General features: G+C 35.5%; 10 protein-coding genes and 1 non-coding gene across 26 annotated transcripts; 4 read left to right on the top strand and 7 right to left on the bottom strand.

Moving 5' to 3' along the window:
* Positions 1-8,841: 8,841 nt before the first annotated feature.
* LOC101896934 (retinol dehydrogenase 14) lies at positions 8,842-18,805 on the bottom strand. The gene is made up of 3 exons (XM_005184289.4): positions 18,647-18,805; positions 9,815-9,953; positions 8,842-9,731 (listed from the first exon to the last, which is right to left on the bottom strand). Exons 2-3 carry the CDS (start codon positions 9,945-9,947, stop codon positions 9,001-9,003), a joined length of 864 nt encoding a protein of 287 aa, XP_005184346.1. The 5' UTR covers positions 9,948-9,953; positions 18,647-18,805; the 3' UTR covers positions 8,842-9,000.
* A 7,649-nt stretch (positions 18,806-26,454) lies between these two features.
* Positions 26,455-31,043, bottom strand: LOC101898197 (uncharacterized). 2 transcript variants are annotated; one of them, XM_059126885.1, is made up of 6 exons: positions 30,628-31,043; positions 30,420-30,560; positions 30,229-30,359; positions 29,090-29,282; positions 27,238-28,793; positions 26,455-27,177 (listed from the first exon to the last, which is right to left on the bottom strand). In XM_059126885.1, the coding sequence occupies exons 1-6, from the start codon at positions 30,801-30,803 to the stop codon at positions 26,531-26,533; spliced, it is 2,844 nt and encodes a 947-aa protein (XP_058982868.1). In that variant the 5' UTR covers positions 30,804-31,043; the 3' UTR covers positions 26,455-26,530. The 2 variants fall into 2 exon arrangements, with proteins under 2 accessions (XP_058982868.1, XP_005184354.3); XM_005184297.4 differs by having other exon boundaries at positions 26,455-28,793; positions 30,628-31,042.
* Positions 31,044-34,660: 3,617 nt separating this feature from the next.
* LOC101897231 (MICOS complex subunit Mic60) lies at positions 34,661-38,867 on the bottom strand. 2 transcript variants are annotated; one of them, XM_020037010.2, is made up of 12 exons: positions 38,678-38,867; positions 37,474-37,613; positions 37,188-37,408; positions 37,092-37,135; positions 36,846-37,036; positions 36,633-36,781; positions 36,397-36,563; positions 35,805-36,333; positions 35,709-35,729; positions 35,430-35,588; positions 35,073-35,361; positions 34,661-35,010 (listed from the first exon to the last, which is right to left on the bottom strand). In XM_020037010.2, exons 1-12 carry the CDS (start codon positions 38,720-38,722, stop codon positions 34,833-34,835), a joined length of 2,133 nt encoding a protein of 710 aa, XP_019892569.1. In that variant the 5' UTR covers positions 38,723-38,867; the 3' UTR covers positions 34,661-34,832. The 2 variants fall into 2 exon arrangements, with proteins under 2 accessions (XP_019892569.1, XP_011292841.1); XM_011294539.3 differs by lacking the exon at positions 35,709-35,729 and having other exon boundaries at positions 38,678-38,866.
* A 278-nt stretch (positions 38,868-39,145) lies between these two features.
* LOC101897411 (large ribosomal subunit protein bL35m) lies at positions 39,146-39,921 on the top strand. The gene is made up of 2 exons (XM_005184292.4): positions 39,146-39,299; positions 39,362-39,921. The coding sequence occupies exons 1-2, from the start codon at positions 39,275-39,277 to the stop codon at positions 39,868-39,870; spliced, it is 534 nt and encodes a 177-aa protein (XP_005184349.1). The 5' UTR covers positions 39,146-39,274; the 3' UTR covers positions 39,871-39,921.
* A 1,774-nt stretch (positions 39,922-41,695) lies between these two features.
* On the top strand, positions 41,696-41,779 carry TRNAL-UAA (transfer RNA leucine (anticodon UAA)). The gene has a single exon. It is a non-coding gene; the product is annotated as a tRNA-Leu (tRNA).
* Positions 41,780-42,094: 315 nt separating this feature from the next.
* LOC101897580 (fumarylacetoacetate hydrolase domain-containing protein 2A) lies at positions 42,095-44,386 on the bottom strand. Of its 2 annotated transcripts, none has more exons than XM_005184293.4 (5): positions 44,238-44,386; positions 44,060-44,179; positions 43,577-43,970; positions 42,502-42,833; positions 42,095-42,441 (listed from the first exon to the last, which is right to left on the bottom strand). In XM_005184293.4, exons 2-5 carry the CDS (start codon positions 44,152-44,154, stop codon positions 42,285-42,287), a joined length of 978 nt encoding a protein of 325 aa, XP_005184350.1. In that variant the 5' UTR covers positions 44,155-44,179; positions 44,238-44,386; the 3' UTR covers positions 42,095-42,284. The 2 variants fall into 2 exon arrangements, with proteins under 2 accessions (XP_005184350.1, XP_019892570.1); XM_020037011.2 differs by having other exon boundaries at positions 44,060-44,169; positions 44,238-44,352.
* A 2,941-nt stretch (positions 44,387-47,327) lies between these two features.
* On the bottom strand, positions 47,328-50,283 carry LOC101897753 (fumarylacetoacetate hydrolase domain-containing protein 2). Its single transcript, XM_020037012.2, has 4 exons — positions 50,011-50,283; positions 48,023-48,416; positions 47,611-47,942; positions 47,328-47,547 (listed from the first exon to the last, which is right to left on the bottom strand). Exons 1-4 carry the CDS (start codon positions 50,103-50,105, stop codon positions 47,391-47,393), a joined length of 978 nt encoding a protein of 325 aa, XP_019892571.1. The 5' UTR covers positions 50,106-50,283; the 3' UTR covers positions 47,328-47,390.
* Positions 50,284-53,151: 2,868 nt separating this feature from the next.
* LOC101898021 (isocitrate dehydrogenase [NAD] subunit beta, mitochondrial) lies at positions 53,152-56,368 on the top strand. The gene is made up of 7 exons (XM_005184296.4): positions 53,152-53,254; positions 53,318-53,408; positions 53,617-53,670; positions 53,740-53,838; positions 53,912-54,028; positions 55,075-55,656; positions 55,719-56,368. Exons 2-7 carry the CDS (start codon positions 53,367-53,369, stop codon positions 55,947-55,949), a joined length of 1,125 nt encoding a protein of 374 aa, XP_005184353.1. The 5' UTR covers positions 53,152-53,254; positions 53,318-53,366; the 3' UTR covers positions 55,950-56,368.
* A 138-nt stretch (positions 56,369-56,506) lies between these two features.
* On the bottom strand, positions 56,507-61,067 carry LOC101898367 (testicular haploid expressed gene protein-like). 3 transcript variants are annotated; one of them, XM_020037013.2, is made up of 4 exons: positions 60,297-61,064; positions 60,028-60,165; positions 57,462-57,793; positions 56,507-57,312 (listed from the first exon to the last, which is right to left on the bottom strand). In XM_020037013.2, exons 1-4 carry the CDS (start codon positions 60,725-60,727, stop codon positions 57,056-57,058), a joined length of 1,158 nt encoding a protein of 385 aa, XP_019892572.2. In that variant the 5' UTR covers positions 60,728-61,064; the 3' UTR covers positions 56,507-57,055. The 3 variants fall into 3 exon arrangements, with proteins under 3 accessions (XP_019892572.2, XP_019892573.1, XP_005184355.3); XM_020037014.2 differs by having other exon boundaries at positions 60,028-60,161; positions 60,297-61,061; XM_005184298.4 differs by lacking the exon at positions 60,028-60,165 and having other exon boundaries at positions 60,297-61,067.
* A 1,611-nt stretch (positions 61,068-62,678) lies between these two features.
* On the top strand, positions 62,679-65,414 carry LOC101898543 (testicular haploid expressed gene protein-like). The gene is made up of 5 exons (XM_005184299.4): positions 62,679-63,072; positions 63,132-63,266; positions 63,346-63,445; positions 64,709-64,934; positions 65,004-65,414. The coding sequence occupies exons 1-5, from the start codon at positions 62,780-62,782 to the stop codon at positions 65,261-65,263; spliced, it is 1,014 nt and encodes a 337-aa protein (XP_005184356.1). The 5' UTR covers positions 62,679-62,779; the 3' UTR covers positions 65,264-65,414.
* A 30,735-nt stretch (positions 65,415-96,149) lies between these two features.
* LOC101898716 (mushroom body large-type Kenyon cell-specific protein 1) lies at positions 96,150-483,311 on the bottom strand. 11 transcript variants are annotated; one of them, XM_059126942.1, is made up of 9 exons: positions 481,500-483,311; positions 447,801-447,823; positions 419,228-419,276; positions 359,150-359,339; positions 138,330-138,674; positions 137,942-138,258; positions 137,665-137,860; positions 135,175-135,376; positions 96,150-100,344 (listed from the first exon to the last, which is right to left on the bottom strand). In XM_059126942.1, the coding sequence occupies exons 4-9, from the start codon at positions 359,241-359,243 to the stop codon at positions 97,512-97,514; spliced, it is 3,987 nt and encodes a 1,328-aa protein (XP_058982925.1). In that variant the 5' UTR covers positions 359,244-359,339; positions 419,228-419,276; positions 447,801-447,823; positions 481,500-483,311; the 3' UTR covers positions 96,150-97,511. The 11 variants fall into 11 exon arrangements, with proteins under 11 accessions (XP_058982925.1, XP_058982927.1, XP_058982931.1 ...); XM_059126944.1 differs by lacking the exons at positions 359,150-359,339; positions 419,228-419,276; positions 447,801-447,823; positions 481,500-483,311 and adding exons at positions 270,496-272,302; positions 283,340-284,137 and having other exon boundaries at positions 96,151-100,344; XM_059126948.1 differs by lacking the exons at positions 359,150-359,339; positions 419,228-419,276; positions 447,801-447,823; positions 481,500-483,311 and adding exons at positions 270,496-272,302; positions 282,453-282,855 and having other exon boundaries at positions 96,151-100,344.
* Between the last annotated feature and the right edge of the window lie 93,405 nt (positions 483,312-576,716).

The raw sequence follows: 576,716 nt of genomic DNA on the forward strand, positions 1-576,716 counted from the left end.
ATACCGAATATCGGGGGGTACCGTTATATGGAGGCTATATGAAGACGTGGACCTACATGGCCCATTTATTGTTTTATGCTGCAGTCTCTATTACAAACTTCAAATACCAAATTTGGAACGATTCCGTTAAATAATGTCGCTAAAATCATCAAAATACCGAATATCGGGGGGTACCGTTGTATAGGGGCTATATGAAGACGTGGACCTACATGGCTCATTTTTTGATTTAAGTTGAAGTATCCATTACGAACTTCAAATACAAAATTTGAAACGATTCCGGTAAACAATGTCGCTAAAATCATCAAAATACCGAATATCTGGGGGTACCGTTATATGGGGCTACACGAAGAAGTGGACCTGCACAGATAATTTTCTGTATTAGGCTGTAGTATCCATTACGAACTTCTAATGCCAAATTTGAAACAATTCCGGTGAATAATGTCGCTAAAATCATCAAAATACCGAATATCGGGAGGTACCGTTATATGGGGTCTATATGATAACTTGGACCTACATGGCCTATTTACGAACTTAAATATACATGTATACAAGATTTTAGCCTTCTATCTCAATTTGTTCGAAAGATAGCGTGATTACAACAGACAGACGGACAGACAGACAGACACACAGGCAGACAGACGGACATGGCTAAATCGTCTTAGAATTTTACGCTGATCAAGAATATATGTACTTTGTTGGGTCTGGCATGAGTATTTCGAGGAGTTACAAACGGAATGACAAAATTAATATACCCTCCATAGTAGGGTATAAAAACAAAATATTTTTAAAATCAATGTTTGGCAGAAGCGTTCATTGTGAGGTGCGCTTTGAAGCTATTAACTAGTTTTGTCATGCAATTGAAGATAACACAGTTCAGATCATATTTGCATACCCTACACCAGATAGTGGTAAGAGTATTATGTCTTTGTGCGTTTGTTTGTAACAGGGAGAAGGAAGCGAGATATACCCATAGTTAAGTAATCTTCACACAATCACTTTCTGAATCGATTTATGCATATCAGTCCGTCCGTACAGGTATTATTGTGAACAAAATGCAGGTCACATTTATTATCCGAAAGAGATGAAATTTGTTTGGCATGTTTGTTATGCATAGTGGTGCAGGGTATCATATAGTCGGCCCCGCCCTACTTTTTGCTTTTCCTTACTGGCTTAAAAAACTATAGGCATTTCATTAATTTTAGCGCTATTTAGCTTATTTTAAAAAAGAAGATAAATATGAGATATATGAAAACAACTTGTTGCATATAATTTTTAACTATTCTGACAGGATTCAGGTCTATACAGGGTGAGATAAAAAAACTGCAACAAAGTCAAAAGCCATAATTTTTACATTTTTATTTTATTTTTTTTTTATTTTATGGAATAAAAGCAAATAACTAAAAAAGCAGTAAGTTCGGCCGGGCCAAATTTTGAATACCCTCCACCATTTGGAACGAATTAGAAAATTTTCAAAAAAATAAAATCCATTAAATTTTATTTTAAATCTTTACAATATAGGAAGGTGCCGATATATGGGGGTATATATGATATTGTGGACCTATTAAGACAAATATATGTCTGGGTGTAAAGTACTCACAAGGAACTCCTTGTGTGGATTTTTAGATAATTCCATTGGAAAAAGTGGCTAAAATAATCAAACTACTGAATATTGGGGGTATCGTTATATGGGGGATATACGATATTACGGACTTATATAGACAATTCCCTTTCAGGGGGTAAAATGCTCACAAAGAACTCCTTGTGTGGATTTTCAGACCATACGATTTGAAAATGTGGCCAAAATCATCAAAATACCGAATATCAGGGGGTACAGTTATATGGGGGATATACGATATCGTGGACCTATATAAACAATTCTTTTCAGAGGGTAGAATACTCACAAGGGACTCCTTTTGTGGAATTTCAGACACTTCCATTGAAAAATGTGGCTAAAATCGTCAAAATACCGAATACCGGGGGGTACCGTTATATTGGGGCTATACGATATTGTGGACTGATATAGCCCATCTTCGAACTTAACCTGCCTGCAGACAAAAGAGAGATCTGTGCAAAATGTTAGCTTCCTATCTTAATTCGTTTACACTGTAGCGTGATTACAACAGATGGGCAGGCGGACAGACGGACGGACAGGGCTAAATCGTCTTAGAATTTTACGCTGATCAAGATTATATATACTTTGTTGGGTCTAAAATGACTATTTCGATGAGTTACAAACGGAATGACGAACTTAATATACCCTCCATACTATGTATGGTGGAGGGTATAAAAATGTAGGAATGGCATCAAATTTTAGAATAAGTTTAGACTTCTTCGAATTGGTCACCTTTGGCACGAATTATGGCCTTCAAACGGCCAATGAAACCGTCACACGCTGCCCGAATGTTGCTCTGCGGTGTTTGGGTCTATTCCCGACGAAGCGCTTGCTTGAGGTGATCGACACTTTGGTATTGTTTAGTGCCAACCTTGCTTTCCAAAATACTCCAGACACAATAGTCCAACGGATTGGTATCTGGAGATTTTGGTGGTCATTGTGCGCTGGAATTGAAGCGAGGAACCTTATTTTGTGACCATTCTTGGGTGGCGTGTGCTGAGTGCGATGGTGCTGAGTCCTGTTGGAATGTCCAAGGTCTGCGGCCAAAATGTTACTTTACCTGTTACCAGAGCTTCAATACACCCTCCTTCAATGACTTTACCCCAAGCTCATTTTTCAATCAAGTCGCTTCTTTACTTTTCGAACCATTTCTGCTGATGTTGCACGGTAACGAGCAATGGTACGAGACACAAAAGATTTATTCACATTTAAATGCTGGAGTGCTCTAACGATAGCCATTTTTGGTTTTCCAGCCAAATGTAAAGAAATCACACTATCACGCTTGAATTCCTTCACGAGTAACTTTTTTTCTGGAAAATTCCACCAAAATGCTTTTGTACGCTTGTAAACAATATAATGAGCTGTCGCTGGAATAATTCGGTTGCATGTACTAAAACACATCCTATTTGGAGGAATATTACATATATGGCACACTATAAAATTAAAATCGGACGAAGGTATATATGGGATGATGATGTACTTGCTTTAAGGCTGAATTCGGTCGGATGTGCCAAAAATCAAGTCATTTGGACTTATATTGGCCATTTGGTACACAATTAACCCGAAATCGGTATGGGGGCTATATCTAAATTGAACCGATTCTCACCAATTTCAATAGGGTTCGTCCTTGGGCCAAACAAATCTTGTTTGGAAAATTTCGTCTCAATCGGGCAAAAAATGCGAGCTGCATTTTGTTTACAAAAATACATGGACAGACGGATTGACATGCAAAAATCGACTCAGAAAGTGATTCTATGAAAATCCTCAAACTATGGGTCTATCTCGCTTCCATCTCCATGTTACAAACAAATTCACAAAGACATAATACCCTTATCACTATGTGGTGTAGGGCATAAAAATTGGTAACTTTCTGTTTACTGTTGATTGAGAGATTGGTTTAACTATAATTTCCTTATGGCTTAATATTCCTACAAAGCCTTAAAGTATGCTTTAGAAATGTAAATGTTATTCCAACAGAATAGTAGCTGTGTTTTACTTTAATGCGAAATATGAACCAAAACTGCTCTAAACTAAAACAGTTATCTATAATATGACTAGATTATAAGACTAGTAGCTGCTTCGGTGCCAATATCAACATTCTTGTTGCTGGGGGTATTATATGTTTGATTGGGCAAAATAGAAATTTTGTTATACCCATGTCACAATTAGAGACAAATCGACGCGAAATTTTACACGTGGTTGGAGTTTAGCATAAGATAGAAGCCAATCGGGCAAAAAATGCGAGCTGCATTTTGTTCACAAAAAGACATGGACAGACGGACGGATTGACATGCAAAAATCGACTCAGAAAGTGATTCTATGAAAATATAACCACCTGTTGGATGGTTATCGGGTAATATTAAAGGGGAGTAATGGATGGATCGATCACAGCATTTGTGTGAAAAATACAAAAATTTTCATTCAACCGCGAATATGTTTGACACTGAAAATTATATATACATGAAGAGGCCACTTCTGACCTTTATATTGATGCTTGTTTATTGACATTTGAAAATTAGGAAACAAGACGTTATATTTGGAAGAAATTTTTAGGGTGGAAAAACTTTTTATAGGACTATCTATATTTTGAGAGTTTCGTTCATTCTTTACAAAAATATTTCTGGTCTACAGAAACTTTAAGGTAAATTATGGTGTTGTAGGTTAACTCATGGGCGGCCCCTCCACCATAGTATGGAGGCTATATTAAGTTTGTCATTCCATTTGTAACACCTCGAAATAATAAAACAAATTTTTGACTCCACAAAGTAAATATTTTCTTGATCAGGAAACAATTTTATGTCGATTAAGCGATGTCCGTCCGTCTGTTGAAATCACTCAAGCTTCCGAAGAAAATGAAGTAGGTTGATCCAATTTTACTTTTACTTATTTATGTCTGCAGGACTTTTGGTATTGAAAATGGGCCCAGTAGGCCCATGTTTTGTTAGAGCCCCCATTTAACTGTACCGGCTGATATAGTGTTTTTGGATGTTTAAGCTACAATTTTCCTTAAATTGGCGAATTAGCCGTAAATTGACAGCATGTCTTCTCATTATGTGAGAAACATCCCATTATGTTGGAACTGTCAATCTAACCCCAGATATTCGGTATTTTGATCATTTGTGTCACACTAGTTCCTAATGGTACTACATCCTTCGACAGAATCCCTATATTCGGTATTTTGATGATTGAAATTGTTTCAAATTTATTTTAATATTTTTGCCAAACTTAGATCGAATTCAGAGATGTCCAACCCTACTGGTACCTCCCCCACAAAAGGTCGAAATTTCAACAAATATATTTTCTGCACCGAAAGTAAAACGATAATACGATTTTGCACAAACTTTGCAAATCCTAATATTTCCATTATTACTAGGGCAGGTGCGAAAACGGACAACATCGGCCCACTCTATCAAGTACCTCCCCCACAAAGGATTAACATTTTTATACCCTCCACCATGGGTAGGAGGGTATATTAACTTTGTCATTCCGTTTGTAACACCTCTAAATATTCGTCGTAGACCCCATAAAGTATATATATTCATAATCAGCATAAAATTCTAAGACGATTTAGCGATGTCCGTCTGTCTGTCCGTCTGTCTGTCTGTCTGTCCGTCTGTCTGTTGAAATCACGATAGAGCCCACATTATTTGACGTAGACCTTTGAAATTTGGCACAAGTGTGTGTATTGTCCCTAGGATGGTTGGTATTGAAAATGAGATATATCGATCCACGTTCTGGTATAGTCCCCATATAACGGTACCTCCCGATATTCGGTATTTTGATGATTTATGCCACATTTTTTCACGGATTTATCTGAAAATTGGTATTTGTAGGTCATGACGGGTCCCTGAGCGTGTGGCAAAACATTGCATGTATAGGTCCACGTTTTGGTATAGCCCCCATATAACGGTACCTACCGATATTCGGTATTTTGATGATTTATGCCACATTTTTTCACGGATTTGTCTGAAAATTGGTATTTGTAGGTCACAACGGGTCCCTGAGCGTGTGGCAAAACATTGCATGTATAGGTCCACGTTCTGGTATAGTCCCCATATAACGGTACCTCCCGATATTCGGTATTTTGATGATTTATGCCACATTTTTTCACTGATTTGTGTAAAAGTTGGTATTTGTGGGTCATAATGGGTCCTAGTTCGTGTGGCGAAACATTGTAATTATAGGTGCACGTGTTGGTGTAGCCCCTATATAACGGTACCTCCCGATATTCGGCATTTTAATGTTTTTTGCCACATTTCTTCTAATGTTCTTTTACCCTAGGGTGGAGGGTATTAAAAGTTTGGCCCGGCCGAACTTAATGTTTTTTTACTTGTTATTAATTAAAATTATAAAATGTGATGTAAGAGTCCGATTGTCTTCAAATTTCACATATCCCAATATTTTACTAACCCAAGGTCTGGTGATAAGATGGAATATATCGGTCCACTCCTTCCGGTACCTCCCCCATAAAAGTTCGACATTTTCAAAAAAAAAAAAAAACAAGTAAGCAAGGGCTACAGTCGAGCGGGGCCGACCGTTGAATACCCTACAACACTATAATAAACGATACAGTTTATATAGGCGAGATACTCGAAAGAATTCCACAAGATATTGTGACAAATAATAAAAGAAAACCATCAGGTTTCGTTCTCTAATTTTCGAATAATAGCAACTTAAACTAATTTGCTCATTTCCAATTTATTGGAAGATGTTGCACATAAATGGTCTTCCTACATCTGGAACCAATATTTCCCAAAGACCCATAATCTCTCAGAAGTGGCAAAAGATTAACATTTATTATTGGTTTTTGACTAAAACGCATCTATATGAGATACAGACATTTGACTATATTCTTCATCGAAATCAGCGTTAACGAAATAGTCAGAAGTGCGTCTTTCCTGTATTTGTGAATTCTCCAAAAAGTCACTAGAATGGACATTTTCGTATTTTGCCTACAAAAGTCGTGCGTGAGGACCGGGCGATAATTACGATCTGCTGAAAATTTTGCAGTTTTTGGTCCATTTCAACCCCTAAATATATGGCGATCATCTCCAAAAAGAGTTGGCTTCTATTCTGACCCTCATCTGATCCCCATGCGAAATTTCGTAAGGATCGGGCCATAAATGCGATCTGTATATGATATCCTGAAATCCTAACTACTTAGTTTTGTTAGCTGTAGAAATATTACCAAATGTTTAATTCAAAATGAAAATATGCCAAAAATATGACAAAATTGAAAAAATATGAGAAAATTTTACAAAATCAATATTTTCATCTTTAGAGAGATGTTTTTATGCAATTTTTTTAGGCGTTTTTTCTTTTCTGCCAAGAGGCCATTATGAATTAATGAGAACTGTCGAAATCAGTTCAGCCGTTCTTGACATATAAGAGATTTTTCAAGCATATCTTCTTTGATAAACATATATATCGCACATATTTTGCTATATATCCGTTTTGTTGGATGTTAACATCACTGTAAAGATCAGGAGTAACCTTGTCATGGCTTTGTGATTTCGCCGCGATTTAAAATATTCGCGGTTTAATGAAAAATTTTGAATTTTTTCAACAAAAAAAATATGGTCTCTTTTACCCCCTAAATATTATCTGATGACCACCCAAATTGGTAGGCTTCTTCCCCGCCCTAAACTCTAGCTACATGCGAAATTCCGCGTCGATTGGTCTATAATTGTGACCTGTAGAGCAACTGCAAAATCAGCAAATTTTTCAGTTTTTGGTCCATTTCAACCCCTAAATATTATGCAATCCTCTCCAAAAGAAATAGGGTTATATTCTGACCTTAACCCCACCTACATTTTAAATTTCGTGAAGATCGGGCCATAATTGCGACCTGTAGAGTGATTACAAACTAACATGGACAGACGGACGGACCTACATAGCTAGATCGACTCAGCTCGGCGAGATAGGAAGATCCATATATACTTTCCTATGTGGGAAATCAATATTTCGTGGTGTTACATAATTTTTGGCCCAATCAAACTTATAATACCCTCAACACATAGTGTTGTAGAGTATAACAAATATTCTGCACTGAGAGAGAAGCAATAATCCAATTTTGCTCCAGCTTTGCAAATCCCAATATTAGCGTCAGTTGTACGTCGGGTGCATAAATGGATAATATCGGTCCACTCCATTAAGTGTCTCCTCCACAAAGTGTCAATAGTTTGAATAATTACAACTTTTATAAAATGTGATGTAAGCGTCCGAATGCCTTCAAATTTCACATATTACAATATTGGAATTAAGATGGAATTTATCGGTTCACTCCTTCTGGTACCTCCCCCACAAAAGTTCGATAGTTTGAATATCCATGAAGCTCATAGAACACTAAATTAACATCCGATTCCATTTAGACTTGGACCATCTGAACATTTCTATCAAAACAGGATCTGTTATAAAAACGGTGGAAATCGGACGATTCCTTCTGGTACCTCCCCCACAAAGAATTTTGAATAACCAAAACGTTTATAAAATACGAAAAAGCATAAAGTTCTCCTTTTATTTCTCACAACCCATTATTTCTACTAGCACAAGATCTGTTGTGAAGATGGGATATATCGGTCCACTCCTTCTGGTATGGTCTCATAAAAAGCGAAATTAACATCCGATTCCATTCCAGACTCGATACATCTCAATATTTCCTTTAACACAAGATCTGTTATAAAGATAGGTAGAGGTCGGACCATATTTTTTACTACCTGTCCCACATAGGCTTCAAATTTTTGAAGAACAAAACGGTCAAAAAATAAGCCTCCAACTCTCTTCAAATTTTAACAAACACTTTTGCTAATATCTGCGAACCCCTTCTGGTACCTCACTCACAAAGGGTCACAACTTTCAATACTTTTATCTGTCATAACATGCGAAATGAATCAGCGATTCTTTACAACTTGCTATATCTAAATATTTCGCTCAACCTTAAAACTGAGATGAATATAGAATTTATCGGAATGTATAATGTCGCATAAAATTGGACACAAATTTTAGAATTTCTTGTAATTTTGCCCACACCAATATTTTCTCTGCATTAGATGAAGTATGAATTTGAAATACTTCGGTCAACTTTATCTGGTACTTCACACACCTTTTAACATTTTCTAAAAATTATCACACATCTCATGTAAAGTGAAGGAAGTAAACAAAGTAAATTTGATTTTTCTGGAAAATTTTGGTTAAAAACCTACTCTGGGAAAATTTAAAACAACCACATGTTTCTCTTTTTATTTTATTACAAAAATTAAAATGTGAACTTATAGTACATAATCAAATAGATACCAAACGTACTTAGATATGAATGAAGTTTGAAAGAAAAACAAACTAATATAAATGAAAAATTACCAGTCACTAGGTTTTGCAATGTAATGTCTAATTTAAATTTTAGGATCTTGGGGAGTCAATTTGACAATTTTCACGGATTCGTTCCAAATACGAATACCCTTTTCTACATCCATAGCAGCTGGGTTTAATGTAGCTTCTTTGCAATCCATGAAATATTTACCAGTAACATTGGCAACTTCGTCGGATGTGGCCAAGTAGATGGTGGTTTGGGCACCGCCCTTGGGTGTCTTGAAGAAGCCCTTGGTAATAGCCTTCATGGGCAAGTTCAAGGGGAATGGAATATTACGCCAGATACCGGAATCAATCATACCGGGATGTAGGAAGTTAACAGTTACACCAGTGCCGGCTAAGCGTTTCGACAATTCGCGGGCAAAGAAAATGTTGGCATACTTGGACACATAATACAAATAGGCAGCGGGGAATGTGCCAATTGGGTTCAAGTTGTTTTCATTGACCGATGCCAAACGATACAACTCAGAGGCAACAATTACAATACGAGCTGGAGCACTCTTCTTCAAAAGGTCGATCAATAAATGTGTCAACAGAAAAGGACCGAAATGATTTGTGGCCATGGTCAATTCAATGCCATCCACACTGGTCTGTCCACGGAAAGCCAAGGCCATACCGGCATTGTGAATAAGAACATCAATTTTACTCTCAGTCTTTACAATATCAGCAGCGAATTCGCGCACCGACTGAAAGCTACCCAAATCCAGTTTTTTAACCACCAATTTGTTGTTGGCCGTTTCCTTGGCAATTTCATCTGTAAGAGGGTGAGGGTAATAAAAAGGCGTGAGGGCAATTAATATGAAGTTATTGGATATTTTGTTGAAGATGACTACTCACCTCTGACAGCATTGGCAGTTTCAAGATTTCTGCAGGCCATAATGATGCGGGCTCCGCGTTTAGCCAAATCACGAGCGGTTTCTTTGCCAATACCACTGTTGGCACCAGTAATTATAACAGTTTTGCCTTCCATTCTTGTCTAAAGATAAGAACAAATGATAAAAATGTCATTAGTTATTGTAAACATATTTAAGACAAATTATAATATTAATTTATATTTTACTTTAAAACAAATTGTAAGGAAAATTAAATAAATTGATCCAGAAAAGTTCTACAAATTACCAATGTTTGACAAATTACCAATGTTTCCATGTGTTATCATACATCCGGAATTTTTTAATACAAAACAATTATAGGAGGGATCAAGTTATATTAGTATATACATGGTATCAATAAAATGTAGAGTCAGTAGAGGAAAATAAGAAAAAAAAAAGATTAAGAAAAGGTCAAAAGGCTTTAGAGTAGTCACAATTTGAGAACTTTATCCAACTCGGAATTGACAATTTTGATGGAGGCTTTTGTTTCTCTAGTACCAAATAATATTGCTGTATAGTGTCTGGTATAACTTCGATAAGAATTATATTCAAAAATATTTATTGGGGCAAGGTACATAAAAATCTGTACCGATCTCTATAAAATCTGGCAGAGGCATTTCCGAGCTGTATCGGATGTCCGGTATCAAATATCCTTGTTGTGGAGTGCATATTATGCATGTAAGGGATTTTAACACCAAATCGGATGAAACATATATATGGGAGCTATAGCTATATGTGAACCGATTTTCACCAAGAAAATAAAGTACTTGCTTCTGGGCTGAGGTGCCAAAATGCAGTCCATTGGGGCTGAGATTCACCATTTGGTGCACAATAAACCTGATATCGAAAAAAGATGTATGTGGGAGTTATATCCAAATGTGAACCGATCTTGACAAATTTTAGGCACTTATTGCGAGGGACGTAAGGGACTTAAGACTACAAATCGGATGAAACATATAACTATAACTGAACCGATTTTCACCAAATTCTGAGCACTGGCTTCTAGGTTGAATTCTGACAGATATAAACCATTTGGTGCACAATAAACTTGGAACTAGATAAAGATATATATGGGAGCTATATTCAAATCTGGAACGATCTTGATAAAATTTAAGAGAGATATTTCTGGCCTGGTACCAAATATTATTGTTGAAGAGTGCATATTACGAATGTGGGGAACTTAAACGCCAAATCGCATGAAACATATTTGGAAGCTCTAGATATATCGGAACCGATTTTCACAAAATTTTTAAGTACATGCATCTAGTCTTAATTCCGTCGTATAGACTTTCTAAAGCTCATTATCTATTCAGACTAGCCCGCTTCAATTGAAATATTGGAGGACAACCTTGAATCATTTATTGGTGTGATATCGCCCGAAATGTTGGAAATAGTGTGTCAAAATGGGACTAAACGGATGGACCATTTAAGGCACAGTCGTGGTCAACATTTGTACGAGATTATCTTCAATCATTAAATTATATGCACCGTACAATCAAAATACATACTTTTTTTTCTGAATTTCATATGTTTTTTATATGGCATTCCGTTTGTAACAACCCTAAATACTTCTCGTAGACTCCATAAAGTATATGTACATATTCATAATTAGCATAAAATTCTAAGTCGATTAAACGATGTCGGTCTGTTTGTTTTTTTTTTTTTTTTTTTTTTTATTTTTTTTTTTTTGAACACATACCTTTAAGAACATAGAACCCTATGCATGTTTTCGTGAATGAAAAAAAAAATAGAAAAATAAAAAACCTTCACCTTCAAAAAAACCTTCCAATTTGGCGATTAGAACATTTTACTATTAATCTATTTATTCTAGATCCAAACATCTATTTTCAACCATTTTCGTAAAGAGTGAAACTTTGTGAAAACGTAACCGATCTCCATGTTGTAGTGTTGCAAAAAAAATTAATTAATTATTATCAATTTTAATTGTGAGTAATGTAAACACTTAAGTTTTTGCACTAAGTTATAATTATCGGTTAATTAGCTTTTAAACAAACAATTGCTATAAACAAACAATTGCTTTGAAACAGCTTAACCTGCGACACTAGGCATCAAAGTAAACACATTTGTAAAAAAAGGGAAATAACAGCAGCAATTTAACTAAATGATGTTAAATTCAGAAAGAACAAGTAGGAATGTATTAAGCTCGGTCGGGCCGAACTTTGAATACCCTCCACCATTTGGAACGAATTTGGATATTAAGAAAAAACATAAAATCCGTTAATTTTTTTGTTAATCTTTAAAATAGCCGTTAAATTGGGGTTCATATGAAGGCGTGAACCTGCATAGGCAACTTTCGTCATAAGCTATTACAATATTCAAATACGAAACTTGTAAAAAAAAATCGGTGAATAATGTAGCTAAAACCATCAAAATACCGAATATAGTGAGGTATCGTTATATCGGGCCTATGCAAACACCTGGACCTGCATAGACAATTTTCTGCAACCTGTTGGGAATTTCAAATACGAAATTTCAAACAATTTCGGTGAATATTGTACCTAAAATCGCCAAAATACCGAATATAGGCAGGTACTGATATATGGGGCCTATACGAAGACCTGAACCTCCATAGACAATTTTCTGTCAAAGACTGTAGTTCCCATTACCAACTCTAAATACCAAATTTGAAACAACTCCGGTGAATAATGTCCCTAAAATCGGCAAAATATCGAATATCGGTGGGCACCGTTGTATGTGGGTTATATGATATCGTTAACCTTTATATAAGTTTCTCTTCCAGGGGGTAAAGTGCTTAGAAAGAACGTCTAGTATGGATTAGAACTTCTATTATATTACAAAATTCCATTGAAACATGTGGCTAAAATCATCAAAATACCGAATATTGTATGTGGGCTGTACGATATCGTGAGCCTATATTGACATTTCTCTTCCAGGGGGTAAAGTGTTTATAAAGAACTTCTAGTACGGATTTTTAGACAATTTCATTGGAAAATGTGCCTATAATTCTCTTACAGAGGATAAAGTACTCAGAAGGGACTCCTTGTCTGGATTTTCAGACAATTTCATTGAAAAATGTAATATCATAAAAATATCGTATATCGGGACGTTCCGTTATATGAGGGATAAACAATATTGTGGACCTATATAGACAATACTCTTCCAAAGGATGAAGTACTCAGAAGCAACTCCTGATGTGGATTCTCAGATAATTCTATTGAAAAATTTGGCTACAATCATCAAAATACCGAATAACGGGAGGTACCGTTATATGGGGGATATACGATATCGTGGACCTATATAGACAATTCTCTTTCAGGGAGTAAAGTACTCAGAGAGAACTCCTTGTGTGGAATTTCAGACAATTTCATTAAAAAATGTGGCTACAATCATCAAAATACGGAATAGCGGGAGGTACCGTCATATGGGGGATATACGATATCTTGCACCTATATAAAAATTTTTCTTACGGGCGGTAAAGTACCCACAAAGAACTCTTTGTGTAGAATTTCAGACAATTTCATTCCAAAATGTGCCTATAATCATCAAAATACCGAATATCGGGAGATACCGTTATATGGGAGCCGTACGATATCGTGGACCGGTATAGCCCATCTTCGCAAAAATTTAACTTCCTATCTTAATTCGTTTTAACTCTAGCGTGATTACAACAGACGGACGGACAGACAGTGATAAATCGTCTTAGAATTTTACGCTGATTTGTTAGGTCTTAGGTTATTATTTGGATTTGTTACAAACGGAATATACCCTCCCTAATATACCCTCCATACTAATGGTGGTGGAGAGTATAAAAAATGAAAATGTATAAATCAAAATCTTAAACAAAACATCATATCCAGTTGTATTTTTAGAACTTTAAAACAAGTTTACATACACAAAATCCAGTGACGCATGCACAAGGAATTGACATTTGAAATCCATTGGATTTCATATAATTTTGGAATCCCATTTATGTCACTATAAATATAAAAATATTTTTTTTTTTTTAATATTCAAAATTAGTCTTGTATGTGAGTTTTTGGTTGGTCAAATATCTTTCACAGTCCTTTTTTTGAAGAAAGTGTAATGATTTCGTTAGAAATAATATATTCTACAGGTGTGCCATAGTTCCTCTACAAATTCTTTAGTAGGCTTTTATAATATTTATCAACTTTTTTACAATCTTTGTTTTAAGCTCTGATCAAATTCACCCGTACTAGTGTTGTAATTTATTTCTTACTACAAGTCGTTTACACCTCTTTATTTACATTACATACATACATATGTGGATATGCCCAATTAAGATTACGTAGGAATTGTAAATTTATTTAACAGAGGAAATTCCATAAAACCACAATTACTTTTTTATTTAATATTTGAATAAATTAAGAGTGGAAGTTTAGAGGAAAATTTATTAATGTTTTTTTTTTTTTTTTTTTTTTTGAATTGCCAATAGCCAATAGGGTCAGAGTATATATTTGTGGGACAGAGCAAAAGGGTGGAAATAAAAAAGTTTCCGTTAAACATAACAAAAACAGAAAAGAAAAAAAAAAACAAAATTATTACCTCGGTGAAACACCTTCCCGCCGTAATACGCAAATAAAAACGCAGACTAAACAAAGAGGCAATAATCGCTGAGATGACAGCCATTATGAAAATATCTCGTGCATAATTTTCAGATGGTGGTAACAAGGCCAATAGACCCATCTACAAAATACATACACATACATTTAAAGATAGTAATAATTTGTATATGAGGAGAAAGAAAGATTATATAAAAAATGCATTAATATTTATTAGGTGCTTTTGATTGCATTCACATTCGGATTGAGTTAATCAATAATGCTGTGCTATTGACACAAACCATGGTTGTTATTTCGCATTCATATTAAATATTTAAGTCGATGAAATTAAATTTAAATAAAAACGCAATAAGGTTGAGGTTTTTATGCAATTTTTATAACCTACAAAAAGATACACGCATTGTAGTTTTGGCTTTGCAATATTAATTTTACTTCTATTGAGAGATGATCATGACAAAAATTTAGCATCGAATGGAAATTAAAATAGCCTGTAAAGCTACAATAATTTATTTTGCCGTTTCTAAAAGAGGACAATGCTGTCTAACTAGCAGAAATTTACCATATCGCTAATTTACTCAGAGTGGCAAAACTAAAAAAAAAATGCATTAACAATTTCTATTTTCTCTAGGAATCTTACTTTACCATTCTATAAAATGTGCATGTTTATATCCGGAGAACCCAAAAAATTACATGTTTTACTTGAAGTTTGATATAAATCAACAAAGTGCTTGGTCCAGATCTTAAGAGAAATAAGTTTTTCTATACCCTCAGCCATATGGCTACAGAGCGTATAAGGGTGAGATGAAAGAAGTGCAACCAACTTCAGACTGCTGTCATTTCCAAGCCACTTGCCCGACAGCTGTTAAAATTATTTTACTGACAGCTTATTATATTTTTTACAATCGTACAAAAGCATTTTGGAAAGAATTCTCCAGAAAAGAAGTTATTCGTGTTGGAATTTAAGCGTGATAGTGGCTATCGTTAGAGCACTCCAGCATTTAAATGTGAATAAATCTTTTGTGTCTCGTACCATCGCTCGTTACCGTGATACTGGTGGCGTAGCCCGACGTCAAGGAAGTGAACGGAAGAAAACAGCAAAATCAGCAGAAATGGTTCGAAAAATAAGGAAGCGACTTGAACGAATCCCGCGTCGCAATGGCCGAAAAATGGCTCGTGAGCTAAACATATCGCAATAGTCCATTTGGCAAATATTGAAAAATGTGCTCGGGGTAAAGCCATTGAAATTCCAAAAAGTGCAAGAACTTACACCGCAACAGAAAGAAAATAGATTCAGAAGAGCTATAGAGTTGCTTCGCCTGGCGGAAAGTGGTGAACTGCTGAATTTGGATTTCTCTGATGAGAAAACATTCGTTGTCCAACAGTTTGTAAACAAACCAAATGATCGTGTTTACTTGCCGAAGAGGTCAGCTGAAAATGTGCACCTTCGTTTGGCCACCAGAACTCAAGCGCCGGCCATGGTGATCGTGTGGGCCCCAATAACAGCCGATGGTCGTGACATCAGAATAAATGCCGAATATTATCGCGTAAATATTCTGGAGGGTGTATTAAAGCCTTGAGCACGCAAACATTTTAGCCGCAGACCTTGGACATTGCAACAGGACTCAGCACCCAAGAATGGTTACAAAATGAGCCACAAAAATCTCCAGACACTATTCCGTTGGACTATTGTGTCTGGAGTATTTTGGAAAGCAAGGTTGGCACTAAAAATACCAAAGTGTCGATCACCTCAAGCAAGCGCTTCGCCGGGAATGGGTCAAAATACCGCAGAGCAACATTCGGGCGTTTGAAGGCCATAATTCGTGCCAAAGGTGACCAATTCGAATAAATCTAAACGTATTCTAAGATTTGACGCTATTTCCGAAATTGTTTGCTTTCTTTCAATAAAATCAAAAAAAAAAAAAAAAAAATGGCGTTTGACTTTGTTGTAGTTTTTTATCTCATATATCATTTGATACAGCCAAAACGTGCCTCAACAAAATAACGGTCCTAGACCCTAAGTCTCTTCGGACCAAATCCGTTTCAGGACTTTCCAATTCAGCCCAAAATTGGTACATCGTAATGTTATTATAAAACTTAGAGCGAGTTCGGAGATGGGCAATATTGGTCCACTCCTTTTTGTACCTCTCCCACTAAAAGGCAATATTTCAAAGAATATCTTTATAAGAATATATTTTGTTCAAACTTGATAAATCCTAACATTTGTATAAGTGCTAGGTCAGATGTGAATATGGGAAATATCGGCCCATTTCCAGCCAGTACCTGCTCCACAAAGGGTCAATCTTTGGAATCATTTTAACTCTTATTAAATCTGAAAAAAGTGTCCGATTGCCTTCAGATTTCGCACATACCAATATTTCTATCAACATAAAATCAGGTGTGAATATGAACAATATTGGTCCATTTCCAGCCAGTATCTCCTCCACAAAGTGTCAAAATTTTGAACAATTATAACTCTTATAAAATCGTAAACGAGAATCCCATCTTCTTCAAATTTTGCACATACAATTTTTTTATTAACACAAAATCTGGTATGAAAATGGAATATATCGGTTCGTTCCTCCCACACAAAGGGGTTAAAATTTTAAATAATCATTGCTCATAAATATTTTGCAAATCGACCAAAGACTTGGATTTCCATTGCCCAAACCGCCATTTTTGGACATAAACGACGTAAAATATTAAGCCCATTCTATTGTATACATTTTAAAACCAAGATTGCCAAAAATTAGATCATCATATTTGAAGGTGTGGCATGTTATTTTATAAAAGACGTTTTTTAAATTTCTAAAGAGCAAATAATGTTTCTTTACTATTTTTAAAATTTTTCCACACTGGAAGGGCAAAACATTATTGAATCTCAACAAAACTAACACCAAAGAACAGACAACAACCTTGGATGTTGGCTCTTATTTGCAAAAAAAAAAGTCTATACATTTTACAAGCTTGTGCACAAAAATGATATGTTAATTTTGATATAAAATAGTTATGAACAGGTTTCATTACTCAACCATAATTATGGCAATATTACTTAATACATGCAATAACTACAAGAAATTGTATTGAAAACGAAATCGAAGACGATGAACCACAAAAAAAAATTGAGGTCATATTTGATGTGACGGAAACACTGTGGTAAATCGTGGATATATTTCATACTGTTTTATGGACATGGGTAAATAAGTAACAGTAGAGACAGGTTAATGCAACATGAACATTTGAAATGAAAACTCGAAGAAGTTTTCTTTCTAACCATCGTAAAAAAACAATGACAATAAGAGACTTATTATTAAAAAAAATCAACAAAGTCCCATTCGTTAGCGGGTCTTGAAGGTGGTAAAAAAATTAAAAAGTTGTCAAATCGGAAAATTGAGTCTGCTACAAGATATTACATTAAATTTATAAATTGTTCCAAATTTCTTAATTTCTCCATGAAATTTTAACTAAAAATTTTTAAAATTTTAAAAATTTTAAGATAATCTTCTTGAATTGACAGTTCTTCTTTTTTAGATCAAAATAATGTTAAACTTTAAAATCAATTTTAACCACTGTAGCCCACAAAAAGGTAGCTAACCCGCACTGATACCAACATGGCCATCAAATCAATTATTACACAAAACAACACATTGGTATTTACGAAATGTATGTAGCTGGTGTTGGTATTACAAAACAACAAAACCAATATCAAGGGGGAATCACTTTCGCTTTAAAGTTGACATAAGCTCGTAAAACCCAAAAAAAAAAATGTTTTGCCGAAAGGTTGAATCGTTTGTTTGTAGATAACCCAAAAAACAAAATCACCCATACAGATCAACGTAACAATGGGTGGAAAAATAAGAAAACCAAAAAAAAAAAACTTTATCAAAGTTCAATGTCGACATGAAGACAGAAGAGAAAAATAAACAACAACAACTAAGCATACATATAAACAAAAAGCCAAACACCAGCAATAAGAAACTTGAAGTTAATGACCGTTCACGTAAAAAAAACGAAGATGGAACGGAAGAAGAAAACTACCACGTCACAAAATACTATGAACTTATTTCCAAACTATTTTCATCTTCCATCTATAATGAACCCCAATTTTATCATTATAACCACTTTCCAATTACATTTCACATTTTTATTTAATAAGACACTTTTCTCAGACACTTTTTGTTGGCTTTTTTAGGAATTGTACTTAATTATATTTGTCACATGTGTATAAAAAAACTTACCTTTTTATGTTAATTATATAGTGTTATTTTATCTACTCAGCTGTATTTTTCTTCCAACAGCAACCAAAAATTCACAACCTTCGCCTTGAACGTTTTGTTTAAGACTGGTCTTTATAGCCATGAATTGAGCGGCTGTATAGTAAAGCTCACGTTTAAGCCATATCAATGTGTATGTATAGTTTACTCTATTATTATGGTGTTGTATTTGGCCCACTTCAGATGCCGACTCTATACCGACTGTTGCAGCAACAACAACAAGTTATTTATGTGCTGAGATTGCATTTTGATTTTGTGTATGGTTTAAAAACGAAAAAATACTCTGAGTAAGTATTTTATATATCTTGTAACTTTGTTTGTTTCGGTCTGTCTACTATCGAAGATGCATCATTGCTGAGAGAGTGAGAGAAAATCATAACAATTTGATGCTGTTACTTTTCGTTAGTCTCCCACAAACTTATTGTGGAGAAATCAAGTTTGTTACTTAAGTCTTTTGTTTATATTACCATAGCAAGAGAAAAAAGCTATGACATGTTGAATTTGATTTTTTCTACAACACTCTCTAACTTTATAATTATGATCAAAAGCTGACATTTCATTAAGAAAATTAAAATGTGTATTTGTGTCAGAGTTTATTAGCGCCCCTGTTATATATTTTTGTCGCAGAGAAATAATCACCAACCTCAAACAAAACTCTACATTATAAGCATATAATGTATGTAAAAAAAGGTTATATGGAAATAAATGAATTTTCTTCCATTAATCCAAGCAACTTTGGTTACAATCCTCGTAAATTTTAAACATTCACTCTATTAGCCATTGGAGCATAATGCGAGCATGAGGTTTTACCCATTGATTTTTCAATTGTTCCATTCGAAACAGTATGGGATTGTAAAAGATTTTTAAGCGTATCCTCTAGAAACAATTTGGAAATACAGATATGTAATAATATACATTTATACGGATATATGTTTGATAATCTACGAGTACCAGTCCTCTTCTGCATTACCCATCTGTTAGGCCGAATAGTTTTTAGAAACAGTGCTGGAAAATTCATAATAATATGCTAGTGAATTTTCATAGCGACTTCCTTCAATCTGTGACAGGATCTGTGGGAGGAAATACATCTACATTTTGAAAAATATTCGCGATACTATTAAATCTACAGGGTGAGATAAAAATCTGCAACAAAGTCAAACGCCATAAATGTTTACATTTTTTTTTGGAAATTTCATTGAATGAAAGCAAAAAATGTCGGAAATAGCATCAACTTTTAGAATAAGTTTAGATTTGTTTCGAATTGGTCACCTTTGGCACGAATTATGGCCTTCAAACAGCCAATGAAACCACCAGACGCTGCCCGAATATTGCTTTGCGGTATTTTGGCCTATTCCCGGCGAAGCGTTTGCTTGAGGTGATCGAACCTGTGGTATTTCCTAGTGCCAACCTTACTTTCCAAAATACTTCAGACACAATAGTCCAACGGATTGGTATCCGACGATTTTGGTGGCTATTGTGCGCTGGAAATGATGCGAGGAACCTCATTTTGTAACCATTCTTGGGTGGCGGGTGCTGAGTGCGATGGTGTTGAGTCCTGTTGGAATGTTCAGGGTCTGCGGGCAAAATGTTTGTGTGCCCAAAGCTTTAATACACCCTCCAGAATGTTTTCGGTATAATATCCGGCATTTATTCTGATGCCACGGTCGATTAATACGAGCGGAGAGCGATCATCACCATGGTCGACGCTTGAATTGGTGGCCAACCGAAGGTGCACATTTTAGCTGACCTCTTCGGCAAGTAAACACGATCATTTTGTTTGTTTACAAACTGCTGGACAACGAATGTTTTCTCATCGGAGAAACACAAATTGGGTCGGTAACCACTCTCGGCCAAGCGAAGTAAATCTTTAGCTCTTTTGAGTCTATTTTCTTTCTGTTGAGGTGTAAGTTCTTGCTCTTTTTGGAATTTCAATGGATTTACCTTGAGCTCATTTTTCAATATTTGCCGAATGGAATATTGCGATATGATCAGCTCATTAGCCATTTTTCGGCCACTGCGACGCGGGTTTCGATGAAGTTGCTGCTGTTTTCTTCCGTCCACTTCCTTGACGTCGGGCTACGATACAAGTATCACGGTAACGAGCGATGGTACGAGGCAAAAAAGATTTGTTCACATTTAAATGCTAGAGTGCTCTAACGATATCCACTTGTGGTTTTCCAGCCAAATATAAAGAAATCACACTATCACGCTTGAATTCCATCACGAATAACTTTTTTCTGGAAAATTCTCTCCAAAATGCTTTTGTACGCTTGTAAACAATATAATGAGCTGTCATTGGAATAATTTTAACAGCTTTCGGACAAGTGGCAGTCTGAAGTAGGTTGCAGTTTTATCATCTCATCTGTACATTTATACGGATATATGTTTGATAATCTACGAGTACCAGTCCTCTTCTTCATTGCCCATCTATTATGCCCAATAATTTTTAGAAGCAGTGCTGGAAAATTCATCATAATATGCTATTAAATTTTCATAGCGGCTTCCTTCAATCTGTGACATCTACGTTTTAAAAAATATATGCGATGCTATGGAATCTTTATAGAAACAATACTCAATAATTTTTGTATTTCTTGATTTCACACATAAATGTGGGCGAAATTAATTGGTTATTCTCTAGAATTGTTTGAAGTAAACGAACTTTGATTTTTCATGTACATATTTAAGGATACACCACTTATTTTCCACCCATCTAAAACTAATATGATTTTTTTAATATACCCATAGAGAACATTAGGAAAGAACGATTAAGGGAAGTTGGTGATAGATTCTAATGTGAGAATTAAAAAATACTATATGTCCAAGAAAACAAACCATTTCAAAAAATTTCTTAAACATACACTTTGAAAGTTTACAAAGATCCACCACTTCAAAGTAATATCAGCTAAAATAAAATAAATTAAGGCACAGTCGATCGAATTCAGTCTGTCAAATTGATTGTAGCATTATTATTGTAGCAAAATTTTTGAATGAATATATTAGGTATTTTAATGATTTTATCTACATTTTTCAATGTCTAAAAATCCATACTAGAAGTTCTTTCTATGCACTATAGTCCCTGGAAGAGAAACATTTTCACCGGATTTTTTTTTCAAATTTCTTATTTGAATATTGTAATAGCTTCAGACAAAAGTTGCCTATGCAGGTCCACGTCTTCGTATAGATCCCAATATAAAGGCTAAATTCGGCATTTTTAAGATTTTAACAGATTTTATTTTTTGACAATTTCCGAATTCGTTCCAAGTGGTGGATGGTACTCAAACTTCGGCACGGCCGAACTTACTGCTTTTTTTACTTGTTTTCAATATTTATTTGCTTAATCCAGGTTCATATAATTCACCGGATTTTTTTTCAAATTTCTCATTTGAATATTGTAATGGCTTCAGACAAAAGTTGCCTATGCAGGTCCACGTCTTCGTATAGATCCCAATATAAAGGCTAAATTCGGCATTTTTAAGATTTTAACAGATTTTATTTTTTTGACATGGATGGTACTCAAAATTCGGCACGGCCGAACTTACTGCTTGTTTTACTTGTTTTCAATATTTATTTGCTCAACCCAGGTTCATATAAGACGACGATGCTGATTGCGATTTATGCTATGGATCGTTACAAATTTGGTATTTGCAGCTCATAATTGTCAATATATAACTGTACTTTCCAATACTCGGCATTGAAAGTTCCTACTAAAATAAATACCATAACTTTTGTTCAAATCGAAATTTTACCAATTTTTTACTGATTTAATTTTACTGATGAAGATAAGAATGGAAAAGTCCAAAAGTAAACATTTGTTTTTGACTATGTATCCTTAGTGTACACATTCCCCTAATACTGAAATAATCTTCCGTACCTTTGACTCTATTCGTGACATTCAAATTTTAACTTTTTTTCCCGACGCCGGTGGGTCAGTCACCACATTTATAAAGAACTAGCTGGCCCGGTCCGCGTTGCCGGCCCGTAGTTTTTGTCTATCTATATCTATAAAAGAGGAAAATGTTTGTACGTTTGTTTGTTTGTTTGTTTGTTTGTTTGTTTGTAATTTATGGACTCGAAAACTGCTGAATATATTTTTCTGAAAATTTCCATATATACTGCAACATCGCCTGAAAGTAACATAGGCTATATAAATTTTTGAATTTCCACTTGGAACTGGAGATATAGCATCAGAATCGGAGGTACCTCCCAAAAATTTAGATTTTATATGCACATATCTATTGATTGGTTGAAGATACAGTCTCCACATTTGGAATGTGTAACGGAATTTGGAACAAAAATAAGTTTGCTAAATTATATTGTAATCGGTTCAGATTTGGATATAGCTCCCATATATATTTTCGACCGATTTCGTTCATTTGATGCCTCAAACACAATATGAATGTTCGATTCCAATGAAATTTGGAATATGTGACGGGATTTGATCCGAAAATAAATTTGTCAAATTATATTGAAATCGGTTCAGATTTGGATATAGCTCCCATATACATTTTCGGCCGATTTCATGTGATTGGTGGACCAAACAAGATATGTATGTCCAAATTTAATGAAATTTAAAATAAGTAACGGAATCGGGAGCAAAAATGAATTTTTCAAATTATATTGAAATCGGTTCAGATTTGGATATAGCTCCCATATATATTTTCGACCGATTTCATGTATTTGATGCACCAAACACGCTATGTATCTCTAATTTCAATGAAATTTGAAATGTGTAGCGGAAATTAAAACAAATATACATTTGTCAAATTATATTAAAATCGGTTCAGATTTGAATATAGCTCTCATATATATTTTCGACCGATTTCATGTATTTTATGCACCATACACGATATGTATGTTCGATTTCCAAGAATTTTGGAATATGATTAGAAAATAAATTAGTCAAATTATATTAAAATCGGTTCAGATTTGGATATAGCTCCCATATATATTATCCGCCGATTTCACATATTTGATGCACATTTGACAAATTATATTCAAATACGCTCAGATGTGATTATAGCTCCATATATATACTCAGCCGATTTCACATATTTGATGCACCCAAAGCGAGAGAGACAAAATCTGGCACCAGCAAAAATTGCACAATTATATTGAAATCAGTTGAGGTTTGGATATAGCTAACATATATATTTCGGCCGATTTCATACATATTATGCATCAAACACGATATATATGACCGATTCCAATGAAATTCAGAATGTGTGGCGGAATTTTGTTAAAATAACAAATGTGATAAATTAATTGGAAATTAGTTAAGATTTGGATATAGCTCCCATATATATATTCTCGGCCGATTTCACATATTTGACGCACCAATTTCAATTAAATATGAAAGGTGTAGCGGAGTTTGGTGTAAAAGTATTTTTTTTTAAATTATATTTAAATCGGATCAGATTGGGATATGATTTTAATAAGAACCATTGACCCACAACGCCTTAGGCTAACACTAAAAAACAACACAACAATTTATTTGAAATACGCTTATTACGGCGAAGTATGTTGCTATCTCGAATTCACTACTTGCAATAGAAATGCCACTCTACTTAAAAAAATTGCAGTTTCCTGCACGCTTGGTATTTGCTATGAAATAAATAAATCCAAAGGACAAACCCTTCGTGTATGCATGTCATGTTACTGCTTTTGTAATGATTTTGTTTATTAACGCATTAAATTAGTGCAATATTTTTTTTAATTTTTAAATTTGTTTTTCTTTATCCAACATATATTCGTAAATAAAATTTTGAATGCATATAAAATCAAAAGGGGTAGCGAAGCGCACCGGGTTCAGCTAGTTATTCATATTTGTCAAAGCATAATTATTCAAAGATATGAATGTTATAAATGTTCACGTACTGGTCGATTAGTTTTTAATTTTTAGTCAAATGAGCAGTAATTTGGAAATTACTGTACTTTGCACACCTCATAATTGAGGGCTAATTGATTTAAGAATAGCCAAAGTTAATTACTTTTTTAAAACCATTAGCACCTCAGATTGTGCATTAGAGTCCTCATAAGTCCCCCTAACCATGTCGGTTTGTTTGTCCGCCAAAAGGTGGACTTAAAGGGGGTTCTATTACATGGAGAAAATTCTAAAATTTGTAGATATGTTGAAATTTTGTGTAAGATTTTCACCCCCAAATACACATTTTTAGCCAAATCCTTTGAAATATGGTAAAATGCGAAACATCGACCTACATTGAAAACTTTCTTCACCCCTTATAATCCAAGATGACAAATGGAGGCCAAATCGAAAATATAGCAGAACAACATAGCATGTCATACTGAAAAAAAATCACGTGATTTAAATAAGTAAAAATAGTTTTATACACCTCATAATTGAGGTCAGACTGATTTCAGAATAGTCAATTATAATTACTATTTTACACCCATTACCGTAATATGGGAGCTAATTTTATTTGTCATTTAAATTGTAAATTGGAGACCCCCCAAAGTCCATATTTATCATCATTGTATAATTCAATGACGATTCAACAAATATTTGGTCCCGTGCTATTTTCTTATATTTGAAATTTGTTCATGTTTTTACAATTTATTTGATATAAATATACATCCCAAACTTACGTTTCCAACCAATATTCTCTTGGGGGTTACAAATTCAATAGAATACAAATTTTTCTTTTCTGACCACACATTAGATGTGAAAGTGAACTTGGGGATACTCCAATGTGGGGACTTTACATGAATAAATTTCTATGTGGCAATTATCTGTACGATGGTTCCTTACCCCAGGGTAGCATAAATACAATTTTTTAGTGGTCAAGACCAATATGGGCCCTACTCCGAAAATTTTATGCGAAGAGGTTCTCTACCCCCTTAGAAACAAAGATGCCAAATAAGAGCCAAAAATAGAAGAAAGTGGCGAAGACTCCAAAAATGGCTTAAATCACACGATGGTTATTTATGATCGATATCATGACCTGCAAAAGCGATTTAAGGTATTTTACTGATTGTACTCCCAAAAATTTTTGCATTTCGCATCTTCCAGCTGAAGCACGATGTAGGCCCTGGAGTTGAAAGGTAGATGTCAGTTACCATCGTATTTCGCACCTATTTCATTTTTTTGGTGAAAAATTGTATATAGTGAAAAATTACTCTTTATTTTGTTAAAAAAAAACCAATGAAATTTTTTTCGATATTTTCCCGTTTTGGGAATTGTTGCAATGAGATCTCTTTTTTCGTGTTTTTTAATGATTTTGAAATAGTAATTATCTTTTAACTTTGGTGTGACCGCATTAAATTATTTCGGTATCATCTATTCCGTTTCGCCACTACATAATTCGGTACTACACTTCCATGTAACCAGTCATCAATTTCAGTTCTCAAGAAATCAAGTCAATTAAATAAATTGGTATTAATATTTGAATTCAAAAATAAAATATAAAAACACTACAAATGTAAATTAGCAAAAGTAAGTCAAAATGGAAAAAAATCATGCAAAATAAAACATTACTATTGTACATTTCAAAAGTCAAAATGAAAATGTTAATATATTACATTTTTACGCGATTTTTTTGGATATTATCCTTTTCGGAGAGGACACAATTCCGAATTTGTATGAATCGTTAAAATCAGATCAGCGGTTCTGGAGTTATAAGCGTAGTAACTAACACAACTTTCATTTATATATATAGATAGATTTCAAGTTATATTTTATTAAGAAATTTTTTTGTTTAATTAATTGTTTAAAATAAATAATAACGTATTTGATATACATGTGTATTGGTTTGTTTAGACAATAGAAAATAAATATGGATAATGTGTAAATATATATAAATTAAATGCATAATTTATAAAATATTATTTTATTTAAGATTTACGATATACTTCGTTGGCAATTTCATTCGTTGAACTTTCCAATTGTTTTGTTAATGAGCTGTACCATTCATTGACATGCTGCGATAAAATATCAACAATTTTCGATACTTGACCTTTAAAGGTTTTCATTAATTTCTTTCCCATAGAATCGATCTCATTATCCGTCTCAGATCTTGTACTGCGTACGGCTTCATCGACTTTATGTTCAAAGGCACGCATGCGTCGTGGGAATAAATTACTAGCGGAACCAATGGGCTGGTCATCATGGTCAACCAAATTTTTGTGTACGGGATCAGTCGGAGTTTCTGTATCTACTGAACGTTTAGAACGTAGGGGTGACAAATCCCACCAAGGTAATTCGTCAAATTTCGTTTTAACATTTCCTAAGCCATGACTGTTGGGTGTTGTGGACTGATCGGCGTCATCGACATCCACGCCATTTTTGTTATTTTTATTTGTTTCTCCAAAAATATTACCGGACATAAAATTTGAGAACGGTGTAGACTTAGGCTTATTGGATGCTTCTGATTGTTCATCTTCTTTGGAATCTTCGTCACTACTATCTTCATCAGTGTTCTGGCTTTCTTTGTTCTTTTCACTTATTTTCAATTGGGCTTGAGCAAACTCCTCGGCATTTTCTTTCAAAGAATCTTCATTGAAATCGGCGTCCTTATTAAACAATTCTTCAAAATTCTTACCAAATACATTCACTTTATCTTTTCCAAAAGGTTTATTGTAGTTCTCCGAAAAGAGTAACGAATTTAAAGAAGTCCCTAAATTCATATTATTTGCCATTATTGGCTGGGAAGAACTGAGTTGAGGTAATGCTTCATAGAATTCAGTGGGCAATAAACGCAGTGGCTTCATTTCACTGACAACATCCTTATTGGTCTTAAACTTTTCCAAATTTCTAGTTTGCTTTCCCGTTTCTATTTGCAACTCTTCATCCACCAAGTCATCTCCATTGATATTGGCTATGTTTTGCAGAAATACATCACCTTCGGGTATTTTTATATAATCCGGTTCCGTTTGAAAGCCAACATTTTTAAAAAATTTTTCTTCATCGAATTCCAAGTCGTCAAAGGTCAGTTTGTTAAGCTTCTTGTCGGGCTTTTTAATTTCGGTTATCTTTTTGACAAAGGCTGTCTTTTTGCCATCTCGAGTCATAAAAAATGGTCCATTATACGTATCAGAATTTCGCGCTGTTCGTCGCAACAAAGGTAAATCCATATTTAGGGGTTCATTAAATAATTTCTCTAACCATTCCATGGCTTGCTTTCTTTTCGATGGTGTAAACACATCTCGTTTGAGTGGAAATCGTAGGTTTTCAGGAAGTTTTATACTATCTGCCAAGGTCTTCAAACCCTCAGTGCCAGCTGCAATGGTATCTTCTAAAATGAATCTTTTCTGTCGTTCATTAACCACATCCAACGAACGTCTACTACGGTATTTTTTGTTGCGACCCAAAGGAGTTCTGGCTGCCTCCTTGATCAGTTCCTTGAGTAAACGATCTGTGGAGGAATATCTTTTTACTTTCTCTACTTCGATTTCTTCACTTTCCGGTTCGTTAGAAATGTTCTCCTCTTCGATTTCCGTAAATACACAATGTTCCATGTTAACATTGGGCAGAACAAAAAAGGTTACCGATAGCCCTGGTGTCTTCAGTTGCACCGATGATTGTCCGGATTTTCGTTTTATTTCTGGTAGTAGTGTCGAATTTATATTCACTCTCTTATTGTTCAGCAGAACTCTATCATCGTCCATGGTCAAAGCGTATTTCCATAATTCCGTATCACGAAGTTTAGTTGTTGAGCGAACCGAGATTGTCAAGGTCATTTCTTGTTTATTGATTACCATAAAGGCCAGACCACCTGATACATTATTGGCACAGTGTGTGTATAGTTTGTTGTTGCGTCCAAACAATCCTGTCAGCGGTTTGGCGTCAAACACGCGAGAGCCCATAATTTTTTTAAACAACGCCGTTACAAAAAAACTGAATTTAGGATTTTCCAAATCAGACAAGGACATATGTTTGAATATTGTATTAAAGCCACCGTGGGCAGCATCACCCATTGTTTGAGCCCAATCTAAGCCCTCGTTCAATTCTTCGTCCATCATGGACATCATTAGAGAGTTATGATTTTCGGGAAGTGTCAGCCAAACTGGCACCTTTTCTTTGAATAATACCTTCAAAGCAGGATCTTGCTCCTTGAGAACGGCACTTAAACTATTGCCGAGGAACGTGTCGGGAGATCTGTGAAAGAAGAATAATAATTTGGATATGAAAAATATATTGTAGCATATTAGTCCGGTTTGATGATAGCTGTATATCCTTAGACTATTGCACCTAACATTCCATCTTCGAATTTGAGTTAGTCTTTTAGTAATAAGGTTGATTATGACTTACTATTCTATGACGTGACTATTCTAAATTCTGACCCTTTATGGGTACCGGAAGTTATGGACCAATTGTGTCCATTTTCGACTCTCAACTAAGTTTTATGCTGAATCGTGTACTTCTTAAGCTTTTCTTTTATTAATATTACTTACTCAACCCATCCAAAGGCGGTATTTAAATTGCGAGACATTTCGATATAACGACGTGTTTCATCTGGGCTACTGCCGGATGAAATGTCAGCACCCATAATTTGCCAATTATTATCGGCATCCCTAAATGAATCCACCATTAAATTGAATGTTTTCAATTCGTTAACATAATCCGTGGCAGCGGATGTTCCAAAATCTGAAAATACAAATGAAAATTAAAATAAACAAGTAAAAAAGCTGTAAGCTGAATACCCTCCACCATTTGGTGTAAATTTTGGCAATTTTCAAAAAATAAAATCCGTTAAAAATTCTGTTAAAATCTTAAAAATACCGAATGTAGCCATATATTAGGGTCTATACGACGACGTGGACCTGCATAGGCAACTTTTTTCACAAGCTATTACAATATTCAAACGCAAAACTTGAAAAAAAAAACTTTTTATAATGTAGCTAAAATCATCAAAATGCCGAATATAGGGAGGTACTAGAGGGCTATAAAACGTGGCATAGGCTGTAGTATTCATTACGTACTTCAAATACTAAATTTGAAATAGTTCCGGTAAATAATGTCGCTAAAATCATCAAAATATCCAATGTAGGGAGATACCGTTATATGGGGTCTATACGAAGACGTGGACCTGCACAGCCTGTCATAGGCTGCTATATCCATTACGAAGTTTAAATACCAAATCATCAAAATACCGAAAATAGGGAGTCGCCGTTATATGGGGGCTATACGAAGCCGTGGACCTGCAGTGACAATTCTCTGTCATAGGCTGTAGTATCCATTTCGAACTTCAAAAACGGAATTTGAAACCTTTCTGGTGAATAATGAGACTTAAATCATTAAAATACCGAAAATAGGGAGGTACCATTATATAGGGGCTATATCAAAACGTGAACCTACATGGCCCATTTTCAATACCAAAAGTCCTGCAGATATAATATACATTTAAGTAAAACTTTAACAACCTACTTCATTGGGTTCGGAAGCTTCATAGAATTTTATGCTGATCAAGAATATATATAATTTGTGTGGTCTAAATTTTATGTTTCGAGGTGTTACAAACGGAATGACATACTTAATATACCCTCCATACTATGGTGAAGGATATAAAAATTATACAATGAAATACACTCACCTGTGCCCAATTGCCAAATGCAATCAGTAATACCCACAGCTTGAGAATTATTTAAGATTTTCAATGAATGCATTGGATCCCAATCGTTTGGAGTGTAAGGAACCGGTATTACCATGGTCCAGTCCAGGGCTCTAAATTCAGGAAATATTTGAACTTTTTTATTTTATTTATCCCTTTAATGGTCGTCTTACCTTGTCCATTTATTGAAACCCTTCCAGACAATCTTGGTGGGATTGCGCAGCTTTGTATTCTTTTTGGTGGCAAAATAATAGTCACCCACAAACTTCAGATGGGAATGACTTAACATTGAAGCCATACGCGTAATAGATTTTCTGTAAAAAAGGCGCCGCTATTTGTAAAACTTCTTTTATAGGAAATAAAGTCCAATTCTTAACTTACCTATGCGAACCATCCAAGGCTTCATACAAATCCTCTGGTTTCATGGTAAAACTTACAAATTTATCACTTACATCATTTACCGGTCGATTAATATTTAACTGCACCATAATATCCGCATTAGCAAACTTGGCACATAGTGCAATTGATAAATAAATTATAAATCTTTTCCAAGCCATTTTCCAGATCCTGGCTTATTAATCCCAACACAATTATATCCAAAATAAACACCACTTAACTTTTCAAATAGTAATACCCGAGTAACGGTATACAATTAATTGCCGTCGATTTTTAAACACTTTCTACGATGCCACTTCTGTTTAATAAACTCTGAAGCTGTTTTTAGTTTATATATAACTGAAAGCAAACAGCCAAGAAATGTTCTGAAATGAAAAGTCAGCATATTTTTGAAAAGTTCATTGAAGTTTACAACGTGCATGATGTGATACAAGTTCATTTGTTTTTTTTTTTTTTATTTCTCTGAACGCATTTTCTTCAAATCTTTGCGTACTCTTGAAGCGCATATTTTGTAAATTAGTAATAGTTATAATTCGACAACAATAAAAAACATCATTATATATATTGTTGGATAACATCGGCGTGAGAAATCGTTGTAAACGAGTTCGCGCTTCTTTGGTGTAGGCCAGAGATATACTTTGATAAAGGCAAAATATGCTTCATCAAAATAACGGTTTTAACCCCTAAGCCAACTGTCGATCTAACCATGTCCGTCTGTTCATGAATCTGGCAGAATGGTGTGTGCGATAATTTTCGAAGATAATATTCGATTTGGTCCGAACTAGGTACAATGGAACAGTTGCACCACAAGAAAAAGGCAATACCGGTCCACTCCTTAGGCCAGATGTGAAAGTCGACAACTTGCGCCCACTCCTTCCGGTACATACCCCACAAAGGGTAAATATTTTCTGACATCTGTTAATATGATAATAAGAAACCAGTAAGGAAAGCTCAAAAGTCGGGCGGGGCCGACTATATGATACCCTACACCACTATGCATATTTAGTAGAGCTCTCGTAAAAAGGTTTATACAGGGCATTTCAAAGCTCTATGAGATATTTGGTACAAAATCAAAATCTATCTAATTCGTGCATTTTACGAACTATAGCTATCTCTGAACCGGGTTTCTCCAAATTTGACGTATTAGCTTCTAGACTGAATTCGGTCTTATGTACGAAAATTCATGCCATTTGGGCTGATATAGGACATTTGATGCACAATTAACACGAAATCGGATGAAGATATATATGGGAGCTATAGCTATATCTGAACCGATTTTTACTAAAATTGGTGTACTTGCTTCTAAGCTGGTTTCGGTCGGATTTGCCAAAATTGATGCTATTACGGCCATTTGGTGGTCAATCACCCGAAATCGGATGAAGATATATATGGGAGCTATATCCAAATCTGAACCGATTTTGGTAAAATTTAAAACAGCTATTCCTGTGCTCCATCTAATACCTGGTACCAAATATCACGGTTGTGGAGTGAATATTACGAATGTAAGGGACTAAAACACTAAATCGGATGAAACATATATATGGTTGCTATATCTATATCTGAACCGATTTTCACTAAATTTGATATACTTGCTTCTAGACTGAATTTGGTCCGATGTACTAAAATTCAGTCCATTTGGACTTATATCGGCCATTTGGTGCACAATTAACCCGAAATCGGATGAAGATATATATGGGAGCTATATCCAAATCTGAACCGATTTCGATAAAATTACAAACAGCTATTTCTGGGCTGTATCTTTTATCTGGTACCAAATATCATTCTTGTGGAGTGCATATTACGAATGTGAGAGGCTTAAACACCAAATCGGATAAAACATATATATGGGAGCTATAGCTGTTGAACCTGTCTGAACCGATTTTCTCCAAATTTGTTGTATTTGCTTTAAGGCTAATCTCGGTCACATGTGCCAAAATCCGGGCCATTTGGGCTGATATTGGCCATTCGGTGGCCAATTAACCCGAAATCGGATGAAGATATACATGGAAGCTATATCCAAATCTGAACCGATTTCGATAAAATTTAAAACAGCTATTTCTGTGCTCCATCTAATACCTGGTACCAAATATCACGGTTGTGGAGTGCATAGTAGGAATGTGAGAGGCTTAAACACCAAATCGGATAAAACATATATATGGGAGCTATAGCTGTTGAACCTGTCTGAACCGATTTTCTCCAAATTTGATATACTTGCTTCTAGGCCGAACTCGGTTGGGTGTGCCAAAATTCAGGTAATTTGGACTGATAGTGGACATTTGGTGTACATTTAACCCGAAATCGGATGAAGATATATATGGGAGCTATATCTAAATTTGATCCGATTCTCACCAATTTCAATAGGGTTCGTCCTTGGGCCAAAAAAATATTGTTTGGAAAATTTCATCTCAATCGGATAATAAATGCGACCTGCATTTTGTTCACAAGAATACATGGACAGACGGACGGACAGACGGACTGACATGCATAAATCGACTCAGAAAGTGATTCTATGAAGGTTCTCAAAAGTAACTATGGGTCTATCTCGTTTCCTTCTCCATGTTACAAACAAATGTGTAGGTGTAGGGTATAAAAAGGGTCAACATTTTCTAGTACCTTTAAACAAATAATACGTCATACAAAATTAGCGGTATTGACTATAATGTATAAACGTCGTTTATAGTAATGCTTATATTACACCCAGGACATGTACAAAATCTTTTCTGTAACTCTTCAAAACCTTAAACAATCTTATCTCAACTTGAATGTCAAAATATTCCCCGATTTTATTAATATTTACATGGTAGTACATGAATCGAAACTAGGGCATACTCAAACTAAAATAAAATTTCTACAAATTTCACATATCACATTAAAGATCCGGTACTTCTTCTAAAATTTTTTATCATTTGGAAAATTTAATTATATATACAATGAAGTAAATAAATAATTCAATTCATACTTCCCACATCGTAATATCTCCCTTGTGTCCCACTCTTTCGAGGCCTTTTTCACGAAGAGTCAAAATTTTGTATAATCATTTCTTTTCTACGATGTAAAATAATTCTCCGGTTTTCCTCAAACATGCACATCGTAATATAAATGTATTACAGATTTATGCTAACTCCTAATTTCGCAATATTAATTCTAAAACGAGTTACAAAGTACGGGTACGGTACGTCATTACGGTATGTAAAGTTTGGTAAACTTGTTTGACCATTTGTGATAGAGATACCAAAAAATTGGCCCATATGTCTTATTTTCGTATTGATGTTTCAATAAATTAATATATTTAAGATATATTATTTAAAATATTGGCTATTTGTGTGAGCGATAACGAAGTGGGCCGAAATTGCCAACTTTCGAATTCTATTTGAGTTTGATAGAAATATTGCGATAGGCCAACTACGGTCCAAATCGGACTCTCGCTTCGAGAGTTATCGTTCGCGTAAATTGCCAATTACAATTACCAGATCGACTCCTAATTTTCTCTATTTCTACACTATTTCGATGAACCGTATAAGTGATAAATACCCTTTGTAACCATAAGTAGTATAATAAGAAGTATAAAACAATGGCTATGAAAATCGACACAAATTCATCTCAAGAGCATTTTTTGTAGAGGGAAATCTAAAGTATAATCTACTGAGTCAATGTCAGTCGTATATATTATAACTGAAAAAGCGACTTAGATGATTCTTTAATCGACAGACTGCTCGGATTTTAAACTCCCAACGAACTGCTGGTGTAATGGGATACACTACAAAATATTTAGTTCTATCAAAGTTATCGTATATAAAATGTCATGCTGTTACATTTATATAACAAATCACTATTACGAAAAGACGTTGCAGATTTTCAACGACAACGTCGCATATTCTTATGTATAACCTGTAAACAAATGTCTAGTGTGCTTCAAATATGCATATTTTTAGATTTCTATTTTAGTTTTGTTTATTATTTTCGTGTCTCTATTTTATGTTTTTAAATTATAGTATCTGACAAATAATTTTCAAAGATATTGTACTTAATGACCAAAGGTTCAATGATATTAACTGTGTTTTTGATTTGTGATCGAGTAAAATACAACTTTGACAGATGCTTAAGCTTTCAACTTGTAGACATTGCAATCATTTATAGAAATTTAATTTAGTTATTTAAATGATAATATAGAATTTAAATTAAAACAAAATTTACAAATACAATAGACCACTGGCGGCAGCATGAGCCATCAGAGTATTGGCAGCTTGTTGGGTTTCCAGTAGCAAACGAGTTTCCTTTAACCAATCGCTGGCGATTTTACGTGGAGCACCTTGCAAAAGGTTCATGTATTTCAGGGCCATCATTAAATCGCCACGATCAACGAAATACCTGTAAATAACAAAAAGTCCATTATTAGCCGAAATTATGTTTAACTTGCCCATTATCTTTACCTAGCTCTGTTCAAAATGTCATAAGTGTCCAATTTGCTATAATCGAATTTTTTGTTTTGAAGTTCATCTTGAGAAATGGGGTCATCAGGAGTTAAAATGAATAAGGATTGCAAGTAAGACAACATATATTTTGGTAGACTAGCTCCTTCCTCGGGGACAAGAGCTAATTTCCGTGCTACACGTTCAACATTTAAGAAACGTTCACGCAAAGCATCTTCCGGGAATACACCGCGCTCTTGAGCTTCCTTTGGTAGATTTTGAATAACTACAGCAACTAATTCATCACCCTCTATTGATCAAAAAATAATTTTTAATGAACAAATTTAACTTTGTTTATAACACAATCTGCAGGTTTACCGGCAACTTTGGTTATGGCCTTAATTTCTTTCTTCAGTGGACGCAATTTGTTCTTCCAATCTTCGCCGGGTTCACCAGTCCTGACTGTTGACCATAAAGCTTGACAGGCAGCCCACAAAGCTTGGGCTTGATGTGCTGAACGCTCCGACTCGGCACGAGCTTGAATGAAGAATTAAAATGAGTGGAAACACAACAAAAAAAGCATAACGCTTGATTTTGCAAAAAAACTCAAAATTTCTACAAATAATGTGAGGTTTTTAAAAAACAAACTGATACTACCTCTTAATTCAGCATCAATTTCTTAAGGCAGCATTTAAATAGTGATTTTATTGAATCGTGTATAGGTTTAAAAAAAAAACATTTTCTAAAACTTACCTTGCAAAGCAGCATCCATGCCACGTAATTTACCAAGCATAGCAGCCAATTGCAATTTATAATTAGCCTTTTCAGTTGCCAATTTATCTTCCAATTCCTTGGAATAGTTACGTTTTAATTCACTTTCCCTCATGCTAACGGCATCTTTCAAATGGTCCATATGTGCTTCAGCTTGTTGTTTTAAATGTTGGCGCAATTGCCTCTCAGCATCGGCACGAATTTGTAGAATCTTCTTTTGATTTTCAATGGCCAATTTACGCTTTTCTGCTTCTAACAGATATTCCAGTTGAGCCTTAACGGCCTCAGAATCGCTGTCGCCGCGCAAAGCATCAATGGCTCGCTTCAAACGCAATTCTCCATCTGTTTGCAAGCGTTGTAATTCCTTTTGAAGGGCCAATACATGTGAATAGGCATGGGTGATGAACAAATCTAGATCTTCGGAAGACAACAATAATTTCTTCTCAGCCAAATTTAAACCGGGGAAAATTGATTCAATCTCTTCTACGAAATAGTTACGGGCTTTTTCAACCTAGACAGCGGAAAAAATTATAATAATTAAAAAACTAGAATTTATGTATAAAAATTATCTTACATTTCTCCAGTATTTTTCCGACATACTAGCAAGGTCTTTATTCTTATAAAGTTCATCTTTGACAGTATTGATGTGGTCTACTAAAGTCTTGATCTTATTACGGGCAGCCAATATTTGCTCATGGTTTTCAGGTTTTGCAGCCTTTGCCAAAGCAATTTCACATCTTTCTAAAGTTGAAATAATTCATATAAAATAAATAATTATATCAAAACAAAATTATCAATTTTAATATTTACCAATTTTTTCTAAAGCTTCACGAGCTAATTTTTCTGCTGTAGACACAGAAGAATCTCGAGCACTTGTCTTGTTCTTTAAAGTTGTCCATGTTGAGGCATCAACATTTTCAACAGCATGATCAACAATGCGTCGTACATCATTATTAAAGCTGTGTTTTGTTAAAGAATTTGTTTAAAAAAATCCACAAATTTATATTCAAAATATTGGTTTACTTTTTCAAAATATCAATGGCCTTGTTGTATTCTTGTACAGCCACAGAAGCGGCAACTTCCACAGCATGTTGCAATTCTAATACATCAGAGGGCAAGGGTTCAACAGGTTTAGGGGCAGGTTTGGGAGTTGGTTCACTAACTTTTGCTGCAGGTTTTGTCTCGGGAGCTTTGGTAGCAGTTGTGGCAGGCACCTAGAATTAACCACTAGTATAAATACGTTTTAATATAAGTATTTTACATTCTTACAGCTTTCTGAACGGGAACAGCTTTAGATTTAACTTCGTCTACTTCTGCAATATAAAAGAAATGTTTTTAACAGTTTTTTTTAGATAGTTGACTTACTTTTAGGTTGCTCTTTCTCCTTATCCGACCCACCGAACAAACCAGTCACAGTTGAGGTGGCATTTGTTATTGTCTTGGATACTCCGTCAAACTGTTTTTTAACACTATCGATTTGATCGTTAATACCTTTGAAAGGATTTTCTTCTTGTAAAGCGACTTTTATAAGCGATTCCGCACCGGGAACATTTTGTTCGAGCGTTTTTCGAAATTCTTTGTCGTATCTTTTAGAAAAAATACATAAAATAATGCATTGTGTATTGAAAATATTTAAAAAATTATACTATACTTCGCATATGATATCGCACCGCCAACAATAGCAACTGGTGTCAATAATACAATAACTTTACCCAAGCCGGCCTCGCGAACATTTGGTGGTAAGCCATTGCTGTTGCTATACTGTCTGCGAGTTTGATGTTGCAGAGTTCTCTGAAAATATAGAATAAAAAAAGTAAAATTAGAATAAGCTAGAAAGAATGTTAAGTAACTATGACTGTATGTGACGGATCTATAAAGAGGCCTTCAAAAGAGTCAGAAAGGCCAATATTTTTTCATATATCTAGTTTGAAAATGTCTATGAACGGCATTCTTCGCACAGGAAATATTTAGAAGTGCATACATCAATAGGATGATTAATTTGTAATCTATACAACAATGTATAGAAAACTTATGGTATGAATTTAACTAAAGAGAACGTGTAGAAAGTACTCCATTAACAGAGGACTTATAAAATGCCTTCATCTATACAAACCTGTAAAAGAACGGTGGAATTTTTTAAACTATAAAGGATATTTTTACTAACTAAAACCTTTAGAAGGTACCCGAGGATGACAGAAAAACTTGACTATGGTTTATTAGATAAGATATTGACCGACAGTTGCTGGAGATTTTAATTCAATATTACTTGTTTCACTATCCTTCTTGATATCTGTGATATCTTAGAATTTACCCGTGCGGTTAATAAAAATGATCGGTTTCAAGTTTGTCTAAATGTCCGTCCCGTAATGGTTCTTCCTCATACAAACGTTCCGAAAATGGGTTTTATTGTGAGCTTGGTATTTATAAACTTCTTAAATTTCCAATTTATTTCAATGTCAAACATCGAAATAAACGATAGCATCAGCTGGTCTTTACATTCGTCAAAGAAATTGACCGACCATTCCGCAAAGCAACTAGAGCAACATTGATTTGCACGCTGTAACCATCAACTTTGTAGCATTGACCCTTGTTTTTTTAGTTTCCAGATCTGGTCACTGATCTTCCTGAAAATGCCTGCATTGTATACCACTAACATAATTATTTGGAAATGCTGCAGTTCCAAATCCAATGGTGACATAACAGTACGACTAATTTTCGATATTTGTGAGTGCCACCACACAGCCATACATGGGCAAGAAAGGTGAGGGGCAATGGTTATGTTTTTGCACACAATGCTACACACATGTCGTCAGTGTGAAAGATGCCTGGCCCCATCGTCAGCTTTTTAAACTTACCTGCAGAGCACTTTTGCAAGGCTCCCTCAAGGCCAAACGATACATGATTCTTTAGTCAAATATTCCGTAAATTTAACGCTAAACAATTTTGTTAGAACCGGCTTTAAGCTCCGTTTTCTTCGTAGGAAATCTCTTCCCGTAATCAACTTGACCAAGAGCACAGCAGAATAACTACAGAGAGAAACGAATTTAAGACAGTTGTCAAACTAACAGAAAAAGTAATGACAGCAACGTATGTCAGAAATGGGAAAGGGCTGGTGAATGTGTTTCGGTTCCAAAGATACCGAACAAAATCTTAATTGAAGAAATTTTCTCATTTCTTTTTATGTTGTTTTCTTTACGTTATAAATCCGAACTATTTTTTACATAGAAATTCCACATAAGTTATTAAAAATAATTTCTAATAAAACGTAAATAAAATTCTTTTAAACGAACCGGTTCGATAGTGAATAAAATGGGTTCACACATGTTCAATGTATTTGACAATTTCCTTTGTTCTCTTTTATCGAGTTTCTTTCACGCGTATTTTCTGTTTTTGGTTATGTGATTCGATGGAGAATAAACTATTCTAATAAAAAATCGATTCTTTAATAAAATATGTTGCGTTCAATAATTGGGAATGGTAATGTTGAATTAATACAAAAATGTATTAAATACTGATATTATCCTTTGTATTTATTTCAGCTCTAAGGAGCAGCGTTTCATACGCTACAACAATACGTCCGACGACCGTGGCTGGTCCAATGCAGAAGTGCTCATTTTCCTCATTACAAGTTAAATCCGCCGGCAATAATCCAGTTTTTCCCAAATTGTCACTGCCATCTATCAACGTCAATATCCTCCAACAGCCTTTGGCATTGCAAACACAACAATCCCGTAGTGTTACGAAATTTTCCCTTAATAAGGGTAAACGTAAAAGTGTTAAGGCAGTTATAAAACGTTTCAGACGTCTAGATTGGGGTGCTTGGATTCGTACATATACCGGTCGTCAAAAGAAATTGTTCTCCAAATCTCCAGAACGTAGACGTCGTTTGCGTCAGCATGTTTTCACCAATTCCACACAAAGTTGGCTGCTCGATAAAATGGTAACAAGCTATTGGCGACGACCAAAAAATTGGGTAGATGATATTTATGCTCCATATCATAAGCGCGATGAGTTCTTTGCCACCAAAAGTAAACCATTCAAAGTGTAAAAAAAAAATTATAAATGTTATAATGTTAAATAAATTGAAAAGTAACTAATATATTACCTTGATATTTGTTATGTGAACCACGACACAATAAACTAAATGTCCAATGTACCTAGAAATGTGCAGAACTCATAGGTATGCCCAAAAGCTATTTGTTATGCGGCTTATTAAAGAGGTTAATTATTACAAGTAAAAAAAAGGGGATTAATGCGGCCGGACTGATATGACACCCTGACTCAGTTATTTCTATACATTGTATTTACAAGTAAAATCTGTTTTTGTAACATTTAGAATAAAAAACAGTAATTTATCATAGACTGCAACTCAACTGTAACTGCTACAAAAAAAAAAACAAATATAAGTTGCAATTTATAATCGAGAGAAATAAGCATTTCTCTTAAAAATGTCGAACCTTAAATATACATTACATAGGCCCAAATATGGATATTATCAGTCTGCGTACTATATAATCTGAGCTTATTGTAATAATTTGTAAAGAGTAATAATATCGTACTCAGTTACATTTAAGGTCTTCTAGCTCACGACATTGAAGACTTCTAAGGAGTAGGTACAGGAAATTCTATCAGAGGTTACAAAAAGAGCCAGATTCAATTGGGTCAGGCATTCCCTTATATATTCACTTAGTTCCAACATGCGTAAGAAATAAAAAAGTTGTCGATTTTTATACCCCCTCCTTGAAAAGGAAGTCTTTGTATACATGTCATAGTACAAATAAATAAATAAAATTCTTAGTCGATTTAACAATGTCCGACTGTTTGTCTGTTGAAATCACGACACTGCCCACATTATTTGACGTAGAACTTCAAAATTTATCACAACAATTTGTACTGTGTCTAGGATTGTTGGTATTGAAAATGATATATCGGTAGTTCGTGAAGAGCTCCGGTGGTGGAACATTGTACATATCATACATATCGTATAGCCCCCATATAACGCTACCTCCCAATATTCGCTATTTTGAGGATTTTTTGCCACATTTCCACGGATTTGTCTGAAAATTGGTATTTGTAGATCATAATTGGTTCTAGCTCCAGTGGCAGAACATTTAATATTCAGGTCCACGTTTTGCTAAAGCGCACATATAATGGTACCTCCCGATATTCGGTCTTTTGGTAATCTAAGTCACTTTTACCCAAGAAATTGTTTCAAATTTGGCATTCAAGACTCGCAATAGATAACAATCCTTGTAATATAAAATTATCTATATTCGCACTCGTTTTGGTATGGTTCCCATATAACGACTTTGCCCATTTTTTTAACTGTATTGAATTAACTGTTTGAATTAAGATACTTTTATGTACAAATTTTTCTTTACCCAACAGTGGAGGCCCGGCCAAACTTAATATTTTTTATCCAAGCAGAAAATTTTGTCTCTATTCTTATTACGATAACAATAACAACACACAATTTACTTATTATTGAGAAAATCAACAGTCTTGTTTCACCGTCTGTGCTAAACTAGTAAATTCTTTTATTATTTCATGTGAAAAGTTGGAAAGTTCAAATTCGCATATTTTGACATAAATAAAAGAGTACAGTAACATCTTTCAGAAATTTAATGACCATAGATTATCTTTGCATTTCGATAGGATATTCCAATACTACTAAATACAACTTTTTTATTTATTCCAAAAATATTTAAAGTAAAAGTATCCTCCTAACAATAAGAAAAAACGTCATACGTCACGCGTTAATAATTAGTTTTTAAATAAGGTACACAAATTTTCAACCCTGGCAATGTGTTACCTTTATACATGTGTTCGTTTCTCACATTTTAAAAGTACAAATTGATACACAACATCAACAAGTCAGGTTGGCCGAGCGGTCTAAGGCGCCAGATTTAAGCTCTGGTTCCCGAGAGGGAGCGTGGGTTCGAACCCCACACCTGACAAACTTTATTCTCATTATTTTTAATATTAGTTTTTTTGCTTACAATTATCTAAGCTCATTGAAAGGGGTTTCTTCGAATAAGTGGACAACAAATGATCTACTTCCCAGTTATCAATTATATTATCGTAGTGGTCTTGGTTTAGATTTTGTCGCTTTCCACATAAGCGTTAAGTGTAATTTTGTCTGTTTGAAAAAAAAACTTGTAGCAATATATATATATTTTTTTGAATAGCATTATTTATGTTTTTACTACGACTTTTTCGATTGCAATATTCCCATTGTATGTATGTCAATACAATAATTACAAAAACTGAACTTTTTCATTATTTAATTTTTTATTAAATATAACACGAATAAAAAACATATAGCAAAGATATAACATTTAATAAATGCACATTGTTTTAAACTTTATGTTGATTTTGGGAATTACAATGAAACAAATATATGAACAAATTGCACATGGTGTGTTAAAATTGCCTTTTTCTGGTGATATAAGGTAATATAATTTAGGGTGCTACAACTTTGTTCACCAATTTACCCAAACATTGAATTTCACTTTCAATTACATCTCCAGGTTTAAGGTATTCTGGAGGATTACGATGCATGCCAACACCTTTAGGTGTACCAGTTAAGATTATATCTCCAGGCTGCAATGTTATTGATCTAACAGAGAGAAGACATTAAAATGTATTTACAAAATAAATTATCTTAATTTATACTTACTGTGATAAACGACTAATAATGTCGTCGATTTTATAAATCATGTTGTTAGTATTACCGTGTTGTTTTTCAACGCCATTTATTTTGCAAACCATTTCAAGATCATGTGGATCCTTAATTAGGCTTTTGTGTACAATTGATGGTCCAATAGGTAAAAATGTGTCCATAGACTTGCCAATTAAAAATTGTCCACCATTACGTTGCTTTTGCCAGTCACGTGCTGAAATATCCTGAGCAACACTGTAACCAAACACATGATCCAAAGCATGTTCGCGACTAACATCCTTGCATTTCTTTCCAATTATGACAGCCAGTTCAATTTCCCAATCAATTTTCTGTTTTAAAATATGAAAATTTTAAAGTGATTTTCAAATTAATACATCACAGTGTAGTAGTGCATTCAAATAGATATAAAGTAAAAACTTTAAACGGTAACTCCGCTGAGTTGCTTGATAATTCGGCATATTTCGATTTTTTATTGTCCCTACTTGTAACATATAATAATAAATTCACAATATATAATAACATTTTTTTACATGTGTATACATGTAACAATAATATGGTTTCAGAACCTATTCTACGAACATGATTCTTTGCAGTGTGTTCCACTTTGAAACGATTCTAAAATATTGTGTATTGGCCTTATTCCTGAATTAAAATAATATCCTGATTTTTAAAACACCATTATAATTTGTTCTTTTATACAACAATTCACATAATGAATGAAAAACTCTGTACATTTACCTACATTATGTGTATATCTCGAAAACTAGAACTGATATTGGAAAATTTACAGATAATCAGAAAGGGTATGCTTGAAATCATCAAAATTGTCGTGTGGATCACTAAGCATGAAACTGACGATATGGATATCTGTATGTTTTATGATAATAAATATTGAGATATGTATTATAGGTAAGTGTTTTTATTTGTTTATTGCAAATAATTTTGTTTGCTGTTTATTTTTCCTATCAACACTTGATAAAGATAATCTAAAGCATGGAAGTATGTTAATGGTCAGTTTTGCTTCACAATGCGTCACTACTTTTCTAACTATTTTTTTCTAATTGTTACTTACATCTGTAATTTGATGGGCAATGACATTGCCCCTTGGGCCAACCAAAGTATTGTTGTATTTACTAAAGAACATTGGTTCTTTTGGAGGTTCCTTATTTTGTTCTTCGCAATGATCTTGATAGTTTAGACCAATGCAGATAATCTTCTCAGGATTGGTAACGGGAGGTAGCAATGTAATAGAATCATTCATCTCTTCGCTTTGGAAATTTTTCAATTTATCTTCTAATTCCGAAATGGAATAATTCTGTTTGATGAATGCGACCATGTCGTTTGAAACACATGATCCACTAGATAACTCCACCAAAGAAGTGCCATCTTCGGATACAACACCCAGACGCTGGCGTTCATCATTTTTACGTAAGAATTGAACAAATCTCATTTTAGGTGCCTGTTTCCTTTAAAAAATTCCACCAAATTAAGAAACTATTTTTATCAACTGATTGGAAGTAATAAAGTCAATGTCACCGTTTCTGCAAATACATACGTTTCACAGCTGTAGTAACGCATACAACCAAAGGTGGGGAGAGATCTGTGCATGTGTTGCCTCAAAATTACTCCAAAAACTCTCAGAGAACCCATGTTTACGCAATTTAACTAAAAAAGTCTAAGAAATTATAAACATTAACTTATTGCAGTAAAACTTGCTGCTTGATCACTTATACCTCTATGAAATATCAATATAAAGGTACTGCTTTTTTTATAATTTTGTGATTTAACTGAAAATTTCGTTTTTTGCGATTATCAAAGAAAAACACCGAAAAATTTATTTGCTATTCAAAGTGGACTGTTAACATATCATATCATATGGTAGATGTACTTAAGAAGGTAGAAGCATAATAAGTTTGTGACAACATATTTGATATTTGCACAAATGCTCTCTTAAAGAAACAGCAATAGAATAGGCGAGTTTTCTTACTTCAATTTTTTCGTTTTCCATTGAACTAGCCTCTTGTATTTTGTTGCTTTAACTCTAGTTCAGTAAAAACTCTTCATTTTTTTGCAGTGATACGTATTTTTACCCTGATTTCGGGAAACAATTTTTTTTCTTGGGGATTGGACCCGTGACCCCCAGAGTTTTGACCCGGGGCCGATGTAATATAGGTATCGTTGGAAAGAGAAATTATTTGCCATTACCTTTCCCCTTACCCCTCTCTCTAACAAACAGAGATTTGCCACAAGTAAACTTGCCTAATATAAATTCGAGCTTACTAAACATATACCTAAAATTCTTCTTCTTCGGAAATAAACAAAGTAGCGTAGGGCCAAAATCCAACTATAGTTGGGAATACATAAAGCGCTTATTTGGCTGGCATAACTCATCTGCTGGTTTCTTCGTAGAGGAACAAAGGAGTTTTAGGTTAAGTTAGTTCGATTTTGGCCCTAGGCTCCTTGGTTCATTTCCAAAGAAGCCAGTCGATGACTTGAACCAGCCAAATAAGCGCTTTATGTATTTCCACTTTAAGTCAACCTAAAGCTCCTTTGTTCCTCTACGAAGAAGCCAGCCGATGAATTAAGCCAGTCAAAAAAGTGTTTTATGTACTCTCACCTTAACTTATATAAATCTATGCCATCCACCGCCCGTATTAAAGGTCTTCATATACAGTAAAGACCTTCAATGGATTTAAAGGTTCTCTCAAGGTACATGTATGTGCCAAAAATAGCTAAAAACAAGTAAGCAAAGGCTACAGTCGAGCGGGGCCGACCGATGAATACCCTACAACACTATAAAAAACGATACAGTTCATATATGCGAGATACTCGAAAGAATTCCACAAGATATTGTGACAAATAATAAAAGAAAACAATCAGGTTTCGTTCTCTAATTTTGGAATAATAGCAACTTAAACTAATTTGCTCATTTCCAATTTTTGGTAGATGTTGCACGTAAATGGTCTTCCTAGATCTGAAACCAATATTTCCCAAAGACCTATAATCTCTCAGAAGTGGCAAAAGATTAAAATTTATTATTGGTTTTTGACTGAAACGCATTTATATAAGATACAGACATTTGACTATACGAAACCAGCGTTAACGAAATAGTCAGAAGTGCGTCTTTCCTTTATTTGTGAATTCTCCAAAAAGTCACTGGAATGGACATTTTTGTATTTTGTCTACAAAAGTTGGCAAACTATTTCACACATTGAATATTTTTGGATGGCCATCCAAAACTGCTTGGCTTTTGCAATGTCCGGTAACCCCCATTCAAATGTGCGTGAGGATCAGGCGATAAATACGACCGGCTGACAATTTTGCAGTTTTTTGGTCCATTTCAACCCCTAAATATATGACGATCATCTCCAAAAAGAGTAAGCTTCTATTCTGACCCTCATCTTATCTCCATGCTAAACTTCGTAAGGATCGGGCCATAAATGCGATCTGTATATGATATCCTAACTACTTAGTTTTGTTAGCTGTAGAAATATTACCAAATGTTTAATTCAAAATGAAAATATGCCAAAAATATGACAAAATTGAAAAAATATGAGAAAATATTACAAAATCAATGTTTTCATCTTTAGAGAGATATTTTTATGCGACTTTTTTAGACGGTTTTTCTTTCCTGCAAAGAGGCCATTCTGAATTAATGAGAACTGTCGAAATCAGTTCAGTCGTTCTCGACATATAAGAGATCTTTCAAGCATATCTTCTTTGATAGACATATATATCGCACATATTTTGCTATATATCCGATTTGTTGGATGTTAACATCAATGTAAAGGTCAGAAGTAACCTTGTCATGGCTTTGTGAGTTCGCCGGGACTTAAAATATTCGCGGTTTAATGAAAAATTTTGCATTTTTTCAACACAAAAGATATGGTCTATTTCACCCTCTAAACATTTTCCGATGACCACCCAAATTGGTAGGCTTCTTCCCCGCCCTAAACTCTAGCTACATGCGAAATTCCGTGTCGATTGGTCTATAATTGCGACCTGTAGAGCAACTGGAAAATCAGGAAATTTTTCAGTATTTGGTCCATTTCAACCCCTAAATGTTATGCGATCATCTCCAAAAGAAATAGGGTTCTATTCTAACCCTTACCCCACCTCCATTATAAATTTGGTGAAGATCGGGCCATAATTGCGACCTGTAGAGTGATTACAAATTAACATGGACAGACGGACATACATAGCTAGATCGACTCAGCTCGGCGAGCTAGGAAGATCCATATATACTTTCCTATGTGGGAAACCAATATTTCGAGGTGTTACATAAATAAATATAATAAAGAGACAATTAATTTTGAAAAATGGACTTAAGGCGAGAATACATAAAACACTTTTTTGACTGGCTTAAGTCATCGGCTGGCTTGTCACCTCTCCTTTAATCGTTTCTAGAGAGCAAGTAATGGTGGAATTAACAGAGCAATTAATAATAAACATTTTTGGAGCGTTTCTTCACTTCAAATCCATCAGAGATTTGATAGTGTGCGAACCTAGACACGCCAAACTTTTGACATATATGTTTCGTCTCACTATTTTCCAAAATTGTAAAATACTAGAACATAAATAGTAATGTTGTGGCTGTAGCAGACGACCTCAGCCCCGTAAAATTTTTCTATTTTAGACATGTAGCGCCTAGAAGTTCATGGATGCCAGGTTTCGTTTACTTTTGACTGCCACAATGTGTCAACAATGTCAACAACAATTATAACATTAAATATCATGTTCATTATATCCTAATTGTATCAGACATTTTTTAAATGCAAATTGTTTTAAACTTTGAATTCGAAATGAAAAACAATGTCAAAATCTTAAGCAGATTAAGGATATCCTTCAAGATTAACATTTATGGCAGGATTGCGCAACAAACAAATTTAAGGCGTTACAACTTTGTTCACCATTTTCCCTAAACACTGAATTTCACTTTCAATTACGTCACCAACTCTAAGGTATTCGGGAGGGTTACGATACATTCCAACTCCTTTGGGCGTTCCAGTTAAGAGTACATCTCCAGGCTGCAATGTCATAGACCTAATAAAAAGAGAAATCATTTAAACTATGACTTACAAATAAATGAATATCATTCGAACATACTCTGATAAGCGACTAATCATATCATCTATTTTGTAAATCATGTTGTCGGTATTGCTGCGTTGCTTTTCAATTCCATTTATTTTGCATACCATTTCAAGATCATGTGGATTTTTAATAAGACTTTTGTGTACAATCGATGGTCCAATAGGTAGAAATGTATCCATAGATTTAGCAATTAAAAATTGTCCACCGTTACGCGACCTCTGCCAGTCACGCGCTGAAATATCCTGGGCGACACTGTAACCAAAGACATAATCCAAGGCCTTTTCCCGACTAACATCTTTGCACTTCTCTCCAATTATGACAGCTAGTTCAATCTCCCAATCCATTTTCTATTTGAGAAAGAAAATGGTAGACAATTCTTCAAATATATGGATATATATGTATATATTTTTTTTCAATTTGTGCTTACAGTTGTTATTTTATGGGCAATAACATTACCCCTTGGACCAACAAGTGTGTTGTTGAATTTACTAAAGAACATTGGTTGTTTTGGGGGTTCCTTGTTCTGTTCTTCGCAATGATCTTGGTAGTTGAGGCCGATGCAGATAATCTTCTCAGGACTGGTAACAGGAGGTAGCAATGTTATTGACTCATTCATTTCTTCCTTTTTGAAATGTTTTATTTTTTCACCCAATTCCGATATGCAATAATTTTGTTTGATAAATGTGATCATATCATTCGGAAATCCGGATCCACTGGGTATTTCTGTCAAATAACTTCCATTTTCGGATACAACACCCAAGCGATGACGTTCTTCATTATCACGTAAAAACTGCACAAATCTCAATTTTGGGTCATGATTTCTTAAAAAAAACCCGGAATATTGAAACATTTTTTTGATTAATTAAAAGTAAAAACGCAGTTACATTATAAATATTCAAACGTATATGAATTATATAAGCATTCTTCAAAGTATGCCCTAATTACATTAGGGTGGAAATACATAAAGCGCATATTTGGCTGGCTTAAGTAATCGGCTGGCTTCTTCGTTCGATTTTGCCTCTAGGCTCCTTTGTTCATTTCCGAAGAAGCCAGTCGATGACTTAAGCCAGCCAGATAAGCGCTTTATGCATTCCTACCTTTAGTTTGTATTCATTATAGAAAGGAGTCTTTGGCCAAAAAAGCGAATATGCCATTGTAAAATAATTTCAAGGTAGAGAAGAATGATTAGATTTGTAGAAGACAATCCTGGGGCTGGATTCTTGTACTATGAAAATATGAAATGAAAAATATTTCCTTTATAATATTTTTCATTTAACATCTCTTTCCTTTATAAAAGTTTTCATTTCACATTTTCATAGAACAAGAATTGAGGCCCTGACGCTAGACTCTTGTTACTTCAAATTTACCAATAAAAAATGCAACCAATTTGTTTTTATTTGACATTTTTTTCACAATTTTTAAAAGAAATTCGTGAAAAACCAATGAGAGGTCTTGGATTTTTTAAAACATCGAGTTCCAAAAACAATTGCAATTCCATGGACTATACTAAAAAACTGAAAACAAATTGATTTGTTAAAACACACAGTCCGCCAATAAAAATATAACAAGCCATGAAAAAAATGCTATTGGACTTTCAATTGCCAAAATAAAAATGTTATTATGATCAGGTTGGCATAATCATTTTAACCTTGTCACCTTGTTTTATTTTTTGATTTGTGCATACATAAACAAACATCAGATGATTGAAGCTCATATATATGACGTGAACAATAATAGGTGTGTCTGGTTACCCTAAAGTTTGTAAAAATTGTTACAAATTGTTACTGGAAGTCGTCTGTTAACCCAAAAGTTCTGCAAAAGAGAGCGGTTGGAGAGAGAAATTTTGACAGTTCTTTCAGTGAGAGTTTGCAAATTCTTGCTGGAAAAATTTCTTCTTGCAATCACTTGCAACTCTTCTTCTTCTCATTCATCGACATTCAATCAGATGTTTTCTATTGTTTGTTTATTTCATTTTGTGCTTTCAATTTGAAAATATTTTTTTGGAATTAGCAAGACTAATAGTTTTTGGAGAACAACTTTACAAAATGTGAAAAACGTAAATGTTAATATGCAATAAGAAAATAAACGACTATTTCCAACATTTTTATTTAAAAAAACTGTAAAATTAGTATTGCTTCCTTTGTTTTAATTCTCCTTATGTGGGACAAATTGGTTTGTTTTGACAAATCAGCTGATTAGTTGCAAGCTTCTGCAGGAATACCGTCTATTTACTTTTCGCATTTTCCTTGCAAAAGAGAATAAAACTACCTTACTCTCTCAGAAAGAAGTTACTGGACAATTCCTGCTGGAAAAGTAACCAGACACACCTAATAACTTGCTACGTTATCTGAATGAACACAACTAATGTAAATGCGCTATAATATAATCAATGTCAACATTTTTGCAAATACGTACGTTTCACAACTGTAGTAACGCATGCAACCAAAATTGCGGAGAGAACTATGCGTGTGTTTTCTAAACATTGCTCCAAATACTCTCAGAGAAACCATGTTTGTACAATTTAACTTAAAAGTATATTGATGTAATAAAGTTTGTGTTTGTCCATTCAACGGGTGTACCTAGTAATATTTTCTGTTTAATAGTTGTTTTTTTTAATATTCCTTTATTTCAAACGAATATACCACTCGCCTTGCGTTCTTCCTGATTATCAAACACAAACACCAGATTATCAATTTGCTATTCACATAGTAATGTTAGCTAAACATATGCCATATGAGCCGACGATGTTTAATATAGGAGCATCCGTGGTAAAAGAATAAAAGAAGAAGAAAAATTATTAATATTTTTAAAAATTGTTGAAAAATGTATTTATAACAACCTCCGATTTGTATCGTATGAGAAAATATTTAAAAATCTACTTATTTTTGACAAAACATTTAAACATTTATGACATATGTTCCCAAGCGTTGATACATCCACCTATATTCTTCTACCGTGGGAGCTGTTCTAGCTTAAAATATGGCCGTTACATTTAAAAGCAAAGCAAATCTGCAGAAAATACAGGAATCTATCACTTTTTTACAATTTTAGCAAATAGATCTTAATGGTTACCCATACATTTGTTACAATTCCCAAAAGTTATTACTGGAAGTCGTTTACACAAAAGTTCTGCAACAAAAGAGTTTTTCGATAGAATTTTGACGGACACATTTCATCTTGCAATTTGCGCATGATTTTTTCATTTTCTTTTGGTTATGTATTGGTTATAATGTACAAATTTCTGCTGAGTGACGCTTATATCCTCCTAAGGAGGTATCTAAACACAAAAGATCAACTGGATCTAATAAACCCAGTGGGTCATGTTACAAAAATGAAGACAGCTTCGTAAAACTACTGAAATGCCAAAATGATATTAGAATTATTCAAAATCAGATGCAACAATTTATTTGCATTTTTTATATTTTCCATGGTAGAATCAAGGAGGTAAAGTCAAACAATCATATGTTTACAATTTTTCAAAATTATTCTTTTGACAACACCTCATTGACAAAATTTAGGTTTATAAACTCATTGTACATACACAAATCAGAGATGGGAACCTGTTTTTATGTAGTGAAATTTGACAAGGTAAATTACAGAAAATGTAAAGATGGGAATGCTTTTTTAAAATGACTTTACATTCTTAATTTTACCGTGATATTTTCTTTCAAAAATATGATCCAAACTGTTCAATCTTTGAAGTCCTCGCCTAAACTGATAAATATATTTAATACGCGCCCGGAAATGTACGCGTTTTCCAATCATTGATTTTGAAAATATTTTGTTTTTATTTTTTAAAACAATAAATTCATTATGGTATGGATAAAATAAATTAGAAAATTGGTTATCTTCCGTTATCGGTTTGTTCATTCTTGCAGTTCTGGAACAGATCATAAATGTGCAGTTTATAATTTTTCCATAACCTTTCTTTTGACAACGGCTCTGCTGTGTTCCAGAACATGATTTGTAATTTTTTTCGATATCAAATTGAAAATCGTAGTAAAAACTTTTGTATTTTAAGGTGATAATACATAAAATGTTTTTTTTGACTTTTTTGTCATCGTGTTGGCTATTAAAAATCTTGTGTTTTATTGTTTTTATTTGTGTGACGAATACAAAGAATTGTGTTGTGTATAGTTTGTGTCTGTTTTATTTAGGAAAGACACGCAGAAATCCACAAATTGTCTAAGGCTGGAAATACATAAAGAGCATATTGGGCTGGCTTAAGTCATCGGCTGGCTTCTTCGGAAATGAACAAAGGAGCCTACGGCCAAAATCGAACTAAGTCAACCTACAACTCCTTTGTTCATCTACGAAGAAGCCAGCCGATGACTTAAGCCAGCCAAATATGCTCTTTATGTATTTCCAGCCTAACGTCATATGACTTGAATGAGGAACGGGCCGTAAATCAGCGTACAAGAAAACATATAAAAATCTACTTATATTTGAAGAAACATTTTAAAAATTTTGACATATCTATGTTCCCAAGCGTTGATGCATCCATGGTACAACGAAGAGAAGGTAGGCCAACTTTGAAAAAATTGCAAGTATAGAGGTCTGCCTGTTTGGCTTGTAATGTCAGAATTAGTATCAAAACAATAAAAAGTCAAACAACTTGTTGCATTTATTTTGAATAAATAATTGAAAACCGCGAAAACTGAATGAAAGTTCAACACTTCTTTTCAAAACCAGGTTCTATATGTCTCTAAAGGATTATTTCGCTACAAAAACTCTAGATTTTGTCAATGCATACGATGAAATAAACATTTTGAAAACATCCGAATTTGAATGTTTTCTGAACAATTTTTTTTGTTATTGAAAAGAAAACACATACATAAACAAAAAAGATGACATATTAAGCCAAGAAAATAAATAAAAATCATATGGTATCAAGCCCTACCTTCTCTTCATTGTACCATGGATGCATCTGCCTTCATTCTCCCGCCATGCTTTAAATATATGCTATGGTAGAAGAATACAGGTAGATGCATAAGCACCGGCTTAGATTAAAATGTCAAAAATATTAAAAGTATCTGCAAAAATAAGTTGATTTTTAAATTGGTTCTTATACAATACCATTCAGAGGACATTATGGCAAGTGCTTTTAACTATTTTAATCAAATTTATTGAAAATATTCTCTATACACCTACCTCTATTACTCGTTTATGATGATTTCAACAAAGAATTTGTATTTGTCTCCATAACCCAAAATCTGTAATTTTACAATTATATTACGTTTATGTTCGATTTGCTCTGTTTTTACGTTGGAGTTTTTTTTTCTGGGATAAACTTCTTTATGAAGACTTATTTGAGGTATATTCAAAGGAATTGAAAATTTAAGTCGACTGGGTTTTCTAAATCTATTACAACGTTATCGTACTATAATTATGTTCGACTAGGACGAGGAATACCAAAATGTAAGCAAACATTTTGTCTAATCAAATTTGCCGCAAACTTAAATACCAAGGCGAATCTACTTCTTTCGCCATGGGGTGCCAATTTTAGCATTAAATTGCTTCACAACAGTTGATTTGTTCTTTTAATCTACCTTGAAGTACGGTAACTCTACCAAAATATAATAATCTGTTAAACGATTGATCGATAGTCGACTTACGTATCCCTATTCACACAGCTGCTAGCTTCTGAAGGAAAGGAAAGGTAAAGAGCGAGTTTGCAAAATTTTCTCAATTCAAAAAATAATTTTAACAATTAAATTTTTAGTTGCTCTGGGCATTTGTGAAATTTGTAACATTGTAAAGACAGCATAATAATGGCTATGTTAGCTAGAAATCTTGGACGCACTCTTGTGCAGGTGAGTAGTTGTAAATCGTCGATGAATACTCTCCGTATGCGGCACTAGCGAGCGCTTACATAAACACTTGATGCCCCAAACGCAGAAAAGAATAATGTCTTTCTTTGTGAGATGAAAAATGTGTTTGAGGTTATAATCCTTTGAAAAAGATAAAACATATCCTTCGTTGTTATAAATGCGATATTATTTGTGTTGTTTTCGTCCACAGGGTCTTCAGACAAGCGCTTCGCGTTCAATTCAAACTACAGCTGCTGTCAATAGTGTAAGTGTATTTAATGGGGGAAATTAATAGAAAAACTGGTCAAACTAATATCTAATTATTTGTTTATAGGATCCCGGTACTCATGGTGGTAATCGCACAACATGCACTTTGATTCCTGGTGATGGTGTTGGCCCTGAGTTGGTATATGCATTGCAAGAAGTTTTTAAGGTTAGTACATGTTTTGGATTTAGAAGGGTTTGATAAATAAACTCATTCTTCCGGGGTTCAACTTTCGTTTTAGGCAGCCAACGTTCCTGTCGACTTTGAGTCCTATTTCCTTTCCGAAGTCAACCCTGTGTTGAGTGCTAAATTGGAGGATGTTGTAGCCTCAATTCAAAAGAACAAAGTTTGTATTAAGGTAAGAAATAATTGTATATGATGAAAGTGTTTTGGGAACAATAATAAGTGCATCGATATAAGAATCTATGAAATATTAATAATAACATAATTTAATATGGTTGATACATTTCTTACATATTACGATTTATTTATGTATAATTGGGAATGGAAAGAAAACCCAAAATTCATTTAAATGGAACTGCACGCCTAATACTCTAGAGATTTTATCAACATTTAAAAGCAATAATTGAATTTATTTTACATTCACGTGCTATTCTAATTAAAACTCTCTCACTGAAAAAATATCCATGATAACGTGTGTCAACAGGCAAGTTGTGCAATATCAATACATGATATAAACACTACTTTTGTGTTGCATACATAAAGTGAAGATAGACTTGATCTTAAAAGTATATTCTATCCATTGTTTCCATGCCTTTATGAGCTACATTTTCAATTTTGTTAAATATAATTGTAAATATCTTCTTTATAAAAACATCAACATCAATGGTATTACTCTCCTATTTTATTTAGCACAGTTTTACACGCTCAATTAAAAGTCTAACTACTAATTACTGTTGATTTTCCTAGGCTTCTATTCTATTATAAATAGATGATTTTATTAGAGACAATGTGTGTGTATCTTTCGACAATGTGCATGGAAAACAATATTACATATTTATGACTGCGTTGACGAGTATTTGCAATCGACAATTAAGACAATAAGTTGAATGGACATGTTTTTGTAGTTTACAAAATCGACAGGGTTGTGTGAATGTGTCATTTATTTACTTTGGTTTTTGGGAAATATTTTATCACGCTGTATTCTTCCGCATAATTTGGATATTTGTCCGTATTTCAAACCAAAAATACCAATAATTTCAATCAAACATTACCTTTGAGATAAGCAGCGAGCTGAGTTCTATACCCCCAAAACTGTCCCCTTATGCGTTTCCACCATAAGAGCTTCAATTAACTATTTCTGTTTTAATAAAAAGATTTAGATCCTTAGCAACCATAAATAATTTACGAAAATATGTATTAATTTTACTTTTATATTTTTAGGGTATTTTGGCCACACCCGATTACAGTGTTTGCGGTGAATTACAAACTTTAAACATGAAACTTCGTAACGAATTGGATTTGTATGCCAACGTAGTACATGTTCGCAGTTTACCCGGTGTTAAGACCCGTCATCAAGATATTGATACCGTTATTATTCGTGAACAAACCGAAGGTGAATATTCTGCCTTGGAACACGAATCCGTACCCGGTATTGTGGAATGTCTTAAGATTATCACTGCCAAAAAATCAATGCGTATTGCCAAGTTTGCATTTGATTATGCTACCAAGAACAATCGCAAGAAGGTTACTGCCGTTCACAAGGCTAACATTATGAAATTGGGCGATGGTTTGTTCTTGAGATCATGCGAACAAATGGCCAAATTGTACCCACGCATTCAATTCGAAAAGATGATTGTAGACAATACTACCATGCAAATGGTATCTCATCCTCATCAGTTCGATGTTATGGTTACACCAAATCTATATGGTAACATTGTGGATAACTTGGCTTCCGGTTTGGTTGGTGGTGCTGGTGTTGTTGCTGGTGCTTCTTATTCTGCCGAAACTGTCGTATTCGAACCTGTGAGAATTTTTATATTTCCATGTGCTTTTAGATTTACTGATAAACTGTGTTTATTTTTTAGGGTGCACGTCACACCTTTGCCGAAGCCGTAGGCAAAAATGTTGCCAACCCAACTGCTATGTTCTTGTGCGGTACAAAAATGTTGCGTCACATCAACTTGCCTTCCTACAGTGATATGATCAACAATGCTCTCCACACTGTACTTAAGGACGGCAAAGTCAGGACCAAGGATTTGGGTGGCCAATCTACTACTCAAGATTTTACACGTGCCGTCATTGCCAACATCCATTAAGCATTGTCTTTAGGGAGCCGATCACAACCAACAACAATAAAGAATAACAAATTCTTCAGTTGCTTTCCTTTTAAAACCAAATACTAAGTTAAAGCTGTTGTGCAGGAAGCCAAGATTCAACGAGGTGTTGCTTTCTAACTTGTTTTAAAATACACTAGCACCTAGCCACCTTCCCTTTGCCGACAACCTAACTCTTATTGTTTTCTATTTTTTAACTTGATGTATTTTTTCAACTTTAAGTATTAATTTGGCGAATATTTTTTTTCACTTTTATTTAAATCCTACATCTCTTTATATTTTAGTGTGTTTTTAGTCAATTGTGTCATTGTCTCTCCCCCACCCACCAATTCAAATGTATTGTATTAAAAATATAAATTGTTTTATTGTATTATAAAAAATCCTGCCATCGTCCCCGTCAATCAAGTTTTTATTTATTTTTGATTTTAATGATTTTATTATTTCGAAAAAAAGAAGATAGAGGCAAAGTTTTCATATAATGGCAGACGAAAGGTGTTCATGTTATTGTCACAATATACGCCTCAACAGTTACCAAAACAGTGTCTCAATTTGCATGCAAAACTTACTCTACAATATTTTTAAGATCTTAGAAGGTATAAACTGTTTAAAGAAACAATGTTATGATACAACAAAAATATACACAAATTATTGAAGGTAACAAAAAAGAAAAATGGTTTTATTGTAAGAGTGGTCAGTAAATGGAATATAAAAATTATCGTTATATATATCGTTGAATTGATTTAAATATTTGCAACGCTGAGAAAATTTGAATGTAACCACTTTTTAACTACGTTCATATTCATGTTACGATCGAGGCCTTCGTAATGAAACATTTTCCAAAGACTCATTTTTGCCTTAATTATTGTAAAAAGTAATTGCAGATTTTGGACAATAAATGAAATTTTTAAAAGTCAGTTTCTGTAGGACGGACAAAGAAAAAAAAAAAAAAAAAAACACCATTGCAAATGTGTTTTTTAAACTTTTGATTTAACTCAAAAAAAAGAAGTGTGAGAAACACATTTGAATGGTGTTTTCTTTCGCGGTCACATTCGGTACGCCATACAGAAACATGCTCAGAACAGAAACAACTAAGTTCTTTTCCTTGGTTCGGCCAATTCTTTAAGACGTGGTGTTGCTTTGGCTTGCAATGCTTTGCGAGATACCCGATACGCATCAGAGCGATTATTTTCATCTATGTAATCTTTGGGATTTGCCAATTCTTGGACACGTTTTGATGCCACTGCCTTTAAGGCTTTTAAATTTGTTTTAAATGGATTTTCGGGATGTACTTCAATTTTGACTCTAGTTTTCGCTGGTTCTGCGAGGGCTTTAATACGTCTTGAAGCTTAAAGAAAAAAACGATAGCAATTAATTTATTACTTATCATCTAAGAGGAAAATTTAAATTATTTTGCAATAATTTGAAAAATTAAACACAGCATGTCAAACTCATATGCACTTTCTGATATGATTGAGGTAATAACACTAGATTTACCTTTATAATTTAAAGCATTCTGGGGAATACGATGAGGATCTTCCCTTGCAGTGAGTTCATCGTATTTTTTGGGTTGAGATATTTTCAATAATCTTTCAGTAGGTTTAAAGTTTTTCAAACCTTTCGTAAACATCCACTCATTAGGGATGATTTCTTTGCGTATCCTTGGTTTGCTTAATTTGCGAATACGTCTCATTTTCGGACCTTCACTTCGGAGACGATTCCTTGACCGATCTTCTTCGACCTCAATTATTTTCTTTGGTGTTGAAAGTGCTTTCATTCGCTGCACAAGTTTTGATTTATTTTCCGTATTCCACGATTTTGTTGGAGTTCTATGGGGAAATAGAATGTACTTAAAAAGCGAAATTTTTGTATTGTATTCAAGTGCAACAATCATCGGTGTAAAGTATTTGACGTGACGTCTTCGAGAATTTTATAATTTTCTGTTCCCAGTGGGTAGAGAAATTTATACAAAAACAGGTAAGCAAAGGCTATAGAAGTGCGGGGCCGGCCATGTGATACCATACAACTGTTAGAAGCCCCCTTATGTCCAAATCTATTTTGGAAGATTTCGCTTTTGAAATTATGTCACGGAGCACTGCCCACATATTACCCTTAACATTTTGACAAGGGACATTTGCCCAATATGTACATACTCCGTTGTGCTGTTAGTTGATGTAGTCCATTTTACAGCTAAATATAATCCAATGCTCATACAAAATGCTTGAATTCTTCCCTGTCCTTAACTCTCTTCTCAGGCGTGTCGATTAGCTTCAATTGTGTGATCAGGATTTATTTTCTGTTTTTGGTTCATTTAAACCCCTAAATATTTTCTTATCATCTTCAAAAGCAAGAGGCCCCTCAGTATCTTCAAATTTAGTCTCATCTATATAATTTGCTTGTCCACGATATTTGGCTATATTCGTCAAAGAAATCAGCATAAAAAAGCCAGAAGTTCGCCTTTTGTGACCTTTATGGCGGCTGCAAAATCAGGAACATTTTTAGTTGTTGGTACATTTAAACCCCCAAATATATTGTGGACATCTTTGAAAACAATAGACCTAGCCCTTCTGAGCCTAACCCTACCCTTGTGAAAATTTTCGTTGGATCGGAAGATAATTGTAATCTGTATATAACCTCAATCTGTAAAAAAATATTACAAAATGTACGATATTACAACATTATAAGTCAAATGGAAACCAGTAAAGAAAGTCCTAAAGTCGGGCGGGCCGACTTTATGATACCCTACACACTTTGCTAATTTAGTAGAGCTCCACATAACAATTAAAAGTTTTTATGGGAGAATTCAATCATTCACGCTATGATTATAATTATAATTTAAAGTTAAAAGGACTAAATATGCCGAAGCATTTGTATCTTTTAAATTCGGACTTGTATTGTCCTTATGGTGCAAAATTAATTTGAAATCAGATAAAGATATATATATCCAAATCTGAACCGATCTTGATAAAATTTGGCAAATATATTTCTGAACTGTATTTGATATATTTCCCTGAATATCGTTGTTACGGATGCATAATACGGCTGTGGGTAACAAATACAACAAATCGGGTGAACAATATAAATGGGAGCTATAGCTATATCTGAACCGATCTTCACCAAATTTGACATAGACTCAATTCGGTCATAAGTGCCAAATTCCATCCCATTTGGACAAATATTAGACGTTTGGTGCACAATAAAAGGTAAATCGGACGAAGTTATATATGGGAGCTATATCCAAATCTGAACCGATCTCGATAAAATTTAGCAAAGGTATTTCTGAACTGCATTTAATATATTTCCCCAAATATTGTTCTTACAGACTGCATATTGCGGCTGCGGAGGACAAAAATAACAAATCGGATGAACAATATATATGGGAGCTATAGCTATATCTGAACCGATTTCAATCAAATTTGGTATACTTATTTTCAGGCCTAATTTGGTTGTATGTGCAAAATTCCATATTATCCGGGTTGATATTACACGTTTGCTGCACAATAAAAAACAAATCGGACGAAGATATATATGGGAGCTATATCTAAATTTTTACCGATTATCTCCAATTTCAATGGGGTTCGTCCTTGGGCCAAACAAATGGATAATAAATGCGACCTGCATTTTGTTCACAACAATACATGGACAGACGACGGACGGACAGACGGACTGACATGCATAAATCAACTCAGAAAGTGATTCTATGGAGATCCTCAAAAGTAACTATGGGCCTATCTCGCTTCCTTCTCCATGTTACAAACAAATGCACAAAGACAAAATACCCTTACCACTATGTGGTGTAGGGTATAAATATCGCATGCGATAAAAAATATGTAAGAATAAAAATATGTCACAAAATACTGCAAAATCTATATTAATTTTATAATTTTATGCCAAGAGGGCATTCTGAATTGACAAAATTTGTCAAAATCGGTCTAACCATTCTTGAGATATAAGCATTCTAGATCACATCCTCTTCCTTTCTATATATTTCGCTATATATATCCGATATATTTACTAACGGCAGACCAGAGTGTAATTGGACAACTTCAAAAAACGGGCTTACTTGGTTTCTTCTGGTACTATGTTTTGCAGGCGGCTATAGACGGATAGATAGCTCTTTCTCATTAAACGATTAACTCCACTTTTTCGAATATCATTGAAGACACTGAATGAGGGATGGCTTTTAAGTTGGCTGAGCTGTCTAGAAATGAAAATGCTGTTATAAGATTACCTTTCAAATGGTGGTGTAAACAATTATTGTTTTGAGCTTTAGCATGTGCAACATCTAAAAGAATGCAATAAACATTTTCGATCCTAACTCCAAATATGTACCTTAACTGAGGATACGCCAACTGTTCAGTGCGGGTTCTTTCGGTTTTATCACATTTATTTATGATTTCAACTTTACATGTCACTGGACGTGGACATTTCTTTTTCTGTCGATATTTCGATTTTGTATGTTTTGGCTGGGCTAATTTCCAAATTTCTTTACGTTTTGTTATTACGCGGCTATAACGGTCACATAGACGGTAATAATTTTGAATTATTTCACTCCACATATAATTATATTGCGGTGGTATTGAATTACTTTCTAATGGGCAATTTTGTTCAAAATAACGCATTTTATACACAGGAATTTGTATGAGATTTATTAGGATATAGGAATATAATGTAAACAGAGAAGTAATTTTGACATCTAAAGTGACACAATTATTTCGTTTGGTACATGGTACAATGAATTCAAGGTAGGGCAGAACTACCATATGATTTAAATTTTTTTATTTTTCTGGCTTAATATGTCAACTTCATTTGCTTATGTGTGTGTCTTCTTTTCAATAATAAAAAATTGTTCAGAAAATATTCAAATTCGGGTGTTTTCAAAATGCTTATTGCAACGAATGCATCGACAAAATCTACAGTTTTTGTCGCGAAATAAACCATAAGAGATATATAGAACATGATATTGAAAAGAAATTTTGAGCATTCATTCAGTTTTCGCGGTTTTAAATTATTTATTCAAAATCAATGCAACAAGTTGTTTGCTTTTTTATTGTTTTGATAGTAATTCTGACATTACAAGCCAAACAGGTAGACCTCTATACTTGCAATTTTTTAAAAGTTGACCTACATTCTCTTCATTGTACCATGGTTTGGTATATCTTTAATACTTTGAACTAATAACATGTTTACATACACATTTTTATCAGGAGAAAACAAAGAAAATATGAATGGAATAATGGAAATATTCCTCAAAATTTAACCCAAAATCGAAGGATAAACAAAAATTGTAAAATTTATTACCCATTAATGTATGTTTAGATTTACGAAATCCATTCGATTAATTCCATAGCGTATAAGTCATATAATATCGACTGGATTTAAGAATACGATTTACGCATTGTGGAAAAATACATATACAGGGTGAGATAAAAAAACTGCTACACAACAAAACGCCATAATTTTTATAATTTTTTTTTTTAATTTTATGGAATGAAAGCAAGAAATGTCAGAAATAGCGTCAAATTTTAGAATAAGTTTAGATTAACTCGAATTGGACACCTTTGGCATGAATTATGGCTTTTAAATGTCCAATGAAAGCGTCACACGCTGCCCGAATGTTGCTCTGCGGTATTTTGGCCCATTCCCGGAGAAGCGCTTTTAGTGCCAACATTGCTTTCCACAATAGTCCAACGGATTGGTATCCGGAAAATTTGGTGGTCAATTTTTGCATATTTTAAAGTATATTTGACACTATAAGACATATTTTTTAAAAATTATTAATTTGACTACATCTTATTGTCAAAATACATACTTACAAATCCATTGTATATTCACAAATCAGAGATGGGAAATCTTTTATAGCAGTGAAAATTGACAAGATTAATTACAGAAAAAGCAGAGATGGAAATGCTTATTTTTAGACCCCACAAAGTATATATATTCTTGATTAGAATAAAATTTTATGATGATTTATCGATCCGTCCGTATGTCCGCCTATCCGTCTGTGGAAATCACTCTAGCTTCCGAACGAAATTAAGTAGGTTGATAAAATTTTACTCAAATGTGTATTATGTCTGCAGGACTTTTGGCATTGAAAATGGGTAATGCGGGTCCACTCAGTATTTTGGTGATTTAAGCGACATTATTTACCGGAAATATTTCAAATTTAGTATTTGAAGTTCGTAATGGATAGTATATCCTAAGAAAGAAAATTGTCAGTGCCGGTCCACGTCTTCGCATGACCCCCATATAACGGTAGCTACCGATATTCGGTATTTTGATGATTTTAGCGTTATTTTTCACCGGAATTGTTTCAAATTTGGTATTTGAAGTTCATAAGGGATACTACAGCCTATGACAGAAATTTGTTTGTGCAGGTCCACGTTTTTGTATAGCCCCAATATAACCGTACCCCCGCGATATTTGGTATTTTGATTATTTTAGCGACATTATTCACCGAATTTCCTCTTCAAGTTTCGTATTTGAATATTGTAATGGCTTATGACAAAAGTTGCCTATGCAGGTCCACGTCGTCGTATAGACCATAATATAATGGCTATATTTGGTATTTTTAATATTTTAACAGAATCGAACAGAACCGATCTTACAGCTTTTTTACTTGTTAATTTTATTATGGTTGCAACTGAATTTGAATATTTTCTAAAAAAAAAAATAGACATGCCACTGATTGTCACGCACACCTTATTAAATATACCTTGCTTTTAATTACAAATAAGTCATAAAAATTATTCAAAATTGTCGTGTAAAAAATTTATTGTGTACAAAAAATTAAAACAAGATTTTTTTTAAAAAAAATGTGGCTTAAGGAAAGCAGCCCCCAATGTTGTGAAGTTCATGAAAAGTTGCCCAATGGCATCAAATGTTTTCTTCCCGATCTCTGTACAGAATTGGAATATCTGCAATGTTTGCACGGGAAAAGCTTTATTAAAAGCCCACGCATAATGTCCTTGGCCAAGCCAAAAAATTTCAAAAGAACACCACGTTATGTTCCCATTTGTGCATGTAAACTGAAAAAGCCAGTAGAACTGGTACATTTGGATCAACGGGAAAATACAAGAACTGAACAGTTGTCCTATCCCAAAGCAAGGTTCTTCGTTTGTACAAATTTTGTAGTTAGTCAATAATCCTATTTGGGTATTGTTGCAGAAAATTATTGGTGTTCAAAGAAGAAATTAAGAAACGATTTCCCCCGGACCGCATAATGAATTTAAATCGTTTGATACGAAAAAGTTTGCTGTCACTATATAGTCGTCTGGCGAATGTTCAACCACCAGAAGAGAAGTATATTCTGATATTATTTATGTATATTTTTTTGCAAAAATATTGTGAAACATTTTTGTTTTTTTTTTTTCAAATTTAGACAACCCATAAGTAAGTGGGACCGAGCCGAATGGGCAAGACACTTGAAACGGTTAAGAAAACTTGCCAGGCCCAAAATTCCTAAGCCTCCACCAAGAATTGTAAGTAGTCATTTAATTTGTTGTGAGCTTCCTTATAGCAGACATAAAAATATAGAACGATTTTTTATGAGCTATAGCAAAATTTTTCAACAAAAAAAAAAAAAAAGAAAAAAAAAAATACACAAAATTCTGAAAAATCAATTTTTATACCCTCCACCATTGTATGGAGGGTATATTAAGTTTGTCATTCCGTTTGTAACACCTCGAAATATACATTTTAGACCCCACAAAGTATATATATTCTTGATCAGCATAAAATTCTATGTCGATTTAACGATGTCTGTCTGTGGAAATTACTCTAGCTTGCGAACGAAATGGAGTAGGTTCATAAAATTTTACTCAAATGTGTATTATGTCTGCAGGACTTTTGAAAATGGGTCATGTAGGTCCACGTTTTGTTATAGCCCCCATATAATGGTAACTCCCGATATTCGGTATTTTGATGATTTAAGCGACATTATTCACCGGAAATGTTTCAAATTTGCTATTTGAAGTTCGTGAAGGGTACTACAGCCTAAGTCTAAAAATTGTTTGTGCAGGTCCACGTCTTCGTATAGCCCCTATATAACGGTACCTCCCGATATTCGGTACTTTGATGATTTTAGCGACATTATTCACCGGAATTATTTCAAATTTGGTATTTAAAATTCGTAATGGGTATTACAGACTATGACAGAGGATTGTCTGTGCAGGTCCACGTCTTCATATAGCCTGCATATAATGGTACCTCTCTATATTCGGTACTTTGATGATTTTAGCGACATTATTCACCGGAATTGTTTCAAATTTGGTATTTGAAGTTCTTAATGGATACTACAGCCTATGACAGAAAATTGTTTGTGCAGGTCCACGTCTTCATATAACGCCGATATTGGGGATTTTGATGATTTTAGCGACATTATTCGCCGATTTTTTCAAGTTTCATATTTGAATGTTATAATGGCTTTAGAAAAAATTTGCTTGTGGAGGTCCACGTATTCCTACAGGTCCCAACATATCGGCTTTATTCGGTATTTTTAAGATTTTAACAGTATTTTTAGCGGATGTTATTTATTTATTTATTATTTATTTATTTTTTTTGCTTTTTTTACTTACTTTTACTTACTGCTTTTTTACTTGTTTTACATAGGTTGCTTGTCAGATGGGCAATCATATAGGTTTCCCATTCCTATTTACATAGTAATGAGTTTTGGCAGTCGCAACTACTTACAAGAGATTTTATGCTAGTTAATTTTTTTTTAATGAAATCCATTACCATTGCAGCCGAATAAGCGAATGCCACTAAAAAGAATGAGAAGATATAAATTCCTATCGAAGCCGATTAAACGTCAGGTTGATGACAAACCCGATTGGACATTGACATATGAAATGAAAAAATTTAAACCTTCAGATCGTCTCAAGGATTTAGCAAAGCCCATGATACGTGATACGTCAATGTTGTATCAGGATTTGCCAATAAAAATACCTCAAACCGCATTAAAATACAAAGGTTGGTTCACATTTCTTATGTCAGGTTTTACCTGATACTGAACAAAAATAATACCACTATTTGTTATAGCTTCAAAACGAACAAAAGATCTATCCCAGCCCAATGCTATTAGGACTACACAGCTGACTTCGCCAGAATTACGCGAAAATCCCTTTGCCATATCACCCAATGCCCTAAAGGCGAAAGCATCAAAGCGTACCATAGAATTGGCTGAACCCAAGGAATATGAAAACAAACACATTCGTGATAATCCTTTTGCCATATCTCCAGCAGCGCTTAAGGCTAAGCCTAAGCCACGCACCATCGAATTAGCCAAGCCGAAAAAGTAATATGTAAATTGTGTTAGTGCTACTGTTTTTCGGAATATATCGTTTGAATTAAAGTTGAAAATTCCATAGTATTAATTAAAAAAAAAACTAAATTTGTTGTAGTTCAATATTTTATTTACTATAATTTATTATTGTGCGAATCTATATTTTTTTTTTTGAAAATAATAAAAAGTTTACAAATCTTAATATAATATATATATTTATAAATATACTTAGAATAGCTGCCAAGCCCGAAAACATATTTACGTATTTTATTAATTGTACGTTGACAACACACAATCATAAAAATATGTTTTCGTCGGCTCATTCGTTTAAAACACGGCCCGAATGCTGCTCTGCCGTATTTTGGCCCATTCCCGGCGAAGCGCTTGCTTGAGGTGATCGACACTTTGGTATTATTAAGTGCCATCCTTGCTTTCCACAATACTCCAGACACAATAGTCCAACGGATTGGTGTCGGGAGATTTCGGTGGCCATTGTTCGCTGGAAATAAAACGAGGAACCTCATTTTGTAACCATTCTTGGGTGGCGCGTGCTGAGTGCGATGGTGCTTTTCAATATTTGCCGAATGGAATATTGCGATATGTTCAGCTCACGAGCCGTTTTGCGGATAATGCGGTGCGGGTTTCGATCAAGTCGCTTCTTTCCGGGCTACGCTACCAGTATTACGATAAAGAGCGATGGTACCATACATAAAAGATTTATTCAAATTTAAATGCTGGAGTGCTCTAACGAAAGCCACTTGTGGTTTTCCAGCCAAATATAAAGAAATCACACTATCACGCTTGAATTCCATCACGAATAACTTTTTTCTCGGAAAATTCTCACCAAATTGCTTTTGTACGCCAATAAACGATATGAGCTGTCACTGAAATAATTTTAACAGCTGTCGGACGAGTGGCTTAGAAATGACAGCAGTCTGAAGTTGGTTGTAGTTTTTCCATCTCACCCTATAGTGTGCTAATTTTAAGCTTTATGTTAGCTAAAATGGCTAGCTTATCAAAATCGAGCTAAATACTCGTGGCTGCCAATATTTAATAGCAGTTGCACTTTAAGGCCAAGCCTTATTTCATTAGGTGCTGCATTTAAACACTGATCAAAAATAAATACATTTTAAGTCTTTTTATACCCTACACCACAAGGTGGTCAGGGTATTATGTCTTTGTGCATTTGTTTGTAACAGGCAAAAGGAAACGAGATAGACCCATAGTTCCTTTTGATGATCTGCATAGAATCACTTTCAGTTGATTTATGCATGTCAGTCCGTCTGTCCGTCCGTCCATGTATTCTTGTGAACAAAATGCAGGTCGCAATTATTATCCGATTGAGATGAAATTTTGCAAACAACATTTGTTTGGCCCAAGGAGGAACCCTATTGAAATTGGAGATAATCGGTAAAAATTTAGATATAGCTCCCATATATATCTTCGTCCGATTTGCCTTTTATTGTGCACCAAACGTGTAATATCAGCCAGAATAGTATGGAATTTTGCACATACAACCAAATATGTATGCCAAATTTGATCGAAATCGGTTCAGATATAGCTATAGCTCCCATATATATTGTTCATCCGATTTGTTATTTTTGTCCTTCGCAGCCGTAATATGCACTCTGTAACAACAATATTTGGGGAAATATATCAAATGCAGCTCAGAAATACTTTTGCTAAATTTTATCGAGATCGGCTCAGATTTGGATATAGCTCCCATATATAAATTCGTCCGATTTACAATTTATTGTGCACCAAACGTCTAATATTTGCCCAAATGGGATGGAATTTGGCACATACGACCGAATTTAGTCTAGAAGGTAGTATGCCAAATTTGGTGAAGATCGGTTCAGATATAGTTATAGCTCCCATATATATTGTTCATCCGATTTATTGTATTTGTTAATATGCACTCCGTAACAACGATATTCAGGAAAATATATCAAATACAGCTCAGAAATATCTTTGCCAAATTTTATCGAGATCGGTTCAGATTTGGATATAGTTCCCATATATATTTTTATCCGATTTCAAATTAATTTCGCACCAAATGAGCAATACAAGTCCGAATTTAAAAGATACAAATGCTTCGGCATATTTAGTCCTTTGAATTTTAAATTATAATTATAATCATGGCGTGTATGATTGAATTCTCCCATAAAAACTTTTAATTATTAAGTGGAGCTCAACTAAATTAGCAAAGTGGTGTAGGGTATCATAAAATCGGCCCCGCCCGACTTTAGGACTTTCTTTACTGGTTTTCTTATTGTTCTAATGCAACATGTAAGGATGTTTGTGCGGAAACTTTTGCGACTTTGGCGTTTACCGCAATAAATAAACTCTGTCGTGGGGAGATCTATTTTTATACCCTCCACCAAAAAAAGTATGTAGGGCATATTAAGTTCGTCATTCCGTTTGTAACTCATCGAAATAATCATTTTAGACCCAACAAAGTATATATATTCTTGATCAGCGTAAAATTCTAAGACGATTTAGCCCCGTCCGTCTGTCCGTCTGTTGTAATCACGCTACAGTGTAAACGAATTAAGATAGGAAGCTAAAATTTTGCACAGATCTCTCTTTTGTCTGCAGGCAGGTCAAGTTCGAAGATGGGCTATATCGGTCCACGATATCGTATAGCCACCATATAACGGTACCCCCGATATTCGGTATTTTGATGATTTTAGCCACATTTTTCAATGGAATTGTCTGAAAATCCACACAAGTAGTTCCTTGTGGGTACTTTATACCTCGGCAGACAATTATCTATATAGGTCCACAATATTGTATAGCCCCCATATAACGGTACCCCCACGGTATTTGGGCAAATATTATACCTTTGGTGTACAATAAAAAGTAAATCGGACGAAGTTATATATGGGAGCTATATCCAAATCTGAACCGATCTTGATAAAATTTAGCAAAGATATTTTTGAGCTGTATTTGATAAATTTTCCCAAATATTGTTGTTACAGAGTGCGTATCACGGCTGCGGAGGATAAAAATAACAAATCGGATGAACAATATATATGGGAGCTATAGCTATATCTGAACCGATTTCGACAAAATTTGGCATACTTATTTGCAGGCCTTATTTTGTTATATGGGCTGATATTACACGTTTGGTGCACAATAAAAGGAAAATCGGAAGATATATATGGGAGCTATATCTAAATTTTTACCGACTATCTCCAATTTCAATAGGGTTCGTCCTTGGGCCAAACAAATGATTTGTGCAAAATTTCATCTAGATCGGGCAATAAATGCGAACTGTACTTTGTTTACAAAAATACATGGACAGACGGACGGACGGACAGACGGACGGACGGACGGACATGCATAAATCGACTCAGAATGTGATTCTATGCAGATTATCAATCATCATCACTATGGGTCTATCTCGTTTCCTTTTGCCTGTTACAAACAAATGCACAAAGACATAATACCATGACCACCTTGTGGTGTAGGGTATAATGATAATAAAACGTGGACCTGAACAGACAAAATTCTGTAATAGACTGTATTATGTATTACAAACTTCAAATATCATATTTGAAACAATTCTAGTGAATAATGTCGCTTAAATCACCAAAATACCGAATATCGGGAGGTACCATTATATGGGGGCTATGCCAAAACGTGGACCTACATGGCCCTTTTTCAACACCAAAAGTCCTGTGGACATAATATACATTTGAGTAAAATTTTATCAACCTACTTCATTTCGTTCGGAAGCTTGAGTTATTTCCACAGACGGATGGACATCGCTAAAATATAATTCCCAGACATTAGTTCCAACAGGCTTAAGATTTAAATCGCTTTAGAGTCGAAGCAATGATTCAATCCAGAAATTTGTTATTCAGTTCAAGACAATTTTCAAAGAAGACACATTTTGTTTTATTTTTTATGTTATTTTTTTTTTGGTTTTATTTTTCATATAATAGCAGTATTCATAAAAAATACTGAAAGAGTATGCTCCATGTTCACATCATTTTTGTTTTGTTTGTTGTTGTCTTTTTGTTTATTATACAATAGGTAAAGTACATTTGTTTGGTTTGTTTTTGTTTGTTTCATTTTTTACTATCTTTGTCAGTTATTTTACAACATTTGATTTATTTATCCTTTCTTTCTTTTTTGTTTGGGGATATATTCCATTCTTTCTGTTTTAGTGGCTTTCAAATATTTGTATTTAATGGTTTTGTTATTTTTTATACACAATTTCTCTTTGCTCATTTAACCGCCGATTTGTTTATAAAGCGAAATTCTTTTTTTTCAGTAATTTTTGTTTTTAACTTTTAGAAATTTCATAATCATAATACACTAAGGTGTACTCATATAAAAAGTAAAGTAGGAGAAAAGAAAACAAGTTAGTTTCGATTAAAACAAGGGAAAATTGAGATATTCTCGTTTGGTAAATTTTCACAAAATAAAAGTTTTAAAAAATCATTTTACACATTCATAAATAGCACATATTGAATTACAATATACAATGAATGAGAATAATTTTTGCTTTTTAATTTTGTTGTATTTTGTGTGTTGTTGTTTTTTTTTATTCAAATACAAGGGCCGAAAAGTCCGGGCCTATTCACAATTGATTCAAGTCAATTAAGAAATGCTGTATAAATGTCTAAGATTATAACATAATTTAGGACAATATTACGCATCCTGATGGCTGGGAGACTAGAATCAATTTAAAAAAAAATGAGACCCGAACTTTTTTTTTTAATTTAGTTTCCAATAGTTTTTCTTCCAGGGTTTGTTTGTCCTTTTTTGTTTTGTTTTGGGAAACCCACTTAAAATGCAATGATATTTTTGTTTTGTTTAATTTTTGATAATTTAAAAATGTTCTCTGCCTTATTTAGTAGACAAATAATGCCATATATCTTCCATTTAGTTGCTAAATTTTAATTTCCATTTTTTTTTGGGGGAATTTTGTTGTAATAATATAATAATTTTCCTATATTTTTGTGTGTGTTTAAATCGTATACGCCTGAAATGTTAGATTTTCTTTTATAATTATAATATAAATATTAATTTACAACATTCATATGAGATGTTTATAATTTTGTTGGGTTTGCCAAATATTTACCAGTGTTTCCAGTATGTGTAAGTGTGTGAGTGTAAGTTTATTTGTTACAATTTAATTTTAAGGTTTTGTTTTTTATTCCAAAATGTATATACAAAAAAGAGTTTATTTTTAATGTTTTATTAGGCCTTGATTGAATTTCCGTTTTCCTTTGGATATGAATGTGTTTTTTGTTTGGGTTTTGAAATTTCAGCATTGAGTCGGTTTTTTTTGTTTTTGTTTTTTTTTTTTTTAGTTTCAGATTTGAAAATCCTGATTTTGATGTTTACATTTTCAAAGAGTCTATTTCAAAAAATTTTAAATTATTTCTTTTATCCATGTTTTGTGGTTTGTTCTTAAATATTTCTTACTTTTGGTCCCTGAATGATAAGTTTGCTTTATTTTTTGGTTTTTTTGTTTATATGTATGTGTTATCTTTTTCTAGTTTTTCATTTGTTTCAAAAATAAATCTTACTTTTGCTGCTGTTGTATGTTGTCATTCATTTAAACTAAGTTTTATTGTTCAAAATTTTACAGTCGTTTAGTTTTGAGTAATTTTTGTTTTTCCTTTTTTTTTTGTTCTTTTAAATACACTCAAGGAGGTTGGACTACTCTACTCAGTTTTTTTCTCCAAGTGTATTTGAGTTCTCTTCCAAAGTTTAAAAGAAAAAAGAAATACTTTATCAAAAGCATTAAGTGGGTTATGTTGAAATCAAGAACATGTTAAATAAAAAGAATTTAATAAAAAAAAACAAATTCGAAAAGAAAAAATTAAAAAATATCTGGTTAAATATTTTTTGAATCGGTTCCATTCTATTTTTGGTTTATTGATGCTTTGACTATTGTATTTTGTTGCTGTTGATTATATCCGTAATATTGTTGTTTACTGCTGTAATTGTTGTTGTTGCTTTGAAGCCAATTTTTATGTGAATATGGAGCAAATATAGACAGTGTTAGTTTATTTAAGGTTTTATTCTTTTTTTTTTTTAATAAATAAAATTTTTCTTTTTAATTGTGTATTGCATAAAATGATCAATCCCATGTGAACACACATATTATTTTTTATTAACTTAGCTACGAGCCAAGTTATGCCCAATCATTGTTTCTCTTTGGCCCCATGATCTAAAAAAGTCACCTTGCCAGAAGAAAGAGTGTGTCAAAGCTTTTTTCTATGGAATCCCTACCTGATACCTGTAAACGTTCATTTTATCGGATATAGTAAAACCAGTGTTCATAAATTGTCGATAACATCGCATATTCGTCAAATAAATATTTAAGGAAAGGTCAAAAGTCGGGCAGAGCCGACTATATTATACCCTACACCATGTTACAAACATAATACCCTTATCACTAATAAGAAAAAAAAAAGACACGTGTATCGGCGTTTTGAAAGTTTTCATCGAAAAGTAACCAAAATAGAGGGGAGCAAGTTCCCCCCTCTTCCACAGTTTTGGAAAATTTCGGATTAAGATTCTTCGAAATATGTGCATTATTGGTTTATAGTGTCTTCGGGAAAATTGCAGATAAAAATACGAGAAATATTTTGGTAGAAATTGAAATTGTAAAGCGAGTCAACAAAAGGGGTCTTTTTAGGCGCTTCTTTTAAAATATGGTTAATAACTAACTTTAAATGGAATCATAGCGGATAAAAATATTCTTTAAAAAGATTTGTTAGAAAATTCAACAATAGGTCTTAGAAGACGTCAAGAGTAGTTGAGCTCCACTTAATAATTAAAAGTTTTTTTATGGGAGAATTCAATCATACACGCTATGACTATAATTTAAAATTCAAAGGACTAAATATGCCGAGGCATTTGTATCTTTTAAATTCGGACTTGTATTGCCCATTTGGTGCAAAATTAATTTGAAATCAGATAAAGATATATGGGAACTATATCCAAATCTGAACCGATCTCGATAAAATTTGGCAAAGATATTTCTGAGCTGTATTTGTTATATTTTCCTGAATATCGTTGTTACGGAGTGCATATCGGATGTAGGTAACAAATACAACAAATCGGATGAACAATATATGTGGGAGCTATAGCTATATCTGAACCGATCTGAACCAAATTTGGCATACTACCTCCTAGACTAAATTAGACGTTTTATTATTAGACGTTTGGTGCACAATAAAAGGTAAATAGGACGAAGTTATATATGGGAGCTATATCCAAATCTGAACCGATCTCGATAAAATTTAGCAAAGGTATTACTGAGCTGCATTTGATATATTTCCCCAAATATTTTTGTTACAGAGTGCATATTACGGCTGCGGAGGACAAAAATAACAAATCGGATGAACAATATATATGGGAGCTATAGCTATATCTGAACCGATTTCAATCAAATTTGGCATACTTATTTTCAGGCCTAATTTGGTTGTATGTGCAAAATTCCATACTATTCGGGCTGATATTACACGTTTGGTGCACAATTAAAAGCAAATCGGACGAAGATATATATGGGAGCTATATCTAAATTTTTACCGATTATCTCCAATTTCAATAGGGTTCGTCCTTGGGCCAAACAAATGATTTGTGCAAAATTTCATCTCAATCGGATAATAAATGCGACCTGCATTTTGTTCACAAGTATACATGGACAGACGGACGGACGGACAGACAGACGGACTGACATGCATAAATCAACTCAGAAAGTGATTCTATGCAGATCATCAAAAGGAACTATGGGTCTATTTCGTTTCCTTTTGCCTGTTACAAACAAATGCACAAAGACATAATACCCTGACCACCTTGTGGTGTAGGGTATAAAAACCGAAAATACTACCTAACTTTTTGATTAATTTTTTTCGGAGTTTTTTTTTTTCGAGTTGATGCCTGAAAGTAACATAAAATTTAATTGTAGGCGGTATCAAGAGAATAAATATTTTACACAATATATATCGGCCGGGCCGGTCTTACCACCCACCATTTGGAACGATTTTGGCAATTTTCAAAAAAAAAAACATTTAAAAATTCTATTAAAATCTTAAAAATATTGAATGTAGCCGTTATATTCGGGTCTATGAGAACTGCATAGGCAACTTTTGTTATAAACCATTACAATATTCAAATGCGAAACTTGAATAAAAAATTCGGTGAATAATGTAACTAAAATCATCTAAATTCCGATTATAGGGAGGTACCGTTATATTGGGGCCATACGAAGACGTGGACCTGCACAGACAATTTTCTGTCATAGGCTGTAGTATCCATTACGAACTTTAAACAACAAGTGAATTTGGTATTTCTTTCTTTCGTGGCCAGTCTGACAAAGTCAAGGGCAATGCTGTCTCAAACGCGCTCAGATGAATAAGGTGAGTAGCAACCTTAAGTGGGAAATCAACACCAAGGAGGAGTAAGATGAGTTCCCAACCAACACAAAATAGGGTACCTAAACAAAGATCAGTGACTCTCAAAAGACCCGTCTAATGGGGAACCAATGATCGAGGTCAGCCAGATAAAACTTCATCTGACCGAGAGCGCATATATAGGAAGAACCTTATGTAACTAAAGAAGGAAGAGATTTGTGGGGTATCCTTACGGATCACCTGGGCTTACAAACTCATCTCTATTAGATCGGATGTGAAGATAACAGCATGTGCAAGTCAATGCGCAGCATTTGCAAATATCAGATCCCAATTCTTAGGGAACGGCTCTATGCCAGACGTTAATCAGATCATGGTAAATTAAATAAAACAGTTAATGAATTTTGTTAAGGCAACTGTATTTCTGATATAATAAACTGCAAAATGACGTCTTCTTTCAACAACTTTAGTCTGGAGCGCACCTCTCTTCTCAACCTAATCTAACCTAAAAGCACTCAGCACCTTTTTGGTTATAAGCGGACTTTTCTAGTATAGTAAGGCCTATCTCTTTTCCATTTCTTTTTATGTGTGTTCACTTCATAATATTTTTTTTTACCAAATATTTGGCTATTTCGATCATTTAAGTTGCTTATATGAATATAATGTCAATTGTTTATGTTTGTTGTCTTTCCTTTTTGGGATTTATTTATTTATTTTTTTGGACTAACACAGTCAATATTTACTTTGGTCTATTGTTGTTTTTATAGATTGAATAAATATTTAGTTTTCAAGTTTATTGTTGTTGTTTTTTTATATCTGTTTTTGCATATTGTTTGTTGCTGTAGTTTTGCTTATTTCTTTTTTGATAATTGTTTAATAATATTGTATTTTTCTGTTTGTAGTTGTATTGATATTTCTATTGTTTTTTTCATTGGTTAATATTTTTCTGCACTGTTTTTTTGTTTTTTGGGGGGGGGGGGGAACTTGTTGGTATATTGTTTTGGGGGGTATTTGGTTGATATTGCATGCGGAGCTGTTAAAAAGAAACAATGTAGATAAAAATAATTTTGGAAAATCAAAACAAACAAAGAAATTGCTATTCTTGACAATTTGAATAAATAGGTTAAATAGGTTTTTAAGAGATAAAAACCAATCTTTAACTCTCAATTTAAATGGACTGGCATTGCTCTTGAGAATATTCCTAATATTCGCATGGAACATTAGTTCAACCAATTGGCAGAAAAAAAAACCAAAAGCAAAGTAAAGCATAAAATTAATTGAAACAAAAAGAAAACAAACATCGTTTTTTTTTCTCATAACTGATATATTTATTAATAAAAAATATGCATATATGTTTATTTATTACTTTTTTCATTCTTTTTGTTGTTGTCGTTTTTTAAACTATTAAGAATTTGTAAGATAAAAAAATATGTGTGTGTGTGTATATATGTAATCAATATAACGAAAAAGCATACAACTACAAAATAATTAATAAAAAATTAATATGTTTATGTAATAATAATAATGATTGTATAAAGTAATAAACAATTATCCACGTTTTTTTTCTTTTTTGTATTATTTTAATTATGGATATAATTTGTTTTTTTTTTTTTTGTAATATTTAACTTAAATATATAAAATAATTTGTTTATTTTAAAGAATGTTTTGTATTTGTGTTTCTTGGAAAAACAAAAACCTAATCTTTTTAACTGGATTTTAAAAAATAAACTTAAACATTTGTTGTGTTTAATTAAAACTAATTATGTTTTGTATTCAATTAATAGCTATGTTTAAGAAATCGTAATAATATTATACACACAATAATTCAAGGATAATAATAATGGAGAGGAGCAGTGGATACTGGATGCAATGGAAGTTTGTTTGAAAGAGTTAACATGTTTTTGAGGAACAGGGGGAGGGTGAGTAAGGGGTGGTATTAATATTTAAAAAAAATAGTAAAGTAAACAAATCTATTATTAAATTGTATTAAAACAAGACAATTTATCGCATGAGAGAGAAATGAAATAAGTAACACAGTTTATATTCATTTGATTTTTTTTCTAATTTTTAAAATTTCATTTTTTTAAATTAAAATTAAGGCATTTTCATTGAGAGAAAAAATAGCAAAAACAATGAGAAGAGTTAATGAAAAAAAAAAAAAAATAACAAAGTGATGCCACCAAAAATTATTACAAAAAGTCTTAGCCCTGAAAGTATAAAACTTCTTCAATAATATAATGTAGTTTCATGAAAAACAATTTCTTTATAAAATTGGATTCTTTTGATATTTGCTTTTGTTTAAATTGTTTAGAACAAGTTCAAGGCCTATAAAAGGTCAGAATAAATATAATAATAAATAAAGGGTGTTTTTTATTGGGGTATAAGTTGGCATCACTTTTTTAACTGGCAGCCATTTTGTCAGCTGTCAAGTGATTAATATTTAGTTTGGTTTGCCATTTCATCATAAACATGTTGGCAAAAGAACAACGCTTGCAAATCGTGCAAATTTATTTCGAAAGTAATGGTTTAGTTCACCGCAAGCTCCGTTATATGGTCGCCATATGGTCCTTCAGAGCAATTAATTTGGTTAACCATGGATCGTTTTCGCACTATGTTTACTCTATGTGATAATACGCATCCGCAGAGACGTCGAACAGTGGGCACTGAAGAAACAATTGCCGCAGTAGAGCAAAATGTTGAAGAGGACCCGAATGAATCGATTCGACACCCTGCCCAGCAATTGCAGCTTTGTCCATCAACTTTATGGAAGATTTTGCACAAAGATCTTGGCTTGCGACCCTACAAGATCCAGCTTGTGCAAGAATAAAAGCTGCGAGACCATGCAATGCGTCGTGATTTTGGTGTATGGGGCGAAAATGGTGATGTGATGAGTCTCATTTTTGGTTGAATGGCTGCATCAACAAGCAAATTTGCCACATTTGGAGTGAAGAGAATCCACATGAGACCCTTGAGACGCCATTACATCCACAAAAAACTGTCTATTTGGTGTGCTCTATGGACTGGTGGAGTCATTGGGTCACACTTCTTCCGAAATAATGCTGGAGAGTCAATTACCGTTAATGGAGACCGGTATAGAGCCATAATAACCGACTATTTTGTTCCCGAATTGGATGGCAAGAATGTGAATGAGTTGTGGCGCACGTCACAATCGAATTATTGAAGGAAGCATTCGAGAGCGCATAATTTCGCGGAATGGACCTGACAATTGGCCACCAAGATCGTGTGATTTGACACCATTGGATTATTTTCTTTGGGGATATGTGAAGTCGCTCGCCTACGCCAACATGCCAGAAACGCTAGGGGACTTGGAAGCCAACATTCGTGGCGTTATTGCTAATATACGGCCCCATTTGCTCGAAAAAGTGTTTGAAAATTGGAACTGTAGAATGGGGCTTTATTCGAGCTATCTTCTCGAATACATATTTAAAAATTAATGGCATAAAATTATCCTTCCAATAAAGCCAAATTGATGGACATTAAAACGATTTTCTTGTGTTTTATTTCAATTCGAAGTTCTATAACTCAATAAAAAACATCCTTCACACTTAGTAGTTTTTAAACTTGTGTGATTTGACATTCTTTGAATTTAAATCCACAATTGCATATTTCGACAACAGAGTAAGTATTCAGATGGATATACTGCGGCCATGGCTTATATAAAGCTGGCGGGTAAGCCCATATGACCACTTAGTTTGCTGTCAAAAGATATATTGAGGTTTGAAATCCAAAGAGAGTCCAATCACAATAGCGCAAAAACTACTAAGTTTATTGTCAACATGTTGTCAAAAGTATTCTTCTCGCCAGACCTTATATAAGCCTTTATTGCGGCCTTGAATATATATAATTACACATTATTTGTAAGCTACTTTCTGGGCATGAACACTTTTTGCAATCGGAATTTTGGCCTTAGCATCTTGTGGTTAATAAAAACGTATGTAGATCAAACTAGGGATTATTATTTTTATTCGTTTAAATCTATTGTTTGTTTTTATGGATTTTTGTTGCTTGTTGTTTTTTGTGATGGTTAAAAACTTAATTTCTATTGTTTATCATATTACATATATCTGGGTATATTGTAGGGGGGAGTATGGTAAAAGTGAAACATAGATTTTTTCATATACATATTTTCTTTTTGTTTTGTCTTAGAAATTGTTTTTGGTACAAACAAAATAAAAAATAAAATAATTGTATTTTTTTCTTTTTGTTTTTTGTGTTTTCTTGTATTTCTTTACACATTTAAAAACGAGAAACATTTTGATAATATATAAAATTAAATTGAAGAGAAGAATTTAATTTTTTTTCTTTCCATTAAACTGTTGGTTATATAACTATTGTTGTGTTGTTGTTGTTTTTGGAGTATATATGATGTGGGGGGTTTGGAAAATAGAAAGGGAGCTGTGTTTTGTTGTTGTATCTTTGCTATGTATTAAGTTCTATTGTATATAATATTCGGCTGTTCTATTTTGTCAATTAAATTCTATTGTAATTATATGTTGAGTGATGGGGTTTCAGAGGGGGAGTTTTAGACTTTTTCATAATTTGAAGCTTAAGATCTATTGTTGTGTGGGTTTTAGTTAATGTTTGTGTGTAAACGTATGTATGTTGTTTTAAAATGTATGTTTCTTTTATCGAATACGCTGGCTGTTCTATTGTTGTTGATTTTTTTTTTAAATTATTTTTTGGTAGTTTTATATTTTGCAAAATAGAAGTTTTTGTTTAAAAAATATTTTCATTATATGCTATTGTTGGTTTTCTTGTATTTTGTTCTGCTTAACTATTGCTTATTTAATTGGAAAAAAAATAGAAGAGAATCGTTTGCAAATAAATCTTAAGAAATACATATATGTTCAAGTTATGCAAATAGATTTATTCTTATATTCAATAGAAATTCGTATTTGAACAAACCGAAATGAAAAAAAAAAAAAAAAAAACAAAAAAAACTATTTCTTAATATTCACAATCTCTAAAAAGTATAGGTTAAGTTTTTCACTATTAGATTTTATTTTTTTTAGTGTTTCTTTTCTGTATATTTGAAAAAGGAACTTTATTCCGAAAAATTCCCCTAAATAGTTATCCCAAAATGTATTAATAAATTCAACCAATACCAATGAAAATATACACTCTAAAGAAATAAATATATAACATTTTTATAAATTAAGTTTGGCCGGGTCAAACTTTGTATGATACTTCACTGAGGGGGAAAGTTGATTAAAATTTTTGATAAAAATTCTAAAAGTGCTATTTTATGATTTTGAGACTATTTTTGAATAAAACTTGTAATAGTATTATCCTGTGTTAATGTTGAGTCTTCGTAACGAAAACACAAAACATTTGTAAAATCATGAATAGAATCATGATTTGAGGTAAACGCTAAAAAACAGACACTCATACACACCCTGCCACCTCATTTTTTGCGGTAGAATGTAATTAGCACTGAACAGAGAGCACATCACAAATAGTAATGACTTCCATAAAAACCAGCGCTGCTCAAGAAATCAACTGATTTTTGTGTATGAACCAGCGCTGCTTAAAAACTAGACTTTGCTCACCAGTGAATTTACTCTTATTTTTTTTTTTAAATCACCGGTGATAAAACAAAATTTATACATTTCTTCTTAAAATTCGCTTTATTAATAATTTTGGACAACATCCAAATGGATAAATATAAAGAAAAATACAATTTTTGTTTTCTCTTAAATAGTCTCTCTTTTGGACTCATGTGCTAGCACAGGGTTTTAAGCAGTGCTGGTTTATACCAGAGCTGTATAAATAGATTGTGTAAGGAATGCCAAGTTAGTGGTTTTCCCGCTACTTGTGGTGATTTTTGACGTTCAAAAAACACTTTTTAAGAGTTGTAGCGATTTTCCCTAAATACAACCTTTTTCTTTTGGTGTCCTTATTATGTCAAAACATATACACACTTATCTGTAGCGATTTTTACTTCGAAGCAGTTGGCATCCCTGTGTATGAATAACTGACTGAAGAGAAGAGAAACACGGGAGACAACGAAGAACGAAACCACATTGATTCAAACAGCAGTTATGATGAGTTGAAATCAGGGGTGCTCAAGAAGAAATATCTGTTTTCAGACAAATTTCTCTTTGCTTATTTAAATCAAGAATAAAACAGTGTTAAGTCATTATTTATACAAATATTTTTTATCCATTTGCTTTATAAACTATTTTGGCAAACATTCGTGTTTAAAAACAATTAAATAGAACAGTAAAATATAAAGAAAAACAGAATTTTAATTTTCTCTTAAATTATCTCTTTTTTCTCTTCATGTTCTAGAACACGGTTTTGAGCACCCCTGGTTGAAATGTAATAAGAATGTCTCAGTTTGAGTTGATATCTTTCCGATGTGAAGTTATTTTTAGATGCGAATTTTGTTAAGTTATTTTGCAATTGTTTCTCTCTTTTACATCTGTAAATGAACAAAGCTAGAATGACTTCTGTTTACTCTTAATTCCTGGCAGCACAAAACCGTTTGCTAGCAAGAGAGAGAAAAAAAAACATGAAAGAGAAACAAGAGAAAACCAAAATTGTATTTTCACTATATTCAATTGTTTTTAAACATGGATATTGTCCAAAATTATTAATAAATGTATGAATTATGTTTTAACACTGGTGTTTTGGTGAAACTAGGAGAAATTTGTCTGGTGAGCGAGGTCTTTCTTTTGAGCAGCGCTGATTTCTGGTAATTTTTATTCCTCTTTCCCGTTCGTTATACTCAGTATAATTCGTATGCTCTCTATTCATTTGGTGATTGTCTTCATTTGACAATGTTCAATAGTAGTTCGTAGATCATGCTCATTTACGAACGAATCAAACCGATTGTTTGGGAAAATAAAAATGTAATGCAGTAGAAATGTGGTGGCACATGTTGAGTCATTCTGATTCGGTTATGCTTAAAATAACTTGGGGTAGTAAAATTCATAATTTGTTTATGATATTATCCGATACACTACAGAGTTGCGGTGATTCGAAGTCGGTCTCACAAGATCTTTCCCGTATGCACAGTGAAGTCCGTACAAAGTGAAAAGGGCATCAAATCGTTGACAATTTTCCGTAAAAAATTATCCTTGAATTTGAAAAAAATATTAATTTTAGGATTTGGTAATTTGGTTTCCTTTCTTTTTTTTGAATTGAATTTTTTAACAGTCAATTTCCGTTTATTGGTTTTGTAAACGCTGGTTTTTGAGGATTTTGAGAAAAAATAACGAAAACAAAAATAAGACTATTGTTGAAATACTATTGTTTTTGTTGTTGTTTACTTAGTTAATGGCTATTGTAGTTATTTTGTTTTTGTTTAAAGAAGTTTTCTTACATATTTCATTTGTATTTTTGTTAAAAGACAACTATTGTTAATTAAAAATGGGTTTTATGGTAATATGGTTTGCTGGACTATACTATTGTAGATTTTTTTGTTGTTGTTTTTTTTTTCTGTGTATGTAATTACGGATTTGTTGTTGGTTATTGTTTTTTTTTTGTTTTGTTTGTTTTTGTATCATTGAATCAATTAAGAACTATTGTTATCTGTTGCTGCTGTTGTGGTGGTGGTGGTGGTAGAGGGCGGGGACAAAGTAAGGGGTTAGGTTTTTGTGGTTATATATGAGTTCTATTGCTGGAGATGCATGGTTGGGATTTGCAGATTATAATTGTTTTTTTTTTTTTTTTTTGGTTTTGTCTTTTTTATTCTTGTGGAGCTTCTTCGACTTTTTTAACTGATATCTGATTGGTATTATCGTTTGTGGCTATTGTTGTTGTTTGTTGGGGAAGTTTGTAAGCTAATTATTTGGGTTTCAATTTAATATTGTTGTTGTGGTTGTTTTACATATTTTGGATCTCGGTCTATTTTGCTTTAAGTAAACGGAATTGATTGTTTTTTTTATTTTTTATATATATTTTAACGAAAATATTTTTTAAATCAACAATCGACTGTTAGGCATTGCGTTTTTTTTCTTTCTTTGTTATATTTAATTGTAGTTGTTGTTCTTCTATTGTTTTATATTGTATATTTCTGTTGTTGTTGTTGTTTTTTGGTTCTGCAACATTTATATACACATATGTATGCATATATATGTTAAGCAGATTGTTGTCATCATATTGGTTATTTCTGGTTTTGTAATATCTGTACAGGGCTATTGTTTGTAGTCAAGTTTGAGTTGAGTTTCTGTCAGCCAACAGAGTGTAAACACACCATAAGACAAATGGATGTTTTGAAATTTTAATCTGAAATAAAGCTTCGATTTCGAAGTCATTTTGCAAAAAGGAATAATTTACGGGAACACCGTACCTGAATGTCAAAATTGCAATATGCATTGCGGGCAATTTATAAGAAATATTAAACACACATGGAAAAAACTAAAAATTTATTTTTATTTCCATGGTCACATTTACGCCCTTATTACGAGTAGAGTTTATTATAAACACAATATGCGAAAATATAATCAAATATATAATGATAGATAAATTATCCTAGTGAATTGCCCCGGCCTAAACATAGCATAGCTTGAAGTTGAATTTACTAATTTTGCAAAAAAAAAAAAAACAAAACAAAAATTGCGCTGTCTTTTACTATTCTTACGTTCTTCTTAGACACTGTTTACACCATGATTTATTTCCCAAAGTGGAAAAACTGTTAAATATCCAATTTGAAATTTTCAGTGACAGCAAAAAAATGTGAGTAAAACAAAAAAAAAATACAAATTTCTTATTAAAATTCATCATGAAATCTGAAGACACAATTCTCATCTTGTAATTTTATTTTCATCAGCTGTTTGGTAGCATTATTATTAGGAGAGTTCGTTTACTCGATAATTTGTAAAAATTTATACAATTTTTTCCGGAAAGCTGTTTTTTTACCCCAAAGTTCTGTAAGTGAGAGTGTGAGAGACAATGAGATGAAAGAGATACTTTGACGTTTTATTACTGAGAGTCTAAGGAGCCTAAGGCCAAAATCGAACTAAGTCAACCTAAATTTCCAACCTTACTTGACACAACCAATAGTTAACCTTAATTGGTACTTGCGTTATTTTATTTATTCGGCGCATGGTAAAGGACCTGACCATTTAAATAACACGTTCCATTAAAACCGGTTTGATGTGAATATAGCCTAAACTTCCGGATTAATTTAACTGCATATCGTGCTTGAATTGCTTAACCTGGATAAAAACCTGCTTTTAAACGCGCTATTAGAGAATGTTTCATGAATTTGAAAAACATGTAGTATAGCATACTTGTAGGTTGTGACCAGATGACAGTGTCTGAAGAAAAGTAATGAACAAGGATAATAACCTTTTTGATGTGACTTCGTACAAAATCGTTTATAGTTGATTTGCTAATTCCGAATCTAATTCCTTTTTGGCGTAAATACACTTTGTTGGCTGTATAAAAGTGCATTGGGCTATTGTTGTTGTAGTTGTTCTTGCTGTAGATGTGGTTATGGTAATTGTGGCTGTTTAATATTATTGTTGAGTTGTGGTTTTAGTTTGGAGGGATATCATTTGTGGTCCTGAACTATTGTTTTAATTTGGATTTTTTGCGTATCGTTTTTGTTGATCTATTGTTTTTTTTTTATTCAAATTTCAATTCAATATTCTCGTGGTAGAAAACCAATTTCGAAATGCCAACAGTGATGCACATACACATGTAATAGCATGTGCACGCTTGTAAAAGTTTGTTTTTGAAAAGCCAAAACTTATGTTTGCATTACAAAATGAAATTGTAATCAAAGAATATTTTTACGTTTTTTTTATAAATTTAATTTCTTTAAGTTATGTTTCTCGTTTTTTTGTTATTATGACTGTTTTATGACTTTGGATAATTAAATGGAAAATAATAGAAAATAAATGAAAAGGGAGAAGAGAAGAAATTTAAAATAAAATGTTTAACTTATTTTATATATATATGTGTGTGTGTGTGTGAAATTTACATTTGGTTCAAAAGTTATTTTGCAACAATTTGCTAAAGTTTTTGTCATTTAATTTTTTTAATTTTTTCAATGCGGTTTTGGGTTTGGTTAAAACTAAAGATATAATTTATAAATCTGGGGTTTGTTGTTTAGCATACACCTAAAAATTACAAGTTATATTTATACGTTTTTATTTGTAAAAAAATTATATTTAAAAAAATATTAATGTATGTATTTTTTTTGATTTGTTTTCCTTTGGAGCTTTTTTTGTTTAAATTAAAACATACTTTAAATATAAAAAGTTAAGGATCGTTATACAATTTTTCTTTCATTTTTCACTATTAATATAAATCATTATTAAACAATTGCACTATAAATTCAATATTAATATGTTTTTTGTTATATGTTGTTTTTTAATTTAATTTTTTGTTGTTGATTAAATAAATTTTCTTGGCTTTAAATTTGTAACTATATTTACAAAAGAAATTATAGAAATAAGGTTTGTAGTACATGTACTTCTGTGGTATGCCTAGGGCATGGCTACTAAACTTAATTAAGAAGGAAAAAAAAACAACACAATCATACACAAAACTAATAAAAAAGATTACTTATCTTCCATTCTCCGTACTCTTGTTTTTAATAAAAATTATGCAAAAAATATATATCTGATAAAAATAGTTTCCTTTTGTTTTTCTTTTGTTTTGTTACAAATAATCAATCTTTTGTCTCTCCGTTACTAAAAAGAACACATACCTGAGGGATTTGCTTGTTGCCAGCACTGGATTGAGTTTTTCAAACAATTATCTAAATGCAAATGTCGAAGCGTTTTATATCCAGTTTATTGCTAGCTTTAAACGATATAAGTTATTCCCCTTTATTGCAAACACTGCTGAACATTATAAACATTATTTAATTTTTCTTTAAGCTTTTGCATTTACTACAAACGATATCCTTGATTTTCTCTAAAACATGGCTTACAAATAAAGTAAACTATACTTTGTTGCATTAATTGTCCCTCCTATTCAAAAATAATAATAATAATTATACACGTTTTTTTGGTAATTTATTTTATTGACTTTTCTCGTAGCGTTGGTTGAAATGGATGTAATTCGGGTAGATCAATTTACTTAATTTAAAATAAAAAAAATTCATATGGCATCAATTTTCGGGTTTTAAAATTTAAGAATGACTTATTTTGATATTGACTTTAATACCTAAAAAAATATTTCCTCTTTGAATTAAGTATTTTCGCTACTCTCTTACATGGCCTTGCACCAACTGATTAAAGCAGTTGAATACCCAGTACAATTTGGAACAAATTTTGAAATTTTCAAATAAATCCATTAAAAATTCTGTTAAAATCTTTAAAAAAAAACGAATATATCCGTTATATTGGGGTCTATACGACGTGGACCTACATAGGAATTGTTTGTCATAAGTTAATACCGTATATAGGGATGTACCATTATATCGGAGCTATACGAAGAACAGGACCTGCATAGATAATTTTCTGTCACAAGCTATAGCATCCATTACGAACTTCAAATACGACATCTCAAACTATTTTTGTGAGTATTCTACCTAAAATCGTCAAAATACCGAATATAGAGAGGTACTTATATATGGGGCCTATGCAAAGACCTGGACCTGCATAGACAAATTTCTGTCACACACTGTAGTTCCCATTACGAACTCTAAATACTTAATTTGAAACAATTCCGATGAATACTGTCGCTAAAATCACCAAAATACCGAAAAAAGGGAGGTACCGTTATATGGGGGCTATACGAAGACCTGGACCTGCATAGACAAATTTCTGTCACAGGCTGTAGTGCCCATTTGGATCTTCAAATACCAAATTTGAAACTATTCCGGTGAATTATGTCGCCAAAATCATGAAAATACCGAATATCGGGAGGTACCGTTATATGGGGCTATACGAAAACGTGAACCGTCAAAGCCCATTGACGAACCTAACCTGCCTACTGGCAAACTATACATGTATGCCAACTTTTAGCTTTCTATCTCAATTCGTTCGTGATTACAACATACAGACGGACAGAGAGATAGACGGACAGACGAACACCGTTTGATCGTCTAACGTGTACGCTGATTCAGAATATATATACTTTGTATGGTCTATTATGAATATTTCGAGGAGTTACAAACGGAATGACAAACTTAATATACCCTCCATAGAATGGTGTAGGGTACAAAACCTAGTAAATATTTTAATCAACAAATAAAAAATAAACTTTTCTGTGCCACATCTGTCCAAAAATGAATAATTTTTGAACAAAGGCGCCGACCCCAGTCACGATTTGGGAGCGAAGTCCAGAGACCCTGTACTTCTTTCTTAACAACCGCTTGCACCAGTAAGTGTGGCAATGATGATCGCAAAATGTAAAAATTGACTAAAGGCTAGTATACACATACTGTTAGGGACAAATGTAAAGCTACTTTTCCTAGCCTTAAATTTCGAGAGACAGGCATTATTATCAATCGATGACTTCAGCTCTATGTGCATGAGACCTGAATTAAATTCAAATAAAGGCTAATTTCTTTATATTTTCCCATAAGGAAAAGGAACCCAACGTTTAAAGTATCAGCTATTTATTATAGATAGAATTTTGATAAATCTAGAGCATACTTTCAGGATGAATGGATTTTAAACCATAATTTCATAAAGCAACCAGGTCACATGTCAAATTAAATAAAAATAATTAAAATCATTAATTTATTGCCAATATTAACAACAAAATACTCTACTCTTGTTCACCTCCATTTTACACCACTACAAGAAGTCAATAAAATTATTTGCACTTAATACAAATGAAATTATAATATTATTTTTTATATTTTTGTGTATATACTTGTATATTAAAAACTGATTAAAATATAAATTCAATTCGCAAAATTATGGCCAAAAAATGTTTTTTTTTTTGTTTTATACACATAACATTAAAATTAACACAAAATGAAAAGTAAACAATTTGCTTTTGCAAATTCTATAGTTACAATTTCAAATAAGAAAAGTTGAAGATTTTGTTAAATAAAATTGCTAATAATTAATTAAATTTATTATGACAGCACTACATCAAAGTGTTATGAAAAGTTAAATAAAAATTAATTTCAGTTTTGTTATATTCATTTAAATGGGGGGGTGGTATCAGATTTTCCTTATGGTTATAATTTTCAGTTTTCATTGCCTAGATTATCGTCGTCAATCAATCATAATCAATTGTATTTAAATAAAAACTCTAGAATGAATGCAAACATTCGATTGTGTTTTTTTTTGTTTGTTTTGTTTTAATTTATAAATATTTGTTTTTTTAGCCTTTTACTAATTTTTAACGATCAATTTCTTATTATCCATATTTAATTTTTAATATTTTATTTAGATTTTCCATTTAGCTTTTACGATTTTTTTTGGTTGGTTGGTTGGTTGGTTTAGGATGTGGGGAGGGGGAAATGTGTTTTGTAATAAGTTTATTAATGATAATTTAATTTGTTTCTCAACTTTTACCATAAAACAATCTACTATATGTCACACACACCATGTTTTGATGTTTGTTATTATTATTGTTGTTGTTAAATTTGTTTTATTTTGGGGGTTTATTTAAAAAAAATATTCCACATAATTGCACTTTTATATATTGTTTGTCATTTCACTTTAAGCCTGTTTTTGGCATTATGAATTGTTGTTGTTGTTTCTTTGTTTTTAATTACATTGTCTGTTTTTTTTGTGTGTGTTGTAAACGGTTTAGAATTCCGGCCTTTTTCTATATATGTATGTATATAGTTTGTTTTATTTATATATGTATAATACAAAACATTTACAAAAATTCTTTATCATAATAGATTCAAAGCTTTTGACAGTTAGTTACATAAATCGATGATGTTTTAGTGTACAATCAGTTAAATAATTTCAAAATATTTTTGTCAATTTTCATGCATTTCACACAAGGCGAACGATTGATTGATTTGTCAACTTTAATGATTTTTGCATTATAACTTTTTAATATTGTTATTTATATAACGTTTACCTCAAATGTTTTGACAAATCAATGTTTCATTAAACGTAAAATAAATGACGTATACATGGTAGAAGAATTCAGGTAGATGCATCAACACTTGGTAACATTGATATGTCAATTTTTTTTAAATGATTCTTCAAAAATAAGTCGATTTGTATATGTTTTCCTATACGATGCCAATTACAGGTTGTTATGATATGCATTTTTTTTAAATTTTTATAAATTTGAATAATTTGTCATTCAAAATTTTCAATTCCAAAATTGGTTTGACAGTTCATTGTCCCAGCAGCTGTGTCAATGCGACTACCTGTATTCTTCTACCATGAACGTATCTTTGTCTAACGGTCTATTCACACCCAGTGTCTAGGGCATGTTTATTATGAAAATGGGAGACAATGTAAAAAGAAAATAGCTGTTCAAATCAACTGCAATCAAAATATTAGATCTCAATTAGAGTTAAGAATTGACAAAAATGAATTTTCGAAAGAAACTCTTTTGTTCACCTAAACATCATCAATTTTCAGTTTATGTGTGTGTATGTACGACTGTTCACCTGTTGAATGTAAAAAAGGTTGTTTGTTGTTGTTGTTACATAATCTAATATTTATGTTAAGACATAAATACGTATGCCATGATTTCTCAAATGGATCATGTCTTGATTGTTGTTGTTCTTGTTATGTATGCATTTGTATATAAATGTTTATTGTGTTTTACTGATATTATATAATAATCCGATCATGATGTTGTTGTTGTTGTAGTTTTTTTACTATTATTTCCCTTTTTGTATTTTTTTATTTGTTACAAATTATTAACTAGGTTTCTTTGTGGTTGTTGTTTTCTTTTCTCTTTAATTCCTTAATAAATTTTGTGTTTTGTTTTCTTGTTATCCTTGTTTTAAAGTTTTGTGTATCATTTTCTTTGTTTACCTTTTAATATGTTTTTCCATTTTTTTTAATAGATTTTATTTAGAAAATTTTCATCAAAAATTTTGGATTAAAAATCACAGATAGTGTCTAATGTGTATATAATAAATATGTTTTGTTGTTGTTGTTTTTTTCATTTTCAAAATATCATAAAATTAGCAATAATAAATATGATTTGTTATAATAATATGTAATTATTTTTTTTGTTTGTTTTATTTTCAATTCTTTGTTGTCTTCATTTTGTTATTTATTTAAATTAAGTTTTGTTTTTCTACCGAATATTTTTATGCCACGACAAATATTTGTTTTATTTTATATAATTATATATTTTTGGGAAAATGTAAGAAATATCAACCGATCAACTGTCGTAGACTGTAGTTCCCATAACAAACTCTAAATATGAAATATGAAACTCAGTTGGAAATCCTTATGTGAATTTTCAGACAATTTTATTGAACAATTTGGCTACAATCATGAAAATACCGAATTTGGAGGGGGGGGGGGGGGTACCGTTGTACGGGGTCTATACGATATCGTTGACTTATATAGGCAATTCTCTTCCAGAGGGTTAAGTACTAAGAAAGAACTGCTTGTGTGGATTTTCTGACAATGTGGCTAAAATTATCAAAATACCGAATTTGTGGGGGGGGGTTGTGGTGGCCGGTTGTATAGGGGATATAATATAATATCGTGAGCGAAAATCGGGGGTAGCGATGTATGGTGGCTATACGATTTCGTGGATCTATATTAACAATTCTCTTCGAGAGGGTTAAGTACTCAGAAAGAACTCTTTGTGGGGATTTTCAGACAATACCATTGGAAAACGTGGCTAAAATCTAAAAAAAAAAAAATCCGAATAATGGGAGTACCGTTGTATGGGGGATATATGATATCGTGGACCGATATAGCCCATTTTCGAACTTGACCTGCCTGCAGACAAAAGACTGATCTGTGCAAAATTTTAGCTTCCTATCTTTATTCGTTTTGACTCTAGCGTGACCACAACAGTCGGGCAGACGGACAGACGGGCGAAATCGTTTTAGAATTTTACGCTGATCAAGAATATATATACTTTGTTATGTCTGAAATTATTATTTCGATGAGTTACAAACGGAATGATGAACTTAATATACCCTCAAATAACAAATTATGTGAAGCGCCTTAAAGTATGTTATAAAAATGCTTAATTTAAAGTTAATGAATTTTGACTTTAAATGTCAAATTATTCGGAATGAAATCATAAATGAAATGAAACGAAAGATAAACAAATGAGAAAGAAATTTTGACATTTAGTCTGATATTGAAGAGTGTGTGGAACGCTTTTTACTTAAAATTAGAAAACATTTTTAATTTTGCTATTTCATTTAAAACATGGTAAAATTAAGAGAGACTATCCGTCTCCGCATTTTCTGTAATTTACCCTGTCAATTTTCTCTGAATAAAAAGCTGGCTCCTATCTCTGATTTCTGTGTATAGAATGGGTTTACAAATATAAATTTTACCATGAGATGTTGTCAAATGAATAATTTTGAAAAAAAAAAAAATTGAAAATATATCCAAATTGTCCAAATTGTACGAACAGTAATGTGAAATTTTCCATATGTAGAAGTTGCACATATCGTGTGATACGTGGACGACATTTTAGTTGTGACGTACATGGCAAAGTCATGAGTTAAGGAATAAAATAAACGATTTCCGGTCGAAAATGAAGATTGAAAGTGACATTTTTAATAATTTTTAATCTAGGATTTCTGTGAAAATATATTATCGGTTGATATTTCCTATTTTTCCAGGGATTTTTGAAATAATATTCTCGCCAAATGTGTATAGTTATGCCAAAATGTTTTTTTTGTTTTGAAATTATAACATATGCACACTCTTATGAATTTTTGTTTAAGTTTTGTTTTTTTTTTGTTAATAACTTTAGCCAAAAGTGTTTTATGTTTTGTTCGGAAATATAGATATCGAGAGGGAGAGAGTACAGAGAGTGCTTTTACAATTTTGATAAAATTTAATAAAAATTGAAAAATATTTTTGCTTTAAATTTTGTTTTATTAATCATTATACTTTTCATATATTGTTTATATTAAGAGCTAATTTTTCCGTTTAAATATATAATTTTGTTTGTTTATGTTTTTGACACTTACTAAACTAGCACACAAAATATTTTATAAGGTACATTTAATTTGAGATTTTTTCATTTTTGATAGAGAGGTTGGAATTTTGTGGGGGAGGCTTTACTTTACATTGAAATTAAAAAAAAAATAATAATAGTAGATTAAACAAATTACGATCACAAGAAAAGAGTTTTATATGCTTGTCAAAATTAAATATATTTCCTTTGAACAGGTTTTAATAAATTATTAAAACTCGTTCAATGTAAACATAGTTAAAGCACTGTGGCATTGTCAAATTACCATGTGGACAGGTGGCTTTGTGACATGTTCCACAACAAACATGTTCCAGTGTGATCATGTAAAAAACAAAATTAAATTAATTTGGAATTTTTCTTTCAGAACTAATGTTTTATTAATAAATTTCCATTATTAATTTTTTTACTTTTTGAGGTATACGCGATAATAAAGACACACACACTTATGCTTTATAAATATAATATGTATGTATATAATATTTTTTTGATATATGATGTTTATGTCTAAATATTGTTTTATTTTTTGATTATTTTGCCAAATATCTATATAAGCCAAATATTGTATTTCCTTTTTTCTGGAATATTTTTTTTTTGTATAATACACACAGATATTTTATGCCAAACATTGTTAATTTTTTTGTTGTGTTTGAAAAGACAAATTAGCCCAACCAAAAGAAGTTACGACAAAGGGATTTCTATTTCTGTTTTGTTAGTTTGTTTTGTAACAAAGCAATAATACTTGATATCCAAAAGAAATGTCATGGTCAAAACATTTTCCTGACATGTTTACTTAAATTACGTTCTCTTTTCTATATAAAATTTGGATTTGTTTGTAAATTTTTTAGTGGCTAGAAATATGGGGGTTTTTTCCAAAGTTTTGAAAAAGGTTTTGCTTTTATTTCTTTTTGTTATATTTTGTGTGCTTTCATTTTGTTTTGTTAGTTTCTGGAATAGAATTGTTTTTTTTTTCTTTTCTTGTTATGTTAAATATTTATTTTTGTTGTTGTTGTTATTTTGTTTTGTATAATTTGAAGGCAGCTTTGTTTATTGATTTCCGTTTTCTTGTTAAAAGAAATAAATTTCAAAAAATAATTAAATTATATATCGTCGAGTATTTGGAAATAAAAAAAAAAAAAAAGAAAATGAACTAAAAATTATCTGTTTGTTTTGATGGGTAAATTTTGAAGTCGGGTTTTTTTTTTCGGTTAGGGGGTTTGTGGTTTTGTATTGTTGTTGGTATTTATTTGTTATTTTATTGATCGGATATTGTTGGTTTTGCTGTTGTTATTGCTGGTGGAGTTCAATTATGTTGTATATTGTAACTATGGTCAGGAAATAGTCCAGGATTATTGAGGGTGTCTTTAGAACTGTTTTGTCAAGTCAAAAGTATTTCATTTTTAAGAAGTATGCCCAATAAAATTCCTCTATTCCCAGAAGCTATTTCCCTTCGCTTGTTTTATTGTTGATATTTGTATTGTAACTGTATTTATGTACTTATTGCTGTCAATTAGTTTAGTTTATTGCCTTGGTTGATTGGATTAAACTATTTCGTTAAAAAGTCGGTTTTAATTGTTGTCTCGGCTTTGATGTATGTTGCAGTTGTTCTTCTTATTGTTTAAATTACTTGCTCGCATTTAAATTTCAATAAAAAATATATCGTTTTTATTGCAAATATAAGAATCAAAGTAGTTTTGTTTTTTGTATTTAATTTCTTAAAGAAAACGAAAGTTTGTTGTTGTAAATTTTGTGGTGTAGAAAGAGTGTCACAATGTCATCAATATACATATATTTTTTATTTTTGAAATTTATTTGTTTATTTTTATTTAAACATTAATATCATTATTTATTTGACTTAAATAAATAGTGATATTGTGGTTTAATGTAATCTTAACCTTAAAAAGTTTAAATTTGAAAAATAAATATGAACATGTGAACACCCTTAGTTTTGAATGTATGCTCATTCATTCACATACATTTTCCCTAGTCGGCTACAGCGAGTGTCAAAAAATATCGCAAGTAATTTTGAAGAATGACAAAACTACTTGAAAATATGGGGCAAAGAGAGGGTATAACAAGTAAAAAAAAATATTGAGTTTGGCCGGACTGAACTTTTAATACCTTCCACTGTTATATGGGAGTTATACGAAAACGTGGACAAATCCGTGGAAAAATGTGGCAAAAATCATCAAAATCCGAATATCGGGAGGTACCGTTATATGGGGGCTATACCAAAGCGAGGACCTATACATACAATGTTTCGCCACAAGAAACTAGGACCTATTATGACCTACAAATACCAATTTTCTGACAAATCGTTAGTAGAATTATTACAATGTGTGAAAATTGGCATGAATCGGGTGCTTATTCCGTTGTGAGGGAAGTACCTGAAGGAATGAACTTCACACCAGAACATGGATTTATAGAAATATTGGGATGTTATGAGTTTGAAAGGGATCGGAATGCTCATATCGCATTTTATGAGCTTCATGGTCTTACAAATTTTTAACCCGTTCTTCATGGCAGATTTTTGTCTGTTGGTAAAAATATTGAAATCTTGAAGACAATTGGATTCTTATTTTACATTTTATAAGAGTTATATTTATTCGAAACCCGTGGTGGGGGGAGGTACTTGATGGAGTACACTGATCCGAATATTAGAATTTTGCAAAATTCTAAATTCTAATTTTGCAAAATTCTAATATTCGGATCAGTGTACTCCATCAAGTACCTCCCCCCACCACGGGTTTCGAATAAATATAACTCTTATAAAATATCGCATTTTATGAGCTTCATGGTCTTACAAATTTTTAACCCGTTCTTCATGGCAGATTTTTGTCTGTTGGTAAAAATATTGAAATCTTGAAGACAATTGGATTCTTATTTTGCATTTTATAAGAGTTATATTTATTCGAAACCCGTGGTAGGGGGGGGGGGGGGGGTACTTGATGTAGTACACTGATCCGAATATTAGAATTTTGCAAAATTCGTACAAAATTGGATGATCCTTTCTTGTTGTATGAGGTAAATTTCTGTGAAAATGTTGACCTTTTGAAGGGAGATATCAGAAAGAGTGGAGCGATATTGACCCATTTCTGAACTCGATCTAAGTTTGATAATCATATTATGATGAATCAAGTTTGGACCAAATTGGATACTCGCTTCGAGAATTGTCGTGCGCACCATACAGGCAGGCAGGCGGACGGACGGACACCCCCTAAATCGACTTCAAATGTTCTAAAACGGATTTGGTCCAAAGAGACCTAGTATCGTTATTTCGATGAGGAATGTTTTGCTCGTATCAAATGATATAGGGTATATACGTAGCCATATGACTGAGGGTATAAAAAAGAGCTTTGTGATTTACAAAAGTTTTTTTTTAAAGATTTCTCCGAATTGCATTCATGAATGTTAATCACCCGAAGGAGAAGAGAAAGAGAGAATTTCGAATCTCTGAGTGAAAAAATAGGTTTCTAACATTTTTTTGTGGAATTGAATCGAAATAGCTACTTATATCCCCAATTCTTTATTGCTCTTTTGGCAAATAGTACTTTTTTGGATAGTATTTTTCTTTGGAAAATCGAATTTTAGGAAATTATTTTAGAAACTCTCTTAGTCCAAATCTTTGTTGAAGGTAATGGATTTAGAACTTAAGGTGAGAATACATAAAACGCTTTTTTGACTGGCTTAAGTCATCGGCTGGCTTCTTCGTAGAGGAACAAAGTAAAGATATAGAAGTATAAAGATAGCATAAGACAGAGTCAAAATATGGCAACCCTGTGAAAATACCTCTGTTGTTATGATATCATAACAACATATTTACCAATGTTAACTGATTTAAACGGCTAAGGCAATATGCAATTTTTTGGTAAGGTCTATGGAATAAAATTTTGAAACCACATTTTCGGATTTTTCAAAGTCTTATTTCTCATTCGTGTCTGTAATTGTGTTTTTTATATTAACATTTCCCTGTCATGAGCCGTTTTGTAGACACAAACCATTTGCTCAGAATGCATTTTGTCTAGTATTTACCATTTTAGGTCTTTGATTGTGGTTTCAAAGACCTAAAATGGTAAAGACTAGACGAAATGCATTCTGAGCAAATTGTTTGTGGCTATACTACCTTGAATAATAGCTCATAGCATAGGCATGTTAATATAAAAAACACAATTATAGGAAAGAATGACAAATAAAAGTTTGGATAATCCAAAATATTGGTTTCAAAATTCTATTCCATATACCTTCCCAAATAATTGCATATGGCCTTAGGGGTTGAAATTGCTTAACATTTGTAACTATGTTGTTACGATATCATAACAACAGAGGCCTTTTTCACAGGGTTACCATATTTTACTCTGTCTTGTCCTATCTTTATACTTCTATGTCTTTGGTGGTTTCTATATTAACATACCTCTGTTACTCTATGTATTGTAGACACCAACCATTCGCTCAAAATGCATTTTGTCTAGTCTTTACTATTTTAGGTCTTTGGTCTTAACCCTTTTAGGTCTCTGAATAATGAAGTTTTAGGTTGATTTAGTTAGATTTTGGCCTTACGCTTATTTGATCTTTTCCGAAGAAGCCAGCCGATGACATATGCCAGTCAAAAATTGTTGTATGTATTCGCACCTTTACAAGCCAACCAGTTTCAAAGACCTAAAATGGTAAAGACTAGACAAAATGCATTCTGAGCAAATGGTTTGTGTCTATACTATCTAGAATAACAGGTCATGGCAGGACCATGTTAATATAAAAAACACATTTATATAAAAAAATTACAAATAAAAGTTTGAAAAATCCAAAAGTTGGGTTTTACAATTCCATTCCATAGACTTTCCCAATTAATTACAGAAATTATTATTACAGAAATAAGAAATAAATAAAAACTTGTGAAATCCAAAATTTTGGTTTCAAAATTCTATTCCATAGACCTTCCCAAAAATGTGCATATTGCCTTAGCGATTTAAATCAGTTAACATTGATAACGATGTTGTTATGATATCCAACAAAAGAGGTATTTTTATAGGGTTGCCATATTTTGACTCTGTCTTGTCCTATCTTTACACTTCTATGTCTTTGAGGCGCTTTAAATCGCTTAAAATTGCTAACGATGTTGTCATGATATCATAACAACAGAGGTATTTTCACAGGGTTGCCATATCTTGACTCTGTTTACACTTACACCTTACACTTCTATGTATTTTCCCGTTTTGCTGAATTTAAAATAAAACCCTCTGCTTTTTGTTTTTTTATTTTTGAGTTGATTCTTTCTACTGGAACGTGTGCCTTTATTAGAAAAAGGTCCATTTTCATGTAATCCACAATAAACTCCTTCCTAAGGCTCTAAGAAGGAATTCAAAAAATAAGAAAACCCTTTAAAAAAACTACAAAATTCCAAAAAAAAAAAATATTTTTTTTTTGCGATTTTTAATGACACTCTCTGTATTATTATTGTTGTTGTTATTGTTAGTGTTGTTGTCGTATATTGTTTGTTTAGTTTATTGCTTAACGCATTTGTTTGTTTGTTTGTTTGTTTTTAGTTTGTACAAGTGCCTATTGCGTCGATTGTCAAAAAAGAAAAGGAAACTAATAAATATTTATATATGTATGTAGGAAAAAATTAAGTGAATTTTATGTATTTTGTATATATTATATAAATATATATGCATGAATAATAAATACATATATAATTATTCTATATATACATATACTTTGTAAAAAAAAACCATTTAATATATTTATTTTTTATATATATTTTGGTATATATATATAGTTAATAATGTAGGTTGTTTTGTATATTGTTTTCATTTGTATTGTTGCTGTTTGTTGTTGTTGTTGTTGATGATGATGTCTTTTATAAATCTATAGTACTGTTAAGTTGTTGTTCTTTTGTTGAGTTTATTAACTATTTTGGGCTTTTAAAACTGTTAAAAAGTGTTTTGTTGTTGACAAAGTGTTTGCTTTTGTTGTTGTTGTTGTTGTTTACCTTTCTAAGATTATCTATGTACAACGCCATACCATATATGTTTGTTTGTATGTTTATCAGTGTATGTTTGTATTACTATTTGTATTATTTTGTTTTTTTCCAAATTGTCTTCTTATCTCATGTTTGTTTGGTTTTGTTTTTGTTAACTTTAACCTAAATACATACACTTTGTGGGCTTTTATTTCACTTGCCTTCCATTTAGCTTAAAGAAAATCAAATTTCTAAAAAACAAATATTATTTATAAAACAGAAATATTCTATAGAGAATATTTAGGAAGAAAAAGAAAACAAAAAAAAAGTGAGAACATAAAAATTTTGACTAACTTCTTTCATTCTTTCATTCAATTAACGTTGACATTTAAAATTACACATCTTGACACGTTTGACAATTGTAAATGCTTTCATGCTCTCTTTTGTAGTGTTGTGTTGTTTTTTGTTGTTGTTGTTGTTTTCATTTAATTTCTGTAGCACAGGCATTTGATTTGTGTGTGTTTTTCTTTTACTTAATTTCACTAAAATTATTATTTATTACTTCTGCCTAATGTTTCAGCAGTTTGTCTGTTTTCCCGCTTTCCGCTTTACCACTGCCACACTTTCTCTCTCGTCTCGTCGTTTTGTTTTCAGTAACTGTAGTAGTTGTTAGCTAATGTCTCACTGCCGCCCGGTCCATGATGTGTTAGCCATGGATTGTGATGCTGGTGATGTTGCTGCTGCTGTTGCTCCTCATAGTGCTGGTGTTGGTGTTGGTCATACCAAAGGGGTTGAGAATGACGCCTTGACTGGTATTGGTAATGCTGTAACATGTCAATATCACCAACACCTTCGGCCATTCCACAACCGTATGATAATTGATTCTATAAGTTCTCTTCGTTTTCCTGTTGCTCCGACTTGATTTGTGAGAGTTTCTCTTGCAGTATCGAGGTGCCAGATTCGAGTGTAGGAATTTCACGTTTAACGTTGATGGCACCACCACCACCGCCATTTATATCACTGGCAACGTTGTTGTTGTTGTTCGTATTGCTGCCATTGTTGTTGTGATGCAAATGCATGTGATGGCTGCTACTGTTGTTGTTATTGTTGTTGTTGTGCAGTTGCTCACTCTTTAAACTACTTGCATCGGTTTCCGAGGCTGAATCTCTTGAAGCAATACGACGATCTCGTTGATGTAACAGTGTTTTCAAACTACCATGACCTCCTTTACTGCTACCACTCGTGTTATTGTTGTTGTTATTTTCGCGATCGTACTCATCCGCTCCACTTTGAGAAGTTTCATCGTCATCACTGCCACTATCGTTGCGTTCACGTTTAATTGATGCCGCTCGCAATGACAGGGGACTACCAGTCCGTTTGTTGGACGGCGAATGGGACAGACTATTGTAATCGACCATACCACGATTGTTGGTAAACGGCAATGGGGTCTTTTTCATCAACAACTGATCCAATAATACACCTCCGCCGCCGCCGCCACCTCCACTACTACTACTGCTTGGAATGCCACTAACTTCATTACTTTTACGATCGAGCGTCTTACGTATTATACCGTCCAAGAAATTCGCCCCATTGGCAGCATTTGTTTCGTACAACTCCCTCGCTCGATTAATATCATGGCCGCTTATTATGGGAGGACTGGATATCGGACTGGGACCGTTTGATGAATTTGTTGTATTACCACCACCGCTTGTGGCCTCCTGATAGCGCTGCATATGTGATTTCAATATTTCACTGCCCGTTTCTGTGGGCGAGGCACCACTACTGGCGGCTGTGGCATTACGATTCAAATCCATTTGTAATTGGCCGAAGGCGGCTTGTTGGTGTTGCCAAAACATGGTTGGCGCATAGGGCAGATGTGCTAAGGTGGGATCAAACATAGGCAGTTTCATGCCGTTACCGACATTTGCCGGAAATCCGGCCGTTCCCGTGCCACCGTTACTCTTCAAAGCCGCTCCGCTTAATTTCAGGCTGGCATTCGGTCCGTTGCCGGCTTTTAATTTGTCAAGACCTGCAGGAATGTTGGCATTTGATTTTGAACTATTGCTGGCACCATCGAGGCCGGGCTGTGGCTTGGGTTCACGCTTTCGCGGCCTCATTAGATGGCGCTCTTTAACCTTGTACTCTAGTGTTGAATGTGGAACTCCGTAATAACTACCAGCTCGGTGCACTGACATTTCCCCCCGCTGCACAGCCTTGACAGCCTCAACTAAGCTGTCGCGGTCATAGTTGCGATATTTGCCACGCTTGGGCCGGGTTCCTTTGCCAGCAGCCAAGGCTGCTGCTTCCTGACTTCTCAGATGGTGGGCATGCATGTGGTGGTGATGATGTGAATTGTGCATTGCAGCATTTGCCAGCAGGTTGGGCGCTGTTCCAAAACGCGATGTATCAGTACCACCAATATTTTTCACCACTGATATTGTGGGTTTCTTGTAGTCCATACCTGAAGAGTTGTTGCGCTCACAATCTGCCACCAGACCCAAGAGGACATCTTTGTTGGCCTGTTCGCTCATGGTCCGATGTATGCTATTGGCAATGACATCACGCATTCTCAGCGGTTGATTACTTTGGCCATCGACTCCGCCATGCAGCAGGGGCGGTGTCACCGATAAGCTATTGTTGGCGCCCAATTGATTTTTGGCTGCCACCAGCATCAGCGGACCCGGGCTATCACCACCGCCGTTACGATTGGAATTACTGTTGTTGCTGTTATGACAATGCAAAGCAGGTGATCCCCGAGAACTACTGGGTCCCATGGACGAGGAAGTTCCAGCCACCGGTGTATAGGACGGAATTTTCAATATCGCCGAGGAGGGATCATCACACGACTCATTGGGATCCATAGATGAATTCGTTTCCGGTGTATCAGACTTTGGTAAACGGCGGCCAGGGGCAAAAGAGGATTGCTGCTGCTGCTGTTGTTGTTGCTGCTGCTGCAGAAGTAATTGCAAAAGTGAACGGTAGTCCTGTTGTTGGTTACCATTGTTTGGACTATTTGTGTTTGGCTCATTGACAGTGGCAGCAGCGGCAACAGCAGCCGCTGCCGTCGCCGCCGTAGCAGCAGTTGTGGCTGCTGTAGTTGCTCCCAGCAGAACATCCTTTAAATTTATGGTGGAATTCAGCAGCAAAGCACTGAAGAGATCACGCAGATTTTTGTCGGAAAGAAGCAGCGTCTGCAACAGTAACGTGGCATCTATTTGGGGTATTTGTGGCTGTGGTGGTGTTGAGAGTTCGGCATTAGGGTTTAGTAAATTATTTGTTTGGGGCTTAGAGGATTCAGTGTGAGCGGGTTTTGGTGAGCTCAACGAAAGTGGCTCATCGGCGATATCCATCGCTCCCTCGCCATTATTGGCAGCGGCAATTTTCTTTAACATTGTCGGTGTGGTGATGCGTCTCAACTCATCATCTGGCTGTGGCGTCGAGGCATTACTGTCCACATCGCCCTCAGCTTCATCGGCCGACAAATCTTTTTCGAGTTCTTGTTGTAGTATTTCTGTGGGGGTATCAGCGCCACGTTTGGCACCCGTTGCCATTTTGTACATTTTGTTGCGCAGCGTGGAGCGTGGCACATTGAATTGAACGGCCGCCTTGCGAGTGCCCAATCTACCAGAAAGTACTTCGTGCATGGCGTTATTAATGTCCTCTTCGCTGTAGGTGCGACGTGTTGAAGGAACAGGTGTAGCACGTGATGATTTAATTCTGTAAAGAAGGGAAAAGGGAAAGAAGGTAATTAGAAAATGTAATACAACCTCGGGTGAATTTCGTTACAAATAGTAAATGGGGATCGAGCAATTTTTTTCACCTTCCAAAGAGAACGTGAACTTTTTATTGGAAGAGGTCTAAAGTTTTGACGTTTATTTTGTTACAAGAAAAGCCGTTGTGAAGAAGTTTGGCTGTAACTCGTTAACAAAAGTGTTATCTCAAAATTGGGCTAGTTTTCTACAGTTGCTTTGTTTGGTTTCCAAAAATTTGGCAAGTGGTGACAAATTGCGGAACTGTCCATATTTTCAAAATTATCGGTCATATTCAGGAGCAATTGCATTGATAAAGAATATATATTGATAAAGCATATTCGTTGGATTGATAAGGAGTATTACGCAAGAAAACGTGATAATATTTTCCTATCTGTCATTTATGAGTGCAGCTCAACTGACTCCTTTTGAACTTTTTTTTTTCCTTTTCAAAATTGCAATGAAAACAACAAAGTAGCTTTCTCTTTTCAATCTGTCAGAACAATTTTTGAGAGATTTTTAATGATTGATTTTGACAGTTATTCCCTTTATATTTTCGTTTGAATTTCACTTTGCTTTTGTGTTCGTGATTGTAACCAAAAAAACATCATACTCCAAATTCCTCTTTGTAAATTCATTCATCCTACAGCTTTTCTTCCCACACCATGAATATTTACTCTTCCGAGGCTCTTTTTTTGGTTATCTGTCCCTTGAGGAAGTATCATCCTAATGGGATGAAAGGAGAGAAATAAAAGCAGAATAGAAACAATGCCAAAGCATTTTTCGGACAGCATAAAAGAATGGGAATTTTTTCGGCGTATATTTACAGGGTGTACGAACAAGATGCTGCTTGAGGCATAACGATTTTTTGGGGACTGGTATTAAAAAGCGTTGGGTTTTGCATGATTTATAACCATTGGATATAAGAACAAGTGCGCTTTTAGATAAACTCTAAACTATTTTATGATCGTCAATGCGAGAAATGCCTGGAAAAGTTTTATTTTTTAGAAGCCCCTTTCAGAGGTATTTTTTCACAGACGACATTTTCGAAAGTGTATTTTCACAAACAACATTTTGAAAAGACCTGTTGCCACAGTCATTTACATACCATGCCGGACTTATGTCTTCCTTCATTGAAGGTCATTTGAAAAAAAAAATAGTTTGAAATTTATTCGTGTCCTAGAAGACTTTTTACGGGGTCTACGTTCCACAGACCTTAAAGTAGATATTTGAAAGGCATGTTTCCATGACATACCTTTTGGAAGGTATTACCCATCGATTTTTTTTACGATTTTCTTTACATAGAAGACTATTTGGATGATAATTTTTTCCACAGAAGACTTTTTAGAAAGTCTCTTTTTCTTAATTTTATTTTTAAATGTTCTGAAATCTCATTTTTGCTAGAAGTGTCATTCTTTCTAAAGATATTGTATTTATAGAGAATCTTTTGATGGATTTTATTGCAACAGAAGACCTTGCAAGCTCTTCTTCTGGCCTCTTCAAATATATTCTTTCCATCAAAGCCCTATTCGAAGGGTCTTCTTTGCATAGAATCTTTGAGGGTTGTCCTCCATAGAACACTTTTCTAAAGGAAAATTCTTAAGAAGCAATTATGCTAAATAGAATTCAGTCTTTTTATTCAATATAAAGAAACCCATTCCGATAAAATTTCGATGAGCTCTTTTTTGAGGTACCGTTACGTATGGCCTATACGAATACGTGGACCTGTATGATTAATTTTATGTCAAGGAACTTCAAATTTCATATTTGAAACACTTCCGGTTAAAAGTGTGACAAAAATCATCAAAACACCGAATATCGGGAGGTACAGTTATATGGGGACTGTACCAAAACTTGACAGTTCTATGCAAGCATATTTCTTACATAATGCGGACACATGGTGCCAATTTGCAGTAAATTCAGGTTAAAATTGTGACTAAAACAACCAAAAAAATTTTAATCTGCGGGTACTCATACATGGTGAGATAAAAAAACTTCAACAAAGTCAATCGTCATAATTTTTATTTTTTTTTAATTTTATTGAATGAAAGCAAAAAAAATGTCAGAAATAGCATCAAATTTTAGAATAGGTTTAGATTTGTTCGAATTGGGCAACATTGGCACGAATTATGGCCTTCAAACGCCAATGAATCCTTTACACACTGCCCGAATGTTGCTCTGTGGTTTTTTGTCTTATTCCCGGCGAAGTGCTTGCTTGAGGTAATCGACACTTGGGTATTTTTTAGTACCAAACTTGCTTTCCAAAATACTGAAGACACAATAGTCCAACGAATTGGTATCCGGAGATTTTGGTGGCCATTGTGAGCTGGAAATGAAGCGAGGAGCCTCATTTTGTAACCATTCTTGAGTGGCGCGTGGTGAGTGCGATGGTGCTGAGTCCCGTTGAAATGTCTGCGGCCAAATCGTTTGCGTGCTCAAGGCTTTAATACACTCTCTAGAATATTTTCGCGATAATATTCGGCATTTGTTCTGATGCCACCATCGGCTGTTATGGCTGGCCACACAATCACCATGATCAGCGTTTGAGTTCTGGTAGCCAACTGAAGGTGCACATTTTCAGCTGATCTCTTTGGCAAGTGAACACGATCATTTTGTTTGTTCACAAACTGCTGGACAACGTATGTTTTCTCATCAGAGAAAACCAAATTCGGAAGTTCACCACTTTCGGCCAAGCGAAGAAACTCTTTAGCTCTTTTGAGTATATTATCTTTCTTTTGAGGTGTAAGTTCTTGCACTTTTTGTAATCGCAATGGCTTTACCCCGAGCTCATTTTTCAATATTTGCCGAATGGAATATTGCGATATTTTCAGCTCACGAGTCATTTTTCAGCCACAGCGACGAGGCTTTTGATCAAGTTTCTTCTTTACTTTTCAAACCATTTCTGCTGATGTTGCTGTTTTCTTCCGTCCACTTCCTTGAGCTCGGGTTACGCTACCATTATTCGTATTGGGCACGAATTGACGAAGATGTTCGGAACGCCTGCCCAGCGTGCGATACAGGCCCGCACAATACGCTGCATCTGTTTAATTGCAGCAGAATTACTAAAGCTGGACATTGAGGAAGAGCCGGATTAATCAGAACACAAACAACGGAGCATGTTAACACTGCAACAACAACAACAACAATCAGTATCAAGGCAACGAGCGATGGTATGAGACACCAAAGATTTATTTACATTTATATGCTGGAAATGCCTGGAAAAGTTTTATTTTTTAGAAGCCCCTTTCAGAGGTATTTTTTCACAGACGACATTTTCGAAAGTGTATTTTCACAAACAACATTTTGAAAAGACCTGTTGCCACAGTCATTTACATACCATGCCGGACTTATGTCTTCCTTCATTGAAGGTCATTTGAAAAAAAAAATAGTTTGAAATTTATTCGTGTCCTAGAAGACTTTTTACGGGGTCTACGTTCCACAGACCTTAAAGTAGATATTTGAAAGGCATGTTTCCATGACATACCTTTTGGAAGGTATTACCCATCGATTTTTTTTACGATTTTCTTTACATAGAAGACTATTTGGATGATAATTTTTTCCACAGAAGACTTTTTAGAAAGTCTCTTTTTCTTAATTTTATTTTTAAATGTTCTGAAATCTCATTTTTGCTAGAAGTGTCATTCTTTCTAAAGATATTGTATTTATAGAGAATCTTTTGATGGATTTTATTGCAACAGAAGACCTTGCAAGCTCTTCTTCTGGCCTCTTCAAATATATTCTTTCCATCAAAGCCCTATTCGAAGGGTCTTCTTTGCATAGAATCTTTGAGGGTTGTCCTCCATAGAACACTTTTCTAAAGGAAAATTCTTAAGAAGCAATTATGCTAAATAGAATTCAGTCTTTTTATTCAATATAAAGAAACCCATTCCGATAAAATTTCGATGAGCTCTTTTTTGAGGTACCGTTACGTATGGCCTATACGAATACGTGGACCTGTATGATTAATTTTATGTCAAGGAACTTCAAATTTCATATTTGAAACACTTCCGGTTAAAAGTGTGACAAAAATCATCAAAACACCGAATATCGGGAGGTACAGTTATATGGGGACTGTACCAAAACTTGACAGTTCTATGCAAGCATATTTCTTACATAATGCGGACACATGGTGCCAATTTGCAGTAAATTCAGGTTAAAATTGTGACTAAAACAACCAAAAAAATTTTAATCTGCGGGTACTCATACATGGTGAGATAAAAAAACTTCAACAAAGTCAATCGTCATAATTTTTATTTTTTTTTAATTTTATTGAATGAAAGCAAAAAAAATGTCAGAAATAGCATCAAATTTTAGAATAGGTTTAGATTTGTTCGAATTGGGCAACATTGGCACGAATTATGGCCTTCAAACGCCAATGAATCCTTTACACACTGCCCGAATGTTGCTCTGTGGTTTTTTGTCTTATTCCCGGCGAAGTGCTTGCTTGAGGTAATCGACACTTGGGTATTTTTTAGTACCAAACTTGCTTTCCAAAATACTGAAGACACAATAGTCCAACGAATTGGTATCCGGAGATTTTGGTGGCCATTGTGAGCTGGAAATGAAGCGAGGAGCCTCATTTTGTAACCATTCTTGAGTGGCGCGTGGTGAGTGCGATGGTGCTGAGTCCCGTTGAAATGTCTGCGGCCAAATCGTTTGCGTGCTCAAGGCTTTAATACACTCTCTAGAATATTTTCGCGATAATATTCGGCATTTGTTCTGATGCCACCATCGGCTGTTATGGCTGGCCACACAATCACCATGATCAGCGTTTGAGTTCTGGTAGCCAACTGAAGGTGCACATTTTCAGCTGATCTCTTTGGCAAGTGAACACGATCATTTTGTTTGTTCACAAACTGCTGGACAACGTATGTTTTCTCATCAGAGAAAACCAAATTCGGAAGTTCACCACTTTCGGCCAAACGAAGAAACTCTTTAGCTCTTTTGAGTATATTATCTTTCTTTTGAGGTGTAAGTTCTTGCACTTTTTGTAATCGCAATGGCTTTACCCCGAGCTCATTTTTCAATATTTGCCGAATGGAATATTGCGATATTTTCAGCTCACGAGTCATTTTTCAGCCACAGCGACGAGGCTTTTGATCAAGTTTCTTCTTTACTTTTCAAACCATTTCTGCTGATGTTGCTGTTTTCTTCCGTCCACTTCCTTGAGCTCGGGTTACGCTACCATTATTCGTATTGGGCACGAATTGACGAAGATGTTCGGAACGCCTGCCCAGCGTGCGATACAGGCCCGCACAATACGCTGCATCTGTTTAATTGCAGCAGAATTACTAAAGCTGGACATTGAGGAAGAGCCGGATTAATCAGAACACAAACAACGGAGCATGTTAACACTGCAACAACAACAACAACAATCAGTATCAAGGCAACGAGCGATGGTATGAGACACCAAAGATTTATTTACATTTATATGCTGGAGTGCTCTAACGATAGCCACTTGTGGTTTTCCAGCCGAATATAAAGAAATCACACTATCACGCTTGACTTCCATTACGTATAACATTTTTTCTGGAAAATTCTCACCAAAATGCTTTTGTACGCTTGTAAACAATATAATGAGCTGTCACTGGAATAATTTTAACAGCTGTCGAACGAGTGGCTTAGAAATGACAGCAGTCTGAATTTGGTCGCAGTTTTTTCATCTCACCCTTGTATAGCCCATTTTCAATTCCAAATGTCCAGACCTAACACACATCGGAGTAAAAAAATTCATCAATGTACTGCATTTCGTTCGGAAGCTAGATTGATTTCCACAGACCGGCAGTCGGATGGATATGCAGATTTGACAGAAAATTGTATGCTGATAAAAATATATATTTTGTGGAGTCTAAAATATGTATTTTAAGGTGTTGCGTTACTTAATTTACCCTCCATGCTATGGTGGAGGGTATACAAATTGAAATCAACAAGGTTTTTTTCATTGATTCCATACATCGCGACGGCCCGATTAAATTATTTTCAAAGCCCTGACCATATTTTCTAAGTACGTATCTTTAGTTGTTTTGAAATTTAACAATATTCAAACTTCCGAAAACCATTCTCGTCTTGATCACCCTGTTCCAAGACATTTCATACAATTTGAAAATAACGAAAAAAACAAACCAAAATAATGCATCCAAGCAAAAGAACTACCAGTATGAGTATTAAAATGTAAATGAAGCTTTGCGCAATGAAGAGAGGGAGAGAGAGAGAGAGAGCGAGGCAACATTGTAATGTTAGCTTCATTGTCATGATGATGACTTCGTGATGGGTCATGGAGACATAAAGATGACAAGTGTTGTTTCCAAACTAAGAAGACATCTAACATCTTGTTGGCTTCCTAGCTGCGAAGTTCATTAGACGATTTTGTGTTGGTTGTTTTTGTTGGTGTTGTCATTTATTTTTTGGTAAAACCATTGCACTTGAAATTGAAACAGAAAAGCGGAAGGAAAAGAAACATTACGTTTCAGCAAGGGGAAAGAATGGACTTTGAAGAAGAAAAAAATTAGGGATATTTCAAAAGGATTCCAAAAATAAAAATAAGAAAAAAAGTAGGTATGGGAATTGAAGTAAAAAAAGTACTCCTACCGATGCTAGGCTTCATACATCCACCATGCAGAGACCAGGAAACATGATATGTTTTTGCACTGTCAAGTGCACCGGAACATGGTGCGGAGTAATGACTATGTTCTGGCGGGCAAAAAATGTTGGAAAAGGAATCACAGATAACATAAAAGGTGACAAGTGAAGGTTATACAAAAGCAAATGCATATCGAAATTAACAACAACAACAACAGCAGCAGCAACATTTTTGACAGATTTCAAGGAGTGGAATATTTTGTTGTGTTTTACCTTTTTCCCCAAAAAGGAAGTCAATGCATTCACTGCAAAGCACAGCATGCATTACATATATCTTATAGACACATCAGTATCATAATCATCAGTCGCATTTCAAGTTATTGTTGTTGACGTCATTATGGACCCAACCCCAACCAACCGACCGACCGACCGTTCGACGATACGACGACGGTAAGGAAACTGATGCAACTCTTATGTTTCGTTTTTTTTTTGTTTGTTTTAATGATGATGTTGTTATTGTCAAAGCTTGACAAAAATTTTGCAAGTCCTTAACATCCTGTCTGACAGACAAGTCATTTGGAATGACGGAGTGCAACGGTGAACTTTCCCCAAATTGAGAATAGCACAAATGCATAAAATTGCATTGTTATTGCATGCAACATTGAGGGAAAGAATGAAAAAAACAACAACAAACAACGAAAGCACAAATTTGGGATGTGTCTTTAAAGGGAAGACACCCTCATAGGTGGAGAAAAAAAATAAATAAAAACCAGTAAGGAAAGCTCAAAAGTCGGGCGGGGCCGACTATATGATACCCTACACCACTATGCATATTTAGTAGAGCTCTCGTAAAAAGGGCATTTCAGAGCTCTATGAGATATTTGGTACAAAATCAAAATCTATCTGATTCTATCGTGCATTTTACGAACTATAACTATCTGTGAACCGGGTTTCTTCAAATTTGACGTATTAGCTTCTAGACTGAATTCGGTCTTATGTACGAAAATTCAGGTGATTTGGGCTGATATTGACCATTTAGTGCACATTTAACCCGAAATCGGATGAAGATATATATGGGAGCTATGTCCAAATCTGAACCGATTTCGATAAAATTTAAAACAGCTATTCATGTGCTCCATCTAATACCTGGTACCAAATATCACGGTTGTGGAGTGAATATTACGAATGTAAAGGTCTAAAACACTAAATCAGATGAAACATATATATGGTTGCTATATCTAAATCTGAACCGATTTTCACTAAATTTGATATACTTGCTTCTAGGCTGAATTTGGTACGACGTACTAAAATTCAGTCCATTTGGACATATATCGGCCATTTGGTGCACAATTAACCCGAAATCGGATGAAGATATATATGGGAGCTATATCCAAATCTGAACCGATTTCGATAAAATTACAAACAGCTATTTCTGGGCTGTATCTTATATCTGGTACCAAATATCATTCTTGTGGAGTGCATATTACGAATGTGAGAGGCTTAAACACCAAATCGGATAAAACATATATATGGGAGCTATAGCTGTCTCTGAACCGATTTTCTCCAAATTTGTTGTATTTGCTTTAAGGCTAATCTCGGTCACATGTGCCAAAATTCGGGCCATTTGAGCTGATATTGGCCATTTGGTGGTCAATTAACCCGAAATCGGATGAAGATATATATGGGAGCTATATCCAAATCTGAACCGATTTCGATAAAATTTAAAACAGCTATTTCTATGCTCCATCTAATACCTGGTACCAAATATCACGGTTGTGGAGTGCATAGTAGGAATGTGAAGGACTTCAAGATCAAATCGGATGAAAGATATATATGGGAGCTATAGCTATATCTGAACCGATTTTCTCCAAATTTGATATACTTGCTTCTAGGCCGAACTCGGTTGGGTGTGCCAAAATTCAGGTAATTTGGACTGATAGTGGACATTTGGTGCACATTTAACCCGAAATCGGATGAAGATATATATGGGAGCTATATCTAAATTTGATCCGATTCTCACCAAATTCAAATAGAAGATAATAAATGCGACCTGCATTTTGTTCACAAGAATACATGGACGGACGGACGGACGGAAGGACGGACGGACGGACGGACAGACGGACTGACATGCATAAATCGACTCAGAAAGTGATTCTATGAAGGTTCTCAAAAGTAACTATGGGTCTATCTCGTTTCCTTCTCCATGTTACAAACAAATGCACAAAGACATAATACCCTTACCACTATGTGGTGTAGGGTATAAAAATTAAAAATACGAGACAAATATTATGAGAAAGTTGATACTGATACGAAGACGCGGACCTGCATAAGTAATTTTTTGTCAAAGGCTGTAGTACCCATTTAGATCTTTAAATACGAAATTTGAAAAAATTCCGGCGAATAATGTCGCTACAATCATCAAAATACCGAATAAAGGGAGGTCCTGTGGGAGCTATACGAAGACGTGGACTTGCATACGAAATATTTTTGCCATAGGCTGTACTACCCGTTACGAACTTTGTATATGAAATTTGAAACAATTCCGGCGAATGATGTTGTGAAAATCAGCAAAATACCGAATATGGGGAGGTACTTTATGTGGGGCCTATACAAACACGTGGACCGACATGGCCCATTGACGAAGTTAATCTGTCTACTGGCAAAATTCGCCAATATCGTCTCAAAATTTTACGCTGATCCAGAATATACAGGATGAGACAGCTGTTAAAATTATTCCAATGACAGCTCATTATATTTTTTGCAAGCGTACAAAAGCATTTTGGAGAGAACTTTCCAGAAAAAGAGTTATTCATGATGGAATTCAAGCGTCATAGTGCGATTTCTTTATATTTGGCTGGACAACGACAAGTGGCTATAGTTAGAGCACTCCAGCATTTAAATGTGAATAAATCTTTTGTGTCTCGTAGCATCGCTCGTTACCGTGACACTGGAAGGGTAGCTCGACGTCAAGGAAGTGGACGGATGAAAACAGCAACATCTGCCGAAATGGTATGTAAGAAGCGACTTAATCGAAACCCGCGTCGCAGTAGCCGAAAAATGGCTCATGAGCTGAATATATCGCAATATTCCATTCGGCAAATATTGAAAAATGAGATCGGGGTAAAGCCATTGAAATCCGAAAAAGTACAAGAACTTACACCGCAAGATAGAGAAAATAGACCCAAAAGAGCCAAAGAGTTCCTTCGTTTGGCCGAAAGTGGCGAACTGCCGAATTTGGTTTTCTCCGATGAGAAAACATTTGTTGTCCATCAGTTTGTAAACAAACAAAATGATCGTGTTGTGACTTGCCAAAGAGGTCAGCTGAAAATCTACACTTTCGGTTGGCCACCAGAACTCAAGCGCCGGCTATGATGATGGTGTGGGCCGCCATAACAGCCGATGGTCGCTCTCCGCTCGTATTAATCGACAGAATAAATGCCGAATATTATCGCGAAAATATTCTGAAGGGTGTATTAAAGCCTTAGTCTCGCAAACTTTTTGGCCGCAGAACTTGGATATTCCAACTGGACTCAGCACCATCGCACTCAGCAGGCGCCACCCAAGAATGGTTACGAAATGAGGTTCCTCGCTTCATTTCCAGCGCACAATGGCCACCAAAATTTCCGGATACCAATCTGTTGGACTATTGTGTCTGGAGTATTTCGGAAAACAAGGTTGGGACTAAAAAAAATGCCAAAGTATAGATCACCTCAAGCAAGCTCTTCGCCGGGAATGGGCCGAAATACCGACGAGAACTTTCGGGCAGCGTGTGACGTTTCCTTGGCCGTTTGAAAGCCATAATTCGTGTCAAAGTTGACCAATTCGAACAAATCTAAACATTCTAAAGTTTGATGCTCTTTCCGACATTTTTTTAATAAAATTTAAAAAAAAAATGTAAAAATTATGGCGTTTGACTTTGTTGTAGTTTTTTTTTGTCTCACCATGTATGTTTGTATTTGGATATAACAAATTATATATAGTTTTGATCAGCCGAAAATTCTTAGACGATTTCAAGTGTCAAAACGAATAAAGATAGGAAGTTAAAATTTTGCACAGACCCGTCTTTTGTCTGCAGGCAAGTTCGAAGATGGGCTATATTGGTCCACGTTATCATACAGGCCCCGTATAACGGTACACCCCCCCCCCCCCCTGAAATCGGTATTTTGATGATTGTAGGCAATTTTTTCATTGGAATCGTCTGAAAATCCATAAAAGAAATTCCTTCTGAGTACTTTACCCCCTGGAAGAGTATTGTCTATATAGGTCCACGATATCGTATAGCCCACATATAACGGTACCCCCCGATATTCGATATTTTGACAACATTAGGGACATTATTCACCGGAGTTGTTTAAAATTTCGTATTTAGAATTTATAATGGGTACAACAGCCTTTAACAGAAAATTGTCTATGAAGATACAGGCCTTCGTATAGGCCAACTATATCAGTACCTCCCTATATTCCGTATTTTGATGATTTTAGCGAGTTGTTTTAAATTTTGTATTTAAAGTTTCTAATAGGTACTACATCACCTAACAGAAAATTGTCTATGAAGGTATAGGTCATCGTATATCCCCGATATAACGGCACCTACCTATATTCAGTATTTTGATGATTTTAGGTACACTATTCAAGTATCGTATTTAAATATGGTAATGGTTAATGACAGAAATTGCCTACGCAGGTCCACATCTTCTTATAGACCCCAATTTTAAACGGATTTTATTTATTTTTTTTTTTTTTTGAATAATTCCAACTTCGATCCAAATGGTGGAGGGTATTCCAAATTCGGCATGGCCGAACTTACTGCTTTTTTTAACCTTTTATGTTATAAAAATTTTTGGCATGATATATTTTTTTAGTCGAATGACGTTGACATTTTTTTGGGGATAAAAATTAAATATCCGCATAAATAAAACAGTTTTTAAATTTCTCATTAAATTCAGAGATGCACTCGTTCGATTCCCATTTGCCTCTACCCAACTAGGCATGCACACACACACACACACTCACACCCATGCTCATACATATGACATTATATTTTGGCTGTAATTCGGTGATTTTATTTCCCAACGAAACCAACTCGCATTCTGCTTCCCAATGACCCCCGCCATAATGTGTCTGCTGCTGCTCGAAACAAAAAGTATGACGGCGACGACGACAACAACAATGTAACATTAAAAAGAAAGTTGTTGGTTTGAGAAGGTGGAATACAGATATGAGAAAGAGGAGGGTATGTCGAAAATACAAATACAACAACACGCACTCACTTTTTTATGAACGAAGTAGAACAACGAAAAATTCAGTGTCGTTTGATGTATGCGTGTGTGTGTGTATTTGTTTTGAGCCTACCTTTTTTGTTGCATCATGCAGTTGCACTTGTACACGCATAGTGTGTGTGTGTGTGTCTGCAAGTGCAACTGCTGCAATCACATTGCAATTGCTGCATTTCGGTTCTTTGTTAGTTGTTGTTGCTGCCATCGTCGTCATCAGAATTGGCGCTGCTGCCCGTGTTTTTGCCATTTCCAATTGCAGTTGCTGTGGCAGTGACAGTTGTAACTGCCTTTTGTTTGATTTCTGTGCTGACGACGGTGTTGTCGTTGTTTGCCACGGCAAAAGAGGCACGCATGTAATAGAATTGCATGCTTCCAAATAGACAGGCTAGCGGGCGGGCGGGAGGTGCGGTCAGGTTAGCTGGCTGGCTGGCAATGAGTTTGTCATCATGTTTTTTGTGCTGCTGTTGTTGTTTCCTCTTTAGCTTTTTTTGGGATTCGTTCATTTTTTGTTTTCGTTTATTTGTGTGCGTGTCTGCGCCACTTTTTTTTACAGGCTGGTGCATTTCGCCTGATTGTTGGCCAAGTGCAGAATGGCAGGCAACGGGGGCTGAGTGTAGGTGGGTGGGGACAATCTTTTTTTTTTGTTGTAAAATTTTTGTGAAATTTCGTTGCAATTTGTGGCAAACGAAATAGCACGTCACATGAAAATCAGGGTGGATTTTTTCGTTTAATTTTTGTTTGTTTGAGCGTTGAGTTTTAGCTGGGTTTCGTTGCATCCCGCACACACACACTCTTAAAGAAATGTGTGACGATTACATGATTTGTTAGTACGAGAATGTTGCAGTTGTTCTCCTTTGCTGTACAAACGCACACACACACACACACGCATATTTTGGGAATATTGCAAAGGCCTTCATGCCATGGAGGTAAGTCATATGGATTGCATTTTGGTGCATATTTTTGCGGATCCACCATCCGCAACATTTTCAAAGGGGGTTGGGTTGGGTGTCATACTTGCGTCATGGAGTCAAATGTTTAAGGACAACAAACTCGTTGCGAAGGATAATCAATTCAGTTGCAACAAAAACCTTAACAAGATGCCAAGTTATTAACTTGCAGTTTTAGATCCTTGAAAATTATGAAAAGTTTTTTTTTTTTTGTTAAATGAGGGGTGTTTAGCATTTGGAGAGTCGTATCGTTTGGAGGTAATCGAATATATTATTTCACAACAAGTCCACAAAATAAGCTCATGGACCGCATGACATTCTTTGTTAATAAGGCCAGCTGACTCTCCCTGCCTGTTAGCTTGCAGACCCCAAGAAGCTCCAAAAGTTCTTCTAATTATGGAAGGGCCATATATGGAACGACGATCCAGGTCTTCGTATAGTGGCCATATTCGGCATTTTGATGATTTTAGCGGCATTATTCACCGGAAATCTTTTAAATTTCGTTTTTGAAGTTCCTCATGGGCCACGTCTATGTATAGCCCCAATATAACAGTACCTCCTGACATTCGGGGTTTTTATGATTTTAGCGAGATTATTTACATTATTGCTTCATATTTCGTATTTGAAAATCGTAATGGTCTATGACAAATACATATTACTATATATACAGGGTGAGATAAAAAAACTGAAACAAAGTCAAATACCATAATTTTTAAATTTTTTTTAATTTTATTCAAAGAAAGTAAATACTGTCGGAAATATCATCAAATTTTAGAGTAGGTTTGGAGTTGTTCGAATTGTCCATCTTTGGCACGAATTATGGCCTTCAATCGACCAATGAAACCGTCACACGCTGCCCGAATGTTGCTCTGCGAATAGCCAGGAACCCCATTTTGTAACCATTCTTGGGTGGCACTTGCTGAGTGCAATGGTGTACTCAGCTGTTGGAATGTCCAAGGTCTGCAGCCAAAACGTTTGCGTGCCCAAGGCTTTAATACACCCTCCAGAATATTTTCGCAAAAATATACGGCATTTATTCTGATGCCACGGTCGATTGATACGAGCGGGGAGCGAACATCGGCTGCTATGGCGGCCCACACCATCACCATGGCCGGCGCTTGAGTTCTGGTGGCCAACTGAAGGTGCATATTTTAAGCTGACCTCTTTGGCAAGTAAACACGAAACAAACTGCTGGACAGCGAATCTTTTCTCATCGGAGAAATTCGGTAGTTCACCACTTTCGGCCAAGCAAAGCAACTTCTGGAGCTCTTTTGAGTTTATTTTCTTTCTGTTGCGGTGTAAGTTCCTGAATTTTTGGAATTTCAATGAGCTCATTTTTTAATATTTGCGAGAGGAATATTGGGATATGTTCAGCTCATGGGCCATTTATCGGCCACTGCAATGCGGGTTTCGATCAAGTCGTTTCTTTACGTTTCGAACCATTTCTGCTGATGTTGCTGTTTTCTTCCGTCCACTTCATTGACGTCGGGCTATGAGCGATGGTACGAGACACAAACGATTTATTCAAATTTAAATGCTGGAGGGCTCCAACGATTGCCACTTGTAGTTTTCAAGCCAAATATAAAGAATTACATTACAAATAACTTTTTTTCTGGAAAATTCTCACCAAAATGCTTTTGTACCCTTGTAAACAATGTAATGGGCTGTCACAGGAATAATGTCGGACGAGTGGATTGGAAATGACAGCAGTCTGTCAATTTGGTTGCAGTTTTTTCATCTCGCCCTGTATAGCTTTTGGTTCGTAACTATTCGAAGATTATTTCCCAATGATTTCTAACGTATTTCCGAATTCTTTCCATATATGACTTTACTTGTGTGTGTGTGTGTTCTTTTTTGGACAGGACATTTCTCATTACGATGGCCGGTTTGCCATGTAGGTCGATGGTCTACTATTTTCCTACTATTATTATCAACTCACACATATGTCCACTGACGCACACTAACCCAATGAATCGCCATATCACAGACAGTGACATAGACAAATCATGCTCATGGAAATAATAATAAAACAACAAAAACCCCAAAGAAACTGAAATGTTTATAGACCGAAAATAATAAAAACCGAAAGCACTGAACGATTTTAATGCATTTTTCTTCGGGTTTTTTGATGGTGGAGAACGGGGCGAGGATTTGCTGGTTAAAAACATGTTGGGGAGGGCAAAAACGAAAAAAGAACGCTGCTGGTTGGAAAATTATTTTAAACTGGCTACGAATTATGGCGAAAAAGCAAAGAGGGGAAAATACAAGCCAGAGTCGATCGATATGATGCACTCATTTCTGTCTGGAGCGCATTGTGAAGTGCATGGCATCCAATGTTTATGAACTACACTTGCTCACCTAAAAACCCAAGCAACAACCCACAGCCATACAGACGACAACCACCCACCATACAGTCAGACAGGGGCACTTACACACAGTCGAGGGACACATACACACATACACGCACAAGTGTTCGGAGAAACAGACACCACAAAAATTGCACGAAATTTAGACATAAACTGACACCAAATCACGATGATGATGACGACGGTGACGGTGACGAAGACGATGACACACAGTCAGTGATAAGTACAAGTCTGAGGGTGATGACGGCGGGGACGGTGGCCATGACGGGTTACGGGCCCCATATGAGAATAGCTGATGCTCAGGACGACGATAGTCTACAGAAGAAGAAGAAGAAGATGAAGCAGACGAAACCTCAAATGATGATGATTATTATGAGGATGATAATGGTGACAACACTAGGACAAAGTGCCTTAGAATTTCTCTTTAGGTTTGGTTGTTACAAACTGAGAATGAAAAGAAAAGGAAAAACGAAGACGTCAAAGATGAAAATGAAACAGTAAGAAATGCAATATATACATGCCGTATTGTGCCCATGTGTGTGTGTGTGTGTGTGCGTGGCAATATGGCATAATAATAAACGTTTAGATATGGAAAAGAAAGAAAAAGTAAGCCGAAATTTGCAACGTCAGATTTTTTGTGAAGTGGTCCTTAATTGTGATGTCCTCGTGCAACCGAACTTACACGTTCACTCTATAAAAGTACATACAGGCCGGCAAGTTGTGCGGCAGACCCATACCCAGACATTTTTTTGCATGCAGCCTTTTGAAGATAGTAGCAAAACAAGAACAAATGCATTCGAAAAAAAAAATAAAACAATTTTTTCTTTTAAATTTCAAAATTCTGAGAGAGAGAGAGATACTTAGTACATGTAATTATGTGAGAGTTTGGTATGGTGAAGGTGTCTTTGACATGGTGTCATGAGTATGAATTGTTTATGACAATATCTGGACAGGTTGTATTGGTTATTTTGTTTGCCCAGCAAACGAAAGAAACCCCATAAAATTTAGCATCACATTTAATTTACAAAAATGCTTCATTTCTATTGTCAAAATATTGAAATACTAGCCAGTCACTTCGTCAAGGAAAAGTCCACCTTCAAATTTCGGATTCATTCCAATGTTCCAAAACCACTTCACATATCAAACTCCTCCTCCTTTCCATTCTTGATTCTCTCCCAAAATTTTTAAAAAATCCACGTTTATAGTCCTTTAAAAAATCTTTAAAAAATCTTTAAAAAATCCAGGTTTATGGTCCTTTAAATATCCTTTAAAAATTCTTTAAAAAATCCACGTTTATAGTCCTTTAAAAAATCTTTAAAAAATCCTTAAAAAAATCCACGTTTATGGTCCTTTAAATATCCTTTAAAAAATCCACGTTTATAGTCCTTTAAAAAATCTTTAAAAAATCCTTAAAAAAACCACGTTTATGGTCCTTTAGAAAATCTTTAAAAAATCCTTAAAGAATCCACGTTTATGGTCCTTTAAATATCCTTTAAAAATTCTTTAAAAAATCCACGTTTATGGTTCTTTAAATATCCTTTAAAAATTCTTTAAAAAATCCACGTTTATGGTTCTTTAAATATCCTTTAAAAATTCTTTAAAAAATCCACGTTTATGGTCCTTTAAATATCCTTAAAAAATTCTTTAAAAAATCCACGTTTATGGTCCTTTAAATATCCTTTAAAATTTCTTTAAAAAATCCACGTTTATTGTCCTTTAAATGTCCTTTAAAAATTCTTTAAAAAATTCAAGTTTCTAGTCCTTTAAAAATTGTTTAAAAAATCTACATTTTTAGTCCATTGAATATCATTTAAAAATTGTTTAAAAAATCCACATTTATAGTCCTTTGAATATCCTTTAAAAATTGTTTAAAAAATCCACATTTTTAGTCCTTTGAATATTTTTCTTGTCGTTTTTAAAACCAATAGTGAAAAATTGGTTTCTATGACAGCCCTGACTTTCAAATTTCAGTTTTCCAGACCTACCGGTTCACACAAATCCCAAACTTCTTATATTCTCCAATACTGTACTCCAATTTTTTCAAAACTAACTACATACCTCAATCATAAAATCCGATATACATTTTATTTCCAAAATGGTGGAGGGTATTAAAAGTTCGGTCCGTCCGAAGTTAGCTGCTTTTAAGCTTGTTATATTCTGAAAACGGAGCTAAAAATAGGAAACACGGGTATTTGATTTTTTGAAACATTTGACATTTGACGTAGGACATGATAGAGTAGCCAAACTCGTACAATGTGAGCTGTATGTTTTGGATGATTGTCTTGGTGGAAAAACAATTGGTTATGTAGATTCTAAAATATCGACCGATACCTTCAAATTAGGTTGATAGAGGTACTGATTCATAATCTCCTCGATAAACACCAAACAATCTAAGTTTAATAACCTAATTTTAAGATAATTCCGTTGAAAAACATAGCTACAATCATCAAAATACCGAATATTGGGAGGTACCGTTATTTTATGGGTATACAGGGAGTGTGGGCCTGGTCCTGTCATAGGAAGCGGTACCCATTGCGAAGAAAATTGCAAATACCAAATTTAAAACAATTCGGGTGAAAAGTGTGACACATATCATCAAAATACCGAATATCTGAAGGTACTGTTATATGGAGCCTATACGAAGCAATAGACCTCAGCAACCAGTTATCTGCCATAGAAAGAGAAGCCTATTGTAAACTCCAAATAAAACAGTAAAGAAAGTCTTAAAGTCGGGCGGGGCCGACTTTATGATACCCTACACTACTTTGCTAATTTAGTAGAGCTCCGCATAACAATTAAACGTTTTAATGGGAGAAATCAATCATACACGCCATGATTATAATTATAATTCAAAGTTCAAAGGACTAAATATGCCGAAGCATTTGTATCTTTTAAATTCGGACTTGTATTGCCCATTTGTTGCAAAATTAATTTGAAATCGGATAAAAAATATATATGGGAGCTATGTCCAAATCGGAACCGATCTCGATAAAATTTGGCATAGATATTTCTGAACTGTATTTGATATATTTCCCTGAATATCGTTGTTACGAAGTGCATATCACGGCTGTGGGTAACAAATATAACAAATCGGATGAACAGTATATATGGGAGCTATAGCTATATCGAACCGATCTTTACCAAATATGACATACTAGCTTCTAGACTCAATTCGTTCGTAAGTGCCAAATTTCATCCCATTTGGGCAAATATTAGATGTTTGGTGCACAATAAAAGGTAAATCGGACGAAGTTATATATGGGAGCTACATCCAAATCTGAACCGATCTCGATAAAATTTAGCAAATGTATTTCTGAGCTGTATTTGATATATTTCCCTAAATATTGTTGTTACAGAGTGCATATTGCGGCTGCGGAGGACAAAAATAACAAATCGGATGAACAATATATATGGGAGCTAAAGCTATATCTGAACCGATTTCGATCAAATTTGGCATACTTATTTTTAGGCCTAATTTGGGTGTATATGCAAAATTCCATACTATTTGGGCTGATATTACACGTTTGGTGCACAATAAAAGGCAAATCGGACGAAGATATATAAGGGAGCTATATCTGTTGACCGATTATCTCCAATTTCAATAGGGTGCGTCCTTGGGCCAAGCAAATGATCTGTGCAAATTTTCATCTGGATCGGGCAATAAATGCGACCTGTACTTTGTTTACAAAAATACATGGACAGACGGACAGACGGACATGCATAAATCGACTCAGAATGTGATTCTATGCAGATCAGCAAAAGGAACTATGGGTCTATCTCGTTTCCTTTTGCCTGTTACAAACAAAAGCACAAAGACATAATACCCTGACCACCTTGTGGTGTAGGGTATAACAATTGATACAATTCTTTTAAAAATTTAGCTGAAATCCTTAAAATGCCGTATCAATGTAGACTGTTCCATGCAAGGCTGGGGACAAAAACACAAATACCAATTTGCAGCAAATTTGGCTTAAAATTGTGGCTTAAACAATTAAATTGCCCTAAATCTGGCGGTACAGTTATATGGGAGCTATGCCAAAACGTGGACCTACTTGACCCATTTCCAATACCAAAAGTCCTGAAGACATAAAATACATCTGAGTAAAATTTGATCAACCTACTGCATCTCGTTCGAAAGGTAGGGCGATTTCTATAGACGGACGGATATCGTTAAATCGACTTAGAATTTTTTGTTGATCCAAGAATATATGCACCTTGTGGGGTCGAAATTAGGTTCTATACGACGACGAGGACCTGCATAGGCAACTTTTGTCAATATTTAAATGCGAAACTTGAAAATATCAAAATACCGAATATAGGGAAGTACCATCATATGAGGGATGTATCAAAACGTGGACCTGCACAGACAATTTTCTGTCAAATATATCAAATACCAAAATTGAAACAATTCCGGTAAATATTGTCGCTAAAATCGTCAAAATGCCGAATATTGGGAGGCGCCGTTATATGAGGGCTATAGGAAGACGTGGACCTGCACAGACAATATTCTGTCATAGACTGTAATATCCAATACGAACTTCAAATACCAAATTTGAAACAATTTCAGTGAATAATGTCGCTAAAATCAACAAAGTACCGAATATCGGGAGGTGACGTTATATGGGCGCTATACAAAGACGTAGACTTGCACAGACAATTTTCTGTCATAGGCTGTAATATCCAATACAAACTTCAACAAGTAAGCAAAGGCTACAGTCGAGCGGGGCCGACCGTTGAATACCCTACAACACTATAATAAACGATACAGTTTATATAGGCGAGATACTCGAAAGAATTCCACAAGATATTGGACAAATAATAAAAAAAAACCATCAGGTTTCGTTCTCTAATTTTCGAATAATAGCAACTTAAACTAATTTGCTCATTTCCAATTTATTGTTAGATGTTGCACTTAAATGGTCTTCCTAGATCTGGAACCAATATTTCCCAAAGACCTATAATCTCTCAGAAGTGTCAAAAGATTAACATTTATTATTGGTTTTTGACTGAAACGCATCTATATGAGATACAGCCATTTGACTATATTCTTCAACGAAATCAGCGTTAACGAAATAGTCAGAAGTGCGTCTTTTCTGTATTTGTGAATTCTCCAAAAAGTCACTGGAATGGACATTTTCGTATTTTGTGTACAAAAGTTGGCAAACTCCTTCACACATTGAATCTTTTTGGATGGCCATCCAAAACTGCTTGGCTTTTGCAATGTCCGATAATTACGACCTGCTGACAATTTTGTCATGTTTTGGTCTATTTCAACCCCTAAATATATAGCGATCATCTCCAAAAAGAGTAGGCATCTATCCTGACCCTCATCTTATCCCCATGCAAAATTTCGTAACGATCGGGCCATAAATGCGATCTGTATATTATATCCTGATATCCTAACTACTTAGTTTTGTTAGCTGTAGAAATATTACCAAATGTTTAATTCAAAATGAAAATATGCCAAAAATATGACAAAATTGAAAAAAATATGAGAAAATTTACAAAATCAATATTTTCATCTTTAGAGAGATATTTTTATGCGATTTTTTAGGCGTTTTTTCTTTTCTGCCAAGAGGCCATTCTGAGTTAATGAGAACTGTCGAAATCAGTTCAGCCGTACTCGACATATAAGAGATCTTTAAAGCATATCTTCTTTGATAGACATATATATCGCACATATTTTGCTATATATTCGATTTGTTGGATCTTAACATCAATGTAAAGATCAGAAGTAACCTTGTCATGGCTTCGTGATCTCGCCGGGATTTAAAATATTCGCGGTTTAATGAAAAATATTGAATTTTTTCAACAAAAAAGATATGGTCTATTTTAGCCGCTAAATATTATCCGATGACCACCCAAATTGGTAGGCTTCTTCCCCGCCCTAAACTCTAGCTACATGCGAAATTCCGCGTCGATTGGTCTATAATTGCGACCTGTAAAGCTACTGCAAAATCCGAAATTTTTTCAGTATTTGGTACATTCAACCCCTAAACATTTGGCGATCATCTCCAAAAGAAATAGGGTTCTATTCTGACATTAACTCCACCTACATTTTAAATTTCGTGAAGATCGGGCCAAAATTGCGACCTGTAGAGTGATTACAAATTAACATGGACAGACGGACGGACGGACATACATAGCTAGATCGACTCAGCTCGGCGAGCTAGGAAGATCCATATATACTTTCCTATATGGGAAACTAATATTTCGATGTGTTACATAATTTTTGGCCCAATCAAACTTATAATACCCCCAACACATAGTGTTGTAGGGTATAAATATCATATTTGAAACAATTTCGGTGAATAATGCCGCATGAGAGCTATACGAAGACGTGGACCTGTACAGACAATTTTCTGTCATAGGCTGTAATATTCACTACGAACTTCAAATACCAAATTTGAGTAAAATTTTATCAACCTACATCACTTCGTACGGAAGCTAGAGTGATTTCCACAGGGGAGGGTAAGAAAATGTAGGGTAAGTGCACCTAAGTTCGGCATGTCCCAGTAGTCGGCATTTTTGAAATTTAAACTTAAATAACTAAAAATGGAACTGACCAAATAATGAAATAATTTCAAAAAAATGTCAACAGTGTTCTCTGCTCTCTTTCTGTAAAAAAACAATGAGCTCCAATCATTTATACGAGAGAATAACGGTTTTCGTCAGTGAGTGTCTTCCAACGCGTGCGATAGTGCTGGTTTGTAAAGAAAAAATTAGTGGTGGCGTCAACTTAATAATCGATTTAAGTAAATTAAATTTAATACTTTTGGAATCAGAAATATTTTATAATAGTAAATAACAGTTTAAAGATCATTTTATAATTTAAAAACATACAAATCAAGCATTTTTCTCTTATATTATTTAATGCCGACATTAGGAACAGAAAAAAAGAGATTTGCCAGTAGTCAGCAGGGGGTGCCGATTACTAGAAAAATATCATTTGTGACCTATTTCACCAAAACTTGAGAAAAGTTTTAAAAAATAATCTAAAAACTACTCAAATAAGAAAATAGTTTTGAGTCGGCAGTTGCTTTTATTTGTGCTTTTTGACCAACTTTTCTAAATTAAGTAGTTTTTTTTTTTTTAAATCAGCTATTTGACGTTTTAGATAGCGGTGACATTTAAAAAAATGTTGGTTATCTAAAGGAAAAAGATCAATTCACAAATTCCAAATATAAAAAGGTACTATTTTATTTAATCTCATTTTTATTTTAATTGAAAATCCATACTATTCTTGATTTTCTACCTATATTTTGTTTAGAATGATAATTAAATAAAACACTATTTTAAAACGAAATTAGTTAATTAAACTGTGAACAGCATTGTTTTATACTATTTGAAATAAAAATATATGCAAAATAATATTTTTTTTTAATGAAATAGCATATGCCGACTACTGGCAAATAGACATACCGAACATTGGAAAATGGTGCCGACTACTGGCAAAAAACTACTACTTAGGTAAAATTGCAAAATTTGCCAATTTAATAAAAAACGAATTCAATTGTTGTTTATAATTTCGAAAACTAAACAAACTATGGAATCTGAACAACTTTATTTTTCTGCAATTGAAAGATTTCACTCAGAATGTCGAAAGATTGAAATATTGAAAAGCTTAAAAGTGCCGACTACTGGTACACTTACCCTATTAACAAATTTGTTCGCTGGGTTTTAATAGAATTATAAACATATGGCTGTGTTGTAGCCGTTGTTTGTTTCACGTGCTCAGAAGTGTGTGACCAAACGTACGACTGAATGTTTTTTTTTTTTTTTAATAATTTGCCGGCTATATATTTGATGTTGCTGTTGCTCGGCTCGTTCGCTTGGTATTTTTCTGGTTAACTATTGTTGTTCGTGGTGTTAACATAGTTGTTGTTGTTGTGTGTGTACAATTGTGTATGTTTTCTGGGTCTAATATGTGTAGACAAGTGTTCTACATTTTTAAAAGTGTTTGTAGTTGTTGTCGTTGTGTGTCTTATAATTATTTCTAGTTGTTTTTTTTTTTTTCATTTTCTTAATCTACGAAAGTGTTAATCGTAGACTTATTGATTTTTGTTTATTTTAGTTTAGAATGATGAACAATTCAAAAATTTGTTTTGTTTTTTTCTTTTTTTTTTTTGTTTTTGAGGCAAGCACTTTTGTCAGACTATGTTAATTCGCCATATTTGAAAAGACAATGAGATTAACAACGATCTTCAATAATTTGCTTGAATGCGGTTCAATGATTCATAACTGCAAAAATATATGTGTATTAAATTTCCTTAATTTCGAAATGACTCACATTCAACAAAGCTGCAATTACAAAACTATTTTCCTCCTAGCATCGAACACATTTTCTTCATAGAAATATTGAGATGTGCCGAGTTTGAAAGGAATCGGATGCTTATTTCATGGTTATTTTAGGAGTGAATCGATATATTCCATCTTCACAGCAGGCCTTGTGTTGACAAAAATATTGGGATGTGCGAAATCGAGTTCTTATGCTACATTTTATAAGAGTTATAATTATTCCAAATTTTGGGGGAGGTACATGATGAAGTTTTCTGATAACGTCAATTTTCGCACTTGATCTAGCACTGACAAAAAATATAGGGATTTGCAAAGTGTATACAAAAACGATTATTTTTTTTCTATGAGGTAAATTGTTTCAGTGAAAATGTTTCACTTTTGTGGGGAGGAGTGGACCGATATTGCTCATCTCCGAACTCTATCTACGCTTGATAATAGTATTACGATGTGTCAAGTTGTAGCAAATTGGATACACCATCCAGTCAGATGGACGGACATCCCTAGATAGACTCAAAATGTCCTGAAACGCTTTTGGTCACAAAAGAGACCTAGGGTTTAAAACCGTAATTTCGACGAAGCAAGTTTTAGCCGTATTAAATGACATATAACCTCTAAAGCCCTGTGGTATAAAAACAAGACAAAAATCAGCAATCCATTTGGAACTTCAAATACGAAATTTGAAACAATTCCGGTGAATAATGTCGCTGAAACCATTAGAATACCGATTGAATGGAGGTACCGTTATATGGGGGCTATCCGAAGACGTGGCCTGCATAGGAAATTTTCACAGGTCACAGGCTATAGCACCTTACAAGGTGAAATGAAAAAAAAAAAAGAATCAAAAAATGTCGGAAACAGCATCAAATTTAAGAATAAGTTTAGGTTTGTTCGAATTGGTCACTTTTGCCACGAATTATGGTCTTCAAACGGCCAATGAAACCGTCACACGCTGCCCGAATGTTGCTCTGCGGTTTTGAGGTGATCGACACTTTGGTATTTTTTAGTGCCAACCTTGCTTTCCAAAATACTCCAGACACAATATTCTAACTGATTGGATTCCTGAGATTTTGGTGGCCATTGTGCGCTGGAAATGAAGCGAGGAACCTCATTTTGTAGCCATTCTTGGGTGGCGCGTGTTGAGTGCGATGGTGCTGAGTCCTGATGTAGAGTGTCCAAGGTACCCTCCAGAATATTTTCGCGATAATATTCGGCATTTATTCTGATGCCATGGTCGATTGATACGAGTGGAGAGCCACCATCGGCTGTTATGGCTGCCCACACCATCACCGCTTGAGTTCTGGTGGCCAACCGAAGATGCACATATTCAGCTGACCTCTTTGGCAAAAAAAAACACGATCATTTGGTTTGTTTACAAACTGCTGGAGAACAAATGTTTTCCCATCGGAGAAAACAAAATTCGGCAGTTCACCACTTTCGGCAAAGCGAAGCAACTCTTTAGCTCTTTTAAGTCCATTTTCTTTCTGTTGCCGTTTTAAGTTCTTGCATTTTTGGCATTTCAATGGCTTTACCCCGGCAATACCTCATTTTTCAATATTTGCCGAATGGAATATTGCGATATGTTCAGCTCACGAGCCATTTTTCGGCCGCTGCGAGACGCGGGTTTCGATCAAGTCGCTTCTTTACTTTTCGAACCATTTCTGCTTATGTTGCTGTTTTCTTCCGTCGGGCTACGCTACCAGTACCGGAATCACGGTAAAGAGCACTAGACACAAGAGATTTATTCACATTTAAATGCTGGGGTGCTCTAGCGATAGCCAGTTGTGGTTTTCCAGCCAAATATAAAGAAATCACACTATCACGCTTGAATTCCATCACGAATAATTTTTTTTTCTGGAAAATTCTTCCCAAAATGCTTGTGTATGCTTGTAAACAATATAATTAGCTGCCACTGGAATAATTTTAACAGCTGTCGGACAAGTGGCTTAGAAATGGCAGCAGTCTGAAGTTCGTTGCAGGTTTTTCATGTCACCCTGTAGATGCATCAACCCTTGGGAACATTGGTATGTCAAAAATTTGAATTTCATCACGAATAACTTTTTTCTGGAAAATTCTCACCAAAATCTTTGAAGCAATATAATGAGCTGTCACTGGTATAATTTTAACAGCTGTCGGACAAGTGGCTTGGAAATGACAGCAGCCTGAAGTTGATTGCAGTTTTTTCATCTAACCCTCTATACTCCTATTGCCATATGTCTGCGAATACAAAATCGAAGGTTCATTACTAAAATATGAATTTATGATTTACCGCCCAACAAAAGTCGGCCTCGACTATACACCTTTTCATTTCATTTGGAATAGTTTCATTTGGAATAAACTGGATATATAGCATTAAATCGGGACAGAAGAAAAACAGATGTTATTAACACCCAATGCTTCAGTGAGAATAATATTTGAGTTTGATAATAGTTGGCATCGGTACTGGAAAAATTGTTGCAAAATACGAATTTTTTTTCACAATTTTTTTTTATTATATCAAAATTCAAAAAAAATGAATTTAAATATTTTCTAAATAAAAACCATGATAATTAACCAAACTTCCCCCTTCCGCCTCTTCCCTAAGGCGTATGCCAGCAATTAAGATTTACGAAAATAATTGTTGATGTCGCGACAACATTGAAATTTATGTAGATTTGTGTTTGATGTTGTATTTGCAACTTTTTATTTGTTGTATGTGTTTGTTTTATTTTTTTTATTGTATGCATATGTAGACATGTGTTGTCTGCTGTTTGCCGGTTATGTTGCCATTATGTAGCCAGACATTTGGGAGATGTTATTGCAGGCAGGAGCAGCAGCAGCAACAATTAAGTAAAAGATGGTACGTAACACTCGTAACAGTCGAATGCGATGGCGGACAGTGGTCGATAAAAGAAAAGCTTGCACAAATCTGTCTACGATGAAAATATATGAAATGAAAATAAATAAAAATTATAGACTTCGGTGGAACCTTTCTGTCGTTTTTAATTTATTCCAGCAATTGCAATAAACATTTTGTTATTTTATAAAACACTGTTCGACATAACATGTACGAACAGCAACGACTACTTATTTTGTTTGAGAGGTGTGATTAAAAATATGTACAACATATGTACATGCATACATTTGTACACACATACAAATACAATACTGGTATGCCGGAGTAGTCGTGCATGCAAACGGACTTATTTTAGATTATGAGTGAACCTGCCAAAAACCAACCAAAAAAACGTTCGTTTCGTTGGAAAAAAAAAATAGGCAAATCTGTAAGGGAAATGCTTTGCAAGTTACGGAGGTAACTGACTAGGGTTCTTTGTTGATGTTGTTGTTATTATTGTCGTCGTCGTTTTTTTTTTTGCAATTTCCATAAAAGAGACGAGACTTGAACATGAATAGGTGCTAAAAACATCATCAAACAGCGAGTAAGTGAACGAAAATAATGTTGTCGCTGTTGGGATTCCGAACAAAAACAAAACGATTTTCGGTTGGAAATGGCAACAATTTAAGTTGCAGCAACAAAATGACAGACCTTTTCGTACAACAATGGTTTTATAAATACAGACATGTTTACATACCCATGTGAAGCACCTGCCGGTGAAAAAATCATGTATGTTTGAATGTACATAGGTACAGGGTTGCCCATATTCGACGGACCCATGTTTATTTTTTTAAAATCAAAGAAAAAATAAAAATTTGGCGGAATAGCGGCTATTTCTTCACGAATGTTGTCCTTGAGCTCTTCTACGGTCCTTGGCTTGTTAACGTAAACCTTTGACTTCTAATATCCCCACAAAAAGAAGTCAGGCGGCGTCAAATCGGGCGAACGCGGTGGCCAGTCCAAATCACCACTTTTCGACATCAAACGGCCCGGAAACAAATTCTTCAGAAAATCGATTGTTATGCGACTTGTGTGCGGTGGAGCGCCGTCTTGTTGAAACCAGAACTGCCTCATACGCTTTCAACGAATAATTGGCATCACAAAATTGGTCATCATGTCGCGATAACGCTCCTGATTGATGGTAACAGCATGGCCATTTTCATTTTGGAAGAAAAAGGGCCCAATGACCTTTTTCGCACTAACGCCGCACCAAACTGTGACTTTTTCGTCATGAAGAGGCACTTCTTGAATCTCCTGAGGATTTTCAGTGGCGTAAAAACGGCAATGTTGCTTATTTACGGTCCCATTCAATGTGAAATAGGCTTCACCGGACATGATAATTTTGTTCCAAAATTGCTCGTCATCTTCGGCCATTTCGATAACTCTTTGGGCCCATTCCAATCAACAAGGCTTGTCTGCAGGCAACATTCTTTGCGTCAATTGAATTTTGTACGGGAACAAATGCAAATCAATGCGAATAATCCGTTGTAAAGTGGACCGAGCCATGCCCAACTGCTGAGAACGGCGTTTTTGGGATGTTCTTGGGGACCTCTTAACATTGGCTCGTACGGCAGCGATATTCTCGGCCGATCGCCTTGGTCGACTTTTATATGGCCTCTTCGGATTAGAAAGAGCCTTAACAGTCGAACATTTTTCGTATAAACGCTCAACGGTGTTCTTAGAAGGCGCACTTCTCACATTTTTTAATGTTATAAAAGCACTTTGAGTTTTCACAAAAATCTGCTTGGACTGACGCTTCAAACGCGGTATGTCATTAAGCGATGTGACATCTCTGTCAAAAGTTATGGCGTTGCCAGATGGGTCCGTCGAATATGGGCAACACTGTATATATGCTCATAGGTGTGTTCCATTACATGTGAGTGAATGTCATCCTTAAATTTTTCCCAGTACCAGGTTTGGACCAGTAAAGAAATGTCAAAAGTCGGGCGGGGCCGACTATATGATACCCTACACCCACACCCGTAACAGAAGAATTTTTTTTGATCATAGAACCTATCAACTTTTGACTTTAGAGCAGTTATAGTTTGGTTTCAGAGAGAACTAATATATGGGAGGCATATCCAACTCTGAATCGATTTTAACTAAATTAAATATGGGAGCTATAGCTATATCTGAACCGCTTTTCTTCAAAATTGATGTACTTGCTTCTTGACTGAATTTGGTCGGATATGCCAAAATGCAGGTGAAATGATATTGGCTATTTATTGAAAAATAAATCCGAAATCGGTTTAAGACATATGGGAGCTATATCTTTATCTGATCCGATTATCACCAATTTCAGTAGGGTTCGTCCGTGGACCAAACAGATATTGTTTGGAAAATTTCATTTCAATCGGATAATAAATGCCCCCTGCATTTGGTTCACAATAATGCGTGGACGGACGGACGTGAATAAATCGACTCAGAAGGTGATTCCATGAAGATTCTCAAAAGTAACTATGTATCTAACTCGCTTCCTACCCCCTGTTACAAACAAATGCACAAAACATAATACCCCCCTTACCACTATGTGGTGTAGGGTGTAAAAATTGTTGTTTTCCATACTCTACACCATGGTGTGACTGGGAATATATTACATTAAACAAATACTATATAGTACTTGGGCATGATTCCCTTAGACTTATGACCTGGTCATAGCAGTTATCGATCGAACTAGTTCCTTATCTAGTTCCGTGGACTCTGGTCGTTTGTATGAAAACTCTGCGTATGAGTGACATGAAATATGTGAAATCACTCATACGTTTGGAAACTGGTGTACTAAAGTATGAACTAGATCGACACAACTCTAACCATGCACCTTTGGAAATACTTCTGTCTGTCTATGTTCCTTTTTTGGTATAGGATTTCGTTCTACCTGTCCTTAACTACTTTTTTAAATACGAAATATATCTTGTGCCAAATCTCCGAATTCGTGCTTTACTCATTTGTACGAGTAGTATTTTTTAAATAAGAATAGAATAATGTAAGAAAATTGAATATAACCCATTAGCAAATGCATCAATTGTTCGATATCATTACTAGTAATGACACATGTTACCATTGAGCTAAAAAAATAATGAGTCATTCCCATTAAGGGAGGCACGGAGTGAGCACACCCAACTATTACATATACTCTGCATTACCAGATCCAAAAAAAAAAGAAAAAAAAAAAATACAAATACCTACCCTCTGCCTTAAGAGTAAGCTCTGCATATCCTGTAAGCATTACTGGCTCTTATATATTTTATATATTTTTGTCAAATTTAGATCGAACTCGGAGATGGGTAATGTCGGTCCACTCTTTTTGGTATCTCCCCCACAATAGGTCAGAAATTTCACGAAAATAAGTTACCGTATAAAACAAGTAAATATAATTCGAACTTTGCAACTCCCAATATTTGCGTCAGTGCTATGTCAGGACCGACAATGGATAATATCAACCTACTGCTTCATACACCTCCTCACAAAGGGTAAAAAATTTCTTTTCAAAATATCTCTTATAAAATGTGAAATAAGCAGCTGATTCTCTACTAAAACTATGAAGCTCATAAAAAGCGGCACATCCCAATATTTCTATCAACATAGGATCAGGTATGCAGATGGGATATATCCGCCCACTTCATCGGGAAACTCCCCCAAAGAGGTCACAATTTTCAATAACTATATTTATCATAAATTGTGAAACAAGTTGGAAATTTTGAACCATCTAGATATTTATCTCACCCAGAGATCTGATACGAACTCCATCGGTTCCTTAATCCCAAAAGGTTAAAATTTTGATTATTCGCATGAAATTGAACCTTCTGGTTCTTTATTCCCAAAAGGTTAACATTTTGATGATTCGCATAAAATTGGAAATAAATGTTTGATTTTCATTAAATGTTGAACCTCACGCACATTTCAACATTTCCCAAGAAACCGGGGTCAATATTTAAATAATCATAATGCAATTCAACATTTAATAATAAACGGACATTGGCGGAGGGTATACATGTGTCTGCAAAACCGGCTGATATTTATACCGTACACCACAAGGTGGTCAGGGTATTATGTCTTTGTGCATTTGTTTGTAACAGAGAAAAGGAAACGAGATAGACCCATAGTTCCTTTTGATGATCTGCATAGAATCACATTCTGAGTCGATTTATGCATGTCCGTCCGTCTGTCCGTCTGTCCATGTATTTTTGTAAACAGTTCGCATTTATTGCCCTATCCAGATGAAATTTTGCACAAATCATTTGTTTGGTCCAAGGTCGAACTCTATTAAAATTGGAGATAATCGGTCACAATTTAGATATAGCTCCCATATATATCTTCGTCCGATTTGCCTTTTATTGTGCACCAAACATGTAATAACAGTCCGAATAGTATGGAATTTTGCACGTACGATCAGATTGGACCTGAAAATAAGTATGCCAAATTTGATCGAAATCGGTTCAAATATAGCTATAGCTCCCATATATATTTTTCATCCGATTTGCTATTTTTGTCCTCCGCAACCGTAATATGCACCCTGTAACAACAATATCTGGGGAAATGTATCAAATTCAGCTCAGAAATACCTTTGCTAAATTTTATCGAGATCGGTTCAGATTTGGATATAGCTCCCATATATAACTTCGTCCGATTTACCTCTGATTGTGCACCAAACGTCTAATATTTGCCCAAATTGGATGAAATTTGGCACTTACGACCGAATTGAATCTAGATGCTAGTATGTCAAATTTGGTGAAGATCGGTTCAGATATAGCTATAGCTCCCATATATACTGTTCATCCGATTTGTTATATTTGTTACCCACAACCGTAATATGCACTCCGTAACAACGATATTCAGGGAAATAAATCAAATACATCTCAGAAATATCTTTGTCAAATTGTATCGAGATCGGTTCCGATTTGGATATAGCTCCCATATATATTTTTATCCGATTTCAAATTAATTGAGCACCAAATGGGCAATACAAGCCTGAATTTAAAAGATACAAATGCTTCGGCATATTTAGTTCTTTGAACTTTAAATTATAATTATAATCATAGCGTGTATGTTTGAATTCTCCCATAAAAACTTTTAACTGTTATGCGCAGCTCTACTAAATTAGCAAAGTGGTGTAGGGTATCATAAAGTCGGCCCCGCCCGACTTTAAAACTTTCTTTACTGGTTTTTAACTTGTTTTTACTATATATTTCAATTGGAATCATGTGATATTCCGCAGTTACAGTTTTTAATTTTGAAAGTTTTTAACTCTGAGTACCTATCTGCCATGCAAAAACGGTTAATATTGGGCCACATTGTTGTATAGCCCCCACATAACAGGACCCCCTTATTTTAAGCATTTCGACAATTTTTTGAACATTATCAACAGAATTGTCTGGAAGTTGTAATTTAAAGGTAGTTACTTGTTCCTAACCACCTTGCAATAACATTGTGGTATATCTCGCAAAAGCATTGTGGAATACATTTTTTAAAAAAATGTTTCTATTTGAAATTCGAGTTACATTTATTTCGAATTACAAATAAAATTATTCCAATTACAAATGAAATAGTTCGAATTTCTAATGAAACAATTAAAATTAAAACAAGTAAGCAAAGGCTATGGTCGTGCGGGGCTGACCATGTGATATCCTACAACACTACAATATGATCGAAGTACCCTTATATCCAAATCCATTTTGGAAGATTTCGTTTTTGAAATAATGCCAAAGAGCCACGTCCAGAGATTACCCTTAGTTTTTTGGCCCGGAGAATTTGGCAAAAGTTGTGAAAGTTGTGGTCTATTTCACAGCTAAATGTAATCCAATGGACATCCAAAATGAAAAAGACTTCTTCCTTGTCCTTAACTCTCATCCCATGCGAAATTCCGTGTCGATTAGTTTCAATTGTGGCCTATAGAGCGACTACAAAATTAGAAAAAATTAAATTTTTTTTAGTCCATTTGCACCTCTAAATCTACATCTTAAGAACAATAGGCTTTAATTCTGACCCCAACCCTACCCCCATGCAAAATTTCTTGAGGATCGGACGATAATTGCGATAAGTATATAATATCCTCAAAACGTAGTGTTGGGGAGTGTAAAAATTTAGAAAATTTACAATTCAAAATTGTAAGTCAAATTGAAAAAATCGCATGCGATAAAATATATGGCAAGAATTGAAAAAAATGGAACAAAAAATATTCACTTTTTATTGGCATATTTTTCCGCGATTTTCTTAGATTTTCTGCTTTTCTAGAAAAAGACCATTCCGAATTGATGGGAATTGTGAAAATCGGCCCAGCGGTTCTTGATTTATAAGCAGAATAAATAAGATCAATTCTTTTACATATATATCGTAACTATTTTGCTATATATCCCATTTCTTGGCTATAAGCATCACTGTAAGGGACAGAAGTGATCTTTTAATGTATTTGTCATTTGGCTGGGCTTGAAAAAAAATACACGGCTTAGTGGAAATTTGCCTATTTTCTTACATAAAAGTTAGGGTCTATCCTACCTGCTAATTATTGTCCGATGGCCGCCCAAATTGGTAGGTTTCTGCCCACTCCTAAACTCTAACTCCATATACATCTAACATCTATAGAGCAACTGCAAAATCAGGAATTTTTTCAGTTTTTGGTCCATTTCAACCCCTAAATATTACGCGATCATCTCCAAAAGAAATAGGGTTCTATACTGGCCCACCTCCATTCTCAATTTCGTGAAGATCAGGCCATAATTGCGACCTGTAGAGTGATTACAAATTAACATGGACAAACGGACGGACGGGCATACATAGCTAGATCGACTCAGCTCGGCGAGATAGGAAAATCCATATATACTTTCCTATGTGGGAAACCAATATTTCGAGGTGTTACATAATTTTTGGCCCATTCAAAGTTATAATACCTCCAACACATAGTGTTGTAGGGTATAAATTGAATAATTCGAAGAGTAAATGAAATAATCATATTTCTAATGGTAACAATTCGAATTACAAACTAACGAATTTGAATTATAAATAAAATAATTCGTATAACAAATGGAACTTCTGGAGCTTCTATAGGAATTATTAATTTACAATTAACATGTTTCGAATTAAAAAAAATATAATTCTCGAATTACAAATGAGATGACGATTTACTGGTAAAAAATTTCGAATTTCATTGGTCCGTTGAAATGTTTGATTAATGAATACTTTTCTATAGAGTAAAGGTTAAGTTAAGGTATATAAAATTCGGTTCGAGATCCCTTTGTTTTCTATTTTTTTGGGGGGGGACGCTAAAACGCTACATTTCCCCCAAAAACAGAAGGAAACAATAAATATCACCATATATAGAGGTATGTAAAGGCATTCATGGCTAAATACATGGTTGTATGTATGAGCAATGTAATGTGGATATGTGTGTGTGTATGTGTGGGATTGTATTGAGTTTTTTTTTTTTTTTTTTTCGTGAGGGTATATGTTTGGGGCATACCATTCATTTGCTCATTATTGTTGTTGCTGCTGCCGCTGCTCGCTGCTGTCATTTAAAGGACAGTGTCAGTTGCACTTTTGTTATGATTGCCACTGTTGTTGTTGTTGTTGTCGTTGCTGTTATCGTCATGTTTTTTTTTCGGTGTATGGCATTCTTTTCGTTGTTGTTCCTGTTGTTGCATTGCAATTAACTTTGGTTCATTTTAAAATGTTTTGTGTGAGCCACACCATTATTCTTCTCTTTCCATTAATTTTGTTATTATTTTTTACCAATTTTTATTTTTGTCCATTTTTTATGTCGTTTTTTTGCATTTGCGCAATTAAAAGTTCTCTTTTTGTCTTCCATAGATATGTGTATGTGTGCATATGTATATATGTATGTGTGTATGTACAAAAACAGTACATCAAGGGGTTTTGGTGATTATTTTATGTTTCCCATTTACGTACGTACCTCTGTAGCCGTTACAGGCTGCAGTCAAGTGCATCTACCCCTACTACCTCCTACCGAATCCCTGGGGACTGAGAGGGAAGAGGACCTCATCAAAAGTTTTTTTTTTGCTTTTTTTCTGAATTTGGGGGATTATGGGGGATTTTCATTTCATAGAAATTTCACATTAATTGCAAATTACACACGAAATACATGAATCCATTGGAAGTTTTGACATGTCAATATCTGTGTGTGAATGGATAGCAGTCGACGAAATTGGTTGCACTTTCATAAAATGTATCCAAATTGTTTTCTTCAAAGCGAGGGTTTTGTTGAAAGAGTGGAGAGGGGTTGGGGATATGTTTTTGGACTCTAATGGATGCTGTAAACACAAAGAATTGAATAGGGGGAGCTCCAATACAAATTTCTAATTTAAATATTTGAAGTTTCAATTTATTGTTTGTTAATATTGAATTTCAGCCTTAAGAAAATTTATAAAAACCTGCTAACTTCTTTTAGCCGGCATATCCAATGCATTTTCAACTCCTCACCTAGAAAGCTTCTGCAATGTCTTTACTTACCTAACGCTCTTCAAGTCACCACTTATTGATGAGTTTGGAGACGGTTTGGAACTTAAATCTAAAGGTTGTTCACCGGTGGCATCACTGGGACTGGGTGAATCCTTTAGAGAAGGACTAATAGCGGCGGCTGATGTATCTGAGGTAGTTGGTGTAACCGAATCTGGTTGAGATTGTTGCTGTTGTTGATTCATCCAATTTAAATCTGAAAGGAAAATGAAAAATTTGTATTAAAATATATATTCAGAGGTCAAACATTTATGCAACAAACAATTTGAAAATATTGCATAACCATGTAATGTCTATATTAAAATTTTAGTCTACTAGATTTGAAATTAGTTTTAGTTTTGATTCAAATCTCAGTTAAATGTAATGAGCTGTTCTTTTCTTTCCTTTTCATAATAGATCCTTGGCGGGGTCATCTAAAACAATAAGCCATTTGCCGAAAACAATAAGCTTTGATGGTATATGTTTCACATGAACATCAAGAGAGTAACTCTCCCTCTCTCGGTAAACATTGTGTGTGCAAAAACCTACTGTCTGTCTGCAAAGCAAATTTGTTGTTGTTGCTAAAAAAGGTAGCAGAGTTGATGGCGAGTTTACTGATCGATGGTGAGTTTTATACACAAAACTATGATTGTGTGTGAGGTGTGGTGTATTGCCCATAGACGGTGTGTTTGGTTAGCGCTTCCCTAAATAAGCTTGCAAAAAATGGACATGCTTTAAGAATTTTTGAATAGCATGAAAGGGCTCAATATCAATATTTAAATAAATCAATATTTAAATAAATCAATATTTAAATAAATCAATATTTAAATAATGTAAATAAGTTTTAAACAATTAAAAAAAGCTGTAAGTTCGGTCGGACCGATCTTTGAATACTCTCCACCATATGGAACGATTTTCGGATATAGCCGTTATATTAGGGTCTGTATGACGACGTGGACCTGCACAGGCTACTTTTGTCATAAACCATTACAATATGAAATTGCGAAAATTGAATAAAAAAATTCGTTGAATAATGTAGCTAAAATCATTAAAATTCCGAATATAGGGAGGGGTACCGTTATACGAAGACGTGAACCTGCACAGACAATTTTCTGTCATAGGCTGTAGCATACACTAGGAACTTCAAGCACCAAATTTGAAACAATTCCGATGAATAATGTCGCTAAAATTATCAAAAATACCGAATATCGGGAGGTACTGTTATATGGGGGCCATATGAAGACGCGAACTTGCACAGACATTTCTCTGTCATAGGCTGTAGCATCCGTTACAAACTTCAAATACCAAATTTGAAACATTCCCGGTGAATAATGTCGCTTAAATCACCAAAATACCGAAAAAGGGAGGTGCCATTACCAAAACGTGGATCTACATCACCCATTTTCAGTGCCAAAAGTCCTGCAGACATTATATACATTTCAGTAAAATTTTATCAACCTACTTCATTTCGTTCGGTAGCTAGAGAGATTTCCACAGGCGGACAGACGGATAGACTATTTGAAATTTTAACTTGGACACAAAAGAACAGTTGTAGCTATTATTTCCTGCAAGCAACTGTATTTTAATGGTCAAAAGTCGATAATATAAAAAATTCGGCATATACGATATTGCTCTGCCGTACGCATCCAGTTTGACTTCTAGACCATGAAAACAATGTTTTCATAGTAGTATGTTCAGAGAAATTGTAGCCTGGAACAATTGCAACAAACGAAAGTAAGTAAGTTTGCAATAGTTTAGGAGATATGAACCCAAGAAAAATTTAATTTTTTCCAAAAAAAAAAAAATTGAAATTTGAATATTTTCGCTTTTTTGACCATGAAAACGATGTTGTTTGTAAATAATATCTTCAGAGAAGTTGTATCTCAAATCAAAGGAGTACGATTATATGTGGGCTATACGAAGGCCTGTACCTTTATGGCCACTTTCATGTTACGGGCTGTAGTACATATTAGGAACTTCAAATACGAAATTTCAAACAAATATTGTGACTAAAATCGTAAAAATTCTGAATATAGGGAGGTACTGATATATGGGGCCTATACGAAGATCTGGACCTGCATAGAAAATTTTCCGTGTGAAATTTGAAACAATTCCGGTGAAAAATGTTGTCAAAATCATCAAAATACTGAATAAAGGGATGAATCGTTATATGGGGGATATGCGAAGGCATGGACCTGCGCACTCAATTTTTTGTCATAGGCTGTAGTACCCATTACGAACACTAAATACGAAATTCGAAACAATTCCGTTGAATAATGTTTATCATGGACCTAATTAGACAATTCTCTCCCAGGATGTAAAGTACTTCGAAAGAACTTCTTGTGTGGATTTTCAGACAATTTCATTTATCTAAAATAATCAAAATAACCATTTAGTTACCTTTGGATACCATGAATAGACTTCAAACATTATTTGGATAACGTTCGATTTGGATAAGTTTTAAAATTTTCAAATTTAATTTTCCAGCTTAATGTCACTACTTACTTGGTAATATATTTTGAATGGCTGCAAACTGGGCTGCCATCGAATCCATTGAAGCCATTTTTTGTGTTAGTAATTTGCTTAGGGTCAGGCTATTGCTACCAGTCATAGAATTTGCGCCAGTCATTAATGCGACGTTACCATTTGTACTGACTGTGGGCAATTTAGAGGACTCATTCGAATCGCTGTCACAGTCAAGCTGAAAAAATCCCAAAAAAAAGACAAAGCATAAAGAGATCGTATCTTTTCTGATATCTTCGGTGGTACACCAAAAACTTACTCTCTTTATGTGGTCCGTTTCAGACCCAGTTGGGCCAGATTCGGCCACTAGTTCACCTTTGGAGTTCAGTGTGAGTAATTTGCCGTTAACGCAGAAATAACACTTTTCATTCGGTTTCCAATCGATGGGTTCGGGAGGTGGCGGTGATGGCGATGGCGATGTTGTTTGTTGTGATGATGGTGTTTTGCGATTCTCAACACTTTCGGTATTATTATCCTTTGGATTGGTGATGTTAGTTTTAGTGTTGTTGTGTGATGAATTGCTGTTGGTGTTGTTGTGGCTCTGATTAGAAATCTCTACACCCTGAATTTGTGATGCTATAGAATGAATGGGATTTGTAGATTTTCAAATATTTTTTTTGTTTGTTTTTAAGTCTTTTAAGTCTCACCTGTATCTAAATTATTTTCTTGTGATTCTAATTGTATAGTATTATCCTTTTCTTCCTGTTTAATGCTATTGTGATGTTTATTCTGCTGTTGCTGATTGATTTCTTGGCGGTGGTTATCTTCGAGGTTACAATTGTTGTTGTTGTTATTGACTGCAGTTGATGTTTTGTGAATTTCCAGTGTCTCAATATCCAGCTTCAGCTTATCCAGCTCTTTCTTCAGTTCGATATTGCTGTCTCCGATTGTTGCGACAAATTGGTCGGAATTTAAGTGGGTTCGCATTAATGTATCTTGATATTGCTTCCATTTCCTGCGCCCCATTAACTCCTCAGCGACCCGTTCTAAGCCTGGAAAATGAAAGGAATATTTATTCAAATATTTCGTTGTACTAATTTGATAAGAAATGTGTCCTTTCTGATCTTAATATATTTGTTTAAAACGAGTACATTTATATGGTCGCCATAACGTTCAATGAGTGGCAGAACCCAATTGAAATTGAATTGAGCAACTGACACCGACCTTATAGTATAATTGGACAAGAATAAGAAACATTTTTTCTAGATTTTCATTAGAAATGTGGCTAATAACTTTGATATACATAGTCTAGTATTATATGAAGGATATTCTGAAACCTGAACCCCGATTGATTAGGTGTATGTCGAAATTAAAAATTTCGAACTTTAAAAAAATAAAGTTGTAAAGAAAGGTCAAAAATCGGGCGGCCTGATTATGTGATACCCTGTACCACTGCGCATATTATCTGAATATCTGAACCGATCTCGATGAAATTTAAAAGATATATATTTGAGCTCCATAAGTTATCTGGTATAAAAGATCATTCTTGTATAGTGCATATTACGCATGTGAGAAAACCCCAAATCGGATAAAACATATATGTGGGAGCTACATGGACATATTTGAACCGATTTTCCCCAAAGTACCAAGTACTTGCTTCTAGACTGGATTCGGTCGGAATTGCCACAATTCACTCCATTTTTATACCTTCCACCTTGGAAAGGAGGGTAAATTAACTTTGTCATTCCGTTTGTAACATCCTTAAATATTCGTCTTAGACCCCATAAAGTATATATATTCATAATCAGCATAAAATTCTAAGTCGATTTAACGATGTCCGTCTGTCTGTCTGTCCGTCTGTCTGTCTGTCTGTTGAAATCACGATACAGCCCACAATATTTGACGTAGAGCGCCAAAATTTAGCTGAGCTATTTGCATTGTGTCTAGGATGGTTGGTATTGAAAATGATATTGAAAATGGATATTGAAATGATATATCGGTCCACGTTCTGGTATAGTCCCCATATAACGGTACCTCCCGATATTCGGTATTTTGATGATTTATGCCACATTTTTTCACGGATTTCTCTGGAAATTGGTATTTGTAGGTCATAACGGGTCCCTGAGCGTATGGCAAAACATTGCATGTATAGGTCCACGTTGTGGTATAGCCCCCATATAACGGTACTCCCGGTATTCGGTATTTTGATGGTTTTTGCCACATTTTTTCACTGATTTGTCTAAAAATTATTACATGTGGGTCATAATGGGTCCTAGTTCGTGTGGCGAAACATTGTAATTATAGGTCCACGTTTTGGTGTAGCCCGCATATAACGGTACCTCCCGATATTCGGCATTTTAATGGTTTTTGCCACATTTCTTCTAACGTTTCTTTTACCCTAAGGTGGAGGGTATTAAAAGTTTGGCCCGGCCGAACTTAATGTTTTGTTACTTGTTATTTTTAAATTTTATTGAATGAAAGCAAAAAATGTCGGAAATAGCATCATATTCTAAAATAAGTTTAGATTTGTTTGAATTGGTCACCTTTTGGCACGAATTATGGCCTTCGAACGGCCAATGAAACCGTCACATGCAGCCCGAATGTTGCTCTGCGGTATTTTGGCCCATTCCAGGCAAAGCGCTCGTCTGCGGTGATCGACACTTTGGTATTTTTTTGATGCCAACATTGCTTTCCAAAATACTCCAGACGCACTCGGATTGGTATCCGGAGATTTGGGTGGCCATTGTGCGCTGGAATTGAAGAGAGCAACCTCATTTTGTAACCATTCTTGAGTGGCGCGTGCTGAGTGCGATGGTGCTGAGTCCTGTTGTAATGTCCAAGGTCTGCGGCCAAAATGTTTGCGTGGCCAAGGCTTTAATACACCCTCCAGAATATTTTCGCGATAATATTCGGCATTTATTCTGATGCCACGGTCGATTAATACGAGCGGAGAGCGACCATTGGCTGTTATGGCGGCAAACACCATTACCATTACCGGCGCTTGATTTCTGGTGGCCAACCGAAGGTGCACATTTTCAGCTGATCTCTTTGGCAAGTAAACCCGATCATTTTGTTTGTTTACAAACTGCTGGAAAACAAATGTTTTCTCGTCGAAGAAAACCAAATTCGGCAGTTCACCACTTTCGGCCATGCGAAGCAACTCTTTAGTTCTTTTGAGTCTATTTTCTTTTTGTTGCGGTGTAAGTTCTTGCACTTTTTGGAATTTCAATGGCACATTTTTCAATATTTGCCGAATGGAATATTGCGATATGTTCAGCTTACGAGTCATTTTTCTGCCACTGCGACGCGGGTTAGTTTGTCATTCCGTTTGTAACACTCCGAAATATATATTTTAGACCCTACAAAGTATATATTTTCTTGATCAGCATAAAATTCTATGTCGATTTAGCGATGTCCGTCCGTTTGTCCCTCTATCTGTCTGCCCGCCTGTGGAAATTACTCTAGCTTCCGAACGAAATTGATAAAATTTTACTCAAATGTATGCAGTTCCATGTCGTCGTATAGACCCTAATATAACAGCTACATTCGGTATTTTTATACTCCACCTTGGAAAGGAGGGTATATTAACTTTGTCATTCCGTTTGTAACATCCTTAAATATTCGTCGTAGACTCCATAAAGTATATATATTCATAATAAGCATAAAATTCTAATTCGATTTAACGATGTCCGTCTGTCTGTCCGTCTGTCTATCTGTCTGTTGAAATCACGATACAGCCCACATTATTTGACGTAGAGCGCCAAAATTTAGCAGAGCAATTGGTATTGTGTCTAGGATGTTTGGTATTGAAAATGAGATATATCGGTCCACGTTCTGGTATAGTCCCCATATAACGGTACCTTCCGATATTCGGTATTTTGATGATTTATGCCACACTTTTTCACGGATTTGTCTGAAAATTGGTATTTGTAGGTGATAACGGGTCCCTGAGCGTGTGGCAAAACATTGCATGTATAGGCCCACGTTTTGGTATAGCCCCCTATAATCGTACCTCCCGATATTCGATAATTTGATTATTTTTGCCACATTTTTTCACATATTTCTCTGAAAATTGGTATTTGTAAGTCATAATGGGTTCCAGCTTCGGTGGCGAAACATTGCATGTATGGGTCCATGATTTGGTATGGCCCCCATATAACGGTACCTCCCGATATTCGGTATTTTGATGGTTTTTCCCACATTTTTTCACTGATTTGTCTAAAAATTGGTATTTGTGAGTCATAATGGGTTCTAGTTCGTGTGGCGAAACATTGTATGTATAGGACCACGTTTTGGTAAAGTCCCCATATAATGGTATCTCCCAATATTCGGTAATTTGATGATTTTTGACACATTTTTTCGCGAATTTCACTGAAAATTTAGTAGTTGTAGATCATAATGGGTCCCACTTCGTGTGGCGAGTCATTGTAATTATAGGTCCACGTTTTGGTATAGCCCCCATATAACGGTACCTCCCAATATTCGGTAATTTGATGATTTTAGCCACATTTTTTCACGTATTTCTCTGAAAATTTGTATTTGTAGGTCATAATGGGTTCAAGCTCCGTTGGCGGAACCTTGCAGGTGTAGGTCAACAATTTGGTATAGCACCCATATAACGGTACCTCCCGATATTCGGTATTTGGATGTTTTTTGCCACATTTTTCCACTGATTTGTCTAAATATTGGTATTTGTGGGTCATAATGGGTCCTAGTTTGTGTGGCGAAACATTGTATGTATAGGTCCACGTTTTGGTATAGTCTCCATATAACAGTACCTCCCAATATTCGGTATTTTGATGATTTTTGACACATGTCTGCACGGATATGTCTAAAAATTGGTAGTTGTAGATCATAATGGGTCCCAGTTCGTGTGGCGAGACATTGTAATTATAGGTCCACGTTTTGGTATAGCCCCCATATAACGGTACCTCCCAATATTCGGCTTTTAATGGTTTTTGCCACGTTTCTTCTAATGTTTGCTTTACCCTAAGGTGGAGGGTATTAAAAGTTTGGCCCGGCCGAACTTAATGTTTTTTTACTTGTTAAGATTTTAACAGATTTTATTTTTTTTTTTTTTGGAAAGTGCTAAATTCGTTCCAAGTGGTGGAAGGTATTCAAAGTTCGGGCTGGACGAACTTACAGCGTTTTTACTTGTTATATCTAATTAAACTATTCTAAACGAGTAGGATTTGAAAGTTGGATTTAGAAATCGAGTCGATTAAAAATGACTAGTCTTAATGGACTTTAAGACTTTGGTTTTGTTGCCCTTTTAAGTCTAACTGTGTTGCGTATGATTAACACATTTAAAATAGAATAAATGTTAATCATACCACACTATGAATATATGTATTTATTTAGTCTATGAATATTGTATTTATTTGCTCGTCACCCTAATACACCCACACGCATGTGGACGAAATTTGTAAATTTTAAATTCAACTTTCTAAATAAACAATATCAACAAAAAGGCCATGAAGTAATAGAGGAAGAGGAAAAAACTCTGCGACCGGAAGCCTAAACTGCCAACTAAAAATGTGAAAAAAAACTAACAAACAACAGCAACAAAACTGCTGCAAAACTAGTTACGAAGCAGTCGGAGTCGAGTAGTAGAAGCTGATGTGAACAACGTGTTTGAAAACAAAAATGCTGGTTGGCAACACACATCACACGTCAGTCTAACTTGATGATGATGACGACGATGAGGATGGCCACTGAGAGAACACACAGGTTGGTTTTTAAATGAAAGCCAAGAACAGCGACAACAAAACTAAGAACTGCAACAACAACAATATGTGACTCCTTTTGGCTTAATTGAGCAGTTGGTTGGATTGGTTGGAATGGTTGGTGCGTTTTGGTTCTGCTCCCATCTCCAAAATCCATATCTCAACTAAAAAGCAAACATTTTGAGATAAACACACATACAGTGGTGGCCATATCATATGCAACTAAGATTCATCTACGTTAAAAGGCTATATAAATTTGTAAATTTCACAACGAAGTATATAAAGGTGGGTTAATTATAGTCAATACGTTCTTACGATTTCAAATTATTATCAAAATGTGCATCTTTTGTTTACATCTCTATGTTTACAGGTGTTTTGTTGACAAATATGAAATTTGGTGTGGTCAAAACATATGCAACTTTATATATTTGGTTTAAATAACGGCATTTTTACAATTTCGTTTGTTCTATTGTTCTTCTTATTATTAGCTAGAGACACTACGTAAAGAGATTTAAAGCTACCTTCACATTTTTATTGCGTTGCTTTTTTCACAAAGCTAAAATAGAGTTTGTTCAAAAATGGCACGCGATAAATTTGGACTTGAGCTCAGACAACGAATTGTGACTGCGTATTCTTCTGGATTATCACAAAAATGTATTGCCGAGAAATATACCGTTCATAAAAGCTCCATATCGCGCATCATTAATAATTACAAAAAAAAATCACAAGTCTCTGTTATACACCGTGGTGGTCGAAGTCGAAAAACAAGCGATCGGACGGACAAATTAATAATCAGACACGTGAAAAAAGACCCATTTATATCATCCTCTAAGATAGTGGAAAGATTTCAGTTGCCAGTTTCTGCTCGCACCATCCGTAGAAGACTTTTACAAGCCTCCCTCTGCGCAAGACGTCCTGCAAAAAAACCACTGATATTCAAGCGAAACCAGAAAAAGCGTTTGGAATTTGCTAAAGCTCATATAAATTGGACAGAAAGTAAATGGAGAACTATATTATTTAGTGATGAGTCCAAATTTAACATCATTGGTAGCGATGGCATGTGCTATGTAAGGCGACCAGAAGGAAAACGACTCGAAGCACGTTACTGTAAAAAAACGGTCAATCATGGAGGGGGCAATATAATGGTGTGGGGTTGTTTTTCTGATGCTGGAGTTGGCCCACTGCATAGAATTGTTGGTATTATGGATAGATTTATGTATAAAGACATATTGCAAAGGGTAATGCTCGCATACGCAGAATATAATATGACATTGCGGTGGGTCTTTCAACAGGACAACGACCCCAAACACGCTTCGAAGGTGGTCAAATCGTGGTTTGCCGATAATAGAGTTACGGTAATGGAATGGCCACCCCAATCCCCAGATTTAAACCCAATAGAGAATCTGTGGGAAATTGTAAACAAAAAAATTGATCGAGAAAATTGTACAAGTTTAGATGTTTTATTTTGCCGGCTGGAAGATGCCTGGAAATCAATCCCAAAAAGCGTCATTGACAATCATATAGCGTCAATGCCTCGAAGATGTCAGGCTGTAATCGACAACAACGGATTTGCAACAAAATATTAACTTTATTTGCACTTTACTGAGCTCGATTTAATTAGTTGCATATGTTTTGGCCACTTCATAATAAGACTGAATATCTTTTTCTAATTTTTTTTTATAAATGAATTGAATATCTATGGAGTATATGTTTTTTTCTTAAACTACAAGCAATAAAAAATAATATTTAAAAAAATAATTGCATAATTTTGTTTTCAGAAAATTTTTTCACGGTTTTTGGTAAAGGTTAGATTTCAGTTGCATATGATATGGCCACCACTGTATATGTGTGTGTGCGTGTGTTTATGCACAAATACATACACTCATTTTTATATTCAAGGTATGTGGTCTAACCCACCCATATTTCCTCTTTGTTTTCTCTAAAATGCAATTGCAATTGAATACGAATGTTTGTTTTCTTCGATGTGTGAGTGTGAGTTTTTTGTGCGAATGTATTTTAGGTCGTTCGTTAGCTGTCGATAAGACGGCGGGCCACACCAGTGTGACACAACGTGACTTGGTTGTTTTTTTTTCTTTGAATGCCTCAGTTTTGTTCTTTTTTTCTATTGCCATTAGTTCGTCTTCTTCATCGTCCGTCGTCGCCGTCAACGTCACTGCTGCAAGTGTTTGGTATGCGTATGTGCGTGTAAATTTGGCCAACTAGTTTATAGAAAAAAAATAAACTCTAAACAAAAGCCAGTAGTGAATAAAACAGCAAAAAAAAAAAAAAAACGTTAGCAACAACAACAAACTTTTTTTTGAAAACTTTGAATAACAGCTGAGCAGATTTTGAGTGTGTGCGTTAGGGGTTAAGAAAATATGGCGCCATTTTTTAATGCAGTACCCTACAATAGAAACGCACTGGAAATATGGAAATGCTATGGAAAAATGCTTCACCACACTGCGGTACAGGGTATTATGTCTGTTGTCGAGATAGATCCACAGTTGTTTGTAGATATATTTTTGTGAGGAAAAATATTGCACAGATCTTTTGTTTGACCCATGGACATACCCTACTGTAATTGGTATTATTCGGTCCAGATGTAGTTATATTAGTTCAAAACATCTTCACCATATGAGTGATATATGCCAAAAAATAAATGTCGATTTAGCCATGTCCGTCTGTCTGTTGTAATGACGCTATCTATCGAACGAGTTGAGATAGAAGGCTAAAATTCTGCACACCTGTTAATTTTTCCAGTAGGCAGGTAAAGTTCGTAAATGGGCAATGTAGGTCCACGTTTTCATATAGCCCCCATACAACGGTACCTCCCGATATTCGGTATTTTGATGATTTTAGCGACATTATTCATCGGAATTGTTGCAAAATTGGAATTTGAAGTTCGTAATGAATACTACAGCCTATGACAAAAAATATATCATATATACCATACATCAGTACCTCCCTATATTCGGTTGGATTTTTTGAGATGCTATAGCTTGTGACTGAAAATTGTTTCGAATTTGAATATGGTAATGACTTATGACAAACAAGGCCTATGTAGGTCCACGTCGTATAGACCCCAATATAACGGCTATATTCGGTATTTTTAAAATTTTAACAGAATTTTTAAGGACTTTATTTTTTGAAAATTTCCAAATTCGTTCCAAATGGTGGAGGGTATTCAAAGTTCGGCCCGGCCGAACTTATTGCTTTTTAACTTTTTTTTTGCCCAAGTAAAGCTAGAAATGAGCTTGACAACATTTTGGACTCATACGATTTCTTGCACATATTGCGCTCAAATGAGACACTAGAAGCCGAATTCAGTATAGAAGCCAAATTTAATGTAGCTATAACTCCAACACACCCTGAGATTTAAAATATCTGATGTTAATTTGTACGAGAGCTTGTATAAATCATAGAAATGCCTCTGATTTTTTATACCCTTCACCAGGCATAGTATGGAGGGTATATTAGGTTCGTCATTTCGTTTGTAACACATCGAAATAATAATTTTAGACCTCTTGATTTGCGTATAATTCAAAGATTATTTAGCACTGCTCGTCCGTCTATCCATATTTTGACAAAAAATGTCTACGACGATCGAGGTCTTCGCATAGGCCCAAAATATCGGTACATTCCTATATTCCGTATTTTGATGATTTTAGGATTTTTTTTGTGCCCTCCACCATAGTATGGGGGGTATATTAAGTTTGTCATTCCGTTTGTAACACCTCGAAACATACATTTTAGGCCCCACAAAGTATTCTTGATCAGCATAAGAATCTATGTCGATTTAGCGATGTCCGTCCGTCTGTGGAAATCACTCTAGCTTCCGAACGAAATGAAGTAGATTGATAAAATTGTACTAAATGTATATTAAGTCTGCAGGACTTTTGCTATTGAAAATGGGCCGTGTTGGTTCACTTTTTGGTATAGCCCCCATATAACGGTACCTCCCTATATTCGTTATTTTGATGATTTTAGCCACATTATTCATCGGAATTTATTCAAATTTGCTATTTAAAGTTCGTAATGGTTACTACAGCCTAAAACAGAAAAATGTCTGTGTGGGTTCCTGTCTTCATATAGCCCCCATATAACAGTACCTCCCGATATTCAGTATGTTTATGGTTTTAGCGACATTATTTACCGGAATTGTTTCAAATTTGGTATTTGAAGTTCGTAATGGATACTACAGTATATGACAGGAGATTGTGGGTCCACGTCTTCGTATAGCCCCCTATAACGGTACCTCCCGATATTGGGTATTTTAATGATTTTAGCAACATAATTCATCGGAATTGATTCAAATTTGGTATTTGAAGTTCGTAGTGAATATTACAGCCTATGACAAAAAATTGTCTGTACAGGTCCACGTCTTCGTATAGTATTTTGATGACTTTAGCCACATCGTTCACCGAAATTGTCTCAAATTTGGTATTTGAAGTTCGTAATGGATACTGCAGCCTAAGGTAGAAAATTGTCTGTGCTGGTCCACATTTTGGTATAGATATAATAGTACCTCTACATATTTATGATTTTAGGTACATTATTCAACGATAAGAATAGACTCCGTAAAAAACTTCCTCTCTTCGAGGCATCATGTTCACGGGCAAGTTTCCAGAAGGATTTCACGCCAGATTTTTCTTCAGTAAGAATATTGGGATGTGTGAAATTTAAAGAGAATCGAATGTTGTTTCCCATTTATGAGCGTTCTGTTATTTAAAATTTTAATCTTTGTTGGGAGGCACCAGAAGGAGTGGGCCGATATCTACCATATTCACAACAGATGTTGTGTTAGTAGAAATAATGGAATGTGCGAAAGTTAGAATGAATCAGGTGTTTGCGTCGCATTTTATGAGAAATATAATTTTTCAAAATTTTTACCCGTTGTGGGGGAGGTACCGGAAGGAGTGGGCCGTTATTGTCCATCTACCATATTCACACCAGATCTTTCCTTATTAAAAATATTGCGATGTTTCAAAAAATTTCAAAACTTTTACCCGTTGTAGGGAAGGTACCAGAAGGAGTGGGCCGCTATTGCCCATCTACCATATTCATGCCAAATCTTTTCTTATTAAAAATATTGTGATGTTTCAAATTCATAGATAATCAGGTTCCCATTTCGCGTATAATCGAGATATATAATTATTCAACATTTTTACCCAAGAAGAAGTGGTTCGATATAGAGTATTTTCAGATTATGCGTTGGTAAAAATATTGAGATCACGGAACATGACGACAATCAAACCCTTATTTCAGTATTTATTTTTTTACCCGTTGCCTATTTTCGCACCTAACCTATTCTATAAGTAAATTATTTTCTATGAAAATTTTGAAGGGGGAGTTACCTGAAGCAGTGGTTCGATATTGCCCATCTCTAAACTCGATCTTTGGAAATAATATTATAATGCACCGAGTTTGGATCAAATCGGATACCTTCTTCGAGAATTATCGTGCCCACTAGCCGGTCAGACGGACAGATGGACCGACGTACGCCTCTAGATCGACTTTTAATAACCGGAAATGGATTTGGTCCAAAGAGATGTAGGGTCTCAAATCGTTATTTCGATGAGGAACGTTTTCGCCGTATCAAATTATATATACCTTACAGGGTGAGATTAAAAAACTGCAACAAAGTCAAACGCCATAATTTTTTTAAATTTATTGAATGAAAGGAAAAAATGTCGGAAATAGCATCCAATTTAAGAATTTGTTTCGATTTGTTCGAATTGGTCACCTTTAACACGAATTATGGCCTTCAAATGGCCAATGAAACCGGCACACGCTGCCCGAATGTTGCTCTGCGGTATTTTGCCCAATCCCGGCAAAGCGCTTGCTTGAGGTAATCGACACTTTGGTATTTTTTAGTACCAACCTTGCTTTCCAAAATACTCCAGACACAATAGTCCAACGGATTGGTATCCGAAGATTTTGGTGGCCATTTTGTGCTGGAAATGAAGCGAGGAACCTCATTTTGTAACCATTCTTGGGTGGCGCGTGCTGAGTCCTGTTAGAATGTCTAAGTTCTGCGGCCAAAATGTTTGCGTGCCCTAGGCTTTAATACAACCTCCAGAATATTTTCGCGATAATATTCGGCATTTATTCTGATGCTACGGTCGATTAATACGAGCGTAGAGCGACCATAGGCTGTTCTGGCGACCCACACCATCACCATGGCCGGCGCTTGAGTTCTGATGGACAACCGAAGGTGCACATTTTCAGCGGATTTCTTTGGCAAATAAACACGATCATTTTGTTTGTTTACAAACTGCTGGACAACGAATGTTTTCTCATCGGAGAAAGCCAAATTCGGTAGTTCACCACTTTCGGACAAGCGAAGCAACTCTTTAGCTCTTTTGAATATATTTTCTTTCTGTTGCGGTGTAAGTTCTTGCATTTTTGGAATTTCAATGGTTTTACCCCGAGCTCATTTTTTAATATTTGCCGAATGGAATAATGCGATATGTTCAACTCACGAGCAATTTTCGGACACTGCAACGCGGGTTTCGTTCAAGTCACTTCTTTACTTTTCGAACCATTTTTGCTGATGTTGATGTTTTCTTACGTCCACTTCCTTGACGTCGGGCTACTCTACCGTGCGATGGTACGAGACACAAAACATTTATTCACAATTAAGGCCAGCCAAATATAAAGCCAAATCATACTATCAAGTTTGAATTCCATCACGAATAACTTTTTTCTGGAAATTTCGCACCAAAATGCTTTTGTACGCTTGTAAACAATATAATGAGCTGTCACTGGAATAATTTTAACAGTTGTCGGACGAGTGGCTTAGAAATTACATCAGCCTGAAGTTGCTTGCATTTTTTTCATCTCACCCTGTTCTTCGTAACGAGGAGAGTATGTTAAGTTGCTTGGAATTTTTAAGTCTTAATTTTTGAATTCCGGTGTCTGCCAATTTTTTGCTGGGTGAAAGCACAGCAAATTGGTTATAACGAACCCTGTACAGACTCCACAGAACATGAAGAAATCGACTATATGTACGATAGGAATTTTAACACTTTACCACAAAATCCGTTGAAGTTGATACCTCCATAAAATTCTCTCAAGGGAACGAACGAATATTAGTGGGGACTCTTATTAATTTGATTGTAACATTACCTGTACGGCACAATTTCCCTTTCACACAACTATAGGTGCTTTTAGTGGACTGTGGTGAAGAATCGAAGTTACATGGTGTGCCTTATTCTGGGTGTGCGTGAAACGTATAGAAGTTGCAGAAATTCAAATGGCAACAACAACAACAACCAATGCTAAAATTCAAACAAAAGTTCAAAATATGAAACAACAAGAAAAATGCAAATGGCCAAAGAACGAGGGGCCAAAGCTAAAACAAAAATAGAATGAAAACCGAGTTTATCAAACAAAAAAAAAAAAAAAAAATGCAAATGGAAATGGAAATTGAGCATTAAAGTTTAGTTCAAATTTACGTTTTTTGTTTGTTTTTGTTTTGTTCTTGTTGTTCTTTCCCCTTTCTACATGTTTGTTGTTGTTGTTGTCGCTCTCTTACTCTCATTAAAACAAAATGCAGCAGTCTACAAATACTTATGACTTAAATGCATATCTCATCACATGTGTTGTGGTCATGATTGTGTGCTCGAGTGCGTGCGTGTGTGTGCGTTTTTGTTTTTTAGTGCGTGTATGAGTCTGAGTGCCTGTGCGTGAGACATAAACTACTACTTCATGCACCCAGTCAGCCAGCCAGCCAACCAGCCAGCTAGCTAGCTAGCCTATGCAGTTTATGTGCGCTATGCTACGCTGTGAGTTGGGCTTTTCTGGCTTTGGGTCTGGCTCGTTGGCTATGCACCACATAAAGGTTAATGTCCTCAAGAGACTTAAAAACTCAAACTTTGTTGATTTCTGTGCACAAATACGTTTTTTTTTTGCACCGAAAAGCAGAAAAAGGAGAATATTTTGCGTTTAAAAAACGCATGATTTTTGTTGGAAAAATAACGCACACATACACAAGCTCGGCAGCAGCGGCATAAAGGAACGCATACACAGCGAATTTAGGGTTGTTATACGCAAATGCTAGCCAGTGTGTTTGGGCCACTGACGGTACATATAACCAAAAAGTTTGTTTACCAAATACACTCTGAGAAAAAAAGAACAGTTCTGTGTTTAAGGACCGGACTAGTGCAGTCCATAAAGGAACATGATTAAAATCAATTTGATCCAGAACTTTTAAATTCTTTCAGAAAGTCAAATAGGCGATAACAAACCTGGGCAGCCAGTTGGAACAAAATTTTTAAAATTCAATTTGTTCCAGCAATAGCTCAATGAAAACGAAAATGGGTTGCATAAAGATGCGATCTGGAGCTATCATATTCAATTCAATAATTGAAAGTTTTAAAGAAGATACCGAAGTCGTTTCAAGTTAGAGAAATTTAAATTTAAAGAAAAACGAACATTTATTTCCAATCTTATGCGCAAAATAAAAATGTTGAACTTTTGTGGTGGAGGTAGCGGAAGGAGTTTGCTTATAAATTCCTCATTCACCTTAGATCTCCGGTTTAGAAAATTATTACGACATACCAAGTTTAAAAAGAATCGTTAAACTGTTCGCAAGTTGTGAGAGATACAAATATTGAACATTGTGAATCTTTGCGGTGGAGGTACTAGAAGGGGTTGACCGATATCTATCATCTTCATACCAGATCTTGTGTTGGAATAAATATTAGAAAGTGCGAAGTTTGGAAGCAATCAGAAGCTTTTTTTCGCATTTAAAGAGAGACATAAGTCTTAAAAATGTTGAGCCTTTGAGGGGTACGGGAAGGAATGGCAAGATACATCCCATCTTTACACTAGATCTTCTGACAGTGAAAATATTGGGATGTGCGAAATTTAAAGAGAATTGGATGCTTATTTAGTTATTATTTGCGTTTGTTATTCAAAACTTTGACCCCTTTGTGGGGGAGGTACCAAAGGAGTGGGCTGTAGATATCAACAGATCTTGTTTTTGTAGAAATATTGGAATGTGTGAAGTTTAGAATGAATCATGGGCTTATTTCGAAGTTTATGAGAGATATAATTATTCAAAACTTTCTTCCGCTGTGTGAGAGATGCAAGAAGAAGTGATCCCACTTATTCCATCTTCACACTAGATCTTGTGTTAATAGAAATATTGGAATGTGTGTAGCTTGGAAATAATCGGCGGCTCACTGGGTCCTTTTAAGTTTCATGGTTATTCAAAATGTTGATACTTTGTGGGAGGATGTACTTGATGGAGTGGGCCGATATGGTCCATTTTGGCCTATGATCCATTACAAAGTTAACACAAATTTGAGCGATACTTTCTTGCTCCATACGGCAAAATATTTTCTGTGAAAATGTTGACCTATGAAGGGGAGGTACCAAAAGCGGTGGTCTTATATTGATTTGATAATAATATTACGATGTACCAGGTTTGAATCGAATCCGACTGACAGTTTGATATTTATCGTGCGCACCATAAAGGGTCAACAATTTGAATAATAATAACGCAAGGCTGATACATAAAGGGTGAGATGAAAAAACTGCAATCAACTTCAGACTGCTGTCATTTCTAAGCCACTCGTCCGACAGCTATTAAAATTATTCCAGTGACAGCTCATTATATTGTTTACAAGCGTACAAAAGCATTTTTGTGAGATTTTCCAGAAAAAAGTTATTCGCGATGGAATTCAAGCGTGATAGTGTGATATCTTCATATTTGGCTGGAAAACCACAAGTGGCTATCGTTAGAGCACTTCAGCATTTAAATGTTATTAAATCTTTTGTGTTTCATACCATCGCTTGTTACCGTGATACTGATAGCGTAGCCCGACGTCAAGGAAGTGAACGGAAGAAAACAGCAATTTCAACAGAAATGGTTCGAAAAGTAAAGAAGCGACTTGATCGAAACTCGCGTCGTCGCAGCGGCCGAAAAGTGGCTCGTGAGCTGAACATATCGCAATATTCCATTCGGCAAATATTAAAAAATAAGCTCTGGGTAAAGCCATTGAAATTCCAAAAAGTGCAAGAACTTACACCGCAACAGAAAGAAAATAGACTCAAAAGAGCTAAAAAGGGGCTTCGCTTGGCCGAAAGTGGTGAACTGCCGAATTTGGTTTTTTCCGATGAGAAAACATTCGTTGTCCAGCAGTTTGTAAACAAACAAAATGATCGTGTTTACTTGCCAAAGAGGTCAGCTGAAAATGTGCACCTTGGGTTGGCTACCAGAACTCAAGTGCCGGCCATGATGATGGCGTAGGCCGCCATAACAGCCGTTGGTCGTTCTTCGCTCGTATTAACCGATCGTGGCATCAGAATAAATGTCGAATATTATCGCGAAAATATTCTGGAGGAAATTTTGCACAAATCATTTGTTTGGCCCAGGGACGAACCCTATTGAAATTGGAGGCAATCGGACAAAATTTAGATATAGTTCCCATATATATCTTCGTCCGATTTGCCTTTTATTGTGCACCAAACGTGTAATATCAGTCCGAATAGTATGAAATTTTGCACATACAACCAAATTAGGCCTAAAAAAAAGTATGCCAAATTTGATCGAAATCGGTTCAGATATAGCTATAGCTACCATATATATTGTTCATCCGATTTGTTATTTTTGTCCTCCGCAGCCGTAATATGCCCTCTGTAACAACAATATTTGGGGAAATATATCAAATACAGCTCAGAAATACATTTGCTAAATTTTATCGAGATCGGTTCAGATTTGGATATAGCTCCCATATATAACTTCGTCCGATTTACATTGGATTGTGGACCAAACGTCTAATATTTGCCCAAATTGGATGCAATTTGGCACTTACCACCGAATTGAATCTAGAAGCTAGTATGTCAAATTTGGTGAAGATCGGTTCAGATATAGCTATAGCTCCCATATAGACTGTTCATCCGATTTGTTGTATTTGTTATCCACAGTCGTAATATGCACTCCGTAATAACAATATTCAGGGAAATATATCAAATACAGCTCAGAAATATCTTTGCCAAATTTTATCGAGATCGGTTCTGAATTGGATATAGCTCCCATATATATTTTTATCCGATTTCAAATTAATTTTACACCAAATGGGCAATACATGTCCGAATTTAAAAGATAGTTCTTTGAACTTTAAATTATAATTATAATCATAGGTTGTATGATTGAATTTTCCCATAAAAACTTTTAATTGTTATGTGGAGCTCTACAAAATTAGCAAAGTGGTGTAGGGTATCATAAAATCGCCTCGCCCGACTTTAGGACTTTCTTTACTGGTTTTTATGCTGTTAACAAATGCATTAAACCATAATATCCCGTACTGTGGACAGGATATAAAATCCTAGAAATAATTTTAATGTTCTACCATAAGTATCCATATTTTGGGAAGATTACATATGTATGCAAAATTTGGAATTTCATACAACCCCTATTGTATTGTAAGGCGAAACTGTTGATCCCGACTACTGCGATCCTTTGGAACCCCTTCAGGAATGCTTTCATAGAGCGGCTTGCTAGATAATAAATTCGAAGAATCATTTATCATTTGTTTTTTTTTTTCTCTGAGCGTAATTACATTGCACATGTTATTAATGTAGAACGTACGTACGTACGTACGTTCGTTAACAACCTACAGACTGATGTGTACTGCATACATACACTCAAACATGGACATATTTGACAAATGCATGTACATATCTATACACATTGATAGCTCGTTCTTTTTTTGTGTCTGTTATGTGTTTTCGTTTCGTTTCGTTTTTTTGTTTTTCATTATGCAAAGCTTTTTGTCTCGTTTTTTAACTATCTACTGCACATGCACTTTCAACTTGTCATCTGTGGACTGGGGCTGCATTCCTGGGGACCCAATGCAATATAACCCCCCTTGTGTGTTGCCAGCTCGCAGTTGCCCCATCCCTGCAATTGTCACTACAATGCATGTGTGTACGCACTTGCTGATGTTTTTTTTTAAACACACAGACACATACATACATATGTATGTCTGTATGTGTGTGTGTGTTCATACGCATGTAATTGCAGCGTAAAATTGCGTATGAAGTGATGATGATGATGTTGATGACGACGATGGTAACGGAACAAAGGATTAAAAGAAAAAAAACAACAACGTTAAAAAAGAAGTTTAAATCAAAAGCTTTGCAACAAAACGAAAACCGTAAACAAATACTCACACACACGCACACTCATAACCACTGAAAGAAAAATTTGTATGTCTAGCAGACACACAAACTAACTTCATTGCCACCATCGCCATTACCACGAGTCGCACGACTCGTATCTCGACTTACAAACAGCCTGAATTTGCTTTGCTGGCTTTAAAGGAATGTTTTCGTCGTTGTCGTCGGCATCGTCATCATCATTTTGACCGAGTCAAAATGGATGTGCGTGTGTCTGTGTTTGCGTCTAGGTTTTGGCATAAGTATGTCTGTGTCTGTGTCAGTGCCTCCTTTAGATTTGTTTTGTCGCTGTTGCTGTCTTCTTTGTAGGCTCCTTTGTGTGCAGTCCAAGTGGGCGTGTGTGTGTGTGCGTGTGTAACATGCGTACATATGTGTGCCTAAGCTAAATAGAATTTTCCATAGAATTTATACAGCTAGAGGTTAACTATAAGAGTTTTCTGTCTGTGTGAGGCACATGAAAAAAAAAAACAACAGCAGCGTAAATGTGTGCCTGTGTGTGTCTTGTTTTTGGGTGTCCCACTTGCAAAGCTGTCAATAATAAGGGTGCGTGCTTACGTACACACACACACACACATGTATGTGTGTGTTTTTTTGAGTGTGTGCAAGGATTTCCTTGCAACAACTTTTTAAATATTTAATACACCACAAACAGTCGTGTTAATATTTTTGTAAACTCCTCAAAATGTGTGAGTGTGCGAACGTGTGTGCGTTCGTTAAACCAAAGAAAATCTTTTCATTTCTAAGACCTGACAGCTTTGGCATAGCTGTTGTTTTTTTACCCACACTCTTGCTCCATATGGCTGTCGATTGTGTGTTCGTAAGAGAACAAACAAAAAAACTGCGTGAGGTCTCTTTCCTCACTTTAACCAACCAACCCCAACCCAACCCCAACCCCAACTTGTTATAGGTGTTTCGTATTTAGGCAAATTATATTAAATTGCCTGATCTTGCCGCTTGTTTGTCATGGTAACGCCTGCCGACTCAAACGCAATCAAATCTAGCCTCCGCCATCCTGGAAGTGTTTAATTTTTCATCTCAACATTAGCGGTGTTGTTTTGATGTTGTCGCCTCTTGGCTGGGATTTGTGTGATGGAATTTCTTTGTTGTTGTTGCTGTTGTTGTTTTTGCGTGTATTATACTTATTAAGACATTGTGTTTATAGAGTGTATAATTGTTACAAGAGACTTTTGTCTGACCGACAAGTACCGATTTTGAATTAGAAAAAAAAATGTGATAAATATTAAGAGCTGTTGAAATATAAGAAAAATCAAATTTTTTCAGATTTAGTTTAAGAAAATATTGCAAAGTTGATTTTATATTTGAATATTGAATGATTCCTCGTTTGAATTCCAATGGATGTATTTTTAAGTTTTTATTTAACTCATGGTGAAGGGCATGAAAGTTCGGTCCGGTCGAGCTTAACGCATGTTATACCCCACACCACAGGATGGAGGGTATATTAGGTTTGCAATACCGTTTCTAACACCTCGAAACATAAATTTTATACACCACAAAGTGTATACAGTGTGAGATGTAAAAACTGCAACCAACTTCAGACTGTTGCTGTGTCATTTGTCAGTGACAGCTCATTATAATGTTTACGAGCATACAAAAGCATTTTGGTGAGAATTTTCCAGAAAATAAGTGTTTCAAGTGTGACTTCTTTATATTTGGCTGGAAAACCACAAGTGGCTAACATTAGAGCACTCCAGCATCTAAATGTGAATAAATCTTTTGTGTCTCGTACCATCGCTCGTTACCGTGATACTGGTAGCATAGACCAATGTCAAGTACGTGGACTGAACAAAACAGCAACATCAGCAGAAATTGTTCGAAAAGTAAAGAAGCGACTTGATCGAAACCCGCGTAGCAGTGGCCGAAAAATGGCTCGTGAGCTGAACATATAGCAATATTCCATTCGGCAAATATTGAGAAATGAGCCATTGAAATTCCAAAAAGTGCAAGAACTTACACCGCAACTGAAAACAAGTAAAAAAACATTAAGTTCGGCCGGGCCAAACTTTAAATACCCTCCACCTTAGGGTAAAGGAAACATTAGAAGAAATGTGTCAAAAGCCATCAAAATGCCGAATATCGGGAGGTACCGTTATATGGGGGCTATACCAAATCGTGGACCTACACATGCAAGGTTCCGCCAACAGAGCTAGAAGCCATCATGACCTACAAATACCAATTTTCAGACAAATACGTGCAAACAAATGTGGCAAAAATCATCAAATTACCGAATATCGGGAGGTACCGTTATATGGGGGCTATACCAAAACGTGGACCTATAATTACAATGACTCGCCACACGAACTAGGACCCATTATGCAAAAACCTTCAAAATACCGAATATTGGGAGGTACCGTTATATGGGGGCCATACCAAATCATGGACCCATACATGCAAAGTTTCGCCACCGGAGCTGGAACCCATTATGACCAACAAATACAATACAAATGTGGCAAAAATAATGAAAATATCGAATATCGGGAGGTACCATTATATGGGGGCTATACCAAAACGTGGACCTATACATGCAATGTTTTGCCACACGTACAGGGACACGTTATGACCTACAAATACAAATTGTCAGACAAATCCGTGAAAAAATGTGGCATAAATCATCAAAATACCGAATATCGGGAGGTACAGTTATATGGGGACTATACCAGAACGTGGACCGATATATCTCATTTTCAATACCAACCATCCTAGACATAATACCAATTTCTCTGCTAAATTTTGGCACTCTACGTCAGATAATGTGGGCTGTATCGTGATTTCAACAGACAGACAGACGGACAGACAGACGGACATCGTTAAATCGACTTAGAATTTTATGCTGATTATGAATATATATACTTAATGGGGTCTACAAACAAAATTACTTGTCAAAGAGTTCAGCTAAAAATGTGCACCTTCGGTTGGCCACCAGAACTCAAGCGCCAGCCATGGTGATGGTGTGGGCCGAAATAAAAGCCCTGTGCTCGTATTAATCAACCATGGCATGAGAATAAATGCCGAATATTATCGATAAAATATTCCGGAGGGTGTATTAAAGCCTAGGGCACGCATACATTTTGACCCCAGACCTTGGACACTCTACAACAGGACTCAGCACCATCGCACTCAGTGCGCGCCACCTAGGAATGGTTACAAAATGAGGTTCCTCGCTTCATTTCCAGTGCACAAGGGCCACCAAAATCTCCGGATACCAATCCGTTGGACTAGTATGTCTGCAGTATTTTGGAAAGCAAGTTTAGCACTAAAAAATACCAAAGTGTCGATCTCATACCTCAAGCAAGCGCTTCGCAGGGAATGGGCCAAAATACTGCAGAGCAACATCCGAACAGCGTGTGACAGTTTCATTGGCCGTTTGAAGGCCATAATTCGTGTCAAAGGTGACCAAGGCAAACAAATCTAAACTTACTCTAAAATTTGATGCTATTTCCGACATTTTTTGCTTTCATTCAATAAAATTTAAAGAAAATGTAAAAATTATGGCGTTTGACTTTGTTGCAGGTTTTTTGCGGACAATGGGTACTGCAGCCTTTGACGGAAAATTGCTTATGTAAGTTCACGTTTTCATATAACTGGTTTTTCATTATGCTTGCGGCATTTTTTACCGGAATTGCTTCAAATTTCGTATTTAAAGTTCGTAATGGGTACTGTAGCCTATGGCGGAAAATTGTCTATGTAGATGCACGTCTTTATATAGTCGACATATAACGGCACCACCCTTTATTTGGTTTTTTGATGATACTTGCGGCATTATTCGCCGGAATTGTTAAAAATTGAATACCCTCAATGTTCGACCCAACTTTCTCATTTTTCACTTGTTTTTGTTATATCGCATGCACATATAATTATGTACTATTTTGGAATCAAAATTGGTGGAAAAGATGATTGATATTTACTACATCATCCAAACCGAAAATTCTCCCATTTTTGTGGTAAATCTCTCGCATGAAATTACGGCGCTTGTCAGAATATTTATTTTTAAAGAAATTTGAAATATAAATTTTCCCATTTTTTCCACCTCAAAAATGAAAAATGTCTCTTAGTGACAGAAAAACAATATCACGTAACTTACGTTGTTTACATTTCTATAAAACATGTGCTCCAAAGTATGCCTGAATTTTTGTTTATATGTGCCCAATGGGGGGTGTAGGTTGCCATCATACGATTTCTTCCCGTTGTATGTCGCTCTCACTTACACCTCAAATTGTCAACAAAAAAAATTTGCTAACGAAAATCATGAACCCCCCCTACTCACACATACATATGCAACAAAAACAAAAATTTTGTGACAACGTCACATAGAATGCGGTAAAAATAAACGACTGTACAAAACCGTTAAATAGGTGCAGTTGGGATTTTCATTTTTGTTTCTGTCAGAATCAAAATAAGCTGCATTTGGGCAAATGTTTTCCACACATACACATATACATGTACAACATTCGCCATATTATGGACACTCGAGTCATACTCTCGGGAGAAGCTTTTAGGTGGTAATCGGTCGGTATAGGCCTGTATTTTAGGTTTGCTGGCATGTTAGCTGTAGGGTAAGTGTGCCTAAGTTCGGCATGTCCCAGTAGTCGGCACTTTTTATTTTTAAGCCCAAATAAATGAAACTATTATAACTAAATGTATTTTGTTTACTTCAAATATATTGCCACATATCTTTGTGCACAATTTCGCTAAGAAAAGATGATTTATTCTAATAAAAATTAAATTTTAGTCTGTGAAGGTCCTCAACAATTCATATTCTTAAGAAAAGTACAATAAAGACGTCGAATCAGTTTAACTAAGCAAAAACATTATATTTTAATGAATTCATTTATTATTATTATTAATTATTCTTACAAAAAAATTGGTATGCCGACTGTTGGAACATGCCATACCGACAATTGGCAAGTGGTGCCGACTACTGGCAAAAAAGCATTGTTTTAATAAAACTTCAAATTTATGAAATTTAATAAAAAGTTATTAAAACTTTATTTATTATTGCAAAAACTATACAAAATTTCGAATCTGAATAAATTAACTTTGTAATAATTAAAATGTTTCACTCAGAATGGTGAGCGATTAAAAACGCGAAAATCCTAAAAGTGCCGACTACTGGTACACTTACCCTACTATAATTTGTGCGTGAGTTTTTTATGAAAATGCAACGCTGCTCCGTGAGTGTGTGTGTGTGTGTGTGCATGAAAATGTTTACTGAAATGACTGCCGCCAGCCTGTAATTTGGTGGATATGTCAAAAAGGGGATCCACGTTGCATTGCTGTCATCGGTGGCAGAATGTTAATGTGCGTCGTTGTTTTTTTTTTCACAAGCAATTCTTGCTGCATCGGTTACGTTTTATATTTGGCATTGCGTTTTTTTTTCTCTCTCGCAACTTTCATTACTACTCATCAGGGGCTATTTGCTGTTGTTGTTGGTTTTTTTTGTCATTTTATGTGACAGTCTATGGTGTGGGTTATGTACAAATATCTACTATATAAAAAAAGAAAGAAAGAAAAATATATATCGGTTTGCATACGTTTGGGTGTGTGTGTGTGGACGTGAGTATTTTAATATGTATGGCCCCGGACATACCTATGGACAATATTTACACAATAAATACCCCATAGTGCGTATATGCATGTGCATGTGTGTACGTCATTGCGTGTGTGTGTGAGTGCATAAATTAATCCCTTCAACTCTTTTTTTCGGTTGGGTCGAGTTTTTTCTTGTACGCCATTAAGGATATGACCGACCGTTTGTTGTATATAAAAATTAATCTATGTACACAAACACACACACGCACAAATATACCTATGTATTGAAGTATATAATGTATTATCATTATTTCGGAGTATGCACTTACTTTTTTTCCTCCGATGCGTACAAAATTTTATAATAGCACTGCGAATGATGTTCAAATAAATTTTTAACAAAAAAACAATAACGGTAGGAATGGATGAATGATGGTTTTTCTGAATATGAGGGGTGGTAGACGATTGGAGGCCTAAATACTTTTGAGTAAATTTAAATGTTTGCATTATGAAGGCGCTTTTGCCGTTTAATGATTCTTTTTTCCATGTCGATTAGTTTTCTAATGCCGATTAGTTGCAGAATGAATGTTTTGCCATAACTGGTGTTGGGGTGGCTATTGGAGATCTTCAAATATTTATGTTTGTTGAAGGTAATTTCATGTTCTATTAACCTTTTTGTGTTTATTCAAAATTCCAGGCTGCATTGCGATAGGTGTCATTGTCGATAGGTCATTAAAAAATATAAATATTTATTATTACGAATCATTAAAATATATACCCTGTGTTTATTTATTGCAAGGGTTTGGACCTGTTCTCTAATCGATTTGCTTGAAAATTTGTATTTTGGCTTCTTCGGGCTCATCATAGCTCTAATCGATAAAGACAAAGGATAAATAATCTCTCAGGGTGCTATTTAGCATTTGCCGTAAAAGTCACTATAGATATAATGGGATGTGTGAAATATGAAGAGAACGGGATGCTTATTTCGGATTTTATGATCGTTTCTACACCCTACATCACATAGTGGTAAGGGTATTTTTTCTTTGTGCATTTATTTGTAACAGGGAGAAGTAAGCGAGATAGACCCATAGTTACTTTTGAGGATATTCATAGAACCATTTTCTGAGTCGATTTATGCATGTCAGTCCGTTCGTCCATCCGTCCGTCTCAATTATTCGATTGAGATGAAATTTTGCAAACAATATTTGTTTAGACCTAGAACGAACTCTATTGAAATAGGTGATAATCGGATCAGATTTAGATATTGCTCCCATATATCTTCAGCCGATTTTGGGTTAATTGTGCACCAAATGGTCAATATAAATCCTAATGACCTGCATTTTGATACATCCCACCGAATTCAGTCTAGAAGGAAATACATCAAATTACGAGAAAATCGGTTTAGATATAGCTACAGCTCCCACATAGCTCCCATATATATCTTTCATCGGATTTGCAGTTTTAAGTCTCTCACATGCGAAATATGCACTCCACAGGAATGATATTTGGTACCGGATATCAATATCGCTTCAGATTAGGATATAGTTCCCATATATAGCTTTATCCGATATCAGGTTTATTGTGCACCAAATGGCTAATATAAGCCCAAATGAACTGAATTTTGGCAATTACGACTGAATTCATCCTATAAACCAGTACATCAAATTTGGTGTTAATCTGTTCTGATATAGCTATAATTCCCATATACATGTTTTATCCGATTTAGGGTTTAAAGTCCCTTACAAGCGTAATATACATTCCACAACAATGATCTTTGGTACCAGATATCAGATACAGCTTTGAAACGAGTGTATCAAATTTTGTCAAGATCAGTTCATATTTGGAAATAGCTCCCATATATATCCTCAACCGATTTCGGGTTAATTGTGCACCAAATGGCTCATATCATTCATGCAATTATCGTTGAACTTATATGAGTGTCCAGTGTTTTTATACACACATAATATACTAGTTCCTAGACTATCCTGCGTGTTTGGTTTATGGGTTATAATACCAAATAATCTATGAAAGATCTGGTCTTTGGCCTCCCGTACGTTTCCCAGATCATCAATACTTGACGTCCACTGTGACAGCTTCCAGTTTAGTGCTCTTTTTGTGTTGACTGATGTGTGTTTGACTAAATGGCCCTTTCTATACCCTCTAGCCCCTTTCAATACCCTCCACCTTACTATGAAGTGTATATTAAGTTTGTGACGTATTAGTAACTCCTCGAAATATGCACTTTAGATACAGGGTGGAATGAAAAAACTGCAACCAACTTCAGATTGCTGTCATTCCTAAGCCACTCGTCCGACAGCTGTTAAAATTATTCGAGTGACAGCCCATTATATTGTTTATAAGCGTACAAAAGCATTTTGGTGAGAATTTTCCAGAAAAAAAGTTATTCGTGATGGAATTCAAGCGTGATAGTGTGATTTCTTTAAATTTGGCTGGAAAACCACAAGTGGCTATCGTTAGAGCACTCCAGCACTTAAATGTGAGTAAATCATTTGTGTCTCGTACCATCGCTCCATACCGTGATACTGATAGCGTAGCCCGACGTCAAGGATGTGATGATAAAATCATCGTGTTTACTTGCCAAAGAGGTCAGTTGAAAATGTGCGTAACCATGGTGATGGTGTGGACTGCCATAACAGTCGATGCTCGCTCTGCGCTCATATTATATCATTCCGTTTGTAACTCCTCGAAATACACATGTCAGACCCAACAAAGTATATATATTCTTGATCAGCGTAAAATTCTAAGTCGATTTACCCATGTCCGTCCGTCTGTCTGTCTGTCTGTTGTAATTACGCTATCTTTCGAACGAATTGAGATAGAAGGCTATTTTTCCAGTAGGCAGGTTAAGTTCGTAAATGGGCCATGTAGGTCCACGATTTCATATAGCCCACATATATAAGTACCTCCCGATATTCGGTATTTTGATGTTTTTAGCGACATTATTCACCGGAATTGTTTCAACTTTGGTATTTGAAGTTCGAAATGGATACTACAGCCTAAGACAGAAAATTGTCCACATCTTCACATAGCCCCCATACAACCGTACCTCACGATATTCGGTATTTTGATGATTTGGTATTTGAGATTCGTAATGGATACTACAGCCTAAGACAGAAAATTGTCTGTGCAGGTCCACGTCTTCGTATAGCCCCCATACAACCGTACCTCACGATATTCGGTATTTTGATGATTTTAGCGACATTATTCACCGGAATTGTTTCAAATTTGGTATTTGAGATTCGTAATGGATACTACAGCCTAAGACAGAAAATTGTCCACATCTTCACATAGCCCCCATACAACCGTCCCTCACGATATTCGGTATTTTGATGATTTTAGCGACATTATTCACCGGAATTGTTTCAAATTTGGTATTTGAGATTCGAAATGGATACTACAGCCTAAGACAGAAAATTGTCTGCGCAGGTCCACGTCTTCGTATAGCTCCATAAAACGGTACCTCCCAAATTTCGGTATTTTGATGATTTTAGCGTCATTATTTAACGGAATTGTTTCAAATTACGTATTTAGAGTTCGTAATAGAAACTACAGTCTGTGACAGAAAATTGTCTATGCAGGTACAGGTCTTCGTATAGGCCCAATTAATATCAGTACCTCCCCATATTCGGTAGGTACAATACCCACCGAAATTTTTTGAGATGTCGTATTTGACGTTCGTAATGGATGCTATAGCCTGTGACAGAAAATTGTCTATGCTGGTCCAGGTTTTCGCACAGCTCCGATATAACAGTACCCCCCTATTCACCGTTTATTTCAAGTTTCGAATTTAAATATGGTAATGGCTTATGACAAACAAGGTCTATGTAGGTCCACGTCGTATAGATCCCAATATAACGTCTATATTCGGTATTTTTAAAATTTTAACAGAATTTTTTAAGGACTTTATTTTTTGAAAATTTCCAAATTCGTTCCAAATGGTGGAGGGTATTCAAAGTTCGGCCCGGACGAATTTACTGCTTTTTAACTTGTTTCATATGACCCTGTATATACATACAATTTGTAAAGAAGGGTTCATATTTTGTCTTTTGGGACCGCATTGAATTTTCTCTTAATACAGTCAGATTTTTTTATCAAGTTTTTACAAACTTTAGAAACTTATATCGCGACTTGGACAAAAAAAAAAAACATTTGTCAAGAATATCGTTCTGATTTCGAATTTGATTATAAGAATTCGATACAAAATCATATGAAATATATAGATGTTTGCAAAATGTCCCGTTAATACACAAGAATAATTGTTAATGCATAAGATATGTACATATGTATGTATGTGAAGCTATATGTATCTGCGGTGTCATGTACAAACTCACTTGCCCGCTTGTATATAATTTATTATTTTTGGTTTGAGGGGAAGTGTCTTTTTTTCCGAATTAAAATAAGTGCCATAAATAAAACGTCATGTTCGTGAGTGTGTATGTGTGTGTGTATATAAACGCATCAATTTATGTAAATAAATAAGTATGTGTCATATGTAAGGGTTGGGAATGTGTGCATGATTATCATGAGGCTGTCTAGCGTTTGTGGCTTTATTTTTTCCAGATAACAAAAGGTATAATGTGTTGATGGCCTTCGTTCGTTTGGGAATGGCGGAGCTGCAACTTTAAGAATAACTTGGAATAACTGGTTTTTTTTATATAATTTTTTGTAGAATTTGGTGCATTGACTGCAATATTTATATCTAATCGATGCCCGAAATAGCCCATTCCAAATTTGTCTGTCCCTCTATTCACCATATCTTACTTTTTAAGAAGGTGCTTCTTTTTCTATAGATTTTACCAAAATTAATAAATAACTACTTCTTAAATGAACGTTTAAATTTTGAACTAAATTTCCAAAGTTAAAAATGGCAAGTATGTGGATTTTCCCATAGCCCTGTGAATAGAAAAGCTATTTTTCTTTCAAAAATATTCTCTTTCGGTTTCAAGCTTTGTGTAAATCATTAGTTCAAAGTTTTTTTTTTAGTTTCTTCAAATACTAAAAGTTTATTGGTGGACAAAATTATAGGATTCGAGTTGAGAAAAAAAGTTTGGTTTGCAAATTATAGGCCATTTTCGCATGTGTGTATGCAAATATGCGAATCAATTTTGTATTTTTCCAATTCACCCCATTTACTTGGCGTAGTTGTTGTTTTTGGTTCACATTTAATTATAGGCCAACAATTCAACAAAAACAAATATAAACAAACAAACAGTGACACACACAAACACCCAAATTCACCTTGAGTTCAAACGGGGCGGGGAAGTAGTTTGAGTAAAAGGTTTCAGAATTATAATGGCATAGATATAGTTTCCATTTCACTAATTTCATATATAAAATTTATAATTATTATTTTGTTATTTTAAGCAAATACGTTTGCATTTTCATATAATTGACCTAAAACGCATGGTGTGCGTGCCAGCATTTTTTATTTTTTTTTCTGCCTTTTTTTGTTCTGCATTGGAATCAGGAAATTGCGTGCATTTGCGTAGGTTGAGAATATTTGTTTTATCAAAATATTGTCGAAAACCCACTATTTAGGTCGTTACAATTACGCTGGTTTCGGCCCATAGGTGTTTCTGTCATGTAAGCACGTTTTGGTTCGGTAACAGCAGGTTTTCATTAAAAAAAAGTATTTTTTTAAATTACCCCAAAAAAAACTACACAATTTTGACACCAAATATTACACGCATATAGAAGCAAAAAAAAAAAATGCGGAAATCTGAAAGGTAAATGCAAAATTTTGACATAAAAGTATGCAATAACAAGTACAAAACAGCAAAGTTTGGCCGGGCCGAACTTTTAATACCCTCCACCATTTGGAAGGAAAATTACGAAAAATACCGTTATAACTTTATTCAGAAGCTATACGAAGGCGTGGACCTCAAAATTAAATTTTTAGGATTAGAATTTGTAGAACTTATTACAAACTTCGAATACGAAATAAGAAACAATTGGGGTGAATAATTTAGCTAAAATCATCAAAATACCGAATATCGGAAGGTACCGTTATATCGGAACTCTATGAAAACATGGACCGACATGGCCGATTTACGAACATAACCTGCCTATTGGCAAAATACACATGTGTGCAAAGTTTTATCCATCTATCGCAATACGTACGAAAGATAGCGTGACTACTAGAGACAGACAGACAGACACGCACAGACAGGGGCGATTTAATCGTCTTAGAATTTTACGCTGATCCAGGATATATATATTTTGTGGGGTCTATCATGAATATTTCGAGGAGTTACAAACGGAATGACAAAGCTAATATATCCTCCATAGAATGGTGGAGGGTATAAAAATCAGTAAAAAAAGGTCAAAATTGGACGGGACCGACTTTCAAACACTTTGTGCAAACTCTGCAAATCCCAATATTTTCGTCATTGCTGGGTCAGGTACCAAAATATACATTCATCAAGTACGTCACCCACAAGGGGCCAATATAAGGAATAATTATAAAATGTGAAATAAGAGTCCGATTCTCTTCTAATTTTACACTTCCAATATTTTTGTTAAGAAGAAGATCTGGTGTGAATATGGGATTTATCGGTCCACTCCTTCTGGTACCTCCCCCACAAAGGGTCAACATTTTGTATAGCCATGAAGCTCGTAAAACGCAAAATGAGCATTAGATTCCTTTCACACTCGGCACATCTTTCAACACAAGCATCCAGTTCCTTTCGAATTTCTCCCATCCCAATATTTCTACTGAAATAATATCTGATGTGAAGATGGAATATAAAGGACTACTCCTTCTAACCCCCCCCAACAACGGATCAAAATTTAGAATAAAACAAATTCTCATAAATTTCAGCATAAGCTTCCTATTCATTCTAAGTTTCACACATCCCAATATTTCCACTAACACAAGATCTGGCGAGAAGATGAAATATATAGGACCACTCCTTTTTCCCCACAGAAGTTCAAATTTTTGGATAATTATAGCTCCCCTAACATGCGAAACTTGGTTTATCTAAATATTTCTCTCAACCGACGATCTGATGTGAATACAGAATTTATCGACGCACTCCCTCTGGTACCCAGCACACAAGGTGCGAACATTTTGAATAATTATAAAACTTATAACCTGCGGAATAAGTTAGCGATTTCCATTAAAACTTCATGTATCTCAATATTTCTATAAACCATAGATCTACTAGATGACTAACAATCATTCCTAAAGACATGAAAATAAGTGATTAAATTTACTTTAAATTTTGCACATCCGAATACTTGTTTCGGTATTAGATGAAGTGGAGTACTACGTCGCGCACATTTAAATATTTTTAAAAAATTAATCGAAGTAGTCCAAATTTAGAACGCTGTAATATGTATAATAGACATGGGTCAGATACGAAATCCACAATATTGGCCAACTCTTTCGGAACTTCCTCCATAAGGCGGCAAAAGCTTGAATACTCAGAAAAGAAGTCAAAATATAGGGTGAGATGAAAAAACTGCAACCAATTTCAGACTAATGTCATTTCTAAGCGACAGCTGTTAAAGTTATTCCAGTGACAGCTCATTATATTGGTTACAAGCGTACAAAAGCCTTTTGGAGAGAATTTTCCTGAAAAAAAAGTTATTCGTGATGGAACTCAAGCGTGATAGTGTGATTTCTTTATATTTGGCTAGGAAACCACACGTGGATATCGTTCGAGCACTCCAGCATTTAAATGTGAATAAATCTTTTGTGTCTCGTAACATCGCTCGTAACCGTGATACTGGTAGTGTAGCCCGACTTCAAGGAATTGGACGGAAGAAAATAGCAACATCAGAAGAAATGGTTCGAAAAGTAAAGAAGCGAAACCCGCGTCGCAGTTGCCAAAAAATAGCTGAACATATCGCAATATTCCATTCGCCAATTATTGAAAAATGAGCTCGGGGTAAAGCCATTGAAATTCCAAAAAGTGCAAGAACTTACACCGCAACAGAAGAAAATAGACTCAAAAGAGCAAAAGAGTTGCTTCGCTTGACCGAAGTTGGTTTTCTCCGATGAGAAAACATTTGTTGTCCATCAGTTTGTAAACAAACAAAATGATCGTGTGTACTTGCCAAAGAGGTCTGCTGAAAATGTACACCTTCGGTTGGCCACCACAACTCAAGCGCAGGCCATGTTGATGGTGTGGGCCGCAATAACAGCCGATGGTCGCTCTCCGCTCGTATAATCGACCGTGACATCAGAATAAATATCGAATATTATCGCGAAAATATTCTGGAGGGTGTATTAAAGCCTTGGGCACCTAAACATTTTGGCCGCAGACCTTGGACATTACAACAGGACTCAGCACGCGCCACCCAAGAATGGTTACAGAATGAGGTTACTCTCTTCATTTCCTGCGCACAATGGCCACCAAAATCTCCGGATACCAATCCCTTGGACTATTGTGTCTGGAGCATTTTGGAAAGCAAGGTTGGCACTAAAACATACCAAAGTGACGATCACCTCAAGCATGCGCTTCGCCGGGAATGGGCCAAAATACGGCAGAGAAACATTCGGGCAGCGTGTGATGGTTTCATTGGCCGTTTGAAGGCCATAATTCGTGCAAAAGGTGACCAATACGAACATATCTAAACTTATTCTAAAATGTGATGCTATTTCCGACATTTTTTTGCTTTCATTCAATAAAATTTAAAAAAACAAAAGTAAAAATTATGGCGTTTGACTTTGTTGCAGTATTTTTATCTCACCCTGTATATATAAAACAAACGGATATTGACTGAGTCGATTGATACTTTTTAACTTGTGTTTGAATTGCATTGCACAAATGAGAAACCTAATGACGAAATTGTAGCAAATCCCGCTAAAAAATCTTCAGAAGACCTAAAACCGGCGGAACAGAAACAAACCTCGTTTATGTCCAAGACTCCCTGCAGTGGATTCCAATTTTTTTGGAAAACTCTTGAATTATTCGTATTTGGGATTCAAAAATAGGTTACTTACATGCAAACAAACCTATCGCTCGATTATTCATAATTGTTACATCTCCAAAAATTAAGTCTTGAAAAAAATTAATTTAAGTTATCAATTGATGTTTGACATCCCGTATTGAAGGTCAATTATATGTAAAGGTGTCACCAGTTATCAAGATATCATAAATGCAATATACAGTTGCGTTGATTTATGGCAAGCTCTAAGTAGAAACGTGGTATCCCCTTGAATATGAACACTTGGTAAAAAAATGCTAACTAAAATTATGAATTTTTGAGTTAGGTCACTCTTTGAATAAACGAGAGGGTAGAAATGTCATGTCGAGCGCGATCATGAAATTTAAATTTTCCAAAGCAGTAAGTAACCTATAGGAGAGTGTCTACGAATGAATTATTGCACATACATATATATATATATATATATATACTTGCATACATATGTATGTGAATTCATACTTACTTATATACTTTGATTTGTTTTTTAATTTAGTTTGATTTTTATTTCGAAAAAAAAAAGTTTGTTGAAATTTTGTTGTTTGTTTTTAGTTTTTTTCTTCTTGTTATTGTTGTAGTTGTTTTTTTTTGCTGGCAAATTTCATTTTGATTCCTTAAAAATACTCAACCATCCAGATCAACCTCATATAGCCACATGCCTATACATATGTATGTATACATACATGTACTATATACGCAACACACATTCGCCAGTTAGGAGGCCTTCTGTGTGTGTGTGTGTGTCTGTGTGTATAGTTATAGTTGTAGTCATCGTCACAGTTCCAGTCCCAGTCATCATCATAGTTGCACAAACTTAGTGTGGGTGTGTTTCAAATTTCGTTTTGTTGTTGTTGTTGTTGCTGTCGTTGTAGCTGGCTGCATCAGTGAAATTGTTGGCTTTTGGGTTTTCGGTAAGGGTGAGTTTTTCAAATGTGCATTATTCTGGTTCTTGGTATGGCTTTGGTACTGGGTGCTGTTGCTTTTGCTGCTGCTGCTGCTGTTGTTGTGGTTGTTGCTGTTAGGTTGAGTTTTGTGTGTTCATTATGAATACAAAAACAACAAAACAACGAACTACAACAAAACTATCGTTCTTTCTCTTTCTATGATATTTAGGCTTATTTAAAGCTCTATGATTGGCCAAAAAATTTCGTAACCATATTTCAGTTTATTGTCTTTCGTCTTTCGAAAATTTATTTTCGGCAACAACGAAAGCTTCTACGACGACGAACGTAAAAGCGATAACTTTGTTTAGAAAAATGCTAAGACGATTGATTTGTGGTTGTTATTTTTGGATAGTATTTGAAGGTGCCTTTTAACAATTGGGTTAATTTTTATGGTGGGAAGTGCTTCAAAGTACCTGAATTGTTTATAATTCGCATTAAAATAAGGTCAATTTTCGCGACACGTTAAAAAAATAGATAGTTTTTGGGTTAAATAAGCGGCATATTTGTTTGACTTGCACTGAAGAAGAATATTTTTAAAACTAAATATATATTTAAACAAGTAAAAAAACTTTAAGTTCGGCCGGGCCAAACTTTTAATACCCTCCACCTTATGGTAAAAGAAACATTAGAAGAAATGTGGCAAAAACCATTAAAATGCCGAATATCGGAAGGTACCGTTATATGGGGGCTACACCAAAACGCGGACCTATAATAACAATGTTTCGCCACACGAACTAGGAGCCATTATGACCCACAGATAACAATTTTTAGACAAATCAGTGAAAAAATGTGGAAAAAACCATCAAAATATCGAATATAGGGAGGTACCGTTATATGGGGGCTATATCAAATCATGGACCCATGCATGCAATGTTTCGCCACCGGAGCTGGAACCCATTATGACCAACAAATACCAATTTTCAGACAAATCAGTGAAAAGATGTGGCGAAAATCATCATATTACCGAATATCGGGAGGTACCGTAGTATAGGGGGCTATACCAAAACGTGGACCTATAATTACAATGTTTCGCCACACAAACTAGGACCCATTATGACCCACAAATACCAATTTTTAGACAAATCAGTGAAAAAAATGTGGCAAAAACCATCAAAATACCGAATATCGGGAGGTACCGTTATATGGGGGCTATACCAAATCATGGACCCATATATGCAATGTTTCGCCACCGGAGCTGGGAACCATTATGACCCACAAATACCAATTTTTAGACAAATCCTTGAAAAAATGTGGCAAAAAAAAACTAAAATACCGAATATCGGGAGGTACATTTATATGGGGGCTATACCAAAACGTGGACCTATACATGCAATGTTTTGCCACACGCACAGGGACCCGTTATGACCTACAAATACCAATTTTCAGACAAATCCGTGAAAAAATGTGGCATAAATCATCAAAATACCGAATATTGGGAGGTACCGTTATATGGGGACTATACCAGAACGTGGACCGATATATCTCATTTTCAATACCAACCATCCTAGACACAATGCAAATTGCTCTAATAAATTTTGGCGCTCTACGTCAAATAATGTGGGCTGTATCGTGATTTCAACAGACAGACAGACAGACGGACGGACATCGTTAAATCGACTTAGAATTTTATGCTGATTATGAATATATATACTTTATGGGGTCTAAGACGAATATTTAAGGATGTTACAAACGGAATGACAAAGTTAATATACCCTCCTTTCCAAGGTGGAGGGTATAAAAAAAGTAAGCAAAGGCTATGTTCCTACCGCGCCGACCATATGGAACCATATAACACTACAATTTGTTGAAAGTCTCCTTATGTCCAAATCCATTTTGGAAGATTTCGTTTTTAATATGATGCCATAGCTTTTAGACACGGGGCATTTAAAGAATATTTACGCAATACGTCTCTCTTCTCATTCAAAATACCGTGTCGATTGGTTTTTAATTGTGAGCTGTAGAGCGACTGCAAAATCAGGAAAATTTGGTTGAACCACTTAATGTACATCTGCAAACACAATAGGCTTTAATTCTGACCCTAAAATTTCGTGACAATTGCGACCTCTATACAATAAACTCAAAACGTAGTGTTGCGGCGTGTAAAAATTTAGAAAATTTACAATTCAAAATTGTAAGTCTAATTGAAAAAAATCGCATGCGATAAAAAATATGACAAAAATTTAAAAAAAAAAATGGAGCAAAAAATATTCACTTTTTATTGGTATATGTTTCCGCGATTTTCTTAGATTTTATCCTTTTCTGGCAAGAAACCGTTCTGAATTGATAAGAATTCTGAAAATCGGCCCAGCGGCCGATATATTGTACCTATTTTTCTATATATCCGATTTCTTGGCTGTCAGCATCACTTTTACGGTCAGAAGTGACCTTTTAATGTAACTGTGATTTGGCTGGGATTGAAAATATTCGAGGTTTAGTGACATAAAAGTTAGGGTTTATTTTATCCCCAAATATTGTCCGATGGCCGCTAAAATTGGTAGACTTCTGTCCAGTCCTAAACTCTAACGCTAACTAAATTTCCGAGACGATTGGTTCATAATTGTGACACATAAAGCAACTGTAAAATCAGGAAAATGTTCTGTTTCTGACCCATTTCAACCCCTAAATATTATGCGATTACAAAAAAAAAAAAAATAGGGTTATATTCTGACCCTAACCCCACCAACATTTTGAATTTCGTGAGGATCGGAACATAATTGCGACCTGTAGCATGATTACAAATTAACATGGACAGGCATACGGACGGACGGACATACATAGTTAGATCGACTCAGCTTGGCGATATAGTAAGATCCATATATAGGATCTTATATGGGAAACTAATATTTCGAGGTGTTACATAATTTGTACCCTCTGCTTTATCAGTAAGGCAAAATATATTGCGTTTTTTAATACGAGGCAAAATAAATTACTTTTATCTTTCCAAGAATCACGGTAGAGAATTGAAAATCCGAACAGTTTGTCGAAGCACATATCCGTCAGCCATCTTCACGTCAGATCTTGTGTTAGTGGAATTATTGGAATGTGAGAAGCTTTGATTGAATGGAATCCTTATTTAGTACGATACAGGTTGAGATGAAAAAACTGCAACCAACTACAGACTGCTGTCATTTCTAAGCCACTCGTCCGACTGCTATTAACATTTTTCCAGTGACAGCTCATTATATTGTTTACAAGCATACAAAAGCATTTTGGTGAGAATATTCCAGAAAAAAAGTTATTCGTGATGGAATTCAAGCGTGATAGTGTGATTTCTTTAAATTTGGCTGGAAAACCACAAGAGGCTATCGTTAGAGTAGTCCAGCATTTAAATGTGAATAAATATTTTGTGTCTCGTACCATCGCTCGTTACCGTGATACTGGTAGCGTAGCCCGACGTCAAGGAAGTGGACGGAAGAAAACAGCAACATCAGCAGAAATGTTCCGAAAAGTAAAGAAGCTACTTAATCGAAACCCGCGTCGCAGTGACCGAAAAATGGCCCATGAGCTGAACATATCGCAATATTCTATTCGGCAAATATTGAAAAATGAGTTCGGGGAAAAGCCATTGAAATTCCAAAAAGTGGAAGAACTTACACCGCAATAGAAAGAAAATAGACTCAAAAGAGCTAAAGAGTTGCTTCGCTTAGCTGAAAGTGGTGAACTGCTGAATTTCCGATGAGAAAACATTCGTTGTCTAGGAGTTTGTAAAGAATCAAAATTATCGTGTTTACTTACCAAAGAGGTCAGCTGAAAATGTGCACCTTCGCTTGGCCACAAGAACTCAAGCACCGTCCATTGTGATGGTGTGAGCCGCCATAACAGCCGATGGTCGCTCTCTGCTCGTATTAATCGACCATGACATCAGAATAAATGCCGAATATTATGGCGAAAATATTCTGGAGGGTGTATTAAAGCCTTGGGCACGCAAACATTTTGGCCACAGATCGTGGACATTCCAACAGGACTCAGCACCATCGCACTTAGCACGCGCCACCCAAGAATGGTTACAAAATGAGGTTCCTCGCTTCATTTCCAGCGCCAGCAATGGCCATCAAAATCTCCGGATACCAATCCATTGGACTATTGTGTCTGGAGTATTTTGGAAAACAAGGTTACACTAAAAAAATACCAAAGTCTCGACCACCTCTAGCAAGCGTTTGGCCGGGAATGGGCCAAAATACCGCTGAGCAACATTAGTGCAGCGTTTCAAATCATTGGCCGTTTGAAGACCATAATTCGTGCCAAAGTTGACCAATTCGAACAAATCTAAACTTATTCTAAAATTTGATGCTATTTCCGACATTGTTTGCTCTCATTCAATAAAATATTAAAAAAAAAATGTAAAATGTGGCGTTTGACTTTGTCGCAGTTTTTTTTTTTATCACGAGCTGTATATCATTGCTGTGTTGTGTTTGTTATGACTTTGAGAAGACTTGAATTAATATCGGGAGTAGCATAAATATGCTACATATACAGCTGTATCTTAACCGATTTTTTACCAAATTTGACGCAATTTCTTCTGGTCACAATTCGACCGAATGTACCAGAGATCCCCTTTTTTTTTGGTACAAAATGAACTTGAAATCGGACAAGGATATATATGAGAACTAAAAATCTGAACACATCTTGACATATTATGCCAAAGGTATTTCTAAGCTGTATCTAATATCTTGTACCGAAAATACCGAGCTCAAATATTAAATCAAATAAAACATATATATGGGATCTATTGGCCCAGCTACTTTTAGGCCGAATTCGATCTCATGTGCCAAATGCAATTCAATTTTGTTTAATATTACACAATTACAATTTAGTGCACAATAAAAATTAAGTCGGTCAAAGATGTATATGGGAGTTACATCTACTATTGAACCGATCAGCACCTTTTTTAAAAGGGTTTATCCTGGGGCCAAAAAATGACTTATGCAGAATTTTATTTCAATCGGACATGAAAAAAACAGTCAGACTGGCGCACGGACATTCATAAATCGACCCAAAATCAGATTCTATACAGATCACCAATAGAAACTAGATTTCCACCAAGTTTTTTTTACTTAGATCGCCTCCCGATGTTAACTCTTCCAATACATGTGTCTCAAATTTTAGCCAATTACTCATAATCTATTGGTTTTCCTGTAATTTTGAAAGAGTTGGTTTTTAATCTGGTCATTATCGAAAAACGACGATTCCCTCATTTACAAGAATGTCGTGAAAAAAAACCATTTCACCAATGTGGCGCCCAATTGTATTTCTTGGTTGAATAAGTTTATTTAAAAAAAAGATATTACTTGTATAAGGCCTGATTTATATATTTTACTATTTACTTAATGTATTTTGAGTTTTAACCTCTGGCTTTAATTTATATTTCAAATCTTAAATTGTAATTCGTTTTATTTATACTTGCCAGAAATACATTTTTAATATGCTTACCTGCAAAGAAGAAATAAATATTCATTAGTTATATAATTTGCATTGTAAAATTTTACATAAAAATTGCTTACAATTAACTAAGTTTTAAAACAAAATTAATTAAAAAATAAAAAATATAAAAGCCTTCTGAAATGTTTTTGTAATCTCTTTAAATTATTTTCCCCAATTTATTTTAAATAATAAAACCAAACCCGTTTGCCAGCAAGTCTATAAAACACACTTGAAGCATGATGTAGTTGTAATGAACCTTGACTGACATTTATTGCCAGTTTGGAAATAAAGGACCTCCCATCTGGAAAATAACACAGGATAAAGGGTAAATTGATGCACACATAAATACTACAACCTCTCTAACTCTAAACACTATTATCTACGGAAAATTCAAGTAACTAAATTTTGCTGGAAAACAAAAAAGGAAAACTAAATTGTAATAAATTTAAATAAATCGATGTACAACCATACATATGTACATCAAACTCTACATGTAACATACAATCAAGACTGTAACTATGCTTTGCTATCCTATCACACAATGTATCTTTATATCCCGACTATTATCGTGTCGGTCTGTAAGTGCATTTATTGGACTCAATGTGCATGATGCAACAGGCTGCTGTTGCCGAATAGAAATCCGAAAATCGTAAACAAACTAAAGGCAAACATTCTATCGCACACACACACACCCCTCCCTCTCCCTCCCTCTCTCAGTGGCACAATCTAAATAAAAAACTATTAAATCTAATACCAACAAACTATTTACAATTCATTCAGTCGTTTATTCATTCATTCATTGAATTCGGAAATTCAATTTAGCCAAAGCGTACTCCATCCATAACAACCATGCAGAGGGTTTAGAGCAGCAGCAGCAGCAACTGAGGCAGAAGCAACAGCTGCAGCCAAAAACCACCAGGAGGAACTGCAACATAAAGCATTGGGGATTTTTGTTATTTTTATGGGACTTCTATTGCACTGCGATTTCTCCTCGCTGCGCCCAAAACAACTTGCGAAATTTCCATTTTGTACCCGAAGAGACTTCAATGTTACTAGACTGCCCGGCTGGCTGGCTGGTTGGTTGGCAGTCTGTTTGGCATCTAGTCATGTAGTCATTCAGTCAGCCAGGGCGTCTATGCCTCTGCCTGTGTTTATGCCAAACGGAGTCGATAGGTTTGTATCCAGAGACTAGAGTTGTTGATTGTGTGGTGGTTATACAACTAAACTAAATTCAACACGTTGGCATTGAGGATGGCCGGGAAAGATGGATGAATGAATGACTGTTGTAAATAAACTGAAAATGTGCAAAAGCTGCGTTGCTGGCTTCCTTTGTTTGTCCACAGTATAGCTGTGTATTAGGGTGTAATTGTCCTTAACATGTTTTACACAAAAATCCAAGGAATAAAAATAAACTGAAATCGGTGTTTTGGTTTTTGTAAAGTGTATATTATTCGTCAAGGTCTGAGACGGACAATTTTTTACTGTAATTTTGTGAAACCTAATTTTTAAGTTTGTCATTCCTTGAAATATACATTTTAAACCCCACAAAGTATAAACAGGGTGAGATGAAAAAACTGCAACCAATTTCAGACTGCTGTCATTTCTAAGCCATTCGCCCGACAGCTGTTAAAATTATTCCAGTGACAGCTCATTATATTGTTTACAAGCGTACAAAGGTATTTTGGTGAGAATTTTCCAGAAAAAAAGTTAATCGTGATGGAATTCATGCGTGTTTTCTTTATATTTGGCTGGAAAACCACAAGTGGCTATCATTAGAACACTCCAGCATTTAAATGTGAATAAATCTTTTGTGTCTTGTACCATCGCTCCATACCGTGATACTGGTAGCGTAGCCCGACGTCAAGGAAGTCGACGGAAGAAAACAGCAACATCAGCAGAAATGGTTCGAAATGTAAAGAACCGACTTGATCGAAACCAGCGTCGTAGTAACCAAAAAATGGCTCGTGAATTGAACATAACGCAATATTCCATTCGGCAAATATTGAAAAATGAGCCATTGAAATTCCAAAATTTGCAAAGATATTACACCGCAACAGAAAGAAAATAGACTAAAAAGAGCTAAAGAGTTGCTTCACTTGGCCGAAAGTGGTGAACTGCCAAACAAAATGATCGTGTTTACATGCCAAAGAGGTCAGCTGAAAATGTGTACCTTCGATTGTCCACCAGAACTCAAGCGCCGGCCGTGGTGATGGTGTGGGCCGCCATAACGGCCGATGATCGCTCTCGGACATTCCAACAGGACTCGATCACATCAAGCAAGCGCTTCGCTGGGAATGGGCGTGTGATGGTTTCATTGGCCGATTGGAGACCATGATTCATGCCAAAGGTGACCAATTCGAACAAATCTGAACTTATTCTAAAATTTGGTGCTATTTCCGACATTTTTTGCTATCATTTAATTAAAATTAAAAAAAAGTAAAAATTATGTTGTTTGACTTTTTTGCAGTTTTTTATCTCACCCTGTATAATCTAGATTAGTACATAATTCTATGTCGATTAAGCGATTTCCGTCCGTCTGTCTGTAGGTTGATAAAATTTTATACAAATGTGCGTCAAGTCTATAGGACTTTTGGTATTGTAAATGGGCTACATAGGTTCACGTTTGGTATAGTCCCTATATAACGGTACGGAAAGATATTCAATATTTTGATGATTTGTGACACACTTTCACCCGGAAATGTTTCAAACTTGGAATTTGAAGTTCCTAATTGGTACTGCAGCCTATGACAATTGCATACGCACTCCAGGTCTTCGTATAGCCCCCATTACCCATGACATTATCCACTGTAATTGTTCTAAATTTGGTATTCTAATGGGTGCTACTCCCTGTGACCGAAAATTGCATGGCTCTTCTAATGATACCTACCAATTCGGTATTTTAATAATTTAGCGACATTATTATGGCTTCAAGTTTCGCATTTGAATATCATAATGACCTATGACAAAAATTGCATATACATTTCCATGTCTTCGTATAGCCTACAATATAATGGTTACTCCCTATAATCGCTATTTTTTGATTTTAGCAGTAATTTTCATTAAATTGAATTTGGTATTTAAAGTTCGTAATGGATACTTCGCAGAAAATTGCATATGCAGGCCCAGGTCTTCGTATAGCGCCCATACATCGGTACCTCCCTTTATCCGCCATTTTTATGATTATAGTGACAATTCCTATAATCAGTATTTTTATGATTTTGGCAGAATTTTTCAGTGGATGTATTTGTTGGAAATTTACAATTCATATTTATGACCTTGCAACGAGTGAAGATGTCTTTCACATCATTCCCACATATGCCTTGTCATCTATTAAGATACTTCTGAAGGCATTTATAAAAGATATCTTCCAAGTTATCCACAAAGAATCTTTAATTAAGAGGTCTTTCCAATTACCTATAAGGATGTCTTTCAAGTCTTATATTTAGATGGCTTTCACGTCATTCATTAAAGATGTCTTCCAAGTCATTTAAAACATTGACATGTTTTGAGGCTTTAATACAGGGACATTTCCCGTAATTTAAAATTATATAACAATTGAATTCACTCTATTATAGTCAAGCCAGCTAGCTTAAAGGTGTATTTCAAGTCCTTTATTATGATGCCTTTCAAGTCATTTATTAAAGGTTTATTTCAAGTAATCTATTAAGATGCCTTTCAAGCCATCTGATGTGTCCCTTCCTAGGCATCAAGTCACCTAAAAAGGCATCGCGAAAAGTTGTATTTCAATAAAGTCTTGTCATTTAGATCGGGAAACATTATTCAAGTTATCAAAAACATGCTTTTCAATCATCTAAATGTCTTTCAAGTCATTTGTTAAAGATGTATTTCATGTCATCTATTAAGATGTCTTTCAAGTCACTTATTAACATAGCTTTTAAGCCATCTAGAAATATGACTTTCTAGTTATCAATCAAGTCACCTAGAAAGGCATTAAGTCACCTAGAAAGTTAGTTTTCAGTTTAACTCGAAAACTGTCTTACAAGTCTTATAGAATGATGTCATGCAGATCAGGAAATGTCATTCAAGTCATCTAAAAACATGTTCTTCAATCATCTAGATGTCACTCGATTCATTCATTTATACATTTCTTATTGTTTAAAATTATATAACATTTGAATTCATCCTAATACTCTGACTCTATCTATAGCAACAGACAATAAAAGATTTGTTGTTGTTTTTTTTGGTATACTCCTTGTTATTGTTGCTCTCATTGTTAGTGCTATTGTTGTATTACTAGTCTATATTTTGGAGTTGATGTATGGCTCAATCACATAAACACCCCGACAAACATTTAAACTGACGACAGGATTCTATGTAATCTCGAAAAAATGAAGCCTGTTGCATAAAGCTACTGCTATTGACTTGCTGAAATATATAAATAACGGCAAACCAACCCGACAGTTATCGAACTATGTATATGTTGGGGTTTTGTGTATCTACCAATACATTTACTATATTGCACATATGTATACATAAAATAGGAATGCAAAAAAAAAAACTACAACTAAATTTTTATTTATTAGAAATTACTATTTGAATTGTTTAGATATATGGCAATATATACATAAATCATATTTTGTATATCAAGTCCTATGTACACACATGACACATGTGTATGACATGTATGCACATGACCATGTATGTGTTACAAATGTATAACTCATTCATGAATTATATGGACACTGCCATTGTAAATATATTTGTGAAAACATTTTTCAGGTCTTTCAAATGAAGAAATGACATAAAATCATATTTAAGTTTAATTGCTTAGAGATGTTTAAAATGTCATCGTGCAACAACTCCAACAAAGTCAAACGCCATAATTTTTACATTTTTTTTAAATTTTATTGAATGAAGGCAAAAACTGTCGACAATAGCATCAAATTTTAGACTAAGTTTAGATTTGTTCGAATTGGTCACCTTTGGCATGAATTATGGCTTTAAATGGCCAATGAACCCGTCACATGCTGTCCGAATGTTGCTCTGCGGTATTTTGGCCCAGTGCCGGAAAAGCACTTGCTTCAGGTGATCGATACTTTGGTATTTTTTAGTGCCAACCTTGCTTTCCAAAATACTCCAGGCACAATAGTCCAACAGCCATTTGGCCATTGTGTGCTGGAAATGGAGCGAGGAACCTCCTTTTGTAACCATTCTTGGGTGGCGCGTGCTGAGTGCGATGGTGCTGAGTCCTGTTGGAATGTCCAAGGTCTGCGGCTAAAATGTTAGCGTGCCCAAGGCTTTAATATCCAGAATATTTTCGAGATAATATTCGGCATTTATTCAGATGCCACGGTCGATTAATACGAGCGAAGAGCGACCATCGGCTGTTATGGCGGCCCCCACCATAACCATGGTCGGTGCTTGAGTTTTGGTGGCCAACCGAAGGGACACTTTTTTACTACTTTTGATACTACTGGACAACGAATGTTTTCTCATCGGAGAAAACCAAATTCGGCAGTTCGCCACTTTGGCCCAAGCGAAGCAACTCTCTAGCTCTTTTGAGCCTATTTTCGTTCTGTTGCGGTGTAAGTTCTTGCACTTTTTGGAATGGCTACCCCGAGCTAATTTTTCAATATTTGCCGAATGGAATATTACGATATGTTGAGTTCACGAACCATTTTTCGGCAACTGCAACGCGGGTTCCGATCAAGTCGCTTCTTTACTTTTCGAGCCATATCTGCTGATGTTGCTGTTTTCTTCCGTCCACTTCCTTGACGTCGGGCTACGCTACCAGTATCACGGTAACTAGCGATGGTACGAGACACAAAAGATTAATTCACATTTAAATGCTGGATTGCTCTAACGATAGCCACGTGTGGATATCCAGCCAAATATAAAGAAATCACACTATCACGCTGGAATTCCATCACGAAGAACTTTTTTTCTTGAAAAATTCTCACCAAAATGCTTTTATGCGCTTGTAACAATATAATGAGCTGAAACTAGAATAATTTTAACAGCTGTCGGACGATTGGCTTAGAAATGACAGCAGTCTGAAGTTGGTTGTAGTTTTTTTTCACACCCTGTATATCTTTAACCTCAATCAATCGTTTTAACAACCTATGCATTACATGTCATGTATCTCTTTACAAGTCATCTTATATGATATATATAAAACCAGTAAGGAAAGCTCACAAGTCGGGCGGGGCCGACTATATGATACCCTACACCACTATGCCAATTTAGTAGAGCTCTCGTAAAAAAAAGGTTTATATTGGGCATGTCTGAGCTCTATGAGATATCTGGTAAAAAATATGATTATGATTATTTAGAAAGAGTTTTTAAAATACATCCATAAAGATGCCTACCAAGACATCCTTAGAGATGCCTAACAAGTCATTTAAAATATGCCTTAGAGATAATTTAAATGGCAGAATTTTTCAGTGGATGTTTTTGTTGGAAATTTACAATTTATATTTATGACCTTGCAACGAGTGAAGATGTCTTTCACATCATCCCCACATAGTCTTAGTCCCTTTCAAGTCTTATATTTTGATGTCTTTCACGTCATTCATTAAAGATGTCTTCCAAGTCATTTAAAACATTGACATGTTTTGAGGCTTTAATAAAGTGACATTTCCCGTAATTTAAAATGATATAACAATTGAATTCATAAATATGCCTACCAAGACATCCATAGAGATGCCTAACAAGTTATTTAAAATATGCCTTAGAGATGCCATTTAAAAAGGCATCCAAAAATATGTTTTTATACCCTACACCACAAGGTGGTCAGGGTATTATGTCTTTGTGCATTTGTTTGTAACAGGCAGAAGGAAACGAGATAGACCCATAGTTCCCTTTGATGATCTGCATAGAATCACATTCTAAGTCGATTTATGCATGTCCGTCCGTCCGTCTGTCCATGTATTTTTGTAAACAAAGTACAGGTCGCATTTATTGCCCGATAAAGATGAAATTTTGCACAGATCATTTGTTTGGCCCAAGGACGAACCCTATTGAAATTGGAAATAATCGGTCAAAATTTAGATATAGCTCCCATATATATCTTCGTCCGATTTGCCTTTTATTGTGCACCAAACGTGTAATATCAGCTCGAATTGTATGGAATTTTGCACATACACCCAAATTAGGTCTGAAAATATGTATGCCAAATTTGATTGAAATCGGTTCAGATATAGCTATAGCTCCCATATATATTGTTCATCCGATTTGTTATTTTTGTCCACCGCCGCCGTAATATGCACTCTGCAACAACAATATTTTGGGAAATATATCAAATGCAGCTCAGAAATACACTTACGAAATTTTATCGGGATCGGTTCAGATTTGGATATAGCTCCCATATATAACTTCGTCCGATTTACCTTTTATTGTGCTCCAAACGTCTAATATTTGTCCAATTGGGATGGAATTTGGCACATACGACCGAATCGGGTCTAGAAGGTAGTATGTCAAATTTGGTGAATATCGGCTCAGATGTAGCTATAGCTCCTATATATACTGTTCATCCGATTTGTCATATTTGTTACCCACAGCCGTAGTATGCACTCCGATATTCAGGGAAATATATCAAATACAGCTCAGAAATATCTTTGCCAAATTTTATCGAGATCGGTTCAGATTTGGATATAGCTCCCATATATATATTTATCCGATTTCAAATTAATTTCGCACCAAATGGACAATACAATTCCGAATTTAAAAGATACAAATGCTCCGGCATATTTAGTCCTTTGAACTTTAAGTTATAAGTATAATCACGTGTATGATTGAATTCTCCCATAAAAACTTTTATTGCTATGTGGAGCTCTACTAAATTAGCAATGTGGTGTAGGGTATCATAAAGTCGGCCCCGCCCGACTTTAAGACTTTCTTTACTGGTTTTTTGTTAAATATATCATTCAATTTATACAGATTTCAAATTATAATGCTTCCTATGTCATTTATGTCGTTCGAGCCCCTAAATATGCGAATGACTATGAAGACATATCAACATAATGCCTTCCAAGCCATTTAAAACATCTTAGTATTTTAAGGAGACTATTTAGAAGTCATTTCAAATATCACATTAAAATATGAATTAAACATTAAAAATATCTTGCAGTTAGTATATAAATATGTTTCAAAGTCATTTATAAAGAGATCTTAAAAGACATATAAAAAGATGTCTACCAAGTCATCCACATAGATGCCTAGCAAGTCATTTAAAACATGGCTTAGATGTCATATAAAAAGTCATCGAAAACTATGATTTTTTTGTTAAAGATGTCTTTCAATTCATAAAGATTTCAAGTTATCATGATTTCTGAGCCATCTATGGTATGCGAGTTCTCTATAAGAATAACTCTGAAGGCATATCAACATTATGTCTTCCAAGCCATCTAAGACATCTTAGTCCTGCATGCAGACTATTGTTTTTTCAAGTTTCACATTAAAAATATGAATTAAAGTTTTATTGAAATTTAAAGTGATCCAGTTCATGACTGCCTTGAATCCATTATGCTATCATTGTAAATAATGCAACATTTTCTGCATCCATTTACTTCTCATCCCCTGTATCCGGTTTTCGAATATTTTTGTTATTTTTGTTTTAGAACTACTTGGGAAAATTTCAACATTGCCAAACAACAGTGAAGCGTTTATCACATTAACAACATACCATTAGATGACATAATGTCAGACCATAAAAATTCAACTTTATTTCCGCAAAAAACAAAACAAAACCGAACGACTCCCTCCCAAACCAGAACGAACGAAGGAAATTGGCGTTCATTAAAAAAAAACTACAACAAACTACAAAATAGTTACATTGCCGGAAATATCTTGGCTAGTGGATTTTGTGTTTTTGATTTTGTTGTGTTGTGTTCTTTTTGGCAGGCTATCAAAAAGTTTGCACACAAAATGTTGAGAGTAACAACAAAACCAGTTGTTGGCGATGATGATGATGATGATAAGGATGATGGTGGCGTTGATGATTGCTGGCGATGAGAATCATGGTGGCGATGATGATGTCATACTCTAAACTAGACAGCATAAACAACAATAAAATATATACTGATATCTATATCTATGTAAATGTATATAAAACTAAACACATGCTATGTATATGTGTGTGTATGTATATGCAACGACATATAATAACAAACAACCCCAACATTTGTAGCAGCTGCAACAGCATCGTCATCATTGGAGACGTCATTATTATCAGCGTTTGTTGTCGTCATCATTCCTTCTCTATTTTATGTGATAGCAACTATCTAAACTCATGCTGTTGTTGTTGTTGTTGTTATGGTTTTGAGTTTTGAAAGCAACAAGTGGCAAACACTATTTATTACAAACATCCATTCATCCACTATGTTTGGATGTATGTATACATTGCAGTATATATGTTAGTATTATATACTAAACATCTAAAACATCGTTTGGTTGTATGTATTCTCTACTGACGACTTTCGCACACAATAAGGTAAATAACAATTTTAGGAGAATTTCTGGGGTTTATTTTACATGATGAAATAGTTTTAAAATTAATTCAAATTAATGTTATGTGATTGAAAAATTCTAAATGGTGTCTTCGGCAATATTGCAGATAAAGATACAAGGAATATTTTGGTCAAGCGTGTCAACAAAGGAGTCCTTTTTGGTTCCTTTTTTGACAATAAGGTAAAAAAAAACTCAATTTTAACGATATCACAAAAAATCTAAATATTGTCCAAGCTATTTGTCATAAAATTCTACTATAGATCTTAGAAGCCGTCAAGAGTCGAATCCTTATCTAAACGCCAGAAATTCATACAAAACACTCTGTGTGTGTGTTAAGTTATGCGAAAATCTCCAACAAAGCATTATCGTAGATGAAAGACGTCAAAGACAAAAATATTCGTCATCAAATTTTACTTTTAGTCACCATAGAAAATAAATTTCTACTTTAATTTATTTGTATTAAAAAAATATTTGCATCAATATTCCCAAAAAATCCCGAAGATATTCTCTGATGTTTTTTGAACAAATATTTCCCGGACTTTTTTCGATTTGACGCTTCAAAGTAACATAAAATATCGTTTTAGGCGAAAGATGTCACAAGAAGCAACATTCTACACAAAATTTTACTATAAATTTCAGAATAAACCACAGGGTTGCCCATATTCGACGGACCCTTGATTTTTTTTTTTTAAATCAAAGAAAAAAATAAAAATTTGGCGGTTGGCAATGTTAATCATTTAATTTGTCCCAAGTAGATTTGTTTACATAAATTTTTGAATATGATATCTCTCAAAGGCCTCTGGCGTTGATGACGTATTGTGCCCTTTTTGCTGCATTTTCCATCGGTTTTGCCAACATTTCGGCCGGAATAGCGGCTATTTCTTCACGAATGTTGTCCTTGAGTTGTTCTATGGTCCTTGGCTTGTTAACGTAAACCTTTGACTTCAAATATCCCCACAAGAAGAAGTCAGGCGGCGTCAAATCGGGCGAACGCGGTGGCCACTCCAATTGCTCGTCATCTTCGGCCATTTCGATGACTCTTTGGGCCCATTCCAATCGACGAGGCTTGTCCGCAGGTAACATTCTTTGCGTCAATTGAATTTTGTACGGGAACAAATGCAAATCAATGCGAATAATCCGTTGTAAAGTGGACCGAGCCATGCCCAACTGCTGAGAACGGCGTTATTGGGATGTTCTTGGGGACCTCTCAACACTGGCTCGTACGGCAGCGATATTCTCGGCCGATCGCCTTGGTCGACTTTATATGGCCTCTTCGGATTAGAAAGAGCCTTACCAGTCGAAATTTTTTCTTATAAACGCTTAATGGTGTTCTTAAAAGGCGCACTTCTCACATTTTTTAATGTTTTAAAAGCACGTTGAGTTTTCACAATTCACTTCTTCTGTTGAATGTAAATTTCAACTATTTCATGGTAAAAATCTGCTTGGACTGACGCTTCAAACGCGGTTATGGCGTTGCCAGATGGGTCCGTCGAATATGGACAACCCTGTAGATACAATAGTTTTATGGAAATTACATTGAATATTTACGGACTAAAAATAAAAAAAATCATGTCTTTCCTTTTTAGTTTTATGATAACAGGCATTCAATCTGACTCAAAATCTTTCTTTATAATTCATTTTTTTTGGGAAATGTGTCAAAGTAAGAATTTTTCTGATCAAATATTATTCTGAGTCTCTGAATAAAAGAAATGTGTATACTAAATGAATGCCTTAAACAAGTAAAAAAGCAGCTAAGTTCGGCAGGGAAGAACTTTTTATACCCTCCACCATTTGGAAAGAACTTGAAGTATTAAATAAAATTTCAAAAAAAAAAAAAAAAAATCTCAAATACCGCTCAAATGAAAACCGTTATATAGACCGTCGTCCCATATAGGAAATTTTTTTCGTAGGCTGTAGTACCAATTCCGCACTTCAAATACGAAATTTGAAACAATTCCGCAAAATAAATTCGCTAATATCATATAAGGACGCGGACCTGCATAGACAGTTTTCCGTCATATGTTATAGTACCCATTACGAACTTGAAATACGAAATTTGAAACAATTCTGGTTAATCTCCCTAAAATCATCAAAAATACCAAATATCGCGAGATATCGTTATATGGGGACGTTATGAAGACGTGAATCTGCATTTATTTTTTTTTTTTCATAAGTTGAAGTACCCATAACGAAATTTAGTTACGAAATTTGAAACAATTCATGTGAAAAATGTCAAAAAAAAAAAAAAACCTTGACCTATGCAGATAATTCTCTTCCAGGTGTGAAGTACTCAGAAGGAACTTGTTGTGTGGATTTTCAGACAATTCCATTGAAAATGTGGCTAAAATAAACAAAATACAGAATATCGGGGGTACCGCTATATGGGGGCCATACTTGAAAATATCCTTCAATTCATCCATATGTCTTATAGGTCTTCAATTGTGATGTCCTCCATGCCATGTACAGAGAACAATATTAAGTTATCTCTTTCCGAGTCACCAAAAAATTATCATTTCATTTCCATTTCTATTTGAATGGAAGTAATTGAAAAATATAACTTTCAAGTCATATAGAAAGATTAAATTCAAATCTTCCAATTAATTTCAAAGTACACTTTCAGTTATCAACTGACAAATTCGGCGGCTTTCTGATCACCACATCATCTAATCTATTCCATTTGAATTGAAATACGGCTGTGACAAAAAATTATTAATAATATATTATTTCAAAATTTCTCGTATGATAATTAATCTTTCCCCTCTATCTCTATTTATTAATCATAAATGTAAGTAATAAATTTTCGTTGCAATAAATTACAACAAAAGTAAGAATAAAATTATCATGATTCATTTCTTTTCAAAAAAGCTTGAATTGTGTCGTGATTTTTATATTTTTGTTTTTTTTTTTTGCAGCCACAATGCATCAAACCACAAAACTATTTTGTATCGCGGGGAATTGCCAAGTATTTTCATACAAAACTACAACAATTCACTAAAATATGTGCGATAATCAAGAAGGGAGTGGCTCAAAGATGTATGGGTGTATATATTGAACTATTTTCTTATAATTGCTAGGGAGATGTAGGGGAGTACCAATGCCGGGGAATTGCAATGTCGTCTTGTCGTAATTTGATTTTTTTTAATTTCGTATTAAATTTTTGGAATTTTTAAAATTTCCCAATATTAAATACTTCAAACCTAACTAACAAATTGCTTATCAATTTACCATTGCAAATTTTGTATATCAAATTTATTTTATTATTCGACTAAGTGACCATTAGCCAACCAACAATACCAAAAAACTCACTCAAAAATACCCATTGATTTATTTATAAGGATGTTCTTTTCCCCGTTTTATTATTTCAATCGACGTGACGTCTATAAATCACGCAATGCTTAAAATACTACTCTGAAGTGTGAATCATTTTGATTGAATCATAAATCTCTGGTCACTTAAGTACAATTCAATCGGATAACTGGAGCTTCGAATGTGTGTGTGTGTGTGTGTGTGTGTGTGAGAATGTTAACAGAATGCAAAAACCCCTGCAACAGATTGGCAATGATTTCCTCGAAAAAATTCGAGTAAAGCAAAAAAAAAAAAAAAAAAATCAAATGCTGGAATTTCCGCGTATCGTCAAAATCACTAGACAGTAACTGCAGACAATAAAATGGCACCTATATGTATGCTTCATATTCCAAGGTTTACATGTCCGTCAAGTCATCGTCCCCTGGGCATTCATATTAGACTGGGTGTGGATATTTTGAACTTTGAATGGTTGTATTTCATAGATGACCACAAAAACATTTTTTGAACTGTTTGGGTCGAAAACACAGGCTTTAAAAAACTGGTGTTTTGAACAGCTGTAAAAAAACAAACAGCTTTATTTTAGTGAAAATTAAGTCTCGTTCTTAATAATCGACTCTCGTATTATTTTTAATGCATTTACTAACATCTTTTCCTTTGTGATCCTTTTACAACAAATGGGACTTAAACTCGATTAACTTTTCCCCTGACATTTGTCATATTTGAGACATTAATACATCTCAAATATGACAACTGTCAGGGCAGAAATTAACTGAGTTTTCGTTTTCTGCCGGAGTAGCACAAAACACAAAGAAGGTTTCTAAAGAAATCTTTAAAAGTTAACTTATATTCTATGATAAAAGTCCATACAGCAACTATTTAAAATTATTTTAAATTTTGCGAATTGCGATTTTTTGTTGATATTCAATTTTTATACGAGCCAAAAAGTATGCAACATAATCGTGCTTCTAGAATTGATTACATTTGTTACTATTATGAAGAAATAAATCATTTCAGATATAAATGCATATAAAATAGAGAAATCTCTCGTAAAGGCTCGATTACACATGATGTTAAAGTCATATGTAATGTGTTTTTTTCCAATTTTATAGCATACTTTTAGACATATCCAGAATTTTTATACCCCACACCACATAGTGGTAAGGGCATTATTTCTTTGTGCATTTGTTTGTAACATGGAGAAGGAAGCGAGATAGACCCGTAGGATCTTCATAGGATCACTTTCTGAGTAGTCCGTCCATCCTTGTATTCTTGTGAACAAAATGATGGTCTCATTTATTATCCAATTGAGATGAAATTTTTCAAACAACATTTGTTTGGCCCAAGGATGAACCCTATTGAAATTAGTGATAATCGGATCAGATTAAGATATAGCTCCCATATATATCTTAAACCGATTTCGGGTTAATTGTGCACCAAATGGCCAATATCTGTTCAAAAGTCCTGAATTTTAGCAATTACGACTGAATTAATCCTAGAAACAAGTACTTCAGATTTGATGTAAATCGGTTGAGATATAGCTATAGCTCCCTTATATATGTTTTATCCGATTTGGGGCCTAAAATCCCTCACATTCGTAATATTCACCCCACAAGAATGAAGTTTGGCATCAGATATCAGATACAGCCTGGAAATACCTCGCCAAATTTTATCAAGATCGGTGCAGAATTGGATATAGCTCTTAAGCTTAATTGTGCACAAAATGGCCAATATTAGTCCAAATGACCTGAATTTTGGCAAATCCGACCGAATTCAGTCTAGAAGAAAGTACATCCAATTTTGTGAAAATAGGTCCAGATATATGTTTCATCCGATTTGGTGTTTAAGTCTCTCACATTCGTAATATGCATTCGACAAGAATAGTATTTGGTACCACATATCTTATAGAGCTCGGAAATACTTTTGCCCAATTTTTTCGATTCAGGTTTGCATGTAGCTCCCATACATATCTTTAATCCGATTTCAGGTTTATTGTGCCCAAACTGACCGAAATTTGACTCTTCCGCAGGATTTCGGCGTAAAAGCAAGTGCTTAAAATTTTCGTTAAAATCGTTTCAATATATGTTTCATCCGATTTGCTGTAAAAGTCCCTCACGTGAGTAATATGAACTCCACAACAATGATTTTTGTTACCGGGCATCAGGTACTGCTCGAAAATAACTCTGCCAAATTTTATCAAAATCGATTCAGACATTTATGTAGATTCGATATACATCTTCATCTGATTTTACGGATATTGCTCCCCATATTTGTAATATTAGCCCAACTTGAAAAGATTTTTTCATATCCAACCGAATTTTACCATTTGGCGAAACTCTGTCCGGTATCGTAATGCAATGTTTAGTATGCTTTACTTTTCAGTTTAAAAATTGTTGGAAGCACCTCAAAGTATGCTATAAAATGTTAAATATTAAATATCAAAAAGTCACTCTACATATGACTCGAACATAATGTGTAAGAGGGTCTTTAGTGGGTTATGCTATCGAAATATCTGCAGAAGCTCAAAATCACTCTTATGATATTTTTTAATTGAGCAGTTTTAGCATAATTACACTGTGCGACGAATTTCAATTGTATCAATAATTATGGGGAAAATCCAGCAGATTTTGAAAGTAGAGATAAAAAGGAAGACACTGGAATTCGGGTTTTTAGGGTTTACATCGCCAAGTAACCGAAATAGAAGTCCATCTGAGAAAATCTCTCTAGCTTTCGAACGAAATACAAATAGGTAGCGTTTTTGTGCGTGGATTTGTTGGTATTAAAAATAGGCCATATATGTTTACGTTTCGATGTAGCCCTCCCTCTCATTTAAAAGTAACGGTAAATTTTAGGTATTTAGGGTGAAAAGTCGAATTTGTTGTAAATTGTCAGTCCTTGAAAAGAAGTGTACATGTAGATCAGAAGACCCCGCTTCAACTACAATATCGACAATATCTCAACCCGCCATCAAAAACACCCCATAGACCGGTTTTTTATTGTCTCACATATCTGTCTCGAAAGTGATAAAACATTTACATTCTCTTACCCATATGAATGCACATCCCATTCATTGGGGCATCACTTGAAGCAACATTTAACGCGCCTAAAAGGCGGCAATGAATTTTGCATTCAATTCGCTTTACACTGGTTATCCTGCATATTGTTCAACGAAGTTTTTGGTTGCTTTTTGGGGATTTTACTTTTTTGTTGCTTTATTTTTGGACAATTCCGTATGTCTAGTATGCACTTAACCAACCGTATGGAGTGCAGTTTTTATTCCCAGATCCTGGGTACATTGTTTTTTATTTCGTTTCAGTATGTGTGATATGTGCATGCATGTGGAGTATCCACTGAACGTTCATTTGCACTTTTAGCCACGGGAAGTAGACAGACACAACTGTTGAGCTCTGTATGCAAGGCGTCAATTGCCCAATTCACAGTTTTGTGTCTTTAGGGGCGATGATGATGTTGATGATGGCATTTTTTACCAATGGCTTTATATTGGGATGCACCAAAAGATTTAACGTGATTCAGAGGCTGTTTTTTGTGGTCGGTTGGGGTTTTTTTGGCAACATGTTTCGTTGATGCGTTTTTCGTTTTCTTTTTTTGGCCACCAGTTTTGGAAATGGGTAGATTTTTTGGTTGCATATTCTGCTTGTTTTTTTGCGAGGGGCCACTGAAGTGTAGTCAAGTGGTGGCATCATAAAATGTATCAGTCCACAGCAAGTGGAATTAAGTTGATCTGTACACAATCAAAATTTGCTTGTTATCCCATCATGGTGGTAAATGGTGCACAGGACAACAAGTGCAGTTGGAATGGACTTTTTTTGTGGTAGTATTTTTATTTCCTTAAATACTGCAAGTGCGCAGATAAAAATGGACTTGCAAGAATATGTTGGTCCATATGTTGCAAATATGGGTGTATGGGATGTGTGAGTGTGTGTGTTGTACTGAGGAAAGGATACAGTTGTTCATGACTGTCATGCCGAAGAGGATAAGGATATTATTAGGCACCATGAAAGGATAATGCTGAGTTGGGAAAAAAATTTTCGGCTCGTTTGTTGTCCAATTTGTAAGGGTATTGGGGATTTTTGTTTCTCTTTTCGTTTTTTGGAAGGCACTTGACTTTTATGCAAATTTGTTGGACTTTATTTGTGAGTGTGTATGTGATTTTGTCTGGTATGTTGGCCACACTTGTTGCATTTCATAACATCTACTGAATTGCAATTGTATATATAATTGGGATGATGTTGTTAATGAAATCATGGCCATTACTCCTAGATAATGTTAATTGTGGCCCATAGAACCAATTTAGCTAACACCCATACATTCATGCAATGTTTTGAAATGAGATTTTAGAAATTATATTGTTGAATTTAGTCCAATTATGGTAATTGTTTAAGTTAGAATTGCAAATTGCCAAACGATCCAGAGAGCCTACGTTCGCTTAGTACGGACCGTAGAGAGATGCATTCTTGGGCTAAAAGGTTGCCTGCAACTTCCCCTTGGAGCCTACGTTCGCTTGGCTCGGACCGTAGGGAGAAAGCCTTCCTAGTCTGAAGATTTTCCCTACAACTCTCCTTGGGGCCTACGTTCGCACAGCTCGGACCGTAGGCAGCTTTTCCAATCATTTCTCTACAACTCTCTCTGGGTACTCTCTCAGCCCGTGTTGCTGTTAGAGATTTCCTGGAAGCATCGGTGCTTCCAGCCACCTCGATGCATTGCGACTTGGCATTCATAGTAACTCTCTTGCTAGCTACGGAGCTAACCGCATAAAAAAGGTAATCTGTCAACTCGGGTTGACAAACTCTCACAACAATAAACGGTCATTTATATTATATTAATACTAATCCCCCTTGGTTTTATTTATCTTTTTATTTCTATACGGTCACGATTTGTATGCCTGAGAGAACATCAACGTCTCATACGGAGAGAAACATTGATCCAATCGAGCCGGATTTCTCATCAGTGCCTTTCCCTTTGTTTTCTCCAGGCATTACGTACGGAAAATCATCCCCCCGCATCCTCATACAGTCCACACAAAATACATAAAAAACATCATCTTCATCGATCATCACATAAACAAACAGGTACGTGAAATCATTTTCTAAAAGTGAGCGAAAGATAATAAACAAAAACCAAAAAAGTCGCGAGTGCATGTTCGAAAAGTAATTGTAACAAGTGTCCATCTACACCCTATTCTCGGCATAAACGGCAATGCATTATTTTGGTTTTGCATAATAAAATATTAATGCATAATGATTAAAGTTTAAAAAACAATTCTAAAAAAAAATCATCTTTATTAAAATATTCATTCGTGATATATAATTTTCTATAAATATCGGTTAAAATAACAAAAAAGCATTTGTTTATTCAGTAGTGAATTTACCTTTCGTTTTGATCATTCACTTACAGCATACTTACTTCACGAATTGATCTGCTTGTTTTGCTTTTATTGTTACTCCTTTTCTATGCATCTCATTACTCCACTGCATTGAAAAAATAACAACAACAATATAGCGATATTCCAACCACTGGTCGCATACCGAAAAGAAAACGATTTGGTAGTCCGTTCCGTTGTTGTGAGAGCTTGCATTTACTTCTTTATTTTTTTCTAACAACAACACAGTCAGTTGTTACTGCTCTGCCGCTTGACCGCTTGCTTATGCACCACCACAGGCACGTTGACTACGCTGTCGACGTCGCTTGTGTTTTATTTCGTTTTGTCTGCTTTCGTTATTTCGCTGCACAGTGGGTCGCAGGTGAAAAATTCATAATTTATTTTTAATAAATTTATTAAAACAGAAAATTGTCGTATTTTCTCAAATTAATTAATTTTTTGCTACCAACGGGTTTTTGGATGTTATGCACGCTACAACCAGCCACATATGTACAAATAAATATTTTTTGTCGGCTAAGAATAGTTTTGATTTATTTGTATAAAAATATTTATTTGGGTTCTTTTTGCAAATATTATTATCTGTTTTTCATTGAACTTCAGTTTTATTTTCTTGCGTACCCTACATTCGGTCATATACGCCAAAAATAACAAAATTGTTTATTTCTCTTGGAAAATTGAACGAAATTTTCAGATTGTTTTTATATTTTCTTACATTAAATATCAGCTGAGTAGTATTTCTCGGAATTTTACTTTTTCTCTAAACGCACACCCTACGGACAGCCCCATTGAAATTTTGAAAATATAATAGGTGAAATTATTTTTTGCAGATTTCAAGCATAATTTCGTAGGAAATCAATATTTTTAGAGATTTTACCTATCTAGTGCTCGTTGTTTGCCTTTAACTTGATAAATCGTAGATCTTTTTGAGTATATATTTTTTTATTTTTTCCGCTGCAATTTTAAGTATTTTTCTGGTTTCTTATTCACCATGCCATTTACCCCATTGGACATGTTCATTAGAGCTTCGGATGCTCTTATTAAATTTGATGCACACTTCAATTTGGTACGCGATGAGGATATGGATGAGTTTGAACTAGAGGTTCGCTGCGCAGAAATCGAGAAATTGTGGGCAAAAGTTCAGGAAATGTTTGATAAATGCCTGGACTATTTGATGTCTTCAGTAGATTCTCAAAAAGAGGAAATCGATTCAGTTGACAGCAAATATGAGGTTTCACATCAGACATATATTAAATGTCTTTCGAGTATTAAGCGGAGACTTACCAAATATCGGCAACTCCCACCATCACCTTCTAACTCTGATGGAAATGGTTCCATTGTGTCACTAGTTGAAGCTCCTGAAAACGCGGTTCCCAATTTAAGTTCGTCCACCCAGGCATCTAAGGATATTGGCACGCAAGTCGAAACTATTACTTCTGAAGTAGATTCTATGCAGAGTGGTAGAAACAACGTCTCAGGTTGGTTCCCTTCGGATAATGTTCACAATCTTGCACTTCCTCCTTGTGATATTGAAGTTTTTAAAGGAGATTTTCTTTCATGGCCCACTTTTCGGGATTTATTTTCCACGGTTTACATAAACAATGCCCGATTAAGTGATATTGAAAAACTGTGCCATTTAGTGCAGAAAACGTCTGGGGAAGCTAGGGAAATAGTAAACAAATTTCCACTCACCCACCGCAGTTTCATTTTAGCTTGGACCGCTTTAAAAAACACATATGACAATAAACGAGTCATTGTAAATAGTCATCTGAAGCTTTTATTTGACCTTCCCGCTGTAGATCGAGAATCTAGTTCCAATTTAAAAATAATTCAACGGGGCATAAACACTTGTTTGTCGGCTATGGCAGTTTACGATATTCCAACGGATCAATGGGATCCTATTTTAGTCTTTTTGTGCATTCAACGTTTGCCTAGGTTAACGGTCACCTTGTGGGAGCAAAGTATACGGGATAAATCAGCATTATCTTTGTGGTCAGATTTAGATGCATTTTTGACAGAGAGAATTCAGACTCTTGATTGTTTACGGGACATTAAGGGACCTGATTCACATTCCAGATCTAATCAGGCCAGGGTTCAGCCTCACTTTACTAGCGCTTCGGTGAATGTTCACGCCAAATCCACTTCGGAATTCTTTTGTTCCCTCTGCCCTAGACAAAACCATTCTCTTCGGTCATGTCCAAAATTCCGAACATTGTCGATAGGTAAGAAATTGTCTGTTGTCCAAACACAGGGATGTTGTTGGAACTGTCTGTCTAGGGGACATTCAGTTGAAGAATGTAAAAGTTCTAATCGGTGTAGTATTTGCAAAGGCACTCATCACTCTTTAATTCATCGTCCAAGCAGTAATACTCGGGTATCAAATAGCTCATCCTCTTCATCCCCCCACTCGGTTGCACTGTCAGGTTCTAACGTCGCCTCCACTTCTACTGGTTCTAATCCCACTATCACCAATACGCAAGTTTTCACACTTCGCAGAGTAGAAATGTCTTACTGGGTACAGCTATGGTAAATATCATTCATCAGGGTGCCTCTTATCCAGTACGGGCTCTAATTGATCCTGGATCTGAGGCGTCCTTCATTACTGATCGCATTAAAAAGCAACTTCGGTTACCAGTACGTACGGTAGATGCTACGGTTTCTGGTGTTAACGGTTCAGTTTCTGCCACAGTAAGGAAAAATTGTTCGATTTGCCTTGGTTCTAACCACGTTCCTTCTGTTAAGCTTGAGACCGTCGCTTTCATTCTCCCTCAGATTTCGGAAAACTTGCCTTCATTTGCTGTTCGGTCTAATCTTTTTGATCAATTGCCCAAGCTACCATTAGCTGATCCTCACCTCTTTGACAGTCGTCCGGTAGATTTGTTGATAGGTGCTGATTTGTATCCCCAGATAGTGTTAGAGGGAGCTCATCAAAAGGTTTTAGGGTCACTTGTAGCTCAAAATACGGTATTCGGTTGGATCCTAACGGGTCCATTGTTAGCAAAACACATGCAAGTTTTTAGTTCTAGGCTGCATTTCGAAAAAAAGGAAAATCTTTTAGGCGATTCAATATTGTCTCCTCCGATTAAAAGATTTCGCAGAGGTTCAGCTGTACCTCAATCGTTTTGTAATAGAAAACGGGAAGAAAACTCACAAAATTTGGCATGGAGGCTAGATCGAGTTGTTAAGGTTCACCCCGGCGATAATGGAATGGTTCGGCTAATTGACGTAAAGACATCACAAGGGCCAATAACAAAGCGCGTCGTTCTCGACAATTAAATTATGCTACTTTCTCTTGGTTTTATTATTTATGCCACAATATACGGTTTTTGGATGGATAATTTTAAGCTCATGCACTCGTTAAAAATTTGCAAATGAATTACAATACAAAATATGAAATACGCTCACTAGAAACTGATCTCACGTCTTCTTACTATTAAGTTACTTTGATTAAGTTCTTAACTTGTTGATTCCATTTAATTTATGGTCAAAGGGATCTCGGGATCCGTCGAATTACATTGCTTGCTACCATAAATTAAATGGCCAATACGAATTATATTGAATCCACGCAATTTGGTACAAACGAATACGAGTATAATTAATATTGCAAACTAATTTATATTTATAATTATTGTAACATTGTCCAATGTTTCAAGGTGGGCGGCAATGTTTAAGTTAGAATTGCAAATTGCCAAACGATCCAGAGAGCCTACGTTCGCTTAGTACGGACCGTAGAGAGATGCATTCTTGGGCTAAAAGGTTGCCTGCAACTTCCCCTTGGAGCCTACGTTCGCTTGGCTCGGACCGTAGGGAGAAAGCCTTCCTAGTCTGAAGATTTTCCCTACAACTCTCCTTGGGGCCTACGTTCGCACAGCTCGGACCGTAGGCAGCTTTTCCAAGTCATTTCTCTACAACTCTCTCTGGGTACTCTCTCAGCCCGTGTTGCTGTTAGAGATTTCCTGGAAGCATCGGTGCTTCCAGCCACCTCGATGCATTGCGACTTGGCATTCATAGTAACTCTCTTGCTAGCTACGGAGCTAACCGCATAAAAAAGGTAATCTGTCAACTCGGGTTGACAAACTCTCACAACAATAAACGGTCATTTATATTATATTAATACTAATCCCCCTTGGTTTTATTTATCTTTTTATTTCTATACGGTCACGATTTGTATGCCTGAGAGAACATCAACGTCTCATACGGAGAGAAACAGTAATAGTTTGGCAAACTTTTGTGGTTTGTTTCAAGCTTTGTGCAAAGTTTGAGATCAGTTTTGTGGAGAGTGTCCCGATATAGTGCTTTGTTTCGTTTTGGGTGAGTGTTTTGGCGTAGTTGGAAATTGAGTCAATGACAATTTTGAAAGGGAAATAAACAAATTGGGTGATTTGCTGAGAATATTTTGAGGCTGAAAAACTTGAAGTTTTCATCGTAGTGAAATTAAATTTATAATTGCCCAGCAAACATATTTTGAAAGTGATGCAATGTTTCATTTATTTGTTTGACCTATTTTCTTCAACATTTGAACTTATTCCGCGAATATTAAACATTCATTTAAGAAGATCTGTTTATGAAACTGAAATTACTTTGCAGGGATTTCCAAATAAGGGCTATATTTAACGAAAATAAAAAAAAAAATGGTTTTTATACCCTCCACCATACTATGGAGGGTATATTAACTTTGTCATTCCGTTTGTAACTCCTCGAGGAGTTATTCTTGATCAGCGTAAAATCTAAGTCGATTTAGCGATGTCCGTCTGTTTATCTGTCTGTTTTAATCACGCTATCTTTCGAAAGAATGGAGATACCTCGCGATATTCGTCTGTTTATCTGTCTGTCCGTCTGTCTGTTTTAATCACGCTATCTTTCGAACGAATGGCGATACCTCCCGATATTCGGTATATTGATGATTTGTTGATAGATGAAGAATAATTTTGTCTTTGACGTTATTCTCTTAAAATTATGCTTTGTAGGAGCAATTTGCATATCATTTCATATAGTACGGTTTTAACTCTGAAATGTGTTTCCTCGCATTAAGGTAAGATTTAGGCTGTTGACGACTTCTAAGGCCTTTTATAGAATTTTATGATAAACTATTTTGTGAAATATTTTGATTTGCTACGATGCTGTTTAAAGAAAGTTTCAAACCGTATTTTCTAAAGGATCGCTTTGGTGACTCCCTAAGGTTAAAATTGTACACCAGGACAATCCTCGAGTTTTTATTTGCATAATCTACGGTTTTCAAGGAAGAGGGGGGAACTTGTTCTCTCTATCTAGGATACGCCTATGCGTGGGCCTCCTTTCTATACCCTCAGCCATGTGACTAGAGAGGGTATATATCATTTCATACGGCCAAAACGTTCCTCATCAAAATAACGGTTATAGACCCTAGGTGTCTTTGAACAAAATTCTTGTAAGGGCATTTGGAACCGATCTAGAGATGTCCATCCGACCATCCGCCCGTCTCTCTGTCCTTCTGGTTGGTGCGCATGATAGCTTTTGAGGGGAGTATTAAATTTGGTCCAAACTTGGTACATCGTAATATTATTATCTAACTTAGTTCGAGTTTGGAGGTAGGCAATATACCTCCCCCACAAATGGTCAAAATTTTCAAAAATTATTTTACTTCACAGAAGGGTAAAGGATAATCCGATTTTTTTCTAACTTTGCAAATCTAAATATTTGCATCAGTGCAGGTGCAAAAATGGACAATATCGGTCCACGCCATCAAGTACCACACCACAAAAAATCAAAATTTCGAATAATTATAATTCTTATAAAATGTGATGTAAGAGTCCGATTATCTTCAAATTACACACATTACAATATTTTTGTTAACTCAAGGTCTGGTGTGAAGATGGAATGCATCGGTTCACTTCTTCTGGTACCTTCCCCACATAGGGTCAAAATTTTGCATATCCATGAAGCTTGTAAAACGCGAAATCAACATTCGATTTCATTCAGACTCAGTACATCTCAATATTTCCATCAACACAAGATCAGTTGTAAAGATGGTAGAGATCGGACCATTTCTTCCGGTACCTCAAGATTTTGAAACAAACACCAAATTTTAAGGTAATTCTGTTATGGACAATTCTCTGTCATAGAAAGCGGATCCCTCTTAGAACTCAAAATTTTAAATTCCAATGAAGAGCGTGGCAAACATCGTCAAAAACCACATATACGGAGGTACATTTATATGGGAGCTATACGAAGATGTGGACTTATATATATAATTTGCTGTTATATGAAGTAATACCCATTATAAACTCCAAATACCAGTTATATGGGGTCTGTACATAACCTAAGACCACTACAGCCATTTATATGCCAGAGAAAGTGGTGCTTATTAAGAACCCATCGCTTCTATACCATGTTTGAGATAATTCTCCAAAAAAAATGTAGCTAAAATCCGAATATCTCGAGGTACTGTCATATGAGGGCTATACCAAAACTTATACCCACAGGGTAAGATGAAGAAACTCCAACCAACTTCAGACTACTGACATTTCTAAGCCACACATCCGACAGCTGTTAAAATTCTTCCAGTGACAGCTCATTATATTGTTTACAAGCGTACAAAAGCATTTTGGTGAGAATTTTCCAAAATAAAAGTTATTCGTGTTGGAATTGTGATAGTGTGATTTCTTTTAGTTTGGCTGGAAAACCACAAGTGGCTATCGTTAGAGCACTTCAGCATTTAAATGTGAATAAATCTTTTGTGTATCGTACCACCGCTCGTTACCGTGATACTGGTAGCGCAGACCGACGTCAAGGAAGTGGACGGAAGAAAACAGCAACATAAGCAGAAATGGTTCGAAAAGTAAAAAAACGACTTGATCGAAACCCGCGTCGCAGTGCCCGAAAAATGGCTCGTGAGCTGAACATATTGCAATATTTCATTCGGCAAATATTGGAAAATGAGCACGGGGTAAAGTCATTGAAATTCCAAAAAGTGCAAGAACTTACACCCCAACATACATACGCTCAAAAGAGCTAAAGAGTGGCTTCGCTTAGACGAAAGTGGTGAACTGCTCAATTTGATTTTCTCCGATGATAAAACATTCGTTCTCCAATAGTTTGTAAACAAACAAAATGATCGTGTTTACTTGCCAAAGTATTTGGGAAAGCAAGGTTGGCACTAAATAATACCAAGGTGTCGATCACCTCTAGCAAGCACTTCGCTGGGAATGAGCCAAAATATCGCAGAGCAATATTCGGGCAGCGTGTGACGGTTTGAAGGCCATAATTCGTGCCAAAGGTGACCAATTCGGACAAATCTAAAAGTATTCCAAAATGTGATGCTATTTCCGACATTTTTACTTTCAATCAAATAAAATTTAAAACAAGTAAGCAAAGGCTACAGTCGAGCGGGACCGACCGTTGAATACCCTACAACACTATAATAAATGATACAGTTTATATAGGCGAGATACTCGAAAGAATTCCACAAGATATTGTGACAAATAATAAAAGAAAGTCATCAGGTTTCGTTCTTTAATTTTCGAATAATAGCAACTTAAACTAATTTAAATGGTCTTCCTAGATCTGGAACCAATATTTCCCAAAGACCTATAATCTCTCAGAAGTGGCAAAAGATTAACATTTATTATTGGTTTTTGACTGAAACGCATCTATATGAGATACAGCCATTTGAATTCTCCAAAAAGTCACTGGAATGGACATTTTCGTATTTTGTCTACAAAAGTTGGCAAACTATTTCACACATTGAATATTTTTGGATGGCCATCCAAAACTGCTTGGCTTTTGTAATGTCCGATAATTACGACTGCAGACAATTTTGCAGTTTTTTGGTCCATTTCAACCCCTAAATATACGGCGATCATCTCTAAAAAGAGTAGGCTTCTATTCTGACCCTCATCTTATCCCCATGCAAAATTTCGTAAGGATCGGGCCATAAATGCGATCTGTATATGATAGCATGATATCCTAACTACTTAGTTTTATTAGCTGTAGAAATATTACCAAATGTTTAATTCAAAATGAAAATATGCCAAAAATATGACAAAATTGAAAAAATATGAGAAAATTTTACAAAATCAATATTTTCATCTTTAGAGAGATATTTTTATGCGATTTTATAGGCGTTTTTTCTTTCCTGCAAAGAGGCCATTCTGAATTAATGAGAAATGTAGACATCAGTTCAGCCGTTCTCGAAATATAAGAGATCTTTCAAGCATATCTTCTTTGATAGACATATATATCGCACATATTTTGCTATATATCCGATTTGTTGGATGTTAACATCAATGTAAAGGTCAGAAGTAACTTTGTCATGGCTTGGTGATTTCGCCGGGATTTAAAATATTCGCGGTCTAATGAAAAATATTGAATTTTTTCAACACAAAAGATATGGTCTATTTTACCCGCTAAATATTATCGGATGACCACCCAAATTGGTAGGCTTCTTCCCCGCCCTAAACTCTAGCTACATACGAAATTCCGCGTCGATTGGTCTATAATTGCGACCTGTATAGCTACTGCAAAATACGACATTTTTTCAGTATTTGGTCCATTTCAACCCCTAAATACTATGCGATCATCTCCAAAAGAAATAGGGTTCTATTCTGACCTAAGCCCCACCTCCATTCTAAATTTCGTGAAGATCGGGTCATAATTGCGACCTGTAGAGTGATTACAAATTAACATGGACAGACGGACAGACGGACAGACGGACGGACGGACATACATAGCTAGATCGACTCAGCTCGGCGAGCTAGGAAGATCCATACATACTTTCCTATATGGGAAACCAATATTTCGAGGTGTTACATAAATTCTGGCCCAATCAAACTTATAATACCCCCAACACATAGTGTTGTAGGGTATAAAAATGTAAAAATTATGGGGTTAGACTTTGTTGCAGTTTTTTTTCATCTCACCCTGTACACATACACAAAGGGCAAATGTTTTTCAAACGCGTCCTATAATTATTTTGTTTCCAAAAATCGGATTCTTATGCTATTCGAATTTTTACTGGATGTGGGAACGGATACATTAATATTGGAATTTGTCATTGGTATATTTCAATTTAATTTTGATTCGAATATTTGTGAAAGCTGTGGCAAATCTGTGGAATAATTTCTGAAATGGCATATTTGCAGAAATTGACATTCCCCGGAAATGTTTAAAAATATTTTTCAAATTCTAAAAACCCATATTCGTTTAATATTTAATCGTTCTTAAATGGGGGGAAATAAAAGAAAATCCACTTAAAAGCTTATCACAAAGCTACGCTCACATTTGAAAGCTGTTAAAAAACAGCGATTACGAAACAGGTAAATCTTAATTAATTTATTATTTTTCTTAAATAATTTATAAATGATTAGCAGTGGTATTATTATTAACGTAGTACTTTGTCAAAGTTTGAATACGAAATAAGAAATCCTATTAATATGTATTGTCTGATTAGAGTGTGAAAACTGAAGAAAGAAAAAAAAAAAAAAAAAAAAAAAAAAACAAAAACTAAACCGGTTTTAAGTTTTTTTTTATTCAAATTAAATTGTTTTCCAATTTATTTTTCTAAATGATAGAAATTACATATATCTAAAGGTCATTTGGTGCAATGAGGAAGCATTTTTTTTTATCGCGGGGATTTGGTTGATATTAAAAACGAAAATAAATTGCCAACAAAATACAGCAATTTTGAGATTTATTAACCGCAACACACAAATAATTGTTGAAAACCTGGTCTGTTGGTCCGTCCAGACGACGGACGGAATGGCTGGCTGGCTGATCGTTTACATTTCAGGTGGGAAAACGGTGGGAACCGCAACAATTAGCCAAGTTATTAAATGTTTCAATTCGATGGAGATCTTTTCGTTTCGTTTTGTTGTTCTTTGGAATACCAATGTGAAAACAAAAAATAAATAGTTAATTTAATAAGATTGCAAAAACATAAAGAAAAAAAAAAAAAAAAAAAAAAAAACAAATAATGGTAAACAACAAAACATTTATTTAATAATAATTTGATTTTACAAACCGGTTAGCGTTTAGAATTTCCAAGATATACCCTAACTAACTAGCTAACTACTATTAGAACAGCAACAACAACAACCACCACGAAAAAAGCACCAATCCATAAACAAAAAGCGAAATTACAACCTGACAATTAAAAACAATTTAAATAAATAGACATTCATAATCCAGTTTTTGTGGTTGTTGATGTTGTTCGGTTTTTTGTTTTTGTTTTTTTTTTTTGTGTCCAAGTCGAAGTCTATGTGTAATTGTAATTCAGTTGCTAATTTCTAATTTTTAGTGCACGCCACATGGAATACTAAGTACTTTTCATTGTTTGTGTTATTATTGTGAAAAATAATACGGGTGGAGAATACACTAAATGAAAGAAATTTCAGTTCAGATATAACTTATTTCTGAATTATTTCTAGGACTGCAAGTAATATATTTTTATACCCTCCACCATATATAGTAGGGTATATTAAGTTCGTCATTCCGTTGGTAACTTATCGAAATAATAGTATATTCTTGATTAGCGTAAACTACTGAGACGATTTAGCCCTGTCGGTCCTTTCGGAAGGAAGCTAAAATTTTGCACTGATCTGTCTTTTGTATGCAGGCAGGTCAAGTTCGAATATCGGTCCACGATATTGTATAGTTTCAATATCACGATACCATCAATATTCGCTATTTTGATAATTGCAGCCAAATTTTTGAATGGAATTGTCTGAAATTCCATACAAGAAGTTCTTCGTGACTACTTTACCCCCTGAAAGAGAATTTTCTATGTATGTCTACGATATTGGGTATCCCCTATATAACGGTACCTCCTGCTTTTCTGCATTTTGATGATATTATCCACATTTTTTGATGGAATCGTCTGAAATTAATTACCGTGATAACGTAGCCCGACGTCAAGGAAGTGGACGAAAAAAAAAAACAGCAACATCAGCAGAAGTGGTTCGAAAAGTAAAGAAGCTACTTGATCGAAACCCGCGCTGTAGTGGCCGAAAATCGCAATATTCCATTCGGCAAATATTTAGAAATGAGCTCGGGGTAAAGCCATTGATATTCCAAAAAGTGCAAGAACTTACACCGCAGGACTCAGCACCATCGCACCCAGCACGCGCCACCCAAGAATGGTCACAAAATGAGGTTCCTCGCTTCATTTCCAGCGCACAATGGCCACCAAAATCTCCGGATACCAATCCGTTGAACTATTGTGTCTGGAGTATTTTGGAAAGCAAAGTTGGCACTAACAAATACCAAACACCTCAAGCAAGTGTTTGCAATAAGCCAAAATACCGCAGAGCAACATTCGGACAGCGTGTGACGGGTTTCATTGGCCTTTTGAAGGCCATAATTCGTGTCAAAGGCGACCAATTCGAACAAATCTACACATATTCTAAAATTTGATGCTATTTCCAATATTTTCTGCTTTCATTTAATAAAATTAAAAAATGTAAAAACGATGGCGTTTGACTTTGTTACAGTTTTTTTATCTCACCCTGTCTGAAATTCTACACTAGGAGTTCCTTAGGTTTGTCTATATATGTCCACGATATCGAATATCCGTTATATAACGGTTCCTCCCCATATTCGGTATTTTGATAATTATAGCCAGCATTTTCAATGAAATAGTCATAAAATCCACACAAGGAGTACCCCAGGGTACTTTACCCCTGAAAGAGAATTGTCTATATAGGTGCACGTTTATGCATAGCACCCGTATAACGGTACCCCCACATATTCGGTATTTCGATGATTTTAGCAATATTATTCGCCGGAATTGTTTCAAATTTCATATTTGATGTTCGGAATTGTTACTACAGCCTATGGCGGAGAAGTATTTATGCAGAACCAAGTCTTGGTATAGCGCCAATATAAAGTTTTTCGTATGTGTTTGTTTTCTCTTTTTCATTTGAGCGATATTTTTCGGCGGATTTTTTTTTGAAAATTTTCAAGTTCCTTCCAAATGGTGGAATGCATATAAAGTTCGGCCCAGGCGAACTTAGCTTTTTTTTTTACTTTTTACTCCTTATTTAACCCACATATCTAAAATTTGATGTTGTTTTATTTCCTTTGTACTTATGATCTAGTAACCGATACCAAAACCTAAAGAAGGCAGCTTAGGAGAGATTTTTCAAAAACTCTCTTTTTCTTCGTCTCTTTCAAGGCAATATATCATTGAAACTACAAAAATATTCGTTAAAAATTGTGGGAAAAAATTTAGAAACCTAGCTTTTTTCAAATATTAAAGACAGTTTAGAGCTGAGATTTCAGAATTCAATTATCACTATTTCATATCGATTTATATCTCATATCTCAATTCCAGATACCAAGAGAGACCCTTCACCCAATACCAAATATATTACCCTTGAGTACTTTTGTACAATTATAGCACACATTTCCAAAAGCACCTCCATATGTCCAGACTACACATGCACAGCGATCCTAATACATAATTTCAGATTTCAAGATTTCACCCAGTAACATATGTACCAAATATAGTACTTTTCGGTACACACCTCCAAATATTATATTCATACTTTCCTACCTCGATTCTCATAACAAATTTGAAGTTTTTAGCTCCATACGTTCATATAATACCAAATGATACCATTTTAGAAGTTTAGTACAATTTTAGAACTTTTTGTAACCTTACGGTTATCTATCCTGCACCCCTTTAATACATCTATCCTACACCCCGTCATTCTTCTTCGTAATTTTAGAATTCTGGCTCACTCCATTTAGTACTTTTCTTACACTTTTTAGTACGAATTTCAAAAAACCCAGCATTATCACACGCCCATGCACCAAGACGATTAAGAAAAAAAAACAGAACAATATATTTTGCTGCTCAATTTTTGCCCCAAGTGTAAATTTCAAAACACATTTGCGCATGTGTGCGTACATTTTTTTTATTAAAACAAAAATTTCCATGTAATTTTTTCATCGCATTTATTTATTTTTTAGACAACTGCAAGTTGCAGTTGCTGCTGCTGCTGGCGTTGATCTAATGCACCGACATTTCGTTTTGTTTTGGCGGTCACAAATGCCAACCAATCTTACGTATGCGGAATTGATTTCCAGCTTAGAATATGCGGCGGCAACAGAAACACAGACACACACACAGACATTTGGTTGATTGGTCGGTCAGACAAACCCGTCGACGAACGGATCGCCGCTATATCGTCCATCTATCGAACCAACCAAATTCATCCGTGTATGCATCCAAACAACAGTCCGCCACGGCGCCCCCTCCCTTGAATGGTGGTGTATAAATACCCAACTGGTGGCTGCATTCACAGCTATGAATGCCAGTCAGTCACCGAGTCGACAGCTATGCAGCAGCTACTCTGCCCATATTTGGTGGACTGGGATGGATAGGTGGCTGGCTGGCTGGCTGGTGGTGGAGCTGTAAGAGGTTCCGAGTTAATTTAAACAAATTTTGCATTTAATTCTCTTTTCTAACCGAATAGCTGCACCAACAATAACCAACAAAAAAAAAAAAAAAGTAACCGACATAGGAACAGACAGACAGCCAGCCAGCCAGACTTACATACCATGATACATACGTATGTACATACATATGTATAAAAAATCAATTGCTTTCAATTTCAAGGTTTTTCGGTTTGGAATTTTATTTCAATTTGTCGCCGTTGATGTTGTTGTTGCTGCTGTTTTTCTTTTCTGTAGTAGTTTCATTACAAGTTGTCGTTTGAAATTTTTTGAGTAATGCATTTTTTTCGAGGAGGAAAAAAAGTGGCATTTCATGTTTTGTTTGGTTTGACTTGTTTGTTTTATTGAAAATGACAGCGTTTTTCGCGTACATACAAAAAATATCGCGAGCTTTGGTGTTGTTTGTTGGCGTGTTAAGAGGGGTTGTGGTTGATTGGTTTTGTGTTTTTTTTTTTTTTTTGTGCTGAGACAACAACGACGCCAACAACAAGAAGAGAACGAAAACTGGAGAACAAAATTAGTAAACGAAAATATTTTTATATTAAAAAAAAATTTTGCAGTGGTTGGTGAAAAGAAAAAAAGGGTGATTCATTAAACATTTATATTAATTACCAATGAGCGCCCGCTACTTTGTCAGCAAAAAGTCCATCTTTAAATTTTGAATTTTTTCTAACAGTTTGTATTATTCCTCTTTAGTACTCAAAATGCACAATTTGTTCAGTTTGACAAAATTTTTAATCAAAACTTCATACATCCTCCATTTTTTAACCACAGACACCGACAGTGACATCTATATCAATTTTCAGGTTTTCAGCTCTATTCCTTTACCCAATCCAACTGTTTTTAATTTAGTACCATTTAGTGACACATCTAGTATGCAGTTCCAAAATCACCTCCATATGTCAAGGCAACACACAGTTTGAAATTGTGTATTAGGGTCGCTGCTTACCTAATACACAATTTCCAACGGCATGCACTATCTATTCACCCAATACCAAATTGTACTAAATTTAGAACAATTTAGAAATTTTAGTACACAATTCCAAAGCCAACATTAATTCTCAAAACCAAAACTCAATACCAAAAATTTCCGGCTTCCAGCTCCATCCTGTCACGCTAAAGCTAACTGATTCAAATTTAGTACCATTTAGTACAGCTCGTACAGTTAGTTAGTACACATTTCCTTATACATCAAACTCACTTTCCAACTTTGATTCTCTCACTAGATTTCAAGTTTTTAGCTTCATCCGTTCACATGATACCAAATGGTAACATTTTAGAAGTTTAGTACCAATTCAGAACTTTTATGAAACTTTATACAATTTCCCTTTGGTAAATCTATCCTGCACTCCATCAGTGTTCTAGTTCTAGTTCATTCTGTTTGTCCCATACAAAGTATTAATTTTTTGTTTTGTGACTTATTATATCATGCATTTTTTTAAATGGCGCCCAATGTGGCCCTTTTTCCACCAACTTGTCATTATAGCCATACTGAGGAGTTTTAATTGGAATCAAAGGACATTTTTTTATAGAAAATCATATTTAGTTTTGTGATTTATTATATCACAAATTATTCTCAAGTGGCGCCCAATGTGACTATTTTCTTATTTCACCGGTCTACCCAAAACATATTTGAAACTATTCATTTGAAAGAAAATCAGTATTGGTCTGGTGTTATTTTTGTTAGGAAAAAATGCCATTTAATCTTCAGATTTTTTTTAAGTGGCGCCCAAGTATTGACTTTGCAGTTTTCGTACAGTATTGGTCACCAAAAACGCAGCCTTTTGCATTAAACACTAATTCAATTTTGACGACTGTGCCTCTGAGCTTATTGTTGGCTCTTGATGCAATTTGGTAAGTACTTGCCTCTCAAGACCTGCACATGTTAAAACAAGACCAAGACATAAAGACATAACAACTATTTGACAATGACATTTTTTGCCCGATTACTAAGCAGAAGATCTCCTGTCCAACTCCATACATTAGGCAAATACATTTACAAATTAAAATATAAAGTGTGGTTCATCTAGGTTAGGTTAAAGGATGCGAGGTTGCTTTTAACACCAAAAAGAATTGGAGAGTGGCGATGTAAGTGCTTTACCGTCTCAGTTTCCTCCTCGTCTTGCTAAATTTTCTTGGGGAAAATTGAACCCCTTCCATTTAGCTATTCTTGTTGAAATTTCCTAGAGTAATGTTTATGTATCTCACTCGGAAAAAAGTGGCAGAAGGGTGGGAATCTCTAGATCAATTGACTCGTATCCATGTCTTGCCAATTCATTGCCTGAGATGTTGCAATGACCTTTAACCCAGCAAAGCTGATTAACCTGAATATAAATGTCTAATAGAAAGGAATTAATTAGGCATTCCTTTGCTTTATTGCTTCCTTGTAGGAGATTGGTATACAGGGTGAGATGAAAAAAAAACTGCAACCAACTTCAGACTGCTGTCATTTCTAAGCCACTCGTTCGACAGCTGTTAAAATTATTCTAGTGACAGCTCATTATATTGTTTACAAGCGTACAAAAGCATTTTGGTGAGAATTTTACAGAAAAAAAGTTATTCGTGATGGAATTCAAGCGTGATAGTGTGATTTCTTTAGATTTGGCTGGAAAACCACAAGAAGCTATCGTTAGAGCACCCCAGCGTTTAAATGCGAACAAATCTTTTGTGTCTCGTACCATCGCTCGTTACCGTGATACTGGTAGCGTAGCCCGACGTGAAGGAATTGGAAGGAAGAAAACAGCAACATCAGCAGAAATGGTTCGAAAAGTAAAGAAGCGACTTGATCGAAACCCCCGTCGCAGTGGCCTACAAATGGCTCATGAGCTGAGCATATCGCAATATTCCATTCAGCAAATATTGAAAAATGAGATCGGAGTAATGCCATTAAAATTCCAAAAAGTGCAAGAACTTACACCGCAACAGAAAGAAAATGGACTCAAAAGAGCTAAAAAGTTGCTTCGCTTGGCCGAAAGTGGTGAACTGCCGAATTTGGTTTTCTCCGAAGAGAAAACATTCGTTGTCCGGCAGTTTGTAAACAAACAATAAGATCGTGTTTTCTTGACAAAGAGGTCAGCTGAAAATGTGCACCTTCGGTTGGCCACCAGAACTCAAGCTCCGGCCATAGTGATTGTGTGGGCCGCCATAAAAACTGAGGATCGCTCTCCGCTTGTATTAATCGGCTGTGGCATCAGAATAAATGCCGAATATAATCGCGAAAATATTCTGGAGAGTACACCAGACACATAATCATTTAGCCGCAGACCTTAGACATTCCAACAGGACTCAACACCATCGCACTCAGCACGCGCCACCCAAGAATGGATACAAAATGAGTTTCCTCGCATAATTTCCAGCGCACAATGGCCACCAAAATCTCCGGATACCAATCCGTTGGACTATTGTGTCTGGAGTATTTTGGAAAGCAAGGTTGACATTAAAAAATACCAAAGTGTCGATCACTTCAAGCAAACGCTTCGCCGGAATGGGCCACAATATCGCAGAGTAACATCCGGGCAGGGTGTGACGGTTTCATCGGCCGTTTGAAGGCCATAATTTGCGCCAATGGTGACCACATCGAACAAATCTAAACTTATTCTAAAATTTGATGCTATTTCCGACATTTTTCTTTTATTCAATAAAATTAAAAAATATATATAAAAATTATGACGTTTGACTTTATTGCAGTTTTTTAATCTCACCCTGTATATGCAGTACAGTTGTCAATCTTAATCACATTTGCGGTGACCACAATATTGATCACCCTGTTTTTTCGGCACATGAGGCTAGCCTGCTTAAATAGTAGATGACAAACCCAAGTTGATATTTTTGTGTGTACTGTTTGTGTTTGTGTTTGTGTTCATTGTTCACATTTCTTTATAATAAAAGGAATATTTCGTGACTAGATATAAGAATACAAATGAATTAAGAAAAAAATCTGAGGGTTAACAGTGGCTTAGAAAAGTCTGCGGTTTATCAATTTGGTTGATTTGATATAGTAAAATAAAGAACGCATATAGATAAAGATTGCAATAAGGCAACATTTTGGGAATGAAAAGGAAGAAATTTGGAATGTGGTTTTTTTTGATATGGAAAGTTTGTTGTTCCAACTCAAATGGTTTAAATGTTTTTTTATATTTTTACATATGCTTCCATTTTCTCCATTGCAATTTATTATATATATTATTGATTTGAAATTTTTATTTAAAGAATATATTTCTTTTAATTTTAAAACCTTTTAAAACTCACGAAAACCTTGATTCTTATATACGTAACATTTCCTGTTGCACCGACTGTTATTTTCCACATAATTATTTATTTGTTCGTTAGTACGGCTTAGTGTCAAAACTGTCAGTGGTATTCGTTTCATTTTGTTATATTCCAAATAAGATTAATCGAATACAGCAGGTCGATTAATCTTATTCGTCATTAGCCCGAGTAGTAGTAGTAGTAGTATAAAGATATAAACAACAACTACAACCTTACATATAAAATAATTTAAAATTGGTATGCATTATTGGCTAATTTGCATACAAAAAATTCTCAAATATTTTTGAAAATTATTCGTTAGGAATTGATTGGCTTTGAATATTTAAATAACACTGCAATACAGTAGGTGTCGAAATAATTATCTTTGATCCATCGATATGTTATCTTAGAAATTTATAATAATATCTTTTAGAAGTGGGGATTTTCAGTCGCTTTATCTTTTGAGAATATCGTGAGAACAAATATAAGATTCAATAATAATAAAAATTGAGTCCACTAATATCCGATATTCCACACCTGAATCGTAGTTGTACATACAGGATGAGATAAAAAAAAAAAAAACTGCAACAAAGTCAAACGCCATAATTTTTACATTTTTGTTTTTTAATTTTATTAAATGAAAGCAAAAATGTCGGAAATAGCATCAAATTTTAGAATAAGTTAAGATTTGTTCGAATTGGTCACCTTTGGCACAAATTAAGGCCTTCAAACGGCCAATGAAACCGTCACACGCAGCCCGAATGTTGCTCTGCGGTATTTTGGGCCATTCCCGGCGAAGCGCTTGCTTGAGGTGATCGACACTTTGATATTTTTAGTGCCAACCTTGCTTTCCAAACACTCCAGACACAATAGTCCAACGGATTGGTATCCGTAGATTTTGGTGGCCATTGTGTGCTGGAAATGAAACGAGGAACCTCATTTTGTAATCATTCTTGGTTGGCGCATGCTGAGTGTGATGGTGCTGAGTCTTGTTGGAATGTTCATAGTCTACGGACAAAATGTTTGCGTGCCCAAGCCTTTAATACACCCCCAGAATATTTTCGCAATAATATTCGGGATTTATTCTGATGTCATGGTCGATTAATACGAGCAGAGAACGACCATCGGCTGTTATGGCGGCCCACACAATCACCATGGCCGGCGCCTGAGTTCTGGTGGCCAACCGAAGGTGTACATTTTCAGCCGATCTCTTTTTAACAAATTACTGGTCAACGAATGTTTTCTCATCGGAGAAAACCAAATTCGGCTGTTCACCACTTTCGGCCAAGCGAAACAATTTTTTAGCTCTTTTGAGTTTATTTTCTTTCTGTTGCGGTGTCAGTTCTTGCACTTTTTGGAATTTCAATGGATTTACCCCGAGCTCATTTTTCAATAGTTGCCGAATGGAACATTGCGATATGTTCAGCTCATGAGCCATTTTTCGGCCACTGCGACGCGGGTTTCGATCAAGTCGCTTCTTTACTTTTCGAACCATGCTATTTTCTTCCGTCCGGTAACGAGGTAAGGAGCGATGGTACGAGACACAAACGATTTATTCACATTTAAATGCTGGAGTACTCCAACGATAGCCCCTTGTGGTTTTCAAGCCAAATATAAAGAAATCAGACTATCACGCTTGAATTCCATCACGAATAACTTTTTCTAGAAAATTCTCACCTTGGGTTTTTAAGGGTTATGGTTTGAATCATGGTACAATGAATTCAAGGTAGGGCAGAACTACCATATGATTTAATTTTTTTTTATTTTTCTGGCTTAATATGTCAACTTCATTTGCTTATGTGTGTGTTTTCTTTTCAATGATAAAAAAATGTTCAGAAAATATTCAAATTCGGGTGTTTTCAAAATGCTTATTGCAAAGAATGCCTCGACAAAATTTACAGTTTTTGTCGCGAAATAAACCATAAAAGATATATAGAACATGATATTGAAAAGAAATTTTGACCATTCATTCAGTTTTCGCGGTTTTAAATTATTTATTCAAAATCAATGCAACAAGTTGTTTGCTTTTTTATTGTTTTGATAGTAATTCTGACATTACAAGCCAAACAGGTAGACCTCTATACTTGCAATTTTTTCAAAGTTGACCTACCTTCTCTTCATTGTACCATGGTTTGAATGACTATCTGAAGTTTCATTTGTGGGGTTTTAAAGGCCAACGATTTAGGGAATTATATGAGATTTAATCGGAATATGTCAAGGTTTCCACAGTGGATTTAAAAAAGGACATTTAAAGGATATTATTTGAAAACTCTCAGAGGTTCGGTCGACAATTTTGTAAGGATATTATTTCAAGGACTTCTTTATAGCTACTCTAGTCTGGTGGTCTCTCAGATTAGCTACCCAAGATCAGTGGCGTCTAAGACGAGCTATTCTTAAACACTGGCCTGTAAAGTCAGCTACTCAACAGCTATAGCCTATTGGCCCAGCTACTCTACAGAAGTGATTTCTACGTCCAGCTACTCTATAGTAGTAGTCCCCCAGACTAAAGATTTCTTTTAAAGAGTTTTTAAAGGATTACCAGTGGAAATAATATATGATTTGTAATCGTAGATTTTTAAAATATTTTTTGGATGACAATCAGAAATACATATGCCATTTATAAGACTATCAGGGTTTTAGTTGTGGATTTTTTAGAGATTAGATTTTTAAAATATTTTTTGGATGACAATCAGAAATACATATGTCATTTATAAGACTATCAGAGTTTCAATTGTGGATTTTTAAGAGATTTTGATTTGAAGGACTATCAGAAGTTTCAATTGTTGGGTTTCAAAGGACTATGATTGGAGGAATTATTTGAGTTCCAATCGTGCACTTGTAAAATATTATTTTTGAAAGGTCTATCTAAATTTCCATCCTGCTTTTGGGGATTATCATCAACGTACTTAATTTCGTTCGGAAGCTAGAGTGATTTCCACATACTAAAAGGTACACATCCATAAACCAAACTAGAATTTTATGCTGATCAAGAATATGAATATTAGGGAATTGTAGGGTCTTAAATTTATATTTCAAGGTGTTACGATCTCCCCTTCAACACATCCTCCTTCCCATGGTGGAGGATATAAAACATATCAATCTAAGGACTTTGTGTGCTTTAAAGAGAATATAACTTTCAGATTACCAATCGTGGATTTTAAAAGAGTATAATTTGAAAGACAATCAAAATTCTCACCATTTTAAGGACTCGCAGATTTCCTATTTCGCATTGCTAAAGGAATTCTGTTGAAGGACTGCAGGAGCTGTAATCATGAAGTTGAATTGCATTACATTTTGGAATTGAACTTCATATAACGTTTTTCACTCTTCGCCCTGGTTTACAAAATCTATCTTTCTATCTTTGAATTGAAAAATTTGTACTTTAAAATCTGTCATAGCATGGCTAATAACTTAAATAAATCGACGAGAACAACAACAATTAAGAACTTAACAAAGCTATGAGCAGTTACTTGGCACAAAAATACCAACCATCCAATGAGGTTTTGAGTATAGTGCGAAAATAGAGTGGAATTTAACAGCCAATTGCAAGAGGCTAGCCAGCTAGCAAGAAGAACAACAACAACGAAATTTGCAGCAAAAAAAAAAAAAAATAGTTAAATGTTTGCTTCGTATTCTTGTTGCTTGTGAATTTTTTTGTATTTTTTGTTGTTGTTGTCGATTTTTTGAATAAATATCCATAGACATATACTCCATGTTTTTCATTGGTTACCACCATTTTTTTTTTTTGCTCACTAAAATATTGTAAACAATGATATGTAATAAGGCTTGGTAGAATGTTAAATGACCTATAGCGTAACTGAAATTTGAAAATACGATTTCTTCTGATAAAGAAATTCCGCATATCTTCTCCTGAAATTCTGCTTTTAGTATTAAAATCTAGAACTAATACAACTCTCTACCATTGATCAACTTAAAACTTTGGTGGTACCAATAAGCCAGTAGATATACTGAATATCTTTAAGAGACATCAAATTCGTAGGAAATGTATCTAGAAAATTCAACTTTTTTATAACAATTTAGTACCGCTTGGTACTCTTCAAACAGTTCTAGTACACATTTAAAAACAATCCCCATATCTTAATCACAGACACCAACCATAACATCTATGTCACATTTCAGGATTTCAGCTCTATTCCTTCACCCAATACCACATATGGTACCATTCAGTACTTTTCGTACAATTATAGTACACATTTCGGAAACCACATATGTCCAGGCTACACACGAACAGCGACCTGGGTACCAAATGTCAAGCACTATCTGTTCACCAAATACGATACTATTAAGTACTATATGGTACTATTAAGTACTTTTCGTGTATTTGTAGCACACATTTCAAAAACAATCTTTTTATCGCAAACCTACTACCCACAGGGAACCCAATACAAATTTCAAAAAGTCACCTTATCCTTTCACACTAATCCAAACTGTTCCAAATTTAGTATCATCTAGTACACTTCACACACTTAGTGCCGAACTTTCTTTTCAATTCTCTTGATTTCTTTTCTTTCTTTGATTCTCATACCGAATTCTAAGTTTTTAGTTCAATCCGTTCGTCCTTTTTAGAATATTTCGTAACCTTAAAGTTCAAATTGCCAAAAATCCTTTTTCACATCTATCCTGCACTCCATCAGTGATTCTCATACCAAATTTCAGAATTCCAGCTCCGTCGGTTCATCACGATTCCAATTTGTACTACATTTAGTACACATAAGTACGAATTTCCGAAGCTTCCTACATATCCCAATCCTAAACTCCCACAGTGAAGCCAATTCGAAATTTTAGGATTCCACCCTTCTTGAATTCAGTACATTTTAGTACATATAAGTACCGATATCCAAAACTACCTACATACCCCAATCCTACACTCCGACAGTACAAAATTGGATCCCCCAAATCAAGTACACTTTTTCATAAATTTCAGGATTCCAACTCCACCTGTTCACCCAAAATTTAACTAGTACCAAATTTTGTACTATTTAGTATAAATTTCAAAAACGTCCCACACACCCAATCTTAAAATGAAATAATTATCATATTTCCAAATTTCAGCATTCCAGCTCTGTCGGTTCACCCAAATTCAAATTGTGCCTAATTTAGTACCGTTTAGCACTTCTCGTCTACATGAGTACACACTTCCAAATCTACCTCCTTACAACGACCCCACTTCTCAATTCCTATTCCAAAATTATAGCCGTTCACATGATATGAAATGTTACCAAATGTAGTACATTTTAGTACTTTTCGTACTTTCGTACTTTTCCAAAAACCCTTTGGTACATCCATTATTCCCATTTGAAAAGTTCAGACTTGTCAAATACAAGGTGTACCATATTAGGTACCCCTTAGTAGTTTTCGTATAACTCTAACACGAATTTCCAAAAAAAAAAAAAACAGCTTTATCTGTCACCGTCACACCAACAGTGGCCCTTACCCAAAATTTCAAGATCTTAGCTTTAGAGGGTATATCAAGTTTTGTCATTCCGTTTGTAACACCTACATCAGCTTAAAATTCTATGTCGATTTAGCGATGTCCGTCCGTCCGTACGTCTACCTGTCTGTGGAATCACTCAAGCTTCCCAACGAAATGAATTAGGTTAATAAAATTTTACTCAAATGTATATAATGGCTGCGGGACTTTTGGTATTGAAAATGGGCCATGTAGGTCCTCGTTGTGGCATAGCCCCCATATAATGGTACCTCCCTATTCTCGGTATTTAGGTGATTTCAGCGACAATATTCATCGGAATTCTTTCAAATTTGGTATTTGAAGTTCGTAATGGATACTACAGCCTAACACAGAAAATTGTCTGTGCAGGTCCACGTCTTCCTATAGCCCCCATATAACGGTACCTCTCGATATTCGGTATTTTGATGATTTTAACGACATTATTCATCGGAATTGTTTAAAATTTGGTACTTGAAGTTCGTAATGGATACTACAGTCTAAGACAAAAAATTGTCTGTGCAGGTCCACGTCTTCCTATAGCCCCCATATATTAGGTATTTTGACAATATTAGGTATTTTGATTTATTTTAGCTACATTATTCACCCTTTTTAACGTTTCGCATTTGTATATTGTAATGGCCTATGACAAAAGTTGCCTACGCAGGTCCACGTCGTTGTATAGACCCTAATATAATGGCTACATTCGGTATTTTTAAGATTTTAACAGAATTTTTAATGGATTTAATTTTTTTTTTTAAATTGCCAAATTTATTCCAAATGGTTGAGGGTATTCAAAGTTCGGCCTGTCCGAACTTAAAATTTTTTACTTGTTTAATGATTAAACTATGCATATAATAACTGGAGACCCCTGCAAATTTAGTGTCTTTGTGTGGATAATTTGAAAATTAGAGCAAATCGTAAATCGGGCCAAAAATTCACAAAGAGCGTACTGAAAAACCATAGAAACCGCCTGCATCTCAAAAGGTAATAAAAGGTAAGAGATTATGGATCCCTTAAACATAATACGATATATACATACTCAATGATTTCTGAGACAAATATGTTGAGGTATAGCAATAGAATTGATGAAAATAAAATAGCTTCCATCGCTTGATGATCTACTCAATGCAAAAGGGTATGACATATGGAAGGGCTGTATAATATTTCTGAGAAATGTAGTTCAGTTTTTTCATTACAATTTTTGTTTCTCATTTTCGTTGTGAACCAAAATTTTGTTTTTTGTAGCTGATAGCTATATTCACTGTTACTAATTCAGTTATCACCTAAAATGTTAATAGTTCAGATAAACTTTGATTGTTTGTGCTAGAGTTGTTATTTGGTGTGTGGAACTAGTTTACAGAGATAAGTAGGCATTTTTAATGTCTGTACAAACCATAAGAACGTCTTATTTAAATTGTACACATAATTCATAACGATTTTATGTTTTTGTGTGTACTCGTATGCTGAAGACTTATCAGCCTCTGACTCAGTTGGTTCTTTGCTAGTTCCTTGCCCAAAACGTCATTATAAAAATGTAAAGAAATTTCAAAAACTGTTTGTGATGCTAATTAAATATTCGTTGGTTCTGTATGTACATGCACACATGTATGAAAGAGTGTTTGCGTTAAGAACTTGATTTTTTTTTCGGGGTGTTAATTATTTTATTTAGCAAAATGCTTTATTTTTGTGTCTAGCTAGCTCTAACGTTATGCATTACGGCAAGCAAATATTCGCCATAGTTTGTTAGTCAAATAAAGGTACGAGGTAGAGATAAATTTTTGGCTAGATAAGTTAACACAAATGGCGTGAAAATAACCCCAACAAGGTAATTTGTTGAATAAATATTCATACAGATGAAAATTAAAAAAACAAAAAAGTTATACATACAAATTTTTAGCAAATAGTTTGAGGTCGACAAGGCTCATTTGACTTTGGAAGCTTTTTGGGCAGTTTCTAGTCAGTTTCTTTGCTCCTCATTTTTTCTTAACTGAGCCCTTCATTCTGTGAAATGCATACATAAATGGGGAAGAAAATAACTATCTGGTATATATTTATACTAGCTGAACCCGGTATTTCTGTGTTACCCAATAAAAAAATATCCAAATCTGCACCGAATTCCATATAAATTGACAAAATATATTTTTAGACCAAATTCCGTCACACATTCTAGATTTCATTGAATTTGGGGATGCATATCCTGTTTGGTCCATCAAATACACGAAATCGGCCGAATATGTATATGGGAGCTATATTCAAATCTAAACCGACTATTGACATACATAAAAAACCGAAATTTGACATACATAGCGTGAAATTGGCCAAAAATATATACAGGGTGAGATGAAAAAACTGCATCCAACATCAGACTGCTGTCATTTCTAAGCCACTCGTACGATAGCTATAAAAATTATTCCAGTGACAGCTCATTACACTGTTTACAGGCGTACATTGGTGAGAACTTTCCAGAAAAAAAAGTTATTCGTGATGGAATTCCAGCGTGATTTCTTTATATTTGGCTGGAAAACCAAAATTGGCTATGGTTAGAGCACTCCAGCATTTAAATGTGAATAAATCTTTTGTGTTTCGTACCATCGCTCGTTATCGTGATACTGGTAGCGTAGCCCAACGTCAAGGAAGTGGACAGAAGAAAACAGCAACATCAGCAGAAATGGTTCGAAAATAATGAAGCGATTTGATTGAAACCAGCGTCGCAGTGGCCGAAAAATGGCTCGTGAGCTAAACATATCGCAAAATTCCATTCGGCAAATATTGAAAAATGAGCGCGGGGTAGAGCCATTGAAATTCCATAAAGTGCAAGAAAGTAGACTCAAGAAAGCTAAAGAGTTGATTCGTTTGGCCGAAAGTGGTGAACTACAGAATTTGATTTTCTCCGATGAGAAAACATTGGTTGTCCAGCAGTTTGTAAACAAAGGTCTTACTTGCCAAGGTGGTCTGCTGAAAATGTGCACCTTCAGTTGGCCACCAGAACTCAAGCGTCGGCCATGGTGATGGTGTGAGCCGCCATAACAGCCGATGGTCGCTCTCCGTTCGTATTAATCGATCGTGGCATCAGAATAAATTCCGAATATTATCGCGAAAATATTCTGAAGGGTGTACTAAAGCCTTGGGAACTCAAACATTTTGGCCGCAGACCTTGGACATTCCAACAAGACTCAGCACCATCGCACTCAGCACGTGCCACCCAAGAATGGTTACAAAATGAGGTTCCTCGCTTCATTTCCAGCGCACAATGGCCACCAAAATTTACGGATACCAATCCATTGGACAATTGTGTCTGGAGTATTTTGGAAAGCAAGTTTGGCACTAAAAAATACCAAAGTGTCGATCACCTTAAGCGAGCGCTTCGCCGGAATGAGCCAAAATACCGCAGAGCAATATTCGGACAGCGTGTGACAGTTTCATTGGCTCTTTGAAGGCCATAATTCGTGCCAAAGGTTACCAATTCGAACAAAATTTGATGATATTTTCGACATTTTTGGCTTTCATTCAAAAATATTAAAAAAATATGGAAAAATATGGCTTTCACTTTATTTCAGTTCTTATACCCTACACCACAAGGTGGTCAGGGTATTATGTTTTTGTGCATTTGTTTGTAACAGGCAAAAGAAAACGAGATAGACCCATAGTTCCTTTTGATGATCTGCATAGAATCACATTCTGAATCGATTTATGCACGTCAGTCCGTCCGTCCGTCTGTCCATGTATTTTTGTAAACAAAGTACAGTTCGCATTTATTGCCCTATCCATATGAACATATGAATTTTGCACAGATCATTTGTTTGGCCCAAGGACAAACCCTATTCAAATTGGAGATAATCGGTCAAAATTTAGATATAGCTCTCATATACATCTTCGTCCGATTTGCCTTTTATTGTACATCAAACGTGTAATATCAGCCCGAATAGTATGGAATTTTGCACATACAACCAAATTAGGCCTAAAAATAAGTGTGCTAAATTTGATCGAAATCGGTTTAGATATAGCTATAGCTCCCATATATATTGTTCATCCGATTTGTTACTTTTGTCCTCCGCAGCCGTAATATGCACTCTGTAACAACAATGTTTGGGGAAATATATCAAATACAGCTCAGAAATACCTTTGATAAATTTTATCGAGATCGGTTCAGATTTGGATATAGCTCCCATATATAACTTCGTCCGATTTACCTTTTATTGTGCACCAAACGTCTAATATTTGCCCAAATGGGATGAAATTTGGCACTTACGACCGAATTGAGTCTAGAAGCTAGTATGTCAAATTTGGTGAAGATCGGCTCAGATATAGCTATAGCTCTCATATATACTGTTCATTCGATTTGTTATATTTGTTACCCACAACCGTAATATGCACTCCGTAATAACGATATTCAGATAAATATATCAAATACAGGTCAGAAATATCTTTGGCAAATTTTATCGAAATCGGTTCAGCTTTGGATATAGCTCCCATATATATCTTTATCCGATTTCAAATTAATTATGCACCAAATGGGCAATACAAGTCCGAATTTAAAAGTTACAAATGCTTCGGCATATTTAGTCCTTTGAACTTTAAATTATTATTATAAACATAGCGTGTATGATTGAATTCTCGCATAAAAACTTTTAATTGTTATGCAGAGCTCTACTAACTTGGTAAAGTGGTGTAGGGTATCATAAAGTCGGCCCCGACCGCCCTTATGACTTTCTTTACTGGTTTTTATATCACTCTGTATTCCATGCGATTTGATTAAAATGTGCATGTTTCGATCGAATTTATAAAAAGCTCTGCCCGTCCAAAATATCTTTTCAACCAAGTTGTATCTTTTACCCTTCCCCCTATGTAAGCGTTCTCATTCTTAAAACCACAATTTATTTTATCACAAGGATATAAATGTGTGTAGGGGTAGCCTATGCTCGGTCCACACATCTCATTATTGCTGATTTAGACCTCAAAACGACAACAAATTGCAATAATTTTCTAAAATTCGATTTCTAATTGATTTTCTTTGAAAAACTCTATTATTTTCGATTGCAAACGCTTTTAAGGCCAATAATGTGATTTATTTCTGCGGTGTGTGCGTTATTATTGTTGCTGCACTTCCGGCAAAATGCTAAAATTCTACTACTAAGTGGCTGTGATGTTTCTTGTTGTTGTTGTTGTTGCTGTTGCCATTACTGCTGTTTATGTACATTAAAAAAAAAAATATATGTTTTACTAATTAACAAATGTACTTTTGTAGACCAACTATGATTAGTTTGTCCAGAACGTCTTCTCGCTTCTGTTCTACCACAACTCATTATTTTCCTATGGCTAGGTAACACTGTTAGCATAAACACGCTGTTGTTGTATTCTATTAAAAAGCATTTAGTGCGTGTGACTCTATGATGATATGACGGATGGATGGTTGAGCGAAGTGGGCGGGGTGGGGGAGGGGTGATAGGCCAGCAAATGTGTTGTGGCAAAGAAATAACTAAAATGTTATTAATTTACATTAAGTGAAGGCTCTGTTTTCATTATTTTCATAATTATGGCCAACACACACACACACACACACACACACCAACAAAACAGACATGGTGCGAACAGAGAAAAAAAATGATAGGCACTACTCTACAAAGTTGGGAACGGGCACACAATGTATTCGCATGTTTAAATAGCAAAATTGTAACTGAAATTGCGGGGAAATGCACAGAGAAAGAGCCACAATGTACCACCAACAACAACAACATCTACTTTCGAATAGATATGTACATATAAAAAGGTATGCACGAGCGTAATATCGGACTTCTTCATTGGTTTTTGCTACTTTTCCTCTCTGCTAAAACATTCTCTGGCTATGCCTCTTGCCAGCCATTTAATTTGGTTAAAAAATGAAACAACCCATTTGTTTCAAGGCAAGGGGATTGCCAGTATAGGCCCACCATGGCTCTAATAGTATGAAAGGTAAGGCAACATTGTTACCAAAGGCAATTAGCTCTATCAGCCTCTCACATTGTGCGGGTATTTAATAACAACAACAACAAATTGTGCTTACGGATAATTACGGGAAAAAACATAGTTGGTCGTCCGTTTGTTCGTTCATTCGGCTGGTGGTTTGTGGGCTGTTGTTTGCTGACTTGTATATGTTACAGCTCCTGCTTTTAAATATTTTTCTATTTGTGAATAGATCTATCATTACTAATTTCCAGCCGCGCCAGTCAGTGGGCATTTCCAGGGGACAGTGTGAATGTATTTACTTTTCATAATAGAAACACAGCTACTGGTCAGTAAATTGTAATTTTTTCCGGGTCAATAAAACTCGAAACCCAATTTCAATATGTTTTGCTTAAGTTTATAATAAAATAGGTACCGAAAATTTAATTTATGTAAATAATCCAAATGTTTTTGGAATACGTTGTCGAAAATCAAAGCCGAAACTCCGATTTTTGTCTTCAAAAAAAAAGTAGAAATTTCAATTTCGAAAAACTTGCTAACAATTGATTATGGATTTAGACTTTTTATACCCTACACCACGAGACAAAAGGAAACGATATAGACCCATAGTTCCTTTTGATGATTTGCATAGAATCACATTCTGCGTCGATTTATGCATGTCCGACAGTCCGTCCGTCTTATTGCAATTTTGCACAAATCATTTGTTTGACCCAAGGACGAACCCTATTGAAATTGGAAATAAACGGTCAAAATTTAGATATAGCTCCCATAAATATCTTCGTCCGATTTGCCTTTTATTGTGCACCAAATGTGTAATATCAGCCCAAATAGTATGGAATTTTGCACATACGACAAAATTAGGCCTAAAAATAAGTATGCCAAATTTGATCAAAATCGGTTCATATATAGCAATAGCTCCCATATATATTATTCATCCGATTTCTTATTTTTATCCTCCGCAGCCGTAACATGCACGCTGTAACGACGATAATATCGGATTTATATCAAATACAGCTCAGAAATACATTTGCTAAATTTTATCGAGATCTGTTCAGATTTGGATATATCTCACGTGTATATCTTCGTCCGATTTGCTGTTTTTGTGCACCAAACGTGTAATATTAGCTTAAATAGGATGGAATTTAACACTTACGACCAAATTGAATCTAGAAACAAGTATGTCAAATTTAGTGAAAATCAGTTCAGATATAGCTATAGCTCCCACATATATTGCCTCGGCAAATTCAGTAGAAATTTATTCAGAAGAGGTTATTCCTAGTTCCTTTGGACTTTAAAATATAAATATAATCATAGTTGGTATGATTTAATTCTCACAAATGCCCTATAAAAACTTTTATTTTTTATGTGAAGCTCTACAAAATATGTAAAGTGGTGCAGGGTATCATAAATTCGGCCCGCCCAACTAACAGTTGTTACAATCGATTTTTTGAAGAGTTGGCAAGTTAAATAGTATGGATCGGTTTTGTCGACAGATATATACCCTCAGCCAATGTTCGATTCTTTAAATTTATTTTGATATCTGTTATGATTATTCTTATTGTTGACCCTCTAAATAAATATGATATAAATATTGCGACATATCAGGTTTGGACTATATTGGTTACTTCATACACTTTATATGAGATATGTGCGGGAAGTACCAATCTTCAGCTCTATGTATGAGGGAGGTAGCAGAAGAAATGGTCCAATCTCTACCACCCTTATAACACATCCTGTGTTGATAGAAAAATAAAGATGTACCAAGTCTAAATAGAATCGGATGTTAATTTGCATTTTATGAGCTTCATGGATATACAAAATTTTGACCCTTTGTAGGGAAGATACCAGAAGGTGTGGACCCCTTATATTCCACCTTCTTACCAGACCTTAGGTTAATAAAAAAATTGTTAAAAATTGTTATATATAGAATTTTATGCTGATCAAGAATATATAAACTTCGTGGGGTCTAAAACGTATACAGGATGAGATAAAAAACTGCAACAAAGTCAAACGCCATAATTATTACATTTTCTTTTAAATTTTATTGAATGAAAGCAAAAAACGTGGGAAATAGCATCAAATTTTAGAATATGTTTAGATTTGTTCGAATTGGTTACCTTTGACGCGAATTATGGTCTTCAAACGGTCAATGAAACCGTCATAAAACGCTACCCGAATGTTGCGCTGCGGCATTTTGGCCCATTCCTGGCGAAGCGCTTGCTTGAAGTGATCGACACTTTGATATTTTTTAGTGCCAACCTTGCTTTCTAAAATACTTTAGACACAATAGTCCAACGGATTGGTATCCGGACATTTTGATGGGCACTGTGCGCTGGAAATGAAGAGAGGAGCCTCATTTTGTATTCATTCTTGGGTGGCGCGTGCTGAGTTCAATGGTGCTGAGTTCTGTTGGCATATCCAAGGTCTGCTGCCAAATTTGGTGGGGTGCCCAAGGCTTTAATACCCCTTCCAGAATATTTACGCGATAATATTCGGCATTTATTCTGATGCCACGGTCGATTAATACGAGCGGAGAGCGACCATCGGCTATTATGGCGGCCCACACCATCACCATGGCCGACGCTTGAGTTCTGGTTTCCAACCGAAGGTGCACATTTTCAGCTGTCCTCTTTGACAAGTAAACACGATCATTTTGTTTGTTTACAAACTGCTGGACAACGAATGTTTTCTCATCGGAGACACCCAAATTCGGCAGTTCACCACTTTCGGCCAAGCGAAGCAACTCTTTAGCTCTTTTAAGTCTATTTTCTTTCTCTTGCGGTGTAAGTTCTTGCACTTTTTGGCTTTACCCCGATCTCATTTTTCAATATTTTCCGAATGGAATATTGCGATATGTTCAGCTTACGAGCCATTTTTCGGCCACTGCGACGCGGGTTTCGATCAAGTCGCTTCTTTACTTTTTGAACCATTTCTGCTGGTGTTGATGTTTTCTTCCGTCCACTTTCTTGACGTCGGGCTACGCCACCAGTATCACGGCAACGAGTGGAGGATATAAGATTAAACCACTCGTAAAGAGACAATTATACTCTATTCATTTCATAAGGTTTAGTGCTCCTTATGGCTGCAATTTCGAGCTTTGGATTATAATGGGATTAAAAATACCTTTATGTGCATTTTTGCTGTTCCAGTTGATTTTATATGTTTTGAAGGTCGTGGTCTCATTTATCATCCAAAGTGGCTGTGAAGTAACATACCGAAATTTTAGGGGAGGTTGAGAAATTCTACCAAAAAAGGTCTATGCGGTTTAAGTTTAAAAAAATTCTATGTTGCGCTACTAACATTTAAAAGGTCCTGGTTAAAATTCTCCACAAAATGGGCTCCAATTTGGCGTTTTGGTTTAAGGGATATCCTGAACAAATATTTAGTATTTTAACGTTTTTGAAACATTGTCCATGTAATGATAATCTCAATTTGGGTCTACCTATCTGATTATGATTTAAGATTTTCACAAGGCTGTGAATGCAAAAAATATGACTTTGTGATTCTATTTCACTAACCCGTTAGCTGTAAATTAGGCATTAGTTAAGACATTACAAATGAAAACTTATTGTTATTTAAACAAAATTAAATTGCCTCTACTTGGCATATTTTACCAGAACATTTACTATTTGTTATTAAGTGCATGCATACTGCGCTCAAACTCAATTTTTTTTCTTATATTGTTCTTTCTTTACAGTTCCATCAACACCCAATCGGCACTTTGAAATAGAGGAAAACAAACATTGGCTACCTGGTCTGACTGACTGACTGGCACCAACATATTAATGTTATCAAGTACAGTGATTTACGCTTGGGCACAACCATTGGCTAATTCGCATACTCATTGGCATGTCTATTGGCTTTACAAGCTAGTATTGTAGCCCCCAATGAATATGTACAACATGCGTAACTTGATGCATTTGCCTATATAGATTGAATGGAAAGCAAATGGGAATGGATATTAGGGTGTACCATTGACAAAATACGAATAAAATGAATATTCTAATTACTAAGAAATACAAGTAAAAATGCAGTAAGTTCGGCCGGGCCGAACTTTGAATACCCTCCACCATTTGGAACGAATTAGAAAATTTTCAAAAAAATAAAATCCATTAAATTTTTTTTTTTAAATTTTTAAAATATCTAATATAGGGAGGTGCCGATATATGGGGGGATATACGATATTGTGGACCTATAAAGAAAAATCTATGTCTGCGTGTAAAGTACTCACAAGGAACTCCGTGTGTGGATTTTCAGACAATTCCGTTGAAAAATGTGGGTAAAATCATCGAAATACCGAATATAGTGGAGTACCGTTATATGGGGGATATACGATATTGTGGACCTATATAGACAATTCCGTTTCAGGGGTAAATTGCTCACAAAGGACTCCGTGTGTGACGGAGGAAAATGTGGCTAAAATCATCAAAATACCGAATATCTCGGGGGAGCTATACATTATCGTTAACCTATATAGAGAATTCTCTGTCGGGGGGTAAAGTGCTCACAAAGAACCCCTTGTGACCATTCCGTTGACAAAAAAGGCTAAAAACATGAAAATACCGAATATCGGGGGTACCGTTATATGAGGGATATACGATATCGTGCACCTATATAGATAATTCTCTGCCGAGGTATAAAGTACCCACAAGGAACTCCTTGTGTGGATTTTCAGACAATTCCGTTGCAAAATGTGGGTAAAATCATCAAAATACCGAATATCGGGGGGTACCGTTATATGGGGGATGTACGAAATCGTGGACCTGTATAGACAATTCTCTCTCAGGGGGTAAAGTATTCGCAAGGAACTATTTGTGTGGATTTTCAGACAATTTCAATGAAAAATGTGGCTAACATCATCAAAATACCGAATATCGTGGCTACCGTTATATGGGGGCTATACGATTAGTGGACCGATATAGCCCATCTTCGAACTTGACCTGCCTGCAGACAAAAGAGAGATCTGTGCAAACTTTTAGCTTCCTATCTTAATTCGTTTAGACTGTAGCGTGATTACAACAGACGGACGGACAGGGCTAAATCGTCTTAGAATTTTACGCTGATCAAGAATATATATACTTTGTTGGGTCTAAAATGATTATTTCGATGAGTTACAAACGGAATGACGAACTTAATATACCCTCCATACTTTTTTTGGTGGAGGGTATAAAAATAAATATAGGTTTATATAAAAAATCACTGCGATGGACTAGCCCTATTTTAACCTTTTCCCTAAAAAAACAAAACTTTTTTAAGAAAGTCTTCTAAAACTTAAAAGCAGATGTCTGTCTTTTAACGAAAATATCTCGAAAATTCGTTTGAAAAGTCTTTTGACAATAGAAGACATTGTGAAAAATCTTCTATCCAAAGAATCAAATTTCCACCATTTACCTGACTAACTCCTCTAAGAAGTTACCTATATTAAAACCAGATAATAAATCTCCCACAAAGTGAATCTAATCTACACCCATATAAACCATCGTAAGCCAAGTAAAACGAAGGCTAATTGAAATACATCTTTCCCGCTGAGTGCAACATCAAACAGAACAACATCGACAACTACAACATATTAATCATTCGAATTAAACGATAACTCCGATCTATCTTCACACAAATTTGTCAAAACTCGAAACAAAATCAACAACAACCAGAGCAAGAACAGCCAACAACCAACATCTATGGTGACAGTTAAAGCAACATGAGACAGACTTTCATGCTACCACACACACAGAAAGACATGTTCTACCAGTTGAAGAAAGTCGGCTGCACATGCAACCACAACCATCGCCACTCAGTTGTTGGTAATGGTAGAGGTAAAATTTGTTGCATATTTTAGAGCGATATTAATTGTATAATATTTTTGCAAAGTGATGATGAGACTTATTAAATCATTTTACTGTTAACATTTGAACATACATAAGCTTTCTGGTACCCCCTAGTTTGATGTGAGATGGTTGTATTGCGGATGTGGAAAGGCCTGTGTTAGAGGCCCATTTTGTTCTAAGTGACTTCTAACGTGCAAGCATGTCAAAACAGTGACTAATGTAGAATGGAAGAGATCTAAGAAGACAAATGCAAACAGTATAATATATACAGGGTGAGATAAAAAAAGTCAAACGTCATAATTTTTAAGTTTTTTACGGATTGGTGTTCGGAGATTTTGGTGGCCATTGTACCTGCGCTGAAGCGAGGAATCTCATTTTGTAACCATTCTTGGGTGGCGCGTGCTCAGTGCGATGGTACTGAGTCGTGATGAAAAGTCCAAGGTCACCCTCCAGAATGTTTTCGCGATTAATAAGAGCGGAGAGCGACCATCGGCTGCTATGGCGGCCCACACCATCACCATGACCGGCGCTTGAGTTCTGGTGGCCAACCGAAGGTGCACATTTTCAGCTGACCTCTTTGGCAAGAAAACACGATCATTCAGTTTGTTAACAAGCTGCTGGGCAACGAATGTTTTCTCATCGGAGAAAACCAAATTCGGCAGTTCACAACTTTCGGCCAAGCGAAGCAACTCTTTAGCTCTTTTGAGTCTATTTTATTTCTGTTGCGGTGTAAGTTCTTGCACTTTTTGGAATTTCAGGCTTTACCCCGAGCTCATTTTCAATATTTATCGAATGAAATATTGTGATATATTCAGCTCACGAGCCATTTTTCGGCCACTGCAGCGCGGGTTTCGATCAAGTCTCTTTTTTACTTTTTGAACCATTTCTGCTGATGTTGCTGTTTTCTTCCGTCCACTTCCTTGACGTCGTGCTAAGTCGGACGAGTGGCTTAGAAATGACAGCAGTCTGAAGTTGGTTGAAGTTTTTTCATCTCACCCTGTATATACTTTGTGGTCTTTAAAACGTATATTTCGAGGTGTTAGAAACGGAATGACAAACTTAATATACCCTCCATACAAAAATTGTCGCCCACAACCTTGTATTTATTTAAGAATTGCCATGACCCACACATCGGGGTTTTCATGCCCTACACCATATAATGGAGCGTATATTAAATTAGTCGTTCTGCTTACAATACCTCAAAATATTCGTCGGAGAAAGTATATATATTCTTGATTAGCGTACAACTTTAAGCCGATTTAGCGATATCCGTCTGTTAAAATCGCGAGTCCACATTATTTAATTTAGAGATTTGAAATTTGACAAAAAAGTTTTTTTTTTTTCATATGTAGGCTGATTGGTATGGAAAATAGGCTATGCGGGACCACGTTTATGTATAGGCCCAATATAACGGTACCCCCAGGAGTTTCGGTATTTTAAAGGTTTCTGCTAAAATTCCAACCAAATTAGATGAAACTTTACAATTGTGGTTCTCGGTAGGCAAAATAACGGTACCTCTAGATTTTCGACATTTTGAAGATTCCTGCCACAATTTCCAAACTTTACAATTGAGGTTCTCGGTAGGTCTGTTCTTGGAAAAATGTTTCTATTCAGGTTCACTAATTGATATAGAATCCATATAACAGTACCTCCCAATTTGCGGTATGTTGAAGGTTTTTGGTACACATTCCAACCAAATTATATGAAACCTGATAATTTGGTGTTCTCGGATAGTCTGTTCTATCCTTGCAAACAATTTTTGATTCAGGTCCTCTAATAGGTATATATAACGATACCTCCAGATTTGAAGGTTTCTGCCACAGTTTCTGCCAAATTAGATAATAAAATGGGTTTTGCTATTTAAGTTATTTTTTATATTTTAATTAGAAAATAGAAAATTTTGGGAAATTTCTTAGTTCAAGGAATGTTGTTACAAACATCTTTGATTTTATAGGACTTTAACATCTTACTTTGGCAAATTATATCAAAAATCTGCTGCATTTTTATTTTGGTGTATGCTCCAAAGGCCCTCATTGACTAAGGCCCATTAAATAAAACTCTTCACTTTAATTCATACATAATCACATTAGAAGCTTAATCTCCAGCTGTTTGTAACATTTCATCGTAGTATCACATTGGTAAGACCGATTGGAAAAGTTAAGAATCAAACAGACTAACAAACCAAAAGAAGAAAAATGTTTATCGTCATTATTTAGCCTATTCATGATGTGATATTCAAGACATGTAATACTGCTTGTTTTCACTAAACCCTACCATGCAACTTAATATAATAATACTGACTAGGCTTACTGACTGACTGGCTGGATGGATGACTGGCCGGCTAACTGACTGGCTGGTGCAAGCATCCCTGGTGGCGAGTAAGTTTCAATTATTTAGCTAATTACAATTTAAACATGTAATAAGTTTGCCTCTCTTTTCGTTGCGAACCCAAAAAAACGCGACTTCAATATTTTTTTGTATCTATGGCAAGCTGTAGATTCTACCGGTTTTGCCCGGTTGCCTTGCCATTGAATGTCTTTACATGATTTTTCATTGTTAAATTCCATCTCTTCCAGCATAATATTATAATAATATTTCGTTAATATTCACACTTTTTATGTTATATTGCCGGCTGAAACGAATCTTTAATAATAATAGTTGTTGTTGTTGTTCTATGGTGTTGGTATAGGTTTTAGTTTAAGCAATTTTGGTGTAAATATGTGTTCCTGTTTTTATACCCTACACCACAAGGTGGTTATTATACCCTACACCACAAGGTGGTTATTATACCCTACACCACAAGGTGGTTAGGGTATTATGTCTTTGTGCATTTGTTTGTAACAGGCAAAAGGAAACGAGATAGACCCATAGTTCCTTTTGATGATCTGCATAGAATCACATTCTGAGTCGATTTATGCATGTCCGTCCGTCCGTCTGTCCATGTATTTTTGTAAACAAAGTACAGTTCGCATTTATTGCCCTATCCAGATGAAATTTTGCACAAATCATTTGTTTGGCCCAAGGACGAACCCTATTGAAATTGGAGATAATCGGTCAAAATTTAGATATAGCTCCCATATATATCTTCGTCCGATTTTCCTTTTATTGTGCACCAAACGTGTAATATCAGTCCGAATAGTATGGAATTTTGCACGTACGATCAGATTGGACATGAAAATAAGTATGCCAAATTTGATCGAAATCGGTTCAGATATAGCTATAGCTCCCATATATATTGTTCATCCGATTTGTTATTTTTGTCCTCCGCAGCCGTAATATGCACTCTGTAACAACAATATTTGGAGAAATATATTAAATACATCTCGGGAATACATTTGCTAAATTTTATCGAGATCGGTTCAGATTTGGATATAGCTCCCATATATAACTTCGTCCGATTTACCCTTTATTGTGCACCAAACGTCTAATATTTGCCCAAATTGGATGAAATCTGGCACTTACGACCGAATTGAGTCTAGAAGCTAGTATGTCAAATTTGGTGAAGATCGGTTCAGATATAGCTATAGCTCCCATATATACTGTTCATCCGATTTGTCATATTTGTTACCCACAGTCGTAATATGCACTCCGTGACAACGATATTCAAGGAAATATATCAAATACAGCTCAGAAATATCTTTGCCAAATTTTATCGAGATCGGTTCCGATTTGGATATAGCTCCCATATATATCTTTATCCGATTTCAAATTAATTGTGCCCCGAATGGGTAATACAAGTCCGAATTTAAAAGATACAAATGCTTCGCCATATTTAGTCCTTTGAACTTTAAATAATAATTATAATCATAGCGTGTATGATTGAATTCTCCCATAAAAACTTTTAATTGTTATGCGCAGCTCTACTAAATTAGCAAAGTGGTGTAGGGTATCATAAAGTCGGCCCCGACCGACTTCAAGACTTTCTTTACTGGTTAGAGTTATTAGAAGAGAAATCGGCCCAAAATAATGTTTCACATTTGACCGAAGCTTAGTTTTCCAGAAGTTAAAATCATAAAAACCTTAAATGAATACTTCATAGTTCCAATTGGAACTTGTGGAAATTCCGACTACAGACGTTTTCATCTTTAAAAATACAAATTTAGAAGGTAACCTTGTGCAAAAATTTTTCTACAGGGTGAGATGAAAAAACTGCAATCAACTTCAGACTGTTATCATCTTTTAAAATTATTCCAGTGACAGCTCATTATATTGTTAACAAGCGTACGGTAAGAATTTTCCAGAAAAAAAAGTTATTCGCGATGGAATTCAAGCGTGATAGTGTGATGTCTTTATATTTTTGGCTAGAAAACCACAAGTGCCTATCGTTGGAGCACTCGGGCATTAAAATGTGAATGAATCATTTGTGTCTCGTACCATCGCTCGTTACCGTGATACTGGTAGCGTAGCCCGACGTCAAGGAAGTGGACGAAAGAAAATAGCAACATCAGTGGAAATGGTTCGAAAAGTAAAGAAGCGACTTGATCGAAACCCGCGTCGCAGTGGCCGAAAAATGGCTACTGAGTTCAACATATCGCAATATTCCATTCGGCAAATATTGAAAAATGACATCGAGGTAAAGCCATTGAAATTTCAAAAAGTGCAAGAACTTACACCGCAACAAAAAGAAAATATGTCGACTCAAAAGAGCTAAAGAGTTGCTTCGCTTGGCCGAAAGTTGGGTTTCTCCGATGAGAAAACATTCGTTGTCCAGCAGTTTGTAAACAAAAAAAAAAAAAAAAAAAAAACAAGTAAAAAAGCAGTAAGTTCGGCCGGGCCGAACTTTTAATACCCTCCACCATTTGGTACAACTTTGGCAATTTCCATAAAAAAAATAAATAAATAAAATCCATTTAAAATTCTGTTAAAATCTTAAAAATACCGAATGTCTATACGACGACGTAGTACTGCATAGGCAACTTTTGTCATAAGTTATTACAATATTTAAATGCGAAACTTGAAGAAAAATCAGTTTATAATGTAGCTAAAATCATCAAAATACCGAATATGAAGGGTACCGTTATATGGGGGCTATACGAAGACTTGGACCTGCACAGACAATTTTCTGGCATGGTCTGAAGTATCTATTACGAACTTCACATGCGAAATTTGAAACAATCCCGGTAAATAATGTCGCTAAAATCATCAAAATACCGAATATCGGGGGATACGGTATAAGGTGGCTATATGAAGAAGTAGACCTACATGGCCCATTTGCTGTTTTACGCTGCAGTATCTATTGCGAACTTCAAATACCAAATTTGGAACGATTCCGTTAAATAATGTCGCTAAAATCATAAAAATACCGAATATCGGGAGGTACCGTTATATCGGGGCTATATGAAGACGTGAACCTACATGGCTGATTTCTTGACTTAGGATGTAGTATCCGTTACGAACTTCAAATTCCAAATTTGAAACGATTCCGGTAAATAATGTCGTTAAAATCATCAAAATACCAAATATCAGGGGGTACCGTTATATGGGGGCTATACGAAGACGTGGACCTGTACAGATAATTTTCTGTCTTAGGCTGTAGTATACATTACGAACTTCAAATGCCAAATTGGAAACAATTCCGGTGAATAATGTCGCTAAAATCCTCAAAATACCGAATATCGTGAGGTACCGTTATATGGGGGCTATATGATAACTTGGACCTACATGGCCCATGTACGAACTTAACCTGCCTACTGGCAAAATATACATGTGTGCAAAATTTTAGCCTTCTATCTCCATTTGTTCGAAAGATAGCGTGATTACAACAGACAGATAGACGGACAGACAGACGGACAGACAGATGGACATGGTTAAATCGTCTTAGAATTTTCCGCTGATCAAGAATATATATACTTTGTTGGGTCTGACATGAGTATTTCGAGGAGTTGCAAACGGAATGACAAAATTAATATACCCTCCACAGTATGGTGGAGGGTATAAAAAAGACCGTTTTTCCTTGCCAAAGATGTTAGCTGAAAATGTGCACCTTAGATTGGCCACCAGAACCCAAGCGCCGGCCATGGTGATGATGTGCGCCGCTAGAACAGCCGAAGGTGGCTCTCCGCTCGTATTAATCGACCGTGGTATCAGAATAAATGCCGAATATTGTCGCGAAAATATTCTGGAGTGTGTATTAAAGCCTTGAGCACACAAACATTTTAGCCGCAGACCTTTGACATTTCAACAGGACTCAGCACCATCGCACTCAGCACTCGCCACCCAAGAATGGTTAAAAAAGAGGTTTCTCGCTTCATTTCCAGCGCCCAATGGCCACCAAAATCTCCGGATACCAATCCGTTGGACTATTGTGTCTGGAGTATTTTGAAAAACAAGGTTGGCAATAACAAATTCCAAAAATTATGGCATTTGACTTTGTTGCAGTTTTTTTATATCACACTGTAAATATCTTTATCCAATCTGACGGTTATTGTGCACTAAATATATAATATCAGCTCAAAATTGGACGGGTTTTTAAAAATTCAACCAAACTTAAATAAAAAACATTTCATAGTTGGAACGACCCACTTCATATTAACTACCAATACAGGGTTGCTCATATTCGACGGACCCATCTGGCAACCCCATAACTTTTGACAGAGATGTCACATCGCTTAATGACATACCGCGTTTGAAGCGTCAGTCCAAGCAGATTTTTACCATGAATCAATACACGCCACGCAAGCGCTCTGAAATAGTTGAAATTTATATTCAACAGAAGAAGTCAATTGTGAAAACTCAACGATCTTTTAAAACATTAAAAAATGTGAGAAGTGCGCCTTCTAAGAACACCATTAAGCGTTTATACGAAAAATTTTCGACTGGTAAGTCTCTTTCTAATCCGAAGAGGTCATATAAAAGTCGACCAAGGCGATCGACCGAGAATATGGCTGCCGTACGAGCCAGTGTTGAGAGGTCCCCAAGAACATCCCAAAAACGCCGTTCTCAGCAGTTGGGCAACGCATTATTCGCATTGATTTGCATTTGTTCCCGTACAAAATTCAATTGACGCAAAGAATGTTGCCTGCGAACAAGCCTCGTCGATTGGAATTGGCCCAAAGGTCCGACAAATATGGGCAACCCTGTATAAATGCTTATTTGTAATCGGTAGCTGTACTAAAAATGCCTACTGACATAGGGTATCATAATGTCAGTTCCGCCCGACTTTTGACCTTTCATTGCTGGTTCTGAATTAAGGATAAATATAACATCCCCTCCGAAAATAAATAATTGCTGCTGCTGGGAAAGTTAACATTTCCAATCAACATCCAGCTCAATAAGGAACTCAACGAGACTATAATTAATTTCATTATATTCTATATTTTATTTTCATAGCCGGTAGTTTGGAGATAAACGTTCGCTAAAATCACATTCCACTGTATTACAAAAAAAAAAAAAAAAAAAAAACTCAAAAAAGCCACAAAAAACTTGCTCCATGAAAAACAATTGCGCCAACAACAAAACAAAATGTATAAAACACACACACACATACACAACAAAATTGCAGCTGATTTTTTCAAGGTTTTCCAGTTCATGGATTTGCGACAAGGCGACGGTCGACGTTCGTTGATCAGTCGGTCGCTCGGTCGGTCGCATGCATTACAACAGCAGCTGCGACGGCAATCTACGCTTCGCAATAATGGCATATCGTAACGTACAATTACGCTATACGCGTGTATTTTGTATTTCGGTTACTCTTGCCATCACTATTGCTATTGTTGTATTATTATTAATAAAAAAAACGCGTTGGTGTTGTTGTTGTTGTTTTGGCTATTGTTGTTGGGACGATGTTGGTGCTGCTGCTGCTTTTGGCGATGATGATTTCGTATGATATTCATATTGCTTCTGCTACCAATGCTGTTGTTGTTGCTGGTGGTTTTTTGTTGCTATTTTCGTTTGGGGCGCTCCCCCTCTAGAATTTGAGTATTTATAAATTTTGTATATTTTTCTGCCCGCATACATACATATACATTTGTTCATACCTATTTTTTTATTTTATTTTTATTCATAAACCATTTTTTTTTATTTTTTTTTTTGAAAAATGTTGGGTTGTATAGTTTTTTTTTTCCTTTGCACAAAAACAAAACGAAAAAATTAACATAATTTATTGTTCTCCATTTAAAAAATTGTTAAATCCAACAACACTTTTTTAATGGAAATAAATTATACATATTTTTGTATTTCTTTGTTATTATTGGAACAGAGTGTTGTTGTTGTTGTTGCTGCCGTTGTTGTTCTTTATTATCAATTGCGTCTTGTTTCAAATGGTGTTCTCACGTTGTGTCGTTGTTTAATCGTTTTGAAATGATTTCCAAATGACTAAATGTTGTAATATGACAGTAAACGTTGATGTAAAGTGGCATTAGTTCAGGAGGGGGTTAGACACCAAACGAGGTATATATTGTCTACAACTACATATATAAAAATATATTCGCTCCAAAATCAAAAGGAAGAGAATATAAATCAGCTTTTCGGACAAAAACAGTTCCCACTAAACAACATAGATCATAGCTTTTACAGGAACTCAACATCTTGATATAACTTCCAAGAAAGTGATATCTACATTATATTATTATTCCGAAAACCCCAATTACATACTATAAGTTCTTCAATATAAAAATTTAGATCTCCCTATATCTCATATTCTATGCTGTCTAGAGACATTTATCTATTTCCCTCATAAGTTTCATAATTTAAATGACACAATACAAATTACAACAAATATTATTCATAAATATTGCAGCAACAGCAACAAAGCGTTTTATACCTTATCAATATATTTGCCAATGCAAAGCTGATTCCTCAGCTATTTGGAAATGTAGACATAAGTGCAACTGTATAAATATTGACTTGAGAAACTTTTTCTGTGACCTTCACTTTCATTCGCCACAGCAATACTCGTACACTAACAAGATTACAAAAGTGATAATGAATTCCAAATAAAATCGAACACTTATCACTTTTCGTCTACTTGTTCTTTTTTTTTTAATTATAAATTTAATTTGTCAAGCCATTGACAATTCGTATAAGAATCCAGAATCTCGATATAGTCCATAAATTTATATGTGGATCAAAAGGAGGGATACAAAAATCATGTGACAGTACAAATTCAAGTAGAGATGCTGCTAGTTGTGGCTATATCGATTTTCGGTATTTTCATTCTGATATTTGGTATTTTTATGATTTAAGCAAAATTCTTCCATGGAGTTGTCTCAAAATCCAAACCACTAAATCCTTCTGAGTACTTTACCCTATATATATATATACAAAAAGGTACTTCAAATTTGGTGAAAATTGGTTCAGATATAGCTATAGCTCCTATACATATGTTTCATCCGATTTGAGGTTTTATGTCTGTCACCTGCGCAATATGCACTCCACAAGAACGATATTTGGTACCAGTTCAACTTTTGGAGCTCAAAAATGCCTCTGCCTAATTGTATCGAAATCGTATCAGATTACAATATAGCTTCCATATATATCTCTATCCGTTCTCAGATTTATTGTGCACCAAATGGACCGAATTTTGGTAATTCCGAGTAAATGCATCCTAGAAAAAATACTTCAAATTTGGTGAAAATCGGCTCAGATATAGCTATAGCTCCCACATATCAGATACAGCTCAGAAATAAATGTTCAACAATTTCTCAAGTTCGGTTCAGATTTGGATATAGCTCTCATATATATCTTTTTCCGATTTCAGTTTTCTTTGTGTACCAAATGGCTAAAATCAGCCCAAATGGACTGAATTTTGGAACTTCCGACGGAATTCAACCTTAAAATAAGTGCATCAAATATTGGTGAAATCGGTCCAGATATAGCTAGAGCCTTCATACATATGTTTCATCCGATTTGGTGTTAAAGTCCCTCACTCCACTACAATGATATTTCATAACGTGCATCAGATATTGCATGAAACTACCTCTGTCAAATTTTATCGAGATCGGTTTTAATGAAGCTTTGATATACATGCTCATCCGATTTTATGGTTATTGCTCACCATATATGTAATATCAACATAAATTTAATAGATTTACCATTTGGTGAAACTCGGTCCGGTTTTACTTGAAGTCATATCATGCACTATACAGCAATGTTACTTGGTTCATAATTGGTATGATCTACAGGGTTGCCCATATTCGACGGACCCATCTGGCAACGCCATAACTTTGGACAGAGATGTCACATCGCTTAGTGAAATACCGCGTTTGAAGCGTCAGTCCAAGCAGATTTTTACCATGAACCAATACACGCCACGCGAGCGCTCTGAAATAGTTGAAATTTACATTCAATAGAAGAAGTCAACTGTAAAAACTCAACGTGCTTTTAAAACATTAAAAAATGTGAGAAGTGCGCCTTCTAAGAACACCATTAAGCGTATATACGAAAAATTTTTGACTGGTAAGGCTCTTTCTAATCCGAAGAGGCCATATAAAAGTCGACCAAGGCGATCGGCCGAGAATATCGCTGCCGTACGAACCACTGTTGAGAGGTCCCCAGAAACGCCGTTCTCAGCAGTTGGGCATGGCTCGGTCCACTTTACAACGGATTATTCGCATTGATTTGCATTTGTTCAATTTGTTCTATAAAATTCAATTGACGCAAAGAATGTTGCCTGCGGACAAACCTCGTCGATTGGAATGGGCCCAAAGGGCCCAAAGGTCCGTCGAATATGGAAAACCCTGTACTTAACATAAATTCCCAATATTAACTTTTTTGTTACGGCAGCTCTACTGAATACGCATAGTGGTGTAGGGTATCATTTAGGCGTTCCCGCCCGACTTTTGACCTTTCCTTACTGATTTAGCTCTACTTTCTGAGTGACTGCAACATGGACCAAATTTTTGCCATTTAAATCTCACCTAAAATCATTTGAGAACAATGCTTGTTGAATATTTTTTAAAAACTTAAAATCTTTATATGGATGTCGAAAAATCTCAATACAATTCACAGAAATATTCCTAGTTCGGTTTGATTGAGCTACAGAGAGAATTGATGGTTCATATTTGTTCAATTGAAAAATTAATCGCCCTATAATAAAAAAAACTTGATCTAGGAAATTTTCCATTGGAGCTCATCAAGGGTATTCATCCCCGATAGGGAATCTTAGTGCACAGTGTTATTTTATCGAATATTTTCGACAGAGAGAATTGATGGTTCATATTTGTTCAATTGAAAAATTAATCGCCCTATAATAAAAAAAACTTGATCTAGAAAATTTTCCTTTGGAGCTCATCAAGGGTATTCATCCCCGATAGGGAATTTTAGTGCACAGTGTTATTTTATCGAATATTTTCGACAGATCAAGGGCTTCCATAACTGAAATCTAGTTGCACAGTCCTCGAGTTTTCTGAAATGTATGCTGGTATAGAGCGTTTAAATTCCGGTGGGGTTCCAAACAGGATCCGATTAGCTGAAAAAATGGAGAGTGGCTAATAAATAACTATTGGGATCGGATACCTAAATTCCACGTAAAATGTCTGGTTGTTTATGAAATAAACCTTTGCCTTGCAGAACATTTTGGTTGTAACATTCTGAATATGGAAATCTCCCTATGAGAACGTTTTGTTTTCGATCATTTTTTTATCTTATATGTTCTCTTGATTACAATAGCATCAGTAAATATATCAATTTCAAGACGTTAAACCAAATTTCTGAAATGTCATGATCTCTCTAATCATTTTCTATTTCATGCGCCTAGCATGACATGACGAAAATATAAAATTATAATCAAATAATAGCAAAAAGGGAGAAGTGAAAATTAAAATATTAATAAATAGTATAGCACTATAATACAAATAAAATAAAACCAGAATTCATTTCGTTTAGACCGTTTTTCTCTGGAAGGCACGAAAAAATAACGCACTGACGCTGCAACGAAGCAAAAATAGAAATGAATTGCAAATGGAGAACATGAAAGTGCATTTCATGGAGCAATTAAACTGCCACCAATTAAATGGGGAATTAGTGTAAAGTCGCTAAGAAGAAATATTAGTCGAATGGACGGACGGACGGTTAGACGAATGGCCAACAGAAAGAGAGAGATAGAGAGAGAGAGGGAGCGAGAGACAGACAGACAGACCAAGGGCCAGGTTAGATACCCAGAAAACTAGTTGCAGATACAATCTCATCTATAATTCAGGCACTATAGTTTCTCTTCATTTTTTTGTTCAACATTTTATTTCTTGCGAAAAAATACATTTGTATTTGAAAATAGAAAGAAAACGCAGTGGCAAGAAGGGGTTGGCGGTGTTTATTACAATTGGCCAAGAGTAAAAAAACGCACGAAATTTAATCATAAATTTCATCTTATGACATAAAACAAGTAACGGTGGCATTAATTTAATTGAGAATTTTATTTCCACGTTGAGTTGTGCTGCATTGAAATTTTTTCTCTAATTTGCTTTATCATATCTGTGAGTGAGCTGTTGTAGGTGGTAGGGGCTAAAGGATTCTTGGAATTTTGATAGAAAATTAAAATAAGAGAATATAAATTGGAATATTTTCTTTTTTTATTATTATATTTTCACAAGTAATTTGTTTAGTTGGATTGATGTTGGGAAGATTGGAGTTGAATGATAGGTGTTTACATATTGGGTTGATGACTTCGGGAAGAGAGAAAAAATATTGAAATACAAAGATGAAAAATGAAAATTATTTTTTAAAGCGTAGTTTCAAAGCAACCAATTTTATGAAACTATTTTTGTATATCCTCCACCACAAGTGGCCATGGTTAGAGAACTCCAGCATTTAAATGTGAATAAATCTTTTGTGTCTCATACCATCGCTCGTTACCGCGATACTGGTAGCGTAGCCCGACGTCAAGGAAGTGTACGGAAGAAAACCTCAAGATCAACAGAAATGGTTCGAAAACTAAAGAAGCGACCCGCGTTGCAGTGGCCGAAAAATGGATCGTGATCTGAACATACCGCAATATTCCATTCGGCAAATATTGAGAAATGAGCTGGGGGTAAAGCCATTGAATTTCCAAAAAGTGCAAAAACTTACACCGCAACAGAAAGAAATTAGACTCAAAAGAGTTAAAGAGTTGCATCATTGATGAGAAAACATTCGTTGTCCAGAAGTTTGTAAACAAACAAAATGATCGTATTTACTTGCTAAAGAAGTCAGCTGAAAATGTGCACCTTCGGTTGGCCAACAGAACTCAAGCGCCGCCAATGGTGATGGTTTGGACCGCCATAACAGTCGATATTCGCTCTCTGCTCTTATTAATCGATCATGGCATCAGAATAAATGGCGAATATTATCGCGAAAATATTCTGAAGGGTGTATTAAAGCCTTGGGAACTCAAACATTTTGGCCGCAGACCTTGGTCATTCTAACAGGACTTTTTAACACTATCGCACTCAGCACGCGCCACCCAAAAATGTTTACAAAATGAGGTTCCACGCTTCATTTCCAGCACACAATGGCCACTAAAATACCGGATAATCCGTTGTGCTATTGTATCTGGAGTATTTTGGAAAGCATTAAAAAATACCAAAGTGTCGATCACCTGAAGCAAACGCTTCGCCGGAAATGGGCCAAAATACCGCAGAGCAGCATTCAGGCAGCACGTGACGGTATCATTGGCCGTTTGAAGGCCGTAATTCGCGAAAAAGGTGACCAATTCGAACAAATCCGAAATTTTTTGCTTTCATTCCTTAACATTTTTCAGTTTTTTTTATCTCACCCTGTAGAGGGTATTTAAAAACCTTTAAAGAAGGAAAATGGTTCCTATATGAAAATGTTGAAAATATAAAACTTTGTATGCTTTCAAGTTGTATGCTGAAAAGGAACAAGTTTTATACCTTTAAACACATTCTTCCAACATAAAGGTAACTGTGTTGATTAAAATTTTGTATGTCCTTGTAGGACACATGACGTCAAACTGCAACTGGATATATGGGTTCATTCGTCTATGATAAACTTCCACCAAAGGCTATTTAATATTAGATCAAAGGTAATATGACCTTTGGCGTATTCTTTTAAGAGTGCAACTACTTCTGCATCAAAAGTGACTATTCCTCCATTTTGACCAGCTGTCCCCTGTCGACGCATTACAACCATGCCCGTACCACCTGCTGCTCGTTTATTTTTAAAAAAATATTTCCTAATAGTTAAGTTCGAAGAATCCTTACAAAAAAGAACATTTTCTCTTCGCTACCTCTCACTCACTCATTCATTTATTTAGTTACCCCTACCTCCTTCATTTACCACCTATTTCTGTTTGTGTCACCTTTATTCATATTTAATATGGTTAAATATATGAATGCAATTTTGTAAATTATTTTTCTGGGATCGTAGCTTCTTTCCGCCCGCCCAACTTCTTTAGCTATTGCATTGCTGAATGGCAGTGGGTTATTTATATTTGTGTTGTTGTTGTTGTCGTTGTCGTAATTTTGTTTTTTGTTTTTGTTGTTTTGCTGTTCAGCAGTTAAGTGATTATTAAGGTGTGGTCCATCATAATATTTTGTCGAGTTTTATATCATAAACTTTACTCTGTTTAGCCCAGCAGGCAATAAGTGGAAACTAGATGACCGGCCGGGTTTCATGGCGGCGGAGGAGAGGCAGGTTGCAGAACAATTGCAACAATTGCTGCTGTTCAGTTAAATAAAGGTTTTATTGTTTTTATTCGTCCTGTTATCCATTTACAGCACTTAAAATAATAACTTTTTCTTGTTCTAGTTGCTGTTGTTGATTTTGTTCGGTTGTTTGCTTATAAACAAAAAAAAGGGATATTAAAAAATTAAAAGGCGCGCTTTTGAAATTATCAAAAGTGATATTTTGTTGCCATCATTCATTCATTCATCCATTCGCTCATTCATGTGGAAATGTTGATTTTTGTCCTTTTTCGTTTGCCACCGCCGCCAATGCAATAACAATTTTGTTGTTTTGTTATTTTTGTAATTGTTTGCGTTCATCAATGTCATTGCTTTGTTGGCGGGTTAGTTAGTTAGCTAGCTAGCAGGTGGGTGGTTTGTTGGCTCAATGACTGGTTTATTGCATTTGAAAACAGGGATAATAGATAGACACAAAAGCTGTTTGATTGGCATACATCCTTTTAGGCGATTCTCCTGTTTTCTTTTTTTTTTTTAATTTCGCCAAAGTTTGCCAAAGAGATAAAGCCCAAAGAGTTATTGTTTCAGTCGCCGATAATGAAATAATGGACAATTTCATAGATAGCTTTTTGGCAAGAAACGAATAAAAAATAAAAAAAACAACGAATCAAAATCAGAAAACCTTTCGCAGATTCTTCACCATACACCACATAGTGGTAAGGGTATTATGTCTTTGTGCATTTGTTTGTAACAACGAAAGGAAGAGTGATAGACGGATTTATGCATATCAGTCCGTCCATCCTATCTGTCCATGTATTCTTGTTAACAAAATGCCATTCCCATTTATTATCCGATTCAGATAAAAAATTTCCAAAAAAAAAAAAATTTTGGCCCAAGGACGAACCTTTTTGAAATTGGTGAGAATCGGTTCAAATTTAGATAGAGCTCCCACAGGATCAGATGAAAAAACTGCCAACTTCACTGCTGTCATTTCTAAGCCACTCTTCCGACAGCTGTTAAAATTATTCCTGTGAGAGCTCATTATATTGTTTACAAGCGTAGAAAAGTATTTTGGTGAGAATTTTCCAGGAAAAAAGTTATTCGTGATGGAATATTCAAGCGTGATAGTGTGATTTCTTTATATTTGGCTGGAAAACCAAAATGGGCTATAGTTAGAGCACTCCAGCATATAATTGTGAATAAATCTTTTGTGTCTCATACCATCGCTCATTACCGTGATACTGGTGGACGGAAGAAGACGTCAACATCAGCAGAAATGGTTCGAAAACTACAGAAGTGATTTGATCGAAAACCGCGTCGCAGTGGCGGAAAAATGGCTCGTAAGTGGAACATATCGCAATATTCCATTCGGCAAATATTGAAAAATGAGCTCGGGGTAAAGCCATTGAAATTCCAAAAAGTGCAATAACTTACACCGCAACAGAAAGAAAAAAAACTTAAAAGAGCTAAATAGTTGCTTTGCTTGGCCGAAAGTGGAGAACTACCGAATTTGGTTTTATCCGATGAGAAAACATTCGTTGTCCAGCAGTTTGTAAACAAACAAAATGATCGTGTTTACTTGTCAAAGAGGTCAGCTAAAAATGTGCACCTTCGGTTGGCCACTAGAACTCAAGCGCCGGCCATGGTGATGGTGTGGGCCGCCATAACAGCCAATGTCCGCTCTCCGCTCGTATTAATCGACCGGTGCATCAGAATACATACCGAATATTATGGCGAATATATTCTGGAGGGTGCACGCAAACATTTTGGCCGCCGACCTTCGACATTCCAACAGGACTCAGCACCATCGCACTCAGCACGCGCCACCCAAGAATGGTTACAAAATAAGGTTCCTCGCTTCATTTCCAGCGCACAACGGCCACCGAAATCTCCGGATACCAATCCGTTGGACTATTGTGTCTGGAGTATTTTGAAAAGCAAGGTTGGCATTGAGGAAATACCAAAATGTCGATCACCTCAAGCAAGCTCTTCGCCGGGAATGGGGAGTCAATGGCGTTTGACTTTGTTGCAGTTTTATTATTTCACGCTGTATATATATCTTCAACCAATTTCGGGTTAATTGTGCACCAAATCCAACTGAATACAGTCTAGAAGCAAAGCTATAGCTCCCATATATTTGTTTCATCCGATATAATACCATTATAGTCCCTCACATGTCTAATATCCACTCCACAACAGAGATATGTGATACCGGACATCAGATACAGCTCAAAAATACCTCTAACAAATTTTATCGATATCGGTTCAGATTTTTTATAGCTTCAATACATGTCTTCATCCAATTTTACGGATATTGTCCTCCATATATGTAATAACAACCTAAATTGGATAGATTTCTTTCATATTCAAGATAATTTTTCTATTTGGTGATAGTCGGTCCGGTATATCTATTGCTCCAATAAATATTTTTAAATTTAATCCTTATCGAAGTCATATCATGCACTACACAGCAATGTCATTTGGTACTAAAGCCATCGTCAAATTTGTTGAAAATTGATTCAGATTTGGATATAGTTTCTAAATCGTGACTTATCTTAAGCCATGATAGGCATTCAAATAAGGTTCATAGTTGATATGATCTATCACAATTTTCCAATTTAATTATTACTGGTTATTTCTGTTGTAGTTAAGTGTGTAATTTAAATAAATTCGTAAAAATGTCCACAATTGGAGTTATTAAAAAACTTGGCAATTTTATGCATTAATTGGTGAAATCTAAAGAAGCAAATGAAAACATATACAATTTTTTGAGTGTGTAAAGTAATATGTATAACTCATTTCCATCGTTATCCAGGATTGAAATGTGGTTTTTAAATACTAGCTTCAAAAGCTTATCCTCATTTTCCAGTGTCAATGCAAATTTAGATGAAAATATTTACTTAATTTTTCTGCTGAGTACCAATTTTTTTCTTAGAAATATTTGCCAAATGACAAAAGTCAATTAAACAAATTGATGGAAAAAAATATTCGACAATTAGTTTTTTGTGTGGCAGTATATGTGTGTGTGTTTGAATAAGCTAGTAGATAGTCCAAAGAATCAGAAGAAACAAAAATCTACTGAAATGTAAAAATAATGTTTGTGTAGTTTTTTCTTCTATTCCAAGGCAAGCACACATGGATATTAGGGTGTGGGCGAAAAAAAAAAAAATAAATAAATACAATATATGCAATTTTTCAACATTTCCTCAAAATCTCATCGGAAAAATAAAAATACTTGACAAGAGATTTTCCATATTTTTTTTTTCCTTTGTATGTTAATAACGTATGCGGACATCCCAATATTTCATTCATCAAATATTGAATTTCACTAATATCTATCTGTGTTAATAGCGATTGTGGGCCTTTGTTTGATTTTTCATATTTTTGTATATTTCGACGATGGCAGTACTCAAATGATGAATTGTAAGTGCAAAAACGAAACTAAAAAAAACCGTCAATGAAAATTGAACGCGAATGAGAAACGTTTTTTTCTTTTTTTTTTGGTAAAGCCATGCAATTTTTGTACTTCACTCAGCATTGAACAGTTCCAATAACAATTGAACGAAAATTATTGAAAAAAAAAATATCAATAAAAAACGAAACAAAAAAATAAGGTTCATATTATTTACAAGTGGTTGCTAAACTGAAAAACTTAAACGAAAATTGTTTTTCTTTGTAGAATTTTGAGGTCATTCGATAACGAAGCCAGTCATTCATTGTCAATAAATAGAAGAGAATTCGCAAAAATTGTTTTGTTTTCAATCAAAAATTAAGAATTGGTTAATTGCAGCAATGGGAACTTTGGGAGGTACTTTGGGGACATGGGGATTTTTTAAAAGTTGTAAAATGCAGACTTGGGTTTGCCAGTATAACTAATATTTAACAAGTAAAAAAGCAGTAAGTTCAGCCGGACCAAACTTCGAATACCCTCCACCATTTGGAACGAATTTGGAAATTTTCAAAACAATAAAATCCGTTACAAGTTCTCTGAAAAATACTGAATGTAGCCCTTATATTTGCTCTATAGGAATATGTGGACCTGCATAGGCAACTTTTGTCATAAGCCATTGCAATAGTCAAATACGAAATTGGAAAAAACCGGGTCAAAATTGTACCTAAATTCTTTAAAATTCCGAATACAGGGAGGTACTGAAATATGGGGCCTATACGAAGACCTGGATCTGCATAGACAGTTTTTTTGCACAGACTGTAGTTCCCATTACGAACTCTAAATACGAAATTTAAAACAACTCCGATGAATAATGTCGCTAAAATTATTAAAATACGGAATTTTGGGAGGTACCTTTATGTGTGGGCTATACGATGACTGCATATGCAATTCTCTGTCATAGACTGAAGGTCCTATTAGGAATATTAAATACGAAATTCGGAGCAATTCCGGTGAATAATGTATCTATACCAGACATGGGAAAGTGCCGTTATATGGGAGCTATACAAAGACGTGGATCTGCCTAACCAATTTTAAGTCACAGACTGTAGTACCTATTACGAACTACTATTACGAAATTTGAAACGATTACGGGGAACACCGTCGCCAAAATCATTAAAATACCGAATATAGGGAGGTACTATTGTATGGGGAGTATACAGCAGAGTCAAACGCCTTAATTTTTAAATTTTTTGTTTTTAAATTTTACTGAATGGAAGCCAAAAATTTCGGAAATAGCATCAAATTTTAGAATAAGTTTAGATTTGTTCGAATTGGTCACCACTAGCACGAATTATGGCCTTTAAATGGCCAATGAAACCGTCAAACGCTGCCCGAATGTTGCTCTGTGGTATTTTGGCCCATTTCCGGCGAAGCGCTTGCTGGAGATGATCGACATTTTGGAATTTTTTATTGCCAACCTTGCTTTCTAAAATACTCCAGACACAATAGTCCAACGGATTGTATCCGGAGATTTCGGTGGTCACTGTGAGCTAGAAATGAAGCAAGGAACCTCATTTTGTAACCATTCTTGGGTGGGGGGTGCTGAGTGCGATGGTGTTGAGTCCTGTTGGGATGTCCAAGGTCTGCGACCAAAATGTTTTCGTGCCCAAGGCTTTAATTCACCCTCCAGAATATGTTCGCGATAATATTCGGCATTTATTCTGACGGTTGGAATTTATACGGTCGATTGTATATATATCCGATATCATGTTTATTGTGCAACAAATGGCTAATATATAATGTGTATATACTATACCTAAAGTCCTGCAGACGAAACACATATTCGGAAGCTAGAGTAATTTCTACAGACGGACGGACGGTCATCGTTAAATCGACACAGAATTTTGCGCTGATCAAGAATATATGTACTTTCTGGGTTCTAAAATCTATATTTCGAGGTGTTACGTCTGTCCGTCTATCTATCTGCGGAAATCACTTTAGCTTCCGAACGAATTGAGGTAGATTGATAAAATTTTTCTCAAATGTATATTATGTCTGCAGGACTTTTGGTATTGAAAGTGGGCCATGTAGGTCCACATTTTGGTGTAGACCCCACATAACGGTACCTCCCGATATTCGGTATTTTGATGATTTTAGCGACAATATTCATGGGAATTCTTTTAAATGTTGTATTTGATGTTCGTAATGGATACTACAGCCTATGACAGAAAGATGTCTGGGCAGGTTCACGTTTTGGTATAGCCCCCATATCCATATATTCGGAATTTGGATGATTTGAGCTACATTATTTGCCGATTTTTTTTCGTTTCGTTCGTTTCGTTTCGCATTTGAATTTTGTAATGGCTTACGACAAAACTTGCCTATGTTGGTCCACGTTGTCGCATAGACCCTAATATAACGGCTACATTCGGTGTTTTTAAGATGTTAACAGAATTTTTAACGGATTTTATTTTTTTGAAAATTTGAAATTCGTTCAAAATGGTGGTGGTCGGCCCGGCCGAACTTACAGTTTTTTACTTGTTTTTTTTTAATCATTGCCTTGTTTTTTAAGGTATTTATAAAACAATTATTCAGATATAAAGATTTTGGAAGCGAAATAAGGCTTATTGTATTGAAACTAGGTTTTGACATGTTTCCAATGTCCGCATATCATTAAATGCAGATTCATTGCATTAAAAAATATAATTTTAGATCAACATTTTTATCACGCTGTTATATACACATCCTTCGATCTCCATTATTGTCATTGAAAATGAAATTGCAAATTATATTTGTTTACAATTATTGTTGTCTATAGCATATAACCTTCAGCAGAGATTTTAGCTCTATTATCAATGGTAAGTTTTTGTTTATATTGTCTGGTCGCTCATAGCGAAAAGGAAATTGATGACGTAGAAATATAGCTTCTTTTTTCTGTGTTGTTTGTAAAAAAAAAAAAACATGTTTTTATTGTCCTTTAACATTGTCATCTTGGCAATGAGGTTTTGATTCAATAATTGAGAAGAATGCATTTCCAATTATGAGCGATAGTTTTCTTCAGTCGCAATTTTATCATTGTTATAAAAAATAAAAAATTATCGATTTATAATGTTACCTTATGTTGTATTCTCGAGAAAACCAAATTATTTGACTTACCTGAAAATAAAGAAAATACAAATCATTTAGTTTATATTAAGGATAAATTAAAGTAATAATAATACATTTGGCGTAGTAATAATGTATTCTGACAAAATTTGTAATAGCATCGCGGAGTTGCTATTGAAGATATTATTATTTTTTTTTAAGAAATTATACACTTTTTATAGAAATTGTGAGGAAGTAACTCCCAGATGAAATGATAATGAGTTTCCCAATGAATAATACTATTTTTTATTCCCTAATTTCTTCATTTTAAGTTTTAACATTTTTTCGTTGTTTTTTGTTTAGTCCAGATCTAGGCACAAATAAGATCGGATAAGAAGATGTTCGACTGTGTGAAATTTGGACTATATCATTATTTTGTTGACTTATATTAGTAACATTGTGCTATCAAATTCCGTTTTTTTTTCAATAATTAAAGATTAATGATCAAATTAGAGCTAAAAATATAAGACAAGGCGCTTTAAAAGTGAACATTGCCATATAGCCTTAATAGAGGTTCCAAGTTCCTCCTTTCCACAATTTATTTTGAAAGTTTCGGGATAGGATTCTTTGGAATCTGTTATTTCTAGGTTAATTGTGACTTTGGTATTATTACTAAAACAATAAGAGGTCGAAAATTTCATTTAAAGGTCCTTTGATATTTATACCCCACACCACACAGTGGTAAGGGTATTATTTCTTTGTGCATATGTTTGTAACGGGGAGAAGGGAGCGAGATAGAACCATAGTGACTTTTGAGGATCTTCATAGCATCCCTTTCGGAGTCGATTTATGCATGTTAGTCCGTCCGTCTATTTGTGAACAACATGCAGATCGAATTTATTATCGGATTGATATGAAATTTTCTAAACCCTATTAAAATTTGTGAGAATCGGTTCAAATTTAGATATAACTCCCACATACATCTTCAACCGATTTCGGATTATGACCTGAATTTTGGCATTTCCGACGGAATTTTCATGTTGAAAATCGGTTTAGATCCAATATATATGTTTCATCCGATTTGTGGATTTAAGTCCCTTACATGTGTAATATGCACTCCACAAGAATAATATTTGGTACCAGATATCAGATACAGGCCAGATATACCTCTGTCAAATTTTATCGAGATCGGATTAGATTTGAATATAGTTTCCATATATATATTTATCCGATATCAGGATTATTGAGTACCACATGGCTAATATCAGTCCAAATGAACTCAATCTTCTCAATTCCGACTGAATTCATCTTAAAAACAAGTACTTCAAATATGGCTATCGCTGCCATATATATGTTTCATCCGATTTGGGGTTTTTAAGTCCCTCACATGAGCAATATGAAATTCACAATAATGATCTATGATACCAGATGTCGGATATTGCTTAGATATAAGTGCCCAAAATTTTCTCAAGACCGGTTCAGATTTGGATATAGCTCCCATATATATCTTTACCCGATTTTAGGTTAGAAGCAAGAAATAATAAGAAGATAAGAAGAAATAATTTAACACAGAAGCAAGTACTTCAAAATTTGGTGAAAATTTGATTCAGATATGTCCCATATATATGTTTCATCCGATTTGGTGTTAAAATCCCTCACATGCGTAATATGCACTCTACAACAAGGATATTTGATGACGGCTCGAAAATACCTCTGCCAAATGAATCGATATCGGTTCAGATTTTTACATATATACCTTTGATATACATCTTCGTTCGATTTTAGGGGTATTGTCCACCATATATGTAATATCAGCCCAAATTGGATAGATTTTTTTTCATATTCAACAGAATTTTTCCATTTGGTGAAACTTGGTCCGGTATATCTATTGCCCCAATAAAATATTTTCTAATATAATTCTTATTGAAGTCATATCATGCTCTATACAGTATTGTTATTTGGTACTAGAAAGTTACTTGAAAATCGATTCAGAGTTGGATATAGTTCCCGAATCGTGACTACTTTAAAGCCATGATACGCATTTAAATAAGGTTCATAGTTGGTAGGATCTACTCCACATACATTTGCAATATAATCTTTTTATGTTGAAAATTAGTACTCGGATTGTTGATCAAACACCGAAAGAGTTTCTGTTTTTTAAGCTAAAATTTTTAATGTTCGTTACATAGACTTGACCACATACGAAGGAATCCCAATATTTATTAATATATTTAGCAAAATTTGATAATATATAGAAATACAAAATGTGTCATATTTGTTACATTTTGGTATCGTGCCTATGAAAGGGTGACCCCGATTTTAATATTTTTTCATAGTTTCCATTGAATTTCCCAAAAATTTGGTGTTTTTAGTTCTTATTATGTATAGACCTACTAAGAGGAAATTTTCCATATAGTTTCCTCTATGCAGTCCTCATATAAAGATGTCCCTTGTATGTGGGAAATTTACTCATTGATAAATGGAAAATTTTGTTATACCAGATTTTAGAAACGTTCAAGGCATTTTTATGGGCACATAATTTCTAAAGGTTAACCAACCTTTTGTATACTCGCAGAGCGCAAAACTACTCGTAGAACACACAACCACAGCTCTTGTCCACAAAATTTCCAAACAAATCGATAAGAAGAAAAAAACGTTTGTCATTTCTTTGTCTGAGAGTGCAGCACATTTATTAGTCATTTTTCGATATTGCATGCAAAATCCGATATGAAATAATCATTCATTATTGCAATAACTTAACTTTGCAACTTAATTTCACCCAATTAGCAAATCTCAATTGGTTCGATACCATTTCAATTTATGAGTGCCTTAAAAATCCAAAAATACGTACACACACATACATATACATGAAAATCGGTATGAAGCAATTATCGTCATCAACATCATCAATGCCTTTAACAACTTTATCTACATCTAACAAATTTGTTTGGTAATACATACCTATTACAATTGCATCAGGAAGATCCCAAAGAATGACAATAGACTGGGACAATCGACAGTGTCTATGCCATACTCAAGTTAAAGCACTTTAAAGGAAATCAATGGTAACAAATTGGCAGAAGAGAGAAAAAAGCCTTTCGTGAAACTTGGTGAGGATCATCGTAAGCTCCTTGGTTGGCAGATAAATAGCCACGTTGTTGTAAAAAGTAATGCCAATTGAGGTGTATATGTATGTATGAGTGCATGATACAATCATGTTTTCTTCAATGTAAACGCAAAATGTAGCTGTAACGATGGTGTGGCCGTTTAAGGGAATGATAAAAGTTTTCCAAACGTATTCAACTTTTTATACCTTTGACCACATGGGTACAGAGGGCATACACTCAACTGATACGGCCAAAATATGCCTTACCGATATAAAAGCTTTAGACCCTAGGTCTTTTTGGAAAAAATCATTTTCAGGGTCTGTCTAGTATTTGATGCATTGTAATATTTTTATCAAACGTGGATCGAGTTGGAAAATTCACGAAATCGGTCGATTTCTTTTTGGTACCTCCTCTATAAAAGGTAAATATTCTTAAAGAAAATAATTTACCTTCTAAAAAGTTCTAAATTCGTCTAAACTTTTCACATCTTAATGTTCGAACCATACACCGTTTTGCTACCTCCTCCAAAAGGGTCAACATTTCGAATAATTTATACAATGCATAATATCTAGCTGGTGCTTCTTTAAATTTTCACAATGCAATACTGCCATCTAGATCTTATCTGTCTATTTGTTCTTTTGAAAGAATATTGAACATATATTTTGTTAGATCATATCTATGTATATTTCATAAAAAATCAATAAATATTATCTGCAATTAAAAAGCACCTGCTTTTGGATTGTATTAAGTGAATTTTGAAGTTGAACGTATATTCAAAAATATATATTCATTATACCCTCAGCCATATGGCTACTGACTGTATATATCATTTGATACGGGCAAAACATATCTCATCGAAACAACGATTATATGCCCAAGGTCCCTATTCGGAGTCAAGATAGGGGTGTCCGTCCGTCAGTCAGTTTGTAGAAGGGAGTATCCTATTTGATCAAAACTTGTTACATAGTAATATAATTTTCAAACTTAGATCCAGCTCGGTATCTCCCGCACAAAAGGTCAAAATTTTCACAGAAAAAAATGTTCCGTATAGAACAAGAAAGGATCATCCAAGTAGATGCGAACTTTGCAAATCCCAATATTTGTATTAGTGCTATGTCCGGTATCGGCTCACTCCATATAAACCTCTCCACATTTTTAATAATTATATTTCTCATACTCTCTCTCTCTCTCTTTGTACATAGTAATATAATTTTCAAACTTAGATCCAGTTTCGGTACCTCCCGCACAAAAGGTCAAAATTTTTACAGAAAAAAATGTTCCGTATAGAACAAGAAAGGATCATCCAAGTTGATGCGAACTGTGCAAATCCCAATATTTGTATTAGCGCTTTGTCCGGTATCGGCGGCCCACTCCATCATGCACCTCTCCACATTTTTAATAATTATATCTCTCATAAAATATCCCAATATTTCTATCAACACAAAACTAGGTATGAATATGGAATATGTCGAACTACTTCCCCCACAACGGATCAAAATTTTGAATAATTATATCTCTAATAAAATGAGTAATACACATCCGATTCTCTTCAAGTTTCACATATCCCAACAATTTTATCAACACAAGTTTTGGCGTGAAGATGGAAAATATAGGTCTACCTCTCCCCCCTACAAAGGGTCACCATTTTAGCTTCCTATACTTTCATCACAGCGATCCTATTCAAATTTGGTATTTCAAAATAATTCTCTCAACCAGACATCTGATCCGAGAATATGTAAGTAATCAGCTCCTGTTTTCTAATGTGATTTCTTTATATTTGGCTAGAAACCACAAGTGGCTATCGTTAGAGCACTCCAGCATTTAAATCTGAATAAATCTTTTGTGTCTCTTACCATCGCTCGTTACCGTGATACTGGTACCGTAGCCCGACGTCAAGGAAGTGGACGGAGGAAAACAGCAACATCAGCAGACATGGTTCGAAAAGCAAAGAAGCGACTTGATCGAAATCCGTGTCGCAGTGGCCGAAAAATGGCTGGTGAACTGAATTTATCGCAATATTTCATTCAGCAAATATTGAAAAAATGAGATCGGAGTAATGCCATTGAAATTCCAAAAAGTGCAAGAACTTACACCGCAACAGAAAGAAAATAGACTCAAAAGAGCTAAAAAGTTGCTTCACTTGGTCGAAAGTGGCGAATTGCCGAATTTGGGTTACTCCAATGAGAACACATTCGTTTTCCAGCAGTTTGTACACAAACGAAATGATCGTGTTTACTTGTCAAAGAGGTCAGTTGAAAATGTGCACCTTCGGTTGGCCACCAGAACTCAAGCGGATGCCATGGTGATGGTGTGGACCGCCATAACAGCCGATGGTCGCTCTCCGCTCGTATTAAACGACCGTGGCATCAGAATAAATGTCGAATATTATCGCGAAAATATTCTGGAGGGTGTATTAAAGTCTTGGGCACGCAAACATTTTGTCCGTAGACCTTGGACATTCCAACAGGGCTCAGCGTCATCGCAGTCAGCACGCGTTACCCAAGAATGGTTACAAAATGAGGTATCTCGCTTCATTTCCAGCGCACAATTGGTCAGAATACCAATTTTGGAAAGCAAGGTTGGCACTAAAATTACCAAAGTGTCGATCAACTCTAGCAAGCGCTTCGCCGGGAATGGGCCAAAATACTGCAGAGCAACATTCGGGCAGCGTGTGACGGTTTCATTGGCGGTTTGAAGGCCATAATTCGTGCTAAAGGTGACCAATTCGAACAAATCTAAACGTATTCTAAATTTTGATGCCTTTCGGACATTTTTACTTTCATTTAATAAAATTTAAAAAGAAAATGTAAAAATTATGGCGTTTGACTTTGTTGCAGTTTTTTTACCTCACCCTGTATGAGCATATCCCACATAGGTACGCGCGGAAACATTTTAACAAATTTGAATGTACATTTACAGATCTTACACTGGATAGGTATATTTCCGGTAATTTTAAATTGTGTTTATTGTAACTTTCCCTATATGAGTTGATATTTTCCAAAAAGTGTACAATAATATAGTTAATTTTCTTTCTATTGTAATGTTATAAAATGATCTGCTAATACTTCCAATTCTGTAACACCCTCTTATTATTGTCAGCACAAGTAATGTGCCCATGTAAATGTGTTCTCCTTTCCATATTGCATGCTCTTTAGAATTTCTTGAAAAAAATCATCCAACACATATTCTTCTCTCTCGCCCAGCTCTCCACATGGCAGTGCACCAAAAAACAAAAAAAAAAAAACAAAAAAAAACTGCTCTACATGTTAGTTGCAGTGCCAATATGTATGTAGTAGCATGTCAGTAGGGATGCATGCATGCATCTTATGCTGCAGCAACACATGCACACACACACGCAGCCACATGCCGAATAGGTGAACACAAATAGACAACCATTTACAGTCATGTAGTTACATCTGGGCGATTTACATGGCATGAGATAAACTAGTAAACGCGAATAAGACGTTGTTGAAACACTTCGACGACGACAACAACAACAGTTCCACAATACAGAAGATGAAGAAGAAGTAGAAAAAAAAAAAACTCAGAATGCATTGCCGGCAAAATGCAATTTTCTGCAAATGCTGAACGAAAAAAAGCTTAGCAGCCAGCCAGTCGGCTAACCATCCATTCATTCATTCATGCATCTAAGCAGCTGTTAAGAAAAAGGAGTCAGTGTCAACAGGAAAATAAATGCTGGTTGGTTGGCTGCTTGGTTTGTTGTGGCAGCAACAAGTGCAACATTGCAGCAGCCAAAAGATGTGTTGCACAGACAACACCTACCATCATACCCAGTTGGATGAATGGCATGTGGAAAATACAACGTTGCACGTTTTTTTTTTTTTGTTTTTGCCTACCTAAGTCTATCTGTCTGTCTGTCTGCCTCTCTGATTGTATGTTTGTAGTTGGTCTCTCTGCCACTGCCACCACCGTCATCATCATCATCATCATAGAGTCAATATCAAGGAAAAGCTTAAGTGAGATAAAGAACTTTGAATATCTAGGCAGGCATTTTAGTTGGCTACCTAAACAACAACAAGAGAAACAACTGCCGACAAACAATAGCTAAAACGCCAGCTGCAACATGCAAACATGCAGATGTAGATCTCTCTCTCTCTCTATGCATGTTTTCTTCGGCGTTTTTTTTTAAATAACGCCACCGCTATTACCATGACCGCCATTCATTCCTCTGAAGTCGCAATGCAACGAAAGCAAACTAAACTAATGGGCCAACCTAACAAAGTCACATGCCGCATTTGACTATTGTAGGAATTACAGTGGGTCGAACTTCCTTTAAATAGGAGATTTTTATGGAATGTAAATAAAATTCTGTAAGATTCTACTTAGTAACACTTTGAATTCAAAGTATTAGGACAAGGTTTTTCCAAAAAAAGTCTTACTTCTTGAATTCTATAGAAACAATTACGAAAGGACTATATATTTAACTTCGCTGGCTGTGATCAAAGCTTTTCTAAAGCAAAACATCGATCTCATTGCCAGTAGTCATATTTTTTATGGAAAAATGTCTAACTCTAATTTTTATGCCCTCCACGATAGTATGGAGAGGGGTATATTAAGTTTGTCATTCCTCGAAATAAAAATCGTATATCCCGTCTGTCGAATTCACTCGAATTTCCTTACGAAATAAAGAAGGTTGATGAGACTCGGATGTATATTAAGCCGGCAGGACATTTGGTATGGAAAATGGGTTATATAGGCCAACGTTTTGGTATAGGTCCAATATAGCTGTTGAAAACTTTTTTGGGTGTTTTAGGCACAGTTTTAGCCCGAATTTGCGTGAATTGGCAGCATGTGTTCCCATTATGTAAGAAATATCCTTGCATAGAACTGTCAATATAGGTCTAGGTTTTGGTGAAGCCCCCATAATACTGTTCCTTCACATATTCGGTATTTTGATTATTTGTGTCACGATTTTCACGGGAAAATTTGAAGTCTCTAATGGGTATTACAGTTTATGACTGAAAATTGCCTATGCAGGTTCACTTTTTCGTATAGGCCCCATGCAACAGTATCTCCAGATATTCGGTATTTTGATGATTTTAGCGACATTGTTCACCGGAAGCTCCAAATTGGTACTACAGCCTATAATCGTATAGGCTCCATATAGCAGTATCTCCAGATATTTCGTATTTTGATGATTTTAGCAACATTATTCACCGAAGTTGTATCAAATTTCGTATTTGCACTTCGTAATTGGTACTATAGACTGTGACAGAAAATTTTCTATGCTTGTCCACGTCTTCGTATAGCCCCCATATAACGGTCCGTCCCTATATTATTTAGCGGCATTGTTTTAAGTTTCGTTTTGAATAACTTATTGGCCTACGACTAAAATTGCCCGTGCAGATCCACGTCTTCGTATAGGACCTAATATGACAGTAACTCCCTATATTCGACATACGATTTTCTCAGTATTTTTTAACTGAATTTTTTTGAAAAATCCTTCCAAATGGTGGAGAAAATTCAAAGTTCCACCCCGAAAAATTTACTGCTTGTTTAATTGTTTTCCTACAGAAAAAAGTCGCCTCAAGTTTTTGTCTATAGAGAAAGTCGACTTCAGTGGCTGTGGTCTTTTTTTCTATAGAAAAAATTCGCCATTGCCAACAGGAAAAGTGTAAAAAGTTCGACCAATTTTTTTCGATAGCAAAAATTGACCTCAGAAACAGGTCGAATTTCTTATATTTGGACTGAGTCACTGAGAAAAAATTGACCTCATACGTCAATAAAAATTCGAAAGGTCGAGATTTTCTTCTTTATAAAAGAATTGACCGCGGTGCCTGAGGGCATGTTTATTTATAGCAGAAAGTTCGACCTCATACCTAGTTTTTTCTTCAGACATCACTTCTTACTTTCTATAGAAAAAATCTGGCCACAAAAATTGGTGTCAACTTTGGAAAAAAAATTTATGTGTGTGGGGTCAAGTTTTTTTAGGGGGGGGGGGGGGGGTGCTGGTCTCGAGAGGGAAGAAACAGTTGGCAATGGCTGAGTCAAAATTGTTCTTGGAAACATATTCAAATATATGTTTAGAGAATATTTAGAGAATGTATAGGGAAAAGATCAGACTTGTTGAAGATCTGGCAAAAAGGAAAACATGTTGAAGATCTCGCGTAAAACTGCCAAGGATCTTCTGTAGAGAAATAAATCTGTTTAAGATGTTCTGTTTAAGATGTCCACCTGTGGATTTTTTCCCTTTCGTATAAAAGGAGACAGAAAGAAAAAAGTCATGTTTAAGATCTGGTCTAAACCAAATGCCTATTTATACAAAAAAAAAAAAAGACTATTCCCATTACAAATAAGATTAGGATACTATTTTAAAACGGGTGTTTTATATAAAAACGAACATGGCCTCAATGAGGCAATAAATTCGTTTTTTGGAGACCTTTTCTAAACCGATCGGACCACTGTACTCCTTTTCAACCCTACACTCACAAAAGCATACACACATCCACGACATTCAGATCTAGTCATTGCAGTTGTATTTGCAATTATTGTCAGAGCAGGTGAATTGCACGATTATTTTAAATTTTCGTATTTTTTTTTTCCATTTGGAGTCAGCCATTCTTTAACAGCGGCAGCAGCAACCAGCAGCCGCCATTCGCCAGGAAAAGGCCACTACAAATAATGCCAAAGCAAAGGAAAAACATTTGTTCGTTTGTACATCCAGTTGTCGGGTAGCCTAGTCTGCAATGGCTATAGGGACAATATAAAGGTAACAATAACAACAAATAAGTTGTTAGCCAAGTTTATGCATGTGCTGCTGCTGCTGCTACTCAATTGATGTGTTGTTACCAATCTTGATGAAGAGGAAGGAGTTGGTGGCGATGGTGGCAATATTGTTGTTGTAATTCATTGCAAGTGGCTTTAAGAGTGAATTTCTAGTTGTTGTTGTTTTTTGTTTTGTTAAAGTATAGAATAACAGCTTCCTATCGACAGTTTGACAATACTCACCCAAACTTGCCTATGATCCTGTATGTGGGGGGAACAAAAAAAAAACAACAATACAAAAAAGTGCATTTCAATGCGAGACAGTTGTTTCCGTTTCGAGAAGAGAAAAAAATGGTTTTGGCAATTTTTTTTTGTTTGTAGCTCCTTAGGCTTTGAAATCGTCTTAGTTTCGTTTCTTTGACTTAATTTTGTGGTTGCTTTTCTTCTTAGAGAAGAAGTTAGGGTGACGTGAATGGGAAACATCATTCATGATTTGTTAGTACAGGTTTGGTTAGAGGTTGTTTTTGGTTTTCGTTTTATTTTCTCAAAAAGAAGTCTGGCAATGTCCAGAGTTTGTGTCTGCTGTTGGCTTGGTCAGAAATGTAAGCAGTAGCCTAAAAAAAGCTACCTATTTTGGTTTTGAAAAGGAAGACAAATGTAAATGAGCATTGAATGGGCAGGAAATCGTAAAATGTGGCTATGGGTTTTTTCCTAACTAGCATCTGCCATATTGACATAGAAAAAGGGGAAGTAGTTTTTGCTTGAAGTGGATTCAAATAGAGGTCCTGTAGGACTGAAATCTACACATTGAATCTTCATTTAAGAATATCCATTCTTACAAAAATTAAAAAATTCGCATAAGTTCAACTCATTAACAAAAAAATTCATTTGACGAAAAATGTCATTAATCATAAATTGAAAATAAATTTCTTTATTATAAATAATAATAATAATTTTTGTTCAGTTTTTTTTTTCCAATGCTATTTTGTTTTCTTATCATTGAAATATGACACAGTATCTGTAATTGTGACCCAAATTACAATACAATACAGAAGCCATTTCAATTCGCAAAATATCAACAGCACCCAAACTGGCTACGACAATACATACATAACTATTAAGAACAACAACATCAACAAACGAAAAGATATGAGTTTACATACATGTATGACAATAATGTGGCTGAACATTTTGTCCCTTGAAGACCTAGATTTTTTTCAAATACAGGGTCAGATGAAAACACTGCAACCAACTTCACATTGCTGTAATTTCTAAGCCACACGTTCGACAGCTTTTAAAATTATTCCAGTGACAGCTCATTATATTGTTTACAAGCGTAGGAAAACATTTTGGTGAGAATTTTCCAGAAAAAAATGTATTCCTGATGGAATTACAGCGTGATAGTGTGATTTCTTTATATTTGGCTAGAAAACCACAAGTGGCTATCGTTAGAGCACTCCAGCATTTAAATGTGAATAAATCTTTTGTGTTTCGTACCATCGCTCGTTACCGTGATACTGGTAGCGTAGCGCGACGTCAAGGAAGTGGACGGAAGAAAACAGCAACATCAGCAAAAATAGTTCGAAAAGTAAAGAAGCGATTTGATCGCAACCCGCGCCGCAGTGGCCGATAAATGGCTGGTGAGCTGAACATTACGCAATATTCCATTTGGCAAATATTGAAAAATGAGCTCGGGGTAAAGCCAATGAAATTCCAAAAAGTGCAAGAACTTACACCGCAACAGAAAGAAAACAGACTCAAAAGAGCTAAAGAGTTGCTTCGCTTGTCCGAAAGTGATGAATTGCCGAATTTTGTTTTTTCCGATGAGAAAACATTCGTTGTCCAGCAGTTTGTAAACAAACAAAATAAACGTGTTTACTTGTCAAAGAGGTCAGCTAAAACTGTGCACCTTCGGTTGGCCGCCAGAACTCAAGCGCCGGTCATGGAGATGGTGTGGGCCGCTATAACAGCCGATTTTCGCTCTCCGCTCGTATTTATCGACCGTGGTATCAGAATAAATGCCGAATATTGTCCCGAAAATATTCTGGAGGGTGTATTAAAGCCTTGGGCAGGCAAATATTTTGGCCGCAGACCTTCGACATTCCAACAGGACTCAGCACGCGCCACTCAAGAATGGTTACAAAATGAGGTTCATCGCTTCATTTCCAGCGCACAATGGCCACCAATATCTCCGAAAACCTATCCGTTGGATTATTGTGTCTGGAGTATTTTGGAAAGCAAGGTTGGCACTAAAAATACCAAAGTGTCGATCACCACAAGCAAGCGCTTCGTCGGGAGTGGGCCAAAATTCCGCAGAGCAATAACGTATGACGGTTTCATTGCCCGTTGGAAGGCCATAATTCGTGCCAAAGGTAACCATTTTGAACAAATCTAAACTTATTCTAAAATTTGATGCTATTTTCGACAAGTTTTGCTTTCATTCAATAAAATTAAAAAAAAAAAAAAACAAGTAAAAAAACATTAAGTTCGGCCGGGCCAAACTTTTAATACCCTCCACCTTAGGGTAAAAGAAACATTAGAAGAAATGTGGCAAAAACCTTTAAAATGCCGATTATGGGGAGGTACCGTTATATGGGGGCTACCCAAAACGTGGACTAAAATTACAATGTTTCGCCACAGGAACTAGGACCCATTATGACCCACAAATACCAATTTTTAGACAAATCAGTGAAAAAATGTGGCAAAAACCATCAAAATACCGAATATCGGCAGGTACCGTTATATGGGGGCTATACCAAATCATGGACCCATACATGCAATGTTTCGCCACCGGAGCTGGAAACCATTATGACCCACAAATACCATTTTTTATACAAATCCGTGAAAAAATGTGGCAAAAAAACTAAAATACCGAATATCGGGAGGTACCTTTATATGGGGGCTATACCACAACGTGGACCTATACATGCAATGTTTTGCCACACGCTCAGGGACACGTTATGACCTACAAATACCAATTTTCAGTCAAATCCGTGAAAAGATGTGGCATAAATCATCAAAATACCGAATATCGGGAGGTACCGTTATATGGCGACTATACCAGAACGTGGACCGATATATCTCATTTTCAATACCAAACATCCTAGACACAATGCAAATAGCTCTGCTAAATTTTGGCGCTCTACGTCAAATAATGTGGGCTGTATCGTGATTTCAACAGACAGACAGACGGACATCGTTAAATCTACTTAGAATTTTATGCTGATTATGAATATATATACTTTATGGGGTTTAAGACGAATATTTAAGGATGTTACAAACGGAATGACAAAGTTAATATACCCTCCTTTCCAAGGTGGGGGGTATAAAAAGGTAAAAATTGTGGCATTTGACTTTGTTGCAGTTTTTCTTATCTCATCCTGTATTATGTACAAATGTTCCTTTGTCTGGATTTTTTCTTCTAACTTTTTTCACATTAGCTGCTATGTGGTTAAATCGACCAGAATTTTATATTAATATGAAATGTCGCATAATATTGCATATTAATATGCATTTATTTTTTGATAATCATTTGGAAAATTATTCCAGTTTTGTTAATTTTAGTTTTTACTTTTTTTTTGTTATTTTTCTGCCTTTTAATTTTTCAAATAGAAAAAGGCGACAGCACCAAATGAGAGCCCAAACAACAACAACAGTACCAACCACGCTATCAAAAGCTCACAAAAAAACAGAAACTTTGATTATTTGACTGCAACCGCCATTTAATTGGAAATGCTAGTGCAGCTATTGCTATTTGCTGTACATTTTTGTAGTTTTTTTGTTTCTTCTCTGAACTATAATCATTTCGTTTCATTTATTGTGTTTTTTGGTTTTTAGGTTTTTTTTTGAAAGCGAAAAAAATAACAACAAATTCGTTTCTTCTTCTGGAAATTCTGTTAAGCGAAAGAATTCTTATCAGTAAAAATTTGTTTTGTTCTGTTTTTTTTCGTGTACATGTTCGCTGGTTGTAGTGAAGTTGTTGTTTCCATTTCAACTCGTAATTATTAATTATATTTTCATTTACAAAAAAAAGCTGCAAATAGTTTGCTAAAGTGATAAATTAATGTAATTGTTCACAGAGTCCACATCACTTCTTAAGTGCTACGCATCTCCATCGCCTTCGTGATTGTGACGAGAGTACGAAAACAAATTGCACACAAACAAAAGCAACAAAATTAATTAAATGTCTAAATGATAATTTCTATATATTTATATTTTTGAACTTTGGATTATTGTTAAGAACTATAAGAAAGCGTGAACTTCGAAAAGATTATGTGCAGAGTAGCAGGAATCAACAGAAACTCTAAATACCAAACTGCATAAAATGTCGTTGGAAATAGAGAGTTATATGCCATTTTCCCACGCCATTGCGACAGGCGGAAATCCGGTGGACATTTACACATGGATGGCATAAGAAAATTCTTCTGATCTCAAATGTAATGAGTTACAAATGGAATGACGAACTCAATATATTTTCCATAATATGTATGGGAAAAATGGATTGTATTGACAAGTTAAAAAGCAGTAAGTTCGGCCGGGCCGAACTTTGAAAACCCTCCACCATTTGGAACGAATTTGGAAATTTAAAAAAAATAAAATCCTTAAAAAATTCTGTTAAATTTTAAAAATACCGAATATAGCCATTGTGTTGGGGTCTATACGACGTAGACCCACATAGGCATTGTTTGCCATTAGCCATTACCATATTCAAATTCGAAACTTGAAATAAACGGTGAATAATGTAGCTAAAATCATCCAAATATCGTATATAGTGAGGTACCGTTATATCGGAGCTGTGCGAAGACCTTTACCAGCATAGATAATTTTCTGTCACAGGCTATAGCATCCATTACGAACTTCAAATACGATATCTCAAACAATTTCGGTGAGTATTGTACCTAAAATCGTCAAAATACCGAATATAGGGAGGTACTTATATATGGGGCCTATACGAAAACCTGGACCTGCATAGACATTTTTCTGTCACAGACTGTAGTTCCTATAAGGAACTTTAAATACGTAATTTGAAACAATTCCGGTGAATAATGACGCTAAAATCATCAAAATACCGAATTTTGGGAGGTACCGTTATATGGGGGCTATATGAAGTCGTAGACCTGCACAGATACTTTTCTGTCTTAGGCTGTAGTATCCATTACGAATCTCAAATACCAAAGTTGAAACAATTCCGGTGGATAATGCCGCTAAAATCATCAAAATACGTAATATCGGGAGGTACCGTTATACGGGGGCTATATGAAAACGTTATACGGGGGCTATATGTGCATTGTGCGATTCAATCAACATACATACGTAGTTGTTGTTGTTGTTGTAACTGATCATCTTAGCGAAGACCACCACATCGTCGGTGGGATAAATGATGCTGCTGTTTTCAGCGGTTTCGATAGTGGCATATTTGCGAAGCCTGTTCTTTTTTTTGTTCGTCTGAATATTTGAATAGCTCTGGCGACAGTGGACAGACAGATAACACGCCTTTTGTTTGTTATTGTTGTTCTTGTTGGTTTTGCTATAGCTCGTTTTTTAAGTTTCTTGAACTTGCGTCCTTAAGCACTTAAATACGTAAATAAAGCTATAAGTGGATCTACAAACAGAGACTTACTATGTATTTTTATAAGTCAGTATTTCCAGTATTTCGTTTGTTTGTATGTGAAAAAATCAATAGTTATTTAGAAAATGAAAACATGATGGTAAAAAATGTCAAAAAAAAATAATAATAATAATAATCTACGCTCCTTTTGTGATTATGACTTTTAAAGATAAAGGTTTTCTTATTCCCAAACAATATCAGAAAATAATGAACATTTTCCATAGATAATCCAACCTGACAATTCGTAGTAATTTTTTTTTTTGGAAAGCCAATATTTTCCAAAGCCTCAAAATATAATTGATCATGGTCGGTGGGAAGAGAACCACATATTACTGCTGACAACTCTTCTATACCTTATTGATGAGTATGGTAGGCAATCGTTTTTATAACCTCCATCATGAAAAGGATATATTAAATTTATAATTCTATGCGTAACACATCTAAATATTCATCATTGACACCATAAAGTATATTCATGATCAGCATAAAATTCTAAGTCTAATTAACGATGTCCGTCTGTCTGTTGAAATCGCGATGCAGTTCACATTATTTGATAAAGAGCTTTGAAATTTGCAACAGTAGTTTGTCTTGGATGGTTGGTATTGAAAATGAGGGCCGACTATACGTTACACCACTAAGCGCATAAAGTAGAGCTCCCGTATCAAAAAAACAAACAAAAAATTGGGAATTAAGTGAAGTAGATCATACCAACTATGAAACTTATTTAAATGCGTATCATGGTTTTAAAGTACATAGCTACGAATCGAAATCCGCGTCGCAGTGGCCGAAAAATATCTCGTGACCTGAATAAATCACAATATTGAAAAATGAGCTCGGGGTAAAGCCATTGTAATTCCAAATTCCAAAAAGTGAAGAACTTACACTACCACAGAAAGAAAAGAGCTAAAGAGTTGCTTCGCTTGCCCGAAAGTGGCGAACTTCCGAATTTGGTTTTCTCCGATGATAAAACATTCGTTGTTCAGCAGTTTGTAAACAAACAAAATGGTCGTGTTTACTTGCAAAAGAGGTCAGCTGAAAATGTGCACCTTCGGTTGACCACCAAGTGTGAATTATTGAATACTTTAAAATGGCCATAACTCCTTAATTATTGAGTTTTCATCGGTTTTAGCTATTATTTGTGATCACTCTTTTAGGCGTAAATTATTGAATACTTTAAAATGGCCATAACTCCTTAAATATTGAGTTTTCAGCGTTTTTAGCTATTATTTGTGATCACTTTTTTAGACGTGAATTATTGAATACTTTAAAATGGCCATAACTCCTTAAATATTGAGTTTTCAGCGGTTTTAGCTATTATTTGTGATCACTTTTTTAGACGTGAATTATTGAATACTTTAAAATGGCCATAACTCCTTAAATATTGAGTTTTCAGCGGTTTTAGCTATTATTTGTGATCACTTTTTTAGGTGTGAATTATTGAATACTTTAAAATAACTCCTTAAATATTGAATTTCGCTCTCCGTTCGTATTAATCGACCGTGGCATCAGAATAAATGCCGAATATTATCGCCAAAAAATCTCCTTATACCAATCCGTTGGACTATCTAGAGTATTTTGGAAAGCAAGGTTGGCACTAAAAAAATACCAAAGTGTCGATCACCTCAAGCAAACGCTTCGCCTGGAATGGGCCAAAATACCGCAGAGCAACATTCGGGCAGCGTGTGATGCTTTCATTGGCCGTTTGAAGGCCATAATTCCTGCCAAAGGTGACAAATTCGTACAAATCTAAACTTTTTCTAAAATGTTTTGCTTTCATTCAATAAAATTAAAAAAAAAAATGTACAAATTATGGCATTTGACTTTGTTGCAGTTTTTTTTACATTACCCTGTATATATTGGAGCTTTAGCTTTATCTGAACCGATTTTCAAAAAATGTTATGTACTGCTTCTTGACTGAATTCGGTCTGATATGCCGAAATTTATGTGATGTTGGCATTTAGTGTACAATAAACCCGAAATCGGTTGAAGATATATTTGGAAGCTGTATCTAAATATTGACCGATTGTCACCAATTTCAATAGGATTCGCCCTTCGGCCAGACAAATATTGTTTGGAAATTTTAATCTCAATCGGATAATAAATGAGACTTGTATTTTGTTCACAAAAATACATGGACAGACGGAAGCACAGACGGACTGGCATGCATAAATCGATTCAGAAAGGGATTCTATGAAGATCCTCAAAAGTAATTATGGGTCTATCGCGCTTCCTCCTCCATGTTACAAACAAAGGCATAAAAACATAATACCCTTACCACTTTGTAGGGTATAGAAATGTTTTCTTTACTAATTTATCGCAGACTTTGGGTGATTTCTTTTGAAATTGCAGTTACTATTTTTAAAGGTCTTTACATTCAGAGTTGTCATGTAACCGCAGTTTCGACCGCAATGTTTTAAAATAAGCATTTGTCGGTTTTTTGGACAGTAAAAAATGTGTAAATAAATCTCATATTTGGGGAGGTTTATAATCACTAAGTTCATCGTTTTGTTTCTCGTGTTTCATTAAAAAGTTTGCGGGTCTGATTTTCGAGGACGTTTTTATAAGGGTATTGACGTTTTTCTGGTTATTTTCATATTTCTTAATAGTCACATCCAACGGAATTCCAGACTGAATTCAGCAAGTGCCTCAAATTTTTTCCATATGGTAAAACTCGGTCTAGTATATCTATTGCTCCAATAAATATTTTTGAATATAATTCTTATCGAAGTCATATCATGCTCTATACAGCAATGATATTTGCTACTAAAGGTACAAAAGCCTCTGTCAAATTTGTTGAAAATCGATTCAGAGTTGGATTAGTTTCCAAATTGTCACTACTATAAAACGATGATACGCATTCAAATAAGTTTCATAGTTGGTATGATCTACTTCACATAAATTCCCAAATATGTTTATACCCTCCACCATAGTACGGAGGGTATATTAAGTTTGTCATTCCGTTTGTAACACCTCGACATATACATTTTAGACCCCACAAAGTATATTTATTCTTGATCAGCATAAACTTCTCAATCGATTTAGCTATTTCCACCCGTCTGTCCGTCTGTTGTAATCCCTCTAGCTTCCGAACGAAATGAAGTAGGTTGATAAAATTTTACTCAAATGTATAGTATGTCTGCAGGACTTTTGGTATTGAAAATGGGCCATGAAGGTCAAATTTGGTATTTAAAATTCGTGGTAGATACTACAGCCTATAACAGAAAATTGTCTGTGCAGGTCCACGCCTTCGTATAGCCATCATATAACGGTACCTGCCGATATTCGGCATTTTGAGGATTTTAGCAACATTATTCATCGGAATCGTTTCAAATTTGGCATTTGAAATTCGAAATGGATACTACAGCCTATAAAAGAAAATTGTGTGTGCAGGTCCACGTCTTATATAGCCCCCATTTTATGGTACCTCCCGATATTCCGTATTTTGATGATGTTAGCGACACTATTCATCGGAATTGTTTCAAATTTGGAATTTGAAGTTCGTAATGGATACTGCAGCCTAAAACAGAAAGTTATCTGTGCAGGTGCACGTCTTCGTATAGCCGCCATTTAACGGTACCTCCCGATATTCGGTATTTTGATGATTTTAGCTACATTATTCACCGATTTTTTTGTAAATTTCGCATTTGAATATTGTACTGGTTTATGGCAAAGTTTCCTATGCAGGTCCATGTCGTCGTATATAACCTAATATAACAGCTTCATTCGGTATTCTTAAGATGTTAACAGAATTTTGAACGGATTTTTTTTTTTTGAAAAGTGCCAAATTCGTTCCAAATTGTGGAGGGTATTAAAAATTCGGCCCGGCCGAACTTACTAGCTTTTTTACTTGTTTTTTTGTTATGAGAGCTCTACTAAATACGCATAGTGGTGTAGGGTATCATATAGTCGGTCCAGCCCGACTTTTGACTTCTCCTTATTGGTTAATCAAATCAAAATTTTGAAAAAATTATTTTTGGAATGGTGCTTTCATTAACCCTTAGGTTTAGAACTACTGATCAATGGGCATAATAATGGATTAAGTAATTTAATAAACCGACTGACAAATTTTAACATAGCTAAAGTTGTTTTCGAAAAGTATTCGGTTCCTTGGCTCGTGAAATTCCGTATTATTCCGAGATCTGCAAATTGTGTAAATAAAATTCCAACATGCAGACAAGCATTCTGTATTATTTTATTGCGCCCACCTCCATGTGACAGTGTGAGGCCTGATTAACGTTAATAAGCTAGGGTGGTTAATAGATTTTTGCCATTTGAAGGAGATCCCCGTCCCAAAAATGTTTCTTTTAAAAAGCCACATAACAATTGAAAAAAAAATTAATTAATTTTTTTTTCAGTACATGGAGCTCATATTGAAAAAAAAAAAAAAAAAAAAAATAGGCACATACAAACATATGTATGTTTGTATGCATATATCCTTAGTTCATGTATTGGTTGTATATAAAAATGACAAAAACAACAACAATAAAAACGCTTAAAAAAACTATGTGTATATAAATATTGATGTGAAATACATACGTACATGCTTCATAGGCGCTGATGTGCATAGCATCATATTTTGTATATTTCCGCAACGAATTCGATGAAACAACAAGCAGTGCAATGCGTTTTCATGCAGCTTTTTTAATTTTTATGCAATTCTCTGAAGCTCTGGAGTGTCCGTTTGTCTGGCTTGAGGTTTTTTGTTGGTTGGTTCTCCCCCGGATTTTGGCGTTTGATTGTGTATGTGTGTGTGTTGGACGGTTTGTCCTGTTTGGTGATGTTAATGATGATTGTTGTGTTGTTGGTATAACAACGACAGCGGCAGCAGCATCAACTCTCGGGGAGAAAAATTGACAGGAAAACAACGAAAATCTCTCGAATAACAGCAGCAGCAGCAGCAACAACAACAGCAGCAGTATAAAAATGTGCGTAAATGCCAAAGATTTTTTTATATATTTCGGCGTAGAACAGTTAAAACTGTGAGGGGTTATTGGATTGAACTGTACTGTCTCTTGTTTGTTGTCGACTGAAGGTTTTTGAAGGTTGGGAATTGGCGCTGTTGGATAAACACTGTTTTTGGGGACGCTGTGTTGATGATTTTTATTTTATTCCTCCCCAACACTCCTGTCCTGTCGCCGGGCCCCAAAGCTTGTTTTGATGTGCAGTGCGTATGAATGCACAAAAAAATTGCGTTGCGTTGCGTTGCCTTGATGATTGCAGCAGTGTTATTGTTGTTTTTTTTTTTGGGTGTCCAAAGGCCAAAAGCTCCAGTGGAAATAACAGGAAGGCTGGATAGATATTGGAATGTTTGCCTTGCAGTTTGTTTACGCACTTCCGGCGAAATAGCATTAAAAAATTGCAGCACCGTTTTACTTTTTTGTAAAGAGGAGATTTTAATGCGTCCTCCTACCTACCCCTCATCGGCGGTGATGATGCTGTGATGGTTGGGTTGATTAATGCTTTTGATGTTGTAGTTATTATTGAGAAATGTGTGAGTGTGATTATCACACAGACCAACGAACCAACCCACCAATCCCTTGGTGATGATGCTGATGATTGTTCTTGTCTTTGTATGTTTGTGTGTGTGTGGGGGGTATTTGGGGACGTTGCTGGAGCAATGGATAATATTCCGGCGACCCCCTCTCCAAATATTTCACGTACCTATGTATTGTTTATATACTAGCAGCATATATATATATATATATATAGAGGTATGTATATAAACAACAGCAGGCCTTATATACTCGAGGGCTTTTGTTTTTTAATGACGCTTTTTTAACCACCTCTCCTGTTGTTGTTTTTCTTTTCTCTTCTTTTTTTTTAAATAATTTGTCTTGTTGTATGGAAAATTGCCGTTATTTCACAATTGAAGTGATTTTTATTGAAATAAAATTAAATTGTTCAAAGTTTTTCGTTTTTGCATTTATCGAATTTTCACAGATGATATGTGGCAATTGTTGTTGTAACTGTTGTTGTTGGTAGATTTACTTGGTTTGGTTTCATTAAATGAGTTTTCTTGGTTTTTTTTTGTTTTAAGTAAAATTTAAACAACTTGGAAAATTGTTAAGTATAATAATGATTGCACTTTTGTAGGTTGTTGTTATTCGTTTTTTTCTCAATTTATTTCTTTTTAATATTTTAAAAAAAAAATCACACTTTTTAACAGATAATTTTCTTTTTTGTTTTTGTTTCCTTTCTCTACTGTACTTCTATTTTATTGTGTATTTGTGTTATTGTTGTTCTTGTTGTAATTACTATTGTTGTTGTAGTGTTGGCATTTTTTTTAATTAAACAAAATAAATTTGATTTTCTTTGATTTTTTTTCTTAATTTGTTTTCAAACAAAACCTAAAAAATTGCACAAAAAATACACAAAATCACAAAAATTAGTTTCCATTTGAGTTAAATTATTATTCATAGCGTTTTATAAATAAATATACATCTTTATTATGTCACTTGTAATTTTCTTAAGTTCTGCTCTTTGGTGCGTAAATAAGTAATATTTTTTAGCCAAACATCACGTCTTATACTCCCACATTAGACTAAAATACAATTTACATTTTTCATGTCTTTACGAAATTTTTAAAATGACTGTTTTGCATGAAAAGTACAATTGAGGGTATTTTTAAAGCATCTCTCTAAAAAGTTAATATTTTGCATCAGCTAATACATATATGATTTTGTTTCTAAAATTATTATTTTTTCAATTAAACCACGAAACCGGGGATTTTTTCTTTTTTTTGGTTGAATTTTTTTTACGTGAATGAATGTTTCAAATAGATATTTATTTCTAAATCCACTAGCGATGGATGGATTTTAGAAACAGATTCCGATATCTAAAAGGATTAAAAATATGTAATACCGTTGATTTTATTTACTAAAAAAATTAAGATACGAAATTTGAAACGATTCCGGTGAATAATGTTTGTGAAATCGTCAAAATACCGAATATCGGGAGGTACCGTTATATGGGGGCTATACGAAGATCTGGGTCTGCACAGACAATTTTCTGTCTTAGGCTGTAGTATCCGTTACGAACTTCAAATACCAAATTTGAAACAATTCTGGTGAAAAATGTCTCTAAAATCATGAAAATACCGAATATCGGGAGGTACCGTTTTATGGTGGCCATACGAAAACCTGGACCGACATGGCCCATTTACGAACTTAACCTGCCAACTGCTAAACTATGCATTTATGCAAAATTTTAGCACTCTATCAAATGAGCTTGGGGTAAAGCCATTACACCGCAACAGAAAGAAAATAGATTCAAAAGAGCTAAAGAGCTACTTTGCTTGGCCGAAAGTGTTGTCCAGCAGTTTGCAAACAAACAAAATTATCGTGTTTACTTGCCAAGGCGGTCAGCTGAAAATGTTCACCTTCGGTTGGCCACCAGAACTCTCCGCTCTCCGCTCGTATTAATCGACCTGACATCAGAATATTAAGAATATTATCGCGAAAATATTCTGGAGGGTGTATTAAAGTCTTGGGCACTTAAACATTTTGGTCGCAGACCTTGGACATTCCGACAGGACTCAGCACGCGCCACCCTAGTATGGTTACAAAATGAGTTTCCTCGCTTCATTTCCAGCCCACAATAGCCACCAAAACCTACGGATACCAATCCGTTGGACTATTGTGTCTGGAGTATTTTGGAAAGCAAGGTTGGCACTAAAAAAATACGAAGTGGTTGAACACCCCAAGCAATCGCTTCACCGGAAATGGGCCAAAATACCGCAGAGCAACATTCGGGCAGCGTGTGACTGTTTCATTGGCCGTTTAAAGGCCATAATTCGTGCCAAAGATAACCAATTCGAACAAATCTAAACTTATTCTAAAATTTAATGCTATTTCCGACATTTTTGGGTTTCATTCAATACATTAAAAAAAAATTGTTAAAATTATGGCGTTTGACTTTGTTGCACTTTTTTTATTTCACCCTGTGTTATAAACTTTATATAAAACTAAAATCAGGTTCGGAGATGGACACTTGTTCTGTAACCTCTTGCACAAAGGTCAAACTTTTCGAAGAAACTAACTTTTGTTACAGGAAGCACATAATGTTTCCGATTTTGTTTAAACTCAAGATTTTTAATATTTGAATCAATCTTACGTCAGATGAGAAAATTTACGAAATCGATTTACTATTACTGATACCTCTCCACCAATGGGTCCAAATTCTGAACAATTTTAAGTCACATAAAATTTAAAGCATTGAGCCAATGTTTCTTTTAATTTAGCACAATCCAATACTTTCCCAAATATATCTTCTATGGGATCTATCACTCCACGCCTTTTGGTATCTTCCTACAAAGTTTCGATATTTTTGAAAGTTGAATTGGAATTTAATTCAATCAAGGTTTGGAAGGCATACGAGCCATAGATCTTATATAAAAGTGGAATATATCTCCCCCCTCCCTTTTGTACCTGCCCCGAAAAGTGTGAAGATTTTTAATAACGTATTTATTCGAGAAACATTCAACTTCATTCCAACTTTAAAAATCATACTACACATATACTAGCCGAAGGCCAGGAGTAAAAAATTGACAAAATTAGCCTGCTGCTTTTCTATCTCGCCACAATGGCTCAAAATGTTGAGTAATCAATACACTCATGAAATTCAGTTTTTTTCTTAATACATTAGCATACTTCTAATAGTGCAAAAATAGGATATTTAGGTCCAATATTTACCCCAAAAAGTTTATAAATAGATAAATGATAATATGCCGGAACACCTGACTGAAATGTTTCAAATCGCATCTCTTACAAATCAATCAAGACATAATTAATCTTCCTGTTCCAAATTTCACAATTCCACAAAAAATAATGGGGACTTTATCTAAATTTTAACCGACCGACCGACAAAGTTATATGGACTTAAAGTTTTATGCTGGTTTAAAATAACACACTTTATAAAATATCTGACCATAGGCTCGATGAATGGAATTATTACAAGTCCTTATAATTATAAAAAAGTGTGGAAACTCAAATCTGGAGCAAAATATGGAAGTAGCCCAGACCTAGCTTTTTATAGCCTCAAGCACTTCAAAGTTCGATTATCCCCAAACTCACTAAAATGTGAATTTTCCGTTAAATGGATGCCAATAAAGAATATTTTTAAGAGGCTACATCTTTTTCAGATGTAATTCGGATCATTCGAATTGTAGTTCGAAAATTTCAATTTTAATTCGAATAATTTCAGTTGTAATTCGAATTACTCCAATTGGAATTTGAATTATTCCATTTGTAAATCGAATTTTTCTAATAGAAATAATATTCCAGACGAAGACTAACAAGTAAACACAAATAAAGTTCGGCCGGCCGAAAGTTACATCGACTTAGAATTTTATGCTGATTATGAATATATATACTTTATGGGAACTACGATGAATATTTAGGGATGTTACAAAACGGAATGATAAAGGAAGGAATTTGCAAATTTCTAAAGAAAAAACCATTGGAAAACACTGATAAAATCATAAAAATAGCGAATATACGGTGTTACCGTTAAAGAAAACGAAACTTCCATAACCTAATCTTGGTCAGGACAAAGACCAATACAATATTCAAACCTGAAACTTGAGACAATTCCGACGAATAATGCCTGAAAAAAAAAAACAAAATTCTGAATATTGGGAGGTACCATTATATGGGTGCTATGCAAAGACATGGACCGGTATGAGATATTTTCTGTAATAGGATGTAGTACCCCTTAGGAACTTCAAAATACGAAATTTGGTACCACTAGCTGAACTATATCTCAATAAAATCAAAATTGCGAATATTTGGGGGATATACGATGGTCTGGACCTGCATATGCAATTTTCTGTCATGGGATATTACGGTATTTAAATACGAAATTTGAAACAAATCCGGTGAATAATTTCGCTAAAATCATCAAAATATCGGATATAGGGAGGTACCGTTATATGGATATATACGAAAAGCTGGACCTACATATGCAATTTTCTATCAGAGACGACAGTATCCATTAAGAACTTCAAATACGATATGTACTTTATGTTAAAATTAATTCCGTTGAATAATATCGCTAAAATCATCAAAATACGGAATATATGGGGACTATACAAAAACGTGCCCATAGCCCATTTTCAATACCACATTTCCTGCAGACCTAACACACATTTGAGTACAATTTATTAACCTATGTCATTTCGTTTGGAAACTAAAGTGATTTTCACAGACGAATGGACATGGCTAGATCGACAAAGAATTTTATGCTCATCAAGAATGCTCTACGTCAAATAAAATGCGTTGTATCTCAATATCAACGGACAAACAACTCGATGGACATCATTAAATCGATTTAGAATTTTCTGTAGATTACCAATATATATACACTTTATGGGTATCCGACGAATATTTGATTTAACAAACGAAACGAAAGATTAAATTCCATTCGAGACAAACGTTCTATAATTTTAGCCTAGAAATCGGTGATCACAGACCAGCATATAAAAATATGGCAATACATATCATAATAGTTTTTTATACCCTACACCACAAAATGGTCAGGGTATTATGTCTTTGTGCATTTGTTTGTAACAGGCAAAAGGAAACGAGATAGACCCTTAGTTCCTTTTGATGATCTGCATGGAATCACATTCTGAGTCGATTTATGCATGTCCGTCCGTCCGTCTGTCCATGTATTTTTGTAAACAAAGTACAGTTCGCATTTATTGCCCTATCCACATGAAATTTTGCACATATCATTTGTTTGGCCCAAGGACGAACCCTATTGAAATTGGAGATAATCGGTCAAAATTTAGATATAGCTCCCATATATATCTTCGTCCGATTTGCCCTTTTTGTGCACCAAACGTCTAATATTTGTCCAAATAGTATTAAATTTTGCCCATATAACCAAATTAGGACTGAAAATAGGTATGCCAAATTTGATCGAAATCGGTTCAGATATAGCTATAGCTCCCATATATATTGTTCATCCGATTTGTTATTTTTGTCCTCCGCAGCCGTAATATGCATTCTGTAACAACAATATTTGGGGAAATATATCAAATGCAGATCAGAAATACCTTTGTTAAATTTTATCGAGATCGGTTCAGATTTGGATATAGCTCCCATATATAACTTCGTCCGATTTACCCTTTTTTGTGCACCAAACGTCTAATATTTGTCCAAATGGGATGGAATTTGGTACTTATGACCGAATTTAGTCTGGAAGCTAGTATGTCAAATTCGGTGAAGATCGGTTCAGATATAGCTATAGCTCCTATATATAATGTTCATCCGATTTGTTATATTTAATATGCGTAATATGCACTCCGTAACAACGATTTTCAGGGAAATATGTCAAATACCACTCAGAAATATCTTTGCCAAATTTTATCGAGATCGGTTCGGATTTGGATATAGCTCCCATATATATCTTTATCCGATTTCAAATTAATTGTGCACCAAATGGGAAATACAAGTCCGAATTTAAAAGATTCAAATGCTTCAGCATATTGAGTCTTTTGAACTTTAACTTATAATTATAATCGTAGCGTGTATGATTGAACTCTCCCATAAAAACTTTTAATTGTTATGTGGAGCTCTACTAACTTGGTAAAGTGGTGTAGGGTATCATAAAGTCGGCCCCGCCCGACTTTAAGACTTTCTTTACTGGTTTTTTAATAAATTTATAATTATTTTCTTGAGCTATATTAGAAAACAATGTTTCTAAAACGGTAATATCCCATATTACATGTAGTAATTTTTTTTGAAGTGAACAAGTCTTTTTCATTTCCAAATCATCTAACTTCATAGTTTCTTAATTAGTTTTTATATATTTGGTTAATGCTGTTAAGCATTTTTCTACTTCTCTTTACAACCACTATTTATTGGAGATTTGAAGAGAGCCAAAAAAAAACACGATGGACAAAAATTATTCGTCTATAGTCTCAGGCTACCCTATTCCTGGCCCCTGTGTCTGAGACATTATCCTCATCTTTGTTTTCTTATAATGCAACATTTACACACACACACACACATACACAAACTTGAGAAAAAATCTGTCTGTTAATTTTTTCTCGTAAATTTTCATTATGCTTTTTTAAGCTAAATGTTTTTTCTCTCTCTCTCTCTCTCTCTCGCTCATTCAGTCTCAACATAGTTACGGAAATCCCGACGGCAAAGTTTAGTTCAAAAAGAACTCCTTGTTTCACTATCCAATGAATGTTGGCTAGCTAGCTGGCTGGCTGGATAGATGGATGGACAGATGAATGAACGGTGAATGGTTTAAGCGAATGGACAAAATGCTGATGACGACGAAGAAGGTGCAAAAAATTCGGTTTGCGAAGGAGAAAAAAAAAAAAACACGAAAAATTGTGAAAAATTAAAATAAAAAAAACTGACAGCAGAGGAAAAAAGAAGGAATAATTTTGGCTAGAACTTTTGTTAGTTGATTTTTTTGCGTTTTGATAATGGTGCCGGGTAGTTTCGTTCTTCGCTGGAATGAAAATGGATTGTAAATTTTTTCTAATTGAAATTTGTTCAAGTTTTGTTTTTATTTTATTCCCATTTAATTTTTTCTGTTATTTTTGGCCTTCAGGTTTTTTTTTTTCTGGCTTCACCAGCTAGACTGCTAGACATTTTTGTGAATAAATGTGTTTTTCTTGCTGATTTTTCCAGCAGCAGGAAATGAAAAAATAGGGAAAAAATTGAAGAATGAAGAAGAAGAAAAGGGTTTGCATGGGGGGTTATAGCCAACAAAGTTTTGCATAATTTTCCCAGACATTTTAAAAAATCATTTAGCAATTGATTTACATTGAAAGATTGAATTTGTTACAAAAATATGTGCAGAGAATTTTATATTTTTTATTGCCATATTTATTTAAGTTTTTTTTTTTAATTAACGTAAAAAGTGTTAACGTAGATATCACCTAAGAAAAAATTTGGCAATTCTCAAAAACAATAAAATCCGTTAAAAATTCTGTTAAAAACTTAGAAACACCGAATGTAGCTGTTATATTAGGGTCTATACGACGACATGGACCTGTATAGGTAAATTTTGGCATAAGCCATTACAATACTCAAACTTAAAAAAAATCGGTGAATAATGTATCTAAAATCATCAATATAGGGATGTGCTATTATATGGGGGATATACCAAAATGTGGACCTGAACGGACAATTTTCTGCCTTAGGCTGCAGTATCCATTACGAACTTCAAATACCAAATCTGAAACAATTCCGGTGAATAATGTTGCTGAAATCATCAAAATACCGAATATCGCCCATGGCCTATTTTCAATACCAAAAGTCCTATCAATCTACTTCTATTCGTTGGGAAGCTAGAGTGATTTTCGCAGACGGACAGACAGATAGTGGACAGAAGGGCGGGCATCGCTAAATCGATATAGAATTTTATGCTGATCAAGAATATATATACTTTGTAGGGTCTAAAAATTTATATTTCGAGGTGTTACGAACGGAATGATAAACTTTATATACTATGGTGTAGGGTATAAAAAGGGGAAAATATAGCAATATCTGACAGAAATAATTACTGACAAGTTTAGTTCGGAGGCGCTTAAACCACGCCCATATGTCATTTTAAACTAACCGAAGTAATATAATTTTTTTTTGCCGAAATATCAACTATTATTTCGGTAGAATTGACCTTTTTGGTATACCGATCATCATATCTCGGCGAGCTGAGTCGATCTACCTGTCCACCATAATATATAAACAATTTCCAGACATCAAATATGGATCGATCACGCCGATTTTTGCATTATAGTCTAAGTTTAACTTAAAAAGACTCCTTGATGGTATATAAATTTAGGAAATGGACGAAAGAACCGATCAACAAAATGCACGGGATTAGAGTTTGGAACAGCAAAGAATCCTACCATTTTGGATTTTGATTGGATAGTATTACAGAGCTGAAATTAAACAAAATGTTCTGCAAAAATCCAAAATTAGCTTTCTATCTCGAATATTTTTAATGCTGAAGGTGACTGCCCAAGGTAATCAAGTGAAAAGAAAGTGACTGATTTATGATATCAAATAAGGCTTGCAATTGCATTTTTGCTGTTCCGAACTGCCACTAGAATGAGGATTGGTGAATTCTCAAAGGAATGTTTTCATGTTTTCGAACTGAATTTGCCATAATAAAATCTTCTTATTAGGTAAGTCAACTCGTTGCCCCCATATAACTGCAACGACAGATTTAAGGACTTCCGGTTGTATTAGTCACAATTTTAAACCGAATTTGCTGCAATTTTTCAGTATGTGTTCCCATTATGTAAGGAGTATCCTGGCATAGAAATTTTAATATAGATTTGAGTCCACATATTCAACTGTACCTCCATTTATTCGATATTTTGTTGATTTGTGTCACACTTTTCACCGAATATTTTTCAAATTTGGAATTTGAAATTCCTAATGAATACTGCAGCCGAAAATGTCTCATGCAGGTCCACGTCTTTGTATAGGCCCCAATATAAAGGTATCTCCCTATATTCGGTATTTTCATGATTTTAGCAGTATTTTTCAACGAATGTTTTTTTTGAAAATGTTAAAATTCCTTTCAACTGGTGGGGGGTATTCAAAGTGCGACCCGGTCGAACTTACTTCTTTTTTTAATAATTCGAGCAAACACTAATAAATGGTGTTTGTGACCACAATGTTCATCCCAGTGGCCTGAAATTTACGATTCGGGGCTCTTTTTAGATCAAAATGCGTCATCGACACCATGCAAAAATGGTTCAATATTCTGGTGTATTATTAAAGGCAAATTTGGTCCTTTAACACAAGAAACTTTAATGCTTTTCGGCAATATGTTGTCGCGCTAGACTACATTATTTCGAGAAGAACATTTAAATTCATCGCACGTTTTGAATGAAAATTTTCCCGTTTTAGTCCAGGTTTAAGTATAGTCTAGATATTCGGAATTTTGAATTTCTACTTTTTAAGACACTTTAATGCTTTTCGGCAATATGTTGTCGCGCTAGACTACATTATTTCGAGTAGAACATTTAAATTCATCGCACGTTTTGAATGAAAATTTTCCCGTCTTAGTCCAGGTTTAAGTATAGTCTAGATATTCGGTATTTTGAATTTCTAAATAAAAAATTGATGATCATTAGATAGGATTTTCCCTTAGAAATTGCTTCCATATACTTGGATCCACGATTTGTCTAGGGTATATAACAGTATCGGATTGAATATTCTGGAATAGCAATAGTTAGAATTCTTGCTCAAAATAAAGACATTTTCCTTCCGAATGAGTTGTAATTTGTAATTTATTCAAAATTCTTGGAGAGTTTTTGTAAAAGATTTCCAAAACGAAATCACGTTCTAATATAACGAATTTATGTCATTTTTTTATATTCTTAGTTCCAAAGACATATTAACATTGACAATTTAAAGCAGAGAAATAGGAGGGACAGATGGATCCTCTTTTATATGAATGAGTTTAGCCCGATTCCATTTTTAATTATATGAGACGGTGTTTTGAACAGTAATTCCACACTAAATTTAGAAAATATTTATAAAGCCGTTATATTTAGGAAATTTGAATATTATTAAATTGCGGGGTTATCCATTGGATTAAATAATAACTTTCATAATAAATAATAACATTCATTTCAATAATATTTGAACTATTTTGATGGTCTGGTTTAAGAGAGACGCAAGATTGATTTTTTTTTTTGTTTTTTTCTTTCACTGATTCATCATAAGGGGTAAAAGTACCCGAAAAAGGGATTGTTCACTAAATGCATTTTTATATCAATCAAATTTTTTTTTTAATATAAATATTTTTTAATTAATTGAAGATTTTTAAATTGTATGTTTTTATAGATTTTATAGCATATTATTTTTTTAATTTATATAAATGATTGTATTTCTCAAGTTTTATGTGTGTTTAAACATTTTTGTATTTTTTTAATTTTTTTGCATTTTTTTCAATTTTTTGAATACATTCTTTTGGATACACTCGGACGTTTTTTTTCACATCATGTATTTTTCAAGTATTTAGATTTTTTGTTTTACCCAGTTTGTCACTTTATATATAGGTACTTTGTAAATTTTCATTTTATTTTTTGTCACTTTAAAATTCGTTAGCATATGCCAAAGTAACCTTGATGTCACTTTTATGTTTTCATTTTTTTTAAATAACTTCCGCATTTTTTTTATTGCACACACCCACTAAATACAATTTATAACAAGACATGCATTTATTCACGCACAAAACTAATTTTAATTAAATATGGAATATTATTTCCAGAACTTGTTTTTAATATTTTTAATTAATATTTATTTTTTAATATTTTTATTTATACACTTTGTTATATATATATTTTTTTAAACTCAAAATTACATTACATTGAATAAATTTGAAAATGGAAAAAAAAATCCAGAAACACAAATAATTGAAAATTATAAAACACAACAATAAATATTACAACTATTATTGTTATTACAAAAAATTATTATCAAAAATAATAATAACAATAAAAAACTGAACGGTGTACAAAGAACGCATGCAGTTACAAGTCTTATTACAAGAACGCGCGTAATGTTGTTGGAGCGTATTTTAGCGGCGAGCAAGTGAGCGCGTAATGCAACGATTGCGAACTAAAATGAAAACGATGTAAAAAAGAATCATGGCAATAACGTTAAAACGCGTTAAATTTGACAAATAGCAAAAAAGAAGGCAGAAATGCACAGAGAAACAGAACACAGAACAGAACAGACTTCAGAACATGGACAGAACACAGACCAGAACAGAACAGAACAGCACACCACAAAAGAACCGACGACAACAGCGACAACGAAGAAAAGTAAAGCATGTAAGCGAAAATTTCACAAACATTCTCACTGCAGAAATCCAGCAACGACGGCGACAGCGACACAGCACCATCAGCGGACGAAATGCAAAAAACCCCAACCGGGAGATGTAAAAAAAAAAAACAGAAAAGAAAAACTACGACAACACAATGCAAAAAAAAAAAACAGCCAAGAGACAACAACAACATCATCGTCGAATACGCACACCGATACACTTGCGATTACGATTACATTATTGGTTATTAATAATATTAATATTAGTGGTGTTGTTGTTCTTATTGTAATTTTGTTAATTTTCCATTTTTTATTCACTAACACACATGCATTTGCTAAATTTCTAGAGAATTGGCTTTCTAGAAAAATTATTTTGAATTCTACTTTTTGGGGTCTGATCTCGTAAATAACGTGTCAAACTGTCCTTTTTTCTAAGAACTTTATTGATTAAATATTTTAATTAAAAATTAATCCCCCCCATCTGATTGCAGAGAACTAATATGAACAAAAACGGAACGTGTGGCCAGAGAGAAAGAGATTAATTGAACCATAATTGTTATTTTTATTTACTATTGGTAGACGCGATCGGACGCTACTCGGATCGACTCGGGCCGCGTCCGAAAATGCGTTCCGTTGCATATCGGATGCGTTGTGTTTATGCGACTAACGACGCCGAAGTCATTTGCAAAATTATATCACACACAGAACCCACAAACCAATATACGCGACGGCCAAACAACATATCGACACATACACACACACACACCTATACACGTAATACTCAAAGGCTTACTCACTCCACGGCTAGAACCAAAAACAACAACAACTATGGACACGGTGACGTATTAGCTTCACGTCCATACTTGCATATATAGATATCCATGAACGCAGCAGCGGCGATGGCGGCGTGCAACGCGCCAAAAGCCATGACCAACCTTTAACATAAAGTTCTATTCTATTCCGTTCTTAAAATCACCACTGCAACACACTCACACATCCGTACATAAACTTGCACCCATTTGTAAGCCACCTCAACGCCGACATCGTACATTTACGTTAAAAAAATGCATTTGTTTTTTGTTGCAACAGCGCTGCAGCTGCGCTGCAAATGCAGCGACGTCACAGTTCAGTTTACTGTGTTTTTTATGCAATTCTGTTGTCTCAGTTTCGCTAAAAAACACACAGAACACACACACTACACTCACAACGAGATAGTAGAGCGCGCCATTGAATACAACAACAGCAAACCATCATCACCCCATCATCAACAGGCAGGCATGCAACATTCTCAGTAATGCAATGGGCAAAATGAGAGCGAGAGCGTCAAGAACTAAACAACATTATCAACATTTCCTAGTTGAAAAGCTCAATGGATGGATGTTGGTGGTAGTGTAAGAGGAAATTCGGAGGACAACAATTACCACCACCACCAACAAACATGCACATGGACACATACACACAATACATAACCGTTCTACCTTCACAGTAGCACTCACGAAGAGAACACCACCAATACCATCTTAAGTTGAATAGTAAAATAATAAAAGAAACGAACCGACGAAAACAACTCAAATTACAACAAGTGAGCCAGTGAATCGAGTGCTTACGAAAAGAGAGAGAGAGAGAGAGAGAGATAAACCCCCCTTTCTAGTATTTAAGTTACTTTCATATTCTTAGAGAGATATAAAAACAGAAATACAACCACATGTAAATGTCACCGAAACATTGCATTAATAGACAACAAAGCCGGTAGATGGGTAGGCAAGCTATGTGGTTCTCCCTCTCATTATTTACGGACAACGTGGGCATATGTTTTGATTTCAATTCTAAATTTCAACAACAAACCATGCCAACCATGGTGAATATTACATTCAAACCATGTTGCAAGTCCCATTCGAACTTCGTTTGTTTGATGTAATGCGGCTGAGAGTTATAATAATAAACTCAAAATTGAGTCGTTTTTCAGTTGCTAAAACATCCACACAAACGTAAAAACAAAAAATATAAACATTCGTCGTATTCATGGCCACAGGTTGTTTCTTTGAAGTCGGTACGATGAGAAGATTTAGGAATTGATTTTCGAGAGTCTGAATATGAGGTAACTCGCGTACGGTAATGGAAAAGGGTGGCAGTGGATAAAAGCTATATTTTGGGGTTTATTATATACTATAATCACATGTATTTTGATAAATGCTTAATGTTCTCTCCTGCATTAATTCATAGAGTAATGTCGAAAATTTCAAATCTAGATCACATACTATGAAAGCAGGAGTACCACAAGGGTTAGTTCTTGGTCCACTCTCTTATACTCAAAGTTTGGCAGATATACCACATCCTGAAAATGGACAAGTACTTATAACTTTTGAAGAAGGCATCCTCATTGCGGACACATATCCTAGGATTAACATTTGCGAAAATTAAATTCAATGAGTATCTCGAAGTAATTCATAACCTAAGCTCAAATAGATGCAAAGCCATAATTATAAAAAGGAAAATGGAAAAATTATATAAATATTATGGGAAATTTAAAACCTTACTCGTTCGAATATTGAGTTCTGCTACTTTGATTTATTAATTTATTATACCCTCCACTGTAGTATGGAGGGTATATAAAGTTTGTCAGTTTGTCATTGTAACACCTCGAAATATACATTTTAGACCCCAAAAAGTATATATATTCTTGATCAGCATTAACTTATATGTCCATTTAGCAATGTCCGTCCGTCTATGGAAATCACTCTAGCTTCCGAAAGAATTGAAGTAAGTTGATAAAATGTTACTTAAATGTATATTATATCTGCAGGACTTTTGGTATTGAAAATAGGTCATGCAGGTCCGCGTCTTCGAATAGCCCCTATATAACGGTACCTCCCGATATTCGGTATTTTGATGATTTTAGCGACATTATTCACCGGAATTCTTTCAGACTTGTTATTTGAAGTTCGTAATGGATACTACAGCCTAAGACAGAAAATTATCTGTGCAGGTCTACGTGTTTGTATAGCCCCCCCCCCATTCAGTTCCTCCCGATATTCGGTATTTGGATGAGTTTAGCTACATTATTCACCGATTTTCTTTTTAAGTTTCGCATCTGAATATTGTAATGACTTATGACAGAAGTTACCTATGCAGGTCCATGTCGTCGTACAGACCCTAATAAAACAGCTACATTCTGTATTCTTAATATTTTAACTAAATTTTTAACGGATTTTACTGTTCTTGAGAATTGCCAAATTCGTTTCAAATGGTATTCAAAGTTCGGCCGGACCGAACTGACGGCTTTATTACTTTTTGTTATTATTTTATCTATATTAATAAAAGATTAATAGTTCGTCAACGCCCAGTCGAAACTGCTGCAGCTAGAATCTTGAAATATTGAGCGAGGGTCACCCTTGGTGCAAAGGTGTCAGACAAACGTGGGTATTTTGTAATTCGTACTAAAACGTTACGAAGAGTAATATCTTTCGAACGAATTGAGATAGAAGGCTAAAATTTTGCACACATGTTTATTTTTCCAGTTAAGATCGTAAATGGGTCATGTAGGTCCACGTTTTCAGATAGCCTCCATATTACGGTGATGATTTTAGCGACATTATTCACCGGAATTATTTCAAATTTGGTATTTGAAGTTCGAAGTGGATACTACAGGCAGAACATATCTGTGCAGGTCTACGTCTTCATATAGCACCCATATAACGGTACCTCCCGATATTCGGTATTTTGATGATTTCAGCGACATTATTCACCGGAATTGTTTCAAATTTGGTATTTGAAGTTCGAAATAGATTCTACAGCCTAATACAGAAAATTATCTGTGCAGGTCCACGTCTTCGTATAACCCCCATATATCAGTACCTCCCTATATTCGGTATTTTCACGATTTTAGGTACAATACTCTCCGAAATTGTTTGAGATGTCGTATTTGAAGTTCGCCTGTGACAGAAAATTGTCTATGCTGGTCCAGGTTTTCGCACAGCTCCGATATAACGGTACCTCCCTATATACGATATTTTGATGATTTTAGCTACATTATTCACCGTTTATTTGAAGTTTCGAATTCGAATATGGTAATGGCTTAAGACAAACAATGCCTATGTAGGTCCACATCGAATAGACCCCAATATAACGGCAACATTCGGTATTTTTAAAATTTTAAAAGCATTTTTTAAGGATTTTATTTTTTGAAAATTTTCAAATTCGTTCCAAATGGTGGAGGGTATTCAAAGTTCGGCCTGGCCGAACTTATTGCTTTTTAACTTGTTTGTTTTGTTATTTTGTTTCCATGAATTTGGTGTTCAACTAGGGATCTTCTGGGACTCCGGGTAACCTCCGCCAGCGGAGACTTGGGTTTTGCCAACGAACGTGATCTCTCTGTGCCGCCGGAATGACGCAGTTTGGAATGTGCCATTGCTTTGGTAATGCAAAGGGTATGTGGTTGTCAAAACTAGTAATGCTGAAAGTGTCACATAAGTCTACCAAATTTTTGCTGGGTATATTTATTTCAAAGATATACAGTGACTTTTCTCTGATGCATTAATTGGTCGCACTGTTTGCATGCTTGAGCTCTTATTAAGAGACAAATTGCTTTGTTCGACGAGAAACGAAATTCATCATTTAGATAATGAGAGAAATGTGTGTTAATGTCATTTGTATTGATGCAGGTTATAACAGATACCAATGTCCACCACAGTGACATTGTCCATATTATACTCATCTATGTCGCTCACACACACACACAATTCCCAAACTAAAAACAAATGTTATGAAATTAATAAAACGACTTAAGCACTGCTGTGTGTGTGTGTGTGAACCTCTTTCACCAAATGTAAAGAATTCTCTCACTAATACATTCCAGTTTGTTGTTAACTTTGAAGATACGAATGCAATAGCAAAGAACTCAATGTTATTCTTGAAGGTATTACAAATAATAAAAAGCTAAGAAAAAACTGAAGAATTCCCCTTTTTTGTTATGAGTTCTCATAGACATTCACAACTATTTCAGATGACAGTTGAAGGGAGAAACAGTGACTCAATATACAACGGAAGAGAGAATCGATTGGAAACCTCCCCAAAAACCACTTTTTGTTCCATACCTTTGGCTAGGAATCAACTCAAGTACATTTTTAATTCTACACACGTGCAATATTTTCATGTTTTTAACATTTTTTGTTAATTCGGGAGCGCTGTTAGTCAGAGCTGTATCTTCTTCTTGTTTTCCGTTTTTAGTTTTTTTTTTTGCATTTCGTACTTTTCCAGTTGAATAGAGAGCGTACACTCTTGTCTACATACCAATGTGCGTTATCTCCTGTTATGTAATTTACAATTCCCTTGGTCGTCCGTTATATACCGCCCTCACCAATAATTGTATAGATAAATCAACGCCAATTTGCCAATTTTATAATTGCAAGAAAAATTAATATATTCTTATATGTTATCTGGTAAGATTTATATGTACAGTAGAGATGAATTAGTGAGGAAGTTATAAGAAACAGATTTTTTTTTTAATTTATGCTACATTTAACATTACCAGTTATGACAATAATATACCCTCTGTATTACCAGAAATCTAGAAAAAATGACAGCAAAATGTCTTTTTATTAGGGGAAAGTACAAAAACATCTCAAAAAAAAGAAAAAAAAAGAAAATAATAATAATAATAAAAATAATAATAATAATAATAATAATAATAATAATAATAATAATAATAATAATAATAATAATAATAATAATAATAATAATAATAATAATAATAATAATAATAATAATAATAATAATAATAATAATAATAATAATAATAATAATAATAATAATAATAATAATAATAATAATAATAATAATAATAATTATAATAATAATAATAATAATAATAATAATAATAATAATAATAATAATAATAATAATAATAATAATAATAATAATAATAATAATAATAATAATAATAATAATAATAATAATAATAATAGTAGTAATAATAATAATAATAATAATAATAATAATAATAATAATAATAATAATAATAATAATAATAAATAAAAGGAAAGCAAGTAAAGAAGCAGCTAAGTTCAGCTTGGCCGAAATGGAAGGAACTTGAAGAATTTCAAAAAAATTCCGAAAACTACCACTTAAATGAAAACCGTTATATGGGGACTATACAAAGACGTGGACCTGCTTACGATTTTTTTTGTCATAGGCCCTAGTAGCCATTACGAACTTCAAATACGAAATTTGAAACAGTTCCAGTGAATGATGTCGCTAAAATTATTAAAATATCAAAAATCTGGAGGTACGTTATATGGGGGGTATACGAAGACGTGAACCTGCATACAAAAAGTTTTTGTCATAGGCTGTAGTACCCATTACAAAATTTTAAAAATGAAATTTGAAATAATTCCGATAAATAATGTCGCTAAAATCATGATAATACCGGATTTTGGAAGGTACCATTATATGGGGGCTATTCGAAAACCTGGACCTACCTGGCCTATTTACGAACTTAACCTGGTCTATTACGAATATTTCGTGGAGTTACAAACGCAATGACAAAGCTAATATACCCTCCACATAGTGGTGGAGACAGACAGATAGACATCGTCTTAGAATTTTACCCTGATCCAGAATATATACCTTGTAGGGTCTATTATGAATATTTCGTGGAGTTACAAACGGAATGACAAAGCTAATATATAAAAACGGTAAAGAAAGGCCAAAAGTCGGGCAGTGCCGACTATATGATAACCTACACCACTATGCGTATTTAGTAGAGCTCCCGCAACTAAAAAGTTTATATATTGAGAATTAATGTAAAGTAGATCATATTAACCCTATATGAATGTATATCATGGCTAGATTAAAAACGAATAAAGATGGCAAGCTAAAATTTTGCAAAGATCAGTCTTTGTCTGCCTGCATGCTAAGTTCCGGTCCACGATATCGTATAGCACCCATATATCTGTACCCCCGATATTCGGTGTTTTGATTATTGTAGCCAAATTTTTCAATGAAATTGTCTGAAAATCATAAAAGGAGTTTCTTCTGAGTGCTTTACTCCCTGGAAGAGTGTTGTCCACGATAAGGGTACCTCCCTATATCGGTATTTAGATGATTTTTAGCTACATTTTACAATGAAATTGTCTAAAAATCTTCTAGTATTGATTTTATTTCTAAGCAATTTATACCCTGTAAGAGAAATGTCTATATCGGTCCACAATATAGTATAGCCCACATACAACGGTTCCCCCCGATATTTGATTTTATAATGATTTTAGGGATATTATTCAAATTTCGTATTTAGAGTTTGTAATGCGAACTACAGTATATGACAGAAAATTGTCAATGCAGTTCCACGTCTTCGAATAGGCCCCATACATTAGTACCTCCCTATCTTCGGTATTTTGATGATTTTAGCTACATTATTCACCGGATTTTTTAATGGCTTTTGACAAAGCTTGCCTATGCTGGTCCAGGTCTTCCTAACGACCCCAATTTAAAGGCTATATTCGACATTTTTAAGATTTTAAAATAATTTTTAACGGATTTTATTTATTTATTATTTTTTTTTTGGAAATTTCTAAATTCGTTCCAAAACGTGGAGGATATTCAAAATTCGGCTCGGCGGATATTCAAAGTTCCGAACTTTCTGTTTTTTTACCGTTTAAATATAAGCCTTCTCGCCATATACCCTATAGGACTGTTATTTAGTACGAGAGGTACAAAGGACTCCGTCAAATTCGGTAGAAATCGATTCAGAGTAGTATATGCCTCCCATATTTTATACCAAATTATAACTGATCTAAATCCATAATATTTATCGGTCCACTTATTCTGGTGTATCTACCACCAGGGTCAACATTTTGATTAACATTTGTTCGCCAAAAAAATGTAAAATAAGTGTTCAAATGTCTTTAAACTTTTTCTGCCACATCGGAAATGGATAATACTACAGTGGTACCTTCCTCACAAAGTTTTGGAATAATCATAACACAAATCAGAAAATATTTAAATAGGTGGACATAGGCTGAGAGCCTACAGGGTGAGATAAAAAACTGCAACAAAGTCAAACGCCATAATTTTTACATTTTTTTTAAATTTTATTGAATGAAAGAAAAAAATGTCGGAAATAGCATGAAATTTTAGAATAAGTTTATATTTGTACGAATTGGTCACCTTTGGTACGAATTATGGCCCTCAAACGGCCAATGAAACCGTCACACGCTGCCGGAATGTTGCTCTGCGGTAATTTGGCGAAGCGCTTGCTTGAGGTGATCGAAACTTTGGTATTTTTTAGTACCAAACTTGCTTTCCAATATACTCCACAAACAATAGTACAACTCCACACACAATAGTCCAACGGATTGGTATCCGGAGATTTTGATGGTCATTGTGCGCTGGAAATGATGCGAGGAACCTCATTTTGTAACCGTTCTTGTGTGGCGTGGGCTGAGTGCGACGGTGCTGAGTCCTGTTGGAATGTCCAAGTTTTGCGGCCAAAATGTTTGCGTACCCGAGGCTTTAATACACACAATAGTCCCTACTCCACACACAATAGACTAAAGGATTGGTATACGGAGATTTTGATGGGCATTGTGCGCTGGAAATGAAGCGAGGAACCTCATTTTGTAACCGTTCTTGTGTGGCGTGTGCTGAGTGCGACGGTGCTGTGTCCTGTTGGAACGTTCAAGGCCTGCGGCCAAAATGTTTGCGTGCCCGAGGCTTTAATACACCTTCCAGGATATTTTCGTGAGAATGCTCGGCATTAATTCTGATGCCACTGTCGATTAAAACGAGCGGAGAGCGACCATCGGCTGTTATGGCGGCCCACACTATCACTATGGCCGGCGCTTGATTTCTGGTGGCCAACCGAAGGTGCACATTTTCAGCTGACCTCTTCGGCAAGTAAACACGATCATTTTGTTTGTTTACAAACTGCTGGACAACAAATGTTTTCTCATCGGAGAAAACCAAATTCGGCAGTTCACCACTTTCGGCCAAGCGAAGCAACTCTTTAGCTCTTTTGAGTCTATTTTCTTTCTGTTGTGGTGTAAGTTCTAGCACTTTTTGGAATTTCAATGGCCTCATTTTTCAATATTTGCCGAATGGAATATTACGATATGTTGAGCTCATTTTTCGCAATTTTTCGGCCACTGCCACGCTGGTTTCAATCAAGTCGCTTCTTTACTTTTCGCATCAATTCTGCTGATATTGCTGTTTTTTTCGTTCACTTCCTTGACGTCGGGCTACGCTACCAGTATCACGACAACGAGCGATGATATGAGATACAAAAGATTAATTAACATTTAAATGCTGGAGTGCTCTAGGCATAGCCACTTGTGGTTTTCCAGCCAAATATAAAGATAATACCCTCCACCTTGGAAAGGAGGGTATATTAACTTTTTCATTCTGTTTGTAACATCCTTAAATATTCGTCGTAGACCCCATAAAGTATATACATTCATAATCAGCATAAAATTCTAAGTCGATTTAACGATGTCCGTCTGTCTGTCTGTCCGTCTGTCTGTCTGTTGAAATCACGATACAGCCCACAATATTTGACATAGAGCGCTAAAATTTAGCAGAGCAATTTGTATTTTGTCTAGGATAGTTGGTATTGAAAATGAGATATATCGGTATATGTTTTGGTATAGCCCCCATATATCGGTACCTCCCGATATTCGGTATTTTGATTATTTATGCCACATTTTTTCACGGATTTGTCTAAAAATTGGTATTTGTTGGTCATAATGGATTCCAGCTCCGATGGCGAAACATTGCATGTATGGATCCATGATTTGGTATAGCCCCCATATAACGGTACCTCACAATATTCGGTATTTTGATGGTTTTTGCCACATTTTTTCACTGATTTGTCTAAAATTTGGTATTTGTGGGTCATAATGGGTTCTAGTTCGTGTGGCAAAACATTGTATGTATAGGTCTACGTTTTGATTAGTCCCCATATAACGGTACCTCCAGATATTCGGCATTTTGATTATTTTTGCCACATTTTTTCACGGATTTGTCTAAAAAATGGTATTTGTTGGTCATTATCGGTTCCAGCTCCGGTGGCGAAACATTGTATGTATAGGTCCACGTTTTGGTATAGTCCCCATATAACGGTACCTCCCAATATTCGGTATTTTGATGATTTTTGACACATTTTTTTACGAATTTCTCAGAAAATTGGTAGTTGTAGGTCATAATGGATCCCAGTTCGTGTGGCGGATCATTGTAATTATAGCTTCACGTTTTGGTATAGTCCCTATGTACGGTACCTCCCGATAATCGGTATTTTGATGATTTTTCCACATTTTTTCACGGATTTGTCTGAAAATTGGTATTTGTAGGTCATAATAGGTTCTATCTCCTTTGGCGAAACATAGCCCCCAAATAACGGCACCTCCCGATATTCGGTATGTTGATGATTTTTGGCACATTTTTCCATGAATAGGTCTAAATTGCTTTATGTTGGCCATAATGGGCTCTAATGTTTTCTTTACCCTAAGGTGGAGGGTATTAAAAGTTTGGCCCGGCCGAACTTAAGTTTTTTTTTAATTGTTCATCTTACCCTGTATATCGTCAAACGTAACTTATATATTCTAACTTATTTTGAGTAGTTTTCAGACTTTTTGGGATATGCGCATTATGCGTCGGAAAAGTATGTCATATACTTCACTGTTTCTGACAGACTATTCTATGATATAAAATCTAAAATCTGGCAACGTTGTTGATTCTACGAAACTTAATTGTTCTTCTTTTCGATCAAATGAAAAATAAACGAATTCCTTAAACTATTCGTTGACCGTGCAGCGATATCATTTCCCCTGAGTTTGAGAATTTTTGTAGCTTCATACGCATGTGATGCATACACACACATACGTACACACACATATGCATTTGCCTGTTTGACTATTTCGAGGGCTTTTTTCGCGTTATTATTTTATAACGAATGCACAGTGTTTACGACGGACAATGTCGAGCAAAAAGTTGTAATTTAGATTTTTACCATTTTCATCGTTAGTAATTTATGTGAAGATGGTTTTTTTTGCCATGCTTTTGAGTCTTAAGTTGTCGTTGTCGCCGTCTTTCTCTCGTCTCGTCATCTTGGCTAGAAGTAGTAGCAGCAGCACAGCACCAGCAACAACACCACCACCACCGCCAGCGTATTCCCCTCCTTCTGGACAACAATATGCAATTCTGTGGAAAAATGCATTGCATTCAAGTTGTTCGGGTAGTTTTTGTTTAGGTTGTTTCTTCATTTTTTCCAGCTTGAATTTATATTCCAAAGAACGAAACAACACTAAAAATGAGCTGTTCTGTGCTGAGCCGAACTGAACTGAACTGTGTTGAACTGAACTTGGCTAAACTGAAATGAAAGAATAAAATTGTGAATCGAAGAGAATCCATTTCGGAATTGAACAAAAACGAGCCCGAGATTTGTTGTTTTGTTTTTAAATGGTGAGAACAGGAAATGGTCTAAAACAACGCCATCTTGTAAGAATTTGTTAGAATTTTTTGTTTGTTTGAAAGGCAGGCAGCCAGCCACCAGCAACAGCAAAGCAGCTAGAGCTAGCTGAAAATCTAGCTACTTAGCTAAAGGCTGGTTGGTTGGTTGGCTCGCTGACGGGGCTGGTTACATGACTGACTGGCGAGTTGTTTGATGCATTCGTTTGTTTGTTTTTTGTTTTGTCTCGTCAATTTGAACTGTTTTTGTAGATGTTTCGTTGCTGTCTCTTAAGAAAAAGTTTTTTAAAAAATGCGGTTTAAAGAATTTTTCAATGTAATGCCTTTCTTCAAAACGACAGATACGACGGGCACACAAACTCCACGTTGATGTGATGACTATTCCCATTCCATATGAAGACAATTTCTGTTAAGAGTTGAATTGGTTTGGGATTTGAACATTTTAAGCATTTTTTCCTAAGGTAATTGCGATTTTTCTAAATATTGTGGTATTTAAAATTGATGCGAATAAGTAAAATAAAAATATATTGTCGTAAGAATCAACGTCAGTACACTTATTGGTACTGATTCTAATTTTGAATGTAACTAAAACAAAATCTCTCAAAATTAAACTTAAACCAGTAAGGAAAAGTCGGGCGCTGCCGACTATATGATACCCTACACAACTATGCATACCGTAATAAAAGAATTTATTTGAAGTAGATCATACCACCTATCAACATTTGGCTTTATAGCAGTTATAGTTTGGTTTTAGAGGGAACTAATATATGGGGGGCATATCCAATTCTGGATCGATTTTCATTACATTTGACGAAGACATTTTAATTTTTTATACCAAATAACATTGCTATAGAGTGCATGTTATCACTTCGAGAAGGATTTTATTAAAAAAAATATATATCGGAGTCGAGTTACACAAAATGGAAACGTACGTCCTGAAATTCACTCCATTTTGGCTGATATTAGTCATTTTTTTGCACAATAAACCTGACATCAGATTAAGGATATGTATGGGAGTTATATCCAAATCTTAGTCGTTCTCGATAAAAATTTCCCAAAGGATTTTTGAGCTCTATAAGTAAACACCAAATCTAATAAAACTTATATATATATATATATAGCTATAGCTATATCTGAACCGATTTTTTCCAAATTGATGTACTTGCTTCTACACTGAATGTATCAAAATTCAGTCATTAAGACTTATATTGGCCATTTGGTGCACAATTAACCCGAAATCGGTTGAATATATATTTGAGCTATATCTAAATCTGATCCGATTATCACCAATATTAACAGGGTTCGTCCTTGGGCCAAACGAATATTGTTTGCAAAATTTCATCTCAATCGGATAATAAATGCGACCTGCGTTTTGTTCACAAGAACACATGGACGGACATTGAACATTTGGTGCACAACTAACCCAGAAATCGGTTGAAGATATATATGGGAGCTATATGCATATCTGAACCGATTTTGACAAAATTGTAGGCACTTATCTCTTAGCTGTATCTAATATCGGATACAAAATATCATTGTTATGGTGTGTATACTTCGCATGTGAGGCACTTAAAATACCAAATCAGGTGGAACATATATATGGAAGCCATAGCTAATCTGACTCGATAGTACTCGCTTACAGATCAAAACCCCAAAGGTGTTCGGGCTTCTTCGGCCAAATATTGTTAAGGCCGTAATATTGTTTTACCATACATAATGGGCAATATAGTTGCAGATATATTCCTAAATATTTAGGATAGAGCCTCGTTAGAGATCTTTAAATTACACCCCGAAACATTGGAACAGAAAATGGGTCATATCAGACCATATTTTTATTTTTATTCCCTACACCATAGTATGGAGAGTATATTAAGTTTGTCATTCCGTTTGTAACACCCCGAAATATTCATACAGATATTATACAGAGTATTATACAGATACAGATATTATACAGAGTATATATATTTGATCTGCGTAAAATTCTAAGACTATTTAGCGATGTTAGTCCGCCTCCGTCTGTAAAAATCAATTTAGCTTCCGAAAGAAATGAAGTAGGTTGATAAAATTTTGCTGAAATTTATATTATGTCTGCAGGACTTGTGGTATTGAAAATGGCCATGTAGGTCCTCGTCTTCGTATAGCCCCCATATAACGGTACCTTCCGATATTCGGTATTTTGATGATATTAGCGGCATTATTCACCGGAATTGTTTGATATTTGGTATTTGAAGTTTGTAATGTATACAACCTATGACAGAAAATGTTCTGTACAAGTCCACGTCTTCATATAGCCGTCATATAACGGTACCACCCGATATTCGGTATTTTGATGATTTTAGCGACATTATTCACCGGAATTGTTTCCAATTTGGTATTTGAAGTTCGTAATAGATGCTACAACCTATGACAGAAAATTGTCTGTGCAAGTCCACGTCTTCGTATAGCCCCCATATAACGGTACCTTCCGATATTCGGTATTTTAATGATCTTAGCGATATTATTCACCGGATATGTTTCAAATTTAATGGTTGAAGTTCGTAATGAATACTACAGCCTATAGCAGAAAATTGTAGGTGCTGGTTCACGTCTTCGTATAGCCCCCCATATAACGGTACCTCCCGATATTCGTTATTTTGATGTTTTTATCGACATTATTCGCCGGATTTGTTTCAAGTTTGGTATTTGACTTTTTTTTAAGTTTACATTAGGTTGTTTTAAGATTTGAACAGAATTTGTAACGGTTTTTATACCCTACACCAAAAGGTGGTCAGGGTATTATGTCTTTGTGAATTTGTTTGTAACAGGCAAAAGGAAACGAGATAGACCCATAGTTCCTGATGATCTGCATAGAATCACATTCTGAGTCGATTTATGCATGTCCGCCGTCTGTCCGTCCGTCCGTCTGTCCATGTATTTTTGTAAACAAAGTACAGGTCGCATTTGTTGCCCGATCCAGATGAAAATTTGCACAGATCATTTGCTTGGCCCAAGGACGAACCCTATTGAAATTGGAGATAATTGGAAAAAATTTAGATATAGCTACTATATATATCTTCGTCCGATTTGCCTTTTATTGTGCACCAAACTTGTAATATCAGCCCGAATAGTATGAAATTTTGCAAATACAACCAAATTAGGCCTGAAGATAAGTATGCCAAATTTGATCGAAATCGGTTTAGGTATAGCTATAGCTCCCATATATATTGTTCATCCGATTTGTTATTTTTGTCCTCCGCAGCCGTAATATGCACTTTGCAACAACAATATTTGGGGAAATATATCAAATATAGCTCAGAAATATCTTTGCCAAATTTTATCGAGATCGGTTCAGATTTGGATATAGCTCCCATATATAACTTCGTCCGATTTACCATTTATTGTGCACCAAATACTAATATTTGTCTAAATGGGATGGAATTTGGCACTTACTGCCGAATTGAGTCTAGAAGCTAGTATGTCAAATTCGGTGAAGATCGTTTTTAGTGTTCATCCAATTTGTTATATTTGTTACCCATAGCCGTAATATGCACTCCGTAACAACGATATTGAAGGAAATAGATAAAATACAGCTCAGAAATATCTTTGCCAAATTTTATCAAGATCGGTCAGATTTGGATATTGCTCCCATATATATCTTTATCCGATTTCAAATTAATTGTGCACCAAATGGGCAATCCAAGTCCGAGTTTAAAAGATACAAATGCTTCGGCATATTTAGTCCTTTGAACTTTAAATTACAATTATAATCATAGCGTGTATGATTAAATTCTCCCATAAAATCTTTTAATTGTTATGTGGAGCTCTTCAAAATTAGCAAAGTGGTGTAGGGTATCATAAAGTCGGCTCCGCCCGACTTAAAGACTTTCTTTACTGGTTTATTTATATAAAAATATAAATATAAATTCGTTCCATATGGTGGAGGGTATTCAACGCTCATGATAGAGGGTATTCAAAGCCGAATTTTCAGCTTTTTTAATAGTCCCTTTTCAAGGATAACTCCGATTTCAAGTATTTTTCCGCTTTTTGACGTTCTCCGTTAACCATTGTCAATTTAATTTGGGTTTAAATTGGATTTTTTGGTCTTAAAACACTTTTTCGCAATAAATTTCAATGTAGGCCCAAGTTTCGGAATAGTGTATCAAATTACTAAATTACAATTTACCAAGTATAGACCGACAAAAAGTGTGTATATTTTGGGTTCTTAGACCAAACTGTGTGGGGCCTTATATAGCTTTAAAAATACACAAGAGTATTTTGATATTTTTCCATTTAACTTAGCAAAATTGAAGATAGAGCTTTCAAAATTTGTTAGAGATCTTTGAATTATATCTGGAATTTTTGGTTATTGCTAGAGCACAACTTAAGGGTTTGTCCATGTTTTCCCACTAAGTTCTACAAATTCAGGAGGAGTTTTCACAGTGTTTACATATATTTTATTTAACAAAATATAAATTGTTTTAAGGAAAATCTCTCCCAAATTTTTAAATTCGATGGGCCTAAATATATTAGTTTTTTTTTATCATAGGAAGCAGAGTAAATACTCAGCTGTGTTAAAAGTACAAATCTGATAAAGTTTGTGATATTTTTTTTTCTTGCAAATACAAAAAATATTTTAGTATTAAATGTGCGATTCTAAAAATGTCTTTAGAGTTTAATGTTCTTTAATTGCGGTTAGTTTTGTGTTTTTTGCTTTTTCTTGTTATTCGAAAAGCAAATATAGGCGATAACGAGTAGTGTAAGCGGCTCTATTCCACTTGAAGAGCGATATATGAATGCCCTGCTTGCTTATCGTTCACGTTTTAGTATTTTTTTTTTTAATAAATATTTTTATTTCTACACAACAACAACAAAGACTTGGGCAACAATGCGTGTGTGTATATATATATATATATATAACATTTTGCGATAAATCAATGAGTGTGACGAGTTTATGTTTTTTGTTTTTGTTAATTTTTTGTTTTTATTAAAAGTGAGTGGGTGCTATGCTAAAGGGGGTCCAATAACCAACATCAAGCGGTGAACATGGCCCATTGTTGATGATGATGAGTAAGCGTCCCAATGTGTGTTTTCTCATTATGAAATTTTGAATGCATCGGAATTTGGAGTAGAAGAATTTCTTGAGGGGGTGGTCGGCATTTCGATATCGAAATGTTTTTTTTCCGATAACAAAAAATGCCATGACAAATCAGGTCGTTGCCATTAATAGGAAATCTTCGAGTTTCACAAATATGCAATTCATAAACTGATTAATTTCCTACCTTGGTTAAGTAATCTCTGTTGGGTTCAATGAATTTCCCAATTTTTTTTTTTTTTTTTGGTTCTTTGTTTTTGTGTGCTTGCTTGGCTCTCAAGGTGTATAACGGAGAGTAGTCTTTGATAAAATTATGTCTCGTTCAATGTCTCGGCTATTGACCCTATGTGTTCACTTAAAGAAAAATTGGATTGGCTAATAGACATCCTTAAAAATGATGCAAAATTTCAGGAATCGATTAAAAATTGCTAAAAAAAAACTCGGTGCCCGTAGTTCAAAATAGAATTTTGTGTATACAAATATTTATAGTTTATATTAAATGATATTATCCCAAATGGACATACAGGGTGATATAAAAAGAAAACTACAACAAAGTTAAACGCCATAATTTTAACATCTTTTTTAAAAATTATTAAATGAAAGCAAAAAATGTCGGAAATGGCATCAAATTTTAGAATAAGTTTAGATTTGTTCGAATTGGTCAGAAATAGCCAATGAAACCGTCACACGCTTCCCGAATGTTGCTCTGCGGTGTTTTGGCCCATTTCCGGCGAAGCGCTTGCGTGAGGTGATCGACATTTTGGTATTTTTTAGTGCCAACCTTGCTTTCCAAAATACACCAGACACAATAGTCCAACGGATGGGTATCCGGAGATTTTGGTGGTCATTGTGCACTGAGTGCAATGGTGCTGAGTTCTGTTGGAATTTCTAAGATCTGCGGCCAAAATGTTTGCGTGCCCAAGGCTTTAGTACAACCTCCAGAATATTTTCGCGATAATATTCGCCATTTATTCTCCGCTCGTATTAATCGACCGTGGAGCGACCATCGGCTGTTATGACGGTCCACACCATTACCATGGCCAGCGCTTGAGTTCTGGTGGCCAAATGAAGGTGCACATTTTCAGCTGACCTCTTTGGCAAGTAAACACGATCATTTTGTTTGTTTACAAACTGCTGGACAACGAATGTTTTCTTATCGGAGTAAAGGAAATTCTGCAGTTCACCGCTTTTGCCCAAGCGAAGCAACTCTTAAGCTCTTCTGAGTCTATTTTCTTTCCGTTGCGGTGTAAGTTCTTGCACTTTTTGGAATTTCAATGGCTTAACTCCGAGCTCATTTTTCAATATTTGCTGAATGGAATATTGCGATATGTTGAGCTCATTTTTCGGCATTTTTCCTTAACGTCGGACTACGCTACCAGTATCACGATAACGAGCGATGGTACGAGACACAAAAGATTTATTCACATTTAAATGCTGGGTTGCTGTAACGATAGGCACTTGTGGTTTTCTAGCCAAATATAAAGAAATCAGACTATCTCGCTTAAATTCCATCGCGAATAACTTTTTTCTGAAAAAATTCTCACAAAAATGCTTTTGGACGCTTGTAAACCATATAATGAACTGTTACTAGAATAATTTTAACAGTTTTCGGACGAGTGGCTTAAAAGTGACAGGAGTCTGAAGTTGGTTGCATATTTTCATCTCACCCTGTATACCTTCTCAAGTTTTAAATTTGACATTTAGAGGGATGATACCCAATAAGGTTCTTCAAATTGGGTTTAAAACGCAGTCCCTTTGGACATTAGCTAAGGCGGAAATATAAAAAAAAACCGAATCGCCATATTCTATGGTATTTCGAATACAGAAACTTAGTTTATTGTAATACAAATAGTTGTGAAATATAAAACAATTCTTTAGGTCGCTTTATATCGAGACTCACAGGGGATATAACAAGTAAATCTGAAATCAATTATGTTTTTCCTTAATAGGTCCTAGTCCACAGATATTTTCTACTTTCAAAATTGATCAATGATTGAAGAAATATTACGATTTAAAAATGTATGCCTAGCAACCAGCCACGCTGCTGGAAAGATATGTCTAACTTATATTTATACCACGTAATATGACAATCGAATATATAAATAATAATTTCCATGCACAATTTTTCGTGTGTAGTTCAACATCCCGAATTATTCAAAAGTCCATGAGCACAAAAAATAAAATTCCGTTATAGACGCTCGCTCAAGTGCTTATCACAATGACCTCAATCGACGAAAAATAAAAATGTTCATTGAAATTATTTAAGGTCGGCCATAAGAATTTATGGATGTTGTGGAAAATACAACAATTGCTGAAATAACCGTAACAACAACAAGAACAAAAACAAAATCCAAGGAAAGTGGAAAACACTTGCATCATCTCAAAAAAATAAAATAAAAAATTAAACATAATGGCATGTTGGGTTCACAGCAACGGAGATAAGTTCGTTTGTTTTATTTCAGAGTGATTTTTTTCTTATCACAGCAAAAATTCGCTGAAGCGCAATCAATCAAAATAATATCAGGTATCTGAACTCTATTAAGGTCTTTGGTTAATTGATCTGATCTCATGGACTACCTTGCACGCAGTCATTCAAATATATGGTATTAACGACAATGTTTAACATTATACAGTGAGTGTGAAGAAAGTTAATAAATTGGGAAGCAGCGGCACCAACATTATTCATATTCGATTTTAATTTTATGCATAATTCTGGAATATTCCATAGGAAAAATAGCACATATTAGCAGGTAAAAACGCACCTAACTTCGTCCGGGCCGAACTTTTTATACCCTCCGCGATTAGGAAGAAACTTGAAGAATTTCAAAACCCGTATATGGGGGCTATACGAAGACGTGGTCTTACGCAAGTAATTTTTGTCATAGGCTATAGTAACGATTCCGAACTTCAAATACGAAATTTGAAACAATTCCAGTGAATAATGTCACTAATATCATCAAAATACCGAAAAAAGGTAGGTACAGTTATATGTGGGCTATACAACCACCTGGAACTGTATACACAATTTTCCTTCATAGGTTGTAGTTCCCATTGCGAACATTAAATACGAATTTGACAAATTCCAGATAATAATAAAAAAAAAACTTCTAAAATACCGAATATCGGGAGTTATCGTTATATAGGTGCTATACGAAGATGTGATTTTTCGTCATAGGTTGGAGTACCCATTACGAACAAATCCGGCGAATGAAAAAGTTTTAAATCTTAGAATGTAATGGCGCCTACAATTAGTTGATAATCAAACAAATTTCCACAGAACATTTAAAAAAAAAATAAATTTTTGTCTTCTGTTTGTCTATGATGGCTTCTTCTGGTAGTCTATAAAGATTTATTCGGTCATCTACAGGGTGAGATGAAAAAACTGCAACCAACTTCAGACTCCTGTCATTTCTAAGCCACTAGTCCGATAGCTGTTAAAATTATTCCAGTGGCAGCTCATTATATTGTTTAAAAGCATACAAAAGTATTTTGATGAGAGTTTTCCAGAAAAAAGTTATTCGAAATGGAATTCAAGCGGATAGTGTGATTTCTTTATATTTGGCTGGAAAACCACAAGTGACTCTCGTTAGACCACTCCAGCATTTAAATGTGAATAAATCTTTTGTGTTTCGTACCACCGCTCCACAGTGGTCGAGGTCGTATGGGAACAGCGGCCAAAAATACTTTCAGTGCAGATATCAATATGAATCTTTGGTTATGGTAACTTGATGGGATAAATATTAAAAATGTGACAAAATGGATATGGTCGATGCATGTTTTGGCATGGTCCCCATATAACGTACCTCCCGAATAAGGGTTATTTGCCCAATTCTTGTCACATTTCTACACCAGTTTGTAATGTGATTTGACATTTTACGTTCTAAGGAGCTGAAAAATAATCTTACTGAAAATTATTTGGAACAACCCGCCATCAGGTAGAGTCCCTTGTAAGGTACCTCCAAAACTAGAAGCATTTTTTATACAAATCAAGTCCAAATTTGATTATTTTTTGTAAACAAAATAAAATAACAATTTAATGCAAAATTAAATCGAAGATAAATTTTGCACAAATAATTAGTTTGACTTAAGGCCCTATTGAAATTGGATATAACCGGTCAAAATTTAGGTATAGCTCCCATATATATTGATCCAATTTGCCTTATATTGTGCACCAAACTTGTAATATCAGCCCAAATAGTATGGAATATACGTACGACCAGATGGGACCTGAAAGTAAGTATGCCAAATTTGATCGAAATCGGTTCAGATATATATATAGCTCCCATATATATTGTTCATCCGATTTGTTATTTTTGTCCTCCGCAGCCGTAATATGGACTCTGTGACAACGATATTTGGGGAAATATATCAAATATAACTCAGAAATACCCTTTCTAAATTTTATCGAGATCTGTTAATATTTGGACATGGCTCAAATATATATCTTCGTCCGATTTGCCTTTTATTGTGCACCAAACGTGTAATATTAGCCCAAATCAAATTTAGATATAGCTCTCATATATATCTATCCGATTTCAAGTTAATTGTGCACCAAATGGATAATACAAGCCCCCAATTGAAAAGGCGCCAATGCCTCGACAAATTTAATAGAAATTGATTCAGAGGAGGATATTCCTCCCATATATTAGTTCCTTTGGACTTTTAATTATTACTATAATCATTGTTGGTATGATTTAATTCTTACAAATTCCCCATTAAAACCTTTATTTGTTATGTGACGCTCTACTAAATATGCAAAGTGGTGTAGGGTATCATGAAGTCGGCCCGCTTGACTTTAAGACTTTCTTTACTGGTTATTGTTTGGTAACGTTCGCTGTCCTATTATAAAAGGGTCAGAGCTCAGAAGAAGACGGTTAATAAGATCTGTGTTTGTTGAAACACGAGCATTTTTTCGGGCATGATTTAGTCGAAACTTGGAAGATAGTGCCATGGATATAAATTTGTTAACTCTTTAGCAGTTTCCAGTGCAAAGGCCTTAAATTTTTCGACATAAATATTATACCCAGAGGACAATGCTTGCAACATTATTGAAAACCCCTCAATTTCATCCTTATCAATCCCAAGCAACAAAAACATATTCTATGTCACTAGCACCATAGAACTGACAAAATTGCAGCGAAGTCACTTCAGTATATTGGGCATAACGTACACATCTGACAAAATCTGAAAGTTAAATTAGCACTTTTAGAATTTTAGGACCATTACTAATGGCGTGAAAAAAATCACATTGGAGGATTCAGGGGGGAAAACAATTAAAACTTTAACTGAAACCCAATTTTAATTTCAAAATTAATCTTAAAGGCAACTCAGAACACTCACATCTTCTATATTATACACATATACTAAACACACAAATTACTGCACTAAAAATAAGTTAATACCTTGCTTTTCAATAATAATGCCAAGATTTTTAATTTTAAAATGTATTTAATTTTGTAATACAGTTCTATTTTTACTCCACTTTTTCTCTGATCCCACTGAAAAAAAACAACTAACTACATTTTCTCTTTTTTGATGCTATTTTCGGAGTGTCCCGTTAGAATGAAGCCAAGATTATTATGTTTTCTAAAAAGCTTAACCGCTTAAGAGTTCATTTGTACACATTTGACAATAAATATCTGATTTTCATTTTTTGAATTTTGGCCAATGGCAGCGACCACTGTGCGCTCGTTACCGTGATACTGGTAGCGAAGCCCGACGTCAAGGAAGTAGTTCGAAAAGTAAAGAAGAGACTTGATCGAAACCCGCGGCGCAGTGGCCGAAAAATGGCTCATGAGTTGATCATATCGCAACATTCCATTCGGCAAATATTGAAAAATGTATTCGGGGTAATGCCATTGAAATTCCAAAAAAATGCAAAAACTTACACCGCAACTGAAAGAAAATAGACTCAAAAGAGCTAAAGAGTTGCTTCGCTTGGCTAAAGGTGGTGAACTGCGAATTTGGTTTTCTCCGATGAGAAAACATTCGTTGTCCAGCAGTTTGTAAACAAACAAAATTATCGTGTTTACTTGCCATAGAGGCACTTCCAAATGGCACCTTCGGTTGGCCACCAGAACTCAATGGTCGATGGTCGCTGTCTGCTCGTATTAATCGACCGTAGCATCAGATTAAATGCCGAATATTAAGCGAAAATATTTTGGAGGGTGTATTAAAGCCTTGGGCACGCAAACATTTTTGCCACAGACCTTGGTTATTCCAACAGGACTCAGCACCATCGCACTCAGCACGCGCTACCAACGAATGGTTACAAAATGAGGTTTCTTGCTTCATTTCCAGCGCACAATGGCCGCCAAAATCTACGGATATCAATCTCTTGTACTATTGTGTCTAGAGTATTTTGGAAAGCAAGCTCGGCCCTAAAAAGTACTAAAGTGTCGATCATCTCAAGCAAGCGCTTCGCCGGAAATGGGCCAAAATACCGCTGAACAACATTCGGGCAGCGTGCGACCGTTTCATTGACCGTTTAAAGGACATAATTCGTGCCAAATGTGACCACTCTAAACTTATTCTAAAATTTGATGCTATTTCCGACATTTTTTGTTTTAATTCAATAAAATTAAAAAAAAGAAAAAATAAGTAAAAAAGGCTGTAAGTTCGGCCAGGCCAAACCTTGAATACCCTTCACCATTTGGAACTAATTTGGCAATTTTCAAAACATGAAAACCGTTAAAAATACGACGACGTGGACTTGCATACGCAACTTTTGTCATAAGCCATTACAATATTCAAATGCGAATCTTGAAAAAATCGGTGAATAATGTAGCTAAAACCATCAAAATACCGTATATAGGGAGGTGGACCTGCACAGACAATTTTCTATCATAGACTGCATTATTCGTTACGAACTTCAAAGACCAAATTTGAAACAATTCCCGTGACTAATGTCGCTAAAATCATCAAAATACCGAATATCAGGAGGTGCCGTTATATGGGGCTATACGAAGACGTGGACCTGCACTGAAAATTTTCTGTCCTAGGCTGTAGAATCCCGTACGAATTTCAAATACCAAAATTGAAACAATTCCGGTGAATAATGTCGCTTAAATCATCAAAATACCGTAAATCGAGAGATACCGTTATATGGGGGCTATATGAAGACGTGGAACTGCACTAACAATTTTCCGAAGCTCTACGTCAAATAATGTGGGCTGTATTGTGATTTCAACAGACTACCAGACGGACATCGTTAAATCGACTTAGAATTTTTTGCTGATAATGAATATATATAGTTTATGGGATCTACGACGAATATTTATGGATGTTACAAACGGAATGAAAAAGTTAATATACCCCCCTTTTAAAGGTGGTGGGTAGGGTAAGTGTGCCAGTAGTCGGCACTTTTAGGATTTTCAATTTTTCAACATTCTGAGTGAAATTTTTCACTTGCTAAAAAATAAAATTGTTTAGATTCCAAATTTTGTTTAGTTTTCGAAATAATAAACAAAAACAAAAAAAAAAAAAAAAAAAAAAAAAAAAAAAAACATTGAATTTGTTTTTATTAAATTGGCAAAATTTGCAATTTTACTAAAATAGTAGTTTTTTGCCAGTAGTTGGCATCATTTTCCAATGCTCGGCATGTCTATTTGCCAGTAGTCGGCATATGGTATTTCAGTGAAAAAATATTATTTTGCATATTTTTTTATTTCAAATAGTATAAAACAATGCTATATTACTAATTCACAGTTTAATACAGAATTTGAAATCAATTTCGTTTTTAAATAGTGTTTTATTTAATTATCATTACCTTCAGTAACGTATGGATTTTCAGTTAAAATAAAAATGAGATTTTATAAAAAAAGAAAAAAGTACTATTCTTATATTTGGAATTTGTGAATTGATCTCCTATCCTTTAGATAGCTAACATTTTTTTTCAAAAATGTCACCGCTATCTAAAACGTCAAATAGCTGATAGAAAAAACCTACTTAATTTAGAAAAGTTGATCAAAAAGCACAAATAAAAGCAACTACCGACTCGAAACTATTTTTTAATTGAGTAGATTTTGGATTATTTTTTAATACTTTTCTCAAGTTTTGGTGTAATTGGTCAAAAATGATATTTTTCTAGTAATCGGCACCCAATGCCGACTACTGGCAAATCTCTTTTTTTCTGTTCCTAATGTCGGCATTAAATAATATAACAGAAAAATCCTTGTTTTGTATGTTTTTAAGTTATAAAATGACCTTTAGACTATTATTTACTATTATAAAATAAAGTATTAAATTTAATTTACTTAAATCGATCGACAAGCACTATCGCCAGCGATGCCAACTTAGTGCTTTTCGCGCTATTTATGGTGCTTTTTAGACCCCCCTAAACGCCAAAATAGTGGCATAGCGCGAAACGGAGAAAAAGCACTATACGTACGCTTTTCATCTTTTCTGTTGGCGCTTTTAGCGGTTTTTAGATTTTAAAATGTGACAATGTTTATACATTCGAATATTTTGATAGTATGGCATCTACTTATCGCAAATTTTTTACTGGAAATTCTTTACTTGTCTTTCATTCCTGTCATTAAAGTTCTTTTGTTTACATGTAACTCTTTTTTAATAAACTAAAATAAAACGAAGAATTTTGTGTATTATAAATCAATTGAAGGAAAAGAAAAATGATCGAGAAAAAACGTAAGTTCATAGATGGCACATTTTTTCAATGGAATTTTCTGAAACTCTACACAAGGAGTTCTTTGTGAGTATTTTACACCCTGAAATAGAATTGTCCATATAGGTTCACAATATCGTATATCTTCCATCGACATCTTCCGTTTTTGGGTATTTTTAAGATTTTAACAGAATTTTTAATGGATTTTAATTTTTTGTAAATGTCCTAATTCGTTCCAATTGGTGAAGGGTATTCAAATAAGTAAAAATACATTAAGTTCGGGCGGGCCGAACTTTTAATACCCTCCACCTTAGGGTAATGAAAACATTAGAACCAATTATGACCCACTAATACCAAATTTTAGACAAAAATCAAAAAAATCATCAAAATACCAAATATCGGGAGGGCTATGCAAAAACGAGGACCAGTACATACAATGTTTCGCCATACGAACGAGGATCCACTATGACCTACAAATACCAATTTTCAAACAAATTCGTGAAAAAATGTGGCAAAAATCATCAAGATACAGAATATCGGAAGGAGGAAATACCAAAGCGTGGACCTATACATGCAATGTTTCGCCATACGAACGAGGACCCACTATGACCTACAAATACCAATTTTCAAACAAATTCGTGAAAAAATGTGGCAAAAATCATCAAGATACAGAATATCGGGAGGTACCGTTATATGGGGGTTTAAAGCAAAACGTGGACCGATATATCTCATATTCATTACCAACCATCCTAGACACAATACAAATTATTCTGCTAAATTTTGACGCTCTACGACAAATAATGTGGCCTGTATCGTGATTTCAACAGACAGAGAGACAGACGGGCAGACAGACAGACAGACGGACATCGTTAAATCGTCTAAGAATTTTATGCTGATTATGAATATATACACATTATGGTGTCTACGACGAATATTTAGGGATGTTATAAAAGGAATAACAAAGTTAATATACACTCCTTTCCAAGGTGGAGGGTATAAAAAAGCGTTTTATTGACAGTTTTGGTATTTTGGTTAGAAGAAAATACATAGCGCTTCTTACGCTTTTTAAGGGAAAGTTTTTACGCCATTTACGCTTTTCTGGTTTTTTAATTACGCTTCTAGCTCTCAAAATGTTGGCAACACCGACTATCGCACGCGTTGGAAGACACTCACTGACATAAACCGTTATTCTCTCGTAATAAATGATCGAAGCTCATTGTTTTTTACAGAAAGAGAGCAGAGAACACTGTTGACGTTTTTTTGCAATTATTTAATTATTTGGTCAATTCTAAATTTAAATTTCAAAACTGTCAACTACTGGGACATGCCGAACTTAGGCACACTTACCCTATACAAAAATGTAAAAATTATGTCGTTTGACTTTGTTATAGTTTTTTATCTCACCCTGTATATAGACCTCCTACTAGGCGTGTACAGACTCCCTCATGACTGTTGTCTAATTTTGAACATTTTCTAGTAAAGGTTAATATTTCCTTATTTATGTTTTCTAATTTTTTTTTTTAAATAAAATAAAAATAATTGCTTTGTAGTTTTCCATATGTTAAGTTGTCGTCATTTTATTCCATCTTCATTCGAAAAAGTTTTAAGATAAATGCTGGAATGTAATGACGCCTACAATTAGTTGATAATCTAACAAATTTCCACAGAAAATTTTAAAAATGTAATTTTCGTCTGCAATTTGATGACAACAATGTAACTGACCGCACTCAACAGCTAGCTACCCCCCGATGAATGATGAACAATTCTGTTTCAAGTTCAACAGCAACACCAATGACCGGCCGTCGTCTCTAAATTACCCGTTCCATGGATGGCATGTGAGAATGACGACGACAAACGTGGAAACATCGGGAAGACGAAAAAGTCCAACAGGAAACCTTATGTCGTCCGTCTTCCTGACCACACTCAATTCAAAATTTGTCATTGCTTAATGCGCTTTTTTCGGGAGATTTGCACACATACACACACACACACTGACACCGACACAGCGACTCATATAAGTATATGGGACTGCATTAATGTCTGACTGACTGTCTGTCTGCGCGCGTCTTTTGTTTGGAAATTCTGGGCTTTTGTTTGTGTTACTTGTTCGTTCTTTAGTGGCGTTGTTGTTGTTGTTGCTGCTGCTGCTGTTCATACGTTTTTGTTGTTGTTTTCTGTTTTCATGGTTAATAACCTTAACATTTTTTGTATATTTTGTAAATTTGTTGTTTTTGTTGTTATTCTTTATAGAATATTTTTGTTGCTGTTGCATTCTGTTCATTGTGTGGTGTTCGGTTGTTGTATGGCTTCAATTCGGTTGCTGCTGCTGCCGCTACTTGAAGCAATGTTCTGAATTTAAGTGGCTGTGTGTGCGAGCGGTGTTGTGTTCTTTTCGGCGCATTACAACAGACGTTGTTCGCTTGTTCGTTCGCATGAACATGTTGACAATGAGCAAATGACTGACGGAACGTATGAATGAATGAACTGAACGAACGAACGAACGACCGGCAGCCAGTAATTGTTGTATGGATGGATGTGTCGCATAGCGTACGGGGTCCACTATAGTGAGTACCAGGCCACGCCACACCACACAACAATAATGAGAGCGACAAGTAAGAATATTGACGACTACGTCGGCGACAACAACAGTTGAGCGACCGACAACAGAAAAAATTTTACACAGCAGTAGCAGCAGCAGAAGAATGCTTTGTTGTTGCAGTGCCCTCGCTTAGGAAACTGTACTTACCCTACCCCAATAATTTGTTTATTATTCGTGTATCGGACGGATGAATGTTTATTTCATTGTTGTTGTTGTAGTTTTTCTTCTTTTTTTTGACAATTAAATGCCTTTCATTTTTTTCGGCTAAATATGCGAATTGGAATGAGAATGTAATTTAAAATAAAACAAAAAAACGTCGAATATGTTTTTGATTGTTGTGATCCCTTTGTCATGTTTTCAAAAAAAGGGGGCCATAGCCGGTGCAATTCATTGCATTATACCTACATGGGTGTATGTATGTACGTGGCATTAGGTCCGTTGATATAGAGTTCATGGGTATAAAGTGACATTTTAATATAACATTGGAATAAAATAATGTCAGAGTGAGGAAGTTACATAGGTTAGGTGATGCTACCTATCAATTATGTTAATTTTTGATAAGAATCACAAGTTTGAATGCGATCAGGGATTAGAAGGAATAATACTGCTGAAAATAGATTTATTTTTGATAGCTTAAATGTTGCATCTTTTAAAATAAGGCGAACGAATTTCATAAAAGGACGAAACTAAAAATTTAAACTTCTAGTCTTGTATAAGGTCTCCCTTCCGCCATACATAGTATGGTATACATAACGGTACTCCCCGATATTACGGTACTACGCGATACAACGGTACCACCCGATATTCGGTATTTTCATGAGCCAAAATTTCCAATAAAATTGTCTAAAAATCCACCACCTGGAAGAGAATACAGGGTTGCCCATATTCGTTGGAGCCATCTGGCAACGCCATAACTTTTGACAGAGATGTCACATCGCTTAATGACATACCGCGTTTGAAGCGTCAGTCCAAGCAGATTTTTACCATGAACCAATACACGCCACGCGAAATAGTTGAAATTTACATTCAACAGACGAAGTCAATTGTGAAAACTCAACGTGCTTTTAAAACATTAAAAAATATGAGAAGTGCGCCTTCTAACAACACCATTAAGCGTTTATACGAAAAATTTTCGACTGGTAAGGCTCTTTCTAATCCGAAGAGGCCATATAAAAGTCGACCAAGGCGATCGGCCGAGAATATCGCTGCCGTTCGAGCCAGAGCTGAGAGGTCCCCAAGAACATCACAAAAAACGCCGTTCTCAGCAGTTGGGCATGGCTCGGTCCACTTTACAACGGATTATTCGCATTGATTTGCATTTGTTCCCGTACAAAATTCAATTGACGCAAAGAATGTTGCCTGCGGACAAGCCTCGTCGATTGGAATGGGCCCAAAGAGTCATCGAAATGGCCGAAGATGACGAGCAATTTTGGAACAAAATTATCATGTCCGATGAAGCCCATTTCACATTGAATGGGACCGTAAATAAGCAAAATTGGCGTTTTTACGCCATTGAAATCCTCAGGAGATTCAAGAAGTGCCTCTTCATGACGAAAAAGTCACAGTTTGGTGCGGCGTTAGTGCGAAAACGGTCATTGGGCCGTTTTTCTTCGAAAATGAAAATGGCCATGCTGTTACCATCAATCAGGAGCGTTATCGCGACATGATGACCAATTTTGTGATGCCAATTATTCGTCGAAAGCGTATGAGGCAGTTCTGGTTTCAACAAGACGGCGCGCCACCGCACACAAGTCGCATAACAATCGATTTTCTGAAGAATTTGTTTCCGGGCCGTTTGATGTCGAAAAGTGGTGATTTGTACTGGCCACCGCGTTCGCCCGATTTGAAGCCGCCTGACTTCTTCATGTGGGGATATTTGAAGTCAAAGGTTTACGTTAACAAGAGAAGGACCGTAGAAGAGCTGAAGGACAACATTCGTGAAGAAATAGCCGCTATTCCGGCCGAAATGTTGGCAAATACGATGGATAATGCAGCAAAAAGGGCACAATACGTCATCAACGCCAGAGGCGGCCATTTGAGAGATATCATATTCAAAAATTGATGTAAACAAATCTACTTGGAACAAATTAAATAATTAACATTGCCAACCGCCAAATTTTTATTTTTTTCTTTGATTTTTTAAAAAAAAAACATGGGTCCGTCGAATATGGGCAGTCTATACAGGTCCACTATATCGTATATACCCCATATAACGGTACCTCCCTATATTCGGTATTTTGATGATTTTAGCCATATTTTTCAATGGAATTGTCTAAAAATCTATACTAGAAGTTATTTCTAGCAGGGGGTAAGAAAGAGAAATATCTATATAGGTCCACGGTACGCCCGAGATTCGATATTTTAACGAGTTTTAGGAACATTATTCACCGGAGTTGTTTCAAATTTCGTATTCAGAGTTCGTATTGGGAACTACAAAATATGCCAGAAAATTGTCTATGCAGATCCAGGTCTTCGTATGGCCACCATATATCAGTACCTCTTTATATTTGGTATTTTGAAGATTTTAGGTACACTATTCACCGAAATCGATTGAAATTTCGTATTTGAGGTTTCTAATGGGTAGGTAGGTAGCCTGTGACTGAAAATTGTCTATACAGGACCAGGTCTTTATATATTTTCATGACTTTAATGATACATTATTCATTAATACATTACATTATTAAGTTTCGTATTTGAATATTGTTATGGCTTACAATAAAAATTGCCTATGCAGGTCCACGTCTTCGTATAGAGCCCAATATAAAGGCTATATTAGATATTTTTAAAATTTTAATCGAATTTTTAAGGGATCCTATTTTTGCGAAAATTTCCAAATTCGTTCCAACTGGTGGAAGGTATTCAAACTTCGACCCGGCCGGACTTATTGCTTTTTTACTTGTTATATCTTCCGCCTTATATTGAAACATTTTTCAAGTTTCGTATTTGAATATTATTATGGCTTATGCTAAAAATTGCCTATGCAGGTCCACGTCTTCGTATAGAGCCCAATATAACGGCTATATTAGATATTTTTAATATTTTAATCGAATTTTTAAGGGATCCTATATTTTTGAAAATTTCCAAAGTCGTTCCAACTGGTGGAAGGTATTCAAAGTTCGACCGGACTTACTGCTTTTTTACTTGTTATATCTTCCGCCTTATATAGTAGTGTATACTAAGTTTGTCATTCCGTTCGCAGCTCATCGAAATAAGCAATTAGGATCAGCATAAGATTCTATGTCGATATAGTCATGTCCGTCCGTCTGTGTGTATAAGACTGTCAATATAGGCATTTGAACCTCTATAAACCTATGTCTTCGAAGTTCTTAAATTAGAATGGGGACTATCACATGAAATGGGGGCTATCACATTTTGTTATGGCTATCCTATATTGAAACTTTTCAGAAGAGAATTTCGTCTTTAAGAACCTAAAAAATTAAAGTACATGTGTTTGGCTTGATATTGTGTCTAAAACAATTTATATACCAAAATTTACGAAATGCCATTATATTTCGGACTGTCATTGATCGTGTACCTATATAGTCAATTTTCAATGCCAACCATTCTAGGTAGGTGCGAAAAACAGTTAGGCAATAGTTTGCATTTTTGCTCCTTACAACATCATCAAAAATGGACGTTATATGATTTTCGATTCGTTTCATATATATGAGATTTTGAAGTTTCATTGGGGTTCCTGTTTCTATTAAATATATGGTTTTGTAATTATGTACTACATAAAAAGTACTTAATAGAACCATATTTAGTACAAATTGGCATTGGGACAACAGATAGTGCTTGAAATCTGAAATTTAGTATTAAGGTCACTGCTCACTTGTAGCCTGGACATATGGAGGTGGTTTCGGAAATGTGTACTATAATTGTACAAAAGTACTCAATGGTGCTATATTTGGTATTGGGTGAATGGATATGGCTTGAATCCTATAATTATATACTGAGGTCTATCTGGAATTGAGATATGAAGGTGATTTTGCAAATGTATACTGTAATTGTACGAACAGTACTAAATTTGGTATAGGGGTAAGAAATAGAGCTCAAATCCTTAAATTTGATATAGATGTCACTGTTGGTGTCTGTGGTTAAGATATGGAGGTGGGTTTGGAAAGGTGTACTATAATTGTTTGAAAAGTAGTAAGTAGTACAAAACTTGGTATTAAACCTCTTATTCTTTCCGAAAAGGAAAAAGTTGAGAAATATATAAAACCTTGAAATATAGTACGATGCATGAAGTTTTAATTAAACAAGTAAAAAAGGTTCGGCTGAGACGAACTTTTTATACCCACCACCACTATGTTCGCTAAAGTAATACATATTAAATTATGAAAAGAGTAGAATATTTTAAAAAAATAACCCAAAAATGTTATCATATAATTTGGTTAGAAATTGTGGCATAAACCTTTAAAATACTTAAAATCTTGAAGTATCTGAATTTGAAATTTTTTGAAAGAAGAGAACTTACATACCGTAAATTCCAATTGTCAAGTTTCATCTAATTTGGTTTTAAATATTGTCAAAACCCTTCAAAACTCCAAAGGGAGGTACCGTTATATTCGGGCTACACCAGTCAGTGGAGCTGAATCGAACATTTTTTGAGGGCCCCAAATTTCAAGTTTCATCTAATTTGGTTGGATATTTTGAATCGAACACAGACCAGACCGAACACAGACCTAACGAGAAATCCAAAGGTCAAGATTCAGTTACTTTGGTTGGAAATTGTGGCCGAAACCTCCAAATACCGAAAATATCAATTAGTGGACCTAAATCGAACATTTTCTTCAAGAAACGAACAGACCTAACGAGAAATCCAAAGGTCAAGTTTCAGTTACTTTGGTTGAAAGTTATGGGAGAAACCTCAAAGTATCGAAAATCGGAAGGTACCATTGTATGGGGGCTATATCAATTATTGGACCTGAATCGAACATTTTCTTCAAGAAACGAACAGACCTAACGAGAAATCCAAAGGTCAAGATTCAGTTACTTTGGTTGGAAATTGTGGCCGAAACCTCCAAATACCGAAAATTGTGAGGTATCGATGTATGGGGGCTATACCAATTAGTGGACCTAAATCGAACATTTTCTTCAAGAAACGAACAGACCTAACGAGAAATCCAAAGGTCAAGTTTCAGTTACTTTGGTTGAAAGTTATGGGAGAAACCTCAAAGTATCGAAAATCGGAAGGTACCATTGTATGGGGGCTATATCAATTATTGGACCTGAATCGAACATTTTCTTCAAGAAACGAACAGACCTAACGAGAAATCCAAAGGTCAAGATTCAGTTACTTTGGTTGGAAATTGTGGCCGAAACCTCCAAATACCGAAAATTGTGAGGTATCGATGTATGGGGGCTATACCAATTAGTGGACCTAAATCGAACATTTTCTTCAAGAAACGAACAGACCTAACGAGAAATCCAAAGGTCAAGTTTCAGTAAATTTGGTTGAAAATTGTGTCAGAAACCTCAAAGTATTGAAAATCGGAAGGTACCATTGTATGGGGGCTATATAAATTATTGGACCTGAATCGAACATTTTCTTCAAGAAACGAACAGACCTAACAAGAAATCCAAAGGTCAAGTTTCAATTACTTTGGTTGGAAATTGTGGCCAAAACCTCCAAATACCGAAAATCGGGATGTACCGTTGTATTGGTGCTACACTAATTAGCGACACTAAATCGAACATTTTTTGCAAGAAGATAACTGACCTGCACAGAACCTCAATTGTTAACCTTTAAAATATCAAAACTCTGAAGGCAACGTTATGTGAGAGTTATACAAATTATTGGACATGTATACTCTTGCACAAGAGAACAGACCTACCAAGAACACCTAATGTAAAGTTTCAGTTTATTTTGTTAAAGATTGTGGCTGAAACCTTCAAAATAGCCAATTTTCAATACCAATCAGCCTGCATATAATATTACATTTGTGAACTCTATCGTCATTTCATCCGACAGACGGACATCGCTAAGTCGACGAATCTAAAATGTTAAGAAACTGACATTTGCTAGTATCGATTGATCGTTAGAATTCGCTTAGTTCGCAGTGTGACTTTTCGCTTTTTAAGGAAATCTTTTTCGGTAAAATTCATCACTTTCAGACCATGTCTTGACAAGTCCTCCAATAACATATTTTATCTGAATATGTTAACACCAAATTATTAAAATACGAGTAAAAAAGCAGTTACATCGGCCGAACCGAACTTGGAATACCCTCCAACATTTAGAACGAATTTGGCAATTTTCAAAAAAATAAAATCCGTTAAAAATTCTGTTATAATCTTAAAAATACCGAATGTAGGCATTAAATTAGGGTCTATACGACGACGTGGACATGAATCGGCAACTTTTGTCATAAGCCATTACAATATTCAAATGCGAAACTTGAAAAAAATCGGTGAATAATGTAGCTCAAACCATCAAAATACCGAATATAGGTCTACCAAAATGTAGACCTGCACAAAAGATTTTCTGTCATAGGCCGTAGTATCCATTACGAACTTCAAATACCAAATTTGAAACTATTCCGGTGAATGATGTTGCTAAAAACCCTCAATATACCGAATATCGGGAGGTACCGTTATATGGGGGCTATACGAAGACGTGGACCTGCACAGACAATTTCCTGTCATAGGCTGTAGTATCCATTACGAACTTCAAATACCAAATTTGACTCTATTCCGGTGAATAATGTTGCTAAAAACCCTCAAAATACCGAATATCGGGAGGTACCGTTATATGGGGGCTATACGCAGACGTGGACCTGCACAGACAATTTTCTGTCATAGGCTGTAGTATCCGTTACGAACTTCAAATACCAAATTTGAAACAATTCCGTTGAATAATGTTGCTAAAAACCCTCAAAATACCGATTATCGGGAGGTACCGTTATATGGGGGCTATACGAAGACGTAGACCTGCACAGGCAATTTTCTGTCATAGGCTGTAGTATCCCTTACGAGCTTTCCAAATTTGAAACAATTCCGGTGAATAATGTCGCCAAAACGTGGACCTACATGGCCCTCCATTTCGTCCACCAGAGCTAGAGTGATTTCCATAGACGGACGGACATCGCTAAATCGACATAGAATTTTATGCTGATCAAGAATATATAGCCTTTGTGGGGTCTAAAATATATGTTTCGAGGTGTTACAAACGGAATGACAAACTTAATATACCCTCCATACTATGGTGGGGGTATAAACATCCTCTACAATTACTCAATATGCTTAGATGAAATTTGCAATTTTATGAAATTTTGAATGCACGATTAATGTGCGTTCTCCGCGCACAGCTAATGGTTGGTACTATTACGCTCATATTAGTTGTGGAAGTGCATAGACTCTTATTCCAGCAATGCTTCCGTGTAAATGTCGCACAAGTCAACAAGTTGTTGTTGCCTCTGTCACTTTGTGCCAATGTGCCGATGAGTGTGTGTGTGCCTGAGTGATTATAGTCTTGTTGTAGATTATGTGATTGGTGTTGTTGGGGAGGCAAACGCAGCATTTGATGTTGTTGCCGTAGTTACTTCTCTCTCCGAGTGAGGTGACAACTCCAAAGTCAATGTTGCCAGTTGCATTGCTGTCTGCTGTTGTAAGGGAACAATGTATTGTTGTTGTTGCTCTTGCTGTCGCTGCTGCTAGCGGCCAACAAACAAACCAGTCAGTCTGTATATCCATCCATTGCCTTGCCTTAGCTCCAAGACCCGGTGTGTGTTGTTCGTTGTCAACGTACAAGGCCAACGTGTGGCAGTTTACATTTTTATTATGATTACGGCTTTGAAATGAATATAATTGGACATATTGAGACACTTATTCATGATCTGATATACGACGAGTACTGTGTCGGAATGTTTGAATCTATGTGCGAGCGAACGAACGAACGGACGAGCGAGTGTATGAACATAGATGTAGTTGTTCACATTGTGATTGCTATTGTATTTTTGAACACGTGTTTGTCTGTATGTCGTTATACATATGTCAATGCACTTAGCTGCATCCAAGTTTGAGAATTGACATACTTGTATGTCATTTGCGGAAAAATATTTTGAACTTACTTTTGTTGGGGGGCAATGTGATATACACATACACATACACATATACTTTAACTTAAATCAATTATTGACTTTGGATCAAAATATCAATCCGAAGGGGATTTTTTTTGGACATATGCCCAAAATTTTTGGATAGCGATGGAAGATATAATTAGAATTCGAGCTCCAATGTTTCTATATCCTCCACCTTGAATAGGAGGGTATACCAACATTGTCATTCCGTTTGTAACATCCCTAAATATTCGTCGTATATTCGTAAAGTATACAGGGTGGGATGAAAAAACTGCAACCAACTTCCGACTGCTGTAATTTCTAAGCCTTTAAAATTATTCCAGTGACAGCTCATTATATTATTTACAAGCGTACAAAAGCATTTTGGTGAGAATTTTTTGAGAAAAAAAGTTATTTGTGTTGGAATTCAAGCGTGATAGTGTGATTTCTTTATATTAGGCTGGAAAAACACAAACGGCTATCGTTAGAGCACTCCAGCATTTAAATGTGAATAAATCTTTTGTGTATCGTACCACCGCTCGTTACCGTGATACCAATAGTGTGGCCCGATGTCAAGGACGTGGATGGAAGAAAAAAGCATCATCAGGAGAAATGGTTCGAAAAGTAAAGAAGCGACTTGATCGAAAGCCGCGTCGCAGGGCCGAAAAACGGCTCGTGAGCTGAACATATCGCAATATTCCATTCGGCAAATATTGAAAAATGAGGTCGCGGTAAAGCCATTGAAATTCCAATAACTACAATAACTTACACCGCAACAGAAAGAAAATAGACTCAAAAGAGCTAAAGAGTTGCTTCGCTTGGCCGAAAGTGGTGAACAGCCGAATTTGTTTACTCCGATGAGAAAACATTCGTTGTCCAGCAGTTTGTAAACAAATAAAATGATCGTGTTTACTTGCCAAAGAGGTCAGCTAAAAATGTACACCTTCGGTTGGCCATCAATACTCAAGCGCTGGCCATGGTGATGGTGTGGCCTGCCATAACAGCCGATGGTCGCTCTCCGCTCGTATTAGTCGACCGTGGCATCAGAATAAATGCCGGATATTGTCGCGAAAATATTCTGGAGGGTGTATTAAACCCTTGGGCACGCAAATATTTTGGCCGCAGATCTTGGACATCCCAACAGGACTCAGCGCTATCGCACTTGCCACCCAAGAATGGATATAAAATGATACTCGCCGCTTCATTTCAAGCGCATAGTGGCCACCCAAAATCTTCGGATACCAATTCGTTGGGTCTGGATTAGGAAAACAAGGTTGGCACTAAAAAATACCAAAGTGTCGATCACCTCAAGCAGGCGCTTCGCCGGGAACAGACCAAAATACAGCAGACAACATTCGGGTGGCGTGTGACGGTTTCATTGGCCGTTTGAAGGCCATAATTCGTGCCAAAGGTGACCCATTCGAACAAATCTAAACTCATTCTAAAATTTGACGCTATTTCCGAATTTGTTGCTTTCGTTCAATAAAATTTAAGAAAAACATGAAAATTATGGCGTTTGACTTTGCTGCAGTTTTTTTATCTCACCCTCTATGGGAGCTATAGCTATATGTGAACCGATTTTTGGTCCAAACAAATATTGGTTGGGAAATTTCATTTCAATCGGATATTAAATGTAAATGAAATAGTCTGGAGGGTGTATTAAAGCCTTGGGCACGCAAACATTTTGGCCGCAGATCTTGGACATTCCAACAGGACTCAGCACTATCGCACTCAGCACGCGCCACCCAAGAATAGTTACAAAATGAGGTTCCCTGCTTCATTTCCAGCACACAATGGCCACCCAAAATCTTCGGATACCAATTCGTTGGGTCTGGATTAGGAAAACAAGGTTGGCACTAAAAAATACCAAAGTGTCGATCACCCTAAGCAAGCGCTTCGCTGGGAATGGGCCAAAATATCGCAGAGCAACATTCGGACAGCGTGTGACGGTTTCATTGGCCATTTGAAGGCCATAATTCGTGCCAAAGGTGACCAATTCGAACAAATCTAAACTTATTCTAAAATTTAATGCTATATCCGATTTTTTTTTGCTTTCATTCAATATAATTTACAAAAAAAAAAACATGAAAATTATGGCGTTTGACTTTGTTGCAGATTTTTATCTCACCCTGTATGGGAGCTATAGCTATATGTGAACCGATTTGTGGTCTAAACAAATATTGGTTGGAAAATTTCATTTCAATCGGATATTAAATGTACCCTGCATTTTGTTCACAAAAATACATAGATAGACAGACTGGCATTCATAAATCGACCCAGAAAGTGATTATATGAAAATCTTCAAAAGTAACTATGGTATCGCTTTCTTCTCCATGTTTCAAACAAATGCCCAACGACGTTATACCCTTACCACTATGTGGTGTAGGGCATAAATATGGGGCAAATTGTAGGGGTTTCAATACCAAATGTTAGAAGAGAAATATCATGGTAATTTTTATGTATGATCAGATGTCACGAAAAAGAATTTTTACTAAATTAATAATAAATTATAAATAACTATTTTCATCAAATTAATTTATAGAAATTTTTTTTAATTACACGCGATGTTTGTGGTAGGGAACAAAAAGATACGATATTGGCGATAAAAACTGCACACAAAAATAACATTCCAATATTAGCTTGAATCAGGAATAAGAAAGGGAGTACATAACTATTCCTCTTTGGTATTTCTGTTTTGTTTTTATATTTTTGCAGTTTCTTACATTTGGGTGGGGCTACTATGAAAAAAAAGAAAACAGATATAAAGAGAACAACAAAACCAATGATTATTTTCTACGACCACTTTGGTTACATTCGATGGGGGTGTATGGGTGTTTTTTTTTTTTAATAAAATAAACATTTATTTGATGGATTAAATTAAACAAATTTCGAAAGCATAGTAGGCCTCTGTCTTCTTCAAATATGTTTCGACTGTATCTATATGAATGAAAACAAGTAAAAAGCAGTAAGTTCGGCCGGTCCGAACTTTGAATATCCTCCACCATTTGGAACGAATTAGAAAATTTTCAAAAAAATAAAATCCATTAAAAATTCTTTTAAAATCTTTAAAATATCCAATATAGGAAGGTGCCGATATGGGGGATATACGATATTGTGGACCTATATAGACTATTCCGTTTCAGGGGTAAAGTGCTCACAAAGAACTCCGTGTGTGGATTTCCAGACAATACGATTGGAAAATGTGGCTAAAATCATCAAAATACCTAATATCGCGGGGTACCGTTATATGGGGGCTATACGTTATCTTTAACCTATATAGAGAATTCTCTGTCGGGGGGTAAAGTGCTCACAAAGAACCCCTTGTGACCTTTCCGTTGAAAAATATGGCTAAAAACATCAAAATACCAAATACACGATATGGTGGACCTATATAGATAATTCTCTGCCGAGGTATAAAGTACCCAGAAGGAACTCTTTGTGTGGATTTTCAGACAATTCCAATGAAAAATGTGGCTAACATCATCAAAATACCGAATATCGGGGGGTACAGTTATATGGGGGATATACAATATCGTGCACCTATATAGATAATTCTCTGCCGAGGTATAAAGTACCTACAAGGAACTCGTTGTGTGGATTTTCAGACAATTCCGTTGAAAAATATGGGTAAAATCATCAAAATACCGAATATCGGGGGGTACCGTTATATGGGCGCTATACGATATGGTGGACCTATATAGACAATTCTCTCTCAGGTGGTAAAGTACTCACAAGGAACTACTTGTGTGGATTTTAAGACAATTCCATTGAAAAATGTGGCTAACATTATCAAAATACCGAATATCGGGGGGTACAGTTATATGGGGGATATACAATATCGTGAACCTATATAGACAATTCTTTTTGAGGGGGTAAAATGTCCACAAGGGACTCCTTTTGTAGAATTTCAGACAATTCCATTGAAAAATGTGGCTAAAATCATCAAAATACCGAATATCGGGGGTACCGTTATATGGGGGCTATACGATATCGTGGACCGATATAGCCCATCTTCGAACTTGACCTGCCTGCAGACAAAAGAGAGATCTGTGCAAAATTTTAGCTTCCTATCTTAATTCGTTTAGACTGTAGCGTGATTACAACAGACGGTCAGACGGACGGACATGGCTAAATCGTCTTAGAATTTTACGCTGATCAAGAATATATATACTTTGTTGTGTCTAAAATGATTATTTCGATGAGTTACAAACGGAATGACGAAATTAATATACCCTCCATACTTTTTTTGGTGGAGGGTATAACAAGTACAAACGTCTTCTGCTGGGCCTAGTTTTTATACATTCCTCCAGTTTGTAAAAACTTACTTTATGGCCAAAATAGGTACCTCCAAAATCTCTAAAATTAAGAGTTTTTATTCGACAATCGACTCACAGAAAAAAATGAGATTTTCGAGCAAAATGCTCTAAAAATATCTAATAATTATTCATTTCGAGAAGTTGACTACGTCGATGGCTGAATGGGTTGGAAATTTGGGTCAAACCCTACATAATACTGAAAATTTATGTGTACCGTTACATGGAACCGTTTTCGTAAATAGTTAATCTATTCATTGAGAACACTATGAACAAATGTTCAGCTAATTTGATGGAAAATTGGGGTAAAACTTTAAAAATTCAAAAAAATCAGGAGATACCGTTGTTTAGGAACTTTACCTAAACGAGGAACGATATATTCCATTTTTATCAAGATTCTATGTAGTTTATTGGGTCTTCGACGAATTTTTAAAAAATGAAATTTATATAGATAATAATTTAAAATATATATCATAAAATAATGGTTTTAATTTTTGATAATGTTTGTTTTTTTTTTTCATTGTTGCACCAAATTTGAAATGTTTCTATGAATATTGCTTTGATATCTACGACATTTTGGTCATCGATTTTTTTGTTTATATATTTTTTTTTGTAAAAATAATTATTGCTATTAAGATCCAGATGTATTTGAAAAGTTAATAAAAATTTCCATAGTGATAACACATTACATAGCATAATACTTGCCAAATCCGATTTCGTTCAACTTACCTGCAAAAAGAAACAAAATAAATTGTTATTTTAGTGTATATTACATAAAATCATTAAAAATAGTAAGGAAAGGATAAAAGTCGAGCGGTAAAGACTATGTGACCACCAATACTACTATACATATTTTTAGCAGGCAATTTGTAATGAAATAAATAATACCAGTGTCACGTATAACAGATTTAGAGCACATACATACATATGTGGGAGCTATAACTTTATGTGACCCGATATGGTCGTAACTTGTCAAAACTTATTCTGTTGAAATACAACCTAATTGGACAAACGCATCATGGTTGGTAGCATTTATATGAAATTAGAGGAAAATTTAAGTCTGACCTGATCTCGAAGGCAAAATTCGATGTTCCCTTAGTGCAAAATGTGGCAAAAATCATCAAAATACTGAATATCCGGATTTACCATATGTGGGGGACCTATATATGACATGTTCTCCCCAGCGGATCTAGAATCCATTACGAACTACAAATACAAATATTTGACAAATCCGTGAAAAATGTGTCAAAATCATCAAAACACCGAATATCGGGTGGTACCGTTATATGGGGCTATACCAAAACGTGGACCTACATATTTCGCCACCGGTGCTAGAAGCCATTATGATCTATAAATACCGATATTTAGACACATCTGTAGAAAAAGTGACAAATATCATTAAAATACCGAATATCGACAAGTACCGTTATAAGAGGGCTATGCAAAACCATAGACGTATACATACAATGATTCCCCACAGAAGCTAGAAACTATTATGACCTACAAATACCAATTTTGAGAGAAATACGTAATTCGTAACAATGGCGAAAATCATCATAAACCGAATATCTGGAGGTACAGTTATATGGGGGCTGTACCACAACGTGGACCGATATATCACATAAATACAATAAAATTTTTTCTGCCAATTTTTTCTACATAAAATAAAGGTATCGTGATTTAAACAGACAGAAGAACATCGTTAAATCGACGTATGGGCAAAATTACAAGAATATCAAACATTTAAATCCAATTTTATGCGAAATCATAAATTCCATATTCAGCTTAAAAGTAACGCTGACTTCTTATGAAAGACAGCCCCATATAAAGGTAACTCACAAATTCGGTATCTTGATGATTTTCGCCATATTTTTCCGCACATTTGTCTAAATATTGGTATTTATGGGTCATGATGGGTTCTAGCTCCAAATAACGGGATCACCCGAAACGGAATTCTGTGTCTTGACTATTTTCATCACATTTTTCCACGAATTTGTCTAAAAATTGGGTATTGTTATTCATAATGGGTTCGAGATCTGTATAGGTCCACGTTTTCTTTGGAGCTCATATAACGATAGCCACCAACATTCGGTATTTTGATAATCCAAGTCACATTTGCCCACGAAATTGTTTCAAATTTGGTAGATGACAATCCTTGAAGTATGGTTGGTTTGTTTGTTATTGTTTGTGTTTGGAAAGTTTAACAGTTTTACCGAAACGGTTTAAATGCAGATACTTTTATATAAAAACGTTTCCTTCACCCAAAGATGGAGGGTATTTTTATACCCTCAGCCATATGGCTGCAGAGGGTATATATCATTTGATACGGTCAAAACGTGTCTAGTCGAAATAACGGTTTTAGACCCTAGGTCTCTTTGGACTAAATCCGTTTCAGAACATTTGGAGTGGATCTAGCGATGTCCGTCTGTCTATCTGTCTGGCTGGTGCGCACGATAACTCTCGAAGGGGGTGTACGATTTGGTCCAAACTTGGTACATTGTAATATTTTTGTCAAACTTAGATCGAATTCGGAGATGGACAATATCGGTCCACTCCCTCCAGTACCACCCCACAAAAGGTCGAATTTTTCAAAAATTATATTTTTTGCACAGAAAGAGAAGGGATAATCATATTTTCCTCCGAAAATATATTTTTTGCACAGAAAGAGAAAGGATAATCATATTTTGCTCCAACTTTGTAAATCCTAATATTTGCATCAGTGCTAGTTCAGGTGTGAAAATGGACAATATCGGTCCACTCAATCAAGTACCTCCCCCACAAATGGTCAAAATTTTGAATAATTACAATTTTCATAAAATGTGATGTAAGAGTCCGATTGTCTTTAAATTTCACACATCCCAATATTTTCATAAACCCAAGGTCTGGTGTAAAGATATATATATATATATATATATATATCCTTCTATCTGGTGTAAAGATATATATATGTATATATCGGCCCACTCCTTCTGGTCCCTGCCCCACAAAAGGTCGAAATCTTGAATATCTACAGGGTTTCCCGTATTCGATGGACCCATGTTTTGTTATGCGACTTGTGTGCGGTGGAGCGCCGTCTTGTTGAAACCAGAACTGCCTCATACGCTTTCGACGAATAATTAGCATCACAAAATTGGTCATCATGTCGCGATAACGGTCATCATGTCGCGGTAACAGCATGGCCATTTCATTTTGGAAGAAAAACGGCCCAATGACCGTTTTCGCACTAACGCCGCACCAAACTGTGACTTTTTCGTCATAAATCTCCTGAGGATTTTCAGTGGCGTAAAAACGGCATTTGTGCTTATGTACGGTCCCTTAGAAGGCGCACTTCTCACATTTTTTAATGTTTTAAAAGCACGTTGAGTTTTCACAATTGATATCTTCTGTTGAATGTAAATTTCAACTAATTCAGAGCGCTCGCGTGGCGTTCGTTGGTTCATGGTAAAAATCTGCTTGGACTGACGCTTCAAACGCGGTATGTCATTAAGCGATGTGACATCTCTGTCAAAAGTTATGGCGTTGCCAGATGAGTCCGTCGAATATGGGCAACCCTGTATTAATCTCATAAAACGCGAAATCAACATCGGATTCCAATAGAGATCGGACCATTCCTCCTGGTACCTCCACCACAAAAGGTCAAAGTTTTAAATAACCAAAACGTTTATAAAATCCGAAATAAGCATCAAGTTCTCTTTATATTTCAAACATTCCATTATTTCCACTAACAAAAAATCCGTTGTGAAGATGAGATATATCGGTTCACTCCTTCTGGAGCCTCAACCACAAAGGCTCAAAATTTTGAATATCCATTAAGCTCATATAAAAGGGAAATTGACATCCTATTCTCTTCAAGTCTTGTTAAATCCCAAAATTTCCATTAACGCAACGCAGTCCAAACCTAGCACGTGGCAATATATATATCATATTTATTTAAGTCCGATACGAAATGGCCAATATTGGCGCATTCCTTCGGAACCTACTGCATAAGAGGGTTAAACATTTGAATAATCATAACAGGAGTCAAAATATTTTTAAATAATTGAACATTGGCGGAGGTACTTTACCGATACTTTTTATACCCTACACCACAAGGTGGTCAGGGTATTATGTATTTGTGCATTTGTTTGTAACAGAAAAAAGGAAACGAGATAGACCCATAGTTCCTTTTGATGATCTGCATAGAATCACATTCTGAGTCGATTTATGCATGTCCGTCCGTCCGTCTGTCCATGTATTTTTGTAGAAAAAAGTACAGTTCGCATTTATTACCCTAACCAGATGAAATTTTGCACAAATCATTTGTTTGGCCCAAGGACGAACCCTATTGAAATTGGAGATAATCGGTCAAAATTTAGATATAGCTCCCATATATAGCTTCGTCCGATTTGCCTTTTATTGTGCACCAAACGTGTAATATCAGCCCGAATAGTATGGAATTTTGCACATACAACCAGATTAGGCCTGAAAATAAGTATGCCAAATTTGATCGAAATCGATTCAGATATAGCTATAGCTCCCATATATATTGTTCATCCGATTTGTCATTTTCGTCCTCAGCAGCCGTAATATGCTCTCTGTAACAACAATATTTAGGGAAATATATCAAATACAGCTCAGAAATACATTTGCTAAATTTTATCGAGATCGGTTCAGATTTGGATATAGCTCAGATATATAACTTCTTCCGATTTACCTTTGATTGTGCACCAAACGTCTAATATTTGCCCAAATGGGATGCAATTTGACACTTGAGTCCAGAAGCTAGTACGTCAAATTTGGTGAAGATCGGTTCAGATATAGCTATAGCTCCCATATATACTGTTCATCCGATTTGTTATATTTGTTACCCACAGCCGTAATATGCACTCCGTAACAACGATATTCAGGGAAATATATCAAATACAGCTCAGAAATATCTTTGCCAAATTTTATCGAGATCGGTTCCGATTTGGATATAGCTCATATATTTTTTTTCCGATTTCAAATTAATTGTGCACCAAATGGGCAAAACAAGTCCGAATTTAAAAGATACAAATGCTTCGGCATATTTGGTCCTTTGAACTTTAAATTATAATTATAATCATAGCGTGTATGATTGAATTCTCCCATAAAAACTTTTAATTGCTATGCGGAGCTCTACTAAATTAGCAAAGTGGTGTAGGGTATCATAAAGTCGGTCCCGCCCGACTATAAGACTTTCTTTACTGGTTTATTTTGTTTTACTTGTTAATCGGTCCTGGGGAGGATATCCCCACAAAAATGATTTATAAGGGCTGGTGGTACTTTTCGAAACCATGGAATTTCCTGCATTACCCCCGTTAAACATTACAATATTTCTCCACTAATAAATAAAATTTGTTTTTATAAAAACAACAATCGTGGGATTGAGCCTAACTCTTTTTGCATATTTTGTCAAATTAAATCGAAGTGTGAGTAAAATTGTAAACCTACGCATGACACCATAATTCCATTTCCTATCACTACACCAGCTATTCGTATCGCATCAACTGCTGCTGAACTTCGTCATAGATGAAATTTTGGGATTGCATACAAATCAGCAGAGCAACCATTGTGACATCATTGTTCTAATCTCTGCAGCCACCTGTTGATTTGTCGAAAACTTCGTAGGAAAAGTATATTCGTGTGTGAGGTTTTATGTGTTCATCACGTGTGTGTGTGTGTGGCATTGAAGTTCACCATATGGAAGTCACTGACTGTGGAATAATAGAGAATTTTTCCCATAAAGATGTAAAACAAATTTTGGGAAACCTAACAAAAAGGTGTAAAGCCGAAATTGTTAGTTTTCATTCGTGTGCATTTTAAGTAATATCTTATAGAATCCTGGCTATTACTTTCTGTACTCCACCTCCTGACACTTGTTGGTCTTCGGTGGATGGCAGCGCATGCATCACCAGTACCGAAACCAAAAGCAAAATGTGTGTATCTCAACTTCTCCATTTGAGGTATAGAGAGATTTCTTGGGTTTTGTGCAACACCCACTATGTGCAATGCAACAAGTGTCCTTTAAATAAACTCCCATTCAGTCATGTAACCCAAAATATTATTTACCACCCCAACCTGAAGTCTTCTCAACTTCTTTGGGTATACGAAGATGATGTACTTGTTGCATGATAAATATGTATTTTATTATTATTATTATTTTTTTTTTTTTGGGATTTTCTTAGTTTTGGCAAAGGACCAACTTTTCTTCGTGGTATTTATATTTGAAAAACTTGATCCTTTCTTAAAGAGTTCTATTAGGGAGTAGTAGTTTCTACTTCTTACCGTTTGAATGACATTTATATTTTCAAAATAGTTAAGAAAAGTTTGTGGATTATATTTTGAAAAGTTTATTTAGATTTTTCTGGACATTAATCTTTGGAAATATACCATACGGCTCAGTTACGTGACAGATTTGACAAATAAATGACATTTTGTGTTAATTATATAAGAGTTTCGTGATTCTTGCTACAAAAAAAAAAATAATAATAATGAAAAACCTTGTAGAAAAAGTTGGTAAGGGAGGCTTGAGCTTTACACTATGCTTAAAAGGCTAATAAAAACTGGACAATAGATGAAACAAGTTTTATAAATAACTTGACCAATTACCAGATCAATCAATATTCATTATTTTTGGAGTATTTAACGAAAAATATGAGGGAAAATATTATCATATTTAAAATTTATTTAAAACGACATTCCAACATATAAAAAATTTTCTCTGTTGAAATTGCAATTTTGGAAATTTGAAAAAGGAATGTGTACTGAATTTTGCTAGGTTTGTGCCCAATCGCGCAGAACTTTTTCTTCGCAATTGGAAAAAAAAAAGACAAAAAATGAAATTGAGAATTACTTATTTCGAAAACCAGTAAAAAACATTAAGTTCGGCCGGCCCGAACTTTAAATACCCTCCACCTTAGGGTAAAGAAACCATTAGAACCGATTATGACCCACAAATTCCAATTTTTAGACATGATCATGGGAAAATGTGGCAAAAATATTCAAATACCAAAAATCGAGAGGTACCGTTATATGGGGGCTATACCAAAGCGTGTACATACAATGTTTCGCCACCGCAGCCAGAACCCATTATGACTAACAAATACCAATTTTTAGACAAATCCGCGCAAAAATGTGACAAAAACCATCAAAATAGCGAATATCGGGAGGTACCGTTATTTGCGAGGCTATACCAAAACTTAGACCTATACATGCAATATTTCGCCACCGGAGCTAGACCCCGTTATAACCAACTAATACCAATTTTTAGACAAATATGTGAAAAAATGTGGCAAAAATATTCGAAATACCAAAAATCGGAAGGTATCGTTATATGGGGAGTATAACAAAACGTGGACCGATATATCTCATTTTCAATACCAACCATCCTAGACACAATAAAAATTGTTCTGCTACGCTCTACGTAAAATAATGTGGGCTGTATCGTGATTTCAACAGACAGACAAACGGACATCGGTAAATCGACTTAGAATTTTATGCTGATTATGAATATATATATATATATATATATATATATATATATATATATATATATATATATATATATATATATATATATATATATATATATATATATATATATATACTTTATGGGGATGTTACAAACGGAGTGACAAAGTTAATATCCCTTTCTTTCTAAGGTGGAGGGTATAAAAAGTAACAAATCTAGAAAAAACTTTAATGGCACAAAAAATTGAGCTCAACTCCTCACAACTTTGCTTTCCTCGAATATTGTCACACAATTTTTGTAAATAAAAAATGAGCACAAGGTTAGGTGAGGTTATCTGCACATTTTATTCAATTTATGCAAGTGCGTTCGTCTATCTGTCCGCTCGTCCATTCATATATTTTTGAAATCAAAGTACAGGTCCTAGTTACTGTGGCATTGAGACAAAACTTTGCAGAGTTAATTTGTCTAGGCCAAGGACGAACTCTATTGAGAGTGGTGGTAATCTTTTTAAATTTGGAAAAAGGTTCCATATATATCTTTCGTCGATTTCATGTTTAATGTTCACCAAAGTTGTAATATTAGACCTAATGGTACATACGACAGTCTAAAGCTAGTCTGTCTAATTTGGCGACCATCAGTTTAGATATAGCTATACATAAAAAATAAGTGGATATGACATTTATTTGTTCCGTCAAAGAGATCACATGGTGTCTTTGCCAAAATTTTTGTGAAATCGGATCAAATGTAGATATAGATATATATTATGTGTTGTGATCAAATTCCGACTAGAATAGAGTCTTTCAAGTTTGAAACCAATCCGCTCTGTAATATTTATAAAGCTTCCAATACACTGTCTCAGAAATTTGTTTTTTTTTTTTTTTTTCAATAATTACGGGAAAATTCCAGCAGATTATGAAAGTAGATGTAAGCTAGTAAAAAAGCAGCTAATTTCAGCCGGGTCGAACATTTAATACCTTCCACCATTTGGAAGGAACTTGAAGAATTTCAAAAACAATTCCGAAAACTACCACTTAAATGAAAATCGTTATAAGAAAACGTGAAACTACATACGAAATTGTTTGTCATAGGTTGTAGTGCCCATTAAGATCTTCCAATGCGAAATTTGAAACGATTCCGGTGAATAATGTTGCTGAAATCATCAAAATACCGAATTATATGGGTGCTATGCGAAGACGTGGACCCGCACAGACAATTTCCTGTCATAGGCTGTAGTATCCATTACTAACTTTTGGTATTGAAAATGGGCCAAGTAGGTCCACGTCTTCGTATAGCCCCCATATGACGGAACCACCGATATTCGGTATTTGATGATTTTAGCGACATTATTTACCGGAATTATTTAAAATTTTGTATTTGAAGTTTGTATGGATACTACAGCCTATGCCAGAAAATTGTCTGTGCAGGTCCACGTTTTGTAACCCCCAAGTTTCGCATTTGAATATTGTAATAGTTTGTGACAAAAGTCGCCTATGCAGGTCCACGTCGTCGTATAGACCCTAATATACGGCTAGATTCGGTATTTTTAAGATTTTAACAGAATTTTTAGCGGATAAGTGTGTGGTCAAGCAACTCGTACGTTGATTTTAGCCATTGTTAAAACACTCTTGTGAGTCGGTGCGTCGTCTTGATGAAAAATTATTTTTGTTGTTGTAAGACAGTACGTTTTCTTGACTTCGTGCATTTAATTGATCGAAAAGGTTGCAATATATCTCTGAAATTATGGATTTACCCTTTTGCAGATAATCAGTCATTAAAATACCTTTTATGTGATGAGGCGCATTTTTGGTTAAATGGTTGTGTCAGCAAAAAACACGCCGTTCAAGAATTAACAATGCATCCCGATAAATATTTGATGGGCTGGTGGTAAATGTACGGATCTAATGGGCTGAAGGATTCATCGGTCCCTATTTCTTTAAAATTGAGGAAGGACGACGCGTTACCGTGAATGAATTTCGATACTGTGTAATACTGCGGGAGATACAATGGAATTATTAGACATAAAAATTTCAACGACAACATTACTTCGAGAAATGATCCGGAAATGAAATTGGCCCCGCGTTGGTGTGATTTAACTCAACCGGATTTTTTCTTATACCTTACGCCACATCGTCGTAAGGGTATATATATATATATCTTTGTGCATTTGTTTGTAACATGCAGAAGGAATCGAGATAGACCCATAGTTTCTTTTGAGGATTTTCATAGATTCACTTTCTGAGTTTATGCATGTCAATCCGTCTGGGCGTCCGTCTGTCTATGTATTTTTTTGAACAAAATGCAGGTCGCATTTATAATGCGATTGAGATGACATTTTCCAACCAATATTTTTTTGGTCCAAGGACGAACCCTATTGAAATTCATGAAAATCGGTTCAAATTTAGCTACAAGCTCCCATATATATCCTCAACCACTTTCGGGCTAATTGTGCACCAAATAGCCAATATCAGTCCAAATGACCTGAATTTGGAACATCCGACTGAATTCAGTCCAGAAGTAAGTACATCAAATTTTTTTAAATTTAGCTATATATAGCTCCCATATATACTTTTCACTCGATTTGGGGTTTTTCGTCCCTCACATGCGTATTTGGTACCAGATATCGTATACAGCCCAGAAACACGTTTGTCACATTTCATAGAGATCGGATCAGATTTGGATATATCTCCCATATATATCTTTAGCCAATATCGGGTTTATTGTGCACCAAATGGCTACTAGCAGCCCAAATGAACTGAATCTTGGCTATTCCGACTGAATTCATCCTAGAAACCAGTACAAATTTGGTGAAAATCGATACAGCTATAGCTATAGCTCCCATCTAAATTTTTCATCCGATTTGGGGTTTTAAGTCCCTCACATGCGTGATATGCACTCCACAAGAATAATATTTGGTATCAGATATCGTATACAGCCCAGCATTGCATCTGTCAAATTTTATTGAGATCGGAGGTATTATATAGTCGACCCGGTCGACTTTTTACCTTTCCTCACTTGTTTTTTTTTTTTTTTTTTGGGAATACCTGAAGTCATTGGTTTACGTGGATAAATCACCAATGGTTGATGCTTTGGAAACCAGTATTCAACATGTCGTTGTTAAATTGGCAAGATGTTATCTCGAAAGAAATGAAGTAGGTTGATAAAATCTTATTGAAAAGTATTTTGGTTTTGGATTTTGGTATTGAAAATGGACCATGTAGGTCCACGTTTTTGGTAATGGTACCTTCAAATTTTCGGTATTTTGGTGATTTAAGCGACTTTATTCACCGGAAATGTTTCAAATTTGGTATTTGAAATTCGTAATGGATGCTACAGCTCATGACAGAAAATTGTTTGTGCAGGTCCACGCCTTCGTATAGCCCCAAATATCAGAACCTCCCGATATTCGGTATTATGATGATTTTAGCTTTATTTTTTACCGAATTTGTTTTTTTCAAGTTTCGTATTTTAAAGGTTAATGATAAAAGTTGTTGTATAAACCCTTATATAACGGCTACGTTCGATATTTTTAAGATTTTAAGAGATATTTTAACGGATATTTTGAAAATTGCCAAATTCGTTCCAAATAGTGGAGGGTATTCGAAGTTCGGCCCGGTCGAATATATATACTCTTGATTAGTATAAAATTCTATATTCGATTTAACGATGACCGTCCGTGGAAATCGCTATTGCTTTCGAACGAATTGTTTTAGGTTGATAAAATTTTACTCGAATGTGTCCCATAAGCCCCCATATAACTGTTCCTCCCTGTATTCGGTATTTTGATGATTTTAGCTTCATTATTCACCGGAATTGTTTCAAAATTTCACATTTAAAATTTGTAATGGGTACTATATCCTATAACGGGACAGCGTATATGCAGGCTACGTATTCACATAGCCCACGCGTAACAGTATGTCCCTTTATTCGATATATTAATGATTTAAGATACTTTATTCATCGGAATTGTTTCAAATTTCGTATTTAGAGTTCGTTATAAGAACTACAGTCTATGACAGAAAAATGCTATGCGGGTTCAGGTCTTCGTATAGCCTCCATATGACGTACCTCCCTATATTCGGTATTTTGATGATTTTATGGACATTATGCACTGGAATTGTTTTAAATTTCGTATTTGAAGTTCGTAATGGCTACAACAGCCCGTGACCCTAAATCTGCCAAACGGCAACTCCATATGTTCGGTATTATTAAGATTTTACAGGATATTTAATGGATTCTATTTTCTCTTCTATTATTTAATTTAATAATATTTTTATACCCTACACCACAAGGTGGTCAGGGTATTATGTCTTTGTGCATTTGTTTGCAACAGGCAAAAGGAAACGAGATAGACCCATAGTTCCTTTTGAAGATCTGCATAGAATCACATTCTGCGTCGATTTATGCATGTCCGTCCGTCCGTCCGTCTGTCCATGTATTTTTGTAAACAAAGTACAGTTCGCATTTATTGCCCTATCCAGATGAAATTTTGCACAAATCATTTGTTTGGCCCAAGGACGAACCCTATTGAAATTGGAGATGATCGGTCAAAATTTAGATATAGCTCCCATATATATCTTCGTCCGATTTGCCTTTTATTGTGCACCAAACGTGTAATATCAGTCCGAATAGTATGGAATTTTGCACATTCAATCAGATTTGACCTGAAAATAAGTATGCCAAATTTGATCGAAATCGGTTCAGATATAGCTATAGCTCCCATATATATTGTTCATCAGATTTGTTATTTTTGTCCACCGCCGCCGTAATATGCACTATGCAACAACAATATTTGGGGAAATATATCAAATGCAGCTCAGAAATACCTTTGCTAAATTTTATCGAGATCGGTTCAGATTTGGATATAGCTCTTATACATAACTTCGTCCGATTTACTTTTTATTGTGCACCAAACGTCTAATATTTGCCCAAATGGGATGAAATTTGGCACTTACGACCGAATTGAGTCTAGAAGCTAGTATGTCAAAGTTGGTGAAGATCGGTTCAGATATAGCTATACCTCCCATATATATTGTTCATCCGATTTGTTATATTTGTTACCCACAGCCGTAATATGCACTCCGTAACAATGATATTCAAGGAAATATATCAAATACATACAGCTCAGAAATATCTTTGCCAAATTTTATCGAGATCGGTTCCGATTTGGATATTGCTCCCATGTATATCTTTATCCGATTTCAAATTAATTGTGCACCAAATGGGCAATACCAGCCCGAATTTAAAAGATACAAATGCTTCGGCATATTTAGCCCTTTGAACTTTAAATTATAATTTTAATCATAGCGTGTATGATTGAATTCTCCCATAAAAACTTTTAATTGTTATGCACAGCTCTACTAAATTAGCAAAGTGGTGTAGGGTATCATAAAGTCGGCCCCGCCCGACTTTAAGACTTTCTTTACTGTTTTTTTTTTAATTCCCAATTTCTTTCCAAATTTTGGAGGGTATTCAAAGTTACTTTTTTATTCTGCAAAGTATCACAACGTTGTACCAAACTCAAAACTTAACAAGTAAAAAACATTAAGTTCGGCCGGGCCAAACTTTTAATACCCTCCACCCTAGGGTAAAAGAACATTAGAAGAAATGTGGCAAAAAACATTAAAATGCCGAATATCGGGAGGTACCGTTATATAGGGGCTACACCAACACGTGCACCTATAATTACAATGTTTCGCCACACGAACTAGGACCCATTATGACCCACAAATACCAAGTTTTACACAAATCAGTGAAAAAATGTGGCATAAATCATCAAAATACCGAATATCGGTAGGTACCGTTATATGGGGGCTATACCAAAACGTAGACCTATACATGCAATATTTTGCCACACGCTCAGGGACCCGTCATGACCTACAAATACCAATTTTCAGATAAATCCGTGAAAAAATGTGGCATAAATCATCAAAATACCGAATATCGGGAGGTACCGTTATATGGGGACTATACCAGAACGTGGACCGATATATCTCATTTTCAATACCAACCATCCTAGGGACAATACACACACTTGTGCCAAATTTCAAAGGTCTACGTCAAATAATGTGGGCTCTATCGTGATTTCAACAGACAGACAGACAGACGGACAGACAGACAGACGGACATCGCTAAATCGTCTTAGAATTTTATGCTGATTATGAATATATATACTTTATGGGGTCTACGACGAATATTTAGAGGTGTTACAAACGGAATGACAAAGTTAATATACCCTCCTACCCATGGTGGAGGGTATAAAAATAACCTGGCTATGGTACTTCTTCAGAAAGTTCTAGAAATATTTGTCTGGCTTTCTTATGGAGGCGCAGCAAATTGTTTTGTTCCGTTACAAACTGTTATTAAACACTGCAATTAATACTTGATTAAAATTTAATTTTCCACTTACCACTGTAAATATCTAATGCAATTTAACATTGTTTTTATATTGTTATTAAATTTTGTCTTGTTTTAAATAGTAGTTAGTTGCTATAATTGAAGTAATTTAGGATTGCTGTTTTTTTTTTCTCGCAAGATTTTATTACAAGGAAAATTTCTTGAAGATTTTCCTTAACCAATTATTGAATGCTGTCATATATTGTCATGTTATTTTATAAATTATTTATCATGTTCTTTTTTTTCTTTTCTTCTGGATCGCTTTAAACAATTTATTTGATATGCATTAAAACACACCGTAATTCAATGTTTCTTAATTTGTTTTAACAGCTCTTTAACGGAAACGGAAGTTAAACACTTAATGTCGATGTGTTTGTTATTCTATTATGGAATAAGATCGGAGACAACATGCCTTTGCTTGGCTGTTTTTAAGCGAATGCCTGCCAGGTAATTGTTAACAATTATTTGCCGTTCTAAGCCCCGCTTATCGTCGTCGTTTATCCAGCGATAGCGTATATGTGACACTATTTATTTATTTGTTTAACACCAATTTTCTCATTTCTTAGGAAGCTGCTGTCAATATTTGCAACAGAAAAGGGAGCAATCGTTCTGACTGGTTAAATGCCAAACAAATTGCTGCCACAATTGATGCTAATGACATTAATGTCAACACACAATGGCAATGGCAATGCCAATGCTGGCAAGAATTCAGTTCACAAACTCTTAAAGTGGCACAGGAAGTACTCTGTATTCTATTGCAGGTTGTTCAGTTCCTTTTGACTTGTTGTGGTGCGTGTCTTCAGCAGCCTGTTGCTTGCAAGACTAATACTCAGCTATTGTTGACAAAGAAGTCTAGGCGGCGGATGCTGTTGTTAGCTGTTGGCCTGCCACTGCTACTGCAGCAGCTATGCAAAAATGCCGAAAAACGCAAGGAATGAAGAAACGGCAAAAAAAAAAAAAAAAACGAAACACCAAAATCAACATCCTTGCACCGACACCGAGTTAAGTTTGATTCACTTTGTTGCTGCTCTTGTTGTTGTCGTACCAAAATCAGCGCATAAGACCAACACCAACACCAAAAGTTGGCAAATGTTATCATAGGTTGTTTTTTTTTTTTGCTGACTTTTTGTGCAGTTTTTAGTTTACAAACCGACAAACCAACACACACACACACACATATGGCACGTACAAATTTCGCAGAATAGTTTCACGATGACGACGACGACGATGACGATGGGAACGAGGACATTTACTACGAAAATTCACGAAATATGTTGCTGCTGCAGCGTCTGTGTCTAATAGTTGTTGTCCTGATGCCAGCTATTGCCAAACTCACTTGTTGCACAATGCCCAAAGCAAGCAACAGTCAGCTATGCATCTGAAGCTCAACAGGCTATACCAGCCAGCCAGCCAGCAACAGGAGCTGTAGCTGGAATAGGCGAAAAACACTACAACAACAAAACGAGGATTCTGTACGAAAAGCAAAAAAAAAAGAACAAACAACAACATCATATGCCGGAAACAAAAAACTCAAAAAAGAAGAAAATGCGACTAAAAAGCTAGCGACCTTATTGCATAAACATCACCGCCACCGCCAGCCGACACCATCGAAATGCTCGTCCTCCCAACCGACTTCTAATAGTGCAACATTTACAACAACAACAACAAAAAATTCTGGCTCGCCAAAAAACTGGGAACATGTCTGTAACGACGCTGACGTTGTTGTTAACAAAGAAGATGATGAAGGAAAATCAGCAGCAACACCAGAGAAGCCAAAAAAAGAATAACAAAATAAAATAATAACAGCTCAAACAAGAGCAACAGTTAAGGTTGCTGAGGGGTGGCAACCCTTGCCGCCATTCTAATGGTGGTCCAAACAACAGCCAATGATGCAGCTAGTCACACAAAATAATACAATTTCAAACGTCCGTCTCCTCGAATCCTTCATCACCTAGTACTATAACATTATAACTATTAGTAAAACTACAGAAATCCCCCCATCCAACCCGAGACCAAAAACCTCCGCTCCACCTCTCTATTCATCCTCAATGTGGCAATAATCGCCACAAACACCAACACCAACATCATCATCGCCATCCTCAAAAGTACCGCGTCATTCCAAAAAAGGAGGCAAAAACTTTCAAATCATCTCTTCCCACCCACCCCGTTCCTAACAAGTCAGCTCTTTACCAAAAACCGCCAACCTTCTGCAATCCCTCACCAAGAAAAAGAAGGAAAGGCAAGAAAAAAGTATGGAAGCGAACAAAATATAAAACGAAATGAACGTTTTTTTTCAGCATTTTATTTTGTTGTTGTATTTTTTTGTTGGTCTAGTTGAGCACACGAAACTTTTTTACAAAAACTGTAAAAATTATACAACTACACCAATAGCAACAACACCTAACTGAGGACAAATATAACAACACCAATGCAATTTTATATAGTTTGTTGGTGTTGTTGCCTTTCTTCTTTTTTCGTAGTGCTTTTCACTATTTCGTTGTTCGCCAGTTTTCGTCGACTACGTTATTTCGTCCTTTTTCGATCCCCAACCTCCCATCATTCCTCCTACCTTCATTCCTTGCACATCCTACAACGAATGCCCGGAATGCTCTTTGGCACAACAAGTTGCTGCCTTCCTTTATGCCATGCCATGCCATGCCATTTTTATGTCTGTGTATTCTGGATACTCAAACTTTGGGTAGTTTGCGATAGTTTCGGTTAGTAGATTTCCCAAAACCAAACCCATCTCCACCCATCCACTCACAAAACAACTACTACCGCACTGTGCTTCTCTCTCTCTATATATTCTGTACACACACACCCACACTCTCACACACATTGCACAATTTCTGACAATGCAGCAGTCAGTATCAGAATTTTTGTGAAAGTTTAGGTGGTTCATTGAGCTGGGCGTGTGTGTGTGTGTGTGGGCGAGTGTGCCCATTTTCGTTTTTTGTTCGACTAGATATTTGACTGGAGTTCAGTTTCGTAGACTATCGTTTGATTTTTCCCAGTGAGTGTATGTGTGTGTGTGTGTTATAAACTTTGTTGTAGTTTTTTTGTGTGCTTTGCTGTTTCCTGTTCCTTTGTTGTTGCCATTTTACTTTGCCAGCAACAGATATCTTGGCTACCATATGGTAACCTAAATTCCAAGCTATTCTGTATTACGTACATTAATATATACAGTGTCTATTATATAAGATATTGTGTATATATATTAAATGTAACGGAATCTGAGGAACACGCCTACATAAAAATTGATATACCTTCGAATTTGTTATGAACGATATATTAAATGGTAGGATTTTGGGAAATTGGGTCGATATATCAATGTTACCCTAACCGGTATTGGATCGTCAATACTCCGTGCCTGCTATGTATCTTGAAGATCCCCGTAAGTCAAAATTCTATAGTGCCATAAAAAGTATTGTGATTGGGCACTTCAAATATATCACAAAGCAGTCCATTTCAAAATATGGCCATTGAGTCAAAGTACCTTACACCAGTTGGTACTCTAATATGCCCATTTCATTTTAGAATTTGTAATGCCACATTTCATACAATTCCGGTAAAAATGGGCTGATAATGCGATTTTTGGCGGTTGTTGCTACCTATAAATTGAACACTAGCACATAATTTTTCCAAGGATATACCACCCAAAAATAAGCATTTTCGGTTGGTCACTAGAACTCAAGCGCCGGCCATTGCGATGGTGTGGGCCGCCATACCAGTCGATGCCGAATATTATTGCAAAAATATTCTGGAGGGTGTATTAAAGCCTTGGGTACGCAAACATTTTGGCCGCAGCCCTTGGACATTGGACAACAGGACTCAGCACCATCACACTTAGCACGCGCCACTCAAGAATGGTTACAAAATGAGGTTCCTTGCTTCATTTCCAGCGCACAATGGCCACCAAAATATCCGAATACCAATCCGTTAGACTATTGTTTCTGGAGTATTTTGAAAAACGAGGTTGCCACTAAAAATTACCAAAGTGTCGATCACCTCAAGCAAGCGCTTCGCCGAGAATGGGCCAAAATAACGCAGAGCAACATTCGGGCAGCATGTGACGGCTTCATTGGCCGAAGGCCATAATTCCATAAATCTAAACTTATTCTAAAATTTGATGCTATTTCCGACATTTTTTGCTTTTATTCAATAAAAGAAAAAAGTAAAGAAAGTTTTAAAGTCGGGCGGGGCCGACTTTATGATACCCTACACCACTTTGCTAACTTTGTAGAGCTGCGCATAACAATTAAAAGTTTTTATGGGAGAATTAAATCATACACCCTATTATTATAATTATAAAGTTCAAAGGACTAAATATGCCTAAGCATTTGTATCTTTTAAATTCGGACTTGTATTGCCCATTTGGTGCACAATTAATTTGAAATCGGATAAAAATATATATGGGAGCTATCCAAATCGGAACCGATCTCAATAAAATTTGTCAAAGATATTTCTGACCTGTATTTGATATATTTCCTTGAATATCGTTGTTACGGAGTGCATATTACGGCTGTGGGTAACAAATACAACAAATCGGATGAACAGTATATATGGGAGCTATGGCTATATCTGAACCGATCTTCGCCAAATTTGACATTCTAGCTTCTAGACTCAATTCGGTCGTAAGTGCCAAATTTGATCCAATTTGGGCAAATATTAAACGTTTGGTGCACAATCAAAGGTAAATCGGAAGAAGTTATATATGGGAGCTATATCCAAATCTGAACCGATCTCTATAAAATTTAGCAAATGTATTTCTAAGCTGTATTTGAAAAATTTCCCTAAATATTGTTGTTACAGAGTGCATATTACGGCTGCTAAGGACAAAAATAACAAATCGGATGAACAATATATATGGGAGCTATAGCTATATCTGAACCGATTTCGATCAAATTTGGCATATTTATTTTCAGGCCTAATTTGGTTGTATGTGCAAAATTCCATACTATTCGGACTGATATTACACGTTTGGTGCACAATAAAAAGCAAATCGGACGAAGATATATCTGGTTGCTATATCTAAATTTTGACCGATTTTCTCCAATTTCAATAGGGTTCGTCCTTGGGCCAAACAAATGATCTGTGCAAAATTTCATCTGGATAGGGCAATAAAAGCGAACTGTACTTTGTTTACAAAAATACATGGACAGACGGACGGACAGACGGACATGCATAAATCGACTCAGAATGTGATTCTATGCAGATCATCAAAAGGAACTATGGGTCTATCTCGTTTCCTTTTGCCTGTTACAAACAAATGCACAAAGACATAATACCCTCACCACCTTGTGGTGTAGGGTATAAAAATGTAAAAGTTGTTGCGTTTGACTTTGGTGCAGTTTTTTATCTCACCCTGCACATACAATGTTTTGCCACTGGAGCAAGTACCCATTATGCCCAACAGATACCAAGTTTTAGACAAATCCGTCAAAGAGATGTGGCTAAAACCATCAAAACACCGAACATCGGGAGGTATGGGGGCTGTACGAAAAGGTCGATCGATGCGCTTATTTTCAATACCAACTATTGTGCCAAATTTCAAAGATCCAAATCAAATAATGTAGGCTGTATCGTGACAGATGGACATCGTTATGTCGAATTAGAATTTCATGCAGATCATGAATATACACATTTAAGGCGTCTAGGATGAAAATTTGGAATGTCAAATTTAATATAACATCGTTTACATGGTGGAGGAGGGTACAGGGTGATGTGCCCCACAATTTGGACTTATACGGATAGTTTTTTCCAATGATGTTTTCTGCCCAATGGGAACATAAACTGTTGATTTACAACAAATTCAATTTTAAAAATTTTGGGCAACATTCAAATCCATTTTCAACATCAAAAATTCGACCTCAAACTTTTATGAACCGATTTGGTTATGTAAATCGACAAAATTTTTATTTTGATAAGTTATAAATGGAATGTTAAGTTTTATTGTACCCTCTGTAGCGCAAACAAAAGGCTATGTGAACCTAAACAAGTAAAAAAGCAGTAAGTTTTAACTCCCTCCGAACGTTTAATACCCTCCACCATTTGGTACAAATTTGGCAGTTTCCAAAAAAAAAAAAAAAAAAAAATAAAATAAAATAAAATAAAATAAAAAATAAATAAAATAAAATAAAATCCCTTAAAAATTCTGTTAAAATCTTAAAAATACCGAATGCTTATACGACGACGTGGACCTGCATAGGCAATTTTTGTCATAAGTTATTACAATATTTAAATGCGAAACTTGAAGAAAAATCTGTTTATAATGTAGCTAAAATCATCAAAATACCGAATATCGGGGGGTACCGTTATATGGGGGCTACACGAAGACGTGAACCTGCACAGACAATTTTCTGGCATGGGCTGAAGTATCCATTACGAACTTCACATGCGAAATTTGAAACAATCCCGGTAAATAATGTCGCTTAAATCATCAAAATACCGAATATCTGGGGGTACGGTATATGGGGGCTTTACGAAGACGTGGACCTACATGGTCCATTTCCTGTTTTATGCTGCAGTATCTATTGCGAACTTCAAATACTAAATTTGAAACGATTCCGTTAAATAATGCAGCTAAAATCATCAAAATACCGGATATCAGGGGGTACCGTTATATGGGGGCTATATGAAGACGTGGACCTACATGGCTCATTTTTTGACTTAGGATGTAATATCCATTACGAACTTCAAATACCAAATATGATATGATTCCGGTAAACAATGTCGCTAAAATGATCAAAATACCGAATATCGGCAGGTGCCGTTATATGGGGGCTACACGAAGACGTGGACCTGCACAAATAATTTTCCGTCTTAGGCTGTAGTATCTATTACGAACTTCAAATGCCAAATTTGAAACAATTCTGGTGAATAATGTCGGTAAAATCATCAAAATACCGAATAACGGGAGGTACCGTTATATGGTTGCTATATGATAACTTGGACCTACATGACCCATTTACGAACTTAACCTGCCTACTGGCAAAATATAAATGTGTGCAAAATTTTAGCTTTCTATCTCAATTTGTTCGAAAGATAGCGTGATTACAACAGACAGACAGATAGACAGACGGACAGACAGACAGACACACAGACAGACTGACGGACATGGCTAAATCGTCTTAGAATTTTACGCTGATCAATAATATATATACTTTGTTGGGTCTGACATGAGTATTTCGAGGAGTTACAAACGGAATGACAAAATTAATATACACTCCATAGTATGGTGGAGGGTTTAAAAATCTACTGAGATCCAAAGATGCTAAATTAGAGCCAACTTTGTCTTGAATTAATGCTGAAACTTTTAAAATTCCGAAAATCTAAGGGTAATTTGCAATAGATTGTCGAAAAATGTAAATATGAAGGAAAAACTTTAGAAAATTAGGCGAAAACTTAGGTCGCTCAAAAATATATAAAAAGAGAGACAATGACCGTACTATTCACAATAACAATAAGAGCGATAAGGATGATCTATACACCAGGAAAACTTTATTTTTTCCCAGTAGTCATGATATTGGAAACAAGTGAAATTGAACAAAAATACCATTAATCTGCGGGTTATTTCACATTCCCTTAATATATGCCGACTACACAATGTCTGCGAAAATCCTTTATAACTTCTTCTTAAAATTAATCCATTTTATAATATTGGCTATAACCACTTGTTGTTCCTTGGCGCTTATGTGTTTCTAGCTAAAGGAAAAACAATACATAATGGAAAATGGGTTGGGTCTTATTTCGACCAACAAAAAAAAAAATCGAAAAGAAACGAAACGAAATGAATTTCGCAAAAACGTGTGTGTCTGTGTCTTACTCGCACACATATCTAATTTTAACGTCCTCGAAGACACCCATCCAAAAACTATTCGTCTATATACTCCGAATGTATATAATATTTGCTAACTTTTTCTTTCCTTCTGCTTATTTATCCTCAATAGCGAAACCGACAAAAAATTCTTTTTCCTCTAAACCCTTCCCGCTCAAACTTATTTTTCAACAACAACCAACCAACCAACTACCTACCTACCTTCCTACCGCCAGAACAAACCAATTTTCCATTAAACACAAAAACTACCTTGGAGAAAAATCGAACATCTTGCATCTTCCCAAATGCCAGGGGTGGGCATTTATTCCACCCAATTGCCACATGGATCCGGGAGAAAAAACACGTGTTCTATATAACGATGAAAATGCCAAGGATAAAAAACTATATTATCCCACCCACTTGTAGCTTCCTTGCCACGTTCGGGCATGTATACCAACCAACGACTGGCTTTGAGAAATTTTCGAGCAACAATTTTTTCCTCGAATTTCACAGTCACAAAAAACCCAAAGAAGCTTCTTGTGGCGTTTGTTTCGTTTCGTGTGTACAGCTCAAACATTGCATAATGTTGTTGGCCCAGTCCCAGAGAATGTACGGTGCTGTGCCCCTGCTCCTGGCACTACACGTACACACACAGACGTGCCCATGCAATGCAGTTGAAAGAAACTAGCAAAGCAAAGAAAAGACGAGCAAATCTTCCTGACGAAAACAACTTGGCTATAACCTAAAAACCCAAACTGCAAACTAAAAGAAAAACTAACCTCCCCTGAACCGCCAGCCCCCTATTGCACTCCACAAATGGGTTCGTGAATTTATTTCGTATAAAAAACATTAGGCTAAACGATGAGTTACTGTGTTGGTGGGTGGCTCTCGGAACAACTTCACACCCATCATTCCTCCTATCATTGCACCCACCACTACCACCACAATTTCCCACTAATTCATCCTTAACGCAGCCGGCAAAACCCAGGCCATCACAGCTGTGCCACAACATCGTTGTGCTCCTTCTCTTTTTGACAGAAAATACGAAAAAAGGATACCGAAATGAAAAATAGAACACACACACACACACTTTATACTTAATCAACCCACACCTCTGGGTGGACAGTACTGTGGTCGATTTAGTTTGCTGTGAATACAGAATGGAATATGAATTTTTGAAAGACTATCAGAAATGCAAGTGCGTATTTTTTAATGGGCCTCAAGGGCTTTAAATAGGGTTTACCAGATGTATTAGCTGAGGAACCGTCAAGAATTTTTCGAAATCTATATATTTAAAAATTAAGTCTGACTGCTACAGCAATGTCCAGATGAAAAGAATGGTAGAATCGTAAAATTGTGTATGAGGGCCAATTCTGGAGCAAAGGGGGTCAGTAAGCCTGCAATTTATTTAATAAAAATGTGGTACTAAAATTTTGGAAAGGTACAAATAATCAGCGATCGATGAGACCTGGTGGTCTAAATAGATCTAAGTTTTTATGTATGTAGGCCAAGGGAATACCTGGCATTATTTAAAAACTTTCGCAAGGGTATCCATTTTTTTTATAATTTGTACTAAAAGAATACGAGCTAAATATACTAATGCGGTTTTATACCCTCAGGGTTTATATCACTTAATACGGCCAAAATGTGTCCCATCGAAATAACGGTTTTAGACCCTATGTCTCTTTGGACCAAATCCGTTTCAGGACTTTTGGAGTCGATCTAGCGATGTCCGTCCGTCTGTCTGGCTGGCTTGGTGGTGCACACGATAACTCTCGAAGGGAGTGTCCGATTTGGTCCAAACTTGGTACATCGTAATACAGGGTTGCCCATATTCGACGGACCCATGTTTTTTTTAATCAAAGAAAAAAATAAAAATTTGGCGGTTGGCAATGTGAATCATTTAATTCGTTCCAAGTAGATTTGTTTACATCAATTTTTGAATATGATATCTCTCAAATGACCGCCTCTGGCGTTGATGACGTATTGTACCCATTTTGTTGCATTTTCCATCGTTTTTGCCAACATTTCGGGCGGAATAGCGGCCATTTCTTCACGAATGTTGTCCTTGACTTCAAATATCCCCACATGAAGAAGTCAGGCGGCTTCAAATCGGGCGAACGCGGTGGCCAGTCCAAATCACCACTTTTCGACATCAAACGGCCCGGAAACAAATTCTTCAGAAAATCGATTGTTATGCGACTTGTGTGCGGTGGAGCGCCGTCTTGTTGAAACTAGAACTGCCTCATACGCTTTCGACGAATAATTGGCATCACAAAATTGGTCATCATGTCGCGATAACGCTCCTGATTGATGGTAACAGCATGGCCATTTTCATTTTGGAAGAAAAACGGTACAATGACCATTTTCGCACTAACGCCGCACCAAACTGTGACTTTTTCGTTATGAAGAGGCACTTCTTGAATCTCCTGAGGATTTTCAGTGGCGTAAAAATGGCATTTTTGCTTATATACGGTCCCATTCAATGTGAAATGGCCTTCATCGGACATGATAATTTTGTTCCAAAATTGCTCGTCATCTTCGGCCATTTCGATGACTCTTTGGGCCCATTCCAATCGACGAGGCTTGTCCGCAGGCAACATTCTTTGTGTCAATTGAATTTTGTACGGGAACAAATGCAAGTCAATGCGAAGAATCCGTTGTAAAGTGGACCGAGCCATGCCCAACTGCTGAGAACGGCGTTTTTGGTATGTTCATGGGGACCTCTCAACACTGGCTCGTACGGCAGCGATATTCTCGGCTGATCGCCTTGGTCGATTTTTATATGGCCTCTTCGGATTAGAAAGAGCCTTACCAGTCGAAAACTTTTCGTATAAACGCTTAATGGTGTTCTTAGAAGGCGCACTTCTCACATTTTTTAATGTTTTAAAAGCACGTTGAGTTTTCAAAACTATTTCAGAGCACTCGCGTGGTAAAAATCTGCTTGGACTTACGCTTCAAACGCGGTATGTCATTAAGCTATGTGACATCTCTGTCAAAAGTTATGGCGTTGCCAGATGGATCCGTCGAATATGGGCAACCCTGTATTATTATCAAACTAAGTCCGAGTTCAGAGTTCTGGTGCTTCCAGCACAAAAGTTCGAAATGTTCTAAAAATTATTTTGCTGTAAAGAAAGACAATCCGATTTTTCTCCAACTTTGCAAATATTTGCATAATTGCCAGGTTGATGCGAAAAATGTCGAATAATTATAAAATGTGTAAGAGTCCGATTGTCTTGAAATTACACACATCACAATATTTTTACTAACCCAAGTTTTGATGTAAAAATACATCATATATAACACCACTCCTTCTGGCACCGCCTCACAAAGGGGGTAACATTTGGAATAATTATATTTTTCATAAAATGAGAAATAATCATCCGATTATCTCCAGTTTTCACATATCCCAATATCTGCATTAGCACAAGATAAAGTGTGAAGATAGAATATAAAGCGGTCCACTCCTTCTGGTACCTTCCCCATAAACGGTCAACATTTTGAATATCCATCAAGCTCATAAAACACAAAAATAACATCCGATTCTATTCAGATCTGGTACATCTCAATATTTTCATCAATACAAGATCTGTTATAAAGATGGTTGAGATCGGGCTTTTCCTTCTAGCGGCTCCCAACAAAGGGTCAAAGTTTTAAGTAACCAAAACGATTATAAAATACGAAATAAGCATTCGGTTCTCTTTACATTTAATACATCCCATTATTTCTAATGACACAAGATCTGCTGTGAAGGTGGGATATATCGGTCCACTACTTCTGGTACCTCACCCACATATGGTTACAATTTTCTATACTTTTATATGTCATAACTTGCAAAACAAATCGCATAAAATGTGACATAACTGTTTGATTTTCTCGCAATTTTGCCATATTAATATTTTTATCTGTATTAGATAAAGTACTTTCGCCAAATACATCTGGAGTCTCACGCAATTTTTAAAAAAATGTCTAAAAAATATCACATGTCTTATATAAAAAAAATTGTAATTTTTTAAAAAATCCAATTTTGGAAGAAGTTGAGATTTGTTCGAATTGGTCGCCTTTGGCACGAATTATGGCCGTCAAACAGCCTATGAAACCGTCACACGCTTCCGGATGTTGCTCTGCAGTATTTTGGCCCAATCCCGGTGAAGCGCTTGCTTGAGGTGATCGTCACTTTGGTACTTTTTAGTGTCAACCTTGCTTTCCAAAATACCCCAGACACAATAGTCCAACGGATTGGTAACCGAAGATTTTGGTGGCCATTGTGCGCTGGAAATGAAGCGAGGTAACCATTCTTGGGTGGCGCGTGCTGATTGCGATGGTGGAATGTCCAAGGTCTGCGGCCAAAATTTTGCGTGCCCAAGGCTTTAATACACCCTCCGGAATATTTCCACGATAATTTATTTTTAAATTTATTTCGACGGCACGGTCGATTAACACGTGCGGAGAGCGACCATCGGCTGTGATGGCGGCCCACACCATCACCATGGCCGGCGCTTGAGTTCTGGTGGCCAACCGAAGGTGCACATTTTCAGCTGACCTCTTTGGCAAGTAAACACGACCATTTTGTCTACAAACTGCTTTACAAAGAATGTTTTCTCATCGGAGAAAACCACATTCGGCAGTTCACCACTTTCGGCCAAGCGAAGCAACTCTTTAGCTCTTTTGAGTCTATTTTCTTTCTGTTGCGGTGTAAGTTCATGCACTGGAATTTCAATGACTTTACCCCGAGCTCATTTTGCAATATTTGCCGAATGGAATATTGGACTACTCTAACGATAGCCACTTGTGGTTTTCCAGCCAAATATAAAGAAATCACACCATCACGCTCAAATAACTTTTTTCTGCAAAATTCTCACCAAAATGCTTTTGTATGCTTGTAAACAATATAATGAGCTGTCACTGGAATTATTTTAACAGCTGTCGGACGAGTGGCTTAGAAATGACAGCAGTTTGAAGTTCATTGCAGTTTTCTCATCCCACCCTGTAGCCCATACCTGGCACATCGTTATATTTATATCATATTTATTAGGATCCGATACGAAATGGTCAATATTGCCCCATTCCTTCGGAACCTACTCCATAGAGGGTCAATAATTTCAATTATCATAACAGAAGTCAAATTATATATTAATAATTGGAACATTTGCTGAGAGTATACATCTGTCGGCAAAAACCGACTGATATTTTTAATTTGTTTGATTCGATTTTGTAATAAAATTTTATTTTTATATGTATGACAATATTCCACAGTGGACCCATTCATCACCCATACTTAGCCCCCTCCTGAGAGATGTAACCCACATGCCAACGACTAACGTCGAAAGAGTATAGTTTTGAGTTGGGTATGGATCTGTGTTCTGCTACATTTACTCGTTTTTTTTTTTTGTTTTACTTCTTCCAAATTCATAGTTCTACTTGCTAATGTTGTTACATGTTTTTTCTCTTGTTGCTATTTCGCTTCAACGTTAGATCGTAAAAACGAACTAAATTATATTTTTGTTATTGCCTTTTCAACAAAATTTATATCGTCAATGTTTTTTTTTTTTTTTTTTGCTTGTTTATTACACTACAAACTCATACTCCAGTAGGGTGGAAGAATGTGTTGTCGAGGTGTATGTGTCGTTATCCTTATTACCGAAACCAATGTGTATCTTTCCCGCCCATGCTTCTCCTGCAATCCATGGGATCCATACGTCTCTTTTTTCGTTGTTCTTTATTATATAAAATCTATCTAAAAATTGTTGCTATGTTTCCCCTTTTCTCATATCCTTGAACATTTTCTTTGTCTACATATATTTTTTTATTTTTGGATGATATCCCAGTGACGGTACTTAGATGTGGCCATCGGAATGTATGCTGTTGAAGGAAAGCAATGATACACTGTAACACCTCTCCATTTCCAAAAATTATTCCGTCCAGGCGCGATGCTACAAAATTATAGTGACTTTGAAAATAGAAAAAAAGTTTTTTTTTTTTTTGGAGATTTTCATGTGGCTGTCTGTAAATTTCCACCAGCTGAATGACTTGACTCCACAAGTTGCCGAATGCCGAACATTAAATGCTATGTGAGAATCTTAAAAACAAAACAACTCTGCCAACACCCATTATTAATTTCTTTTGTAGCCCGTCGTCCTGTTGTGTGTTTCTTCATTCTTGGTGGACGATGAGATTTTGTTTGAATAGCTTAATTTTGTTCCAACCAGCAAATAAGGACACATTTTTATTGTCTTCTCCTATCAGATGATTAAATTTTAAAATTTTCAGAATATCTTGGAGTACTTGGGAGATTGAATCGGTATTCCCATCTTTCCCCATGTGCAGCATTATTGAGATGTGCAAAGAGATGAGAGATATTATTATTATATCCTCAGTCATATGGCTACAGGGGGTCTATATAACTTGATACGGCCAAAACAGGCCTCATCGAAAAAACGGCTTTAGAACCTTGGTCTCTTTGGACAAAATCCGTTTCAGGACACTTGGAGTGGATCTAGCGATGTCCGTCCGTCCGTCTGTCTGTCTGGCTGACGCGCACGATAACTCTCGTAGGGAGTATCCGATTTAGTCCAAACTTGGTACATCGTAATATTAATATCAAACTTTGATCGAGTTCGGAGATGGGTAATATCGTTACACTTTTTCTGGTACCTCCCCCACAAATGGTCAACATTTTGAATAATTACAACTCTTATAAAATGTGTCTGCAAATTACACACATAGCAATATTTTTATTAACCCAATGTCGGGTATGAAGATACAATATATCCTCCTTCTGGTACCTCCCTCACAAAGTTCAAAATTTTCAATATCCATGCAGCTCATTAACATCTGATTCTGTTCAGACTTAGTATATCTCAGTGTTTCCATTAATACAAGATATGCTGTGATGATGGGATATATCGGACCATTTATTCTCGTACCTCCCCCATATGGGGATAAAGAGCGAACAAGCATCCCACTTTCCTCAAATTTCTCACAAACAAACATTTTTGCTACTTCACCCACAAAGGGTCACAATTTTTATACCCTCCAGCATAGCATGGAGGGTATATTATGTTTGTCATTCCGTTTGTAACACCTCGAAATATACACTATAGGCCCCATAAAGTATATATATTCTTAATCAGCATAAAATTCTATGTCGATTCAGGGATGTTCGTCCTTCCGTCTGTCTGTCTGTGGAAATCACTTTAGCTTCCGAACGAAATGAAGTAGATTGATAAAATTTCACTCAAATGTATATAATGTCTGCAGGACTTTTGGTATTGAAACTGGGCCATGTAGGTCCACGTTTTCGTATAGCCCCTATGAAACGGTACCTCCCGATATTAGGTACATTGATGATTTTAGCGACATTATTAACCGGAATTGTTTCAAATTATCTATTTGGAGTTCGTAATGGATACTTCATCCTATGACAGAAGATTGTCTGTGCAGGTCCACGTCTTATTATAGCCCCCATATTGCGGTACCTACCGATATTCGGTATTTTTATGATTCTAGCGACATTATTCACCGGAATCGTTTCAAATTTGGTATTTGAAGTTCGTAATGGATACTACAGCTTAAGACAGAAACATGTCTGTGTCGGTCTTATAGCCCTCATATAACGGTACCTCCCGATATTCGGTATTTTGATGATTTTAGTGACATTATTCACCGGAATCGTTTTAAATGACAGAAAATAGTCTGTACAGGTCAACGTTTTGGTATAGCCCCCATATAGGAGAACGTCCCTATATTTGGTATTTTGATGATTCAGGTCCACGTCGTCGTATAGACCCTAATGTAACGGCTACAATCGGTATTTTTAAAATTTTATTTTTTTGAAAATTAATCAAATTGACAAAACAACAAAATAAAGTTTTACAAAGAATATTTAATTATATTTCATTTAATTAATTTTACTTCTAGCTTTTCTAATTATACAGTTCAGAATCCAATAAAATATTAAATTACATTTTTTATACATTTATTTTACTTTTTAGTTCTTCCAATCGGGTATTTTATATAGTTTTTCGACCCAATAGTTTCGATAACAAAAATATTCAAATGTCACGGCTTCTGATCTCCTTCCATTGGTGTGGTATCCTTACATATGACTTTACATACGGACAACAACATGTTGCTTCGCACACACTAATGCTTTTTTGTTTGTTACGGCAAATATTTCGTAGATTTTCGTTTTTGTGAAGAGTCACTCACGAAATTTGTTGTAGCCATCGTTGTCGTCGTCATCGACAATAACAACAACGATATCAGTTAAGCGAACAATACACACAACATTTCTACTGCTTACTCACACTCCAACTGTTGCTGAGAGAAAAAGCAATGTCGTTAATTTTGTTGCTGCAGATAGCAATGTTGTTGTGCTGGCAACAGGTTGGGGTCAAATGCAATGAGCTGTTCACACTTAAACTTACATATAAATGGCTGAAATCTAGCTGGCTCTTCTACTCCTCTTTCTCTCTCTCCAACATTTACATTTCTTTTTGGTGTCTACTACGAAGCTGGGAGGTCAGAGAGTATATGAGTATAAGAGTGTGTGTGTGTTTGTCCTTTGTATCATAATAGTGAATTTTGGTTTTACACAAAATGAGGACAACAAAGTGTGTGTTGGATCCGAAGGAGAATGGGAAGAACACAAGGACAACTAGCAGGAGCCGCACACATAAGACTCAATTGCAATCTTGGATGGTAATGGACAGGGGGAGGTTGAAATGCCTGCACATATTTGGGTTGGTTTGGCTAATACTAAGAGACATTTGACTTTTTGTTTGTTTGTGTGCTGAAGTGCAAAGTATTGAGAATGGGAACGTAAATGAGAGAAAAATAATATGTAAGCACAAAAAAATTATACATATTTCAATGATAAAATATTGTATGGTCTTTAAGAAGTGGGTGGAGTGTGGTGTAACAACTGACAACATATTTGCTCAATCTTATTCCTACTAATAACTATTAGAAATTTGGAATCTATTTTTATACCCTCCACCTTGGAAAGCAGATTTTGGCAGATATATTGTTTAAAAGCGTACAAAAGCTTTTTTGTGAGAATTTTCCAGAAAAAAGTTATTCGTGATGGAATTTAGTCGTGATAGTGTGATTTCTTTATACTTGGCTGCAAAACCACAAGTGGCTATCGTTAGAGTACTCCAGCATTGAAATGTGAATAAATCGTTTGTGTCTCGTACCATCACTCGTTACCGTGATACTGGTAGCGAAGCCCGTCGTCGAGAAAGTGGACGGAAGAAAGCAGCAACATCAGCAGAAATGTTTCAAAAAGTAAAGAAGCTACTTGATAGAAACCCGCGTCGCAGTGGCCGAAAAATGGCACGTGAGCTGAACATATCGCAATATTCCATTCGGCAAATATTAAAAAATGAGCTCGGGGTAAAGCCATAGAAATTCCAAAAAGTGCAAGAACAAACAGTATGATCGTATTTACTTGACAAAGAGGTCAGCTGGCCACCAGAACTTAAGCGCCGGTCATGGTGATCCGATAATCGCTCTCCGCTGGTATTAATCGACAGAATAAATGCCGAATATTATCGCGAAAATATTCTTGAGGGTATATTAAAGCCTTGGGCACGCAAACATTTTGGCCGCAGACCTAGGACATTCCAACAGGACTCAGCACCATCGCACTCAGCACGCGCCACCCAAGAATGGTAACAAAAAAATAAAGGTGACCAATTTGAACAAATTTATTTGAATGCGATTTCCGAAATTTTTGGCTTTTATTAAGTAACATTAAAAATGTAAAAATTATGAACTGTTGGAACGATTTTTAGCGTGCACTTTTATAGCTTGTAACTATTTCCACAACTCTTCGAACCAATATAAAACGGGGAACATTTCATAACATAATCAATTTTTGAAATTGTTGACTTCGAATTAATTATGGTGGATCTGGATCTTATTCAACAATAAAATATTGCTCAAAATCAGCACGTTATACAAATCTCTGCAATGAAGTTTGGAATCCTTTAAAAACCGTATAAAATTAGGCGTTGTCAATAGTTTTACCAATTTCTCTCTCTTCCAGACACATGCAATTATTGCGCCACTTGTTGATATAAAAAATATACAAGTAAATCTAACTTCAAAAAAAACATACCTCTCCCACAGCAGAGAAAATGAGAGCAAGTAACGAAAATAATAAATGCTTTCGAAAAGAAGGAAACGAAAAATAAAAGGCAATTCGAGAGGATGGACATTGAGGGTATATAAAAAGTATATACTTTTTTCTAACATTGGCACAAAAAAAAAAAAAAAAACATAGCACCCATACCAATGCAAAACAATTTTTTTCATTACTAAATCTTATGTAGGCGGAAATTAAACGAATAAATATATTCAGTTAATGTCAGGATGATGGCATTTGGTGCAAGAAGACCGTGTGAAAAAATGGACGTAAGATAAAAGAGAGAAAAATTAAAAAAAAAAAAAAACTAAATGAAGCTTTAGTCTCTTGAAGTAGTATGAAATACCATATTGTATCTAAGGTAGATAGATGCAAATATAATAATGGATTTAATATGCAATGCCAAAGGATGAAACGACGTAAAATATTTTTATACCCTACAACACTATGTGTTGGGGGTATTATAAGTTTGATTGGGCCAAAAATTATGTAACACCACGAAATATTGGTTTCCCACATAGGAAAGTATATATGGATCATCCTAGCTCGCCGAGCTGAGTTGATCTAGCTATGTATGTCCGTCCGTCCGTCTGTCCGTCTGTCCATGTTAATTTGTAATCACTCTACAGGTCGCAATTATGGCCCGATCTTCACGAAATTTGGAATGGAGGTGGGGATGGGGTCAGAATAGAACCCTATTTCTTTTGGAGATGATCGCATAATATTTAAGGGTTGAAATGGACCAAAAACAAAAAATTCCTGATTTTGCATTAGCTATACAGGTCGCAATAATAGACCAATCGACGCGGAATTTCGCATGTAGGTAGAGTTTAGGACGGGGAAGAAGTCTACCAATTTGGGTGGTCATCGGATTATATTTAGCGGGTAAAATAGACCATATCTTTTGTATTGAAAAAAATCGAAATTTTTCATTAAACCGCGAATATTTTAAATCCCGGCGAAATCACAAAGCCATGACAGGGTTACTTCTGATCTTTACATTGATGTTAACATCCAACAAATCGGATATATAGCAAAATATGTGCGATATATATGTTTCTCAAAGAAGATATGCTTGAAAGATCTCTTATATGTCGAGAACGGCTGAACTGATTTCGACAGTTCTCATTAATTCCGAATGGCCTCTTGGCAGGAAAGAAAAAACGTCTAAAAAAATCGCATAAAAATATCTGTCTAAAGACGATAATATTGATTTTGTAAAATTTTCTCATATTTTTTCAATTTTGTCATATTTTTGGCATATTTTCATTTTGAATTAAACATTTGGTAATATTTCTACAGCTAACAAAACTAAGTAGTTAGGATATCAGGATATCATATACAGATCGCATTTATGGCCCGATCCTTACGAAATTTTGCATGGGGATAAGATGAGGGTCAGAATAGAAGCCTACTCTTTTTGGAGATGATCGCCATATATTTAGGGGTTGAAATGGACCAAAAAACTGCAAAATTGTCGGCAGGTCGTAATTATCGCCCGATCCTCACGCACATTTGAAAGGGGGTTACCGGACATTGCAAAAGCCAAGCAGTTTTGGATGGCCATCCAAAAATATTCAATGTGTGAAATAGTTTGCCAACTTTTGTAGACACAATACGAAAATGTCCATTCCAGAGACTTTTTGGAGAATTCACAAATACAGGAAAGACGCACTTCTGACTATTTCGTTAACGAATATAGTCAAATGTCTGTATCTCATATAGATGCGTTTCAGTCAAAAACCAATAATAAATGTTAATCTTTTGCCACTTCTAAGAAATTATAGGTCTTTGGGAAATATTGGTTCCAGATCTAGGAAGACCATTTACGTGCGACATCTACCAATAAATTGGAAATGAGCAAATTAGTTTAAGTTGTTATTATTCGAAAATTAGAGAACGAAACCTGATGATTTTCTTTTATAATTTGTCACAATATCTTGTGGAATTCTTTCGAGAATCTCGCCTATATAAACTGTATCGTTTATTATAGTGTTGTAGGGTATTCAACGGTCGGCCCCGCTCGACTGTAGCCTTTGCTTACTTGTTTTTCGTTACGGATTGTTTAATTAGACTCAGTTTATAGAGGAAATTTAAGAACAAACAGGCATAATACAAGTACTAAGGTCTGAAGGGACTTTAACAAATATCTCAATTGTGGGTGTATGAATATACAGAAATGGGATCCTAGGCTGTGTTAGATTATTATCTACACAATATTTTAATACATTGGGTTTATCTTAATACCAATAACAATTTTAAAATTTATAATAAATAGTAAACCATATCGCCACAAATTCAACGGACATATACGTAGGCCAGAAAATAAAATTCTTTTACGCTATTCAGTCTACAAATTTTACTCTAGGTAGGATCGGACAAGATACTTAGAGAAAAACTTTGTTCGAATATTCTGTGCTCTCTGTCTATAATTGTGTCACTTCAAAAGAACCTTAATTTCCTAAATTTCTAAAAATTTCAAACGCTGTAGTAGAAAAATATTTTCAATGTTTCGCTGCCTTATCCACAGGAGATAGATTTCTGCAATTTAACATAAAAGTTTTTTGGTCCTCCCAAAAGATCAAACTTTTCACAGAAAATAATTGCCTCATAAATCAAGAAGGATCCTCCGATTTTGTTCAAACTTTGCAAAATTCAATATTTGCATCACCTCTAGGTCAGATATGTATATTGACCAACTCCTTATAGTACGTATCACATGAAGGTTAAAATTTGAGTAATGTATCTCTTAACAAAATCTGACATAAGTGTTCTCCATATATGTATCAAAACAAGACCTGCAGTGATTAGTGCAGTGCAGGATAAAACCACCTCCCTTAAGCCTTAAAATTTGAACAACCATGATGTGAATATGCAATTAATAGGGCCACTCCTTCTGGTACCTACCCCACAAGGGATCATTATTTTGAATTATTATAACCTTTATATATTATAACCTTTATAGATAAAAAAATCTGTCACAAAGTCAAAAGCCATAATTTAAATTTTTTTGTTTTTTAATTTTATTGAATGAAAGCAAAATATGTCGGGAATAGCATCAAATTTTAAAATTAGTTCAGATTTTTTCGACTTGGTCACCTTTGGCACGAATTATGGCCTTCAAACGGCAAATAAAACCGTCACACGCAGCCCGAATGTTGCTCTGCGGTATTTTGGCCCATTCTCGGCGAAGCGCTTGTTTGAGGTGATCGACACTTTGGTACTTTTTAGTGTCAACCTTGCTTTCCAAAATAGACACAATAGTCCAAGGGATTGGTATCCAGAGATTTTGGTGGCCATTGTGCGCTGGAAATGAAGCGATGAACCTCGTTTTGTAACCATTCTTGGGTGGCGCGTGGTGAGTGCGACGGTGTTGAGTCCTGTTGGAATTCAAGGTCAAGGCTTTAATACACCCTCCAGAATATTTTCGCGATAATATTCGGCATTTATTCTGATGCCACGGTCGATTAATACTAGCAGAAAGTTATGGCAGCCCACACCATCACTATGGCCGGCGCTTGAGTTATGGTGGCCAACCGAAGGTGAACATTTTCAGCTGACCTCTTTGGCAAGTAAAAAAGATCATTTTGTTCGTTTACAAACTGCTGGACAACGAATGTCTTCTCATCGGAGAAAACCAAATTCTTCATTTCACCACTCTTTAGCTCCTTTATGTCTATTTTTTCTGTTGCGAAACTTTTTGGAATTTCGAAGGCTTTACCCCGAGCTCATTTATCAATATTAGCCGAATGGAATATTGTGATATGTTCAGCACACGAGCCATTTTTCGGTCACTGCGACGCGGGTTTCGATCAACTCGCTTCTTTAATTTTCGAACCATTTCTGCTGATGTTGCTTTTTTCTTCCGTCCACTTCCGTGACGTCGGGCTACGCTCCCAGTATTACGGTAACAAGCGATGGTACGAGAACCCAAAAGATTTATTCACATTTAAATGCTGAAGTGCTCTAACGATAGCCACTTGTGGTTTTCCAGCCAAATATAAAGAAATCACACTATCACTCTTCAATTCCATTGCGAATAACTTTCTTTCTGAAAAATTCCACTAAAAATACTTTTGTACGCCTGTAAACAATATAATGAGCTGTCACTGGAATAATTTTAACAGCTGTCAGACGAGTGGCTTAGAAATGACAGCAGTCTGCAATTGGTTGCATTTTTTTCATCTCACCTTGCATGCATAGTGGTGTAGAGTATCATATAGTCGGCCCAGTCCGACTTTTTACTTTTCCTTACTGTTTTTTTTTTAAATTTTACTTTTTTGAAAACATTTGCCAACGATGTTGCAAATAATTGTCCTGCAAACATTAAAACTTAACAGAATAAAAATTTATAAAAAATTTTACATTTCCAGTTCAACAACTTGTGAATGTAAACAATTTCCAAAAACCATACGAAAACTTACCAACAATATATAGCATGTCCTTGGAATGTTTCATTAATTCACGCTTGATTAAGCGGCGCTCCTGTATGCAACGGGCATATGAACATTCGGCCATGATCTTGCATTTATTGTCAGACAAGCCCACAAATAGTAAAGCAGTATCGCTACACTTCGCTCTTGGCTATGCAAAGAAATAGCTTTTCAGTGAGACCTAAAAATAGAAAATTGAAGAGAATTAAATCGAAATATATTTTCATACTTTTATGGGAAATAAAATTTATCTAAATTTACGATAAGTACAACAACAATTTGACAATGACAATTTTTATGAGAATTTGATACAAAATGTTTAAATAAATAAAAATAAATGATTGCATTTCATTAGTTTGGAGGCAGCTGAGAAATAAACGACGAAATAAGAAAATAACTGGCTACGAGTAGCCTATAGCATTTGTTGGTCTGTCGATCGGTGTTGTTGTTGCTGGCGGTAAAGATACTTTTGCATTTTTAATGCTAATAAATTTCAAATAGTGTCGGTTCAAATATAATTAAACGAGATTTATTCAAGGTAAAATACAGAATAGCAGCAACAACAACACCGTCACCAACAACAACAAGAATAATAACAAAACACCAGCAAATTGAAATCAAGTCGCGTAAATAGTTTTGTTTTTGTCAATTGTTTTTGTTATTGTTGTTTATATTCCGAAGTTCGGTTTTGGTATTAAATTCTATTTTCGAAAAAAAATCAAACATACATGGCGAAATTTGACATTAAGGTGGGTTGAAAAGGAATGGAAAAGAAATTGTATATAAAACCAGTAAAGAACGACTTAAAGTCGGGCGGGGCTGACTTTAGGGTACCACTTTGCTAATTTAGTGGAGCTCCGCATAACAATTAAAAGTTTTTATGGGAGAATTCAATCATACACGCTATGATTACAATTTAAAGTTCAAAGGACTAAAGGACTGTATTGCCCATTTGGTGCACAATTAATTTGAAATCTGATAAAAATAAATATGAGAGCTATATCCAAATCAGAACGGATCTCGATAAAATTTGGCAAAGATATTTCTGAGCTATATTTGATATATTTCCCTGAATATCGTTGTTACGGAGTGCATATTACGGCTGTGGGTAACAAATATGACAAATCGGATGAACAGTATATATGGGATCTATAGCTATATCTGAACCGATCTTCGCCAAATTTGACATACTAGCTTCTAGAATAAATTCGGTCGTAAGTTTCATCCAATTTGGGCAAATATTAGACGTTTGGTGCACAATCAAAGGTAAATCGGACGAAGTTATATATGTGAGCTATATCCAAATCTGAACCGATCTCGACAAAATTTAGCAAATGTATTTCTGAGCTGTATTTGATATATTTCCCCAAATATTGTTGTTACAGAGTGCATATTACGGATGCGGAGGACAAAAATAACAAATCGGATGAACAATATATATGGGAGCTAAAGCTTTATCTGAACCGATTTCGATCAAATTTGGCATAGTTATTTTCAGGCCTAGTTTGGTTGTATGTGCAAATTTCCATATTATTCGGGCTGATATTACACGTATGGTGTACAATAAAAGGCAAATCGGACGAAGATATATATGGGAGCTATATCTAAATTTTGACCGATTATCTCCAATTTACATAGGGTTCGTCCTTGGGCCAAACAAATGATTTGTGGAAAATTTCATCTGGTTCGGGCCACAAATGCGAACTGTACTTTGTTTACAAAAATACATGGACAGACGGACAGACGGACGGACATGCATAAATCGACTCAGAATGTGATTCTATGCAGATCATCAAAAGGAACTATGGGTCTATCTCGTTTCTTTTTGCCTGTTACAAACAAATGCACAAAGACATAATACCCTGACCGCCTTGTGGTGTAGGGTATAAAAATTAGAATGGCAACTGCACTTTCGTTTTTAAATACGAGTGAGTTGAGAACACAAATCGAAAGTATTATTTGTGACTAGTGCCAAAATTACCGTTATATTGGGGCTATACGAAGACGTGGACCTACACAGACAATTTTCTGTCATAGGCTGAAGTATCCATTACGAACTTCCTACACCAAATTTAAAACAATTCCAGTGAATAATGTCGCTGAGATTATCAAAATGCCGATTATCGGGAGGTACCGTTATATGGGGGCTATACGAAGACGTGGACCTACACAGACAATTTTCTGGCATGTAGTATCCATAACGAACTTTAAATACCAAATTTGTATTCCGGTGAATATTGTCGCTTAAATCGCCAAAATACCGAAAATAGGGAGGTAGCAATATATGGAGGCTATATGAAGACGTAGACCTGCACCTATACCAAAACGTGGACCTACATTACCCATATTCAATACCAAAAGTCCTGCAGACAAAATACACATTTGAGTTAAATTTTATCAAACTACTTTATTTCGTTCGGAAGCTATTGTGATTTCCACAGACGAACAGACATCGCTCAATCGACATAGAATTTTATGCTTATCAAGAAGATGTATACTTTGTGGGGTCTAAAATGTATATTTCGAGGTGTTACAGACGGAATGATAAACTTAATATATCCTCCATACTATGGTGGAGGGTATAATTAGATTTCACTGTTCTAATGACAAGTCTAAGAAAGACAGAAAAAATTCCGTTGATTACTGATATCATAAAAATACAGATATTGACAACTGTCCGTATTTCTATCATTAAATAGTTTCAGAACCCCACTAAATTAGTTTGGCTCTAAAACTATTTCAAATTGCTTCTTATTTCTATTACTTCTCTCCACTTCACTGTACATGCATTAGTTACAGTAACAAATTTACATTCCTCTTATCAAATGTATGTATATATATATATATGTTCGTGTCTTAATTTATATGTAGTAGTTCGACAAAAGTTGTTTAAAATCAATTTTGTTTTTGTTCATTATTATTCAGCAAGTTTCTGGTTTATTTTACTAGAATTTAGAAAACTGCCGCCTTAAGAATTTTTTTCATTTCATATGTGATTGTTGTTGTAGTTGTTGTTATTGCTGCTTATGTCGATACTGTCATAGTTGTCGCTTTTATTTGTTGTTATTTGTTATTGTGCTCTGAAAAGCTTCCTAATTAAAATTCAGTTTAACTTTATATGGGTTTCGATTTACGGTTATGGTATGTGAACCAAAAGTTAAGGAAGAGAGCGAGAGATTCGAACAAATCTCTATTGAATAATTTTTAGGGTATGACTCAATTTGAAAAAAAAAATACATTTTCTCGGAAAGAGACTTATATGCTAAACAACTACAAGAACAATTGTGTGCAGCCAAAAATGACTCAGATTAATCGATGCAATTACAGACATATATTAATAATAAAGGGTTTTAATATAAATGTAATTTGGGTGGGTTGAAAAATCAAATGAATGCACATTTTTGTAGTCCATTTGAACACCTAAATGTACATCTAAAATACAATAGGCTTTAATTCTGACCCTAAGCCTATGCGAAATTTCGTGAGGATCGGAAAAAATTGAGACAGGTATATATGGTACCCTCAAAATGTAGTGTAAGGTGTAAAAATTTATAAAATTTACAATTCGAAATTGTGAGTCAAATTGGAAAAATCGCATGCGATAAAAAATATGACAAAAATTAAAAAAAAAAACCAGTAAGGAAAGCTCAAAAGTCGGGTGGGGCCGACTATATGATACCCTACACCACTATGCATATTTAGTAGAGCTCTCGTAAAAAGGTTTAACAGGGCATTTCAGAGCTCTATGAGATATTTGGTACAAAATCAAAATCTATCTAATTCTATCGTGCATTTTACGAACTATAGCTATCTTTGAACCGGGTTTCTCCAAATTTGACGTATTAGCTTCTAGACTGAATTCGGTCTTATGTACGAAAATTAATGCCATTTGGGCTGATATTGGCCATTTGATGCACAATTAACACGAAATCGGATGAAGATATATATGGGAGCTATAGCTATATCTGAACCGATTTTTACTAAAATTGGTGTACTTGCTTCTAAGCTGGTTTCGGTCGGATTTGCCAAAATTGATGCTATTACGGCCATTTGGTGGTCAATCACCCGAAATCGGATGAAGATATATAAGGGAGCTATATCCAAATCTGAACCGATTTCGGTAAAATTTAAAATAGCTATTCCTGTGCTCCATCTAATACCTGGTACCAAATATCACGGTTGTGAAGTGCATAGTAGGAATGTGAGGGACTTAAAGATCAAATCGGATAAAAGATATATATGGGAGCTATATCTATATCTGAACCGATTTTCACTAAATTTGATATACTTGCTTCTAGGCTGAATTTGGTCCGATGTACTAAAATTCAGTCCATTTGGACTTATATCGGCCATTTGGTGCACAATTAACCCGAAATCGGATGAAGATATATATGGGAGCTATATCCAAATCTGAACCGATTTCGATAAAATTACAAACAGCTATTTCTGGGCTGTATCTTTTATCTGATACCAAATATCACGGTTGTGAAGTGCATAGTAGGAATGTGAGGGACTTAAAGATCAAATCGGATGAAAGATATATATGGGAGCTATAGCTATATCTGAACCGATTTTCTCCAAATTTGATATACTTGCTTCTAGGCCGAACTCGGTTGGGTGTGCCAAAATTCAGGTAATTTGGACTGATAGTGAACATTTGGTGCACATTTAACCCGAAATCGGATGAAGGTATATATGGGAGATATATCTAAATTTGATCCGACTCTCACCAATTTCAATAGGGTTCGTCCTTGGGCCAAAAAATATTGTTTGGAAAATTTCATCTCAATCGGATAATAAATGCGACCTGCATTTTGTTCACAAGAATACATGGACAGACGGACGGACGGACAGACGGACAGACGGACTGACATGCAACAAATGCACAAAGACATAATACCCTTACCACTATGTGGTGTAGGGTATAAAAATGGAACAAAAGGTATTCACTTTTTATTGGTATATTTTTCTTAGATTTTTTTCTGACAAGAGACCATTAAGAATTGATAGGAATTGTGAAAATCAGTCCAGCGGTTCTTGACTACAAATATATCAGCATCACTTTTATGATCAGAAGTGACCTCTTAATGTATTTGTGACTTGGCTGGCATTAAAAATATTCCCGGTTTAGTGGACATTTTCGTATTTTCTTACATAAAAGTTAAATATTGTTCGATTGCCGCCCAAATTGGTAGGCTTCCGCCCAGCCCGAAACTCCAACTCCATGAAATTGTTTTTGGCCTATAGAGCAATAGAAAAATCAGGAAAATGTTTTTGTGTTTCGCCCATTTCAGCACCTAAATATTTTTTGTTCTATTCTGACCCTAGCCAGAATTGGGTCATAATTGCGACCTGTAGCTTGATTACAAATTAACATGGACAGACGACCGATATTTCGAATTGTTACATAATTTTTGGCCCAATAAAACTTGTAGTTTTGTAGGGTATAAAAAACAAGTAAGAAGCAGCTAAGTTCGGCCGAACTTTTAATATCCTCCACCATTTTGAAGAAACTTGAAAAATGTCCAAAAAATTCGGTCATTAAATACCGCTCAAGAGAAAACCGTTATATGGGGGCTATTCGAAGACGTGGTTTTGCATAAACAACTGTTTGTAATAGGCTGTAGTACCCATCACGAACATAAATAGGAAATGTTGAAACAATCCCGGTGAATAATGTCTCTGAAATCATCAAAACGCCGAATAAAGGGGGGAGGGGGTACAGTTGTATAGGGACTATACAATATCGAGGATCTATATAGAAAATTTTCTTTCTGGGGACAAAGCACACAAAAAGAACTTTTTGTGTGGATTTTCGGACAATTCCATTGAAAAATGTGGCTGTAATCATGAAAATACCAAATATGGGTAGATACCGGTGGCTATACGAAGACGTGATTGTGCATAAACAACTTTTTGTTTAAAGAACTTTTTGTGTGGATTTTCGGACAATTTCATTGAAAATGTGGCTAAAATCACAAAAAATACCAAATATTGGGTAGATACCGGGGTAAAGTACTCAGAAGGAACTTCTTGTGTGGCTTTTCAGACAATTATATTGAAAAAATGTGGCTAAAATCATCAAAATACCTAATATCGAAGGTATCATTGTATGGGGGTTATATGATATCATTGTATGGGGGTTATATGATATCGATATCGCCTGCAGACAAAACACTGATCTGTGCATTATTTTAGCTTTCTATCTTAATTCGTTTTGACAACAGACGGACCTACGGATAGGGGTAAATCGTTATATCTAAAATTATTATTTCGATGAGTTATAAAAGGAATGACGAATCTAATATACATACTATGTATGCTGCCCATATACGAGTATGTACTGATAAATAATGACGAAGGGAATCATTTAGGCTGCGTCGCACAAGGGTTGGGAAATCGGGTTTCCTTGGCAAAATCCCCTAGTTTTCCTCACCGATTTTTAATTTCCACATGGGATTAAAAATAAAGAAACCCAAAAAAGCTCAAAGCTAGGTGGGATTGTTGATTCTAAAAATCACTTTAATCATTGTAGCATAAAAACTAGTCTTTTACATATAACTCAAGAAAAAAATATCTGCAAATACAAATTGAACGAAAAAAAAAGCAAAAAAGTAATGATGTTTGTCCGGGCCGAACTTTTAAATCCCCACTACCATTTGGAAGAAATTTGCAAACCATAAAAAATTGCGATGAAAAATGCTGCTTTCATTTTAACCAGTAAGGAAAAGTCAAAAGTCGGGCTATATGATACCCTACACCATATTTAATAGAACTTCCGAAATAAAATAATTTATTTGAAGCAGAAGATTTAGAGCAGTTATAATTTGGTACCACAGGGAACTAATATATATGAGGCATATCCAATTCTGAATCTTTTATATCAAATAACATTTCTGTAGAGTGCATGATATAACTTCAAGAAGGATTATATTAAAACGAATATATATCGGAGCCGAGTTCCACCAAATTGAAACGTACGTCACGAAACTTACTCCATTTGCATTCATATTAGTCATTATTTGCACAATAAACCTAAAATCGGATTAAGGATATACTCGTATATGCGAGCTATTTCTAAATCTTAGCCGAACTCGATAACATTTGGCAAAAGTATTTCAGAGCTAAACAAGATATCTGGTACCAAATTTGATGTACTTGCTTTTAGACTGAATTCGGTCGGCTGTGCCAAAAGTCAAGTCATTCGGACTGATATTGCCATTTGGTGTACAATTAACCCGAAATCGGTTAAAGTATTTATGGGAGCTATATCCAAATATGAACCCATCTTGATAGAATTTGGTAGAGATATATCTGCGATGTGTCTGACATCTGGTACTAAATACCATTATTGTGGGATGCATATTACGAGTGTGAGGGATAAACACCAAATCAGATGAATCATATATATGGGAGCTATAGCTATATCTAAGCCGGTTTTCACGTACGTGCTTCTAGGCTGAATTCGGTTGGATGGTAATTTGGACTGAAATTGGCTATTTGGTGCACAATGAACCCGAAATCGGTTGAAGATATATGTAATTGGGAGCTATATCTAACCGATTCTCACCAATTCCAATGGGCTTTGCCCTTGGGCCAAACAAATCTTCCTTGGAACATTTCATTTCAATAGAACAATAAATGCGACCTGTATTTTGTACACAAAAATACATGGACAGACAGAAGGACTCAGAAAGTCATTCTATAAAGATCCTCAAAGGTAACTATGGGTCTATCTCGCTTTATTCTCCATGTTACAAACAAATGCACAAAGACATAATACCCTTACCACTATGAGGTGTAGGGTATAAGAAATATGTTTGTACCCTCCACCATAGTATGGAGGGTATATTAATTTGTCATCCCGTTTGTAACACCGCAAAATATACATTTTAGACCCACAAAGTATATATATTCTTGATCCGCATAAAATTCTATGTCGATTTAGCTATGTCCACCCGTCTGTCCGTTTGTGGAAATCACTCTTGCTTTCGAACGAAATGAAGTAGATTGATAAAATTTTACTGAAATGTATATTATGTCTGCAGGACTTTTGGTATTGAAAATTGGCCATGTAGGTTCACGATTTGGTATACCGTCCCTCCCGATATTTGGTATTTTAATGATTTTAGCGACATTATTCACCGGAATTCAAATTTGGTATTTGATGTTCGTAATGAATACTACAGCCTTAGAAAGAAAATTGACTATGCAGGTCCATGTCTTCGTATGACTCCCGTATAATGGTACCTCCCGATATTCATTATTTTAATGATTTCAGCGACATTATTCACCGAAATTTTTTGAAATTTGCTATTTGAAACTCGAAATGGATACTACAGCCTAAGACAGAAAATTGTCTGTGCAGTCCACGTCTTCGTATGACTCCCGTATAACGGTACCTCCCGATATTCTGTATTTTGATGATTTTAGCGGCATTATTTAAGAGAATTATTTCAAATTTCCCATTTGAAGTTCGTAATGGATATTACACCCTATGACAGAAAATTGTCTGTGCAGGCCCACGTCTTCGTTTAGCACCAATATAATGAAATCCCCGATATTCGGTATTTTTATGATTTTAGCGACATTATTTATCGGAATTATCTCAAATTTTGTATTTGAAGTTCGCAATGAATACTAAAGCCTATAGCAGAAAATTGTTTGTGCAGGTCCACGTTTTATAACACCCATGGTACCTCCCTGTATTCAATATTTTGATGATTTAAGCTACATCATAAACAGATTTTTATACCCTACACCACAAGGTGGTCAGGGTATTATGTCTTTGTGCATTTGTTTGTAACAGGCAAAAGGAAACGAGATAGACCCATAGTTCTTTTTGATGATCTGCATAGAATCACTTTCTGAGTTGATTTATGCATGTCAGTCCGTCTGTCCGTACGTCCGTCTGTCCATGTATTCTTGTGAACAAAATGCAGATCGCATTTATTATCCGATTGAGATGAAATTTTGCAAACAACATTTTTTTGGCCCAAGGACGAACCCTATTGAAATTGGAATTGATAATCGGTAAAAAATTAGATATAGCTTCCATATATATCTTCGTCCGATTTGCCTTTTATTGTGCACCAAACGTGTAATATCAGCCCGAATTGTATGGAATTTTGCGCATACCACCAAATTAGACCTGAAAATAAGTATGCCAAATTTAATCGAAATCGGTTCAGACATAGCTATAGCTCCCATATATATTGTTCATCCGATTTGTTACTTTTGTCCTCCGCAGCCGTAATATGCACTCTGTAACAACAATATTTGGGGAAATATATCAAATGCAGCTCAAAAATGCCTTTGCTAAATTTTATCGAGATCGGTTCAGATTTGGATATAGCTCTCATATATAACTTCGTCCGATTTACATTTTATTGTGCACCAAACGCCTAACATTTGTCCAAATGGGATGGATTTTGGCACATACGACCGAATTCAGTCTGGAAGGTAGTATGCCGAATTTGGTGAAGATCGGTTCAGATATAGCTATAGCTCCCATATATATTGTTCATCCCATTTGTTGTATTTGTTACCCACAGCCGTAATATGCACTCCGTAAAAACGATATTCAGGAAAATATATCAAATACAGCTTAGAAATATCTTTGCCAAATTTTATCAAGATCGGTTCAGATTTGGATATAGCTCCCATATATATCTTTATATGATTTCAAATTAATTTTGCACCTAATAGGCAATACAATTCCGAATTTAAAAGATACAAATGCTTCGGCATATTTATTCCTTTGAACTTTAAACTATAATTATAAGCATAGCGTGTATGATTGAATTCTCCGATAAAAACTTTTAATTGTTATGTGGAGCTCTACTAAATTGGCAAAGTGGTGTAGGGTATCATAAAGTCGGCCTCGCCCGACTTTAGGACTTTCTTTACTGGTTTAATTAGCGGAAAGCACATTGTGTTACCTTTCCAACAAAAAAGGTTACAGATTTGTGACCAGGAAAAAATGATTCTGTTTAAATTGTGTCTTTGACTACGATTTAATCTTTTGAGACAGCCTTTACCAACACCCATGTCTACAAAATGCAGCATTACTGGGGTGGCAAGATTTGTTTGACTTAACAGAATATAAACAGAATATATAACGTTTGCAAATTGTTTTTATGTTTAAAAACTGTTCATTATCTTATATACGTTATCGAATGCCCATCCTAGACCTTAAATGCCACCAAAATTAAAACTCAATAAATCCTAAATTTAAGAAATAAACTTCAATTTTAATCAATAAACTCTCCAGACGTGGAGTCCTCAACGCACACAATTGCATAATATGTAACAGTGAAGCTAAGGAAAGCAAAGACGACGACAATGACAGTAATGCAAGAACAAAAGAAAACGCAAAAAGGCGAAGCGCAACAAGTCGTTGCCCTCGAAGAATGTAACAAATACAGAAAAGTCAGCGTGAATCTGTGTACATGTCAGTGTGTGTGTGTGTGTGTGAGAATTCGCTATGTAGTATATGAGACACTTTTTTTCAAACAATGAAAATAAGGACATTAAACGATCCGAAAACGACGACAGGAAACGACCACAACTGTAACAGACAATATATGTTACACAGACACTTGCCCAAGGTGTAGATGTATTAACAAATTCGCACACACACATACACGCACTATTATTGTGTAATGCAGCCCAGATAGACTAAGCAAAAGCAAAACATATGGCAAATACCAACTTGTTGAAAGGATAACTTGGAGAAAAAAAAAAAAAAACAACGCACACAACCAAAATCTCTTGAAAACAGGTTGTGGGTGGGTGGCTGCACATTTGCTAGTGTAGCAAATGCAGAATTCATTCGAAATCCCTGCAAATATTCCCAAAACTTCAGTATTGTTCTGGTGAAAATAAATACTGTCTACAGTGGATTTTGTAATGCTTTGTCTCTGAGAAACTAGTTTCCAAAAACAAAACAATCATAACTACCTTCGACTTTTTCATTATTTTTGGTCATTTGTTCCAACAGGGCTCCCACAAGTCCTCCCCCCCAACATAGTGATAACAACGCTGTAAACCAAAACTAGTATCTTTGAATTGTATCTTGACATGTATGTATCTGTGTGTGTTTTGTATCGAATTGAGGTTGTGGGCGTTTTGTGTGCGTATATAACATTTCCTTTTTCCGTTTTGCACCAAGTGTCAGACTGTTTGAGACACACTGTCGGAACATGTAAAACTACAACTGAAATTGAACAGCCAAGCGATTTTTGCTTTTTTATTATCCTTTCTGATTTAGTGGAATGTTCATTTTGTGATGGAGTTTGTGACGATGCATATATTTATTTTAGAGTTCTGAAATGTGGTATTTAAAAAGTTATGAATTGTTTGTTTATATGGAAAATGTTTTGTGTAAAGGTACACAAATCGTATGTTCAATTTCAGTATCGTTTGGTTTTGGAACAACATAAAAAGTTACTGTCGTAGAATAGCATCTAAAAAGAAAAAACAATTAAAAAAGCTGTAAGTTCGGCCGGGCCGAACATTGAATACCCTCCACCATTTGGTAAAATTTCCAAAAAAAAAAAAAAAATAAATAAATAAATAAATAAAATCCATTAAAAATTCTGTTAATACCGAATGTAGCCGTATATTAGGGTCTATACGACGACGTGGACCTGCATAGACAACTTTTGTCATAAGCTATTACAATATTCATGTGCGAAACTTGAAAAAAATCTGCTTATAATGTGACTAAAACCATCAAAATACCGAATATAGGGAGGGACCATGGTGGTTATAAAACGTGGACCTGCCCAGACAATTTTCTGGCATAGGCTGTAGTATCCATTACCAACTTTAAATACGAAACTTGAAATAATTCCGGTACATAATGTCGCTAAAATCATCGAAATACAGAATATCGGGGATACCGTTATATGGGGGCTATATGGGTTATATGGATGTCTATTATGAACTTCAATTTTGAAACAATCCCGGTAAATAATGTCGCTAAAATCATTTAAATACCGCATATCGGGATGTACCGTTATATGGGGGCTATACGAAGACGAAGACTTGATAAAATTTGGCAAAAGTATTTCTGAGATGTATATGATATATTTCTCCAAGTACCGTCGTTATTGAGTGCATATTACGGCTGTGGAGGAGAAATTTAACAAATCGGATGATGAATATATTGGGAGCTATAGCTATATCTGAAGCCAAATTTTCACCAAATTTAACGCACTTGTTTCTAAATTCAATTTAGTCGAATAAGCCAAATTCCATCTTATATAGACTAATATTACACATTTGGTGCATAGAAAAGGCAAATCTGGCGAAGATATATATGGAAACTATAAATTTTGACCGATTATCTCCAATTTCCAGGGCTCGTCCTTGGACTAAGCAAATATTTTGTGCAAAATTTTATTTTGATCAGGCACCTGTACTTTTTTTACAAAAATACATGGACGGACGAACATGCATAAATCGGCTCAGAATATGATTCTATGCAAATCATCAAAAAACATAATACCCATACCACTATGTGGTGTAGGGTATAAAAATGTTAGTAGATGCATATTATTTTAAATCCCTAACAATATGTGAATGCTAGTAGATAAGTGCCCGTTAAATTTGGTTTATTGCTTAAAATCGAAAAATATACGGATATTTACCCAAATACTGGAATATTAAAAAAAAAAACAAATAAAAAATCTGTAAGTTCGGCCGGGCCGAACCTTTATTACCCTCCACGATTTGGAACGAATTTGGGAATTTAAAAAAAATCGTTTAAAAATTCTGTTAGGATCTTAAAAATACCGAATGTAGCCATTATATTACGGTCCTTCCTTCCTTCCTTCATAGGCAACTTTTGTGATAAGCCATTACAGTATTCAAATTCGAAACTTGAAAAAATGATATAGCTAAAATCATAAAAATCCGAATATATGGGGGCTATACCAAAACGCGGACCTGCACAAACTATTTTCTGTCATAGGCTTTAGTATCCATTACGAACTTCAAAAACTAAATTCGAAACAATTCCGGTGAATAATGTCGCTAAAAGCATGAAAATACCGAATATCGGGAGGTACCGTTATATGGGGGCCATACTAATACGTGAACCTGCACAAACTATTTTCTGTCATAGGCTGTAGTATCCATCACGAAAATACCGAAAACCATTATATGGGGGCTATACCAAAACACGGACCTACATGGTCCATTACCAAAACTACTGCCGACATAATATACATGTGAGTAAAATTTTACCAACCTACTTAATTTCGTTCGGAAGCTAGAGTGATTTCCGCAGACGGACGGACATCGCTAAATCGACTTAGAAATTTATGATGATTTTTTTATAAATATACATTGGTACATCCTAATATTATTATCAAACTTAGATCGAATTCAGATATGGGTAATTTCGGTCCACTTCTGCTGTTACCTCCACCAAAAAGTCCAAGTTTTCAAAAAAAAAAAAAAAAACCTTCAAAACTTCCATTATGAAATTATTTTGGTTCCTAATAATTCGTGATTGAAAATATTCGTTTGCTAAAGCCGACTCTTGGACCCATCTCTGTCAATGTTAACCATTAATGAACGAAATAAGTTATATCGCTCTGTAATTCCTCTTTGTAAATTAATCAAAGTTTAATTTAGCATCGCTGACTTTTTTGTAAGTTATGAGCGATATAAGTATTGAAAATTGTGATCCTTTGGGAGGTACCAGAAGGGGTTGGTTGGTTGCTTATTTCGCAGGGTCATAATTTTTGACCCCCTGTGGGGAGGTACTAGAAGCAAAGGTCCGTTCTATTCGTTCTTCATACCAGATATTGTATTGCTACAAATATTTAGATGTGCGAAATTTGAAGACAATCGGACTCTTAATTCCCATTTTGTATTTTAAATGTTGACCCTTTGTGCATGAGGTACTTCATTGAGTTGACCGATATAGTCCATTTTCCCACCTGATAGGTCAGGATTTGCAAAATTTGCATAAAATTGGACTATTCTTTCTTGTTCTTCCTGTGAAAAAGTTTTTCGTATGTGGGGGGGGGGGGGGGGGGCGGTACCGGAAGGAGTGGACCCATGTTGCCCATCTTCGAACTCGATCTAATTTTGACAATAATAATACCATGTACCAAAGGATTTGGTTCAAAGAGATCTGGGGCACAAAGCCGTTATTTCGATGAGGCTCATTTTGGCAGTATTAAATGATATATATATCCTGATGGCTGAGGGTATAAAAAGTATCCATTATTTTAGCATAAATAGATATTCGACTCGAATTCGCAGCACAACACTGCAGTCCTTTATTAATTTCAGTTCATTTTGTTAACACTCCTTGCCAATATACCATCAGATAGTCCACAAACAAACGGGAACAACGAACCATAGTCGAACTTACAATTACACATACAAACATGTACACGTTTGAAGGTTTTCGTTGGTCCAACGAAACAAAGAATTCTCACTCCCCCTTACTTTTGTTGTTGGTTGGTTGGTTTTATTTTATTGTTTTCTGAGCAGAGAGAAACCATGATATTACCAATACTTTGAGTAAACGTCCTTTGCATCCTCAAAATGCCACATGGATTCATGAATTCGGTATTTTTTCCTTTCCTCGAAAATGGCATGTGCATGCAACAGTTTGTTGGAGCCACCAACTACAACAGTATGTGTGTGTGTGTAGCACGTTGCAGACACGAGTGTCAAATATTGTTGTGGTGTACGACTGAACACAATGTCGAAAACTAGACGATAGAGATGTGAATGGGGCTGCCATGATGGAACAACGGCAAAGTTTGCCCTGACAAAAGGATTCTTTGGCGTTGGAAAACACGTCGTTTGTGTAGTGAAATGTTGTGTAAACTTTTCTGTGTCAATACCAAAAAAAGTGTTGTGAAGAGTTACGGCAGGCAGGATGATATCTAAATACAGAATGACACCTATGTCGAAGGAGCACAAGTTTACATTTCCCCCCCCCCAAGTTTGCATGTGCTTCTCTTTGTCAGCCACTAGAATCATGTCCTAGAAGTTGTGTGTAATGTTGTGGTAGTTCATGTTCTTCGTGCACATGTCATCCAGAGCCCGTGTCTGCTGCAACCAGTATCCTGGTTTGAGAGTGTGGGTGTTCGTGTGTGTGTGACATTTAACAACATCTCAATTCATTTCGAGATTTCGATTGAGAGAAGCATTCATTATTTTATTTGTTGCTGTCGGTGTTCACTTTTCTTTTGTAGTTTTCGTGTTCATTTGTTTTATTTGATTTTTGTCGACTGTTCATTTTGGGTTTCTCTTGTAACGCCATTGTCGACCATTTCTTTTCCACTGCACACTAGGTCAAATGACCACTTTTTCTGTGCGAAATTAATTACAACTAAAATATTGTACTATTTCAAACTAAAATGAAGGCAAGCGTTAAAGAAAGTGTAATATCAGTAAATTAAACAAAAAATACATGAATTAGCATACATAAACCAGACTTTTCCGCCAATTTTTTAAATAGTCATAGTGATAAATGTAGGTGCTCGAGTTGTTTTAGAATACATTGTGCAATCAGTTTGATTTTTGACACAAGTTATTAACCGATTTTTTCTACCACAACTGCATTTTAAAATACCAGCAGTCATCTCCCCCTCCTCCTTAAAATTAGTCACATAATCACCATCTTGAGTAAGTAATGAGAAAAGTACTATAATTTCAGTTTCTTAATCTACTTTCGCGGCGTAATGCATTATATTGGTACTTTGTAAAGTTATTTTCCAAAAAAAGCTAATGTCTCATCTGCAGAAAATTAAATTGGCTTTGTATTGGTTTCAGAACATATCTTTCTTATTTTTGAGGGCCTAGTTGGGCATGCTAAACTTTCTTTTAGAACAATGTTGCTGCTGCACGTTCTAGTAAGTTTGTTTCGTTGTTTATTGAGTTTGAAAGCTCGAATGCTTCTTTTCTTTTTCCATATTCACTTTTGTTGCAAAATTGAGCTTTTGGGTGACCAACATCCGAAGAATTGACTTTTGCAGTTTGCTTTTTAATTTCGAAATTAATTTTATCCGTAAGCCAATCACAGTTTTCCAATCTAAATTTGTCAGCATTCTTCCCAATTTTTTTCCATATTTTTCGTATTTTGATTTTAAAGATTTGCAGAACAAACGCGTTTTTTCTTTCCAGAATTTCACTGAATCTTCGGAAATATCGTCAGCACCAATTTTGTTCACGACAAAGTTGACAACAGCTTGCTAAGCTTGTCCTTTTGCGAACATTCATGCAGTCAAACTTCAAACAACTCTCATTTTGTTATAGCATGGTAACCTAGAAAAAACGATTTTTCTTGAAAAGCGCTAAAAGGTGCGGTTTATAGTAAAGTATAATCAATTAACTACATCTTAATTGAGTCATTTCAATTTACTTTTTGTCTGCCGAAATTCGCCGAAATTTGTAAAGCTTACGTGAACTCGTAATTTAAAATCACTCAAACAAATTTGAGGTTATGTAAATAAGTCAGCATTTATTTTTGTAAATAAACGATATCTACACTTTTTAATACCTGGGACATAAGTACTCACTAATAATTTTGTCTTCCATTTCAAAATTTCCGTCATTTATTTCAACTGGATGAAAAACAAACATTTGAAACTTGAGAAAATAAAAGGCTGCGCAAACAGTCTTTCAATAACGTGTTACATGTGTAACTTTGATTGATTGCTGTCAAGCGGTGTTTGACATTTTACAAAAACAAAGTGAAGTTCATGTTATTTTGGACTATTCCCTACATGGTGGCATCAATGATCACTGTAAAATCGCCCTTACGAAATTCGACTTTCGCACAGAAAAAGTGGTCATTTGACCTAGTGTGCACTGTCAAAATCAATGGTGGGTTGATGTGTAATGTGGGTGGGTTGTAGGTAATGACTTGAAATGAAACGATTGAGTCCTGCTGTTCTTTTGTTTTGCTTAATGTGTGCCACGAATCGATGTGATAGTTGGTGTTGTTCTCAGTGTTATTTCAGTTTTCCCATTCATTATTTTTTCTGGTGTCTTCTGACTTCGACAGACGACAATATTAAGCGGAATGATGTCTTGCAATTGAAATATACATGACAGGATAAGAGGTCGTTTTTGGGACTGATTTAATGGGTAATTATGAAGAGTTTTGTGGGTGTAATGTAATTATGAATGTTTAGCGGCATTACTTCGTCTGTATGTAACTTTCATAGCTGTAAAAAAAACTATTTGAAAAGAATCAGTCAGCCGACAGATGTACACCCTTAGCCAATATCAGTTTATTTAGACATATTTTCCTTTACGTTGTGATTATTCAAAAAGTTGACCTGTTTATGGAGAGATACCGAAGGAGTAGATCAATATTATCCACTTAACACCAGAACTTACTCTGACATATATATCTCAACTTGCCCGATTTTTATACCCTCCACCATACTATGGAGGGTATATTAATTTTGTCATTCCGTTTGTAACTCCTCGAAATACTCATGTCAGATCCAACAAAGTATATATATATTCTTGATCAGCGTAAAATTCTAAGATGATTTAGCTATGTCCGCATGTCTGTCTGTCCGTCTGTCTGTCTGTTGTAATCACGCTATCTTTCGAACAAATTGAAATAGAAGGCTTAAATTTTGCACACATGTATATTTTGCCAGTAGGCAGGTTAAGTTCGTAAATAGGCCATGTAGGTCCAAGTTATCATATAGCCCCCATATAACGGTACTTCCCGATATTCGGAATTTTGATGATTTTAGCGACATTATTCACCGGAATTGCTTCCAATGTGGCATTTGAAGTTCGTAGTGGATACTACAACCTAAGTCAGAAAATTATCTGTACAGTTCCACGTCTTCGTATAGCCCCCATATAACGGTACCTCCCGATATTCGGTATTTTGATGATTTTAGCGACATTATTTACCGGAATCGTTTCAAATTTGGCCCCCATATACCGTACCCCCCGATATTCGGTATTTTGATGATTTTAGCGACATTATTCACCAGAATTGTTTCCAATGTGGCATTTGAAGTTCGTAGTGGATACTACAGCCTAAAACAGAAAATTATCTGTACAGGTCCACGTCTTCGTATAGCCCCCATATAACGGTACCCCCCGATATTCGGTATTTTGATGATTTTAACTACATTATTTACCGGAATCATTTCAAATTTGGTATTTGAAGTTCGTAATGGATACTACATCCTAAGTCAAAAAATGAGCCATGTAGGTCCACGTCTTCATATAGCCCCGATATAACGGTACCCCCGATATTCGGTATTTTGATGATTTTAGCGGCAATATATACCGGGATTGTTTCAAATTTCGCATGTGAAGTTCGTAATGGAAACTTCAGCACATGCCAGAAAATTGTCTGTGCAGGTCCACGTCTTCGTATAGCCACCATATAACGGTACCCCCTATATTCGGTATTTTGATGATTTTAGCTACATCATAAACAGATTTTTCTTCAAGTTTCGCATTTAAATATAGTAATAACTTATGACAAAAGTTGCCTATGCAGGTCCACGTCGTCGTATAGGCATTCGGTAGTTTTAAGATTTTAACAGAATTTTAAACGGACTTTTTTTTTTTTTTTTGAAATTGCCAAATTTGTACCAAATTGTAGAGGGTATTAAAAGTTCGGCACGGCCGAACTTACAGCTTTTTTACTTGTTACCATATTGACTGCTTCCACCACTTAATATCAGATATGTGATACTTTTTTTGAAAATGTTGAAATATGTGTAAGGTACCAGATATAGTGGACCGAAGTGTTCTACTCATCCAATACTTATCAATATATTGGGATGTGCAAAATTTAATGACAATCAGACATTTAAATTTTATGGAAATAATTTTTAATCAAAATTTGAAAATTTTGTGCAGAGGTACTCTGTTACCAATAAATTCTATATTGACAACAGATCTTTGATCGCTGACTTGTTTCGCAAGTAAGAGAGATATAAGTATTTAAAATAGCGACCCCATGTGGGGGAGGTAGGTGGGTGAGGTGTGTACCAGAAAGGTTAGGCTGATATCTATTATCTTCACGCCAGGTTTTTTTTATTAATACACATATTGGAATGTGTGAGATTTGAAGAGAATCCGAAGTTTATTTCGCATTTTATAAGCGTTTTGGTTATACAACATTTTGACCCATTTGGGTCATCATCTCCATACCAGATCTTGCATAAACAAAAATGTTGCGATGTGTGAAATTTAAATGGAATTTTATGCTTGTAATATAAACCTGTTCAAAATATGGACCCCTTGTAAGGGTGGTACCATTAGACCCCTTGTATGGGTGGTACCAATTTATCCCATCTTCACAGCACATCTTGTGTTATCAAAAATATTGGGAGACATATAATTATTCAAAATTTTGACCCACTGTGGGGAAGTTGCCAGAATGAATTGTCCGTCATTTACCATCTTCACACCTGAATTTATGTTGATAGATATTTTAGGATGTGTCGAGTTTAAAAATAATCGGTTGCTCATTTCGCGTATTCGCTGGTTATTCGAAATTGTTTACCTCTTGTGGAGGAGGTACCAGAATGTTTACATCGATATCTACCATCTTCACACCAGATATTGTGTTGGTAAAAAGATTGGGATGAGCGAAATTTGAGGTGGATCGGATGCTTATTTCGCATTTTATGAGAGTTATAATTATTCAATATTTTGAGCCTTTGTGGGGGAGGTACACGATAGAGTGGACCGATATTGTCTATTTTTTGCATCTGACATAGCACTTATGCAAATATTGGATTTTGCTAAGTTTGCACAAAATTTGTTGATTCTTTCTTGTTCTACTCGGCCACTCTTTTGTCGCATCAAATGATATATACCCTATGTAGCAATATGGCTGAGGGTATAAATATATCCAAATGCATTAACTAAAAACCATAAGGTTGACAGTTCAATACCGGCAAGGGAGAAACCAAAAATTGGATTCTAAAAATAAATTAAATAGTTTTTTCTATTTATTTCCCTTTTACAAATAATGGGTTTTCGTAAACTTATGGTTTGTAAGTTAACTATCAGCTTTGAAATCGAAGTAGAAGTCATAATTAAGGTTAAATTGAAGATTGAACAAAGATTACTTTTATTAAAACAAGATTTGGTGTGAAGATGGGATATATTGGCCTACTCCTTCAGGTATATCCGCCACAAAGGGTTCACAATTTTGAATAATCATTTGGTTGGGCTGAGCTTTTTATATCCTCCACCATTTTCTTTAACAAAGTAAAATGAAATAATGAAAAGAGTAGAATATGCTAACTTAGAATATTTAATTAAAATATCCCGAATAGAGAAACCCATATTTCATTTATTGTGGTAGGAACCACAAAAATGCAGAAAATTGGGAGATACTGTTATATGGGGACTACACCAATTAGCGGACCTTAATCGCACATTTTTTGCAAGGGGAGAACAGACCTACGGATAATCCGTTATATGGGGGCTATACCTAAACGTGAACCAATATAGACCATTCTAAATACTACTTGTATTTTCTACACCCTCCTAGTACAAATTAAAAATAGGCATCATTAACACGAATTAGGATTGGAAGCTAACATTTTGCACAGATCAGACATTTATTGGCAGGCAGGTCAAGTTCGAAGATTGGCTATATCGGTTCACGATATCGTATAGCCCCCATATAACGGTATCTTCCGATATTCGGTATTTACATCATTTTAACCACATTTTTATACCCTCCACCATACTATGGAGGGTATATTAACTTTGTCATTCCGTTTGTAACTCCTCGAAATACTCATGTCAGACCCAACAAAGTATATATATTCTTGACCAGCGTAAACTTCTAAGTCGATTTAGCGATGTCCGTCTGTCTGTCTGTCTGTCTGTCTGTCCGTCTGTCTGTCTGTTTTAATCACGCTATCTTTCGAATGAATTGAGATAGATGCACACATGTTTATTTTTCCAGTAGGCAGGTTAAGTTCGTAAATGGGCCAAGTAGGTCCACGTTTTCATATAGCCCCCATATAACGGTACCTCCCTATATTCGGTATTTTGATGATTTTAAAGATATTATCCACGGGAATTGTTTCAAATTTGGTATTTGAAGTTCGTTATAGGAACTACAGTCTGTGACAGAAAATTGTCTGTGCGGGTCCAGGTCTTCGTATAGGCCCCATATATCAGTACCTCCCTATATTCGGTATTTTCATGATTTTAGCGACATTATTCTCCGGAATTGTTTGAAAATTGGTATTTGAAGTTCGTAATGAATACTACAGTCTAAGATAGAAAATTGTCTGTGCAAGTCCATTTCTTCGTATAGCCCCCATATAACGGTACCTCCTGATATTCGGTATTTTGGTGATTTTAACGACATTATTCATGGGAATTGTTTCAAATTTGGTACTTGAAGCTCAAAATGGATACTACACCCTAAGACAGAAAATTGTCTGTGCAGGTCTACGTCTTTGTATAGCCCCCTTATAACGGTACCTCCCTATATTCGGTATTTTAATGATTTTAGCGACATTATTCACCGGAATTGTTTGAAAATTGGTATTTGAAGTTCGTAATGAATACTACAGTCTGTGACAGAAAATTGTCTGTGCGGGTCCAGGTCTTCGTATAGGCCCCATATATCAGTACCTCACCATATTCGGTATTTTGACGATTTTAGGTACAATACCCACCGAAATTGATTGAAATGTGGTATTTGAAGTTCGTAATGTATGCTACAGCCTGTGACAGAAAACTGTCTATGCTGGTCCAGGTGTTTGCAATGCTCCAATTTAACGGCACCTCCTTATATACGATATTTTGATGATTTTAGCTACATTATTTACCGTTTATTTCAAGTTTCCAATTTGAATATGGTAATGGCTTATGACAAACAATGCGTATGTATGTCCACGTCGTATAGACCCCAATATGACGGCTATATTCGGTATTTTTAAAATTTTTACAGAATTTTTTAAGGATTTTATTTTTTAAAAATTTCCAAATTCGTTGCAAATGATGGAGGGTATTAAAAGTTCGGCCCGGCCGAACTTAGTGCTTTTTAACTTGTTTAAATTTGAAAATTCTCATAAGAAGTACTCTCTGAGTACTTTAGCCCCTGAAAGAGAATTTTCTATATAGGTCCACGCTATCGTATATCTCCTATATAACGGTACCTCAAGATATTCGGTATTTTGATGATTCTAGCCAAATGTTTCAATGGAATTGTGCGAAAATTCACACAAGGAGTTTCTTCTGAGTACTTTACCTACCTTTACCTGAAAGAGAATTGTCCATATAGGTTCACGGTACATCCTTTATTCGGTATTTTAACGATATTAGCGACACATTAACTTGTTTAAATTTGAAAATTCTCATAAGAAGTACTCTCTGAGTACTTTAGCCCCTGAAAGAGAATTTTCTATATAGGTCCACACTATCGTATATCTCCTATATAACGGTACCTCAAGATATTCGGTATTTTGATGTTTCTAGCCAAATGTTTCAATGGAATTGTGCGAAAATTCACACAAGGAGTTTCTTCTGAGTACTTTACCTACCTTTACCTGGGAGAGAATTGTCTATTTAGGTTCACGGTACATCCTTTATTCGGTATTTTGACGATATTAGCGACATTATTTAACGGAATTATTTTAAATTTCGTATTTGAAGTTTGGAATCGGTACTACAGCCCATGGTACAATGAAGATAAGGTAGGGTATCTTCGAAAAAATTCCAGCATAGAGGCTTGTTTGGCTTGTAATGTCAGAATTACTATTAAAACAACCAAAAAACAAAACAACTTGTTGCATTGATTTTGAACAAATGATTAAAAACCACGAACACTGAAAGAAATACAAAAATAATTTTTAGAATCATGTTCTATATATCTCTAATGATTTATTTTTCTACAAAAACTGTAAATTTTGCATATGCATACCTCGCCATAAGCATTTGAAAAGCACCCGAATATGAATATATTCTGAACAAATTTTCGGCCCAGCCGGACTTAGATGCTTTTTTACCTGTTATACGCTGCCTTAAAAATAGGTCATGAATTTCTAACCTATCCAGGACCAATAACCATGAAATAGAAGTGGCATTCATACTTCTACGTCTATTTGGTGTCAAGAATTAACCTTCAGATGACTAGAATGCAATGTCAAAAACAAATTACCAAACTAATAAACAAAACAGGCCTGCTTTTAATAGCAACAAGAACAAATTTTACTACTCATCATCGGCATTTGCCAAGGCACCAACAACTGCTGCAACAGTAATAGTAACAAAAACAACATAGTCATCATCACCATTAACATTATTAGGGTCAAGTACAAGTTGAGGAGATAAGCAAAAGAGCTCTGCTGCTAAGGCAGCATCTACTGCTGCCACAAAAAAAAAAAAAAAACTATCAAAATAAAATCAAAAGATAAGTATAGCTACAAACACCCAAAAACCCAAAGCTACACAAAGCTTCATATGAACGGCACAAAATTTGTTAACAAATGCAAACAAGAATTGCATCCAACCAAAAGACTTGCCTGCCAGCTAGTTAACACCACCACAAAGCATGAAAATCACTTGTTGAATGAATCTCTGTATTCAAACGCCAAACAGATGTAACCAACTGCATTCAAACACTACATCACCGCCATGCATGGATGTCAGACAGGCAGACAGACACGGTAAAGGCAAGAACAAAGAAAGATTTAACACCAGTCATTGTTGTTGTTGTTGTTGTTATTGCAACGACATTAACCAAGAGCAAGACCAAGTCCAAGTGCATAATTACCACAGGCACACACGCACACACACATATATTTGCTCGTATGCACATACAATTTAACAAATTAACCATGGCTTGTAAAACAACATCAATAAAACGCCACGAACCCAAAACAATCTGGCCGCCGTCTACTAAATAAATTGCAATTTGACATAATGCACTGGTGGATATAAATATTAAAATTTTGTACGGGGGCGGAGTGGAGTGTAGTAAGGACTTTCAAGGTTAACATAGCAAATCTATGTACATATTCAGATATTTCTGCTAAACCCAGTGCTAAACGACCTTTCGTGAATGTCACCCTTATAGCTTGCCTCTATCAATTCGTAACATACTTACATGTGCACGCGCTTGATTTGATTTTCATTTAGATCAGATTTCAAAGTTTCAATCTAGAATCTACATTACTACTTTTTGGACAAACGAAAAATAAAGTTGAATTTCTTGAAAATACAATTTATATATTTTCTCATATTTTTATTTTTTCTATGCCACAAAATTCAATGAAATCGAGATTTTCAAAACCAAAAAAAAAAAAAAAACAACAGTAAAGAAAGTCCTAAAGTCGGGCGGGGCCGATTTTATGATACCCTACACCACTTTGCTAATTTAGTAGAGCTGGGCATAACAATTAAAAGTTTTTATGGGAGAATTCAATCATACACGCTATGATTATAATTATAATTTAAAGTTCAAAGGACTAAATATTCCGAAGCATTTGTATCTTTTAAATTCGGACTTGTGTTGCTCAGTTGGTGCACAAATAATTTAAAATCGGATAAAAATATATATGGGAGCTATATCCAAATCTGAACCGATCTCGATAAAATTTGGCAAAGATATTTCTGAGCTGTATTTGATATATATCCCTAAATATCGTTGTTACGGAGTGCATATTACGGCTGTGTGTAACAAATACAACAAATCGAATGAACAATATATATGGGAGCTATAGCTATATCTGAACCGATCTTCACCAAATATGGCATACTACCTTCTAGACTCAGTTCGGTCGTATGTGCCAAATTCCATCCCATTTGGGCAAATATTAGACGTTTGGTGCACAATAAAAGGTAAATCGGACGAAGTTATATATGGGAGCTATATCCAAATCTGAACCGATCTCGATAAAATTTAGCAAAGGTATTTCTGAGCTGTATTTGATATATTTCCCTGAATATCGTTGTTACGGAGTGCATATTACGGCTGTGTGTAACAAATACAACAAATCGGATGAATAATATATATGGGAGCTATAGCTATATCTGAACCGATCTTCACCAAATTTGGCATACTACCTTCTTAACTCAGTTCGGTCGTATGTGCCAAATTCCATCCCATTTGGGCAAATATTAGACGTTTGGTGCACAATAAAAGGTAAATCGGACGAAGTTATATATGGGAGCTATATCCAAATCTGAACTGATCTCGATAAAATTTACCAAATGTATTTCTGAGCTGTATTTGATATATTTCCCTAAATATTGTTGTTACAGAATGCATATTACGGCTGCGGAGGACAAAAATAACAAATCGGATGAACAATATATATGGGACCTATAGATATATCTGAACCGATTTCGATCAAATTTTGCATACTTATTTTCGGGCCTAATTTGGTTTTATGTGAAAAATTCCATACTATTCGGGCTGATATTACACGTTTGGTGCACAATAAAAGCAAATCGGACGAAGGTATATATGGGAGCTATATCTAAATTTTGACCGATTATCTCCGATTTCAATAGGGTTCGTCCTTGGGCCAAACAAATGTTGTTTGTAAAATTTCATCTCAATCGGATAATAAATGCGACCTTCATTTTGTTCATAAGAATACATGGACAGACGGACGTACGGACAGACGGACTGACATGCATAAATCAACTCAGAAAGTGATTCTATGCAGATCATCAAAAGGAACTATGGATCTTTTTCGTTTCCTTTTGCCTGTTACAAACAAATGCACAAAGACATAATACCCTAACCACCTTGTGGTGTAGGGTATAAAAAGGAAACAAGTAAAAAGGTATTATGTTCGGCCGGGCCGAACTTTTAATACCCTTCACTATTTGGCAAAGAAAACATTTTTATACAAAAGTATCTGGACTCAAACGTGTTCCACTTTAGACTACAAACTCCAGTAAGATAGGTAGGAGAATGCAGTTAGAGTTTTCAAAAGAAAAGTAACTGGAGGAACTGGCTATATGTGGGCCATACCAAAAGGGAGCGTATATAGACAATTTAATTCTACAAAAATTGTAAGCTATTGTGGGTCTTAAATACCAAATCTAACATAATTTCGTGGGTAAATGTGATGAGGATTAAAAAAAAGCCCCGAATATCGGTCAATATATCAAATATCAAATACAGAACCGTTGTGTGGAAACCGTTGAGAAATATGGAAAATGTTTTGGCACCAGTTGTAGAACCGATTATGAGGTACAAATACCACATTTCCTACAAATCTATTAGAAAATTCGGCTTAAATCGTCTAAATACCGATTATTCGAAGGCACCACAGGAGCTAGAACCTATTACCATTTTTAGAAAGTTTTATATTATATGCAGTCTGATTTAAATTTGGTATTTGAGTCCCCGCTTAGGTATGTTATTTGGTCCGCTTATAACTCAAAAACGGCTGGACGGATTTTGACAATTGAAAATGGCCTTTTGACAGAAAAAAATAAAATGAAGAACAAAAAAAAAACAGCAAAAAAAAATATGTGGGGTGTACCACCGAAATACCAAAATACCGAATATCGGAAGGTGCCGTTATACCGGGCTTGTACGAAAATGTGGACTTATATGTACAATGTTCCGCCATCGGAGCTAGCACCCATTACCAACAACAAATACTAATTTTTAGACAAACCCGTGGAAAAATGTAGCAAAAATCATCGAAAAACGTAATTTTTGGAGGTACCGCTATACGGGGCCTATACCAAAACGTGGACCTATATCTACAATGTTCCACCACTGAAGCTAGAGTCATAAAGAACTACAAATACTAATTTTTAGATAAAGTCGTGGAAAATGATCCGAATATCGAGAGGTACCTTTATATGGTACTACGCCAAAACGTGGTCCGATATATCTCATTTTCTATACCTGTCATCCTAGATACAATACAAACTACTGTACCAAATTGTTAAGCTGTACGTGAAATAATGTAGCTGTATCGTGATTTTAACAGACAGACAGATGGACATCGTTCAACAGACTTAGAATTTTATGCTGATCATGAATATATAAACTTTACGATGCCTATGATTAATATTTAGAGGTGTGGCAAACGGTATGAAAAATTTAAATACCTTCCTTTCCAAGGTGGAAAGTATAACAAGTTAAAATGTATTTATTGGTTTTGCCGACAGATATACAGGGTGCGATGAAAAAACTGCAACCAATTTCAGACTACTGTCATTTCTATGACAGCATATAGGGAGTAGTCAAACATGGGGGCTAAAAGAAAAAGTTTACCTATGAAGACAATGTTCTGCTACGGGAGGTAGAACCCATTATAAACTTAAATACCGACTTTTTAACAATTGTGTTATAAAATGTGATCTAAGTTGTAAAAATGCGGAATATGGAGAAGTATCATTATATGAGGGCGACAGGAAAACGTGGTCCTATATAGGCAGTTTTTCTACGATTTATATTTAGAGGTGTTATAAACGGAATAACAAATTCAATAGAACATCCTTTACAACGTGGAGAGTATAAAAAATGTAGAAAAATTCAAATATTTATGAGTGAATAGTTTTATTGTCAAGCCAACTTCATATCAACAATAAGTTTGAACTTTGTAGGCTTATCAGTCCGTCGAAGGCAAAACTAAATCTCAATACCAGTAAAGAAAATCTTAAAGTCGGGCGGGGCCGACTTTGTGATACCCTACACCACTTTGCTAATTTAGTAGAGCTCCGCATAACAATTAAACGTTTTAATGGGAGAATTCAACATACACGCTGTAAATATAATTATAATTATATATATAATTATATATAATATTAATCTATATATATAAAAATCAATTGTTGTTTGTTGGTAACGGAATCAGTTGAAAACGGCTGGACCGATTTGCATAATTTTTTGTACAAACGTTCGTCATACCACGAGTTAGGTTTTTAAAGAAAAAAATATTGACCACGCCTACTTTTACGCCAACTATCTTGATTTATCTAAAATCGTTATATTTGCCAGATAATGAAGATATTGGTTTGAAAATTATTACACGAGATACTGTTGACTTTCCCTCCAAACTTAGGAATTTATTTGGGCGCCAGGGAACTGACCACGCATACTTCTAATCTGTCTATATATAAGGAAGTTGTGTCAGTTACTACGCTTATAACTCAAGAACCGCTGATCTGATTTTAACGATTTACACAAATTCGGAATTGGCTCTTGGCAGAAAAGGATAAAGTCCAAAAAATCGCGTAAAAATGTGAAATTTTAAAATTTTCATTTTGACTTTTGAAGTGTACAATAGTAATGTTTTATTTGCATTATTTTTTTTTAATTTTACTATTTCGGAATGTACATTTGTAGTGTTTTTTTTTTTTTTTTTGAATTCTAATGTGTAGTGTAGTCTTTTTGGGTAGTAGAAAGCGACGAAAATTATGGAGTGGCGGAACTGAATAGATGATGTCAAAATGATTTAACGTGGTCAAATCAAAACTGCTAAAAATCAAAAAAGAGCATATTGCACTGCAAAAACTCTAACATATGGAAAAACTGAGAACATTTTTTCAATGGAATCAAATTTCAAAATATTAGTAAGGACCAAACTTCGTAAGGACCTTTAAATATTGGCTGTAAAAAAACAGCGAACAAGTTGAAGATTTTTTTCAATTTGTTTATTAGTTACTATGCTTATAACTCAAGAACGTTTTGACGGATTTTCACAATTCATACAACTTCGGAATGGAATCTGGCAAAAAAATTGCGTAAGATATGCCAATAAAAATATAAAAGAAGAAATCCTTTTGGCGTGAATTTTTTTCAATTTAAAAACGATATAGAAGTGTACATTTTTTATTGTTTTGAATTCTGAATGAATAATATCAAAAATGAAATAGTACGCAATAAGATGTTAAATGGCGATCTTTCATGTCTGAAATTGGCATTTAGCTTTCAACTCCAGGATCTACAGCTGGAAGATGCGAACACATTTAAATAAACAAAAATAACCGACAACACGTTATGGGGCTCATTTCAACACGTGGACCTACCTACTTCTATCACATGACAATAATCCGTCCAATGAGAACTCAATATGCAAAATTCATTGGGACTGCAATCAGTGAAATACCGAATATAAAGGGAAAAGAATTTCTATTCTTTCAGAAATTCATCCTAAACTTTCACGATACCTTAAATCACTTTTGCAGTTTATGATATGGGCCATAACCCCCGGATAAGGATACAACCCGATTTCAAGTATATCTTACATTTCCATATTTTCATACTATTTTCGGTAATTTGGGAAGAAACCATCCATGCAAAATCTGATCACGTTTTGTATAACCATCATATGATTTAAGGAACCGGACATTTGTTTAATCGTCTTTGAATTATACTATTATAAAAGATATGGAAATTATGGGATCTCCAACGCGCAATTTCAATGACAAATAATTAATATTACTTTAAAAACAAGTAAAAAAAAATTAAGTTCGGCCGGCCAGAATTATTACTATCATTCATCTGAGGGTAAAGGAAACATTTTTATATAAAAGTATCAAAATTCAAGCGTGTTTCACTTTAAACTTCTTATACCAGTAAGACTGTTTGGATAATGCAGTTAACTTATCAAAAAACCATAAAGTGAATGAGGCCGTTATATGGGGCTATACCAAAACGGGAACCTCTGTGGACAATTTTATACTTCAAGGATTGTCTTCTTCTAAAATACCAAATTTGAAACAATTATACGCGGAAATGTGTGGATTATCAACATACCCAATATAGGTAGGTATCGTAATGTGTGTTAGACAAATCCGAGGAGAAATGTGTCCAAAAGGTGAACCGATAGATCATTTTCAATACCAACCATCCTATACACAATACAAATTTTTCAAACAATGTGGGCTATATGGTAATTTAAACAAGCAGACATACAGACGGACAAATCGACTTAGAGTTTTATGCTGATTATTAATATATATGCATATTTAATGGGGCCTATGAGGAACATTTAGTGATGTTACAAATGTAATGAAAAGTTAATATACCCTCCTTTCCAAGGTGGATGATATAATAGTATTAAAGACTAAAATTACGGGCCGGCAACGCGGACCGGGCCAGCTAGTTATAATTATAATTTAAAGTTCAAAAGACTAAATATGCCGAATCATTTGTATCTTTTAAATTCGGACTTCTATTCTATTAGATCAATAATTTGAAATCGTATAAAAATATATATGGGAGCTATATCCAAATCGGAACCGATCACGATAAAATTTGGCAAAGATATTTCTGAGCTGTATTTGATATATTTCCCTGAATACCGTTGTTACGGTGTGCATATTACGGCTGTGGGTAACAAATACAACAAATCGGATGAACAGTGTATATGGGAGCTATAGCTATTTCTGAAACGATCTTCACCAACTTTGAGATACTAGCTTCTAGACTCAATTTGGTCGCAAGTGCCAAATTTCATCCAATTTGGGCAAATATTAGACGTTTGGTGCACAAACAAAGGTAAATCGGACGAAGTTACATATGGGAGCTATATGTAAATCTGAACCGATCTCGATAAAATTTAACAAATGTATTTCTGAGCTGTATTTGATATATTTCTCCAAATATTGTTGTTGAAGAGTGCATATTACGGCTGCGGAGGACAAAAATTACAAATCGGATGAACAATATATATGGGTACTATAGCTATATCTGAACCGATTTCGATCAAATTTGGCATACTTATTTTCAGGTCCAATCTGATCGTACGTGCAAAATTCCATACTATTCGGACTGATATTACAAGTTTGGTGCACAATAAAAGGCAAATCGGACGAAGATATATATGGGAGCTATATCTAATTTTTGACCGAATATCTCCAATTTCAATAGTGTTCGTCCTTGGGCCAAACAAATGATTTGTGCAAGATTTAATCTGGACAGGGCAATAAATGCGAACTGTACTTTGTTTACAAAAATACATGGACAGACGGACGGACGGACATGTATAAATCGACTCAGAATGTGATTCTATGCAGATAATCGAAAGGAACTATAGGTCTATCTCGTTTCCTTTTGCCAGTTACAAACAAATGCACAAAGACATAATACTCTGACCACCTTGTGGTGTAGGGTATAATAACGGCAATGGCATCAGATTTATATTTATTATTACAGATTTGTTAAATCTGACCTTTACATGAAATAAATAGTTGCCCAAACTAAGTAATCATTTCGCTGGCCTAAAGAACAACTCTTTCAATAATTGCCCTGACAACAACAAGCCAACGACTCATATGAATTCTTAAAAATAAGAAAATGGAAATGCGCATGAACGAATATGTGTTACTGGATCTTTTTTTCGTACACCAGGCTGTGTGTGGTTTCGATTTCAATGCTTCTTCCTAGCCAGGCCATCTAAACAGGCAGTTCGCCAAGCAACCATTGATACATTCATTCATTCATTCATTCGCTTTGCCCAGCAACTCCTCCAGTTGGTGCCTTTGAAGAACAGCAACAACATCAAATGTTGTTGTTACAAACATAACAATTGTTTAGGTGGCTCATGGCAATGTTGCTGCCACCAAACAACTATTTTAGCCGGTGCTGGTGATCGGCTCGACCGCCAAGTATTATCATTGTTTGTTTGTTTGCTGGCATTGGCATTTGCTAATGTCTTGTGTGTTGCTTCCGTTGACTACAAAGATGATGACGATCATCATCATCGCCATCCCTATCACCGTCGAGATCATGCCCCTTTAGAATAGGCCATTGTTCGTAGATGAGATTAAAGCTGTAATACATCCGTTAACGATGTTGTCTTCAGTTGTATGAAGATATAGTATCTGAAGGCAGTTGAGTGTGTCTCGGGACATCCATAACATCATTATCATCATAATGAAGGTGTTAATTTGTTACTCTCTGACAGTGAAGATTGTGATAAGAACAACAATGCTGGTGATAAGTCTTAAATAACATTGCAACAACAAATACATGTGTCCATAGTGTTTTGTAGTTGGCATTTGAAGGTCCAAGGAAAGAAATAATTTATACAAATGTTTGTTTTAATAAATAAATTGCATGGTTTGTTATTTCATTTCACCTGAAGCGTGATGTTGCCTTTAACGATTTATTGGTGGCATTTTACGAGAGGTTCTCAACCACAGAGCCCAGGGTGTTATAAGTAAGAGATTGAAAGTATACTAAGAATATAATTCTGCTTCCGAAAGACTTCAGATTGTAAAAAAGCAGCTAGGTTCGCCGGGTTGGAACTTTCAGTACACTCCACTATTTGGAAGAAGCTTGCAAATGGAAAAAAATCTATCAAAAAAGTTCCGATCACCAATTGTAAAAATTCCTAATATCGGGTGTTACAGTTATTCGTATATAGGGCTATACGAAAACGAGGAACTTTAAGCCAATTATTTGCCAGAGAAGAAGGTGCATATTACGAACTCCAAATACCAAGGTTGAGAAGTTTCTGAAATATTTATCTAAAATCACGAAAAATGCCGAATATTGGGAGCAACCATTATATGGGGGCTAAACGAAGGCGTAGTTTTGTACAGGACATTTTCTGTCATAGGAAGCAGTACCCGAACACTAAATTTTGAATTTGAAATAATTCTGGTGAAATGTGTGATGTCAAAACAACCAATATAGGGAGGTACATTTATATGGGAACCTTACGAAGATTTTGATCTCTACACAATGTTTTTTTGTCATAGAAAGCAGTAACCATGGCGAACTCCAAATACCAACTCTGACAATTCGGGTAAAAACTGTGACACAAATCATTAAAATACCAAATATCTGAGGTTACAGTTATAGGGGGTCTATACCAAAACTTGAAACTATATAGCCCAATGCCTCAATGTCTGCGGAGCTAAAACACATCTGAGTAAAATTTTATCAACCTGATTCAGCTAGAGTGATTTCCACAAACGGAGGGACATCGCTAAAGCGACACAGAATTTATGCTAATCCAAAATATATATACTTTGTTAGGTATAAAATGTAAATATCGAGGTAGTACAAACGGGACGACAAACAAAAAAATACTATGGTGAAGGGCATAAAATATAAGATTGGAACCGAATTTTTAGATGTTGATGAAAACAACTATAAATTGCTGAAGGGTTGCTGATGTTCAAAAGAAACAGCAGCAGGATGCATACGACAAAGAAGAGGTGTGGTTTTCATCTACAACGCTGAGTACTATTACAACCACTTAGAATTTTTCCACAACTTAGATTGGCTATTGGACAGAAAAACGATAAAAACCTGTAAAGAAAGGTCAAAAGTCTGGCGGGGTGATACCATACACCACTATTGGTATTTAGTACAGTTCATGTAACATATTGGGAATTTATGTGAATGTTATGACTTCGATAAGAGTTATACTAAAACAAGTAGGCAAAGGCTATAGTCGTGCGGGGCCGACTATGTTATACCCTACGACACTACAATATGTTAGAAGCCCCCTCATGTCCATTTTACAGCTAAATATAATCCAATGGTCATCCGAAATGCTAGAATTCTTCCGTGCCCTTAACTCTTTCACAGGCGTGTCGATTGGCTTCAATTGTGTGATCGGAAAAACATTTCTGTTTTTGGTTAATTTGAACCCCTAAATATTTTGCAATCATCTCCAAAAGCAAAAAGCCCCATTGTATCTCCAAATTTAGACTCATCTAGCAAATCGTCTACAATATTTGGCTATATTCGTCAACGAAATCAGCATAAAAAGCCGGAAGTTTGCCTTTTGTGTATTTCGGATATGGCCTGCAAGTAATGCTGGTATTTTTTCACACAAAATTAGCGGTCCATTCTACACGCTGTCCTAAACTCTGACTTTATGCGAGATTTCGTGTCCTTTGGTTTATATTTGTGACCTTTATAACGGCTGCAAAATCAAGAAAATTGTTAGTTGTTGGTCTATTTAACCCCTAATATTTTGCAGACATCTTTGAAAGCAATAGGCCTAGCCCTTCTGAGCCTAACACTACCCTTGTGAAAATTTTCGTGAGGATCGGACGATATTTGCAATAATTATATAATATCCCCAACCTGTGTTGTAAGGTGAAAAAATATTACAAAATAGTATAAGTCAAATTGAAAAAATCGCATGCGATAAAAAATATGAAAAAATAAAAAATGTCACAAAATACTACAAAATCTATATTAACATCATTATTGATACCTTTTTATGCGATTTTTTTAGATTTTATTCCTTTATGTCAAGAGGGCATTCTGAATTGACAAAATTTGTCAAAATCAGTCCAGCCATTCTTGAGATATAAGCATTCTAACTAACATCCCCTTCCTTTGTATATACACATTGTATATATTTCGCTATATATAACCGATATATTAACTATCGGCATCTACGTAGCGGTCAGAATTGACCTGCTCGTTTATTTGTGATTTCGCCGGGATTAAAAATATTCGCGGTTTAGTGGAAAATTTGACTTTTATTTAACACAAATGTTGTGGCCTATTTCCCCACTAAATATTATCGGATGACCATCAAAATTGGAAGGCTTCTGCCCAGCCCTAGGCTCTAGTCCCTTGCTAACATCCGGGTCGATTGGTCTATAATTGCGACCTGTAGAGCAACTGCAAAATCATGAATTTTTTCAGTTTTTGGTCCATTTCAACCCCACTTCCATTCTAAATTTCGTGAAGATCGGGCCATAATTGCGACCTGTAGAGTGATTACAAATTAACATGGACAGACGGACGGACGGACATACATAGCTAGATCGACTCAGCTCGGCGAGATAGGAAGATCCATATATACTTTCCTATGTGGGAAACCAATAACTTATAATACCCCCAACATAGTGTTGTAGGGTATAAATATTTATTGGAGCAATAGATATGCGGGACCGAGTTTCAACAAATGAAAAAATTCGGTTGATTATGAAAAAATCTAGATATTATATTATTTCTGAGCCGTATCTGATATACTACGCAAGTGAGGGACTTAATTCAAATAAGATTCATAGTTGGTTTGATCTATTTCACATAAATTCCCAATATAAACTTCTTATACCCTACACCACATAGTGGTGAGGGTATTATGTGTTTGTGCATTTGTTTGTAACATGGAGAAGGAAGCGAGATAGACCCTAGTTACTTTTGAGGATATTCATAGATTATGCATGTTAGTCCGTCCGTCCAGGTATTCTTGCGAACAAAATGCACGTCGCATTTATTATTCGATTGAGTTGAAATTTTGCAAACAATATATCTTTGGCCCAAGGACGAACCCTATTAAACCCTCCCATATATCTTCAACCGATTTCGGGTTAATTGTGCACCAAATGGCCAATCTAAGTCCAAAAAATGCACTCCACACGAATAATATTTGTTACCGGACATCAGATACTGCTCGAAAATACACCTGAAAATACCATCCGAACCATAATACAAACTGGCCTGTCAAATTTGAATGCTCTAATCACGACTCCTATTTCAATTCCTACAAGCGGAATATATCCATCTATAAATGAACTTTTCATTTTATACTGATCGATAATATATGAGGTATCCAAATATAGACTCCTTACAATATACTCCTGAAATAAAAAACCTCATATAAATATGAACTGAAACTTCTTTTTAGACATTTAGTTGGCTTAAAAACCGTTTCTGCTACAATATTTTTTTGGTATTTTTACAGATCACAAGGTTACAGCAGTCTTTTTTTTTTTTTTTTTTTTGAAAACACAAGCCCACAAGCCATGGCCAAAAACACAACTCGAATACTGGTAATTTGTGTTTCTTGAAAACATTTAGATGTCAAACTGCAGCAGAGACCTCAACATTTTACATGTTCCACGTAACATACAAACGCTGTAAGACATCAGTGTCAAATGGTTACCTAACGAATTTAGATGTCGAGGCTAAGCGTATTTTCGTTGGTTCGTTGTTGCTGTTGTTGTCGTCGTTGTTATTTATTTTGGAGACAACGTAGACTCGTTTTGGTTGAATTTCAAAGCAATCAAAACACTCCACAATGCAATTCCAGTTGTGCAGCGGCGCATGCAAAGCTTCGGTATTTGTTTGGCTCTGGGGGGCTTTGGCAGCCAAAGGTGTTGTCATTGATATTTTTGTTGGTTGGTCGGTCGGTCGGTTAGTTGGCGTCTCTACATCTGCTTGCTGTGATTTTGTGTTCTGGTTCGATGATTTTTTGGTGTTGGCCTCCACTTGGTGGCAATGTGTGTGACTTAGTGTTAGCAGTTGTTGCTTTTTATTGTTGTTGTTGTTGTTTTTTCATTGCACTTTGGATCAAAATTTGATTATTTGTTGGAGTATGAATTTGTTTTTCTCGATTTTGCCATTGTTGCAGCAGCCGTTTATTTGATTTAACCTCGAACTTTATATTCGTTGGCAATGTTTATGAGAGCATATCGAATTGAATGTTTTGTCACTGTGTAGGTTCTAATAGAATTTTGTATTTTTATTTATTTAAAGAACATTTACCTGGATAAACAACATAACAAAAACAACAAGAGCAGCATAAAATGTTATATCCGTTTCGAATTGGAATCGCAAAATTTGTAAAAACTTAACAATTTTTTTTTTTTTGAAAAAAAAACAAGTGAAAAAGCTGTAAGTTCGGCCGGGCCGAACTTTTAATACCCTCCACCATTTGGTACAAATTTGGCAATTTCCAAAAAATAAAACCCGTTAAAAATTCTGTTAAAATCTTAAAAATACCGAATGCTTATACGACGACGTGGGCCTGCATAGGCAACTTTTGTCATAAATTATTACAATATTTAAATGCGAAACTTGAAGAAAAATCTGTTTATAATGTAGCTAAAATCGTCAAAATACCGAATATGGGGGGTACCGTTATATGGGGGCTATACGAAGACGTGGAAATGCACAGACAATTTTCTGGCATGGGCTGAAGTATCCATTACGAACTTCATATACAAAATTTGAAACAATCCCTGTAAATAATGTCGCTAAAATCATTAAAATACCGAATATCGGGGGGTACCGTTATATGGGGGCTATATGAAGACGTGGACCTACATGGCTCATTCTTTGACTTTGGATGAAGTATCCATTACGAACTTCAAATACCTAATTTGAAACGATTCCGGTAAACAATGTCGCTAAAATCATCAAAATACCGAATATCGGGGGGTACCGTTATATGGGGGCTATATGAAGACGTGGACCTACATGGCTCATTTTTTGACTTAGGATGTAGTATCCATTACGAACTTCAAATACCAAATTTGAAACGATTTCGGTAAACAATGTCGCTAAAATCATAAAAAAACCGAATATCGGGGGGTACCGTTATATGGGGGCTACAGGAAGACGTCCACCCGCACAGATAATTTTCTGTCTTAGGCTGTAGCATCCATTACAAACTTCAAATGCCAAATTTGAAATAATTCCGGTGAATAATGTCGCTAAAATCATCAAAATACCGAATATCGGGAGGTACCGTTATATGGGGGCTATATGATAACTTGGACCTACATGGCCCATTTACGAACTTAACCTGCCTACTGGGAAAAAATACATGTGTGCAAAATTTTAGCCTTCTATCTCAATTTGTTCGAAAGATAGCGTGATTACAACAGACAGACAGACAGACAGACAGACAGACGGACAGACAGACACACAGACAGACAGACGGACATGGCTAAATCGTCTTAGAATTTTACGCTGATCAAGAATATATATACTTTGTTGGGTCTGACATGAATATTTCGAGGAGTTACAAACGGAATGACAAAATTAATATACCCTCCGTAGTATGGTGGAGGGTATAAAAATGAGAGAATGAATAAAAAAATATAAGTAAGCAAAGGCTATAGACGTGAGAGGCCGACCATGTGACACCCTACAACACTACAATATGATAGAAGCCCCTTTATGTCCAAATCCTTTTTAGAAGATTTCACTTTTGAAATTACGCTTAGCATTTCGACCAGGGACATTTGGCCAATATTTACGCACTCCGCCGTGCTGTTAGTTGTTGTGGTGTATTTTACTGCTAAATGTAACCCAATGTTCATCCAAAATGCTAGAATCCTTCCCTACCCTTAACTCTCTTCTCAGGAAATTTTTTCTGTTTTATATTTTGCGATCATCTCCAAAAGCAAGAGGCCCCTCCGTATCTCCAAATTTAGACTCATCTATATGATTTGCTTGTCTACGATATTTGGCTATATTCGTCAACGAAATCAGCATAAAAATGCCAGAAGTTCGCCTTTTATGTATGGATATTGCCTGTAAGTTATTTTCAACGTTTCGGTAGAATGGTCCATTCTAGTGATCCATTCTATCCTCTGTCCTAAACACTAACTTCATGCGATATTGTGTCCTTTGGTTTATATTTGTGACCTTTATAACGGCTGCAAAATCGGGAATATTTTTAGTTGTTGGTCCAGTTCATCCCCTAAATATATTGCGGACATTTTTGAAAACAATATGCCTAGCCCTTCTGAGCCTAATCCTACTCTTGTGAAAATTTTCGTGAGGATCGGACGATAATTACAATCTGTATATAATAACCCCAACCATTATTTCGAGATGTTACATAATTTTCAGCCCAATCAAACTTATAATACCTTCAACACATAGTGTTGTGGGACATAATTAAACTTAAACTCCTTTTGAACAGGAATATCTGTATGGATTCTAGGATATTTGGTATTGACAAAAGTTTTATCAACCCACCTCTTTATGTATGGTATTTTTCAGGTTTTGAACTGAATCAGCTGAAATTTTACATTTCGATTTTTTTTCCGCCAAAAAATTTTGTATAAGTCCGGTATTTTATATAGCCCCACATAACGGCGCTCCCTTATTTTATGTATATATATACCAATAATATTGTATATAACAATAATATGTGGTCAAGATCGAGGACATCGCTTTGTATGTGTTCAATGTTGTATTATTTAAATTTGAAAAGGAAGGAAATTAAAATAGAGAACACCCAACTAAACAACACACAGATGAAATAGACTATATCACGAATATCGTATGGAGATATTACTCGAAGCCATTCAGATAAATCGCTTTCGAAATGAGGCTACATGAGACCGAAGAAACAATTGAATTTGTAATATGCTGGACATACCCCAATTTAGGATTTTATGTAAAAAATTGGCCACGCCCACTTTTTTCGATTTATCAAAGGGCTCCTCCGATTGACCAATTTTTTCTTTTAAATTTTCGTAGCAACACAATTTAAGTTTTTAATGAAGGAACATTTGCCACGTTCGCTTTTGCGCCCACTATCTATATATATATAAATATGAATAGTATAGTGTTAGTCACTGATGTTCTCTGAGATTTGTTGACCAATTTTGTTTCTGCAAATTTCATATGAAAAGTGACATCAATACAAAGGTTTCTATGTATAAACAGTCTCTGCGTGTCCATTGATTTATGAGTTTAAACCATTTTATTTCGAACTATGGTACAATGAAAAGGTAAGGTAGAGTTACCAGCTGATTACATTTTTCTTCTAAGTGTGCCAATTTTTGTATGTATTTATTGTTTGAAAAATAACCAGTAAAAAAGCTAAGCTAAGTTCAGCTGGGCCTAACTTTTAATACCCTCCTCCATTTATAAGGAACTTGAAAAATTTCAAAAAACTTCCGGAAACTACTACTTAAATGAAAACTTTTATAAGGTGGCTATACGAAGACGTGGACCTGCTTACGAAATTTTTTGTCATAGGCCCATTACGAATTTAAAATACCTAAATTTGAAAAAATGCCGGTAAAAAATGACACTCAAATCATCAAAATATCGAATATCGGGATGTACTGTTATATGGTGATATAGGAAAATGTGAATCTACCTTAATGGGCTGTAGTACCCATTAAGAACTTTAAATACGAAATTTTGTTAAAATTCCGGTGAATAATGTCGTACAAATCATAAAAATGCCGAGTATTGGGAGGTATTGTCATATGGCGGCTATACGAAGACGTAGAGATGCATACAATTTTTTTTTAAATAGCCTGTAGCCAGTACGAACTTCAAATACGAAATTTTAAATAAATCCAGTAAATAATGTCGATAAAATCATGAAATGAGTTTTTTTATTCTCAACAAATAAACCAGTCCTTTTCTCAAAAAATTCCTATGATTCAAAGAATATTTACTGGAACAAATTACAAAATGATATCTCGGATACGGATAGGTTACTCCAGGCCGATATTCTACTAGTTTTTCATACACAAAAATTCACAAAAATAATATTTCACAATTATCCTTGGATACATGAAATACTCACTCCAAACTAATATCATCCAATTTTACAAATTTAATTAAAAATCTTTCCTGGGAGCTGTACGTTTATAGGGGCTTGCTGCTAGGATGTAGATGTACGTAAGTTTTGTTTTTTGGACTATATCGACAACTTTGCTATATATATGAGATATGTGCTAATTTTTGGAAAATTATTTTGGAAATGTAGGTGATGTACCAGATATAGTGGACCTAAGTATTTCACTTCATATAATACTGGTAAAAATATTTGTATGTGCAAAATTTAAAGAAAATCAAACATTTATTTCCAATTTTATGCGAACAAATGATAATCAAAATGCTGAACTTTTGTAGAACATTTACCAGATAGAGTTGGTCCATATTCACATCAGATCTCTAGTTGAGGGGAATAATTAGGTATACCAAGTTTGAAAAGCATCGCTGACTTGTTTTGCAAGTTATGAGAGACATAATTATTAAAATTTGTGACCTTTCGTGGGGAAGGTACAGGAAGGGGGCCAATATATCCAATCTTCACACCAGATCTCGTTTTAGTATAAGTATTTGAATGTGCGAAGTTTTTGGAAGGAATCAGGTGCTTATTTGGCAGTTATTAGAGATGCAATTATTAAAAAAATTGACCTGCTATGGGGAAGGTACCAACAAGAGTGGAACGATGGGATATCTTCACATCAGATCTTTTGTCAATAAAAAATATTGGGATGTTTGAAATTTGTAGGGTATCGGGTGAAATGAACTTAATTTTGGGTGATACCAGCTGTGACGTTGTGTGGGTGGTACCAGATGGTGTAGTCCGATTATTTCTTCTCCATACCAGACCTTGTGTTGGTAAAAATTTTGGGATGCACTAAACTTCAAGAAAATAGGACATTTATTTTACATTTTATAAGAGTTATAATTATTCAAAATGTTCAGCCTTTGAGGGTGGAGGTACTTGATCGAGTGTGGGTCGATATTGTTTTATTTTTTTATTACTATTTTTTTTTATTTTTTTTTTCTTTTGATAAGAATATAGCGTTTTAAAAAGTTTGAACATAATTTGTTGATTTTTTTTTTGTATTATTTGGTAAATTATTATATTCTGACCTTAAGTGGAAAGGTACTAGAGAAGTGGATCGTTATTGTCCATTTTCAAACTCGATCAAAGTTTGAAAATAAAATTACGATGTACCAGCCAGCCAGACAGACAGACGGATGGACGGACACCTCCAAATTGACTCCAAATGTCCTGAAAAGGATTTGGTCCAAAGAGACCTAGGGTCATTTTAGCCTTATCAAATCATACATCCATAGCCATATGGATAAGGGTAAGGGGCTATACCAAATCGTGGACCTACACATACAATGTTTCGCCAAAGGAGCTAGAACCCATTATGACATAGAAAAACCAATTTTCAGACAAATCCGTGAAAAAATGTGGCACAAATCATCAAATTACCGAATATCGGGAGGTACCGTTATATAAGGGCTATACCAAAACGTGGACCTATACATACAATGTTTCGCCACACGAACTAGGACCCATTATGATCTACAACTACCAATTTTCAGAGAAATTCTTGAAAAATGTGGCAAAAGTCATCAAAATACCGAATGTTGGGAGGTACCGTTATATGGGGACTATATCAAAACGTGGACCTATACATACAATTTTTCGCCACACGAACTAAGACCCATTATGACCTACAAATACCAATTTCTAGAGAAATCAGTGAAAAAATGTGGCTAAAACCATTAAAATACCGAATATCGGGAGGTACCGTTATATGGGAGCTATACCAAATCATGGACCCATAAATGCAATGTTTCGCCACCGGAGCTGGAGCCCATTATGACCAACGAATACCAATTTATAGACAAATCCGTGAAAAAATCTGGCAAAAAAAATTAAAATACCGAATATCGGGAGGTACCTTTATATGGGGCTATACCAAATCATGGACCAATACATTCAATGTTTCGCCACCGGAGCTGGAACCCATTATGACCAACGGATATCAATTTTTAGACAAATCCGTGAAAAAATGTGGAAGGTACCGTTATATGGGGACTGTACGTGGACCGATATATCTCATTTTCAATACCATCCATCCTAGACACAATACGGACAGACAGACAGACGGACATCGTTAAATCGACTTAGAATTTTATGCTGATTATGAATATATATACTTTATGGGGTCTACGACGAATATTTAAGAATGTTACAAACGGAATGACAAAGTTAATATACCCTTCTTTCCAAGGTGGAGGGTATAAAAATAAAAATTTAAATTAATAATTAAATTAATTTGGTCACATAGTATTATATTAAAATGGAAAAAGCCAAAAACCTCAGACTGTTCAGAACAAGTATTTTTAATTAAACCATATAGTCTTTTTAACCTATAATGTGCAGGTCCACGTCTTCGTATAGCCCCAAATGCAGCGGTACCACCCGATATTCGGTATTTTGTTGATTTTACCGACATTATTCATCGGAATTGTTTCAAACTTGGTATATGAAGTTTGAAATGGATACTACAGCCTAAGACAGAAAATTGTCTGTGCAGGTCCACGTCTTCGTATAGCGCCCATATAACGGTACTTCCCAAAATTCGGTATTTTGATGATTTTAGCGTCATTATTTAACGGAATTGTTTCAAATTACGTATTTAGAGTTCGTAATGGAACAGTCTGTGACAGAAAATTGTCTATGCAGGCACAGGTTTTCGTATAGATCCCATATATCAGTACCTCCCTATATTTGGTAGGTACAATACCCACCGAAATTGTTTGAGATATGGTATTTGAAGTTCGTAATGGATGCTACAGCCTGTGACAGAAAGTTGTCTATGCTGGTCTAGGTCTTCGCACAGCTCCGATATAATGGTACCTCCCTATATACGATATTTGGATGATTTTAGCTACATTACTCACTTTCTATTTCAAGTTTTGAATTTGAATATGGTAATGGCTTATGACAAACAAGGCCTATGTAGGTAAACGTCGTATAGACCCCAATATAACGGTTATATTCGCTATTTATACCCTACACCACATAGTGGTAAGGGTATTATGTCTTTGTGCATTTGTTTGTAACAGGCAAAAGTAAACGAGATAGACCCATAGTTCCTTTTGATGATCTGCATAGAATCACATTCTGAGTCGATTTATGCATGTCCGTCCGTCCGTCTGTCCGTCTGTCCGTCCGTCTGTCCGTCTGTCCGTCCGTCTGTCCATATATTTTTGTAAACAAAGTACAGTTCGCATTTATTGCCCTATCCAGATGAAATATTGTACAAATCATTTGTTTGGCCCAAGGACGAACCCTATTGAAATTGGAGATAATCGGTCAAAATTTAGATATAGCTCCCATATATATCTCCGTCCGATTTGCCTTTAATTAGCCACCAAACGTGTAATATCAGCCCGAATAGTATGGAATTTTACACATACAACCAAATTAGGCCTGAAAATAAGTATGCCAAATTTGATCGAAATCGGTTCAGATATAGGTATAGAACCCATATATATTGTTCATCCGATTTGTTATTTTTGTCCCCCCGCAGCCGCAATATGCACTCTGTAACAACAAAATTTTGGGGAAATATATTAGATACAGCTCAGAAATACATTTGCTAAATTTTATCGAGATCGGTTCAGATTTGGATATAGCTCCCATATATAACTTCGTCCGATTTACCTTTTATTGTGCACGAAACGTCTGATATTTGTCCAAATGGGATGGAATTTGGCATTTACGACCGAATTGAAAGTAGAAGCTAGTATGTCAAATTTGGTGAAGATCGGTTCAGATATAGCTATAGCTCCTATATATACTGTTCATCCGATTTGTTATATTTGTTACCCACAGCCATAATATGCACTTCGTAACAACGTTATTCAGGGAAATATATCAAATACAGCTCAGAAATATCTTTGCCAAATTTTATCGTGATCGGTTCCGATTTGGATATAGCTCCCATATATATCTTTATCCGATTTCAAATTAATTGTGCACCAAATGGCCAATAAAGTCCGAATTTAAAAGATACAAATGCTTCGGCATATTTAGTCCTTTGAACTTTAAATTATAATTATAATCATAGCGTGTATGAGTGAATTCTCTCATAAAAACTTTTAATTGTTTTGCGGAGCTCTACTAAATTAGCAAAGTGGTGTAGGGTATCATAAAGTCGGCCCCGCCCGACTTTAAGACCTTCTTTACTGGTTTTAAACTTTTAACAGAATTTTTTAAGGACTTTATTTTTTGAAAATTTCCAAATTCGTTCCAAATGGTGGAGGGTATGCAAAGATCGGCCATTCCGAATTTACTGCTTTTTAAATTGTTTTTTTTTTTTATTTTGTCCGAAAATTATTCGATCAAAATCGAACATAATTTATAAAACTTCCCACTGTTCATTGAATCCCGTTAACCTTTCATGCAATTTTCACTTTAATTAATTTTCGGTTTTTGCTTTCAAAACGCCAAAAATAAATGCATATTAGAAAGTAAAACAAGTTTTATTCAGCACCAACCACAACAACAAATGGAAACAAATAACTGTTTATCATGGCAATAGACTTTGGCAACTGTCGTTGGCGTCTGCAGTATTTTTTTTTTCAAGTTTTTGCTCTACAGAATTATCGATTAATATGCACAAACTGTTATGAAAATAAATAAGAAAATAATTGATGATTTCCGCATTTGGCAGCGCTCAGCTCCAATCAAAGACGTTGAATAATTTGCAGCATTAGAACAAAAACAAAATTAAACTAAAATGAAATGAAATAAATTTAACAAGCACAAAAATATTGAAAATTAAAATGGGTTTGAGAAAGAGCGCCCTGCATGCCTGCTTCCCCTCCAGCTGTGTAACTAGCTGTGAACAATAAACAATGAGTTAAAACGCATTTAACAAGAAATTAATAGTTTTTAGATGTGAATAAATGTCGATGTAATTGGATTTTTTTTAAATATAATTGCACAAATGCACGCTTTGGTGTTTGTTTTTTGTTTTGTTAGAGTTTGAGATCGATTCCAAAGTTTATTTTTAAAATGTTATGGTCTGGAAAAAACAAAATAGAATAAGTCAAAGTCTATGTGTAACAGAAGGATATTTGGTTCTCGTTGAATGTCTAAATATAAGAAATCATATATTTTGTATTTGTGGGATACCAAAACTATTACTTTATTGAAATTGGAGATTATCGTTCAAAATTTAGACTTAGATTCCCCATATATCTTAGCCCGAATTGACTTTTATTGTCCAAATGTGTAATATTAGCCTAAACAAGATGGAATTTGGCCCATATAACCAAATTGAGCCTAGAAACAACTATGCAAATTTTGTAGAAATCGGTTCCGATATAGCTATAGCTCTCATAAATATTCTCTATTCGATTTGTAAAATTTCTCCCCCACAGCCGTAATATGCACTCCGTAACAACGATATTCAGAGAAATATATCAAATACAGCTCAGAAATACATTTGCCAAATGTTATAGATATCGGTTCAGATTTGGATTTAGCTCATATATCCTATTTCACGTTACTATGTAGCAAATGGTTAGCATAAGCCCGAATTGAATGGATATGTTTTATCCGATTTTGGATATATACCCACACACCCTTAAAACATTCTCTATAAAAAATGATATTTGGTGCCAGCTATCAAATAGAGCATAGAAATATATCTGTTATATTTTATAAAGATCGGCTCAGATTTGGGTAAATCTTCCATATATGTCTTCATCTGATTTCACCATTATTATTATTATTATATATTTTTTAAATGTAGCTATACTATACATGGAATGTGGTGTAGGGTATCATAAAGTCGGCCTTAGCCTTTCTTTAGTGGTTTTTTTATTAAATATCTAATACGATTGTTACCACTTTTTGTGTGGATCAGAATACACTTCTATTTATAGTCTCAGTATACGGCTTTGCCCTCATTTTTAACCCTCCACCATACATAGTATGGAGGGTATATTAAGTTCGTCATTCCGTTTGTAACTCATCGAAATAATCATTTTAGGCCCAACAAAGTATATATATTTTTGATCAGCGTAAAATTTAGCCATGTCCGTCCATCCGTCTTTTGTAATCACACAATCTGTCTTTTCTCTGCAGGCAGGTGTGGGCTATTCGGTCTATGATATCGTATAGCCCCATATATAACGGTACCCCGCGATATTCGGTATTTTTATGATTTTAGTCAAGTTTTCTGAAAATCCACACAAGGAGTCCTTTCTGAGCACTTTACCCACTGAAAAAGAATTGTCTATATAGGTTCACGATTTAGTATACCCCCATATAACGGCACCTTCTGATATTCGGCATTTTCATGATTTTAGCCACATTTTCAATGGAATTTTCTGAAAATCCACACAAGGGGTTCCTTGTGAGTACTTTATCCCCTGGAAGAGAATTATCTATATATTTCCACTATGTCGTATGGCCCGCATATAACGGTACCCCTGATATTCGGTATCTTGATGATTTTAGTCACATTTTTCAACCAAGAAATAGGTTTGTCTATATAGGTCCACAATATCGCCTGCCCTCCATATACCGCCACCTTCCGATATTCGGTATTTTTAAGATTTTAATAGAATTTTTAATGGATTTTATTTTTTATACCCTCCACCATACTATGGAGGGTATATTAACTTTGTCATTCCGTTTGTAACTCCTCGAAATACTCATGTCAGACCCAACAAAGTATATATATTCTTGATCAGCGTAAAATTCTAAGTCGATTTAGCCATGTCCGTCTGTCTGTCTTTCTGTCCGTCTATCTGTTGTAATCACGCTATCTTTCGAACGAATTGCACACCTGTTTATTTTTCCAGTAGGCAGGTTAAGTTCGTAAATGGGTCATGTAGGTCCACGTTTTCATATAGCCCCCATATAACGATTCCTCACGATATTCGGTATTTTGATGATTTTAGCGACATTATTCACCGGAATTGTTTCAACTTTGGTATTTCAAGTTCGAAATGGATACTACAGCCTATGACAGAAATTTATCTTGGCAGGTCCACGTCTTCGTATAGCCCCCATATAACGGTACCTCCCTATATTCGGTATTTTGATGATTTTTGCGGCATTATTCACCGGAATTGTTTCAAATTTGGTATTTGAGATTCGTGATGGATACTACAGCCTATGACAGAAAATTATCTGTGCAGGTCCACGACTTCGTATAGCCCCCAATATAACGGTACCTCCCAAAATTCGGTATTTTGATGATTTTAGCGACATTATTCACCGGAATTGTTTCAAATTACGTATTCAGAGTTCGTAATGGGAACTACAGTTTGTGACAGAAAAATGTCTATGCAGGTCCAGGTCTTCGTATAGCCCCCATATAACGGTACCTCCCAAAATTCGGTATTTTGACGAGTTTAGGTACAATACCCACCGAAATTGTTTGAGATATCGTATTTGACGTTAGTAATGGATGCTACAGCCTATGACAGAAAATTATCTTGGCAGGTCCACGTCTTCGTATAGCCCCCATATAACGGTACCTCCCTATATACGATATGTTGATGATTTTAGCTACATTATTCACCGTTTATTTCAAGTTTCGAATTTGAATATGGTAATGGCTAATGGCAAACAATGCCTATGTAGGTCCACGTCGTATAGACCCCAATATAACGGCAATATTCGCTATTTTTAAAATTTAACAGAATTTTTTAAGGATTTTATTTTTTTAAAGTTTCCAAATTCGTTTCAAATGGTGGAGGGTATTCAAAGTTCGGCCCGGCCAAACTTACTGCTTTTTAACTTGTTTTTTATTTTTAATTTCTTAGTTAGTTCGAAATGGTAGAGGATATTCCAAGTTCGGCCCGGTAAGAATTAAACCTTTGTTTCGCTGAGGCACATTTTGGCCGTATCAACTAATACTATTGCGATTTTTTTTATGGCGTAAAAAATAAAATAAAAATATTGTCAGCTAAAAATTTTCCGAAATAAAATGAATTAAAAAGTATTTTCTGAAATAAAATGAATTAAAAAGTATTTCTAATTTATGTCACAAAAATCAGCATCGTTGTGTTCCCCTAAATTGATCTCATTGTCGAAAATAGCCACTCACTTCACCACTATTTTAGCAAGAAACTGAACCATTTTAATATATGTGATTTTTAAGAAATATGTTCCACAAATATTTCAATATTGACCACTACGCCCAGAACAAACCTATTACTTTCTTCCTTATAGTGAGAGGGCTTTCCATGACTGATTTTGCAAATAATAATACCTACAGTTATACCTATGTTATGTATTTGCAAATAACTTACGAAATTTATCATTAAAACTCCATCTACATACCACACCCATTTCATTTTCATTCTCCCGCTTACCTTTAGGTAATTAAAATTCAATAGATTTTTCTAAAACATTAGTTTTCGGTTGATGATAACATCAAAACGCCCTCTTAAATCAAAATGCATTTCGATTATAATACCAAAATAAATTAAACTAAAAATCTTATTAAACTTTCCCAATTACGCGTCATCGTTGTCGTCATTTCAACGAATTTTTCTTTAGACTATATAAGAAGTAACAGAATAAGCAACAGATAACCAAGCCATTCCTCCCCTCAAAACAATAACAATATTGGTCATAAACAATGCTGGCTAATGTTGCATTGCGGGTACAAAGCAGAGAGCTGCAGTAGCTGCAACACAAGACAGCTAACATCAAATCACCGTCCATCATAATCAATGTCAGTGGCGAGAGACCAGCTGGCCGGTCAGTCGAAAAAATCGTTTTCTAACAAAACTTATGTCTAAACTTATTCGCAAACATAGAAACTTGCAAGGCAGGCCTGCTAAAAATGGGCCCTGTTATTTTAGAAAAGAGTTTTGTCCCAACATCCAACAGTAGGAGGCCCATCAATCAGGCACCCGAGAGGCACTTCATCACATCACTATTTTTTAGATTAATGTATGTGTTTGTGTGCGTGTGGTAACATGGGCTATGTGTACATGTAAAACGCCCTCCAAAATGGATGTGCCACCATCATCTTAGTTAGGAGTTACATGAAGACACCTTGAGGCTGTTACAACAACAACGGCCGGCAGTAGCAAAATGTGGCGGCAATTTTCAAGGTGCCTTAACTTATTTTATCATGCAACCATGTTGTTGGTTTTGCTGCCGATATGCTTTTGTAATTGTTCTTGTTGTTGTAAATGGTGTGGTGTTAGTCTAGCTTTTGCCTTCAGAGTAGCACAAAATGCATTCATTATTTGTCTGCCCCAAAGACGCGACGTCGGAAAACATTATTGGACAACAACAGCAGCAGTAGCAGAGGAAAAAATGAAAAAAAGTGGTCGAACAGCTTCCAGTTTTCATCAGTGCACGTCGTCACTGTGCCTGCACTTCCATTTATATGTACAAACATACATACGAACATCCAGCTATACATATAGATTAATATGCTTCTTTGTCGTTTGGTGTTTTTTTGTTTTGCCTTCGACAAATCGGACATTAGGCCGATTGGCAATGAACAATTTGTTGCTGTTGCAGCATTTGCACCAGCATCGGTCCTTGGACTACTATACTACTTACTGTACGGGAGCTGATGCTGCTGTTGTTGTCGACGATTGTTGCCGGTCATGAGGGCATTTCTGTGTGAGACACTGGGGGTTTTGTTGCCGTTGAAGATGGTGTATAAAGATGCCTTGACTGCTACCGGCTGCCACTGTTACTGCTGCTGTCGTCGTTGTGAATGATGAAAATATAAGATAATATGCCTGTGGTTGGTGGTGATGGTGGTGGCCACCAAACTTTATATTTTTTGTGCAACATGTTACACGTTGACTGCCACTAGGAGAAGGCCAAAATCTATGCCAGTTTTCGTCAGAATCTTTTGTCTTGACTCTGTCTTCTTCTACGTTTTATCTGCCAAAAAACAACAATTACCTGTAGTAGTTCAGCGGTAAGATCAGCAACTAGAAAGTGCTTTGCCAGCCACACAACTTTAACATTTTGTTACCACCACATCTGTTGTCGGTATGTTGGTGGCTAATGTTGTTGTTCTTGTTGTTGCTGCTGTGGTCTTGGCCTATGGTAGTTGAATATTTTGTAGAGAGCTAATAACTATCTTTATTAGAATCTAAACAATCGGTTTTAATTCAACCATGTGTCGTCGCCTAACTCGCTTTTGTTCTATAAGGAATATTGGAGGTATGAGGTGACCAGATAATAGCGAATCTATACTATTGAAGATTGACCCACTGGGTTTATTAGATGCAGTGGGTAATCTTGTTGGTTAACGCATACATATACAAGCAAAATAAGTCAAAAATGATGTATCAAAACACCCAATATAGCCCTGCAAGCATTTAGATGCGAGTTTCTAAATCCATCGCCTAATATTACACTAGCAATTCTATTGTCCCAGTCAACTAATTCTCATTTTCAATAGTAACTTCTTTGGCACTTCCCCCATAAAGTCCATATTTTTATGCCCTCCACCATACTATGGAGGGTATATTAATTTTGTCATTCCGTTTGTAACTCCTCGAAATACTCATGTCAGACCCAACAAAGTATATATATTCTGATCAGCGTAAAATTCTAAGATGATTTAGCCATGTCTGTCTGTGTGTCTGTCTGTCCGTCTGTCTGTCTGTCTGTCTGTTGTAATCACGCTATCTTTCGGGCAAATTGAGATAGAAGGCTAAAATTTTGCACACATGTATATTTTCCCAGTAGGCAGGTTAAGTTCGTAAATGGGCCATGTAGGTCCAAGTTATTATATAGCCCCCATATAACGGTACCTCCCGATATTCGGTATTTTGATGATTTTAGCGACATTATTCACCGGAATCGTTTCAAATTTGGTATTTGAAGTTCGTAATGGATACTTCATCCAAAGTCAAAAAATGAGACATGTAGGTCCACGTCTTCGTATAGCCCCCATATACCGGACCCCCCGATATTCGGTATGTTGATGATTTTAGCGACATTATTTACCGGGATTGTTTCAAATTTCTCATGTGAAGTTCGTAATGGATACTTCAGCCCATGCCAGAAAATTGTCTTTGCAGGTCCACGTCTTCGTATAGTCCCCATATAACGGTACCCCCTATATTCGGTGTTTTGATGATTTTAGCTACATTATAAACAGATTTTTCTTTAAGTTTCGCATTAAAATATTGTAATAACTTATGACAAAAGTTGCCTATGCAGGTCCACGTCGTCGTATAGGCATTCGGTATTTTTAAGATTTTAACTGAATTTTTAACGGATTTTATTTATTTATTTTTTTTTTTTTTTGGAAATTGTCAAATTTGTGCCAAATGGTGGAGGTTATTTAAAGTTCGGCCCGGCCGAACTTACAGCTTTTTACTTGTTCATTATAGCATAATTCAATGACAATTAAACAAATGTTCGGCCCCCTGTTTTTTTCTAATATTCGTAATTTTTTTCGTGTTTTTGCCACAATTTCGACTGAATGAGTCCCATTTTGATATTTCGCAATATAGTCAAATCCCAACCAATATTCTCTTTGGGGTTACAAATTCTGACCAAACATTATTTGGGAAAGTGGACTTTCGGGTGCACTAATGTGGGGACTATACATAAATCAATGCCTATGTGGACAATTACCTGTAAAATTTAATTTATTGTTGAATGTAGTCAACACCAAGGAACCATCTATTCCAAAAATAAAAATATATGCGAAGCGGTCTTCTACCTCCATAGAAAACAAAATGCCAAATAAGGGCAAAACGTAATATTTTTTTTATCCAATGATGATCTCTTCTCAAATCACCTAAATTTCCCGAAATTCGTATGAAAAATATGGTTAAAATATAAAATAGTCTTGAAATCGGGTTTTACCCTTACACGGGGGTTATGACACATATCATAACCTTCAAAAGGTATCTTGAAAACTTTGGAAGATTTTCTGGAAGGATATAAATCCTCTTCTTACTAAATGTCCAATTCGCTCTACCATTTTGCGTCAATTATATACGGTATTTCACTGATTACAGTCCCAATGAATTATCATCGAACGGATTATTGTCATACAGGTTGAGATGAAAAAACTGCAACCAACTTCAGACTGCTGTCATTTCTAAGCCACTCGTCCGACAGCTGTTAAAATTATTTCAGTGACAGCTCATTATATTGTTTATAAGCGTAAAAAAAGCACTTTGGTGAGAAATTTCCAGAAAAAAAGTTATTCGTGATGGAATGCAAGCGTGATAGTGTGATTTCAATATATTTGGCTGGTAAACCACAAGTGGCTATCGTTCGAGCACTCCATCATTTAAATGTGAATAAATGTTTTGTGTCTCGTACCATCGTTCGGTACCGTGATACTGGTAGCGTAGCCCGACGTCAAGGAAGTGGACGGAAGAAAACAGCAACATCATCAGAAATGTTTCGAAAAGTAAAGAAGCGACTTGATCGAAACCCGCGTCGCATTGGCCGACAAATGGCTCGTGAGCTGAACATATCAAAATATTCCATTTGGCAAATATTGAAAAATAAGCTCGGGGTAGAGCCATTGAAATTCCAAAAAGTGCAAGAACTTACACCGTAACAGAAGGAAAATAGATTTAAAAGAGCTAAATAGTTGCTTCGCTTGGTCGAAAGTGATGGGCTGCCGAACTTGGTTTTCTCCGATGAGAAAACATTCGTTGTCCAGCAAATTTTTACTGTGTGTTTATCGTGTTTACATGCCAAAGAGGTTAGCTGAAATTGTGCACATTCGTTTGGCCACCACAACTCAAGCGCCGGCCATGATGATGGTATGGGCGGCCATAACAGCCGATGGTCGCTCTCCACTTATATTAAGCGACCGTGGCATCGGAATAAATGCCGAATACTAATGCGAACATATTCTGGAGGGTGTATTAAAGCAGACCTTGGACCATCCAATAGGGCTCAGCACCATCGCACTCAGCACGCTCCACCCAAGAATGGTTACAAAATGAGGTTTCTCGCTTCATTCCAGCGCATAATGGCCACTAAAATCTTCGGATACCAATCCGTTGGACTATTGTGTCTGGAGTATTTGGGAAAGCAAGGCTGGCACTGAAAAATACCAAAGTGTCGATCACTTAAGCAAGCGCTTCGCCTGGAATGGACCAAAATACCGCAGAGCAAAATTTGGCCGATTGCAGGCCAATTCGAGCAAATATAAACTTATTCTAAAATTTGATTCTATTTCCGGCTGCTTTCATTCAATAAAATTAAAAGGTGTAAAAATTAAGGCTTTTGACTATGTTGCCGTTTTTTATCTCACCATGTATATCAAAATGGGAACAGATCTCTATAAAAATTAGCAAATGTATTTCTCTGATAGTTGGAACCAAATATCGTTGTTGTTGGGATTATTTTACGGGTATGAGGGAGTAAAAGACAAAATTGGATAAAACGTAGAAGAAAACTTGGACCGAAATGGCTCATCTTTGAACTTTATCTAGCTTAGACAATATGCAATTCTATGCAAAAATTTAGCTTCCTTTTGGCCTATACGCGATTACAACAGACAATCGGACGGAAATGGCTAAATCGACTTATAATTTTACGCTGATTATTGGGTCTTTAATGATCATTTCAATGTGTTACAAACGGAATAACCAACTTAATATACCCTCCATACTATGTGTGGAGGGTATAAAAAGGGTTTCTTCAGGCAAAATTGGGCATATTTGTTTATGGTACATATCAAGTAAGGGTTGCCCATATTCGACGGACCCATGACTCTTTGGGCCCATTCCAATCGACGAGGCTTGTCCGCAGGCATCATTCTTTGCGTCAATTGAATTTTGTACGGGAACAAATGCAAATCAATGCGAATAATCCGTTGTAAAGTGGACCGAGCCATGCCCAACTGCTAAGAACGGCGTTTTTGGGATGTTCTTGGGGACCTCTCAACACTGGCTCGTACGGCAGCGATATTCTCGGCCGATCGCCTTTGTCGACTTTTATATGGCCTCTTTGGATTAGAAAGAGCCTTACCAGTCGAAAAATTTTCGTATGAACGCTTAATGGTGTTCTTAGAAGGCGCACTTCTCACATTTTTTAATGTTTTAAAAGCAGGTTGAGTTCATGGTAAAAATCTGCTTGGACTGACGCTTCAGCGCGGTATGTTATTAAGCGAGGTAATATCTCTGTCAAAAGTTGTGGCGTTGCCAGATGGGTCCGTCGAATATGGACAACCCTTTATACAAATTTCATTTGTTCGCAGACTCAAAATCAAATTTTATTTAGAATACTTCTCCCTCAACACTTTTTCAAAAATATAAATAGAAACATTATTTCTTAAATTTTTCAAACTCTACCTAGAATGGACCTTTATCGTAATTTCAAGAGACGGACAGGAATCTTAAAATCGACATAGAATTTCATACTCTTCAACAACTTTTAATAAGGAAAATACAACAAAATTATTATTATTTCTGCTATCTGGTCACCTTAATCGTTTGATGCAAAACGTCGACCAACATTGAATCTTATCCAGTATACGAAACAAAAAAACGAGGGGGTGTAACAAATTGCCTATTAGTTTTCCATATCGTTTCGGTGCAGATGTGTGTGTGTGTTTGTGCGAATGGCATCGCTCTATGTAAGCGAGTCAAGTTTGTTCGATCTTCATCTTCGTTGTATCTGAAATATTGTATTAGTAATTACAACAAATAGCCCCAGTACAGCTACTTGTTATTTTCAGTGCTAGCACGCCTATGAATGGATTGGGGCAGCTATCAACAGCAGATTTTCCTTTTTTCCACATACCCTACATATGATATTGCGGCACGGACCAACATATTTATTATAGGCTACACATAATTTATCGAAGTGTTTCACATAAGCTAAATATAGAAGATCAGGATTCCATACATGTTGATGCAATGGGAAATTTTTAATATTTTTGTTTCAAGCAAGTTTATTTATTTGACTTTAATGAAAGTTTTTGAACTAAATAAGATTGTTTGGAGAAAAGGGAAAATATTTTTTTTCCATTTTATGGAAATTCCTATCTACAAAATCCTCCGATTCAAGTACTTCCCTCAGTGTAGTGCAAAAATAAATCGACTATTATCAACATTGGATGTGTGCTAATATTTATTATCCCACTGATATCTCAATGTGGAAGGGTTTTGGTGGCGACTGTTGCTTCATATTTTGTTTTGCCTTTACGGCTTGGCTACTGGCATACATTTTTTTCTTATATTGTAACCAACAAACGATTTTAATTAAAATTTTTATTCGATAAAATAGATTCTTATAAATTGGTTTTGTTTTTCTTTCATTCTTTGGCACCACGTTGAAGTATTGGTTCAATCAAAGTTTTGTTTTTTTTTTTTTTTTTCATTGCATTGTTGCTGTTGTTGTATGTTTCCATTCAATATTTTCTAGTTTTCGATTATTTGATTTGAAATGCAGCAGCAGCAAGACCCATGAACAAATATAGTTCTTTGGAAAATAAATTCATTACAAATACACATGAAGAGGAATAATTACGTACATATGTGTGCGTTTGTATGTGTACAGTGCTAGCCCAGATATATATATATATTATATAATAAAAACTAATTAAAATAATGTCGACCAAAAGAAAATTGTAAAATGCATTTCAAAACGAAAGTGAATTTCATTAGCACGGATTTTGTAGTTAATGTTAAATCTAAACACACACATACATAAATGGGGAAAAAAAAGTTGAAATGTAGGATTCTAGGCCACAATGAATTGTAATTTCATAAAAAAATGAAACATGAAAATATATTTATTAATTACAGATTTAATTGATAAAAAAAAATTAATATAGATGTATATTATCGTAGCTAGGATCTTAAATTTAAACAAACACTTCGTATTTTGGCTGCTGCTTTGCAACTCTGTTGCTAAATTTGAAATATAAGAATTTAGTAATTTAGCAAAGAATATGTATTTATAAATCTGGACCGATGTTGATAACTCTTTGCACCGAGCGTGTCTATCTTCCAACTTATAACTGAGGCTATATAGACCCAGGGATCCGTATTACACATTTTTACAGTCGTATAGTTCCATAGGTTTTTTTCATTTTTTTTTCTTATTTTGTCTCATCAAAATAAGGCCTCTTTAGAAGAAATCCCTTTCAAGACATTTGGGGATATCTCCTTCTGCCTGTCCGTCAGGCTGTGATACGCACAATAGCTCCGATTTTGTTCAAACTTGGTTCATAGTAATATTCTTACCAAACTTATATCAAGTTCAGAGATGGTCCATATTGATCAAATACTTTTGGTAGCTCCCTTACAACCAGCCGATACTATATGTATCAAATTTGGCAGTTTTCAATTTAGACAAATCCGTGAAAAATGGAGCGAAAATCATAAAATACCGAATAGCGGAAGGTACCGTTATATGGCGGCTATGCCAAAACGTGAACCGATATATCTTATTTTTAATACCAAGCCATATGGGGGCTATAAAAAACGTGGACCTATACATACAATGATTTGCCACCGGAGATACAACTCGTTATGACCTACAGTTACCAATTTTTAGACAAATCCGTGAAAAAATGGGATTGAAAATCATCAAAATACCGAATATCTGGAGGACCCTCATATGGCGGCTATTCCAAAACGTGGACCGATATATCTTACTTTCAATACCAACTATCCTAGACACAATACAAATTGTTCTGCTAAATTTTAAAGCTCATTGTCAAATAATGTGAGCTATATCGTGATTTCAACAGACGGACATCGTTAAATTGACTTAGAATTTTATGCTGAGAATAAATAAATAAATAAAAATTAAAATTAATACGGGGAGGTATATAGGGGCTATACGAAGACTTGGACCTGCATATTTAATTTTCTGTCACAAATTTAAGCACCCATTAGGAACTACATATACGAAATTTGAAACCACTCTGGTGGATAATGTTGCTAAAATCAGCAAAATACCGAGGATCGGGAGGTATCGTTATATGAAGGCTATACCAAAACGTGAATTCATATAGCTCTTATTCAGTACCAAAAGTTCTGCAGACCATTTGAAATTTTAGTGAAATTTTATCCACCTTAAAGTAGGTTTGGTCGGAAGCTGTGGGGTGAACTCCACAGACGGAAAGATGGATGGGCATCGTTAAATCGACATATAAGCTATTTGGTGCACAATTAACCCAAAATCGGTTGAAGATATACAGGGTGAGATAAAAAACTGCAACAAAGCCATAACGCCATAATTTTTATATATTTTTTTAAATTTTATTGAATGAAAGCAAAAATGTCGAAAATAGCATCAAATTTTAGAATAAATTGTTCGAATTGGTCACCTTTGGCACGAATTATGCTCTTCAAACGGCCAATGAACCCACGCCATCACCATGGCCGGCGCTTGAGTTCAGCTGACCTCTTTGGCAAGTAAACAGGATCATTTTGTTTGTTTACAAACTGCTAGACAACGAATGTTTTCTAATCGGAGACGGAGAAAACCAAATTGGGCATTCCATCACTTTCGGCCAAGCGAAGTCACTCTTTAGCTCTTTTGTATCTATTTTCTTTCTGTGCGATGTAAGTTTATGCACTTTTTGGAAGTTCAATGGCTTCACCCAAATTTTTCAATATTTGCCGAATGGAATATTGCAATATGTTCAGCTCACGAGCCATTTTTCGGCCACTGCGACGCGGGTTTCGATCAAGTCGCTTCTTTACTTTTCAAACCATTTCTGCTGATGTTGCTGTTTACTTCAGTCCACTTCCTTGGCGTCGGGCTACGCTACCAGTATTACGGTAACGAGCGATGGTACGAGACACAAAATATTTATTCACATTTAAATGCTGGAGTGCTCCAACGATAGCCACTTGTGGTTATCAAGCCAAATATAAAGAAATCACACTATCACGCTTGAATTCCATCACAAATATTTTTTTTTTTTTTTTTTTTTTTGGAAAATTCTCACCAATATGCTTTTCTTACTTGTACACAATATAATGACCTGTCACTGGAATAATTTTAACAGCTGTCGGTCGAGTGGCTTAGAAATGACAGCAGTCTGAAGTTGGTTGCAGTTTTTTCATCTCACCCTGTACCTTCTTGCAAAAAATGACAAAATTAGTCTCACTCTTTGGTATAACTCCACATCTGTCGAATTTTAGGATCCACAGATCCATATATATGCAGCTACAACCAATATTTTTGTAATCTACACACTTTTTCCAGTGTTATGGAAAAACTTTAAGAGTGCTAAGAACATAAACTCTTTCAACAATATACTGCGAAACTGCTAACGAAAGGGGGAACTCTAAGAGTTTATGTCTACTGCAGTTAGAAGTGAAAATATGAATAGGGTAAGTGTGCCTAAGTTCGGCATGTCCCAGTAGTCGGCACTTTTTATTTTTAAGTCCAAATAAATGAAACTATTATAACTAAATGTATTTTGTTTACTTCAAATATATTGCCAGCCACCTTTGTGTACAATTTCGCTAAGAAAAGATGATTTTTTCTAATAAAAATTAAATTTTTTTCTGTGAAGGTCCTCAACAATCCATATTCTTAAGAAAAGTACAATAAAGACGTCGAATCAGTTTAACTAAACAAAAATATTATATTTTAATGAATTAATTTATTATTATTATTAATTATTCTTACAAAAAAATTGGTACGCCGACTGTTGGCACATGCCATACCGACAATTGGCAAGTGGTGCCGACTACTGGCAAAAAAGCATTGTTTTAATAAAACTACAAATTTATGAAATTTAATAAAAAGTTATTAAAACTTTATTTATTATTGCAAAAGCTATACAAAATTTTGAATCTGATTAAATTAACTTTGTAATAATTGAAAAGTTTCACTCAGAATGGTGAGCGATTAAAAAAGCGAAAATCCTAAAGGTGCCGACTACTGGTACACTTACCCTATGTCATTAAGTAAAAAATGTCGATAGTACTACTAACCTTAACATTCAATCTAAAAAAGTATTTGGAAGGAATTTGAAAATTAAAAAAAATGGGTTGAAAAATACAGTTAAAATCAATTAAAAATATCGAATACAGGGAGTTATGAAACATTTTATGGAAGCTATATCTAAATCTGACCCGATTTTCATCAAATTTAAAGTACTTATTTCTAGGATGTATTCAGTCGAAATTACCAAATTCAGTTCATTTGTACTGATATTAGCTATTTGGTGCACAATAAACCTAATATCGGACAAAGATAAGTATGGCAGCTATATCCAAATCTGATTCTATCTCGATAAAATTTGAGAGAAGTTTTTCTAAGCTGTATCTTGTATCTGGTACCAAAGATCATTGTAGTGGAGTGCATATGCATGTGCAGAAATTCAGTTCATTTGGATTAATATTGACCATTTTGTGTTAATTAACCCGAAATCGGTTGACGATGTCGCTATGTGGTGTAAGGTATGAAAACACAAACTTACTTCACTCAACTTTCCAGTAGCTTATTTTCTGAGTTACCGAAGGATATCGGTAATGATAAATCGCAAAATTATGAATTAAAAGTGCAAATTACAGTTGACAACACTGTTGCTAACGGTAAGACCTACCGACTACTTTATTTTGGACCGAGAAATGTCTTTAAATTCTGAATCAATAAGCATTTTAAAGTTATAAAATATAGTCCGAACTATACCATAAGCACACATTTTCGTTTGAGATAAATTCATCTTTTGTTGTAAATTGTTTTGAACGTAAAAGCACGAAATCTATATCTTCAACGAGGATATGAAACAAGCAATCGTTTATAACGGTGTTGTCTCTATACACATATATATTTAAAATGCATGGTATAACATAATTTACTTCCAAAATGAACAAAATTATAAACTTACCTCTCCGAACAAAAAAACCCAATTCCAAACGAAATTGCGAACAATTTGACTGAAAGAAAAATAAATAAATTCATAAATAAAACAATTATTAAGTTTCAATAAACGAAACAATTGAGGTATTGTTGCGTTTTTTTTTTTTTGCTTAAACGGAATGTCATAAACGAATCCAATTACAGATTCAGTATTCGACAATAATGAAAAGTGAAAATGCACAAAAAATGCCACAGCAAATACAAAACGAGAAATACGAAAACTGATATGGAATTGAACTGAAAAATATTGCAAAAATTAAAAAAGACAAACAGAAACAACAACAAAAAATAAAACTGCAATTTGAAAACGCATTGCGAATAGAATAGAATGTCTTCCTGTAAGTGGGTACAACTTTTTGTACAGTAGCCAAATGTTGAATTAGAATTTTTGTTTATATAGGTTATAATGTAATTATAACCGTTACATAAAAATGTATGTATGGAAAAAAATAGCTTGCAAATAATTTCGGAGGATAAAATACACACAGAAGACATACCGAAGCTCTTGAATATAATTCATATAAAGAAGAGAATTTTTTAATCGCTTCTGTTATAACTCATGGACCAAACACTGTAGTGGTTTTTTATATGAATATGCACCAAATGTATGGCGATAGACAAAAGTTATGCATTCATTACATTTGACGGTGACAACAATAACAACAGCAACAATAAACACACATGCTATGCCGATTCGATAAGTTTCAATGCGATGCAATTTGGTCCCTCCATTTTAGAGTGCATTCGACAAAAACAGCAGCAACAACAAAAAACAAAAAAAATACACCAACCAAATGAATTGTTCGTTCGCTCTGTCGGCGACAACCACTTTTTTGTTTATGAATTTTTTATTATTTTTATAGAGTATTTTTTCTTGTTCTTGTTGTTACCTCTATTTGCAAATATCAAGGCCATGACTTTTTTCTGTTGAAATACATATGATTTGGTCTTCGTTGTTGTTTTTGTTGCAGAATATTGAATATTTCGTTACAGCTAACATTAGTTTTGAAGTCAAATAATGAAGGTTTGTTTGACTTATATGGAGAATTAAACGGGAAGGGGAGATAAATAGGAAGGAAATATAATAGTTAAAATTTAATTAGGGAGCTTGGAACTAATAGAAACGGCTGCATTCCTTGTGAGAAATAAGGTTGACTCACAGGGTGAGATGAAAAAACTGCAACCATCTTCAAGCTGCTGTAATTTCTAAGCCACTCGACCGACATCTGTTAAAATTATTCCAGTGACAGCTCACTATATTGTTTACAAGTGTACAAAAGCATTTTGGTTAGAATTTTCCGGAAAAAAGATATTCGCGATGGAATTCAAGGGTGAAAATTTGATTCCTTTTTATTTTGCTGGCTATCGTTAGAGCACTACAGCATTTAAATGTGAATAAATCTTTTGTGTCTCGTTACCTTGAAACTGGTAGCGTAGCCCGACGTTAAGGAAGTGAATGGAAGAAAACAGCAACTTCAGCAGAAATGGTTCGAAAAGTAAAGAAGCTACTTGATCGAAAACCGCATCGCAGTGGCCGAAAAATGACTCGTGAGCTGAACATATCGCAATATTCCATTCGGCAAATACTGAAAAATGAGCCATTGAAATTCCAATAAGTGCAAGATCTTACACAGCAACAAAAAGAAAATAAACTCAAAAGAGCTAGAGAGCTGCTTCGCTTGGCCGAACGTGGTGAACTGCCGAATTTGTTTTTCTCCGATGAGAAAACATTCATTGTCCAGCAGTTTGTAAACAAACAAAATGATCGTGTTTACTTGCCAAAGAGGTCAGCTGAAAATGTGCACCTTCGGTTGGCCACCAGAATTCAAGCACCGACCATTGTGATGGTGTGGCTCCCATAACAGCCGATGGTCGCTCTCCGCTCGTATTAGTCGTCCGTGGCATCAGAATAAATGACGAATATTATTGCTAAAATATTCTCGAGGGTGTAATAAAGCATTGGACACTCAAACATTTTTACGGCAGACCTTGGACATTCAAACAGGACTCAGCACCATCGCACTCAGCACGCGCCACCCAAGAATGGTTGGCACAATGGCCACTAAAATCGTCGGATACCAATCCGATGGACTATTGTGTCTGGAGTATTTTGGAAAGCAGTTTTGGCACTAAAAATACCAAAGTGTCGATCAAGCAAGCGCTTCGCCGGATGCGCCAAGCTACCGCAGAGCAACATTCGGGAAGCTTGTGAGGGTTTCATTGGCCATTTGAAGGCCATAATTCGTGCAAAGGTGGCCAATTCGGACAAATCTAAAATCATTCTAAAATTTGATACTATTTCCGACTTTTTTGCTTTCATTCAATAAATTGAAAAAAAATGTAAAAGTTCTGGTGTTTGACTTTGTTGCAGTTTTTTTTTTTTATTTTACCCTGTACTGTGGTTTCGTTGTGAATTGTAAAAGGAGTTCTGGGTAGAATGCCATTCCCAGCTCAGAGTAATTTTAATTGATGCCTTAAAAAATGCGCCTCATCGAAATAAGATTTTGTCCCCGGCCTTCTTTGCTTCAGATCATTTGGAGTCGATCTAGCGATGTCCCTCCATCATTTTTTCTGGGCTGTGTGCATGACAGCTCTCGAAGGAGCTTCCCTCATTTCCAAAATTTTTAAAATTTAAGACTCCTCGCAACCTGTGCACTATAGGTAGAAAGTACTATTATGTATATTATGTTTATTATATTGAAGATAAAAAACGAAAAATATTTTTTTTGTTGATTGGAAAATAGCTTCAAGACCCTTGCAATAATTAAAATCTGTTCTACCAAAAAGTGTACCTACATTGATAATTTTTATACCCTCAAACATAGTGTGGTGTATTTTGGATTTCACCTGTAAGTTCTTTTCAGCGTTTCTGTAGAATGGAAATGTTGGTATTTTTTCGCACTAAAGTAGTGGGCCATTCTACCCACTGTCGCAAACTCTAGCATCATGCGAGATTTCGTGTTCTATTTGTGACTTTTATAATGGCTGCAAAATCAGGAACATTTGTATTTGTTGGTCCATTTCAACCCCAAATATATTGCGGGCATCTTTAAAAACAATAGGCCTAGCCCTTCTGAGACTAATAATACCGTTATGCATTTTCGTGAGGATCGTGCGATAATTACAATCTGAAACCGAAATCTGTGTTGTAAGTTAAAAAAAAAAAAACATTACAAAATTACACTTCAATATTATAAGTCAAATTGAAAAAATCGCACGTGATAAAAAATAAGAAAAAAACCAGTAAAGGAAGTCTTAAAGTCGGGCGGGGCCGACTTTATGATACCCTACACCACTTTGCTAATTAAGTAGAGCTCCATATAACAATTAAAAGTTTTTATGGGAGAATTCAATCAAACACGCTATGATTATAATTATAATTTAAAGTTGAAAGGACTAAATATGCCCAAGCATTTGTATCTTTCAAATTCGGAATTGTATTGCCCATTTAGTGCACAATTAACTTTAAATCGGATAAAGATATATATGGGAGCTATATCCAAATCTGAACCGATCTCGATAAAATTTGGCAAAGATATTTCTGAGCTGTATTTGATATATTTCCCTGAATATCGTTGTTACGGAGTGCATATTACGCTTGTGGGTAACAAATATAACAAATCGGATGAATAATATATATGGAAGCTATAGATATATCTGAACCGATCTTCACCAAATTTGACATACTAGCTTCTAGACTCAATTCGGTCGTAAGTGTCAAATTCCATCCCATTTGGACAAATATTAGACGTTTGGTGCACAATAAAAGGTAAATCGGACGAAGTTATATATGGGAGCTATATCCAAATCTGAACCGATCTCGATAAAATTTAGCAAATGTATTTCTGAGATGTATTTGATATATTTCCGGTGCACAATAAAAGGCAAATCGGACGAAGATATACATGGGAGCTATATCTAAATTTTGACCGATTATCTCCAATTTCAATAGGGTTCGTCCTTGGGCCAAACAAAAGATCTTTGCAAAATTTCATCTAGATCGGGCAATAAATGCGACCTGTACTTTGTTTACAAAATCGACTCAGAATGTGATTCTATGCAGATCATCAAAAGGAAATATGGGTCTATCTCGTTTCCTTCTGCCTGTTACAGACAAATGCGCAAAGACATAATGCCCTGACCACCTTCTGGTGTAGGGTATAAATATCACAAAATACTAGAAAATCTATATTGGCATCTTTTTATGCGATTTTTCAGATTTTATTTCGTGGGACTTAGAATATATATTGAAATGTACATCTAAGATTTAAATAAATAAATAAATAAAATTCTTTGATGCCAAGATGGCATTCTAAATTGTCAAAATCGGTCCAGCCATTCTTGAGATATAAGCATTCTAGCTAACATCGCCTTCCTTCGTGAATACACATTGTATATATTTCGCTATATATATCCGATACATTTACTATCGGCATCTACGTAACGGTCAGAATTGACCTGTTCGTCTATTTGTGATTTTGCCGGGATTAAAAATATTTGCGGTTTAATGAAAAATTTGACTTTTAGTTTATACAAATGTTATGGTCTATTTTTCCCACTAAATATTACCCGATGACCATCCAAATTAGAAGACTCCTGCTCAGCCCTAAGCTCTAGTCCCCTGCTAACTTCCGAGTCGGTTGGTCTATAATTGTCACCCGCAAAACAACTGCAACATCAAACCATTTCAACCCCTAAATATTATTCGATCGTCTCCAAAAGCAATAGGCTTCTATTCTGTACATAACCCCACCTTCATTATCAATTTCGTAAGGATCGGGCCATAATTGCGACCTGTAGCGTAACAACAGACGGACGAGATAGGAAGATCCATATATACCCTCCGATGTGGGAAGCCATTATTTCGAGGTGTTACATAGTTTTTGGCCCAATCAAACTTTGAATAACCCCAACACATAGTGTTGCAGGGTATAAATACAAATTTACAAAAGTAGGTTGTGTTAATTGTCAATGCATTTAAAATAAATTTCGTTTGCAAACACTTGACTGCACCAAATAAATGTGTGAATATCGTCTATTGTAATGTAAATATATAAACAACTGAAGTCTTTGTTAACAAAAGTCATATTTTGTTGCTAAGTCTAAATAGTAGGTGGTATTGTAAAAAGTTATTTTTATTGAATTCCAAAATTTCTTAAATGGGTGAGGTGTAAGGTATAAACAGTGTCGTTGGAAATTGAAGCAGGGGTCAACAAGACGGTCAATGCACTTCAGTAGCCAGAGGCGATTCTGCGCCACACAGCGCTTTCAACAAAAAGTTCCATTTTTTCATTTTCGTCTTATGAGCCAAAAATCTCTTATCGAATTTGACTTTTCAATTCAAAACATATTTAAAGATCGAGTTGCAGGCATTATTATTATATCAGACATTATTCACCGGAGTTCTTTCAAATTTCGTTTTTATACCCTACACCACAAGGTGGTCAGGGTATTATGTCTTTGTGCATTTGTTTATAACAGGCAAAAGGAAACGAGATAGACCCATAGTTCCGTCCGTCCGTCTGTCCATGTATTCTTGTGAACAAAATGCAGGTCGCATTTATTATCCGATTGAGATTAAATTTTGCAAACAACATTTGTTTGGCCCAAGGACGAACCCTATTGAAATTGGAGATAATCGGTAAAAATTTAGATATAGCTCCCATATATATCTTCGTCCGATTTGCCTTTTATTGTGCACCAAACGTGTAATATCAGCCCGAATAGTATGCACATATAACCAACTTAGGCCTGAAAATAAGTATGCCAAATTTTATCAAAATCGGTTCAGATATAGCTATAGCTCCCATATATATTGTTCATCCGATTTGTTATTTTTGTCCTCCGCAGCCGTAATATGTAACAACAATATTTGGGGAAATATATCAAATGCAGCTCAGAAATACCTTTGCTAAATTTTATCGAGATCGGTTCAGATTTGGATATAGCTCCCATATATAACTTCGTCCGATTTACCATTTATTGTGCACCAAACATCTAATATTTGTCCAAATGGGATGGAATTTGGCACATACGACCGAATTTAGTCTAGAAGTAGTATGCCAAATTTGGTGAAGATCGGTTCAGATTTAGTTATAGCTCCCATATATATTGTTCATCCGATTTGTTATATTTGTTACCCACAGCCGTAATATGCACTCCGTAACAACGATATTCAGGGAAATATATCAAATACAGCTCAGAAATATCTTTGCCAAATTTTATCGAGATCGGTTCAGATTTGGATATAGTTCCCATATATATTTTTATCCGATTTCCAATTAATTTCGCACCAAATAGGCAATACAATTCCGAATTTAAGAGATACAAATGCTTCGGCATATTTAGTCCTTTGAATTTTAAATTATAATTATAATCATAGCGTGTATGATTGAATTCTCCCATAAAAACTTTTAATTATTAAGTGGAGCTCAACTAAATTAGCAAAGTGGTGTAGGGTATCATAAAATCGGCCCCGCCCGACTTTAGGACTTTCTTTACTGGTTAGAACTACAGTCTATCAGTGTCTCCCTATATTCGGTACTATTTGACGATCTTAGATACAATATTCATTGAAATTATTTCAAATTTCGTATTAGAAGTTCCCAATAGGTACTACAGCCTGTGGCAGAAAATTGTCTACGCAGGTCCAGGTCTTCGTATACATTTTTCAACCAATTTTTATACCCTCAGTCACTTGATACGGCCAAAACGTGCCTCATCGTAATAACGGGTTTAGACCCCAGGGGATGGATTCTTGTTCTATGAAAATATAAAATGAAAAATATTTCCTTTATAAAATTTTTCATTTGACATTTCTTCCATTATAAATGTTTTCATTTCACATTTTCATAAAACGAGAATTGAGGCCCAGGTCTCTTTGGACCAAGTTCGTTTCAGGACATTTGGAGTCGATCTGGCGATGTCCGTCCGTCTATCTGTCTGGCTGGAAAACTCTCGAAGGGAGTTTCCGATTTGATCCTAACTAGGTACATCATAATATTATTGTCAAACTTAGATCGAGTTCGGAGATGGGCAATAACGGCCCACTCCTTCTGGTACCTTCCACACAAAATGTCAATATTATCAAAGAAAATAATTTAAAAGGATAATCCGATTTAGTTCAAACTTGGCAAAGTCTAATATTTGCGTCAGTTCTAGGTATTGTGCAAAAATGGATAATATCGGTCTACTCCATCAAGTGCCACCCCTGCAAAGGGTCAACACTCCTTCTGGTACCTTCCACACAAAATGTCAATATTTTCAAAGAAAATAATTTAAAAGGATAATCCGATTTAGCTCAAACTTGGCAAAGTCTAATATTTGCGTCAGTTCTAGGTATTGTGCAAAAATGGATAATATCGGTCTACTCCATCAAGTGCCACCCCTGCAAAGGGTCAACATTTTGAATAATTGTAACTCTTACAAAATGTGATGTAAGAGTCCGATTGTCTTCAAATTTCACACATCCCAATATTTTCATTAACCCAAGGTCTGGTGTTAAGATGGTCCTCTAAATCGGTCCTCTCCTTCTGGTACCTCCCACACAAAAGGTCGAAATTTTCAAAAAAAAAAAAATTGTTGCACAAAAAGTGAAGAGATAGTCCGATTTTGCTTTAACTTTGCAAATCCTAATATTTGCATCAGTGCTAGGTCAGGTGCAAAAACGGACAATATCAGTCCACTCTATCAAGTACCTCCCCCACAAATGGCCAAAATTTATAATAATTACAACTCTTATAAAATGTGATGTAAGAGTCCAATTGTCTTCCAATTTCACACATCCCAATATTTTTGTCAACCCAAGGTCTAGTGTTAAGTTGGAATATATCGGTGCACTTCGTCTGGTACCTTCCACACAAAGGCTCAACATTTTGAATAACCATGAAGCTCATAAAGCACGAAATTAACATCCAATTCCATTCAAGACTTGGTACATCTCAATATTTCCGTCAACATAAGATCTGCTATAAAGATGATAGGAATCGTACAATTTCTTTTGCTACCTGCCCCCATAGGGCTCAAGATTTTGAAAAACAAAACGCTCAAAGTAAGCGAAATAAGCATCCAAATCTCTTACAATTTCACACATACAAATACAATTTCTGTTGTGCATATAATATATAAATATTTGTGAACCCCTTCTGGTACCTCACTCACAAAAGGTCACAAATTTCAATACTTTTATCTGTCATAACTTGCGAAACAAGTCAGCGATTCTTTACAACTTCCTATATATATATATCGACTATACCTGGTACCTCATGCAAATATTAACATTTTCTATCACATGTGCCATAAAAAGTGAAGGGAGTTACTAGCCTGTTACTGGAATGGCTTAGGACAAATGTTGCATATGCAGACCCACGTCTTCATGTAGACCCCAATATAACGGCTATATTCGGTAATTTTAAGATTTTAAATATATTTTACGGATTTTGTTTTTTTAGAAAGATTCCAAATTCGTTCCAAATGGTGGAGGGTGTTCAAAGTTCGGCCCGGCCGAACTTACTGCTTTTTACGTGTTTTACATTAACATGGAAAGATCCGAGTCCGCAAGCTTTACATTGTAGTTATCTGGCATGGGGGTTTCAATATTTAAAATTCGGAAAATTTTAAATATTCGAAACAAAAAATTAAAATAATTTTATTGATATAGTCCAAAACTTGACCACGACTAGTCGCATCGAAAACTATTCGAATTAAACCACCTTTACCAAAGACACCTAATACCATTTTAAAAAAATTGCAGTCTGTTTATCGACTAATAATTAAAATTGTTCAAATGTTCCATTTGTATTTTTTTTTTTTTTTGTTTAAATAACAGACACGAGTATTAAATGAAATATCATTTGCGATTATTTTCATTTGTTTGCATTTTTTTAGGTTCTACTTTGCAAATTGACTTACAAAACTAGTTTTTGATCTGTTTCTGTATTTAGTTAAACTGAACCCCAAAGGAAAAAACAAATAATCGACAATGAATAAAAAATTCATAGCGCATTTTGTATTTTAATTTACATAACAACCTCATGGAAACTATTTGATATTTACGTAAATGTTTTACATTTTGTTCGAAAATAAATAACAAAAAAGAAACGAAAAGAATTCAAACACCTTAAATAGCTGACAAATTAATTTCATATTTTTTTTAAAAAACACTAATATTTGCATTGCATTCGTTAAAAATGACCCATTGTTGAAACACCTTTTGTCGCTGCCGTAAAATATGTCGTCATATTTCACGTCTACCGACAAGGCTCAGAGAGATAGACAAAGAATGATTATGATGATTCTGCCATTCAGTTAACTTGCCATTGATCATGACCCAATTGTATCGATCTATTGCACAGAACGTCAAATCAACCAAAATGTCCAATACTAAAATCATGTCCATGCCTCTTTCACTGCGTTCGGATATCGTAAACTAAAACAATCTAACCACCATCCAACAAGTCGTAACAAAATCGGTTTCTGATTTAACGACATAACTCCACCATACGTCCGTAACTCCAGCAGAGCCAGCTAAAGAGAGCTCTAGAGAGTGCATGGAGGAAGCATGAAAAATACTTTGATAGAAAACAACAACGACAACGAAAAATGCACAAAAAACTACAGGAAAAACACAATTAATCGCACATTTTAGTATCGACAACAAAGCATTGCTAAAGGCCTCTAAAGTGTTTCGAATGTTAAGAACAGCATAAATTCTCAATTTTTATGTTTATGGCTTAACCAGAAAATGACATGATCTGCAGTCAACAAGATTTTTTGATGTTTTCAAAAGCAAAAAAAGATTGACGAATTCTTTGCGCAGTACTAATTTTAGGTTTGGGATGTCGTTTTAAAATTCGGAGTCGAACGAGTTATTAAGGGATTCTAACAGTTTTTTTTTTTTTTTTTGATGAAATAAACATTCGCAAAAAATAGCAAGTTAAAAAGTATAAGTCGAAGTTGCCACCAGATGTATACCTTCAGCCAATGTTCGATTATTAACAAAGTCAAACGCCATAATTTTTAATTTTTTTAAAATTTTAAAAAATGTCGGAAATAGCATCAGATTTTAGAATAAGTTTAGATTTGTTCGAATTGCTCACCTTTGTCACGAAATATGGCCTTCAAACGGCCAATGAAACCATCACACTCTGCCCGAATGTTGCTCTGTGGTATTTTGGCTCATTCGCGGCGAAGCGTTTGCTTTGATATTTTTAGTACCAACCTTGCTTTCCAAACACACACCAGACCCAATAGTCCAACGGATTGGTATCCGGAGATTTTGGTGGTCATTGTGCGCTGGAAATGAAGCGAGGAACCCCATTTTTATACCCTCCACCATACTATGGAGGGTATATTAACTTTGTCATTCCGTTTGTAACTCCTCGAAATACTCATGTCAGACCCAACAAAGTATATATATTCTTGATCAGCGTAAAATTCTAAGTCGATTTAGCCATGTCCGTCTGTCTGTCTGTCTGTCTGTCTGTCTATCTGTCCGTCTGTCTGTTGTAATCACGCTATCTTTCGAACGAATTGAGACAGAAGGCTAAAATTTTACACACGGGTCTATTTTTCCAGTAGGCAGGTTAAGTTCGTAAATGGGCCATGTAGGTCCACGTTTTCATATAGCCCCCATATAACGGTACCTCCTGATATTCCGTATTTTGATGATTTTAGCGACATTTCCACCGGAATTGTTTCAACTTTGGTATTTGAGATTCGTAATGGATACTACAGCCTAAGACAGAAAATTGTCTGTGCAGGTCCACGTCTTCGTATAGCCCCCATATAACGGTACCTCCCAAAATTCGGAATTTTGATGATTTTAGCGCCATTATTCACCGGAATTGGTTCAAATTACGTATTTAGAGTTCGTAATGGGAATTACTGTCTGTGACAGAAAAATGTCTATGCTGGTCCAGGTCTTCCTATAGGCCCCATATATCAGTACCTCCCTATATCCGGTATTTTTACGAGTCTAGGTACAATACCCACCGAAATTGTTAGAGATATCGTATTTGTCGTTAGCAATGGATGCTATAGCCTGTGACAGAAAATTGTCTATGCTGGTCCAGGTCTTCGCACAGCTCCGATATAATGGTACCTCCCTATATACGATATTTTGATGATTTTAGCTACATTATTCACCGTTTATTCCAAGTTTCGAATTTGAATATGGTAATGGCTAATGGCAAACAATGCCTATGTAGGTCCACGTCGTATAGACCCCAATATAACGGCAATATTCGGTATTTTTAAAATTTAAATGAATTTTTTAAGGATTTTATTTTTTAAGAATTTCCAAATTCGTTCCAAATGGTGGAGAGTATTCAAAGTTTGGCCCGGCCGAACTTACTGCTTTTTAACTTGTTTAACCATTCTTTGGTGGCGCGTGCTGAGTGCTGCTGGAATATCCAAGGTCTGCGAACAACATGTTTGCGTGCCCAAGTTTTTAATACAGCCTCCTGAATATTTTCGCGATAATATTCGGCATTTACTCTGATACCACGGTCGATTAATTCGAGCGGAAAGCGAAGAGGTGTGGGCACACCATCACCATGTTCGGCCCTTGAGTTCTGGTGGCCAACCGAAGGTGCACATTTTCAGCTGACCTCTTTGGCAAGCAAACACGATCATTTTGTTTGTTTACAAACTGAGAAAAGCAAATTCGGCAGTTCACTACTTTCGGCAAAGCGAAGCAACTCTTTAGCTCTTTCGAGTCCACACGATGGAGTGGACCGATAGCAATTTCTTTTTTCTATTTGAAAATTTAAGTGTTTCCCAAATAGTTTTGCCTTGCTGCTTAATTTTGGTGACTTGACCGATGTGCTGTAAATACCGAATATGTTTGCCTCGTGTGGCAAATTACTATGTTTCAATAGAATTGCCTGAAAAGTACTCCCTCTGAGTACTTTACCCCCGGGAAGATAATTGTCTGTATAGGTCCACAATACTTCCACGATATTTTGATGTATAAGCGACATTATGTACCGGAATTATTTTAGATTTCGTATTTGAAGTTTGGAATCGTAACTACAGCATATGCCAAAAGATGACTTATCCAACACAAGTTCCTTTCGAATGGTAGAGTGTATAAAAAGTTTGGCCCGGACGAATTTAGCTTCTTTTTTACTTATTAATATCTTAAACCCTCTAGACATTCACCGGTTTCATCACAACAAGGTCCATTTTTTTATACCCTCCAGCATACTATGGAGGGTATATTAATTTTGTCATTCCGTTTGTAACTCCTCGAAATACTCATGTCAGACCCAACAAAGACGTCCGTCTGTCTGTCCATCTGTCTGTCTGTCTGTTGTAATCACGCTATCTTTCGAACATATTGAGATAGAAGGCTAAAATTTTGCACACATGTATATTTTTTTCCAGTAGGCAGGTTAAGTTCGTAAATGGGCCATGTAGGTCCAAGTTATCATATAGCCCCCATATAACGGTACCTCCCGATATTCGGTATTTTGATGATTTTACCAAAATTATTCACCGGAATTGTTTCAGCTTTGGCATTTGAAGTTCGTAATGGATACTACAGCCTAAGACAGAAAATTGTCTGTGCAGGTAAACGTCTTCGTGTAGCCCCCATATAACGGTACCCCCCGGTATTCGGTATTTTGCTACATTTTAGCGAAATTGTTTACCGGAATCGTTTCAAATTTGGTATTTGAAGTTCGTAATGGATACTACATCCTAAGTCAAAAACTGAGCCACGTAGGTCCACGTCTACATATAGCCCCCATTTAACGGTACCTCCCGATATTCGGCATTTTGATGATTTTAGCGACATTATTTACCGGAATCGTTTCAATTTGGTATTTGAAGTTCGTAATGGATACTACATCCTAAGACAGAAAATTATCTGTGCAGGTCCACGTCTTCGTGTAGTCCCCATATAACCGTACCCCCCGATATTCGGTATTTTGATGATTTTACCGACATTATTCACCGGAATTGTTTCAAATTTGGCATTTAAAGTTCGTAATGGATACTACAGCCTAAGACAGAAAATTATATGTGCAGGTCCACGTCTTCGTGTAGCCCCCACATAACGGTACCCCCCGATATTCGATATTTTGATGATTTTAGCGACATTGTTTACCGGAATCGTTTCAAATTTGGTTCTTGAAGTTCGTAATGGATACTACATCCTAAGTCAAAAAATGAGCCATGTAGGTCTACGTCTACATATAGCCCCCATTTAACGGTACCCCCCGATATTTGGTATTTTGATGATTTTAGCGACATTATTTACCGGAATCGTTTCAAATTTGGTATTTGAAGTTCGTAATGGATACTACATCCTAGGACAGAAAATTATCTGTGCAGGTCCACGTCTTCGTGTAGCCCCCCTTATACCGTACCCCCCGATATTCGGTATTTTGATGATTTTAGCGACATTATTTGTTTCAAATTTCGCATGTGAAGTTCGTAATGGATACTTCAGCCCATGCCAGAAAATTGTCTGTGCAGGTTTACGTGTTCGTGTAGCCCCCATATAACGGTACCCCCGATATTCGGTATTTTGATGATTTTAGCGACATTATTTACCGGAATCGTTTCAAAATTGGTATTTGAAGTTCGTAATGGATACTACATCCTTAGTCCTTAGCCATGTAGGTCCACGTCTACATATAGCCCCCATATAACGGTACCCCCCATATTCGGTATTTTGATCGTTTTAGCTACATTATTAACAGATTTTTCTTCAAGTTTCGCATTTAAATATTGTAATAACTTATGACAAAAGTTGCCTATGCAGGTCCACGTCGTCGGTATTTTTAAGATTTTAACAGAATTTTTGACCGATTTTTTTTTTTTTTTTTTTTTTTTTTTTTTTTTTTTTTTGGAAATTGCCAAATTTGACCAAATGGTGGAGGGTTTTAAAAGTTCGGTCCGGCCGAACTTACTGCTTTTTTACTTGTTCAATTTCTATTTGACCTCTTGTTACACACCGGTTAATAGACTAAAGATACCCATAATTTCATTTGCAAAATAGTGAAGAAATACAAAAACAAAATGGTCTTGGTCAATAGCAACAACAACAGCTGAAAAGCTACAGAAACAAATCATGATCTATCCATTTGTTAGTTGTGGCATACCATTTTGTCTTTCTTAGCCATTTGCCAGTTAGACTTCTTCGCCTTCTACTTCTTCGCCACTGATTTTGGTGTTTTCCCTGCAACAAAGCCAGACACACAATTGGAAATTTTCAGAGCAACGTTCTCAAACGAACGATCGAACGAACGAACGAACGAATTTGGCTAAAACCACTTTTGCATTCGTTAATGTTGTTGCTCTGTTCAACGGCACCGTTGTTTGTGGTCTGTATTTATGTGAAGTTACTGGCTTTTGTTTGTGGCGGTGTTACTACTTTGTGAACTGTATGTTTGTCTGTCCGTCCATTCTCATTCAATATTGTCGCGCACGCGCATACTTTAAACGTCAAGATCAAGTGCGAAAACTGTTATTTTCTGTGTAAATTCGTACTAAAATAAGCCATTTAATGTGACAAATCAGTCGCTTTGGCATTTACTAAATGGCACATCGTTATCTCGTCTCGCACCAAAACATGTACGAAATGCGGAATTTTAAGTACATATTATTTAAGTCTGCTCCTCAGCCATCCGTTTGATAAAGGCATTTGACAATATTTGATTGTTTTTTTGGCACTTTGGTCAACGTTGCACCCATGTGAGTGAGTGAGTGGTTATGGCCAAGAGAAATATTAGAGAACTGGTTAGAAATACCAGCTATTAAGTAGAAATGTTATTGAGGCATGAAAGTGGCAAATTTTAGGAACATTTTAGACGAAACCATTAGATTCATATTTTGTAGGCGTCGTAGAATTTAGTTGATGAATGTTCTTGTAACAGAAAGTTACCCAGCAAAAAATTGTAGTTACTTAACCTTTACTTTGTTCTATGAACAAGATAAATTACGACCACAGAAATGTCAATTATTTACCAGCAATAAATCTAATTACCAAAAATAAACAAGTAAAAAAGCAGTAAGTTCGTCCGGGCCGAACTTTGAATACCCTCCACCATTTGGAACGAATTAGAAAATTTTCAAAAAATAAAATCCATTAAAAATTCTTTAAAATATCGAATATAGGAACGTGCCGATATATGGGGGATATACGATATTGTGGACCTATAAAGACAAATCTATGTCTGGGTGTAAAGTATTCACAAGGAACTCCTTGTGTGGATTTTCAGATAATTCCATTGGGAAATGTGGCTAAAATCATCAAACTACCGAATATAGGGGAGTACCGTTATATGGGGGATATACGATATCGTGGACCGATATTCGAACTTGACCTGCCTGCAGACAAAAGAGAGATCTGTGCAAAATTTTAGCTTCCTATCTTAATTCGTTTAGACTGTAGCGTGATTACAACAGACGGACGGACGGACAGACAGACGGACGGAAAGGGCTAAATCGTCTTAGAATTTTACGCTGATCAAAAATATATATACTTTGTTGGGTCTAAAATAATTATTTCGATGAGTTACAAACGGAATGACGAACATAATATACCCTCCATACTATGTATGGTGGAGGGTATAAATAATGTGTTTATAAGGTAAATTTTAAGCATCCAGGTACATCCTTACCTTTATTTTAACATGGTACGGCTTATTTCAATATACCGTTTCAGTTTAAATACCAAATATTTTCAATTTTTATTCAAAGAAACAGCAGTCCTGGTTTTCTAAGCAACCGTGCAAATAAATGTTGATTTTTCAAAAATTATTTTTTAAGGATAGATGGGAGTGTTTATACCCTACAACACATACTGGTAATGGTATTATGTTTGTAACATGGAGACGGAAGCGATGTAGAACCACAGTTGCTTTTGAGGATCTTTATAGAATCAGTTTCTAAGTCGATTTATGCATGTCAGTCTGCTCGTCCGTTCGGCAGTCCATGTATTTTTTGTGATCAAAATGCAGGTCGCATTTATGAAATTTAGGAGAAATTTTCCAAACAATATTTCTTTGATAAAAGGACGAACCCTATTGAAAATTGGTGAGAATCGGTTCAAATTTCGATAAAGCTTACATATATATTTTCAACCGATTTCGGGTTTATTGTGCACCAAATAGCCAATGTCAATTTAAATGGTCACAAATTTGGCACGTCCGACCGAATTTAGTTTAGAAGCAAGTACATCAAATTTCGGTTCAGATATAGCTATAACTGCCACATATATTTTTCATCCGATTCAGATAATGCTATAACTCCAATATACGTGGTGAAATGAAAAAATTGCAACCAACTTCAGACTGCTATCATTTCTAAACCACTCGTCCGACAGCTGTTAAAATTATTCCAGTGACAGCTCATTATATTGTTTACAAGCGTCCAAAAGCATTTTGGTGAGCATTTTCCAGAAAAAAAGTTATAGCGTGATAGTGTGATTTTTTTATATTTGGCTGGAAAACCACAAGTGGCTATTGCTAGGGGACTCCAGCATTTAAATCCGCATGAATCTTTTGTGTCTTGTACCATCGCTCGTTACCGTGATACTGGTAGCGTAGACCGACGTTAAGGAAGTGAATGGAAGAAAACAGCAACTTCAGTAGCAACTTGATCGAAACCCACGTCGCAGTGGCCGAAAAAAGGCCGAATGTTGCTCTGCGGTATTTTGGCCCATTCCCGGCGAAGCGCTTGCTTGAGGTGATCGACACTTTAGCATTTTTAATGCCAACCTTGTTTTCCAAAATACTCCAGACACAATAGTCCAACGGATTGGTATCCGAAGATTTTATCATTTTGTAACCATTCTTGGTTGGCGCGTGCTCAATCCTGTTGGAATGTCCAAGGTCTGCGGCCAAAATGTTTGCGTGCCCAAGGCTCTATTACACCCTCCAGAATATTTTCGCGATAATATTCAGCATTTATTCTGATACCACGGTCGATTAATACGAGCGAAGAGCGATCAACGGCTGTTATGGCGGCCCACGCCATCACAATGGGCGGCGCTTTGGCAAGTAAACACGATCATTTTGTTGACTTACAAACTGATGGACAATGAATGTTTTCTCATCGGAGAAAACCAAATTCGGCAGTTCACCACTTTCGGCCAAGCGGAGAAACTCTTCAGCTCTTTTGAGCCTATTTTCTTTCTATTGCGGTGTAAGTTCTTGCACATTTTGGAATTTCAATGGCCTTACCCCGAGCTCATTTTTCAATATTTCCCGAATGGAATGACGGCCACTGCAACGCGTGTTTAGATAAAGTCGCTTCTTTCCTTAATTTTACGAACCAATTCTGCTAATTTTGCTATTTTTATACCCTCCACCATACATAGTATGGCGGATATATTAAGTTCGTCATTCCGTTTGTAACTCATCGAAATACTCATGTCAGAGCCAACAAAGTAGATATATTCTTGATCAGCGTAAAATTCTAAGACGATTTAGCCATGTCCGTCCGTCTGTTGTAATCACGTTACAGTCAAAACGAATTAAGATAGGAAGCTAAAATTTTGCACAGATTTGTCTTTTGTCTGCAGGCAGGTCAAGTTCGAAGATAAGCTATATCGGTCCACGATATCGTATAGCCCCCATATAACGGTACCCCCGATATTCGGCATTTTTGTTATTTTAGCCACATTTTCTAATGGAATTGTCTGAAATTCTACACAAGAAGTCCCTTCTGTGCACTTTACCCCCTGAAAGAGAATTGTCTATATAGGTCCACGATGTGGTATATCCCCCATATAACTGTCCCACCCGATATTGGGTATTTTGACGATTTTAGATACATTTTTCAACGGAACTGTCTGAAAATCCATACAAGAAGTTCCTTGTGGATACTTTATCCCTTGGCTGAGAATTATCTATATAGGTCTATATAGGTACAGCCCCCATATAACGGTACCCCGCGATATTCGGTATTTTGTTGATTTTAGCCACATTTTTCAACGGAATTGTCTGAAATTCCACACAAGGAGTTCTTTTTGAGCACTTTACCCCCTGAAAGAGAATCGTCTATATAGGTCCACAATATCGTATATCTCCCATATATCGGCACCTTCCGATATTAGGTATTTTACAGATTTTAACTGAATTTTAACGAATTTTATTTTTTTGAAAATTTCCTAATTCGTTCCAAATGGTGGAGGGTATTCAAAGTTCGGCCCGGCCGAACTTACTGCTTTTTTACTTGTTTCCATTCCACTTTCTTGACGTCGGGCTACGCTACCACGGTAACTAGCGATGTTATGAAACACAAAAGATGTATTCACATTGTAAATGCTGGAGTGCTCTAACGATGGCCACTTGTGGTTTTCCAGCCAAATATAAAGAATTCACACTATCACGCTTGAATTCCATCACGAATAACTTTTTTTTTCTGGAAAATTCTCAAAAATGCTTTTGTACGCTTGTTAACAATATAATGAGCTGTCACTGGAATGATTTTAGTAGCTGTCGGACGAGTGGCTTTGAAATGAAATTCGGTTACAGTTTTTCATCTCACCCTGCATAAATAATGTTCTTCCACAGTAAGTAAAACCCGCGTTGTCGTAATGTAACATCATAATATTATAGCATTATCATTCCAATAAATTCAAAACTAAACTCACCTTTGAACTCAATATTAGGTAGAAGACCATGAAATAGTTTTTACTACTATATGCTGCGGACCATATAGTAATTTGTTGTGTTGTGTTCCCTATAGCGAGTATCTTCAAAATGATATTGTCCTGGGGAAAAATGAAGTTAAATTTTTATTGTTTATTGATATCTTGGTAGTTCGATAATTTATTTCAAAAATAAAAATCATCATAAGCTAAAAAAAATAATAATATTAACACAGCCCTACCTATTTTTTTTAGCAATCCTGTGTAATTGTCGAAAAAATATTGTAATATAAAATACAACTCTTATCAGGAAAAATATGTGCACAAATAATTTCATCAAATTGAGGTCACCTTTGTATTATCAAAAAATACACATATTCATATACACATGTACATACGTATAAAAAACTATATAAACGCCATATAAAAAAAAATACCAAATGATTAACAACACATGGCAAATAACGCTTGTCGAAAATAAAAGCAGACGACTCACGAAAATATCACAAAAATCAACAACATCAAATTACGACAAAACTGTTTTTTTTTTCGTTTTAATCCCAGCTAGAGGGATTCGCAGTCGGGTTGTTTGGGGGGTTGCAAAAATATACGAGCGGGACAAACCGTATGTGAAACCTTATCTTTGTGCGATGATGAATTTGCCCTGATTTCGACACACTTACAGAAATATACAATTGCACCGAAAACAAAAATTAAATGCATTCTCAAAAAATAGTATTGTAGGTATAACAATAACAACAAAAGTAACAAAATAAAACTGCAAAAGCAACAATAACAACATATTTAGGAATTGCGGTTGTTGATGTTATAGCAATAAATGTGCATGTGTTAGATAAGGAGCTGGTCATACGAAAAAAAAATAATAAATGTAACCACTTGTTTACACAAAAACACATCAGTTTTTTAAAGGCCAAATTATTTTGAAATAGGCTAAACCACAAATAAATAATATTATTATTATTCAAAAAATATTTCAATAATAAATCATGAATTCACCAAGAATCTGTTGAGTTTTGATTTGATGATTACTTTGTGGAGAAAAAGAATATTATTTACAATAGTGTGCCCGCTACTTCGCAGGAAAAAGTCTACCTTAGTATTTTAGATTCGTTCCAACAGTTCGTGTTAGGCCTTTCTAGTACTCAAAATGCACAATTTGTTCAGTTTCAACAATATTTTTGTAAAAAATCTCATACATCAGACTTTCAAGGTTCCATATATTTTTATACCCTCCACCTTGGAAAGGAGGGTATATTAACTTTGTTACTCCGTTTGTAACATCCTTAAATATTCGTCGTAGACCCCATAAAGTATATATATTCATAATCAGCATAAAATTCTAAGTCGATCTAACGATGTTCGTCTGTCTGTCCGTCTGTCTGTCTGTCCGTCTGTCTGTCTGTCTATCTGTCTGTTGAAATCACGATACAGCCCACATTATTTACAAAATTTAGCAGAGCAATTGGTATTGTGTTTAGGATGGTATTGAAAATGAGATATATCGGTCCACGTTCTGGTATAGTCCCCATATAATGGTACCTCCCGATATTCGGTATTTTGATGATTTATGCCACATTTTTTCACGGATTTGTCTGAAAATTTGTATTTGTAGGTCATAACGGGTCCCTGTACGTGTGGCAAAACATGGAATGTATAGGTCCACGTTTTGGTATAGCCCCCATATAATGGTACCTCCCGATATTCGATATGCCAAATTTGATCGAAATCGGTTCCGATATAGCTATAGCTCCCATATATATTGTTCATCCCATTTGTTATTTTTGTCCTCCGCAGCCGTAATATACACTCTACAAAAACAATATTTGGGGAAATATATCAAATACAGCTCAAAAATACATTTGCTAAATTTTATCGATATCGATTCAGATTTGGATATAGCTCCCATATATAACTTCGTCCGATTTACCTTTTATTGTGCCACGTTTTGGTATAGCCCCCATATAATGGTACCTCCCGATATTCGATATTTTGATTATTTTTGCCACATTTTTTAACGGATTTGTCTAAAAATTGATATTTGTTGGTCATAATGGGTTCCAGCTCCGGTGGCGAAATATTGCATGTATGGGTCCATGATTTGGTATAGCCCCCATATAACGGTACCTACCGATATTCGATATTTTGATTATTTTTTCCACATTTTTTCACTGATTTGTCTAAAAATTGGTATATGTGAGTCATAATGGGTCCTAGTTCGTATGGCGAAACATTGTATGTATAGGTCCACGTTTTGGTATAGTCCCCATATAACGGTACCTCCCAATATTCGGTATTTTGATGATTTTTGACACATTTTTTCACGAATTTCACTGAAAATTTGGCAGTTGTAGATGATAATGTGTCCCAGTTCGTGTGGCGAGTCATTGTAATTATAGGTCCACGTTTTGGTACAGCCCCCATATAACGGTACCTCCCGATATTCGGTAATTTGATGATTTTTGCCACATTTTTTCACGTATTTATCTGAAAATTGGTATTTGTAGGTCATGATGGGTTCTAGCTCCGTTGGCGGAACCTTGCATGTGTAGGTCGACGATTTGGTATAGCCCCAATATAACGGTACCTCCCGATATTCGACATTTTAATGGTTTTTGCCACATTTCTTCTAATGTTTCCTTTACCCTAAGGTGGAGGGTATTAAAAGTTTGGCCCGGCCGAACTTAATGTTTTTTTACTTGTTCAGGTTATTTTTTACGGAATGAATAATAGTAAAATATTTATTTTCTACACCCTGATGTCTTTAAAATCTTTAATTTTATTGTTTACCGAAGAGAATATAAATAAAACCATTGCACGATGGATCCACAACCATGCTTTCTGTGCTTTTTTCACCCAATACCAAAAATAGTAACATTTAGTACACATATCCAAAACAATCTAAACTCTCCATCCTAGACACCAACATTCAGTAATTTTCGAACAAATATAGTACGCATTTGCAATACCACCAACAGATCTCAACACCCGATGTCAGCAGATGACCTTAATATCAAATTAGAGGATTCCAATCTTATCCCCTCACCCAATACAAAATTTAGTACTTTTTTGTACAATTATAGTATGTACATGCAAAACCACCACTAGATCTCAACACCATATACCAACAGAGATCTCAATATTAAATTTCGGGATTCCACCTCTATACATTCAATCAATAATAAATGAAGTAACGTTTAGTATATAATTTTTATACCCTACACCACAAGGTTGTCAGGGTATTATGTCTTTGTGCATTTGTTTGTAACAGGCAAAAGGAAACGAGATAGACCCATAGTTCCTTTTGATGATCTGCATAGAATCACATTCTGAGTCGATTTATGCATGTCCGTCTGTCCATGTATTTTTGTAAACAAAGTACAGTTCACATTTATTGCCCGATCCAGATGAAATTTTGCACAGGTCATTTCTTTGGCCCAAGGACGAACCCTATTTAAATTGGAAATAATCGGTCAAAATTTAGATATAGCTCCCATATATATATTCGTCCGATTTGCCTTTTATTGTGCACCAAACGTGTAATATCAGCCTGAATGGTATGGAATTTTGCATATACAAAATAGGTCTGAAAATATGTATGCCAAATTTGATCGAAATCGGTTCAGATATAGCTATAGCTCCCATATATACTGTTCATCCGATTTGTCATATTTGTTACCCACAGCCGTAGTATGCACTCCGTAACAACGATATTCAGGGAAATATATCAAATACAGCTCAGAAATATCTTTGCCAAATTGTATCGAGATCGGTTCAGATTTGGATATAGGTTCCATATATATCTTTATCCGATTTCAAATTAATTGTGCACCAAATGGGCAATACAATTCCGAATTTAAAAGATACAAATGCTTCGGCATATTTAGTCCTTTGAACTTTAAGTTATAATTATAATCATAGCGTGTATGATTGAATTCTCCCATAAAAACTTTTAATTGTTATGTGGAGCTCTACTAAATTAGCAAAGTGGTGTAGGGTATCATAAAGTCGTCCCCGCCCGACTTTAAAACTTTCTTTACTGGTTGTACTTATGTATATGCAAAACTGTTCGATATCTCAATCCTAGACACCAACAGTTATCGTAATATAAATTTTCACTGTTTCAGCTCTATCCCATCACCCAATACCGAATTTAGTTCAATTTAGTACATTTCGAACAATTATAGTACTAATATTCAAAACAATCTCTATATCTCAACTTCAGATACCCATTTCGCCCATTTCCAAATTTATTACAATTTAGTACAACTTTAGTAGGCGCATCCAAAACCAGATCCTTCTTTCAACCACAGACACCAACGGTGACATCAGTATCAAATCTCTCTCTCTCTCTCTCTCTCTCTCTCAAACGCTTTCCAATACAAAATTTAGTACTTTTCGTACAATTATAGAACATGTGTCCAAACATAGACGTCAATATCCAATATCGGGATGTCTGCTCTATCCCTTAACCCAGTACTCAATTTAGTATCGCTTAGTACTTTTCGAACAATTATAGTACACACTTCCAAAACCACTTCCATATCTTAACCACTGACAGTGACAATTATATCAAATTTCAGGATTTCAACCCTATTCCTTTACCCAATAACAAAGCTAGTACTATTTAGTACTTTTCATACAATTATAGTACCTATTTTCCAGAACCACCAACATATCTAAATTTCAGATACCAACAGTGATCTTTATATTAAATTTTAGAGTTCATCCCTATCCCTTCACTCAATAGCAAATTTATTACCATTTAATAATTTTCTTGCAAATATAGGATGCATTTCAAAACCAACATCAAATCTCGAGAACAGACATCATCAGTAATCTAAATATCAAATTTTATAGTTTTATCTTTAGAGATTTACCATATGTAGTACCATTTAGTACTTCTCGTACAATTATAGTACACATGTTCGAAACCAAACATTTTCGCGACCCTAATGCCAAATTTCAGATTTCAAGCACTATCTGTTTACACAATACCAAATGACACCAAATATAGTATTATTGAGTACTTTTCGTGCACTTACAGTACTCTTTTACAAAACCACCTCTTTATCCCAAACCAACCACAAAAAAGGAACCCCAAGACAAAATTGTACAATATGAGCGTCATTCGTTCACCCTAACCCAAACTGTTCCAAATTTCGTACAATTAGTACACACACATTTTCAAAACCAGTAAAGAAAGTCTTAAAGTCGGACGGGGCCGACTTTATGATACCCTACACCACTTTGCTAATTTAGTAGAGCTTCGCATAACAATTAAAAGTTTTCATGGGAGAATTAAATCGTGCACGCTATGATTATAATTATAATTTAAAGTTCAAAGGACTAAATATGCCGAAGCATTTGTATCATTTAAATTCGGACTTGTATTGCCCATTTGGTGCACAATTAATTTGAAATCGGATAAAAATATATATGGGAGCTAAATCCAAATCGGAACCGATCTCGATAAAATTTGGCAAAGATAATTCTGAGCTGTATTTGTTATATTTCCCTGAAAATTGTTGTTACGGAGTGCATATTACGGCTGTAGGTAATAAATACAACAAATCGGATGAACAATATATATGGGAGCTATAGCTATATCTGAACCGATCTTCGCCAAATTTGACATACTAGCTTCTAGACTCAATTCGGTCGTAAGTGCCAAATTTCATCCAATTTGGGCAAATATTAGACGTTTGGTGCACAATAAAAGGTAAATTGGATGAAGTTATATATGGGAGCTATATCCAAATCTGAACCGATTTCGATCAAATTTGGCATACTTGTTTTCAGGTCCAATCTGATCGTACGTGAAAAATTCCATACTATTCGGACTGATATTACACGTTTGGTGCACAATAAAAAGCAAATCGGACGAAGATATATATAGGAGAAATATCTAAATTTTGACCGATTATCACCAATTTCAATAGGGTTCGTAGGGCAATAAATGCGAACTGTACTTTCTTTACAAAAATACATGGACAGACGGACGGACGGACATGCATAAATCGACTCAGAATGTGATTCTATGCAGATCATCAAAAGGAACTATGGGTCTATCTCGTTTCCTTTTGCCTGTTACAAACAAATGCACAAAGACATAATACCCTGACCAGCTTGTGGTGTAGGGTATAAACACCTATATATTTCAAACTTACTTTCTAACTTTGTTTCTCATCAAGTTTTTAGCCCTATCCGTTCACATAATACGAAATGGTACTATTTTAAAAAGCTTAGTACCATTTAAGAACTTTTCGTAACCGTTAAGTTCGTATTCGTACATCTATCCAGCACTCCATAAGTTACTTTTCGAACCCTTTTTGTACGAATTTCCAAAAATCCAGCCTTATCACACGTTTATGCACCAAGATAGGCACTCGTGCAAATTTTCAAGATTCCAGCTTCAGCCAATTCGTATAGACTTTGATTTTAGGCCAGTCCGTCAGGCAGTTGTTTCACTACTCTTTTGTATACATGGATTAATAATTGATGGAAAGAATCTCAGTTTAGGATAATTCGTAGATATCTAACAAGAAATGTTGTCAAAATTGAAAGCAGTAAATATCGTCATGTCTACCACAAGGTGTACTGCCCTGAAGACTTCAACACTATTTGCTAAACCCGTTCCTATTAACAAAGTTTTGCTGTTGACTGTGCCGCATAAAATAACAGAGGTTTTCAGGTTCAAAAAGTTTTTGTTTTGGTTGTCAGTAGTAATGGTGACCCTCAGCATTTGACCATTTAGTTGTGGGTATCCTTTTATTGGGACTTACCATCAAGATTGGAACTACATTCCCATCTTTAAATCTGGTATGTGAAGTCGAGCTTTTTTTGGTTTAGACTACAAATCCAGCCTCAGAACATAGTATATTAAAAGTTATTTGTAAATGCATTTGTACTCGGAAGTCTTCACCTCGTGCTTCTAAATTCCGTTGCTTTCTCGTTCACAAGTTCAAATCAGGTTTAAATAGGAGTAACTTCCTTCCTTCGTTTTTTCTTAGTCGTCGATATTCGCCAAACTCATTCATTCACAATTTCGATATTATGACCAGGGAAATTGAGGAAAACGGCCATTATTAATAGTAACTTATCCACCATGTACATGAAGTAAGCAACAGTTCGTGGCAACGAAAAGCTTGTTGCTGCCTACTTTACTGGTTATAAATTTTGTGCCAAATTGCCTGTGGAAAAGTGCAAAGCTCGTGCCGGCAACATTGAAACCGACATGTAAGCCGTCTGAGGAAAGCAGCTGCATTTAACAGTGCCGGGAAATTGGTAGGTAGGAAAAAAAAAAAAAAAAAAAAAATTTATATATATATATATATATATATATATATATATATATATATATATAGACAAAATGTTAATTTTTGGACACAATAAATATAATATATTCTGATTTGGGGTTTTAAGTCCCTGACAAGCGAAGTATGTAGTCTACAAAAATGATATTTGGTACCAGGTAACTTATGGAGCTTAAAAAGACCTCTGTAACATTTTATCGAGATCGGATTAGTGTTGGATATAACTCTAATATATATCTTTACCCGATATCAGGCTTATTGTGCACAAAATGGCTAACATCAGACCGTATGCACTGAATTTTGGCAGTTCTGACTCCACTGAATTCATCCTAGAAACAAGTACTTCAAATGCATTCCACAACAATGATCGTTGGTACCATTTATAAGATACAACTCAGAAAAAAGTGCTTCAAATTTTGACAATTTGAAAAGATCGGTTCAGATTTGGATATAGCTCCCATATACAGGGTGAGATGAAAAAACTGCAGCCAACTTCAGATTGCTGTCATATATAAGCCACTCGTCCGACAGTTGTTAAAATTATTCTAGTGGCAGCTCATTATATTGTTCACAAGCGAACAAAAGCATTTTGGTGAGAATTTTCCAGAAAAAAAGTTATTCCTGATGGAATTCAAGCGTGATAGTGTGATTTCTTTAATTTTTTTATGGAAAACCACAAGTGGTTATCTTTAGAGCACTCCTGCATTCAAATGTGAATAAATAAAAATGTTGTGTCCCGTACCGTCGCTCGACGTCAAGGAAGTGGACGGAAGAAAACAGCAACAATAGCAGAAAAGGTTCGAAAAGTAAAGTAGCGACTTGCTCGAAAACCCCGTCATAGTGGCCGAAAAATAGCTCGTGAGCTGAACATATCGAAATATTCCATTCGGCAAATATTGAAAAATGAGCCATTGAACTTCCAAAAAGTGCAAAAACTTACACCGCACAGAAAGAAAATAGACTCAAAAGAGCTATAGAGTTGCTTCGCTTGGCCGAAACTGGTGAACTGCCGAATTTGGTTTTCTCCGATGAGAAAGCATGCGTTGCCCAGCAGTTTGTAAAAAAAAAAACAAAATGATCGTGTTTACTTGCCAAAGAGATCAGCTGAAAATGTGCACCTTGGCCACCAGAACTCAAGCACCATAGCCATGGTGATGTTGTGGACCGCCGATGGTCGCTCTCCGCTCATATAAATCGACCGAGGCATCAGAGTAAATGCACGCAAACATTTTGGCTTGGACAGGACTCAGCACCATCGCACTCAGCACGCGCCACCCAAGAATGGTTACAAAATGAGGTTCCTCGCTTCATTTCTAGCGCCACCAAAACCTCCGGATTCCAATCCCTTGGACTATTTGCCTGGAGTATTTTGGAAAGCAAGGTCGGCACTAAAAAATACCCAAGTTTCGATCACCTCAAGCAAGCGCTTCGCCGGGAATGGACCAAAATACCGCAAAGCAGCATTTGGGCAGCGTGTGACGGTTTCATTGGCCGTTTGAAGGCCATAATTCGTGCCAAAGGTGACTAATTTGAAAAAATCTAAACTTATTCTAAAATTTACAAAAGCCTCCGTCAAATTTGTTGAAAATCGATTTGGAGTTGGATATAGTTTGCAAATTGTGACTACTCTAAATGATACGCATTCAAATAAGGTTCATAGTTGGTATGATCTACTTTACAAAAATTCCCCATATAAATTTTTTTGTTACCCCGTCCCGTCCGACTTTTGACCTTTCCTTATTGATTTGCTAAAAAGAGCGAAAATTTCAAAATTTCCCTCAGAATTTCTTCTAAAATAGAATTTGAATTATCTACAGACTTAATATATGATATTCATGCAATTTTGGAAATCGCCCAAAACCTCACCACTCCCAGAAAAAGCGGAAGGAAGAACTATTATCATTTTATAAGACATAATGTTTCCACTTCTTTTATCTGTTATTAAAACTTTATACACAGCCGTTCAGACGATGCTGCAGCTGCGGCAACTGCAATGCCGGCAAGCGTAGAATAGTTATATGCCTCTGCCTCTCCAGCATTGCAAGTTGTTGAGTTGCAAACACAATTTACTACACAATCGCTATGTTTATGCGTTTGTTATTGTAACCCGAGCCTTATATTTCCACTTGTTTTCACACTAAACAAGTTCCTTCGCTCGTTGCCCAGCTCCCAAGTGCCACAGTAGAAGGAGCCATGGACTACCAAAGGTATTGTAATTGTAAGCACCTGTTGCAAATTGTTGTTCAGCTAACGAGAAAAGCAAAAAAAAAAAAAAAAAAACAAAAATGTGCGACCCTAGTAGACAAGATACAAACACACACACAGGCTACTGTAATGGTTAAGTATTTTTGTTTCTATTTTATTGCGCTGTATCCTTCTTTGGGGAAGGTAAGAAATAACACTCATAGCTGAATAGTAAACTGCAGCATAGTTTTGAGTATAAATTTGGGAAATACAAAGGTTTTTAATTTTATCAAAATTGTTCGTTTCTATGGAGGCGGTATAATTTTGAAGAATGTTTTTAGTATCAATAACAAAAACTTTTATTTTGGACTTCGGGAGCCATTAAATGGTGAAATAATGAAATACTGTTTACTTACTTTGGTATTGGAAAGTGTTTTATCTGTAAATAAAATGGAAAAATTAAATATATTTGAAACAAGATTTGTTTACTTTTTATAAATTTTTGATGTAAAGCAAAACAGAGTACATCATCAATATTTTTCAAATCGGGGATTCCTTAAACACTTTAATTCATGTAAATACTAAATACGTCTTCCAGATAGTTTTCTACCATATAAGAAATTCAAACAAGTAAAAAAGTATCGGTCGGTTTTGCCGACAGATGTATGCCCTCAGCCCTCTTCACCCTCTATGGAGTGGGTTTTGAAAGAATGGGTCAATATTGTTCATTTCGTATCGGACCTAAATAAATATGATATAAATATTATTATAGCAGATGGATAAATCAATTGTAAAGAATCGCTGAGTTGTTTCGCAATTTATGACAGATGAAAATATTGAAAATTGTGTCCCTTTGTGGGTGAGGTACCAGCAGGTGTTCGCAGATATATAGCATCTTCACAACAGATCTGGTGTTAGCAAAAATGCTTGTGTGAAATCTGAAGAGAGTTAGATCCTTATTTCGCTTTCTTTGAGCGTTATGTTTTTCAAAATTAGATTATTGCTTTCCTTTCTGTGCAGAAAATATATATTTTTAAAATTTCGACTATTTGTGGGGGAGGTACCAGAAGAAGTGGACCGATATACTCCATCTTTACACCAGACCTTGGGCTAATATAATGATTAGGATGTGTGAAATTTAAAGACAATCGGACTCTAACATCACATTGTGGGGGAGGTACTTGATGGAGTAGACCGATGTTGTCCATTTTCACACCTGATCGAGTACTGACGCAAATATTAGGATTTGCAAATATTAGGATTTCCGAACGAATTGAAGTAGATTGATAAAATTTTACTCATATGTATATTATGTCTGCAGGACTTTTGCACGTTTTAGTATAGCCCCCATATAACGGTACCTCCCGATATTCGGTATTTTTATGATTTTAGCGACAATATTCATCGGAAATGTTTCAAATTTGGTAATTTAAGTTCGTAATGGATACTACAGCCTAAGACAGAAAATTGTCTGTGCAGGTCCATGTCTTCGTATAGCCCCCATATAACGGTACCTCCCGATATTCGGTATTTTGATGATGTTAGCGACACTATTCATCGGAATTGTTTCAAATTTGGTATTTGAAGTTCGTAAAGGATACTGCAGCCTAATTGTCTGTGCAGGTGCACATCTTCGTATAACTGCCATTTAACGGTACCTCCCGATATTCGGTATTTTGATGATTTTAGCTACATTATTCCCCGATTTTTTTGTAAACTACGAATTTGAATATTGTAATGGTTTATGACAAAGTTTCCTATGCAAATCCATGTCGTCGTATATAACCTAATATAACAGCTACATTCGGTATTTTTAAGATTTTAATAGAATTTTTAACGGATTTTATTATTTTTGAGAATTGCCAAATTCGATCCAAATGGTGGAGGGTATTCAAAGTTCGGCCCGACCGAACTTATAGCTTTTTTACTTGTTTTTATCTGCAATGGTTTAAAAACAGAACTACTAGTTCATGGAATTGTTTGAGCAACATTAGACTGGGAGCTTAAAACAATGCAATTATTAAGGGATACTGTCACTCTAAATTATTTGAACAAAGTGATGTCACACGAAATAAGTAGTTAGGGAAAGAAAACATTATATAGTGAAGTATCTGTATTCAAACGTGTTTCACTTTAAACTGCAGTTAGTTTTCAAAAAAAATATATATAGTGCTTGGAACCGTTACATGGTGGCCATACGAAAACGGGGTCTATGTAGACAATTATACACAACGAAGATACTACGAATGATAATGTAATCTATTGTGAGTCTTAAATACATAATTTGACATAATTTCGTGGTTGATATGACAAGGATTATCAAAATACTAGAACCCTTTGCGAACTACAAATACCAATTTTTAGACAAATCCGTGGAAAAATGTGGCAAAAATCATCAAAATGCCGAATATTGGGAGGTTCCCATGTGTAGGGGCTATACGAAAACGAACTAAAAATACCAATTTTAAGGCAATTTGGTGGAAAACACAAAATACTGAATATCAGGAGCTACCGTTTTATGTGGTCCGGTATATCTCATTTTCTACACCTAGCATCCTAGACGCAATACAAACTACTGGGTCAAATTTTGAAACTCTACGTCAAATAATGTGGGCTGTATCGTGATTTCAACAGACAAACAGACGGGCGCAAATCGATAGGATAAATGTCTTTATGGCAAAGACTGGACTGGCATTCTTAGACAGATGCCAGTTCATAAATAATAGCATCGTTGAGGGTATGTTAAGGTGATTTGAGGATGTGGACCAACATCGAGCTCGGGAATATTTGCATCCAACTGCCCTTTCCAGGCTTGCTTCTTGGGGATGAGGGACTTCTATTCATTCATAGAAGATTTTTAGCCTCGATTTGGAGTAGCATGATGTACAACTTCGCCCAGATATACCTGTACCGAATATCAGATACGGCTCACAAATACCTCTGCCAAATTGTATTGAGATCGGCTCAAATTTGGACATAGCTTTCGTATATACATGGTGAGGTGAAAAAACTGCAACCAACTTCAGACTGCTGTCATTTCTAAGTCACTCGTACGACTGCTCTTAAAATTATTCCAGTGACAGCTCATTATATTGTTTACAAGCCTACAATAGCATTTTGGTTAGAATTTTCCAGAAAAAAAGTTATTCGTGATGGAATTCCAGGGTGATAGTGTGATTCTTTATATTTGTGCCAGTGAAATTTAAATTTTAATAAATCTTTTGTGTCTCGTACCATCGATCGTTACCGTGATACTAATAGCGTAGCCCGCGGTCAAGGAAGTGGACGGAAGAAAACAGCAACGTCAGCAGAAATGGTTCGAAAAGTAAAGAAGCGACTTGATCGAAACCCGCGTCGCAGTGGCCGAAAAATGGCTCGTGAGCTGAACATATTGTAATATTCCATTCGACAAATATTGACAAATGAGCTCGGGGTAAAGCCATTGAAATTCCAAAAAGTGCAAGAACTTTCAACGCAACAGAAAGAAAATAAACTCAAAAGAGCTAAAGAGTTTCTTCGTTTGGCCGAAAGTGGTGAACTGCCGAACAAAATGATCGTGTTTACTTGCCAAAGGGATCAGTTGTACATCTTCGGGTTGCCACCAGAACTCAAGCGCCTGCCGTGGTGACGGTGTCGACCGTGACATCAGAATAAATTCCGAATATTATAGAGAAAATATTCTGGAGGGTATATTAAAGCTTTGGGCACGCAAACATTTTGGAAATTCCAACAGGACTCAGCACCATCGCACTCAACACGCGCCACCCAAGAATGGTTACAAAAGAAGGTTTATCGCTTCATTTCCAGCGCCCAATGTCCATCAAAATCTCGGGATACCAATCCGATAGACTATTATGCCTGGAGCATTTTGGAAAGCAAGGTTGGCACTAAAAAATACCAAAGTGTGGATCATCTCAAGCAAGCGCTTCGCCGGAAATGGGCCAAAATACCGCAGAGCAGCATTCGGGCAGCGTGTGACGGTTTCATTTGCCGTTTATAGGCCATAATTCGTGCCAAAGGTTACCAATTCGAACAAATCTAAACTTATTCTAAAATTTGATGCTATTTCCGAAATTTTTTGCTCTCATCCAATAAAATTTAAAAAAAAATGTAAAAATGAGGGCTTTTGACTTTGTTGCAGTTTTTTTTATCTCTCAAATCGAATGAATATAGATTTCACTGTTATTGTTCACCATATATTTAACATTATCCTAAGTTGAATATATTTTTTCACACTCAAACGAATGTTTTCATTTGGTTGAACTCGGCTCCGATATATTTATCTAATATAATCTTTCACGAACTGATATCTTCCACATTTTAATATCGATGAGATCCAACAGATATTGTTAGTGGTTTAATTCAAGGAATTGATACAGTCTTCTGTCTGAGGGGGACTATCTCTCTCCCCAAGTTGTATCAAAATACTTCTATCCTAACGTTTAGACTCCCTCTCCTGTGCTGACTTCACAATGTTCAACACTTACAAATTCAAGAACATTTTAATATTTCGAAAAAAAATCTGGCTAACCTTCATGCTTTAATTTCCTCAACATGAAACACCCATAAATGTGAACAATTAACAACTTTTTTTTGTGATCTGATGAAATGATGATGTCATAAACTCAAAATTTATTAATTTTTCTTACAATATTTTTGTCTTTCCAGGCAATTTTTCTTCAAAAATAATAAATGCATTGCAATTTGGTTTCGTACTAATAAATTAGATAACAAAAAATGTTTTTGTATTACAAACGAAAATAGAAAAAACCTCGGCAATTTATGTTGGCGCTGGTTGTTCATTTAACGCTGCCGCCACAAAACAAAGCTTGAGTTTGCATGTGGCGCTCGCTAGCTCGCTCCATGTAATTGATTGCAGGCTGCAATGAATTGCGGCTGGACGAATGACATTTCATCGCTATCGTTTGTCTAGCTCTAACAGTTGGTTGGCTGTTGTTGCTGCTGTTTTTTTGTCAACGTTTTTTTTTTTTTGTATCTGTTATGTCGTTGGAGTATCGTTCATTTAAAAGTTTTTTACATTTTTTGTTTATTTTCGACCGTCATAAACAAAAACAAGCATTGTTTCGCAAAATTGTTGTTATACACAGTGGATCCTCGTCTACAAAGAAAGCCTTGATGAGGAATTAATTAAATCAAATGGCTACAGCATGAATATAGGGATCATAACAATAGGCATCAAATTTGGTTTGGTAGGGCATCGCAAAAAAAGTAGGGAAAGTTCAGAAGTCGGGCGGGGCCGACTATATGATACCCTACACCTTATGCGTATTAAGTAGAGCTCCCGTAACAAAAAAAGTTTATATGGGGAATTTATGTGAAGTATATCATAGTAACTTTGAAACACAAAATCGGATTCCCGGTGAAGCGCTTACTTGATGTGATCGACACTTTGGCATTTTTATACCCTACAACACTATGTGTTGGGGGTATTATAAGTTTGATTGGGCCAGAATTTATGTAACACCTCGAAATATTGGTTTCCCATATAGGAAAGTATATATGAATCTTCCTAGCTCGCCGAGCTGAGGCGATCTAGCTATGTATGTCCGTCCGTCTGTCCGTAATATTCCATTCGCAAATATTGACAAATGAGCTCGGGGTAAACCCATTGCAATTCCAAAAAGTGCAAGAACTTTCAACGCAACAGAAAGAAAATAGATGGCTTTCTTTTATTATTTGTCACAATATCTTGTGGAATTCTTTCGAGTATCTCGCCTATATAAACTGTATCGTTCATTATAGTGTTGTAGGGTATTCAACGGTCGGCCCCGCTCGACTGTAGCCTGTGCTTACTTGTTAGTGCTAACCTTGCTTTCCAAAATACTCCAGACACAATAGTCCAACGTATTGGGATCCGGGCCATTGTGCACTGGAAATAAAGCGATTAACCTAATTTTGTTACCATTTTTTTACTTGGGTGGAGTCTATTTTCTTTCTGTTGCGGTGTAAATTCTTACATTTTTTGGAATTTTAATGGCTTTACCCCGAGCTCATTTTTCAATATTTGCCGAATGGAATATTGCGATATGTTCAGCTCACGAAATATTTTCTAAAAAAAATTCTCACTAAATGCTTCTGTACGCTTGTAAACAATATAATGAACTGTCACTGGAATAATTTAAACAGCTGTCGGACGAGTGGCTTAGAAATGAAAACAGTCTGAAGTAGTTTGCAGTTTTTTTCATCTCACCCTGTATATTGTTCATCCGGTTTGTTATTTTGTCTGCCACTGCCGTTACATGCACTCCACAACAACGATATATAGTGCCAGCTTTCAAATCCGTCATAGAAATACCTCTGCTAAATTTTATAGAGTTCGGTTCAGATTTGTGTATTGATCCCACGTATTTCTTCAAACGAGTTCACGCTTATTAGACATCAAAAGGATGGATTTTGGTGAAAATCGAATATAGCTCCGAAATTAATCGTTCTCAAAGTCTGGTGTTAGCAATTTCGTGGACATCGACTTCGAGTACAATATTCCTCCCATATGTTAGTACTTTTTGGTTTTAAATTATAACTGCTCTATAGCCTAGTATGCATTCAAAGACGACCATAGTTGGTATGATCTACTTCACATAAATTCCCAAGGTTTGTTACTGGTGCTCTATTAAATACCCATAGTGGTGCAGAGTATCGTATAGTCGCCCCGAACCCTTTTGACTTTTGTGTATTCGGCTCATACTCCAGTTTATGAAACAGGAGTGACTCCGGCCTTCTCCCATACAAAACAAAAGAGTGAAGATTAGGTCAGGTTAGACGCGCGGTTACCTTAGGGTAACCTATATATATACTGGTCCATTGTGTTCATCCTATAATGGAGAAATGGGAAGAGATTGAGAATAAGTAATAATATAATTAAGAGGTCTAAAAGTTTGCCATTTCATCTTTAGTCACTTGTAATTGTAGGTCATAATGGGTTCTAGCTGCGGTGGTGAAACATTGTATGCATAGCCCCCACGTAATCGTCCCTCCGCATATTCGGTAAAAAATTGGTATTTGTAGTTCATAATTGGTTCTAGTTTTTGCTGGATTCTCTCAGAGTAAGGTTTGTTATTGCCCGAAAGAAGTGAAAGAGGGGGTGGTCTAAATTGCTGTATCATAACTCACCGGAGTTATTTAAAATTTGATGTTCGTAATGGGTACTACAACATATATCAGAAAAGTGTCTATGCAAGTCCATGTCTCCGTATAGCCCACAAATAATACTACCTCCATTTATTCAGTACTAGCTGGCCCGGTCCGCGTTGCCGGCCTCTACCTTTAGTTTTTAATGCATATTTTTTAAAGCATTATAGAACACTGATCTGAATGATTTCAAAATAGTCAAAGATAATTGGTCTTTTACACTCATTACCGTAAGATAGGAATTAATTTATTTTTGTCATTTAAATTGTGTGTTGGAAAACCCATAAAGTCCATATTTTTCTTGTTGCAAAATGGTCAGGCTTTATCCCTTTTTTGTTGTTTTTATAAAAACAACGTTTGTTTATTAGTGGAGAACGATGGTAATGTTTACCAGGGGGTAAGGCAGGGAATACCTAGGTTTCGGAAAGAGCCACCAATCCTCATCAGTTCCCTTGTTTTTTGTCTGGGATATTCTCCCCAGAAGTTATTTTAAAAACTGATGAGGATTGGTGGCTCTTTCCGAAACCTAGGTATTCCCTGCCTTACCCCCTGGTAAACATTACCATCGTTCTCCACTAATAAACAAACGTTGTTTTTATAAAGACAACAAAAAAGGGATAAAGCCTGACCATTTTGCAACAACAAAATACTACGGTATCCCGAACAAAGAAGCCACACTGTTCTGTCCATATTTTTCTTCATAGTATAATTCAATAACGATCCAAAAAATAATATTAGTGATTTTTTCATGTTTCTGCCACAATTTGATATTTCGGAGTTCAAAGCATGTAGACGTACATCCCACATCTACGTTCCCAGCCAATATTCTCTTGAGAGTTAAAAATTTAATAGTATACCAAATTTTTTTTTCTGACCAAACATTGGTTAGGTATGTGGATTTGCGGGTACACTAATGTGGGAACTATACTCAAAAAAATGCCTATGTGGACAATTATCTGTAAGACGATTCTCTATCCCAGAGTAGCCTAAATACAATTTTTTAGCCAAATCAATTGATGAATGTGATCAAGACCAAGATGGACTCTACTCCGAAAGTCAAAATATTATGAGAAGAGGTTTTTTACACCCGTAGAAACAAAGATGCCAAATAAAGGCCTGAAAAATGAAAGAAAAATGTCGAAGATCCCGAACATAGCTTAAATTATATGATGGTTATACCAAAACGTGATCATTTTTTGCGAGGATGGTTTCTCCTCAAATTACCAACTTTTGCTAAAATGCGTATGAGTAAAATATGGTTAAAAAGTAAACTATACTTGAAAAAGGAGTGTACCCTTATCCGGGGGTCATATATCGTGACCTGCAAAAGCGATTTAAGACATCTTGAAAGTTTTTTTTTCCTAAATGTCCAATTCGCTCTACCAGTTTGCACCCTTTATATTCAGTATTTCACTGATTGCAATTCCAATGAATTGCATTTTGAGTTCTCATTGGGCGGATTATTGTAATATGAAAGAAATAGGTCCACATATAAGGGTTATACCAAAGCATGGTCCTATTCTTATAATTATTTGAAAAAATGTGTTGTTCTTCTTAAAATCTCAAATTACCAACATTTGATATACATCTGATATATATTTTGAACAACTGATTATTCATGAAACCCCTAGGAAAAATTTAAAACTCTATGGTAACTTTTGCGAAGTATAGAGCAAAATATTTGAGGCCCTTTGTGTTCGGTTAAACTATATGAAATGGACCCTAAAAACGTTTGATCCCCCCCTTTTTGGGATTGTTATGTACCAACCAAACTGACTACTGATGATAGCGCATAGTCACCGTATAACGTTTCATGGGAGTTAAGGTTACTTTTAAGGTTTCGGAAGAATTTTCCAAGGAAATGTATCCTTTTCTTTCCAAATTTTCAATTTGCTCCACTATTTTATATAGTTTGCATATAACAGTGCTCTTCATATTCGGTATTTCACTGGTTGCAGTCCCAATGAATTTTGCATTTTAAGTTCTCATTGGATGGATTATTTCCATATCTAGTCAATTTCCATTGAATTTTTTTTTCGATTTTTCCCGATTTGAGAATTTTTGCCATGAGATCTCTTTTATCGTGTTTTTTAGCGATTTTGAAAAAGTAATTTTCTTTTAACATTGGTCTAACCGCGTTAAGTTATTTCGATATCATTTGACTGACTTCCATGCAACCCGCCATCAATTTCAGTTCTCAAGAAATCAAGTCAATTAAATAAATTGGTATTAATATTCGAATTAAAAAAAAATATAAAAAAACACTACAAATGTACATTAGAAAAAAGTAAGTCAAAATGGAAAAAACTCATGCAAAATAAAACATTACTATTGTACAATTCAAAAGTCAAAATGAAAATGTTAATATATCACATTTTTACGCGATTTTTTTGAATATTATCCTTTTCGGAAAAGAGACAATTCCGAATTTGTATGAATCGTTAAAATCGGATCAGCGGATCTTGAGTTATAAGCGTAGTAACTAACACAACTTACATTTATATATATAGATTTTGATGACATTAGCGACATTGTTCACTGGAATTGTTTTAGAAAAGTTCGGCCCGGCTGAACTTAGCTGCTTTTTTACTTGTTATGATTTACTGTGTGTTAGACAATAGACATTTTTTTGGAAAGGTGTTCTATATAGTGTACGAAAAGAATTAGGATCGCTATATAGTGTAGGAATGGAGTCGGAGTTATGAATTGTGAGTGTGTTACGAATAGATAAGGTGGTGAATTTGAAAATGAGTGCTATACAGGGTGAGATAAAAAGAACTGCAACAAAGTCAAAAGCCATAGTCATAACATTTTTTTTTTATTGAATGAAAGCAAAAAATGTCGGGAATAGCATCAAATTTTAGAAGTTTAAGTTTAGATTTCTTCGAATTGGTCACCTTTGAATTATGACCTTCAAATGGCCAATGAAACCGTCACATGCTGCCCGAATGTTGCTCTGCGGTATTTTGACTCATTCTCGGCCAAGCGCTTGCTTGAGGTGATCGACACTTTGGTATTTTTTTAGTGTCAACCTTGCTGTCCACAATACTCCAGACACTAAAGTCCAACGGATTGGTCTCCGGAGATTTTGGTGGCCATTGTGCGCTGGAAATGAAGCGAGGAACCTCATTTTGTAACCATTCTTGGGTGGCGCGTGTGTTCAGTGCTGTTGGAATGTCTAAGGTCTGGGGCCAAAATGTTTGCGTGCCCAAGGCATTAATACACCCTCCAAAATATTTTCGCTATAATATTTGGCATTTATTCTGATGCCATTCCATAACCATGGCCGGTGCTTGAGTTCTGGTGGCCAACCGAAGGTGCACATTTTCAGCTGACCTCTTTAGCAAGTAAACACGATCATTTTGAATGTTTTCTCATCGGAGAAAACCAAATTCAGCAGTTCACCACTTTCGGCCAAGCAAAGCAACTCTTTAGCTCTTTTGAGTCAATTTTCTTTATGTTGCGGTGTAAGTTCTTGTATTTTTTGGAATTTCAATGGCTTAACCGCGAGCACTTTTTTTAATATTTGCCAAATGAAATATTGCGATATGTTCAGCTGACGAACCATTTTTCGGCCACTGCAGCGCGGGGTTCGATCAAGTCTCTTCTTTACTTCTCTAACCTTTTCTGCTGATGTTGCTGTTTTCTTCCGTCCACTTCCTTGACGTCGGGCTACGCTACCAATATCACGGTAACGAGTGATGGTACGAGACACAAAAGATTTATTAACATTTAAAAGCTGGAGTGTTCTAACGATCAACTTGTGGTTTTCCAGCCAAATTGAAAGAAATCATACTATCACGCTTGAATTCCATCACGAATAACTTTTTTCCGGGAAAAAAATCTTACCAAAATGCTTTTGTAGGCTTGTAAACAATATAATGAGATGTCACTGGAATTATTTTAACAGCAGCCGGTCGATTGGCTTACAAATGACAGCAGTTTGAAGTTGGTTGCAGTTTTTTCATCTCACCCTATATAGTGAACAAGAGGTACTAAAACTTGAAATTCAGTTTTTCGAAAAAGCCATAATTTCACCAATTATATGAGATCAATAATTTGATTTCTCATCTGAAATGTGGACTGGGACAGTTCTTTAAATTCTCGAAATGAGGTAACTAAACTTCCATACGCTCCATCGAATAGAAAATTTTTATAAGTCCCATTGCTTCAATAATACCTTTCTCTTAGAGTGTTTACTGTTTCTTGTATGAAGTTCGAGATGTTTATGACCTCGAGGGCGGTACACCAAATTTCAACTGGAAGAATCATACTCAAATATTCATTAGCAAGTAGAGCTAGAGTAAAACCATAAAAATGTACTTATATATATGCGAGTGTGTCGGTATGTGTGAAACTATAAACTTGTGCATTTTATTTGATATGCGACATTGTTCAGCAGCCATATGCTTGATGAATTTGACTCGATGTCTGTTATTATTATATTTTTATGCAATTTTTCGTATTCTTTAGTGTGTTTTCTTTTTCCACATTCATTCTTGTTGTTATTTATTTTTCTATTTGCCAGAGTAGGGAAAACAGTCCTCAACTATGAACCGATAACAAAAAAGAAAAAAAAAAACACAACAAGGCAATATAAATATAAGAAGAGGAGTTCGGTACACAAAAATATAATAAAACTGAAAAAAAAATTGAGTTTGTATGTTGAATGTGTGTGTGTCGGTGTATTTTTATATTATATGGGAGAATAAGAAAAATGTGCGAATAAATAACGAAAAAAAAAAATGCAACTCAAATATATAAAATAAAAAGAAGAACGTCTGGCTATGTACCCAGAAAACACATAATATTAGGAAGAGCAGAGGTGGAATGGAAACGCCAAAGAAGCGAAAGAGAAAAAATCGAAAATAGTGGAAACTATAAAACTGCCGAGAAAAACATCTAAAGTTTTTGAAAAAAAAAGAGAAACGGCAAAGAATGAGTATAAGGTGGATGTAGGAGCCGGGATGTTTTCTCTTCCCCCAAATATGCAGTTAAACTGTTGGAGTACATCCACTCGGAACTCCCGGTAAGGTGGAAGAAAAAAAGATGCCGTTGTATAAAGTAAAATTTGCCCATAATATACCTTGGCCAAGATTCATTGGGGTAAGGGAAAACTAGGTGTTGTTCTTGGTTTTTGGTTGTATTTCTACATACCCCAACCATTATGAGCCAGGACATTATGTGCAGAAAATGGAAGCGCCACCATGAGGATGGTGTGATGGCTGCAAGCAACAGCTAGCATAGCGCCAAAGCAGCGTCAACAATATAAAGTAGATAACAGCCAAAATAATCACACAAAATGCGGAAGAACAAATGCCATGCACACACACACACACAAATACAGCCAAACAAAAACTCACACTTGCGCAATTCCACCAGAAGGATATTGGACAAAAAAGTACAACAACCATAACAATAGAGTGCAAAAAGAAACCAAATCGAATCCCAGACTGTACATGCAACAGGCGGTTGTGTAATTCGGCATATCCTTGCAGTTCTCTGCTCCTGTTGACGTTACAATGCTTTGCAGTAAAACACATCTACACATGTGGCGAAATAGAAGCCAAAAATAAGAGAATATTTAATGGAAGATGTCATTAAATAGTTAAGGCTCATTAAAATTGCTTTATAGCATTGAATTGGACATCGCTCTACGAAAATAAAATGTTTGTTATACACATGAAGTAGGGTGGGAAATTTTTCATATCAAAATATATTTAAAAAATCCAAAGATTGTGCCTTCAGTATACCATTTTTCCAGAGATTGGGGATCATAACAAACTTCCTGCTGCGCATAACAGAACTTACTACCGAAACCCAAAGCATTTTAAGAATGTATAATCAATATTCGACCTGATTCACAACTTGTAATTTTGTCCATTAAAAAAGAGAACAATCTAATAGGTTGGAAATAGCTAACTAACTACATATGGAGAATTTTTCTTTCGAAAACCATTATTGCACATCTATTTGCATATTTAAAACTAGAAATACTCATGTCGGACCCAAAAAAGTATTTATATTCATGATCAGCGTAAAATTCAAAGTCACTTTAGGGAATTCCGTCTGTGTGTCTCTCTGTCCGTCTGTCTGTTGTAATCACGCTATCTTTGGAACGAATTGGGGTAGAAGGCTACATTTTTGCACGCATGTTTATTTTGTTAGTAGGAAGGTTATCAGTGGCCACGTCGGTCCACATTTTCGTATAGCCCTCATATAACGATACCATCCGATATTCGGTATTTTGATGATTTTACCGACATTATTTACCGGAAGTGTTTCAAATTTCGCATGAGATCTTAATCTCAACGAATATTTTTATGAGTACTACAGCCTATGAAACAAAATCGCGTACTCAGATTCACGTCTTCGTATAGTCCGTATTAACGATATCCGATATTTTGATGATTTTAACGACATTTTCACCGGAATTGTTTCAAATTTCGTATTTGTAATTCGGAATCGTTACTACAGCCTATGTCAAATGATATCTTATGAAAGACCACGTCTTCGTAAAGCCCTCATATAAGGGGTTTCATTTTTATACCGATTTTTATTTTATTATTATTTATTATTTTTCTTTTTTTTGGAAAAATTTCAAGTTCCTTCATAATGGTGGATGGTATTAGAAGTATGGCCCGGACGAACTTATCTGCTTTTTTACTTGTTTTTGTTTTATTATACCCTCCACCATACTATGGAGGGTATATTAATTTTGTCATTCCGTTTGTAACTCCTCGAAATACTCATGTCAGACCCAACAAAGTATATATATTCTTGATCAGCGGAAAATTCTAAAACGATTTAGCCATGTCCGTCTGTCTGTCTGTCTGTGTATCTGTCTGTCTGTCCGTCTGTCTGTCTGTTGTAATCAGGCTATCTTTTGAACAAATTGAGATAGAAGGCTAAAATTTTGCACACATGTATATTTTGCCAGTAGGCAGGTGAAGTTCGTAAATGGGCCATGTAGGTCCAAGTTATCATATAGCCCCCATATAACGGTACCTCCCGATATTCGGTATTTTGATGATTTTAGCGATATTATTCGCCGGAATTGTTTAAAATTTGGCATTTGAAGTTCGTAATGGATACTACAGTCTGTGACAGAAAATTGTCTGTGCGGGTCCAGGTCTTCGTATAGGCCCCATATAACGGTACCTACCCATATTCGGTATTTTGACGATTTTAGGTACAATACCCACCGAAATTGTTTGAGATGTGGTATTTGAAGTTCGTAATGGATGCTACAGCCTGTGACAGAAAATTGTCTATGCTGGTCCAGGTTTTCGCACAGCTCCAATTTAACGGCACCTCCTTATATACGATGTTTAGGTGATTTTAGCTACATTATTCACCGTTTATTTTAAGTTTCGAATTTGAATATTGTAATGACTTATAACAAACAATGCTTATGTATGTCCACGTCGTATAGACCCCAATATAACGGCTATATTCGGTATTTTTAAAATTTCAACAGAATTTTTTAAGAATTTTATTTTTTGAAAATTTCCAAATTCGTTTCAAATGGTGGAGGGTATTAAAAGTTCGGCCCGGCCGAACTTACTGCTTTTTAACTTGTTAAATTTATCTTGGTGCCAAACTTCATTGCACCTTCCAAAATTCATTAAAATTGGAGATACATAGCGTGTTTGGTGTATTTAATATACGAAATCGGCCAAAAAAAAAAAAAAAAAAAAAAAAATATATAGAAGCTATATCAATCTTTAACCGATTTTAATATAATTTCGTAAATTTATTATTTTACCAAATTCTGTCAATCATTGTAAATTGAATTAGGATCGGAAAAACATACAGTGTTTTTTGCATCAAATATGTGAAATCGACCAAAAATATTTAAGGGAGCTATATTCAAATCTGAAGCGATTTCAATACCATTTGGCAAATTCATTTTTGTACCATTTCAGTTACACATTTTACATTTGGAGACTGTATCTGTGACCGATCAATAGGTAAGTCCATTCAAAAACAAGTTTTTTGGAGGTACCTCCGATTCTGGTACTATATCTCCAGTTCCAAGAAGAATTTAAAAAATGTATATAGCCTATGTTACTTTCAGGCAATGCTGTAGTATATATGGAAATTTTCGGCTAAATCTGTTTAGCAGTTTTTGAGCCTATCAATTGCAAACAAACAATCAAACATACCAACATTTCCCTCTTTTTATACCCTCCACCATAGTATGGAGGGTATATTAAGTTTGTCATTCCGCTTGTAACACCTCGAAATATACATTTTAGACCCCACAAAGTATATATGTTCTTGATCAGCATAAAATTCTATGTCGATTTATCAATGTCCGTACGTCTGTGGAAATCACTCTAGCTTTCGAACGAAATGAAGTAGGTTGATAAAATTTTACTCAAATGTGTACTATGTCTGCAGGACTTTTGGTATTGAAAATGGGCTATGTAGGTCCACGTCTTCGTATAGCCCCCATATAACGGTACCTCCCGATATGCGGTATTTTGATGATTCTAGCGACATTTTTTTCTGGAATTGTTTCAAAATTAATATTTAAAGTTCATAATAGATGCTATGGCTTAAGACAGAAAATGGGCTATGTAGGTCCACGTCTTCGTATAGCCCCCATATAACGGTACCTCTCGATATTCGGTATTGTGATGATTTCAGCGACATTATTTAGCGCAATTGTTTCAAATTTGGTATTTGACGTTTTCAATAGATACTACAGCATAAAACAGAAAATGGGCCATGTAGGTCCACGTCTTCGTATAGCCCCCATGTAACGGTACATCCCAATATTCGGTATTTTGAAGATTTTGCATTTGAAGTTCATAATGGATGCTACAGCCTATTACAGAAAATTGTCTGTGCAGGTCCACATCGTCGTATAGACTTTAATATACGGCTACATTAGGTATTTTTAAGATTTTAACACATTTATTTTTTTAAAAATTGTTAAATTTTACCAAATGGTGGAGGGTATTCAAAGTTCGGCCAGGCCGAACCTACAGCTTTTTTACTTGTTTAGATATAAATGTTTGATAATTTGTGGAAAATGTTGAAATGTAGATGAGGTGCCAAAAAACGTGGACCAAAGTATTCCATTTTCACACTTCATATAATACAGATAAAATAATATTGGGATTGGCAAATTAGATTTGATAACTTTGAAACGAACCTGACTGTCTTGTTCCACAAATTATGAGAGATATTAATATTGACCATTTTGACCCTTTTTTGGGGAGGTACCACAAGCGGTGCGTCGATTTCTACTATCTTCTCAAATGATCTTGTATTAATTTCAATATTGGGATGTGTGTAGAATCAGATGCTTATGTCCCATTTGACCCTTTGTGGGTGAGATACTAGAAGACGAAGTAGTTGGATATCTATCATCTTCACAACAGATCTTGTGTTAGTAGAAATATTAGAATGTGAGAAGTATTGCATTTTATGAACATTTTGGATATTAAAAATTTTACATCCTTGTGAGGGGAGATACCAGAAGAAGAGGGCCGATATATCACATCTTCATCACATGTCTTCTCTTATTAAAAATATTGGACTGTGTGGAATTTGAAAAGAATTGGATTCTCAATTCGCATTTTACGATCGTTTTGGTCATTCAAAATGTTGATCCTTTGTGGGGAAGGTACCAGTTGGAGTGAATCTATATATTCCGTCTTCACACTTGATATTGTGGAGTTTTAAAGTAAGCAGATGCTAATTTCGTGTTTTATGATGGTTTTGCTAATCAACATTTCGACCCCTTTTGTGGGGAGGTGCCAGAAGTATTGGTCCATCCTTTCTTCATATCATATCTTGTGTTTGTTGAAATATTGAGGTCTGCGAAGTACGAAGAATACAATCGGAATAATATTTAAAATTTTATAAGAATTATAATTATTCCAAATGTTAACCTTTGTGGGGAGGTACTCTACGGAGTGGACCGTTATTTGTGGGGGATTTTTTTTGAAAAATGGTATTTTTTATACCCTCCACCTTGGGAAGGAGGGTATATTAACTTTGTCATTCCGTTTGTAACATCCTTAAATATTCGTCGTAGACCCCATAAAGTATATATATTCATAATCAGCATAAAATTCTAAGTCGATTTAACGATGTCATTCTGTCTGTCCGTCTGTCTGTCTGTCCGTCTGTCTGTCTGTCCGTCTGTCTGTCTGTCCGTCTGTCTGTCTGTTGAAATCACCATACAGCCCACATTATTTGACGTAGAGTGCCAAAATTTAGCAGAGCTATTTGTATTGTGTCTAGGATGGTTGGTATTGAAAATGAGATATATCGGTCCACGTTCTGGTATAGTCCCCATATAACGGTACCTCCCGATATTCGGTATTTTGATTATTTATGCCACATTTTTTCACGGATTTATCTGAAAATTGGTACTTGTAGGTCATAATGGGTCCCTGTGCGTGTGGCAAAACATTGCATGTATGGGTTCACGTTTTGGTATAGCCCCCATATAGCCCCCTCCCGAAATTCGGTATTTTAATATTTTTGCCTCATTTTTTCACGGATTTGTCTAAAAATTGGTATATGTGGGTCATAATGGGTTCTAGTTCCTGTGGCGGAACATTGTATTTATAGGTCCACGTTTTGATATAGTCCCCATATAACGGTACCTCCCAATATTCGGTATTTTGATGATTTTTGACAAATTTTTTCAAGAATTACTCTGAAAATCGGTAGTTGTATATCATAATGGGTCCCAGTTTGTGTGGCGAGTCATTGTAATTATAGGTCCATGATTTGATATAGCCCCCATATAACGGTACCTCCCGATATTCGGTATTTTGATGTTTTTTGCCACATTTCTTCTAATGTTTCCTTTACCCTAAGGTGGCCCGGCCGAACTTAATGTTTTTTTTTACTTGTTTAATATTTGATTAGACCAAAATATGCATATAATTTATTGGGTTCCATACTTTTCATGCAAATAGAACGGCAAACGAAATGTTCCCCCAATCTAAAAGTTTAGGGTACAAAAAAGCAATTCAACAAATTTGGACTATAATTATGGATAATGCTCTGAATGTTTGTTTTGTTATCTATCGTTTATTTTTTGTCAATACAAATGCAATTGCACTCTTTGTTATAAATGCCGGGGTTTTTTGTCTGTTTTTCGTTTTACTCAAATTGATATCTGTAATTTAAGTACATTTTACGAGAGGAAAAAACCCAGAAGTGTACATGAAAAACAAACAGAACCAATCCGCAACACACACACACACGCACGCACACATTTGCAACTCCCCCACGGATGGTTGGACTCGCAAAACTATTGTTCCCGAAAACGTGTGTGAGTGGGGTAACAAATAGAACAGCGAAAAACCCAAACTGTTTCTATGCGATAATGTCCCCTCCTGCCCTCATTGGAACGCCTGTCCCAAGCCAACTGAACCAACAGTTCTGTTTTTTTTTGTCAGTTTGTTTACACGAAATGCATTTTTGTAATACAAAGCTAAGTTTTTTGGTATGCCATTTTTTCGTGGCTATTTTTGTGGTTTCATTTTGGGTTTAGTTTAGGGGTTTCGTCAAAAACTAATATCGTCATTAATTGACAATTCTCTACAGGCCTAGGGGCACTGTGGGCACGCAATAAGTACTGGTGCCTATGACAGAACAATGAGCTAGTTCTGTGAATTGTTGGACGGAAAAAAAAATAAAATAATAATTGCTGTTCTTATACGTCCATGTGTTCGTAGATGCATACATATATGTACATGTGTATATAAGCATATTCATAGAGATAGGAGCACGCAAGCGGCAGGCTGAATTGAATATAGCTTTTTTGGAAGAAATGCACAAAATTGCCTTCGCTGGGTTAGTTGGAAAAAATGTATAAACAGTTTTTTTAATAATACTTATAATAGTGCTTTTCAAAAATGGGCCTTTATGCAGCCGTATTTCCAAAATACTCTATTAATTACAAATTGATTCAAACAAATAAAACCAAGCTAAAAAGTATCACACGATTTTGCCGACAGATGTGTATCTTCTGTTAATATCCGTTTACTACAGCTTTTGACTTGCGTTTTTTATACCCTCCACCAAGAAAGGTATGGAGGGTATATTAAGTTCGTCATTCCGTTTGTAACTCATCGAAATAATCATTTTAGACCCACCAAAGTATATATATTCTTGAACAGCGTAAAAATCTAAGACGATTTAGCCCTGTCCGTCCGTCTGTCCGTCTGTTGTAATCACGCTACAGTCTAAACGAATAAAGATAGGAAGCTAAAATTTTGCACAGATCTCTCTTTTGTCTGCAGACAGGTCAAGTTCGAAGATGGGCTTTATCGGTCCACCATATCGTATGGCCCCCATGTAACGGTACCCTCCGATATTCGGTATTTTGATGATTTTACCCACATTTTTCAACGGAATTGTCTGAAAATCCACACAAGGAGTTCCTTGTGGGTACTTTATACCTCGGCAGAGAATTGTCCATATAGGTCCACGATATCGTATAGCCCCCATGTAACGGTACCCCCCGATATTCGGTATTTTGATGTTTTTGGCCATATTTTTCAACGGAATGGTCACAAGGGGTTCTTTGTACACAAGGGGTTCTTTGTGAGCACTTTACCCACCGACAGAGAATTCTCTATATAGGTTAACGATAACGTATAGCTCCCATATAACGGTACCCTCCGATATTCGGTATTTTGATGATTTTAGCCGCATTTTTCAACGGAATTGTCTGATAATCCACACAAGGCGTTCCTTGTGTGTACTTTATCCCTTGAAAGATAATTATCTATATAGGTCAACGATATCGTATAGCCCCCATATAACGGTACCCTCCGATATTCGGTATTTTGATGATTTTAGCCACATTTTCTAATGGAATGGTCTGCAAATCCACACAAGGAGTTCCTTCCTACTTTATCCCTTGAAAGAGAATTATCTATATAGGTCAAGATATCGTATAGCCCCCATATAACGGTACTCCCGATATTCGGTATTTTGATGATTTTACCCACATTTTTCAACGGAATTGTCTGAAATTCTACACAAGGAGTAACTTGTGGGTACTTTATGCCTCGAAAGAAAATTATCTGTATAGGTCCACGATATCGTATAGCCACCATATAACGGTACCCCCGTTATTCGGTATTTCGATGATTTTAGCTATATATTCCAATGGTAATGTCTGAAAATCCACACAAGGAGTTCTTTGTGAGCACTTTAACACCTGAAAGGTAATTGTCTATATAGGTTCCCATATATCCGCACCTTCCGATATTCGATATTTTAAAGATTTTAACAGGATTTGTAATGGATTTTATTTTTTAATTTTCTGATTCGTTTCAAATGGTGGAGGGTATACAAAGTTCGGCCCGGCCGAACTTACTGCTTTTTTACTTGTTATTATTAAAATGTAGAGATTAATGTAAATATTATATCGTGCCAGATTTTGAATATTTTTATTATATTCTCCATCATAGTATGGAGGGTATATTAAGTTTGTCATTCCGTTGATAACATCTCGAAGTATACAGTTTACACCCCACAAAGTATATATATATATACATTCAGGACATTTGGCATTGAAAATGGTCCATATAGGTCCACGTTTTGGTATAGCCCCCTAATAACGGTACCTCCCGATATGCGGCACTTTGTTGACCTTATTCATCGGAATTGTTTCAAATTTGGTATTTGAAGTTCGAAATGGATACTACAGCCTGAGACAGAAAATTGTCTGTGCAAGCCCAGGTCTTCGTATAGCCCCCATATAACGGTACCTCCCGATATTCGGTATTTTGATGATTTTAAGGACATTATTTACAGGAATTGTTTCAGGTCCCCGTCTTCGTATAGCCACGATATAACGGTACCTCCTGATATTCGGTATTTTGATGATTTTAGCTACATTATTCACCGATTTTTTCAAGTTTCACGTTTGAATATTGTAATGGCTTATTAATAAAGTTGCCTATGCAGGTCCACGTCGTCGTTTAGACACTTAGATTTTAGTAGAATTATTAATGGATTTTATTTTTTTGAAAATTGCCAAATTCGTTCCAAATGGTGAAGGGTATTCAAAGGTCGGCCCGGCCGAACTTACAACTTTTTTACATGTTTTCGGTTTATGGTCGTTTTCGGTATTCGCAAAGTTGACCCGAGGTGGTGGAGATGCCAGAGGGTGTGGGCCAATATCTACCCTATTCACAATAGACATTGTGTTGATAGATATATTGAGATGTGCCGAGTTTGATTTAAAGAATAGGATGCTCATTTCGTGTTTTACGGGCTTCATGGCTATTCAAAATTTTGGTTGGAGTGTACATTCGAACTCTTACATTTTATGAGAGTTATAATTGTTCCAAATTTTGAATCTTTCTAGGCGAAAAATTTGATTTAGTGGACCGATATTGTCAATGGCACTAGTACAAATATTAGGATTTTTTGCATTGAATCGATTTGCACAAAATCGCATGGTCTGTTCTCTATTTATGAGTCTAATTATGTTCTTTGAAAATTTTGACTTTTTGTGGTGGAGGTATCAGATGGAGTGGACTGATGTTGCCGAACTTGATCTTACTTTGTCAATAATATTACGATATACAAAGTTTGGACCAAATAGGATACTCCCTTCGAGAGTTATCGTGCGCACTAGCCAAAGACTCTGTCCGTCTATGTATTTTTGTGAACTAAAAGCAGGTCGCATTTATAGTCCGATAAATATCAAGGATAAACCCTATTGATATTTATGATAAACGGTCCAAATTTTGATACAGCTCCCATATACATCCTCGTCTGATTCCAATTTTATTGTGCACCATGTTTAATATTCGTCCAATTAGGATGTATTCCGGCACATCCCACCGAATTCAGTCTACAAACAAGTACTGCACATTTGATGAAAATCTGTTCAGATATAGCTAGATCTTCCATATGTACGTTTCTTCCGATTTGGAAGTCCCTCCCATTCGTAATATGCAATCCACAACAATGACATTTGGTACCAGATATCAGATACAGGTCGAAAAAATCTCTGCCAAGTTTTATAAAGATCGGTTCAGACTTAAATATTTTCAATTTCTTCGGAATTCCTTCAATCCTTCCAAATGGTCAGGCTGAATCTAGCTTCCGAACGAATTAAAGTAGGTTGAAAAAAGTTTACTCAAGTGTGTGTTTGGTCTGCAGGACTTTTGGTATTGAAAATGGGCTATATAGGTCCAAGTTTAAGTATAGCCCCCATATAAAAGTACATCCCTATATTGCGTATTTTATACCCTCCACCATACATAGTATGGAGGGTATATTAAGTTCGTCATTTCGTTTGTAACACATCGAAATAATAATTTTAGACCCAACAAAGTATATATATTCTTGATCAGCGTAAAATTCTAAGACTATTTAGCCATGTCCGTCCGTCTGTTGTAATCCCGCTACAGTCAAAACGAATAAAGATAGGAAGCTAAAATTTTGCACAGATCTGTCTTTTGTCTGCAGACAGGTCAAGTTCGAAGATGGACTATATCGCTCCACGATATCGTATAGCTCCCATATAACGGTACCCCTCGATAACGGGGGTACCGTTATATGGAGGCTATATAACGGTACCCCCCGACATTCGTTATTTTGGTTATTTTACCCACATTTTTCAACGGAATTGTCTAAAATTCCACAAAAGGAGTTCCTTGTGGGTATTTTACCCCCTGCAAGGAAATTGTCTATATAGGCCCACGATATCGTATAGCCCCCATATAACGGTTCCCCCGATATCTGGTATTTTGATGATTTTAGCCACAATTTTCAACAGAGTTGTCTGAAATTCTTCATAAGGAGTTCTTTGTGAGCACTTTACCCCCTGAAAGAGAATTGTCTATATAGGTCCACGATATCGTATAGCCCCAATGTAACGTTAACCCCCGATATTCGGTATTTTGATGTTAACCACATTTTTCAACGGAATTGTCTGATAATCCACACAAGGAGTTCCTTATGAGTATTTCACCCCCTGAAAGAGAGTTGTCTATATAGGTCCACGATATAGTATATCCCCCATATAACGGTACCCCCCGATATTCTGTATTTTGATGATTTTAGCCACATTTCCCAGTGTAATTATCTGAAAATCCACATAAGGAGTTCCTTGTGAGTACTTTACATAGACATAGATTTGTCTATATAGGTCAACAATATCGTATATCCCCCATATATCGGCACCTTCCTATATTAGATATTGTAGAGATTTAAAAAAAATTTAATAGATTTTATTTTTTTGAAAATTTTCTAATTCGTTCCAAATGGTGGAGGGTATACAAAGTTCGGCCCGGCCGAACTTTGTTGTTATTCTTATTTCTTATTTTCTGCTACCTTTATATAGAACAAAATAGAATTTCCCCCCAAAAATAGCATTTTCTTCTTATGTAAAATCATCTGTTTTTCCAAGAGTAGTGCACCTTTGCCACCATATTTTTTTTTTTTTTTTTGATTCTTTTCTATTTTTTACGTGTTTTCGGGGCAGATGCAACACGTTGTGTTTGTTGCAAATCAACTGTGTCGTTTACATCACGATTGGCCACAATGAGGTCTATCTATTATGTACCAACCCAAAAGAACGAAAAAAATAAACGTCCATGCATCTGCTATGAAAGACTGGATAATGTAGCTGGTGCGCATGCGCAAAGCAACTTCGCACCATGAACAGTCCGGGCACAAAGCTCGTTTTCAATTGCATGAGCAAAGAGCAACAAGGAAACGAGTTGCAAAAGTGAAGCGAAAATGCAACAAAAACAGGTTCATGACCTTGACCATCATCCATGGCGGTGTTTGCAAACGCATAAAAACAACAACCACAACAATAACATTCACTGCACTTTATTTTTGCATGCCTAAAGAATAACGAATGTCTGTCCAATTGATGCGATCAACCATAGTGATTTTCAAATGAAAATGGAAATTTGTTTCTCGTTTTTATCTAATTTTATTAAAATTGTAATTGATTATGTTTGCGAAAGCTAAAAGTGAATTCTTATGGAATTTCAGCCATCAGGAAAAAGTTACATGATTTCTATACCTCATCGATGGATGGTTTGCTAATTTTGTCATTTCACTGTAAAGGCAAAAAAATTGAGTTATTCCCATGATACAATAAAGAGGGAAAACAGCTTATACCATAAATCTAGAGAAATACTGCCCTGAGGCCATGCCCACTTCCTGTCAGAATTATTCCAAATATATGCAACAAGTTGTTTGATATTTTTTTTTTACTTTTTAAATAGGTTAAATAGTTCGAAAGATGAATGAAATACCCAGATTTTATTTCAAAAACATAATCCAAACTGTCCCATCTTTCAACCTGCAATGTACCTTTCTTCCAATCATTGGTTTGGAACAGGGTTGGGCATATTGCACTAAATTTTTAGTGCACTAAGAATTAAATAATTAGTGGTAGTGCAAGTTTTAATTCCACTACCACCAAATGAACAGTGATAGTGAAATTATTAGTGCACTAAAAATACAGTGCATTATGCCCATCTCTGGTTTGGAAAATATTTGTTTTTATTTGTGAAAACAATTAAAAGTATTGTAATTAGTAAAATTTTGTAATCATACAAAACCTATGGTCGCACGTTCAAATGCCGGCCCCAGCAAACAAACAAAAAACCAGTAAGGAAAGGTCAAAAGTCGGGTGGTACCCTACACCACTGTGCGTATTCAGAAGAGCTCCCGTAACAAAAAGTATATATTGGGAATTTATGTGAAGTAGATCGTACCACGGTACAAAGAAATTAAAGTAGGACACTGCAACCAATCGGTTTTATTTCTTTAATTGGCCTGGATTAACATGCCAAATTATTTTGTGTATATGTATGTTCTTTTGAATCATATGAAAATTGATGAGAAAATATTCAAATTCAATTGTAATCAAAATGCGTATTTCAAGGTATGTATGGACAAAAATTACATTTTTTGTAGTGAAATAATTCTTTAGGGAAATATAGATCATAATTTTGAAAAGAAATGTAGACTTTTCATTCAATGTTAGCGTTTTTTCTGAATATATTCAAGGTTTGGCAGTGCAAATAAAGAGGTGCAGCGTATTGTGCGGACCTGTATCACACGCCGGGCAGGCGTTCATCTTTGTCAATTCGTGCCCAATACGCGTTGAGACGACTGCACCGTCCTGACCATAATTGCGACAAAACTACCCTGGTTTGTCTTGGCAACCGATATCTTCAGCTGCGGATGTAGGTGGACTTTAAGGACGGCATTCATGCTGTAATTGTTGCCAGGCCTGCCTGATAGGCTTCTTGATCTAGAGACACTCTCATATAGCGTTGGAAATCCCTCTCTATATCATGTACAGGGTTAGATAAAAACAAGTAAAAAAGCATTAAGTTCGGCCGGGCCGTACTTTGAATACCCTCCACCATTTGAAACTAATTAGAAACTTTTCAAAAAATAAAATCCTTAAAATATTCAGTTAAAATCTTTAAAATACCTAATATCGGAAGGTACCTAATATCGGGGGGTACCGTTATATGGGGGCTATACGATATCGTTGACCTATATATATAATTCTCTTCCAAGGGATAAAGTACCCACAAGGTATTCCTTTTGTGGATTTTCAGAAAATTCCGTTAAAAAATGTGGGTAAAATCATCAAAATACCGATATCGGGGGGTACCGTTATATGGGGACAAAAGAGGGATCTGTGCAAAATTTTAGCTTCCTATCTTAATTCGTTTAGACTGTAGCGTGATTACAACAGACGGACAGAGGGACGGACGGACGTAAGGGGCTAAATCGTCTTAGAATTTTACGCTGATCAAGAATATATATACTTTGTTGGGTCTAAAATGATTATTTCGATGAGTTACAAACGGAATGACGAACTTAATATACCCTCCATACTATGTATGGTGGAGGGTATAACAAGTATAAAAGCATTAAGTTCGGCCGGGCCGAACTTTGAATACCCTCCACCAATATCGGGGGGACCGTTATATAGGGGATATACGATATCGTGGACCTATATAGACAATTCTCTTTCCCCCTACACAGAAGGGACTTCTTGTGTGGAATTCCAGACAATTCCATTAGAAAATGTGGCTAAAATAATCAAAATGCCGAATATCGGAGGGTACCGTTATATGGGGGCTATACAATATCGTGGACCGATATAGCCCATCTTCGAACTTGACCTGCCTCCAGACAAAAGACAGATCTGTGCAAAATTTTAGCTCCTATCTTAATTCGTTTTGACTGTAGCGTGATTACAACAGACGGACGGACATGGCTAAATCGTCTTAGAATTTTACGCTGATCAAGAATATATATACTTTGTTGGGTCTAAAATTATTATTTTGATGAGTTACAAACGGAATGACGAACTTAATATACCTTCCATACTATGGTATGGTGAAGGGTATAAAAACTGCAACAAAGTCAAATGCCATAATTTTTACATTTTTTTAAAATTTTATTGAATGAAAGCAAAAAATGTAGGAAATAGCATCGCTTTTAGAATAAGTTTAGATTTGTTCGAATTGGTCACCTCTGGCACGAATTATGGCCTTCAAACGGCAAATGAAACCGTCACACGCTGCCCAAATGATGCTCTGCGGTATTTTGGCCCATTTCCGGCGAAGCGCTTGCTTGAGGTGATTGAAACTTTGGTATTTTTAGTGCCAACCTTGCTTTCCAAAATACTTAGACACAATAGTCCAACCGATTGGTATCCGGAGATTTTGGTTCGCTGGAAATGAAGCGAGGAACCTCATTTTGTAACCTTTCTTGGATGGTGCGCGACGAGTCCTCTTGGAATGTCCAAGGTCTGCGGCCAAAATGTTTGCGTGCCCAAGGCTTTAATACACCCTCCAGAATATTTTCGCGATAATATTCGGCATTTATTCTGATCTGACAGTGGTCGATTAATATGAGCGGAGGGCGATTATCGGTTGTTATGGCGGCCCACACCATCACCATGGCCGGCGCTTGAGTTCTGGTGGCCAACCGAAGGTGCAGATTTTCAGCTGGCCTTTGGGTAAGTAACACAATCTTTTTGCTTATTTACAAACTGCTGGACAACGAATGTTCTCTCATCGGAGAAAACCAAATTCGACAGTTCACCACTTTCGGCCAAGCTAAGCTACTCTTTAGCTCTTTTGAGTCTATTTTCTTAGTGTTGCGGTATAAGTTCTTGCACTCTTTGGAATATCAATAGCTTTAGCCCGAGCTCATTTTTCCATATTTGCCGAATGGAACATTGCGATATGTTCCGACATTTGTTGCCTTCATTCAATAAAACTAAGAAAAAAACGTAAAGAATATGGCGTTGGACTTTGTTGCATTTGTTTCATTCGGCAGTTCACCACGTTCGGCCAAGCTATGCAACTCTTTAGCTCTTTTGAGTCTATTTTCTTAGTGTTGCGGTGTAAGTTCTTGCACTTTTTGGAATATGAATAGCTTTAGCCCGAGCTCATTTTTCAATATTTGCCGAATGGAACATTGCGATATGTTCCGAAATTTTTTGCCTTCATTCAATAAATTTAAGAAAAAACGTAAAAATTATGGCGTTTGACTTTGATGCAATTGTTTTATCTCACCCAGTTTGGTGGTCCTTCCACATGTTCAAGGAAATGCGGATGCAGAATCAGAAGGACTCTTAGATTTCTACAAATAATTTGCACTCCCACCTGACAAAATTGGATGCCCGCCAGAATATACGGAATTTTTTTTCCTAACTTCCTGATATACATGCCAATAAAAAAATCCCATAAACTTGAAGACTGCTCCTTCAAAACAATGTATTTGACAATTTGGATTCCATATGTTCACATTGACATTCAACATTTCAGTTTTTTCTTTATTGTTTTCGGTATATTTTTTTTTCATTAAGATACCACAGCAGTCGTCCAGCTGAAACAAGGAAGTATATTTCTAGATATTTTGTAATTTTTTGTTCTAAAATTTTCGCTAGAAAAACAATAAAGCGACTATTGTTTTTCTAGTTCAACAAAAAACACGAACATCAACATTTAGAAATTCTAAATATCTTTAGTTGACCAATGTAGAACGAACCGGCCACGAGATGAGCAAATGTCTTCCAACAACCGTTGACATCTTACAAAAGTTGCTGGCTGACAAGGACATGCCACAAGTGGCTAAATTATGTGCGTTGTCTCGTTGCCATCGTTGTTGGGGGGTTTGACGATGGTTTTGTTCTTAAAAAACAAGAATTTCTATAATTTTAATGCGCCAGACCAGATCACAATGGATAAATCTAAGGTGACAGCACAAAGGAGATGACCACCTCTGCGGCGGCAACAGAAAAAACGAGGGGAAACTGGAAAATGTTCATCTTCTTATCCGTGTTTTGTTTTTTGTTATAATCCATTTGGACATTTTTATGAATCATATACAGATATAATGCCGTCAATGCAGTTGAGCACAAAAATTATAATTTAAGTGAAACAAGTAAAAAAATTCAAATGCGAAATGAGGAAGAATATGTCAGATCCAATGAAACAAGTTTTGATGATTTTTCGTATTTGAGATTTCCGTAAACAATGTTTTATTTTTTTGGGAAACATTTTTGAAGGTGGAATTTTTTCCCCCACAGGTATTTTTTGAATATGGCACAGCGTTTTGGCATCGTACAACATTTTATAATAGCGTTTCGATATATGATTCGACCAATATTGTGCACATATTGTGAATTTGCGAATCTTAGGAAAAATACAGTTTTTAATTTGAACAAGTTAAAAAGCAGTAAGTTCGGCCGGGCCGAACTTTTAATACCCTCCACCGCTTGCAACGAATTTGGAAATTTTTAAAAAATAAAATCCTTAAAAAATTCTGTTAACATTTTAAAAATACCGAATATAGCCGTTATATTGGGGTCTATACGACGTGGACATACATAGGCATTGTTTGTCATAAGCCATTACCATATTCAAATTCGAAACTTGAAACAAACGGTGAATAATGTAGCTAAAATCATCAAAATATCGTATATAAGGAGGTGCCGTTAAATTGGAGCTGTGCGAAGGCCTGGACCAGCATAGACAATTTTCTGTCACAGGCTGTAGCATCCATTACGAACTTCATATACCACATCTCAAACAATTTCGGTGGGTATTGTACCTAAAATCGTCAAAATACGGAATATAGGGAGTTACTGGTATATGGGGCCTATACGAAGACCTGGACCCGCACAGACAATTTTCTGTAACAGACTGTAGTTCTCATAACGAACTTCAAATACCAACAATTCCGGTGAATAATGTCGCTAAAATCATCAAAATACCGAATATAGGGAGGTACCGTTATATGGGGGCTATACGAAGGCGTGGACCTGCACAGACAATTTTCTGGCATGGGCTGAAGTATCCATTACGAACTTCAAATGCCAACTTTGAAACGATTCCGGTAAATAATGTCGCCTAAATCATCAAAAATACCGAATATCGGGGGTACCGTTATATAGGGGCTATACGAAGACGTGGACCTACACAGATTATTTTCTGTCTTAGGCTGTAGTATCCATTACGAACTTCAGATGTCAAATTTGAAACAATTCTGGTGAATAATGTCGCTAAAATCATCAAAATACCGAATGTCGGGAGGTACCGTTATATGGGGGCTATATGATAATTTGGGCCTACATGGCCCATTTACGAACTTAACCTGCCTACTGGCAAAATATACATGTGTGCAAAGTTTTTGCCTTCTATCTCAATTTGTTGGAAAGATAGCGTGATTACAACAGACAGACGGACAGACAGACAGACAGACGGACATGGCTAAATCGTCTTAGAATTTTACGCTGATCAAGAATATATATACTTTGTTGGGTCTGACATGAGTATTTCGAGGAGTTACAAACGGAATGACAAAATTAATATACCCTCCATAGTATGGTGGAGGGTATAAAAAAGGTGAAAAGTCGGGCGGGGCCGACTATAAAATAGCTACACCACTACGGAAAACCTACACGACTTTTCTTAATGCTATTTATCGAACTGGCTTAGAACAGTAATTATTGGGAATCAGAAGGGAGGTATATCCAACTCTGAATCGATTTCCACCAAATTTGACCGAGGCATTTGTACCTCTCGTACTAAATAACATTGCTATAGAGTACATGGTATGACTTCGGGAAGGTCTGTATTATATTAAGGGCAAAAAATGTTTGTGGACCAAGTTTCCACAAAAGTCGTATTTGCTTCTAGGAGAAATTCAATTGAATGTACAAAAATCTGTTAAATTTGGGATGATTTGGGGCACAATAACCGTGAAATCGGATGAAGATATGACAGAAGCCTTATCCAAATCTGAAACGATCTCGATAAAATTTGGAAAGGGTATTTCTGAGCTGGATGTAATATCTTTTCCCGAATATCGTTGTTATTATGACCGCGAAACAAGTAAAAAAACGAAACAAGTAAAAAAACAATAAGTTCGGCCGGGCCAAACTTTTAATACCCTCCACCTTAGGGTAAAGGAAACATTAGAAAAAATGTTGCAAAAACCATTAAAATGCCGAATATCGGGAGGTATCGTTATATGGGGGCTATACCAAATCGTGGACCTACTCATGCAATGTTTCGCCAACGGAGCTAGAACACATTATGACCTACAAATGCCAATTTTCAGACAAATTCGTGAAAAAATGTGGCAAAAATCATCAAATTACCGAATATCGGGCGGTACCGTTATATGGGGGCAATACCAAATCGTGGACCTACACATGCAATGTTTCGCCAACGGAGCTAGAACCCATTATGACCCACAAATACCAATTTCCAGTGGAAAAATGTGGCATAAACCATCAAAATACCAAATATCGGGAGGTGCCGTTGTATGGGGGATATACCAAATCGTGGACCCATACATGCAATGTTTCGCTACCGGAGCTGGAACCAATTATGAGCAACAAATACCAATTTTTAGACAAATCCGTGAGAAAATGTGGCAAAAATAATCAAAATACCGAATATCGGGAGGTACCTTTATATGGGGGCTATACCAAAACGTAGACGTATACGTGCAATGTTTTGCCACACGTACAGGGACCCGTTATGACCTACAAATACCAATTTTCAGACAAATCTGTTAAAAAAAATGTGGCATATAGTAGCGTTATATGGGGACTATGCCAGAACGTGGACCAATATATCTCATTTTCAATACCAACTATCCCAGACACAGTCAATCTTTATAAAATTTGTCGGAGGTATATTTAATCTGTATCTGGTATCTGGTACCAGATATCATTATTATGGAGATAGCATGTAAGAGACAAAAAAAAAATAAGCAAAGGCTATAGCCGTGCGTGGCCGATACTGTGATACCCTAGAACACTGCAATATTAAAAGCCATCTTATGTCAAAATCGAATTTGGAAAATTTCGCTTTTGAAGTTATGTCATAGAGCCCTGCACAGATGTTATCCTTAGCTTTTTAATCGGGGCTTTTCACACGAAAGTTGGGGACCATTTTACAGCTAAATATAATCCAATTGTTATTCTTTCTCATACAAAATTCCGAGTCGATTGGTTTTCAATTACGACCTCCAGCACGACTGTAAAATAAGGAAAATATTAATTTTTTGGTCCATTTCAACCCCTAAATGTTTTGTGATCATCTCCAAAAACAATTTACTTTATATAGACAAATTTTCTATACATCCGATATGTTGGCTATCAGCATCACTGTAATGTGACTATTTAAAGTATTTGTGATTTGTCCGGGTTAAAAAAATATTCGCGGTTTTGTGGAAACTTGCGAATTTTTTTGACATAAAAGTTATAGTGTATTTTACCCGCTAAATATTCTCTGATGACTGGCCAAGTTAGTAGTCCCTAACCTAAACTCCAACTCCATGCAATATTCCGTCGATTGATTTATAATTGTGGCCGGTAAAACAACAGCAAAATCAAGCAATTTTTCAACCCCTAAATATTTTGCGATCATCTTCTAAAACAATAGGTTCTATTCTGACTCTAACCCCACCTACAGTGTATTGTAGTCGAATGTGCCAAAATCCATATTAGTTGGGTTAATACTGTAAATTTGGTGTCAAGTAAAATTGAAATCAGGCGAACGGACGGACGGCGAATATCTCATCGAATACTGGGAGGTACCGTTATATTGGGGGCTATGTGAACATGTATGTACAGGAAATTTTTTTTCAGAAAACCCGCAGCAGAGGCACTGTTTGGTACGGATTTTTGTGCAGAGACATAATTAGAAGCACCTTAAGCTCCGCATGTTAACAATTGCCGCATTTGGGACAAAGAACGCATATATTGAAAAGCCGATGCACCCAAAAAGAGGCTCTGTTTGGTGAGGATTTTAGTCCAAATGCATAATTGGGGCATTCACGTAATCGGGCATTACGTAATCGGGCCACGTTGAACGGATTTTTGTTCAAAAAAAAAATGAAGAGGTGGATATCGACAATAACTGATTTTAAAAGGACGGTGCTACGTGTTGGTTGTCGTCAAATCAGGAATATAACTTTATGAGCTTTTCTTGGTTTCAAACCTATAAAAATTAAGATTTTATGTCATTCGCCTCCAGAAAACTTTGTCAGAGCTGTTAGTTTTTGTATAGTCCTCGAACGACGTTTTATTTTGAGTCAGAAAAACCAACTGTAATTTTTTACGAATTTAACGCCCAATTCTACTGAAAATGTACAATGATAATCTTCCACCAGAGTTATAACAAAATTTCATTTCAGATTATATAAAAATCGTAAGAACTACAAAATATAAATTTGGCAGTGAAGGGATATCAAAAAGAAAAATTGTTATCGTGTGATTACATGAGATTACCTTGTTAATTGTACCATGGTAAAATTAACAAGTAAAAAAACATTAAGTTCGGCCGGGCCAAAATTTTAATACGCTCCACCTTAGGGTAAAGGAAACATTAGGAAAAATGTGACAACAACCATTAAAATGCCGAATATTGGGAGGTATCGTTATATGGGGGCCATACCAAATCGTGGACCTACACATGCAATGTTTCGCCAACGGAGCTAGAACCCATTATGACCCACAAATACCAATTTTTAGACCAAGCCGCGAAAATATGTGGCAAAAATTATCAAAATACCGAATATCGGGAGGTACCGTTATATATCGGTACTATACCAAAACGTGGACCTATAATTACAATGACTCGCCACACGAAATGAGACCCATCAATTTTCAGAGAAATTCGTGAAAAATGTGTTAAAAATCATCAAAATACAGAATATTGGGAGGTACCGTTATATGGGGACTATACCAGAACGTGGACCGATATATCTCATTTTCAATACCAACCATCCTAGACACAATACCAATTGCTCTGCTAAATTTTGGCGCTCTACGTCAAATAATGTGGGCTGTATCGTGATTTCAAGGGACAGAGAGACAGACGGACATCTTTAAATCGACTTAGAATTTTATGCTGATTATGAATATATATACTTTATGGGGTCTACGACGAATATTTAACGATGTTACAAACGGAATAACAAAGTCAATATACCCTCCTTTCCAAGGTGGAGGGTATAAAAATAGTTTTTGTTCCAATCTAAATTTCAGTCAAATATGAAAAATAGTTAATTTTTTTCCAGTGCTTTACATAAATCTGTCTTTAACGTATTTAATAATTTTTCCAAAATTATTAGGATTGGTCATTGTTCCCAAATGAATTATTTTGAATAACACACCCTTGTCAAACTATTTTAAACGATTTGTTATCGCGTCATTAAGACGGCCATACAAATATGTGACAGTATAAGTTTAGGTTTGAATGTTTGTCTGTGAGAGAGAGAGAGAGAGATAATCTCTCACTAGTTATGAGATTCATGGAATTGAGTCGAAAAAACACTATTAATGTCAATTAAAAATGTAATTATCATAGTGTGCGAATTAATAAAAAAAAAAACTTGTGAGAGAATAGAACTCTCATTACAAAACAAAAAATGAGACTCACCAATACACTGGAAGGAATATTAATTCACCTCCTCCTCACTTTTCTTAAGAGTCGTTGCGTTTTTTAGGCAGAAAGAATTCACTCAAGTCGCATGCGATTCTTTCTTCTCTTCCTTTTCACTCAATTCTGAGAGTAAGTTGCACTTGCAGCGGCACACCAACATTCATTCACATTTAAGGTTAATGCAACATGCTCAATTTGTTGTTTCTTTTATTGTACTCTACTTTTTTATTCTGATATTTTGCCACGGTATATGAAGGGAAGTTTAAAAAGAACGAACATACACACACATGCACACACACACACACTTTTTACCAGAGGTTGTAAGTGTCTCCCTTTACCGCGCTTGCACAAGAAACAAAAACAGGGATACCATGCGATGCAATCGAACCAAGCGACGAACCTTCCAACATAAACACTGTTGAGACCGAGAACCGAATGTGAAGAAAGATGTAAAAAATAGAATTCGAATTAAAAAACGTATACGCTCCCACTCTCGCACAAATACACTCACGCTCGCCTAGAACCAGCTCGGACAGAGAGCTCGAAACAATGCAAAAAAACGCAATTGCTGTTGTTGCTGTTTTTCTTACAACTTAACCGCACAGTTTTGTTGTGTTGATGTAGGTGATGATGATGTTGGTGGTGGCGATGGTAGTGGTGCTGGGTTTTACTTTATGACGTTAGTACAACGTATGATCCCCCAAACCAAAATGTTGTTCGGCCGTCAGTCACTGACGTTCATCATTCGAGTATGGCGGCGTTGGTGGGGCCACCATCACATCTATCCGCTGCAGTTCAGAAGCTGTTGTTCTGTCCAGAAACAAACTAACGTCTCTTCGGCTGTTTCGTATGTTCGAGGGGGAGAATAAGTTCTTAACCGCAAAAAATACAAAATATACCGAAAAGCCAAAAACAATCCAAAATTATATACGGTTATTTCTTTTTTTTTAAATTTGAACAAGATTTGTGGTCTTCAGACCCGAAAACGATGAAGAAGAACAACAAAACAAATAGGCAAAACACTCCGAACTACTATGTATGTCAATAGAAAACAACGAATTTGTTAAATACTCTACGGATTATGAAGGAGACGCAATGTTTGTGATGTGACGTGACGTGACGAAACGAGTCGGGATGAGACCAAAAAAAACACAACAGAACGGCAAACAATGCCAGAACGTAGCTCAACGTGTACGAATGCAACTGAATAGCAAACTGAGCTCATTGCCTCGTTGCACATGCAGTTTTCGTCGTCGAAGTTGTGTTTTGGTTTGCTTTTTTAATATTTTTTGTTCGCTACGACGTTCTCGGCGCTGTTGTTTATTTTTTTCCTTTTTGCCTTTGGTCGAACTTTTCATTTCATACAGCCAGTCGTCTGTTCTACTCAGCTGGGTTGGCTGGCCGGTTGCAGTGTGGTAGTGTAGTTTATTCTCAATTACACAGCCTGGCTGGCTGGCTGACTGACTGACACTTCACAAATTCAATTGGCGTTGTAAAAAAAACAATACCCATTGCAATATATTGTCAAGTCTCTTTACGAATAAACAGTGACAAAATATTGAGTATTAAAATAACTCAAAAAAATATATACTCTTGATAAACCCCACTACTACCCCCTTGCTCTCTTTTGAATAGTTTTGCCATAGCTCTATAATAGTAGTCAATTAAATTCGTTGTCGTTCGCAATTAGCACGTGTATGTGCCTACGTTTATATGTTTGTGTGTAAAAGGAGAGGGAAATGCGTCGCTTAGCTAATTCTACTAAATTTATAAACATAACCTAACATATTTTAAATTACTCAAACTAAGATCATGGTGATTGAGATGAAGGGTATATATTACTTTGACTATTCATTTGTAATCGACAATAATTTTCATCTTATACTCCAAAATCAGATTATATAACATCAGGGTACACGGTATATAAAAAATATATACCTTCATTTAAAGTTAGTACAGATATGTTCAATTTAGGAACTTTACCTGCTTACTAGCAATATACATATACATATGTGAAAATTTGTAACCCTTTCTTTAAAATCGCTCTATCGACATCGAGTTCTAGGCTTATTAAAAATATAAACATTTAGTAGGGTCTTATATGAATATTCAGAGGAGTTTCGTACGGAATGAGTAAATTTGTATCTCCTCTATAGAATGGTGGAGGGTAAAAAAGGAAAACTTTTATTTTGGGAACCAGAAAATATTTTAGGAACAAGGTGAGATAAAAAACTGCAACAAATTTAAATGCCAAAATTTTTACATTTTTTTTAAATTTATTGTTTAAAAGCAAAGAATGTCGGAAATAGCATTAACTTTTAAATAAGTTTAGATTTGTTCGAATTGGCCACCTTTGGCCAATGAAACTGTCACACGCTGCCCGAATGTTGCTCTGTGGTATTTTGGCCCATTCCCGGCGAAGCGTCTGCTTGAGGTGATCGATACTTTTGTATTTTCAGTGCTTTCCAAAGTACTCCAAACACAATAGTCCAACGGATTGGTATCCGGAGATTTTAGTGGCGCTGGAATTGAAGCGAGGACCCACATTTTGTAACCATTCTTGGGTGGCGCGTGCTGAATGCGATGGTGCGGGGTCCTGTTGGACTGTCCAAGGTCTGCGGCCAAAATGTTTGCGGGCCCAAGCCTTTAATACACCCTCCAGAATATTTTCGCGATAATATTCGGTATTTATTCTGATGCCACGGTCGATTAATACGAGCGGAGAGAGACCATCGGCTGTTATGGCGGCCCACACCATCACCATGGCCGGCGCTTGAGTTCTGGTGGACAACGGAAGGTGCACATTTTCAGCAAGTAAACACCATAATTTTTTTTGTTTACAAACTGCTGGACTACGAATGTTTTCTCATCGAAGAAAAGCAAATTCGACAGTTCATCACTTTCCGCTAAGCGAAGCTAGCTCTTTTGAGTCAATTTTCTTTCTGTTTCGATGTAAGATCTTGCACTTTTTGGAATTTCAATGGCTTTACCCCGAGCTAATTTTTCAATATTTGCCGAATGGAATATTGCGATATGTTCAGCTCACGAGCCATTTTTCGGCCACTGCGACGCGGGTTTCTATCAAGTCGCTTCTTTACTTTTTGAACCATTTCTGCTGATGTTGCTGTTTTTTTCCGCCTACTTCCTTGTTGTCGTGCTACGCTACCAGTATCACGGTGACGAGCGATGGTACGAGACACAAACGATTTATTCACATTTAAATGCTGGAGTGCTCTAACGATTGCCATTATGGATTACAATCTTGGTATGGATTACATCGACTTATTCCTTCACTTTAATTGAGATAAGTAATAATTTTTATAAAATGTTAAAAAGTGCGTGATGTCTCAGATATAGTCTACCGAAGTATTCCATTTTTATTCTTCGTCTTATACAAATAAAAACAAGTAAGCAAAGGCTAAAGTCGCGCGGGGCCGACCATGTGATACCCTACAACACTACAATATGATAGAAGCCCCTTTATGTCCAAATCCATTTTGGATTTCCATCAGGGACATTTGCCCAATATTTACGCACTCCGTCATTCTGTTAGTTATTGAGGTCCATTTTACAGGTAAATATAATCCAATGGTTATCCAAAACTCAAGAATTCTTCCCTCTCCATAACTCTCTTCTCAGGCGTGTCGATTGGCTTCAATTGTGCGATCAGGAATTTTTGGTCCATTTCAACTCCTAAATATATTGCGGACATCTTTAAAAACAATAGGCCTAACCCTTCCGAGCCTAACCCTACCCTTTTTCGTGAGGATCGGACGATAATTGCAGACTGTATATAATAACCCCAACCTGTGTTTTAAGGTGAAAAATATTACAAAATATACAATCCAATGTTATAAGTCAAATTGAAAAAATCGCATGCGATAAAAAATGTGAAAAAATAAAAAATGTCAGAAAATGCTAAAAAATCTATATTAACATCATTATTGTCATCTTTTTATGCGATTTTTTTAGATTTTATACTTTTATGCCAAAAAGACATTCTAAATTGACAAAATTTGTCAAAATCGCTCCAGCCATTCTGAAGATATAAGCATTCTAGCTAACATCCCCTTCCTTTGTATATGTACATTGTATATATTTCGCTATATGTATCCGATATTTTTACTATCGGCATCTACGTAACGGTCAGAATTGTCCTATTCGTCTATTTGCTCTTTCGCAGGCATTAAAAATATTCGCGGTTTAATGGAAAATTTGACTTTTATTTATCACAAATGCTATAACCTATTTCAACCACTAAATATTACCCGATGACCACCAAAATTGGAAAGCTTCTGCCCAGCCCAAAGCTCTAGCCCCATGCTAACAGTCGCTTCGATTGGTCTATAATTGTGACCTGTGGAGCAACTGCAAAATCAGGAAATTTTTCAGTTTTTGGTCCATTTCAACCCCTAAATATTATACGATCATTTCCAAAAGAAATAGGGTTCTATTCTGGCCCCACCTCCATTCAAAATTTCGTGAAGATCGGGCTATAATTGCGACCTGTAGAGTGATTACAAATTAACATGGACAGACGGACATACATAGCTAGATCGACTCAGCTCGGCGAGATAGAAAGATCCATATATACTTTCCTATGTGGGAAACCAATATTTCGAGGTGTTACATAATTTTTGGCCCAATCAAACTTATAATACCCCCAACACATAGTGTTGTAGGGTATAAATATTGATCGAAATATTGTGCATAATTACAAGAAAATCGATATTTATGTCCAATTTTATGCGAAATCATAAATTTTGATAAATTTCGTGTTCATATCAGGCTCCTTGTTGAGAGAAATATTTGGGCATAGCAAGTTATAAAGAATTACTAAATTGTTTCGAAAGTTATGACAGATAAAATTATTACAAATTGTGACCCTTTGTGGGTGAAGTACCAGAAGGGGTTCGCAGATATATATCAACTTCACAATAGATCTTGTGTTCACAAAGATGTTTGTATGTGAAATCTTTAGAGAGTTTCTTCCTTAGCGTTTTGTTTTTCAAAATATTGGCCCCTATGTGGAGGAGGTACAATGAAATCAAGGTAGTGCAGAACTACCATATGGCTTTTACTTTTTTTACTTCTTGGATTAACATGCGAACTTTATTTATAATTATTATTATATATTGTTATTATTTATTATTATTTATTAATTAGCTTATTTATTATGAAAATTTTTAAGAAAATATTTAAATTCAGTTGATTTCAAAATGTTTATTTCAACGTATGCAAGGAAAAACATTTAAATTTTTGTAGGGAAATGGATCTGTAGAAATATATAGAACATGATTTTTCAGTTTTCGCGTATTTTAATTATTTATTCAAAATCCTTGCAAGTAGACCTCGTTATGTGCAACTTTTTCGAAGTTAGCATACCTTGTCTTCATTGTAGAGTGCCATAAAGTATATATATTCATAATCAGAGTAAAATTCTAAGTCGGTTTAACGACGTCCGTCTGTCTGTTATCACGACAAAGGCTACATTATTTGATGCAGAGTTTTAAAATTTGGCACAATAGTTTGTATTGTATCTGGGATGGTTGGTATTAAAAATAATATATATTGTTCTACGTTATTTTATAGTCCGTAATAATTAGAACTCATTACGACATTGTATATATATAAAATTATTTATAAAGAAATATACTAAAGTACTAACTTAAATGTCCAAAAAGACTTGCTTTCATTTCATAACGACATTGAACTTTTGGAAATTTTAAATTTTGAAACTGCGAGAGAGTAATTAAGCATATCAGAATAGATCTGACTTATTCGGATACGATACATTTCTTTACACCCCATCGGTAACTACAGTATTTTAAGAGTTAGAGTGCTTCTTGTTTCTTCACATTTTTGAAGAAGCCAATGTTATTAAGAGGCGAGATTTTACGTTTCATCAAACAACTTGAAATAGATATAAACTTACTGTGATTTTTCATATTTTCCGAACGGATAAGGATTTCTTTGGAAATTAGCAGCATCATCCAAATCGGCTGTAGGTAACCATATGGAGTTATGTAATGTTAATATCTAGGGGCTTACGTTGGCCTACAACTTAGGGCCTTAAGTTGTTTTTTATGACAGTGTGACATGTTGGGTACTCCATTACATTATTGAAAGATCCATAATGGAGAACAAGAGAGCTATATATTTTTCTAATGGAATCGGCTGAAATTTGACTTTTTGGGTAATGAGAGTATATGCACTCAATGAGGGTCCGAATTATTCCTTGGCTCCCATATACTTCGGTTGTGCTAATATTTCATTAGATTTTATTCAAATTTCTATTGCGGGGTTTCAAATTTGCTAACCGTGTAGAATACAGAAGAAGATTTCGTCGTCCTTTATTTTTATAGAAATTAATTGTGTTTGAATTTTAAAATTTCGAAAAAAAATTGCAATGTCAAATTGATAATCTATTTTTTGTATTAATATTAAATTTGTTTGGGTATTTTTCCAGTAATATTTACTCAGTAAACACTCTCGTGGGAGAAAGGTTTTAATTTTTAGGAAAATATAGTAAAAAGTAAAGATACAAAAAATACCAAACTTATGTGCCAAAATTTCATTAATTTTTCTTAAGTATTTTTCTTAATTTTTCTACAGCTTGATTTTAAGAGAGGTACAACCTTAAGTTAACTTTGGATTTTATGATGATCACGGTTTTGTTAGTAACTACCCTCCAACTTGTAATTTGAGTTCGCAATTTTAAAATGCAAATGTAAGTAATCCCGATTTCAAAAGAAATTTGGTCGCAATTTCTACTTTTAAATAATATTGCTTTAATACAATTGATGCCATAATTCATATATATACTTCTAAGTGTGTCCGAGATATATGGTTAATCAAGCAGAGATTTGGGGGGCGTCAAAAAGGACAAGTAAAAAATTTGTAAGTCCGGTCGGGCCGAACGTTTATTACCCTCCACCATTTGGTACAAATATGGCAATTAAAAAAAAATAAAATCCAATAAAAATTCTGTTAAAATCTTAAAAATACCGAATGTAGCCGTATATTAGGGTCTATACGACGAGGTGGACCTGCATAGGCAGCTTTTGTCATAAGCTAATATTTAAATGCTTAACTTGAAATAAAATCTGTTTATAATGTAGCTAAAATAAATAAAATACCGAAAATAGGGAGGTACAATACGTGGACCTGCACAGACAATTTTCTGACATAGGCTGCAGTATCCATTACGAACTTCAACTACCAAATTTGAAACAATTCCGGTAAATAATGTAGCTAAAATCATCAAAATACCGAATATCGGAGGGTACCGTTGTATGGGGGCTATACGAAGACGTGGACGACCTATATGACCGATTTTCTGTCTTAGGCTGTAGTATCCATTACGAACTTCAGTTATATGGGGGCTGTACGAAGACGTGGACCTACATGGCTCATTTTTTGTCTTAGGCTGTGGTATTCATTGCGAACTTCAAATACCAAATTTGAAACAATTCCGGTAAATAATGTCGATAAAATCACCCAAATACCGAATATCGGGGGTACCGTTATATGGGGGCTATACGAAGACGTGGATCTACATAGCCCATTTTCAATACCAAAAGTCCTGCAGACATAATACACATTTGAATAAATTGCAATCAACTTACTTCATTTCGTTCGGAAGCTAGAGTGATTTCCACAGACGGACGGACATTGATAAATCGATATAGAATCTTATGCTGATAAGGAATATGTCTAAAATGTATATTTCGAGGTGTTACAAACGGAATGACAAACTTAATATACCCTCCATACTATGGTGGAGGGTATAAAAAAAGGTCGATCTTTTAACGCCCTCTAGCATTAAGTTAAAAAAAAAAAATTTTTATACAAAAGCTGGAGTTAGACATTTCAAAAAACTATAAAGTGGGTGAAGCCATACCAAAACTGGAACCTCTATAGATAATTTTATACTTCAAGGCTTCTCATCTACCAAATCTTCTTAAATACCAAATTTGAAACAAATTTGTGGAAAAAAGTATACTACCAATATAATATAAAATACCAAATATCGGGGAGCATCGTTATATATGCGTTACAGGAAAACGTGGACCTTAATATTAAATATTCTTTCACAGAAGGTAGAACCCATTATGAACTACCAAACCTTAGATAAGTCCATGGAAAAATGTTGAAAAAATCATCAAAATACTAAATATCAGGAGGGGCTATATGAAAACGTATACCTCTGCAGGGTGAGATGATAAAACTGCAGCCAACTTCAGACTGCTGTTATTTCTAAGTCATTTCCGACAGCTGTTAAAACTATTTCAGTGATAGCTCATTAGACTGCTTACAAGCGTACAAAAAGCATTTTGGTGCGAATTTTCCAGAAAAAAAGTTATTCGTGATGGAATTTAAGAGTGATAGTGAGATTTCTTCATATTTGGCTGGAAAACCACAGGTGGCTATAGTTAGAGCACTCCAGCATTTCAATGTGATTAAATCTTTTATGTCACGTACCGTCGCTCGTTACCGTGACACTGGTAGCGTAGCCCGACGTCAAGGAAGTAGACGGAAGAAAACAGCAACATCAGCAGAAATTGTTCGAAAAGTAAAGAAGCGACTTGATCGAAACCTGCGACGCAGTGGCCGAAAAATGGCTCATATCGTAATATTTCATTCGTTAAATATTGAAAAATGAGCTAGGGATAAAGCCATTGAAATTACAAAAAATTGAAGATCTTACACCACAACAGAAAAAAAATAGACTCAAAAGAGCTAAAGAGTTGCTTCGCTTGGCCGAAAGTGGTGAACTCCAATGAGAAAACATTCGTTGTCCAGCAGTTTGTAAACGAACCAAATGATCGTGTTTACTTGCCAAAGGGGTCATTTGAAAACGTGCACCTTCGGTTGGCCACCAGAACTAGAGCGCCGGCCATGGTGATGGTGTGGGCCGCCATAACAGCTGATGATCGCTCTACGCTCATATTAATCAGAATAACTGCCGAACATTTTCGCGAATATATTCATTAGGGTGCATTAAAACCTTGAGCACGCAAACATTTTGGCCGCAGATCTTAGACATTCCAACAGGACTCAGCACCATCGCACTGAACACGCGCCACCAAGGAATGTTTAAAAAATGAGGTTCCTCGCTTCATTTCCAGCGCACAATGACCACCAAAATCTCCGGATACCAATTCGTTGGACTATTGTGCCTGGAGTATTTTGGAAAGCAAGGTTGGCACTATAAAATACCAAAGTGTCGATCACCTCAAGCAAGCGCTTCGCCGAGAATGGGCAAAAATACCGCATAGCAACATTCGGGCAGCGTGTGACGGTTTCATTGACCGTTTGAAGGCCATAATTCGTGCCAAATGTTGACCAATTCGAACAAATCTAAACTTATTCTAAAATTTGATGCTATTTCCGACATTTTTTGCTTTCATTCAATAAAATTTAAAGAAAAAAAATATAAAAATGTGGCGTTTGAATTTGTTGCAGTTTTTTTATCTCTCCCTGTACATAGCTTGTCCGCCACAGAAGGTGGAGCCCATTACGAACTACAAATACCAACTTTTGGGCAAATCCGTGGGAAATGTTGCAAAAATCATCAAAAAATCGAATAACGGGAGGTACCGCTATATGGATACCGACATATACAATAAAATTTGAAAGCAAACCAAAGAACTAGATGAGAAAAATTGTATGCTTTAAGAAAAATATTTTTAAAGCCTATGTTACGTTAGAACAAGTATGCCATATATAAGATAAATAGTTCAGCATAAAATCAAACCCACTCCATTTCCCAATTTTGCATTAAAATAAAACTTTCAAACAAATATTCTGTTAAAACCGTTATAATCATCGGAACTAAACCGACCAGTTTATCATTCAACCTAATTTTGTAACGAATGTCGAGGAAATACAAATATCAATTGAATTAAATATTTCTGAGAATGACACACATATGAGTGAGGGTACATGCAACAATAACAAAAATGTATTTCTTTAGATTTCTTTGGTCGATTGTGCAGACGACAATAATAAATTATAATATTTTCTCAAGGACATTATTACTTTATTTGTTTGTTTGTTTTTTCTCTTTTATTTGTTGGTTTCCTTAACAAGGTCCTTGCAAAAAGATAAGAATCACCAATGCATGATGGCACCAAAAACCACAAATTGCAGAGAAAACATTTCTGAAAACTGAATTCGAAAAAAACACCAAACCAAAAAAATGCATTCTCTGCGAAATTGTAAATCAAAAGTGAAACTGGAAAATATCCACCCTTTGGATTTTGGGTATGCATTTTATTTTGTATGTGCCTAAAGACCCAATAACAACAAATGCAAAAAATTGCATCAAAAATGCAATGAAATGCACTTCCGACGATACGCACAAAACAAAACAATAACACAATGCACCCAGCAGCAGCAACAACAACGCCAAAAATATCAACGATAGCAACTTAAGAATCGAAAGGATGAGATGAGATGTGATGCAGTTACACTAGGCGACAGAAGATTTTCTTGGGGGAAGATGCTTGAAATTTGTGGAAAGTTTGAAAATTGGTCATTGCTTAACGATTTAATTGAGAGAATCTTCCTAAATTTCATAGACCGAGTGTGAAAGAAATACAAAGAATCGAAAAGCTTCGAAATATTAGATCGTAACCATCTCCAAATTGTATGTAACAACTATTTCAACATACGCATCTGTAATCCAGTGTTAAGACATGCATGCATTTTGCGAAACACATCATATTTACCTACCTACCTTCCTACCTACTCTCTCCGAGCAGCTCGCAAATAAGCCAGACACAATCACATGCACAGATTTCACTTTTATTGAAATTTTGAATACGAAAAAAATGTGAATGCAGTTTTATGCATTTTCGGTGCTTTTTATGGGTGAGACAGCCAACAAAGCCAGCAACGACAACATCACATTCAACTTGAAGAACCCAAAAACAAAAACCTTCAAAATGCATCAAAACTTGGTTCTCTTGCATTCTGTTGTTCATTCCTTGCAGGCAGCAAACAAGCAAGGGGAACGAACACATAAACAAAAGACTTGCAAACAGATTGTCGAAAAAAGCGAAATCTTAGGCTGCATCAAAACAAACCTTCGCCTTAAAATGAGAATCTCTGACAAACCCCCCCCCCCCCCCCCCAAAAAAAAAAAAAAACATGCCAAAAAGGAATTGAAAAATGCATTTTTAAATAAAAATCAAGAGAGGGAGAGCGAACAGTGAGAACAAAGAAAACCGTTGACGAGCCTCTGTTGTTTATTGTTAAAACACTCATCATCGTTGCCAGTGCACTTTTTAGTGGCTGCAATTGCAATGACGTTGACGTCCCAACAAAACTGCATTCTGACGTCGACGAAGCTGCTCTACAGTGCTGCAACGTCGCAGCAGGCTTCTGCGGTAATTGCATGCCGGGTATTTTGCATTCTCTCGTGCTGGTATATGTGTGTGTGGCTAGCTTTAAATGAGAAATGCAACGAGATGAAATAACGCACGGAGTATGGTGTATTTTGTGGGTATTTCCTAAACGGTGGTGAATATTCAAATATTACCACAGACTTAATTGTAGTTTTACACTTGACTTTAGACCATGAATTCTGAATTTTGTAATTTTATCGAGAACAAAAATAACAAAACCCAAAGATGCAGTACATACAATTGCACTTTTGTAAAATAGTACCTTATCGGCGTAAACTCATACATTAACAAAGACTTATCGCTCACTGCATTTACAAAAAAAAAAAAACAAAAACTAATTGCAGCTGTTATGAGCTGGTACGATGAGTAGTAAGTGAGGCTAGAAGAATAAAATGTACAAAATATCGATATTGTCGTTTACTTGGAGTTCAATAATAGTTTTTCACTACCGAACATTATACAGGGTGCGATAAAAAAAAACTGCAACAAAGACAAACGCCATAATTTTGACATTTTTTTTTTTATTTTATAGAGTGAAAGCAAAAAATTTCGGAAATAGCATCAAATTTTAGAATAAGTTTAGATTTGTTCGAATTGGTCACCTCACGCACGAATTATGGCCTCCAAACGGCCAATGAAACCCTTACATGCTGCCCGAATGTTGCTCTGCGGTATTTTAGCCCATTCCCGACGAAGCTTTTGCATAAGGTGATCGACTCTTTCGTATTTTTTAGTGCCAACCTTGCTTTCCAAAATACTCCAGACACAATAGTCCAAAGGATTGGTATCCGGAGATGTTGGTGGTCATTGTGCGCTGGAAATGAAGCGAGGAACCTCATTTTGTACCAATTCTTGGTTGGCGCGTGCTGAGTGCGATGGTACTGAGTCCTGTTGGAATGTCCAAGGTCTGCGGCCAAAATGTTTGCGTGCCTAAGGCTTTAATACACCCTCCAGAATATTTTCGCGATACTATTCGGCATTTATTCTGATGCCACGGTCGGTTAATACGAGCAGAGAGCGACCATCGGCTGTTATGGCGGCCCACACCATCACCATGGCCTGTGCTTGAGTTCTGGTCTCCAACCGACGGTGCACATTTTGAGCTGACCTCGTTGGCAAGTGAACTAGATCATTTTGTTTGTTTACAAACTGTTCGACAACGAATGTTTTCTCATCGGAGAAAACCAAATTCGGCAGTTCACCACTTTCGGCCAAGCAAAGCAACTCTTTAGCTCTTTTCAGTCTATTTTCTTTCTGTTGCGGTGTAAGTTCTTGCACTTTTTGGAATTGTAATGGCTTCACCCCGAGTTCATTTTTTCAGCGATCAAGTAGCATCTTTACTTTTCGAACCATTTCTGCTTATGTTGCTGTTTTCTTCCGTTTACTTACTTGACGTCGGGCTACGCTACCAGTATCACGGTAACAAGCCATGGTACGGGACACAAGAGATTTATTCACATTTAAATGCTGGAGTGCTCTAATTATAGCCACTAGGGGTTTTCCAGCCAAATATAAATATATCACACTTGAATTCCATCACGAATAACTTTTTTCTGGAAAATTCTCACCAAAATGCTTTTCTACGCTTGTAAACAATATAATGGGCTGTCACTGGTATAATTTTAACAGCTGTCGGACGAGTGGCTTAGAAATGACAGCAGTCTGAAGTTGGTTGCAGTTTGGACCAAATTCGTTTCCGAACATTTGTTGTCGATCTAGATGTGTCTGTCCACCTGTTTTTCTGGCTGGCTCGTTCGCACAATAACGCTCGAAGGTAGTATCCGATTTGGGCCAAACTTGGTACGTCATAATATTGTTTTGTTTAAAGTCCGAAATACTTATTTCTAGGCTTAATTTGGTCGGTTGTGGCGTAATACATCCCATTTGGAAAAAATATAACACATATGACGCACAATAAAATTGAAAGCGGGCCAAGATAAATATAGGAGCTATATCTGAATTTGGTCCAAATCTCACCAATATCAATATTGTTCGTCCTTGGACACAACAAATGATTTGTGGAAAAATTCAACTCATTCTGGCAATAAATGACCTGTACTTTGTTCCCAACTAGTTAAAAGTTTCAGTCGGTTTCACCGAAAGATGAAGCATTCGAAAATAAACAGTATGGTATTGTACCGTTCCGAGCACAACCTTTAAAAATATTTTAGTGATACAGTACCAGAGCGAGAATCGTACGGTACCGCAGTCGGAGCACTAAAAAATGTAGTGTACCGCATAGGTAGAAAGAATAAAAAAGGACCAAATCTGAAGTGATAATAATATGTATTTAACCATTGAAAATTGGAATTTTTATCTTTCCGCGAAAAATGGTATTTTAGTGGTTAATTTAATTTACCTGATATTTTGTGGTACCGAAAAATCAATAAATGTAGGTGTAAACAAGTAAGCAAAGGCTATAGTCGTGCGGGGCCGACCATGTGATACCCTACAACACTACAATATGTTAGAAGCCCCTTTATATTCAGATCGATTTTCTAAGATTTCTCTTTTGAAATTATGCCACGGAGCACTGACCTGACCAGAGATATTTGCCCAATAACGAAATCAGCATAAAAAACAAGAAGTTCGCCTTTTGTGTATTTCGGATATCGCCTGTAAGTAATGCTGGTATTTTTTCAAACAAAAGTAATGGTCCATTCTACTCGCTGTCCTAATCTCGAACTTCATGCGATATTTTGTGTCCTTTGGTTTCAATTTGTGACCTTTATAACGGCTGCAAAATCAGGAATATTTTTAGTTGTTGGTCCATTTCAACCTCCAAATATATTGCGGATATCTTTAAAACCAATAGGTCTATCCCTTCTGAGCCTTACCCTACCCTTGTGAAAATTTTCATGAGGATCGGATAATAATTGCAATCTGTATATAACCCCAACCTGTGTTGTAAGGTGAAAAAATATTACAAAATGTACACTACAATATTATATGTCAAATTGAAAAAATCGCATGCGATAAAAAATATGAAAAAATAAAAAATATCACAAAATACTACAAAATCTGTATAAACATCATTATTGACATCTTTTTAGACGAGTTTTTTAGATTTAATTCTTTTATGCCAGGAGGGCATTCTGAATTGACAAAATTTGTCAAAATCGGTACAGCTATTCTTGAGATATTAGCATTTTAGCTAACATCCCCTTCCTTTGTTTATACACATTGTATATATTTTGCTATGTATATCCGATATATTTATTATCGGCATCTACGTAACGGCCAGAATTGACCTGTTCGTCTTTTTGTGATTTCGCCGGGACTAAAAATATCCGCGGTTTAATGCAAAATTTGACTTTTACTTAACCCAAATGTTATAGTCTATTTCACCCACCAAAAATTAATGACCATCAAAATTGGAAGGCTTCTGCCCAGCCTTAAGCTCTAGCCCCATGCTAATTTCTGCGTCGAGTGGTCCATTATCCCCCAACACATAGTGTTGTAGGATATAAAAACTAAATGTTTTAAAAAGTATGGCTAAGTATTTAAAATCAGTTTGATGATTACGATTTTTTATTGGCGCGATTGCGGAACACTACGTTTTTTTAGTGCTCCGACTCCGATACACTACGATTTTTTAGTGTTCCCACTGTGGTACACTACGATTTTTAGCGCTCCGACTGTGGTACACTACGATCATCGTTAGGTTCCGGTACAGTATCATTATACCCTACAACACTGTGTGTTGGGGGTATTATAAGTTTGATTGGGCCAAAAATTATGTAACACCACGAAATATTGATTTCCCACATAGGAAAGTATATATGGATCTTCCTATCTCGCCGAGATATGTCCGTCCGTCCGTCTGTCCATGTTAATTTGTAATCACGCTACAGGTCACAATTATGGCCCGATCCTTACGAAATTTTGCATGAAGGTGGGGTTAGGGTCAGAATAGAAGCCTATTTCTTTTGGAGAGGATTGCATAATATTTAAGGGTTGAAATGGACCAAAAAATTTGCTGATTTTGCAGTTGCTCTACAGGTCACAATTATAGACCAATCGACGCGGAATATCGCATGTAGCTAGAGTTTAGGGCGGGGAAGAAGCCTACCAATTTGAGTGGTCATCGGATAATATTTAGCGGGTAAAATAGACGATATCTTTTGTGTTGAAAAAAATTAAATTTTTTCATTAAACCGCGAATATTTTGAGTACCGGCGAAATCTCAAAGCCATGACAAGGTTACTTCTGATCTTTACATTGATGTTAACATCCTACAAATCGGATATATTTCAAAATATGTACGATATATATGTCTATCAAAGAGGATATGCTTGAAAGATCTCTTATATGTCGAGAACGGCTGAACTGATTTCGACAATTCTCATTAATTGAGAATGGCCTCTTGGCAGGAAAGAAAAAAACGTGTAAAAAAAACGCATAAAAATATCTCTTTAAAGATGAAAAAATTTATTTTGTAAAATTTTCTCATATTTTTTTCAATTTCGTCATATTTTTGGCATATTTTCATTTTGAATTAAACATTTGGTAATATTTCTACAGCTAACAAAACTAAGTAGTTAGGATAACAGGATATCATATACATATGGCTTTTACGGCCCGATCCTTACGAAATTTTGCATGGGGATAAGATGAGGGTCAGAATAGAAACCTACTCTTTTTGGAGATGATCGCCATATATTTAGGGGTTGAAATGGACCAAAAAGTGCAAAATTGTCAGCAGGTCGTAATTATCGCCCGAACCTCACGCACATTTGAATGGGGGTTACCGGACATTGCAAAAGCCAAGCAGTTTTGAATGGCCATCCAAAAATATTCAATGTGTGAAATAGCCTGCCAACTTTTGTAGACAAAATACGAAAATGTCCATTCCAGTGACTTTTTGGAGAATTCACAAATACAGGAAAAACGCACTTCTGACTATTTCGTTAATGCTGATTTCGTTGAAGAATATAGTCAAATGTCTGTATCTCATATAGATGCGTTTCATTCAAAAACCAATAATAAATGTTAATCTTTTGCCACTTCTGAGAGATTATAGGTCTTTGGGAAATATTGGTTCCATTTACGTGCAACATCTACCAATAAATTGGAAATTAGCAAATTAGTTTGAGTTGCTATTATTCGAAAATTAGAGAACGAAACCTGATGGTTTTCTTTTATTTTTTGTCACAATATCTTGTGGAATTCTTTCGAGTATCTCGCCTATATAAACTGTATCGTTTATTATAGTGTTGTAGGGTATTGAACGGTCGGCCCCGCTCGACTGTAGCCTTTGCTTACTTTTTTTATACCAAATTTGGTCACTAATTCCACATTTTATTGAATCGGACGTACATATCGTGTTTGGTGCATCAAATACATAAGATAGACTGAACAAATATTCGGAAACTGTATTCAATATTATTTGGCAAATAAATGTTTAGACCAATTTTCATCTCACATTCCAGATATCATTGAAAATTGACATACATAGCGTGTTTGATGCATCAAATACATGAAATCGACCAAAAATTGGCAGACGACTCCAAAATCCCTGTCTTAGATCGTCCCCAATTTTTCTGTAACCGAAGGAAACTAGGGTTCAAAACCATTATTTCAATGAGGCACGTTTTGACCGTATCAAATGATATATACCCTATGTAGCCATATGAGGGGTTGTATAAATCGACGCTTGTTTAATGATAATTGATGATGTCTTACTGGATATTGGAAGTAATGGTTCCTTCTTTTCATTGATTTTACATTTCATTTAGTGTGCCAACTTCTTACCTACAATTCCACCAAAACAAGATTCTACAACTTAGCCTTGAATTGAACAACATTTGAGAATTTTTTTTCTTGATTCTTACAAATTCTTGTGCCCATTTGAAAATCAAAAATCGAAATTTTCAAACCTGTTCAAAATCAAAAATAAATTAAAAATAAAACAACAAGAATAACAACATTAAAACTTCGAATGCAAACAAATGCTTTGGAACAAAACAAAAATAATAATAACACCAACAACAATCAGACAAACACGATTTACCTTGAACATAACCAACGAATTTTCCAAGTTGAATATCAAACGATTTTTTTTTCACAACAACAACAACAATAGCAACAACGACGACAATACAAATCATTCAAACGAAGAGTAGAAACAACAAAAAAAAAACGCTAAACACCTAAAAAATATGCAGCAGCAAATAGCAAACAAAAACAACTTCAACAGACCTCAAGTATCGAATTATGGTTGCCGCCGATTCCGCCGCAGCCACCTACCAACAGCCCACATTCAATTGAGGCCCAATGTGCAGCAGCATTGAATGCGAGCGACTGCAACAGCAGCAGCAGCAACGAATGCTCGGCTACGCTCAAACTAACAAAAATATTAAAAATATAAATTTTTTGTGTGTTTTTGTGTTTTGCAGCTAAACCTTGCTCCCAATTTGCGCTTGAATAAACTTTGGAAAAATTAAAACAACTGAAATCGAAACAAAACTCAAATCTAAGAAAAAACAACAGCAACAGCAGCAACAACAACAAATACGCAATTGGATTGCAATGAAACAAAGTTCAGCATAAATTCATTGCTGACAATTTGTAGGATCGATCCATGGAGCGAATATTGGGTTTCAATGGCAGCGCAAATACCCAACTGCATTCGTCGCTGTGACAAAAATATGCCAATCAAAACAAAATTGAAGATTTAAAATATGAAATACAACACATTTACATGTCTATGTATGTATGAATGTGTGTAGAACGGGTTTAATCTTAGTGATACTGTATGAAAGTATATAAGTTAAAGATCATTCTAAACAGACATTACATCGATATGTTGACTTAGTTTTGAGAGGCTTTCACTGAACTGTTTTGAGAATGGAATATGCTGAAACGAATTGTAGTCCCATAAATTTATAAAAAAGTCGGGCGGGCCGACTATATGATACTTAACACCACTATGCATATCTAGTAGAGATCTCGTAAAAGAAAGGTTTATATTGGACATTTCTGAGCTCTATGAGATATCTGGTAAAAAAATATGATTATTATACCCTCAACCTTGGAAAGCAGGGTATATTAACTTTGTCATTCCGTTTGTAACATCCTTAAATATTCGTCGTAGACCCCATAAAGTATATATATTCATGATCAGCGTAAAATTCTAAGTCGATTTAATGATGTCCGTCTGTCTGTCCGTCTATCTCTCCGTCCGTCTGTTTGTTGAAATCACGATACAGCCCACATTATTTGACGTAGAGCGCCAAAATTTAGCAGAGCAATTTGTATTGTGTCTAGGATGGTTGGTATTGAAAATGAGATATATCGATCCACGTTCTGGTATAGTCCCCATATAACGGCACCTTCCGATATTCGGTATTTTGATGATTTATGTCACATTTTTTCACGGATTTGTCTTGGTGTTCAAATTGGTATTTGTAGGTCATAACGGGTCCCTGTGCGTGTTGCAAAACATTGCATGTATAGGTCCACGTTATGGTATAGCCCCCATATAAAGGTACCTCCCGATATTCGGTATTTTAATTTTTTTTTTGCCACATTTTTTCACGGATTTGTCTAAAAATTGATATTTGTTGGTCATAATGGGTTCCAGCTCCGGTGGCGAGACATTGCATGTATGGGTCCATGACTTGGTATAGCCCCCATGTAACGGTACCTCCCGATATTCGGTATTTTGATGGTTTTTGACACATTTTTTTCACTGGTTTGTCTAAAAATTGGTATTTGTAAGTCATAATGGGTCCTAGTTCGTGTGGCGAAACATTGTATGTATAGGTCCACGTTTTGGTATAGCCCCCATATTACGATACCCCCCGATATTCGGCATTTTGATTATTTTAGCCACATTTTCTGATGGAATTGTCTGAAATCCTACACAAGAAGTTCCTTCTGTGCACTTTACTCCCTGAAAGAGAATTGTCTATACAGGTCCAAGATATCGTATATCCCCCCTATATAACGGTACCCCCGATATTCGGTATATTGATGATTTTAGCCACATTTTTCAACGGAATTGTCTGAAATTCTACACAAGGAGTTCTTTTTGAGCACTTTACCCCATGAAAGAGAATCGTTCATATAGGTCCACGATATCGTATATCCCCCATACAACGGTACTTCCCGATATTCGATATTTTGATGATTTTAGCCACATTTTTTAACGGAATTGTCTGAGAATCCACACAAGGAGATCCTAGTTGGTACTTTATTCCTTGGAAAAGAATTATCTATATAGGTCCACGATATCGTGTAGCCCCCATATAACGGTACTTCCCGATATTCGATATTTTGATGATTTTAACCACATTTTTCAACGGAATTGTCTGAAATTGTATACACGGAGTTCTTTGTGAACGGAGTTCTGACAGAGAATTCTCTTTATAGTTTAACGATATGGTATAGCCCCAATATAACGGTGCCCCTCGATATTCGGTATTTTGATGATTTTAGCAACATTTCTTAATGGAATTGTCTGAAATTCCACACAAGGAGTCCCTTCTGAGTACTTTACCCCCAGACATAGGTCCACAATATCGTATATCCCCCATATATCGGCACCTTCTGATATTAAATATTTTAAAGATTTTAACTGAATTTTTAATGGATTTTATCTATTTTTATTTTTTTTTTTTAATTTTCTAATTCGTTTCAAATGGTGGAGGGTATTCAAAGTTCGGCCCGGCCAAACTTACTGCTTTTTTACTTGTTTCTATACTAAATTCGGTCAGAAGTGGAAAAATTCACACCATTTATACAGATATTAGCCATTTGGTGCACAATAAACCTAAAATCGGATGAACATATATATGGGAGCTATATCCAAGTCTGAACCGATCTCGATAAAATTTGGCAAAGATATTTCTGAGCTGTATTTGATATATTTCCCCGAATATCGTTGTTACGGAGTGCATATCACGGCTATGGGTAACAAATATAACAAATCGGATGAACAGTATATATGAGAGCTATAGCTATATTTGAACCGATATTCACCAAATTTTGCATACTAACTTCTAGACTTAATTCGGTCGTAAGTGCCAAATTCCATCCCATTTGGACAAATAATAGACGTTTGGTGCACAATAAAAGGTAAATCAGACGAAGTTATATATTTGAGCTATATCCAATCGGAACCGATCTCGATAAAATTTAGCAAACGTATTTCTGAGCTGTATTTGATATATTTCCCCAAATATTGTTGGTACAGAGAGCATATTACGGCTGCGGAGGACAAAAATGATAAATCGGATGAACAATATATATGGGAACTATAGCTATATCTGAACCGATATTGATAAAATTTGGCATACTTATTCTCAGGCCTAATTTGGTAGTATGTGCAAAATTGCATAGTATTCGGGCTGATATTACACGTTTGGTGCACAATAAAAGGCAAATCGGATGAAGATATATATGGGAGCTATATCTTAATTTTTACCGATTGTCTCCAATTTCAATGGGGTTCGTCCTTGGGCCAAACAAATGATTTGTGCAAAATTTGATCTAGATCGGCCAATAAATGCGAATTGTACTTTGTTTACAAAAATACATGGACAGACGGACGGACATGCATAAATCGACTCAGAATGTAATTCTATGCAGATCATCAAAAGGAACTGTGGGTCTATCTCGTTTCCTTTTGCCTGTTACAAACCAATGTAGAAAGACATAATACCCTGACCACCTTGTGGTGTAGGGTATAAAATCCCTCCACCTTTGGGTAAAGAAAATATTTTATATAAAAGTATCTGAATTCCACTTTAAACTACAAATACCTGTTAAGCCGTTTGGATAATGCTGTTAAAATTTTCAAAAAACCATAAAGTGGGTAAGGTCGTAGCATAGTGGCCATACCAAAACGTGAACCTCCATAGATAATTTTATACTTCAAGGATTGTCCTCTAAGAAAATCTTCTTAAATACCAAATTTGAAACAATTTGGTGGGTAAATGTGACTAGAGTAATCAAAATACCGAGTATCGTTGGGTATCGTTTCATGTGCGCTATTGCAAAACATGGACCTAAATTTTCAATGTCCTGCCGCCGGAGCTAGAACCATTTATGAACTACAAATACCAATTTTTAGAAAAATGTGGTAAAAATCATCAATGTACTGAATGTATGGAGATACCATAATGTGGGGGCTATATGAAAACGTGGACTTATACATACTAAGTTCCGTCACAGGAGGTAGAACCTACAACTACTAATTTTTGGACAAATCTGTGGAAAAATGTTGCAAAAGTCATCAAAATCTCGAATATCGGGAGTTTTCATTATATGGGGGCTATACCAAAACGTCGACTTATATATGGTCGACGCCAACGGAGCTAGAACCCATTTCGAACTACAAATAACAATTCTTAGGTAAATCCTTAAAAGAATGTGGCAAAAATCATCAAAATAGCGAATATGGGGAGGTACCGTTATATGAAGCTATACAAAAACAAGGACCTATGCATTCAATATTTCGCCACCGGAGCTAGAACACGTTACAACCTGCAAATACAAATTTTTAGACAAATCTGTTAAAAAATGGGGCGAAAATTATTTAAATTCCGAATATCAGGAGGTACAGTTAGATGGCGGCTATTCCAAAACATTGACCGATATATCTCATTTTCAATACCAACTACCCAAGACACAATACAAATCATTCTGTCAAATTTTCAACAGACAGATAGACAGACATCGTTAAATCGACTTAGAATTTTATGCTTATTATAATGCTTTATGCTTATTTATTGGGTCTACTACGAATATTTGGGGATGATACAAATGGAATGACAAATATTGAAAATTATGACCCTTTATGGTTAGGTATCAGAAGGGGTTCGCATATATATATCATCTTCACAACAGATCTTGTGTTGGAAAAATTGTTTGTGTTTGTTTGAAAGTTGAGGAGATTTGGATGCTTTCTTCGCTTTCTTTGAGGGTTTGGTTTTTAAAATCTTGAACCCTATGTGAGGGAGCTCTATCGGAGCTCTATCACTTTTATAACTGATCTTTTGCTGATGGAAAATTGAGATGCATATACATATAAAATATTACGATATACAAAGTTTGTATCAAATCGGATACTCCCTTCGAGGGTTATTGTGCGTACCAGGCAACAGACAAAAAAATGTTAATTTGTTTAATATACATTTTATATTCACATATTTGTGGGTTTAGCACTATAGGTTTAATGGACCTCCCAAATATTTTAGAAATTAAAAACTCCAAAATATTTTTGTCGTTTCATCGTTGTGTTGTAGGTATTGCAAGTTTCATGGGATAAAAAATTATGTAACATCTCGAAATATCGATCCTGGATATATGATGTCATATATGGATCTTCCTAAAAGAGACTTCCTGAAGATAATCGCATAATATTTAGGGGTTAAAAACATTTCCTGATTTTACAATTGTTCTAGAAGTCACAATTATAGGAATTTTTCATGTGGCTAGAGTTAAGGAGTGGACAAAAGCCTACCAATTTGGAATGTCATCGAATAATATGTAGTTGCTAAAATCGACCATAACTTTTATATAAACATACATACTCTTCAAATTTTACACATTCCAATATTCTATTATTAATAGGGTCACAATTTTCAATATTTATACCCTACAATACTATGTGTTGTTTACAAGCGTAGGGTTGGGCTCAGAAGGGCTAGGCCTATTGTTTTCAAATATGTCCGCAATATATTAGGGTTTGAAATGGACCATCAACTAAAAATTTTCCTGATTTTGCAGCCGTTATAAAGGTCACAAGTAGAAACCAGAGGACACGAAATCTTGGACAAGTTAGAGTTCAGGACAGCGGGTACAATGGACCACTAATTTTGTGTGAAAAAAATACCAGCATTACTTACAGGCGATATCCGAAATACGCAAAAGACGAACATCTGCCTTTTTATGCTGATTTCGTTGACGAATATCGCCAAATATCGTAGACAAGCAAATCAAATAGATGAGTCTAAATTTGGAGATACAGAGGGGCTTCTTGCTTTTGGAGATGATTGCAAAATATTTAGGGGTTCAAATTAACCAAATACAGAAATGTTTTTCTCATCACACAATTGAAGCCAATCGACACGCCTGTGAAGGGAGTTAAGGACAGGGATGAATTCTATCATTTTGGATGACCATTGACTATAGCCTTTGCTTACTTGTTATATCTATTATAATTTGCGAAACAAGTCAGAGATACTTTTAAAACTTGGTAACCTGAAATCTGATATGAATATAGAATTCATCGGCTCAGTCCTTCTGAAACCTCCCCCGCAAAAGGTTTTTGATTAATTATTCGTATAAACGTGGAAATAAATACTAGATGATCCGATGCTTTTTTCAGTGTTGTATGAAGTGGAATACTTCAGTCCACTATATCTGGTACCTTATGCTAAATTCTTAATTTTCCGAAAATTATTGAATTTCTCATGCAAAGGTAAATGAAGTAGTCTGGCTCATTTGTATCAGACTTAGGTCAGATAGGTCGGCATAACCGACTGATACTTTTTAACTTGTTTCTAACTCCTTTATATACATAGGTAACAGTATTTGGTCTATTCTAGTACTTGCAAGAATCTACCAGGTTTGCAATTTTCTTCGAAACCGATTATTGTAGTAAAAACTTTTACATTCTTGCTGTTCTGAAACAGACCAGTTGTTTTAGAGTTGTTATTTGTACAAGTTCATGAATGTAACATACTTTGCAAGTCATGCTTACCAAACTTTTGATGGTCTAAGGCAGCCTAGAATTTTTTATTTATTTTTCAATTTTTGTTTTCTTTTTTTTTCAATTTTCAATTTTCTTTTTCTAGCGTCAGATAGTAAATTCTTGTCACTTGCCTTCGAATTCCATGTCTCAGCGACGATGATGATTTGTTTGCACTGAAATCAGATAAAATCATCAGCTTCAGTTGAAGTAAACTATCAAAATCTAATTAAACCAAACATACAAATACAATTAAGGCTACCATTCCAAATGTTTCCTGTTCGGATTGCAGTGATGGTGCTCCCGAAGCTGTCAATTTCTTGTTCGTTTGCAGAACATATCGCATAGTGGCAGTTTACTTTTTTTTTTGTTTTTTTGCTGCTAGCTGTAAACAACTCCTTCAAGAGGAACCTGTAACCAAGCAGAAACACCAAATCAAATCCATTAACTTTTGCCAACAGCAAATACGGAGGAAAACAAATTCATTTGCTGCAACAACGCTGAGCATTAAGCGTTATTTCCTAAATTATGGATATCCAGATGCTGTTCAAGAAACCCATACTTATGGCATGCAAAAGCTCCCCACCACAAATGGCTACATGGCCAACACATCGTAGAAAAGAAATCGTTTGAAGGAATCAAAAAACCGGAAGTTCTACTTAGAACCGTGGGATTGGTAACTTTCTTTAGTTGATGTATGTGCGTAAGTATGTATGTGATCTGCTATATTTTGTTGTGTTACATATTAGAGCCAAGCCAACAACTTGATGGCATATATGAGCTTGTTAACTTCCATCTTTGATTATTCCGGACCAAAATTGAATGGAGATGGATGCCAAAGTGTTTTGGGCCCCAAGTGGAATAGGAAATTGAAAGAAGTTTGGTAAGTACACTTGGTGGCCGTTTTGTCGTGTTATTATTTATGTACAATTCGTTATGCATTTTATAGTTTAATTCAAGTCCGTCTCTTGCTCCTTGAAAAGCGTTGAAGTTAACTAATGCATTATATGTTGAACAGTGATAAAAACGGGTATTTATGAAATATTTGAATTTTATATCATTTGATACGGCCAAAAGGTGCGTCAATGAAATAATGGTTTTAGATCCTTGGTCTCTTGGGTCCAAATCCGCTTTAGAATATTTGAAATAGATCTCGGGTTGTCCATCTGTGTAGCTTATGCGCACCATAACTCTCGAAGGGAGTATCCGATTTCATGCAAACTTGGTACATTTTAATATTATTATCAAACTTAGAACGAGTACAGAAATGGTCAACATCGGCTCCGTACCTTCTATTAGCTTCCCCAGAACACGTCACCATTTTCGAAGAAAATAATTTATCTCATACAAAGAACAAGTAAGCAAAGGCTACAGTCGAGCGGGGCCGACCGTTGAATACCCTACAACACTATAATAAACGATACAGTTCATATAGGCGAGATACTCGAAAGAATTGCACAAGATATTGTGACAAATAATAAAAGAAAACCATCAGATTTCGTTCTCTAATTTTCGAATAATAGCAACTTAAACTAATTTGCTCATTTCAAATTTATTGGTAGATGTTGCACGTAAATGGTCTTCCTAGATCTGGAACCAATATTTCCCAAAAACCCATAGTCTCTCAGAAGTGGCAAAAGATTAACATTTATTATTGGCTTTTGATTTTTTTGAGATACAGACATTTGACTATATTCTTCCACGAAATCAGCGTTAACGAAATAGTCAGAAGTGCGTCTTTCCTGTATTTGTGAATTCTCCATAGAGTCACTGGAATGGAGATTTTCGTATTTTGTCTACAAAAGTTGGCAAACTATTTCACACATTGAATATTTTTGGATGGCCATCCAAAACTGCTTGGCTTTTGCAATGTGCGGTAACCCCCATTCAAATGTGCACGAGGATCGGGCGATAATAACGACCTGCTGACAATGTTGCATTTTTTTGGTCCATTTCAACTCCTAAATATATGGCGATCATCTCCAAAAAGAGTAGGCTTCTATTCTGACCCTCATCTTATCCCCATGCAAAATTTCGTAAGGATCGGGCCATAAATGCGATCTGTATATGATATACTGATAACCTAACTACTTAGTTTTGTTAACTGTAGAAATTTTACCAAATGTTTAATTCAAAATGAAAATATGCCAACAATATGACAAAATTAAAAAAATATGAGAAAATTTTACAAAATCAATATTTTCATCTTTTTTTAGACGTTTTTTCTTTCCTGCCAAGAGGCCATTCTGAATTAATGAGAACTATCGAAATCAGTTCAGCCGTTCTCGACTTATAAGAGATCTTTCAAGCATATCTTCTTTGATAGACATATATATCGCACCTATTTTGCTATATATCCGGTTTGTTGGATGTTAACATCAAAGTAAAGGTCAGAAGTAACCTTGTGATGGCATTGTGATTTCGCCGGGATTTTAAATATTCGCGGTTTAATGAAAAATTTCGAATTTTTTCAATACAAAAGATATGGTCTATTTTACCCGCTAAATATAATCCGATGACCATCCAAATTGGTAGGCTTCTTCCCCGCTCTAAACTCTAGCTACATGCGAAATTTCGCGTCGATTGATCTATAAATGCGACCTGTATAGCTACTGCAAAATCCGACATTTTTTTAGTTTTTGGTCCATTTCAACCCCTAAACATTTGGCGATCATCTCCAAAAGAAATAGGGTTCTATTCTGACATTAACTCCACCTCCATACTAAATTTCGTGAAGATCGGGCCATAATTGCGACCTGTGGAGTGATTACAAATTAACATGGACAGACGGACAGACGGACGGACGGACATACATAGCTAGATCGACTCAGCTCGGCGAGCTAGGAAGATCCATATATACTTTCCTATGTGGGAAACCAATATTTCGTGGTGTTACATAATTTTTGGCCCAATCAAACTTATAATACCCCCAACACATAGTGTTGTAGGGTATAAAAACGATCTTTTATTTTTGTGTAAATTTTGCAAATCTCAATACTTTTTGTTAAGTGCTAGATCAGGTGCGAAAATGGACAATATATGCCCACTATATCATGTACCGCTCTCACAAAGGGTCAAACTGTTTAATAATTATAACTCAAATAAAATACCAAATAAGCATCAGATTATCTTCAAATTTCACAAATCTCAATATTTCTAAGGCTTGGTGGGAAGATAGTAGACATCGATTCACTCCTTCTGGTATCACCCCACCATATATGAATGTTCATGAAGTTCATAATATGTGAAATGAGCATCCGATTCTCTTCAAATTTTACTAATCCCAATCGGCCCACTCAATCATGTACCTCTCCTATAAAGGGTCAAAATTTTGAATAGCTATAACTCTAAAAACTCTAATATATTCTCACAATATATATATATATACAATAAGATGGGTTATTTCGGACCAATCCTTCTGGTACCTCCCCCACAACGGGTCAACATTTTGAATAACCAAAACGCACATGAAATGAGATTCATTCTAACCTTTACACAAGATCTGTTTGAAGACGAAATATGTCGGACTACTCCTTCTGGTACTTTCCCAACAACGTGTCAAAATTTTGAACAATCATAACTAAAAATACGAAATAAGCATCTGAATGTTTTCAAATTTCACATATCGCAGTATTTTTACTAATGCATGATCTGGGTTGAAGATAATAGATATCGACCTACCCCTTCTGGTACCTCTCCAACAAAGTATCATAATTTTCAATATTTATATCTTTCATAACTTGCAAGACAAGTCGGAGATTATTTTTAAGCTTGATATATCTACATGTTTTTCTCAACCAGAGATCTGACGTGAATATGGAAATGATCTGCTCACCTCTTCCCGGATCTTCCCCACAAAAGGTTAAAATTATTTTCTTCAAATCAAAATGCACATCCCATTATTTTTGTCAGAATAGAATGAACTGGTCCAATGTATCTGATACTTTACGCTATCTATATACTCCACTGCAATTGATACTTCACGCACATTTCAACATTTTCCAAAAATTAGCACATATCTCATATAAAGTGAAGGAAGAAGTCGATTTAGTCTCATTTTGACACGTTTTAATATTTATATCAGATGTATGTCAAATACGTAACGAGGTGCAACAAGTAAAAAAGCTGTTAGTTCGGCCGGGCCGAACTTTTAATACCCTCCACCATTTGGTACAAATTTGGCAATTTCCAAAAAAAAAAAAAAAAATAAAATAAAATCCGCTAAAAATTCTGATAAAATATTAAAAATACCGAATGTCTATACGACGACGTGGACTTGCATAGGCAACTTTTGTCATAAGTTTTCACAATATTTAAATGCGAGACTTGAAGAAAAATCTGTTTATAATGTAGCTAAAATCATCAAAATACCGAATATAGGGGGTACCGTTATATGGGGGCTATACGAAGACGTGGACCTGCACAGACAATTTTCTGGCATGGGCTGAAGTATCCATTACGAACTTCACATGCGAAATTTGAAACAATCCCGGTAAATAATGTCGCTAAAATCATCAAAATATCGAATATCGGGGGTACGGTATATGGGGGCTATATGAAGACGTGGACCTATATAACCCATTTTCTGTTTTATGCTGCAGTATCTATTACGAACTTCAAATACCAAATTTGGAATGATTCCGGTAAATATTGTCGCTAAAATCATCAAAATTACGAATATCGGGGGGTACCGTTATATGGGGGCTATACGAAGACGTGGACCTGCACAGATAATTTTCTGTCTTAGGCTGTAGTATCCATTACGAACTTCAAATGCCAAATTTGAAACAATTCCGGTGAATAATGTCGCTAAAATCATCAAAATACCGAATATCGGGAGGTACCGTTATATGAGGGCTATATGATAACTTGGACCTACATGGCCCATTTACGAACTTAACCTGCCTACTGGCAAAATATACATGTTTGCAAAATTTTAGACTTCTATCTCAATTTGTTCGACAGATAGCGTGATTACAACAGACAGACAGACACACAGAAAGACAGACAGACATGGCTAAATCGTCTTAGAATTTTACGCTGATCAAGAATATATATACTTTGTAGGGTTTGACAGGAGTATTTCGAGGAGTTACAAACGGAATGACAAAATTAATATACCCTCCATAGTATGGTGGAGGGTATAAAAACGTAACGAGGTGCAAAGTTTGACTAAACGTTATATGCTCCTTTCTGAATTGGATGCAGACCAAAGAGAAATTATGTATACTTCCTGTACCCATAAGGCTGAGAGTATAAAAATCGTTTTTAAAATACTTTGGTATTCAGTACTGTATACCACTGTGCCATTTAGTGGCTTGAAGAATATTAGTTGACGTTGTGGCATTTGAAGATTGTTGTCTATTTGCTGTGGCTGCTACTAAAGTTACGGCAGGAAGTCTAAATAATAACAAAATGATTTTTGATCACTGGATGTTGGCTGGTTGCGGGGTTCATTTTTTTCTTGTTCTTGGCAAAAGAGAAAAACGGATATGGATCGCTTTAAGGCACATCGAATACTTCCGTTCTGGTCTAACATTTTAACACCATGTTGTTGGTAGAATAATTTATTTAATTTCCACATAGCTGGCAACAGATGTGTATGTATGTATCTGGTTGAGTGTAAAACATGTAGCTGTAGATTTAATTACAACGATGATATACAATGTGCAATTGCACATTATCAATGGCTTTTCATTGGTTTAATTACGCGTGTTTTTGGTATATGGGATGGAGTAAATTAGAAATGTACAATTTATAAGGTTTATAAAATTTATAAAACTTTAATCGGGGTAAAATATCTCTAGTGAAAATAGTTTTCTGTACAATTAATTAAAAAACATTCTATTTTTTCCCAAAATTTTCATTGCAGTCCTCGTTCATCGGAAGTTTATTAGAGTAAAAAAAAAAAATGTTACTAGTTGTGATTTTGCGAATTATTTAAGGAAGCTTCCTTCCTTTGAACAAACTAAAACAAAAAACTATGACCGAACGGAAACTCTAATTACGAAAAGTGCATCTAATTACAGTTTATTTCAAAACTGGTTTCATTTCAGAACATTTGTCTGTGTAACTGTGGCTTTACGGAAGTATTTATAACGGATATTAAAAAAAGAGTTTTTTAAAATGTGTTGTGATTCCATGGTTGATTATTTCCTAGAGGAAACTCTATCAATTTGGAAAATGATAACAAAAATTTATAATCGGACAGGCCATTATGTTTATACCCTACACCACAAGGTGGTCAGGGTATTTTGTTTTTGTGCATTTGTTGTAACAGACAAAAGGAAACGAGATAGACCCATAGTTCCTTTTGATGATCTGCATAGAATCACATTCTGAGTCGATTTATGCATGTCTGTCCGTCCGTCTGTCCATGTATTTTTCTAAACAAAGTACAGTTCGCAATTATTTCCCTATCCAGATGAAATTTTGCACAAATCATTTGTTTGGCACAAGAGCGAACCCTATTGAAATTGGAGATAATCGGTCAAAATTTAGATATAGCCCCCATATATATCTTCGTCCGATTTGCCTTTTATTGTGCACCAAACGTGTAATATCAACCCGAATAGTATGGAATTTTGCATATACACCCAAATTAAGCCTGAAAATAAGTATGAAAAATTTGATCGAAATCGGTTCAGATATAGGTATAGCTCCCATATGTATTGTTCACCCGATTTGTTATTTTTGTCCTCCGCAGCCGTATTATGCACTCTGTAACAAAAATATTTGGCGAAATATATCAAATACAGCCCAGAAATACATGTGCCAAATTCTATCGATATCGATATATAACTTCGTTCTATTTAAATTATATTGTGCACCAAACGTCTAATATTTGTAAAAATGGGATGGAATTTGGCACTTAGGACCGAATTTAGTCTAGAAACTAGTATGTCAAATTTGAAGATCGGTTCAGATATAGCTATAGCTCCTATATATACTGTTCATTAGATTTGTCATATTTATTACCCACAGCCATAACATGCACTCCGTAACAACGATATTCAGGGAAATATATCAAATACAGCTCAGAAATATCTTTGCAACATTTTATGGAGATTGGTTCCAATTTGGATATAGCTCCCATATATATCTTTATCCGATTTCAAATTAATTTTGCACCAAATGGGCAACACATGTCCGAATTTAAAAGATACAAATGCTTCGGCATATTTAGTCCTTTGAACTTTAAATTATAATTATAATCATAGCGTCTATGATTGAATACTCCTATAAAAATTTTAGTTGTCATGCGGAGCTCTACTTAATTAGCAGAGTGGTGTAGGGTGGCACAAAGTCGGCCCCGTCCGACTTTAAGACTTTCGTTACTGGTTTTTATTTGAAAAAGTATTTTTATAATCTGCACCATAAAATGAAAGACATTTTAAATTTGTCAATCCATTTGAAAAGCTTTAAATTTTCGTCGGTTATCTCATAAATTAAAGGGTGAGATAAAAAAACTGCAACAAAGTTAAACGCCCTAATGTTTACATTTTTTTTAATTTTATAGAATGAAAGTAAAAATGTCGGAAATAGCATCAACTTTTAGAATAAGTTTAGATTTGTTCGAATTAGTTACCTTTGGCACGAATTGACATAAAATTTTGCGACATAAAATTTTACTCTGATAACTTGTCCGACAGCTGCTAATTTTCCAGAAAAAAAAATTATTCGTGATGGAATTCAAGCGTGATTGTGTGAATTCTTAATATTTGGCTGGCTATCGTTAGAGCACTCCAGCATTTAAAGGTGAATAAATCTTCTGTGTCTCGTACCATTGCTCGTTACCCTGATACTGGTAGCGTAGCCCGACGTCAAGAAAGTGGACCGAAGAAAAAAGCAAAATCAGCAGAAATGGTTCGAAAAGTAAAGAAGCTACTTTTTCGAATCCCGCGTCGCAGTATAATAATGGCTCGTGAGCTGAACAATCGCAATATTCCATTCGGCAAATATTGAAAAATTACACTCAAGCAAGCGCTTCGCCGGGAATGGGCCAAAATACCGCAGAGCAACATTCGGGCAGCGTGTGAGGGTTTCATTGGCCGTTTGAAGGCCATAATTCGTGCCAAAGGTGACCAATTCGAACAAATATAAACTTATTCTAAAATTTGATGCTACTTCCGACATTTTTTGCTTTCATTCAATAAAATTTAAAAAAAAAAAATATGTAAAAATTGTGGCGTTTTACTTTGTTGCAAAAAAATTCCAAAATTTATTTTTTTTTATATACGAAAACGTGAATCTACATACGAAATTTCTTGTCATAGGCTATAGTACCCATTACGAACTTTAAATACGTAATAAAAATATCGAATATCGGGAGGTACCGTTATATGGGGAAGACGAAATTTTTGCCATAGGTTGTCATACCCATTATGATCATCCAATACGAAATTTGAAACGATTCCGCTGAATAATTTTGCTGAAATTGTCAAAATACCGACTATCGGAAGGTACTGTTATATGGAGACCGTACGAAGACGTGGATTTGCATACATACATTTTTGTCATAGGCTGTAGTACCCATTACGAACTTCAAATACGAAATAATTCCGGTAAATAATGTCGCTAAAATTATGAAATTTTCGAATATCTGGAGGTACCGTTATAGGGCTATATGAAAACGTGGGCCGACGTGGCCCATTTACGAACTAAACCTGCTACTGGTAAACTATGCATGTATGCAAAATTTCGAGGAGTAACAAACGGAATGACAAACTCCATAGAATGGTGGAGGGTATAAAAACCGTTGAAAAGTAATTCTAATATTAGGATGTGCCCTTATGTCGGGACTATGCGAACACGTGGACCTGAATAGGTAATTTTCTGTCACAGATTGTAGTACCCATTTGGGAAATTCAAATTTGAAATTTGATACAATTCCGGTGAAGAATGTCGCTAAAATCATGAAAATACAAAATATCTGAAGATACAGTCATATTGGGGCTATACGAAGACGTGGACCTACATATGAAATTTTCTGTCAATTTCCAAATTTGAAACATTTCCGGTGGAAAGTGTGACACAAATCATTTTAATACCCAATGTCTGGAGGTATAATTATTTTGGGACTATAGCAGAACTCCGTCCTATATTGACAGTTTAATGGATTTAGGAACATGTACTACCAATTTGTGTTAAAAGTGCGTAACGCCCAAAAAACCTTAAATCTGTCTGTACAGTATGTATGGAGGCTGTAACAAAACGTGGACCTATATAGCCCATTTTCAATACCAAAATTCCTTTTTCAATTCAGTGTAGCAGTTTCGTATTTATAGATGCGAACCCGTGAAAATATTAAAAATTGGTTGACCTTGAAGATGAAGTTTTATTGATATTATGCTAACAGTGTGGCCATTTTAGCATTTTTGCAGCTAAATTTAGCATTTATTTTTTGTACTTATCATCAAAATTTTCATTTAGCATTTTACTTAGCTTTTTGAAATTATTAGTTTAGCATTTTTTAGCTTTTTATTGTCAAAAATTAAAAAAAAAAAAATTAAATTTAAAAAATTAAACTACATGAACATTTTGAACGAAATTACTATTTTAGAAAAGCAATGGCAAAAGCTAAGTACATATGAAGTGGCAAACATAATCTCAACGATTTATTTTTTGATATGTGTATAAGTATTTAAAAATGATTTAAATGAAAACACGTTCAAGGAATTTTCTTCTTTTGTTATGAAGTGTCTAGTTTTACCATTTAGTAACGCAGAAGTTGGAAGAGTTTTCCGTGGCATGAACCTTAAAAAAGCAGAAACTAGAAATAAAATGATATTATACACTATGAATTCACTTCTTAACATTAGATGCGGATTGAAAAGATTAAATAAAGGTTGCGAAAGTTTTAAGATTACAAACGGTCTCATTCTATTCATCATTCGGTGTCTAATTTTCAAGTAGCAGGGCTTAATACATTTTACTAAAATCTTATTAAATTTAAAAACAGATGTTGGACCTTATTGGCCCTCCTTCCGATTAACCTTCATTGATCTGGAAGCAATTTTTTTCAAAAACCTGTCATCTCTGAAAAATTTCATGGTTTGGACCGAAGAAAAAGGGAGTCATGCTAATGGCTGTTCAGAACAATATTTGTAAATTAAGATTTCTCCATATGAATTGTTGTAAAAAAGATCGGAAATGCGCCATTCGTGTATTTCTTAATTCGCCTGGAATTCTCTTTCAGCATTTCGGTGGAATAGACATTTTGGTATTTTTTCCCACAAAAATTGGGGCTTATTTTATCCGCTAACTGTTATCCGATGGCTTTGTAGGGCCGATACCAAACCCCCACTTAAAATTTCCTAAGTATCGGACGAAAATTATGACGTGTCAGAAAACTTTCAGTTTTTGGTCCATTTTGCGATCATCTCCAAAAATATCAAACTTCTATTTTGACACTAACATCACTGATCCTAACAGGATCAGGCTATAAATGTGCCCTGTATATAATATCCTAACTATATAGTGTTGTAAGGAGTAAAAATATTACAAAATGTAAAATTCAATATTGTAATTCAAAATGAAAATATCTCATCCTACAAAAAATGTGACAAAATGCAAAAACATAAGAAAAAATCACAAAATCAATATTCTTATCATTATTGGGATCTTTTCATGCGTTTTTGTCTAGATTTGTTTTCTTTCCTCTCAAGAGAGCATTCTGAATTGACAAGATTTGTCAAAATCAGTACAGCTATTTTTGAGATGTAAGCATTCTAGCACTATCGACATCTACGTAACGGTCAGAGTTGACCTTTTTGTCTATTTGTAATTTCACCGGTATTATAATTATTCGTGGGTTAATGGGAAATTTTTTTTTTTTTTAACACAAAAGTTATGGTCTGTTTCACCCGCTCAATATTATACGATGACTATTTAAATTAGAATGCTTCTGCCCAGTCCTAAGCTCTAGCCCCATGCTAAATTCCGCGTCGATTGGTCCATAATTGTGACCTGTAGCGTAATTGCAAATTAACATAGCTAGATCGGCTCAGCTCAACGAGATTGCAGGATCAATATATTCTTTCCTATGTGGGAAGCCAAAATTTCGAAGTGTTATATAATTTTTGGCCCAATCAAACTTATGATACCCCCAACACATAGTGTTGCAGGGTTTAAAAATGTATTTATATTTAGCATTATTTTTTGACATTTTAAATTTTTGTTGGCCATTTTTATACCCCACACCACAAGGTGGTCAGGGTATTATGTCTTTGTGCATTTGGTTGTAACAGGCAAAAAGAAACGAGATAGACCCATAGTTCCTTTTGATGATCTGCATAGAATCACATTCTGAGTCGATTTATGCATGTCCGTCCGTCCGTCTGTCCATGTATTTTTGTAAACAAAGTACAGTTCGCATTTATTGTCCTATGCAGATGAAATTTTGCACAAATCATTTGTTTGGCCTAAGGACGAACCCTATTGAAATTGGAGATAATCGGTCAAAATTTAGATATAGCTCCCATATATATCTTCGTCCGATTTGCCTTTTATTGTGCCACAAACGTGTAATATCTGTCCGAATAGTATGGAATTTTGCACATACTACCAAATTAGGCCCGAAAATAAGTATGCCTAATTTGATCGAAATCGGTTCACATATAGCTATAGCTCCCATATACATTGTTCATCCGATTTGTTATTTTTGTCCTCCACAGCAGTAATATGCACTCTGTAACAACAATATTTGGGGAAATATATCAAATACAGCTCAGAAATATCTTTGCCAAATTGCACCAAATGGGCAATACAAGTCCGAATATAAAAGATACAAATCCTTCGGCATATTTAGTCCTTTGAACTTTAAATTATAATTATAATCATAGCCTGTATGATTGAATTCTCCCATAAAAACTTTTAATTGTTATGCGTAGCTCTACTAAATTAGCAAAGTGATATAGGGTAACATAAAGTCGGCCCCGTCCGACTTTAAGACTTTCTTTACTGCTTTAGCATTATTTTTATGCTGTTTTAGCTGCAACACTATTTTAGATCTGGTCACACTGTATGCTAACAATGCTTTGTATGACAATTAGTATAGCTCAGTGAGTGAGACAGGGGGAGAGAGAGAAACAGGGAGAGTGAGAGCGGTAGAGAGAGGGGGATAGAAACCAATATTTTAAACGGGTTGCGAGATATGGCCTCACAAAATGTTTCCCCTCGACATCAACAAAAGTTGTTGAGATAGGTCGAAAATGGCCATACTCGTACATGTGCACATTTTTGTGTCTTCTTTCATATTACGGTGCCAGAATTTGGTTAATAATCTTTTACATAAAAAAGTTCACACAGTGTGATCAATATAGACAATTTTAGGAAAAGTCGTCAAATCTCAAATATGAAGTAAAGAAAACCCTTCAGAAATAAGTGCATTGGAGTTCAATGTTGAAATGAGTTTCACAAGTCTTTCCGTGACTACTAGGCGTCGTTGTACTAAATGTCAGATGAACTCGGTCCTTTAATAAATACTCATAATTACTAATTTTGTGTACCTTGTGGCGACCTCAAATTGTATGGATAGACTCGTCTTCACACATTTTTTCAATTCAATTCAAAATAATTGTTTTTTTTAAAACATTTGTCAAATATGAAGATAATCTCCATTCCTCAACAACCAATATTTCAAACAATATCTCGTATGCCATCGCCTTAATCTGGATTATTTCCGTAACAATCACAAATAAATAAATCTCTGACATTTAATTTTGCATACGCATAGCAATGATACGCTTGAAGCGACTAGAAAACAACAAACACACACATAAAATGCTTAAGATCATCACAGATGCGAGAGAGGGGTCACATAACAATACAAGTTGGACCTATTTCGTGGCTGGCAACAGTAGCTGTCAGTAACCCCACAATATTAATAACTAAATGCCTAAAACATCTATGCTAAGCCATTTGTTTGTAGAAGAAAAAAAATGGAAACAAACAAACAAACAGGTCCTGAAAATCTTCCTCCCATGCACACAATACCAACATTCAGACACGCACATACACACACACTCGCATATCCTCATACTTACGCACATTATCACTTATGACACCGAACGGCGAACGCATTTTATATGTGCGTCCTGTTTGGTTGGTAGAATTTCATTCAAAACGGATGCGTTGAAACAAAAAATAAGGTTTGTGGGTGTCAACGGCTGGCATAGTTGGGGTGGGCGGAGGCAGTGAATAACAAAAAAAACCACCGAGTCTCTGTTTGAGGACTTTGTAAATGAAATTTTGCCAATGGCAAAATTTTATTAAAATACACATATTTGTTTGTATTTAACGCAAATGAAACGCATACTGGCTGAATGCTCTTCTTTTTGATCACCCTACATAAAGCGTTGTTTTTGTTGGATATTAAAGAGAATTTCGGGAATTAAACTTAAGCGTCTGAAGCCGGCATTTTTTCTGATCGGAACTTGCTAAAATTATCCAAAATTAAGCCGAAGTGGAAACACGTAGCGAAGGTATTTCAAGGCTGTATTCAGCTGCATTACACTCTGCGAGACGAAAAAAAATTTTTGCGAGAAAATCCAGCAGATTATGGAAGCAGATTTAAAAAAGAAGACACGTGTATCGACGTTTTGAAAGTTTACGTCGAAAAGAAGCAAAAAAAAAAGCAAGAGGGCAATTCCACCTCTTCCACTCTTTTTCAAAATTTATACGTATTGTAGGTGTATAGGGTAAGACGAAAACACTGCAACCAACTTCAGAAAGCTGTCTATTTTAAGCCACTCGTCCGACAGCTATTAAAATTATTCCAGTGGCAGTTCATTACCTTATTTACAAGATTACAGAATCATTTTGCTGAGAATTTTCCAAGAAAAAGTTATTCGTGATGGAATTCTAGCATGATAGTGTAATTTCTTTATATTTGGCGGCTATCGTTAGAGCACTCCAGCATTTAAATGTGAATAAATCTTTTGTGTCTCGTACCATCGCTCGCTACCGTATTTAATGATTTGTTTACTTGCCAAAGAGGTCAGCTGAAAATGTGCACCTTCGGTTGGCCACCAGAACAGAAGCGCCGGTCATGGTGATGGTGTAGGCCGCCATAACAGCCGATGATCGCTCTCCGCTCGTATTAATCGATCATGGCATCAGAATAAATGCCGATTAAAGTCTTGGGCACGCAAACATTTTGGTCATTCTTGGACATTCCAACAGGACTCAGCACCATCGTACTCAGCACGCGCCACCCAGGAATAGTTACAAAATGAAGTTCCTCGCTTCATTTCCAGCGCACAATCGCCACCAAAATCTCCGGATATCAATCCGTTGTGTCTGGAGTATTTTGGAAAGCAATGTTGGCACTATAAAATATCAAAGTGTCGATCACCTCAAGCAAGGGCTTCGCCGTGAATGGGCCAAAATACCGCAGAGCAAAATTCGGGCAGCGTGTGATGGTTTTATTAACCATTTAAAGGCCATAAATTGTGTCAAATATGACCAATTCAAACAAATCTAAACTTATTCTAAAATTTGATGCTACTTCCGACATTTTTGCTTTTATTCAATAAAATTAAAAAAAAAAAATAAAGATTATGGCGGTTGTCTTTGTTGAAGTTTCTTTTTATCTTACCCTGTATAGGATTGCCCATATTCGACGGACCCATCTGGCAACGCCATAACTTTTGACAGAGATGTCACATCGCTTAATGACATACCGCGTTTGAAGCGTCAGTCCAAGCAGATTTTTACCATGAACCAATACACGCCACGCGAGCGCTCTGAAATAGTTGAAATTTACATTCAAGCAATTTTGGAACAAAATTTTCATGTCGGATGAAGCCCATTTCACATTGAATGGGACCGTTAATAAGCAAAATTGCCGTTTTTACGCCACTGAAAATCCTCAGGAGATTCAAGAAGTACCTCTTCGTGACGAAAAAGTCACAGTTTGGTGCGGCGTTAGTGTCAAAACGGTCATTGGGCCGTTTTTCTTTCAAAATGAAAATGGCCATGCTGTTACCATCAATCAGGAGCGTTATCGCGACATGATGACCAATTTTCTGATGCCAATTATTCGTCGAAAGCGTATGTGGCAGTTCTGGTTTCAACAAGACGGCGCTCCACCTCACACAAGTCGCATAACAATCGATTTTCTGAAGAATTTGTTTCATGGGTCCGTCGAATATGGGCAACCCTGTATATGGTGAGAAATAATCGTAAAATCGGAGGATGTATATCGAAGCTATAAAAATCGGATAAAGATAAATATATCCAAACCGGAACCGATCTTGACAAAATTTTAAACACTTAAGTTCCTCACAAGTGTAATATGCATGATAAAGATATATATGAGAGCTATATCCTAATCTGAAACGATATCGATTAGATTATATTTGATTATTAATTATTTTTGAGCTCTATATGTTATCTGATACCAAATATCATTCTTGTGAAGTGCATATTACGCATGTGAGGGACCTTAAACCCCAAATCGGATGAAACATATATTTGTGAGCTATAGCTATATCTGAACAGATTTTCTCCAAATGTATTGCATCTACACTGAATTCGGTTGGATGTGCCTAAATTCAGGTCATTTGGACTGATATTGGGCATGTGGTGGACAATAAACTCGAAATATGGTGAAGATATATGGGAACCGATTCTCAGCAATTTCAATAGGACTCGTCTAAACGAAATTGTTTGGAAAATTACATCTCAATCGGTTAATAAATGCGACCTGCATTTAGTTCACAAAAATACATGAACAGACGGAGTTGACGCCTGAATGTAAAATAATATATCGTTTTAGGCGAAAGGTGTCAAAAATAGAGATATTTTTTACCGTTATTTTTCGAGGTATTATTAACATATTGACAAATCTATTGTACCCTTTATAGTATGGTTATGTTACAACTTAGTTCCCTCTGAAATTTTTGAGGATAATAGATTATCTACATTGATGGGCTAAATAGGTGTATGCCTTTTGAATTTCCGACCAAAGTTGTTTCAGTGCTTGTTTTCTAAAAATGAAAATTTATAAGAACTTTAAATTCCTTTAAGTTCCTGAGACAGGATTCGAATTTTATATTTTTGAATGAAAATGTAATCTGATATAATGTTCTATTGAAATTGTCAATTGCTACAAGATTTTATTATAAATGGGTGTTTTTATAGTGAACATATACGGCCGTTATTACCGATTTTTACCGTATATTTTCCATTTTGACAGAATTTGCCAACGCACAAGATTTGTTTTTTTCCAATCTTTTGTTTTAATTTGTATTCTGGTTTTAATAAAACCGCGTTTTAGATATTTAAAAAAGGCGTTTATCCTTTTGTGTATTTATTTAGCTGTTGTCAGGGGAGTGCGAAGGCGTTTATAAATATATAAGCTACAACAACAACATGCATATAACACGTACGCAGTATATGAATATGAAGGAGGGTAAGATATTCAATGTTAACACGTTAAAAAAAAAACAGTAAGTTCGGCCGGGCCGAACTTTAAATACCCTTCAGCATTTGGAACAAATTTGGAAATTTTCAAAAAATAAAAACCGTTAAAAATTCTTTTGAAATCTTAAAAATACCGAATATTGTCGTTATATTGGGGTATATACGACGTGGACCTACATAGGCATTTTTTTTATCATAAACCATTACCATATTCAAATTCAAAACTTGAAATAAACGGTGAATAATGTAGCTAAAATCATCAAAATATATATATAAACCGTTATATCGGAGCTATACGAAGACCTGGACCTGCATAGACAATTTTCTGTCACAGACTGTAGCATCCATTACGAACTTCAAATGCGACATCTCATACAATTTCGCTGAGTATTGTACCTAAAATCGTCAAAATACCGAATGTAGGGAGGTACTGATATATAAGGGCCTATACGAAGACTTGGACCTACATAGAAAATTTTCTGCCACAGATTGTTGTTCCCATTACGAATCCTAAATACGTAATTTGCAACTACTCCGGTAAATAATGACGCTAATATCATCAAAATACCAAATATTGGGAGGTACCGTTATATGGGGGCTATACAAAGTCGTGAACCTGCACAGAAAATTTTCTGTCATAGACTGAAGTATCCATTACGAAGTTTAAATGCCAAATTTAAAACAATTTCGATGAATAATGTCGCAAAAATCATCAAAATACCGAATATCGGGAGGTAACGTTATATGGAAATTTTCTGCCACAGATTGTTGTTCCCATTACGAATCCTAAATACGTAATTTGCAACTACTCCGGTAAATAATGACGCTAATATCATCAAAATACCAAATATTGGGAGGTACCGTTATGTGGGGGCTATACAAAGTCGTGAACCTGCACAGAAAATTTTCTGTCATAGACTGAAGTATCCATTACGAAGTTTAAATGCCAAATTTAAAACAATTTCGATGAATAATGTCGCAAAAATCATCAAAATACCGAATATCGGGAGGTAACGTTATATGGAGCTATACGAAGACGTCGACCTGCACAGAAAAATTTCTGTCTTAGGCTGTAGTGTTCATTACGAACTTAAAATACCAAATTTGAAACAATTCCGGTAAATAATGTCGCTAAAATCATCAAAATACCGAATATCGAGCTAAGTATGGAGAATATGGCAGAATAAACATGTCGCAAAATTTTAGCCTTCTATCTCAATTTGTTCGAAAGATAGGGTGATTACAACAGATAGACGGAATGACAATGTTAATATACCATCCATAGCATGGTGGAGGGTATACACTATTTTTATACCCTCCACCAAAAAAAGTATGGAGGGTATATTAAGTTCGTCATTCCGTTTGTAACTCATCGAAATAATCATTTTAGACCCAACAAAGTATATATATTCTTGATCAGCGTGAAATTCTAAGAGGATTTAGCCCTGTCCGTCCGTCTGTCCGTCTGTTGTAATCACGCTACAGTCTAAACGAATTAAGATAGGAAGCTAAAACTTTGCACAGATCTCTCTTTTGTCTGCAGGCAGGTCAAGTTCGAAGATGGGCTATATCGGTCCACGATATCCTATAGCCGGTACCCCCGATATTCGGTATTTTGATGATGTTAGCCACATTTTTCAATGGAATTGTCTGAAAATCCACACAAGTAGTTCCTTGTGGGTACTTTATACCTCGGCAGAGAATTATCTATATAGGTCCACAATATCGTATAGCCTCCATATAACGGTACCCCCCCCCCCCCCCCGGTATTCGCATTTTTATGATTTTAGTCACATTTTTCAATGGAATTGTCTGAAATTCCACAAAAGGGGTCCTTTGTGAGCATTTTACCCCCTCAAAAAGAATTGTTTATATAGGTCCACGATATAGTATATCCCCCATATAACTTTGCCCCCGATATTCGGTATTTTGATGATGTTAGCCACATTTTTCAATGGAATTGTCTTAAAATCCACACAAGGAGTTCCTTGTGAGTACTTTACATGCAGACATAGATTTGTCTTTATAGGTCTACAATATCGTATATCCCCCCGTATATCGTATATCTTGCGCTTGTGGAACTCGCACAGTTATTATTTTTCCTACAACCATATTTTTACGATATTTTCAAATTTTTACCTGTTACAATATCTTATTGTCAAAACGTATACTCATAGCTCCATTGTACATAAACACAAATCATTAATGGGTATCAGTTTTAAGAGCAGTTAAATTTCAGCTGCATATCCTTATTTGAAATGAAGCTTAAAAATATAAGATTCAAATTTTTAAAATTAAAAATTAGTATATCTTCAGCGAATGTCTGTTGAAAATTTTCAATGTACCCACTCTTCTGTACGTCGTCAATGTACAACATATTGTGAGTATATTGTTTATATATATTTTCTTTTGTAATAATCAGAGCTTTTGTTGAGTGTGTAAAATATTAGTAATAAGCATTTTTTGTTATGCGTAATCCGTCATAAATGGCCACCCTGACGTGATGGTTTGAGGCTGCAACAATGTGGTGAAGTTACACTGGGTTGCGCTGTCCTGGTTTGATTGTTGCTTTGACTTTTATGGAAAGTTTGTAATTATTTATTTTCGTCTCTTTTGCTTTGAGTAAATTGCGAAAATACGTATATATCGAAAATTTGTATGATTCGCTGCAAAATGAAAAATCTTTATAGCTAAAGGGGTCTTGAAATTTTGACAAACTATAAGGAAATATTTCTTAAAACTTTCAAAAATGTAAATAATTTATTTTTTTTTTTCGATTTACTAAACTGAGGGATTTTCGTGATAGATCAGAAAAAAAAAACAGTGTTGGCCCATTTAGTGAATATAGCAGTGCATCGAAAATTGAGGTAATAACTGCATCTAAAAAGAGCTTTATTTTTCCAGTAGGCAGGTTAAGTTCGTAAATGGGTCATGTAGGTCCACGTTTTCATATAGCCCCCATATAACGGTACCTCCCGACATTCGGTATTTTGATGATTTTAGCGACATTATTCACCAGAATTGTATCAACTTTGGTATTTGAAGTTCCAAAAGGATAGTACAGCCTATGGCAGAAAATTATCTGGGCAGGTCCACGTCTTCGTATAGCCCCCATATAACGGTACCTCCCAAAAATCAGTATTTTGATGATATTAGCGCCATTATTCACCGGAATTGTTTCAAATTACGTATTTAGAGTTCGTAATGGGAACTACAGTCTGTGACAGAAAATTGTCAGTGCAGGTCCAGGTCTTCGTATAGCCCCCATATAACGGTACCTCCCAAAATTCGGTATTTTGATGATTTTAGCACCATTATTCACCGGAATTGTTTCAAATTACGTATTTAGAGTTCGTAATGGGAATTACAGTCTGTGACAGAAAAATGTCTATGCAGGTCCAGGTCTTCGTATAGGCCCCATATATCAGTACCTCCCTATATTCGGTATTTTAACGAGTTTAAGTACAATACCCACCGAAATTGTTTGAGATATCGTATTTGACGTTAGTAATGGATGCTATAGCCTGTGACAGAAAGTTGTCTATGCTGGTCCAGGTCTTCGCACAGCTGCGATATAATGGTACCTCTCTATATACGATATTTTGATGATTTTAGCTACATTATTCACCATTTATTTCAAGTTTCGAATTTCAATATGGTAATGGCTAACGGCAAACAATGCCTATGTAGGTCCACGTCGTATAGATCCCGGCCGAACTTACTGCTTTTTAACTTGTTTATAACCATTATGTCTTTGTGCATTTGTTTGTAACAGGCAAAAGGAAACGAGATAGACCCATGGTTCCTTTTGATGATCTGCATAGAATCACATTCTGAGTCGATTTATACATGTCCGTCCGTCCGTCCGTCTGTCCATGTATTTTTGTAAACAAAGTACAGTTCACATTTATTGCCCTATCCGTATGAAATTTTCCACAAATCATTTGTTTGGCCCAAGGACGAACCCTATTGAAATTGGAGACAATCGGTCAAAATTTAGATATAGCTCCCATATATATCTTCGTCCGATTTGCCTTTTATTGTGCACCAAACGTGTAATATCAGTCCGAATAGTATGGAATTTTGCACATACAACAAAATTAGGCCTGAAAAGAAGTATTCCAAATTTGATCGAAATCGGTTCAGATATAGCTATAGCTCCCATATATATTGTTCATCCGATTTGTTATTTTTGTCCTCCGCAGCCGTAATATGCACTCTGTAACAACATTATTTGGGGAAATATATCAAATACAGCTCAGAAATACATTTGCTAAATTTTATCGAGATCAGTTCAGATTTGGATGTAGCTCCCATATATATTTTTATCCGATTTCAAATTAATTGTGCACCAAATGGGAAATACAAGTGCGAATTTAAAAGAAACAAATGCTTCGGCATATTTAGTCCTTTGAACTTTAAATTATAATCATAGCGTGTATGATTGAATTCTCCCATAAAAACCTTTAATTGTTATGCGCAGCTCTACTAAATTAGCAAAGTGGTGTAGGGTATCATAAAGTCGGTCCGGCCGACTTTAAGACTTTCTTTACTGTTTTTTTTTAAGTTTCGCATTTGAATATTGTAATTGCTTATGACAAAATTTGCCTATGCAGGTCAAATCTTCGTATAGACAACAATATAAAGGCTTTATTTGGAATTTTTAAGATTGTAACAGAATTTTTAACGGATTTTATTTTTTTGAAAACTTTCAAATCCATTCCAAATGGCGGATGATATTCAAAGTTCGGCCCAACCGAACTTATTTTTTTTTGTAACAAAATACAGGTGGCATTCGTTGTAAGATTAAGATGAAATTTTCCACAAATCACTTGTTTGGCCAAACACGAACCCCGATTGGTGAGAATCGACCCAAATTTAGATATAGCTCCCGTATATATCTTTGTACAATTTTAATTCGATTGTGCGCCGCATGTGTCCAAATGGAATGTATTTGGACACATCCGAATTTAGCCTAGAACCAAATGCTTCAAATGTAGCGAAAATCGTTTCTGTTATATGTTTCATTCGATTTGGTGTTTTGAGTCCCTCACCTTCGTGATAAGCACCTCAAAACAATAACAATAACCTCAAAACAGTACCTGATCAGAAATACCTCGGCCAAATTTTTTCGACATCAGTTCAGATATGAATATAGCTTCCATATATGTCGTCATCCGATTTCATAGTAGTGCACCAAATATATAATAAACAACCCAAATTGGGTGGAGTTTTTCACATTGAATCGAATTGTTCCATTTGGTGAAATTTGGTTTCCATATATCTATTGCTCCGCTAAATTTTTCTTATTAAAATCCTTCTTGAAGTCATATCACCTCTCGCATCAAATTTGTGTCTTTTAAATTTATTGAAAATCTATTCAGAGTTCAAAAACTGCAACCACCTACAGACTGCTGCCATTTCTAAGCCACTCGATTATCATTATTATGTTTACAAGCGTACAAAAGCATTTTAGAGAGCATTTTCCAGAAAAAAAGTTATTTGTGATGGAATTTAAGCGTGATAGTGTGTTTTCATGATATTTGGCTGGAAAACCAAAAGTGGTTATCGTTAGAGCACTCGAGTATTTAAATGTGAATAAATCTGTTGTTTATCGTACCATCACTCGTTACCGTGATACTGGTAGTGTAGCCCGACGTCAAGGAAATGGACGGAAGAAAACAGAAACATCAGCAGAAACGGTTCGAAAAGTAAAGAAGCGACTTGATCGAAACGTAGTGGCCGAAAAATGGCTCGTGAGCTGAACATATCGCAATATACCATTCGACAAAAATTGAAAAATCAGCTCGGGGTAAAGCCATAGAAATTCCAAAAAATGCAAGAACTTACATCTCAACAGAAAGAAATTAAACTAAACAGAGCTAAAGAGTTGCTACGCTTGGCCGAAAATGGTGAACTGCCGAATTTGGTTTTCTCCGATGAGAAAACATTCGTTGTCCAGCAGCTTGTAAACAGAACAAAATAATCGTGTTTAATTGCCAAAGAGGTCAGCTGAAAATGTCCTCCTTCGGTTGGCCCCCCAGAATTCAAGCGCCAGGCATGGTGATGGTGTGCGCCGCCATAACAGCCGATGGTCGCTCTCCGCTCGTATTAATCGACCATGGCATCAAAATAAATGCCGAATGTTATCGCGAAAATACTTTGGAGGGTGTATTAAAGCCTTGGGCACGAAAACATTTTTTGGACATTCTCAGAACCATCGCACTCAGCACGCGCCACCCAAGAATGGTTACAAATTGAGGTTCCTCGCTTGATTCCAGCGCACAATGGACACCAAAATTTCCGGATACCAATCCGTTGGACTATTCTGTCCGGAGTATTTGGTAAAGCTAGGTTGGCACTAAAAATACCAAAGTGCCGATCACCTCAAGCGAGTCCTTCGCCGGGAATTTGCCAAAATACCGCAGAGCAACATTCGGGTAGTGTGTGAAGGTTTCATTGGCCGTTTGAAGGCCGTAATTCATGCCAAAGGTTACCATATCGCACAAATCTAAACTTATTCCAAAATTGTATGCTATTTTTAAAATGTTTTGCTTTCATTCAATAAAATTAAAGCGTTTGACTTTTTTGCAATTTTTTATCTCACCCTGTAGTGTTTTCTCTTGATTTCTAATCAAAACCGCTCTAAAGCCAAAATACACATTCAAAAAAGGTTCATAGTTGAAATTTGTTAAGGGTAGTTTTATATAGGGTTGTAGGTTTTTATATGGTCGGCCCGGCCGACATTCGCTTTTTCTCACTAGTTTTTGTATAATTCACGTCTTCTAAGTGGCAAATTTTCGTAACAAGTGCATTTTATGTTTGTGCTCAATCTCCAACGATGTGCATTACATTTTCTACATGGGAAATTACCTACTTTATAATCAGTCATATTAAAATTATCTTTAGCAAATCTCAATTGTTGTTGTTTTTTTCGTATTATAATTTTAAAATAATTACAATTACAATCAAGTCAAAAATAAAGTTTTGTGGTTGCTTAGTTAAATCAGTTGCATATTTTTGGCATTCGAATGCATTGAACTGACTTATATGATTCATTAACTAACCACAGAAATTATAAAACATTTTCTCAAATAGCTTTTTTGATTATTGTAAATGTTTAAAATTATTTTATGATTCAAAGAAAAAAAAAAAAACCAACAACGAATTATAGTTTCTGGATAAGAGGGTTGGATATTTAAGGGAACCACCAATAACATCAAGGACATTCATAAAATCTAATTTTAGGAAAGTGTAAGATAAGCTAGTAATGTTCCATTTGGATACTATGTTATAAAACTAATTCCAACCACTAAGGAAAGTTCAAAATTCGGACGTTCCAACACTATGATACCCTATACCACTATGAATGTTTAGTGGAGCTTCCATAACCAAAATTTATGTAAATACACACAATAAACCTAAAATTGGTCGAAGATATTTATGGGGGCTATATCTATATCTCAACCCATCTCGATATAATTTGGCAAAGGTATTTTTTTGAACCGAATACCATTGTTGTAGAGTACATATTACGAAAGTGAGGGATTTATGAGAGCTTATATATGAGAGCTATAGCTATATCTGAAGCGATTTTCACCAAATTTTATGTACAGGGTTGCCCATATTCGACGGACCCATCTGGCAACGCCATAACTTTTGACAGGGATGTCACATCGCTTAATGACATACCGCGTTTGAAGCGTCAGTCCAAGCAGATTTTTACCATGAACCAATACATGCCACGCGAGCGCTCTGAAATAGTTGAAATTTACATTCAACAGAAGAAGTCAATTGTGAAAAAAATGTGAGAAGTGCGCCTTCTAAGAACACCATTAAGCGTTTATACGAAAAATTTTCGACTGGTAAGGCTCTTTCTAATCCGAAGAGGCCATATAAAAGTCAGCAAAGACGATCGGCCGAGAATATCGCTGCCGTACGAGCCAGTGTTGAGAGGCCCCCAAGAACATCCCAAAAACGCCGTTCTCAGCAGTTGGGCATGGCTCGGTCCCCTTTACAACGGATTATTCGCATTGATTTGCATTTGTTCCCGTACAAAATTCAATTGACGCAAAGAATTGGATTTATATTGACCATTTGGTGCACGATTAACCCGAATTTGGTTGAATATATATATGGGAGCTATATATAAATCTGAACCTATCTTGAAAAAAATTTTAGGCACTTAATTTTGGTGAAAATCGGTTCAGATATGGCTATAGCTCACAATTTGGGTTTTTAAGACAGATATTCTGATATCTGGTATCAAATATCATTGTTGTGGTGTGCATATTACGCATGTGAGGGACTTAGAACCCCAAATCGGATGACACATATATATGTGAGCTATAGCCATATCTGAACCGATTTTCACCAAAATTAAAGTACTTGTTTCTATATATAAAGTCGGGCGGGGCCGACTTTATGATACCCTACACCACTTTGGTAATTTAGTAGAGCTGCGTATAACAATTAAAAGTTTTTATGGGAGAATTCAATCATACACGCTATGATTATAATTATAATTTAAAGTTCAAAGGACTAAATATGCCGAAGCATTTGTATCTTTTAAATTTGGACTTGTATTGCTTATTTGGTGCACAATTAATTTGAAATCGGATGAAAATATATATGGGAGCTATATCCAAATCGGAACCGATCTCGATAAAATTTGGCAAAGATATTTCTGAGCTGTATTTGATAAATTTCCCTGAATATCGTTGTTACGGAGTGCATGTTACGGCTGTGGGTAACAAATATGACAAATCAGATGAACAGTATATATGGCAGCTATAGCTATATCTGAACCGATCTTCACCAAATTTGACATACTAGCTTCTAGACTCAATTCTGTCGTAAGTGCCAAATTTCATCCAATTTGGGAAATATTAGACGTTTGGTGGACAAAAAAGGTAAATCCGACGAAGTTATATGTGGGAGCTATATCCAAATCGGAACCGATCTCGATAAAATTTGGCAAAGATATTTCTGAGCTGTATTTGATAAATTTCCCTGAATATCGTTGTTACGGAGTGCATGTTACGGCTGTGGGTAACAAATATGACAAATCAGATGAACAGTATATATGGCAGCTATAGCTATATCTGAACCGATCTTCACCAAATTTGACATACTAGCTTCTAGACTCAATTCTGTTGTAAGTGCCAAATTTCATCCAATTTGGGAAATATTAGACGTTTGGTGGACAAAAAAGGTATATCCGACGAAGTTATATGTGGGAGCTATATCCAAATCTGAACCGATCTCCATAAAATATAGCAAAGGTATTTCTGAGCTGCATTTGATATATTTGCCCAAATATTGTTGTTACGGAGTGCATATTACGGCTGCGGAGGACAAAAATAACAAATCGGATGGGAGCTATAGCTATATTTGAACCGATTTCGATCAAATTTGGCATACTTATTTTCAGGTCCAATCTGATCGTACGTGCAAAATTCTATACTATTCGGACTGATATTACACGTTTGGTGCACAATAAAAAGCAAATCGGACGAAGATATATATGGGAGCTATATCTAAATTTTGACCTGTTATCTCCAATTTCAATAGGGTTCGTTCTTGGGCCAAACAAATAATATGTGCAAAATTCCATCTGGATAGGGCAATAAATACGAACTGTACTTTGTTTACAAAAATACATGGACAGACGGACGGACGGACATGCAAAAATCGACTCAGAATGTGATTCTATGCAGATCATCAAAAGGAACTATGGGTCTATCTCGTTTCCTTTTGCCTGTTACAAACAAATGCACAAAGACATAATACCCTGACCACCTTGTGGTGTAGGGTATAAAAACTGAAAGTTCTTACTAAACTGGAGTTTCCTTGAATCAGTGTACAAGACCTTACCCCTGGAAAAAAATTCAAAAAAAAAAAAAATCTGATAATTTTTACTAAACTAGAGTTAAGCCGAAATTTGTGCAATAAAAAATCATTGAAAGATACCGCTAAATTCATAAAATACCGAATATAGAGAGTTACCGTTATAATGGGCCAATACGAAGACGAGGATCTGTAAATGTAGTTTTCGTCATAGGCTATTACGATGTTCCAATACGACACTGGAAAGAATTTTGGTGAATAATGTTGCTATAATCATCATAATACCGAATATTGTGAGTTGTGTTATTATCAAAATATTGGATATCTGGAGGTAAAGTCCTATAGGGGTTCCACGAGGACCTTAACCTGCATATTCAATTTTCGGTCATAGGCTGTAGCACGCATTACGATCATAAATTATGAAATTTAAAACAAACTCCGGTGAATAGGGCCAATTCATCAAAATACCGAATATAGGGAGTTACCGTCTTCGTGGGGCACTATACGAAGACGTGGACGTATGCGTGCAATTTTCTGGCATAGGGTGTAGTACCTATTAGAAACTTGGAATTGCAAATGTGAAACTATTTCAGTGAAAAGTGTGACACAAATCATCAAAATATTGAATATTTTGGGGGTACAGTTATATAGGGACCATATCTAAACCCAGATCTACATTGGCAGTTCTATGTAAGGTTGTTTCTTACATAATATGAACATATGCCGCCAATTTACAGCAAATTTAGGTTAAAATTGTGACTAAAGCAACAGTTATATGGGGGCTATACCAAAACGTGGACCTATATATCCCATTTTCAATGCCAAAAATCCTGCAGAACAAGAACACATCTGGGTAAAAATTCATCAACCTACTTGATTTCGTTCGGAAGCTAGAGAAGACAGACCGACATAGCATGCAGATCTAGAATATATTTCCTTTCTAGGGTCTAAAATGTAAATTTCGAGGTGTTGCAAATGGAATGGCAAACTTAATGTACCATACTCCATACTATGGTGAAGGTATAAAAAAGACCCCATCGGTGTTTCGGGCTTCTACGATATGATTGAAAAAGTATTTAATTATGACATTGTCAAATATTGGGAACTTGGTATCCCTCCAACTCACGAATCTCCAGGTAGCTACTCCCAATCCTGCTTCACAATGGTTCTTCCCCAAACCCTTCATATTTCTTGTTAAATAGTGTAATTCATAACAAAATGAATATACTCTTAATTACTTTCCTTTTCGTTTTTTACTTTATTTCGAAATAATGTTTATAAATGTTACAAATTATCTTTGTACACACAATTATCAATTGAATTCTACAAACAAACATACATACATATGTACATACATAAATGCGAATAGCAATTCCAAATAAAATCGTCTACTCACAAAGGCGGTCATAACTTGCAGCGGCGACAATAACAAACAGTCACACAACAACAACGAAATCACAAGCGACAATAGCCGCGAAAGAAACCATATCGTCCAGAAGAGGTCATTAGTCCCCCGATAGAGAAGGACTATCCCAATCCATATGAAATTGTCGAAGTGTTCGACAAAGTTTGCTTTTCGAGCACTCGGTCTGTTGCTGCCACCGCTGCTGTTTAACGTCTTTCTGCGCCACGAATTCATTGTTCATGGTATTTATTTAACATTTATTAACACAAACAAAATTTTTACGTTTATGAACAAAAAAAAAAGTGAATAAAACACAAAAAAATAAAGAAGTAAAAAAACATTAAGTTCGGCCGGGCCGAACTTTTAATACCCTCCACCAATGGGTATAGAAAACATTTTATATAACAGTATATAAATTCAAACGTGTTCCATGGTGTTAAACTTTTCAAAAAACCATAAAGTGCGTGAGGCCGTTATGTGGGTGCCACACCGAAACGGGAACCTCCTATAGACAATTTTACACTTCGAGGATTGTCATCTTTCAAATCTTCTTAAATACCAAATTTGAAACAATTTCGTGGGTAAATGTGACTAGGATTATCAAAATACCGAATATCGGTGGGTATCGTCATATGTGCGCTTTAGGAAAACGTGGACCTAAATATTCAATTTTCTGCCACCGGAGCTAGAACCCATTAAGATCTACAAATACCAATTTTTAGACAAATCCGTGGAAAAGTGTGGCAAAAATCATCAAAATACTGAATATACCATTCTGTGGAGGCTATGCGAAAACCTGGACCTATATATTCTATGTTCCGCAACAGGAACTAGAACCCATTGTGAAGTACAAATACCTACCGCCACCGGAACTAGAACTCATTATGATCTACAAATACCAATTTTTAGACAAATCCCCGGGAAATTGTGGCAAAAATCATTAGAATACCGAATAAAGGGAAGTACGGTTATATGGAGGCTATAAAAAAATTGAACTAAACACACAATGTTTTTTTTTTCGAACGAAGCTGGAATCCATTATGACCTACAAAAACCAATTTTTAGACAAATCCGTGGAAAAGTGTGGCAAAAATCATCAAAATTGAAACGTGGACCTATATATAATATGTTCCACCACCGGAGCTAGAATTGTTAGACAAATCCGTGAAAAAATGTGTCAAAAATCATGGGAATACCGGATATCTGGAGGCACAGTTATTTGGGGGCTATACAAAAACATGGACCTATACATACAATGTTTCGCCATCAGAGCTAGAACCCATTACAAACTACGGATACACATTTTTAGACAAATCCGTGGAAAAATGGGTCAAAAATCATGGAAATACCGAAATTGGGGAGGTACCGTTATATGGTTGCTAGAACTCATTACGAACTACAAATACCAATTTTTAGACAAATCTGTAGAAAAATTTGGCGATAATCATCAAAATATCGAATTTGGGGATTTACCGTCATATGGCGGCTATACCAAACCATGGACCGATATATCTCATTTTCAATACCAACCGTCTTAGACACAATACAAATTGTTCTGCCTCTTCATCTTTAGATCGATTTAGAATTTTATGCTGATCATGAAGTATATATGGGGTCTACGACGAATATTTAGGGATGTTACAAACGAAATGACAAATTTAATATACCCTCCTTTTCAAGGTGGAGGGTATAAGAATACACAAAACGTACCAAATATCTGCTGAAAGAAGGGAATTTTTATATATATTTATACCAAATATATATGGGTATGATTGTGTTGTTTGTAAATTTATAAATGCATTTACAGTAGGTGTGAAAAATTGTTATTTTGCAAAGAATTACAAAAATACCGAAGATAGGGAGGTTCCATTAAATGTTAGCTAAAATGCAAAATGTCGTAAATAACAAAAATATAATTGCATAGGAGAAGCAAACAACTTTTTTAAATGTAAACGACATACAGGGTTGCCCATATTCGACGGACCCTTGGGCCCCTTGGGCCAATTCCAATCGACGAGACTTGTCCGCAGGCAACATTGATTGCGTCAATTGAATTTTGTACGGGAACAAATGCAAATCAATGCGAATAATCCGTTGTAAAGTGGACCGAGTCATGCCCAACTGCTGAGAACGGCGTTTTTGGGATGTTCTTGGGGACCTCTCAACACTGGCTCGTACGGCAGCGATATTCTCGGCCGATCGCCTTGGTCGACTTTTATATGGCCTCTTCGGATTAGAAAGAGCCTTAACAGTCGAAAATTTTTCGTATAAACGCTTAATGGTGTTCACATTTTTTAATGTTTTAAAAGAATGTTGAGTTTTCACAATTGACTTCTTGTAAATTTCATCTATTTCAGAGCGCTCGCGTGGCGTGTATTGGTTCATGGTAAAAATCTGCTTGGACTGACGCTTCAAACGCGGTATGTCATTAAGCGATGTACCATCTCTGTCAAAAGTTATGGCGTTGCCAGATGGGTCTGTCGAATATGGGCAACCCCGTAGATGTCGAGTGCAGATTTTTCTAAGTTAATAAAAGTGCCTTTTTTGATCGCAGACGTGTAAAATGCTGTCAAGACCTGTAGTTTAATGACATATACAATGTTCATTCAAAAACTCAATTTTCAATTTGTTGTTAGTTCCGCATTTTAGCTAAAGATTTACCATGTTCTACCCGTTACAAAACCCTTAATACCAAATTTGTAACAATTCCGTGGAAAAATGTGACTAAAATCATCAAAATACCAAATATCGGAAGTTACCGTTATATGGTGGCTATACGGAAAACGTGGACCGTTATGCATCATTTTCAATGCCAACCAACACCAATACAAACCACCATGCCAGAATTTAAAGCTCTACGTCAATTAATGTGGACTGGACTTCCGAGATGAAAAAACTGCAACCAACTTCATGCTGCTGTCATTTCTAAGCCACTCGTCCGACAGCTGTTAAAATTATTCCACTGACAGCTCATTATGTTTTTTACATGCGTACAAAAGAATTTTGGTGAGAATTTTCCAGAAAAAAAGTTATTAGTGATGGAATTCAAGTGTGATAGTGTTATTTCTTTATATTTGGCTGGAACACCACAAGTGGCTATCGTTAGAGCTCTCCACCATTTAAATGTGAATAAATCTTTTGGGTATCGTACCATCGCTCGTTAGTGGCCGAAAAATGGCTCGTGAGCTGAACATATCGCAATATTCCATTCGGCAAATATTGAAAAATGGGCTCGGTGTAAAGCCATTTAAATTCCAAAAAGTGCAAAACCTTTCAACGCAACAGAAAGAAAATAGACTCAAAAGAGCTAAAGAGTTGCTTCGCTTGGTCGAAAGTGGTGAACTGCCTACGAGAAAACATCCGCTGTTCAGCAGTTTGTAAACAAACAAAATGATCGTGTCTACATGCCAAAGCGGTCAGCTGAAATTGTGCACCTTCGTTTGGCCACCACAACTCAACCGTCGGCCATGATGATGGTCGCTATCCACTCGTATTAATCGACCGTGGCATCAGAATAAATGCCGAATATTATCGCGAAAATATTCTGGAGGGTGTATTAAAGCCTTGGGCACGCAAACATTTTGGCTGCAGATCTTGTACATTCCAACAGGACTCAGTACCATCGCAATCAGCACGCGCCACCCAAGAATGGTTACAAAATGAGGTTCCTCGCTTCATTTCCAGCGAACAATGGTCACCAAAATCTCCGGTTACCAATCCGTTGGACTATTTTGCCTGGAGTATTTTGGAAAGCAAGGTTGGCACTAAAAAATACCAAAGTGTCGATCAGCTCAAGCAAGCGCTTCGTTGGGTTTCATTGGCCGTTTGAAGGCCTTAATTCGTGCCAAAGGTGACCAATGCTAACAAATCTAAACTTCTTTAAAGTATTGATGCTATTTTCGACATTTTTTGCTTTCATCCAATAAAATTAAAAAATAATGTAAAAGTTATGGAGTTTGACTTTGTTGCTGTTTTTATACCCTACAACAGTATGTGTTGGGGGTGTTATAAGTTTGATTCGGCCAAAAAATATGTAACATCTCGAAATATTGGTTTCCCACATAGGAAAGTATATATGGATCTTCCTATCTCGCCGAGCTGAGTCGATCTAGTTATGTATGTCCGTCCGTCCGTTTGTCCATGTTAATTTGTAATCAAGCTACAGGTCGCAATTATGAACCGATCTTCACGAAATTGAAAATGGAGGTGGGGTTATGATCAGATTTAGAGATGATAGCACGATATTTAGGGGTTGAAATGGACCAAAAACAGAAATCGACGCGAAAATTTACATGGAGTTAGAGTTTAGGAGTGGGCAGAAACCTACCAATTTGGGCGGCCATCGGACAATAATTAGCGGGTAAAATAGACTCTAAGTTTTATGTAAGATAATAGGAAAATGTCCACTAAACCGCGAAAATTTCCAATCCCAGCCAAATCACAAATATATTTAAAGATCACTTCTGACCATTACAGTGATGCTAATAGCTAAGAAATCGGATATATACAATATATATGTAAAAGAATTGATATTATTTATTCTGCTTATAAATCAAGAACCGCTGGGCCGATTTTCACAATTCCCATCAATTCGGAATTGTCTTTTCCCAGAAAACGATAAAATCTAAGAAAATCGCGGAAAAATATACCAATAAAAAAGTGAATATCTTTTGTCGATTTTTTTCAATTTTTGTCATATTTTTTATCGCATGCGATTTGTTCAATTTCACTACAATTTTGAATTGTAAATTTTCTTAATTTCTACACCCCCAGCACTACGTTTTGAGGGTATTTTATGCATATCGCAATTATCGTCCGATCCTCACGAAATTTTGCATGAGGGTAGGGTTAGGGTCAGCATTAAAGGTTGTTGTTCTTAAGAGTTACATTTAGAGATGCAAATGAACTAAAAAAATTCAATTTTTTCTAATTTTGTATTCGCATCAGAAGAGAGTTAAGGATAGGGAAGAAGCCATTTTGGATGACCATTGGATTATATTTAGCTGCAAAATGAACCATAACTTTCGTGTGAAATTGTTTTGAATACTTAACAACACTACGGAGTGTGTAAATATTGCCCAAATTCTCCGGGTCAAAAAACTAAGGGTAACCTCTGTGCGGGGCTCTTTGACGTTATTTCAATAACGAAATCGTCCAAAATGGATTTGGATATAAGGGGACTTCAAACATATTGTAGTGTTGTAATGTATCACATATTCGGCCCCGCACGACTATAGCCTTTGCTTACTTGTTTTTATCTCACCCTGTATATTCTTAATCAGCATAAAATTCTATGTCGATTTAGCCATGCCCGTTCGTCTGTGGAAATCATTTTAGCCTCCGAGCGAAATGGAATAGGTTGATTCAATTTTACTCAGATGTGCGTTAAGTTTGCCGGATTTTGGTATTGAAAACGGATTCACATTTTGGTATAGCCCCCCGTATAACTGTACCGGCAGATTTAAGGTTTTATGTAAAAAGAAAACATTATTGCTTAGATCTGTCAATATATGTCTAGGTTTTGGAGTAGCCCCAAATAACGGTACCTCTATATATTCGGTATTTTTATGATTTTAGCAATATTATTCAACGGAATTGTATCAAACTTATGACAGAACCAGTAAAGATAGTCTTAAAGACGGGCGGGGTCGACTTTAAGATACCCTACACCACTTTGGTAATTTAGTAGAGCTCCACATAACAATTAAAAGTTTTTATGGGAGAATTCAGAATTCATTCAGCTATGATATGCCGATATGCCGAAGCATTTGTATCTTTTAAATTCGGAATTGTATTGCCCATTTGGTTCACAATTAATTTGAAATCGGATAAAGATATATATGGGAGCTTTATCCAAATCTGAACCGATCTCGATAAAATTTGTCAAAGATATTTCTGAGCTGTATTTGATATATTTCCTTGAATATCGTTGTTACGGAGTGCATATTACGGTTGTGGGTAACAAATATAACAAATCGGATGAATAATATATATGGAAGCTATAGCTATATCTGAACCGATCTTCGCCAAATTTGACATACTAGCTTCTAGACTCAATTCGGTAGTAAGTGCCAAATTCCGTGCCATTTGGACAAATATTAGACGTTTGGTGCACAATGAAAGGTAAATCGGACGAAGTCATATATGGGAGCTATATCCATTCGGAACCGATCTCGATAAAATTTGGCAGAGATATTTCTGAGCTGTATTTGATATATTTCCCCAAATATTGTTCCTACAGAGAGCATATTATGGCGGCGGTGGATAAAAATAACAAATCGGATGAACAATATATATGGGAGCTATGGCTATATCTGAACCGATTTCGATCAAATTTGGCATACATATTTTCAGGCCTAATTTGGGTGTATATGCAAAATTCCATACAATTCGGGCTGATATTACACGTTTGGTGCACAATAAAAGGCAAATCGGACGAAGATATATATGGGAGCTATATCTAAATTTTGACCGATTATTTCCAATTTCAATAGGGCTCGTCTTTGGCCAAACAAATGATCTGTGCAAAATTTCATTCGGATCGGCCAATAAATGCGACCTGTACTTTGCTTACAAAAATACATGGACAGACGGACGGACGGACATGCATAAATCAACTAAGAATGTGATTCTATGCAGATCATTAAAAGGAACTATGGGTCTATCTCGTTTCCTTCTGCCTGTTACAAACAAATGCACAAAGACACCTTGTGGTGTAGGGTATAAAAATGCATATGCAGATCCACGTCTTCGTATAGTCTCCATATAACGGTACCTCCCTATGTTCGGTATTTTGATAATTTTAGCAACATTAGTGGACCGATATTGTCCATCTCCGTACTCGTATTACAATGTATTAAGTTTGGAAAAGATCGGATTTTTGTCATATAAAAAATAAAGTCGATCGGAAATAATGAAACATTTTGCTAGAGCTACTTATTAGTTGAAAAAAAAAATCATTTTCAAATAATGAGTTTTTTAAGTACAAATTTACATCGGCAAGTATCTACAAAAAAGCAGCAAAAAGTTCAAAAAAATCATAAGTCTAATATTAACTCTGTTAGTCCATCTTTTACTAATAATAAAATATTTTAAGCACTATATACCATATATTTTTGATCAGCGTAAAATTCTAAAACGATTAATACGTATCCTTCTGTGGAAACCTCGCCAACCTACATGAATTTGACTCAAGATCATATAGGGTCTGCAAGATTTATGGTATTGAACATTTTATATAGAGTCAGAGTTTTGTTAAAGCCTACTATATAATGGCACAGCCCTGTTTCAAGTATTTTAAGGACCACATTTCCAGCGGGAGTACCGGTAGTTTTATATTTAATATTCCTTTCGAGTCAATTTTGTACAAAAAAAAATTATAATCATCATATAGCGGCGCAACCAAATTCGAGGTATTTAAAAGGGTTTGACCACGTTTGATAAGAGAATTATCTAATGTGGTATTTTGGGTTTCAACGAGTACGTCAACGATTACGATTCACGCCTCTTACGAGGACATAACCACCTCATCTTTAAATTATTGAATAACTACAATAATTTTTTATGTTCAATAATTGTTGAAATTAAACTTCTCTCGACACTCACTGTATGAACGCAAATAAACCCGTTCATAACAATATTCACAAAGGCCTTGACTTCAAAAATCACCCATCATCATAATCATCAGCAACCGTTCCAATATTGAGAGCCGTCGTCAACAGCGCTGCAATCTCATTTTGTTTTGGATGCTGTTCTTTGGAACACAAAGGAGGGTGTCCAAAATGAAAACCATAAGAATCCACAGCTACAAAAGCACACAAATATCATCAAAAACAAAAATAGTGTTTTTTTTCTTTTGGTTCGTTTGTTTAAAGTTTATTACTCTGATTATTATTGTTGTTGTTGTTGGCTGTGGTGCACTGGATGCAGATGCAAATTTCTTGGCCTTGGAATGGGGTGCAATGTTATTTAAAAAAAAAAAAAAGAAAAACAAACAAAACTCTTGTGTACTGCCAAAGGGATCTTGTTTTATTTGATTGGATAACAATCGAAAATTAATAATAATTACTGGAATAATTAGTGGAGAAAATAATGGCGCAAATATTTTTGGGGTAAATGAAGTGCCCTTTTTGGGTACTATTTTCTTTTACATTTTACGCTCTCTTCAAAACTGCATAACGAATGCTATTGATGAAGTGTAAATTATTGTGAAATGGGGGGCGAATAAATATTGCCACGTGGGTTAGGGAAGAATACGCCAGCACCGGTGACTTCATCCATCTTGGAACCGTCATACCGTCGTATATATGGCCAGACCGTCCAGATGAGGTTCGTCACCAGTACAGGTATTGCTATCAGGTAGAGTAACATCAATGTAATTGAAGTCGAAATCACTATTCTTATTATCACTAATCCTATTACCTTCACCTAATATATTCCAACTGATTTGTAAGTCAAGGATTTGTGAATGACCAAAAGGCGAAAAAATGCACTCCTTGCTGCTTGGAATTGAGCAAAAATATCCAGTGGCTGGAAGTTTAGCAGCACATTCAAGACAGATTGGGGATTTGCTCTTGAGAGCTACGGACTTCTTGAGTAAGGAACACTGTGGTTAATTTGGACATGAGTGCTCTGGATTTAATCGCATTTCACCAGACGAGACACACAAATATCAGAACAGGTAAGGCCACTGTGACAGTGTACTACTTGTGGTCTAAACCTCAGCTCTTCTATATGGCGTTCCTGCATGAATAGAGCACAAAGAGGCCATTTTAGTATGATCCTCGATTTTCTTATTCTACTTTAAATGTGGTCCAGGATCGTACCGAGGCATTTGGCGCACGAGGAGATTTTCAGTGTAACCCCATCCAGTACTGTCAGCTATTTTGCTTTTCTTTCTGAATAGTAAAAGTTTTGTCTTTGCAGGGCCCCACCAAAGAACTGTACTAGTACATTGGATCAGAAATAGTTGGAAGAAATCTACAACTTATCACCACCCCTACGTCATTGGCATATCTGACTTCCTTTATTTATCCATCATCTATCGGATTTTTGAATGTTGTCGTGATATTGAACCATCCTTCAGCTTCTCATTTCACAACACCCCCATTTGCCCATAGGGTGTGTGCTTGTAGCATTATCTTCGACTATAGATGCTAAGACACCCACATATAGTGCATATTGCTCATGATGAGTGAATAATAACTGCACTTGACTCGTACACCGATCAACGACAACCTTCGGAATGGTGTTTTTATACCCTCCACCAAAAAAGGTATGGAGGGTATATTAAGTTCGTCATTCCGTTTGTAACTCATCGAAATAATCATTTTAGACCCAACAAAGTATATATATTCTTGATCAGCGTAAAAATCTAAGACGATTTAGCCTTGTCCGTCCGTCTGTTGTAATCACGCTACAGTCTAAACGAATTAAGATAGGAAGCTAAAATTTTGCACAGATCTCTCTTTTGTCTGCAGGCAGGTCAAGTTCGAAGATGGGCTATATCGGTCCACGATATCGTATAGCCCCCATATAACGGTACCCCCGATATTCGGTATTTTGATGATTTTACCCACATTTTTCAATGAAATTGTCTGAAAATCCACACAAGTAGTTCCTTTTGGGTACTTTATACCTCGGCAGATAATTATCTATATAGGTCCACAATATCGTACATCTCCCATATAACGGTACCCCCCGATATTCGGTATTTTGATGATTTTACCCACATTTTTCAACGGAATTGTCTGAAAATCCACACAAGGAGTTCCTTGTGGGTACTTTATACCTCGGTAGAGAATTATCTATATAGGTCCACAATATCGTATAGCCCCCATGTAACGGTACCCCCGATATTCGGTATTTTGATGATGTTAGCAACATTTTTCATTTACCGTATCCCCCCGATATTCGGTATTTTGATGATTTTAGCGACATTATTTCAAATTTCGCATGTGAAGTTCGTAATGGATATTTCAGCCCATGCCAGAAAATTGTCTGTACAGGTCCACGCATTCGTATAGCCCCCATATAACGGTACCCCCTATATTCGGTATGTTGATGATTTTAGCTACATTTTAAACAGATTTTTCTTCAAGTTTCGCATTTAAATATTGTAGTAAATTATGACGAAGGTTGCTTATGTAGGTCTACGTCGTCGTAGCAACTCGGTATTTTTAAGATTTTAACAGAATTTTAGCGGATTTTTTTTTTAATTGCCAAATTTGTACCAAATGGTGGAGGGTATTAAAAGTTCGGCCCGGCTGAACTTACAGCTTTTTTACTTGTTAAAATTATATTCTGGCAACACAAAGTGTGTTTTTGGGGTTGTTTATTTACCACCTGTAGGGGAACTGGTGGCTTTTGAAGAAATTCACTATGAATTGTTTATGAATTTTGCAAATGTGATTGTTGTTGGTGATTTTAATTGTGATATGTTCAAAGTTACGAGAAGTAGTTTAATGCGTGCTATGTGCTCTAGGTTGAACTTATCCGTTTTACATAACTCAATACCGACGCACTTTGATGTGGCTCATGCTTCCTTTTCGTTGTTTTATGCTAATAAGTGATAGTTTAAAGCCCCATTATTCTTATCAAGTCCAATGTCCCTCATTATCGCACCATGCTCTAATTTTTTCCTCTTTTGATAATAATATTGAAACCTTGGATGAAATTATAGAGTACAAGGATTACAATAATATAAACTGGGAAGGCTTGCTACAAACCTTGAGTAATATTGACAAACCTTTATTCTACTCAACTAGTGACGTCAATGCTAAATGTTTGCTACTCGTTTCGCCGATAAAAGAGCTTTCTCTGCTTGTACCTTCAGCTGAAAGAAAAAATCATTCGTTTGATCATAATTGGATGAGTAGAAGAGAAATTGTATTTGCTCAGACTTTAAGAGATGCGTCATATAAAGCATTCCAAGAGAATAGCACTGATGAGAATTGGAGTATTTTCAAAAGATATCGTAACCGGGCTAAATCAGTGATGAGAAAAGTGTGGCGTCAGTTCTATTCTAGACATTTTAATGGAATGAATTGTAAGGAATTATGGCGGTCTTTAAAAGGGTATGGTTGTACAGGTGCTGGGGGTGCTGATTATGATGGTGATGTTGAAGCGCTGAATAACTTTTCGCATCAGGGTCTGGTAATGATGTGGATGGATTGATTGATGTTGATTACTATGACACTCATTTGAGTGTGAAGGTAGCGAGGATGTTGCAACTGCTTTAAATTTTAAAAATTTCGTTTCCTCATATTTCTCACTTGATCTTAGACTTGTTAAACTCGATTATAACTACACCAGTTTTTCCTGTAGCATGGAAGACAGCGCGTGTAGTTCCAATCCCGAAAACTTCTGCTATACGTTCCTTTGATGATATGCGGCCCATATCAATTTTATCCATCTTTTCTAAGGTATTTGAACATATATTAAAGAATCAAATTCTGTCTTTTACCAGGAATAAAATCTTTGAGTCACAATATGCTTTCCGTGCTGGTCATAGTAGCACATCTTTGCTGTTGCATCTCACTGAGTCTATCAGAGGCAATATGAATAAAAACTATGACAGCATCTTAATTTCCTTGGATCTATCTTAGGCGTTTAATTCTATATGTTATGCTACTATGATACGTAAAGTCAGGTATGGCTTTAATTTTGCCAATACAGCGTGTAAACTGATTATGGATTATATAAATCATAGGTTTCAATTTGTTGAATTGAATGGTATAAGATCTAGAGTTGCACGCCTGACTTCTGGGGTACCACAGGGCTCTGTTTTAGGGTCGCTCTTATTTATACTTTATATTAATGATTTCTCTGCGTGTTTGGTTCCAAACTCCTGTGATGCATTCATATTTGCTGATGATATTTACTTATTGTTTAGTGCTGTTGAGGGATGTGAGACTGTTTTAGAAAATAATATAAATGCGTGTCTTAATTCAATACTCCAATGGACTATTGAATGGACAATTCTTTGACGATAAATCCTTCGAAAACAAAAGCAATTCGATTTACTTCTAATGAGATGGTAATAAATATTTTCATTGGACAAACTATGGTGCATTTTTTAGATCAGCATAAGTGCTTGGGAGTCATTATTGATAGAAGGCTTTATTTTGGACCTCATATTGACTCTGTTCATGGCAGAGTTTATGGAACTTGTTTCTATTTTCCAACATGGATCAAGTTCAGAATTACTTATGCGCTCTTAATGCCGTTGGTTTCTTACGCCTTAGAAGTCATAACTGGAACTTTCCATTACAATATTCTTAAATTAAAATACATTGTTAACCCTATTATCCGATATGTCTATAATATTCGCCGGCATGATTATGTTTCCCCATTTGTTAAGCAGTTTCTGGGATTGCCTTTCGAACGATATATTGACCTTTGCAATTTGTTTTTATTTTACAAAATTACTAAAACTGGTATACCCTTGCCTCTGTGCGATATGTTTAAATTTACCCGTTCCACAAGAAACACCCAGATTCTTTTGCCAAGGATTTTTTACTCTCAATTTGAGTAGTCTTTTGTAATTCGCGTTGCAGGATGCTGGAACTTCCTACCTCTTGACCTGCGTATTTTTTAGTGTGCTTCGTTTAAAGTTATGTTACCATTTAACTACTACTGAATTTTAACTTTGCTTTATATTTTTCCATATTTCACTTGTTGTTTCTTCGAATTTTCGCCTATTCCATCATTCTATATTTAATCATTAAGTAGTAAACAAAACAAAATAGAATAAAATAAAGTATTTTATAGTAATGTATCATAAAATGAATATTTGTATTATTATAATTAAGATATTTTATAACGAGTGGTTTTGTCTAGGCTGAGGTAAGTTCAGTCGTTGCCAGGATCAACCTAAGGACCCACAAACCTTAAGTAAAACACGAGTGTTAATAATTTTAGTGTTTTTATTATAATCCTCTGGTGATTATATTCCGAATAATATGTGAAGAATATGGTATGAGTTTGAGATGGCTGGGTACGTATGGAGGCGGATTACGGTTAAGTCGAAGGTCAATTCAGCTGGTCAGTGTTCGTGAGTTGTAGGCTCGGGAGTATTCGGGTTGATGTCGACTCGGGAGTATTTGGTTGATGTCGACTCGGGAGTATTCGGGTTGATGTCGATTCGGGAGTATTCGGTTGATATCGACTCGGGAGTATTCGGGTTGATGTCGATTCGGGTCCTCCGAAGCTTGCGGGTTGCTGTCGGGAGAAACTTTGATTAAAACTTTGAGCTGGCTATGAGCGTAGATCTTGCTATGAGCGTGGAGCTTGCTAAGAGCGTGGAGCTTGCTATGAGCGTGGAGCTTGCTATGAGCGTAGAGCTTTGCTATGAGCGTGGAGCTTGCTATGAGCGTAGAGCTTTGCTATGAGCGTGGAGCTTGCTAAGAGCGTGGTCGAAGTGTTTGCTAACGAGTACTAGTTTCCGAAACTGCGGACGAGCCACACGACAATTTCACTCGTACTTTGTCGGCGGAATTCGACGACCGCTGTGAAAGGAACCAAACTATAAATCCGTGTTATGCAGTAAAGTGAATGAGAATTTCTTTGTATGAGTTTAAAAATGACTGGTTTATTTTGAAGATGCAAGGTGAATGAAACGGTCACGTTAAAATTTTCTATTTGGTAATTTTACTATGTAATGCTATTTTTGGCCTAAAAAGGCTTCTGTGTTACAAAATATTGAATAAATAAAAAAAATTAAAAATAACATAAGTTCGGCAGGACCGGCTCAAATAAAAGGTTGAAGTATCAATTAAGATCTTATACGAAATTCGAAACAATTCCGATCTATAATGTCGCTAAAATCACAAAAGTACCGAATATTGGCAGGTACCATTATATAGGGGCTATACGAAAACGTGGACTGACATGATCAATTTACGAACTTTACCTGCGTACTGGCAATATACACATATATGTCAAATTTTAGCCTTCTATATAAATTCGTTCGAAAGATAGCGTGATTACAACAAACCGACACACAGACAGACAGACGGACATCGCTAAATCGACTTAAAATGTTACGCTGATCAAGATTATGTATCCTTTGTTGGGTCTGATATAATTTTTTCGAGGAGTTAATGTACTCTCCATAGCAGTGTGGAGGGTATAAAAATTTACGGTGCATGGCCTAAAGGACCTGTACCGGCGGGTGTTTCTGATCCAGCCACGAGTCACACATTATCGATATCCAGCGATCCTGAGTAAAATTCTCCCACAGATATGGGTGCCTTGGTAGGTCGAAGGTATTGATACAAGTACACAGCCCTCGGGGAAAGGAAAACTCAGGAGAAATTTAAGCTCAAACCAGCCGAATCTGACAGCTATAACATTACCGTTGTGCAAATTCCAAAAGAAGGAGGTTCACAAGACGATAGATGAAATGAGTGATGGCTTAGAGAAGCTCAAAACTAAAACGAAGCAGCGGTCTGGGGCTCAACGGCGAAAGATCGCGGGTAATTCTAAAAGGGGCTTACAAACACTCCACAACTTCCTTGGAAGCGGGGAGGAGGTCCCGGTCTCCTGAGAAGCAGAAAACTGAAGCCGTTAAAAGAAAAAGAGCTTCCCACCTTCAAATGTTCCAGGCAAACCCAGTCAAGAACCTCGCGAAGGTAACTGTCTCGAGAATCATTTGACCGATGGGGACAAATGAGCTCGAAATCGACTGCTAAGCCTGGGGATTCTGCGATGAAATCCCGTACCCGGCAAAGAGAAAGAGGAAAATGGTAAGAAATCACCATCATACGATAAAAAAGGCCCATAATGGAAAAAATGAACCACACAGTGATCGACACCAAAAAAAGTTCAGGCAATTTACCCAAAGACCACCTCGAAACCACCGAGGTGATGTTGATGGTGATCCAACAATAACCATGATCAGCGGAAAAAGAACGATTAAATGCTTTTCAAACTTGCTCCGCATGCAAACATTGTCTCCCTAAAGGAAAATTTCAACAATCTAGTGAGGAAAAGCGAAATTCCTCACATTAATAAAACGATGGTATACGTCAGAGGATTTGGTCAGAGCCTAAGGGCATTGCTTTTAAAATCTCGAAAGCGGTCAGATTCAAGAAGAAGATGAAAATCAGCCTTTACGAGGAAACCAACAACGACAAGAGTAGGAGAAAGATGAGCCCCCAAGGAACACAAAACAAAGATCAGCGACTATCAAGAAGCCCGTCTACTGGGGGACCAATGATCGAGGTCATGCAGATAAACCTTCATCGGAGGGAGAAAGCAACTATAGTTCTGATGGAACCAAATAATTCGGAAAGCTTGGAGCGTTCAGAATAAGATATGGAAATTTTTTATCCACCTCACTTATTCTTTATAAGATCGTTAGAAACCTGCAAATCCCTTTGGGAAATGAAAAATTAAGAGCGTTGCAAATATTATAGCTATTCTATATTTGGGAATTAAACGGTTCAATTAATCTACTTCAATGCAACATAAGAACATTTTAAATTCTAGTATTTTTTTTTCAGTGAAAATTCTTTCACTGTATGTAGCAATCACATATTTTCAGTTCGCAATGCTGCTTATCACAAAATAAACATTGTTTCAGTAGCAAAAAAATGTATAAATTTTTAAACTTTAAAGAACTTAGTGCTGGCATATTGTGCGTTCACTGACTTTTTATTGTCTTACACACATCATTACACCTTTCCAGCGAAAAGTCAATATAAATGTGCGCTACTGCGGACAAAAGAAGAAACCATACCAACCAAAGAGAACAAATAAAGTTCCAGAAAAATCAACATCAACAACTGAGGCCAATGAATTCGTCATCTCAAGAACAGCGACAGAGTCATAACGCCAAAAAACCAACACTGACGCATGATTCTCATATCGCCCACAGCGATAGCACCCCACCATACTACACGTTGGGGCAGGCAATGGTTTAATCAAGATCAATATAAAAATGGCGGTATGTATAAATGTTGTAGACTTTCGTATGCTAAAGTGTATATTGATGAATGTTCTTTTATATGTGGTGGTAATTAAAAAAAGAAACAACAAAGAAAGTGCAATTAATGTAAACAATACAACAATTTTTAACCAAAAATAACTTATGCGACATTTTACATATGTACATACAATAAACAAATGAGGGACATTTTGATACCCTTCACCACATATTTTATGGAGGGTACATTAGGTTTGTCATTCCGTTCATTACGCATCACAATATTTCTTAAGACCCTATAAAGTATAAATTTTTGATCATCGTAAAATTCTAAGGCGATCCACACATGTTTATCGTCTGTGGTGTTTACTATAAGCAACCCAGAGGAATAATATTTGATTAAATATCATAGTAGGTCTGCAAAGTTTATGGGATCGAAAATTGTATATATCCGTCCATCTTTTGGTATGAACCCCAAATAGCTCCACCATAATATGGAACGTACGAAATGAATATGGTTTGAGAAAATTTTACTCGGATGTATTTTTTAGGTCTGGTCATATACAGGGTGAGATAAAAAAAACTGCAACAAAGTCAAAAGCCATAATTTGTACATTTTTTAAAGGCAAAAAAATTAAGGCAAAACAATGTCGGAAATAGAATCAAATTTTAGAATAAGTTAAGATTTGTTCGAATAGCTCACCTTTGGCATGAATTATGAGCTTCAACGGCCAATGAAACCGTCACACGCTGCCCGAATGTTTCTCTGCGGTATTTTGGCCCATTTCCGCGAAGCGCTTGCTTGAGTGTCATTTTTCAATATTTGCCGAATGGAATATTGCGATATGTTCAGCTCACGCGGGTTTCGATCAAGTCGCTTCTTTACTTCTCGAACCATTTCTGCTTATGTTGCTGTTTTCTTCCGTCCACTTCCTTGACGTCAGGGTACGCTAGCAGTATCACGGTAACGAGCGATGGTACGAGTCACAAGAGATTTATTCACATTCTCGAACCATTTCTGCTTATGTTGCTGTTTTCTTCCGTCCACTTCCTTGACGTCAGGGTACGCTAGCAGTATCACGGTAACGAGCGATGGTACGAGTCACAAGAGATTTATTCACATTTGCAGGGTTGTCCATATTCGACGGACCCATCTGGCAACGCCATAACTTTTGACAGAGATGTCACATCGCTTAATGACACACCGCGTTTGAAGCGTCAGTCCAAGCAGATTTTTACCATGAACCAATACACGCCACGTGAGCGCTCTGAAATAGTTGAAATTTACATTCAACAGAAGAAGTCAATTGTGAAAACTCAACGTGCTTTTAAAACATTAAAAAATGTGAGAAGTGCGCCTTCTAAGAACACCATTAAGCGTTTATACGAAAAATTTTCGACTGGTAAGGCTCTTTCTAATCCGAAGAGGCCATATAAAAGTCGACCAAGGCGATCGGCCGAGAATATCGCTGCCGTACGAGCCATTGTTGAGAGGTCCCCAAGAACATCCCAAAAACGCCGTTCTCAGCAGTTGGGCATGGCTCGGTCCACTTTACAATGAGTTATTCGCATTGATTTGCATTTGTTCTCGTATAAAATTCAATTGACGCAAAGAATGTTGCCTGCGGACAAGCCTCGTCGATTGGAATGGGCACAAAGAGTCATCGAAAAAAACATGGGTCCGTCGAATATGAGCAACCCTGTAAATGCTGGAGTGCCACTTGTGTGTAACGATATCCACCGATTTTCATTTACCCAAGCAATTGTTTCAAATTTGGTATTTAAGAAGATTTGGTAGATGAAAATCTTTGAAGTGTAAAATTGTCAACAGAGCCTCTCTCACTTTTTGGTTTTTTGAAAAGTTTAAAAACAATATCCAAACTATCTTACTGGTATTTGTGGTTTGAAGTGGAACACGTTTGAATGCAGATACTTTTATATAAAATGTTTTCTTTATCCAATGGTGGATGATATTAAAAGTTTGGCCCGGTTTCTTACTTGTTGTATATTATGGGGTTTATGGGTATTCAAAAATTTGATACGTTGTGGGGGACGTACCTGAAGAAGTTGTCTATCCCATCTTCATAAAGGATATATAACTTCTACAACTGTTTTGATAATCGGACTGTATAAGCATTATGATAATCAAAATATTGGCCGTTTGTGGGAGAGTTACCTGAAGGAGTGGGCCGATGTTGTCTATTTTCTTATCTAACTTCAACTTTATAAAAAGATTAAGATATTCTAAGTTTTAACGAAACTGGATACTTCCTTCCCTCTTTGTGAGATTTAAATTTTTATAATATTGTCAGATAGACGGTGTCCAAATGTGACCGAGATCATTAAAATACCTAAATGGAAACCGTGGACCAATATAGACAATGTTTTGACACCGGTTGTAGAACCCACTGTCATCTACAAATACCAAATTATACATAAATTCGCTAGAAAATTTGGCTTAAATCACCGTTATATGTGCGCTATATGTAAGCAAGGACATACATATACAATGTACTGTCATCGAAGCTAGAACCCATTAAAACTTTGCAACAATACCGTGAAAAATGTGGCCAAAACCATCAAAATATTTAATATCGGGAGTTTCTGTTTTTAGAGGGCTATAGCAAAAAGGTGGACCAATAGAACCAATTTTCCGTCACCGAAGGTAGAACCCATTAAAAACTTTTATTATGAAATTTAATATTTTGCGTGGGAAATGTTTCCAAAATCGTGAAAATATCGAAAATAGGGAGGTACTGTTATATGAGGGCTATATCAAAACGTGGACAGACCGATATATAATTCTCAATACCACCCATCCTGTATACAATACAAACAATTGTGCCAAACTTCAAAGCTCTCGTCAAAGAATGTGAGTTGTATGGTGACTTCAACAAACTATTGGGAGGTACCCATCGTTAAATCTACATAGCTGATCATGAATATTTATACCTTATTTGGTCCAAGACGAATACTAAGATGTTTTACAAACGGAATGATAAATTAAATATGCCCCATTTTTAGGGTGGAGGATACACTAATTCAAAAAAAAAAAAAACAGTAAAGAAAATTTATTATACCCTACACCACTTTGCTAATTTAGCAGAGCTCCACATAATAATTAAAAGTTTTAATGGAAGAATTCAATCGTACACGCTATGATTATAATTATAATTTAAAGTTTAAAAGTCTAAATATGCCGAAGCACTTTTAAATACGGACTTGTATTGCCCATTTGATATATATGGGAGCTATATCCGAATCTGAACAGATCTTGATAAAATTTGGCAAAGATATTTCTGAGCAGTATTTCATATATTTCCCTGAATATAACAAATCGGATGAAGAATATATATGGTAGCTATAGCTATATCTGAACTGATTTTCACCAAATTTGCCATACTAGCTTCTAGACTCAATTCGGTCGTAAGAGCCGAATTTCATCCCATTTGGGCAAATATTAGACGTTTGGTGCACAATCAAAGGTAAATCGGACGAAGTTATATATGGGAGCTATATCCAAATCGGAACCGATCTCGATAAAATTTAGCAAAGGTATTTGCGGGCTGTATTTGATATATTTCCCCAAATATTGTTGTTACAGAGTGCATATTACAGCTGTGGAGGACTAAAATAACAAATCGGATGAAAAATATATATTGGAGCTATACCTATATCGGAACCGATTTCGATCAAATTTGGCATACTTATTTTCAGGCCTAATTTGGTTGTATGTGCAAAATTCCATACTATTCGGGCCGATATTACACGTTTGGTGCACAATAAAAGTCAAATCGGACGAAGGTATATATATGGGAGCTATATATAAATTTTGACCGATTATCTCCAATTTCAATAGGGGACGTCCTTGGGCCAAATAAATGATTTGTGCAAAATTTCAGCTGGATAGGGCAATAAATGCAAACTGTACTTTGTTCACAAAAATACATGGACAGACGGACGGACAGACAGACGGACAGACAGACGGACGGACATGCAAAAATTGACTCAGAATGTGATTATATGCAGATCATCAGAAGGAACTATGGGTCTATCTCGTTTCCTTTTGCCTGTTACAAACAAATGCACAAAAACATAATACCCTGACCACCTTGTGGTGTAGGGTATAAAAAAATCGGTTTATTACATGCCCCTCTTTAATTGAATACAGAGCATAAGAGGATATTGGGGAGGAAGGAAAATTAATTTGTGGTATGAAATACTTTTTTCGGTGTATTTAAAAAATTAAAAGTTCAACACCGGTCAAGTCAGTGTTATCGCACGATGTATTTTTCGATGAAGTGAATATATCCGCCATAAAAAATATATATATTTATGGTAAATGTATGATGCATGTGTATCGAAGATTCCTATATAATATCAAATGTGATGCTATAAACACCCTGTTTTTCGATTAATGATTGGGTGAATGCGAAACTTGACTATACTACAAAGCAGGTTTAAGACTAATATTTCGAGGTGTTACAACTCTTTTTTGAATGTTGAACCAAAAAATGCCTTCACAACTTCGTGTTGTGGGGCATAATAAAAAAGTCGAAAATAATATGTTTTTGATATCTCCTTAATTTTTCCAACTCATACTCATTTTAGTAGTCCAAGGGGTACAGTCCACCGAGAATACATATACAATTTCAAGATAAGACCAAAATTGTTATATTTTACTTTTATTATAAACAATTTTTACTTTTTATTTTAGTAAACTTCACTATCGCTAAAACAACACAAAACCTGCCTACGAAGTGTAAATATTCGAATGACAGAACCCAGACAGCAGACAAATGTTCGTCGTATCATTCGGTACTCGTGGAAATGCGTTTAAGTTTTTTAAAGTCTGAAAAATGTACGCCATGAATCAACCTGGTTCATGGCAAAACGGACAAAAGTGCGTTATCGCCGATTTGTCTTATCATTTGTTTTATAATTATGGCACTCATATATCATGGACGACTAACTATTATGGCAAATTTACAAAGAAATTTGCAACAAAAAAAAAAATCCCCATAATATTTATTTGTCGAGGTTATTAGCATCGCTGGGTAATAAAGTGAAAATGATAATATATTTAACAAGTAAAACAACATTAAGTTCGGCCGGGCCAAACTTTTAATACCCTTCACCTTAGGGTAAAGGAAACATTAGAAGAAATGTGGCAAAAACCATTAAAATGCCGAATATCGGGAGGTACCGTTATATGGGGGCTATACCAAAACGTGGACCTATACATGCAATATTTTGCCACACGCACAGGGACTCGTTATGACCAACAAATACCAATTTTCAGACAAATCCGTGAAAAAATGAGGCATAAATCATCAAAATACTCAATATCGGGAGGTACCGTTATATGGGGACTATACCAGAACGTGGACCGATATATCTCATTTTCAATACCAACCATTTTAGACACAATAAAAATTGTTCTGCTAAATTTTGGAGCTCTACGTCAAATAATGTGGGCTGTATCGTGATTTCAACAGACAGACGGACATCGTTAAATCGACTTAGAATTTTATGCTGATTATGAATATATATACTTTATGGGGTCTACGACGAATATTTAAGGATGTTACAAACGGAATGACAAAGTTAATATACCCTCCTTTCCAAGGTGGTGGGTATAAAAATGAAATGCTATTCAATGTTCCTAAAAGGCTAGGAAGGAATTAAGGGAAGGTTTCAAAGCTGATAGACTTACAAATCAAATCAAACGTGGGCGTGTGTTGATGAATTTTGACAAGGTGAGAAGCAAATTTGCACATTTGTGGGGCCCGCGCTATTGGCTTCGACGGTGTATTAGGGTAGAAATGCCTTTCCGTAAAAAAAAAATTGCGGTTTGAATCCACTTCAAATCCATTTAAAAAATTACAACATTTTTATACCCTCCACCTTGAAACATCTATTTGTAACATCAAAAAAAAAAAAAAAAAAAAAATAACAAGACAAAATTTTCATATATATTTTTATACCCTACAACACTATGTGTTGGGGGTATTATAAGTTTGATTGGGTCAGAATTTAAGTAACACCTCGAAATATTGATTTCCCATATAGGAAAGTATATATGGATCTTCCTAGCTCGCCGAGCTGAGTCGATCTAGCTATGTATGTCCGTCCGTCCGTGTTAATTTGTAATCACTCTACAGGTCGCAATTATGGCCCGATCTTCACGAAATTTAAAATATAGGTGGGGTTAATGTCAGAATAGAACCCTATTTCTTTTGGAGATGATCGCCAAATGTTTAGGGGTTGAAATGGACCAAATACTGAAAAAATGTCGGATTTTGCAGTAGCTATACAGGTCGCAATTATAGACCAATCGACGCGCAATTTCGCATGTAGCTAGAGTTTAGGGCGGGGAAGAAGCCTACCAATTTGGGTGGTCATCGGATAATATTTAGCGGGTAAAATAGACCATATCTTTTGTGTTGAAAAAATTCAAAATTTTTCATTAAACCGCGAATATTTTAAATCCCGGCGAAATCACAAAGCCATAACAAGTTTACTTCTGATCTATACATTGATGTCAACATCCAACAAATCGGATATATAGCAAAATATGTGCGATATATATGTCTATCAAAGAAGATATGCTTGAAAAATCTCTTATATGTCGAGAACGGCTGAACTGATTTCGACAGTTCTCATTAATTCAGAATGGCCTCTTGGCAGGAAAGAAAAAACGTCTGAAAAAATCGCATAAAAATATCTCTCTAAAGATGAAAATATTGATTTTGTAAAATTTTCTCATATTTTTTCAATTTTGTCATATTTTTGGCATATTTTCATTTTGAATTAAACATTTGGTAATATTTCTACAGCTAACAAAAGTAAGTAGTTAGGATATCAGGATATCATATACAGATCGCATTTATGGACCGATCCTTACGAAATTTTGCATGGAGATAAGATGAGGGTCAGAATAGAAGCCTACTCTTTTTGGAGATTATCGCCATATATTTAGGGGTTGAAATGGACCAAAAAACTGCAAAATTGTCAGCAGGTCGTAATTCGCCCGGTTCTCACGAACATTTGAATGGGGGTTAATGGGGGTTGCAAAAGCCAAGCAGTTTTGGATGGCCATCCGAAAATATTCAATGTGTGAAGGAGTTTGCCAACTTTTGTAGACAAAATACGAAAATGACCATTCCAGTGACTTTTTGGAGAATTCACAAATACAGGAAAGATGCACTTCTGACTATTTCGTTAACGCTGATTTCGTTGAAGAATATAGTCAAATGGCTGTATCTCATATAGATGTGTTTCAGTAAAAAACCAATAATAAATGTTAATCTTTTGCCACTTCTGAGAGATTATGGGTCTTTGGGAAATTTTGGTTCCAGATCTAGGAAGACCATTTACGTGCACCATCTACCAATAAATTGGAAATGAGCAAATTAGTTTAAGTTGCTATTATTCGAAAATTAGAGAACGAAACCTGATGGTTTTTTTTATTTGTCACAATATCTTGTGGAATTCTTTCGAGTATCTCACCTATATAAACTGTATCGTTTATTATAGTGTTGTAGGGTATTCAACGGTCGGCCCCGCTCGACTGTAGCCTTTGCTTACTTGTTTTTAAATTTCATTGAATGAAAGCAAACAAATAAAAAAGCAGTAAGTTCGGCCGGGCCGAACTTTGGATACCCTCCACCATTTGGAACGAATTAGAAAATTTTCAAAAAAATAAAATCCATTAAAAATTCTTTTAAAATCTTTAAAATATCTAATATAGGAAGGTGCCGATATATGGGGGGATATACGATATGGACCTATAAAGACATATCTATGTCTGGGTGTAAAGTACTCACAAGGAACTCCTTGTGTGGATTTTCAGATAATTCCATTGGAAAAAGTGGCTAACATCATCAAAATACCGAATATCGGGGGGAACAGTTATATGGGGGATATACGATATCGTGGACCTATGTAGACAATTCTTTTTGAAAGAGTAAATGACTCCTTTGTGGAATTTCAGACAATTCCATTGAAAAATGTGGCTAAAATCATCAAAATACCGAATATCGGGGGTACAGTTATATGGGGGATATACGACATAGTGGACCTATATAAATAATTCTTTTTGAAGGGGTAAAATGCTCACAAGGGACTACTTTTGAGGAATTTTAGACAATTCCATTGAAAAATGTGGCTAAAAACATCAAAATGCCGAATACCGGGGGGTACCGTTATATGGGGGCTATACGATATCGTGGACCGATATAGCCCATTTTCGAACTTGACTTGCCTGCAGACAAAGGAGAGATCTGTGCAAAATTTTAGCTTCCTATCTTAATTCGTTTAGACTGTAGCGTGATTACAACAGACGGACGGACGCACAGTGGTCGCGGCCATTGGCCAAAATTCAAAACATGAAAATCAGATATTTATTGTCAAATGTTTACAAATCAACTCTTAAGGGGTCAAGCTTTTAGAAAACATAATAATCTTGGCTTCATTCTAACGGAACACTTCGAAAATAGCATCAAAAAAGAGAAAATGTAGTTAGTTGTTTTTTCAGTGGGATCAGAGAAAAAGTGGAGTAAAAATAGATCTGTATTACAAAATTAAATACATTTTAAAATTACAAATCTTGGCATTATTATTGAAAAGCAAGGTATTAACTTATTTTTAGTGCAGTAATTTGTGTATTTAGTATATGTGTATAATATAGAAGATGTGAGTGTTCTGAGTTGCCTTTAAGATTAATTTTGAAAATAAAATTGGATTTCAGTTAAAGTTTTAATTGTTTTCCCTCCTGAATCCTCCAATGTGATTTTTTTCACGCCATTAGTAATGGTCCTAAGATTGTAAAAGTGTTATTTTCACTTTCAGATTTTGTCAGATGTGTATGTTATTCCCAATATACTGAAGTGACTTTGGTGCAATTTTGTCAGTTCTATGGTACTAGTGACATAGAATATGTTTTTGTTGTTAGGGATTGATAAGGATGTAACTGAGGGGTGTTCAATAATGTTGCAAGCATTGTCCTCTGGGTAGAATATTTATGACGAAAAATTTAAAAATTTAATTGGTACCTCCGGATATGCAGTACTTTGATTATTTTTGCCACATTTTTCCACGGATTTTTCCTAAAAAATTGGTATTAGTAGCTCATAATGGTTCTAGCCCCGGTGGCAGAACATTGAATCTTAAGGTCCTCGTTTTCCTCTAGAGCACATATAACGCTACCCACCGATATTCGGAATTTTGAAAATCCTAGACATATTAAAATCCTTGAAGTATAAAATTGTTTATAAAGGTTCCCGTTTGGCATGACCCCTATACAACGGTCTCAACCATTTGATGGCTTTTTGAAAAGTTTAACAGCAGTTAAAGTGGAACAAGTTTGAATTTAAATACTTTTATATAAAAATGCTTTCTTTACCCAAAGGTGGAGGGTATTAAAAGGCGGCCATTCGAACTTAATTTTATTTTATTTTTAAAGCGTGTAATAGGTTTATTTTCATTATATATATGTTACGAACTCTAAATATGAAATTTAAAATAATTCCGGTATATAATGTCGTTAAAACCATGAGAGTATCGAATATCGGGAGGTACCATTATATGGGGGTTATTCGAAAACCTAGTCCGACATGGCCCGTTACCAATTTAACCTGCCTACTGGTAAACTACACATAAATGCACAATGATAGCCTTCTATCTCAATTCGTTCCAATTATAGCGTGATTATAACAGACAGACGGACATCGCTAGATCCTCTCAGAATTTAAGCTGATCCAGAATATACAAGATGACATGAAAAACCTGCAACCCATTTCACACTGCTGTCATTTCTAAGCCACTAAGCATTTTGCTGAGATTAGTGTGATTTCTTTATATTTGGCTGAAAAACAACAAGTGGCTATCGTTAGAGCACTCCAGCATTTAAATGTCAATAAATCTTTTGTGTCTCGTACCATCGCTCGTTACCGTATATTCCATCCGGCAAATGTTGAAAAATGGGCTCGGGGTAAAGCCATTGAAATTTCAAAAAGTGCAAGAACTTACACCGCAACCGAAAGAAAATAGATTCAAGAGAGCTAGAGTTGCTTCGCTTGGCCGAAAGTGGTGAACTGCCGAATTTGGTTTTCTCCAATGAGAAAACATTCATTGTAAACAAACATAATGATCGTGTTTACATGCCAAAGAGGTCAGCTGAAAATGTGCACCTTCGGTTGGCCACCAGAACTCAAGCACCGGTAATGGTGATGGTATGGGCCGCCATAACAGCCGATGGTCGCTCTTCGCTCGTATTAATAGACCGTGGCATCAGAATAAATGCCGAAACAGTTTGGCCGCAGACCTTGGACATTTCAACAGGACTCAGTACCATCGCACTCAGCACGCGCCACCCAAGAATGGTTTCTAAATGAGGTTCCTCGCTTCATTTCCTGCGCACAATGGCCACCAAAAACTCCGGATAGCAATCCGTTGAACGATTGTGTCTGGAGTACTTTGGAAAGCTAGGTTAGCACTAAAAAATTCCAAAGTGTCGATCACTTCAAGCAAGCGCTGCGCCGGAAATGGGCCAAAAAACCGCAGATCAACATTCGGGCAGCGTGTGACGGTTTCATTGACCGTATGAAGGCCATAATTCTTGTCAAAGGTGACTAATTCGAGCAAATCTGAACTTATTCTAAAATTTGATGCTATTTCCGACATTTTTTTGCCTTCCATCAACAAAATTAGAAAAACCAGTAAAGAAAGTCTTAAAGACGGGCGGGGCCGATTTTATGATACCCTACACCACTTTGCTAATTCAGTAGAGCTCCGCATAACAATTAAAAGTTCATACACGCTATGATTATAATTATAATTATAATTTAAAGTTCAAAGGACTTAATATGCCGAAGCATTTGTATCTTCTAAATTCGGAATTGCATTGCCCATTGTGCACAATTAAAGATATATATGGGATAAAGATATATATGGGAGCTATATCCAAATCTGAACCGATCTCGATAAAATTTGGCAAAGATATTTCTGAGCTGTATTTGATATATTTCCCTGAATATCGTTGTTACAGAGTGCATATTACAGATGTGGGTAACAAATATAACAAATCGGATGAATAATATATATGGAAGCTATAGCTATATCTGAAACGATCTTTACCAAATTTGACATACTTATTTTCAGGCCTACTGACATACTAACATCTAGACTCAATTCGGTCGTATGTGCCAAATTCCATCCCATTTGGACAAATATTAGACGTTTGGTGCACAATAAAACGTAAATCGGACGAAGTTATATGTGGGAGCTAAAGCTTTATCTGAACCGATCTCGATAAAATTTAGCAAATGTATTTCTAAGCTGTATTTGATATATTTCCCCAAATATTGTTGTTACAGAGTGCATATTACGGCGGCGGTGAACAAAAATAACAAATCGGATGAACAATATATATGGGAGCTATAGCTTTATCTGAACCGGTTTCGATCAAATTTGGCATACTTATTTTCAGGCCTAATTTGTTTGTATGTGCAAAATTTCATACAATTCGGGCTGATATTACACGTTTGGTGCACAATAAAATGCAAATCGGACGAAGATATATATGGGAGCTATATCTAAATTTTTACCGATTATCTCCAATTTCAATAGGGTTCGTCCTTGGGTCAAACAAATGATCTGTGCAAAATTTCATTTGGATAGGGCAATAAATGCAAACTGTACTTTGTTTACAAAAATACATGGACAGACGGACGGACATGCATAAATCGACTCAGAATGAGATTCTATGCAGATCATCAAAGAAACTATGGGTCTATCTCGTTTCCTTTTGCCTGCTACAAACAAATGCACAAAGACATAATACCCTGACCACCTTGTGGTGTAGGGTATAATTAATATACCCTCCATAGGATGGTGGAGGGTATAAAAAATTGTAAAAATGATGGCGTTTGACTTTGTTGCAGTTTTTTATCTCACCTTTTATATACATTGTAGGGTCTTTTGTGAATATTTTGAGGAATTGCAAAAGGAATGACGAAGCTTATATACACTCCATACAATGGTGGAGGGTATAAAATTGTAAATTGTTGTTGTTTTTAAAATACTAGATATTAATTTAGTTTTTAGGAAATACAAAATTTTGCGGAATTAACAATCACCAGTACAATGAATTTTGTTCTTACTCAAATATTTCTTTCGATTTCGTATGCAAAAATTGAAATCCAAGTTTTGTTAAACGGATCGAACAAACGGTTGTGTAAGATATGTACTTGAAGAATAGTTTTATGGCGTCTATAACAAAGTCATTGCATGTATGCCCAACATTGTTGTAAACTCTGTACAACATTCCATGACTGTCATGCCTAAACATGCCCGTTTATTCCAGTCTTCCCAACAATGTTGAAGGCAAAACAAACGTAATGCCAATAGCCAATGACACTCAGCCGCGTATTGAAACGTAACAAAAATTTCGTATGCAAACAATCCAAAGTCATGACCGTGAAGTGGAGACAAACTTCAAATTTGTGTAGACCACAAAGTGGCGTCAACCGAAATCGAGACCGACAAACAACATTATTGTCAACATCACTCGCTCGCTCAACTCAACATCGTACCAAATATGATGTCAAAAACAAAAGCAAACAAAAAACGAAAGATTCAGACAACAAACTTAGAATGTGTTGTCGAATCAAATTGTTAACAGCAATGTTAGGCGCAAAGGCAATAGTATTAGGGTACAAATAAACATTGTATAAAGAAAATAATTTTAGTTAATATAACAGTTTTATATCGAGTTTAAAACAGTTTTATGAGTAGACATTTTTATTATTATCTTTATCTATATATATTAAAATCAATTGTTGTTCGTTGGTAATGGAATTAGTTGAAAACGGCTGGACCGATTTGCAAACGTTCGTCATACCCCAAATTAGGTCTTTAAAGAACGCCCACTATTCGATTTATCTAAAATCCTTATGTTTCCCCAAATAATGAAGATATTGGTTTAAAAATTATTACACGAGATACTGTTGACCTTCCCTCTAACCCTAAGTATTTGTTTGGGGGCTGAGGAACTGACCACGCCTACTTTTTAATCTATCTATACATCTATGTCAAGGCTAGGCAAAGACTATCCCTTGGGATATCTGTGTGTTCACCACTAAAATTGTAAATAATAAATTGTTTTGAATTTTCTGTCAAATTGGTTTTGGGAGAATATTTAGTTTTGTTCGTGCAGTCGATGAGGAAGGTGCTGTCGGATATTTTTATGGATACAGCGTAAGAAATATTGGAGCACATAAATATATCTTACTACATATTTCTAACAAATATTTCCGAAATTGTAAAAATTACAACTTTGACATTTATCTTTTCAGATTGAATTCTATTTGACAAAATTTGCACACAAATTTGACTAAATTCACATGTTAGGAATGGAAATTCATTTCATATTGTTAGATAAATTTATGGTACTTCCAAATTAGTGGACATTTTCATATCTCTTGATTTCTCTGAAATTATATGTTCCTTCTTAGTCAATTTTAGGAAATATAGCAAGATGCGATGTTTATCATTCTATTTGTAATTCATAGAAATAATCTTTTAGAACCCAACACAGGATATAAGTTTCTGATAAGCTTAAAATTCTACGACTATTTGCGTATGCCAGGATGTGGAAATCGGTATTACTTTTTAAAGGGGTCAACTTAGATGGTTAGCATGTTATATCCGAAATTATTAAACAAAAATAACATCAAAATTTTATAAAATTTCTGAAAATGTCAACTTATATATATTTTAATTTTAAAATGTATCATAATTGAATTCTACAAATATATCTCCGAACTATCTGTAAAACTTTTAATTTTTTACCAACAAAGTTGTTTTGAAAACAGAAAATTTTAAATTGAAAATTTAAAGATAACAAATTATTTCTCACTCTGTAAAGAGAGGCAAAAAAAACTTGCAATATTTTGTTACTTCAAAACACAATCACAAACATTTTTTGAGGCTCTCTGCCTTGCCCTGATCTATATATATAAAAGAAAGTTGTGTTAGTTACTACGCTTATAACTTAGGAACCGCTGAACTGATTTTAATGATTAATACAAATTCGGAATTGTCTCCTGTCTGAAAAGGATAATATCGAAAACAAAAAAAAAAAAAAAGAATTGTGATATATTAACATTTTCATATTGATTTTTAATTTTTCCATTTTGACTTACTTTTTTCTAATGTACATTTGTAGTGTTTTTTTATATTTTATTTTTGAATTTGAATATTAATACCAATTTATTTAATTGACTTGCTTTCTTGAGAATTGAAATTGATGGCGAGTTACATGGAAGTGTAGTACCGAATTATGTGGCGGCGAAACGGAATAGATGATATCGAAAAAATTTAACGCTAAAAAATCACGAAAAAGAGATCTCATTGCAAAAATTCTCAAATCGGGAAAATATCGAAAAAAAAACTTCAATTGAATTGAATTTTAAAATAAAAGTACATTCTATTGATAAACTTTGCAAGGATCTTTAAACAGTTGCTGTAAAAAATCAGCGAACAAGTTGAAGATATTTTCAATTTGTTATTCTTCATTTGTCAATTTTTTTTCAATTCGTATTATCATATTGGATTCAGTGGATATTTTGTGAACAAAATAAAGAATAATTTTTCACTATATACAATTTTTCACAAAAAAAAGAAATGAAATAAGTGCGAAATACGATGTTAACTGACATCTACCTTTCAACTCCAGGGCCTACATCGTGCTTCAGCTGGAAGATGTGTACACATTAAAACAAACAAAAACCAGTAAAGAAAGACTTAAAGTCGGGCGGGGCCGGAAGATGTGTACACATTCAAACAAACAAAAACCAGTAAAGAAAGACTTAAAGTCGGGCGGGGCCGACTTTATGATACCCTACACCACTTTGCTAATTTAGTAGAGCTGCGCATAACAATTAAACGTTTTTATGGGGGAATTCAATCATACACGCTATGATTATAATTATGATTTAAAGTACAAAGGACTAAATGTGCCGAAGCATTTGTATCTTTTAAAATCGGACTTGTATTACCCATTTGGTGCACAATTATTTTGAAATCGGATAAAAATATATATGGGAGCTATATCCAAATCGGAACCGATCTCGATAAAATTTGGCAAAGATATTTCTGAGCTGCATTTGATATATTTCCCTGAATTTCGTTGTTACGGAGTGCATATTACGGCTATGGGTAACAAATATGACAAATCGGATGAACAGTATATATGGGAGCTATATCTATATCTGAACCGATCTTCACCAAATTTGACATACTAGCTTCTAGACAAATCTGAACCGATCTCGATAAAATTTAGCGAGCTGTATTTGATATATTTCCCCAAATATTGTTGTTGCAGATTGCATATTACGGCGGCGGTGGACAAAAATAACAAATCGGATGAACAATATATATGGGAGCTATAGTTATATCTGAACCGATTTCGATCAAATTTGGCACACATATTTTCAGGCCTAATTTGGGTGTTCATGCAAAATTCCATACAATTCGGGCTGATATTACACGTTTGGTGCACAATAAAAGGAAAATCGGACGAAGATATATATGGGAGCTTTATCCAAATTTTGACCGATTACCTCCAATTTCAATAGGGTTCGTCCTTGTGTCAAACAAAAGATCTGTTTGATCGGGCAATAAATGCGTCCTGTACTTTGTTTACAAAAATACATGGACAGACGGACAGACGGACGGACGGACGGACGGACATGCATAAATCGATTCAGAATGTGATTCTATGCAGATCATCAAAAGGAACTATGGGTCTATCTCGTTTCCTACTGTCTGTTACAAACAAATGCACAAAGACATAATACCCTGACCACCTTGTGGTGTAAGGTATAAACATTGTATAAAGAAAACAATTTCAGATAATATAACAGTTTTATTTCGAGTTTAAACAGTTTTATGTGTAGACATTTTTATCATATTATATTTTTCACCAAAACGTGTTTAATATACCTTACGAATAGGGTTGTCCATATTCGACGGACCCATCTGGCAACGCCATAACTTTTGACAGAGATGTCACATCGCTTAATGACCTACCGCGTTTGAAGCGTCGGTCCAAGCAGATTTTTGCCATGAACCAATACACGCCACACGAGCGCTCTGAAATAGTTGAAATTTACATTACAGAAGTCAATTGTGAAAAAAAATGTGAGAAGTGCGCCTTCTAAGAACACCATTGAGCGTTTATACGAAAAATTTTCGACTGGTAAGGCTCTTTCTAATCCGAAGAGGCCATATAAAAGTCAACCAAGGCGATCGGCCGAGAATATCGCTGCCGTACGAGCCAGTGTTGAGAGGTCCCCAAGAACATCCCAAAAACGCCGTTCTCAGCAGTTGGGCATGGCTCGGTCCACTTTACAACGGATTATTCGCATTGATTTGCATTTGTTCCCGTACAAAATTCAATTGACGCAAAGAATGTTGCCTGCGGACAAGCCTCGTCGATTGGAATGGGCCCATGGGTCCGTCGAATATGGGCAACCCAAAATACTGTGATATTAGGCTATACCAAAACGTGGACTTGTCCAGACAATTGTATGTCATAGGCTGTAGCATCCATTACCAACTTCAAATACCAAAATTGAAGCAATTCCGTTGAATAATGTCGTAAAATCATCAAAATACTGAATATCGAGAGGTGCCGTTATATGGGGGCTATGCGATGACGTCGGCCTGCACAGACAATTTTCTGTCATATTCCATAGTATCCATTACGAACTTCAAATACCAAATTTGAAACAATTCAGGTGAATAATTTAGCTAAAATCATCAAAATACCGAATATCGGGAGGTAACGCTATATCGGGGCTATACGAAGACGTGGACCTGCACAGACAATTTTCTGTTTTAGGCTGTAGTAATTCCGGTGAATAATGTAGCTAAAATCATCAAAATACCGAATATAGGGAGGTAACGCTATATCGGGGCTATACGAAGACGTGGTCTGCACAGACAATCTGCTGTCATATACTGTAGTATCTATTACAAACTTCAAATATCAAATTTGAAACAAATTTGCGGTAATTAATGTCGCTAGATCGGACCACTCCTTCTGTTAGGTCAACGTTTGGAATACCTATAATCTTCATAAAGTGCAAAATCAAAATTCGACTCTTTTTATACTTGGCACACAACACAAAATCGGGATTGAAGATGGCTTAGATCAGACCACTCCTTCTGATACCTCTCCCACAAAGGGCAAATATCATTTGATACGATCAAAATGTGCCTCATCGACCCTAGTTCTCTTTTGACCAAATAATTTAAAATTATTTATTTTTAACTTAGAATAAGAATGGATCCAATATGGTGAAAACTTTGCAAATCGTAATGTTCATATTAATATTCAAATATGGACAATATCGGTCCACTCCATCATGTACCTCCCATACATTTTGAATAATAATAACTCGTATAAAATTTGAAAGAAGAGGCCGATTTTCTTTTAATTTCGCACATCACAATATTTCTACAAACACATGCTATTTCTTCAAACAATTCTTGAAAAACATTGTGCATCTAAACATTTCCCTTAACCAAAGATCTGATGTGATTGCGGAATTATTCTGATAGAATAGATTTTTAATATATAAATAGATCTTTTCCTTTTCTGACTTCTAACAAAACTCCTTAGTTCCTATGTTAAGTGCTGATAGGTTGTTAGTATTTAAGTGATCAAAGAGAATCCGGCCCTTTATAGGCACTACCTTCATTGGTCTTCTCTGTGTATGGCTTTCCATTTCATCCAAAATGTTTTATTTTTTACGACCAAAAATCTGTAATTTTAACAGAACATGTGGAATTTTCTTCAAATAATATGCCAGACTTAAGCAATTGAGTAGAATATTCATGGAATATTGAAAAAATAAATGTAAACTCCCTCCTTTACTGGGCACACACATTACTAAAATATGGACTTACTCCGGTCATCATCATAAGTTGACTCCATCAGTTTCATCGTTTTCTGATCATTCGAAAAACCTTTCAGAAGACGATGAGGAGACTCAAAAACAACCAAAATATTTGATGTTCTGTTCGCATTATGTTTAACGACCAGTAACATTAAATACTAAAAAACAAAGGAAAATGTGACACGGCACTCTAATCGACAGTGGTCTAGGTCAGGTACATGCAAAGACGACAACAGGCCCAGCTAAAAAAATCGCTTCAACAACGAAATAAACAGTGAAAACAGAACCAAAACCAAAACATAGAAATAAAAACTTTGGAATTTTGCATTTGTATTTATTCTGAATACATTTAGTTTTTTTTTTCGTACGTTGGACTCTATCTGCCAAAGTATTTAGCGTTTATGCTCAAAATGTTCTAAATACACAAAAGCATGTGTTTCGAGGTATACATCAACGTCCACAACAACAACAGCAGAAACGAAAATGCTTATCAATATCAACATAGCTTCGCTACACATGTAGCGTGAGACGCGTTAAAATGCTGCCGAATTTATATAAAGTGAAGGGGGAGCTTTGGGAAGGAGGAGCAGTAAAATCGTTCAAAAGCTCTTTGGACTTAAATGCGTGCTGAAAAAAAATATTGGTATATTTGTTTGTAATTTATGGACTCGAAAACCGCTGAACAGATTTTTCTGAAAATTTAACAGTATACTACAACATCGCCTGAAAGTAACATAGGCTATATAAATTTTTGCAATTCCACCTGGATCTGGAGATATAGCATCAGAATCGTAGATACCTCCCAAAAATTTAGATTTTATATGCACATATCTATTCCTCGATTAGAGATATAGTCTCCAGATTTAGAATGTGTAACGGAAGTTGAAACAAAAATACATTTGTCAAATTATATTGAAATCGGTTCAGATTTGGATATAGCTCCCATATATATTTTCGACCGATTTTGTTTATTTGATGCAGCAAACTCGATGTGAACATTCGATTCCAATGAAATTTGGAACGAGTGATAGGATTTTGATCAGAAAATAAATTAGTCAAATTATATTAAAATCGGTCCAGATTTGGATATAGCTCCCATATATATTTTCGACCGATTTCATGTATTTGAGGCGCAAACACGATACTTATGTCGAACTCTAATGAAATTCGGCATGAGTAGCTAAATTTGGTACACAAATAAATTTGCCAAATTATATTGGAATCGGTACAGATTCGGATATAGCGCCCATATATATTTTCGACCGATTTCGCGTATTTGATGCACCACACACGACACGTATGTCCGATTCTAATAAAATTCAGAATGTGTGGCGGAATTCGGTATAAATGACAATAAATTTGTCAAATTATATTGAAATCGGTTCCCACATATATTTTCGGCCGACCAAACACGATACGTATGTCCGATTCCAATGAAATTTGGTATGAGTAGGTAAAGTTGGTACGAAAATAAATATGTCAAATTACATTTAGATTTGGTTATAGCTCCCATATATATTTTCGACCGTTTTTATTTATTTAATGCACCAAACACGATACGTATGTCAGATTTGGATATAGCTTCCATGGCCGATTTTACATATTTGATGTACCCAACGCGATATGTATGCCCGATATCAATGAAAGTACCTTGTTGGTACTTTATACCTCGGAGGAGAATTATCTATATAGATCGAAGATATCGTATAGCCCCCATATAACTGTACCCCCCGATAATGGAATGGTCCGAAAATCCACACAAGGAGTTCCTTGTGAGTACCTTATCCCTTGAGTACCTTATCCCTTATCTATATAGGTCCACGATATCGAAATAGGCCCCATACAACGGTACCCCCGATATTCGGTATTTTGCTGATTTAAGCCACATTTTGCAATTGAATTGTCTGAAATTCCACACAAGGAGTCATTTATGAGTATTTCACCCCCTGATAGAGAATTGTCTATATAGGTCCATGATATCATATATCCCTCATATAACGGTACCCCCCGATATTCGGTATTTTGATGATTTTAGCCACACGTTTCAACGGAATTGTCTGATAATGCACACAAGGAGTTTTTTGTGAGTACTTTACTCCCTGAAGGAGAGTTGTCTATATAGGTCCACGATATCGTATATACCCCATATAATGGTACCCTCCGATATTCGGTATTTTGATGATTTCAGACACATTTTTCAATGGAATTATCTGAAATTCCACACAAGGGGTTCTTTTTGAGCTCCACAATATCGTATATCCCCCATATAACGGTACCCCCGATATTCGGGATTTTGATGATTTTAGCTATATTTTCCAATGGTATTGTCTGAAAATCCACACAAGGGGTTCTTTGTAAGCACTTCAACCCCTGAAGGGTATTTGTCTATGTAGGTCCACATATATTGGCACCTTCCGATATTAGGTATTTTAAAGATTTTAACAGATTTTTTACTGGATTTTATTTTTTTGAAAATATTCTAAAGTGGAGGATATTCAGAGTTCGGTCGAACTTACTGTTTTTTTACTTGTTTAATATAAAGATGGGATTTGTCTGAGTGCTAACTTCGATCAGACATTGTCATTGGTCTAGTAAAAGCATATAAGTCCAACTTTAGAATTTATTGGGGCCACCACATGTTTTCTCTTAAAAAAATGTTGATTTTGAGCTACCTAGCATAAAATTGAAAATTTGTAACTCCTCGAAATACTCATGTCAGACCCAACAAAGTATATATATTCTTGATCAGCGTAAAATTCTTAGTCGATTTAGCGATGTCCGTCTGTCTGTATGTCTGTCTGTTGTAATCACGCTATCTTTCGAATGATTTGAGATAGATGGCTAACATTTTGCACACATGTTTATTTTTCCTAACCTGCTTAGGTTCGTAAATGGGCCATGTAGGTTCATATAACGATACCTCCCTATATTCGGTATTTTGATGATTTTAGCAACATTATCCACCGGAACTGTTTCAAATTTGGTATTTGAGATTCATAATGGATGCTAGAGCCTGTGACAGAAAATTGTCTGCGCAGGTCCACGTCTTCGTATAGCCCCCATATAACGGTACCTCCCAAAATTCGGTATTTTGATTATTTTACCGTCATTATTCACCGGAATTGTTTCAAATGACGTATTTAGAGTTCGTAAGGGGAACTACAGTTTGTGACAGAAAATTGTCTATGCAGGTCCATGTATTCGCACAGCTCCGATATAACGGTAGCTCTCTATATACCATATTTTGATGGTTTTAGCTACCGTTCCAGTTTCGAATTTGAATATGGTAATGGCTTATGACAAACTATGCCTATGTAGGCCCACGTCGGCCAATATAACGGCTATATTTGGTATTTTTAAAATTTTAACAGAATGTTTTAAGGATTTTGTTTTTTTGAAAATTTTCAAATTCGTTCCAAATGGTGGAGGGTATTCAAACTTCGGCCCGGCCGAACTTACTGCTTTTTACTTGTTTATCTTTAGAAGGAGTGTGAGATCAATACTGAATATCGGGAGGTACCGTTACATGGGGGCTATACGAAGACGTGGACCTGCACAAACAATCTCATGTCATATGCTGCAGCATGCATTACGAACTTTTACTTTATAAAAATGAAATTTAGCCGAACGCAAATTAATACTCGTACACTATGTTCCCTGCAATTCGAGGCTGTTGAAAGGTTTGGCTGAAGATAATATGAAATGAACACAAATTTTTGGAATTCCCAAATTTGCTCCTGTTCCAAGACCGTGCATGTAATTATATTAATATATTATTAACTCCGCAGTATAAATATTACAATCGTTGTCAGCATCGCTCAATTTTAATTGCAAACAAACCTAATTGTCAAAATATATTTACAAATTATATATTATCGATAAGATAATATCTATACCATCATTTGAAGTTGATGTACTATCCTTTGTAGCATGCCTCCTTCGGCCAAAATAGGTCCATTTAATTAGCCTTTTTCTACTGAACACCTTCTAAGCCAGGTATGAACACCTGGCTAAAAAGCAAACTTTATTTTTTTTCACTTATGTTATCCCTATTCCTAGCTACCCAACACATGCTGCGGAAATGTCAAGTGCTTGCCTGGTTTGACTGGTCGCCCTTGTTGCAAAATATCGTTCTTGAGAGCTGGGTATGTATGTTTATGGCTTCATTGCCTAATGCTATTCAAACACCGTCACCGCCGTCATTTGTGTCGATGAAAAGGTATGACTGACAAAAACTTAAAAGACCACCACTGTTGCAACTGTCAGCCATTTACTTAGACATAGACATCCAATGTTTTCCCTATCGCACAATTTCGAAAGGTAACATTACTGGCAACACTCTTCGCTATGGTGTTGGTATTACTTTGAACAATTCACAGGTATTCATGGGTAGGCTATTTTTTTCATGTGACATTTTTTGTATAAGAAACACGTATGAAGATGTTTGATAAAATAATTTGTTAAATGTTGTATCTCGAGTACAATCTGACGGAACATCTACAAAGGATTGTTCATAAGCGGGGAACTATGAAAAATGACATTGAAAGGGGTAAATAGCAAGGTCTTATCACCAAATTATTGGTTTCTACCTACTGTGGCAGAAAATTGTCCACATAGAATTATGTTTTCTAATAGCCCCCATATATTCATCTCAGATTTCTGCTTAAACATAGCAAGTTGTAAAGAATCGCTGACTTGTTTCACAAGTTATGCCAGATAAAAGTATGTGGTATCAGAAGGGGTTCGCAGATATATATGATCTTCACAACAGATCTTGTGTTAGCAAAAAATTTTGTATGTGTGAAATTTGATTATTTCGCTTTCAATAAGCGTTTTGTTTTTCAAAATCTTGAACCCTATGTGGGGGAGGTACCAGAAGAAATGGTCCGATCTCTACCATCTTTATAACAGATCTTATGTTGATGAAAATTTTTGAGATGTACCAATGTTAATAAGCTTCATGGATATTCGAAATGTTGAATCTCTGTGGGGGAGGTACTTGATTGAGTAGGCCGATAATGTCTATTTTCGCACCTGACCTAGCACTGATGTAAATATTAGGATTTACTTTACAGTAAAATATTTTCTTTGAAAATTTCGAGCTTTTGCGGGGGAGGTACCAGAAAGAGCGTACCGATATTGCCCATCTCCGAACTTGATCTAAGTTTGATAATAATATTACGATGTACCAAGTTTGGACCAAATCGAATACTCCCTTCGAGAGTTATGGTACGCAACAGCCAGACAGACGGACGGACGGTCGGACGGACATCGATAGATCGACTCCAAATGTCCTGAAACGGATGTGGTCTAAAGAGACCTAAGGTCTGAAGCCATTACTTCGATGAGACACGTGTTGATCGTATCAAATGGTATATACCCTCTCTAGCCATATGACTGAAGGTATAATAAGAATTATAATAATATTGGGAGGAAACCCGCAGCAGGGTTTCTACAATATCAAATACGAGATGGCAGGCAATTATTGCTTCTTCGTAAAATTAACCAAATTCCAAAAATGTTGATCGGGATGCTGTCCCTTCCGAATATAACTCAATTGCGTTTGGAAAATGTTTCCTACCATCTCAGATCTGAGAATCAAAATTAATAGAAAATTGGGACTAAAGCTTTAAAAAATTTAATTCAGTATTTGATGTGTGCTTGCCCATATTCGACGGACCCATGTTTTTTTTTTTTTAATCAAAGAAAACCAGTAAAGAAAGTCCTAAAGTCGGGCGGGGCCGACTTTATGATACCCTACACCACTTTGCTCATTTAGTAGAGCTGCGCATTACAATTAAAAGTGTTTATGGGAGAATTCAATCATACACGCTATGATTATAATTATAATTTAAAGTTGAAAGGACTAAATATGCCGAAGTATTTGTATCTTTTAAATTCGGACTTGTATTGCCAAGTACACTAAGTACAATTAATTTGAAATCGGATAAAAATATATATGGGAGCTATATCCAAATCGGAACCGATCTCGATGAAATTTGGCAATGATATTTCTGAGCTGTATTTGATATATTTCCCTGAATATCGTTGTTGTGGAGTGCATATTACGGCTGTGGGGAACAAATATGACAAATCGGATGAACAGTATATATGGAAGCTATAGCTATATCTGAACCGATCTTCACCAAATTTGACATACTAGCTTCTAGACTCAATTCGGTCGGTAATTCGGTCGGTAATTCGGTAAGTGCCAAATTTCATCCAATTTGGGCAAATATTAGACGTTTGGTGCACAATCCAAGGTAAATCGGACGAAGTTATATATGGGAGCTATATCCAAATCTGAACCGATCTCGATAAAATTTACCAAATGTGTTTCTGAGCTGTATTTGATATATTTCCCCAAATATTGTTGTTACAGAGTGCATATTACGTCTGCGGAGGAATAAAATAACAAATCGGATGAACAATATATATATGGGAACTATAGCTATATCTGAACCGATTTTGATCAAATTTGGCAAACTTATTTTCAGGTCCAATCTGATCGTACGTGCAAAACTCCATACTATTCGGACTGATATTACACGTTTGGTGTACAATATAAGGCAAATCGGACGAAGATATATATGGGAGCTATATCTAAATTTTGACCGATTATCTCCAATTTCAATAGGGTTCGTCCTTGGGCCAAATAAATGATTTGTGCAATTTCATCTGGATAGGACAATAAATGCGAACTGTACTTTGTTTACAAAAATACATGGCAAGACGGACGGACAGACGGACGGACGGACGGACGGACATGCATAAATAGACTCAGAATGTGATTCTATGCAGATCATCAATAGGAACTATGGGTCTATCTCGTTTCCTTTTGCCTGTTACAAACAAATGCACAAAGACATAATACCCTTACCACCTTGTGGTGTAGGGTATAAAAATAAAAATTTGGTGGTTGGCAATGTTAATCATTTAATTTGTTCCAAGTAGATTTGTTTACATCAATTTTTGAATATGATATCTCTCAAATGCCCGCCTCTGGCGTTGATGACGTATTGTGCCCTTTTTGCTGCATTTTCCATCGTTTTTGCCAACATTTCGGCCGGAATAGCGGCTATTTCTTCACGAATGTTGTCCTTGAGCTCTTCTACGGTCCTAGGCTTGTTAACGTAAACCTTTGACTTCAAATATCCCCACAAGAAGAAGTCAGGCGGCGTCAAATCGGCCGAACGTGGTGGCCAGTCCAAATCACCACTTTTCGACATCAAACGGCCCGGAAACAAATTCTTCAGAAAATCGATTGTTATGCGACTTGTGTGCGGTGGAGCGCCGTCTTGTTGAACTGCCAGAATTGCCTCATACGCTTTCGACCAATAATTGGCATCACAAAATTTGTCATCATGTCGCGATAACGCTCCTGATTGATCATTTTGGAAGAAAAACGGCCCAATGACCGTTTTCACACTAACGCCGCACCAAACTGTGACTTTTTCGTCATGAAGAGGCACTTCTTGAATCTCCTGAGGATTTTCAGTGGCGTAAAAACGACAATTTTGCACATTTACGGTCCCATTCAATGTGAAATGGGCTTCATCGGACATGATAATTTTGTTCCAAAATTGCCCGTCATCTTCGGCCATTTCGATGACTCTTTGGGCCTATTCCAATCGACGAGGCTTGTCCGCAGGCAACATTCTTTGCGTCAATTGAATTTTGTACGGGAACAAATGCAAATCAATGCGAATAATCCGTTGTAAAGTGGACCGAGCCATGCCCAACACTGGCTCGTACGGCAGCGATATTCTCGGCCGATCGCCTTGGTCGACTTTTATATGGCCTCTTCGGATTAGAGAGAGCCTTACCAGTGGAAAATTTTTCGTATAAACGCTTAATGGTGTTCTTAGAAGGCGCACTTCTCACATTTTTTAATGTTTTAAAAGCACGTTGAATTTTCACAATTGACTTCTTCTGTTGAATGTAAATTTCAACTATTTCAGAGCGCTCGCGTGGCGTGTATTGGTTCATGGTAAAAATCTGCTTGGACTGACGCTTCAAACGCGGTATGTCATTAAGCGATGTGACATTCTCTGTCAAAAGTTATGGCGTTGCCAGATGGGTCCGTCGAATATGGGCAACCCTGTAGTTAATTCATACCAATCAACTTCTCTTTGATTTCACGCTCAACTTGAAGATCTTCTTGATTAAAATTGAGCATTCCATATTTTTGAAAAAACGTTCGTTAACAATTGACAGCCAGTGATATACTACGTTTATGTGGTCACCCCTATCAAACTTTTATCGTTTTTCTATTTTTCGTTTTTCAAAACTTCTTATTGCCCTTTTCACTTATGATGCCCCCAACCAAAAGAAATGTAATCGGCATTCAGCTAACATTTGCGTGGGGAGGAAAATGAAAAGCATGCGTTTTTCGTCATGTCGTCTTTTAGAGGTCATTCACCCGTTTTTATTAAAAAATAAAACAAACACACACACCAATATACATATATGATGTACAAAAAACACATAACCAACATAAATTCGGTTTTCTGTGTAATTTTTTCTTTGACAAAGTTCATAGAATATTTGAATTTGTGAGTTTATGAGCGGTTCTAACTTTTTGTCTCTGAGGCGTTCGTTTGTCGGCCAACCTTACCGTCTTTCGGTTTATTTTTATGAGTGTCTAGCGTATTTGTCCGTTTAAAGCTTTGAGCGGGTGTCAGAATGCAGTAGCAGCAGCTGATACATACATACAAGGTATAATGCTCACATGTGTATGTGTATGTCGCAGTGTAAAAGTCAGTGAGGCCTTAAATACTCTATCATGATGAGTACTTAAGGGTATTCATGTAAGTGTGTGTCGGAATGAATGAATAGCTGTTTGGATGGATGGATGGATAGATGGCAAATTTGGTGTGGGAGTGCCTGCTTAAGTTAGTCTTGTTTGCATTTCACATTCTCCGACTGTGTTTTAGTTACTTTTTCCTTTATTTTCCACACTTACGAGACGACGACTCGAGAAGTAGTCACAGCGAAGAAGTTGTAAGTATGTGTCTGTGTTTGTTAGCTTGCTTTGCTCATTCCATGGTATTTTGTTAATGATTTCTTGTTTATTTGTCTATTTTTGGTCGTTTTCGGTTTTGTCTACTTCAATCCGCACATGTATGTATGTAGATACGTATGTATGCCAGCCTAGTCGCTCGTCGGAACAATCTTTTTTTTTTTCACTTCACTTGAGTGGCTTTGCCTCAAGTACTACATGATTCTTCTTCTTCTTCTGTACAAACACACATACGTACCTTCAAGCACAAGTTCAACTTCACACACAGACACACACATACTTACATAAATACAAATTATGAATTCATTTTGCCTGTGAATGATGGGGATGTGCAATTTGTTCGGTTTTCACCATAAGAACAGAATGTTAGAAGTCACTTTTTGGTGTCAGGTTTTGTGTGTGTGTTTTTTTTTCGTTCTCTCCAAGCATTTCTTAAGTGCGGTTTCGACAATAATAAAAAAACAACAGTTTGAAATTACAATTCAACAGCGACAAAATA

This window comes from Musca domestica, unplaced genomic scaffold (assembly GCF_030504385.1).
Source record: "Musca domestica strain aabys unplaced genomic scaffold, Musca_domestica.polishedcontigs.V.1.1 4, whole genome shotgun sequence".
NCBI classification, from domain to species: Eukaryota; Metazoa; Arthropoda; class Insecta; order Diptera; family Muscidae; genus Musca; species Musca domestica.

What these genes read in the sequence shown, in the direction of transcription:
- LOC101896934 (XM_005184289.4), bottom strand. Translation starts at nt 9,947, where the DNA reads ATGGAAGGCAAAACTGTTATAATTACTGGTGCCAACAGTGGTATTGGC. An exon ending in AACTGCCAATGCTGTCAGAG is followed by an intron (nt 9,732 to 9,814) that starts GTGAGTAGTCAT and finishes ACCCTCTTACAG; the next exon opens with ATGAAATTGCCAAGGAAACG.
- LOC101898197 (XM_005184297.4), bottom strand. Translation starts at nt 30,803, where the DNA reads ATGGCTTGGAAAAGATTTATAATTTATTTATCAATTGCACTATGTGCC. An exon ending in GCCTTGGATGGTTCGCATAG is followed by an intron (nt 30,561 to 30,627) that starts GTAAGTTAAGAA and finishes CCTTTTTTACAG; the next exon opens with AAAATCTATTACGCGTATGG. An exon ending in ACCGCCTTTGGATGGGTTGA is followed by an intron (nt 28,794 to 29,089) that starts GTAAGTAATATT and finishes CTTCTTTCACAG; the next exon opens with ATCTCCCGACACGTTCCTCG.
- LOC101898021 (XM_005184296.4), top strand. Translation starts at nt 53,367, where the DNA reads ATGGCTATGTTAGCTAGAAATCTTGGACGCACTCTTGTGCAG. An exon ending in TTGGACGCACTCTTGTGCAG is followed by an intron (nt 53,409 to 53,616) that starts GTGAGTAGTTGT and finishes TTTCGTCCACAG; the next exon opens with GGTCTTCAGACAAGCGCTTC. An exon ending in CTACAGCTGCTGTCAATAGT is followed by an intron (nt 53,671 to 53,739) that starts GTAAGTGTATTT and finishes ATTTGTTTATAG; the next exon opens with GATCCCGGTACTCATGGTGG.
- LOC101898543 (XM_005184299.4), top strand. Translation starts at nt 62,780, where the DNA reads ATGTGGCTTAAGGAAAGCAGCCCCCAATGTTGTGAAGTTCATGAAAAG. An exon ending in CTAAGCCTCCACCAAGAATT is followed by an intron (nt 63,446 to 64,708) that starts GTAAGTAGTCAT and finishes TTACCATTGCAG; the next exon opens with CCGAATAAGCGAATGCCACT. An exon ending in AACCGCATTAAAATACAAAG is followed by an intron (nt 64,935 to 65,003) that starts GTTGGTTCACAT and finishes TATTTGTTATAG; the next exon opens with CTTCAAAACGAACAAAAGAT.
- LOC101898716 (XM_059126942.1), bottom strand. Translation starts at nt 359,243, where the DNA reads ATGGCCGAATGTTCATATGCCCGTTGCATACAGGAGCGCCGCTTAATC. An exon ending in CATTCAAAATATATTACCAA is followed by an intron (nt 135,377 to 137,664) that starts GTAAGTAGTGAC and finishes TTTTCCTTTCAG; the next exon opens with ATTTAAATTGGATGAATCAA. An exon ending in GGTGACTTGAAGAGCGTTAG is followed by an intron (nt 100,345 to 135,174) that starts GTAAGTAAAGAC and finishes CCTTCTTTACAG; the next exon opens with AATTAAATCATCACGTGCTA.
- LOC101898367 (XM_020037013.2), bottom strand. Translation starts at nt 60,727, where the DNA reads ATGGTAGTTCTGCCCTACCTTGAATTCATTGTACCATGTACCAAACGA. An exon ending in TTGGCGTATCCTCAGTTAAG is followed by an intron (nt 60,166 to 60,296) that starts GTACATATTTGG and finishes TTTCATTTCTAG; the next exon opens with ACAGCTCAGCCAACTTAAAA. An exon ending in GAATGCTTTAAATTATAAAG is followed by an intron (nt 57,313 to 57,461) that starts GTAAATCTAGTG and finishes TTTTTCTTTAAG; the next exon opens with CTTCAAGACGTATTAAAGCC.
- LOC101897580 (XM_005184293.4), bottom strand. Translation starts at nt 44,154, where the DNA reads ATGGGTTCTCTGAGAGTTTTTGGAGTAATTTTGAGGCAACACATGCAC. An exon ending in CGTTACTACAGCTGTGAAAC is followed by an intron (nt 43,971 to 44,059) that starts GTATGTATTTGC and finishes AATTTTTTAAAG; the next exon opens with GAAACAGGCACCTAAAATGA. An exon ending in ATTATTAGTCGTTTATCACA is followed by an intron (nt 42,442 to 42,501) that starts GTAAGTATAAAT and finishes TCTCTCTGTTAG; the next exon opens with ATCAATAACATTGCAGCCTG.
- LOC101897411 (XM_005184292.4), top strand. Translation starts at nt 39,275, where the DNA reads ATGTTGCGTTCAATAATTGGGAATG. An exon ending in GCGTTCAATAATTGGGAATG is followed by an intron (nt 39,300 to 39,361) that starts GTAATGTTGAAT and finishes TATTTATTTCAG; the next exon opens with CTCTAAGGAGCAGCGTTTCA.
- LOC101897753 (XM_020037012.2), bottom strand. Translation starts at nt 50,105, where the DNA reads ATGGTTTCTCTGAGAGTATTTGGAGCAATGTTTAGAAAACACACGCAT. An exon ending in CGTTACTACAGTTGTGAAAC is followed by an intron (nt 48,417 to 50,010) that starts GTACGTATTTGC and finishes GTTTTTTTTAAG; the next exon opens with AAATCATGACCCAAAATTGA. An exon ending in ATGATTAGTCGCTTATCAGA is followed by an intron (nt 47,548 to 47,610) that starts GTATGTTCGAAT and finishes TCTTTTTATTAG; the next exon opens with GTCTATGACATTGCAGCCTG.
- LOC101897231 (XM_020037010.2), bottom strand. Translation starts at nt 38,722, where the DNA reads ATGTATCGTTTGGCCTTGAGGGAGCCTTGCAAAAGTGCTCTGCAG. An exon ending in GGTGCGATATCATATGCGAA is followed by an intron (nt 37,409 to 37,473) that starts GTATAGTATAAT and finishes TTTTTCTAAAAG; the next exon opens with ATACGACAAAGAATTTCGAA. An exon ending in AATTGATGCTGAATTAAGAG is followed by an intron (nt 35,589 to 35,708) that starts GTAGTATCAGTT and finishes TCTTCATTCAAG; the next exon opens with CTCGTGCCGAGTCGGAGCGT.